This window comes from Schistocerca americana, chromosome 5 (genome assembly GCF_021461395.2).
Source record: "Schistocerca americana isolate TAMUIC-IGC-003095 chromosome 5, iqSchAmer2.1, whole genome shotgun sequence".
Classification (NCBI taxonomy): Eukaryota; Metazoa; Arthropoda; class Insecta; order Orthoptera; family Acrididae; genus Schistocerca; species Schistocerca americana.
The window spans coordinates 85474011-86050726 of record NC_060123.1 but is presented as its reverse complement, the minus strand read 5'-3'; the positions used below and the strand labels follow the sequence as shown (position 1 = coordinate 86050726).

The 576716-nt window shown below is 40.2% G+C and overlaps 2 protein-coding genes across 3 annotated transcripts; one reads left to right on the top strand and one right to left on the bottom strand.

Annotated features, from left to right (window-relative positions):
* Positions 1–151500: 151500 nt before the first annotated feature.
* LOC124615831 (endoplasmic reticulum metallopeptidase 1-like) lies at positions 151501–406668 on the bottom strand. Of its 2 annotated transcripts, none has more exons than XM_047143980.1 (14): positions 406476–406668; positions 351986–352535; positions 349789–349916; positions 323481–323612; positions 278811–278931; positions 278306–278608; positions 267668–267903; positions 243654–243834; positions 229765–229949; positions 223929–224084; positions 194566–194762; positions 157451–157569; positions 156913–157088; positions 151501–151946 (listed from the first exon to the last, which is right to left on the bottom strand). In XM_047143980.1, exons 1-14 carry the CDS (start codon positions 406476–406478, stop codon positions 151782–151784), a joined length of 2652 nt encoding a protein of 883 aa, XP_046999936.1. In that variant the 5' UTR covers positions 406479–406668; the 3' UTR covers positions 151501–151781. The 2 variants fall into 2 exon arrangements, with proteins under 2 accessions (XP_046999936.1, XP_046999937.1); XM_047143981.1 differs by having other exon boundaries at positions 351986–352532.
* Positions 406669–507771: 101103 nt separating this feature from the next.
* LOC124615710 (40S ribosomal protein S11) lies at positions 507772–536588 on the top strand. Its single transcript, XM_047143756.1, has 5 exons — positions 507772–507906; positions 514389–514514; positions 514579–514695; positions 536054–536259; positions 536424–536588. Exons 1-5 carry the CDS (start codon positions 507895–507897, stop codon positions 536545–536547), a joined length of 585 nt encoding a protein of 194 aa, XP_046999712.1. The 5' UTR covers positions 507772–507894; the 3' UTR covers positions 536548–536588.
* Positions 536589–576716: the final 40128 nt, after the last annotated feature.

Sequence of the window (576716 nt, the reverse complement as noted above, 5' to 3'; positions counted from 1 at the left end):
GATGCTGTAGTATACAGAGAAGTTCCAGCATTAGAAAATTGCAGCGAAATGCAGGAAGATCTGCAGCGGATAGGAACTTCGTGCAGGGAGTGGCAACTGACCATTAACATAGACAAATATAAAGTACTGCGAAAACATAGAAAGAAGCATCCATTATTGTATGATTATATGATAGCGGAACAAACACTGGTAACAGTTACTTCTGTAAAACATCTGGGAGTATGCGTGCGGAACGATTAGAAGCATCCTTTATTGTATGATTATATGATAGCGGAACAAAGACTGGTAGCAGTTACTTTTGTAAAATATCTGGGAGTACGCGTACGGAACGATTTGAAGTGGAGTGATCATATAAAACTAAATGTTGGTAAGGCGTGTACCAGGTTGAGATTCATTGGGAGAGTCCTTAGAAAATGTAGTCCATCAACAAAGGAGGTGGCTTACACTCGACCTATGCCTGAGTATTGCTCATCAGTGTGGGATCCGTACATGGTCGGGTTGACAGAGGAGATAGAGAAGATCCAAAGAAGAACGACGCGTTTCGTCACAGGGTTATTGGGAAGCGTGATAGTGTTACGGAGATGTTTAGCAAACTCAAGTGACAGACTCTGCAAAAGAGGCGTTCTGAATCGAGGTGTAGCTTGCTGTCCAGATTTCGAGAGCGTGCGTATCTGGATGAGGTATCGAATATATTGCTTAGACCTGCTCATACCTCCCGAGGATATCACGAATGTAAAATAAGAGTGATTCGACTGAGCACGAAAGCTTTCCGGCAGTCGTTCTTCCCGCGAACCATACGCGACTGGAACAGGAAAGGGAGGTAACGACAGTGGCACGTAAAGTGCCCTCCGCCACACACCGTTGGGTAGCTTGCGGAAAATAAATGTAACTGAAGATGTAGATGCTTTCCAAAGCTCACTTCCAGGGAGAATGGTACGACGTATATTAGAGATTTGTTCCTAAGTTTTTATAGTTAGTACCCAGTAATATTTACATTTCAACTTTGCACCTGTCATGCACAACATTATGCTCCCATCTGAGACACAAGCATGGGAAAGGTTAAGTGTTACAACATGAGAATCACGGTTTGTACTACATGACCGTCACTTCACTTCAAGTATGACTAACGTACGAGTCCAATATATTTTCACACATTACTATTCCTCGTAATAAGCTATGTAAAACTGTAAATTATTTAAATTAGCCTCTAATCAACAAAATAGCAGATGGGAATTGTTCTCACTTTCGCAAACCATCAGCAGTCTAATCTGTAACCACCTAAAAGAAAAAAGGTGAATAGCATTAGTTTTTGTAAAATAAGCGACTGCAGGCATTTCTAATTGACGCTGTATTGAGATAAAGTACGACTTACCTTCAAATGTGATGGATCACCACTTTTCAATTTTCTTGTAGTATGCAGCTGTCACCTGCGGATATATAGCTGCTCTTTTAAACATCAAACCACCACAAGTAGCATTTTCTTCGTTTCACAAGTCTTTTGGTGTCTACTCGGTATGCATCTGAAAAATGGAAAAGGGAAATATTAGTATCTACGACCACATGTCCATTACCATATTTTTATGAAATACCTGATTTCAAATGTGACACCCTTGAATATGGCTATTCTCTTCTGTTTGATCAGCTTTCCATTCCGCTAGAGGGAACATTACACGCTGTACCTGAGACCTTAATCCAGACATCAGGACAAACATTACGGTTTTCATCATTCAAATACTACGCAGTCAATCCAACATATATCTGGAAATAGAAAATTAATTATTTAATTTCTAATTCATCCTCAACACCAGCGGTGTTTCCTGGGCTACTATCTGTCAAAAATTCGACTTACCTCCAACACCAATTGCGTTCCACAGCTCTCTGCCATGGGGAACGGTGCGACGTATATTATATCCTTTTCACTGAGTTTTTGATCGATAGTCCTCAGTTAGTTTTCATTTTCAACTTTACACCGGTCATGGACCTTATTTTATTCCCATATGAAACACAAGCATGCGAAAGGTTACCGGGTTCCCGGGTTCTATTCCCGGCGGGGTCAGGGATTTTCTCTGCCTCGTGATGACTGGGTGTTGTGTGGTGTCCTTAGGTTAGTTAGGTTAGGTAGGTTTAAGTAGTTCTAAGTTCTAGGGGACTGATGACCTAAGATGTTAAGTCCCATAGTGCTCAGATCCATTGGATCATTTCTTTTTTTTTTTTTTTTTTGCGAAGGATTAGGTGTTAAAAAATTAGCATCACTGTTTTTACTACATGACCGCCACTTCACTACAAGTATGACTTACGTACGAGACCAATATATTTTTACTCGTTAGTCTTCCTCGTAAAAAGCTGGGTAGCACTGTAAGTTATATAAATTCGCCATTAATCACAAAATAGTAGATGAGCCTTGTTCTCACTTTCGCAAACCATCAGCAGTCTAATCTGTAACCGCCTAAAAGAAAAAAGCTGAATGGCATTACTTTCTGTAAAATAAGCGACTGCAGGCTTTTCTAATTACGCTGTATTGAGATCAAGTACGACTTACCTTCAAATGCGATGGATCTCCACTTTTCAATTTTCTTGTACTATGCAGCTGTCACTTGCGGATATATAGCTGCTCTTTTAAAAATCTAACCGCCACAAGTAGCATTTTCTTCGTTTCACAAGTCTTTTGGTGTCCACTCGGTATGCATCTGAAAAATGAAAATAGGGAAATATTAGTATCTACGACCACATGGCCATTAACATATTTTTATGAAATACCTGATTTCAAATGTGACACCCTTGAATATGGCTATTCTCTTCTGTTTGATCAGCTTTCCATTCCGCCAGAGGGTACATTACACGCTGTACCTGACACCTTAACCCAGACATCAGGACCAACATCACGGTTTCATGATTCAAATACTACGCTGTCAATCTAACATATATCTGGAAATAGAAAAATAATTATTTAATTTCTAATTCATCATCAACACCAGCGGTGTTTCCTGGGCTACTATCTGTCAAAAATTCGACTTACCTCCAACACCAATTGCGTTCCACAGCTCTCTGCCATGGAGGATGGTGCGACGTATATTATATCCCTTTCACTGAGTTTTTGGTCGATAGTCCTCAGTTAGTTTTCATTTTCAACTTCACACCTGTCATGGACCCTATTTTATTCCCATGTGAAACACAAGCATGCGAAAGATTAGGTGTTACAAAATGAGCATCACTGTTTTTACTACATGACCGCCACTTCACTTCAAGTATGACTTACGTACGAGTCCAATATATTTTCACTCATTAGTCTTCTTCGTAAACAGCTGGGTACCACTGTAACTTATTTAAATTCGTCTTTAATTACAAGATAGTAGATGGGCCTTGTTCTCACTTTCGCAAACCATCAGCAGTCTAATCTGTAACCACCTAAAACAAAAAAAATGAATCTCATTAGTTTTGTAAAATAAGCGACTGCAGGCATTTCCACTTCACGCTGTATTGAGATAAAGTACGACTTACCTTCAGATGTGATGGATCTCCACTTTTCAATTTTCTTGTAGTATGCAGCTGTCACTTGCGGATATAAGGCTGCTCTTTTAAACATAAAACCACCACAAGTAGCCTTTTCTTCGTTTCGCAAGTCTTTTGGTGTCCACTCGGTATGCATCTGAAAAATGAAAAGAGGGAAATATTATCTACGACCAGATGTCCATTAACATATTTTTATGAAATACCTGATTTCAAATGTAACTCCGTAGAGTATGGCTATTCTCAACTGTTTGATCAGCCATCCATTCCGCTAGAGGGTACATTACACGCTGTACCTGACACCTTAATCCAGACATCAAGACCAACATTACGGTTTCATGATTCAAATTCTACGCTGTCAATCCAACATATATCTGGAAATAGAAAATTAATTATTTAATTTCTAGTTTATCATCAAGACCAGCGTTGTTTCGTGGGCTACTATCTGTCGAAAATTCGACTTACCTCCAACACCAATTGCGGTCCACAACTCTCTGCCATGGAGAATGGTGCGACGAATATTATATCCTTTTCACTGAGTTTTTGATCGATAGTCCTCAGTTAGTTTTCATTTTCAACTTTACACCTGTCATGGACCTTATTTTATTCCCATGTGAAACACAAGCATGCGAAAGATTAGGTGTTACAAAATGAGCATTACTGATTCTACTACATGACCGCCACTTCACTTCAAGTATGACTTACGTACGAGTCCAATATATTTTCACTCATTAGTCTTCTTCGTAAACAGCTTGGTACCACCGTATGTTATTTACATTCGTCTTTACTCACTAAACAGTTGATGGGCTTTGTTCCCACTTTCGCAAACCATCAGCAGTCTAATCTGTAACCACCTAAAACAAAAAAGGTGAATAGCATTAGTTTTCGTAAAATAAGTGACTGCAGGCATTTCTACTTGACGCTGTATTGAGATAAAGTACGACTTACATTCAGATGTGATGAATCACCCCTTTTCAATTTTCTTGTACTATGCAGCTGTCACTTGCGGATATATAGCTGCTCTTTTAAACATCAAACCACCACAAGTAGCCTTTTCTGCGTTTCACAAGTCTTTTGGTGTCCACTCGGTATGCATCTGAAAAATTAAAAAAGGGAAATATTAGCATCTACGAACAGATGACTATGAACATATTTTTATGAAATACCTGATTTCAAATGTGACCCCCTTGAGTATGGCTATCCTCAACTGTTTGATCAGCTTTCCATTCCGCTAGAGGGTACATTACACGCTGTACCTGACACCTTAGTCCAGACATCAGGACCAATATCACGGTTTCATGATTCAAATAATACTCTGTCAATCCACATATATCTGGAAATAGAAAATTAATTACTTAATTTCTAATTCATCATCAACACCAGCGGTGTTTCCTCGGCTACAATCTGTCAAAAATTCGACTTACCTCCAACACCAATTGCGTTCCACAGCTCTCTGCCATGGAGAATGACGCGACGTATATTATATCCTTTTCACTGAGTTTTTGATCGATAGTCCTCAGTTAGTTTTCATTTTCAACTTTACACCTGTCATGGACCTTATTTTATTCCCATGTGAAACACCAGCATGCGAAAGATTAGGTGTTACAAAATGAGCATCACTGTTTTTACTACATGACCGCCACTTCACTTCAAGTATGACTTACGTACGAGTCCAATATATTTTCACTCATTAGCCTTCTTCGCAAAAACCTGGGTATCATTGTAAGTTATTTAAATTCGTCTTTAATCACAAGATAGTAGATGGGCCTTGTTCTCACTTTCGCAAACCATCAGCAGCCTAATATGTAACCACCTAAAAGAAAAAAGCTGAATGGTATTACTTTCTGTAAAATAAGCGACTGCGGGCTTTTCTAATTACGCTGTATTGAGATAAAGTACGACTTAGCTTCAGATGTGATGGATCTCCACTTTTCAAATTTCTTGTAGTATGCAGCTATCACTTGCGGATATATAGCTGCTCTTTTAAACATCAAACCGCCAAAAATAGCCTTTTCTTCGTTTCACAAGTCATTTGGTGTCCACTCCGTACGCATCTGAAAAATTAAAAACAGGGAAATATTAGTATCTACGACCAGATGTCCATTAACATATTTTTATGAAATACCTGATTTCAAATGTGACCCCTCTTGAATATGGCTATTCTCTTCTGTTTGATCAGCTTTCCATTCCGCTAGAGGGTACATTACACGCTGTACCTGACACCTAAATCCAGACATCAGGACCAACATCACAGTTTCATGATTCAAATACTACGCTGTCAATCAAACTTATATCTGGAAATAGAGAAGTAATTATTTAATTTCTAATTCATCATCAACACCAGCGGTGTTTCCTGTGCTACCATCTGTCAAAAATTCGACTTACCTCCAACGCCAATTGCGTTCCAAGGCTCTCTGCCATGGAGAATGGTGCGACGTATATTATATCCTTTTCACTGAGTTTTTGATCGATAGTCGTCAGTTAGTTTTCATTTCAACTATACACCTCTCATGGACCTTATTTTATTCCCATGTGAAACACAAGCATGCGAAAGTTTAGGTGTTACAAAATGAGTATCGCGCTATTTACCACATGACCGCCACTTCACTTCTAGTATGACTTACGTACGAGTCCAATATATTTTCACTCATTAGTCTTCTTCGTAAAAAGCTGGGTACCACTGTAAGTTTTTTATTCGTCTTTAATCACAAGATAGTAGATGGGCATTGTTCTCACTTTCGCAAACCATCAGCAGTCTAATCTGTAACCACCTAAAACAAAAAAGGTGAATAGCATTAGTTTTCGTAAAATAAGTGACTGCAGGCATTTCTACTTGACGCTGTATTGAGATAAAGTACGACTTACATTCAGATGTGATGAATCACCCCTTTTCAATTTTCTTGTACTATGCAGCTGTCACTTGCGGATATATAGCTGCTCTTTTAAACATCAAACCACCACAAGTAGCCTTTTCTGCGTTTCACAAGTCTTTTGGTGTCCACTCGGTATGCATCTGAAAAATTAAAAAAGGGAAATATTAGCATCTACGAACAGATGACTATGAACATATTTTTATGAAATACCTGATTTCAAATGTGACCCCCTTGAGTATGGCTATCCTCAACTGTTTGATCAGCTTTCCATTCCGCTAGAGGGTACATTACACGCTGTACCTGACACCTTAGTCCAGACATCAGGACCAATATCACGGTTTCATGATTCAAATAATACTCTGTCAATCCACATATATCTGGAAATAGAAAATTAATTACTTAATTTCTAATTCATCATCAACACCGGCGGTGTTTCCTCGGCTACAATCTGTCAAAAATTCGACTTACCTCCAACACCAATTGCGTTCCACAGCTCTCTGCCATGGAGAATGACGCGACGTATATTATATCCTTTTCACTGAGTTTTTGATCGATAGTCCTCAGTTAGTTTTCATTTTCAACTTTACACCTGTCATGGACCTTATTTTATTCCCATGTGAAACACCAGCATGCGAAAGATTAGGTGTTACAAAATGAGCATCACTGTTTTTACTACATGACCGCCACTTCACTTCAAGTATGACTTACGTACGAGTCCAATATATTTTCACTCATTAGCCTTCTTCGCAAAAACCTGGGTATCATTGTAAGTTATTTAAATTCGTCTTTAATCACAAGATAGTAGATGGGCCTTGTTCTCACTTTCGCAAACCATCAGCAGCCTAATATGTAACCACCTAAAAGAAAAAAGCTGAATGGTATTACTTTCTGTAAAATAAGCGACTGCGGGCTTTTCTAATTACGCTGTATTGAGATAAAGTACGACTTAGCTTCAGATGTGATGGATCTCCACTTTTCAAATTTCTTGTAGTATGCAGCTATCACTTGCGGATATATAGCTGCTCTTTTAAACATCAAACCGCCAAAAATAGCCTTTTCTTCGTTTCACAAGTCATTTGGTGTCCACTCCGTACGCATCTGAAAAATTAAAAACAGGGAAATATTAGTATCTACGACCAGATGTCCATTAACATATTTTTATGAAATACCTGATTTCAAATGTGACCCCTCTTGAATATGGCTATTCTCTTCTGTTTGATCAGCTTTCCATTCCGCTAGAGGGTACATTACACGCTGTACCTGACACCTAAATCCAGACATCAGGACCAACATCACAGTTTCATGATTCAAATACTACGCTGTCAATCAAACTTATATCTGGAAATAGAGAAGTAATTATTTAATTTCTAATTCATCATCAACACCAGCGGTGTTTCCTGTGCTACTATCTGTCAAAAATTCGACTTACCTCCAACGCCAATTGCGTTCCAAGGCTCTCTGCCATGGAGAATGGTGCGACGTATATTATATCCTTTTCACTGAGTTTTTGATCGATAGTCGTCAGTTAGTTTTCATTTCAACTATACACCTCTCATGGACCTTATTTTATTCCCATGTGAAACACAAGCATGCGAAAGTTTAGGTGTTACAAAATGAGTATCGCGCTATTTACCACATGACCGCCACTTCACTTCTAGTATGACTTACGTACGAGTCCAATATATTTTCACTCATTAGTCTTCTTCGTAAAAAGCTGGGTACCACTGTAAGTTTTTTATTCGTCTTTAATCACAAGACAGTAGATGGGCATTGTTCTCACTTTCGCAAACCATCAGCAGTCTAAACTATACCCACCTAAAAGAAAAAAAGATGAATAGCATTAGTTTTCGTAAAATAAGCGACTGCAGGCATTTCTACTTGAAGCTGTATTGACATAAAGTACGACTTACCTTCAGATGTGGTGGATCTCCACTTTTCAATTTTCTTGTACTATGCAGCTGTCACTTGCGGATATATAGCTGCTCTTTTAAACATCAAACCACCACAAGTAGCCTTTTGTTCGTTTCACAAGTCTTTTGGTGTCCACTCGGTATGCATCTGAAAAATGAAAATAGGGAAATATTAGTATCTACGACCAAATGGCCATTTACATATTTTTATGAAATACCTGATTTCAAATGTGACCCCTTTGAGTATGGCTATTCTCATCTCTTTGATCAGCTTTCCATTCCGCTAGAGGGTACATTACACGCTGTACCTGACACCTTAATCAAGACATCAGGACCAACATCACGGTTTCATGATTCAAATACAACGCTGTCAATCCAACATATATCTGCAAATAGAAAGTTAATTATTTATGTTCTAATTCATCATCAACACCAGCGGTGTTTCCTGGGCTACCATTTGTCTAAATATACGACTTACCTCCAACACCAACTGCTTTCCACAGCTCTCTGCCATGGAGAATGGTGCGACGTATATTATATCCCTTTCACTAAGTTTTTGATCGACAGTCCTCAGTTTTCATTTTCAACTTTACACCTGTCATGGACCTTATTTTACTCCCATGTAAAACACAAGCACGTGAAAGATTACGTGCTATAAAATGAGCATCACTGTTTTTACTACATGACCGCCTCTTCACTTCAAGTATGTATTACGTACGAGTCCAATATATTTTCACTCATTAGTCTTCTTCGTAAAAAGCTGGGTACAACTGTAAGTTATTTAAATTCGTCTTTAATCACAAGATAGTAGATGGGCCTTGTTCTCACTTTCGCAAAACATCAGCAGTCTAATCTGTAACCACCTAAGAGAAAAAAAACTGAATGGCATTACTTTCTGTAAAATAAGCGAATGCAGGCTTTTCTAAGTACACTGTATTGAGTAAAGTACGACTTACCTTCGGATGTGATGGATCTCCACTTTTCAATTTACTTGTAGTATGCAGCTGTCACTTGCGGATATATAGCTGCTCTTTTAAACATCAAACCACCACAAGTAGCCTTTTCTTCGTTTCACAAGTCTTTTGGTGTCCACTCGGTATCCATCTGAAAAATGAAAAAAGGGAAATTTTAGTATCTACGACCAGATGTCCTTAAACGTATTTTTATGAAATACCTGATTTCAAATGTGACCCCCTTGAGCGTGGCTATTCTCTTCTGTTTGATCAGCTTTCCATTCCGCTAGAGGGTACATTACACGCTGTACCTGACACCTAAATCCAGACATCAGGACCAACATCACAGTTTCATGATTCAAATACTACGCTGTCAATCAAACTTATATCTGGAAATAGAGAATTAATTATTTAATTTCTAATTCATCATCAACACCAGCGGTTTTTCCTGGGCTACTATCTGTCTAAAATTCGACTTACCTCCAACACCAATTGCGTTCCACACCTCTCTGCCATGGAGAATGGTACAACGTATATTATATCCTTTTCACTGAGTTTTTGATCGATAGTCCTCAGTTAGTTTTCATTTTCAACTTTACACCTGTCATGGATCTTATTTTATTCCCATGTGAAACACAAGCATGCGAAAGATTATGTGTTACCAAATGAGAATCACTTTTTTCACTACATCACCGCCACTTCACTTCAAGTATGACTTACGTACGGGTCCAATATATTTTCACTCATTCGTCTTCTTCGTTAAAAGCTGGGTACCACTGTAAGGTATTTAAATTCGTCTTTAATCACAAGATAGTTGATAGGCCTTGTTCTCACTTTCGCAAACCATCAGCAATCTAATCTGTAACCACCTAAAAGAAAAAAGCTGAATGGTATTGCTTTCTGTAAAATAAGCGACTGCAGGCATTTCTAATTGACGCTGTATTGAGATAAAGTGCGACTTACCTTCAGATGTGATGGACCTCCGCTTTTCAATTTTCTTGTAGTATGCAGCTGTCACTTGCGGATATATAGCTGCTCTTTTAAACATCAAACCGCGACAAGCAGCCTTTTCTTCGTTTCACAAGTCTTTTGGTGTCCACTCGCTATGAATCTGAAAAATTAAAAAAGGGAAATTTTAGTATCTACGTCCAGATGTCCATTAACATATTTTTATGAAATACCTGATTTCAAATGTGACCCCCTTGAGTATGGCTATTCTCTTCTGTTTGATCAGCTTTCCATTCCGCTAGAGGGTTCATTACACGCTGCACCTGACACCTTAATCCAGACATCAGGACCAACATCACGGTTTCATGATTCAAATTCTACGCTGTCAATCCGGCATATATCTGGAAATATATCTAGGTGTTACAACATCAGCATCACGGTTTTTACTACATGATCGTCACTTCACTTCACGTACGACCTACGTACGAGTCCAATACATTTCCATTCATTAGTCCTCCTCGTAATAAGTTGGCCACTATTGTAAGTTATTTAAAATTCGTCTATAATCAACAAGAATGCAGTTGGGCCTCTTTCGTCACATTTCGCAAACCATCAGCAGTCTAATCAGTAACCACCTAAAAGAAAAAACATGAATAGCATGAGGTTTTGCGAAATAAGAGACTACAGGCTCATCTAATTGACGTTGTATTGAGATAAAGTACGACTTACCTTCAGATGTGATGGATCTCCACTTTTCAATTCTCTTGTAGTGTGCAGCTGTCACTGAAGGATATCTACATGCTCTTTTAAACACCAAACCACCACATGTAGCTTAATCTTCGTTTCACAAGTCTTTTGGTGTCCACTCGGTATGCTTCTGAATAATGAAAAAAGGGAAATATTGGTATTTACAGAAATATTTCAAGTAAGAGATTTGACTCAAATATCTGATTTAAAACATGATTCACGTGAAGAATAGCTCGTCTCTAAAGATTTCCCAGATTTCCATTCCGCTAGACGTTACTTAACAAGCTGTAGCTGACTCCTGATTACTGAAATCTGGACCAACATCATATTTTCCTGGGTCAAATACCATGCAGTCAATTCATCATATCTGAAAAAAGAAAATTAATATGTTATATTCTAATCGATCATCAACAGCAATGGTGTTTGTTTGGCACTTTGTGTTACAAAGTACAACTTACATCCCACTCCAATTCCTTTCCACATCTTTCTTTTCGGCTGCATGGTACAAGGTATATTAGTTAGATGTCGATGAGTTTGTGAACGTCAATCTTCAATACCCGAATCCATTTTTTACTTTGCACCTCTCATGCACCCTTTTTTGTACCCATCTGAAATATAAACATGGGTAGGGTTACTTTTCACAGCTTAAGCATCACGATTTTACACTACATGACAGTTATTCACTTCAAGTAGGACTTACCAACGAGTCCGATATATATCCACTCATTAATCTTCCTTGCTGCTCCCCCGGTAGCTGAGTTCGATTTTCGGCTCGATCGGAGGTTTTCTCCGCTCAGGGACTGCGTGTTGTGTTGTCCTAATCGTCATCATTTCATCCCCATAGACGCGCAAGTCGCCGAAGTGGCGTAATATCGAAATACTTGCACCTGGCCAACGGCCTATCCAACGTGTGGCCCTAGTCACAGGACATTTACATTTATCTTCCTTGCAATTTGCTAGGTAGCATTGTAATTGCTTTAAATCCGTTTTTCATCAGGAAGTAAGTACTAGCGTGTTCTTCTGACATTAGCAAACCAGCATCAGACTCATTTGAAAAGATCCAAAATATAAAAGATCAATAACATAAGTTTTTGCAAAATTTGCGACTGAAAGTGACTCTATTAAACAGTTTTTTGAGAAAAGATACGACTTACATCCGGATACAACCATTTTCTAGTTTTTCAATTGTTTTGTAGCGTGCTGGTGTCACCTAAGAAAACCTAGCTGATTTTCGAACACCTAAACCTCAAGAATATCTTGTTTCTCCTTTCGCAAGTCTACTGGTGCCCATTTGGTATGCATCTGAAAAATGAAAAAGTGGAAAAATTAGTATCTTCAGAAATTTCTACATTAAGTGATTTTATTCAAAAATCTGATTTAAAAAGCAACTCCCTTGAATAACAGCTCGTCTCACCCGTTTTGTCAGCTTTCCGTTCCGCTACAGGGTACTTTGCAGACTGTAGCTCAAACCGAAATCCTCAAATCAGGATCAACATCATGTCTTCCTGGGTCAAATACTATGCAGTCTGTTCAACATATATCAAAAAAATTAATAACTTATCTCTAGTCGATCATCAATACCAATGGTATTTGCTTGGCAACTATGCGTTACAAAGTACGACTTTACATCCCGCTCCAGTGCCTTTCCAAATCTCACATTCGGGCTGATAGTTACGGAATATATTAGTGGGTTGTCGCTGAGTTTGTGACAGACAATCCGCAATACTGAGTTCATTTTTTACTTTGCACCTCTCATGCAGTCTGTTTTGTACCCATCTGAGACACAAGCGTGAGTAAGATTACCTTTTACTGCATGAGCAACACGATTTTATACTACGTGGCAGTTATCTCGCCTCAAGTATGACTTATCTACGAGTCCAATACATTTCCACTCATTAGTCTTCCTCGCAATGTGCTGAGTAGCTCTGTAAGTGATTAAAATTACTTTTTAATCAACAAAATAGTAGAAGGGTTTTGTTCTCAGTTTCGCAAAACACCTGCAGTCTAAACTCTAACCATCTAAAATATATCAGATGAATAAGTATAGTTTTTGCAAAATAAGAGACTTCAGGCTTTTCTAATTGGCGGATTATTGAGAAAAAGTACGACTTATCTTCGGATGCGAAGGATTTTTCAGTTTTGCAATTCTCTTGTAGTGTGCTGGTGTCAATTAAGAATATCTAGTTGCAAAAAAACACCCAACCACCACGACTAGCTTGTTTTTCGTTTCACAAGTCTTCTGGTGTCCATTTGGTATGCATCTGAAAAATGAAAAAAGGTAAATATTAGTATCTACAGCAAAATCTCCAGTAAGTGATTTTACTAAAGTATCTGATTCAAAGCACGACTCCTGTAAATAATAGATCGTCTCTAACGTTTTCTCAACTTTACATTCCAATAAAGGATACCTTAGAAGCTGTAGTTTGCTCCTAAATCCTAGAATCAGGACCAACATCATGTTTTCGTGGGTCAAATACCATGCAGTCTGTTCAACACATATCTGCAAAAAGAAAATAAGTTATTTTCATATCGATCACGAACACCAATGGTGTTTGCTTGGCAACTATGTGTTACAAAGTATTACTTACATCCCACTCCAATTCCTGACCACATCTCACTTTTTGGCTACATGATACAAGGCATATTAGTGAGATGTTGATGAGTTTGAGACCGACAATCTTCAATACTGAGTTCATTTTTTACTTTGCACTCCTCATGTAACCTATTTTGTACCTCTCAGGCATGGGTAACATCACTCTTAACAGTACGAGCATCACGATTTTATACAACATGACAGTTATTTCACTTCAAATAGGACTTACTATGAGCCCAATACATTTCAACTCATTAATCTACCTTGCAATGTGCTGGGTGGCATTGTAGCTGATTTAAATCCGTTTTTCATCAGTAAGATAGTACAAACGTGATGTCTGTCTTTAGCAAACCAGCAATTGTCTCATTTGAAACCATTTGAAGCATAAAACACCAAAAAAATTAGTTTTTGCAAAATTAGTGACTAAAAGCGACTTTACTTGGCAGTTTTTTGAGAAGAATTAGGACTTACCTTCGGTTGCGATCATTTTTCAGATTTATAATTGATTTGTAGGGTGCTTGTATCACCTAAGAAAATGTAGCTGATTATTAAACATCAAACCTCCATGAATAACTTGCTTTTGATTCGCTTTTCTAATTTACGGTTTATTGAGAAAAGTACGACATTCCTTCGGACGCGATGGATTTCTAATTTTCAATTCTCTTGTGGTGTACTCGTATCACTTAATAATATCTAGACGTTTTTTTAATCACCAAACCACCACAAGTATCTTGTTTTTCGTTTTGCAAGTCTTCTGGTGTCCATTTAGTATGCATCTGAAAAATGAAATAAGGAAAATATTAGCATCTACAGCAAGATCCCCATTAAGTTATTTTACTCAAATACCTGATTTAAAATGCGACTCTGTTGAATATAGCTCGTCTCTCCCATTCTGTCAGCTTTCCATTCCGCTAGAGAGTACATTACAAATTGTAGCTGACACCTTAATCCTGAAATCAGGACCAACATCATGTCTTCCTGGGTCAACAACTACGCAGTCAATTCAATATATATCTGAAAAAAGAAGATTGAGAAGTTATTTTGTCGTTGATCATCAACACCAAAGAATTGTATTTGCTTGGCAACTATGTGTTACAAAGTCGACTTACATCCCACTCCAATTCCATTCAATATATCACTTTCGGGACAGTATGGTACGACGTATATTAGAGAGTTGTCGCTGAGTTTTTGATCGATAGTCCTCAATATTGTTTTCATTTTCCACTTTTCACCTGTCATTTGGTAACCATCTGAAACACAAGCATGGGTAATATGGCATTTAACAGCATGAGCTTCACGATTTTATACCACATCACAGTTATTTTACTTGAAGTAGGATTTACCTACAAGTCCAATACGTTTTCATTCATTAGCTTCCTCGCAATGTGCTGGGTAGCACTGTAACTGATTTAAATCCCTATTTAATCGACAAGATAGTGAAAGTGTGTTGTTCTCACTGTCGCAAAACAGCTGCAGTCTATTATGCAACCATCTGAAATATAAAAGATGAATAAGATTTTGCAAAACGAGCTAGTGAAAACGATTCTACGAGACAGTTCTTTGAGAAAAAGTACGACTTACCTTCGGATGCGATGGATTTACAGTTTTTCAATTCTCTTGTAATGTGCTGGTATCACTTAAGAAAATTTAGCTGCATTTTTAAACACGAAACCCCCACGAATAGTTTTTTCGTTTCGCAAGTCTTCTGGTGTCCATTTGCTACGCATCTGAAAACTAAAAATGTGTAATTACCATCTGCAGGATGATTTCCACTAAGTGATTTTACTCAAGTATTTAAAACGCAACTCCCTTGAATAATAGCTCCTCTCTCCCGTTTTGTCAGCTTTGCATTCTGGTAGAGGGTACTTTATTAACTATTGCTGACACCTTAATAGAGAAATCAGCAACAATATCATATTTTCTGGGTCAAATACTACGAAGTCGATTCAGCACATACTTGAATCATAGAAAATAAGTAAGTTATTTTCTCGTCGATGACCAACACTAATGTTATTTACAATGTACGATGCACCTCCTACTCCAATTCTTTTACACATTTCATTTTTGGGTGGCATGGTACAAGGTATGTTGGAGAGTTGTGTCGCTAAATTTTTGGTCGGGGGTCTTGAATATTGAGTTAATTTTCAACTTTGCACGTCTCATGCACTCTATTTTGTACTCATCTGAAACAGAACACAATCATGGGTAAAATTACTTCTTACGTGACTGTTATTTCACTTCAAGTAGAACTTACCTACGAGTCCAATACATTTTCACTGATTAGTGTACCTCACAATGTGCCTGGTAGAATTGTGAACTAGTTTAAATCCTTTTTTAATCGACAAGGCAGCGGCAATGTGTTCCACTCTCGTAAACCAGCTGCAGTCTAATTTGTAAACATCTACAATACATAACATAAATAAGATCAGTTTTTGCAAAATGAGCAACTAAAGCGATTGTTGTTCACAGTTTTTTGAGAAAAAGTACAGCCTAACTTCGGATGCGATTGATTTTCACTTTTTCAGTTGTCTTGTAGTTTGTTGGTATCACTTAAGAAAATTCGGCTTTTTTTTTTTTTTTTAAACGAAACAACCACAAATAACTTCTTTTGAGTTTCGCAAGTTTTCTGTTGTCCATTTGGTATCTATCTGAATGGAAAAAAATGGGTGAATTAGTATCTACAGGATTTTCTACACTACGTGGTTTGTCCACTTGCCTGATTTAAAACGCGACTCCATCGGATAATAGTTCGCTTCTTCCGTTTTGTCGGCCTTGCATTCTGCTAGACTGTACTTTGCAGTTGTAGCTGACTCCTTCGTCAACAAATTAGTAACAATATGTCCGCCTACTTAGGTGGTTGGTAACGTGCTTGCCTCCAAAGCACTGGGCCCGGGTTCAATACCCGGACGAGTCAGAGATTTTCTGCGCTCGAGGACTGGGTGTTCCGTTGTCCTGATCATCATTTCAACCTCTTCATCGGCCGCAAGTCGCCCAACGTGTTACGACTGCAATAAGACTTGCACTTGGAGGCCGAACCCGACTGGGACATCCCGGCCAATAATGCCATACGTTCATTTTATTTTTAGAAAAAATATCATGTTTTTTTGGTCAAATAATATGTGGTCAGTTCAAGGAAATGAATAAATTATTTCCTGGTCGATGACCAACGCCAACGGTATTTGCTTGCCAAGTATGTGTTACCTTGTACGACTTACCTCTCAGTTCAATTCCTTTGCACATTTCACTTTCGAGCTGCATGGTAGGAGATTTGTAGTTTGAGGTTTTGATCAGAAGTTCACAACATTGAGTTAATTTTCTGCTTTCCACATCTCATGCATTTCATTTTGTACCCATGTGAAACAGAAGCATGGATTAGTTTTTACTGCATGAGCTTCACGATTTTGTACTACGTGATAGTTATATGTTTTGTAGCAGGGCTTACGTACTTTAAGTGCCCAATACATTGTCACTCTTTAATTTGCTTCCCAATGAGCTAGGTAGTACTTTAAGATGCATCCATGTACTCGCTATTTAATGGATTTGTGTATTTCTTGCCATTGTTTTCTACAACTATTACTGATGTGTGACTCACCTCTGTTTCCCATTACCATAAGATTAGCATGTAAATGTGTATTTATCTACGCTGGCAAAGGATCCGCATCAGGACGCCTAAATACTCAGCCAGAGTTGATGATGTACCAGACAAAGCTATCGACATAACAGATACTCTCACCCCTGCTATATATCTCCAATTCTTCACTGTCAAGTGGTATATTCCCACAGCAGTTAAAAGCTGCAAAATTGTACCTCTTAACAAGAATGGTGACCGGCAGCAGATGGTCAACTATGGACTTATGTCACTCCTGCAGGCTTTTCAAAAATCAGCGAAAAATTAATTCTGCCACAATTAACCGATTTTCTGAAAAAAAGTATTACCTTGGATGTCATCATGTCTTCAGGTCACGACGCTGTACTGAAACAGTCACTTTCACACACATAAATCGTACTTTAAATGCAGTGGATAGTCGCTGAAAAGTTTAAGGAATTTTCCTAGATTTGACAAATGCCTTTGATTTAATGAAATTCTTCTAAGGAAGGTGGAGTGCTGTATTGTAAGAGGGCTGCCAAGCTAGATGCTGAAATCTTTTTTCGAAAATGGTTCTCTGATAGCAGAGGTCAAACATATGGAAAAAACCGAACTCCAAGCTTTTCATTCAAACCCTTCCACATTAACCCATTGTGAACCATAAGGTTCAATTTTAGATCCTTTTCTCTTCTTAGTTTTCGTAAATGACTTCCCTCAACATGTTTGACACACCACACCAGTCCTAATTGCAGAGGACACCCACTGGTGTTGATTGAATGTGAAAATGAAAAAGCTCTTAGTCTGCATGCTAAAGTCACAAATGAAAAGATTTCAGAGTGGACTGTGAGAAATAAGCTACTAATAAACCCTCAAAAAACAGTCGCCATACACTTCCACACACAGCAAAATAAAAACCCATTAAAATCAAATATGTCCACGGAAAAGCAAAAAGTACCAGTGTCACTGAAACAAACTTTTTTGGCATTTATTTATAAGGCAATCTTAAATGGAACTCCCACATCACTTCCTTAAATTCTAAACTCTCGAAAATGGCCTATGAAATGAGAATTACACAGAACAGCACAAGTGCTGAAACAGTTGGAGTGGTGTATTACGCTCATATACATTCCCTTTAAAGATATGGCATTATATTCTGGGGAAAGTCCCTTTGTAGCGTAACAACTTTCCCGAAGCAAAAAAAAAAAAAAAATATGTGATGATAGTAAAATGCAAACAGCCGAAAATCATGTAAACCATTCTTTAAAGAACTTAGGGTCCTACCCCTACCACATATATGTACATACTCGAGGTTGTAATGTATGTAAAAAAGAGCATGCTAAAAAAGGAAAATGTGTTCATTCAAGGTAAAACTGTACACAGATACTGTACAAGGTCAAGTAGTGACATTCACAGAAATCATTGTTATACCATTCTGCGCAAGAAAAGTGTATACTATTCAGGATCACAACTGCTTAATAAGCTGCCAAGTCGCTTCAAAGCCATCAACAAAGTATATATCTTTAAAAAATATGTAACTTTATATCTTCTGGAAAACTGTATTTACTCAGTATCAGAGTATCATGAAAACTGAATTTGTAAATATACTGCACATTTGATGCCAAGAAACTCTCTCCTGGATAATATGCACTTACAAGTACTGTAAAATGAGAGTGCAAAAGTGCCACATTGTGTCAAGTGTTTTGTACTGCATTGTATTAGATGTTAAACATATCCCACTTAACAAAAGAAAATTATGTAAAATGTCTCTGTAAAAAAAATTCTCTGTTGTAAATTACGCTTGTACAAACATCATAAAAATGAACAAAGCAAAAATATTCGGTGTAACAACGTTTAAATTAATGAAAGTTTGTCTAACTTCTAAGATATAATACACAAATCAAAAAAAGTTTTGCATCACCTCGGTTCCGAGAGCTCCGGAACCTGTACAGAAAATTGGATAAAGATCAACATACACATCATTTCCACCATTTTTATTGCTCATGAAAACCTCAAAATGTATGCTGTATCATCAGACAGCGAAACCTTCAGAGGTAGTGGTCCAGATTGCTGTATACCTCTAATATCCAGTACAACGTCCTCTTGCATTGATGTGTGCCTGTGTTCGTTGTGTCATACTATCCACAAGTTCATCAAGGCACTGTTGGCCCAGATTGACCCACTCCTCAACGGCGATTCGGCGTACATCCCTCAAGTAGTTCGTGGGTCACGTCGTCCATAAATAGCCCTTTTCAATCTATCCCAGGCATGTTCGATAGGGCTCTTGTCTGGAGAACATGCTGGCCACTAATCGAGCGATGTCGTTATCCTGAAGGAAGTCATTCACAAGATGTACACGATGGGGGCGCGAATTGCCGTCCATGAAGACGAATGCCTCTCCAATATGCTGCTGATATGGTTGCACTATCGTTCGGAGGATGGCATTCACGTATCGTACAGCCGTTACGGCGCCTTCCATGACCACCAGCGGAGGACGTCGGCCCCACATAATGCCACCCCAAAACAGCAGGGAACCTCCACCTTGCTGCACTCGCTCGACAGTGTGTCTAAGGCGTTCAGCCTGACCGTGTTGCCTCCAAACACGACTCAGACGACTGTCTGGTTGTAGGTATATGCGACACTGTTCAGTGAAGGGAGCGTGATGCCAATCCTGAGAGGTCCATTCGGCATGTTGTTGGGCCCATTTGTACAGCGCTGCATGATGTCGTGTTTGCAATGATCGACCTCGCCACGGACGTCGGGAGTGAAGCTGCGCATCATGCAGCCTGTTGTGCACAGTTTGAGTCGTAACACGACGTCCTGTGACTGCACGAAAAGAATTATTCAACATGTTGGTGTTGCTGTCAGGGTTCCTCCGAGCCATAATCCGGAGGTAGCGGTCATCCACTGCAGTAGTAACCCTGGGGCGACCTCAGCGAGGCATGTCATCGACAGTTACTGTCTCTCTGTATCTCCTCCATGTCCGAACAACGTCGCTTTGGTTCACTCCGAGACGCCTGGACACTTCCCTTGTTAAGAGCCCTTTCTGGCACAAAGTAACGATTCAGACGCGATCGAACCGCGGTATAGTTGAACTACAGACAACACGAGGCGTGTACCTCCTTCCTGGTGGAATGACTGGAACTGATCGGCTGTCAGACCCCCTCCGTCTAATAGGCATTGCTCCTGCACGGTTGTTTACGTCTTTGGGCGGGTCTAGTGACATATCTGAACAGTCAAAGGTACTGTGTCTGTGATGCAATACCCACAGTCAACGTCTATCTTCAGGAGTTCTGGGAACTGAGGTAATGCAAAATCTTTTTTGATGTGTGTGTTTTGTGGAGGAAGTTGCTTCTTTTGCGGTACTGATTTGATGGTAACACGCGGAGAGGAGAGTCGAAATACTGAGAGAGCCGAAAGTACTTTAGGGAGTTTAGAAAGTATCAGAATGAAGGAAATGCCAGAAATGGGTGATGGCGGCATTGTAATGATTCATTACATTTTACAACGAACATTGAGGTTCTGAAGTTTCTAAGGAGGAGAGGACCTGACAAGGAAGAATACGAAATAGAGACGACAGAAGAGGTAATATTTACCTAAACAGGAGCTTTCTCAAAAGAGTGGATGCACAAGATCATCACCAAGAATGAAGAATTCAAGACATGAGCAGAACAGTAATTGTGTGAGTTCACTCAAAGAAGTTTAAGTTTACAGAACAATAGCAGTGACTGTGTGTGGAGAAGACACCAGCTATTTGTTTTGACTGAGAGAAGTGGATGGGTGCTAAGCTACAGCGGAGGAATGGACTGTAGAAATAGAAGTGATTGTTCTACAATCTTTGTGCTAGGAAAGGCAATCCTGAACGGTGAGGTTATTATCATATCATTTATTGTAAGGGACAAGCACAGATTAACTTCGAAAGGGAAAGCTTAAAAAAATGCAGCCACATCACTCAAATACTGTACATTCTTTCGTGTGCGTCCACTGTTCTGATTGTAAAGCTGCGTGTTCGCGAAATCAATCAGCAAATCCCATTTAAAAATTGTTCGTGTTGCATTTAAAGGGGTTTTAGCAGCAGAAGTGGATGACGAAGCCACAGTTTCAGTCAATCTCATTTTCAACTAGTTCGTCCTTTGCGAAACTGTTCATCGTCATGGACGTCAGCAATCTATTTCAGATGTCGCCATCGCTGTAATCACGGATGAGAGAGAATAACATGTTTATAACAAAAAGACGAATGTTTGTGCATGCGAATTAAACGACTTGCTATTGACAGTATTCCAATAAAGTTCACAGCCAAGTACATTAGAACAATGCTAATTATTGTGAAAGTCGGTAATTTCCAAGAATGATTATCGAATGCCCAGGCCCGAATGATTTATATCGAACGTGCGACTACAGTCGACCATGTGGTTGTTTATAGTAGTCACTAAAACAACAACGTTCACTAACTTACAAGCAGTTATAAATAAAAGTAGTTACTTCACTTACTTCACTCATCAGCGACGCTGTCGTCATGGACCAGTCCATCTAAGGTGCAAGCAACCGAAAGCAATCCTTTCTTGCAGTAACGAGGATACACTCTTGCTACGTCACGGAGAAATATCGACACAGCCTCAGCTGCGCCAACTGTTCCACGCAGCCTGAACTTGTGGAAAGAGAAGTATCGAAACAGTTTGATCTCTATCTCCTGGGCTCTCTCTCTCTCTCTCTCCTAATCGAAGATCTGACTGATTTCCTCTGGACGTGAACTGACGGGTAGTCCGACGACACATCATCTCCAACTTTTGTACTACTGTCTTCCTCAGTTGCGTGTAATATTACGGTATATTGTTAATTTTTAATTGTTGAGCGTCTAACTAGAACTGAATGAAACCATAACAACCATAACCACCATCCTACAAACATGGAACAAGATATTAAAATAATGAGAATAAACAACCAAGACAAACACCTAATACAAATGCAAGAAAAGTTCCACATCCAGAAATCCATTTCTGGAAACAAACATGTGATCAATGAGCAAACATACATCAGTACAGATTCCCTATTACACTTACTAAAAGAAATGATAGGATAAAAAATCTCTCTTTTGCATATGAAGCCACATTAAAACAAACACATACCTTCCCCTCTCTCTCTCTCTCTCTCTCTCTCTCTCTCTCTCTCTCTCTCTCTCCCCTTCCCGCCTTCTGATCAACCCGCCCCCCCAACACACACACACACAGAAAAACACCAAAACAAATATCGTTACACACACACACACGCGCACGCACGCACACACACACAAGCGTACTGAAACAAATACCATTTCACACACATACACATGCATGCACAATCAGATCACAGATATTGAAAACAAAAATAATTACACTCGAAAGTTGGCAATAACATTCGATCTTCCGAATAACATCCGACAGTGGGCAATACAAACTAAAACATAGCATCAAAAGAAATGTTCAGTTCCTAGTGCTGTGAAGTGTGGAAAACAAAAACCCAAATGGCAACTATACGAGGGAAAAAAAGCGCCAAAAACGGAACTACAACACAACATGTAGAAAATCATCCAGGGAACTTGTAATCAGAATTTAAAGTATTACTACGCCATAGGGAACATTCGTATCTGGCAATATGAGGTGCTTTATAGGACAGACTAAAGTTTGCTTGTCTCTTGAATAAACTCACTACGAATCACTTGCTGCACTCTCATTCAACACCGCCTAATACCCAAATATGTTGCACTTCATTTTTTAACGGTTATTCTCTCTGGTTTTTTCTTGTTGCTATTTGCGACTCGTCTAGTTCAACAACCTTGTTTGGTTCACCGATGAGAGCACTCTCCCTGGTCGCTATCACGTAACACAGATCTCGCCAGGAGTCATTGATAGTTGAGTTTCAGAGGCTGTCGCTTGCAGCGTGTAGTCTCTAATCCAGCTAGAAACTATCAATTATGCTTTTCTCAATTGATAACTTCGAACAGTCAAGCCATGTTGTTTTTTTCTCACGGTTGTTCTTTTTCCATACTTGGTGCACTGCAGTTGTAAAGGGATGTCAACGTCAGAACCTTTCTTGCAAAGTTTGAGACACTTCACTCCACCGCAATCTACACAATTTCTCTTTTCCTCCTCTGGCAAGTAACTCGTATTTCCAACAAAACTGTTAACAACTTTCAATTTTACTCAAACAAGAAATTAAATGTCTTCACGTCAAAGAATCGGCGGAAGGACCGTCAAGCTATTACTCACAAACGAGAACTATTAAATACGTTTCCGTGGCAACGCACTAAACGCTTACCGTAATTCGCGCGCCAACAGTTGTGTTGTCTATTTAGAATCGTACGTTCGATATATATCGTTCGTGGCATGCACAGTCGATACGCAATCGTTCTTGGAAATTATGCGAAAATCAGTAACAAAAGAAATATTTTATATTAGGTGCATCACAGAGAAACAGAAATATTTCTTGCAGTCGAATATTTTGCATTACTGTGTAAGTCACGTAGGAAAAGATAGCGCGTAATGAATGAAGTACGTGTAGTGTTTAAATAACGTGTGCAATGCGGAGAGTACGACATAATATCGACAGTCGCCGATATTTCTGCAAGTTGCATACCTTGTCATCAAAGCAAACCTGCAGTTGGAATTGCAACCGTCGATTTACGGAGCACTTCTTTAACATAACACGAACACAATGTTTATGCCTTAGTGAAAACTACGATTTATAAATTCGGTCATCTTTCGTTATGTGGTGCGCTCGTGTTTATAATGTGTATTTGTCTTTAACATTCCCTTGCACGATGCTTTCTCGGCGCAGTTTTGTCTAGAAAATGACGGGGTGTGCACCTGTCCCAGAAAATGACGGGGTGTGCACCTGTAGAAATATCGGAGATTGCCGACGACGTCACCCGACTGCTGTACCGTTCAGTTATTCGAGCATTGTACATAGCAGGTGAGATTCTGAAGGAAGATCACACTTGGCATATATAATTATGTACACATCGATAGAAACCTTGTTGTAGGTCTTTCACACCACAGTTTCAGTTCAGTTAAAATTAATTACGCCCATACTGTTTAACTGAGCTTCCATAGATTGACACAGGGCCAAACGTGTATAATTTCGTTGAGAAAAATGTACAACATTAACACTCAGTAGTTTTGCCTGAGTAGAGAGGCAGTCAGTTTTACCTACTTAAATGCCGATCATTGCAATTTTATAATTGCATCTTTCAATATATGAGTGGTTGTGTGTGTGTGTGTGTGTGTGTGTGTGTGTGTGTGTGTGTGTGTGTGTGTGTCAGAGAGAGAGAGAGAGAGAGAGAGAGAGAGAGAGAGAGAGACAGAGAAAGAACTTCGCTTTACTTTTTACTTGCTGGTTCAGACGCGAAATATTCCCACGTATCAGTTCAGTGTAGGCATTTGTTTAAGTCTGATTTATTTTGATAAAACAATAGCAAGTATGGATATTAGGCATTCGAGTTGTATGTGACGACATTGGTATTTAGTCCAACATTCTTTCAGTTGTAGCGAAAGAACAGTGTTAAGAGAAAATCGGGATTAGTCAGGCTTTTCCATCATGCTTCAGGCATATTTTAACCAATTTAAGGCAATTATGTACGATATTCTCTTATATCTAAGAACTTTCTTAAGCTATCTCAGCTGATATAATGTACACTATTTATTGATTCATCAAACAGTGTACTTCAGTGGAACGAAAATATTTGCTAAATATTGTGGACGGGACACAAGCAGCTTCGGAAGGCTAAAAATAGCGCCGATAGTACGGCTAACATCCCATCAGGAGTGGTGAGCAAGAAAACTATAAGCGCTAGGAACGTAATGAACCTACAACTACTGTAGTATGCGTATATCTAAGGAAAGATTACACTGCCTACACGTTTTCCTTGAAGAATCACTACATAGGTTGTTCGAAATATTTTAGATCTTGTGATCGGGCAAAACTGAGAAAGAGAGGTATAGGGAAGAGAAAAATTTTATGAGAGATCCTCTGAACTAGGATTCGAATATGTATTCTCTCCGTGCGCAGCTGCCTTTAATCGTCATGCATCCCCTTTCTGTGTAAATACTGTAAAGTACTGAAGCAAAAACTGATTTACGATAAACCAAATGAGACTCTGCGATCGTGAAACAAGCTTTCCATGTCTTGGATGATGTGTTACCACAAATTCTGATTGATCGAGAAAACTGCCGTGAGACGTTACCCCGAGCACGGCGCAGCAGTTCCGCTCTGATTCTTCATCGACTTTCGAAACTTGTAAAATTTCTTGGAAAAAGGAAGACTGAGATTTAACATCCCAATGATTGCAATGTCATTAGAAACGAGGCAAACACTAGACAGGGGGAGGACAAGACAGGAAATTCCTACCGTCCTTTTTTTTTTTTTTTTTAAGGAATCATCCTGAAATTTCCCTTAAGCAAATCTAGTTGTGGGGAAACAATTTTCACAATGTTAATAATTGGAAAAGTGTTAAGAATTTCTAACTCATTCCCGATAGACGTCGCATTTAACACTCTCGTTCTGTCGATTCTTGAGCACTGTTTTTCTTTGCAGTGTCACTATTACAATTTGTCACAAGTTAGCTTAATCAGCCGGAGTGTCACAGAAATGTTATACAAGCTCTAATGAGAGACGCAGTAAAGGTACAGCATATCACATAAGACAACCTTAACATTCGGACAGAATGCGACCCGAAATGAATCAAGAAACATACTCCTCCCTCCTACATTCGTGGTATACTTCACGTTAACGTTCAGTTTAGGGAAATTGAGGTATTCACAGAGTCATAACTGACAGTAGTCGTTTCCACGCACCATCTCCGAATGGTAAAGGAAGTGGCTATAATAGTTTGGATATAATTTTCGCTGTCTGTACAATTTCGTATAGCAGCTTTCAGAGTGCAGAAGTCTTTGCTATGATGATTACGCAAAAAAAATCAGATATATCCGTATCATATTGGCAATTTTTGTATAAGATAAATTGAAATCAGTGAGAAATATGTTTAAAAGAGATACAGTAATCATACGAGACTACGGGTAATGGAAACTGCAAGTGGAAATGCTTGGTAAAGAAGTGTATTTGATTGTTAGTTTTTGAAAGTGGGTGAGAGTATTAATTCAAATAGAGAAAACAGAGGAAAAGTAGTAGACTAAGAAAGCGATGTGTACAAACATGTTATGAAATTAATATTTCTCTCTGGTCCGTTTCTGAATAATGTCTTAATTGCAAAAATTCATATAAAAACTGATAATACTGCAAATAATATTAGAACCTGATGACAGTCCGGAAGCTATTGTTCCTAGTCACGTAAGTTTCAGTTATTATTTTAGAACAATTTCTTCCTAACACTACAACATCTATTATCAGAACTGTCAAATAGAAGGGCGTTTCCACAAGCGTAACAGACTACCGACCATTTTTTCTATGTGCATCCTTTTCCGAAATTTTTAAGGATTTCACGTAGCAAGAAACCGATACTGAAATAATCGTAGTTTGTATTTAAGGGACATCGTTCTGTTAGAGACAGCTACTTATAAAATCACTGATGAATTTTAAAATTTTTGAATAATAAAATACAAACAGTAACAATCTTAGCCGCGCGGGGCAGCCGCGCGGTCTTAGGCGCCTTGTCACAGTCTTTGCGGAGGTTTGAGTCCTCCCTCGGGCATGGATGTGTGTGTTGTCCACAGCGTAAGTTATTTTAAGTTAGATTAAGTAGTGTGTAGGCTTAGGGACCGATGACCTCTGCAATTTGGTCCCATAAAACCTTACCACAAATTTCCAATTATTTTCACAATCTTCTGCAATTTATCAAAGGCATGATTTTGTCAACCATAATATCCCGTTATATTTTCTCTATATTTAATGACTTGCCATATCACTGATTCAATTCTCATTTAGGACACAAGAATGTATAAAGCTATGCTAACTAGCTCAATTCAAAGGGGGACATCACGTGTTCTCAGTAGCGAGTATTTGCAGGCTGTCCATCCATAAAATTCGATTGTAGGCCCATTCGTATATTTGCTGTGTACGAGGTTTAATTGAAGTCGGGAGGAGAATGTCATTATTTTGTGGACAATGAAAATACTGATAGTATCTCTTAGCTTCACAAACAAGGAGGTACTAGCGAATGACAATCAAATGGTTCAGATGGCTCTGAGCACTACGGGACTTAACATCTGAGGTCATCAGTCCCCTAGAACTTAGAACTACTTAAACCTAACTAACCTAAAGACATCACACACATCCATGCCCGAGGCAGGATTCGAACCTACGACCGTAGCAGTCGCGCGGTTCCGGACTGAAGCGCCTAGAACCGCCCGACCACCGCTGCCGGCGAATGACAATCCTTTGAATTTCATTAACTTATTCGCGATAAATGGGTTTGTTGCACAGGATGTAAAAGGGTAACTGTTTACAACGTACCACTGTGGTGTAGGTGAAGTGGAAACGAACAACTTCATATGGACACTTAAGGTCTGTTAAGCCGAGAAACGACTTAAAAATGGCCCGCAACATCCTCCTAGCCACAGTGCCACATGATCAGTTGGCCTCATTCTTGAATTTTTTTGTTTTGTTAACATTAGTAATTTAAACTTCCCCGCCGGTAATGAAAGACAAAATAAATGACTTGCATTCGCAGTTGCGAGTATGGACGACCATCAGATGTATAATGGAACGATGACAATGGAAATTTGTGTTGGATCGGGACTCGAGCCCGAATTTCCCGCTTATGGCGAGTGGTCGCCTTATCATCAGGCTATTTGAGAAGGGCTCACGGCCAGACCCATACTTCCATCTGTCACCAACCATATGTCCACAACCTGTACTCTGTACGTCCAACATGTGCATTCCCATACAGGGGAAACATTTTACTTGAAAACCACTTGCCCGGTTTCGGCAGATGAATACGATATTGCAGAGCCTTTATCATTCCGAATTACGATGCAATGTTCCTTCGGACATTCGTACATGTCCGAAGGATCAGGCACTCGATGTACGAGTAGAGATTGCAAGCACATGGTTGTCGACACAAGGAACTTTGGATCTGGCTCGGATAGCCTGTGGTAAGGTGACCGCTCGCCATGTGCGGGAAATCCGGGTTTGAGTCCCTGTCCGGTGCAAATTTTCACTGTCGTCACTCCGTTATACAGCTGATGGTTGTCCATATTTGCAACTGCGAATACATTTAATGTATATCATAAAGGCTGTAGTCGCCGCAGTGCCGCGTTGCGTCGTATTTCGGAATAACACAAGGCACTGCAATATCGTATTTATCCGCCGACACCGGACAGACGACTTCAAGTAAAATCACTGCCCTGTACAGGAACATAAATGGATGTATGAATGCAGGCGGCGAAGAGACGCAAATGGAACCGTTCGCGACCTCGCCACGGCGTGTGCCCAAAGGTCGTTTACTTTCACAGCGGTATTCGCACGTGTTACGACCAACGACAGAATGGCCAACTCCTACTGTAAAACCATATTGAATTTCACCTTTTGGAACGAATACTCGCGACCAAAAGCACTCGCCATCGAACAGTTCTTACGTGATGAACTGAGGATCTCCCATGAAGACATGATCGGAATACACCTGTCAGTCATTAGTAGCGTGGTTTGAGCGAAACTGACAAACGAGGGAGCTTGCGACAAAATCTTTGCACGGACGAAAGACAGCCTCAAATTTCAGCTGCCGGCCGAAGTGGCCGCGCGGTTCTAGGCGCTGCAGTCTGGAACCGCGAGCCCGCTACGGTCGCAGGTTCGAATCCTGCCTCGAGCATGGATGTGTGTGATGTCCTTAGGTTAGTTAGGTTTAACTGGTTCTAAGTTCTAGGGGACTAATGACCTGAGAAGTTGAGTCCCATAGTGCTCAGAGCCAAATTTCAGTTTTGGGATGGCCACATCGGCCCAGTAATTGTTAAACAGGTCGGCCTGTGATTATGCTCAGCCCGTATCTTCGAAATTACGTTCGACGTGCCGGCAGAAGACGTGATGGCGGCACTGTGCCCTTGTGGAACGGTACTTGGGCATGTAACAGAGAAATGGCCACCCTTCACTGCATACCCAGTTTTGAACAGAGCGCAACAAGTCCACATAGAGCTAAAGAAACGTGTCCTGTCCTACCTCTTGATTGGCGGTTGCCGGGGCGCTGTCATATACGGTGGGCAGTCAAAGACCTGTTCTGGATGCGATAAAGAAGACATAGGCGAAATTAATTCCTCCAAAGAAGACTTGCAAACGAACCAGAATGTCAATGAATGGTCACGACCACATGGAAATCCTGTGAAAGACATTTCATACAATACTCGTCGATACTCCTGTGGTGAATAAAATGTGAAAAGCCAGCTGGGTGCAGTGCACTGGTCCAGCATGGTAAGGAACGAATGCAATGGCACGGAGACATAATAGAGTTTTTCAACATGATCGTCCGGGACGTTGTGGAGCACCCGCCATGCCCAGAACATCTGCTCAAGGTTCTTACGGTGTCAAGGAAAAGATTTTGGCCCGTACTCGGCACTGATTGGAAGGTGTAGTTGTCCAAGCATGATGCCAAGACAGCATCAATGACAAAACGCCCTCAGTCCATCATGTTGTCACAGATCTCAGGCGCATTCAACAATCGCTGATCCATTCTTTAGATTTACCTGATGGGCGACGATTGGTATCACAGGCAGACACTGCAACAGCCTTCGAAGCTAGCTATTGTCATTTCAATCTCGAGGAAGACCATAACATTGAGACACTTACAGATATACAACAGACGGTACATTGCACTCTTGATGGCCAGACGATGGACTCGCTCTTGGAGACTCACTTTCAGCAAACATCTCCTGTGAAGACATCACTGATGCATTCGTCAAGGAGGCTCTCAACCAGTCGCCAGAACCATATGGGCTGTCGTTAGAATTTTATAGGACCTTTAAGGACTTAATGCTGATCTGATGGAGGGAAATGTACCAAGAACTTCTGACCTCTACGACACTGCCACCACAGGAATTTCTGGAAGATCTAGTTGTACCAATACCCATACCCTCTGGGGGCATGTGAGCCGAATGCTATTAGCCAATCACCTTACTACATTCAGATGTTCAGATTTTTACGTGTCTTCTCTCAAAGCGTATAAGACGAGTCCTGTACCAGGTCCTGTCGCCCGCGCGGACGTCCTTTGGAGGAGATACTAACATGCAATCTACACTAAATGACTATAGAGACATTATCACCACTGCAAGGTCCATCAACTGCAGGGAGCCATGATTTCTGTGGACTTTGATCAGACGTTCGATCATGTGAATGACACCTTCGTGGCGAAGATGATGAAATGTGTGGCTTTCCAACCTGCCTTCATCCAGTAATCATGCACCTACTTCATAGCGCTTTGTCAAGGATGATTTTTAAGTGGACGGATAACGACATCAACATCGATCGCATGATTAGTCCAACAGGGTTTCCCCCTTTCAACGATCATGTATGCCATCGCACTAGGACCATTTCTCTGCGGCCTTCAGCGTCGTTTATCATGGATCACCCTGTGGGGACACATTCAAACGCAGCGCTTATGCAGACGACCTCGTCTTCATTGTTTGCATGAACGAAAAGGTTCACGAGGCAACACGGTGGGTCAAGCAGTATGGGAGTGGAGCGGGCAGCCATTTGAACGTAGCCAAAACCCGTGCAATGACAACTGGAAGGAGCTCCTGGATGAAAGTGTGGCTCTGTTCGGGACAGTGGAGACTCTGCACTGTCTAGGAATAGTTTTCACTCGAGGCTCCCGTCGCAATACGGTGATCAACTTTCAGTGTCTTCTCTAGAACACCAACACGGGCGTTCGAAGTCAGTTTTGCGAGCAATGGACATTTTAAAGAAAGTGCAGTTTATTAAAATTTGTATGGCATCCCGCATAACATACATCGCACAAATTTACCTTTCTCCCCTGTGCTGGCGGCCTTCTGCTATTTTGCCACTTCTAGTGACATATTCAAAGTCAAGTATGACACCCTCACATTCCCTAAGCGAAGAGGGGGTCTCGCCCTGTCAATGTCCGTGCGCGCGCTATAGCTCTTTACGTACGTACAGTCTTGAAGTAATGGACTCACAGCCCCACTGCACTTTGGATCGATAACGTCGCACCTAATTCACTCCAAAAGCCGACCGTCCTGGCCCACATCGCACCCGCGTTATCACATATCAAACTTTTGTTTCTTGAATCCAGTTATGTCCATGAAGACTTTCATTGTGCTGGGGCTCCCACTATGCGAGACATTTATCACCTCACCCCCAGAACGCTTCCGAAGGGCGTCATGCAGAGATCAGATGGCTGACGGTGTGGCAGGCAGTTCGTCAACCATACTTCACCACATAAGAGAGCGCCACCTGGTACATCGTCGTTAACGGTAAATACCCGACATCACACAAACTCCATGCCCTGGCCCTGATAGACACCCCCAATTGCCTGAGGTGTAATGTGAACGACAAAGACGCACAGCGTCTCATCTGCGGCTCGGCGGTGGACGTAGTGTTCCTTCTCCAGCTGATACTGCCCCTTTATCTCTGGGTGCCAGCTCTCGTGATCGTCCGCAGTATCCTTCTCTATTCGGACGACAATTTTCCACCATCAAAGATGCGTGCTGTCACCTGTATAAAGTGTATGGCCATCCTTCATCTTTTCAGAGATGGGCGCAAGAACGTGAGCCATCTTTCAACGTTTTTGTGACGACGCCATACAGGGTGTTACAAAAAGGTACGGCCAAACTTTCAGGAAACATTCCTCACACACAAAGAAAGAAAATATGTTATGTGGACATGTGTCCGGAAACGCTTACTTTCCATGTTAGAGCTCATTTCATTACTTCTCTTCAAATCACGTTAATCATGAAATGGAAACACACAGAAACAGAACATACCAGCGTGACTTCAAACACTTTGTTACAGGAAATGTTCAAAATGCCCTCCGTTAGCGAGGATACATGCATCCACCATCCATCGCATGGAATCCCTGATGCGCTGATGCAGCCCTGGAGAATAGCGTATTGTATCACGGCCGTCCACAATACGACCACGAAGAGTCTCTACATTTGGTACCGGGGTTGCGTAGACAAGAGATTTCAAATGCCCCCATAAATGAAAGTCATCAGGGTTGAGGTCAGGAGAGCGTGGAGGCCATGGAATTGGTCCGCCTCTACCAATCCATCGGTCACCTAATCTGTTGTTGAGAAGCGTACGAACACTTCGACTGAAATGTGCAGGAGCTCCATCGTGCATGAACCACATGTTGTGTCGTTCTTGTAAAGGCACATGTTCTAGCAGCACACGTAGAGTATCCCGTATGAAATCATGCCGGTGAATCGAGGAAGTACAGTACATACTGACCAAACTAAAATGAGCTCTAACATGGAAATTAAGCGTTTCCGGACACATGTCCACATAACATCTTTTCTTTATTTGTGTGTGAGGAATGTTTCCTGAAAGTTTGGCCATACCTTTTTGTAACACCCTGTATAATGAGACAACGCGTCAAATACCAGTCCACTTGCGAGGTGCCGGGGCTAGCAGTGTATTTAACACTAACTTCTTCTCGAATCTTCATATGGAAATGATGCTCTAAGCCCCCCCTTTTCTAACTCCTACTTTTGCTGTTGCACATGGATTAAGAAGAAATGCGAACTGACTGTAATCGACCCCGCAAGTGGAGTAGAAAAGAGTTTGGCACCTGCAATAATTTAATTGGATTGAAATTAAGGAAAGTTTCATTAACGTAGTGAGAAATGAAAGGGTTGCTCTACCGATTAACAGAATGAAAGTTCCGTCCAAAATAACAATTTGATTTATTATGACTAAACTCAAAATAATAAACAAAACACACGAAACATTTACAATACATCAAATTGGATACTCAAATAAAGGCTGTGAAGGTGAGGTTGTCCATAAACTAGATTGTGACATTTATGACCAAGTGGTATGTGGAGCCAATTCCTTGCAACTCAAATTTTAAGAGAAACACCCAGCCAACCCAATATTAATTGCTGCTACAGTAGTGATAACTCAGACAATGAACACCCAAGACAGAACAAAGTTAGAAAAGATGAACAGGCGCGCTCTGCTGAGCTCTGATTATCACCTAGCAAAATTGCCTGCTTTGCCAGTGCTGCGGACGTACATCACCAAGCTGTCTTCTTAACTGCAAGGACACCATCTGGCATACCGGAGGCGATGGCTGGTTGCTTCGACGTCCCGTCGTGGTGATGATAATGTCGTGAGTATAGCCCAAAACAAATTCTCCTGGTCTGGTTGTTCCAGACTAAAGACTTCCTAGCAACACAAATACGCCTCTGAGGGAGACGAAGAAGGCCCGCCATACAATCACTGACGGTACAGTGATTGTTTTTAACAAGCGAAGTCACACAGTAACTCCGATACAGTCTTTTTATTCTAAACTGCCCAAGACAGACAACATAGGCCGCTTGTATGCAGTACACTCAATTGCCAACTGTACTCAGAAAGTTGCGTTGAAGTCGAAACTTCAGCAACTTCGTCAAACAGTTACAATTAAATAAAAGTATATTAGACAGCCAACGGTAGACAGGCTGTCCAGAGCAGCGAGAGCTCAGTCTTGTAACCTACTCCGACCAAAAGGCGAGAGCCGACTCCCTTCAAGAGCACCTGTACAAGCCGAACGCAGAACATTCCCGCCCCCACGACAGTAGTCGTAGTTAAACGTTCCAATCAGCAACTCGAAAACTGGCGGAAAATTCCCCTCTATTGCCGACGCAGTCCTATTCCACCAATGGAGATACTTGGCGCCAATTTCAGCGCTGATTTTGCTGCGTCACGGAGCTATTCTCTGAGCAAGCCAATCACAATTATGATTTTGCAGAAAACGTGGGAATTTGCCCGCCAAGACTGCCTGGGAACACAAGTCTTTCCCACGCCTCGCTGGTAGCCCGCCAGAAACGGTTTTCACTAAGTTTCTGTGAAGTAACGGAATTTCAAGCCCAGCCGCTCCGTCGGCCCCTGTGGACGTGTCGCCACCGCTCTTATGACAATGTCGGCATCTGGAAAGCATCCACTTGACTCCCTCACACCAGTCGGCTTAACCCTTTCAAGATCAGCAGAGCCCGCCTGTCACCGGACCACCCAGGTGACGAGAGACGCTGTGTGGGAAGTCCGCGTGTGAAGGAATAGCGACTTTTCACCACATGCAATTAGAGAGGAAAATCGAATTACTCAGAGTAAGATAGAAAAATGAGGGTGGCTCATGCCACCTCTCACACTTTTGCTAACTACTTAGGGAGCATTTTTTCCAGCCCCCCTCCCCCCCCCCCTACCACCATATATGGAACCTCCACAGTGAGTGGGGTTGGTAGGTGGAACTCTGTTCTGATAACCATCAAACGCTGGGCATTGCTTTCCAAAGCTATGTCCCCAAATGGCGTCTTCAAAACTGTGAGGTTATGGGCGAGTCGTCGCGCCCTGAAAATATTCTAAGTTCAGAGGAAGCAGTGGCCGCTCGGCCAGCCGGGGCCCGGCAGCAAACACATGGTGTCGAACGTCAGCCAGACGAGAGGGGTAGCCCCAGCGCGTGGTCCATCGAGCATGTGGCTGGGAATTCGATGGTGACGCTGTGAGCTGGGAGGGGCAAAGATGGCGGAATTTGTGAAACCTAAATGGCAGATATTTCACAGTTAAAATAGAAATTAATAGTAGTCAGATGAAAAAAATTCAAATGGCTCTGAGCTCTATGGGACTTAACATCTGAGGTCATCAGTCCTCTAGAACTTAGAACTACTTAAACCGAACTAACCTAAGGACATCACACACATCCATGCCCGAGGCAGGATTCGAACCTGAGACCGTAGCGGCCGCGCGGCTCCAGACTGTAGCGCCTAGAACCGCTCGGCCACTCTGGCCAGCAGTCAGATGAATCATGATACCTCAAAAAGAAACATGTACATTACTATTATTTGCACAACGATGGTGTAATCAGATTTTCAATATCTGTATTGGTTTAAAGTTTAGTATCTGACAGTAAATTATACAAGTAACACCCAGCAACGAATTTCCAAAATATAAACGCTTCACCTGATTTTGTCGATCGCCGTGTCTTTAGGAAGCTATTAGTGTAAACCTAAATTGGTGTGAATTGCAGGCATATAACTTGAGTAATACATGAGTTATTGGAGGTCAAAGTGGCCGATTAGTACAGATCGCGTCAGGCCATAAGTACTACACAGTTACACGAAAAAACGATAGCAGCGTGCTTATAAATATATATTTATAGAGACATTAGTCTACTGGCCTACCTTTTGCTTCTTTTCTTTTGATATGTGTTTATTTAATTGTCTATGTATTTAATAATGTGTGTTAGAGCGTGTTTATGGTCCAGCCGTAGGAATATTTATTTAATTTCAGGTATTTAAATGCAAATCCAGTATTTCGTATATGTTTCATTATGTAGCGAGTGTGCGTTGGCTTGAAGACAGTGCGGGAGCGCTCTAGCCAATCACAGCGATCGTTGCAAAAATGACACGTGGAGAGATTGTATGGCAGTTGGGAGGGGAGTTCTGAATGGGGAGTTCTGGACGGTACGGCACATTTGTGACCGTTATGTAAAAATTAATCACCTTTATCAAACTTTTTGGCAGATTACAACCGCGTTCCAGGCCGAGACTCGAATCAGGGACCTTCGCCTTCCGCGGCTCTACCGGCCGAGCTACCAAAGCACGACTTACTACAGCTAATGTAAAAGTAAAGCCATAACGACGGGTGATAGCTTTGAGGTTTGATAGCTCAGCTGCTAGAGTACTTACCCGTGGAAAGCGAAAGTTCCGAGTTCGATTCCTCTGCCCAGAACACAGCTGTAATCTGGCAGGAACAATAAGATCAGCGCACGCTCCGCTGCAGCGTTGAAAATTCACTCTATTTACGTTTACAGTTTGAACTAAACTTAAGCCTTACTAGCACGGTAGTGTAGTAGTAAGAAGGCCAGAGAAACAAAACGATTTATTTGTTAATTTCACGCTCCTAAAATTCACAAAATTTTCGTCTAAAATTTACACAAACGTAGATTTCATAATTTGTAAGTAAAAGAACAAGGTGTGTTTAGTAGTCGAGAACGATTTTGACGAGGTAAAGAAGTGAGTCTCAAACGGTTAAGACTGACTAAACCGGTGGCGTAAAAGGCAGATAGTATATTCATAATCTGGCGCGGTTCGTCAACTCATTTGCGCTAAGCTTAGGTGACTTTTGTTGGCCAGAGTGAGGTAGTTTCCCCGCTTGATAGCCGGCCGCGGTGACCGAGCGGTTCTAGGCGCTTCAGTTCGGAACCGCGCCACTGCTACGGTCGCAGGTTCGAATCCTGCCTCGGGCATAGATGTGTGTGGTGTCCTTAAATTAGTTAGGTTTACGTAGTTCTAAGTTCTAGGGGACTGATGACCTCAGATGTTAAGTCCCATAGTGCTCAGAGCCCGCTTAATAGACTGCAAGTATCCTGTATCGAACCGTTCTACTCGACTTCCCATGCACCACTGTGGTACGTTGTAAAGACGCTGTATACATTCGAGAGGCACGATTTTTCCAATTGGTCAATGTAAAAAGTGCAACGCTATAGGGAAATGAAATACGCACACCAACAGAAATCAGTACAGAGTACAGCTTAAGATTCTGCTAAAACAATTACGTTTACAAACTTTCCAGATAGTAATAAATGCAAATAGAAATAAATCAGTAAGTTAATTTTCATTCGCTGAGATTCCATGTGATAGCGTTATTAGGCCGTCTAAAGTTAGTCAATAAAGAAAAGGAAAACGTTGTAATGTTATGAGAAATACACACAAGTGCATTTTCATGATTCTCTGTAAGTAGTCGTGCTTACTAGCAGTAGGCTCACAGCACGTTTACTTAAATTTCTGTTAAAAATGCACCTCCAGAATTAGAAAAATATTGATCTTCACAAACACAGAACTGGGAGGAAAATGATATATAGTGGTTTCTGTGGAATCAAATTACGGCTCAGAAAAAGACAAAAAAAGGCAATGTATAATCCTTTACTTTGACAATCAGGGAACGGAGAAAACAAATTTACAGATGTGTGACAGCTCCGGTGTCATAAATGTCTTGGATACAAATAAAATGCCGTTTACAGTCGACTTTTTATGACACCCAAAATATTATGTAATTGAAGGTGGAGGGGGGATAAAGAAAAGAAAAGGGAAGTGGTTACTGATATCAGTTGCATCAGGACTTTGTACGGCATTAGCGGCGGCGAGTGAAAATGTGTGTCAGTCCAGGATTCGAACCTGGGATCTCCTACTTACTAGGTAGCTGCACCACCCAGATTGTCTCGGCGCACCTCTCGGCCGACCCCCATTCCCACCTAGTGGCTGTCTTTCGGACGTGTCTGACAGAATAGACGTCAAGCGTTCGTATAACCCTAAATATTTTTGGTATTTTACTGTATTGGTATTTTATTGTGTGGACGACATTAAAAAATTTTTATATATCTAGATATTATAGCAACAATTATTTTCAGTGCAATTGTCCGCAGCTCGTGGTATTGCGGTAGCGTTCTCGCTTCCGGCGCACGGGGTCCCGGGTTCGATTCCCGGCGGGGTCAGGGATTTTCCCTACCTCGAGATGACTGGGTGTTGCTGTGTGTCCAACATCATCATTTCATCATCATTGACTCGCAAGTCGCCGAAGTGGCGTCAACTAAAATGCAAAGCGGCGGCCGAATTCCCCCGAATGGGGCCTCCCGGCCAACAATGCCTTAGTATTTTTGTGTTACGACGTTCATGGAAAGCTATTCATAAAAATAGTCAGCAAATGCTCTAAATGTGAGGGATAAGGTACTGCTCCGAATTCCATATGAGACGTACGCAACGCGGCAGAGATGCGACTTTACTGAAGCTCCTGTTGCAATAATGGGAGCCCTCCTGGTATAACTTTCATAAGCAGGATATCAAATTAGGGTTACCCAATACGTCCGCACTGATGCTGACGTGTCCGCATTTTCGACTTTTAATGTAGCGTCCACATAAATTTTTAAGGTTACTGCCAATGTCCACTTTTTTTTTATGTTTCGTAATCAGTTTTTTATGTTGCTGAGCAACAGTCATACAATAATTCTTAAATAAACGTACCGCCATTTGACAGTAGTTTTGTTTATTTAATTACGACCCAAGCTTCAGCCTTTTATGCCATTTTCAGGTGAATGAGTTTATGACATTATATGTAACGAGTTTCTTCAGTTTTAATCTACAGCTCATAACCAATAGATTGTGGTCAGAGTCCACATCTGCCCCTGGAAGTGTCTTACAATTTAATACCTGGTTCCTAAATCTCTGTCTTACCATTATATAATCTATCTGATACCTTCTAGTATTTCCAGGATTCTTCCACGTGTACAACCTTCTTTTATGATTCTTGAACCAAGTGTTAGCTATGATTAAGTTATGCTCTGTGCAAAATTCTACCAGACGGCTTCCTCTTTCATTTCTTTCCCCCAATCCATATTCACCTACTATGTTTCCATCTCTCCCTTTTCCTACATTCGAATTCCAGTCACCCATGACTATTAAATTTTCGTCTCCCTTCACTACCTGAAAAAATTTCTTTTATCTCATTATACATTTCATCAATTTCTTCATCATCTGCAGAGCTAGATGGCACATAAACTTGTACTATTGTAGTAGGTGTGGGCTTCGTGTCTATCTTGGCCACAGTAATGCGTTAACTATACTGTTTGTAGTACAATCAGTTTAATAACCCACAGCTGCAAAATACTAACGCGAATTCTTTACAGACGAACGGAAAAACTAATAGAAGCCAACCTTGGGGAAGATCAGTTTGGATTCCGTAGAAATGTTTGAACACGTGAGGCAATACTGACCATACGACTTATCTTAGATGAAAGATTAAGGAAAGGTAAACCTACGTTTCTAGGATTTGTAGACTTAGGGAAAGCTTTTGACAATGTTGACTGGAATACTCTCTTTCAAATTCTAAAGGTGGCAGGGGTAAAATACAGGGAGCGAAAGGCTATTTACAATTTGTACAGAAACCAGATGGCAGTTATGAGTCGAGGGGCATGAAAGTGAAGCAGTGGTTGGGAAGGGCGTGAGACAGCGTTGTAGCCTATCTCCAAATGTTATTCAATCTGTATATTGAGCAAGCAGTAAAGGAAACAAAAGAAAAATTCGGAGTAGGTATTAAAATCCATGGAGAAGAAATAAAAACTTTGAGGTTAGCCGATGATGACATTTTAATTCTGTCAGATACAGCAAAGGAAAAGAGCAGTTGAATGGAATGGACAGTGTCTTGAAAGGAGGATATAAGATGAACATCAACAAAAGCAAAACGAGGATAATGGAATGTAGTCGAATTAAGTCGGGTGATGCTGAGGGAATTAGATTAGGAAATGAGACACTTAAAGTAGTAAAGGAGTTTTGCTATTTGGGGAACAAAATAACTGACGATAGTCGAAGTCAGGAGGATATAAACTGTAGACTGGCAATGGCAAGGAAAGCGTTTCTGAAGAAGAGAAATTTGTTAACATCGAGTACAGATTTAAGTGTCAGGAAGTCATTTCTGAAAGTATTTGTATGGAGTGTAGCCATGTAGGGAAGTGAAATATAAACGATAAATAGTTTGGACAAGAAGAGAACAGAAGCTTTCGAAATGTGGTGCTACAGAAGAATGCTGAAGATCAGATGGGTAGTTCGCATAACTAATGAGGAGGTATTGAATAGAACTGGGAAGAAGAACAGTTTGTGGCACAACTTGACAAGAAGAAGGGACCGGTTGGTAGGACATGTTCTGAGGCATCAAGGGATCACAAAAATTAGCATTGGAGGGCAGTGTGGAAGGTAAAAATCATAGAGGGAGACCAAGAGATGAATACACTAAGCAGATTCAGAAGGGCGTAGGTTGCAGTAAGTACTGGGAGATGAAGAAGCTTGCACAGGATAGAGTAGCATGGAGAGCTTGTAACACTACCGCCCTGCTCGGACGTAGGTTAGCTATATAAAGCCTGTACTGTAATAAGTTCACGGGCTTCACCTTATAAACAAGGATTTCTAGTACATTAGTTGACCGCGTGTACCTAATAGAAGCAAGATCGGACTTATACTCAGTCAATAACTACAGTGATGCATGAAGCAAATGTACAGTATAATTATTCTTTCGCATGGACAAGAAGTACACACAGTAGATGCTACCTGTAATTAACAATTCGGTCGCCAGCCTACTTAGGCAATTAGTGAGTCTTTCCTTGTACAAGTGGGTGCATGTACAAGCATAGTAACTCGTAGTAATGAAGCGTTATATGGCAACGTTTGAAACCGGAAAAATCCACTGAACTAAAGTTTTCTCTTTTTTGGTACTAATTTGGACGGGCTACATTTACACAACACCACACAGTAATGATTACTACGAACTGCATTTTTGTATGTTGAGCAGACTGAAATCGGGCATAGATTGCCCTAGCGTCGACACTCTTAAAAGTACACACACAATATCACTATGAATAATGGAAAAACACTAATATATTTAGGATTAATATAGAATTTAGCTTTACTGGTCAAATTTGATCAGTACACATCAAGGTTTGAACGAATGAACAAGAGCAAAGGGGGGGGGGGGCCCTGAAACTGTTATAGTCGTTATACTGAAACTATCTAGTACTGAAGGCAAATTAACACACAAATTAATCAATCTCTGGATAACTACTCTTTTGTCTTACTTCTGAATAATTTAACTGTCATTATTTCTGTCTCAAATTAATTAAATAACATCGCTAACTCAATCCAACAAAAACTCTTTTGTTCTTTACCAATATTTGCAACAGCACACAGAACTATAGATTCCTTCATGGCATAGATTAATCTGCTAATAATTTTCATTAACACAAACATTAAACTTTCAGTTTAGGATACTCGGATTGCACAATACGAGGTAAGGATCCTGTCTAGGTCAGTGATCGGGATAAGTCATGGCTAAAGCAATTCTGGTAAAAGTCACGTTATTATTGAACCATTAGAAACAGTTTCGACACTGGTCCACACAGATACACTTCTAAAGATGAAATAAATGTTTAACCTGTGCAAGTCGGTGCGGCGGTTGGCGGGCAGCGAGATAGCGGGCAGCACGGCACACATACAAGCACGGCTAAGGCTCACACAACATCGGCACTTTCCATCTTCTTAGCGTCGTAATTTTTCCAATTTTGTGCCTCAGAACATAGCCATGCCAAGTAGTCGTCGGAATCGGTTCATCCGAGGCTCAATGGAATCCACTTTTCCTGGGTAGCCTCCTCGGTACAGTACGTGTACTTCCGACTGTTGCTCGCCTCCGACTGTGTTACTGAGCCCGTTGTGCAGAACCGCGCCAGTGTGCGTTTTCCCGCCTCGCCTGCCTCCACCTTTTCCCGCTCCCCTACAGGTAGGGTATTCACCACAGGTTTTCTACTACACATATCCTAACGCATTACCTACGTATGGACCAAGTGTATAAATTACAATTTTCACATCTTACAATAGTTTTAACATTAAATACACTTTCCTTTGATTACCACATTATTTGAAATCTAACATAAATAATATTCGTTTCAAAAGTTACTCACAGTTTCTTTAACATGACACGAAAAGAATCGAAAAAGAAATTCAACACATTGCTATTATTAATTTATCTAAATTCATAAAGAAAAAAATTCTTATACGTATAATTCTCGTCACACATGCCCCTGTTTCCAGAAAATTTTCTTAAGTCCAAATTTTATGGGAACACTAAATCTTACAATTATACAGTGGTTCTGAATTTTTACTTAACTGTCCAAAAAGATTTACACTACATATTTCCTTTTTGCTCACTGTATATAGGTTTACACTTTTTTAATACTTCAAGAATACTGACTTGTCATTTACTCAAGTGCCTTTCGCACAGCCCAACTTCCCATCACAATCTCACTAAAATAGCAATTTACTTATTTTCTCTAAATTTCTCAAAGAAATAATTTAAAATTCTGAAATACAAACATATAACTACAAAAACAATTTCATATTTTGTATACAATATAAGATAATTTGTCGTTGCTTGCTTTGAATAGCAGTCCATTTTCTTACTTACTAAACAAAACACACACACATATATTCAAAAAATTTAATTACACATATCTGCTGCCTATTATGCGGATTTGGGCAGTCCTTTTCACTTCATATTGTGACATCTCCTGGATCATATTTACAATTTTCCATCGATTATTTATCTGCCCTCATTGGTATTTGGCAGTCCTCCATATTATGGTTCATACACTGCCCATTTTCATTTTTGACAGTCCCATCTTTTATCTGGCTGATAGCATTTATCCTTTCTTTTCAGTCCTTTTCTCCATACATTTTTACAGTTACAGTACAATTGGTAATCTGAAACTCACATAATTACATTAGCACACTTTCAAGGGTATACAGACATTTACAAAGATTAGATACATTTAGAATAACTTGGGTTCAGCATAAGATACAGCACATTTACTCGTTCCTAGGTACATACAGTTTCAGGTCCACAATATTTCTTACGCCTAAAGGTCTTTTGGATTTTGGGTAGATCAGGTAGTAAGCATTGTCGTGTGGAATATTCTGTATTATATATGGTCCATTATAAATATATTTAAATTTTGAAATTTCATGGTTTAGTTCACTAGACTTTTCGTGGGTTTTTAAAAGAACATAATCTCCAATTTTAAATTTTGAAACTTTTAAATTTTTATTGTGTCTTTTAGATCTAGATTCAGCTTTCTGCTTTGCCCTTTTTATCACCAATTTTTTCTTTTGATCCAATCCTAAACTTGTACAAGGTGGAAACTCTAGTTGTTCTTCAATTAAACTTTTACTACTTCTGCCTAACAAAATTTCTTCCGGTGGAAATCCTGTAGTTTCATGATGTAATGTGTTCATGACATTCTCAAAATCCGATATAAACCTGCCCCAGGCTCTAATTCAACAAACAATAATTCACTTTCAGATAAAACTGAGTTACAGTAATAATAAAGTCATGCATAATATTAGTAATATATAAAAATACGAGATCCTGCCCCCTAATCTCTTTATTAACAAGGCAGTCTTTTCTGGTTCATAAAACAGTCACTTAAGTCTGGTGGCTTCTTAGGCTTCTGGAGTTCAAAGTCTTTGCTTACTTGAACTCTTCGCAAAATAAACACAGAGTCGTCAGGTGGCTCTTTCTTTCTTTGTTCAGTTTCAACGTCTGGATTTTGTTTTGATACGTTGTCATCGTTTGGTACAATATCGTACTTAACTGCATCCCCTTTATTTCCACTGATTTTCTCATTCCCTCTTTCAGTAAAAGTATATTCATTTTCCTTTACACCTGAAAATTCATCTTCACTAGATTCATCACTACTCTCTTCCTCAACATCAGATTCACTTAAGCACGCTACTTTTGCACAATAGGGAGCGGTAGTACATTCATTTTCGTCTGTATTTGTGTATCTTTCATCATCCGAACTATCGTCGCAATCCGACCATTCCGGATCGCTTTCAGGTTCTAACATAAAAGCTTTTCTGAGACAGGCACTAAGTTCTTCCTCTGTATTGTCGTCAGGTTTAGATTTTAATTCAATCTCCTCTTTTGGCAAAACGGCCTCATCCTCAGCTTTATTCACATCCACTGTGACTTCATATTCGGTGTAATCCTCGTGGACTTTAATTACTTTCAGGTAATCATCTGCCCCTTCTCCACGGTGCCTCTCGGTAGCAGCTCGTACTATTGGCGGACTGTTAGCAGAAGTTATTTCTTCGTCAATGCTGAGGATTTCATCCTCCAAATCCTTCCTATCATTAACCTTCATCCTATTGGCGGCACGCGTACTTTGCGCGGCGCTATTTATTCTCCCCTCTTCAATTTTGGGCCACGTCACTTTATGGACGTCCCTACTATCTCTCTTTCCACCAACTAATTTCTTCGCCTCATACTCCCTTTTAAAATCCTCCCACTCACATTGCTTTAGGCCCTTGTACAGATCATCGATCTGCACACGCCAATCAGTTACTCCTGCCAGTTCATCCTCGCCTTTTATCTCATTGCAAACACTGCTAACCGCACCTCTCTGTGTACTCACAGTCTCATTTATTGTTTCCTTTGCCACGGAATTATTACTCGTAAAATTTTCATTAGCTCTGACTGCTACGTTCGTACCTACTGCTGCCGTATTGCTAGCGGCTTCTTTCCGAACAGATGTTCGGCTAGGCTGGGCCGTTGCCCTCTGATGCTCCACTCGCCTGTTAACATGTAGCGCTCTGTGCGGCAGCGATGATTCATTCTGGCTCGCACCTGACGCTTGTTTCGCCACAACACGTCGCGGCGTTCCATGCTCGTCCCTAGCCTGACTCATTACATTTCGATCGGTCCGGTATCTTTTCTTGAATCGGGGCCGGTATGTATTGTCCGCTTCCGTTTGGCCCGCAACGTTCGCGGAAATTAGTTTCCCGCGTCGTTATTGTTTTGCGCGGTATACCCTCTACCGCGACCTGGATTATTTCCTCTGCCTCTTCCTCTGCCTCTTCCTCTCTGTATTACATTGACGCGAAATCCATCGCCGTCGTTTCGTTCGTCATTGTGTCGGTTATTATGGTTACCAAAATTTTGATAATTGGCACGACTTTCGCGCCAATGATCTTCGTCTTCGACTCTTTCGAGAAATGCTTGGAAGCTGCGATGATTGCTTCCTACATACCTCTTTGAATCTTCTGGAAGTTTTTTATATAACTCCCAGATAATTTCTGAATCTGATCTTCGACGTCTTAAATGCGTCAATTTCCGGTACCAATGCTCGCAGAAATCTTTCAAAGAATTCCTGCCCCTGTTATCATGTTGTTTGGCCATGATGAACTCCCGCCATAAATGGTCCTGCTTTTGTTCAGACCAATATTCTTCCGTAAATCTCTGCCTAAATTCCTCGAACGTCATTTGTTCGGTATTTAAATTTATTCCCCAGCGCTTAGCATCACCCGCTAAGGCGCTAATTACAACGTTTATCTTTTCCTGATCAGATAAGTGCTCAGGAAATACTCTCTCGCAATTTTTGATAAAATCTAACGGATGCCACCCGTTATGTTTCTTGGCTGGATCGAAGCGTTCCTCGCCTTCTAACAGCTTCGTAATTGGTGTGCCATTACAGACAACACCAGGCCTATCTTTAATTTTGCTCTCCAGATCGAAAATTCTGCCTTGAATTTTCGTAGTATTTTGTTCACAATTTTGAACACATTCGGATACTTTTTTACTTAAATCCCTTTCAGTGTCTAAAACTACCATTTTCAATTGCGATATCCCATGTTGACATTTGTTTACGACCTCAGTTTTTAGACCGAAAACTTTTTCGTCTACCTTAGTTTCAACCAGAGGTTCTACTTTCTCTTGGATGTTGAGAATTTCAACATCAAATCTACTATTAATGTTTCCAATTTCCTCCTGCATAGTATCCATATTTTTGTTAATGGTATCAATTTCAAATTTCAGAGTATTTACCACAGAACTTAAATTACCCACTTTTTGTTCTACCTGTTCTATCTGTTTACTAATTTTAATTCCCTGTCCTTCGACCTGTGCTTTAATTTGATGAACCTGTGTTTTGAGTTGCTCGTTAACGTGTGTTTTGAGCTGTTCATTTTGCGTTTTGAGCTGGTGTCCCTGTGTTTTGAGCTGCTGATCAACGTGTGTTTTGATCTGCTCACTCTGTCCTGAAATTTGTTTGGTTAATTGTTCAAATAAATCGTTTATGCTTAAAATTTTCACACTGTTTTGTTCTATGGAATCGGTGTGTTCCGATCCTACTTCAAAAGTTTCTTTCGGTTCTTTCTTTATCTGTGGAGAATCAAACATGTCAGTGGATTCGTTCACATACCCACTATCATCTACAAAGTCACCCTCTGCTTCCTGTTTTGTCCCTTGTTGTGTCCGAGGCGATCTCAACCTTTCAATCTGTTCATTGACATGTTCGTGGTATTGTATGTACGCCAACTGTCTTTCGCTAACGCCATCTGTTATCTGGCCGCGTAAACTCCGGCTACTGCCAGCCGCATTCTCCATTTCACTTGGCGCATCTACCCCGTCTACGTTTTTGTCCATACCAAATGCCAACTATACCACACTATTATACTTGACTCACACTGCAGTTTATTTTGCTGAACTTTATTGCAATTCGTGCCACTGAACATCCACTGTTCAATCTTTACGTTAATTTGTAACCGACAACAGATGGATGTCCTGTCACCGGGAAGCCACTTGTAACACTCTACCGCCCTGCTCGGACGTAGGTTAGCTATATAAAGCCTGTACTGTAATAAGTTCACGGGCTTCACCTTATAAACAAGGATTTCTAGTACATTAGTTGACCGCGTGTACCTAATAGAAGCAAGATCGGACTTATACTCAGTCAATAACTACAGTGATGCATGAAGCAAATGTACAGTATAATTATTCTTTCGCATGGACAAGAAGTACACACAGTAGATGCTACCTGTAATTAACAATTCGGTCGCCAGCCTACTTAGGCAATTAGTGAGTCTTTCCTTGTACAAGTGGGTGCATGTACAAGCATAGTAACTCGTAGTAATGAAGCGTTATATGGCAACGTTTGAAACCGGAAAAATCCACTGAACTAAAGTTTTCTCTTTTTTGGTACTAATTTGGACGGGCTACATTTACACAACACCACACAGTAATGATTACTACGAACTGCATTTTTGTATGTTGAGCAGACTGAAATCGGGCATAGATTGCCCTAGCGTCGACACTCTTAAAAGTACACACACAATATCACTATGAATAATGGAAAAACACTAATATATTTAGGATTAATATAGAATTTAGCTTTACTGGTCAAATTTGATCAGTACACATCAAGGTTTGAACGAATGAACAAGAGCAAAGGGGGGGGGGGCCCTGAAACTGTTATAGTCGTTATACTGAAACTATCTAGTACTGAAGGCAAATTAACACACAAATTAATCAATCTCTGGATAACTACTCTTTTGTCTTACTTCTGAATAATTTAACTGTCATTATTTCTGTCTCAAATTAATTAAATAACATCGCTAACTCAATCCAACAAAAACTCTTTTGTTCTTTACCAATATTTGCAACAGCACACAGAACTATAGATTCCTTCATGGCATAGATTAATCTGCTAATAATTTTCATTAACACAAACATTAAACTTTCAGTTTAGGATACTCGGATTGCACAATACGAGGTAAGGATCCTGTCTAGGTCAGTGATCGGGATAAGTCATGGCTAAAGCAATTCTGGTAAAAGTCACGTTATTATTGAACCATTAGAAACAGTTTCGACACTGGTCCACACAGATACACTTCTAAAGATGAAATAAATGTTTAACCTGTGCAAGTCGGTGCGGCGGTTGGCGGGCAGCGAGATAGCGGGCAGCACGGCACACATACAAGCACGGCTAAGGCTCACACAACATCGGCACTTTCCATCTTCTTAGCGTCGTAATTTTTCCAATTTTGTGCCTCAGAACATAGCCATGCCAAGTAGTCGTCGGAATCGGTTCATCCGAGGCTCAATGGAATCCACTTTTCCTGGGTAGCCTCCTCGGTACAGTACGTGTACTTCCGACTGTTGCTCGCCTCCGACTGTGTTACTGAGCCCGTTGTGCAGAACCGCGCCAGTGTGCGTTTTCCCGCCTCGCCTGCCTCCACCTTTTCCCGCTCCCCTACAGGTAGGGTATTCACCACAGGTTTTCTACTACACATATCCTAACGCATTACCTACGTATGGACCAAGTGTATAAATTACAATTTTCACATCTTACAATAGTTTTAACATTAAATACACTTTCCTTTGATTACCACATTATTTGAAATCTAACATAAATAATATTCGTTTCAAAAGTTACTCACAGTTTCTTTAACATGACACGAAAAGAATCGAAAAAGAAATTCAACACATTGCTATTATTAATTTATCTAAATTCATAAAGAAAAAAATTCTTATACGTATAATTCTCGTCACAAGCTGCATCAAACCAGTCTCAGGACTGAAGACCACAACAACAACATGTAATGAGTTTATGTCAATATACGTTGATGACATAAACTCAATCACTTGAAAATGGCATGAAAGGTCGAAACCTGGGTCGTAATTAAATAGACAACAATACAGTCAAATGGCGGCGTGTTCATTTGAATTACATCAATTGTCATACAGAAGCTGAGTGGTACAAAAATGGTTCAAATGGCTCTAAGCACTATGGGACTTAACATCTGAGGTCATCAATCCACTAGACTTAGACTGCCCGAGGCAGGATTCGAACCTGCAACTCTAGCAGCAGCGCGGTTCTGGACTGAAGCGCCTAGAACCGCTCAGCCACAAGGTCCGGCACTGACAAGGGGAAGGCCTCAGACACGGCCAACCGATTCGGCTCAATTTGGCAGGAAGCTTGTGTACCACCTAAAACGAAGGACTCTTAGATATTTTGGGTCAACACGCCTGCAATTTTGAGTAAATCGCTCCTAAAGGTTATGACGAGCAATCGACTCAAAATTGGAGGGATCGATAGATAATTGTAAATACAGCATTTTTCATCATCAGGTATGGGGTCCGCAAACGCAAACTTTTCCAGAAATCGAGGAAAGAAACTCCTACAACTGCCGCTTCTGTACCCACATGGTAAACGCTTTTCGCCGACACTTCGGAAGCAGTGTAGCTGTCGAAAGATTGCATTCATTACATGTTCTTGGTGCCGTGAGTATATTTGTTTCGAATGTTTATATAAGTACCACCCATCTAGTTGATCGAAGGAAAGTCAGAACACGTAACAGTAACTGGAACAGCCTTTGTAAAGTGACCTGGAGTAACATTTTAGTTGTTAACTATCTCTAGAGGTTTGAGAAATTTATTTGCCTACCTTATTATTATCATTCCTTATTGATTTACTTACCTTCTTAACCCTCTTATCCCTATCAATTGAGATATGGAAAAATACAAACGAAAAGAAGAACATCCACTAGATTTCTTCGAGATTCGAGCGCGGGTTCTTCGATTCCCAGCCACTTACCTTGGCCGGTGTGCTATCGTTTTATAAATCTCATTTTGTTCGCTTTCGTTCGTTGCATCTGCTCGGGGTGGACGTTGTAAGACATCCGTTTAAGTTCGTTGTTGATAGATTAACTCAGTTTTTTCTTTTTATTACAGAGGGCAGCTAACCTCTGACCGAACACGCTGAGCCACCGTGCCGGCGATATCGATGCTGTCGATGAGAAGCGTCTACCATGTGGTTACAGAACGGCGGTTGTAAAAGTTTCTTACCTCGATTTCTGGAAAAGTATGCGTTTGTGGACCAATTACTGATGATGAAAAATGTTCTATTTACAATTATCTATCGATCCCTCCAATTTTGAGTCGATTACTCGTCGTAACCTTTAGGGGTGATTTTCTCAAAAACGCGGGGGTGTTGTCCCAAAATATCTTAGATTCCTTCGTTTTAACTTTTACACAAGCGACCTGCCAAATCTGAGCCGAATCGGTTGGCCGTGTCTGAGGCCTTCCCCTTGTGAGTGGTACCTTATGGGGTGCAAGAGCTTCGACTAAGACACTGCGATGCGCTGCCTTAGGGCTGGTCTGTTCTGTTGCTGAATACTGTGCCCCAGTGTGGCTCATTAGCACAGATGTGAGAACAATTGGCGTGGAGTTAAATGCAGCAATGAGGACAATAACAGGCTGCATCAAATGTGCTCCTCTATATTGGTTACCACCTCTAAGCAACATTGTGCCACCAGACCTCCGAAGACAGAGCGCCGAGCGCCCTCTTCAAGGAATACCAAAAATACTTAAAATTCCCGACCTTCCAATGCATTCTGACGTTCCTGCACTCCGAATGAACCGATTAAAATCCAGGCAGACATCTGTCCTACTGGCAGAATCGCTACAGACAGCTACTTTCAGTATCAACAAAAAGTGGACAGAAATGTGGAACACTGTTGCCCATGAGGAACATCAGACCCTCCAAAGACCTGACACAAGACTAGCCAGTATGGAACTAACGCGATGTGCCTGGAAAACAATTAATCGGATCCGCACAGGCCATGGCATCTGAGCTGAAAACCTCTACCGCTGGGGAAGGGCTTCATCTTCTCAGTATGACTGTGGAAATGAACACCAGACGATCCATCACATTGCAACAAGGTGTACCAGAAGAGCCTTCCATGGTAACTTGGAAGATTTCTTTGAAGTGACAGAGGCAGCCCTTGAATGGACCGACAAATCAGATATTAATTTATAGACTTATTTTTTAAATTATAAATTATGAAATTAATACATTTTTGTAAAATTTTGTTAAACTATCTAATCCACAATTGCTAGTCGCTGTTCATATGTAATGCCAGGCATTAAATAATAATAATAATAATAATAATAATAATAATAATAATAATAATAAATATCATTTGCTTACAATCGATCTGTTATGCTTGTAAAATCGTAAACGGCAATTTATATTGCTTTCAATCGATGTTTCGATCTTTTTAGCTTAGAGATAGCTGTGACGACTTAGCTCCTCGGCTATGATACTCGTACTTCCCCTTCCCTACTGTTTTCACTTAACACTTTGTTTCTGTGAGAGACACGTTTTTTTTAGCGAACTAGTGTATTCATCCAGCTGCATCTTCTATAAATTACAAATTCCTCATCCCATAAATCATCCTTAATACAAACACACTGGACAAAGGAGAGGAAAAGACCGACAGCTGAAACTGTAAAAGGGGTTGCAATGGTAAAATTTAATTTAGCCATTTAAATTGCTAAATCCTTTTTAAATATTTGTGTCAACAATAGGAACTGTAAAGGGAATTAGTCCAGTGAGAAATACACGTGGAAAATGGGTTCTAAAGTAATGCAGTTACGTGTGTAATCTTTTTATTTTGTTTCATACGTAATATAGTCATTTGACAAAAAAAATTGAAGTAGTAGTGTTTCACTCGACGGTGCTGAAGAGATTATTCCGGATCTCGAGAGGGACATGGCAGCCACTGGTTTACGGCAATCGCATTTTCTCATTAAAAAAAAAAAAAGAAATCTAATGTAGCTCCCATTTAACGGTATTGCAGTCATACTTTTTCACTTAAACCAAAAAAAATTCTAGGACAGCTATGTATAATATGACAGCAACTTTAGCCTTATTCTGCCTTTTTATCGAGATCCGAACTAGAACCGTCCTAAAAGCGTGTCGACAAACCCCGTTGATGGTGTTCTCACTGTCGGGTTTGACAGTATGGTAATCCTATACCAAATGACTTATTCCAACAGTATATGTCACCCATAGAGTGCGTGTAAGACGTGATTAGGAGACGTACATTTCCACATTAACTTCCAGTCAGCAACATTGATGAACTGACACAGCACGTGTTTCAGGCATGGCGTGTTGATATTAGGAAGCTGCTTGCTTCAATGACACAACGAATTCGAGGATTTTTCGCTCGCGTGGGGGTCACACTTTATACTGATGCTGGGTAAAGGACATCAGTTTAGAATGACACGAAAGTTTGATCATTCCATACTTTTTATGTAATGAACGTCTCCACAAAGTTTGATAAATGTCAGACTATTTCCGTCAGTGTATGTGTTAACTGTTGTCAAAAACTGTGTCACTAATCTGACTTGCGCATAACGTGACTAACTCTCCCTATTTGGCAGGATCTCACGTATCATAGCAGTTTCTTTGAAATCCTGCTGGCTCACTTACCGACCGCCAGTTCCTCCCGAAGATTTCGTTAGTGATCAGTGTTATAATTATTAACCCCGCGAAGTACTAACGACGGTTCACATTTCCTGAGGAACAGATCCCCAAAAGTTATCGTATAATAGTCGATATGTACTACTGATGACATGCACTCTTTTCTCTGTCATTTTTTCTACAAAAGAGGACTGTTTGCCTGAAGGGAACGCGAGGAGCGGAGAAACAATGACGTAGCCTACGCATCTACAGGTTGTTACAAAAAGGTACGGCCAAACTTTCAGGAAACATTCCTCACACACAAGTAAAGAAAAGATGTTATATGGACATGTGTCCGGAAACGCTTAATTTCTATGTTAGAGCTCGTTTTAGTTTCGTCAGTATGTATTGTACTTCAACGATTCACCGCCATGATTTCATACGGTATACTCTACCTGTGCTGCTAGAACATGTGCCTTTATAAGTACGACACAACATGTGGTTCATGCACGATGGAGCTCCTGCACATTTCAGTCGAAGTGTTCGTACACTTCTCAACAACAGATTCGGTGACCGATGGATTGGTAGAGGCGGACCAATTCCATGGCCTCCACGCTCTCCTGAACTCAACCCTGATGACTTTCATTTATGGGGGCATTTGAAAGCTTTTGTCTACGCAACCCCGGTACCAAATGTAGAGACTCTTCGTGCTCGTATTGTGGATGGCTGTGATACAATACGCCATTCTCCAGGGCTGCATCAGGGCATCAGGGATTCAATGCGACGGAGGGTGGATGCATGTATCCTCGCTAAGGGAGGACATTTTGAACATTTCCTGTAACGAAGTGTTTGAAGTCACGCTGGTACGTTCTGTTTCTGTGTGTTTCCATTCCATGATTAACGTGATTTGAAGAGAAGTAATAAAATGAGCTCTAACATGGAAAGTAAGCGTTTCCGGACACATGTCCACATAACATATTTTCTTTCTTTGTGTGTGAGGAATGTTTCCTGAAAGTTTGGCTGTACCTTTTTGTAACACCCTGTAGAAAGATCGTGAGAGGGGGTCAGTACTGGCAACCTACGGCTGTGCTCGCCTTGTACCAGTTGGCTGCTATGGTATAAAGAACACACAAAAGCAACAAGACTTGCGAAAGCGGGTTAGAGAAGCATTCATGTTGAAACACAAACGCTACATCATTTACTTTTTATATGACATAGACAATGGGACAAGGTTTCGCAACCCTTCGAAAGAGCCAGTACTTATAGATCGCTTAAGCTGACAGCAATGGAAAACATAGGACGATCAATAGCAAATGCACCGATTTGTGTAGCCATCTTTCCGTAATCGTACCAACCGTACTGTCAGCGTTCACGCGTGTCTTCATTTGCCTCTAAAGTGAATCAATTTTCGTCAAGCGCTGACGCAGTGAAAATGGAGATGTAAAACCTCTACGAAGAAAGAAGATTAAATACGTTTTTAATTGAAGAAATGGGAGGAACAATATTCTTGGTTAAAGGCCCTGTCCTCCAACGTTAACCGAGCTTACTGACTGCTACTTGCATGAGCAGTTTGTGAAGTTACCCCAAAACATGGTAAAAATAAACTAAACTAAACTAAACTCCGCCCGAACAGACCATGAAGGCCCAACGGTTCCTATCGGCCGCCGTGTCATCCTCAGCCCACAGGCGTCATTGGATGGGGATACTGAGGGGCATGTGGTCAGCACACTGCTCTGCCGGCCGTATGTCAGTCAAGTAGCTCCTCTGTTTGCCTCACAAGGGTTGAGTGAACCCTACTTGCCAACAGCGCTCGGCAGACCGGGTGGTCACGCATCCTAATGCTAGCCCAGACCGCCAGCGCTTAACTTCGGTGATCCGACGGGAGCCGGCGTTACTGCTGCGGCAAGCCCGTTGGCCCAAAATATGATCCTGTATGATATAAAACAGTTAAAGTTAGAGAAGTGTGCCTTTTTTTGTATTTATAACTCCAAGAAAATGCGATGTAGTTATGCGGTTGAAATTTATTCTGATTGAATCTCCCTTAAACCTCCCTTCAAATCTAAATCACATATCGGCCATCTCCCTCAAAACAATAATGAAATGGTCGCCGTACCTGCGGAACATGTAACTAAGTAATCGCCGTGAAACGCCTGTGTTGCTGAGAGCGTTTATCACGTCGCCTTGGAGTTAAGCAATACCAGTTTCTGAGTAATCGCACGCACGGTAACCGCAGCAGTTAGGGCCGGGCGAAGTTTCCTGCGGCGTGCGTTATCGTGGCGAGTGGCGCGCGGGCCGTGCATATGGCCGAACGGCGGCCCGGGGCCGGGGGAAGTGTTGAGGCGCGCGCGCACCTTCATCGCCGCTGTTTATCACGGTGCAACCGCCTGCCAGCCAGACGCCACTGCGCGGCGCTTAACACGCGGGCGTTTATCTGCCGAACAGGGCCGCCCAACAAGGGAACGAGCGCCGTAAACCAGCGCCGCTGCCGGGAGAGGCCGTTTTAATTAAACTGCGCGCCCGCTAATAGCGGCGCCATTATGTAAACCCCTGCCGGAGCGGCGCGGCCGCGCTCGCCGGAAAACCCGGGAAGCGCAGAGCGCCCGCGGCCTGCTGACCTCTGCTCTGCGCCGACCGACCACCAGACCACACGTCCCCACAACGGGACGCCACGAGAAGAGCGCTTGTCAGTTGCCTGACGAAACCTACGGCCGACCAAATCAGCTCACGCATACACGCACCGGAAAAAAATTAGTCAGTTTGTAAGTAGGCTGTTTAGGTTTTTATGTTGGTAACGCCACGTAGCGCTCTGTATGAAAATCACTGGCTGTGCTGTGTGCAGTCTGTGGCTGGTTTGCATTGTTGGAATATTTGCTATTGTTGTGTTAGGCAGTTGGATGTGAACAGCGCGTAGCGTTGCGCAGTTGGAGGTGAGCCGCCAGCAGTGGTGGATGTGGGGAGAGAGATGGCGGAGTTTTGAGAGCGGATGATCTGGACGTGTGTCCATCAGAGACAGTAAATTTGTAAGACTGGATGTCATGAACTGATATATATATTATGACTTTTGAACACTATTAAGGTAAATACATCGTTTGTTCTCCATCAAAATCTTTCATTTGCTTAATATGCCTATCAGTAGTTAGTGCCTTCAGTAGTTAGAATCTTTTATTTAGCTGGCAGTATTGGCGCTCGCTGTATTGCAGTAGTTCGAGTAACGAAGATTTTTGTGAGGTAAGTGATACATGAAAGGTATAGGTTATTGTTAGTCAGGGCCATTCTTTTCTAGGGATTGGGACTGAGATCGGGTGATTTAGAGAGCTAGCCGATGTGCCATAGGGTGCCTGCAAGGTAACTAGACACTTGCTGGCTGTACTGTTTGTCCGACCAGCAACAAACCAGGAACATACGCGTACTGCCATCTTGGAAGAAGAGAGTGCCCACAGCATGATCATCAGGAAGATCTGAAAGAGTTACAGTCAGGGAGAATACTTAAATAAAGACCGTGGTTTATGTTCATGGTGCCCTGAATCATGATCAAAACTCATTGTGCAAAAAACACCCCAAAACATCACGGAGTAACATCCGACATCAACTGCTACATGATCACGATCCATGTACTGTGGTTTAAACATTTATTCAATAATTTTTAACAGCAAATAATTTTTTGTCTAAAGTTCTTCAAGGATGTCATGAAAAACGTTCAAAATGATAATACATTCTTATTGCTGGAATATTTATATATATAAACTCCCCCAAAGCCGGTCCCAAGCCCAGTTGAAAAAGGAGGAGGGGGAAGAGTAACGTCTTGTTAAAATACCTTGTTTCACCTGGCCCGGGTGGTAGCAACTCGTGAGGGTCCCTTGCTAGGGAAACAGTGAAGACCTTAATGGCAATGAAGGCGGTGATGAAGATCATCAGAACGCGGAACTGGGGGAAGAAGCAGGCTTTTGTATAAAACCACAGTGGGCGGCTACAAAGCCATCTGGTGGTCTCACAATTCTAAGCTAAATGCTTGAATTTTTATCATAGAAAGGTTCAACTACCTTTCCCCAAACGAAACTTTAACCTAAGACATGATGGGAAATTTTAAAAGGAAAGCTACTCCAAGAAGTAACCAATCTTACATCACTATTCATGACAGTGCAACTAGGCCTTTGGATTCTGGAGAGCCTAGACGATCATGTAAGGGAGAGTCGGAGCTTCCTAGAACTTCTTCAAAGATAACACCCAAGTAAAAACACCTACTGAGGACTCTGAACATCAACACACTTACGAAAGTTGGAAAACAAACACCTAACAGTCACTCTCAATCAACGCAACATACTTATTTTAGCACTTCAAGAAACAAGGTATCTAGATGAAAATGCATTTAGGCCGGCCGGAGTGACCGAGCGGTTCTAGGCGCTACAGTTTGGAACCGCGCGACCGCTACGGTCGCAGGTTCGAATCCTGCCTCGGGCATGGATGTGTGTAATGTCCTTAGGTTAGTTAGGTTTAAGTAGTTCTAAGTTCTAGGGGATTGATGACCACTGCAGTTAAGTCCCATAGAGCTCAGAGCCATTTGAATCATTTTTGAAAATGCATTTGAGTCAGGTGGATACAGGATCTATAAAGGAAAACCAGCCATTAAAAATTCCCATAATACGAATATATTAGGGACAGCATTTATGGTCAAACAGCAACTTACGGAATCAATAATTAATTTTAGCTCCGCATCAGAACGAATTTCATTTCTGACGTTCAAGTCAGGCAATAAACGTTACACCATTATAAATGCACATGAACCTATTAACTAACATAACAAAGCAAATGTTGAATAATTGGAAAATTTTCGGGAAATGCTAGAATACGAAACATCCATATTACCAAAAGAACATAACAAAATTTTAGTGGGCGACTTTAATGCACAGGTTAGCAAAGAAATAAAATTTAAATCAGTAGTTGGAGATTATCCAGCACATGGAAGAACCAGCAGAAATTGGGAAAGACTCATAGACTTTTGTAAACAATTTAACCTAAAAGTAATGTCGTCATTTTTCAGGAAACTTGAAATCAAGGTGAATATCAATTAGACCATGTGGCAATAACGACTCGTAACTATAACGAAATCTTGGATGTAAGAGTGAGGAAGGGCCTCAACATAGACTCGGACCATTATCTGACCGAACAAACCTAAACGAAAACCGAAAACATTTCCAAGAATAAACACTAAATTTCTCATGCAAAATCAGGACAAATTCTGTGATATACTAAACACAAGAAAATGGATGATTAGGAATAAATTAAAGAAACAATGCTAGAGTCAGTTAAAGAAATGGAACAACCACGAAGAATACCAAGACACAGATGGTGGAACGAGCTGTGTGATGAAGCAACTGACAATCGACTAAAGGTAAGGAAAAATGGAACAGTAATAAGAAACGTGAATGCTGGGAAGAGTTTAGAGAAGAAGGGAAAAACAAAGCAAAAATCATCAGATCAGTGAAAAGAAAATATGACAGAGACAGATTAGGAAAAATGGTTTCAGACTTTAAAATGAACAACACTAGGGACTTCTGTAAGACTTTCAAAGAAGTTTTAACAGGATTCCAGCCACCAAGTTTACATTTTAAAGATAAAAATGGAAAAGTTGTTTTAAGTAATAAAGAGAACTCCCAAATTTTAGCTGAATACTTTGAAAATCTATTAAATTGTGAAGAGTCTAATGAGTGATTACAATTTCAAAAACCACAACATGAAAATGAAGCATCTGAACCACCTACAGTACAAGAAATAGAAAAGAGTATCAAAGCATTGAAGAATAACAAAGCACCAGGAGAGGATGGCATAATAGCAGAAATGTGAAAACTAGGGCGTTTATCAGCATGGCAGAAAATTCACAAAGTAATGAAAGACATTTTGACAAAAGGAATCGTACCCAGTGACTGGAAACAAGCATTGATCCATCCACTCCATAAAAAAGGAGATAAAACAGACACCAACAACTACAGGGATATATCCTTGTTTACCAGTAACACACAAAATACTGTCTAAAGCACTTTTAAACAGAATAGAGGAACAATCAGGATTCAATATAGGAGATTATCAAGCAGGATGTAGAAAAGGTAGATCATGTGCAGAACAGATTCTTAATTAAAAACAATTTTCAGAGTGAGAGCTATACAAAATAAAAATACAGTAGTTACTGTCGTAGACTTCAAGGAGGCCTAAGATTCGGCTGACAGACAAACACTATTCTACATACTTTATGAATCAGGGATAGACGAAAACACCAGAAGACTTGTTGAACAAACGCTCACAGATACAACATCAAGGATTAAGTTTCAAGGCGACATCTCTGAACCACTCAAAATCAAGACAGGAGATGGACTGTGCCCAGTTCTCTTTAACTTGGTTTTAAACAAAATAGTAAAAACATGGGAAAGCACAGCCTTTGAGGATGATATGTCATTGATAACTGAAAACCGAACAGAAGCAAAAGTTATGCTTGATCTGCTACACGAGATTGCTGAAAAGACTGGGCTAAAAATGTCCTATGAAATAACCGAGTATATGCAACACAAACATAATACGGAAATGTTTATGAAAACAAAGTATGAAAAAATTAAAAGAGTTGCTAAATTCAAATACCTTGGGGAGTGGATCCAAGCCAATGGACTGGATAACACAACAAACAAAGAATAAAAAAGTTAGAATTTGCATATAAATTAACACAAAACTACTACAATAAGAAATCAATATCCATACAATCGAAATTTAGACATTATTACTCAGTTATTAGGACACAAGCAACATATGGATCAGAGTGCCTAACATTGAATAAGAAAGGCGAATTAAGAGACCTAGAAAAAAGAGAGAGAAAAATACTAAGAAAAATTCTAGGTCCTGAAAAAAACAATGAAAATAGGTGGAGTAAAAGGAGAAATGAAGATTTATACAAAAATACAGGAAAGATCACAGATACAACAAGGAAGAGATGGCTAAAATTTTATGGATTTTAAAAAGAATGGAAGAAACACGTATTACAAAGAAAATTTTTAATTACGTTAGTAATCTGAAAAAAACTGTAGGATGGATAGAAGCAGTAAAGAAAGATGCCAAGAAAATAAGTGTTCCAGAAGAAATAATACGTGACAGGAATCACTTCGGGCTACTGATAGAAAACGCAAACTGTGAAGCAGATGAGCCAAAACCTCGACCCATGAGAGTGTGGACAGATGAACAGGGACAAGCAGTTGGAAAGAAAATGAAGAACTACTGGGAAGTAAAGAAGACAAAGAAACACCATAAGTCTTAAGTTGTATGTGGCCCGTACCAAATCTGTGTGAAACTTACCACATTCACTCAAATGTGAACCTTTGCACTTATGCAAAACTATGTGAAATTTCTATCAGTGATAAACATTTGTCAAGTATAAAAACATAGTTTTAAACAACAAATGAACAACAGTTATTACAGAATTAATGGATGGAATGCAAGAAAGCAGTTTCAGTCTTTATTTAAACATACATTTACTCTGCACTTCTCACACATGACAGAGGTATAGCCAATGCATGTAATATTGTGTATTTTGTTCGTATATTGCGTGCAGCGCTGTTTTTTATTATTTATTTTTTTAAATTCTGAATGTAATATTGTATATGTTGTAGTTATATTGTTCACAGTACTGTTTGTTTTTCTTCTCGTTTTGCCCGTATAATGTGTTATTGATTCACTTATCCTATGTTACAGTACAAGCTTTCTGCAAAATGCAATTTTAGAGGGCTAAATAAAAAACATATCAAATCAAATCAGATAATGGCAGTTAGGTCGTTTGCACGTTGTTGTCTTCTCACTCCATCCTTTCGATGTAATTGTGATCCCTTATATTTAAGGCTGTTGATATCTACTGAGTCTGTGCGAGCTGCTGCTCCTTGCATTTTTGCTCCAGGATCAGTATGGCAAGGAGATTTAACCAATTCAGTTCTTAAATTGTTCTGGTTTACTGGTGTGTCTGCTGCTCTTTTTCTGTGAGTACCCTTCCGTAGATAATCCACGAACATTTTTACAGTTGTGTCAACCAGATGGAAAAACAACATAAATACCATCGTTTTGATCTAATCTTTTTATGATATCTGCTAATGTTGCCATGTAATCTATCTACGTTCCCCATATGTGACTTGCAAACAGAAACAACAGCATAACATGGTATAATACCGTGTTCCGTCTTCCTTCTTTCAAACCTTTACACATTAGATTTTGGCAGGTCACCAACAAAAGTAGACAGGAAACAGACAATACCGTTGCCTGTATATAAAGCGGAGGGAGTGTCCACTTTGTCAATGGTAGTAATTTAGTCTTCAGGTTACCGACGGGGTTATTTCTCAATCTCCTTCTCATTTTGAAATATACAGTTTGGTGTTCCGTTCATTTGGGTTGTTCCTACACACTGAATACCTAATTTGAATAGGTGTACAGCTAGATCTATAGACATATAATACCTGTCAAAATAGATGTTATAGTTTCCGGTACCTTGGAATTTGCCCTTCAAAGCGAATCACAACGTTTCCAGAGCTCCAGTGTCTTATTTATTATCTAATGTAAAGTTTCGTTTATTCTCTTGTCCACTGTAGATTTCAGTTTTGTGTGCAAAGCCCATTTCTCCACGCCGAATGAAAAGTTTATAACCTCATTTGTGTGGTTTGTCTATTATATACATCTTCATGTAGCGGCTTCCTCTAGATGCACAAATTTGTTCATCAGTTGAAAAATGCTCACTCATTGCAACTAACTGAAAGACTTTTTTATTCACATGATCAGTAGTAGCAGTTTTTGTTGTGGTCTTCAGTCCAAAGACTGGTTTGATGCAGCTCTCCACGCTGCTCTATCTTCGCAAGCCTCTTCATGTCCGAGTAACTACCGCACATACATCCTTCTGAATCTGCTTAGTCTATTCATCTCTTGGTTACCCTCTACGATTTTTACCCTCCACGCTTTCCTCCAGTAATAAATTTGTCATTCTTGATGCCTCAGAACGTATCCCACCAACTGTCTCCTTCTTCTAGTCAACTTGTGTCACAAATTCCTGTTCTCCCAAATTCTGTTCAGTACCTCCTCATTAGCACCCGAAACAACAACGGTATTTGTCAAAAACTTCAAATAACAAGGTAAAGCAATTATATGAGGAATAGGGATAATTAATCAAGATAAAAGACTTTAGTGATCTACCCATCTAATCTTCAGCATTCTTCTGTAACACCACATTTAAAAAGCTTCTATTCTCTTCTTGTCTAAACTGTTTATCGTCCATGTTTCACATCCATACATGGCCACACTCCATGCAAATACTTTAACAAAAGACTTAAACCTATGATCGATGTTAACAAATTTCTCTTCTTCAGAAACGCTTTCCTTGCCATCGCCAGTCTACATAGTATGTCGTCTCTAATTCGACGATCCTCATTTATTTTGCTGCCCAAGTAGAAAAACTTATCTACTACTCATTTCCAAATCTAATTCCCTCAGCATCACCTAATTTAATTCGACTACATTCCATTATCCTCGTTTTGCTTTTGTTTATGTTCATCTTAAATCCTCCTCCCAAGACACTGTCCATGCCATTCCATTGTTCTTCCAAGTTCTTTGCCATCTCTGACAGAATTATAATGTCATTGGCAAACCTCAAAGTTTTTATTTCTTGTCTCTGGATTTTAATTCCTACTCCAGACTTTTCTTCGGTTTCCTTTACTGCCTGTTCAATATACAGATTGAATAACAACAGGGATAAGCTACAACCCTGTCTTACTCCCTTCTCAACCACTGCTTCCCATTCATTCCCCTCGACTCTTTATAACTGCCTTCTGGTTTCTGTACAAATTGTAAATAGCCTTTCCTTCTCTGTATTTTACCCCCGCGAACTTCAGAACTTGAAAGAGGGTATTCCAGTCAACATTATCAAAAGCTTTGTCTAAGTCTACAAACGTTGTAAACGTAGTTTAGCGTTTCCGTAACATAGCTTCTAAGATAAGTCGTAGGGCCAGTATTGCCTCGCGTGTTCCTACATTCCTACGGAATCCAAACTGATCTTCGCTGAGGTCGGCTTCTACCAGTTTATCCATTCGTTTGGAAAGAATTCGTGTTAGTATTATACAACCATGACTTAATAAACTGATAGTTCCGCAATTTTCACATCTGTCAGCATACGCTTACTTTGGAATCAGAATCATATTCTTCTTGAAGTCTGAGGATATTTCGCGTGTCTCATACATCATACATGATCAGTTATATACCTAATTTTGTACTACATGTCATGATATAGGGGCAACAGTCTGGATGATTGACTGATCTGGCCTTGTAACACTAACCAAGACGGTCTTGCTGTGCTGGTACTGCGAACGGCTGAAACCAAGGGAAACAACAGCCGTAATTTTTCCCGAGGGCATGCAGCTTTACTGTATAGTTAAATTATGATGGCGTCCTCTTGGGTAAAATATTCCGGAGGTAAAATAGTTCCCCATTCGGATTTCCGGGCGGGGACTACTCAAGAGGACATCGTTATCAGGAGAAAGAAAACTGGCGTTCTACGGATCGGAGCGTGAAATGTCAAATTCCTTAATCGGGGAGGTAGGTTAGAAAATTTAAAAAGGGAAATGGATAGGTTAAAGATAGATATTGTGTGAATTAGTGAGGTTCGGTGGCAGGAGGAACAAGACTTCTGGTCAGGTGAATACAGGGTTATAAATACAAAATCAAATAAGGGTAAAGCACGAGTAGTTTTAATAATGGATGGGAAAATAGGAATGCGGGTAAGCTACTACAAACAGCATAGTGAAAGCATTATTGTGGCCAAGATAGACACGAAGCCGATGCCTACTACAGTAGTACAAGTTTATATGCCAACTAGCTCTGCAGATGACGAATAAATTGATGAAATGTGTGATGAAATAAAAGAAATTATTCAGATAGTGAAGGGAGACGAAAATTTAATATTCATGGGTGACTGGAACTCGATAGTAGGAAAAGGAAGAGAATGAAACGCAGTACGTGAATATGGAATGGGATTAAGGAATGAAAGAGGAAGCCGCCTGGTAGAATTGTGCACAGAGCATAACTTAATCATAGCTAACACTTGGTTCAAAAATCATAAAAGAAGGTTATATACGTGGAAAAAGCCTGGAGATACTGGAAGGTCTCAGACAGATTATATAATGGTAAACAGAGATTCAGACACCAGGGTTTAAATTGTAAAACATTTCCAGGGGCAGATGTGGACTCTGACCACAATCTATTGGTTATGAACTGTAGATTAAAACTGAAGAAACTGCAAAAAGGTGGGAATTTGAGGAGATGGAACCTGGATAAACTGACTAAACCAGAGGTTGTAGAGAGCTTCAGGTAGAGCATTAGGGAACGATTGACAAGAATGGGGGAAAGAAATACAGTAGATGAAGAATGGGTAGTTCTGAGGGATGAAATAGTGAAGGCAGCAGATGATCAAGTAGATAAAAAGACGAGGGCTAATAGAAATCATTGGGTAACAGAAGAGATACTGAATTTAATTCATGAGAGGAGAGACTCTAAAAAGTCAGTGAATGAAGCAGGCAAAAAGCAATACAAACGTATCAAAAATGAGATTGACAGGAAGTGTAAAATGGCTAAGCAGGGATGGCTAGAGGACAAATGTAAGGATGTAGAGGCGCATATCACTAGGTGTAAGATAGATATTGCCTACAGGAAAATTAAAGAGACCTTTGGAGAAAAGGGAACCACTTGCATTAATATCAAGAGCTCAGATGGAAACCCAGTTCTAAGCAAAGAAGGGAAATCAGAAAGGTGGAAGGAGTATGTAGAGGGTTTATACAAGGGCGATGTTCTTGTGGACAATATTTTAGAAATGCAGGAGAATGTAGATGACGATGAAATAGGAGATACTGTGTGAAGAGTTTGACAGAGAACTGAAAGACCTAAGTCGAAACAAGACCCCGGGAGTAGACAACATTCCATTAGAACTACTGACAGCCTTGGAAGAGGCAGGTGTAACAAAACTCTACCATCTAGTAAGCAAGATGTATGAGACAGGCGAAATGCCCTCAGACTTCAAGAAGAATATAATAATTCCAATACTAAAGAAAGCAGGTGCTGACAGATGTGAAAATTACCGAACTATCAGTTTAATAAGCCACGGCTGCAAAATAATACTAACACGAATTCTTTACAGACGAATGGAAAAACTGGTAGAGGACGACCTCGGGGAAGACCAGTTTGGATTCCGTAGAAATGTTGGAACACGTGAGGCAATACTGACCCTACGACTTATCTTAGAAAATAGATTAAGAAAGGGCAAACCTACGTTTCTAGCATTTGTAGACTTAGAGAAAGCTTTTGACTATGTTGACTGGAATACTCTCTTTCAAATTCTGAAGATGGCAGGGGTGAAGTACAGGGAGCGAAAGGCTATTTACAATTTGTACAGAAACCAGATGAACAGTTATAAAGAGTCGAGGGGCATGAAAGGGAAGCAGTGGTTGGGAAGGGAGTGAGACAGGGTTGTAGCCTATCCCCGATGTTATTCAATCTGTATATTGAGCAATCAGTAATGGAAACAAAAGAAAAATTCGGAGTAGGTATAAAAATTCATGGAGAAGAAATAAAAACTTTGAGGTTCGCCGATGACATTTTCATTCTGTCAGAGACAGCAAAGGACCTGGAAGAGCAGCTGAACGGAATGGACAGTGTCTTGAAAGGAGGATATAAGATGAACATCAACAGAAGCAAAACGAGGATAATGGAATGTAGTCGAATCAAATCAGGTGATGCTGCGGCAATTAGATTAGGAAATGAAACGCTTAAAATAGTAAAGGAGTTTTGCTTTTTGGGGAGCAAAATAACTGATGATGGTCGAAGTAGGTAGGATAAAAAATGTAGACTGGCAATGGGAAGGAAAGCGTTTCTGAAGAAGAGAAATTTGTTAACATCGAGTATAGATTTAAGTGTCTGAAAGTCATTGCTGAAAGTATTTGTATGGAATGTAGCAATGTATGGAAGTGAAACATGGGCGATAAATAGTTTAGCCAAGAAGAGAATAGAAGCTTTGGGAAATGTGGTGCTACAGAAGAATGCTGAAGATTTGTTTAACTGCAGAAACAGGAAATAAATTTCACTGATTGGACTACTGAAAACATACGAAATTGTTTTAGGTGGCCTGTCATCAGGCTCAAAAAATTGCTTTAATGGAGTCCAAGGCTTAAGCATTCTCTCAGCTGCTGGTCTCAACGATAGCCACCTTGTTTTGAATGAGGTAGAAGAGTCAAGAGCCTGATGATAGACATCAACGTACAAGCTTTTAGCTTCTATGTCCTTATCGTGTATATTGAAAATAATTAAATATTTTCATGACGATTTCAATGTCGAAAGTTAAGACTCAAGCAGTGCTTGAGATAGCATTGTGGAGAATATGGGCAGGGCATCCAGTTCATTCTAAATATTTTCCTAGTTCTTTAATTTGGTGAAACACGTTCAGCTGCCCGCGTCGATGAAGTCCTCCGAAGTCGATATTGGTATTGTCTCCACAAAAGTCGAAACAAGGCCTCGGGAGTAGATAACTTTCCATCAGAACTACTGATAGCCTTGAGAGAGCCGGCCCTGACAAAACGCTACTGTCTGGTGAGCAAGACGTATGAGACAAGCGAAATACCCTCGGACCTCAAGAAGAATATAATAATTCCAATCCCAAAGAAAGCAGGTGTTGACAGGTGTGAAAATTACTGAACTATCAATTTAATAAGTCACAGCTCCAAAATACTGACATGAATTCTTTACAGACGAACGGAAAAATTGGTAGTAGCCGATGTCGGGGAAGATCAGTTTGGATTCCGCAGAAATGTTGGAACCCATGACGCAATACTGACCCTACGACTTATGTTAGAAGCTAGGTTAAGGAAACGCAAACCTACGTTTATAGCGTTTGTAGACTCAGATAAAGCTTTTGACAATGTTGACTGGAACACTCTCTTTCAAGTTCTGAAGATGGCAGGGGTAAAATACAGGGAGAGAAATGCTATTTGCCATTTGTATAGAAACCAAAAGGCAGTAATAAGAGAAGCAGTGGTTGAGAAGGGAGTAAGACAGGGTTGTGGCTTACCCCGATGTTATTCAATCTGTATATTGAGCAAGCAGTAATGGAAACAAAAGAAAAATCTGGAATAGGAATTAAAATCCAGGGAGAAGAAATAAAAACGTTGAGGTTCGCCGATGACGTAATTCTGTCAGGGACGGCAAAGGACTTGGAAGAACAGTTGAATGGAATGGACAGTGTCTTGAAAGGAGGATAGTAGATGAGCATCAATAAAAGCTAAACGAGGATAATGGAATGTAGTCGAATGAAATCGGGTGATGCTGGGGGAATTAGGTTAGGAAAAGAGACACTTAAAGTAGTAAATGAGTTTTGCTATTTTGGGAGCAAAATAACTGACGATAGTCGAAGTCAGGAGGATATAAAGTGTAGACTGACAATGGCAAGAATAGCGTTTCTGAAGAAGAGAAATTTGTTAACATCGAGTATAGATTTGAGTGTCAGGAAGTCTTTTCTAAAAGTATTTGTATGCAGTGTAGCCATGTACGGATGTGAAACGTGGACGATAAATAGTTTAGACAAGAAAAGAATAGAAACTTTCGAAATGTGGTGCTACAGAAGAATGTTGGAGATTAGATGGGTAGATCGTGAACTGATGAGGAGGTACTGAATGGAGTTGGGCAGAAGAGGAATTTGTGGCACAATTTGACGAGAAGAAGGGACCCGTTGGTGGGACATGTTCTGATGTATCAAGGGATCACCTATTGAGTATTGGTGGGTAGTGTGGAGGGTAAAAATCGTAGAGGGTAGCCAAGGGATGAATACACTGAGTAGATTCAGAAGGAAATGAAGAAGCTTGCACAGGATAGAGTAGCATAGGGGAGCTGCATCAAACCAGTCTCTGGACTCAAGACCACAACAACAACTCCACAAAAAGCGATTAATTTATCTAATGGAATCTGCATCTGTCTTAAAGTGTCTAGACTAAACTGTGCAGTCGTTTCCGATGTTTTGTTATTCAGCGAATCAAACTTCCACAGCTTTTGTAGGATTCTATCAATTTCAGTAAAGTAACTAAAGGAAACATCCTTTCAGGGTTGTGGTTCGATGCGTCGGCGCTGATGCCGTAAAATGAAATTTATTGCAATTGCTTTATGCCTTTGAGTACGGAATGAGATGCGAGAATATTTTTAACAATCGCTGTAGTTTTGGTCCTGGCTGTAGATTGCTTTGCTCGACTATGGAGTCAGGATACATTGCAGCACTCAGTTTTACGGTACAGTCAAGAGAACTGAAGGACCCATGATGCTCGACAATTTTATAAGATGTTGTTAGTTCTGCAGCATCAACGAGCAAGTCTTTCAAGTTATCTTCTTTAATCATGAATACAGAAATAGACTTTATGTCGGTGCTACCGCGAATCTATTTGTGTGATTCTTCGTAGAAAGGTGATGCCTCACATCTGCCTTACCTCCGTGAGCTGCTGAGATGAAACAGCTACAAATCTCACACAACGCTTCCTGATCCGTAAGTCCTTTCTTGACAACAGACCACTCTTTCGTGTAATCATCCGAAAAGGCATTTTCGTAAGGTATGTTAAGTTTATTAGACAGTAAACGGTTCACAATAACACTTCAGTTATCGAAGTACACGTCACTATACACTTCGCGCCCTATATACCCACAGTAAACACTGCAAACATTTGCTAACTCGCACTCTTTGTTCGTATTACGTTTAGAAAGAATCATCTTACCAAATTGCTATTCAGATGGGAACTGCCAGATTCCTCCGTGTAGCTCTGCTTAAATAGTTCCAGCCCCGTACTGCTGGGAAAGTCTGGTATTCTCTCGAATGATGATGCTAGATCTAGGAAGTGTTGCATCGTCGATACAGGATATGCCACACGCAACGCCATCTGTGAAACGACCTTGTCAGCATAAACTTGTTAGTTTAAATAAAACTAACTAAGGCTTTGTAAGTTTCTCTAACAGATGGCGTTATTTATAATGGGGACGCTCCCGATATATCGGGATGGATGGCAACCATAGTCAAAGGGCTAATAAAGCATGTGCCTATAAATTTATCGATGTCATGGACTTTGGAATTAACTATTTTGTTTGGGTTCTTCTGTGTGCTGTAAAGATTACTTTCACCTACAATTTTTGCCATTGATTCGTTAGTAAAAAATATTTAACAAACTGATAACGGCGTAGACAACCCTAGCGTTTATTGGAGAAGTGGGGTACTTCCTTTGAGTCTAAAAAGGTCATTTACAATGAAGAACTTTGCTTTTGTCCGAATGATTTGATTTTCTGTATTTTTTCGGTGTTTCTTCAGAAGCTTGCAGTACCTGCATATCAACAAGAAGTTCATTATCATCATCCTCGAAAAACTTTTTGGATAATGTGTAGTCCCTATAGTGGTCTCAGACTCGCCATCGCTAGCTGATTCCAGATCATTTACAGTTATTGCAGGATTTTCATCGGAATCGTCAAAGTCTAACGTATTTCAGTAGTCAGACGGACATTCTCAAGGCCACGAATTTTTCGTAAGTCGTCACTTTATGTCGTCCACTTTCAAAATACAAGAATGATTCCATTACAACATTTGAAGTAGCACGATAAACTAGGGGAAGGCAGAATAAAGGAGATGTTAATTTGTTATGATTCGAGTATGTGTAAGAGCATCACTACGCACTATTGGACATACGCAAACAAAATTGATTCAAGTAATACTTACGTATTTTTTAGCAGAATTACAAGCTGAACTGAGCAGCATACTCTCCAATGGCTATAAAGCACAATTTTTTTTTTTTTTTTTTTTTTTTTTTTTTTTTTTTTTTTTTACGCGTTCTTGCTTGCAACTACCAACAATCGCTATCAAAAGAGATCAAGATGTGCCCTACTGACAATGATACACAGAGCAACACACGTTGTCGCGACGTGAACTCAGTAGCGCATTCTATGGGACGTACAATAATTAGGCGAGGCGCTTACAAAGGGGAGATGGTCGAGTCGAATCTCACCCAATCTCACGCGGGGGAGAGGGGGTCTCGCAAATATCAAGTAATTTATTATTTGGGCAAGAAACGGTGTGAAATTGCGAGAAAACTAATTTAAATTAAGTAAAACATGTTATCCACTAAAATATGGCTACATCCTACACAATAATATTTATCGCAGTTAATGTCCGCCCCGGTAGCTGAGTGGTCAGCGTGACAGACTGTCAATCCTAAGGGCCCGGGTTCGATTCCCGGCTGGGTCGGAAATTTTCTCCGCCCAGGGACTGGGTGTTGTGTTGTCCTAATCATCATCATTTCATCCTCATCGACGCGCAGGTCGCCGAAGTGGCGTCAAATCGAAAGACCTGCACCAGGCGAACGGTCTACCCGATGGGAGGCCCTAGCCACACGACATTTCCATTTCCATCGCAGTTAATGCGAACGCCACAAAGTACCACAGCAGCCTCTCGATTGTTCGGCCGCCGGCCAGCCAAACACGCGACTCGACGAAAGTTGCGGCTTAAGAGCCCGATGGCAGCGCACGCGTGCTTGTAAAATAGAAACGCTGCAAAAGTAACTAAATTACGTATTTCTACGAGAACTGAAAGTACTACAGAAACTGTTATAAATAAATACAAAAAATATTAAACAGCTACATATTAAAAAATATGACACGTAACTCACTGTAACATCTTTATATAATTAGTTATATCCTCCTGTCCTTTTTCTGGCCGTAAACACCGATAACGTGAGATATGGAGTCCTGTCGTTTGGCTGAAGATTTCACAGTTCCCTTCTCAATAGCCAAAAGCGCAATGTTTTAAAATCTGTTATGTGTCGCTGTGTTGCGAAGGTAGGTTTTAACGCGTTTTAATGTACTCACGCTTCTTTCACAAGGTGCTGTGTGAGAATTGCAAGAACCAGCGACAGTAAATTCCTACATTCAGAGAAGATGTTTTTCAATCCATTGTTTATAATGGATTTAAGGAGGTCCTGAAGCTGTAGACGTTTATCCTCACTGCTGTAAATAAACGTTAGTTTCCTTTCAGTTTTTCACTGTTAAAGAAAGGATATAATTTAAAGTAGGTTTTCAATTTCACGTTTCGGGAAATTGTTGGGTCTACTATACCTGAAAAATTTTCTCATTTACGTGTTCCGTAAAACCTGTTTCACGAAAGTCCTGGAACCTAGTTTCCATGTTTAGTACCACTGTGTCAGTTATTTAGAATGGAACCATTGCACTAAGGAGGGTCGACTTGGAGACGAGTTAAAATCACAGAAAGGAGCTATCATGTTTGGATGCGTCCATGATCACAGACATCATGAATGAAGTAATTCTTCATGCTTTCCCGGCGATCTGTTGACATCTTGGATATTCGGGAATCCAGCCGGATGTTCGCGTCGTTCTCGCACGATATTTCAACAGCGTGCCTCGCTGTCTTCTTCAGGTGCTACCTGAGACTGGTCCTTGGGTCGATCGAGTCCAGTATTTATGCCTGGGAGGAGCTGGGCGTTCCCTAATCGGTCCGCACACTGACTTATACCTACAAGCCAGCAGTTGCCACCATCCGGCAAAGAAGAATGGAGTGCTCAAAACACTGGTCCACAGAGCACAAACTCTGTCAGATCCTGATAGTCTGGCCACAGAAATAGAACACTTACAATCAGTGTTCAGCAGGAATGGGTACTCCTCTAGAGATATCCAGAAGGCACTTCAACCTGCTAACCGACCAAAGGATCAAGAAGAAGAACCGGAAGAGGCAAAGAAGATGGCATACCTGCCATATGCCGGACCTATCTCTGCCAAGATCAGCAGGATTCTCCAGAAATATGACATCAAGAGCATATTTTGCCCACCCACCAAAATTGGAGCTATGCTGAGGAATGTAAAAGATGACCTGGGGCTACGCAAGCCAGGTATTTACAACATACCATGCCAGTGTGGGATGTCATACATTGGCCAGACCACCAGAACTGTGAACATCAGGTGTAAAGAACACCAGAGACATACCAGACTCAGGCAGGCAACTAAATCAGCCATTGCAGAGCATTGTCTGGAACTTGGTCATTCAATGGATTACAATGACACAAAGATTGTGACACAGACCTTAAGATTTTGGGACAGTGTCATTAAAGAAGCCATTGAGATTAAGGTCACAGACAATCTAATTAACCGTGACTCGGGATACCAAATCAGCACTGCCTGGAATCCAGCGCTTGAGCTTGTGAAAACTCAACGCAGGACACTCGGGGATTCTACAAGAAATAGAAGTGGAGACCCAGAGAACAGCCGTGAGACAAGGTGTCTGACATTGGAGACCAGATCTGACACACCCCAGATCATGAACTCGACTTCAGAAGACGGCCAGGCCGGGCGCGGACGGCGGAGGGAACACCAACGACCAGAGAGGGACAATGTAGCCGCGTCTGGCGGGCGCGGACCTCAGACGGAACACACGACGCGGCGCGGACCGATTAGGGAGCGCCCAGCACGGAACAGAAGTGGAAATCATAGTAACAGTCAGGAGATAGAGTACCCAACATCTCAGACCGGGTCTGACACACCACAGATGATAACCACATCCGTTGAGGACGGCCAGAACGGGCGCCGACGGCAGTCGGAACATCTGCGACTGGAGGGGTCCGTTGAAGCCGAGTCTGGCGGGCGCGGACCACAGATGGAACACTCGACCCGGCGCGGACCGATTGGAAAACGCCCAGCTCCTCCCAGGCATAAATACTGGACTCGATCGATCCAAGGACCACGCCGGCATTCCCGCTCAGGCTGCGGAGGCGAGCTAATCGTTGCATGTAAGCGCTAGCTCTCCAGCATGTACGGACGTGGCGGAAAGGGAGGCAAAGCTGCTGCCCTGCTGCAATTGCTGGGCCTCGTGCTCGGCGCATCAGAAGACGGCGAACGCAAGAAGACGGCGGAGCGGAAGGAGCAGTGCTATCGCTGCCAAAAACTTGGCCATGTTGCCAAGTACTGCCGTAATGCAGTGGCTTGCTTTCGTTGTGCGCAAGCACACGATTCGCGCCACTGCGCCAAGAAAGACGCCACACGCTGCTGCGCCAATTGTGGCGGCCTTCATGCGGCGAATTACCGCGGCTGCAGCTACATCAAGAACTGGAGTCGCGATGACAAAGTTAGACGGAGATACAAGATCACCAAGAAGGCGGATACAGCCGAGGCCGTTGCGTCCTCGCCACCCCCCGCCTCTGGCGGATCCGTGGTGGCCGATGACGTGGCTGTACCACCGGACGCAGTCAGCGAGGCGTGCGCCAGGGTCCGCGCCGCCGCCGATGAAGAAATTGCTGCCCTCAAAGCCGCAATGGCGGAAGAGAGGGCAACACTCCAAGCCGAACTAGCCGAGGTTCGGCTGCTGGTGCACAGTCTCCGTGATGCATTGGCCAGCCAGCCCCACCCAGCACAGAAGAAGGATGCCGACATGCAGACTGCCGCCCCCGTGGAACCTGTAGTAATACAGGAAGCCACGAGGGTGGAAACACAAGACGCAGCCGCACAGACAATCGTCGTGGCGAAGAACATGGCAACCCAAGTCATCATGGAGGAGGCTCCTTGCCCCCTCTCCAAGACGCAGTTGCAGAAGGTAGTGTCCATTCACTTGGATACTCTCAGGTCCTACAACGCCCGCCCTCCTCTCACGCCTGTCCAGTGGGAAGTTCTCTTCGTCTCAATAGAACAACAACGCAAGCCAAGAACAAGGGGCGAGGACCGCTGAAGACGCCGAAGCTGCCAACTGGGAGGATGTGACACATCCAAAAGTGTCACAAGCAGACACACACCACAACAAGAAGAAGAAGAAGGACAAGGACAAGAAGAGGTACCCAGACGCCAGGAGGACTTAGAAGACTCTCCTCCTCACTGCGTCCGACACCCATCATCATCATCATCATTAAATATCCGCTCTGTCAGTCGTTGACTGACAGTCCCAGGCGTCGACAGGGCCAGTCAAGTAAAGGCCCCTAGCCGATGCATACTTGTCAATTCACGTGACCTATCGCCCGTCTCTGACCGGCAATTCACATGAACCCAAACACGCACAACCGTCCCAATTATTCCCAAAAGTCCCAGCATACCTCAACCCATCTAAGTGGAGTAAATGTCTAACGACAACAAACTCCCCCTCAACATCCTCAAGAAGAGGAATTCAAGTGCGAAGAGAGAAAGAGAGAGGGAGAGAGAGACCCAAGGACCAGTCTCAGGTAGCACCTGAAGAAGACAGCGAGGCACGCTGTTGAAATATCGTGCGAGAACGACGCGAACATCCGACTGGATTCCCGAATATCCAAGATGTCATCATGAATGAAGTTTCCCAGTTTATTGGTGTATCAGCATTGAGTATCCAACTAGTACGTCTTGGAACGGTGAAACATGGCCTAAGAACAGTGGTCATAAAAAAGATCCTAAACGACAGGAGCTGGAGATGAGTTTCATCCACTGTGATGTAGTGATTGGCGGCGCTGTCTGTAGCTCAGGTTCAATTCCTGGCCGGGCCAGGGATTTTCTTCGCTTGGGACTGGTATGTACGTGTGTGTGTGTGTGTGTGTGTGTGTGTGTGTGTGTGTGTTTGTTTGTGCACGCGTATGTGTGTGTGCGCGCGCGTACGTGCGTGCGTAAGTGTATGCGTGTGTTTTGTCACATGGGTTTTGCCGGACAGTAATACCATACGACCATTTCGTTTTCATCATGCATTATCAGTGAGAATCGGTTTTAAACTCTCCAGGAATTGCTCCCGTCAGTGATGGTGGTCCATTGCAACGAGGTTAGGAGCGAATATTGCAAAGAGAACTGTACTCTATGGTAATTTGGAGTTGAGTACCTCAACGATGTAACATGTTGAAAGCACCCACAGCCCAGTAAGGCCTTTTACCCTCCACTGAGCTACGTTGTAAATGTGCAAAGAGAAGTTTCAATGCTCTTTTCATTGTTGTCCTTGAAGTTTAATACTGGAAACTGCCTTGCATATGGGCAATGTTGCTTTTTGAAGATAATAAAAAGAAATTGCCACTAGGGGGGCGCCTTTGCGAGATGTGAGATTTGGCTCGACCCCCCCTCCCCCCTCTTCTCTCACGTGAGATTCTTCAAAATGCGTGTTTTTTGGTGTAAATACGTTAATCTGTGCTTGACTGCGTTGGATTTATTTAAAAAAAAAACTAGTTTACTCGTCAACACTTTTCAGTTCGGTTACTAACCATGTGTTCTGTTCGGATATTACAGTTTAAAATAAGGACTGAACAATTTTTTTTTTTTTTTTTACCAAAAGCGAGAGTGATGAAGAAATAGGCAAGAGAAAAAATTGCGTAACTCCCGAAAAAAAGAGGGGCGGCGATAGCTTAACGAAACCACTACACAGAAACCGGAAGTACCGAAAAGAATGGGAAGAAAATCTAGGTTGGTTGGTTTGTGGGATTAAAGGGACCAGACTGCGACGGTCATTGGTCCCAGAGAATCTAGGACTGGACTCATTAAAGACAATGCTTTTTATGGGCACTGTGTGTTGTGCAAATTGTTTTCAGAGCAGAATTGGTGGTGGTGAAAACCCACGCAAAAGGTGCTTGAGTATTCCCCCTATGTATCGCGATCCCGAGATGTCTTTGTATAAAATAGAAAGAAATGTGTTTAGCCTACGTTGGGCCTTTCTCTCCGCCGGTTCCCTAAGGTACTGTTCGATCTCATGCTGAGTGTGCAGCACCAAGTTTTCCTTTTCCGGGAACCTCTGCTTCGTTGCCTTTCTTAACTTTTGTCCCTTGTTCCTGGCAACACTTCTTCGTCTCGCCCAGTGGCGATGCGTCCATTAAGGCTCTAAGGCTGAGCTTACCCAAAATATTCCCAATTAATTCCCCCAAACTGAACTGAATCGGAACTGAACACGTACCGTCGTAAACGTTGTCAAATGTTTTACGTTTGAACTTCGTATATGCACTCGCCAGTATTTGAACACATCACTTCTTTAGCTGTGCAACCAACAGCAGCTCGGAAGTTAGTGCTGCTTGTGAGCATGCGCAGTAAGCTTCGTTTCTTTCACGTGGCGGACTGGGGTTTCCACAGTGTGGATACGGTTTTTAAAAACTGGCGTTTGATTTGTTTCTACTTCTTGCCAGCAGACGGACACGCACTTTGGAATGACAAGTCATTCAGCAGTTCCCTAACAGACAGACCTACTTTGCATCATGTAGCACGCTAGCAGCAAGCCGAGCAGAATGAGAAACCATTAACACTTCATTTAAATGTGGATGAAACTCATCTCCAGCTTCTGTCGTTTAGGATCTTTTTTATGACCACTGTTCTTAGGCCATGTTTCACGGTTCCAAGACGTACTAGTTGGATACTCAATGCTGATACCCCAACAAACTGGGAAACTTCATTCATGATGTCTGTGATCATGGACGCATCCAAACATGATAGCTCCTTTCTGTGATTTTAACTCGTCTCCAAGTCGACCCTCCTTAGTGCAATGATTCCATAAAGGGCCTGGCGTATGTACACTGTCGTGACGCAACATGAGCGGTGGAGGTTCACATGACTGCCTGGCAACAGCTCTACACCGTCTACAGTACTCAAAAGCGACCAAAATGCTCTTTTAAGGGAGTGACTAATGTTTTCTCCGGTCAGCTTAGAAGTATCAAAGTATACTGCCAGAAAAGACTAACAGTTCAGCAGTGATCAATCTGCGCACGGCCATAACGTAAGAGATAACACTAATAATAATTTCAGTCCACCCATAGATGATGTACCGAATACATTCCTAACTGCTGAGAATGTTGATTGCCTTGTTGGATTTCGCTCAGAGTGCGTTTTTGGAAATTTCTTCATCGCAGATTACTTCATTCACTGTTATATGTTTCGATACACATGATATTCTGTGAACCGGGGATGAAGCGTAACAGGTGGATTCCATATTCCTAGGTTTTCAAAGCATTTGGCGTGGTGGCACATTGCCGACTGTCAACAAAGGTACAAGCGTATGGAATAGGTTACTAGATACGTCACTGGCTCGACGACTTTTTAAGTAACAGAGCCCAGTGTGTTTGTCCTTGACAGGGGGTGTTCACCAGAGACAAGGGTATCGTCAGGAGTGCCCCAGGGAAATTTAATGGGACCGCTGTTATTTTCTATATACATTAATGACCTGGCGGACAGGATAAGCAACAGTCTGCAGCTTTTTGCTGATAACGCTGTGGTGTATGTGAAGGTGTCGCCATTGAGTGACTGTAGGAGGATGCAAGACAAAATTTCTAGTTGGGGTGATGAATGGCAGCTAGCTCTAAATGCGGTAAAATATAAGTTAATATGGATGAGTAGGACAAACAAACTCATAATGGTCGAGTACAGAATTAGTAGTTAGCTGCTTGACACAGTCACATTGATTAAATATCTTGGTATAACGTTTCAAAACAATACGAAACAGAACGAGTATGTGAGGATTGTGGTAGGAATGGCGAGTTGTCGACTTCGGTTTATTGGGAGAAATTTAGGAAAGTGTGGTTCACCTATAAAGGATTCCGCTTATAGGACACTAGTGCGACCCATTCTCGAGTACTTCTCAAGTGTTTGTGATACGCACCAGGTCAGATTAAAGGAAGAAATCGAAGCAATTTAGGCGGGCTGCTAGACTTATTACTGATAGGTTCGAACAACGCGCAAGTATTACGGAGATTCCCATCAAAACTAAAACTCTCCATAATAAAGCCACTTCACAAAAAGGATAGTACAGCTGACATAAATAATTATAGGCCAGTGTCATTATTGTCAGGTTTCTCTAAATTAATTGGAAGAGTAATGTCTGAAAGGCTAGCTGACTTCCTGAATAAAAATAAAATACTGACTAATGCTCAAAATGGGTTTAGAAAGAACAGATCCACAGAAACGGCAGTCTCCCAATTCATGAAAATGGTTCTAAATGCTTTGGACAAGAACGAATTAAGCTGTGGAATATTCTTAGATTTATCTAAAGCATTTGATTTAATCAGCCATGACTTATTGCTTATGAAACTAGAATGTTACGGGGTCCGGGGACTTTTCTTCAAATGGTTCAGGTCTTATCTCTCTGATAGACTACAGAAAGTACAAATATGTCATGAAGCCAAAGAGTATCTTTCAGATTTCAAAAAAACTAGCTATGAAGTGCCCCAGGGTTATGTGTTAGGCCCTCTGTTGTTCTTGGTGTACATAAACGATTTGCCAAACCATCTGACAGTTGCAGAAACGGTGATGTTCGCTGATGACACTAGCATTTTTATAAAAGGATACACTGAGGAAGATCTACAGCAGAGTGTCTCTAGGACAATAAATGAGACAGGAAAATGGCTTACTGATAATGCTTTGATCATAAATAAGGATAAAACGGTATTGATGAATTTCAGTAATATTAAAAGTAAAGCTAGAAGAAGAGTAGAAGCTGAGTTAGGGAACTATGTTATTGCACAAACTCCATACACAAAATTCCTCGGTATATGGGTGATGAGCACTTGAGATGGGAAAAGCATCTAGAAGTTTTGAGTAAAAAATTAAGAAAATGCTGCTACGTGCTAAGAATGCTTCAGGAATGCTGCAACACTGAATCATTACTGTGTGCCTATTATGCTTACATGAACAGTTTGCTTAAATATGGTGTGATCTTCTGGGGAAATACAGGTACGGCAAAACAAGCCTTCAGACTTCAAAAAAGGGCTATTAGAATAATGAAAGGGGTTCCCTGCAGAGTGTCATGCAGGGAAATATTTAAAGAATTTAAAATAATGACTCTTCCTAGCTTATACGTCTATGAATGTGTATGCTTTCTGAAAACTCACCAGGAATTTTCAACATCAAATAATCAGGTTCATAATCATGAAACAAGGAACAGGGATGATTTTCACAGAGACACCCACAAAGGAGCACTCTACCAAAAAAGTGTAAACTACCAGCCCAAAATAAATTTAAGTGCATTGCCTTCTACAATAAAGAAAATTAAAGAATTTCATAAATTCAAGGTAAATCTTAAACAGTTTTTACTAACACATAGTTTTTACAACATTGAAGAATATCTGAATATGGAAAAGTAATATTATTTATATATACTGATATAAAATGTTTGTATTTATTATCCAAGTTTTTGAAACAAATTAAAGATAAGAAACTATATTGTAATTGACTACATCCATACAATGTATATTGTTAATGGATGAATAAAGAGATTGATTGATTGATGCTTCAAGAACTCAAACGGGATTCACTAGAGGGAAGGCGTCATTTGTTTTGAGGAGCTCTGTTGAGAAAATATAGAGAACCAGCATTTGAGACTGACTGCAGAACGATTCTTCAGCTGCAAATGTACTTTTCGTGTAGGGACCACGAAGATAAGGTTAGAGATATTAGGACTCATTCCGATGTATATAGGCTGTAGCTTTTCCCGCGCTCTGTTTGCGAAAGGAATAAGAAAGGAGCCGGCCGTAGTGACTGAGCGGTTCTAGGCGCTTCAGTCCAGATCCACGCGACTCCTACAGACCCAGGTTCGAATCCTGCCTCGGGCATGGATGTGTGTGATGTCCTTAGGTTAGTTAGGTTTAAGTAGTTCTAAGTTCTACGGGACTGATGACCTCAGATGTTAAGTCCCATAGTCATCAGAACCAATAAGAAAGGAACTGACCAGTAGTGTTACTGGGTACCCTCCGCCACACGGTGGCCTGCGGACTGTAGATGTAGATGTAGATGTAGATACATTATCATCAGAACACAGCTGTGGTGAGAAGAAGTACGATATAAGAAATTCTAATGAAAAATTTTTCATCCACATTATAGCAATTTATATCCATACTTACTGCAAAATACAAAGCTAAGCTCAGGAAAGTGAGCATGCAAGTCATTGAAAATAAGACCATCACACCTAAGGAGTCAAGTTCCAAACTACGTACCAATAACTTATCTATGAAGAAAACATTACAGGCGCCAGATTAACAGTTACACAAAGAAAAAATGAATATCAAAGAATATGACCACTATGAAAATACTCGAGCAATGCATCGATCAACTGTTACATGAAGTCACGCCTAAAGAGAAGTCATACAGCTGTTGTAACATATAAAAATTCCGCATGTTGCAGATTCCAATATTAAGGGAGGAAATATGGCATTATATTGAAGTTGTGGCTAGGAGCTGTCCAGGGAAGACAGCGGAAGCGTTGGTGCAATCGGTTATTCAAACGGCGACAGGCTGACGACGGATGGCACAGAGACTATGCACATACACGGTGTTTCCGTAAGAGCGTGCAAAAATTTGTCAGGAGATAGAGGATGCTCCACTAAAAAATCTGAGGTAGGGAACCTGGGGTCGAAGAAGCCAGCTTAAGGAATAAAATCACTTTACAGTGTATTTTTTTTATTTACATTAGTTACAGTTAACTGCAAATACCACATTGACACAATGAACGTTCCATTTGTACTGTGTCTTACAAAACGTGCTGAAACTGACGGCCATCAACCTCAATGCAAGCATGACACTGGCGAACAAGATTCTGATGCACCCTGACAAATGTCCGTTGTGCATTTTGAATCACATCACAGGCAGCTACAGTTCTGGCACCTAATTCCATCTTCGTATCCACTGGGGTCTCATACACAAGTGACTTGAGATGTCTCCCTAACAAATAATCAAGGATATTCAGTTCGGGTGACCTCGCAGGTCATGGAATAGGACCTCTCCTTCCAATCCAGCGACCAGGAAATACAGCATTGAGATGGTTACAGGCATCCACATTGAAGTGAGGCAGTGCGACATTGTAAATACGATACAACAGAGCCGCCTTATGGACAAGTAAAGTAAACTAAACCTGCATCACGACTTCCTAGTAATCAGGCTCAGCCTCCTTGTTTCCCTGCAGGAAATAAAGAATGTACATGTAAATAAATAGCACAGTACGTGTAAACTTGTGCGCACGTTAGTTATAAATAAGCTGGAAAACAGTAATGCTAGACAAAGCGGTAGACAAGTTTACTTTCATATCTCCTTAAGCTGGCTCTCTGACGCCAGGTTCCCCACCTCAAGTTGTTCAGTGGAGCGTTCTCTATGTCCTGTTACATTTTTGCATGCTCTTACAGAAACATCTTGTGTGGAGACTGTCTACTGTCAGCCAGTGTGTGACCAGGTCCCATACAGCAGCGCGTCACGTGACGTAAGTGCATCACGAGTTGCTCCAAATATGGTAATGTACACTCCGTTTTCGTTACTTTTAATATGAGTAAGGGCACTGATAACCACACCATCGAGTGCCCGTAAGCACCAAACACACATAATACACACCGTACCCTCTGTCACCGACGACATGCATCAGAGGGAACATTCCCGCAACTTCGTCAGCACTAGAAAGAGGGGACTCGTCCCGAACCAAAAGGAGAGCACAGTAGGTAGTCATGTGCGACGCCACCCCTATGCCGGTCGTCGCCCAGCTGAGGACTTGGAATATTTAGAGTTGTCCCGGAAACGAGACAGTACTGAGATGATAGTCACAGGACAGCAAGATAGGAAGCAGCTGATTGTTAAAGCTGAGTGAGCCATTTACAGTAGTATCGTAAATTGAGCAGATGAGTTAAAGTCAGTAGTGCCACAAGTGAACTGTCATTGAACTTTGTTATTCGGGTCGGTGATTCCTTGAGATTTACACCGAGTTCTGTGTTTCTGAACACCCTCTTAGATTGTAGGTTCTCTACAGGGTGGAGTTCTACCAGCTACCCAAGCGAAAGTCGCCCTTTGATACTCTCGATCGAGATAAGCCCTTGTGATTAAAATGAGTCGTCCTTACTCCCTCTCGGGACACGACAAGCATTACAAAAGAATTTTCGTCATGTAAGTTTCGGCAGTATATATGCATACATCATAAAAAGTTTTGCATCAACCCGGTTCCCAGAACTCCTGAAGACAGACATTGACTGTGGATATTGTATCACAGACACAGTCCCTTTGATTGTTTAGAGATGTCACTAAACCCACCCTAAGATGTAAACAACCACGCATGAGCAGCACCTATTAGATGGAGGGGGTCCGACAGCCGATCAGTTCCAGTCATTCCACCAGGAAACACGTTCACAGCTCATGTTGTCTGTAGTTCAACCATGCCTAGACAGTCAATACCACAGCTTGATTGCGTCTGTATTGTTACTTTGTGCCAGGAAGAGCCCTCAATAAGGGAAGTGGCCAGGCATCTTGGAGTGAACCAAAGCATTGTTGTTTGGACATGGAGGAGACACAATGAGATGGAAACTGTCGATGACATACCTCGCTCAGGACGCTCAAGGGCTACTATTGCAGTGGATGACCGCCACCTACAAATTATGGCTCGGAGCAACCCTGACGGAAACGCCACCATGTTGAATAAAGCTTTTCATGCAGCCACAGGATGTTGTGTTATGACTCAAACTGTGCACAGTCGGCTGTATGATGCGCAACTTCACTCCCGACGACCATGGCGAGGTTCAAAAATGGTTCAAATGGCTCTGAGTGCTATGGGACTTAACATCTGAGGTCATCAGTCCCCTAGACTTAGAACTACTTAAACCTAACTAACCTAAGGACATCACACACATCCATGCCCGAGGCAGGATTCGAACCTGCGACCGTAGCAGTCGCGTGGTTCCGGACTGAAGCGCCTAGAACTGCTCGGTCACATCGGCCAGCTGGCGAGGTTCATTTTGCAACCACGACACCATGCACCGCAGTAGAGATGGGCCCAACAACATGCCAAATGGACTGCTCAGGATTGGCATCACATTCTCTTCACCAATGAGTGTCGCATAAGCCTTCAACCAGACAGTCGGCAAAAATGCGTTGGAAGCAATCTGGTCAGGCTGAACGCCTTAGACACACTGTCCAGCGAGTGCAGCAAGATGGAGGTTCCCTGCTGTTCTGGGGTGGCATTATATGGGGCCGATGTACGCCGCTGATGGTCATGGAAGAGGCCATAATGGCTGTATGATACGTGAATGCCATCATCCAACCGACAGTGCAACCATATTGACAGCATATTGGCGAGGCATTCGTCTTCATGGACGACAATTCGCGCCCCCATCATGCACATCTAGTGAATGACTTCCTTCAGGATAACGACATCGCTCGACTAGAGTGGCCAGAATGTTCTCCAGACATGAACCCTATCGAACATGCCTGGGATAGATTGAAAAGCACTGTTTATCGGTGATGTGACCAACCAACCACTCTGAGGGATCTACGCCGAATCGCCTTTGAGGAGTGGCACAATCTGGACCATCAGTCCTTGATGAACTTGTGAATAGTATGCCACGACGAATACAGGCATGCATCAATGCAAGAGGATGTGCTACTGGATATTAGAAGTACCGATGTGTAAAGCAATCTGGACCACCTCCTCTGAAGGTCTCGCTGTATGGTGGTACAATATGCAATGTATGGTTTTCATGAGCAATAAAAAGGGCGGAAATGATGATTATGTTGATATCTATCCCAATTTTCTGTACAAGTTATGGAACTCTCGGAACCGAGGTGACATAAAACTTTTTTGATGTGTGTTGTACAAATGGAGACATCCAGAGAGCATTAGATACATATTGTACACCATGTACAGAAAGCAAACACTGTGCAGTTAATACAAATATAACAAACTTAATTTTCCACAGTGGAAAGCCCTTTTTACTGAGCTCAATAATGTTTTTCCTCACCTCCACTGGTATTTCAGTTTCTTTTGAATCCACGTTATGCAATCGAATTATGTATTGCAATACACATCTGCAAAAAATTATGAGCAAGTAATGGTAATGGACATCAATACAATCCTCAGTAGAAGTGATTATAGAAAGCATGGACTTCACTTGCGAATGGAAAGCAAAGAGAAATTATGTAGACATTTACAGCTAGCAGTACGTGCCAATCTCCAAATACCAGCTCTAACATACATACAATGTGAAGACATTTCAGCAAATATGACAGTGAAAACACAAGAAAAATCAGCAGCAAAAATGGACCTATCCAACTCAATAGTTATGAAAGACAAATGAGGAGCCACAAAAAAGAACTGTACTAAACCTTCATCACTCAAAGAAGACACAGCGAAACAAAACTACCATCAACTAAACCAGGCTGTGATACCGGCAAAAGCATCTAACCCCAAAAAAGCACCTGAACCAAGTTCCACACCCAAAGATGTTCAAGATACAACAAGAAGAACTGGGCACTGGAAACCATAAGCAGTACCCACAGGAGACCCACTACGGACATCAGCAGATCCAGTCTCAAAAGTATCACCAAGGACATCTAATTTTACATGTATCAGTAAACACCAATCATCTACTACCACTCCGCAACAGGAGGAAGTTCAGCAATTCCAGTGAGAAGAAATGTAAGGTGATCATGTCATCTACAAGATTTTTTATTCCCAAAAATGCCTCAAGACCACATTAGGATAACTAGTCCACCTATCAACACCACCTCCAGTAGCAGTCCTTGCAGCAAAAACAGAAACCACCTCAATAGTGACCACACAAGTAAAATAACCAAAGAGATGAACTGCCCCTTTTCACCATCAGGACATTTTCTTATGACCAATGGAAAAAACCAACTCACACTTCAAGATGAGAATGAAGATTTCCCACATAATTTAAATTCAGGAATAAGAGGTAAGTGGTCAACCAAGTACAATCAGAACAAACCTAAAATCTCACCAGGTCACTCTTCTTCATCAGAATATACAGTCACTTAGGAATAAAGTAAGAGAGCTGGAAATCTTGATATCAAGTGAACTCAGATATGTTAATACACTATGCTTAACTGAACACTGGCTGAAAGAAAATGAGTTAAAGACAGTGAAAATAGCGGGTTATGTGTTAGCAGCACAACCTTGTAGAAATCAGTTTACACATTGTAACACCTCTGTTTTTATCCCGACCTAATCTGATCGAATAGCAGCCCAATGTTTATTATTAACATGACCGTGAACCTAATGGGGCTGGTAATCAGAATTGACTGCTACGGAAGTTGTTTCCAGTTCATCCTGTTCAATACTGTAATACTGAATGTCTGGTAATAAGGAACACCAACACAGTTTTACTAATTACGAACTTATATTCTTCTCAAAACACGAAAAGGAGACAGCCACTGCCTTCGTCATACATATCTAATCACAGCTAATCTCAGCACAGGCTTTCTTCATTTTCCATTATCGTCACATGCTAATCCATCACTGCGTCCAACACTGCAATCCAAGGTTAGGCTGGCGTAGTAGACGCGAAACCAAATATCGGCACTAGTAACGTCACTGATCACTTTCATTATGATACTTCTTCACTTTCCCGGTAATAATCTATTACTTAGGGGTCTAACCATGGCGATGGTGACACCCTCCTCGGTTAAAGACCCTGTATTTCAACAATGGCCTCCACACACACACCATTCCCGCCAACCACACTGACGCATCTCCACACTCGCTCTCGCAACACGTCACAATCGATTGTTCGCCCTATCGACCTGTGCCGAGTGCAAAGTTATAATAAGGGCCTACAGACCCCTTACAACATGGAGGAAACTGCATATACATAAAGAAAGATATCAAATTCAATTACTAAGACAATGCTGAATCCTTAAACACTGAGAAAGATTTTGAAATATCAGGCATAGAAATTCCAGCATTCAAGTTAATTGTAATATGTTTATATATATCTTCAGATACCCACCTAAAAAAATTCAACACTCAGCTTGATACTTTACTAAATAAAATAGTAACAAATCAAAAAACAGTTCTTATATGTGGAGACCTACATGTAGACTTTAATAAGTGAAGCAATTCAAAGTCTGAGCTGATGAACATATTAACAGCCAATAATTTGGAGATTACAATCCACTCCCCTACACGTGAAATGAATCATTCTAGTACTACTATAGGCCAAATAATAATTAGCTCTGGGACCAATGGCCCTAGCAGTCTGGTCCCTTCAATCCCACAAACCAACCAACCAACCAATAATTAGCTCCAAAACAAAATGTAAATCAGTTGCAATTAAAGCTGGACTGGCAGACCATCATGCACAGGCTATAAGCTTTTGTGTAAACACTAATCCATCTTATAATTATATGAGGAAGACTACACACATGGGCACAACTTTCAGTAATACTGCAGTACAAACAGTCCAGAATTATCTCCAACGAGAATCATGGGAGCTAGTATATAGTACAGAAAATATTTCTGATAAGTTTCAGACATTCATGAATATTTTTAAATATTATTTTGATCTTGCTTTTCCATTGAAAGCCAAAACAACCCAAACCACTAAAAGCAACAAGTGGATTACTAGTGGTATAAGGAAATCTTGTGCTAGAAAATGGTACCTTCACAATATTGCAAGAAGCTACAACACAACTCAGGAGTTTGATAATTACTTTAAAAAATATAAATCTATCTTAAATAAAATAATAAAGGAGGCAAAGAAACGAGACAATGACAAATACTTAGAAAATGCTTCAAACAGAACCAAAGCATTCGGGCAAGTTGTAAAGAAAGAAATCAAATCTTACAAAAATAGAATTAATAATATGGTATTGAAGGCTGGCTTGGAAAACATTTACAGCCCACAGGAAGTAGCTAGTATGTTTAATAACTATTTTATAAATGTAACAGAGAAACTACTACAACAGAACTCTAATAGAAAACAGAATACAGAAACAGGGAAAAACGTCTCAGGCAGATCAATGTTTCTGTTCCCAACAAATGTAGAAGTAGTACAGGTTACAATAAAAAGTCTCAAAATGAAACACTCTGCAGGTGTAGATGATATACCTGATTTCATTATAAAGAAATGTGGGGACTTGATCACTGAACCCTTAACTCACGTATGTAACCTATCTTTTGCTACAGGAACTTTTCCTTCATGTTTGAAAATAGCAAAAGTAAAGCCATTATAAAACAAAGGAAACAAAGATGATATTTCCAACTACAGACCACAGGCACTTCTGTCTGTTTTCTCAAAAATATTAGAAAGGCTTTTCAATAAGAGACTAACAGACATCTTAGAGGATAATGGCATTCTGTCAGAATCTCAACATGGATTTAGAGCAAACCGTTCAACCGAATCGGCAGTTCACTCCTTTCTATTAGAGGCACTGATAGCATTAGACAACAAAAAACTTACCATGGGCATATTTTTAGATTTTTCAAAGGCATTTGACACCTTAAATCATGACAAATTGCTACACAAGCTAGAAAATCTTGGCATTAGGGGAACAGCTAACAACTGGCTCAGCTCTTATCTTAAGAACAGGGAACAATATGTGGAAATACATCAGGAAAGGGATAATGTCATTAGGAAATATAATTCCAAGCTACTGACTGTTAAATATGGAGTGCCACAACGATCGGTAATGTGTCCTGTTCTGTTCTTACTCTATGCAAATGACCTAAACGTAAGCAATGACAGTAGTAAAATATTTCTATTTGCTGAGGATACGAGTGTTCTAATTACAGGAAACTCAGAAGAAACTCTTCTAAAAAACACAAGAGAAGCCACTGACAGGTTAACATGTTATTTTGAAAACAATGACTTAATAAAAAACACTGAAAAAACTGTAGCTATGGATATACACACAACACAAACAAAAAGTCTGATATCAGCCAATCTAGAGCTATATGGACAGACACCTCCTCCCATGAACCATGGACCCTACCGTTGGGGGGGAGGCTTGCGTATCTCAGCAATACAGATAGCCGTACCGTAGGTGCAACCACAACGGAGGGGTATCTGTTGAGAGGCCAGACAAATGTGTGGTTCCTGAAGAGGGGCAGCAGCCTTTTCAGTAGTTGCAGGGGAAACAGTCTGGATGATTGACTGATCTGGCCTTGTAACACTAACCAAAATGGCCTTGCTGTGGTGGTACTGCAAACAGCTGAAAGCAAAGGGAAACTACAGCCGTAATTTTTCCCGAGGGCATGCAGCTTTACTGTATGATTACATGATGATGGCGTCCTCTTGGGTAAAATGTTCCGGAGGTAAAATAGTCCCCCATTTAGATCTCCGGGCGGGGACTACTCAGGAGGACGTCGTTATCAGGAGAAAGAAAACTGCCCTTGACCGGGCACGTAGGTTAGAAAATTTAAAAAGGGAAATGGATAGGTTAAAGTTGGATATAGTGGGAATTAGTGAAGTTTGGTCGCAGGAGGAACAAGACTTTTGGTCGGGCGAATACAGAATTATAAATACAAAATCAAATAGGGGTAATGTAGGAGTAGGTTTAATAATGAATAAAAAAATAGGAGTGCAGGTACGCTACTACAAACAGCATAGTGAACACATTATTGTGGCCAAGATAGACACGAAGCCCACGCCTACTACAGTAGTACTAGTTTATATGCCAACTAGCTCTAGAGATGACAAAGAAATTGAAGAAATGTATGATGAAATCAAAGAAATTATTCAGATAGTGAAGGGAGATGAAAATTTAATAGTCATGGGTAACTGGAATTCGGTAGTAGGAAAGGGGAGAGAAGGGAACGTAGTAGGTGAATATGGATTGGGGCTAAGAAATGAAAGAGGAAGCCGCCTGGTAGAATTTTGCACAGAACACAACATAATTATAGTTAACACTTGGTTCAAGAATCATGAAAGAAGGCTGTATACATGGAAGAAGCCTGGAGATTCTGACAGGTTTCAGATAGATTATATAATGGTAAAACAGAGACTTAGGAACCAGGTTCTAAATTGTAAGACATTTCCAGGGGCAGATGTGGACTCTGACCACAATCTATTGGTTATGAACTGTCAATTAAAACTGAAGAAACTGCAAAAAGGTGGCAATTTAAGAAGATGGGACCTGGATAAACTGACTAAACCAGAGGTTGTACAGAGTTTCAGGGAGAGCATAAGGGAACAATTGATAGGAATGGGGGAAAGGAATACAGTAGAAGAAGAATGGGTAGCTTTGAGGGATGAAATAGTGAAGGCAGCAGAGGATCAAGTGGGTAAAACATCAAGGATTAGCAGAACTGCATTGGTAACAGAAGAAATATTGAATTTAATTGATGAAAGGAGAAAATATAAAAATGCAGTAAATGAAGCAGGCAAAAAGGAATGCAAAAGTCTCAAAAATGAGATCGACAGGAAGTGCAAAATGGCTAAAAAGGCATGGTTAGAGGACAAATGTAAGGATGTAGAGGCTTATCTCACTGGGGGTAAGATAGATACTGCCTACAGGAAAAATAAAGTGACCTTTGGAGAAAAGAGAACCACTTGTATGAATATCAAGAGCTCAGATGGAAACCCAGTTCTAAGCAAAGAAGGGAAAGTAGAAAGGTGGAAGGAGTATATAGAGGGTCTATACAAGGGTGATGCACTTGAGGACAATATTATGGAAATGGAAGAGGATGTAGATGAAGATGAAATGGGAGATATGATACTGCGTGAAGAGTTTGACAGAGCACTGAAAGACCTGAGTCGAAACAAGGCCCCAGGAGTAGACAACATTCCATTAGAACTACTGACAGCCTTAGGAGAGCCAGTCCTGACAAAACTCTATCATCTGGTGAGCAAGATGTATGAGACAGGCAAAATACCTTCAGACTTCAAGAAGAATATAATAATTCCAATCCCAAAGAAAGCAGGTGTTGACAGATGAGAAAATTACCGAACAATCAGTTTAATAAGCCACAGCTACAAAATACTAACGCGAATTCTTTACAGACAAATGGAAAAACTAGTAGAAGCCGACCTCGGGGAAGATCAGTTTGGATTCTATAGAAATATTGGAACACGTGAAGTGATACTGACCCTACGACTTATCTTAGAAGCTAGATTAAGGAAAGGCAAACCTACGTTTCTAGCATTTGTAGACTTAGAGAAAGTTTTTGACAATGTTGACTGGAATACTCTCTTTCAAATTCTGAGGGTGGCAGAGGTAAAATACAGGGAGCAAAAGGCTATTTACAATTTGTACAGAAACCAGACGGCAGTTATAAGAGTCGAGGGATATGAAAGGGAAGCAGTGGTTGGGAAGGGAGTAAGACAGGGTTGTAGCCTATCCCCAATGTTATTCAATCTGTATATTGAGCAAGCAGTGACGGAAACAAAAGAAAAATTCGGAGTAGGTATTAAAATCCATGGAGAAGAAATAAATAACTTTGAGGTTTGCTGATGACATTGTAATTCTGTCAGAGACAGCAAAGGACTTGGAAGAACAGTTGAACGGAATGGATAGTGTCTTAAAGGAGGATATAAGATGAACATCAACAAAAGCAAAACGAGGATAATTGAATGTAGTCGAATCAAGTCAGGTGATGCTGGGGGAATTAGTTTAGGAAATGAGACACTTGAAGTAGTAAAGGAGTTTTGCTATTTGGGGAGCAAATAACTGATGATGGTCGAAGTAGAGATGATATAAAATGTAGACTGGCAAGGAAAGCTTTTCTGAAGAAGAGAAATTTGTTAACATCAAGTATAGATTTAAGTGTCAAGAAGTCGTTTCTGAAAGCATTTGTATGGAGTGTAGCCATGTATGGAAGTGAAACATGGACGATAAATAGTTTGGATAAGAAGAGATTAGAAGCTTTCGAAATGTGGTGCTACAGAAGAATGCTGAAGATTAGATGGGTAGATCACATAACTAATGAGGAGGTGCTGAATAGAATTGGGGAGAAGAGGAGTTTGTGGCACAAAAAAAACTAGAAGAAGGGATCGGTTGGTAGGACATGTTCTGAGGCATCAAGGGATCACCAATTTAGTATTGGAGGGCAGCGTGGAGGGTAAGAATAGTAGAGGGAGACCTAGAGATGAATACACTAAGCAGATTCAAAAGGATGTAGGTTGCAGTAGGTACTGGGAGGTGAAGAAGCTTGCACAAGATAGAGTAGCATGGAGAGCTGCATCAAACCAGTCTCAGGACTGAAGACCACAACAACAACAACAACAACAACAACAACAACAACATGGACAGACGATTGCCAAAACAGCCTGTACCAAATTTCTTGGACTTCATCTACAAGACAACTTGAAATGGAAAGCACATATTGAGCAAATGAACAAAAAATTAAGTACTTCTTGCTTTGTGTTACATACATTAAAAAATTGTACCAGCTACAACACCTTTCAGTGTGTATATTATGCAGCTGTACACTTTCACCTCTGGTATGGGATTATGTTCTGGGGAAATTCTGGAGATGCCATCAAAACATCCAAATTCAAAAACAAATTATAAGATTAATGTAAGGGGGTAGATAATCGCAAATTATGTAGACCATTGTTGCGGAAAAGTATGATCCTGCCACTTCCTTGCATATATATATACTTGAAAATATAATGTATTTAAAGCAAAACTTGCATACAAAAAGACCACTCATCACTCAAAATCACACAATAACAGCTATGATACAAGACAAAAATTGGATGTACATGTTCAAAGCGCCAACACAAAGCTATTTCAAAACGGTCTTATCCATCCTAGTATCAAACTATACAATGCCTTAGCAGATACCATTCAACACATACAAAGGTCACTTCAAATCTAAATTGAAGTCGTACTTGGTTGATCACTGCATTTACACAGTAAATGAATACCTACAAAAATAAATATTTCTATGTTAACCCAATGTAGTCTCATTCAGAAGAACATTTGTATTTTATCTCTCTGTACATAGCGTAACAACATTTATTGAAGTATTCATCATTAATTGATAAATTAATGTGTGTTGTTATGTACAAAGGTATATTATATGTAAAACTGTTAATATTAACATAAAAATCCAAATACACTCCTGGAAATTGAAATAAGAACACCGTGAATTCATTGTCCCAGGAAGGGGAAACTTTATTGACACATTCCTGGGGTCAGATACATCACATGATCACACTGACAGAACCACAGGCACATAGACACAGGCAACAGAGCATGCACAATGTCGGCACTAGTACAGTGTATATCCACCTTTCGCAGCAATGCAGGCTGCTATTCTCCCATGGAGACGATCGTAGAGATGCTGGATGTAGTCCTGTGGAACGGCTTGCCATGCCATTTCCACCTGGCGCCTCAGCTGGACCAGCGTTCGTGCTGGACGTGCAGACCGCGTGAGACGACGCTTCATCCAGTCCCAAACATGCTCAATGGGGGACAGATCCGGAGATCTTGCTGGCCAGGGTAGTTGACTTACACCTTCTAGAGCACGTTGGGTGGCACGGGATACATGCGGACGTGCATTGTCCTGTTGGAACAGCAAGTTCCCTTGCCGGTCTAGGAATGGTAGAACGATGGGTTCGATGATGGTTTGGATGTACCGTGCACTATTCAGTGTCCCCTCGACGATCACCAGTGGTGTACGGCCAGTGTAGGAGATCGCTCCCCACACCATGATGCCGGGAGTTGGCCCTGTGTGCCTTGGTTGTATGCAGTCCTGATTGTGGCGCTCACCTGCACGGCGCCAAACACGCATACGACCATCATTGGCACCAAGGCAGAAGCGACTCTCATCGCTGAAGACGACACATCTCCATTCGTCCCTCCATTCACGCCTGTCGCGACACCACTGGAGGCGGGCTGCACGATGTTGGGGCGTGAGCGGAAGACGGCCTAACGGTGTGCGGGACCGTAGCCCAGCTTCATGGAGACGGTCGCGAATGGTCCTCGCCGATACCCCAGGAGCAACAGTGTCCCTAATTTGCTGGGAAGTGGCGGTGCGGTCCCCTACGGCACTGCGTAGGATCCTACGGTCTTGGCGTGCATCCGTGCGTCGCTGCGGTCCGGTCCCAGGTCGATGGGCACGTGCACCTTCCGCCGACCACTGGCGACAACATCGATGTACTGTGGAGACCTCACGCCCCACGTGTTGAGCAATTCGGCGGTACGTCCACCCGGCCTCCCGCATGCCCACTATACGCCCTCGCTCAAAGTCCGTCAACTGCACATACGGTTCACGTCCACGCTGTCGCGGCATGCTACCAGTGTTAAAGACTGCAATGGAGCTCCGTATGCCACGGCAAACTGGCTGACACTGACGGCGGCGGTGCACAAATGCTGCGCAGCTAGCGCCATTCGACGGCCAACACCGCGGTTCCTGGTGTGTCCGCTGTGCCGTGCGTGTGATCATTGCTTGTACAGCCCTCTCGCAGTGTCCAGAGCAAGTATGGTGGATCTGACACACCGGTGTCAATGTGTTCTTTTTTCCATTTCCAGGAGTGTATCTCTTGCACATTGTTCAGCTGTAGATGAAAATGGATCAATAAATCAACAAATCAATTATATAAACAAACCACAAGACTTGCACTGTGTTCACTGCAATGGCTCTCTTGCAACTAACAACTTACTCGAAGTGTATGTTGACTTCTGTACCGCAATAAACAAACACTGTTGCATCTATCATGCTTGCAATGTGCGATACCGGTCTGAAGACCTTGGTTTATGTTATTACAGATGCGGAAGCAGGCACAGAGCTGCACGTCTACCTCTGTGCATCCAGGCTGTATGCAACATGCTACAAAATTGGGGTGTATGTAGACTTTAATGTCCTGCTGTATATGTGTATAAAGAAGAATTTAGTGTTATTTAAGATAATTAGTGACAAATTTCAATTACAGCAGAAATATTTTTAAATAATTAATTAACCAGTAATTCCGTTTTTCATGTATAACAAATCATTGTTTAGTTGATAGAGCTGTCTAATCTTCAATAAATATTCTGATTTTATATGAAGTGTGGTGTAAGGAAATAATATTTTCATTTCATTGTACATCATCAAAATGTTTTTTTGCTAAATTGGTTAACTCAGTTTATAATTTGCCTCTTGCTATCATGTAAAAATAATTGATATATAAGATATTCACATGACGATTTATGTGACTGAAATTCATGTTAAATATTGCTTTAATCTATTTAAAATAATTCAAAATAATTATTTTTACTCGTATGCTTTTGTTCAGTAGTTTTTATTCTTTTTCATGTGTCCAGTTATCATCTTCAAACTGTTATGTTTTCCAGTGGTAGGAACAATGACATAAAAAATAATTTTTTTGTTACTTTTGTAGCAGTACTTACCTTAATTTGGCCAATGGTTATTTATTTCTCAGGTAGATTCTATTTAATTTTAATGACTGCAGTCTCAGGCACCTGAAATCACAGTGGTGACACACATGAAAGACATTCTTTGTCGTCTGGTCTGGTAACTCTCACCTGACCTGGAGTTCTGGGCGATTTTTCTGAACTGCATCCCTTTCTCTAAATCTTTCCTGTCCTTTTCCTTCGCCTATCTTCCTTCCCTTTCAACCCTTCTGTCAACGAAAGGAGACACTGTCTCCAAAAGCTTGTTAAAGTTAAATCTTTGTGTGTGTGTGTGTGTGTGTGTGTGTGTGTGTGTGTGTGTGTGTGTGTTTTCCCTGCTGCCGTTTGGTGAGTAGAGTGGTCATCAATGGATTTTCCAACAGAAGAAAAGTACTCATTAAAAACATTTTTTTCTGTGTGTAAACATTTCAAATTCTTCGACAATATCCTGTGTGCACCCATTAGGTGCAATCTGTAGCATGCTCAATCCCTCTGATGCTGGATTTCACCAATTGTTGTGTCAGTTGATTGCTGGAACTAAATGCAGACAGATGCAAAACTTTTCACCAGTATAGTTTCAGAATCAGTTCTCCTTAGCTGCATGGTACTCTATATAGTAATTAGTAAAATTATTAAGGGCTATATCAAATAATGATCTATGTCAGCTCTAAGGACACATGCTACTTTCCTAAATAATAATGTCATGTAGAAGAAGGTGTAATTAGATGAATGATGATCACTAACTTCTTCACTTAACGAAGGCTTATTCAGCACATGCACATACAAGAGCAAGGAGCGAACTGCCTCCAGCCAGAAAACATACGGTATATATACAGTTACAGAACAATCCAGTACAATGATTCATGACATTTGTGGATACTTCCAGAATGTACTCAAACTGAATATAGAAATTAAAATTTTACATTTCAGGTGAGTTTTGAACTCACTACCCTCCATGCAACAGTCTAGTATCATAACCAGTACACCACAGTGACTGCGCTACTGAGCTTCTTGTGTGACATTGCTCCCTCCTTAAGAGAACAGCATCTCAGTGCTACGTTCTCCTAGCTCAGAAATGAGTCATCAGTCCTGCATACTCTGACCCCGATGACTGCCGGCCAGTGTGGCCATGCGGTTCTAAGTGCTTCAGTTTGGAACCGCGTGACCACTACGGTCGCAGGTTCGAATCCTGCCTCGGGCATGGATGTGTGTGATGTCCTTAGGTTAGTTAGGTTTAAGTAGTTCTAAGTTCTAGGGGACTGATGACCTCAGATGTTAAGTCCCATAGTGCTCAGAGCCATTTTTGAACTCCCGATGACTGATGTTCACCCTGGTGGTGATCTTCTTAGAACTTCCTTTGTCATTACACTCTTCGCCACCTTTCCGCTTGTCGCCTGTCACTGGAGATTTGAATTTACCCTGGGTTGCAGGATCCTTATATGCCTTCATTCGAAGGACGTGGACCATATCTCTGATCTTTCGTCGTCTTGTGTCTGGGTCGAAATCTTCAACTTCATAAATAACATAACTGTATGAAAATGGTTTGATGAACACTCTGCCAGGCACTTAAGTGTGAATTGCAGAGTAACCATGTAGATGTAGATGTTCGTATGCATACTATTTTTCAAATTAATCAAATAAGAAAAGCTTTAACCATTTTAAAATGGCGCCCACTGAGTGACGCGCGTTTCTTTGGCTCGTGAGTTTTTCCGCTCATTGAAGGTGTTACAGAGCAGTGCGACAGTCCACAACGTGTGCATCCGACTAAACAAGTGTTACTTGCCGTGGTGTATTGTTCTCCGTTGATTACCACAAGTGATAAGTGAAAAGTGAGTGAAAAATGGGAAGAGCACGAGTAAGCGGCAGCAGGCGAGGCTACAGGGGCGCAGGCAGCGCGGGCGCCCGGTCTCCGCCGGCAGGTGAGGCCTCGCTTCCCGACATCGGGGAGCTCGTCCGGTCCCAGGTGAGCGTGGCGCTGCACAGTAAAGACACGCTAGACGTAATCGTGCAATCCATCACGGACTCTGTGACGGCCATGGTCATGGACAAACTGCAAGAGTCTGTCGGGCGCAACAGCACCGAAATCCAGTCTCTTAGAAAGTGCCTGGCCGCACAAGAGAAAAAAGCCGCCGGCCTAGAAGCTAAACTGTCTGCGGCCACCGATGAAATTGAGCAGTATCAGTGAAGGAACAGCTTGCGCTTGTTCGGGGTAGCTGAAAACGATCGTGATAACACCGACGACCTGGCCATTAGCCTCGTGCGTGAGAAACTTGGCGTGCAGATCGACGTGGCCGATATTGACAGAAACCACTGTGTTGGGCGCAGGATACCAGGTGCCATGAAACCCAGGCCCATAATAATTAAATTTGTGTCATACCGGAAAAGAGCTGAAGTGTTTGCTCAGAAAAGAAAACTCTCCAAGAGTGGGGTTACCCTGAGGGAAGATCTGACGCGCGGAAGACTAAAAGTTTTGAACGCTGCTATCACACAGTTCGGCCTTCAAAATGTATGGACCCAGGATGGCAGGATCGTAGTCAAGATGGAAGGAGGGAGGAAAACGATGACGAACATGTCCGAACTGAAAGACTGAGCGAAATCTCGTGAGACACAAAGTCTCATGTTGTACTCTGTCTAATATAAGTTAATTTTTATTCTTTCTCTTCATTTTTTAACGTAAATATTGCTTCTTTATTTCTATAAGTACTCTATTTAAAATCAGTCAATTGTTTCACATAAATATTGCTTCTTTATTTGTCTATCATAAGTGCTCATGTATATTCATATTGTCAGTCAAATGGGAATTAACATTCTCCATTAACAGGAATCTCCTTAAAACCGCCTTTCTATATCTGTTATTTTCATCCTCGTCACTACCACTACTACTACTATTATCTTTTTCGTAACCACTACTGCCACTTTCCATCTTTCTTTTCGCTCCCTTCTCCGATACCTCCAGCCTGTCTTTCACCTTTAGCCACGACCTTGGGCACACCTGTAAATATGTCTTCCCCCACAAAATCCAGCTTTTGTCCCTCTTCCGGCCAGCAGGTAAACGGAGCGCGCTCGGTCCTACAGGGGGTCACAATGGGATGGACCGGTTCCGGCGGCAGGCTCTTTGTGGCCCACGCGAACGCGCAGTCGCTAACGGCTCACTTCGACAAGTTCTGTGACCTGTTCTGCCAATCGCTGTTCCATATTATCCTCGGCTCTGAAACTTGGTTGAAACCAAACATTTCTTCCGATGCTATCCGAATCACTGGTTACTCCCTCCTAAGGGCAGATCGTGAAACATGACGCGGGGGTGGTGTGGGTGCCTATGTTCACTCTGATCTGAGACCTACTATACTATGCACATCGGATGCAAAGTTCGAAGGAGAAGCAGAGTTCTTGATTTTCGAAATAAATACATCAAATCAGAAACTGCTAATTGGAGTAATCTACAAACCTCCAAACGTCGGTGCCATGTCCTCCTTTCAGTCTGCCCTGTCCTCGCTCATGACACTGTATGAACACATAATAATTATGGGCGACAAAAACATCAACTTACAGTTAAAATCTCCCTCTGCAGAAAAACTAAGGAGACTGTTCCACTCCAATGATATGAGTTTAACACCGCTGGACCCAACTCATCACACGCCACACGGCCATACACTCATAGATATAATAGCAACAAAGCGACCAGATAAAATAATTCGCGCCAATCAGACATCCGCTCTGGGACTCTCTGCTCATGACGTGATATTCTTAAATTACTCAATGCATACTACCAAAGAAAAATCTCACCTGGTAACCTACAGAAACCTAAAAAATGTTAACCATGACGCTCTTCAAAAGGATTGCTCAGAGATCCCTTGGCATGATATAAGCAATGAACCAACCATAGACGGAAAAATTCGGTAATTATGTCGCAAAATTATTGCACTGTGTGATAAACATGCTCCTCAACGCACTATCAAGGTAAAGAGAGCTCCCGCTCCTTGGCTCACCACTGCATTACGCCAGTTAATGAATAAATGTAATGCTGCACATAGGGCCTTCAAGCATAACCCAACTCCCGAGGCGTACGAAGCTTATAGGAAACTCCGAAACAGAACCAACCAAAGCGTGAGGAATGCCAAAATCAGACATGCCCGCTCTGTCGTATGCGGCATATCAAAACCTGCTGCACTGTGGAAAAAGCTGCGCAGTTTCGGTATAGGGAAGCGAAGATCTGACGCTGTTTATCAAGCGTCTGCAGAAGAATTAAATGATTTCTTCTCAACAGCTGTAAACTGCCACGCAGCGACAAATTACCGGCCCCAAGATATCAATCCCTCGAGAGACAAGTTTTTCCTAAAACATGTCACTACCAGCACAGTACACAAGGCAATTATGAGAATCTCTTCCGAGGCAGTAGGAAATGATGGAGTGAGCATTGGCATGATTAAGAACGTCATAGACACTATTATTCCAGTTATCACAGACATCTTCAACTTGTCTCTTGTCAGTAGTACATATACTACTGAGTGGAAGCAAAGTTTAATTCAACCTATACCCAAGACTGACAACCCTAAGTTGCCAGGTGGCTACAGGCCGATCAGCATACTACCTGCAATATCTAAAGCCCTAGACTACATCGTCCATGAACAGCTGACGGATTACCTCAAAACACATAACATCCACGACAAATATCAGTCAGGCTTTCAAAAGCACCATAGTACAGCAACTGCATTAATCAAAGTAACTGATGACATTAAACATGCTATGGACAGTCGTGAAGCTACCATCCTAACACTGCTTGACTTTAGCAAGGCTTTTGATACAGTTGACTTTGATATATTACTAATTAAAATGAAACAGCTGAATTTCTCAAACAGCGCAATACACTGGTTCGACAGCTACCTCAAAAACAGAAGTCAACAAGTAATTTGTGGGTCAGAAAAGTCATCATGGAAAAAGGTGCGCTCTGGAGTTCCCCAAGGCTCCGTCCTTGGTCCATTACTCTTCTCACTGTACATTAATGATATTTCTTCAGTGATTCACTCCTACAACTACCATCTATATGCCGACGACATCCAACTGTACATAAGTGCAAGCCCCAAGAACATTGCTGACGCAGTAGCGAGTATGAACGCAGATCTTTGCTCTGTTTCTCGATGAACACACAACCTAGGTCTAAAACTAAACCTCAAGAAATCCCAGGTCATACTTATATCTCATCCAAAGTTAATCAGCCGGTACTTTCGTGAAACAGTCCTTCAAATACTCCTCAATGGTACCCAACTACCATACCAAAAAACAGTAAAAGACCTTGGAATAATCTTGGATGAACACCCAAACTGGGAAGAACAAACAGTCACAGCTTGCCGGAAATCGCTCTGCTTCCTACATGCAATTCAAAAATTTAGTAAAATATTTCCAACCCATGTTAAACAAAAATTAGTCCAAACACTAGTCTTGCCAAATCTTTACTACTGTGATGTAGTTCAACACGGCACAAATAGTGAAAATTCCAGATGCCTCGAGCTAGTGATGAATGCTTGCGTTAGATAAATGTGCAATATAAGGTTGTATGATCATATCAGTCCTTCATACTCCCAGTTAGGTTGGATACGCCCACATAAGGCACGCGATCTCCAGACGATGTGCTTAGTTCATCAATTTCTTAGCCACTGGTGCCCCCAATACTTATCTTCTCACATTAAACACCTATCATCATTCCACAACCGCAATACCAGATCGGATACGTCTAGCATCTTGGCTGTACCTTTACATAACACAAAATCTTTCTCCATGTCTTTCTCCATCTCAGCCATACGACTATGGAACGTGCTCCCCTGTGATCTGCGTCTTATCCAGAACCACTCAACATTCAAGAGGGAACTCAAAACTTACATATTAGGGACGGTATAGCCACCATTGTTGTGCCCCTCTCATCTCTTTCTTTCTCCTCTCCATCATAGCTTCGAATTTTACCATTCTATTTCTCTTCCTCTAACCTATCTACCTCTTCTATATCTCTTTCACCCCATTCTATCGTCTTATGTCTCTGCTCGATGAGAATAACTCACAAGCTGCAAGAATATGACGAGCAAATTCCCAACTAGCAATAGGACTGACATTCATAAAAGAAAAATATGTTTACTTTCATATACATAGGCATTATTATTGTTATTATTATTCTTGATTGTTATAATTATTTTTTGATTGTTATAATTATCATTATACTACTGTTATAATCTCTATTTTTTTCTTTAACATCAATACTGTATAACATGTTATATGTCCTTAATGTTCTGTAGAAACTGAAATTTGTTCAATCTTAGAATGCCTGGTTAGGTGTAAGAGAGGGCCTGAAGGCCCTAATCTTGCCAGGTAAAATAAATGCATAAATAAATAAATAAATAAAATTATAGAGCAATGTTAACAGACAAAGCAACAGACATATTTATATAACTTAAAACACTCATTCACGTCAAAAGTCTAGTGAAAAATCGCATTTCAACACTGAACATTTTCATCTTTACTGGTAGAAGATTCTGAATTGATATTTACTGCAGATGTTTTTCACATGATTTAAACACACAAATTGGTCACACTTGCAACAGAAGAACTTCGTTTTTTTGTCAGTATTTATTGGACAAACTGTGTATCTCCCTGATGTGTGTTTATTACTTTGAACTGCTGGAATAAACTCTTCCATATTTCATATCTTAACTGCCTTCAGCCAGATGGTTCTTGGTACAGCTGAGTTTGAAGCTCTTTTTAAAACCTGAGGATGTACAAGCTCCTGACCCACCTGTCGTACAAATTGCCTTCATTTCACAGCAAAACTGGGGATGTTGCTCTTCATCATAACATCAAAGCATTCTACAGCAGTCTTGCCATCATCAGCAATTAGTTTGGTACCAGAAAGCTGAGATACTATATTTTGGTTCCTTGTTCCGATATTATTAAGCTTAGGTGTAGTCATCTGTTTAATTACTTTGTCCTTACCAAGCTTAAACCTCTCCGGTGTTGTTGGAAAGGAGGAAGCTGTATCTTCACTAGTATTATCATCAGATTGATCACTTGCAGTTGCATGATCGCTTTCTTCACACTGTCTTCTTCATTGTCATCCGAATCAGCAAACTCTGGAATCCCACAGTCTTCATCTTCATTAAAAACTTCCTCCATCCAACAGCCTTCTAAGATGCTTTTGCTCCTCCCCATATGACATCATGATGTACACTGCTCAACACAGAAAGTCACACTACTAGGTAGGTGGGGTTTTATCAGCACTCCAGTGTTTAAAACTTGTTGTGTACAGTGTTGCGTACTTTTAAAAACACGAACAATGGTTTTGTAACAATGTGCATCCCATGAACAAAGGTAAAACGTTGCTCAACAGTGTGACCAACATGCTTCACTAAATACCAGTAAACTTGTACAGCTGGGGTGCTGTGAACACCCCACATCCATAGTTAATAACAAACAACTTGGCAGTAGTAACTTGTTCGCAGTGAGCAAAGGTTTGCTATCAAATTGGAAAAAATGACATGGCATTCAGCAGCTCACAGTCACCCGGAAAAGTTGCTCAGCTAACAATAAGGACGCATATCAGTTTGTGACCAAGATACGGAAGATAACAGAAGAAGAAGATTTAACTGCTGATGCCTTATATAATACTGATGAAACAGAGCTCTTTTACAAAATGCTTCCTTCAAAAACATTAGGTGCCAAGAACAAGAAGGAAGCTCATGGTTACAAGCAACAGAAACAGCGCATAACATTAATGGCGTGTTGTAATGCAAATGGGAGTCATAAACCACCGCTTATGATGACTGGAAAATCACGACATTCACATTGTTTTCAACACACTGACATAAATACTATACCAGTGCAATATTACGCTCAGAAGACAGCATGGATGTACAGACAAATATTCTCTCGGTGGTTCCACAAAACGTTTGTACCAGCAATGAGAAAAGAGCTAAAGAAGAAAAAGCTTCCACTGAAAGCTGTCCTTACAATTCACAATGCTCCCAATCATCCTTCAGATGTTTCTCTAAGTCCGATGGTATACATGTACAAGCACTCTTTCTCCGACCCAATGTGACAGACCTAATTCAGACCATGGACCTGGTAATTTTGGAATCAATTAAACGTCACTATCGACATTCATTTCTCGTCTCCTTGCTGAATGAAAGTGAAAACGACTATCGAGACTATGCTGAAGGCATGGAAAGCAATTAACATAGGTGGTGATGTTTCCCAAGCAGCCAAAGCATGGGATAAAATGGAGAGTGCTACCATAATCAAGAGCTGGAGAAAATTGTGGTCATCCATTGATGCCGAGTTTGATCCAGAAGTGAGTGACAGCAATGAGCCAGTCAATTTGGAATGATCAATTACTTTGTACACTGACATGTTCTACAACCTTCCAGGAGGAGAAGAAATTGATGATGAAGATGTTACTAACTGGCTGAATGAGGAAAACTGTGATATGGACCAAACTTAAACAGATGAAGAAATAACCAAAAGCGTGCAAGAAAGTAATGATGAAAGTGATGAAGAAGAGGACACAGGAGTGAGCATGAAGATTTCTCACACTGCTGGTGCTGAAGCTGCCGAGGTCTTCCTGGAGTACATTATGCAACAACCAGATACACGCAGTACTGATGTAATTTTTGTAAAGCGGTTTTGTGATAAAGCATGCCGCCATTGCGTATCATTATTGCGACAGTTAAAAATTAGGGACATGTTTCATAGTGAGTGATACAACTATATAAATATGTACAGTATACACTCAAGACCTGAGTTTTCTTTGAAAATTAATGTATTTTTGGATTTAATAAATAATATCCTGTATGTTTTAAAATTGTATCCTTCAGTTTAATTAAATACAGTACACTACATCCTATATGTCTTCAAAATAAATAAAAAACAAAATAAATGAATAAAATAAATTTCAGACCCTCAATAATCCGGGACTTTCGCTAAACTGGCAACAGTATGTGCCAGGAATGGCCAGATTAGCGAGAGTCTAGTGCACTTTCAGAAAAGACTCCCTGACACTTAAATCTATACTTGATTTTAACAAATCTCTCTTCTTCAGAAACACTTTCCTTGCCATTGCCAGTCTACATTTATATCCTATCTCCTATGACCATCAACAGTTATTTTGCTCCCCAAACAGCAAATCTCAACTACTACTTTAAGTGTCTCATTTTCTAGTCTAATTCCCCCAGCATCACTTAATTTAATTTGACTACATTCCATTATCCTCGTTTTGCTTTTGCTGATGTTCATCTTATATCCTCCTTTCAAGACACTGTCCATTCCATTCAACTGCTCTTCCAGGTCCTTCACAGTCTCTGACAGAATTACAATGTTGTTGGCAAACCTCTAAGTTTTTATTTCTTCTCCATGGATTTTAATTCCACTCCAAATTTTTCTCTTGTTTCCATTAACAGATTGAATATCATCAGAGTTAGGCTACAACCCTGTCTCACTCCCTTCCCAACCACTGCTTCCCTTTCATGTCCCTCGACTCTTATAACTGCCGTCTGGTTTCTGTACAAATTGTAAATAGCCTTTCACTCCCTGTATTTTACCCCTGCCACCTCCAGAATTTGAAAGAGAGTATTCTAGTCAACATTGTCAAAAGTTTTCTCTAAGTCTACAAATGCTAGAAATGTAGGTTCACCTTTCCTTAATCTATCTTCTAAGATAAGTCGTAGAGTCAGTATTGCTTCACAAGTTCCAACATTTCTATGGAAGCCAAACTGATCTTCCCCGAGATCGGCTTCTACCAGTTTCTCCATTTGTCTGTAAAGAATTCGTCTTAGTATTTTGCAGCCATGATTTATTAAACTGATAGTTCAGTTCACACTTGTCAACACTTGCTTTCTTTGGGATTGGAATTATTATATTCTTCTTGAAGTCTGGGGTATTCTCATACATCTTGCTCATCAGATGATGGAGTTTTGACAGGGCTGGCTCTCCCAAGGCTATCAGTAGTTCTAATGGAATGTTGTCTACTCCCGGGGCCTTGTTTCAATTTAGTTCCTTCAGTGCTCTGTCAAATTCTTCACACATTATCGTATCTCCCCTCTCGTCTTCATCTATGTCCTCCTCCATTTCAATAACATTTCCCTCAAGTACATCACCCTTGTACAGATCCTCTGTATACTCCTTCCACATTTCTGCCTTCCTTTCTTTGCTTAGAACTAGTTTTCCATCTGAGCTCTTGATACTCATACAAGTGGTTCTCTTTTCTAAAAAGGTCTCTCAAATTTTCCTGTAGGCATTATCTGCCTTAGCCCTAGCGATATATACCTCTACATCCTACATTTGTCCTGTAGCCATCCCTGATTAGCCATTTTGCACTTCCTGTCAATCTCATTTTTGAGACATTTGTATTCCGTTTTGCCTGCTTCATTTACTGCATTTGTAGATTTTCTCCTTTCATCAGTTAAATTCAATATCTCTTGTGTTACCCAAGGATTTCTACTAGCCCTCGTCTTTTTACCTACTTGATCCTCTGCTGCTTTCACTATTTAACCTCTCAAGGTTACTCATTCCTCTTCTACTGTATTTCTTTCCCCTGTTCTCGTCCATCATTTCCTAATGCTCTCTCTGAAACTCCCAACAACCTCTGGTTCTTTCAGTTCATCCAGGTCCCATCTCCTTAAGCTCCCACCTATTTGCAATTTCTTCAGTTTTAATCTACAGTTCATAACCAATAGCTTGTGTTCAGAGTCCACATCTATCCCTGGAAATGTCTTGCAATTTAAAACCTGGTTCCTAAATCTCTGTCTTACCATTATATAATCTATCTGAAACCTTCCAGTGTCTACAGGTCTCTTCCATCTGTGTAGCCTTCTTTTGTGATTCTTAAACCAAGCGTTAGCAATGATTAAGTTATGCTCTGTGCAAAATTCTACCAGGTGGCTTCCTCTTTTATTCCTTACCCCCATCCATATTCACCTACTACTTTTCCTTCTCTTCTTATTCCTACTATCGAATTACAGTCCCCCATGACCATTAAATTTTCGTCTCTCTTCACTATCTGAATAATTTCTTTTATCTCATCATACATTTCTTCAATCTCTTCGTCATCTGCAGAGCTAGTTGACATTTAAACTTGTATTACTGTGATAGGTGTGGGCTTCGTATTTCTCTTTGCTGCAATAATGTGTTCACTATGCTGTTGTAGCAGCTTTACCGTGCTCCTAATTTTTTTTTTTTTTTTTTTATTCGTTATTAAACCTACTCCCGCATTACCCCTATTTGATTTTGTATTTATAACCCTGTATGCGGGCCTTCAAATTAAATGATGAAAGGATGTGATGTTGCCCTCAACTACGTACCCTCCAACTCAACATTGCAGTATTAAAAGTTTTGGCTGGTTTCGTTGTCTACAGGCTGGGATATGTAGTTGCCACATTACAGGCCAAATACTGCTGTGTGTACAGGATACGATAACACTACACACATGAACTGAATGGTCGAAGGTTTCTATGACACAGCAACTGCGAATTATGAATATAAAATATAAATTTATAAATGAAGGATTGCAATTAAAAAAAACCTGCATGTACTATCTTAATGACTTTCAATGATGAGTATGATAGTAGAAGTACTTTTGAGAATACGGTGTATTTCTGCGAAACACTTATTGGTGTCGATGGTCCAGCAATTAAATAAAATATAAGTTAAATAATAGGGAAACAATAGATTCCTACTTCATGTAATTAGTTATGAACAACAACATTCACTTCCAAATGCGTATTACTTCTTCACTGTAGAAACCACAGAAATCCCACAAGTTCACAAGTTGGCACTCCGAACTATTTATATCTCTCACAACCATATGCAAACCGCTCCACTCTCCAAGTCCTTCCGCCGATTCTGCGTCCGTTGCGCCGTTGTGTCCAGCATTTCCTGTGTCATGTGCCTTACTCCCAGAACTGCTGCATTCCCAGAACTACCCCTGAACTGCCTCATGTCCTCTCTGGCAACAATGCTCCTCCCCACTTCCATACAATCTCTCCACATGTCGCTGTGATTGGCTAGAGTGCTCCTGCCCTGTCTTAAAGCCAAAGCACACTCACAAACATAATCGTAATGAAACATATTCGAAATACTGGATTTAAATTTAAATACTTGAAATTAAATAAATATTCCTATAGCTGGACCATAAACATGCTCTAACACACATTATTAAATACATAAACAGATTAAATAAACTTATATCAAAGGAATAGCAACAAAAGGTAGGCCTATAGCCTAATGTCTTTGTGCTTTCTAAAACACAGTAAATATTTAACCAATTTCTTCATGAATAGTGTATATCAGATATAAACAAAGACATAGATGAAGAAATATATTTATAAGCATGCTGCTACTGTTTTTTCATGTAACTGTGGAGTACTTATGGCCTGACGCAATCTATAGTAATCGGCCACTTTGACCTCCAATAACTCGTGTACTATTCAAGTTATGTGCTTGTAATTCATACCAATTTAGATTTACACTAATAGCTGTCAAAAAACATGTTGATTGACAAAATCAGATGAAACATTTATATTTTGTAAATTCGTTGCTGCTATCCCTCTTCAGGAACCACACATTTGTCTGGGCTCTCTCAACAGATACCCCTCCGTTGCGGTTGCACCTACGGTACAGCTATCTGCATCGCTGAGGCACACAAGCATCCCCAGTAACGGCAAGGTCCATGGTTCATGGTTCATGAGAGGATGATTTATTACCGAAAATAATGATTTTCCTCACCTGTCAAGAAAAATCCCACAACGCCTGTGTTCTTATTAACTGCCAGACTGCCTCGTCATTTGCGTTTTTTGCAGCAGAATACTTTGTCCGATGACAAAACTGGAACACATCTTCTGTCACTGCTATTTTCAATTTTGGGGCTATTTGTTACAATCTGCTGATTTTTCAAAATACTCACTTTTCAAGCTCTTAAATATGTGACTTAAAATGTTTAACAGCTGCTGCAGTGCATTACTTAAACAAATTAAATGTTTAAACAATTGACAGCCTACCATGCTCTTCAAAATTAATACTTAATATTGATTAGACATTTACTAACCTGGTGCTTAGGTATGTTGAAAATGATGATGTCACTATCAGATCCCCCTAAGAGGAGTGTGACACTGTGATATTACTGTGGGCTTGTAAACAACAGTTGGGAATTAGGAAATTTTATATGCCCATATCACAAACACAATAAATCACTGTTGCCACCAGGATAGTAATGTAAGAGGACAAGCTAAGCACTGTTTAACAACTCCTTTATTACATGAGACATATTTGCACTGTAGCTCACTGTGGAGGAGTAAGTTCTCATTACAATGACCAGAGTATCGAGCGCATGCCGCACATGCACCAGCCAGTACCCAGATTGCATCCCGCACACTTCTGCAGTTGGAGTCTGTGCCATGTCGGCTCGTTTTCCATGCTGTTATATCTTTGCTTACTGTTGCAGCCTGTTTTCCTGTCTGCCACAACCTGTTTTCCTGTCATGCCACTGGGTGGCACTACGGTCTTCTTATAGTTGGCTCTTTGGTTAGAGGAGGTTGCAGGCAGGTTGTCGATGGACGGTGGTGCAGTGAGAGAGGGGAATGTGTAACAAATGGTGAGTGTGTGATTATAGGACCTGATCAGCAGTCGGTCATCCTAGGGGGTGGCTACTTGTACGAGGCATTATTAGTGTGGAGTGCTGGGCTCTATGCTGCTGTGCCTGATTGACTGTCTGGATGTGGGAGTGAAAATTGTCTGAAGTTTAAAACAAAGTGTCTGCTACCCTAAGTCATCCTAGCCAAGCCTTGCCTCTGCCAGTGTGGTCATGTCTTATTCTTGCTGCCTTAACCTTTGCTTGATTTGAAAATCTTTCAATCTTTAATTGTGGATTGCTGTAACCTTTGAAATCATTGTTACCCTTCTCTTCCAAAATTGTTAGTGCCCAAAGGGTGCTCCAAATCTTTTATTGTAATCCCGGACATGTACATTTTAAAATATTATCAAATGCTGAGCTTGTAAAATTATGAATATTGTTATGTCCCAGTTTGAAAAATTGCTAATATCAACAACCTCCTCCAGTTTGTAAAATGTTGAAACTATAAATTAAAAAAAAAAAAAAGAGGTTATCCTTCAGTTTCTAAATTACTAGAGCCAAAAGTGCCCTCAAGTTATTTTAACCATAATCTTGAACTTGTAATTTTTTAAAAATAAGAGCCACCTTCCTTATTTGAAGTTTACTATCTAATGAGTGGTTCTCAAATTGTAATGGTTACGCTCTTTCTGTAATTATCAAGAAGTCACATTTGCCTGGTTGAAAGTTTACGGTTGTTTAAAAGGCATTCGAGATGTATTTTTATGAATGTTGAACTTGTTACTTTAATGAGGTACTACTTGTCCTAAAAAAGAAAAAAAAATATTCTAAGTTTGATCTGTCTTGTTTGTCACCCCGAATACAAACTCAAACAGTAACTATTGATTTGTATGTTATTGATGTTTTAATATATCTTGTTAAATAAAAGATAACCAACTACTGTGAAGCAACAAATGGCTTACCGTAAACTCAGCCTGCACCTTCCTCCCACCCACTAAGTTGTTGTAGTATCCTGGGACATCCACTGAGATTTCAATGGTAGCCGCAGACTGTGGTTGTCCTCCTCTTAGAAGTCATTTGCTGTGGCTTATCTAGTATATCGCGTTTATTATAATTGTTTCAGATCTGGGTCATCGTGATGGAGAACACGGCTTGTGTTGGTTTATCTTACCTCCAGTGGGAGAAACTTCAGTAGGAGCTCTGATTTAGGCATCAAGAAGACAGTGGGAGGGTTCCTGAACTTGTGGCTCGATTATGCACTGTCTGATCCAGTCTGGTCGACATGGCGAGAAAGGTATCGCAATTTCTATCTGTTCTTCTGCCTTACAGGAACACCACAGGGATCTTAGTTTCCATAAACGCAGTAAACCCACCCACAAACAATTATTGGAACACAACCTCACTTTGCCATTGGAATAATCATTTGGCTGATTTGGAGGGTCTCCAGCTTAAACAGTCGCAGCAGGAGATGGTTGATAAGTTACAGGTTGAGGTTCACAAACTGTTAGTTTCAACTAGTATCTCAGGGTTGGAAGAGGAGGTCCTTGATAATCAGGTGGCAGTCTTGGCACCAACCAATTTAGATCAGGGGCTCGACCCAGACATCTCTTGGAAACTGAAGTTCATTTTGCCTCCACCTTCATCAAACTGCCCAACCTGATTACGTATCTGCTGAAGACGTATCAGAGTTGCCAGTCAATCAGTTAGCTCAAGCGGAACATGTATTGTGGTTAACCGCCCTTTTTGAACATCATGCCGATGCACTTCAGATACCTCATTCCACTATTCTTAGTTTGTTGTATCCACTAGCCTGCAGCTGTGTATGTGATCTTCTGGCTGAGATCCTCCAAAGTTTGGGCAGTGTAAATGATTTGAGGTGGCATATTACTGAAGAAAAGCTGTCACTGTGTATCCACCGCAAATTAGAACGGGCACATTATTCGCGCATTCAGGCACCGACCGAGTCTTTTCTTCCCTATATAAAGCACGTTTGCACCATTGTTGCCACCCTACAGATGACAACTGGGGAACACGAGGTCGTTTCCACCATTTTAGAAGAGATAAGGCCCAAGGAACAAACATGCATAATTTTTGGCAATAAACCTACCATCTTTTTGAAATTAAACCAGTTAGTCAATTTGATTGAAGCCGTAAGGTTTGCTGATGAACAGCATGGTCCAGATTGGGGGAGGCGGGGGGGTGGGGGTGGGGGGGTGGCCACAAGTCTCCCCTCACTAAATGACACACGTACTTATTTATCTGGAGAGTGCCCGCTGAGGTGATGCTTTCATTGTGGATCCAATGATCATTTGGTGCAGGAATGTCCTGTTGAGCGTCCATCAAGAATGCCATCCCATATCATTGCTACTAAGGGTTCTCCACTCCCCTTTATTTGTGCTAGTCTGAATCAGGAACCTGTTTGTGCATTGTTAGATACTGGTAGTGTCATTTCCCTTCTTAATTAAAGTTGGTATTTAGAGTTCAGAAACATTTGTAAATTTCCTCCTGTATGCTCTTCTTCTCAGAGGTGTCGTACTGTCAAAAGGGCAAGAGTTATCTCTGGTTGGAGAAATAAAAGTGGAAACTGGCTATTTGCGAGTTTTCTTGGCTGATTGCCTTTTTTCTTTTTAAGGAGTTTGGCTATCATGTTAATCCTTGCTGTGACTTTATAAGGCAGACAGCCCTGGTGCTCAACTTTGGTCTTCACATCTTCTAAGTAGTCTCCTTTAGAGAAGATAGCGCCAGGCCATTCTGCTTGATGGTGTCAATTCAGTTCAGCAGCAGGACTCGGAATTTGACGTCAGTCTTTGGGACTCAATGAGGGGCGAAAATTGTTAAGCATTTTGCTTGAATTTTCTGATGTCTTGACTGACAGATTCAGTGCTACTAATCTCATCCAGTACAAGATCCATCTTACTAGCAATGTCCCAGCATGACAAGCAGTTTGCCACGTCTCCCTACCCAAGATGACTGTCCTTTGGAACAAGATAAATGATACGCTTCACCAGTATGTCATTATACCATCCACTTCACATTATGCCTCCCCAACATTTTTGGTTCCTAAGGGTCAAGACAATGAATAAAAGCCAGTTATTGATCATCGTGCCCTTAACAAGAAAGTAATTTTACAGTCAGTGCCATTTCCATATCTCCATAATGCTTTTACATGGGTTTCACGTGCCTGTTACTTCAAAGTGCTCGATTTAAATCAGGCATATTATCAAATACTCTTACTAAAGATTCCAAGCCAGCCACCACCTTCTGTAATGATTGGAACCTGTACGTATTCAACAGGGTTCCTTTTGGCTTGTCCACTGCTGCTGCTGTCCTGTCCCAGTTGTTGGATCATGTGCTCGGGGGTTTAAAGTTTTGTTGTATCTATAACTACTTTGGTTATACGATGTGGCCATTTATAATTGGTCATTCAGCAAACATCTTGAGCATCTTTGTTAGGTTTTGGTGGGATTGCAGATGGTTGGTCTGACCATTAAACAATCAAAGGTCACTTTGGCCAGGAGCCAAGTTTTCTTTCTTGGGCATGTGGTGTCCGGTGACAGAATTAGAGTCAACCATGAATATACAGTGGCCTTAAGAACTTTCCCCCTCCAGTAAATAAAAATGGCATTGCTAGGTTTACTGTCACGGCAAATTACTTTCATAAGTTCGTGCTTAATTTAACCCAAATTGCTGGCCCCTTAACTATCTGCACAGGAGGGAAGAAGATTTCATGTGGGAAGGAAGCCAGCAGACCATCTACAATACAATTAGAACCACTTTAACTAATCCCCTGATCTTAGGCATCTATAATTTTGATAAAAGATTCATTGTCCACCCCAATGCTGGCATTGCCGCAGTATTGGTCCAGGAAGATGGAGGAAACAGATGCCCCCTTGCTTACTTCTCTAGAAGATTGGCAGGACCCAAACTTAAATATTCTGTTTATTAGTGTGAGGAATTGGTTGTGTTATTTGCTCTTGAGGAATTTAAATATTAATATCCTGATCTACCACCTATTTGCCCTGATCTAGCACCTATTCATAAGTATGAGCAGGATGCTGTAGATGAAGAAAATAGCAGACAGGAGGGGGGGGGGGGGGGGGGGTGAAGAAATTTATTGATCACAGCGACTAAGAATCTATACAGAATTTGCCATCTTATGATAAATACACAGTATGGCAAACTGAGCAGTCCCAGCTGAATTAAATCTGATTTCCACTTTTCAAGTTTCATTCTTCTTCATCATTTCTATCCTTAGCAAGTAAAAGTGCTGTATATCTTCATGTCCATCTACGAAATAGGAATTCGAGACATTTACCTGCAGTTGACCAAATAGGATTTTACAGTAGGAAAAAGGAGATGGAAGCTTGCAGTGGTAGAAAGTAAACATTGAATTATAAAGATGGTATTGAGTAGCACAGAGAGTAATGTGTGGATTCAGAGAACAGCTTGAATATGTAAGTATAAGTATGAAAACAAAGATAAGGTGACTTACCAAACGAAAGCGCTGGCAGGTCGATAGACACGCAAGCAAACACAAACATACACACAAAATTCAAGCTTTCGCAACAGACTGTTGCCTCATCAGGAAAGAGGGAAGGAGAGGGGAAGACGAAAGGAAGTGGGTTTTAAGGGAGAGGGTAAGGAGTCATTCCAATCCCGGGATTGGAATGACTCCTTACCCTCTCCCTTAAAACCCACTTCCTTTCGTCTTCCCCTCTCCTTCCCTCTTTCCTGATGAGGCAACAGTTTGTTGCGAAAGCTTGAATTTTGTGTGTATGTTTGTGCTTGTTTGTGTCTATCGACCTGCCAGCGCTTTCGTTCGGTAAGTCACCTCCTCTTTGTTTTTATATATAATTTTTCCCACGTGGAATGTTTCCTTCTATTATATATGTATAAGTATGACATGTAAAAGATAACTTATTACTGTTAGAACAGAAAGAATCTTCAGGATGATTAAGGGAATGAGGAATGGAGTCTGTCACTACGGGTGTCAGAAAATATATATGGAATATGATGCATTTAGTACATATATTAGTGTAGACGATGCTGAGTCGCAGATAGGCACAAGAAAAAGAGTTTCACACTTAAAGATTTTGGCCAATGGCCTTTGTCACACACACACACACACACACACACACACACACACACACACACACACACACACTCATACACACATACAAGCACAAACACAACTCACATGCACGACTGTAGTCTACATATGTAGGCATAACAACCAACAAGCTGTCTGTCACATGAATGGCCACTGACAAACTGTGGCCAAGAAACAAGTGGATCACCCTGTTGCTGAACACGCTACCAAACATGACATCTTTCATTTCAATGACTGCTTCAGAGCCCGTGCCATATGGATCCTTCCCACCACCACCAGCTTTTCTGAACTGTGCAGATGGGAATTTTCCCTGCAACACATCCTACGTTCCCATAACCCTCCTGGCCTCAACCTTCATTAGTTGCTGTCCTCACCCACCTAGCCCCTTCCCTGCTCCCATTCCAGCACTACACAGCTGTCATTCCAGCACCACATCCAGTCTTTTTTTATTTTATTTTTTTCCTCTCTTTCTCTCTCTATTTCTCTCCTTTTCTGCTACTACCCCCCCTGCCCTCCGCTAGTCTGCAGCATTTCACTGTCTGCCATCCCCACCATACTATCCATCCCCATCCCTGCCCCAGCCACCTCCTTACCCCCACCCAGTCACCACTCCCATCATGCACTGGTGCTGCTACTTGCAGTGTGGTTTCAGTTGCCTGAGACTGCAGACGTGTGTGAGTGTGTGTGTATTGGCTGAAAGCTTTAAATGTGAAACACTTTTTGTTGTGCCTATCTGCGACTCAGCATCTCCGCTGTTTGGTGAGTAGCAACTTTCCTTCTCATAACATTATTACATTCCATCCTGGATTTTCCATTGTTTTATATTAGTGTAGAAGAAGTGAGGAAGTGATGTGAGACAAATGCCATATATATAAGAGAGTAAGTTTAGTGAGGAAAGAAAGGAGATTTAGTAAAGAGAAGCAGTGTTTAATTCCTTCTCTTCTTTGAGGAAAGGAAACATAACACATACAAGTGGAGCAGAATGATAGGTACAGGCATAACTAGAGGTAGAGACAAATGAAAAGAGATATACAGATATCAAGTAAGAATGTACACATTACAGCCGTTTGTCAAAAGGTTAACAATACAACATAACTAAAGATGAATAACAGCATTCATAAATAAATGATTAAGTTGAGGAACATGCCGAGCTATATGATACAATGCAAAAAAGCCAGTAAATTAACAGATAACTTACCAGTTATGACATGAGATAGTTTAAAAGAAACAAATATACACAAGTAAGATATTGTGATATAATGTACTAATGTAGGAAAGGAGTACAATGCCTAACTGATTGTAAAGGGCTAAGTTTGGGCTGAGTGGTAGATTGCTAGAGTTGAGAGAAAAAGTACTATTGTGAATGGTTATATAAGAATGTTTTATTTCTTTTTCTAATATTGAATGGGATAAATTTAGTGGCATTTCGACATGAATAAGTTAGTCACTGACATGTAGTATTCAGTCTGTGAATTTCTTTTGTCTTAGTGTTATTATAAAACTGAGGAAGTACATTGTTAATTACCATCACTAACTGTAATATAAGTAGGCTCTTCAGTTAGTGTTACTTTTAATAGGAAATTGGAGATGACATGTATATGCAGCTACCGGCTGTACAATGAAGAGGTTCCTTAGATCATCTCTAATTATCAGTCTTTTTACATCTACAGATGGTAAGAAGGATGTCAACCATACTGACTCCTCCCATATCCTTAGAATAATTACAGTTGATGGACAAAAGGACACCAACCATAGTGGCTCCTCCCCTTGCCTTAACGTAATTGGAAGTGTGATCTAAGGGTGCCAACCACAGTGCCTACATTTAGAAAAAAAAGCTTTTCAATAAAACCAACCAAAGAATCAACAAATTGAGAGATAAATAAAAAGTTGTCTCATCTACTTTGAAAGATGATTAATAGAAGGGTTTTTTAATTTATAAATATTATGCATATCTGTAGGCAGATTTACCAAAATGTTGAATGTGATTGGAACTGTACTCGTTTATTGTAGTAGTCGTTATTTGTTTTAATAACATGACCAAAATGATTTTCTAGTGCGGTAGGCATTATCTTCATGAATCTTAAATTTCAAATTAATCCCAAAGTATACTTGCTTCCATAAATATGTTTTTATTTCTCCATCAGGTTATCTTCTATTCAGAAAGCTGTTGCACTCAGCGACTGTTTAATTGACTTGTAAATTATAGATTTCAGTGATCAGTCATTCTTTTTAATTGCAGATCTATATTTCAGCTAGAAACTAGCCTTTCTCAAGGCACTATTATTTTTGCTCAATGCATGTAATGCCTGTTGGTCAGGCTTCACCCACAGTCCATTTTTATTTTGTGTCAAGAATTTCACCATAAAATCAAAAATGGGATGTTTTCAAGGAACATGCACTTTTGCTGTGTAATAACAGTGATGAGCTAGAACTAATATTCAGCAAGTTTGGTGCATGCCAAAGGTTACCTTGTACCGCTACTAGTCATTTCCTTTTTCATTCCACTCGCAAATAGAGCAGCAAGGGACAAACGAGAGTCTAAATGCCTCAGTACTAGCCCTAATTTCTCTTACCTTATCGTATACTCAGCAAGTTTGGTGCATGACCACTACTAGTCATTTCCATTCCTGCTGCACTTGCAAATAGAGCAAGGGACAAATGACAGTCTAAATGCCTCAATACTAGCTCTAATTTCTCTTACCTTATCTTATGCAAAATATGCACTGGCAGCAGTAGAAATGTTCTGTAGTCAACTTCAGAAGCTGGTTCTCTAAATTTTCTCAGTAGTATTTCATGAAAAGAATGATCTCCCTCCAGTGATTCCCATTCAAGTTCACAAAGCATTTCCATAATGCTCACATATGGTGACAATTATTGAACTATATGAAAAAAATGTAAATTAGTTACAAACTACGGCACACACACACTTTATTCAACATGTAAATGTCATGAAAGATATTCATTTTTAGGTTATGACATGGGCAATATGCCTGCCATCATTGGCAGTGATGTGGCACAGATGAATAGCGAAATTCTGCAAGCCCCGTTGAACTGTTGGAACATCAATGCTGTCGATGACCTCCTGAATGGCTGTTTTCAGCTCAACAATTGTTTTGGGGTTATTGCTGTACACCTTGTCTTTAATACAGCCCCACAAAAGGAGTCGCATGTGTTCATCTGGAGAATGTGGTGACCAATCGTGGCCCATGACGGTGGCCTCTGGCACCCCAGAGCCAGAATTCAGTCCCCAAAGTGCTCCTTCAGGACATCAAACACTTTCCTTTGATGGAGTCGAGCTCTGTCTTATATGAACCATATCTTGTCAAAATTAAGGTCACTTCGGATAATGGTGATGAAATCATCTTCCAAAACCTTCACATACTGTTCAGTAGTCATTGTGCCATCAAGGAATATCACACCGATTATTCTGTGACAGGACATTGCACAACACACAGTCACTCGTTGAGAGTGAAGAGACTTCTCAATCATGAAATGCAGAGTCTCAGTCCCCAAATGCCCCAGTCTTGCTTATTGATGAAACCATGCAAATGAAAGTGGGCTTCGCCACCAAACCACACGAATGCTGCGGAGCCAACTATGCAGTTTGGATGTACTAACACAAACCGTTGAGAAGTTATGACAATTTTACTTCATGTAGTTCAGTAACTGTCAAACTTGCCAGTAAGTGAGAGAGAGAGGGGGGGGGGGGGAAAGAAAGAAAGAAAGAAAAGAAAAAAACTGGCAACCTGCCTCTGAATTGCTTCAATGTTGTCCTTCAATTCGACCTGGTGGGCGTCCCAAACACTTATGCAATACTCAAGAATAGGTTGCACTAGTGTTCTATCCACAGTCTTCTTTACAAAAAAACCACACTTTCCTAAAATTCTTGCAATAAGCCAGATACAAACATTTGCCTTCCTTCTACTGTTCTTACATGCATATTCCATTTCATAGTACTTTGCAACATTATGCCTAGATAATCAACATGCCTGTGTCAAACAGCACACTACTAATACTGATTTCACACATTACGAGATTGTTTTCTGCCCAATAATCTGCATTAAGTTATATTTTTCTACACTTAGAGCAAGCTGCCATTCATCACACCAACTAAAAATTTTGTCTAAGGCAACTTGTATCCTCCTACAGTCATAACCACACATTGCATAAATCACAGCTGTCAAACTAGCTACTCAAGATATTTTTGGAAAACATGTTCAGAAATACTTCCAAAGAGTGTCCATCCTTACCACGTGCAATGAATCCATAGATGTCTCAGTCTACCCAGTTCAAAAGTAATAGCAGTGTGCATAGCTATAACACCAGGAGAAAGCATGATCTTCACTATGCAGGGTTAAATCTGACTTTGGCACAGAAAGGGGTAAATTATGCTGCCACAAAAGTCTTTGGTCACCTACCAAACAGCATCAAAAGCCTGACAGATAGCCAACTAACATTTAAAAATAAATTAAAAGATTTTCTAGATGACAACTCCTTCTACTCTTTGGCTGAATTTTTAGATATAAATTAAGGGAAAAAAACAGCAACAACAGCAACTTAAACATTAGTGTCATGCAATATTTTGTGTAATGTAATATCTTGTACAGACATCTTTTATTAACCTGACACATTCCACATCATTACGAAGTGTTGTATTCATGATCTATGGAACAAGTATTAATCTAATCTAATCTAATCTACTCAGTAGGTTAATGTCACCTCTGACTAATATTGCATGATCTTGGTATTTCCAGGCTATTGAGTGCAGACTATCATTGAATGATTCACAGAGGTAATCAGTAAAAACGTCCAATAGTTTACTTGAATTCACCTAGACCTGTTACATGCATCCTGATAACTTTATGGACAGGCTTAATATTTTTGTCAACAGCAATGAACACTCCCCCTCATTTGGCATCTAATTTGTCTTTTCAATATACCTTCCAAGCCTTGCTAAATAATTCAGAGCTTTCTACTTTGTGTTTCAGCCAGCTTTTGGTTCCAAGAATAATCTGAGTGTAACAACTTTCCTGGAGGGCAATAAATTCAGGAACTTTGTTACAAATACTTCAATAATTTACTGCTAGAGTTTTGACAGTCAAAGTGTCTTTACTTTGTATGTGATCTGATTTCATTCTGTGTATGAAGTGGTGAGCATTCATCAGAGGATGTGGAATGCTTGGCCTAAAAAGCTGCCATGTGCAGTCCACAAGTACTCTGCTACCCAAGTACCTGCTTCATTTGTGTAGTGCACCCTTGACCTTTAAAGGGGAATCCTGTGACTCTCCACCCCATGATGCAAGTCCAGAAATCTGCATGGCTGAATCAACAAAGCCTTTGGTTGAGACCATCCATTTGGCTCCAAATCAAAGAATCCCAATCCACTCTGGAAATGACGTTGCAAATTGTGAGATATGCTCGTGCCCCAAGAGGGCCAGCAGTATTCACCACCTACACCATCTACCTTTATTTAGTGAGGATGGCCTCAGAACCCAATCAACAGATGTCATGTGTGCCAACATGAGAAACAGCTTTCAGTTGACTGCATTCTGCTCTGTCTGCCCAGCATCAGAGTCACGCCAAGCACGCTTTAAGCATGTACTTGAGGTAGGCAAAGCATTGCACAACTGTGTAACAGAAATTAAATATTGTTAGAATTTTGTAATTTGTTCATAGAATAGTGTACAATGATGTAAAGGTAAGAAATGTTTGAGAAAACTCCAATAAGTAGTTTCCACAAAAATCACTTTTTTGTAATTTTTGCATGCGTCAGGGAAAAGAGAGAAAAGAAACGAAATTTGGAGAATATATGTGTTTAGATGCAAAAATAAGGTATATAAGTTTTGGCGAAATTAACTCGAATACTTCTGAGATTTTGAAATAAATGAGAATCGTCAACTTTTTTTTTTTTTTTAAAAAAAAAAAATCGTAGATTATGTAGATTATCCTATAGTTTAATATAAGTTCGAGTACAGAAAAGGCAATAATTTGTTCTATGTAAGAAGTAATGAGGATGTACCAATTTACAGCTTATTTACTGAATTTTACAGAGGACAGAAATAACAAAAGAGACAATTCATAGGGTAGAGTCCACTCAAGATCCTATTGAAACAATCATAACAGTTATAATTATACAGATGTGAAAGTAAAATTAAAGAGCACTTTCTTCAAGTATAGATTTACCACAGGAAAAATTACAGACATGAGACGATTGCAATAGAAGAAGTATTAGTAATTTAATATGCTGTAAAGGATTCATTTTGAGCACTGAGGCAGGAGCACTGGAGTTTTAGAGGTGAGAGTTCCATTTTGCAGCACACTCCGGATGACACCAGGAGTATGCAAGAAGCCAAGAAGCTGCTTTGTAGTTCATTCACTCAAAGTCTTATGACAATAGTGTGTGTCACTGCCAGTGCTCCACGATGAAAAGTGTTGTGATGTAATCTGCAACTGGGAATGCAAGCCATCAGATGGCTGTGTTCATACACATTGGAGTAATACCAAGAAAGTAAGCATTTCCGGATGCATGTCCACATAACATATTTTCTTTCTTTGTGTGTGAGGAATGTTTCCCGAAAGTTTGGCCGTACCTTTTTGTAACACCCTGTATATACTCTCTCTCCATCCATCTCCTCCTCTTTCCATTCTGTCCATTTTTCTCTGCCGCCCCCCCCCCCCCCTGCCTCTCTGACCTCCTCCTCCTCGCCCTACCTCTATCCATCTCCTCCTTCCCACTCTCCATCTGTCTATCTCCTCCTCACCCATCCTCTCTCCATATTATCACCCCGACCACAACTGGAGGTTGCTGGTTCTTACCCTGACAGTGTCTTGGCTCATGTACACTCATCACATATATTGAACATATTTCACATGTGTGTACTCCAATAGTACGCCAAAATAGGAAGTACTATACACACCACACCTCCAATCATTCTAAAAGCACCTGTTCCCATTGAAACTGTACCATTGGAAGAAATACAGACAGTGTCGTCAAAATACTCCTTCAAATCTAATGGAACAGCTGAAGGGAAGACTTCATATGCAGCAGCACCTGTAAGTGAATCAACACAAACAGGTCTTTTATACAAAAGCAAGACAGCACCAGCAGTTACAACTCAAGTGGGTAAAAGTTAGTGCACTACCAACTTGTGAAACAGCAGCAGCATTTAAGGAGGAAGAACAGTCATCAATAGCAGAAACAGCAACACCAACCCCCACAGGATCAAGTGTACAAGCTGACAGTGTAGAAACCTCACCCACAGGAGATCCATCCTCTATGGCAAAAAGGAGCACAGTAGTGACTGCAGCTGCTCCACATAGGATGTGCCTGAGATCAAGAAAGTCCTCAGCTGCAAATGGGGATTTTTTATGGTACTGGGGCAGAAGGGGGAAGGTTCCAATCAGAATGTAATTAATGAAGTTAATAACAACAAATGTGGGTGTTACCAGCACAACAGCTCCCCCTTCCCTGCAGAAAACTGTTCCCATAATACTGGTATGTCAAAAGAAATAAAACTCAGTCCCAACAGTGGCAGCACCACAACCAGTCATGTAATTAAAAATAAGCTCAAAATTTTTCACCAAAATATTCAAAGCCTGCTCTGTAAGTTAGATCAATTTATTGTAAATATTGATGAACCAACAAGCGCAAATTGTTCTCATATTCTCTGTCTGACAGAACACCATGTCACTTTTGGCATCGAAATGCTCAATATTCCAAACTATGTTTTAGCTACCTCATTTTGTAGAAAGCATATGTGCAAAGGTGGGGCAGTTATTTATGTGAAAAGCAGCCTGTCCTATAAGACAATAGATGTAGAGAAATATTGTGAAAGAAACACTTTGAGGCATGTGTCACAGAAATAGTAGAAGCTAACAAGAAACTGGTAATCGTAGCAGTACACAGGGCTCCATCTGGTAATTTTAAAGTATTCATGAAACAATTAGATTCTGTGCTATTGTATCTCACAAGAAAAAATAGGGACATTATAGTGACTGGAGATTTTAACATAGATTTCCTAGAAAGCTCATCTTCTAAGACAGAGTTTGCAATTTAATGCATACCTACAACCTTGTTCCCACTGTCAATTTTCCCACAAGAACTACTGCCACTTCCAGCACTCTAATAGACAATATCTTTGTACATATGAGTAAAACTCATCACATCAAAGTTGAAAAAGTCATAAATGGTCTCTCTGATCATGATGGGCAAATACTCACAATTGACAGCTTTAATACAAATCAGAACAAAGCTAGTGTACAGTGGAAAACCATTAGAAACATGAACGAGGAAAATATCCAAAAATTCAAATTATGCATTCGTGAGACTGACTGGAGGTATGTTTATCTTGCAAATTACGTCAATACAAAATATAATTTATTTACTGATGAATTATCAGGTATATTTGAAAGTGTCTTTCCAAAAACGGTCTGTAGACTACAGAACAGGCAATCAAGCAAAAAACCATGGCTCACCAAGGGCATAAAAATATCATGTCAGAGAAAAAGAGAACTGTATATAATATCCAGACAATCCAATAATCCCCTCCAGATGAACTATTATAGGACATAATGCAAAATCTTAACTAAAGTCACTAAAAAATCTAAAAGTATGTGCATACAATCTGAAATTAATTGTTCAAATAATAAAATCAGAATGATCTGGAATGTAATAAAGAGGGAAACAGGTACTGCACCATCTGACAATGAAAAAACTGCTGTCCTAAAAATTAACGATTTGGAAATAACTGATTGTAAACAGATAGCAGACACATTTAACAACCACTTTCTAAGTGTCACCTCTCAAATAGATTGCAGTGGTGACCTAAGGGAAGCTGCAGATATTCTGAAACTTAACCTCCCACAATGTTTTAATGATATAAATGTAACACCCGTAACTGTTAACGAAATAAAAAAAAATAATTCACTCATTGAAAAGTAAAGGATCTTCAGGTATAGACAACATCTCTAGTAAACTGTTGAAAGCCTGCAGTAATGATGTAAGTGTAGTACTTGCTCACATTTACAATACGTCTCTTTATGAGGGAGTTGTTCCAGAGAGAATGAAATATGCTATTGTGAGACCTGTGACAAAAGAAATTGTTCAGTTTTTTAATGAAAGCCACTTAAATGTAAGCACCAGTAAAACATGTTTGATGGAGTTTAACAAAAGTAGTTTGAATAATGAAATTAAATTATATATGGGCAATGAATTGGTAAAGAAAGAGCCTAGTGTAAAATTCCTTAGTGTAACAATCCAAAGCAACCTGAAATGGGACACACATATTGACTCTCTAGCAACTAAGCTGTCAAAAAATATATTTGCAATCAGTACTATTAGCAAGTTCTGTAGAGACAACGTAGTCCTAAAGACTGCATACCATGCTCTTTTCTCCTCTCACTTGAACTATGGTATTGAAATTTGGGGGGCAACAACCAAAGCTAATCTAGATAAGCTACTCATTCTTCAAAAAAGGGGTGTGAGAATAATCTGTGGAGCAAAATATAGGGAATCTTGTCGCAACTTGTTTCCAAAAACAGAGGTGTTAACTGTTATAAACACATACATTCTAAAAGCCATATTGCTTGTGAAAAGACTGCACCCAAACACTTATTCAGATTTCCACCAGTACAATACTAGAAATAAAGAAAGATTTTACATTGGCAGCCACAGAACAGCACTTTACGAAAAGGGGCCTCAGTATGCAGATATAAAATTAGCTAATGCACTGCCTAGAGCAGTCACGGCTCTTCCTACAATTAAACTGAAACATCAGCTTAAGAAATTTTTAGTAAAACACCCTTTCTACACATTAGAAGAGTACCATACTTATATGAAGAACAACAAATGCTTTGTGAAATTATGTGAACAGAAATAAGTAAACACCTTATTGTAATTTTGTTGTAAATTAATGACGTATTCAGAAGAATGTGTCTTGTGTATTGTACAAATAACTTTAATCATTACTGTTTCTTTGTACATGTGCAGTGTACCATTCGATGTTGAATAAAGCTATAATTATTATTATTATTATTATTATTATTACCTCTTTTCAAGTCTGGGGATGCTACAGATGTCAAAAATTATCATCCTGTCTCTCTCTTAACAACATTTTCAAGGGTTCTTGAAAAGGCAGTGTATAACAGGATTGTAACACATCTTGATAAACTTAATATTATTAACCACAGACAGTTTGGTTTTCAAAAAGGGGTTTCCACAGAGCGTGCCATATATTCACTAAAAAATGATGTCTTGGAGTCTATTAATAGTAAGAAGTCACCAGTTGGCATCTTCTGTGATATTTCCAAGGCCTTTGATTGTGTAAACCACAAGATACTCTTGGAGAAGGCCTATCATTATGGAATCAAAGGGCCTATAGGTAACTGGCTAAAATCATATCTTGAAGACAGGAAACAAAAGGTGGTTCTAAACAGCTGCAACAAAGGATCTTCTAATCTAGTGGATTCTGAATGGGGCAAAATTCAGCATGGAGTTCCCTAGGGATCTGTCCTTGGACCCTTGCTGTTTTTAATATATGTTAATGATTTACCCCTGTCCATTAGTAAAAATTGTTAATTCACAATGTTTGCTGCTGATACAAGCATTGTAGTAGATGGTAAGTCCACTGCTGATCTGGAGACTGATGTTAATGATATACTCAGAGAAGTTACAGCTTGGTTTTCAATTAATTCTCTTTCAGTTAATAGTAAAAAAACTAATTTTATACAGTTCCACACAAAAAATAAAACTCTAGAAAATATAGTAATTGCTCATGACAACCAGGAACTAGAACAGGTGCACTCCACTAAATTCCTGGGGGTTCACATTGACAGCAGGCTCAACTGGGAACAGCATGTGTCCCTTACTCTAAAAAGGTTTTCATCAGCAACTTTTGCTCTAAGAATCATTACTCATTTTGGGGACATCAACATTTTAAAATCAGCTTACTTTGGGTACTTTCACTCTTTAATGAGTTATGGAATAATGTTCTGGAGTAATTCACCAGCCTCAAAAAAAATCTTAACTGCTCAGAAGAGAGCAGTCAGAATCATGTGTGGGGTTCCTCCACGAACCTCATGTAGAAAACTTTTCAACAGTTAGGTATTCTGACCACAACATGTCAGTACATATACTCTCTGATGAATGTAGTTAATAAAGACTATGCTCAGTATGAAACAAATTGTTCATACCATAACTACAAAACTAGAGATAAAGATGATCTACATGCTGAACTAAAAAATTTATCACTTGTACAGAAGGGAGTAAAGTATGCTGCTATAAAGACTTTTAATGCATTGCCTAATTATATTAAATATACAAGAGAAAATGAAACGCTGTTCAAAGGTAAGTTAAAAAAATACCTGCTTGACCATCCATTGTACTCCTTAGATGAATTCTTTTCCAGAAGTAATGCCCTCCCTTAGTAATGATGTATTTAGTCTCTTAGTTATTAGATGGATGATACAATATTATGTTAATGTTATAGTTATAATTTTATAGTGTGAATTGCTATACTAGTTAAATGACAGCTTGTAAATGAGAAAAAGTAATACTTATTAATATCTATACCATTGTATTATATTGCTATTCTGTAGCATTAATTGTATTTGTACAATTGTATTGACACGTTCCACATCCAGGCGAATCACTCGCATATACGGATCCATGGAATACGCATACTAAATCAAAAAAAATAAAAATTAAAAAAAAAAAAAACACTTTTGAACGAAATATACTCTATTAATGGCATATTTACCCAAAGCTCATGGTGAATTCAAGAATGTCTCAACTGCTGAAGGAGGGAAAGGGTAATGTTTCAGAAGGGTAATGTGGATTGTGTTGGGGTCGTCAAAGGAGTGGGGAGAGTATTGAGAAGGAAGAGAATATCATCGCAGGTCTGGATCGAAAGACTTTGGGGGTAAACGGCGATAACATCGACAGAGATTGTTGTGACACTCAGTGATGTAGGTGAGAGATCAGTCATCAGAACGAGCACACAAGAATCACTTTTTCTGAGCACAACACTGGGAGTATCACTGTAGCACTTGGGGGGGGGGGGGGGGGGGGGACAAGAGTTTGAAGGGGACGCAAGAATTGGTGTGCTTTGATCAAACAATGAGATGACACACTCCACTGGAGTAGGTTCAGCAGGAGGCAGGTCATTTGTAGTGGTGTCTTCAATTGTCCACGCTGGTTTTAACCTGTGCAAGGATACAGTTTGTGCCATATCACTGAAGAGAATAACAAAGGTGTTGTTAGAACATGTTAGTATCTTGTGAGGCCCCGAAGAAGGAGTTGCAAAGCTGTGTGAACCAATTTGTCACAAAGCATGACATAGTCGCAGGTTGCAAGGTTCTGTGAATGGAGATGCACAGAGTTAGGTGCATGTGTAGAGGGGGCACGTGAATGCATGAGATATGTGAGCAGATGTGTTTGACTAATATGGATAAGGCAGAGGGGAGAAGAGGACTAGAGTACTCAACATACCCTGTGGGAAGGACCAAAGGTTCGCAGTACAGTACCTCAACTAAAGATGATTGGAGATCCTCTTTGATGGCGATACGTATTCCCAAAAAGACCCATGATAATGCTCCCATCCAGTCACTGGTGTGACACATGAGCACTGCTTTTAGAGTGCAATGCCAGCATTCCCTGTTCCAGGGTAATGACACACACTGGCATGACGATCAAGAACGATACAGCAGGGAGGGCTATGAGATGATGTTAGCCAATAGCACACCGACTAGGATGTCAAGCGGCAGCTATGTGAAGAGAATAAAAGCAATGCGCCACCTAGTCCCGGCCACACTAGTAGACCCGAACTAGAAGACAGCATTAGAAGAGCCATGACTTGTGATCCATATGACCTTGTGTGATTAACTTGCATGGACACGATATCGAATGAAATAAGACTTGCACTTGGCAGCCGAACTTCCCCTAAGATGGTCCTCCTGGCCAATGATGCTGTACACTCATTTCCATTTTTGTAGTGAAAGACATTGTTTATTTGCATGTTGCCAATAGCTTGCAACATGTCATTGTAAATCAAAGTTAAGTATTGCTGATTCAATTACAGTAATAAACTCCATTAATATAGTCTGCTTGTATGTTGTCTAGTTATCCAAGAAAATAGCTTCCTAGGCACCCTATAAGACATGATAGGGCAGGATTCCACTTTCCCCAAGTCAGTTACTTTGTGGATGGTAGGCAGTGTATGGAACTTGACAATGCCACACAAATTACAGAGCTTAACAAAAAGAAGCAACCCAAATTGCTAACCTTGATCTGTAGTGATAGGTGACAGGCAGCCAAAGTGAGCCAGCCAGGTGTGAATGAAAGCATGGGCTATCGCTATGTCAGCAAGGAGGCCAGCCTCTACCCACCTACTAGTCCAGTTGATCATAGAAAGAATGTATTTAAAACCTTGCGAAGGTGGGAGGCAACCAATCAGATCAAGATGTACGTGGCAGAAACATCCTTTTGGGATGTCAAAATGTGTGAGAGGAAGTAGCACATGTCAACTGACCTTGCTATGTTGGCAGGGAATGCATGTGTGCACCCAAGGCATGGCAGTCATTTTTGATGTTTGGGCAAACAAAATGCTCTGTAAGTAGACTTGTGGTGGCTTTGATGGCCAGGTGGACCAGATCGTGAATGGTGTTGAAAGCTGTGGATCGCAGAGCAGAAGGAACTATGGAACATGGCATGTCAGTAGAAATGTCACACAACACTGGAGTAGCTGATCCAGGTATGACTCAGGATTCCACTATAAGAGGCATAGATGAGTCTTGTAACAAGTTCTGTGGCTGCAAGTGAGCCAACTTGTCCAGGTCAAGTAATGGAGCTAATTCTTGACATGTAGGCCTTGATGACATTGTCACCACATTTGATGTAACAGACATCTATGGTGTGCTGAGAAATGAGGTCCATATGTTGAAAACAATGACAGAAGGATTGGCAGCAGGATTATGTAATGTGTCCGCAAGGAGCCAATGGTCCAACAAAATTGTAACATCGTGACCTTCAATGTCTTTGTGGAAGTATTTCACTGCCTCATAAATGGCATATAGCTTGCTGTCGAAAGCAGACCATTTACCCTGGGACGAGAACAATTTTCGGCAGAAGAAACAAAGAGGCTGTGAAATGTCACTTATATGTTGCTCAAGCATGGCACCAACAGAGGAGTTGCTAGCATCTGTGGTAAAAGAGACGTGCACAGTGGTGATGGGGTGAACGAATGTGATAGCATCTGAAAGAGCGACCTTGAGATTTTCAAAACCTCATAACACAGCATCAGACCAGTTCATTCTACACGATGCAGAAGCATTCTTGCCTGCTAAAAGGTCCATGAGAGAGGCTTAACGTCAGGCACCGTGGGGTATATGGTGCCTGAAAAAGTTTACCATAACTAGAAACCTGCAAAGATCACAGTAGGTTTCAGGTAGCGTTAGGTTGGAGATGAAGGTGATGCAATCGGAATTTGGGCAAACACCCTCGGAGGTAACTTCATGACCAAGGAAGGTGACACTAGTGTGGAGAAGCTAAGTGTTATGACGATTAATTACAGGCAAGGATCAGTTACCAGAAGAGGGTGAACTACACTTGCGTCTAACAGTTCCTGCACAGTGGCCTTAGCTTGGCACAGTTTGTTAGCTATCAGGTGCCTTGCCTTGTAACAGATGGCAGGACCTTCAATGGTAATCAACCTAGGATGGATACAGTTTAAAACAGCCACGAGATATGAAGACAGTGTGGGGGCATGCAACACTGATACAAGAAGAGTCATTAACCTGTTGAGTCTGCAGAAAGGCTGTGTGTGTGTGTGTGTGTGTGAAAGAGGGAGGAGAGAGAGAGAGAGAGAGAGAGAGAGAGAGAGAGAGAGAGAGAGAGAGAGAGTGTATGTGTAAATGTGTTGTCGGCCAGAGCTGCAGCAGGCGGTATTGTGGTGGGAAGAGCATCGACCACATGATGAGTACCCGTCGGGTTGTCGGAAGCATCTGTAACTAGCTGATGGAGAGTGTTGTTGCGGATGCAAAGGGCATCTATGTCATGACATTGGAGTAAGAGCTCGACCAGGGGGTTGAGCTACAGAAGTATACACTTGGATGTTGGATGGACAAGCATGTCACAGCGATACGTGAGGAAGTAGACAGTGAAGTGAAGTAATCTGGTATGTGTGTGCCAGCAGTACGATGAAACATTACAGCAGATTGGATGTCCTGTGAGAGTCCAAAGTGCTTAAGGAAGTCAATTCTGAGGACAGGACTCTCAGCATCCGGCATGTGAAAGCTTCATGGGAACTGAAGATAAGGAATGAGTGGTAGATATAGTATGACTGCACTGTGGACTTTTGATGTCTGAATTGTGAGCTGCATCGACTATATCCCAGCATGTCACCTTTGCTATAATACAAGGTGCTGTGCAGTTCAGTGTCTATTGCATACTCCCCAAGGCATTTAGCAGTTTGGAGGTTAGCTGCCTGCTGGGAATTGGAAGTTTCCACGAGCAAAGTCCCATTACGTAAGCACTTCACCGATTTTAAGGAGCCAAAGATTCCCTCCAAACCCTTTTGTATATAGATGGGTGAAACCTTCTCGAAACTACCCTCCTTCTGTTTCACTATGAGAATCACATTCTGAGGACCAGAATGCATTCTTTTACTAAAGACTGGACTTGTCAAAGAAGTGCTGGAGTCAGGGGGACTGACTACATGAGCCCTCTTGATAGACTTGGTGTTCGAACCTTCCAGCAGCCCACCATTTTTGCTGGGAAGAGGAAGAAAAGATTTTGAAGGATCCATTTCGGTCACACAAACAGCTAGGGAAGTAAGGATCTACTCAGACAGCCCCACGTGCTTGAGTAGGCCTTATACAACTGAGGTGCGGCAGGTTCCCCAGAGGTTGCCCACTAACGACTCTTCCACCTCAACAACCATGCATCTCATCAGTGTGCAGCACACCTTGAGACTGAGGTTTTTTTTATAGAGGTTTATCCCATCCTCGCGATCTGGGCAGACAAGCCAAGATCCCCATTCCCTGAGACACACAACATTCCACCGCCGCGCAGCACAGTGGTCACTGAAGCATGCCCAGAGCTTATAGTGACAGGGGATTGGGGGCACTTACCAGTTCCCAGCTCAGGAACCCAGGAGTCACCAAGCCTGTACCCAGCAAATTTCACTTGACGGGGTTTAACTCTCTCATTACTTTCTCTTGCATGCCTTAATCTATGACTTAATTTCAGACTCTCAAAATGATTAAATTCTCATATCCTATGATACAATTTGTTAACATTATATTCATTTTCATTCCTACTTCTGCTTTACCTTTATCTGACTGAGTAAGAACAAACATTTGATACATACCCCAAAAATATTCCTTTTCTGGCCATTGAATCTCCCTGTTTGTAAAATATCTAGCTGCATCCTTGACATTTCTACCTTACAAATTCTGCATGAGCCATGGACGTTGCCATCAGTGGGATGGCTTGGGTGCCTCAGCAATACGTATAGCTGTACTATAGGTGCAGCCACAATGGAGTGGTATCTATTGAGAGGCCAGACAAACGTGTGGTTCCAGAAGAGGGGCAACAGCCTTTTCAGTAGTTTCAGGCACAACGGTCTAGATGATTGACTGATCCGGCCTTGTAGCATTGACCAAAACTGCCTTGCTGTGATGGTACTGTGAATGGCTGAAAGCGAGGGCGAACTACAGCCGTAATTTTTACTGCGAGCGTGCAGCTTTACTGTATGATTAAATTATGATGATATTCTCTTGAGTAAAATATTCCAGAGGTAAAATAGTCCTCCCTTCATGTCTCTTGGCAGGAACTAGCCAGGAGGATGTCCTCATCAGTAGAAACAAAACTGGCAATCTACGGATCAGGCCTTGGAATGTTGTTGTTGTTGTGGTCTTCAGTCCCGAGACTGGTTTGATGCAGCTCTCCATGCTACTCTATCCTGTGCAAGCTTCTGCATCTCCCAGTACGTACTGCAGCCTACATCCTTCTGAATCTGCTTAGTGTATTCATCTCTTGGTCTCCCTCTATGATTCTTACCCTTCACGCTACCCTCCAATACTAAATTGGTGATCTCTTGATGCCTCAGAACATGTCCTACCAACCAATCCCTTCTTCTAGTCAAGTTGTGCCACAAACTCATCTTCTCCCCAATCCTGTGCAATACCTCCTCATTAGTTATGTGATCTACCCATCTAATCTTCAGCATTCTTCTGTAGCACCACATTTCGAAAGCTTCTATTCTCTTCTTGCCCAAACTATTTATCATCCATGTTTCACTTCCATACATGGCTACACTCCATACAAATACTTTCAGAAACGATTTCCTGATACTTAAATCTATACTCAAAGTTAACAAATTTCGCTTCTTCAGAAACACTTTCCTTGCCATTGCCAGTCTAAATTTTATGTCCTCTCTACTTTGACCATCATCAGTTATTTTGCTCCCCAAATAGCAAAACTCCTCTACTACTTTAAGTGTCTCATTTCCTAAACTAATTCCCTCAGCATCACCCGACTTAATTCAACTACATTCCATTACCCTCATTTTGCTTTTGTTGATGTTCATCTTATATCCTCCTTTCAAGACAATATCCATTCCGTTCAGCTGCTCTTCTGGGTCCTTTGCTGTCTCTGACAGAATCACAATGTCATTGGCGAACCTCAAAGTTCTAATTTCTTCTCCATGGATTTTAATGCCTAATTCGAACTTTTCTTTTGTTTCCTTTACTGCTTACTCAATATACAGATTGAATAGAATTGGGGAGAGCCTACAACCCTGTCTCACTCCCTTCCCAACCACTGCTTCCCTTTCATGTCCCTCGACTCTTATAACTGCCATCTGGTTTCTGTACAAATTGTAAATAGCCTTTCGCTCCCTGTATTTTACCCCTGCCACCTTCAGAATTTGAAAGAGAATATTCCAGTCAACATTGTCAAAAGCTTTCTCCAAGTCTACAAATCCTAGAAATGTAGGTTTTCCTTTCCTTAATCTATTTTCTAAGATAAGTCGTAGGGTCAGTATTGCCTCACGTGTTCCCATATTTCTACGGAATCCAAACTGATCTTTCCCGAGGTTGGCTTCTACCAGTTTTTCCATTCGTCTGTAAAGAATTCGTGTTAGTATTTTGCAGCCATGACTTATTAAACTGATAGTTCGGTAATTTTCACATCTGTCAACGCCTTCTTTCTTTGGGATAGGAATTATTATGTTCTTCTTGAAGTCTGAGGGTATTTCGCCTGTCTCATACCTTTTGCTCACCAGATGGTAGAGCTTTGTCAAGACTGGCTCTCCCAAGGCTGTCAGTCTACTCCCGGGGCCATGTTTCGACTTAGGTCTTTCAATGCTCTATCAAATTCTTCACGCAGTATAATATCTCCCATTTCATCTTCATCTACATCCTCTTCCCTTTCTATAACATTGTCCTCAAGTACATCGCCCTTGTATAGACCCTCTATACACTCCTTCCACTTTTCTGCTTTCCCTTCTTTGCTTAGAACTGGGTTTCCATCTGAGCTCTTGATATTCATACAAGTGGTTCTCTTTTCTCCAAAGGTCTCTTTAATTTTCCTGTAGGCAGTATATATATCACCCCTAGTGAGATAAGCCTCTACATCCTTACATTTGTCCTCTAACCATGCCTTCTTAGCCATTTTGCACTTCCTGTCGATCTCATTTTTGAGACATTTGTATTCCTTTCTGCCTGCTTCATTAACTGCATTTTTATATTTTCTCCTTTCATCAATTAAATTCAACATTTCTTCTGTCACACAAGGATTTCTACTAGCCCTCGTCTTTTTACCTACTTGATCCTCTGCTGCCTTCACTACTTCATCCCTCAGAGCTACCCATTCTTCTTCTACTGTATTTCTTTCCCCCATTCTTGTCAATTGTTCCCTTATGCTCTCTCTGAAACTCTGTACAACCTCTGGTTTAGTCAGTTTATCCAGGTCCCATCTCCTTAAATTTTCACCTTTTTGCAGTTTCTTCAGTTTTAATCTACAGTCCATAACCAATAGATTGTGGTCAGAGTCCACATCTGCCCCTGGAAATGTCTTACAATTTAAAACCTGGTTCCTAAATCTCTGTCTTACCATTATGTAATCTATCTGAAACCTGTCAGTATCTCCAGGTTTCTTCCATGTATACAACCTTATTTTATGATTCTTGAACCAAGTGTTAGCTATGATTAAGTTGTGCTCTGTGCAAAATTCTACAAGGTGGCCTCTTCTTTCATTTCTTACCCCCAATCCATATTCACCTACTACGTTTCCCTCTCTTCCTTTTCCTACAATCGAATTCCAGACATCCACGACTATTAAATTTTCATCTCTCTTCACTATCTGAATAATTTCTTTTATCTCATCATACATTTCTTCAATTTCTTTGTCATCTGCAGAGCTAGTTGGCATATAGACTTGTACTACTGTCATAGGTGTGGGCTTTGTATCTATCTTGGCCACAATAATGCACTCATTACGTTGTTTGTAGTAGCTTACCCGAACTCCAATTTTTTTATTCATTATTATACCTACTCCTGCATTACCCCTATTTCATTTTGTATTTATAACCCTGTATTCACACGACCAAAGTCTTGTTCCTCCTGCTACCGAACTTCGCTAATTCCCATGATATCTAACTTTAACCTATCGATTTCCCTTTTTAAATTTCCTACCTACCTGCCTGATTAAGGGATCTGACATTCCAAACTCCGATCTGTAGAACGCCAGTTTTCTTTCTCCTGATAACGACGTCCTCTTGAGCTCTTGAGTAGTCCCCGCTCGGAGATCTGAATGGGGGACTATTTTACCTCCAGGATATTTTACCCAAGAGGACGCCATCATCATTTATCTATACAGTACAGCTGCATGCCCTTGGGAAAAATTATGGCCATAGTTTCCCCTTGCTTTCAGCCATTCGCAGTACCAGCACAGCAAGGCAGTTTTGGTTAGTGTTACAAGGCCAGATCAGTAAATCATCCAGACTGTTGCCCCTGCAACGACTGAAAAGGCTGCTACCCCTCTTCAGGAACCATACTTTAGTCTGGCCTCCAAACAGATACCCCTCCGTTGTGGTTGCATCTACGGTACGGCTATCTGTATCGCTGAGGCACGCAAGCCTCCCCACCAACGGCAAGGTCTATGGTTCATGGGGGGAAGGCCTTGGAATGATAGCTCCCTAAATCGGGGCAGGTAGGTTAGAATATTTAAAAAGAGAAATGGATAGGTTGAAGTTAGACATAGTGGGAATTAGTGAAATTCACTGGCAAGAGGAACAGGACTTCTGGTCAGGAGAATCGAGAGTTATAAAAACAGAATCAAATAGGGGTAATGCAGTAGTAGGTTTTATAATGAATAAGGAAACAGGAATGCGGGTAAGCTACTATAAACAGCATGGTGAACACATTATTGTAGCCAAGACAGGCATGAAGTCCACACCACTACAGTCGTACAAGTTTATATGCCAACTAGCTCCACAGTGATGAAGAGATTGAAGAGGACGGGAGAAAATAAATTATTCAGATAGTTATAGGAGATGGAAATTTAATAGTAATGGTAGACTGGAATTCAGTAGTATGAAAAGGAAGAGAAGGAAAAATAATAGGTGAATATGGACCAGGGGAAAGAAATAAAAGTGGAAGCCTCCAAGTGGAGTTTTGCACAAATGATAATTTAATCATTGTTAACATTGGTTTAAGAATCATAAAAGAAGGGCATATATATGGAAGAGACCTGGGGACATCAGAAGGTTTCAGATAGATTTTATAATGGTAAGACAGAAAATTGGAAAACAGATTTTAAATTGCAAGAAATTTCCAGGGACAGAGGTGCACTCTGATCACAATTTATTGGTTACGAACTGAAGAGTAAACGTGAAGAAATTGGAAAATGGTTAAAATTAAGAAGGTGGGGCCTGTATAAGTTGAAAGAAGCAGAAGTTGCTGAGAGTTTCAGAGGGAGCATTAGACAACAGTTTACTAGAACCAGGGAAAGGAACACAGTAGAAGACAAATGAGTAGCTTTAAGAGATGAAATAGTGAAGGCAGCAGTGGCTCAAATAGGCAAAAAGACAAGGCCTATTATAAATCCTTGGATAGTAAATGAGAAAATATAAAGTAGGCAAACGGGAATACAAACATTTTAAAAAATCAATCTGACAGGAAGGGCAAATTGGCTAAGCAGGACTGGCTAGAGGACAAATTTAAGGGCTTAGAAGCATATTTCACTAGAGGAAGATAGATACCATCTACAGGAAAATTAAAGAGGCCTTTGGAGGAAAGAGAAACAGCTGTAGGAATATCAAGAACTCAGATGGTAAAATAGTCCTAAGCAAAGAAGGGAAAGCTGAATGGTGGTAGAAGTATATAGAGGGTCTACACAAGGGAGACGTACTTGAAGGTAATAATAGAAAAAGGGAAATGAATGTAGATGAAGACAAGATGGGAGATATGATACTGCGAGAAGAATTTGACACAGTTCTGATACGTCCAAACAAGGCCCTGAAGTAGACGATATTCCATCAGAACTGCTGATAGCATTGGGAGTACCAACCATGACAAAACTCTTCCATCTGGCGTGCAAAATGTATGAGAGAGGCAAAATACTCTCAGACTTCAAGTAGAATGTAATAATTCCAATTCCAAAGAAAGTCATTGCTGACAGGTGTGAAAATTACCAAATTACCAAGTTTAATAAGTCATGACTAAAATACTAACACATTTTCTTTACAGAAAACTGGAAAAACTGGTAGAAGCCAACATTGGGGAAGATCAGTTTTGGTTCCACTGAATTGTAGAAACATGCAAGACAATACAGTTTTTCTTAGAAGATAGGTTAAGGAAGGAAAGAAAAACTCAGTTTTACAGCATTTGTAGACTTAGAGAGAACTTTTCACAATTTTGACTGGAATACTCTCTTTGAAATGCTGTAGGTAGCAGGGTAAAATACAGGAAACAAAAGGCTATTTACAATTTGTACAGAAACCAGACGGCAGTTGTGAGTTTGAGGGCATGAAAGGGAAGCTAAGGTTGCAGCTTATCCCCAATGTTATTCTATCTGTACGTTGAACATGCAGTAAAGGAAACCAAAAAAAATTTTTGAGGAGGAATTAAAGTTCAGGGAAAAGAAATAAAACCTTTGTGGTTTGCTGACAACAATGTAATTCTGTCAGAGGCAGCAAAGTACTTGGAAGAGCAGCTGAATGGAATGGACAGTGTCTTGAAAGGAGGATACAAGATGAACATCAACAAAAGCAATACAAGAATAACGAAATTGTTGTGACTCGCAGATGTTTCAAAGTGCCGCCGCGCAGTTATGCGCATCCTCTACATGCGGCGCTGTCTGCCAGCCATACAGCAGCAACGCCACCTAAGCAGCCAGCCAGACAGCAGCCGCTAGACTTGGACTCAGTGCTGATTTGACTGTTACAGTGTACACACATCTTACTTTGTTTACTTGATCTGTGACTTACATGTATTGTGTCGTCCTTGAAATATATTTGTTCAACTTGATGTTAAAACAACTGGCGACGAGGAAGTGAATTTTTCTTTTTCATCATTGATCCACAGGTTTCCATGGCTACTTTAGAGCAACTATTGCAAGGTCTCATTGACCAGCAAAAGCTTCTCACATTTGCGATTCGTGATTTCATCGCGGCATCCAATGCGGGGCGTCTCTCGTCGTCGTCTCTACCTCCTTTTCCTCCTTACGACGAGACGGCACAAGACTGGTCTGATTACAAAAACTGTCTTCGATAGCACTTCTTGGCATTTCATGTCGCGGATGACCAAACATGTAAGTCTCTGTTCCTTTCACGGATTTCACCTCAAATGTATCGGTTGTTGTCGCAATTGGCTCCTTTGAAAGATCCTGCATCTTTGTCCTTTGCTGAAATGTGCTCACTTCTGTCCATATATTTTCAAAAGCATACGCATGTGGTAGCCTCTCATGTTGCCTTTTATCATTGTCAAAAACAACTGATTCAATCCTATGGTGCTTGGGCTGCTGAACTTCATGGCCTCAGTCAAAAGTGTCAATTTGTTACTGACGTTCACAAAGAATCCTACGCCGATTCCATGGTACGGGATGCTATTATCCGGTCGGCGCCCAACAAAGAAGTTAGGCAACGTCCCCTTCAGTTGGCAAATCTGACTCTAGATGAAGTCCTATCCATCGCTCAATCTTTTGAAATTTCTCGCACCGCTGGAGCGCAAATAGAGGCATGGGGTGACGTCGGGGAAGTGCAACCCCTGTGCGCTGTTGATGAAGCGTGCGGCGTGTCCCCACCAGCCAACATGGCCGCAGTACGCTCCCCCCCCCAAGTGCAGCCTCGGCCTAACCGTAAACAAACCTCTAAGAAACTGCAGCAAAACCTACGGCAACTTCCTTCATGCTGCGGTGTTTTATGAAACATTTACGGGAGGATTTTCCCCAACGTTTGGCCGTGTGTCACAAATGCAAAAAGAAGGGTCATGTGTCATCCGTTTGCAAATCAGACCACATACATGATGTTCGTGAACGTGATGCTGATTCTGCTTCTGTGTTTTCTGTCAATGGTACTTCTTCCCTTTAAGGGAAGTTATTCCTCACTGTCAAAATACTTGGTCGGGATGTTCGCATGCAGGTGGATACTGGTTCTGTCTGCTGCCACTATCATCAATTCTCAGACGTATCTTCAGTTGGGTTCTCCTATCCTATCACCAGTCACTAGGCAATTACGGATGTACAATAAACAGAAGATTTCTCTCTTGGGACAATTTGATGCTTAGGTATCTTACAAGTCCGTCGTTCGCACTGTTCCCATATTTGTGATCGACCATAGTAACGCATAGAATCTTTTTGGTTTCGATGCCTTTTGCATTTTTGCATTCTCCATAGATAACTCTGTCAATATCATCTCTGATGCTATTCCTTATGCTCAATTGGATTCCTTGTCAACGACATTTTCGTCTCTTTTTTCTCCTGGGTTAGGCCGTCCAAACGACTTTGAAGCTATCACACTCAAACCCACTGCTCGGCCTAAGTTTTGTCGGGCTCGGCCCATTCCTGTGACCCTTCGTGATCGGGTCAAACGGGAGCTGGATCATCTCACCGCTTCATGGGTCTTGCTTCCTGTCACTTCCAGTGAGTGGTCCTCTCCTGTCATTGTCGTTGCTAAGCCCAATGGTGATATTCGTCTCTGTGGCGATTTCAAAGCCTCTGTAAATGCTCAATGCCTCATCGACACTTACCCTATGCCCCAACCTGAAGAATTGTTCATTAAACTTGCTGTAGGCCAGTATTTTTCTAAACTTGACCTGTCAGAAGCTTATCATCAACTTCCTCTCGACGCTGCTTCCCGGCAGTTCCTCTATCAATACCAACGATTGCCATTCGGGGTTGCCAGCACCCCTGCTCTCTTTCAACGATTCTTGGAACAATTGTTGCTCCCTGTCCCTGGGTGTATAAATTACATGGACGACATTGTTGTCACTGGCTCCACCACTGAAGAACATCTTCAGAAACTCCACACACTTTTTCATGTCTTAAAGACTGCCAGTTTTAAGTGTAATCTTCAGAAATCAAAATTTTTTCAGGCATCTGTCACGTACTTGGGGTTTCAACTCTCTCGGGATGGTATTCGTCCGCTTCAGCAAACTGTCGCTGCGATCTATGCCTTTCCTCGCCCTGTATCTGTTAAGGAACTGCAGGCCTTCTTGGGGAAAATAGCGTACTATCACAGGATTTTACTGTCTGCTGCTTCGGTGGCTCAGCCATTACATCGCCTGTTGCATGAAAACGTGCCCTTTCACTGGTCCGCGTCATGTGATGCGGCTTTCCAGAAATTGAAGACTATGCTGAAACAGGCCCTCTGCCTGGCTACGTATCGACCTGGCCAACATCTTGATCTTGCCACGGACACCTCTCAATACGGGGTTGGTGCAGTCCTTGCACACAATTTTTCTGACGGTTCTTATGCCACCAAAACGCTCACAGATGCCCAACAAAAGTATTCTCAAATTGAAAAAGAAGCTTTGGCCATTATTTATGCTCTTCATAAGTTTGGTGTTTTTCTCTATGGATCCAAATTTCATCTTGTTACGGACCACAAACCACTTGTTTCCTTGTTTCTTCCATCAATATCACTTCCCAACAAGGCTGCACACCGCTTCCAGTGTTGGGCTCTTTACTTGTCTCATTTCAATTATTAGATTCATTTCCGGCCGACGGCTCAACATGCGAATGCTGATGCACTGTCTCGCCTTGCCATGGGTCCTGATCTGGCATTTGATATGGACGAACTTTTGTGTTTCCACCTGGATGTTGCCGAGCAGCGGGTTGTGGACGGGTTCCCCATCACCGGGGACCGGCTGGCGGCTGCTACGGGTTCTGATCCGACCCTCTCCCGGGTTTTACGCTGTATTCAGAAGGGTTGGCCAACAGCCCCGCACGCTACTTCATCTGCTGCGGCCTTCCACCTCACGGCCGCGGGTGCCTTTGCTTAGCCAGTTCACCGCCGGCGACCTTGTATGGGTATGGGGATATGCCAGGCGGCCAAAATGGAGTCCTGGCCGCATCTTACGACACTGTGGCTGACACCTGTATGAAATCCAGACAGACACAGGTGTTGCAGTGTGTCATTCAGACCAGCTTCGGCCTCATGTGCCAGCAACATCTGTTCCGAATGCCGCTACACCACCTTCGGCTCTACCTGACGCTCGGGATCCTGGAATCTCTCATTACTCACAACACAGTCCTCTCACCATCATCTCGGTGCCAGCACAAGAACTGACGCCACCAGGAAATGTGCCCATGCAGGAACCAGATGACCATCATGTGTCGGAGCAACTCTACTCGCCTCCTTCTCCTATGGACGCAGACACATCGCCCATGTCTCATGTTATAACAACCGGACTTGCCACAATGGGCAGATTGGGGCACGGGGCCCCAGCAGATTCGACCCCCACGTCTCCTGTCATCTCAACCCGTTATCATCGGGGACACTTCCGTCCGTACGGGAAGCCTCCTACTCGAGACTTTACGTCCAGGCAAACAACACCTATGGAAATTAGCAATCTACAGGCCACCTCCATAAAGACCAGTGCAAAAAATTCAAAGGGGGGAAAAGTGTTGCGACTCGCCAATCTTTCAAAGTGCTGCCGCGCAGTTATACATGTCCTCTACATATGGCGCTGTCTGCCAGCCATGCAGCAGCCATTTGTTATGTATTTACGAACTGAAATAAGACTGTATCACGTTTTCTTTCTGTAACTTACAGTTTTGAAGTTGTGGTACGTTTTCCTGTTTTGTTGGCAAAGTAAATGGGCTCACTTCTTTGCCTGTGTTTTGCTGTTTGCAGATGACATGTTGTATATTGTGTAGCATAACAGCTACCAAAACAAGAGGACAATAATATAATGTAAGGTATGTTACTTTTCGCCAATTAAGTTATAAATGCAACTTTTACATAATGTCATAAACGACAAAAATGTTAATATGTTAACAACAAATTTACAGTTAAAAATAAAAATAGAACCCACTGATGATAGCACAAAAGTGCTGAAACATGTATGGGTGAAACAAAAGAAAAAAGGTGTCTTGCGTAAGGCGGAACTCCTCATCCCATTTTCTTAGCAAGCACGGAGACAACAAGAAGAACTGCACCACAAAATGATTATGCATAGAAACTATTCATGTCCGCTTTATCTACACATCCCATGTTCGAATTATAAGATTTCACTATCTGTGGGCAAGGTATTTTTGTAATTGTGCCATCCTTTTCTTTCCTACTGACTTCTTTCAAAGTTACAGGTGAGTCAATTGTTGATAGTAACGTGACAACATGTTTATCTTTCCATTTCATGCATGCAATCCCATCTGAACGAACTGACCAGTCACTTTCTCCTCTTTGCAACTCTTTGTACGGTTTCAGAGGAGGAAGTCCTTTTTTTGGGCTCTAATGGTACCACAGGCTGGGATACCATCAAGTTTTAGTGTCTGTAAAAGTGAAACACTAGTAAAAAAAATTGTCAAAATATATGTGATGTCCTTTGCCCTCTAAGCCTTTACACAAATCTCTTACAATCCTCTCTCCCAAACATTTCTCCACTGCACCATCTGATTTCCCAGTATATACCTCAAATTCACTGATATATCCAATTTTGTCAGCTTACCCATATTTTGTACCCCCTCTTGATGGGCATTTGAGGCATATACTGTTTGAATGATATTCGCCCTTTGAATATCACCATGCATTCGTCAACAGATTGCTCCTTAGTTGGGGCATAATATTCTTTGAACCTTGTCAGTAATTGATTTATTAGTGGTCGAATTTTATACAATTTGTCATAACGTTTATTCCCTTTTTGTGGCATAAGGGCATTGTCATTTACATGCATATGAGATAAAATCCAGCTGAATCTTTTCAATGACGTAAGTGAAGAAATGTATTGATCTCTGAGTTCGTTGCATGATGACCAGCAATCACGATATGTGCGAGGTTGTTTGATACCCATTAGAATATTTATAGCCAAAAACACCTTGAGTTCATCTTTTTCAAGAGGTCTGTAATTCTTACCTTTCTGAGTCTCATAAAGATTAGTCTGGAATAATGTGTGTTCCAGCATATTGTCCCCAAATAGATATAAAAAGAAATCAACTGGCAGCATACCTTCACCTTCAGTTTTCAGTTTTCCTTTGACATCAACTTCCTCTAAAAAAATCGACAGGATGCATTGCACCGTCATGCCTTGCCCATGTAAAATTCACAGACTTTATCAGTGGCATGTTATCTTCAGAACTGAAACTGTAATCACGGTCATTTTCTGAAAGATTATCACTTTCACTTTCAGAAACAACATTAGATATCTCTGGTCGTGGCACTAGTGAATCAAGATCACTGCCTTCAGCCAAAATATCACTTTCATTATCACTGGTACTGTCAATCTCAGAGTCCATATCAGAAGGAATTTCTTCTAAAAGACCCATCAGACCTTCCTCAGCCTTTAATTTGCAAGAAAACTTTTTGTGAAACTGAAATTTTAAAAAACTGATAAGCTTCTAATACTACCCCTGCAGCCGCAGTGGTTTCAAATGAAACCACCAGAGTAAATACGGAAAAACTACATGATTTTCATTATTGTTGCAATACATATAGCATGTACTTATATAAGAAAGTATTATGAATTTGTTCCATGTATGAAACTTACATTTCAAAGATAAATTCAATCACAAATCAAGAAAAAGAGAAGCAGCACACCACAAACAATAAAGGCACTTATACTTGAATCACTAACTGCAACCACGTGAGAAATATCGACGTAGTTCAAATTTTCATCGCTAGATGGCAGCACCATCTACGTCCAGAAGCGTGGTTACCAATGTAGCCACTGTGCTCTTGCCACAAAATCAAAATATCATGGGTGGCTTCAAATGAAACCACAACATCACAAAGGGTTAAGTAGATTCAGAAGGATGTAGGTTGCAGTAGTTATTCGGAGATGATGAGGCTCGCACAGGATAAAGTAGCATTGAGGGCTGAGATCAGACCAGTCTTTGGACTGAAGACAACAGCAGGAACAACAGATTTTGCATTGTCTCACACTGTCTTACAGTTCTAACATTTCATGAGATCACCTTAATTTGTATTCTTTTTTTGTCTGGTAGCTCGTACAGATACACAGAGCAGCATGTTCTATACAAACCAATATGATGGTTTCCCATTGCCTTCAACGTTGCAGTACTGCAGCTGTACTGAATCCTTCAAAATTCTCTGTGATGTGGCACAGCGTGCAAATTACCAATGAGATTGCCCCACATGGGATGCCAGAAATGCCGTGAACTGAGAAATTCTTTGCCCTGACATGAAATGACATGTAGTTGGCTAATGAAATCACCCCATATTGGGTGCCAAAACTGTAGTGAATTGGGAATTCTCTGATCTCTTGCATAAATTAACATGCAGATTACTAATTATATTCCCCCTATGTTGGGAGACCATAAGAAAGTGACATCAATAATTAAGTAAAATCAAAAAACAAAAGATTATGAGATTAAGCAATTGATAAGCGCGAATGGAACAGATTGTTAGGAGAATACAAGACATAATGACTGCATTTATTTCAGTACCTTATAAAAACACAAAAAATACAAATCTCAGGGCCAATTCGACTGGGTGTGGACATGACCAATTTATTAAAAGGAATGTGGAGGGAATGAATCAACTCACCATTCTTCATACTTCTTTGTCATGTGGCAGCAGGCGCTGGGTCGGCACAGCACATCATCTTGGAGCTGTGTGGTGCTGAGTTGGTTGCTCTCCTCAGTGACTTGTGGCTGTGCTGCAAGGGCCCATGTATGGTCCCTGCATTGACTGCTCACCATGTGTTGCCACAGTCGAAGAAGCGGAGGTGGATTTTGGCAGGACGAAATTTGTTAGACAATACTCTCTCTGGGGTTACAGGATTCAGTGCTGTTGTTATGTGGTTGTTGCAGTTCATTCATCCAAAGTTGTTGAAAGAGGAGGCACAAGGCACATAAGGAGCCCCCCCCCAAGAAAAAAAAAGCCGGTGTCAGATTAGGCAACCTCATGGCCGACCATGCAATGCAACACCCAGAGGTGGAGTACCATACTCTGAATGAAAATCATGCCACATAATTGTACCTGAATCACACCTGTTGAAAGAGAGAACACAAAATTCATTTTTTGCTATGTTATCACCACCTTGGCTTGATGCACACTGGGTAACGAATGAGTGAATGAGCTGCAGCAAGGAGACCACTACCAGCAACCACATGAACCAGCAGCTTAAAATGGTGCCAAGTTAAAATTGACAACTTCTACATTCATAATGTAGAAGATATAGTCTTCTAAAATTGGATGAATAATCTTTTCAAAACACACTATCCCCAATTCACTGTACATCCTGATGGTGCCTTTCAGATGAATGCATATCTCAAACAACTTTTCAGAGAACCTTCAAAGACTTTTGATGTTCTGGTTGAAGAAAAATGAGTAATTTTAACTCCCAAGTGGAACAAGTATAACCAACAAGCTGTTGAGTCAAACAAAAACATTCTCCATAGTTATCATTAACGTGGGCATGGTATCACTAACCAGATATGTTCACAAACAGTCACTCCAACAACATGGGGATTTGTTCCATTCTGTTATCAGCAATATAATCTTCTTTCTTCATTAAAATATATCCTTGGGTACAGCAGTGATGGGATTGTTACCAGATCTGGTTTAAGGCCCAAGTGACACAAGCCACTGCTTGGGGCACCAAACATAAAGATTTATGTACAGGACTTATAACAATTAGTAGCTCCTACTTCGAGCACATAGCTTTGAGAGGTGCTCAAGAGCAAGATTTGTACACTGCACATATCAGAATTAGTAACAGAAACTGACATGGTTGAAAGTGTATGAGGAAAGAGCACAGTGCCGAATGATAAGTCATTTGTGTGGAAAAATGTTCTCAAACCAACCCTGGTTGGTACCATAGTACTAGCACAATAAATGATGATTCTATCATCTTGCAATTAGTACTTATGGACATTTTGTAGTTGCTTTGTGCTTCTGGACTGATTTGGGTGAGTTAAATCTACATCATCATATAGAAATCACTACTTCCAACATCACATAGGTAAGAGAAGCACACAAAGTAAACTAATTAACATGTGCAAAGAAAAAATTCAAGACACTATTTCAGCCAGAATTACATACACAATTTTTTCCATTATATTTAACAAAATTACTGACATGTCATAAACTGACAGCTCAGTTTATATTTCTGCTATCTTCATGCAGGAATTCACAGCAGAGTGTTCCTTACATACAGCAATACTTATGAAAAAGTTCATGCAGAAGATGTAAAAGAAGAGTGTCATATAACTACAACTGCCATTGTACATCTAGTTGAAGAATTCTCTACATAATTTAATGTCATAATCAAGATGTGTGTCAGAACTGGCAATGGCGGCTGTTCAATCATGGTTTCTGATTCACAACATAAATATATGATTTTATGAAGACAGTCATTCACATTACACACTGCTCTTGAGATAACCATTTATTCAAAAACTGCATGGTTTCTGATTCACAACATAAATATATGATTTTATGAAGACAGTCATTCACATTACACACTACTCTTGAGATAACCATTTATTCAAAAACTGCAAAGGTCACCTTACAAGATTTCATTGGAGCACAACAGCACAGTGGTGTTTGCAAGCCAGGGTCATCAAAGGGCTTTATGCAGATCTGAATCCATTATCTCTACCATGGTAATGGAAACGCATTAGCTTAGTTGTATAAAAATATTTACTGCTTTTTCCCTTACTTTTTAGAATATAAATTATTATTTTCTTTATCTTTTTTGTATCTTTTCATACATACAAGGACAACTGTGTCACTTACTGTTAATTTAAATGTAAAAATGAAACCACTGAAGAACTCTACAAGGGTCTTTGAATGGAACAGACAAAATTTGGATTCCTTTCTCTGGAAGTTTTTCTTTGAGGCCAAAGAGATTACTGAACAACTAAATGTAGAAATTAAAATACTCCTCGTTCTTTTCTTGGCAGATTTACTGAGATAATCACCTTGTTGCTCAGTCCACTGATTGTCATTTTCATATAATGTTCATTATCCAACTGTTAGATAATGTTATACTGATCTGTAGGAAATTTCCCAAGAACTGACAATCTTCTCAATTTAACTGTTCTTCTTATATGTACAGCTTATAACAAAAATGATGTTATAGCTGTGAGAGAAGCTGTAGAAGTTTACACCAACTGGATGCTCTGTAGTGCAAGAATTCAAACATTGGATAGCTTGGTGGGAGAGCCTTATCAAGACTGGCGTTAGAATTTACGAATTTCTTTTCAAGATTATTTTGTCCTTTTATTAACACTGTTCTAAAATTTTACCCAGCAAATGAACACACCCATGGTTGGAGGACGGCAAGTTGGTTGTCAGCAGGAGTTTTTACTTAAAATGGAAGAAAAATTTTAGCTCAAAAGCTGAAGTTTCCATACTGTTACAAATGTAATGTACGTAGGTTGTAACTTAAATAGTGGCAAAACTGCTGTGGAGACACTATGCAATGGAATCTACTAATGTCACTGATAGCACACATTGTTGACATACCTACCTTACCTCTGAGCAAATGAGCTTGCCCGTCCCACATCACTGGTGTGCGCACAATTGTGGGAAACACAGTCACTTGTGAGCAAGCGGTCTAACATAACGGTGTCACTATGTTTTTGAAACAGGAACAATGGAGCTGGATCAAGATTGAATGTGCCAAGAGTCATACAGCATGACAGTGTCATCAAGATCATCGAGGTCCTCAGCCTTGCTAAAGAAGTGGCAACACTTTCTGCGCAATCCACCCATCATTTTGCACAACAATGCGTGGGCGCATGCAGCACAAGCTGTGGCTGCTCTGTTCAGTCGATGGAACTGGGAAGTACTGTACCATCCATCATACTCACTGGACTTACGTCCTTGTGGCTTTGATTTGATTCCGAAGATGAAGAAACCACTTCGTGGCATTCGTTTCAGAACTATTCCAGAGATTCGACAGGCAGTAGACCACTCCATTCGCATCAATCAACACAACAGGCTCTGCTAATGGTATACTATGCCTTCCACATCACTGGCAATGGGTTCTACACAACACTGGTGACTACTTTGAAGGACAGTAACAGATGCAAACATGTAACTCTTTTGTATCAGTTGCGAATAAATAGCTGCCACTATTTAAGTTCCAATCCTTGCAGTGTACTTACCTACCCTCGCAACAGTGTGCTCAAGCTGAAAAATAATATCTATTTTTCATAAATCTGCAGCTCCTTCAAAGAAGAAAGCTCATCTACTAAATTACTGCCCTCTGTAATGTTCTGATGAAATAAACTAATTTTTAGCTAACTTGTGAACTAATTTGTATACATGTGTGTTCTGCTGTTTTTTTTTTTTTTGGTCAAAACTAAAATGTTACACAAGAGATTTTTTCTGATTCCAATAATCACAGTAATTTTGCTTAATAGGATAGGGGTCTGTCAAACACTTCCTCTAAGAAGCTCTAGTGATTTGTCTTCCCTTTCTTATTTAGGTGTAGATCATGACTGAGTGGTCCCCATCTCCCAACAGAGCAACAGGTATACGTATCCACAAGAGGGCAAGAGGGTGGAGGGAGCCGCAAGAAGGGGACACTTGCCCTCTCCTGGAATCTGAGTACAGACTTCTTATTCATTATAAAATTCTCATGTATTTCTTGTAATGAGTGTCTGACCACACAACTCACACTCTTCACAGGAAATTATGCTGATTCCTTAGTGTGGTGGTGTAGCGACTCCTTCCATTGCCTCCATCTGTAGCAGCAGATGACAGGCTGCGTAGATCGGAAACTAGCCCCCAAACACCCTCGCTGGTCTCTTCCGCTGGAGGGAGAACTTAGACAGCCACATGTTCTTGATGTGAGGCACACCGAACTGTCGCTCAAGCAGTGTCTTGTTCCATACCAACGAGACAACATCCCCAGCTGTGCGTTTGGCAGCTCGCTCGCACAATGCCATGTGGCTCGCATCATCACCCACCCCAATTCATTGGAGTATGAGCGAACCACAGAATTCTTATTCTGCACTCATCATTGTTGTTCTGTCACAGTCCAATTAATAAGAGAAGTGCTACTGCATTTTTCCACACTGCCTTCACGAGCTGCATCACCTTGAGGTGCATCTTTTCACTATGGGTGTCCAAAGCTTGATGCTGGATGCCCAGTTTGTCCTCCCGGTATGAGCAATTGGAAAACTGCATGCAATGTGGTGCAAACAGTGCAGTGAAGTGCAGTGTGTGCCAGGACTACCAGGCCGATTTATTATTATTCTATCCCCTGTAGTTTTGGCGCACTTTTGCAGCCAAGGATGCCATTGTCGCCGCCGAACAAAAGTTGTAAGCAACCCCTGGTGCAGACCCTCCTTGATTAAGAGGTACTAGCTCGTTTTGAATGGGACATAGTCGTTAGCTTTCAGGTTAAAATGTCAGAACCAAGCTGTGTGGCTCTTCCAGCACACCATATCACTTATTGCTGTTTTTCTTAACTAGCACACTGTTTAGGCATGTATGCCTCCTACGTGTATAGGAGGGAACATAAATTTTTCCTTCACTTGTGACCCCCTCTAAACCAAAGTACCAAGTCTCATTACTGAATGCCAGTTTTCCTTTTTTATTATTCTGATTAGCAGAACCCACATTGTCGTGTAATCAATTGCCGTTACATTGGCCAGACGCATCCCCACTCACCCCTTGCCATCTCCATCCCTCCTATGCATACCACCCTTCTGCATGTATCACTGCACCCCACCCGCACACCTCCACGCACGCCCTCCCTCTGCGCTCATCACTGTTCCCCTTCCACACATCTCTCCATGCCCCTCCATATATGCTGTCCCACCATGCACACCACCACACCCCACACACAAATGACGGATGAGTGCCTGGACAAGCTACAGTGTTACCATGCAGCATACTGAACACCCCTTCCCACAACAACACACAGCAGACATTTTATTGCACGGTCCATGCCATGTGTGCCCCGCCCACCTTCTTCTCCGCAACACAGCTTGCCAGCACCCTCACGCATAATGTGAAACACTGCCTGCACAGTTAAGTCACTATGTCTCTGCCATGTGTCCTCATCCCTATGGTGGTCAGGCCAAATGCGCTCTCCAGCCAGCAGCACCCTGTTACGACTCCTGTCCCAGCACCTACAAGCACTTCAGAGGTGTCAGAACTCTGTGCGCAACTGTCAACACTAAAGAACTGTTTGGCTCAGCTGACCAATGGGACAGTGCATTCAGCATAAGGCAACTCTGCAGACCCTCCCCCCAGTTGTGCTGCTGCTCATTTTACCCCCCTTCAACCCACGAGATCCATGCCTGTTGCTTGCTTTCATCGAGGCAGTTTTTGCAGGTTGCTCTTTCATGAGCAACACAACGAAATTCAGGATCGCTGTCAGCCACCTTGGCCCAACCACCACCGCCCAAGTCCGGGATGTTATTTCACACTTACCTAACTCCAGCAGCTATAGTAAACTAAAAGAATGCATCATATCCATCTTCACACCCTCAGAGCTGCAACGAGCATGTAATTTGTTAGCATCTGAGCAGTGTGATGACATGTACCCGTCCCTGTTGCTGGATCACACCCAAACAATTACTGAACTGCACATCCTCCCCAAAGGTCTGCTCCTAAACTGCTGACTTGTTTGCCTTCCCACCCCCATTCAGGCTGCCCTAACCTAACATGCCCATTTATTGTTAGGCAACGCATTGATCTTGGCCGATAAACTGTTCAAAACCCTGAGCTCCTTTCCCATTGTGGCTACAGCACAGAATGCTGGCTACCACTCCGTGGCTCCGGCCAGTTATTCACTTACCCCTGCTGCCCCACCCCAAGCCTCGATGAGCACGACATCACTCGTGCCACGTGCCGCTGATGACTCTCTGCCCACCATGGAGGCCCCAGACCTCTACCAGATTCTGGCGCACCTGTGTTCTTACTGCCAGCATCGCCTGCCTGCAACTCATGTACCCACCGCCAGGGGCCAACTGCCTCACAGACGCAATGCCCAAAACCAATGCAAACTAGGCACAGGTTGCTGGTAACATCAGATGTTTTGCAAGAAAGTGACCAACTGCAGACCACCTTATTCCTGGTCCCCAAACCCCAGCAGCCACCGACAGTAGGCATGCCTGGTCGTTGTACCACTTCATAGTGCTTATTCATACAAGATTCGAACAATGCTAGTCCCAACAAGAACTCAGCCACCCCTAGTTACGAGGTGCATACCCGCTCGCCCAACCTGGGCCTCCAGTGTGAACTCCCGCGGACCTTCATGGTCGTACATGCTGTTGTTGTTGTTGTTGTGGTCTTCAGTCCTGAGACTGGTTTGATGCAGCTCTCCATGCTACTCTATCCTGTGCAAGCTTCTTCATCTCCCAGTACCTACTGCAACATACATCCTTCTGAATCTGCTTAGTGTATTCATCTCTTGGTCTCCCCCTATGATTTTTACCCTCCACGCTGCCCTCCAATACTAAATTGGTGATCCCTTGATGCCTCAGAACATGTCCTACCAACCGATCCCTTCTTCTGGTCAAGTTGTGCCACAAACTTCTCTTCTCCCCAATCCTATTCAATACTTCCTCATTAGTTATGTGATCTACCCATCTAATCTTCAGCATTCTTCTGTAGCACCACATTTCAAAAGCTTCTATTCTCTTCTTGTCCAAACTATTTACCATCCACGTTTCACTTCCATACATGGCTACACTCCATACAAATACTTTCAGAAATAACTTCCTGACACTTAAATCTATACTCGATGTTAACAAATTTCTCTTCTTCAGAAACGCTTTCCTTGCCATTGCCAGTCTACATTTTATATCCTCTCTACTTCGTCCATCATCAGTTATTTTGCTCCCCAAATAGCAAAACTCCTTTACTACTTTAAGTGTCTCATTTCCTAATCTAATACCCTCAGCATCACCCGACTTAACTCGACTACATTCCATTATCCTCGTTTTGCTTTTGTTGATGTTCATCTTATATCCTCCCTTCAAGACACCATCCATTCCGTTCAACTGCTCTTCCAAGTCCTTTGCTGTCTCTGACAGAATTACAATGTCATCGGCGAACCTCAAAGTTTTTATTTCTTCTCCATGGATTTTAATACCTACTACAAATTTTTCTTTTGTTTCCTTTACTGCTTGCTCAATATAGAGATTGAATAACATCGGGGAGAGGCTACAACCCTGTCTCACTCCTTTCCCAACCACTGCTTCTCTTTCATGTCCCTCAACTCTTATAACTGCCGTCTGGTTTCTGTACAAGTTGTAAATAGCCTTTCGCTCCCTGTATTTTACCCCTGCCACTTTTAGAATTTGAAAGAGAGTATTCCAGTCAACATTGTCAAAAGCTTTCTCTAAGTCCACAAATGCTAGAAACGTAGGTTTGCCTTTCCTTAATCTTTCTTCTAAGATAAGTCGTAAGGTCAGTATTGCCTCACGTGTTCCAGTATTTCTACGGAATCCAAACTGATCTTCCCCGAGGTCGGCTTCTACTAGTTTTTCCATTCGTCTGTAAAGAATTCGTGTTAGTACATGCTATCAACCCTATTCTGGGTGCTGACTCCCTCGGTCATTACAGCCTATTGACTGTTACAGCAAAGCACCATTTACTTGACAGCACCTCCAGCAGGATCGTTCGCTGCAGTCCCACCCCGCCATGTGCTTTGGCATGAAACAGCTGGCAGTTTCAGACCCATTTGCTCAGCTCCTTTCAGAATTCCCCCTCCTCATCCATCTACGCAGCACCCCCAGAATATTCAGCATGACACTATGTAATACACTGCCCACTGTGGTGATTACCATAAGCTCAATGCCCACACCATTCCTGGCTGTAATCCAGTCTCACTCCTCTGTATCTACAATGACATGACCTCAGGAGCTACTATCTTCAGTAACATAGATTTCACTAAAGCCTACACACGAATCCCAGTTGCCACAGAGCAATTGAGAAAACAGACATAATCACACCTTTCGGCCTGTTCGAGAGTGCATTCCTGACATTCAGCCTCCACAATACTGCACAAACATGGCAACGATTTTTGGAAACATCCTCCAGGGTGCAGCAGGGTCTTTTGCCTACCTGAATGATATGCTTATCTGTTCCAGAGGCCCTCTGAGCATCATCAACACCTACACGAAACTTTTTGCCACCTACAGAAAGCTGAAATGATCCTCAACATGGCAAAATGCGTTTTTGGGACAAGCAAGGTCAAATTCCATGGACACTTAGTCTCTGCCGCTGGCTCCCACCCCCTCCCCGAGACAGTATAGGCAGCAGCAGTCTTTCTACTCCCTACTGCCTTCAAAGGCCTCCAGTATTTCATTGGCATGAACAACTCCTTCTGTAACCATCTTAAGGATGTTAAGGACGCCACTGCCACCCAAGAGCCACTTACAACAACACTCCATGGCAATAAAAACAAAGGGAACAATCTGGCCCCTTGGACCCAGGCCATAATCAAGAACTTCTACAAAAAAAAAAAAAAAAAAAGGAAGAGAAAAGATGGCCTAGCTAACATGGCCCTTCTGGCATACCCCCACCCAAGTACCCCCTCTCGCAAGAGTGGCAGATGCAAGACAGCTATTGGAACTGTCCTATAACAATACGTGGACAATGTCTGGCAACTGCTCGCATTCTTTTCATCCAAGCTCTCTGATACACAACACTGCTGGGTTGCATATGACCATGTGCTGCTTGCAGTCCACAAAACCATCTGCTAATTCTGATCTTCAATCGAGGGATGCGTCTTTATAACCTTCATAGACCACTGCCCCCTTGCCTCTGGTTTTTGCCGGCATCAACAACATTGTGGCAAATTGCCTTAGCCACTCCAGCACTATCACCATAATCCAACTCAGACTACAATGCCCTGGCCGCTGCTCAAGAGGGCAACCTGGACCTGGCCCATGCTGACGTCCTCATGGATTCTAATGCCAGGGCAGAGTTCTGTTGTGTTTTTTGATGAATGCTGGTTCTGCCTCCATGCCATATATTGGTTAGAAAGAGAGTCCACTTGAGCGCCTGCTACCAACGTGTCTGCATGCTAGATATACTGGACTTACGCCTGAAGATGGTCAGGGATGCGGTTTCGTATGACAGCAGTAGCACTCTCGTGGTTATCCCACTCACCCAGACTGTAAATCTGTATGTCAGTCGGGTGATTCGACCTGTTGTGCTGCCATTCATGAACAGCATTCCAGGGGTGTTTCCCAACAGGCTAACTCTCACCCACATACCACAGTTTTAATCCAACATGCTCTACAGAGTGTCAACATGTTACCTTGGCCTGCTCTATCACCCGATCTGTCTCCAATCAATATGGGAGACCATTGGATATCAACTCCAGCCTCATCCACAAACAACATTAACTGTCACTGTGTTGACCAACCAAGTGCAACAGGCATGGAACTCCAGCCTACAAACTGACATCTGGCACCTGTACAACACAATGTGTGAGTGTCGTCATGCTAGCATTCGACATTCTGGTGATTACATTGGTTATTAATGAACCGGCTTCCCACATTTACAACGGGTAATCTCTCACTTACATTAACCTGTGATCTTGCAATGTTAATCACTTCAATATGTTGCCTAGATAAATGTATTACTGAAATTTCATTACTCTACATTAATTATGTTTTGGTGTTCCAATTTCCCTCTCTCTGAATCAGTGGCTCAGGTATGTGGCAGGACGATCTTTGGAGCCCATTCATTCTGAATTTCTGTAGTATGTGCATGCATTTTGATGTATCGCTGCCAAGGAATAGAGTGTATTTATTCTATACTTGCAGTCTCAATCATTTTATCTGGAGCACCTTCACCTGGGTCTTCTCTAAAATTCTTTATGAACACCACATGGCCATAATGCCCAATCTGTAATCGGATGAGAATATAGTAATTCCAGTGTTACTCAATGCACAACTATGCCGTGTAACCATGAAATAATATATTCCATATTATAAACAAAATCATGGAAATAATCAACTGAACATGTAACTAAGTATAACGCTGCACAACCATCCTACAGTGATTCCAAATAATATACAGTCCTGTTACTGTTAAGTGATCAGTTAAAAGTGAAAAAGTGTAGAATAAGCATCACGATTCTAATTACATCACAAATTAAAATCAAGAAAAACTAGTCACAAGTATCAAAACAGTCTTCATTTCTCATAGACCATATACAAAAGCAACAAACACTTCCTAGTGCTATTTAATATCAATATAAGTCATAAATTTTCTATAATCTGTGTTAAAGACAGTACACAGTGGCTAAAATTCTTAAAACTGTGATATACCTAATAATCAAGATGATTTGCTTCAACTGCATTATCGCTTCTGAATCCTGTTAATCATTACACTATATTATCTGGAAAAAAAATATCCAAATACACCTCCAAATTCAGTATGTACACACATCGTCAAAAATTCACTGTAAAAATAAACCACATATAGAAGACTTTCTTTGGAAGAACTGTTAACTCTCAGCACAATCTTAAAACTGCCAGTGCTTGTATGAAGATGTCCATGCCACCACTTTGGCATAATCTGGAAATTTACTCAACATATCTCTGAAGATGGGTGATATCTGATGACCAGATGTCATATACTGTCCTGAGAGTGCTAAGTCAAGAATAGTATCATTTGACAATGACTGCACCTGCAAAGAAGTTGTAAACATGTAATAATTATTTCTGTTAGAAACTTAACAAAATGACAACAAACATACAATACCTTTACTCGAGTATTTGACTTCAGGTACAATGAAACATAATTTTATATTATATACAAAAACAGATTAACAAGTCAGTAACTGAAAATTGCAACAATAGTTTCATCAAGAGCAAAAATGACAACTGAAACACTCAGGAAGTATATGTAAATGGCATATTACGACTGAAAATATATTCACACAGTTACAACGCAGTGCACATAAGCACTCAGTATGAAATAACTATTGTGATTCCCTGATGACCTCAGAGCTGGTGCCTGGATTGAGGTCCAGGGTAGTATAAAACAGATGATTTTAATGGCAAATAGCTCCAGGGAAGCCCCTCACCCCATCCCTAACAAAAATTAAAAAGTATGTTATTATCTGTTTTGTTTGATAGCTTGAGTAAGGCAATAATACCCTGCAAATGTTTTACTGCTTTGATTGATTGATTGAGTGATTGATTGATTGTTTTATTGGTCCACTCCAACATTTTTGTACATAGTTACAAATTAATATTGGACAAGTCAATTTCTGACAGATGATGAGATGAGACACCAATTAATGTGATGATTATGAATTGCATATCTACTATGATATAAATAAGTTACAAACACAAAACTGTAAACAAATTTATATATACAGATTGCTATCTTGATGCTCTTCTCAAGAACTTATAACAGTCTTCTAGTTAAAGAAGCAAGAGAATTTTTAATGTTTTTACATCATTATGTTGACCATCACTTACAATTTTTTTAAGGAAACAAATTTACATTAAATCATGACCCTTTTCTTATGAATTGACAATAATTGATCTTATTAATTATACAAGCAGAGTAATGTTTACAGTTTTTATGGCATCTTCACGACTATAGTTTATAGCTTTTGCATTGGTACTAAAGACACAAATGTAAATATTAGAAAATATTTACAATTTATATGACATACACTAACAGTGATTATGTTACTGACTGAAGTGTTTGACAGGAACCCATACAGATTTTAGAAGCAACTAGCTTCTATATATTTAAGATTGTATATATTCATCAGCGCTATAATAGAGTTTATTTAAAATATATATTTCAGAGCCATTTCAAAATTCCTTAAATTTTTGTGTCTTAATGTATTGTAACTTGTTCTAAAGTTTCTCCCTGCTACTAGAGGCTCATCTTGTCTAAGTTTTGTTTTTGCATATTCACTCTCCAGTTCCATTTTGTAGAGTGTCATACATATGAACTGTTTCATTTTTTTGCACTAGTTGGTCTTCAGTGTCTGTTATTTTCCTAATGAAACATATAACTCCCAAAATGTACAAGGTGTACAACTTTGCTTCCGCAGATTTTTCCTCAACATTTGAGGCTTTAATGAAACAAATTGGTTACACATGTATCATTCAAAGTATTTTCCATCGCTGGCCACTACTTTCTCCCATCTTTCGGGCAATGTACAAATCATGTGTTGAAAAAATTTTTCATCTTTTGAAGAGATCCACGAATCGATCCAATTTGTAATGTCTTCATGAGATCGGAAGTCTTGGTCAGCCGGGCCATGTGCCACTGATCTAAACAGGTGATAGTCAGAGAGAGCAATGTCTGGAGAATACGGTGGGTGGAGTAGGACTTCCCATTTTAGCATTTCCAAGTATATTTTGATCTCTTTTGCAACATGGGGTCCAGTACTGTCGTGCTGCAAAATCACTTTATTGTGCCTCTCGATGTATTGCGGCCGTTTGCCTTTTAATGCTCTGGTCAAAGGCATTAATAGCATTCGATAACAAACACCTGTGATTGTTTCACTTGGTTTTAACACCTCATAGTACACAATGCCAAGCTGGTCCCACCAAATGCAGAGCATGATCTTGGAGCCGTGAATATTCGGTTTAGCAGTCAACATGAAAGCATGTCCGGGATATCCCCATGATTTTTTTGCGTTTAGGGTTATCACAATGAACCCATTTTTCATCCCCGGTCACAATGCAATGCAGAAATCCCTTCTGTTTTTGCCTCTGAGTCAACTATTCACAAACACACAAACGCCATTCAATGTCTTTTCGATTCAGTGTGCTGCTCCTTTCTGAATCATGCCCATAGCCTTGAGACGTTTTGAAATGACTTTCTGCATCACTCCCACTAATCTTGCCAATTCTTCTTAAGTTTGACGCGAGTCTTCACTCAGCAATGTCTCCAATTCCGCATCTTCAAAAACATTCTCTCTTCCACCACTACGCCGGTCTATGACATGGAGCGATCTGTTTCATGAAATGGCCTCCCCAATCACCATATCTCACTCCGTGTGACTTTTTTCTGTGGGGATACATTAAAGATCTGGTGTATGTACCACCTCTACCACGTGATGTAGCAGAGCTCCAGGAGAGAAAACAGGAAGCAACTGCTACAGTCGACGATGCCATGTTGAGACATGTATGACAAGAATTCAATTACCATATTGACATCTGCCAAGCCACTCATGGTTCGCACATTGAACATTTGTAAAAAAACTTTCAGAGTTTCTCTTCAAAATGCAATATGTATGACACTGTACAATGTTTAGTTCTTGTGCAATAAATAATTTAAAGTTTTGCTGGGCTTTGTGTAAACCCTGTATTTTCAAAACGCACTTGACTTAGTATCACACCTACAGTTATTACCAAAAGTATGTTCATGTGGGGTATCAGACAAAATATATGACTGGGCTGAGAATTTCTTGATAGGGAGGACACATCATGTTATTTTGAATAGACAGTCATCTACAGATGCAGAGGTAGCTTCAAGTGTACCCCAGGAATTTGTATTGGGTCCCTTACTGTTCATGTTGCATATTAATGTCCTTGCAAACAAGGACTTTCCACAGATGATGCAGTTATCTACAATGAAGTACAGTCCACATGAAACTATACAAGTATTCAGTCAGACCTAGACAAGATTTCAAAGTGGGTCAAAGGTTGTCAATTTGCTTTAAATTTTCAAAAATGTACAATTGTGCATGTCACAAAATGAAAAAAAAAAAAAAGAAAAGAAAAAAATCCTTGTGTCCTATGAATAGTAATGAGTCACAGCTGGAATATGTAAACTCATACCAATACTTGGGCGTAACAGTTAGTAGGGACATGACATGGAATGATCAGGTAGGCTCTATCGTGTGTAAAGCAGGTAGCAGACTTCAGTTTATTGATAGAGTACTAGCCAAATGCAATCCATCTACAAAGGAGACTACTTACAAAGCACTCATGATACCCATCCTAGAATACTGCTGAAGTGTGTGGGACTAGCAGGGGACACTGAACATACACAGAGATGGGCAGCAAGAATGGTCACAGATTTGTTTGACCTTTGGGCGAATGTGACTAAAATGTTGAAAGAACTGAGCTGGCAGACTTGAAGATAGATGGTAACTAACTCAAGAAAGTCTACTGACAAAGTTTCAAGAACTGGCTTTAAATATTGTCTCAAGGAATATACTACAGTCACCTACATATTGCTCCCATAGAGATCGTGAGGATAAAATTAGATTAATTGCAGCACACACAGTGGCATTTAAACTATCATTTTTCCTGTGCTCTGTAATACCCTGTAAAATACCCTGATAACTGGTACAATTTGACATTCCCTCTGTCATGCACTTCACAGTGGTTTGCAGAGGGTAGCTGTAGATGTAGATGTAGATGTAAAATGAACTACCATTGACTGATGTGTGGCATACAGATAAACCTAACAGGAAACAGTATTTATACTAGATTTTGAGCTCTTGCCCTTTCTCTAGTAAAAGTATGCACATTTAAACACACAACCACACAGACAACCAAATGCACAACCTGATGGCGAGATTCTTGCCACGGCCACGGGTGTGTGAGGTGGGTGTCTGTGTGGTTGTGTGTGTGTGAGTGTGTGTTATTTTACTAGAGAAAGAGTAAGAGGTCAAAAGCTAGTATAAATTCTGTTTTCTGGTTCGCATTTCTATGCCCCACACATCAGTCACCTATGGGTGAGTGGACATTATTCTATCACATACCTCAAACATTTTTGTCTCTATTGCTCTTGAATGGACTGAAGGAAATGTGGAGAACATTTTGACACAAGATCAACTGGTTTCAGAAGCTGTACCTAAGTTACTGCTACCTGCCTTGAACTGATGGGAAAACAGATGAGGAAAGGGAAGGACATCTAGACATATTTGTTGACTTAAGAAATGCATTTGATTAAGAATCAAGGTGACATTTACTGCAAATGATGTAGGAAATAGGTGTTATGTATGGAAGCATATTCTTAAAACATATTCAATGCTTGTTTCAATGAAATTAATTTTTCTTCAGGTTTAGTGGCTCATTATTACAGAAAGATGAACGAATTTCTTCATCAATAATTCAAACCCTTATATAACCCCAGAGACAGTTAGGCACAAGTGATACAAGCCATTACTTAGGGTACCAAACTGAGAGGGACACCAAAGGCACCACAACTGTAAGATTTCTGTACAGTATGTACCTCAATTAGCAGTGGCAGCTTGGGACAGCAACTGAGTGCAAGATTTGTGTACAGTGTGTTTCACAGTTAATACTGAAAACTAAAAAGGGTGAAAATGTATGGGGAAAAAAAGGGCAAGGAGAGGGAGTGGGGTAGGGGCAAATGATAAGTTGCACATGTGAAAAACATTCTTTATCCAGTCCTGTCTTGCACAACAGTTCCATTGTTTCTTAAACACTGTCTGAAATTAATAAGAGAATGTAAGAAGCATGGAGTTGTATTGGATGCTTTGACAATGCATTATTAATAGGCCAAAATAGTCAGACAAGTCTAAAATAAAAGCTAGACAAAACAAGATGCTACCAACAAAATAATTCCGTTGCCTGAAAATAATACTCTCACACAACCAACTGATAAGCTACAATGAATTACTGAGATAAAATCCATTTGTTTACCTCAAGGTCAAACCAGAACTGCCACGGTGGGCTATCAAGTCCGCGTCCATAATGAATAAAATATGTTGGACGATCATTCCAATTTGGTTCACCAGACGTAACATCTTGACAAAAACTCCATCCCAGGAGCTTAACTCCAGGTTTAGGTGAAATATGTAGCTGCATATGATCTGGACCTAGAACAAACATACACAAAATATGAAAGAAAACGAAGTCTAGAATGATTCGCACCAAGTAAATATAAGTCCTGGGAAAAAACTGTGTAACAATTTAGCAAATTATGAAATTCTGAAGCACTGACCAACTCATCTTTGGAAGAAAAAAGTTCAGCCTCTCTCTGTATAAGAATCCAATATCTCAGTGTTGGTTGAGATAACTAAAATGACCAACAAATTTTAAATGTTTATCAGAAATGCTACCACTCGACCATATAATACTTAAACTGAATGTTTTCATCGTGCAAAATGGCCATTCTTACATTGCAGAAATGTTCAAAACCTCTTAAAAATGTACTCGATCTTAGTTTTATTCCTCCTACCTGTGGCATTGAAAGTTAATCTTCTTACAGATTTTGATAATGATTTTGCAGACAAAAGTTCCAGTTTTGTTGGGTTATGAATAACAGGAGCAGGACTTGGAATCCAAAGTGTATGTTTGCTGTGAACATAGAGATTTTATAATCATCTGGTAAAATACAGTATTTCAGAAAGTGTCTAAATATCACACAAAAACAGATGTTTATATGACCATACAGATGTAACAAAAGACACTACAAGGAATCACAAATACCAAATGGTTATCATATTTTGACATTTCTAGATCTTGCAACTATACAAAACAACATTTGGCATAATTCTCTGAGAATTAATAAAGTCCTTATTGTGCAAGTATCAGCAGACAATGTTTTGAAAAAGTATTGATGGATTATCACCAACCTGTAGTGCACTATTTGAGACACTGTGATATTTATGAAAATATTATTCATATTGTTTGACATACAGCAGTAACATTTTTCTCATGAGCTGTCATTTTAACACACTTTATGATAGATACAACCAAAATTTCCATAAGTGAATTAAATTTATTTACATTAACTGAATGGATCCAATGGGGACGAAATCAATTAAAAGCAATTACATTCAATGATTTCAGTGAAATCCTACTCAGAAGTGCTGTATATACTCCGGCACATATTTTCAACAGTCATAACATATGCCATTATTTCATAACCCTTTCAAACAATGATCTGTTTCATAACCTCTCCAATTTAATAAACCGTTTTAGTGCACTGAAAAGTATGTATAAATTAGGAATCTGTGATCACTAATCCAATAAATTAATGTTTTAACATCGTGAAACATGTTTCAGAAATAATAAGTGAGACTGGAATTAATTTCTCTCTGATGAAATTGAATAGAATGTGAGCATATACAGTATTGTTGATATTACGAACTGTAGTTTCCATGGTTTAAATGGAAAGTGTCATTTCATTAATGGAATACACCGATACACATTACAATGCATGCTTCTCTCTATCAGCAATCATTTATAGGGTGTTTTCTTTCAGAATACTGGAATAATTTCCCTGGTCTTATTTTGAAATATTGTGTGATATTGAGCAATGTTCGCATTTTTCTTTATTCTCTTAAAAAATGTAAGTTTTAATTCTGACTTTGGTGTTCAGTTCCCACATGCGATATAATTCTACTGTACTTGCCTTCTTTTCCCAAGTTCAAGATTGACTGTGATGACTCGACTTACATCTAAACAATTGCTTCAGACAAAACTCCTTTGAAAAGTATAACCTAAAATTGTATGAAACAGAAATTGATTCTGATGTAATACGGGGTGCACCAAAAGTAATAACTTATTGCAACTCATTGAAAATACTAAAATAATCATATTTCTTTGTGATGATTATAAATACAAGTGCCACAGCATTATGTCATTCTAGGGCTACAAATAACCAAGAACAACTTCAACTCACTTTACTTTCAATGTGATGGAGGTCCACCACATTACGCAACAGCTATGCAAAACTACATTGATGAGGTATTTAGTGGGAAAATTATTGGATGGTGAGGGGTAATAGAAATGTGACCCAGATCTCCTGACTCTACAGCACTGGATTTGTTCTTTTGGGGTTATCTTAAAGATAAAGAGTATGCTACAAAAACCACAAACACGAGAAAATGAAAAAAGCTATATACAACACTTTTTTAAGACATTGATCGGGTATAAACAAGTATGCCTCAGTGTGCCAGGTCATTTGACAAAATGTATCAACAAAGATGGAAAACACTTCAAGAAAGAATGTTATAAATAATCCTGCAGCTTCAATAAAGTGCTCAGTTCTTCCAGTATTTCAGTTGTTTGCTTTGTATTCAATCAGGTTACTAAAGTAGTGCTTTTGGCCTTTGTTGTATTGTTATTGTTGTTGTTGTTGTTGTTGTTGTTGTCATGGTCTTCAGTCTGAAGATTGGTTTGATCCAGCTCTCCATGCTACTATACTCTCTGCAAACCACTTCATCTGTAAGTACTGCACCCAACATCCTTCTGAATCTGCTTACTGTAGTCATCTGTTGGTCTCCATCTCTATTTTTACCTCCCACACTTAACTCCAGTGCTAAATTGGTAATCCCTTGATGTCTCAGAATGTGTCTACCAACCAATCCCTTCTTCTAGTAAGGTAGCACCACAAATGTATCTCCTCATTAGTTACATGATCTACCCATCTTATCTTCACCATTCTTCTGTAGCACCACATTTCAAAAGCTCCTATTCTCTCCTTATATAAACTGATTATCATCCATGTTTCACATCTGGTTACACTCCAGACAAATACTTTCAGAAAAGATTTACTACACTTAAATCCCTAACACTTAAATCCACATTCAATGTTAATAAATTTATCTTCTTCAGAAATGCTTCTCTTGTCACTGCCAATTTACATTTTATATCCTCTCTACTTCAACCACATCAGTTATTTCGCTCCCCTAATAGCAAAACTCATCTACTACTTTGAGTGTCTCATTTCCTAATCTAGTTTCCTCAGCATCACCTGATTTCATTTTACTATATTCAGGGTGTATATGTAGACAAGATAAAAAAAATCCCAGTTTTTTCCTGGGTCTCCTGGTTAAAAACTCACTTTTTTCCACATGAAAATATATTTCTACCAAGGTGAAAATATACTTTTTCCGTGATAAGCGGCAGTGTACTTTCCCTCAGAGCTGGAAAACCATCAATCCTTTGAATGGTAAAGGTTTTATACACCAGCAAGAACTTTCCTGCAGGTCAGAAAATGAATCTCGGCAAGGGAAAAGATCTCTGATGTGCAGCAACATGTGCACTGCATATTTTCATATTACGATATGCTGCATATTTTCATATTACAAACGTATAAATTCCAATTCCACGTTAGTTTCTAAAGAACTGAAACAGACATTGCAATGCACAATTGTAAGCCAATCATAGTTCATGTCATGTGATTTGATCAGCCAATCACAGCAGATATTCAGAGCATAGGACATGTGATGTAGTCAGCCAATAGTCACACCACTGTCAAAGTAGTGTGAACGCATAAATAGGAAAAGTTAATGATTTAAACTGATGTATATAGTGTAGCTACAAGAAAAGCTAAGCTTACATATATAATATTGGTCTCGAAGATTGATTAAAGAGAAGCTACGCTTTCACATGTAATATTGGTCTTTTTATTAGCGTTTGACATTGATGTCTGGTCTTCTGGGCTCAAAATTATTCCAAGTAGCTGGTCATGAAAGTTTTAAGTTTTAAGTGAGAGTCAAACGCTCCGTGATTTAAGTTCACTTTGCGTAAAAGAAAATTTCCTTTGAAAATAATGCTTTTCAAAGAACCATTCACCATATTTTCCCGCGACTTCTTAGACATGGGTTCATTTCAGCAGCTGCCAGGGAGCGCCGAAAACAGGCGTTACTGCCAGTGGTCAGCTACGATGATGTAGGAAGCCTGTATGTTTATACACATACAGCATTAAGAGATCTTCCATGATGTCATAAAAGAAATAGGACATCAGAGGAAACTCCAAGAGCATAGGAATTTTGTAAACCATACTAAAATGCATAAATCGGCTTGAAGGACACACTCATATGTCCAGATTCACGATGAAGTAGGCCCTAGCCAGATTTTAAGCTTTTCAGTGCACTTTTCGGGATGTAAATTTTCTTGGAGCACAAGTACTGTATTGTCTCAAGTTTGATTCTCTATTATAGCATAATGCCATACGTAGCAGATTATGAAAATGTGCACTTGAATTTCAGTGAACAGTTGAAACTAGCCAATAGGGTGGAATGAAACATTTCGTTTCTTGTAAATTGACTGCATCTGCGGAAAAGACTAATAAAAGCCAAATTTACTTAGGAAATCAACAAAAATAACTTCATTGTTGTGCAAGGCATTAATGCTTGTCTGCAAAAACCATGGAAATTAAATAAAACCAGAAAACTGAAACTAATAAACAGCCTTCCGTAGTTATGTGAATGTATTTTAATTCACTTGATAGCTCCCAGCCACAGAAATCCGCATTTTGTTTTCATTTGACGTGTGAACTGTACATGAAGAGGAAATACAACATCAGGAAACAGCAAAAATCACTAAACGTAAATACGGGTCACTAGCCCCCCCCCCCTCCCCCCATTAAAACCCAGACTGCTCTGCGCATGCGTGAATCTGGCAGCTCGGGCACACAACAAAAATTTTTCTGTGTACCATGACTGCTTCTTGCTACTGCTGCAGCCACACTTCAAGTAGCCAGAAGTGGGAGAAGGCACTGCTCATAGGCAACTCAACTGCACGTGTGCATGAGACCACTGGAAACTGCTCAAAACATACCTAATGTAAACAGTTGTGACAACATGCTGATCGGAAGCAGTTTGCTGTTACGAAGTATTTCACGGTCTTCGTGCTAAAGGCTTTGACACATTTTGCTGTTTATCTGTTCTTATCAGTCAAAATTACAAAAACTTAATGAAAGACTAAAACAACTCTAGAAAATTCCCAGGTTTTTACCGGTTTTCTCCCAGATATCCCGGAGCACATATGCCCTGATATTCCATTACTCTCGTTTTGCTTTTGTTGACGTTCATCTTACATCCTCCTTTCAAGACACTGTCCACTTCATTCAACTGTTCTTCCAAATCCTTTGCTATCTCTGACAGAATTAAAATGTCATAAGTAAATCTAAAAGATTTTATTTATTTTCTATGCTTTAAATCCTACTCCAAATTTTTACTTTTGTTTCCTTTACTGCTTCCTCAATATACAGTTTGAATAACACTGGGGATAGGCTACAAACCTGTCTCACTCCCTTCTCAATCACTGTTTCCCTTTCACGCCCGTCAACTTTTATAGCTGCCATCTGGTTTCAGTACAAATTGTAAATAGCCTTTTGCTCCCTGTATTTTACCCATCTCACCTTTAGAATCTGAAAGAGTAACCCAGTCAACATTGTCATATGCTTTCTTTAAGTCTACAGATGTTATAAACATAGGTTTGCCATTCCTTAAACTATATTCTATGAGAAGTCGTGGAGTCAGTATTGCCTCATGTATTTCTACATTTCTCTGGAATCCAAAGTGATCTCCCCTGAGATCATCTTCTACCAGTTTTTCCATTCTTCTGTAAAAAATTCATTTTCATATTCTGTAACCATTACTTATTAAACTGGTAGTTTGGTAATTTTCACACCTGTCAGCACCTGCTTTCTTTGGAATTTGAATTATTACATTCTTCTTGAAGACTAAGGATATTTTGCCTGTCTCATACATGTTGCTCATGAATGAAAGAGTTTAGTCGTGGCTGGCTCTCCCAAGGCTATCAGCAGTTCTAACAGAATTTTATCTACTTCCAGGGCTTTGATTCCACTTGGCCTTCCCTGTATAAAAGACATTTCTGGTCACAACAGAAGATTGCTTGAAATTGGTCACCTCTATTCATGCTACTCATTTTATTTATATTTATTACATGGGCTCTCATTGTAACATGAAAATATTTGCTTTTAGTTTTCTTTTTAGAAATCCTGCCAAACAGTATCAATATTTTTGCAGAGGTTGAAAATACTGCTTCAGTTGTAAGCTTCTTTTTATTTTTCAGTAGTTAAATCACAATCAGTTTCACACTCTTACACGACCACCATGAGATATTATACTGAAAATAAACAAGAGACTGGAGCTAATAATAGTTTTTACACACAATAGCAAACATGAAAAAGCAAAAAAGAAGTTCTGTATAACATTTTAGAAAACAGTGGTTGGGCTAGTGACACCAGACAATACAATGGACAACTGTCTGAGTAAGGAAATAGGCTATGAACACCCGGACACTTACAATTTGTGCTGTGACCCTGAGCACTGCAGTGGATGAGTACAGGATGCAGTGCATCACCAGCAAGCCCAGAGCACAGAGCAGTGTACGCAAAGTGAGAAGAAAACCGGTAAACCAGAGTGGCAAAAGTACTGCCATCTGTTGACAGGAAGAACAACGCAGGGCCAACTAGCCTGGCAATTCACAATCTGAATTAGCGATTTACATTCAAAATGAAAACAACTGTTACATAGAGAGTTACATGAAAGGTGTTAAAAGTACACTATGAGTGATAAAGGTACCTACTGAACAGGGGCAATACAGAGCTGTAGCAAAACTAACTGGAAGCCAGCGATGTAAAATTTGTGCGTAAACCGTAAAACAAAATGAAAATTTTTCCCTTTCCACGAATGGCATACAAGTTTTTAATTTAATGGGGATATATATCGCAACATGTAATAACACACCACAGTCATGAATTAAAAGAACATACATTTGTGCCACTCCTATTAAAAAGCATCTAACAGAATCTTACAGTCCACACTGTTGAAAACTACTACACCAATGAATAGCTAGCAGCAATAGCACTAAAGGTATGCATTAACAGCAGGATCAATTTAAAACCTGCTAACTAAAAGTTGATGACTCAATGAGAGTTATCTAAGATAAGTCCAGAGACAAATTTTACATCATGAAAGATAGGCAAATTTTAATTTAATGAGGACACAGATAACGGCGTACAATAATTCACCATAGTCATAGGATAAAGAATGAAAAATATACAAACTTCTATTGAAAGAGGGCATTTTACAGCTATGTAAAATAAACTGGGTGGACCTTGCAGTCCTCACTATAGGGGTTAGGCATATGCCATATAGTAGCTACACCTAATTAACGGCCATCAAAGCAATGGCAAAAACACTGACCCAGTTAAGAAATATACATTTTTGGCGTACAATAATCATAAACCAGAAGGAGAAGAAAATGAGGCCGGACGCCGCTTCAAAAAAGAAAAGTTACTCAGCAAGATGGTGTGCTTGAGTGAAGTTTGTTAATTCAAAATGTCTGAAGGATTATGGTTAATTCTGCAGATAATTTCTATTTCCTCCAAAATACATAAAACTGGACCCTTACATTGAATATGTAGGATACTGCAATTCATTTTTGTATCTGAAATGGAATAATTATGAGTCTTCAGGTGGTTATTGAGGGCAGATTTAGAATTGCTAAGGTACTTATGCTCTCTGAACCGTATGCCAAAGGAGAGGCCAGTTTGGCCTATGTAGGTGAAAGGACACTCACTACACTGGATGCTATAGTCACCTAATTGTGCATAGCAATTGACTTTATTGATCAAGTGGTGCTTCAATAGGTGCCATTTGCTGATCCTATCAGATATAACACCTACATATGGGATCCTGCAAAAAATTTTAACTACTGAAAAATAAAATGAACCTTACAACTGAAGCTGTATTTTCAATCTCTGCTATAATTCTCAGTTGTGTATGTTCCTCAGACAGGATTGTTAGTATTAACATTTAATGGCAGTCCGAGCCACCTTCTGTTCGCAGTGATGTAACAGGTTTTGTTGGGGCTAATATCCACGAACCAATCCTGCAAAGCCTGATATGACAGATTTCTCATCTTGATTTTTACACTTTTTCCTAGAAAAGTCTTTTAAGCAACTGAGATATTCCCATCAAAGCATGAGGCCAAATATTTCGATTCTGATAACTGATTTTAATTAAAAAGATGTTTTAATTACTACTAATTAATCCCAAAAATTGATAAAGATACATTAACAACTCTCGCCTAGGCAAAATCCCATTTCAGTTTTGTAATCATCTGTAAAATGAAGTTATGGGATAGTGACATAATCACAATCAGATAGCATTAGTATCACACGCACAAGGTGTAAAAGGGCTGTGCATTGGCGGAGCTGTCATTTGCAGTCAAGTAATTTACATGAAAGGGTTTCCAACATGATAATGGCCACACGACAGGAACCGACAGATTTTGAATGTAGAATGGTAGTTGGAGCTACACACATGGGACATTCTGTATTAGAAATCACTAGGGAATTCAACATTCTGAGATCCACAGTGTCTCATACATTATCTCTCACCACAGACAATGCAGTGGCCGGTGGCCTTCACGTAACAACCAAGAGCAGCAGCTTTTGCACAGAGTTTTCAGCGTGAACAGACAAGCAACAAGGACCGCAAAAATCAATGGGGATGTACAATGAATGTATCTGTTAGGGCGTTTCAGCTCTTTTGGCCCAGTTCAAACTGTTTGTTGGTTAGTTATGTCTTCCACAGATCATTTGATTGATTCTTTTATAGAAATGATGTGGAACAAGTCAGTTTACAGGATTAGTGTTAACATTAATAAATACATTATCATTTTATTCCCACTCACACAACTATACTTTAAAACAATTTTTTCTTTTTCTTTTTACTGGTTGCCAGTTTTTATGTAGCAATTCATCAATGGAATTGAAGGAGTTATCCAGGAGAAATGATTTTAAATTAGATTAAAAACATGTTTCAGTCCATGTCAGACATTTTATGTTACTGGGCAAATGATCAAAATGTATTATAAAAGTGATCTGTACACAACCGGAAACAGCAATTTGTAAGGGTGTCCACAGGATCATTTAGACACTTCATAATTGTGACATAGGGTTTGTTTAACACCAGAATAAAAGAAGCAACCTCAGCTAAAGGGGAACAAGTTGTAGGGACAGTCCTGGAACAGTATGCTTAGTTAGGTAGTTTCAAATTCCATGGATCAGTTTGGACAGTAAATTATAATGATGTGAAACGAGTCACTTTTACATTCACATCATAAATGAATTTGTACATTTAATCAAACAATGAAAAATCCAGGATGGATCATAAGAATACTGAAAAGGAAAGTTGCTACTCACCATACAGCAGAGATGCTGAGTCACAGATATGCATAACAAAAAGACTGACACAAATAAAGCTTTCGGCCAATAAGGCCTTCGTCAAAAGTAGATGACTGACACACACACACACACACACACACACACACACACACACACACAAACGCGTGTGTACACAAATGTAACTCACAGGCATATGACTGCAGTCTCAGGCAACTCAAGCCACAATGTGAGCAGCAGCACCAGTGCATGATGGGAGTGCGACTGGGTGGGTGTAAAGAGAAGGCTGGGGTGGAGAGGGATAGTAGGGTAGGGGTGGTGGACTGTGCTAGTGCTGAAGGTTAGACGGACGGCAGGCGATCAGCATCTCCACTATATGATGAGTAGCAATTTACACATATGGTTACATGTTGAACATTTCTAATGTTTTTACATTATTCGACTTTTGGAAAAGATATACAGATGTGAGTAAGTGATTCCTACCCACCATCTTTTACACATTACAATAACAGAAATTCTTCTTCATGCCAACAAAGAGAGTGAACTTTTGAAAGTACAATGTAAATGGATAGACAAAAAAAATCTACTCACTACACAGCAGCAGGAAAACACACATATAACAGGTATTAGAGTTTGCAAGCTTTCAGAGCCAGTGGCGCCTTCTTCTGACTCTTGACACTGTGGATCTTGGAACATTGAATTCCCTAATGATTTCCAATACAGAATGTCTCACATGCGTAGCTTCAACTACCATTCCGCATTAAAAGTCTGGCAGAAGGGTTAAAGGGGAAGGAAGAGAGATGAAGGAAATGGACTGTTGAGGTTTAGGAAAAGGTGTAGATTTTGGAAAAGTCACCCAGCACTCTGGGTCATGGGAGGCTTAACGAACAGGTGACCGGTGAGTCTCCCGACCCTGGGTTTGCACTGACTTTTCCGAATTCTGCCCCTTTCCCTAAACTTCACAGTCCTTTTCCTACACCCCAGAAATTCTTTTAATGAATAGAAGGAGTTGTCAAAGATAAATTTTCTCAGTTTGTTTTCAAATTTTACTTAGTTGTCTGTCAGACATTTTATATCGCTGAGTAAGTGATCAAAAATTTTTGTTGCAGCAGTGTGTACTACTTTTTGTACTAAAGACTTCTGTTATTGTAATTATGTATATCATTGTTCATTTTGAACTGTAGTGGATTATTTACAACAAAATTCATAAGGGAATAAATATACTGTGAAGCAGTAGTCAGAATGCCCAGTTCCTTAAACAGATGTCTACAGGATGATCGTGGGCGAGCATCACATAATATTCTTATAGGACATTTTTGAGCAACAAACACTTACTTTGTTAAAGGCGAGTTCCCTCAGAACGTAGATAGGTCACAGAAAATATCAACTGGCACTATTTTATTATTCAACGCTTGTAAAATTTGGTGAGTGAACATGCAAAAGGCATATTCAGTACAGCATCTCCCCTGAAACCCAAACTGATTTACTGAGGACATTATTGATGCTAAGGTGAGATAGTACTCTACAATAGAACACTTTCTCCAAAATTTTGGAAAATAAAAGGTACATGTGTGCATGTTTTCAGGATGGCTCTGTATTGTTTTTGCCTAGTTCAGAGGTGGCAGCAATGGTGCACTAAAATAGGTCAGTGCCTTTCACTTGTGTTGTTGTTTACGCATGAAAGCGTTCTGCAAAAGCTTTCATCTTCTACATTCAATCGCAACTACCATTCCAAATATAAAATGGATCTGTGGGTCTACAACCCTGGACAAACAATGGCCACAAGATAAGTTTATCCACACAATTAGTGACTTTGGGATTTTGCACTATCAGTGGGGACTTGTATTAATGCTGTTTCAAATAAACATATTTTGGAAATTTGTGGTAAGGTCTTATAGTACCAAACTGCTGAGGCCATCGGTCCCTAAGCTTACACCTTACACACTACTTAATCTAACTTAAACTAACTTATGCTAAGAACGACACACACACACACACACACACACACACACACACACACACACACACACATATGCCCAAGGGAGGACTCGAACCTATGATGGGGTTAGAAATGGTGACCGTGACAACACCTCAGATTGCGCGGTAAAAAATAAACATAGGTAGAGCTGATACATCAGTGCTTTTGTTTGTATATTTTATGTCACATATTTCAGTTTCACACATAGTTGGTTCAAGTACTGGTTTTGATAAATGGTGTTACAGTATTTCCTTTGTTTTATATGAGGAGATGTAAATGTAAAATAAACAGTAATTTATTGTAAGACTTCCCGTTCATAAAGAGCAGAGTGAGAACAATGATTGTAAATACTGAAAGTACTACTGAAGTCATGAGTTATGCATGTGACCATCATTAATGATTTTTAATACAATTCTTAAAAAGCTGATAGGCTGCAAAAAGTATTCATTTGATGTTAATGAAACTCCTTTATTTTCATGAAGCATTTCGGGTGTAGCCTATCATCAGATGGCCTGCTGAATCAATAACACATCTTTATATTAAAGAGAATGTAAATGCATACAGAAACATATTAACACAGGCCAAAGGTTTACAAACTAAATTTCATACTTTTTATTTTTATTTATTTATTTTACAGAAACATGTACCAAAATACAACATAATTACAATGCTGTGAAAAGGAAGTCTTTCAACTTTTAAGACCAGGAAGTTACTATATTCACATAACGACCCACATCTGATCCTTTATGTACCTGCATTACTGGATTTATCTAATTTTTCATCCATATAGAAATAATCTAAGTTTTTTATTTGTACAGAACCCAACCTGCATTTTAGCCCTTCTACAGGCATTGACAGTTTTGTTGCACCAGGGGCAAAAGCGTGACATGGAAATATGTGCAACAATGTCTTTACATGAAATTGTCTGCTTGTCCATTTTATTAAAAATCTTTTTGCCTAAAACTCAAGTTGTTTTTTCTGTAAAACCTTTAGCTGGGTGACACGAGTCAATCACAATACTTAGATCTGCAGTAGTTGACTTATGATAAATGTCTGTATTCAAGCTTTCAGCCCACTATTGTGATCTGCAGATCTAGGAAATTTAATGAACCCTTACTTTCAAATTCTACTATAAATTGGATTTTGCTTGCATGCAATTAAATGCTTGTACTAAAACCAGGCTTCATCATAATTACGCATCTAAATAATGAAAATATTATCAACACACCTTTGTGTGTGCAAAAAAATTTATTTTCTTAAGTATTAATAAAAAATATATGAAAGATCCTATGTCAGCGTTCAATAATTATCTTAAAACCTGTTGTAATAGCTCAAAATGTTTGCTAGATTCAAAATTTAAAAAGAAGTGATTAATTCTGATCAACCCAAAAACGCAAAAATTGCAGTCTCAGGAGGGAAAATGACAAGTAGTGGGTACAGGGTACCCTCCACCATGCACAGTGCGGTGGCTTGTGGAGTATCGATGTAGATGTAGAAGCTCCACAAAACAGGCCATTCGATCCACCCAGCTATTAGTGCCTGTCAAAGTCCTAACTACTTAGCTAACAGTTTCTTTTATTGGCAAGATAAAAGAGTTGTGAACTTCTCATCATTCATACAGTATAAAAAAGCAATTACGAAGTGGTGCTCATTTTGAAAAGTTTCTAACTTCCAAGTTGTGCAGTACTTACTTCATTCAATATCGAGAATCTCTATGCAAATATTCCCATTTGAGAAACTTTAGATACTGTCTTGAATATGTTTGGGAAATTCGGAAAAACTGAGTACACCCAAGCAGTGGAATTGATTGAGCTTACTAGGCTGCCTCACTCTTTTAACTATTTCACATTCAACCAAAAACACCTCACCTGAAAGACTGGCTCACTATGGACTATAGCCTTTCTGCCGTTCTTTCAGATATTTTTTATAATGATTTGGAGAGTAAATTTTTTTGGTGCACCTTTGTAAAAAAATTCTCCTTTAGTGGAGGTATTTTTATCATTTTCTCATTATTTACCTGGATAATAATGACAAAGTTCTGATTGTAGCATAAGCTCTTAATCGTTTACAAGCAAAATCCAGTTTATTGTAGAATTTGAAAATAAGGATTCATTAAATATCCTAGATCTGCAGATCACAAGGGAAGGCTCAAAGATGAATATAGACATTTATCATAAGTCAACTACAGCAGATCTAAGTAATGTGATTGACTTGTGTCACCCAACTGCACATACGTGTGTATTTTTCTTCAGTGTTTTATTGGGTGGCAAAGTTAGGACTGGGCAGTTTTACAGTTAATAAAGAAATTAACATGATATCACATGTTGATTTAGTTAGGGTTTTACAGAAAAAGCAATTCGAGATTTGGGCGAAAAGATGTTCAGTAAAATAGAAAAGCAGACAATTTCACTTAAAGGCAAGGTCGCACACATTTCCATGTCGTATTTCTGCCCCTGAAGCAACAAAATTGCCAATGCCTTTAGGAGGGATAAAGTGCAGGTTGTGTTCTGTACAAAGAAAAAACTTTCATTATTTCTACATGGATGAAAAATTAGATAAATTCAGTGATGTAGGCACCTATAGGATTAGATGCCTGTAACAATAGAACAGAACAGAATATAAGAGAATATTTGTATTCCCCTTTCAGACTTTTTCACACAAGTGGCTTCATCAAAGTTTAAAGTGGTGTTAAGTTTTATACAATAATAAATTACAGATACAGAAAATAACTATCTTATTTAAGAGCCAAAATATTTTCTTTATCACACAGGAAAAACATACATTATAATGATTAGTTTGCAGGAATTCTTCAATTGAACAGAATCGACTGTATTTTAGCCAATTTTGAAGTACACTCTTACATTTATTTAATGGTACTGTAGCAGATGAGTATGGTAGCTTACTGAAAATTTTTATCCTCAAATAAATATTTGTAGCTATTATGAATAACAGCAAGTCTTGATGAAGGCAAATCCAATAAGTGACTAATTCTGGTTTTGTGGACATGCACATAACATATATTGAATTTTTACAGATTTTTCTCTGGCATATATCAAACAGTCTTACTTACACACACACACACACACACACACACACACACACACACAATAGGTAACGTCATTATGAGAAGAAATTTAAAGTCGTTTCTGCAGGACTCTTGGGAGGTTATCTTACTTAACGTCTGATTGTCTTCTTCTGCTATCTGAAAATACATTTAGCTCCAGAGGAATTTCCCCTAAGCAATATTCCATACTACAGATGAGAATGGAAGAAAGCAAAATATGGCTGGAGCAATAACTGTTTCCTCACATGGTTCCTTAATTTAAACAGTAGGAAAGTACATGAGCTAGCTTGCTGCACAGATAATTCGTGTTTTCTTCCCAAGAGAGCTTCTGGTCTAAGGAACAATCCAAGTAGTTTCACTGTTTTCTTTTCATTTTTGGTTACCTTTGGATTAAAAATTATTTCTTCTGTTTTTGTTTGGTTTATGCGCAGCTGACTGTCTTTACACCAATCATGTAGTCATTTACATCATTTCTCTGTTGTTAGCTAGTATACTTTGTAAATTCTTGCGTAGGGTTATTAATGTCATGTGTTCAGCATATATTATTTTCTTACATGATATATAATTTGAAAAGTCATTAATGTACAATATAAATAGAAAAGGCCAAAGAACAAAGCCTTGGGGTATTACTCCATTTATTGGGAGTTTTGCTGATCTCTGGTTATTTGCATACACTATTTGTAGCCTATTGCTTAAATAAGGTCTGAATAAACTAAGTTATTTACCTTCTACGTCATGATACTCTAACATTTTGGTAATTATGTCATGGGCCACTGAATGAAATGCTTTACATAAATGAATAAGCCTTCCAGACATACATGGTGTGTCGAGATAGAAAGGTTCCTGATGCTGTTTCCTTTAAAGTGGACATATTTAGCCAAGAAAATTGCACATGTGCAACAGATCTATGACATGAAAATCAAATGCCAGCTGGACAGGTCTCATCTAGTGCCCGTACCATGGCAGCAGTGCTCTGAAATGGCATCTTTTATTCGTTCTCCCACCAGCTGTGAGGTTTGGTCAGTGATAAGGTTCCTTAATGCACAAAACATATTGCCCATTGAAATTCATCATCGGGTCTACAGGAAGGACATCATGAGCAAACAGGCGTAAGCTTTTTTCTGAAGGTCATCAAAGTATCCATGATGAAGAGCGTAGAGGGTGACCATCCCTCATCAATTATCATCTGGTTGAGCTAGTGCACCAGCGCATCCTGGAGAACCGTTGCTTCACATTTAAGGAGCTCAGCAGCCATTTTCCACAGATATCATGATCCTTGTCACTAAGCACCTGCTGTTCAAGAAACTGTGTGCCAGACCAGTGCCAAAAAACCTGACACCCAAACACAAAACGAAATGTTTTGGAGCAGCACTGACAGTTCTGCAGCGGTATCAATGATGACGGCGACGAGTTCCTTGATAGGATCACCATGAGCAATGAGACGTGGATTTCTCACTTGACTCCAGAAACCGAGAGCAGTCAATGCACTGGCACCACAGTGGATCTCCAGTCAAGACAAAATCAAACAGACTGTGTTAGTGCAGAACATGATGTGCATGGTGGTCTGGGACAGGAAGGGCATTCTGCTCACTGATTTCCTGCCCAGAGACGAAATAGTGAATGCTGACTGTTACTGTGAAACAATGCGGAAACTGCAATGTGCTATTCAGAACAAGGGGCGTGGAATGCTTACTGCAGATGTTGTGCTGCTTCATGAGAACGGTCATCCCCATATTGCTCGGTGCACAGCAACTGTTTTGTAGAAGTTGGGCTGGGAGCTGTTTGATCATCCAGCATACAGTCCCAATCTTGCACCAAGCGATTTCATCTTTTCTTGCATCTCAAGAAATTCCACTCCTCTGGCCAATGTTTAGATAATGATGAAGAGCTGTAGATAACTGTCAAATGCTGGTTCCTTTCACAGGTGGCAGACTTCTACGATACATGAATATAAGAGCTGTTTCCACGATATGTTTAGTGTCTCAACTCTTTTGGTGACTATGTCAAAACATAGTTCGAACATGGCTGTACTTGTTGCTGATAAAGTTTTTCATGTAACTACGTTGTCTTTGTTTTTAAGAAATAGCGAAACTTACTTTCAGGATGCACCTTTTTTTCGTACCCTTCATAATCATTATTCATCAAAGCTTCAACTGCTTTCATGGTTGATAGATGAGACCTGAATCCAAATTGTCGCTCATTTAAAATTCTGTTACTTTCAAAAGAGTTATATATCTGTTTATGCATACAATTTTTCTTATGTTGGATGTGATTAGTCTATTGAAGTGGATGTAGTTATTTGGGAGATTTTAATCATATTTTTTATACGTAGTGTGTATAACTGTGAGCTTAAGACATCCTGGGAAAATTCCTTCATCTAGTACTCTGTTAGACAGTGAAAGAAGTGGAATTTTTATTTCCTTTGCTTTCGCATGATGAAGTTATTGAGTCCAAAAGTCTTCTCTTTTGGAACTGCTTAGTCGTGTATCGATTTATGAATGTCATTTAAAGTGATTAGGGTCATGTAAATTTCTCACCTGACTGTTTTGAATGAGTTGCCGTAGTAGTGCTGGCAATATTTACAAAATATTCAGTGAGTGTATCACAGTCCATAGGGATACTGTTTTCTTTACTGATATTATTTATTTCCCTTTTGATGACATTCCAGGCTGCTTTACATTTATTTTTTGAATTTAAAATGCACTCATCGTTTGGACACCACTTAGCTTGTTTTTATTTTGGATATGTATTGTTTTCTCCTATTTAAGTAATTTTCCTTGTCTCAATTACTTTTAGAGACTTATCTTTCAGAATTAATAATAGTATCCTGAGTTTGTTATGCTGTGGAGTGTACATCTAGTTGGTATGATGCTGCTTATGTGTGATACCAGTAGACTATATTTTGGTTACACAGGGCAAGTATTTCCTACTATGCGCTTAATCTCTCTCAGGAAACTGGAAAAGCATTTGTCAACACTTTTGTTATTATCCATTGCATTAGACCAATCCATTTCCTTTAACTAGTCTATCATATTGTTTACATTAGATTCTCCTAGTAGTCCATATGAAACTTCTCCTCCTGCAGTATCAAGAGCTGAATTTTCAGTTTAAAGCTATAGTCCCGCATAATCTGATATTCCTAGCTCTATAACCTCACATTCAAGAATGTCTCTATGTATATTACTAATTACGTTATCATCACACAATTTCAATCTGGTGGGCTTTTCATGAGACAGTAATAGTTCAGTGACTTCAAAGAATTAATCACATGCATCAAATTTTTTTATATTTGTCCTTATATCTATATTAATATCACCTACAATAACAGTTTTCAGCTGTTTTTTTTTTATTTGGGCAATTGCAATATTAAAGTATTAATTTTTTCTAAAAATACTATTTCATCAGAGTCTGGAGTTTGATAAACTGAGACAATTACAAGTTTTTGTGTGGATATTACCATATCAGCTACTTCAAATATGCCTTCATAGCATATTCTGCTAAGGTCTATGATTGAGTAACACAAATCAAGATTGCTTTGAATGTAGATTGAGACCCTGCCATGTGACATTCTTTTTCTGTGGTTGCTTGCTACTAACAAGTATTGAAGTGCAACACACAGGTCTATTTCAAGACTTTCATCCTGTGTTCATTGATACACAAAACACTGCAGTTAATTTTATCAAGTCAGTATTGTAGTTCATTGACTTCACCTATAACACATTGTACATTTATAGAAATATGGAGAATACTGTTATTAGCACAGAAAGATATTTTCATTTCACTGGATCTTGCATGTTCATTTATTTTCACTGGGTGATATAACGCAGTGTAATTATCTGAATGAATTCGTCTGCTGCAGTTTCTTTTTAATGCAGTTTCTACTCTTCCTTCCTTGTAATGTCCTTTCCCCCCCAAAAAATGAGGTATTTAACATGCACAGAAATAATTTCTTTAAAAACAAGATTCTTGCATTTGTGAATTTCATTTATAACCGTATTTCTCTCTTGATACAGAAATTTCTTCCCATGGTAATTCAGTTGCTCACCATGTTCAGTGTGCAGAGTTTTCTCTAGTCAACTAATATCTACAACATTGCATTTTGTGTAATTGGAGAATAGTTGTCTGATTTTAATGTTGGCTTTACTGATCTCTTTGTTGACACAGAATTAAAGACCAAGTCATGTCTATAAGGTATCATCACAACAACAGTGCAAACTTGTAATAAAATTTTTGGCTTCATTATGTGCCATGTCATTTGCACCAGTCACACAAACAACAAAATTACTATCCTTCAGTATAGTCATATGTTCTGAGACATCTTCGATAACACTATTTGTTCTCGCACTGGATTTCACAATGCTAGTTGCATGAAAGTCCATATTCACATCCAGTAAAATGCTGGCAAGCTTCCTTCAATCGTTGTCCACTAGAAATAGCACACTGCACTTCTTTGTCCACTGTTTATGATTGTTGCCGACTTTACTTTATCAGCTTTCCATTCATTAAATTCACACTGGCTGGAATGTTTGCTTTCAATGTTTACAAAGCAACTACTGCTTTCTGATAACATGCTATATAGGCCAAATAGAAAGGGATTTTAAAACAACATTCAGGGAGCACAGTTATACAACTAATACCACTGCCATATGTTGTCATTTGAGTGGCAACAGCCACCAGTTATGTCCTATTTAGAGTAGTTTAAATATTCTATACTTTGAGCCCAAGGGCAGGAATTTTGACATTTTAGAAGACCTTGAAATTTATGGTCATCCTTGTACTAACCTAATAATAGACAATGGGTTTCCAGCATTTTTGATGAGCCGCTACCTTAGCTTCATGTTTGCAGTTCTCACTAGTACAAATGTACTATCTACCATTTTATTTGTGATTTACACAAAGAAACAAATGAAATGAGTTACTTTGCAACTACGATTTCATGCTTAGGTCTAATATTTTTATTTTACTTTTTTTCACTGTTTGTCTTATACATGTTTTATTTTCCCTAAATGTTGGCATGAAATATATCCTACTTTAAATTTGGATAAAGTTCTGTTCTTATTGTAAAACAAATCTTGTTAAAAAATAATTCTTTACTACCCTATAATGGTAGGCTGCAGCATCACCACTTACACACCATCTTGCGTAAGAGAGGTTCCTATGCTGTGGTGAGGACTACTACATTTATTTGCCTGCTAGCTTTCTATATGTCATTTCGGTATTTCTCTCTTTATGTGAATATAGTAACTTCATGGTCTTAAAAGTAAGAAGCTTCTTTGTCACAGCTCTGTAGTTTATTGTATTGCAGTATGTACTTCTGTAAAAAAAATTAATGAATTTTAATTTTTCAAATCTTTATGCCTGCATTAATACATTTCCATATGCTTTCACATTTTTAATATGAAAATATGTTGTTAATTTAGCATGTCAGATGATGATGGGCTACACCCAAAATGCATTATGGGAATAACAAAGTTTCATTAGCATCTAGTGACTACTTTTTGCAATCTATCAGCTTTTTTAGAGACATATAGAGTATCAGAGTGGCAGAAATATTTGTATGTAGTTTTAGTTAGTACATGTATATCTATTACAGTTAAGTTTAATTTCTGGAATGAATTTCAGTAACTTATTAAGCTTTACAGGTACACTACCCTTTCCCATGCAGCTTCACCTGTGAATGTATTCAACATGCATATTAAGCAAATCCTCCTCCTCCTTCTCTACATGGCCACCTCTCCCTCCTTTTGTCTGTCCACCCTATCCTCCCATTTCTACCTATCTCCTCCATCCCGCTCCCTCTCATCATCTCCTCCTCCCCTTCTCTTTGTACATATCCTCCACCCATTCTGCCTGACCATATCTCCCCCCCCCCCCCCCCCCCCAATTAAATTCTACTCCTCCTCTCTTTTCTACCTTGCACCTCCCTCTCTTCCTTTTCCACCTGCCCACCACCCCTCTACCTCTTCCAGCTGCCTCATGCATCTCCCCCTCCTCCCCTCTCCCTGTCCATCACTTCTCAATCCATTTCAACCAGCCCCTAGCCATACTCATAGGCATGTATAGTCCCTGCAGTACAGTTCAATAAAGCAGACCAATACTATTTGCACAACCTGCTTCTCTTGCAGGTCAGACTACACATCAGGGGCTAGAAAATCATTTATTTGCCCCTGATGTACAGACCGCCCGGCAAAGCAGGTCGATACTACGTCAATAGAACATGCCTGACATGCAGGACAGCATACATGTTGGGGCTTGGAAAATTGTTTCTTGCCCCTGACATATAGGCTGCCCTGTGAGGCAGGTTGATTTGGCAGACCAACATTGTTCCCACAAAAAATGCCTGTTGCACAGGGCAGCCTATATGCCAGTGGCTGGAAAAAACATATTTTGGCCCATACCTCCGTTCCAATTTGACCTAGAGGTTATAACCCACACAGTGCTAATTCTTATGAGGCCTGCTGTCTCTGCACCAACTTCGGTTCAAATCGATCCAGAGGTTTGGGAGGAGACCTGGACATATAAACATACACTCTATATGCATTCAGGGTGAATTACATAAAACTTGCACCACAAATGTTGTGAAAATGGAAAGTGCTGTTGAAGTGCAGTTTTCACAGAACAGACTGGTAGTCAGTGGCTCCTATTATCCAATAAACATACTCCAATAATAATTAAAACTGAATTTTTTGTGCAAACACACACTTTTTTCAATGGAGCAATGCCTATTGACATTACCAAACTAAAATTAGAATAAATCAGAATGTCAGTGATGTTTGTTGCAGGATTCTAGTGCGGGTCACTTATGAGATATCATATTTTGAAAATTTCCCACACCAACACTTCTTTGTAATATTCGATGTGCATAGTTGCTAGGTACAATGTTGTTACGTTTGCTTCAATTTGCTTATATCTTCCATGAATGCACTGTGACTTCCTAGTTATAGTGTGTGACAGTACAAGCAGTAGGTCACAAGTAGATGGTGGAATTCAGCAGTGCAGAAAATGCCAACATGCTCATGGTGGAGAGTGCAGGAAGAACACAGTTCATTCTTGTACAGTGTATGCAGCAAGACAATCCAATAGATGTCAACCATCTCAGCAATTATTTATCAACCTCTTCAACCAGTTACATGAATGTGATAGTATAACAGCCAGACAACGTAGAAGAAGGAACAAGTGATGACAGAAGAGGGGGAAATTAATGTTTTTGCTGCTGTTGCTGTTGATCTGCATGTTAGCTCCTGCACAATTGAGCAAGGAAGTGGCTTGAGTCAGGCAAGTGTCCAACTCGTTCTCCAACGACATAGGTTCCATACCTACAGCACCTCTTTCCATCAAGAGCTGCATGGAAACGATTATGAGAAGCGCATTAACTTCTGTACTTGGGCATTAAGACAGGCTACCCCAGAAGCATCATATATCTCGTTTAATGATGAAGCCATATTTAGCAATCATGGCCACGTAAACAACTGAAACATGCACTGTTGGTCTGTTGGCAATCCCCATAGGCTTCAGAGATTGTCTTCATGAGGTGGAATGTCAGCATCCATAGTGTAAACATGTGGAGTGAGATAATGAACCATCAGCTTGTAGGCCCATTTTTTATGGACGGGACACTGAACATGCACAAGTATTGCAGCCTCCTAACAGACCATCTTCCACGGATGCTAGAAGATGTTCCTCTGCAGACTAGGAGGAACTTGTGGTGCCAACATGATGGCTGTTCAGCCTGTATTGTGTGAAGTGCTACAGCACAACTCCACAAATTGTTTCCAAATCATGTTATTGGATGCACAAGACCTGTACCTTGACCGGCCCATTCTCCAGATTTGACACCTGTAGATTTCTTTTTGTGGGGAAAGCTGAAAGACCCTGTCTACAATGACATACTAACTACACCCGATGATATGCAATGATATGTTATTGTAGCCTGCTCAGACATCTCCAATGAAATGCTTGTCTATGTGCACTGTCATTTCCTACCAGACTGGAAGCATGTACTGCCATTGCTGGTGGTAATTTTGAACACAATCTGTGACAGTCAACCATCTCGTAACTGGTCAGAATCCACATAACTAGCGTATGCACTTGTGTAGTTCTTTAGTGTGTGCTATCACAGGTATAGTACAAGTGTCAATGTGGGAACTTGTCAAAATACGGTATCTCGTAAACGGCTTGCACTAGAATCCTGCAATAAACACCACTGACTTTATAATTTACCTACTTTTAGTTTGTTAATGTCAATATGCATTGCTCCATTTATAGAAAGTGTATGTTTGCACAAAAAATACACTTCCTAAGTATTACTGCAATCTGTTGATTAGCTAACAAAATGACCCCTAACTAACAACTCATTCTGTGAAAAACACACATCAATATCACTTTCCATTTATGAAATATACACTATGTGAGCAAAAGTATCTGGACACCTGGCTGAAAATGATTTACTAGTTCGTGGCGCCCTCCATCAGTAATGCTCGAATTCAATATGGTGTCGGCCCACTCTTAGGCTTGATAACAGCTTCCACTCTCACCAGCGCATGTTCAATCAGGTGCTGAAAGGTTTCTTGGGGGATTGCAGCCCATTCTTCGTGGAGTGCTGCACTGAGGAGAGGTATCAATGTCAGTTGGTGAGGCCTGGCATGAAGTCGAATTTCCAAAACAACCCAAAGGTGTTCTATAGGATTCAGGTCAGGACTCTGTGCAGGGCAGTCCATTACAGGGATGTTATTGTCGTGTAACCACTCTGCCACAGGCCACGCATTATGAACAGGTGCTCGATCATATTGAAAGATGCAATTGCCATCCCCAAATTGCTCTTCAACAGTGGGAAGCAAGAAGGTGCTTAAGACATCAATGTAGGCCTGTGCTGTGGTAGTGCTATGCTAAACAACAAGGGGTGGAAGCCCCCTCCATGAAAAACACAACCACACCGTAACACCACCGCCTACACACGCTGGCAGTTGATCACCGGGCATTTGCCATACCCACACCCTGCCATCAGATCGCCACATTGTGTACTGTGATTTGTCACTCCACACAACGTTTTTCCAGTGTTGAATTGTCCAATATTTATGCTCCTTACACCAAGTGAGGCATTGTTTGGCACTTACAGGCATGAGGTGTGGCTTATAAGCAGCCGCTCGACCATGGAATTCAAGTTTTCTCACCTCCCGCCTAACTGTCATAGTCCTTGGAGTAGATCCTGATGGAGTTTGGAATTCCTGTGTGATAGTCTGGATAGATGTCTGCCTATTATACATTACGACCCTCTTCAACTTGTCAGCGGTCTTTGTTAGCCAACAGATGACGTCGGCCTGTATGCTTTTGTGCTTCATGCATCGCTTCATGTTTCCACTTCACTATCACATTGGAAATAGTGGACCTAGGGATGTTTAGGAGTGTGGAAATCTCATGTACAGATATATGACTCAAGTAACACCCAATCACCTGACCACATTTGAAGTCCATGAGTTTTGCGAAGCGCCCCATTCTGCTCTCTCATGATTTCTAATGAGTACCGAGGCGCTGATATGGAGTACCTGGCAGTAGGTGACAGCACAATGCAACCTAATATGAAAAACATATGTTTTGGGGGGTGTCCAGATACTTTTGATCACATAGTGTATACAAAAGTTTCTAATGTTTTTAGATTTATGCCCTATGATAACATTGGCCTTCCAAGTTGGCCAATATGACTCAGTTATGTTTTTGCTATCAAGTTTTGATATGCCATTGCATCTTCAAAATTGGGGAGTCTTTGTACGCAATCTAAATCAATATGTTGTGTTAACAGATTTGATCACATGAAGATAATACTATAAAAACAAGTTATTGAATAAAGAATAAAGTTAAGTCATATTGCATCTTCATGGTGGTCATAACTTCCATTTTCAAAGGATTATTTCAGTTACCACTGGTTCTTCTCATCATGTGAATTTCAAGATGGTTCTTTTAATTGTTATTTACCCAGAACACGCTGTAGCAGTTTGTATGATGAAATTCCTCCACAAACTTCAGATCAAAACTTGTAACATTTGTGTTGATATCCAAGCTGTACACCCACTAATGCTATTAATAGCCTATTCTGTCAAAATAAATTTTTAATATGTGAATATGACAATTGAAACACGTTTTGATTTTTACTCATTTTTCCTGACTTTTTTAGTACAATATTTTTAAAATGTCCTGATGTTTCCTACAATTAATATGGCAACCCTTTATAAGAGTTAATATGGAACAATCCATGTGGAAAGTATCTTGACTGCAATTATGTCACACACAACTGTTACACTGAAAGTTGATGGGAGATTAAAACTGTGTTCTGGACCAAGACCTGAAATAGGGCCCTTTGTCTTTTATGGGCATGAGTTCTACCAAAGGAACTCCCCAAGCAGAACTCACGACCTGCCTTCACAGCTTACTTCTGCCAGTACCTTCCAAACTTCACAGAAGTTCTGCAAAATTTGCAGGAATAGCACTCCTGGAAAAAAGGATATTACAGAGACATGGCTTAGCCAGGGAGATGTTTCTATAATGCATTTTTCACTCTGCAACAGTGTGTGTACTGATGTGAAACCTCCTTGCAGGAGCTTGGAAGGTGCAAGATGAGCCACTGGCAGAAGTAAAGCTGTGAGGACAGGTCTTGAGTCATGAATAGGTAGCTCAGTAGGCAGAGCACTTCCACGCGAAGGTAAAGGTCCTAAGTTCGAGTCTCAGTCCAGCACACAAATTTAATCTACAAGGAAGTTGTATCGGCACACACTCTGCTGCAGAGTAAAAAAAAATCATGCTGGGAACTGTTATACTGCCTACCACCAAAAATGTTAACAGTTTCAGAAACCCACTGTGGGTTCATTGAAATCTTACATGAAGTACTCCTTAGTAGTACAAGTAAATTATCTACTTTTTTTTTATTTATATTTTTACTGGTTTGATGTGATCTACCACAACTTTCGCTCCTGTGCCAATATCTTCATCTCAGAATAGCACTTACAGCCAATGTCCTAAATAATTAATGCCATGAAGGTTATTTGTGATGTCTCAATATGTGTCTTATTAGCTTATCCCTTCTTCTACTCAGGGTTTTCCATATACACCCAATTCTGCAGAGAGCCTCCACACTTCTTGTCTTGTCAGTTTACTTAATTTTCAACAAAACAAAATCTCAAAATACTTTAATTCTCTTCTTTTGCAGCTTTTTTCCCCTTCCTCAAATTAAGGCCTATGTTTGATAATAGTAGACATATTTTAATCAAGGTATGCCTATGCTTAATAGCAGTAGACTTCTTTTAGCAAGGAATGTTCTCAATGAATGCACTAGAGTTTGCTTCCTGTAACCCAACGACCCTACGAACATGATAATTATAGAGGAGAAATACATCCTTGCATGTCAGAGCGGAAAAAATGTAAACCTGGAATTAGTTACTTGCAACAACTTACAGCAAAGTTGTCCAAACACTTTGAATTTTATTCCTGAGTAGGGTTAGTTAATAGACCATAATTACCCTACAGTCAATGTATCAGTCACTGAAATGAAAGATGATTCAATAAAGACTGAAATCCTAATTTTGGCTTCATACTTGTTCCACCGATAAGCACACTAAGATTCCTTGCTCTAATTGTCTAACAAATATGAAAATTACAGAAAAGATATGTGACTATGGAATCAAAAAATATCAATAAAAGTTAGATCAATGCACTTTATGGGGCACCTCTTATGGGGCATCTCAGAATAGCACTTACATCCAATGTCCTAAATAATTAATGCCATGGAGATTATTTGTGATGTCTTAATATCTGTTTCATCATCCTACATCTATATCTATAAACTGAAAATAATTACTGAATGACATGATAAATTTGTTTCTCATTTCATTCAAAGAGGGAGTGTGGAAAGAACAATAGGCTAAACACCTCTGCAAAGCTGTGATTCACCTAATTTTATATTCAGAAATTGGATTATAGTGTAGGGGATTGGAGAATATGTCTGCTTTCCAGCATGAAAGCCCCTCCTTGTAATTTTCTATGCAGATCTTCATGAGATACACAACATTTTTCTTTGAGTGCCTGACAATTAAGATGTTTCAGACATTCTGTTAAAGTCAAACAAGACTGCCATCACTTACACCACTCACTCTTGATGACATTTCATGTCCCCAGCTTGTCTGACTTGATATGGATCCAATATTCTTGAAAAATTATGTATATAAGAAGACTGAAGCAACGAATGAAAATTTGTAATGAGGCCAGGATGGTTCAAATTTTCATTCATTACTTCAGTATGTATAATATGGCATAGATGTCTGAGACTTGAAAACGTCTCTGGAACCACATACTTTCATTTAATACCTGAAAAACATTTCATGAGTGGTAATAAAAGTGTTTGTAAGCAATGTTTTCTGTAGTGAAAATGCAGTTTACCAATATCTTACTAATAAATGAATGATGCAAAACTTGGAGCATGTAAGCATTCCACCTGACACATACCCACACACTGTTACTTCAAGGTGTTGATGCGTACAGTTCTAGTAGTCATTCATTAATCATGTAGTCCAATGATATTACAAATTTAATTATTGTGAACAGCATAACTTTACCTTTCCCTGTATAAAAAGCTAGTTGCCAGTCTGTGTATCAATGTTGAGTTTTGTAAAGATTTAGCTCAATACTGATATAATATTTGTCATATAAAAATCACTGAAAAGTCCAAGGTTGCAACTACACTCCACATCTACATCAATGTCTAGTTTACATTTATGTCCACACTCTGCAAATGACTTTATGCTATGTGGCAGAGGATACTTCTGGTTCCACTAAGTTTTTTCCTATGTTCTGCTTTTGCACTGACTAAATGATCCCATTACAAAACACAGCGCCCTTTGTTGGATCTTTTCTATCTTGTATATCAACCCACCTTGTTACAGGTCCCATACTGATGACCAATACTCAAGAATTGGTTTTGCAAGTATTTTGTAAGCTAGCTTCATGCTACTCTGCATGATGACCATTGGCGTGTTGCTCCTTGCTGGAAATGATGAAGTTTCTACTTTTGTTTCATATGAGAATATAATATTTTGATTCAAAAGGGGTTGGGATACATAGAAATATTTACAAGACCTTTTGCATATTCAAGTATTTTTTGGAGGGTGTCAACTTTGAACAAACACAGAAACCACACCATATTGTTGTCAACAATCACCTGAACACAGTTTGGATATACAACACTTCTCTATTTGCCAATGACTTTTCTTTTTTTCTGTGTAGTTGTTTAACCACAATAATGTCAAATGTAAGATGCTGAGTTTACCATCATAGCCATTGCAGTGGAAAAACTCAATTGTAAGGCTTTACTAGTTGCTAATGAATATTCTCAATGTTTATAAGTGAAGAATTTGTACCACTATTTCTTTAATAGCTGAAATATATGTGATATTGTGGTCACGTGTAGATGACATACCAGTGTGATGCCACTGTTGAAATGCAAGATATGCAACTTTGTTTCCACGTTCCAATACAGAATCGCTGCACATAGGGGACAAGAATCTATCTTTCAAGAAGTATTAAAATAGGAAATTGATGAACATGCAATATACAAGTTGCTCTCAATAAATGCACACTGAAATATATTGTACATTTGTAGCATTAAATGAAGACTCAAACTATGATGTGCATTGATTGGCTGGAATAAATTTTTCAGAACAGAATGGTGAATTTAAAATACATAAATAAATTTACTAAATAACTTTTGCAGCTGCCTAATGTCTTCCTGTTTCTATGGCCATCAATTTGAATCAGCAACAGTTGTACTGCCATGTGCAAATTTGTTTTAAAGTTTGCGCAGGTGTGACACTTAATTCCTACAGACAATCTGGAGTATACTTTGAAGAGTGGAGGGACACAGATGTAGAGTATGTTTTATCTTAAAGATCTTGTTCTCTTTAGCTACTTCGTTCTTGATAATGACTCCAATAACTTCAATGGAACTGAATTCACAACATGCCTCGGGCAACCATACAAGTGTAATATCTTTATCCATTGAGTGTGATAGACTCTCCAAACATAGTTCTTGTGATGTGAAGTGTGGTTGCACGTGTTCTTGGAGACCTGATTCAGCACATTCCTCAAAATATGTGGCATCAGATAGAAGATTTAGGTCACTGTTTTCCATTTACTCTGTAACAAAATCTATCCTTGAATATTTATGAAATACTGGATTTATCATCATATTATAGGGAGCCTTATTTATAGCAATTACAGGTTTATTCAGCATTTTTTTCAGAATGCTCCTGAATTGCACATCAAAATGGCTATGTACCTTTTGGCCCCCAGTAAAATATAAGCCTGCAATTTGCACTAACCCATCATTGTTCCCAACACAGCACACTGAAATTCTTATTCCAGAACCAGAAAGTGCCTGAATACCAATTTTCTAGCCGTTTTTGAAAACTTTCTCTATGGTGATAACACCCATTTTATGATTCATGGGGCACTTTTTGTTCTTGTAATCCAAACATATTGGAGTAATTTGGATCACATCACGTCATGCTAATTAATAGCCCCTCCAGTATTTCACAAGTGTTCCTATTCTCTCACAAAATCCTGTCTTTTCTTTCCTACTCTTCGATTATTCTCCATCGGCAAAGGCTTTTTGTTGAATTCTTTGAATCTGAAGCTCAATTTCCAATTAACAGACCAAATGACTAATTCACTTGTATCATAAAATTCTTCCCCTTCAGTTTCAATATTGTGCCATTCCATGCCAAGAAGTCATTTTTGGAAAAAGTTTCCACTTGACCGTCACAGAGTTTGATAAAACTTTGTGTGAACATTGTCACATGTTCGCTGTGAACACTGGTACAGAATCACTTCCTCCAATTTAATACTTGCAGATATACTGCCATCTGTTTGGTCGCATAGAGCAGTTTTCAACAGTGCATCCCTGAGTTTTGGCAACTTTGAGCAACAGTTTCTTGAAAGAAACAATACTATGACATCTTATAAAACTTTTCGCACCTCCTTAAGTATGTTGTTGTTGTTGTTGTTGTTGTTGTTGTTGTGGTCTTCAGTCCTGAGACTGGTTTGATGCAGCTCTCCATGCTACTCTATCCTGTGCTAGCTTTTTCATCTCCCAGTACTTACTGCAACCTACATCCTTCTGAATCTGCTTAGTGTATTCATCTCTTGGTCTCCCTCTATGATTTTTACCTTCCATGCTGCCCTCCAATGCTAAATTTGTGATCCCTCGATGCCTCAGAACATGTCCTACCAACCGATCCCTTCTTCTTGTCAAGTTGTGCCACAAACTCCTCTTCTCCCCAATTCTATTCAATACCTCCTCATTAGTTATGTGATCTACCCATCTAATCTTCAGCATTCTTCTGTAGCACCACATTACGAAAGCTTCTATTCTGTTCTTGTCCGAACTATTTATCGTCCATATGTCACTTCCATAATTGGCTACACTCCATACAAATATTTTCAGAAACGACTTCCTGACACTTAAATCTATACTCAATGTTATCAAATTTCTCTTCCTCCGAAATGCTTTCCTTGCCATTGCCAGTATACATTTTATATCCTCCCTACTTTGACCATCATCAGTTATTTTGCTACCCAAATAGCAAAACTCCTTTACTGCTTAAAGTGTCTCATTTCCTAATCTAATTCCCTCAGCATCACCTGACTTAATTCGACTACATTCCATTATCATCGTTATGCTTTCATTGGTGTTCATCTTATATCCTCCTTTCAAGATACTGTCCATTCCATTCAACTGCTCTTCCAAGTCCTTTGCTATCTCTGACAGAATTACAATGTCACTGGCGAACCTCAAAGTTTTTATTTCTTCTCCATGGATTTTAATACCTACTCTGAATTTTTCTTTTGTTTCCTTTACTGCTTGCTCAATATACAGATTGAATAGCATCAGGGAGAGGCTACAACCCTGTCTCACTCCCTTGCCAACCACTGCTTCCCTTTAATGGCCCTCGACTCTTATAACTGCCATCTGGTTTCTGTACAAGTTGTAAATAGCCTTTTGCTCCCTGTATTTTACCCCTGACACCTTTAGAATTCGAAAGAGAGTATTCCAGTCAACATTGTCAAAAGCTTTCTCTAAGTCTACAAATGCTGGAAATGTAGGTTTGCCTTTCCATAATCTTTCTTCTACGATAAGTTGTAGAGTCAGTATTGCCTCACGTTTTCCAATATTTCTGCGGAATCCACACTGATCTTCCCCGAGGTTGGCTTCTACCAGTTTTTCCATTTGTCTGTAAAGAATTTGCATTAGTATTCTGCAACTGTGACTTATTAAACCGATAGTTCAGTAATTTTCTCATCTGTCAACACCTGCTCTCTTTGGGATTGGAATTATTATATTTTTCTTGAAGTCTGAGGGCATTTCGCCTGTCTCATACATCTTGCTCACCAGATGCTAGACTTTTGTCTGGACTGGCTCTCCAAAGGCTGTCAGTAGTTCTAATGGAATAGGGAATAGGGAAGCATTAATCCATCCATTTGTTGTCCTTTTTTTGTGCCATTCATGTTTTTATCAAGAAACTGATCAAATATATAAAAACACAGTATGCTCAGATTTCCCACATCCATTATTTTAGTGGTGGCTCCAGCACCCTATACAAAACATTCAAAAAATTTCTCAATTTATGATATTTGGAATGACAATAGAATTTTTTTATTGAAGTCATGGAAAGCCACCTTGGAATGGGATTGGAGATACAGCAAAGTGATTAGCAGCAAGCACAAGCCCACAACGTCCAGCTAACAGGCAGATTCTTTTGCTTATTGATTGTTTTACTTCTGCTCTGAAAGCAATAATGGCATTACATTTGCTTTCATTAGAAAAGAAGAAATTCAAATGTCAAAAGAAGAAAGTTTAAGTACGGGCATACTCTTGCAGGACCTACAGGAAATCATTAAGTTTGGCAACTGACGAAACAACAATTCATGTCAGAAGAGTTTGAAATGATGCACTCTCTTTTCTGGTCAAAATTACTGACAGTGGAGAAAGTATATTAACATCAGACCTCCAACCATGGCAACTGTTGCCATGTTGTGCATGCCCCCCCCCCCCCCCCCCCCTCCTCTGCAATGGCGACGCTGGTGATTTTCTCACTTTTAAAAGATACCAGCAGGGCAAAATTGTTAAGGGTTTCTTGGCCACTTGTTGACAAACTGCCTATTGGCTTCTGTATCGGATTCTTCGGCCGACATTCATCTAATGATTTTACTGATGTTTCACTAGCACAAGGGACTGGCATTGTCAAAGCTTCACCCTTCACTGCAGGTGGTGAACTGGAGCCGAGCTTGTGGCCGCAGTCTATATGTACCTGGCGCGCCGCCATCCAAGGTCATTTCCGATGCGGTTCTCCTCTTGCTACCTGCGAAGGCCATTTGCTGCAGTATGGGAAGCTAGGATCCATTTACCTTAAAGGCTTTCCTCTTTCTTGTCGAAGCTGTTCACTTGTTTTTGTATTTCTACAGCTTCTCTGAATAAGCGCGTGTGATAGTGCTTCTCTACATCTAGAACTTCCGTGTCAGCGAATTTTATTACATGGTCAGTCACACTCAGTGCGTGCTCTGACACGGCCAATTTCTCCACCTGCCCCAACCTGCAATGTCGCTTATGTTCATTGATCCTGGTGTTGACTGATCATCCAATCATTCCAACATAAACTTTTCCGCATGTGCATGGTATACGGTATATTCCCAACATTTGCAAGTGGGTCCCTTTTCTCCTTTACCGATCTAAGACACTCTTTGATCTTCCTTGTTGGTTTGAAAATCGTCTTTACGCCATGTTTGCGCAATATACGGCCGATTCTGTCCGTCACTCTGGGAATGTATGGCATGAAGGTCATACCCAACATTTCTTTTCTGATTCCTTACTTTGCCGAGTGTTTGGCTATGTTACACTTCTAATATGATTTGTGGAGTGCCCATTGCTCCTCAGAACACTTTCCAGGTGTTGCATTTTGCGTCTGAGGTGCTGCGGCTCACATATTTGTCCTGCTCACATTATAAGAGTAATAATCATGCCTCTTTTCTGGCTCGAGTGGTGGATTGATAGTTTGTGCAGGTATCTGTCTGTGTGTTTTGGTTTTCGATACACGCTGTGTCCCAGGTTTTCGCCATCCCTTGTGACCAGCACATCTAGAAATGGCAGTTTTTTGTTCTTTTCTACTTCCATGGTAAATTTTATGTTGGTATGGAAGCTGTTCAACTGTCTTAGGAAGTCACCAAGCTGTTCTTCACCACAGCTACACACCACGAAAGTATCATTGATATATCTGTACCACACCTTAGGTTTGCAAGTCGCCAAGTCCAGTGCCTGTGCTTCGAATTGTTCCATGAAGAAGTTGGCCACCACTGGACTAAGAGGACTACCCATGGCGACGCCTTCCAGCTGTTTGTAGAAATCGCCATTCCACATGAAACAGCTTGTGGTGAGACATGCATGGAAGAGCTTTGTGATGACTTGTGGGGAAAATGGAACCGATGTGCTCCAGAGCATCACCGAGTGGCACTTTTGTAAACAAAGAAACAACATCAATGCTGACCAGGGTGTCGTTTGGTGCAAGTTTCAGTTTCTTCAACTTATCAATGAAATGTTCTGAGTCCTTTATGTATGTGTCAGTCTTCCCCACGTGTGGCTGGAGCAGAGGGGCCAAGTGTTTTGCCAGTTTATATGTCGGTGAGCCAGGAGTGCTAACAATTGGTCTGAGTGGAATGTTGTTCTTATGGATCTTGGGTAATCCATACAGCCGAGGTGGTAGGGCTTATGTGTTGCATGGGTTTCTCTGTATGTCCGCTGGCAGAGACAACACCTTGATTATTCGATTCGTATTGCTTGTGATATGTTGCATCGGATCTGCACTTAGTTTTTGGTACGTCATTGGACCTAATAGGTCTCGGATCTTTTGCTCATAATCTTCGGTCTTCATTACGACGGTCACATTCCCCTTATTGGCTGGCAGTACCAATGTACTCTTGTCGGCGTTGAGATTCTTAATGGCTTGCACTACTTCTTTCTTCAGGTTGCTAGCTGGTGGCTTTGCTCAGCGCAGTATCCTGGCTGTTCCAGTGCGTATTTCTTCTGCCCTTTCACAAGGAAGGGTCCGAATGGCCGCTTCCGTGTTGGCAATGTCGTCCTCCATAGGTATAGTTCTCGGGATGATAGAGAAATTCTTTCCTTTTTGAAGAACAGACACTTTCTCTTCGGTCAATTGTCATTCAGTGATGGTGACCACTGTGTGTGACCTGTCGAGAATCGCCCTGTTGGTCTGCTTCCGGCTTCTTTCAAACTTTTTCTTCTGTCACTCAGTGCAGCGCTCGAGTTCGTTCTGCATGCTCCTGTGAGTGATGCTGTCAATCTTGTCCCATTCGTCTCGATGCCTTTTGCTACTTAGTTGATGGAAAATGTCCAAAAGTTCCTGATCCGTTCTTGCCAAGTCTCTCCATGTTGTATGAATTCGCTTACGAAGAAAAGCTCGTTCCATTCTGTCATTGATGCGATGTGCTTGGGCGGTAGTGAATATGCGGTTACATTTCAAGAACTTCGCAGCAGCACCTTCATCTCGGGACCGTGACAGAAAGAAGAGAGAGGACATAAATCGCGCTTTCTTCTTCTGTCATTGGTCAAGGCATCGGTACAATCTGCAAACCTCCTCCCTATAGAGACGTAATACAAAATTAATAAGGCTTTTGTGGCCACTTGTTGACAAACTGCCTATTGGCTTCTGCCTCAGGTTCTTCGGTCGACGTTCATCTAATGATTTTACTGACGCACTGAGTGAGACCGACCATGTAATAAAATTTGCTGACACGGAAGTTCTGGCTGTAGAGAAGCACTATCACATGCGCTTGTTCAGAGAAGCTGTAGAAACACAAAAACATGTGAACAGCTTCAACAAGAAAGAGGAAAGCCTTAAGGTAAACAGATCCTGGCTTCCCGTACTGCAGCAAACGACCATCGCAGGTAGCAAGAGGAGAACCGCACCGGAATGACCGCGGAGAAGCTCTCAGACATTGGCGAGCCAGGTACACATAGTCTGCAGCCGCAAGCTCGGCTCCAGTTCACCACCGGCAATGAAGCGTGAAGCTTTGACAATGCCAACCACTCGTGTTGACGAAACGTCAGTAAAATCATTAGATGAACCTCAGCCAAAGAACCCAAGACAGAAGCCAATAGGCAGTTTGTCATACCAAGTGATCATGGACCACAGTAACATATTTATGAAATTTTTCATTGGTACAGTTATGTTCCACTGAAACCACAAACTATGTGAACAGAAACTGTGCTATACCTTAGACTGGAATTGTACTAGCACACCAGTAGCACTTCAAATCAAAATTCTCATTAATGCAAATCCTTTTCTAAAAGATGTCAGGCAGACTGCTACATACTTCACCAAAATTTACACATGCAACAATAGTGTAACTCTTGAAGACAGTTTATAGAATGTGAGTTGCAACTGTTCTGCAACAGTTTCGCTACTGTGATCTCCAATGCCTTGGTAACGCACAGTTAAATTTTGAAGTTTTAACTAGTTTGATTCTGTAGTTATTATACCAGAAACACTGGTGGAAATGTGTCACAATGGGTCACAACAATAGATGTCATTGTTTCCTTAACTTCTTCGAGTTGTTCTGCCTGTAGCTCACTTCCTATTCATCAGAATTTTTAACATTACCTTCCCCACAGAGCATTACACAACTGTAAAATATAATGAAAAATTACATATTTAATTTGAGTATCAGTAGAATAAAGGCATATTTTCACTGCACCTTCACCTTGTCATTATTTTTTACAGCCTTATATGCTCACATTGTGAAACCAAGTCTAGTTTTTTAGGTGGTTTAGAACATGATTTTTCTAATGAAATGGTTCAAAAGAGTGTGCAAAAAATACCTTTTTTTGTAAAACTGGGCTGAAAAATCCACAATTTTGGCTTTGTTATAAACTCATCAGCTTTGGCCTCAATTTGTAAACAATTGGAAAACAGTAGGAGGATGAAATATTATATTTGAAGACTTTTTGTTGGTATAATGGCACATGCAATGTTTCAGGTTTATCATGCACTTACTTCCAGAAATAGAGAAAGCTTAGCTTAACTTTTCTCTCCTAGTGTATATTTTTTGGATGACTTTACCTCAAATTATCTGTATGAAAACTGCTCATGAAATCATTTTGTATTATTATTATTTCACTTAAGAGAACTCAAAATGTTGTACATGATGGCTCAGTTTCTTTTCTTTCAAGAAAATACTGCTGGACATTTTGTCTCAAAGTTGTTGACAACTCAGGGGTATCATGTTGAAAGCTGCATTATATTGTCAAACAAATAACTATGTCCCTGCAAGTACTGAACTAGTGGTACTGAAAATTTGCCAATTTTCATTGGTAACCTGCGCAAATGCTGACACAAAATTTCAGCAAAACACATGATGGTCATGTGGAAACCTCTAGACCATGGAGTGACCCCCTTTCCAATAAGTCTGTTACAGCTGGAAACTACTTTACAACATAGAACTTGTCCAATACAAACTGCTGCCAATTCACTCCCCACTCCCCTCTCCAACCTAAAGTTTCTTGATGTTGTGTAAAAATTCATTTCATCATTCTTTCGCCAGTATTGAGACATCCAGCAGTCCTCTTTACTGTCCATGATTGGAACTGCTCCCCACCCTGATGTTTTTCAGCTTCATAGCACTTTGAACACCATGGACTCTGTAAATGATGCATGCTTTCATACAAGTACAAGGCAAGAAATCGTGTCTTGGCAGTCATCTCACAAGAGTACATAATAATGACAGCACATTTGTTACTGATTTGACAAGAAAACCAGACATAAGCAAGTCAACAAGAGTTGAAACACATCTCAGGAGCCCAGTAACATAGCCTCTGCGAGCATGCCACACATGAGCATGCAAAAAAAGTTAAAACAATAATGTTTAGCATTTTATGTAACATTATGAGCACAAAAACGTAATACCTGTGGAAAGCAACAGCAGACTTTAAATTTCCTTTTTTATCTGACTGATGCAGTTCACCATAAGATCTATGGGCAACAATCTACATCTGCCATTATTTATGATTTAAGACTCACTGGAAAGCAACATAAATCTAACAACTAATAGAGAAGGGTTACATTTTCAAACAGTGCACAGGAGATTGTTGACATAAATGCAGTCTGTTGTCCATGATCTTCAAAGTTGACAGATCCAACAAAAAAATGGAGGGTCAGTCATTATAAAATGGAAGTAGTTGATGGAACTCTTGTTGCATTCTTGAAAGTGTAGCAGAAACTCAAGAAGAATTTAACTCTTTATGCCCAAATGTTGACTTCAATCTAATTCTTTCTAAAAACAAATTCAATGTATTGACCACTGCATTAAGTCAGTGGCAGAATGTTATCACCATTAAATGAACTGAGAATATATCCATCTAAATAAATATACAGGGTTTTACAAAAAGGTATGGCCAAACTTTCAGGAAACATTCCTCACACTCAAAGAAAGAAAATATGTTATGTGGACATGTGTCCGGAAATGCTTACTTTCCATGTTAGAGCTCATTTTATTACTTCTCTTCAAATCACATTAATCATGGAATGGAAACACACAGCAACAGAACGTACCAGCGTGACTTCAAACACTGTTATGGGAAATGTTCAAAATGTCCTCCGTTAGCGAGGATATATGCATCCACCCTCTGTCACATGGAATCCCTGATGCGCTGATGCAGCCCTGGAGAATGGCGTATTGTATCACAGCCATCCACAATACGAGAACGAAGAGTCTCTACATTTGGTACCGGGGTTGCGTAGACAAGAGCTTTCAAATGCCCTCATAAATGAAAGTCAAGAGGGTTGAGGTCAGGAGAGCATGGAGGTCATGGAATTGGTCCACCTCTACCAATCCATCGGTCACCGAATCTGTTGTTGAGAAGCGTATGAACACTTCGACTGAAATGTGCAGGAGCTCCATCGTGCATGAACCACAGTTTGTGTCGTACTTGTAAAGGCACATATTCTAGTAACACAGGTAGAGTATCCCGTATGAAATCATGGCGGTGAATCGATGAAGTACAGTACATACTGACGAAACTAAAATGAGCTCTATCATGGAAATTAAGTGTTTCCGGACACATGTCCACATAACATCTTTTCTTTGTTTGTGTGTGAGGAATGTTTCCCGAAAGTTTGGCCGTACCTTTTTGTAACACCCTGTATAGTAGCTCAAGCTATGCTCTTTACAAGACTACAGGAGCATCTTGGATTAATTCAGCAATGTAATGGAATGCCAGTATAACAGACTAATTTAAAAACAAATACTCACCATATCTGCAGTAATCTGACAGTAAAAGCTGGTAAACCACACAGCAATTTATCTTTGCAGTCATTTTCTGTAGTTTGAGCTTCTGGGAATAATGTCTTTATTGTCTCTGGACCATGTCGATCCATAGGCACCATCCAGTAGCCTGCATCTCGTTTCAATTCTTGTCCTTCCTTCTCATAGAAAACCCGTTCTGTATGCTATAAAGACAGATAACTTAGAGAGATACTATTTTTGAGCACGTTTTCCAACTTGTCATAATGATATCACAACAGGTTTTTCAGCTAACTAATAAACAACTTGGGAAACAAAGGACAAGCAGTACTTTAAAGGGGGTAATTAAACATAGTCTAATACATAAACAAAGTTGTATGAATTATATATTTGCCATTATAAGACACATCTTGACAGATGAAAGCTTTCCTATTAAGAGATTCTTTTGTACTTTATTATTCTAGTAACATACATACTCATACCATAAAAAACCCAATACCAAATTATCCATTGCTCAAGTTCTCATTTCATCCTCCATAAATTCTTCAACCACATAATAGCATTTCTCCCACAAAACCTATTATAGCCTTATTTTTATAATTTCTGGTTTCATATTAAATATGTTTTGTCTATTAATTTGTTATACAGGGTGTATAAAAAAATCATCAAGTTTTAAAAAATCATAGCTATTAAGTTAGTTGATATATGTGCATCAACAACATATTGTTGGAAAGAGCAAACTCTCTAGTTTTACACGGTTCCCACTAAGTAGCAGCAGTGTGCACTTGCTTCAGTTATAGAAAAAATGGTGTCAGGACAACAGAAAGTGTTTTGTATTCCACGTTTTGCATAGTCCGGGTCAGTAATAACTGTTTAACATGACTTTCGCATTAGGTATGGTGTGGATCCTGCTACAGCACAGAGCACTGAACAATGGCATGAACAATCCCGAGAAACAGGTTGTTTGTGTAAAGCCAAATTGCTGGGCTGTCCCCAAATGTCTGACACAGACACTGAAACCATCCATCATGTTTCGTGTGGAGTCTGCAGAAATCCGTTCACTGAACAGCTCAACATGCCCCCAACATCCATGTGTTGCGTCAATGTTCACACATGAATCCATACAAAATTCAGCTATTGCAAGCTCTTCATAAAGGTGACAAACAACAACATGTAGAGTTCTGTAATTTCATTCTTGGCAAGATGGAGATGACAGTTTTCTTCCACGCTTAGTATTTAGTGACGAGGCAACATTCCATTTAAATGAAAAGGTGAACCATCATAATGTGAGAATATGGGGTATAGAACAATCGTATGAAGTTGTCCAATGTGACAGCGACTCTCGAAAATTTAACGTGTTTTGTGCAGTTTCATGGGTAAAGGTGTATGGTCCATTTTTCTTTGCTGAGAACACTGTTACAGGAAGCACATATCTCGATATGCTTGAGAACTTTCTTTCCCCATAGTTGAAGACTGATTTGAATGATTTCATTTACCAACAGGATAGGCCCCGCCACACTGGCATTTGAAAGTGTGGGAATTTTTAAATCAAAGGACTACTGAACAATGGGTCTATCACACTGGACCAAATGATTCAGCCTTACATTACTGTCCTCTAAGGTCACCGAACATGACTGTATATTATTATTTCTTGTGGAGATTTACAGAAGGCTGTTTATGTGCCTCTGTTACCAATGACAATTAATGAGCTGAGACATTGCATAACAGCAGCTTGGAAGCCATGACTCAAGAGACACTCGCTGCAGTGTGGGAACAATTTGAATACCACACTGACATTTGCCATGCATCTCAAGGGCGGGCATATTGAGCACAAGTGAAAAGGTATGAAAAAAGCTATTTGAGTTTCTCGTTCATCAAAAACAATATGCATTGTATATGTTTGTTAGTTTCAGAAATATAGACATGTCAAATAAGTCAAATCAGATGATTCTTTTTCATACACCCTGTATATTGCCATCCCCATATACCAGAGCTGGCTATGGTGTGCCAAACTTCACAAGGGCCATGTGTGGGCAAAGACTTGGTCTGTACTGGCTTAGCTTGTTCCTTCAAAGAAGTATTCAGCACAGCAGTGGTGTGGCATTTTTCTGTCTATATCTAATATGTCTACATCTATACTCTGCAAACCATTGTGAGGTGCACAGCAGAGGGTACATTCCACGTGAGTGATATGTAAGAGGTTGTTGTATACTCCTAGAGTTAACATTTAAACCCGGTTCTTGAAACTTTGTTAATAGACTTTCTCAGGATAGTTAAGTCTACCTTCAAGAGTCTTCCAGTTCAGTTCCTTCAGTATCTCTGTGACATTCTCCCACAGATTAAACAAACCTGTGACCATTCATGCTGTTCTTCCATGTATATGTTCCATATCCCATGTTATGCCTATCTTGTACAGGTCCCACACACATCAGCAGTTTTCTATAACGAGTCGCACAAGTGATTTGTAAGCAACCTCCTTTGTAGGTTGATTGCAGTACCTCAGTATTCTACTAATAAACCAAAGTCTAACCCTATGCTTTACCCATGACTGAACCTATGTGATCATTCCATTTCATATCCCTACCAAGCGTAACACCCAGGTCAGTGTTATACCTAGGTCTTTGTACGAGTTGGCCAATTCCAACAGTGACTCACTGGCCAATTCCAACAGTGACTCACTGATATTATAGTCATAGGATACTACATTTTGTCATTTTGTAAAGTGCAAAATTTTACATTTCTGAACATTCAAAGCACGTTGCCAATCTCTGCACCACTTCGAAATCTTATCAAAATTTGACTGTATACTTTCACATAGTACTTCATTATAGCTAACTGCATCATCTGCAAAAAGCCTTATTTTACTATTAATATTGTTTTCAAGGTCATTGATATACAACATGAACAGCAAGTGTTCAAACACACTTCCTGATATACAACATGAACAGGAAGTGTTCCAGCACACTTCCCTGGGGCACACCCAAAGTTACTTCCACATCTGATGATGACTCTCCATCCAAGATAACAGGTTGCATTCTCCCTACCAAAAAGTCCTCAATCCAGTCACAAATTTAATACCTCATATAATCGTAGTTTTGACAATAAGCATAGGTTTGGTACTGAATCAAATGCTTTTCAAAAATCAATAAATACAGCAGCTATCTGATTGTCCTGATCTAAAGCTTTCAGTATGTCATGCAAGAAAAGTGCAAGATGGGTTTTACATGATCGATGTGCTGGTTGGCATACAGGAGATCATTCTGTTCAACATACCTCATTATGTCTGAACTCAGAATATGTTCTAAGTTTCTACAACAAAGCAATATTGGATGGTAGTTTTGTAGATCATTTTTATTACCCTTCTTGTGGACAGTTGTGGCCTGTGACTTTTTCCACAAACTGAGCATGGTTTTTTGTTCGAGGGCTCTACAAAAGATTATAGTTAGAGGAGGGGCTAACTCAGCTGCAAATTCAGTACAGAATCTGACAGGGATTCCATCGGACCCTGGAGTTTTGTTCAATTTTAATGATTTCAGCTGTTTCTCAACACCACTGACATTAATACTCATTTCATTCATCTTTTCAGTGGTACAAGGATTAAATTGGGGCATTTCTCCTGAGTTTTCCTTCATGAAGGAACATTTGAAAATGGCGTTAAGCATTTCAGCTTTTGCTTTGGTACCCTCAATTTCAGTTCCTGTCTCATTCACTAGGGATAGGACACTAACTTTGGTGCCACTAGCAACCTTTGCATATGACAAGAATTTCTTTTGGTTCTGTAAAAGACCATTTGACAGTATTCTGATATGGTAGTCACATAACACATTGCTCTCCTGACAGCCAAGCATGTTTCATTGAGCATCTCTCTACCTACAGCCCTATGCTTTGTTTTATACCTGTTACGCAGTAATCTCTGTTTCTTTAGAAGTTTCTTTACAGTGACTGTGTACCAAGGAAGTTCCCTCTCATTATGAGTTGTTCTACTGGGTACACATCTATACAGTGCTTGGACAACTATTCTTGTAAATCTGAGCCAGAGATCTGCTACAACCTCCTGCCCTGTGCTGAAAGTTTCAAGTTCCTCACTGAGATACGACACTACTGATTTTTTTATTTAGTCTACTGAGCATATAGTCTACTGAACATGTACATCTTTCTGCTTGTTTTAGTTGTCCTTTGTACTTTGGTAACCACTGTTGCCACATCTGTGTCATGCGGACGTCCTCAAAGAGGTCAGGTCTATTTGCTACCATAAGATCAAGTACTTTTCCATCATGAGTGGGGCTTCTAACTACCTGCTCCAAGTAGTTTTCACATAAAGTATTTAGTAAAGTTTCACAGGATGTATTTTCATGTCCACCACTAATGAAACTGTAATTTCCCAATTAATTGTTCGATAATTAAAGTCATCACTGGTGATTACAGTATGATTTGGAAATTTACATACAAGTGAACTGAGGTTTTCTCTAAAGTTTTTGGTTACATCAAGAGATGAGTCTGGTGGGTGATAGAAGGATCCAATTATCATTTTATGTCCACCCCTGATGCTGAGTCTTGCCCAAACAATCTCACCTGCAGCTTCAATTTCTACCTCAGCGCATCCAAGTTTCTTGTTAACTGCAACAAATACACCACCTCCATTTCATATTCGCCTATCCTTTCGATAGACCCTTAAATTTTCTCCTGAAATCCCACTGCTATCAATTTCAGGTTTCAATAAGCTTTCTGTATCTAGTATTATGTGAGCTTCACTGCTCTTCATGAGCACTTCAAACTCTGGCACTTTGTTTTGAATGCTTCGGCAGTTTACCATTAGGATTTTAATACTCTCAACTATGGGAGGTGTATCTTTCGATCTTACACTGATACTTCTGGGTTTCCTATGGCTATCGTTATCTGGATTGGATGGAGAGTCGCCTAATCTAGCAAACCCTTGTGCGCACCCCACACAAAGTCAGCTACCTGAGTAGCAGCCTCTGAGGGGTAGTGCACATCTGACCCATTTTGGGGGACCCTACAGTTCTCATCCCTATGGCTTAAGTCAAGGAAGTTGCAGCCTTGTTTGTCACAGAACTTCTGAAGTCTCTGGTTCAGTCCTTCCACTCGATTCAGAACCAAAGAGCCATGATCAATTCTGAGGACAATGCTGCAAATTGTGAGCTTCATTGAAACTCCACATGCAAGGCTGATCTTCTCAACTTTCTCTGCCAGTCGCTGGAATGACCCAAGAATGAACTCTGAGCCCAGACTACAGGCAATATTTGTTCCAACATATGCCACAACCTGCAGATGGTTGCACCCTGTTCCCTCAATGGCTGCCGGAATAGCCTCTTCAACACATTAAATGAGGCCCCCACGCATACACACTGAGTGCACCTACTGTCCATTCCTGTCCCTTGCTGCCATTTCCCTCCGGGGTACCATCATTCACTATAAGTTTGACATGCCTACGATTAATAGACCCCCTACCCTTTTGTGTTTGCCTCCTCCTGACACCAGAACAAAACAGGTTTCCTCAAGACAAATGAACTAAGTTCCTCTGCCTCAGTTTCAGCTTCAGTGAAAGACGGCACCTCAAATTTGTTGGTTAGAGGGATCGGTACAAAACATTGAATCCTCCCTGATCCCCATCCTTCCTGTCCAGGACACCTAGATCTACCATTGACACGCCACTTGCAGTCAAGTGGACAAGTAATGAGAGATCCTGTACTTTCTGCAGAGACGACAGGATCCACAGGAGAGGATAGTACTTGAGGTACCTCTGATACAGGTATCACAGGTACACAATTCTCAGGAGCTCTTCTAACACAGCAGCTGCCAATCATTTGACAGTACTCAGGGCGATTTCCAGTTGCTTACGAACATCAACCAACTCATCCCTTGTTTGAGAGCAGTATTCACAGTGGGGCTGCATTTGGCTGGTGAATTGTATTTTAAGGCAGTGAATAAATAATTTTTAATTTGTCTGCTGATTATCTTTTACTCTGTTGAGCTGAAAAGTTGCTAATTCCCTATAAGAACTGAAGCAAATACAAAAAACAAGATTTCTATCAACACAACACAAAAACCTGGGGTAAAAGCTACGGTTTTGAGGTTAATTGCATATGTTAGAAAACTCAAAAACAGAGTTAATTTATGATAAATGCACATAATACATAGGGCTATTCCTCTTTAAGGGAAAATTAGATGTAACACAATATGTTACTTAGAAAATCTGCTACAGTAACTAAACCACAGACGCCAATTTGCTACAAACTGCTCATAGATTATGCAAAGTAGAATGGCAGTTTCCAAAAATTCTCAAAAACACACGTTTATTTGCCTCCATATACAATGAAGTTCACGGGAGATGTATTCTTTGGAGAACTGTGAACCACAAACACTGATCTGCTACAAAACAAATTATGTTTCCAAACAATCAGTAAGTTGCAAAAATACAGTTTTGTAAGTGTCCAAAAATTCTCAAAATAACCCATTTCTCACGTAATTGTACAATGACATTAGACAACAATTTTTTTTTAACCAGGATACGCCCACTACCTAGTATTCTCAAAATTTTAAAAGAGAACAATTAAGTTGAAGCCTATGATTGACAATAACAGTACAAGTTTATCGCTGTTCAAAAATTCACAATATATCACAATACCAATGGATATTGACACAAGCAATGAAAGATTACACAGAAATGACACAAACAGTAAAATGTGTGAATCTAGAACTTTAAATCGCAAAGAATCTTGTGCATCCAGTCTCACACAAAGGAAAATTTCTAAGTCGGCTTTTATATATAAATAAACGTGCGTATTTCATGGATTTTTCACTTAGCTGACTCTGTGCACACTTCTACACTGGTGTGCCAAAGAAGAACACTGCAGAATTAGTTTATCTCAATCAAAACTGCTAAAATGTGCAGCACTAACAAAGTATGTCTACTGCATGTTGCAGCTAACAATGTTAGTGGGCACAACTCTTTTCAGTTCAGCAGTATTGTGGTGACAGCACTGTTTACCCTTAGCTATTTGTTTGTGGTAAGGATGTTCACAGTTCCAGTGGCTGTTTGTACAAAAAGAGGCAGTCCAGTGATCTATCATTAGAAGCCTTTAGAAATGATGGGGAATGGAAGAACAGAGGGATGAGAATTCTCAGTAGATATTACACACTCACATAAGCAGTGTGCACTACAAATTTGTTACGAAACAATATTATAATACCATGCAAGAAGAATTTAAAGATTTAGTTGACAACGAAAGGTCAAAAAATTACAATAATCAACAGATGGGATTCATTTGTCTGTACATCAAGAATCACGTGTACTGAATTTAGAGGCATGCACCACCTGGAGAAATTATTGGTACCCATCAATAGAATAATTTCTGAAGTCACAAACATTATTCCTCTGTAAGTTGCAACAGTTTTTGATGGAACTGAAAGGAAAGTATGCAGACTTTATATATTACTGTAAAGTGTGTGGGTTAAATCAAGGGGCAAGCCTGGAACAATTTGTCAATTTAAAACTTGCTATTGTTGAATTTATGAAGGAAAAAAAGACTGCAAAAACAAAAATTAGAGCATTAAGAATGGACTGCCTGTCTCACATTTTCAGTTGACTGCACACTGTCCACAGTAAGACATTGCGGAGGGAGAAGCAATTTCTTTCTGGTTTGATGGGGATGCATTTAAAAAGCAAATTGGGTTATAGACACATTCTGACAAACACAGTCCAGTTCGCTACTCTCACAGTTGTTAATGAAAATGCATGACTTAAAGAATTCATTGTGGCCTTGAAAGAGCTATAGGATTGTTTTCTAAACATTTTGAGGGCACTGCCAATCTTACATCTGTTTTCGAAACAATTTGCCATTTCAGTTGAAAATGCCCCTATGTGTGAGTAAATTTAATTGACTGAGCTGCATGGTAATTCCTGTTTTTATGACAAATCATTTTATGTTAAATCTGTCAAGGACATCTACATTGCTTTCCTCTTGTACAGTTTCCACATCCCCATTATGAGGTTGTAAAAGTGCTATACTGCCTTTTGTAATTCTTCAATTTTTATTTACCATGATGTTGTTGTTGTTGTTGTTGTTGTTGTGGTCTTCAGTCCTGAGACTGGTTTGATGCAGCTCTCCATGCTACTCTATCCTGTGCAAGCTTCTTCATCTCCCAGTACCTACTGCAACCTACATCCTTCTGAATCTGCTTAGTGTATTCATCTCTTGGTCTCCCTCTACGATTTTTACCCTCCACGGTGCCCTCCAATGCTAAATTTGTGATCCCTCGATGCCTCAAAACATGTCCTACCAACCGATCCCTTAATCTAGTCAAGTTGTGCCACAAACTCCTCTTCTCCCCAATCCTACTCAATACCTCCTCATTAGTTACGTGAACTACCCACCTTATCTTCAGCATTCTTCTGTAGCACCACATTTCGAAAGCTTCTATTCTCTTCTTGTCCAAACTAGTTATCGTCCATGTTTCACTTCCATACATGGCTACACTCCATACAAATACTTTAACAAACGACTTCCTGACACTTAAATCTATACTCAATGTTAACAAGTTTCTCTTCTTGAGAAACGCTTTCCTTGCCATTGCCAGTCTACATTTTATATCCTCTCTGCTTCGACCATCATCGGTTATTTTACTCCCTAAATAGCAAAACTCCTTTACTGCTTTAAGTGTCTCATTTCCTAATCTAATTCCCTCAGCATCACCCGACTTAATTTGACTACATTCCATTATCCTCGTTTTGCTTTTGTTGATGTTCATCTTACATCCTCCTTTCAAGACACTGTCCATTCCGTTCAACTGCTCTTCCAAGTCCCTTGCTGTCTCTGACAGAATTACAATGTCATCGGCAAACCTCAAAGTTTTTACTTCTTCTCCATGAATTTTAATACCTACTCTGAATTTTTCTTTTGTTTCCTTTACTGCTTGCTCAATATACAGATTGAATAACATCGGGGAAAGACTACAACCCTGTCTCACTCCTTTCCCAACCACTGCTTCCCTTTCATGCCCCTCGACTCTTATAACTGCCATCTGGTTTCTGTACAAATTGTAAATAGCCTTTCACTCCCTGTATTTTACCCCTGCCACCTTCAGTATTTGAAAGAGAGTATTCCAGTTAACATTGTAAAAAGCTTTCTCTAAGTCTACAAATGCTAGAAATGTAGGTTTGCCTTTTCTTAATCTTTCTTCTAAGATAAGTCGTAAGGTCACTATTGCCTCACGTGTTCCAACATTTCTACGGAATCCAAACTGATCTTCCCTGAGGTCGGCTACTACCAGTTTTTCCATTCGTCTGTAAAGATTTCGCGTTAGTATTTTGCAGCTGTGACTTATTAAACTGATAGTTCGGTAATTTTCACATCTGTCAACACCTGCTTTCTTTGGGATTGGAATTATTATATTCTTCTTGAAGTCTGAGGGTATTTCGCCTGTCTCATACATCGTGCTCACCAGATGGTAGAGTTTTGTCATGACTGGCTCTCCCGAGGCCATCAGTAGTTCTAATGGAATGTTGTCTACTACCGGGGCCTTGTTTCGACTCAGGTCTTTCAGTGCTCTGTCAAACTCTTCACGCAGTATCTTATCTCCCATTTTGTCTTCATCTACATCCTCTTCCATTTCCATAATATTGTCCTCAAGTACATCGCCCTTGTATAAACCCTCTATATACTCCTTCCACCTTTCTGCCTTCCCTTCTTTGCTTAGAACTGGGTTGCCATCTGAGCTCTTGATATTCATACAAGTGGTTCTCTTCTCTCCAAAGGTCTCTTTAATTTTCCTGTAGGCAGTATCTATCTTACCCCTAGTGAGACAAGCCTCTACATCCTTACATTTGTCCTCTAGCCATCCCTGCTTAGCCATTTTGCACTTTCTGTCGATCTCATTTTTGAGACGTGTATTCCTTTTTGCCTGCTTCATTTACTGCATTTTTATATTTTCTCCTTTCATCAATTAAATTCAATATTTCTTCTGTTACCCAAGGATTTCTATTAGCCCTCGTCTTTTTACCTACTTGATCGTCTGCTGCCTTCACTACTTCATCCCTCAGAGCTACCCATTCTTCTTTTACTGTATTTCTTTCCCCCATTCCTGTCAATTGTTCCCTTATGCTCTCCCTAAAACTCTCTACAACCTCTGGTTCTTTCAGTTTATCCAGGTCCCATCTCCTTAAATTCCCACCTTTTTGCAGTTTCTTCAGTTTCAATCTGCAGTTCATAACCAATAGATTGTGGTCAGAATCCACATCTGCCCCAGGAAATGTCTTACAATTTAAAACCTGGTTCCTAAATCTCTGTCTTACCATTATATAATCTATCTGATACCTTTTAGTATCTCCAGGATTCTTCCAGGTATACAACCTTCTTTTATGATTCTTGAACCAAGTGTTAGCTATGATTAAGTTATGCTCTGTGCAAAATTCTACAAGGCGGCTTCCTCTTTCATTTCTTCCCCCCAATCCATATTCACCTACTATTTTTCCTTCTCTCCCTTTTCCTACTGACGAATTCCAGTCACCCATGACCATTAAATTTTCGTCTCCCTTCACTACCTGAATAATTTCTTTTATCTCGTCATACATTTCATCTATTTCTTCATCATCTGCAGAGCTAGTTGGCATATAAACTTGTACTACTGTAGTAGGCATGGGCTTTGTGTCTATCTTGGCCACAATAATGCGTTCACTATGCTGCTTGTAGTAGCTAACCCGCACTCCTATTTTTTTATTCATTATTAAACCTACTCCTGCATTACCCCTATTTGATTTTGTATTTATAACCCTGTAATCACCTGACCAAATGTCTTGTTCCTCCTGCCACCAAACTTCACTAATTCCCACTATATATAACTTTAACCTATCCATTTCCCTTTTTAAATTTTCTAACCTACCTGCCCGATTAAGGGATCTGACATTCCGTGCTCCGATCCGTAGAATGCCAGTTTTCTTTCTCCTGATAATGACGTTCTCTTGAGTAGTCCCCGCCCGGAGATCGGAATGGGGGACTATTTTACCTCCGGAATATTTTACCCAAGAGGACGCCATCATCATTTAATCATACAGTAAAGCTGCATGTCCTCGAGAAAAATTACGGCTGTAGTTTCCCCTTGCTATTTACCATGACAGTTTCAAATTGACTGCTGATTCACCACCAGATGGTACATATTTATTGTATGTCTGGAGCCTCATAGATGTCATGTGGGTGTGGCAAGTTGTAAAAATGAAACATGTAAGCAATGAATGTAACAAAAATTACTCAAATCATGAGATCAATGCTTACATGTTTCATGTGTACATCTTGCCAAAGCTACAAGACTCCTACAAGGCTCCAAATATTCAATAAATATGTACCATCTGATTATAAATTGCTAGGTGATTCAAAACTGGTCATGATAAATAAAAACTGAATAATTACAAAAAGCAACTGGTTGTAGTAATTTCTCAAAACTTTTATTCATCACAGTCACAGTGTTCAACATCCATAATGGATAAAAGTTTTGAAATGGTATAATATTTTGATCGATAGATTTATGTGAAAGACTTTTTTTCAGTTGCCAAACTGAATAAGTCATGATTACGTGATAACCTGATTGAAACTGACTGCATATGTCTGTATGCCAATAGTTTGTAGCAGACAAAAATTATATTATGTATGTTGATGATTTTCACTTATGGACTGTCTGACAGCAACTGAATAAAACACAATTTTAGTGCCATACGTGTTTCGCCTTTATTTTCTGCAAGGCATCATCAGTGGCCTGTAATATGTACATATGTTAGCTATTTTATTTACATTTTTGTCAATGTGCCTATAGGTTATAAACAGTTCTGGTGGTTGGTATTTCCTATTAAGTAGTAATGTTTTGAACTGTACTTACAGGTTGCGTAGACAGTTTCTTACATATTACGCTCCTGTTGCATTTTTGGTCTTGTTCTTCTTCCTATGAGCACCAATTTGCTGTTTTTTCTGCATTCCACAGCACTATGCACTGAACGCTTGTTTTAATGCAATGTTTTGGTTTCTGTTGCCGACTGTCAAATGTTTTTGCCAAAGATCGAATATTACTGCCAAACTTATCAGTGTAACTATCGAAGTTTCTGTGGTCTGTTCGTGTATGCACTTGTGTGTGCGCTTGTGTGTGTGTGTGTGTGTGTGTGTGTGTGTTTTTTGGTGTCATATTAATTTAATTTAATTTATTGCATTTAATTATTTATTTTTGTTTATGTCGTGTGTATGTGTGTGTGTGTGTGTGTGTGTGTGTGTGTGTGTGTGTTTTGGTGTGATTTTTTTTTTCTGTGTGCTGTGTATGTGTGTCTGTCTGTATTTTGGTGTTATGCATTTTTTTTTATTTTATTTTATTTTTTTTTTTTTTTTTTTTTTGAGGGGGGGCTGTGTGTGTATTTTGGTGTTATATACTTTTTTTTATGTTATCATTTCCTTTATTAAGTGTAGTAAGGAGCCTGTGCTGATGTGTGTTTGTTCATTTATCACATGTTTGTTTTCTGCTATGGCTTTCTGGATGTGGAAGTTTTCTTGCATTTGTATAAGGTGTTTGTCATGGTTGCTTATTCTCATTATTTTCATTTCTTGTTCCATGTTTGTAGGATGATGGTTGTAGTGTTTTAAATGCTCTGCAAATGTGGAATGGTTTGTTTCATACTTCCAACATCTGATATGTTCTTTGTATCTTGTTTCAAAATTTCTGCATGTCATGCCTATGTATACTGCATCACAACTTTGACATTCAAGTTTATATATTCCTGATTGTTGGAATTTGTCCCTCTTGGTAGCTGGCTGGCTTAGGTGTGATTGAAGGGTTTGCCCAGGCTTATATGCTATTTTGAAGCCCTGTCTCTTTAGGATGTTTGCAACTCTGTGTGTTAGTTTATGTGTGTAGGTCATGGTGTACCATCTGGTTCTTTTCTGTGTGGTGTTGTCATTGTGTGTGTTTGTTGAGTGTGTTTGTAAGTTTTCAGCTTGTGAGTTCTTTTGTATTCTGGAAATGTTGTGTTTGTTTTTTATTTGTGTTTTTATTTTTTGATTGAGCCTGTGTACCACATGTGTGTCATACCCGTTGTTCCTAGCTATTTGTATGATCGTGTTCATTTCTTGTTCATAATTTCTCTTACTGAGTGGGATTCTGTTTAATCTATGTAACATGTGTCTTAGTGCTGCAAATTTCTGGCTTTGGGGGTGGTTGGATGTGGAATGTATTATTGTGTCCGTGGCTGTTGGTTTTCTAAAGATGTTAAATGTATGTTTACCATTTTCTTTTTTAATTGTAATGTCAAGAAAATTTATTTGATTTTCTTTTTCTTTTTCAAGTGTGAATTTTATGTTCTTATGAGCTTTGTTTATTTCTGAATGGAGTTCATCTATTTTTTCACTTGGCTCGTCTACCAAACAAATAATGTCATCCACGTATCTGTACCAATATATGATTTTGAAACTTTCATTTGTGGTTATCTTATCAAATATCTGATTTTCAAGGTGACTGATGAAAATGTTTGCTAGTGTTCCTGATATTGGGGATCCCATGGGCAGTCCATCAGTTTGTAGATAATATTCTTCCTCAAACTGGACTTCGTTTTTGTATAAACACCAATGCAATACAAAAACTGAAGTCAGATCCAACTACACGAATCGTGTAGTTGGATCTGACTTCGTTTTTGTATAAACACCAACGCAATACAAAAACTGAAGTCAGATCCAACTACACGATTCCAGGCAAATGTGAAACGAACACTGAAAAACATTGAACACACACTCACAGACAAACAGAAATACTACTTAACACAGAAAAACCCACAAGCACCAACACTCCGCAGTCAACCGAAAGTACATAAAGACGGAATGCCAATGAGACCTGTTATCAACTTCAAGAAAGCCCCTACATACCGCATAGCCAAACACCTCCAAAAGTTAGTTTCAAAACACTATAAAGTAGAAAACAACAGAACAGTGATAAACACAGGAAACCTAATAGAAAATATACAGACCATACAGGTACCACACACAGCATCACTGATTTCATTCGATATAGAAAATATGTATACCTCCATCCCTATCACAGAAACAATAGAAATCATAGAACAAAATCTCTCATCCCACAGCAACCTCACCACAGACGCAATAAAAGAAATAACAGATATGCTCAGACTGACAACTGAACAAAACTACTTTCAGTTTGAGGAAGAATATTATCTACAAACTGATGGACTGCCCATGGGATCCCCAATATCAGGAACACTAGCAAACATTTTCATCAGTCACCTTGAAAATCAGATATTTGATAAGATAACCACAAATGAAAGTTTCAAAATCATATATTGGTACAGATACGTGGATGACATTATTTGTTTGGTAGACGAGCCAAGTGAAAAAATAGATGAACTCCATTCAGAAATAAACAAAGCTCATAAGAACATAAAATTCACACTTGAAAAAGAAAAAGAAAATCAAATAAATTTTCTTGACATTACAATTAAAAAAGAAAATGGTAAACATACATTTAACATCTTTAGAAAACACCAAAATACAGACAGACACACATACACAGCACACAGAAAAAAAAAAAAATCACAAACACACACACACACACACATACACACGACATAAACAAAAATAAATAATTAAATGCAATAAATTAAATTAAATTAATATGACACCAAAAAACACACACACACACACACACACACACACAAGCGCACACACAAATGCATACACGAACAGACCACAGAAACTTCGATAGTTACACTGATAAGTTTGGCAGTAATATTCGATCTTTGGCAAAAACATTTGACAGTCGGCAACAGAAACCAAAACATTGCATTAAAACAAGCGTTCAGTGCATAGTGCTGTGGAATGCAGAAAAAACAGCAAATTGGTGCTCATAGGAAGAAGAACAAGACCAAAAATGCAACAGGAGCGTAATATGTAAGAAACTGTCTACGCAACCTGTAAGTACAGTTCAAAACATTACTACTTAATAGGAAATACCAACCACCAGAACTGTTTATAACCTATAGGCACATTGACAAAAATGTAAATAAAATAGCTAACATATGTGCATATTACAGGCCACTGATGATGCCTTGCAGAAAATAAAGGCGAAACGCATATAGCACTAAAATTGTGTTTTATTCAGTTGCTGTCAGACGGTCCATAAGTGAAAATCATCAACATACCGTAGTATTACGCGCAACTGAGGAGGACAGGACCAAAAAATTGAAGATTATATTATGTCTTCAGCACCCCAAAAATAATTTAGTAATACTGAAAATATGCTTTGTTTGTGGTTGTTGAGAAATGTGAAATATAAAACCAAGTTGTGTGCAGTGAGACTGCACTGCTATTTAAATGTGGCATGTTCACAGTTTCCCTCTCTTCCCCTCCTCACACTCCGACAGCATGGCATGATGGTGGGTGAAGTGTGTAGCGAGGTAGAGTGCTACAGCACTTTGGGAATTCCTGGCCGCTCCTGCCACATAGTGTAGAGTCCATGCGCATAATTTCAATTCTGCATGGGCAGCATGAAATCCATTTTATTTCTTGGTTGTATGTGGCGTTAAAATGATTATTCTGAAATTATTTTTTTCTGCTGTGTAGGAAGATTATAATTTGTAAATGTATATGGAGGGAACAGTTAGGATTTCCAGTTTCCAAAATAAGGGCCGAAAAGATTCGTTTTCGCTGAGCAGTACACATGTCGTTCAATGCCGGACAGTTGTGCATCACAGTGTAGTAGCGCGTATAACTAATAATTTGCTTCTGTAGTTTCAGCATTTACGATGCACTATTTGAACTTCCCCAGAAAATTATACCACACTTAATGACACGTCCAAAATAGCTATGATACGCTATTTTTGATGTACTCGTGTCAGTAGAATTTGCTAGTGTTTGCATTGCAAATGCAAAACTGCTTAGTTTATTTGATAGGAAGTCAATATGTGTATTCCAGGTTAAGTTCTTGTCCATATTTAGTCCAAGAAACTTGATTGCATCAGCTTCTCCCGTAAGTTGATTGTTATGTTGTATTGTAAGTTCCGCGTTTTGAATGTTTGGGTTTGAAATGTACCATGAGTGTTTGAAACATTCAGTTTCAATCCATCTAACTGAAACTAGTTTTCTAGAATATCCAGTGTGTTCACAATTGAGCTCAGATTTTTTTCTGTGTCATACTTACATACATTAATACTTGTTCCATAGATCATGAATATGACATTTCGTAATGATGTGGAACGTGTCACTTTAACATAAGTTTTCTTCACACAAAATAATAATTTTTATTTATTTATTCATTTATTTTGCAGTTATTACACCATATCTAAAAATGTTCAATTCAAACAAAACTGATGGGCAATTTACATTTACAGGTAAGTCATTTATGTAGAACAGGAACAGAATTTGCCCTAAAATGAAGCCTTACAATGCACCTTGTGGCACTGTAATCTATTTAGAACAATAATTTACTGCATTTGAAGTTATAGTTACCCTTTGTTTTCTGTTCTGTGAGTATAAAGTAAACCATTTTAGAGCATTGGCTTTAATCCCATACTTACTAAATTTGTAGATAAGGAAGTCATGGTTCATGGAGTCAAAGGCTTATGTAAGATCACAGAAGATACCTGAAACCTTATTCCTCTGATACAATGCTTTGCATATCTTTTCAGTAAAGTTATTCACTGCAGCCAGGAGTGTGTGTTTCCTTGTTGTAATCCAAACTGGTTACTTATTATAATATCACTTTTACAATAAAATTTTGAATTTCATTTGCAGCAACTTTCTCTAACACTTTCAACAGGATTGTAATAATAGAACTTGGGTGATGGTTTGCCATGTCTTCCCTTGACCATTTCTTAAACGGAGGTCTCACTTAGGCATGCTTCAACATATGAGGAAAGCATCCCTTTTCGAAAGATTGTTTGATTATTTAGTGGAGGTGCTATTATGTGATGCACTGCTGTAATCATTTCAGCAGATATTTTATTCCACACAGCAGAGTTTTTTACTTTAATGATGACATATGACATTTTCCACATCCTTTATTGAGACTTTTTTTAAATCTGTGAGATCCTCAGACATTCAACATTTCAAAAAAGCTACTTAAAAGTTCGTCAGTTACTACTTCTTGAAATGCAACTGTGATTAGATCATTCAACTTCTCTTAACTTATTACTAAATACAGTTGAATTTTTTTTTCACTGAAGTTCCTTTTCATATGCCTTTTGTTACATGAAATTCTTTGTTAATTTTTGGCACTCCAAGTTTTTCAAAATAAGATAAAAAATAAAATTATGCTTTCCATTTCATATCTACAAAGACCAACAATTATGTTAGTTTAGTATACACTGGCTGATATTTAGCCTTTCAAATGCACTCTAAAACAAAACAACATTCTAGAAGGGAAAAAAATGTATGAGGAGGAGGAGGAGGAGGAGACTCACATCTGCACCTGACAAACAAAAACCTGGAATACAGTAAAGTTACTGACCTGTACTTCAAAACACATGATATCAATAGGCACTGTTGCCTTCCATTCACATTCTGAGGTTATTACCACAGAATAACATATACTGACACAAAGGCTTATTGCTAACATTTGCCTTGTAATCTATATCTCACAACAAGGTGTTCGACATACCAGAGGTGAAAATATGTACTCAATATACTGGGACAAGCTGAAGGCCACTTTACACTGGGGAAGTCTACTTTAATAGGCCCTACCCTCCAGGGATTCCCATTTTATGTCCCAAAGCATCTCCATAATACTCATGTGTTGTTCGAACCTACCAATAATAAATCTAGCAGCCCATCTTTCAAATGATTTGTCTTCCTTTAACCCTTTTAGACCCTCTAGCTACAGCTGTGTACATTAACTTTTATTGTCTCTTAGATGCATCAGAAGAATTTTTTCCCAATGGAAACTTGAGGTACACGTTTGTGAGTGTTCGATCTTTTCATGATGCACATGTACTGACAATTGCTGGGATCACTGTGAAAATATCAGCAAGTCAATGTAGCAGTGTGCAGCAGCTCATAACCACCACAACACATGGATGTGGGTGGTTCGCTATATTCCACTGTATAACTGGATATTGGGATTGTTATTTTGCATGTTAATTATTGAATGATCATTTTACTATTTATTGCGATAGAGATTATTTTGTAATTAGTTATTACAGTCCATAAAATGAAGCCAAGTGTACAAAGTATGTTATGAAAATGTGTACATATTTTTGTACAAATGTTGAATCTAAAATCATTAAAAAATCATCTAAGAGAATTACCACATAAAGAAAAATTTTCCTTCCTCTAGAAAGAACTCAGGTTTTAGAGGGTTACTCTGACCTGATAATGAACCACACTTTCCTAAAATTCTCACAATAAATCATGGATACCATTTCCCTTCCCTACTACAACCCTTATATGCTCATTCCACTTCATACTGCTTTGCAACATTACACCTAGATATTTAATCAACGTGACTATGTTAAACAGCACACTGCTATTACTGTATTCAAACATTATGGGTTTGTTTCTCCTATTCATCTGTATTAACTTGCATTTTTCTACATTTAGAGCCAGCTGCCATTCATCCTACCAACTACAAATTTTGTCCAAGTCGTCTTGCACCCTCCTACAACCACTCATCATCATCTTCCCATACACTACAGCATAATCAGCAAATGGCTGCAGACTGCTACTTACCCTGCATGCAAAATCATTTATGTACATATACAATCACACTTCCCAGGGGGCATCCCTGACAACATCTTGTCTGTGATGAACACTCCCCATCAAGGACAACATATTGGGTTCTGTTACTTAAGAAGTATTCGAGCCACTCACATGTCTGGGAACCTACTCCACATGCTTGTACCTTTGTTAACAGTTCACACACAGTGTAAAATGCTTTTCAGAAATCTCAGAATATAAAATCTGTCTGTTGGCCTTCATTCATAGTTCCCAAAATATCATGCGAGAAAAGGGCCACCTGAGTTTCACACAAACAAAACTTTTCCGTCTCAAGGAAATTTATGATATTCAAAGTGAGAATTCTGCATTAAGTCGATGTTAAGGACATTGGTCTGTAATTTTGTGAGTCCATTCTTTTACCCTTCATACATACAGCAATCATCTATTTTTTCCAGTCACTTGGGACAATGCGATGGGTGAGAGTTTCGCAATAAATGCAAGTGAAGTAAGGGACAAATACCATCAATTACTCTTTGTAAAACTGAATTGGGATTCAATTCAGACATTGTGACTTATTTGTTTCCAACTCTTAGTTGTTTCTCTGGGCCAGGGATACCTATTACTACATCCTCCATATGAGAATCTGTGCAGTGGTCAAACAACAGTATGTTTGTATGTTCCTCCTGCATGAACGACTTCTTAAAAGCAAAATTCAAAACTTCAGCTCTTGTTTTACTATCTTCTACTGCCACTTTGAGACAGGGTTTTAGCCTATCCGCAATGCTATTCAATCTGGATATTGAGCTAGCAGTAAAGGAAACAAAAGAAAAATTTGGAGTAGGAATTAAATCCATGGAGAAGAAATAAAAACTTTGCAGTTTGCCAATGATATTGTAATTCTGTCAGAGACAGCAAAGGACCGGGAAGAGCAGTTGAACAAAATGGACAGTGTCTTGAAAGGAGGATATACGCAAAATCAGGATAATGGAATGTAGTCAAATTAAATCAGGTCATGATGACGGAAAAGTTTTTGAAGAAAGGTTCATGACCCTGTTTTGGGTCTGTTTCAGTTCTGGGTTCTGTATTGTGGTGAGAGGGTCTGTCGGAGGGTATGGTAAATGGACTAGATCAGTGAGCAAACTTTGTTGGCACTGAAGGGATTCAGGAAAGGATTGGAGGCTTGTGTAGAGGTGGTGGATAGTGGAACTCCAAAGCAGGAGTAGGAGGTCAACAGGCTGGAGAGATTTTTAAGGTGTCGTGCATGCTGCTCTAGTTTCATTGTGAGAGATAGGATGCAGGAATTTGGGATTGCAGAGCAGGAGATTTTCATGGGTGGGAGGTACAGCGAGGAGTTGGCCCGATTTACATGGCCTGATTTACACGGTTTTTCTGGACTAGGGCTATGGACTGCAGAATTTGAACAGATACAGGTCAATGTGAAAGGTAGATCACAGCCGGATGTGGGTAATTTGATGATCAGACTATATGGGGAAGGGCGAGAGGGTAGATTCCACAAGCTAGGCAACAATGCAGGAACAGTATGTGGGACTGGGTTCTAGCTCGGGATCTGGAAAGTTTTCTATAGCAGTGCAAACGTAAGAACCAAGGATTCATTGTGGAAGATAAAGAAGGCATAGAAGTACGTAAAATACATAAAAATACATGGAAAACACTTACAAAAAAGACAGAATGTATGAAGGTGAAATGTGTGACACTAGGGTTGATAATAAAAGGCGACAATGAATTAAAATTGACGTGGAAACACAATGAGCTCAAAGAGAAAACTATATAAAAAGACGATAATAGTGTAATGCATTTCGGTAGGTGGATATGCAAAAGGAGAGGGAACAGCAGGTGTAAATGAATTACACGAGGGAAAGAGAGAGGGGGGGTGGGAGGAGATATGGTTGATGTTCAACAAGTTCGTGTGGCACAAGAAAATATGGAAAATAACATACAAAAATGTGCGAAAGTGAGGGAAGAAGTGTGATCTATTTTAAGGCCTAGGAAGGAAGAATGTGGAACATGAGACACTGCACCAACAACCCACGCAACCATGTAGCTGCGTAGCTGTTTATTGTGTGCAGATAAGACCACTGATACTGTGTGACTAGTAAGTCAGAGCATGTGCTGTTTGGAAGTTGACAGGTAAAACACAGGAAAGAAGAGAAAGAAAAATGTGGACATTCATCATCATCATCATCATCATCATCATCATCATCATCAAGACTGATTATGCCTTTCAGCGTTCAGTCTGGAGCATAGCCCCCTTATAAAATTCTTCCATGATCCCCTATTCAGTGCTAACATTGGTGCCTCTTCTGATTTTAAACCTATTACTTCAAAATCATTTTAACCGAATCCAGGTGCCTTCTCCTTGGTCTGCCCCGACTCCTCCTATCCTCTACTGCTGAACCCATGAGTCTCTTGGGTAACCTTGCTTCTCCCATGCGTGTAACATGACCCCACCATCTAAGCCTGTTCGCCCTGACTGCTACATCCATAGAGTTCATTCCCAGTTTTTCTTTGATTTCCTCATTGTGGACACCCTCCTGCCATTGTTCCCACCTACTAGTACCTGCAAACATCCTAGCTACTTTCATATCCCTAACCTCAACCTTGTTGATAAGGTAACCTGAATCCACCCAGCTTTCGCTCCCATACAACAAAGTTGGTCGAAAGATTGAACGGTGCACAGATAACTTAGTCTTGGTACTGAATTCCTTCTTGCAGAAGAGAGTAGATCGTAGCTGAGCACTCACTGCATTAGCTTTGCTACACCTCGCTTCCAGTTCTTTCACTATGTTGCCATCCTGTGAGAATATGCATCCTAAGTACTTGAAACCGTCCACCTGTTCTAACTTTGTTCCTCCTATTTGGCACTCAATCCGTTTATATTTCTTTCCCACTGACATTACTTTCGTTTTGGAGATGCTAATCTTCATACCATAGTCCTTACATTTCTGATCTAGCTCTGAAATATTACTTTGCAAACTTTCAATTGAATCTGCCATCACAACTAAGTCATCCGCATATGCAAGACTGCTTATTTTGTATTCACATATCTTAATCTCACCCCACCAGTCTATTGTTTTCAACATATGATCCATAAATAATATGAACAACAGTGGAGACAGGTTGCAGCCTTGTCTTACCCCTGAAACTACTCTGAACGATGAACTCAATTTACCGTGAACTCTAACTGCTGCCTGACTATCCATGTAAAGACCTTTAATTGCTTGCAAAAGTTTGCCTCCTATTCCATAATCTCGTAGAACAGACAATAACTTCCTCCTAGGAACCCGGTCATATGCCTTTCCTAGATCTATAAAGCATAGATACAATTCCCTGTTCCACTCGTAACACTTCTCCATTATTTGCCGTAAGCTAAAGATCTGGTCCTGACAACCTCTAAGAGGCCTAAACCCACACTGATTTTCATTCAATTTGTCCTCAACTAATACTCGCACTTTCCTTTCAACAATACCTGAGAAGATTTTACCCACAACGCTGATTAAAGAGATACCTCTGTAGTTGTTACAATCTTTTCTGTTTCCATGTTTACAGATTGGTGTGATTACTGCTTTTGTCCAGTCTGATGGAACCTGTCCCGACTTCCAGGCCATTTCAGTTATCCTGTGTAGTCATTTAAGACCTGACATTCCACTGTATTTGATGAGTTCCGACTTAATTTCATCCACCCCAGCTGCTTTATTGCACTGCACTCTATCGACCATTTTCTCCACTTCCTCAAATGTGATGCTATTTCCATCATCATTCCTATCCCATTCTACCTCGAAATCTGAAACATTACTGATCGTATTTTCACCTACATTGAGCAACTCTTCAAAATATTCCCTCCATCTGCCCAAGGCATCCGCAGGATTCACCAGCAGTTTTCCTGACCTGTCCAAAATACTTGTCATTTCCTTCTTACCTCCCTTTCGAAGACTGCTAATTACACTCCAAAATGGTTTTCCAGCAGCTTGACCCATAGTCTCCAACCTGTTTCCAAAGTCTTCCCAGTTATCTGTTAGGCTTTGTTTCTTTCTTCAACATAACTTTCTCTGTCTACCTGAGTTCTAGTATGTAGCCATTTTTGATACGCCTTCTTTTTCCTTTTACAGGCTGCCTTGACTGTATCATTCCACCAAGCTGCTTGCTTCATCCTACTTTTACACACTACTGTTCCAAGACATTCTTTAGCCACTTCTAGTACTGTGTCCCTGTACCTTGTCCATTCCTTTTCCAATGACTGTAATTGACTACATTCGACTAAAAGGTACTTTTCTGAGATCGCTGTTGTGTACTTGTACCTGATTTCCTTATCCTGAAGTTTCTCCACTCTTATCCTCCTACATATGGACCTGACCTCCTGCACTTTCGGCCTCACAATCCCAATTTCACTGCAGATTAAATAATGATCAGTGTCATCAAAGGATCCCCTGAGTACACGTGTGTCCCTCACAGCCTTCCGGAATTCCTGATCTGTTATTATATAGTCAATGACAGATCTGGTTCCCCTGCCTTCCCAAGTATACCGGTGAATGTTCTCATATATAAAAACAAAGATGAGGTGACTTACCGAACGAAAGCGCTGGCAGGTTGATAGACACACAAACAAACACAAACATACACACAAAATTCAAGCTTTCACAACAAACTGTTGCCTCATCAGGAAAGAGGGAAGGGGAGGGGAAGACGAAAGGAAGTGGGTTTTAAGGGAGAGGGTAAGGAGTCATTCCAATCCCGGGAGCGGAAAGACTTACCTTAGGGGGAAAAAAGGACAGGTATACACTCGCACACACGCACATATCCATCCACACATACAGACACAAGCAGACATATTTAAATATGTCTGCTTGTGTCTGTATGTGTGGATGGATATGTGCGTGTGTGCGAGTGTATACCTGTCCTTTTTTCCCCCTAAGGTAAGTCTTTCCGCTCCCGGGATTGGAATGACTCCTTACCCTCTCCCTTAAAACCCACTTCCTTTCGTCTTCCCCTCCCCTTCCCTCTTTCCTGATGAGGCAACAGTTTGTTGCGAAAGCTTGAATTTTGTGTGTATGTTTGTGTTTGTTTGTGTGTCTATCGACCTGCCAGCGCTTTCGTTCGGTAAGTCACCTCATCTTTGTTTTTATATATAATTTTTCCCACGTGGAATGTTTCCTTCTATTATACTGACATCATTAAGGTGAATGTTCTTATGTTTAAAAAAGGAGTTTGTGATTACTAAGCCCATACTGGCATGGAAATCCAAGAGTTGTTTCCCGTTCCTGTTGGCCTCCATATCCTCTCCAAATTCACCCATAACCTTTTCATACCCTTCTGTTCGATTTCCAATCCTGGCTTTAAAATCACCCATGAGCAGAACACTGTCCTTGTCCTTTACTCTAACAACTACATCACTGAGTGCCTCATAAAAACTATCCATCTTATCTTGATCTGTCCCTTCACAATGCGAATATACTGACACAATCCTAATTTTCTTGCTAGACACTGTCAAATCTATCCACATCAGTCGTTCGTTTACATACCTTTTTTGCAAGTACGCTGGGTTCCATTTCTTTCCTGATGTAAAGCCCTACACCCCATTGTGCTATTCCTGCTTTGACTCCTGACAGGTAGACCTTGTATTCTCCCACTTCCTCTTCTTTCTCACCCCTTACCTGAATGTCACTAACAGCTAAAACGTCCAGCTCCATCTTACTTGCAGCCTCTGCCAGCTCTACCTTCTTCCCAGAGTAGCCCCCATTGATATTAATAGCTCCCCATCTCATTACCATTTGTTTGCCAAGTTGTATCTTAGGAGTCCCTGGTTTGTCAGTTAGAGGTGGGACTCCGTCACCTCCAAAGGTCTGAGGCATTTTGCTCTGATTGTTGCCAGCATCATATTTAAATATGTCTGCTTGTGTCTGTATGTGTGGATGGATATGTGCGTGTGTGCGAGTGTATACCTGTCCTTTTTTCCCCCTAAGGTAAGTCTTTCCGCTCCCGGGATTGGAATGACTCCTTACCCTCTCCCTTAAAACCCACTTCCTTTCGTCTTCCCCTCCCCTTCCCTCTTTCCTGATGAGGCAACAGTTTGTTGCGAAAGCTTGAATTTTGTGTGTATGTTTGTGTTTGTTTGTGTGTCTATCGACCTGCCAGCGCTTTCGTTCGGTAAGTCACCTCATCTTTGTTTTTATATATAATTTTTCCCACGTGGAATGTTTCCTTCTATTATACTGACATCATTAAGGTGAATGTTCTTATGTTTAAAAAAGGAGTTTGTGATTACTAAGCCCATACTGGCATGGAAATCCAAGAGTTGTTTCCCGTTCCTGTTGGCCTCCATATCCTCTCCAAATTCACCCATAACCTTTTCATACCCTTCTGTTCGATTTCCAATCCTGGCTTTAAAATCACCCATGAGCAGAACACTGTCCTTGTCCTTTACTCTAACAACTACATCACTGAGTGCCTCATAAAAACTATCCATCTTATCTTGATCTGTCCCTTCACAATGCGAATATACTGACACAATCCTAATTTTCTTGCTAGACACTGTCAAATCTATCCACATCAGTCGTTCGTTTACATACCTTTTTTGCAAGTACGCTGGGTTCCATTTCTTTCCTGATGTAAAGCCCTACACCCCATTGTGCTATTCCTGCTTTGACTCCTGACAGGTAGACCTTGTATTCTCCCACTTCCTCTTCTTTCTCACCCCTTACCTGAATGTCACTAACAGCTAAAACGTCCAGCTCCATCTTACTTGCAGCCTCTGCCAGCTCTACCTTCTTCCCAGAGTAGCCCCCATTGATATTAATAGCTCCCCATCTCATTACCATTTGTTTGCCAAGTTGTATCTTAGGAGTCCCTGGTTTGTCAGTTAGAGGTGGGACTCCGTCACCTCCAAAGGTCTGAGGCATTTTGCTCTGATTGTTGCCAGCATCATATTTAAAGTACCAGGGAAGCAGGTTGCTAGCCTTACTTGCCCCGAGTCTCATTGGGTTTTACCCCTGACGGTTGAGGGAGTAACCGGTGGATTTGGTAGTCTTTGCCGTATGAGCACAAAGCTGACCACGACTCAGAGTATGTCCGAGATGCCCAGCCTCATTCCAAAGTAACTGGTATCCCGACTGTCGGGACCACTTACTAGGCCACTCATACGTTGCCCATGGTTCATGAACTAGGACATGACTACAGGAACCCACACCATAAACCACAATGTGGACATTAAGTAAAGTAAATCATTAGTGAAAAGTAACTAAGGAAAACAGCACTGGGTTGTGGGATGAACGAATGCTGTTAGGTAAAATCAAACAATGGAAAGCCCAGGATGGAATATCAACAGTATTATGAAACAGACAGATTGCTCAAAGTAATTTTCGGACAACATAGTCTCACACTAATCTCTGTCTCTGGCACCAGTTTTGATCACATGACTCTTCCATTCTGTGCCTGGAAATCTGGAGTCTCCCCCTATTACAATACTTGATCAATAAACTTACTCGTAATGTTCTCCAGGTTTTCTCTTTAGCACTCTGCCACTACGGCTTCTGAGCCAAGAGTTCTATAAGAGCATGTGATTATCATGTCTGACCCATCTTTCCTGTTTTCCTTCATCCAGATTATTTCATATTTGGAATCTGTTATAATATAACTGATTATTATAGAGTTCTTTATGGCAATAAATATGCTGCCACGACTGGGGTATAGCCTATTCCTTATTATACGTATCCCTATCTGAATTTAATATTTCACCACTGATTTTAGCCATCTTTCTGTTCCTAATAATACGTTGGCATTATAACCTTTAATAAGCAATATTAATTCTGGTACCTTACCTTGGATGTTCCTGCAACTTAATAACACAGCATTAATATTTTCTCTTTCTGATCTGCAATGACATAAGTTTCCTCCAACGAGTAACACATGGAGTAAAAAAACATGCACACCACATGTATCCTGGTCCTATAATGCACTCCTTACCTACCATAATCCATCTGCTAGCAGAGATCAAGAAATTCTTATCTGAGATTGGTGCAAAATTGTCTGAGCCTCAGGTTTAGACCTTCCACTCTGCTATTAATCACAGGACTACATTCAGTAATAGGTCTTATATTGTAAATAGTGAGCTGGAATTCCATTCCACATGCAAAGCTTGATGTCTTCACCAATTCAGCCATTCACCTAAAAGAACTGATAGGATGGCATCAGAACCCAGGTAGGGATGTGTTATTCATGCAGATATGAGCCATTATCTGCAACCACTGGCACCCACTGTATTCAGAAAGTGCTGGCAGAGCCTCTGCCACAACTTGGAGGCATTGACCACCATATCCTTTCTCTGTGCTTGCCAAGGCCTGGCAGGGAAATGTCACTGGCACAACAGATGCATCCTATGCCAGTTCAGATGTGTTACCGGCTTTGGGCAGAACCTCACATTTGATGTTAAGGCATGATGTGAAGCTGTGCAGTCAGTACTCTCATTTGTCCTCCACTAAAAATACACAAACCAACCTCTGTCTGTCACTCAACCTCCCTTTCAGAGAGGTTTCTAGGAGATTCCAATAGTACCACAGGTATTTTAGCTTTGACTAAAGATGCCCCAACAGTGCTGAAAATTAGAGCAGCAGCCTGGTGCCTGTCAAGGGTGACCAAAACAGCTTCCAGCTGTTTCCAGATAGTGTCCAACTCATTTGGTGTCCCCACACAACAAGCACAGTTTGCATCCATTCTAACTGCTAAACAATAAAAATAAAAATATGGAAAACTAGTTGTGATGTCTTTTACACGGCACTGAAAGTGACAGTATAACGTCACACAAACATAAAGCACAAGCAGCTAAATGAACACTAATTCACAGAGCATTGCTGCTCCAAGGCAGACAACCACTTCTACGGTTTGCAAAATTGAAGCACTTGTGTTGGTCTGAGACTGTACTATAGTCAGTTCACATTATGCTAGAAATGCAAAATATGGAAACTCTTTCAGCTAAATATCTTTACTAAAAACAAATAGATAAGAAGTTGCAATTCACTACTTCTCATAGGCACATAAGGTTGCCTGTGGTTTTTTCTCTTACTTGGTTACTGCAAATGCCAGAAAAGCTCTATTGAAAAAACACAGCAAATTCCCTTCCCACCATAGTCCAATCTGAGCTTGTGAACGTCACCAATCAAGTTGACATTTTCTGTAGGTATGATATGGGGCACAGGATAGTGTAGCATGGAGAGCTGCATCAAACCAGTCTCAGCACTGAAGACCACAACAACAACAACAATGATATGGGGGACTCAAAAACCAGGAAAATAACCTGGTGATAAACACACACAGAAACCAACAGTTCAATTCAGTGTGCAGAGAGAATGGAGAGTACATTTTTGTGACAACTTGAAATTTTGTGCTAGACCAGCATTCTATAACCTGGAATCCCTGCCTTTTTTCAGGCAGTGTATACCAAACAGACCAGATCAAAGTTTCAATTTGTCACTCATTTCCTGCACCCGTACCCCTCCCCCCTCCAACCCCTCCCCCCTTTCATTTCCAAGGTCTACAAATCCTCTCCTGCTGTGCTGCTGCACTAGCATCCATAAGAGAAAAGAACAGCAGAGCTGGCAGGGGAAGGAAGGTTGTGATAAATATGTGATTGGTAACTAGCATCATACAAACAACAAGCCTTGTCAGCAGTTCATGGAAAGCCATCATAAGTACATTAAAGTGAAAGTATTATGGTAAAATAGATGCACAAATGCCAGAGCCAAAAGTTTGTACACTCAGTAAATCACAATAACGAGTAATCTGTGGCAGTACTGAAAATGAAACATAATGACCAGGAACACACAGTTTATCCTACACTATTGCAAATGTGATTCTGCAGTAGCTAGTGATATATTTTACAGATTGTTTCACAGTTCCTATAAGAGGTTTCAAGGGATTGTAGAGGGGACTTTTTCTACCAAGTTTTGATAGGGATCCCATGTCCAGAAATGGGCAGTTTGGATATAATACAATTCGGAAGACTGGGTCGGTTTCAAATCTCCTGCTCTATAGTATGTGCACAAACTCAGAAGGGGGCACAGTCGTTGGTTCCTGTTGTAATTATGACATCACATACCATTTTTGTCCAACTACAGTAACAGCTGCTACAAACTGGTACATTCGCAACTAGGGTTAACTGTTGTGTTCGAAGGCACACCTCACTCTAGAATTTGAAGAGGATGTCCTTTGTTATGTAGAAGAAAACTCAATGACAAGTACTCGGAACATTACCCATGTCCCCATGTCACAGTGCATTTCTGGACGCGCATTTGTTATCAAAACATTATCTACTAAATTCCCTTTACAATCCCTAGAAGCCTATAATAGGTATCGTGAAATATCATGAATATGACACTGACAGGTACAATTTCAATAGGCATAGAAATATTATCACTTGGCCACACAAAGTGGAAATAAATTACCTAGTCAACTTCGTGTTACATTACATCGATGAAAAAAAAACTAAATTCCAATTAAATCATAGTTAAGTTATATATTATACCAACTTCCTTAATTTCACCTAATATAGTACTCTGGACATAAAGCAAGAGCAAGAAATCAACAACATCAATGAGGTTTTTCCCTCGAAACAAGAAACCAGTTAGTTTTCACTTAGGAATAACTATCAATACTTACAAAAGCATATATCCTCTGTGTTGTGGGAGACAGTACATTGGCACTGTATGGAAATAAAGGAGGAGTGGCAATTGCAGCTAGCAATGCCGCCAAATGCAAGGCTAACAGAATACTGAGAAATGTTCCACCTTTTTTCACCAGCACAATTAGTGGTGTCTGGAAAAGAAATAATGTGTTTTTTTTAGTAATGTAAATTTTCATTTATGTGACAACATAAATGGAAATATAAGGCAATACTACTTCTTGCTGCAGTTGCAGTAAGTACTAATAGTACTACGAAAGCGTGTCAAAAATTATCTACACTTTTGTCATAACACTTCTTCATAATTCTAACATTGCCTTCTATGGATACAAACTTTTAGTTGGTACCATTGTAGTCATACACATGCCATTTGATTCTGACCACTATGGCTGCATCCTGTCAGTGACAATGTAAACGCGTCCATTATGCTGCCAGTTTGTACCAAGGAGGAACAATGTGCAGTTACTCAATTTCTCTGGTCAGAAGGGGTCAAAGGACCTGAAATTCATTGTAGACTTTCAGCACACGGGGCAGTGCTACATCATGTAAAAGCATTTATTTGTGAATCAAGATGTCTGAAAGTGGCTGGTTGTGTGACATATGAAGACTGATCAGAATGTTCATCCAACAGAGTCCAAAAGATTCAGCAATCTCAATAGATGATTTTAGTGGATAAGCAAGTTACTATGACACTGATCATGATTCTGCTTATCATATCTTTCACGTCGAGCTCAGCTTCCATAAAGTTTCTGCTTGATGGGTTCCGAGACACCTTACTTAAGAACTCAACATCAAACATGTGGACAGTTCCCAACACTTACTCCATCATTGTAACAGGGAAGGCGAATCATTTCTGACCAGGATAGTCACTGTTGATGAAATATGGATTCACCATTATGGGCCAAAATCAACACACCACAGTATGAGTTTTTAACTCTGGATAACCAAAGACAAAAATTACAGACACTCTCATTAGCAGGAAAGGTTATGCTAAACATTATTTAGGATGCAAATTGGGCCTATAATGGAACACATGACAAACGGAACAACCATCAACAATGAGTCTTACAGCGATTTGTTGACAAACACACAAAAGCCAGTAATTTCTAGCAAACAATGAGCTCTGTTGTCAAAGAAACTGTTGCTCTTGCATGATAATGACTGCATGTGACTCACCACACTGTTAAAACTGTCAATAAATTGTGTTCACAGCTGCTACAATGCCCTTCCTACAGCCCACATTTTGCTCCCTCTGACTTTCATTTTTTTTCTTGGGCCACTTAAGGAAGTTTTTTGAGGTCATGAATTTTCCTCAGATGCTGTGCACAGAAAGTATGTCAAAAATGGCTTCATGACCAACAGAAAACCTTCTTCTTTACAGGAACATGCAAGCTTATAGACTGCTGGACGAAGTGCATTAAAAAGAAAAGAGAATATGTTGGAAAATAATGTACATGACAAACCAACATTTTTTTGAAAATACACTGTAAAATCAAAAATGTTAATAACATCTGACTCTCCTTCATACTACTACAACTTCTTCACACAGTAACAGTAAGTGCAAGAGCTTCTGTGTTGTCTCTTGTTTCTCCCTCTCTTCCCACCCTTGTTCCTCCCATTTTCTTTCTTTTTTTTCCAAGTGTATCATAAGCATTGCATAGAGCTCTTACTTATCAAGTAAGGTAAGTGGCAATGTGATATTTCATTTTTAATCTAATGTTATTGTTATTGCTGTTATTCTATTAACCCCAAGTAAGTAAAGGTAATCACTCACTGTATAGCTGAGGTATAGAGCAGATCACAGGCACATAAACATGATTGTAAAGGTTGCGCAACTTCCAAACAACATGCTTATTAAGTGCTGACTGACAATAACATAAAACTTTTTGAGTTAACTCTGAAGAAGTACACTGCGCAAAAGCTCACCAATGTTACAGTATATTTTACTTGCCTGTTCAAAGCCTAAAACCTCAACTACATGGTAAGTAATTTTCTTTACACATTCTGTTATTTGAATTTCATCCAGGAATGCCCAACATCATATTTGAACTTCGTAAATCAAACAAAACAATAACACATGTGCTGACAGAATCGCTCAAGTAACAGAATGAAGGTTTCATTCTACAGCACAGTGTGTGCTGTTTTCAAATTTCCTGGCAGATTAAAACTGTGTGCTAGACAGGAATACAAACCCAGAAACTTGTCTTCCATGGGTAAAATTCTTTCTAATGGAGCAATTCATTCACAATTCACGGGTGGTCCCCAATCTTCAATTCTGCTAGTACCACTGTCTTACTATCCAGTTTCTCATAATCTCTCCGGCATCCCTTTTGGACCAGCATTACAAGAAGAAAGGGTACTGCAGAGAAATGGCTCAACCATGGCCTAATGGTTGCTTCCAGAATGAATCTTTCACTCTGCAATGTAGTGTGTATTGTTTTGAAACTTCCCACCTAGGCTGTCATTAGCCATTTCTACACAATTGATATGTACACAAACACAGAAAGATAATTTGTTAATGTGAGGGTTTTCTTCCAAACTGAAAAAACAAATGTTTAATCTCTACATCCAAACATAAGGATATGCGTCCATCTATCTGCAGGCAAGTCACAGGTGGTACATACTCACACATAAAGATTGTAGAAACTCAGCAGTTTTCAAGCAGGGGTAGGTGTGTGTGGTGCCCAATGCATATATATGTTTTCACAAACAGTTAAAATTAGAAATAGAGCAGAAGCTGACAAAGTTAATGAGCCCATGTGATCTTTGTGTGTCTCTCTATGTGTCTCCCACCATTCATTGGCAAATGAGAGGTCAGTCATCTTCATTTTGGGACACTATTCCTACCTCAGAGTTTTCTTTTTAGCAATGATAAGTCCTTTCCTGTTTTTTCTATGAACCTGGTGGACCTCCACAAAGTGGATAAACTATTATTATGAAAGGACAACTACCTTGGCATCACTCAACATATCTAGTCAATGAGAGACTTCACATAGTTGACAAACTGTTATTATGAAAGGACCTGTACTTTGATGTGAGTCAACGTATACGGTTAATGAGAGACTATTAGTTACATGTTCTCTAGACTGCATTCAGTCGCTGAGCTTAGCTGTGCTGCTTCAAAATAGCATAACACATCAGATGAACTCAGCTGCTGCTGAAAAATATATTATTCTTTGTGTTTCACTACTCACACATCAATACAAATCCTTGGACTGAACATTGTGCCACACTAATCTGAGACCAGTCTATTGACTGGGCACATAAAACTACATTTTCAATCTTTAACCTGTAGTCACAGCTGTAGTAATAACCAAACCAATACTTTTCACTTATTGGTACTAATGTCTAACACTTAACACCCAATAAGTAATTTTAGTTTGAGTTGATACTAAATACTAATTACAAAACAAAACTGGAAATATCATACGGAAGGATCTAGCAGAATGTAAATGGTTACAGTTACATTGCACTGTCAAAATACAGAACACTGAGGCTGCAGTTCAGCGGACTGAGCTGATGGGCTCTGACAGACGGAGAAGGCAAAGGGAGAAAAGATTTAGGGAGAGGAAGGAAGGTGGAGTTAGGGAAGAGTGGCTGGTGGCTTGGAGGGAGGCAGCAGGTGCATGAGATAGGAAAATGACATACGGGCACCAGAACTAGTGATTTCGTGCAGTGCACTGTGACTATAGCATGGGGAGTGGATTGAGATGGGGCTCTGCACCTGCTGCCTCTGCCTCTCGAATTTCTATCTCTACACGTCCTGCCTGCATCTGAGCCATTAGCCACCCTTGGCCTACCTTCTTTCCTGTTCCTTTCCTCTTTCCTTCCTTCACCCACTCCATCTGATGCACTTACCACAGTCTGCCTGTCAAACTCCAGACACTGCACTGTTTATTCAGCTGGCACAATGAAGCTGTACTGGTGTGTGTGTGTGTGTGTGTGTGTGTGTGTGTGTGTGTGTGTGTCAGAGAGAGAGGGGGGGGGGAGTATTTCTTGTCAGTGATGGAATTTTTGAGACGGTGGGAAAGACACATCTGGTAACAGGACAAAATCCAAAAATCCAAGAGCATAGTAAGACAGAAAAATAATTAAGAGGCACTGGTGAAATATGTGAGGAAGAGCTGCAGAATGTAATAAAGATTCAACTAATACTATGAAACTTCTCTTCACAGAACAGGTACAATTTTAGGTGTATCTGATACGATATTAGAGTACTACTAATGAAATCCTGGTCTTACAAGGGAATATGGTTTCTGGATTCTAGTCCACACCAGTTTTAAATCACAACATGAAAAAGAAATTTCTCACTAGTGACAGAATTAACCAACCTTGAAAGTTATTATGAAAATATAACAAATAAATTCGTATATAAATAAGAACAATAGTTACAGAACAGAAGAGCAGTGAAGGAAGGAGAAAGAAAATTAAGGTTAGAGTTTAAAACATTTTTGAGTACATCATTAGAGACAGAACACTTGTCCAGTTGTACAATAATGCAGGAGGAAATCATGCTATTCAGAAGAACCATTATGGCAGTCATATTTAAGTGATAGGACAACACAGAATTTGAATTTGGATGGCTGGATTTGAGCCTCACCTTCCAAAAAATGAGTTCAGTGTCTTACACTCTGTGGTACCTGGTAAAAACAGTGGTGACATTGTCAGCTTATAAATGCGGCGATCTGGACTGGAAATAGAACCTGTGCCTTGAATATGAAGGTTATAAGGGGAGATTTGAAATTCATAAAAGTGTATACCTGGGCGTTTCCCAGTTCGCTTCATGTGACAGAAACATAAATATAACACAACAATGGAAATTCCTGACTGGAGTATGATTTTTACATAAGTGGGAACTCACATCAAGGCAAGCAGCGGCAGCTGCAGGATCACAAAGTGAAAAGTAAAATTTTAAAAACTAACTGTTGGAAAAAAATTAAGGATTTATATTCAATTACAGTTTCTGAGTGACAAATCAATGATTATGTTCTGAATTCAACAACTGGAAGCACCTAGCTCATGGAAGCCTCAGGTACAAGTGACCTTGATTTGTGTGAAATAACAGTGATAAAACCAAGCATAGTTTCAGTGACAAGAATGAAATTATAGGTTTCATGTAAGATAGGTATCTAAGGTGGTATGATCAGATACAGATGACACACACTGACACAAACAGAGGTAACATCAACAAAATGGTGGACATACATAACAGTCTATTTTTAAAGATACTGGATACATGTCTGGAATGAGGGTTTTCCAATTCCTTTTGGATTATATGTTTTGTGCCTTACAAAGGCACATGACCTAATACCATCAAAATTGTTGCATGTTAAGCACAGCAAACAAATAAAAATGATTGGGTGGGACGGAGTGGGATGAATGAGCTTTGAAGAATGCTGCAAGCTAAAGATTCAATAAAGGTGCTTTTCAGTCTCTCTCTGTTATAGCAGCTGGCAGATATGTGCTCTTCTTCCATTTCTGATATTATTAATATTCCTACACTCCATTCATTTTCAGTAAGACTGGAGTAGGCCAGGTAGACATTGCACACCAATAGACAATTAGTTATTCAATATGCCTGCTGTCCAGCGACATATGGTAATCTATCTCTCTCTCTCTCTCTCTCTCTCTCTCTCTCTCTCTCTCTCTCTCTCACTCACACACACACACACACACACACACACACACACACACACACACACAATGCAATGTGTTCCACACAAAGGCAGAGAAAACAAAATCTGATTAGAATTATTTTAAAAAATCGTAATTTACTATGACTTTTCTACATGTAAATTAAAAATTTTAACATACCAAATAACTTGTGGCTAGTATGCACATTAAAAAGGATATTCCTCCAATAAATATTTCAGGATTTTTGTCTGGTCCAATTCTTCCAGTTATGGGAATGAATAACTCAAACACAAGCACTGTGTACCATAGAACCAAAAATGTCGGGAATGCAAGACTTCCAATCAATGACATCAGCCACACTGACACTGCAAAAAAATAAAGAAACTGTTATAACAGCAAACATTTTTAAAATAGTCTCTGCGTCAAATGTACACTGTGTTGTCAAATAGTTTATCATTGATCTTCAAAAGTAAAATGAGGCTCAATAAAGTAAGGTTTAATATAGGAAAAAAGCAGAGAGAGAGAGAGAGAGAGAGAGAGAGAGAGAGAGAGAGAGACTGGGAAGTCATTTCAAAAGTAAAATTGTGTACTATGAAACAAAAGTATCAGAAAGAGCAAACAAGAATTAGTACAACCAGAAACATTCTGAGATGTATAAATAAAGGTCATTACTCATTTGATAGAACAGCAATGATATGACAAAACACTTCCAATCCCGAGCCATCAATGGAAACATAGTCATTACACGCACATCAAAAGGATAGTTGCCATATAGAGAAGATGTTGAGTCCCAGACAGGCACAATAAAAAAAACTGCAAAACACATGAGTCGGACCCCAGCAATCAAAGACAATAGTCATGTGCATGTGAATTGTGCTTGCATGAATATGTGTGTATTGTCAATTTTAGAAGAAGGGCTTTTGGCCAAAAACTCACGTCTTCTTATCGTGTCTGTCTGCGGCTCAACATCTGCTCTATATCGTGAGTAGCAATCTATCCTTTTCATAATATTATGCAAATGGACAGATAAAAAAATCTACTCACCAAGCAGTGACAAGGGAACACACACACAAAAGGATTTAACTTTTACGATATTTTAGTAATAATCTCGTGCATGAGTTAATAAGAGTGAAAAGATGTTTTAGTAGTAATCTCTGTCTTGCATATTACCCTGGTTTCCACCTGTAAGATCTCAGGTTTTCCAAATCTCGTTCGGTGCAGTCCCCTTCTCATCTCATCTGGTAAACCTCCCCTGACCCGGGAGTCCAGGCGACTTTTCTAAACCGTAACACTTTTCCTAAGCCTCTCCAGTCCTTTTCCTCCATCCCTCTTCTTTCCCCTTCAGCTCTTCCACAAGAAGAAGGAGCCTCTGGCTCCAAAAGCTTGTAAAAGTTAAATTTATGTGTGTGTGTGTGTGTGTGTGTGTGTGTGTGTGTTCCCCTGCCACTGCTTGGTGAGTGGATTTTTTTATCTGTTCTGTTCATTTACATTATATTATCATTAATTGATTCTTTACATAATATTGTTGTTATTTCATCCTGGATTTTCAGTTGTTTACTTTTACAAAATATTCATAAAAATATTAATTAATCAGTAGGAGAAAACAATAGCTATTTAGTGTAAGTGAAAAAGCAGCAGTGTTTTCCTCCAAAGCAATAGCTTTCCTGTACAATTTTTAGGTTGCATTTAACTAACATGTGGTTCGTGGTGTGGGTTCCTGTAGTCATGTCCTAGTTCATGAACCACGGGCAACGTATGAGCGGCCTAGTAAGTGGTCCCGACAGTCGGGATACCAGTTACTTCAGAATAAGGCTGGGCATCTTGGACATATTCTGAGTCGTGGTCACCTTTGTGCTCATACGGCAAAGACTACCAAATCCACCGGTTAGTCCCTCAGCCGTTAGGGGTAAAACCCAACGGGACTCGGGGCAAGTAAGGCTAGCAACCTGCTTCCCTGGTACTTTAAATATGATGCTGGCAACAATCAGAGCAAAATGCCTCGGACCTTTGGAGGTGACGGAGTCCCACCTCTAACTGACAAACCAGGGACTCCTAAGATACGACTTGGCAAACAAATGGTAATGAGATGGGGAGCTATTAATATCAATGGGGGCTACTCTGGGAAGAAGGTAGAACTGGAAGAGGCTGCAAGTAAGATGGGGCTGGACGTTTTAGCTGTTAGTGACATTCGGGTAAGGGGTGAGAAAGAAGAGTTAGTGGGAGAATACAAGGTCTACCTGTCAGGAGTCAAAGCAGGAATAGCACAATGGGGTGTAGGGCTTTACATCAGGAAAGAAATGGAACCCAGCATAGTTGCAATAAGGTATTTAAACGAGCGACTGATGTGGATAGATTTGACAGTGTCTAGCAAGAAAATTAGGATTGTGTCAGTATATTCGCATTGTGAAGGGACAGATCAAGATAAGATGGATAGTTTTTATGACGCACTCAGTGATGTAGTTGTTAGAGTAAAGGACAAGGACAGTGTTCTGCTCATGGGTGATTTTAAAGCCAGGATTGGAAATCGAACAGAAGGGTATGAAAAGGTTATGGGTAAATTTGGAGAGGATATGGAGGCCAACAGGAACGGGAAACAACTCTTGGATTTCTGTGCCAGTATGGGCTTAGTAATCACAAACTCCTTTTTTAAACATAAGAACATTCACCGGTATACTTGGGAAGGCAGGGGAACCAGATCTGTCATTGACTATATAATAACAGATCAGGAATTCAGGAAGGCTGTGAGGGACACACGTGTATTCAGGGGATTCTTTGATGACACTGATCATTATTTAATCTACAGTGAAATTGGGATTGTGAGGCCGAAAGTGCAGGAGGTCAGGTCCGTATGTAGGAGGATAAGAGTGGAGAAACTTCAGATAAGGAAATCAGGCACAAGTACATAACAGCGATCTCAGAAAGGTACCAGTTAGTTGAATGTAGTCAATTACAGTCATTGGAAAAGCAATGGACAAGGTACAGGGACACAGTACTAGAAGTGGCTAAAGAATGTCTTGGAACAGTAGTGTGTAAAAGTAGGATGAAGCAAACAGCTTGGCGGAATGATACAGTCAAGGCAGCCTGCAAAAGGAAAAAGAAGGCGTATCAAAAATGGCTACATACCAGAACCCAGGTAGACAGATAAAGTTATGTTGAAGAAAGAAACAAAGCCAAACAGATAATTGCAGCATCCAAGAAGAAATCATGGGAAGACTTTGGAAACAGGTTGGAGACTATGGGTCAAGCTGCTGGAAAACCATTCTGGAGTGTAATTAGCAGTCTTCGAAAGGGAGGTAAGAAGGAAATGACAAGTATTTTGGACAGGTCAGGAAAACTGCTGGTGAATCCTGCGGATGCCTTGGGCAGATGGAGGGAATATTTTGAAGAGTTGCTCAATGTAGGTGAAAATACGATCAGTAATGTTTCAGATTTCGAGGTAGAATGGGATAGGAATGATGATGGAAATAGCATCACATTTGAGGAAGTGGAGAAAATGGTCGATACATTGCAGTGCAATAAAGCGGCTGGGGTGGATGAAATTAAGTCGGAACTCATCAAATACAGTGGAATGTCAGGTCTTAAATGGCTACACAGGATAATTGAAATGGCCTGGGAGTCGGGACAGGTTCCATCAGACTGGACAAAAGCAGCAATCACACCAATCTTTAAACATGGAAACAGAAAAGATTGTAACAACTACAGAGGTATCTCCTTAATCAGTGTTGTGGGTAAAATCTTCTCAGGTATTGCTGAAAGGAAAGTGCGAGTATTAGTTGAGGACAAACTGGATGAAAATCAGTGTGGGTTTAGGCCTCTTAGAGGTTGTCAGGGCCAGATCTTTAGCTTACAGCAAATAATGGAGAAGTGTCATGAGTGGAACAGGGAATTGTATCTATGCTTTATAGATCTAGAAAAGGCATATGACCGGGTTCCTAGGAGGAAGTTATTGTCTGTTCTACAAGATTATGGAATAGCAGGCAAACTTTTGCAAGCAATTAAAGGTCTTTACATGGATAGTCAGGCAGCAGTTAGAGTTGACGGTAAATTGAGTTCATGGTTCAGAATAGTTTCAGGGGTAAGACAAGGCTGCAACCTGTCTCCACTGTTGTTCATATTATTTATGGATCATATGTTGAAAACAATAGACTGGCTGGGTGAGATTAAGATATGTGAACACAAAATAAGCAGTCTTGCATATGCGGATGACTTAGTTGTGATGGCAGATTCAATTGAAAGTTTGCAAAGTAATATTTCAGAGCTAGATCAGAAATGTAAGGACTATTGTATGAAGATTAGCATCTCCAAAACGAAAGTAATGTCAGTGGGAAAGAAATATAAACGAATTGAGTGCCAAATAGGAGGAACAAAGTTAGAACAGGTGGACGGTTTCAAGTACTTAGGATGCATATTCTCACAGGATGGCAACATAGTGAAAGAACTGGAAGCGAGGTGTAGCAAAGCTAATGCAGTGAGTGCTCAGCTACGGTCTACTCTCTTCTGCAAGAAGGAATTCAGTACCAAGACTAAGTTATCTGTGCACCGTTCAATCTTTCGACCAACTTTGTTGTACGGGAGCGAAAGCTGGGTGGATTCAGGTTACCTTATCAACAAGGTTGAGGTTACAGATATGAAAGTAGCTAGGATGATTGCAGGTACTAGTAGATGGGAACAATGGCAGGAGGGTGTCCACAATGAGGAAATCAAAGAAAAACTGTGAATGAACTCTATAGATGTAGCAGTCAGGGCGAACAGGCTTAGATGGTGGGGTCATGTTACATGCATGGGAGAAGCAAGTTTACCCAAGAGACTCATGGATTCAGCAGTAGAGGGTAGGAGGAGTCGGGGCAGACCGAGGAGAAGGTACCTGGATTCGGTTAAGAATGATTTTGAAGTAATAGGTTTAACATCAGAAGAGGCACCAATGTTAGCACTGAATAGGGGATCACGGAGGAACTGTATAAGGGGGGCTATGCTCCAGACTGAATGCTGAAAGGCATAATCAGTCTTAAATGATGATGATGATGAACTGCAAAAAGTATTTACAAATACAGTGATATTTTATTGTCAAGAGAATGTACAGATTTGACTTCTAAGAGCTGCTACAACTCTGTTAAAGTATACCTTGACTCATTTCATCAATATGAAATGTGATTCATTCATCTTGTATATGTGATTTATCATCTTGTGACATACAATTCTCAAATCATTTGGTTTTATGTATAGGATGCATGCCAAGTTTTATGATGAGAATGATTTTTATATGAAATACGAAAGTTTGTATTACTTTACATACATTTCTGGGATACAGCTTCATAAATATTTATTATAGTTTTCTGAACACAAAAAATTAAATTTACAATTCACTTTTTCAAACTGTGAAAGTGTTGTCAATAAATTCTTCAACAGAACAATAGCACTTTTCCACCAGAAGGGTGAATAGTAATCTTTTCCAGTGAATAACGCTCCCCATTAAATACATTACTGCCTGGGCATAGCATTTTAAACAGTGTGTCAGAAGTTATAAATCCTTCTAATGACAATTGCTGTAGTTGCAATGGAAAGTGTATGTTGCTTTTTGTACAAAAAAATCAACATCTCATGTAATGTAAAGGGAAGGGATGAACAGTATTTTTAAATATTTAACAGTAGTTTCCCCTTAGTATAGGCTCTACAGAGCACAATGAAGAATTAGCAATTATGGACAGCAAATGTAATCATCCTCACTCTTCTCTTTTCTTGCAGCATGTAAGGGTACTACATTGACTGGGGTGGCAAGTTCTTTAATAGGTGGACATCCACTTTGAACTACGAGTAAGAGACAGAGGATACGAGCCAAGGGATGAGTACAGAAGCACAGTGTGACTTGGGATGAGTACAGAAGCATGGTGTGACTGAAGATAGGAATTCATTCAGTGAATAAGTAGTGGAAGAGGATAAGTAGTGAAAGTGTACATTAATTGAAAAATTCAGGGTAAATTAATGTAATAAGATGTTCTGAACCAAGTCACGTCAGACACTTTGTGGTTCCAATGTTTAAAACTAACAATTGTACGTGCATATTGAGAAATGCTACTTCTCCAAAATAGTACTCAATTTAAAATTCTGTAAATTTCATGAAAAAATATTCCACACTGATGGTAACCAGAATAAAACGAGTTGTACAGAGGATGACAAGTATGACTGCAAAATGAAATATAGTTAGATTGAAACTATGTCTAACAAACATTGTCTTTATATAATAGAGGGAAACATTCCACATGGGAAAAATATATCTAAAAACAAAGATGATGTGACTTACCGAACGAAAGCACTGGCAGGTCGATAGACACACAAACAAACACAAACATACACACAAAATTCTAGCTTTCGCAACAAACGGTTGCTTCGTCAGGAAAGAGGGAAGGAGAGGGAAAGACGAAAGGAAGTGGGTTTTAAGGGAGAGGGTAAGGAGTCATTCCAATCCCGGGAGCAGAAAGACTTACCTTAGGGAGAAAAAAGGACGGGTATACACTCGCACGCACACACACACACACACACACACACACACACACACATATCCATCCACACATATACAGACACAAGCAGACATATTTGAAGACAAAGAGTTTGGGCAGAGATGTCAGTCGAGGCGGAAGTGCAGAGGCGAAGATGATGTTGAATGACAGGTGAGGTATGAGTGGCGGCAACTTGAAATTAGTGGAGATTGAGGCCTGGTGGGTAACGGGAAGAGAGGATATATTGACGGGCAAGTTCCTATCTCCGGAGTTCGGATAGGTTGGTGTTGGTGGGAAGTATCCAGATAACCCGGACGGTGTAACACTGTGCCAAGATGTGCTGGCCGTGCACCAAGGCATGTTTAGCCACAGGGTGATCCTCATTACCAACAAACACTGTCTGCCTGTGTCCATTCATGCGAATGGACAGTTTGTTGCTGGTCATTCCCACATAGAATGCATCACAGTGTAGGCAGGTCAGCTGGTAAATCACGTGGGTGCTTTCACATGTGGCTCTGCCTTTGATCGTGTACACCTTCCGGGTTACAGGACTGGAGTAGGTGGTGGTGGGAGGATGCATGGGACAGGTTTTACACCGGGGGCGGTTACAAGGATAGGAGCCAGAGGGTAGGGAAGGTGATTTGGGGATTTCATAGGGATGAACTAAGAGGTTACGAAGGTTAGGTGGACAGCGGAAAGACACTCTTGGTGGAGTGGGGAGGATTTCATGAAGGATGGATCTCATTTCAGCGCAGGATTTGAGGAAGTCGTATCCCTGCTGGAGAGCCACATTCAGAGTCTGGTCCAGTCCCGGAAAGTATTCTGTCACAAGTGGGGCACATTTGTGGTTCTTCTGTGGGCGATTCTGGGTTTGAGGGGATGAGGAAGTGGCTCTGGTTATTTGCTTCTGTACCAGGTCGGGAGGGTAGTTGCGGGATGCGAAAGCTGTTGTCAGGTTGTTGGTATAATGGTTCAGGGATTCCGGACTGGAGCAGATTCGTTTGCCACGAAGACCTAGGCTGTAGGGAAGGGACCGTTTGATGTGGAATGGGTGGCAGCTGTCATAATGGAGGTACTGTTGCTTGTTGGTGGGCTTGATGTGGACGGACGTGTGAAGCTGGCCATTGGACAGGTGGAGGTCAACGTCAAGGAAAGTGGCATGGGATTTGGAGTAGGACCAGGTGAATCTGATGGAACCAAAGGAGTTGAGGTTGGAGAGGAAATTCTGGAGTTCTTCTTCACTGTGAGTCCAGATCATGAAGATGTCATCAATAAATCTGTACCAAACTTTGGGTTGGCAGGCCTGTGTAACCAAGAAGGCTTCCTCTAAGCGACCCATGAATAGGTTGGTGTACGAGGGGGCCATCCTGGTACCCATGGCTGTTCCCTTTAATTGTTGGTATGTCTGGCCTTCAAAAGTGAAGAAGTTGTGGGTCAGGATGAAGCTGCAGATTTATTGATGACATTTTCATGATCTGGACTCACAGTGAAGAAGAACTCCAGAATTTCCTCTCCAACCTCAACTCCTTTGGTTCCATCAGATTCACCTGGTCCTACTCCAAATCCCATGCCACTTTCCTTGACGTTGACCTCCACCTGTCCAATGGCCAGCTTCACACGTCCGTCCACATCAAGCCCACCAACAAGCAACAGTACCTCCATTATGACAGCTGCCACCCATTCCACATCAAACGGTCCCTTCCCTACAGCCTAGGTCTTCGTGGCAAACGAATCTGCTCCAGTCCGGAATCCCTGAACCATTACACCAACAACCTGACAACAGCTTTCGCATCCCGCAACTACCCTCCCGACCTGGTACAGAAGCAAATAACCAGAGCCACTTCCTCATCCCCTCAAACCCAGAATCCCCCACAGAAGAACCACAAATGTGCCCCACTTGTGACAGGATACTTTCCGGAACTGGACCAGACTCTGAATGTGGCTCTCCAGCAGGGATACGACTTCCTCAAATCCTGTGCTGAAATGAGATCCATCCTTCATGAAATCCTCCCCACTCCACCAAGAGTGTCTTTCCGCCGTCCACCTAACCTTCATAACCTCTTAGTTCATCCCTATGAAATCCCCAAACCACCTTCCCTACCCTCTGGCTCCTATCCTTGTAACCGCCCCCGGTGTAAAACCTGTCCCATGCACCCTCCCACCACCACCTACTCCAGTCCTGTAACCCGGAAGGTGTACACGATCAAAGGCAGAGCCACATGTGAAAGCACCCACGTGATTTACCAGCTGACCTGCCTACACTGTGATGCATTCTATGTGGGAATGACCAGCAACAAACTGTCCATTCGCATGAATGGACACAGGCAGACAGTGTTTGTTGGTAATGAGGATCACCCTGTGGCTAAACATGCCTTGGTGCACGGCCAGCACATCTTGGCACAGTGTTACACCGTCCGGGTTATCTGGATACTTCCCACCAACACCAACCTATCCGAACTCCGGAGATAGGAACTTGCTCTTCAATATATCCTCTCTTCCCGTTACCCACCAGGCCTCAATCTCCACTAATTTCAAGTTGCCGCCACTCATACCTCACCTGTCATTCAACATCATCTTCGCCTCTGCACTTCCGCCTCGACTGACATCTCTGCCCAAACTCTTTGTCTTCAAATATGTCTGCTTGTGTCTGTATATGTGTGGATGGATATGTGTGTGTGTGCGCGAGTGTATACCCGTCCTTTTTTCTCCCTAAGGTAAGTCTTTCTGCTCCCGGGATTGGAATGACTCCTTACCCTCTCCCTTAAAACCCACTTCCTTTCGTCTTTCCCTCTCCTTCCCTCTTTCCTGACGAAGCAACCGTTTGTTGCAAAAGCTAGAATTTTGTGTGTATGTTTGTGTTTGTTTGTGTGTCTATCGACCTGCCAGTGCTTTTGTTCGGTAAGTCACATCATCTATGTGTTTAGATATAAACATTGTCTTTAATTGGAAATATTTCTTATTACTCGTAAGTTACAACCAAGAACATTACATTATTTATTACATTTCAATGCAAAAATTTTCCAGCTATATTAAAAGATCAAGACAGGGACAGGGCACTGGTAACACACACATGGTCACATCTCTTAATGTTCCCTTGTTCGTCTGTTTGTAGCATATCCATCTCCAACCAAATATATTCCAACAGCCTTGATTAAATTTGCAACTGCTAAATGAGCATTGTAAATATTGTAAGAAAAGGAGGACTGTTACAAGTGGGGTGTACTTGTATTTAAAGTGCTAAACTCTAAGTGTACTTCAGCTGAGGCTTCAAGTATCTGTCAACTTCAGGAGTACTTTGGATTTGGTAATATTAATTGTATCATATGAAGTGGTTACTCCTGCTTTATAATTGGGACTTTTCTTAAACCTACATAAAATACCAACAGCTAAATGTAATGTAGATTGCTCATACTGCTTAAATATGTGCTCATGTGAAACTGAATTGCAGACTGATCTTCCAATTGCTCTGACTGTTTCAAACACAGTATAAGCAATTGCTCCATTTTTGGTGTATCTTCAGTTCCTCTTTTTACACATTCTGGTATTCACCTTTTTTTCCAGCTTGACTGAATTACTAACATGAATGTTGTTCTTATCATGGTGGTCTATCTGAAGACTAGTTTGACACAGCTCTTCACACTAGTCTATTCTGTGCAAATCTCTTCATCTCCGCATAACGATGCAACCCACTTCCTCCTGAATCTGCTTGCTGTACTCAAGTCTTCATCTCCCTCTGCAGTGCTTACCTCCCACAGTTCTCTCTAATACCATATTAAGTACTGTTTGATGCCTCACGATGTGTATATCAAGCAACAGCTTCTGTTTTTTTCCAACTTGATTCAGTGCCTTTTCTTCATTTTCTGATCTATCCATCCAGTCTTCCATATTCTCCCACAACAACACATTTCAAAAATCTTCTATTGTCTCTGTGACAAAGCAAGCTGGAATATTTTGACTTCCCATCTTGTTTTTCCATCTACCTCCTTAAAATACATTTTTTCACTTTTAACTAATTACGATTAACATACATAAGTATAATCTGCATTTTCATAAAAGAGTTTTAAAGAATATAACATCAGATCTAATTTTGTGCTTAGTTTTATGTATCTAATTTTTCTAATTTATTTTGACTATTCCTAGTTAATACCTTTTGTTATACGGTGAAATCAGTAACTGTTTCATAACTTAAATTCCATTGTTGATGTCTAAACAAATATCAGTTCTGTAGTAAACATAAACATTTGGGGGAACAACTAATAGTATTCTTAAAGGATGTATTTGGCTCTAATTGGAAAGATGTTAGCAAAGCCAGCCCTTAATCAATTCCAAAGTAAATGTGAGTGTATGCTTTCCCGGCGTATACAGCTGGCGAAGAGTTCTCGGGCTTCCAGCCGGGTGGCGGTGTCTTCAAACAGCGACGTTTCGACGAGTGACATACTCATCATCTTCTGGCGAAGTGCCGAGACTTTGCGGATGCCGGTCCCTTTATACCTGCGGTGTGCCCCCCACCACCTGGCCGCGGGAGGCTGGGTCCAGAGGAGCCGGCGGGCGAGGTGGAGGGGGAAGCGGGTGCGCCGTTCGTGTCTCCGTCAGAGCATTCTGATTGCGTCTCGTGAGATGGACGGTTCTTGTTCGTTCCTGGCGTATTGCGGCTAATGCTGGATTCCAGGCCGCGCTCAGTTGATAGCCTTCGTCCCTGTTCACAAGGTTCTCGTGGACCCGTATTTCTATTGATTCTTTAATGACGCTATCCCAATAGCTCCCGGCTCGGCATAGCACCCTGGTGTTTTCGAAGTCAAAGGTGTGGTTTTCTTTGATGCTATGTTCAGCTATAGCAGATTTCTCTATCTGTCCAAGTCGAACATGCCTGATGTGTTCCTCGCACCTTTTTGAGATGCAGCGCTGCGTTTGACCAATGTACTGCACACCACATTCGCAGGCAATGTTGTATATACCAGGTGTGTTTAGTTTGAGTGGGTCTTTAGCTGAGCCCAGCAGCTCTTTCGTCTTCGGCGGTGGTCGGAATAGGGTATTTATGTTAGATTTTCTTAATAGCCTCCCGATTTTGGCTGATGTGGGCCCCAAATATGGAAGAAAGGCGAGTCTCTTGTTAACTTCCTCTTCCTCTTCCTGAACTTTGTCAGCCTGTCTCCTCTTGAAGGCCCTGCCAATCTGTGTTTCACTGTACCCGTTTTTCCGAAATACCTCTCTTAGGTGGTGTAATTCGTCTGAGAGGCTTTCTTTGTCACAAATGACGTGCGCCCTATGCACCAAGGTGGTCAGTACTGACTGGCGTTGCGCCGGATGGTGGCAGCTGGTTGCATGGAGGTACAGGTCTGTGTGTGTCTTTTTTCTATATACTGAATGGCCCAGCATGCCATCCGCTTTCTTCCTGATCAGTATGTCCAGGAATGGAATACAGCCATTCTCTTCTACTTCCATCGTGAAGGTTATATTCTCATGTATGCCGTTTAGGTGGGCCATAAACTCCTCCAGTGCCTGCCTGCCATGCTGCCAAATCACGAAAGTGTCGTCCACATAGCGGAAGAAGTGCCTGGGTTTACGGTGAGCAGTTTGTAGTGCCACCTCCTCAAAGTGTTCCATATAAAGATTCGCGATCCCTGGAGCAAGGGGAGATCCCGTATTCCATCATCTTCGCCAGAAGATGATGAGTATGTCACTCGTCGAAACGTCGCTGTTTGAAGACACCGCCACCCGGCTGGAAGCCCGAGAACTCTTCGCCAGGGTTGGAATTAATTCTGAGAGCCTTCATTAGATCATTTATGTCTACGCATATCACAAGACTATCTTGCATGTTAAAAAAAGGAGTGAATTGTTGCTCTCTTCTGTGGTAAAATGAAACATTTTCATTGATTTCCAGAAAATTGTGCTGCTGCAATCTTGATGCTAAAATCTCATCCTTAGCTTTAGAGAGCTCCAAATCTCTAATGAGGTCACTTAACTCATTTTGGGACAAATTTTGTGGATCATCAGTTGGTGATATATTTGGAAGAAACTCTGGATCTTGTGATGTACATGGTTCAGAACATTCAGAATCCCCGTCAGAAGTAATCTCGTACTCTGTCAGTGGTTCGGGTATTGGCAATCCTTTCCCATGTAGAACTGGACAGATGGCAGGTGGAATGTTCGGATAGATCACTGTCTGCTTCTTCTTCTTCTTAGATATTCCCTTCTTGATATGAGGGACCACACAAAAGTACCAGTCACTGACACGGTTAGTTGGCTCACGCCAGATCATGGGTACCAGGCATTGAAAACACACACACACACACACACACACACACACACACACACACTCTCTCTCTCTCTCTCTCTCTCTCTCTCTCTCTACGCTGCTGTAACTATGCAAGCCAGTAGCAAAGACCAGTTCCCCCAAGTGACAGATGGTCACACTCTACGAATCAGGAGTGTGGGAAAGTGATAAGAATAGGCTGAACTGTCCTTGAGCAACAAAAGATAGCAACGAGTCCCGTATCAGATTTGGCACCAAGATGCATAGCTCTTCAAGGAACCAATCTAACAATGCTGAAGACTTTATCCACCCTGCAAAGATTAACAACACAATTAATGTAATGTTACAGATGATTAGCAGACTTAACTGACCAACCATGAAAGTGCACCCTTGTGCAGGTAGATTCGAAAGAATCTGAATAGCCCACCCCAGTCTAGTAACGCCAGCCGGAAGATATTGAACAGGTATAGATCACAACTGCTACATTTCACCTAAAATTTTAGTCTGAAGAGTGTGATGATCTGAACTGTGGAAACAGAAACAGATTCAGTGCACTGTTTTGTGAATATGACTATGCTTGAAGGTTATCATCAGATTACGGGATTGTTATTGTCATTAATGGGTACAGACTGGCTATCATGCAAAATAAATAACTGTACAGACACTTTTTCCACATTTTGGTTTCAATTAATAAATGAGGTGTCCTCATGTGTATAGAGACTTCATTGTAGCACAAAACAGCTTTAGAAGAGATGAGGTAAGCATACTTCCAATCAAGAGCAGTTTGTGGTTCATTCAACATAGCCCCTCACATGTAGTCTTCTGCAAAGTACAACTTGTGCGGTTAGTCTGTCATATCGTAATGCATCACAGCAGGAACTACTACATATTTTAAGAGGGGAAACACTACAACAGGACTGGGGACTGGGATTTTCCTATACAATCTTTGAAAAGTAACTCCTTCTATAAGCCTTTTTTTCCCCCCACAGACTGAGTGAGTCTTTCATCTGTTAAATGTATGCCTGATCTATCACTACAACTATACAACAACTCTTATAACTAAAGTAGCGTGTAGTAATGTTGTAAATTGGTTCAATGATCATGTAATACTTAGAACAAAAAAATTAAATTAAATATTCTTTAACACTTTCTGAAGTACTATTTGTCTTTCCTGTTACTAACAGAATCCAAAGAGGCTAACATAATTTAAGGTTGATTAACTACTTACAGGGTTCACATTTCTTTAACTGATTGTCAGCTGCAGAATAGCATGATAATTTATTTACAAAAAATTCATTACTTAGCTCGTATATTCAACATACTTCTTTGGTGGTTCTTGCTCATTATAACGACAAGATTGGCAACTGTGGGAAACAGAACAAAGAGCATGAGCAGAAATGATAGACGCAGTTCGAACATTGTACTCAGCAGCATCAGGAAAGTCCATATGAGCTGCACAAATGTACAATATAATTGTGCTTGGTGTTCACATGCAAGAAGATTCTGAAAAAAAGAAAGAAAACAAAACTTGAAATGACACTGTCTCACTCTTTTGCACCACATTTTAAAAACTAACATTTTAGAGCTACTACGAGGGTTCAGAAATAATTCAAAATCCAGGAAAAAATAAATATTCCTACCAAAAATTACACAGTTTTGCATGGATACTATCAACCATAGGTGTGGTGGATTACAAGTCTCCATTCAAAGTCATGAAAAATTCTTAATAACAGTTGCATACAACTTTTGGTCATATGTGCAAATGTTGGCGCAGTTTGGCTCCTGAAGCATTGCAAATACTAAAGTTTCTGTTCTCACATACTCCTATATTCCTTCATTATTCCTGCAAGAGAGCAAACTCCTTGTACGTTGAATTGAGGTAGACTGACCCTCCATGCTTTAGGCATAATCCGTATCACTTCAGCAGGGAGGTTACCTTCATAGTCTCGAATGTTATTGAATTTAGCATATATTCAAGAGTAAGTAAGAAACACATATTTTTTTTGTTTTCTCCAAAATCATTCTTGCCCTGAGATACAGGCCTCCAAAGATGACGCTGCAAACACCATTTTGAAGATGTGAATTTTGGAAAACTTTTTTTAAATACTGTATCTCTGTAACAGTTCTAGATATTTTGTTAAGAGTTTTTTATTTGAAAGATAATTGCTTTATGATTATAATCTGCATGATAAAGACTTCGTTGTACTTATGGGAGGCGCAAACGATGTCTACAAAAATGAAACAGCGAGTGCAACGCGCGATCTTAAACAGTGTCTGAGGAACCTCACTCACACTAACGTAATACTTGTCAATATTCCGCATCGCTATGATCTTGTAAGATGGCCATGTGTTAACAGGGAAATAGAAAGTGCCAACAGTCAGTTTGCAAAAATCTGCAGACATTTTAAAAACGTGAAATGCGTTGATATAAGCAGTATTGGACGTAGATTCCACACGCAACACGCACTTCACCTGAATGGCTTGGGGAAAGAATATCTGACAAGCCTGATAACCAGGGTAATAAAAAACCATCAAAATAAATTCAAAACCAAAACGATAATTGCATTGCCATCGCCTGACTCCATAACGAAAACGCTTCAAAAAAATTCATTAGAAACTTCATCAGCAGCAGCAAAACATGTAAAAAAAGACTAAATTTTAACAGAAAGAACAGTGGACATCGATTTCAACAACAAAAGAACTACTGTTCCTCATCAGCCAAGTATTATTTTAGACGAAAATAACAAAAATGAGAAGACTCCAAGTTCACAAGGAAACACAGCAGTAGTGGTAGAACCAACATTTGAAGTGTCAGAAACAGCACCACCATCAACAACAACAAATAGAAGGCTGTTGGACAGAAGAAATGCTGAGCCTCCTTCTCATCTCAACGATTTTTTATGTGTGGGCCTGAAGAAAAAGAAGGGACAACAGTAGGTAGTGTCAGGTGTCTCCTCTCTCCTGTCTCAAGGCAGACTCCAATGGATTCTCAGTCAGGTAACAGCACTAATAGAATGAAAAAGCAAGAGGAAGGCATCTCGTTCTTCCATCAAAACATAAGGGGCCTCTTAAACAAAACAGATCAACTCCTTATTAACATTAGTGAAAAGGACAGTATAAATAATGCCTAGATTTTGTGCTTAACTGAGCACCATATTACTGATAAATGTGCCTTGCCATCTATAGGAAGTTATACTTTAGTAACATACTACTGTAGGGAAAGTAAAGATAAAGGTGGAGTAGCAATTTATGTTAAGGATAGTGTAGCATACAAAGCTATAGATATTAAGAAATATTGTGTGGAACAACAATTTGAGGCATGTGCCACAGAAATAACAACTAAATTATACCCAATAATAGTGTTGGCTGTCTACATGGCTCCTTCAGGTGACAAAAACTTTACTGCATTCAATGGAACTCCTACTGTCATGGTTACTTTCAAAAGCGAAGGATATTGTAGTATTAGGTGATTTCAATATAAACTTTTTGACAGAAAATAAGAATAAAATAGACTTTGAGATTGTGATGACCTTACACAATCTGACATCAGTAATAAACTTCCCAACAAGAATTACATCCGAGTGCCAAACTATGATAGACAACATTTTTTTAGATGTAAGTAGACATCAGAATTATATTGTCAGGCAGGTTATAAGTGGGCTTTCAGATCATGATGGACAAATTCTCACTATTTATGACGTTAATCTGTTCAAAAAAGAATTTCCTTGATGGAAATTCATAAGAGTAATTAATGAAGAGGCGAAAGGAACTTTCAACCACAGGTTGCAGCAAATGGATTGGTCTTTAGTATATAGCCATGATGATGTTGATACTAAATTTAACTGTTTTATAAATGAATTCTGTGCTCTTTTTGAAGAAATATTTCCCAAGAAATGGGTCAGAAACAGGGCTTCCAATTCTGTAAGCAAGCCTTGGATTACAAAAGGTATAAAACAGTCATGTAAAACCATAATGGAAACTTATGCTGCAATAAGATTCTGTAAAGATGTAGAAAAATGGGAACACTATAGAATATACTGTAAAATTTTGAAGAAACTAATACAGAAATCAAAAGCCCTTTATTATGAGAAGAAAATAGATAATTCTAATAATAAAATAAAAGCAATTTGGAGCATTGTAAAAAAAGAAACAGGAAGAGATACAACAAGTAAAGAAGATATAAATAATATCAGATATGAAGGTATCCTAGTAGATAACCCCAAAACGGTGGCTGAGATTTTTAATAAACACTTCCTATCAGTAACTCAACAGATTGGTTGCAAGCCCGATGTTGATGAAGCTGTAACTCTTTGTCAAGCCGTATATTCAAACACAATTTCAGAAATGCACCTTAATCCTGTCACTGTAGAAGAAATTCAAAAAATCACCATGTCCCTAAAAAGTACGAATTCTGCAGGGGTTGATAATATATCTAGTAATTTATTGAAATATTCTTGTGTGTGGATAAGGTACATTCTCGGTCATATTTTCAATGCTTCCCTTCAGAAAGGTGTTGTTCTCAGTAGACTTAAGTATGCCATTGTGAAGCCCCTGTACAAAAAGGGTGATAAAGATGAACTAACTAACTATCGACCTATCTCTTTGCTGACAGTTTTCTCCAAAATTCTAGAAAAGCTAATACATGTAAGAATTACTGATCATCTCATGAAGAACGAAGTTCTCAGTAAGAGCCAGTTTGGCTTTCAAAAGGGCCGTTCAACAGAAGATGCAGTCTACGCACTTGCAAATGAAGTCCTAGAAACTCTTAATGAAAAAATGCTAGCACTTGGTGTCTTCTGTGATTTATCCAAAGCGTTTGACTGTGTTGATCACCAGATTCTCTTGCAAAAAGCAAAATTAGTAGGAATAAGTGGTGTTGCGGGCAATTGGCTACAGTCGTACCTCCAAGACAGAAAACAAAAAGTTGTGTTGAATAGTTCGGGTGGAGTATGTGACACTTCCTCAGATTCTGAATGGAGTTCCATTACATGTGGAGTGCCCCAGGGCTCAATTCTTGGGCCACTATTATTCCTGATTTTTATAAACGATCTACCATCATGTACAAGCCTGCCGTGTAAATTTACATTATTTGCTGATGATACCACAATTTTTATGAGCAGTAGAACAGACAACAATCTTGAGGAACTCACTAATCACATACTCTCAAATATGGTTAATTGGTTCAAGGTGAATGGTCTCTCATTAAATTCCAGAAAGACCAGCTTTATTCAATTCTGTACAAAAACAGAAAAAGAGAGAGAGATAAGTGTGACATGTGGTAATCAACCAATAGTTAGAACGGAAACAACAAAATTTCTTGGAGTGCACATTGACAAGAAAATGAATTGGTCTTCACATATTATCGATCTCTGTAAGAGGCTTAGCTCTGCTACCTATGCTTTACGGGTTGTCACTACATGTGTTGAACCTAACACTGCAAAAGTGGCATATTATGGCTATTTTCATTGTCTCATTGAGTACGGAATTATTTTTTGGGGCAACCAGCCATTAGCAAGGAAAGTGTTCATTGCACAGAAGTGAGCTTTAAGAATTATATGTGGATTGCGCCCAAGAGACTCTTGTAGAAATAGTTTTCATAATCTTAAAATATACACAACTGCATGCCAATATATTTTTTCTCTCATGTGTTTTGTTTGTAAAAATATAGATATATTTCAACCAAACAGTAATTATCATGAGCATAACACACGGAGGAAGAATGACATACACAGTGAACTCAGAAATTTGAGCCTGGCACAAAAGGGTGTCCACTACACTGGAGCAAAACTCTTCAATGCTCTTCCTCCCAAAATAAAGACAAAGATTCACAACAATAGTGAGTTTAAGAAAGCTCTAAAAATATTTTTGCTAGAAAAAGCTTTTTACAGTCTAGATGAATTTTTAACTAAATAAATTGTAATACTTTAATATTATATAATACAAGTTGACATAATGCCACTATGAATTTTATTTAACCTGAGCTCTGTAACTGTGTGTGCTCCGTATCTGTTTTCTGTAGTGTTTTAATGATTCTAAGAAAATATGTATTTTCTTTTTCTATATTGCTGCCCAAAGAATTTACTGTATAAATTTTTATATAATTATGTACTCAAATTTCTGTATATGCTATAAGATTATCAGATTGTATTTGTAAAAAACTGACTCGTTCCACGTCCTTGTGTATCCAACACAGTTGGACCTATGGAACACGAAATAAATCAAATCAAATCAATCAAATCAATTGTATCCTCCATTTGGACTTATCTGTCAAAGTTCTTTTACTGCCACCTTTTGAATTTTTTTTATAATTTACAGAATTTTTTTTTTTTTTTTTTGACAATGCTGAGCCAGAAAAGTTAGATATTTTCTGTTGATTAGTACCATGTAATACTATACTCTCTGTAAAGGAGAGCTTCCACTTTTAAGTTGGACAGGTGTTATTTTTAAAGAGTCATTTTTTTTAACTTTTAAGGATAATTATGTCTTCACTGAAGTTGTTTCTTGCTAATTTCTTTGTTACAATGTTTATTTCTTTTGTCTTTGGTGCAATTATTTCTTAAACAAATACAGAAATGCATATTTACAAGAATAAAATGCTTAACTGTTACAGTTTTGTACATAGTGTTTTAAAAATTGAATTGAATTGAATTGAAAAATCATTAAAAGTGTCTTGGCTTACAATTCACACCAATACTGAAATATCTTCATCAGCAAGACATGTTTATAATTTACATACACCATTCAAACCTACAGATTGTAACCAGTACTCTTGATGAAGTTAACTATCACTTTATATAGACAAACGTCTTTAGTACACAAAAGAGAAGAAGCTGATTGAGGAAGATGGTAGTCCATACTCAGCAATGTCTTTAGAAAGACCAACCGTTCACGGTCAAATTTGGGGCACACAAATAAGATGTGGTTGACATCAGCTTCCAACTCAGGATCACACTCACATACTGGTGAACTGTAAACGTTGATCCGATGTAGATGTTGTGGGAAAGAGGCATGATTGAAGCGGAGTCTCGTGATGGTAGAAATCGTGGATCGGTCCAGATGTGTCCTCATGAACCACGGCTGTGAAGGAATCCGAGGTTGTAGCACTGCATGATAACCGCCTTTTGTCTGTTGAGAAACGTTCCACATTTCCTGCCATTGTTGTCTTGCGTGATCCTTGACTTCACGTAAGTAGTCTGTATAAGGAAGGTGCAGATCCAGGACAGTGCCTAAGGTTGCCGCTTGTTTGGCTAATGCATCAACTTCATCATTATAGAGGATACCAGAGTGGGAAGGTACCCACAACAAATGGATCATCTGGCCCGTGCATGTGCTGCGAATATATTCAGATATCACATCCAAGATATAACTGTTGGTTGTTTTGTTCCATCGACTGTACTGAATGTTTTTAAGAACGTTTTGCGAGTCAGATACTATCAATATCTTGGGGAAGGAAGTGCTAGAGACAAACTTAAGTGCTTCCAAAACTGCCACTGTCTCCACCGTAAAAATAGAAGTGCTCGTAGGCAGTTTGAAGGTCATGGTTGTTAATTGCAGGTTTCTGTATTGTCGGTGTTCAGTGCTAATTTGTTTACTGAAGAGGCTTCTAACACATCTGACACCATCCAGTGAGGTTTGTATTTTCATGAGGAATTTGCTAGTTGACACAGCTGGAGTGAATTTTGTGAAAAGGACTGTTTGAAATGTCTTATGACTGGGGCCATAGGAGAGTGAAGTGCGCTGACTATTTGTATATCCATAAAAGAGTGATATATAAGACAAACAAAAAAACCAGACTTTGTTGAGGTTGTTTCAAAGTGGAGATGTTTCCAGTGACGACTTTTTGTCTTCTAAATGTTTTGACAGAACAACAACAATGATAGTATCTGAACAAGGTAAAGCCTCCCATGATGCACATTTTGCATCAATAAAGGAAGAATTAAATACGCTGAATCAGTCAACTAGTCCTGTTAAGAAACAATTGTCAGTGAAGTCGAGTCATAAGCTCTTTGCATCAAGAATGTACAGAGAAATTACTAAAGCTATGGATGAATACACTACAGCAAAACTGACCACGCTCTTCAAAGTTGAAATTCCATCTTCAAAAGAAAATGAACCAAAGCACTCTTGCACCTCTTGCCAGGAATTTTTCACAAATACCAATTCAGCTGTCAAATATCGTGCATCCTACAGTCAAAAGGTGCAAGTTTTAACTATTATTCCAGAGACATTTTCAAAGAAAACAATTTTGAACCATGTGCCATCAGTATCAAAGTACATGGTAGACAAATCAAGAAATGTGAGGTCTGACAAAGAAGTCTTTGGAAGACCAAATCCCCATTACAGTCATCCTGTAGAAGCAGCTCAAGTTCAAATAGCGCTGTTATTTTGTCTGGAAGATAAATGGGACTGTTCTCGCCAGAGTGCCAACAAAATAGGCACTATAACTGTAATAGCTGAACATCAAAAAGTTTTGAAAGTGAAGAGGTACATGACTCACAGTATTAAAGAAACTTCTGCAGTTTATAAGAACAACTATACAACTTCACATATTCGAAGATCAAAATTTTATGCACTATGACCTAAGTGGGTAGTTCCACACCCACCTAGAGATGTCTGTTTATGTGTGTACTGCATGAATTTTGAACTTCGTGTGATAACGTTGAAGAACTTACTGGAGCACGTGACATACGACACCTTGGTTGGGCGTGTGAAGTCATTAGTAGTCTGTGATGTAAAGCGGGAGACTTGTTTGTTTCAAGAATGTGGTGACTGCCTGGAAAGGGAGGACTGTCTTTACAGGCACTTGGCCTGGAAGACGTATCAGATAACTCTGCAGAAATTACATATGTGACATGGGAGGAAAATAAACTAATTAAGAAAACTGTTGCCTTTGAAAGTTTCATTGATGAACTTGGTAAATGGTCAGTGAAAGCAGTAACACACCAGCATCTGAAGAGATTGTAACAACAACACATTGCAGAAGTGAAAGGGTGTGTACAGGCTGAAGAACTATGTTTAGTGCTTCACAGTGATTTTGCTGACAAGGGAACCTCCCCATCGCACCCCCCCTCAGATTTAGTTGTAAGTTGGCACGGTGGATAGGCCTTGAAAAACTGAACACAGATCATTCGAGAAAACAGGAAGAAGTTGTGTGGATCTATGAAAAAAAGAAGTAAAATATACAAACTGAGTAGTCCATGTGCAAGATAGGCAACATCAAGGATAAGGCGAGCTTAGGAGCGCCGTGGTCCCGTGGTTAGCGTGAGCAACTGCGGAGCGAGAGGTCCTTGGTTCAAATCTTCCCTCGTGTGAAAATTTTTCTTCCTTTATTTTCGCAAAGTTATGATCTGTCCGTTCGTTCATTGACGTTTCTGTTCACTGTAATAAGTTTAGTGTCTATGTTTTGTGACTGCACCGCAAACTTACAGTTCGGAAAATATTCATTGACCTTGTTATTGAAGTCGCGAGCTATATTTGCTGGATTCATATTGCCCATGGAATACATCTCACGTATTTAATGCACTCCCGTCCAAAGTAGCGAACAGTCAACTGCCTCGTTAGCAGGAATACTCCTTTTCAGTGCGCTGTTGTAGACTGACATCGTGTGTTTCGATGTTTGTTTAGGTGTAGCATCCTCATGCTACAGCGCAGTTACCTCGCATCGGACAGACGGACGGACAGATAATAATTGTCTGAAAATAAAAAAAATAAACTCTTCACTCGAGGGTAGACTTGAACCAAGGACTTCTTGAACCGCAGCTGCTCATGCTAACCACGGGACCACGACGCTCCTGAGCTCACTTCATTCTTGATGTTGCCTATCTTGCACATGGACTAGTCAGTTTGTATATTTTGCTATTTTTTTCATAGTTTCTCACAACTTCTTCCTGTTTTCTCGATTGTTCTGCGTTCAGTTTTTCAAGGCCTATCCACTGTGCCCTAACTAAATCTGAGGGGGGTGCGATGGGGAGGTTCCCTTGTGAGAACAGGTCTGTAATTCTCCCACAAGAAGTACAAGGGTATCATTGGAGTAATGACCAGGTTTCAATTTTTACTAGAGTGACATATTTTCAAAACAAGGCCACAAGCGTTGCAGTTATAAGTGATGACTCTGGACGTGACACAGCACATGCTTTGCTAGCAACGCGCATAATTCTTCAACTGCAAACAGGTGCAGAGAATCATTACTTCTGACTGCTCTCCTAGTCATTTTAAAAATCGTTACCAGCTGTTTGAATTGAATATGTCGCTAGTGCTAACTGACTGGGTGTACAGTGCTACTAGTCATGGGAAGGGGCCTTGTGGTGGTGTAGGAGGCCTTCTGAAGCACCATGCTACAAAACATAATCTTTCCAGACCAAATACAGCTGTGATTCAGAATGCTGAGGATTTTATGAGAGTCGTGAAATCTTACACATCCACAGCCCTTATTCTTTTGTCCAAAGAGGAAACGAAGAATTCAATGAACAGAAAAAAGAAGAATGGTCCAAACTGCTCCTGTGAAAGGAATTCAGAAGACACATTTCTGGACTCAAAGTGATGGGTGAACTCATATTACACACACTTTAAAGAGCAAGAAAGAAGAAATTGTGCATGACTGTGACTGGTGGATTGCAGAGATTATAGACACCAGTTATGTAGTTAAACGAAACTGTAGTGACTTTATGCTGCTGCATGGACCAACTGCTGGAGATGGGTTTCCAGCTGAAGGACAGTAACAACTCCATCACAGCTCACATCCTGTGTTCACAATGTTTTGAAGATTTAAGTGCTCCAGTTCATATTGGTTCAACAGAAAGGCATCACTCTATATCAAAGGGAGATTCTGAAGCAGAGGAACACATTTTTAGTTCACTGACTGTCTAATTTCAGTACAAAACAGAGTGCATAGAAGTTGTATAAATTGAAACCTATAAGTCTTTGGACCTTTCAGATACATTTTGGAACCATTTAAAATACTTGAAAAATGAGTCTAATTCGTCTTTCAAAACTAAAATTATATGAAATAAGGCTAGGTTTTGATTTTTATAAGCCTGTTATGTGATAATGTGGTGATAAAACAGGTTTTATGTATAGCAAAAATTTCAATTGTTAATAAAACCTGTTCAACCTAAAAGTGAAAACTCTCCTTTTCAGGGAATGTAGAATTCTATGGTACTAATCAACAGAAAAAAATCAAAATTTTATGGATTGGCATTTTTGAAAAAAAATTTTTTTTCCATAAATTATAAAAAAAAAAGTTCAAAATGCTATAGTAAAAGGACTTTGACCATAAAGCAATTATCTTTCAAATAAAAAAAACAACAACAACAACAAAATATCTAGAACTGTTTAAAATTTTTTCCAAAATTCGCACCTTCAAAATGGTATGCGCAGTGTCATCTTTGGAGGGCTGTATCCCAGAGCAGAAATTTTTTTTGGAGAAAACAAAAAAAATACATATTCCTTACTTAGTCCTTCATTTTAACATATGCTAAATTCAATAATATCCAGGACTATAAATGTAAGATTTTTTCCTAGCCTGCCTGAATTGATATCGACTATGCCTTTAATGTTTTCTCTCCGTGACATACCACATGATCAAGTCATTCCAAGATACAAAGTATTTCCAGAGGAGCCGCCATTTGATGTTTCTTCTCTTAAATGAAACATCTCACAAATAACCTGACACATACATTACCTAGAGAACCTCCCATTGTTTAGCATATACCACAATCCACCAGTACAACCCACCAGTATAAAAGCCTTCAAACTCTATCAAATATTCATGTTTGAAAACTATAAATACCCACAATGACATCACAGTATATCCTTACCGACATGTGCTTCACTGACAAGAACTCCTCATTCTACGTATAAAGCAAATAAGTACTATGGTGGCAATAGTGGAATATCCAAAAGTAAAGTCTTATACGTGCAATGGCATTAGCAACAGCAGAAATGGAAAATAAAAGAAATTATAATAATCCTCTTGATAAACCATACTGTTCCCTTATGGTAAACTTTAACAAAAATATATGACATAAGCATACAAACCCTTAGCATCAAGTTATAAATGAGTTACACCAGCATCATCTAAGCTCCCATAAACCACGTATATTATAAAAGGATAGATTTATCACAACAAAACTAATCAATGTTTGACAATATAACGTAATTGGATAGATAAGAAATCTACTCACCAAGTGGCGGCAGGAGAACACACATATAAAAGAGGTTTTACTTAAGCAAGCTTTCGGAGCCAGTGGCTCTTTCTTCCATCAGAAAGGTTGAAGGGGAAGGAAGAGAGGCGAAGGGAGAGGAGCTGGAGAGTTTTAGGACAAGGGGTAAACTATGGAAAAGTCACCCTGAATAGAATGACAGACTGATTGCTGGAACTGCACTGCAAGAGATTTGGAAACCTGAGAGCGTAAAGGTGGGAGTAATATGCAGACAGAGATTACTGCTAAAACATCACACATGAGTTAATACAAGTCAAAAGCTAAGTGCACTGTACGTAACAGAGGTGAGAGGGGCGGCGGTGAAAAAAATAGATGGGAAAGAGAATGAAATATGCAGAAAAACTAAAACAGGGAGAAGCAAAGAGTAGTTACAGTGAAGAAATGCTGAGACGGAGGAAATTAATGTAAATTAAGGCCAGACAGGTGGCGAGAACCGAGGACATATTGTAGTGCTAGTTCCCACCTGCTGGAGTTCTGAGAAACTGCTCATCACTGCAGATGCAACAGCCGTGGGTGGCTAGGCTGTATTGAAGGGACTTTTTGGTATGGAATGGGTTGCAGCTGTTGAGATGGAGGTATTGCTGGTGGTTGGTAGGTTTGATGTGGACAGAGGTACTGATGTAGCCATCTTTGAGGTGGAGGTCAACATCATGGAAGGTAGCTTGTTGGGTTGAGTAGGACCAGATGAAGTGAATGGGGGAGAAGGTGTTGAGGTTCTGAAGGAATGGGGATAGAGTGTCCTCATCCTCAATGCAGATCATGAAGATGTCATCAATGAATCTGAATCGTGTGAGGTATTTGGGATTCTGGGTGTATATGAAGAATTTCTCTAGCTGGCCCTTGAACAGGTTGGTGCCATGTGGATGCCCATAGCCATACCCCTGATTTGTTTGTAGGTGATGCCTTCAAAGGGGAAGTAATTGTGGGTGAGGATATAGTTGGTCATGGCAACTAGGAAGGAGGTTGCTGATTTGGAATGTTGGGTTGGGACAGCTAGTGTTCAATACCAGTAAGGCCATGGGCATTAGGGATGTTAGTGGAAAGGGGGATGGCATCAAAAATGAAGAGCAGGGCACTGTGTTGTAAAGGAATGGGAATGGTAGCGAGTTAGTGGAGCAAATGTTTGGCATCTTTTATGTAGGACGGTGGGTGGCTGAAGGTGTCAGTCTACGAAAGCTTCAATGTTTGTTAGCCCTTCCCTGTTCTCATTCCATCACTACACAGCCCTCTACTCCACCAACAAACCCTTCTTTTTACATCTCCGCTTTTCCGCTAACCCCCCCCCCCCCCCCAACTCGCTCTCGCTCTCTCTCTCTCTCTCTCTCTCTCTCTCTCTCTCTCTCTCTCTCCCCCCCCCCCCCCCCCCCTCACACTCTGTCTAACCTTCTGACTGCATATATCTGACCTACCCTCTCTCCACCTCATCCCTGCACACTCCCACAAGCAGCAATTTACTGTCCCCCACCCTTACCCTTCTATCTCTTCCCCTTCTCGCTGCAGCCTCCTCCTTATCCCCAGCCAGTTGCCTCTCCCATCATGTGCTGTTGTGCATGGTCTGGCTTCAGCTATAAGAGACTGTGTTCATGTGGATGTGAGTACCACTTGCATGCACCAAACCAGTGACTGAAGGCTTATGGATGCCAGGAAAGCCCCTTTCAAGAAACCCATGAAAAGGTTGGCTTAGAAAGGAGCCTTTCTGGTTCCAATGGCTGTACCCCTGATCTGTCAGTATGTCTGCACCACGAATGTGAAGTAGTAGTTGGTAAGTATACAGCTGATTAAGATGAGCAGGAAGATGTCATGGGTTTGGAATCAGGTGGGCAATGACTGGAGATATGTTCAGAAGCAGACACACCATGTACATGTAGGATGTTGATATAGAGGGAGGTGGCATCAATGGCAACAAGCAAGGTGTGTGGTGGGGGTGGGATGGGTATGGATTTCAGACAATCTATGAGATGGTTGGTGCCTTTAATATAGGAGGGAAATCTTTGTACTATGGGTTGTAGGTGCTGACCAGTTATGGCAGATATACGTTCAGTAGGTGCTTTGAATGCCAGGAGTTACAGGACAGCCAGGACGACTGGATTTGTGGATCTTGGGTAGAAGACAAAAGGTGAGGGTGCCTGTTCTGGGTGGGGTAAAAAGTTTTGTGGATTGAGGTGTCAGTCCTCGTGAGGGGCCTGAGATTTTAAGGAGAAACTTGTGAGTTAATGAACATTGTGCTCTCATTTAAGTTTATGGCCAAAAGAGTCAGCCTTCAGGAATTGTGAAACGAACCCTGTCATCCAGAACCAAATACCACAAAGGGTGCAGATTCACCGCAAGATGGGGAAACTCACAGGCGTCTATTGTCTATTGAGCCCTAAGTGCTGTAGTGCACGAGTGAGACAGACAAGAACCTACATCATAGGGAAACCCAGTAGAAGGCTTTTGTGGTTGAGGAGACGTAGCAGTGTTAAATATGGCGGACCTAAGATCGGCCATAAAGGGAAACATTTATGAAAATTATTTAATTCTGTAGTATTGTAGGGAATCAAGCCACAGTAATTTTAATCTGCCATACTCCATAAATTTTGATGGTGATTCCAATAAAACTTGAATACTGATCATATCTATAACAGTTTAGGATTTACTGTTAAAGTGAAATTAACAAGTTTTGTAATAAAGACCTGAATGCTAAAATCTAAACACTTTGGTTGATCTTAACAACTGACATTTCATATACAAGTGCATCATTAAAATGGCAAACCTTGTAAATGTCAGCACTGTAAATTTATTTGTTTAAAAGATATAGTAAATTTAAATTACTTGACAGCATGAAACCTTATTGAATCATTAGATAATAGAATATTTGTTGTAACGTTTAGTGCATAATAGTTACTTTTGTTCTTTATTTATTTATCAGAAAGCACACTGGTGCAAGGCTACTGGCCATGACATTCAAAGCTAAGAAGGAAATTGTATTGGTTTTATGTAAAAAAATTTAACATTTATTATGTAATGGATATTATTGTTACTTTATTTAGAACATGAAAGTGGTCAAGCTTTGATTATTTAAATATGTTAAAGTGCAAAATATTGTAGAATAAGCTATAGCCAATCAGATGGATGGTTTCAGGAAAAAGGGAAATGCCCTAGTCAGTTGAGCATGCAGGAAACGCAGCTGGGGACGGACAGTTCGGCTGGAGACACCAAAGGGGACAGTATGGATTGAGATGTGAAAGTGGAAAGTCAGTCTTTAGGCAGCTAGGAAGTAAAATGACTTAGAAAATTTCACGCTGTGTAGTATCGCGGGACTTAGTCTCTGAGCAGTGAGCAGCCACGCAACTGGTGTGAACTCTAACTTTTCGCAATGAGATTGTGAATGACCAAACTGTGTCAAATGAAACGCTCGAGTGTAACAGTAACTCCAAATATGACCACTTTCTGTATTAGTTTGCTTTCTGAATAAACATTATTCTAACCGAATCGCAAGTGTGTGGCCTACATCATTTATGGGTCATTTATTTAGTTCCCAATACTATTACTACTGTTATTATATGATATGTTAACTTTGTATTTCACAAACTTGCCACCAGCCACACAATTTAACCAAAGGGTCACAAGTGCCTAATTTAGGGCGTATAATGCAACACGTGCGGTTCAACCCCTAGACAAGTTTGAGCCAAGACATTTCCATGAAGAGGAACCACATGTGAGCCCGACCATCTTGGGATGTTAGCTCACAAACTGCAGGTCAGTCTGAATCACAGCGATAGAATCTTGATGGCAGATGCTGTACGTAGAGGTGTCAGACAGCCAGCGCAAACCTTCACTAGCATACCCCTGTCATCAAGCACCCACAGTGGTACCTTCTTTCTCTGCTGGGAGGATGATGATGAGTCTTCAGCTTTTAGGGAGCACAGAGCCTGGACTTTTCCTGGAGTTTTGCAGAGGACAGGTTAGGGTCATGTTGTAGGGACCTGAGAAGTGGTTGTGAAGCAATGCTGTATGTGAGGAATATTTGGAAGGCTTGTAAGGGATGATTCTGAGATAGTGGTGGTGTGCCAAGATTGGATCATGATCAGAACTGTTCAGGGCAGGGTTCAATGTCAGGTTTGCTGTTGAAAAGGTTTTGGGATTGGGTTGCGAAGTGATACTGCCAGTTGATGTTACATGTGAAGGAAAGTAGGTCCTTCACCAAACCAGTATCATTAAATGCAGGTTTAGGGGATGAGAAAGAAAGTCTTTCCTTCTCATCTGCCCAGTAAGTCTCCCCTGACCTCGGGAGACTTGGCCTCTCCAGTCCTCCTCCTTCACCCCTCTTCCTTTCCCTTCAACTTTTCTGGCAGGATGAGGAGCGACTGGCTCTGAAATCATAAAAAGTTAAACCTTGTTATGTGCGTGTTCTCCTGCCACCATTTGGTGAGCAGACTTTTACCAATCCATTTATATTATACGCACACTCTGCAAGCCACTGTATGGAGCATGGTGGAGGGTATCCTGTACCACTAATAATCATTTCCTTTTCTGTTCCACTCGCAACAAGGGCGAGGGAAAAACAAGTACCTGTAAGCCTCTGTAAAAGCCCTAATCTCTCTAATCTTTTCTTCAAGGTCCTTACTTGAAATTTACATTAGCGGCAGTAGAAGCATTCTGGAGTCAGCCTCAAATGCCAGTTCTCTAAACTCTCTCAGTAGTGCTCTTCGAAAAGAATGTCACCTTTCCTCCAGTGATTTCCACTTGAGCTCCCGTAGCACCTCCGTAATACTTGCACATTGTTTGAACCTACTGGTAACAAATCGAGCAGCCCACCTCTGAAATGATCCAATGTCTTCCTTTAATCTGACCTGGTGTAGATCCCAAACACTTGAGCAGTATTCAAGAGTAAGTTGCACTAGTGTTATATATGAAGTCTCCTTTATAGATGAACCACGCTTTCGTAAAATTCTCCCAATAACCTAAGTCGGCCATTCACCTTCCCTATTACAGACATTACATGCTCATTCAATTTCATATTGCTTTGCAATGTTACACGTAGATCTTAATTGATGTGGCTGTATCAAGCAGCACACTACTTATACTGTATTCAAACATTATGGGTTTGTTTTTCCTTCTCATCTGCATTAACTATTTTTCTACATTTAGGGCTAGCTGCCATTCATTACACTAACAAGAAATGTTGCCTCAGTCATATTGTATCCTCCTAAAGTCACTCAATGACACCTTCTCCTACAACACAGCATGATCGGCAAGCAGCCACCAGCCACAGACTGCTGCTTATCTTGTCTGCCAGACCATTTATGTATATAGAAAATAACAGCAGTCCTATCATACTACCATGAGTCCTCACTGTCAAGGGCAACATACTGAGTTCTGTTACCTAAGAAGTCTTTGAACCATTCACCTGCCTGGAAAACTATTCTGTATGCTTCTATCTTCGTTAACAGTTGACAGTGTAGCCCCATGTCAAATGCTTTATGGAAAACTAGGAATATGGAATCCATCTGTTGCCCCTTCATCCATGGTTCCTAGGATCTCATGTGAGAAGTGGGCAAGCTGAGTTTTGCATGAGTGATTCTTTCTAAAACCATGCTGATTTGTGGACAGAAACTTTTCTCTCTCAAGGAAATTTATTATACTCAAAATGAGAATATGTTCAAGGATTCTGCAGCAAACTGATGTTAGAGATACTGGTCTGTTATTTTTGCTACTTCTCATTATTTTCATCTTTCTTCAGTTTATTGTCAATCCATACTCTGTACTCATTAGACTGTTCATTCCATTAAACAGCTCCCATAATTCTTCTTCAGTTTCACTGAAGGTAGCAATGTCATCATCAAATCTTATCATAGATAGCATTTCATCCTGAATTTTGACCCCACTCTTGAACCATTATTTTATTTCCATCACTGTTTTCAATGTATAGAGTGAGTAGTAGAGGTAAAAGACTGCATCACAGTACCCTTTTAAATCCAATCACTTGGTCTTCCTGTCTTAGTGTTCCCTCTTAGTTCCTGCACATATTGTCTATTAGCTCCCTTTCCCTATAGCTTACCCCGTATTTTTCTCAATATTTCAAACAACATTTTACATTGTCTAATGCCTTTTCCAGATCAAAAATTCCTATGCGCTTTTCTTGATTTTTTTCTTCGCTCTTGCTTCCAGTATCAACCACAATGTCAGAACTGCCTCTCTGGTGCATTTACCTTTTTTAAAGCCAAACTGGTTGTCATCTAATAGATCTCCTTTCCTTTTCCATTCTTCTATACATTATTCTTGTCGCTAACTTGAATGTAGGAGCTGTTAAGCTGACTACACAATAATTCTTGCACTTGTTGGCTCTTGCTATCTTTGGAATTATGTGGATGATGTTTTTCCAAAAGTATGATGGTATATTGCCAGTCTCATACATACTAAACACCAATGTGAACAGTCATTTTGTTGCTACTTCCTCCAATGATTTTATAAATTACAATGGAATGTTAGCCATCCCTTCTGCCTTACTTGATCTTAAGTCTTAGAAAGTTGTTTTAAATTCCGATTTTAGTACTGGATCCCCAACCTCTTTCCTGTCGACAACTGTTTCCTTCCTCTTCTATCACTTTATCACATGAATCCTCCACCTTGTAGAGGCCATCAATGTATTTTTTTTCCATCTATCCACTCTCTCCTTAGAACTTAACAGTGGAACTCCCATTGCACTCTTAATGTTACTGATCTTGTTTTTAATTTCACTGAAGATTGCTTTGACATTTCTATATGCTCAGTCAGTCCTCCTTTTACAGTTTCTTCAGATTTTTTGTGTAGCCATTTCACCTTAGCTTCCTCGCACTTCTTATTTATTCCATTCCTAAGTTGACTTGTATTTCTGTACTTCTGAATTTCCCTGGACATTTTTGTACTTTTTTTTTTTTTTTGTCAATAAACTGAAGTATTTCTTCTGTTAGCTAGGGTTTCTTTCCAAATTCTGTTTAGAGACATCAATTCTTCTCCAACTCAACTACCTATTTTACAGACAAGAGAACGAACAGACAAGGATGTTGAGTAGGGTTGGGTTGGGTTGATTTGGGGGAGGAGACCAAACAGTGAGGTCATTGGTCTCATTGGATTAGTGAAGGATGGGGAAGAAAGTCGGCCGTGCCCTGTCAAAGGAACCACCCTGCCATTTGCCTGAAGCGATTTAGGGATATCACAGAAAACCTAAATCAGGATGGCTGGACACAGGATTGAACCATTGTCCTCCTGAATGCGAGTCCAGTGTGCTAACCACTGCACTACCTCGCTCGGTGTGTTGAGTAGGTTTGATAGGTTGTAGAAAATAATGTGGAAGGGGTGGGGACAGTACTTGTCATTTCAGGGCACAACAAGGGGTAGTTGACATTGCAGCAGAGAATGTGATTCTGTTGCTCCAGTCTTGCTTGGTACTGAGTCACAAGATGAATTCTCCTTTGGGGCCAGTCAGTGGCTATGTGAAGGATGGTAAGTGACAGGGGAGATAAGGCATAGGAGATTTGTTACTGTGCTGAGTAATTATAGTTTATAAAGACCTCAGTGAGACCCTAATCATATTTTAAGTGGGACTGCTTGTCACTGCAGATGTGACGACCATGGATTGTTAGGCTACAGCGAAGGTTCTTTTTGATGTGGAATGGGTGGGAGATGTTGAAATTGAAGTGTATGTTGATGGTTGGAAACATGACGTGGACAAAGGTGCTGATGGAACCATGTGTGAGATGAAGGTTGACATTGAGTAAAGTGGTGTGTTGAGCTTACAGGGACCCTGTGATGTGAATGGGGGAGTAGGTTGAGGTTCTGAAGTCTGTGCAGATAAAGTGTACTCAACCTTAGTCCAGATCATAAAGGTGTCATCAGTGAATCTGAACCAGATAAGGGATTTGGGATTCTGTGTGGCTAGGAAGGATTCCTCCTGATGGCCCATGAAAAAGTTGGCATAGGACGGTGCCATTCAGGTGCCTATGATTTTATCCTAGGTTGGTTTGTAGGTGATGAAGGAGAAGTAATTTTGAGTGACGATATAATTGGTCATGGTGACCAGGAAGGAGGTTGCAGGTTAAGTGTGTGTCGGGTGTTGTAAAAGATAGTGCTCAATGGCAGCAGTGCAGTGGGCACTGGAGATGTTAGTATGGAGTGGGATGGCATGACACTGATGGTCAGGGTGCCTTCTGGTAAAGGGACCAGAACTGTAGAGAGTCAAGAGTCAGTAGGGGAAATGGTTAATGAGTTAATGTATTAGGAGGGTAGAGGTAATACGCTGAAGATGTTGGCCCGCAATGACAGTGATTCTCTCTGTGGGAGCGAAGTGTCTACACACAACGGGGTGTCCTGATGGTTGGGTTTATGTATTTTAGGAAGCATGACAAATGTGGCAGTGCAGGGATTAATGGGGTTGAAGAGGGATACAGACTCAAGGGAGAAGTTCTAGGATGTATCTAGGAATTTAAAGAGGAACTCAGATCACACTGGTTTTTTGGAATGGAGCCAGTGTGGAAAGGATTGTTTTTGGACCTATCTGACAGCTGATGAAGCCCATCAGTGAGTTAATCATGGTTCTTAACCACAGATGTGTAGTCTTTGTCAGCAAGTAAGATTATAAAGTTGTGATCAGTTTTTAGGTACAATAAGCAATGGGTGAACCAACAGCTGTATTTTCATCTCTGATTTATTCCATAGGCAACTGGTTTTAGCATTTGATTATGTCATCATCAGGCCCTCTATGGTAACATAGTGGCCGAGCTTATATGCCAGACAAAATATCATGCAATAGCAAACAAGTACACTGGTGCACTTTTGCGCAATGTTTTGTCTGACCACATAGGCTCAGCCACTGATATTGGCTACTGTCTTATCATACTACCTAGCAAGAATGGATGTACTGAAATCAATTTTTAGGTGGAGGATTGTTATTCTTTCTGCAGATGAGGGATTCGTTTGCATGTTGAGGGATTTGGGGAATGATGGTGAGGCAGTGTTTGAGGCTAGGAAATTCTGAAAAATTATCAGGAGATGATTCCAGGGAAGTGGGGGTGTATCACAATTATGCAGAGGAGCAGCTTGATTGAGGCAGACTCCAATATTGGTTTTGGATTGGGTGGCAAAAATGTGTTTGCACTGTAGGGACTGGAGATGGTCTAGGTATAGCATCTTTGCTTAGTAATAAAAACATCCTCAGTCCTGGGTTCAAAACATACCACTGCTTAAATTTGGAATAAAAATCATCAGCAATGATGGCCAAAGACTTCCCGCATAAATAATCACCCTTGCTCTGCTAATGGCCTTGTCAAAGAGGGCGGAGGAGCTGACAGAGGTTCAGGGCACTCTCTTGCCCTTGAAGTGGGGAAACTGTTCCTAAAAGGCAGAAGAATCAGCAGTGATCAATGGTGTGAGGATGCAGAAAGCAATGGAAACCACTGCATTAAAGAAACGTAATGTGTATCCATAGGGCATGTGGCCCGTAATTGCAAAAATATCATGATGACCTGTCCATTGGCAAAATATTCCAGTCTAGTCCCCCATTCAGATCTCTGGGAGGGGACTGCAAAGAGGGAGTTGACCATTAAAAGCAGTCTGAATAACTAACGAAAGGGTAACAGTCTAAGAGCTGGGGCATGGAATGCCGTAAGTTTAAACATGGTACGGAAGCTAGAAAATGTGGAAAGGAAAATGCTCAGTCTTAGTCTAAATATATAGTGGAGATTAGTGAGGTGAAATGGAAAGAAGAAAAGGATTTCTGGTCAGACAACTATAGGGGAATGCAGAACTAGGATTCATTGTGAATAGAAAGGTAGAATGGAAAGAAGACAAGGATTTCTGGTCAGAAAATTATAGGGTAATGTGGAGAGGTAATGTAGAGAGGGAGCTACTGTGAAAAATTCAGTGAGACGATGTTCTCATCAGAATCAGTATCAAACCAACACCGACAACTGTAGTTCAGATATTCATTCTGACATAGCAAGCAGAAGATGAAGCGATAGTGAAGGCATTTGAAGATACTGAACAAGTAATTCAGTTTGTAAAGGGAGATGAACAATAGGCATGAGGTATTGAGTGTGGTTGTAGGGGGAAGGAGTAGAAGAAGGGTTCTGGGCTAATATGGGCTTCGTAGTAGGAATGAGAGAGGAGGAAGACTAATTGAGTTCTTCAGTAAATTTCAACTTGTAATAGCAAATACTCTGTTCAAGTACCACAAGAGGAATGTTTCCAGAATGAGATTTTCACTCTGCAGCGGAGTGTGCACTGTTATGAAACTTCCTGGCAGATTAAAACTGTGTGCCCGACCGAGATTCGAACTCGGGACCTTTGCCTTTCGGGGGCAAGTGCTCTACCATCTGAGCTACCGAAGCACGACTCATGCCTGGTACTCACAGCTTTACTTGTGCCAGTACCTCATCTCCTACCTTCCAAACTTTACAGAAGCTCTCCTGCGAACCTTGCAGAACTAGCACTCCTGGAAATACGGATACTGCGGAGACATGGCTTAGCCACAGCCTGGGGGATGTTTTCAGAATGAGATTTTCACTCTGCAGTGGAATGTGCACTGATATGAAACTTCCTGGCAGATTAAAACTGTGTGCCCGACCGAGACTCAAACTCGGGACCTTTGCTTTTCGCGGGCAAGTGCTCTACCATCTGAGCTACCGAAGCATGACTCACGCCCGGTACTCACAGCTTTACTTCTGCCAGTACCTCGTCTCCAACCTTCCGCAATATCCTCTCTTTCAGGAGTGCTAGTTCTGCAAGGTTCGCAGGAGAGCTTCTGTAAAGTTTGGAAGGTAGGAGACGAGGTACTGGCAGAAGTAAAGCTGTGAGTACCGGGCGTGAGTCATGCTTCGGTAGCTCAGATGGTAGAGCACTTGCCCGCGAAAAGCAAAGGTCCCGAGTTTGAGTCTCGGTCGGGCACACAGTTTTAATCTGCCAGGAAGTTTCACCACAAGAGGAAGAGGTATACTTGGAAAAGGTCGGATGGTATAGGAAGATTTTGCATTTGGAGGAGAAAGTTGGTGACTGAAATTTCATGAGAAGATTCTGCCACAATGGAAAACACCTGTTTTATGTCCAGTCCATAACCTGTATCATTTCAGTGACATTCTCTCCCCTATTTCGCAATATTACAAAACATGCTGCCCTTCTTTGAACTTTTTCAATGTACTCCGAAAATTTAGGCTGCAATAGTTGGGTTACATCATTGACAGAGTACATCAAAATGCCCTGAAATGAGAAATGTCCTGCCCACTATTCTTCCCACCCATCCCACAGTGGTATTCCGCTGTCCACCGAACCTACACAGTATACTCGTCCTTCCTTAAACAATTCCAGCTCCCAATTCCTTATCTCACGGCTCATACGACTGTAATAGACCAAGATTCAAGACCTGTACCATACATCCTCCCACCACCACCTACTCCAGTCCGGTCACTAACATCACCTATCCCATCAAAGGCAGGGCTACTTGTGAAACCAGTCTGTCATCTACAAGCTAAGCTGCAACCACTGTGCTGCATACTATGTAGGCATGACAACCAACAAGCTGTCTGTGCAGACTCGTGGCCTATGACAAACTGTGGCCAAGAACCAAGTGGACCACCCTGTTGCTGAACACGCTGCCAATGACTGCTTCACAGCCTGTGCCATATGAATCCTTCCCGCCAACACCAGCTTTTCTGAATTGCGCAGGTGGGAACTGTCCCTGCAATACATCCTACATTCCCGTATCCCTGCTGGTCTCAACCTTTTAGTCACTGTCCTCAACCATCCAGCCCCTTCCCTGTTCCCATTCCAGAACTACACAGCCATAATTCCACCACCACACTCAGTCTTTTTATTTCTCTCCTTTTCTGCTATTTCCCATCCCCCCACCTCTGCCCTGCCCTCTGTCTAACCTGCAGCATTTCACTGTCCGCCATCCCCGCCACACATCTGTCCCCCTCCCTCCCACAGCCTCCTCCTCATCCCCACCTAGTCGCCACTCCCATCATGCACTTGTGCTGCTGCTCACAGTGTGGTTTCAGTTGCCTGAGACTGCACCTGTCTGTGTGAGTTGTGTTTGCATGAGCGTGTATGCTTGTGTGTATGTGTGTGTATTGTTGACGAAGGCCTTAATGGCCAAAAGCTTTAACTGTGAAAGTCTTTTTGTTGTGCCTATCTGCGACTGAGCATCTCCACTATTTGGTGAGTGGCAACTTTCCTTCTCATAATATTGTAAAGGACAAGCAATGAAATACATAAATAGAATATTAACTTGTAGCATGTTTACTGGCAGGATACTGCATGTTGAACACAGACTGTTTATTTTTGAGAGTATTCATTCTCACTGACAACTCTGTGGTCATTGATCAATAAAAAATACTGAATAAAATTATATAACAACAAAAATAATGAATTATTGATGATATAATGTAAATGGATTGATAAAAAAATCTACTCACCATGCGACGGCAGGTGAACACACACACACACACACACACACACACACACACACACAACTTTTAAAAGCTTTTGGAGCCAGTGGTTCTTTCTTCTAGCAGAAGAGTTGAAGGGGAAGGAAGAGGGGTGAAGGAAAAGGACTGGAGAGGTTTAGGGAAAGGGGTATATTTCCGAAAAGTCTGGGTGACTTTTGTGAACTATACCCCCTCTCCCTAAACCTCTCCAGTCCTTTTCCTTCACCTCTCTTTCTTCCCCTTCAACTCTTCTGCCAGAAGGAAGACCCACTGGCTCCGAAAGCTTGTAAAAGTTAAATAGATTTTTCATCTATCCATTTACATTATGTTGACTAAAATTAAAGTTAGATTGTAGTTTATTTTGTTTGGGGATTTGAAATGCACTTCCCCGCTGGGTCGTAATTACTAAAAAGACTGTTATAGCTGTGGTGGTGGTGTTGGTGTTGGTGGTGGTGGTGGTGGTGGTGGTGGTGGTGGTGGAGATTTACAAGGCAGAAAGAATGGAAAAACATGTATATCAATCACTTATTACAGAATGGAGTTAGATATTATACTACTGACTTACAAAGTATGCCATAGGCTGGACAACAAGAAGTTACATTAGAGCTATTCCTTTAACATGTAAGACCATCCTTACTCAATATTCTGTTTATTGAACTTCACTGTGATACATACCTTGAAACCAATACGTGCTTCATTAACGATTAGTGGAAGAAACATGCAGCAGACAAGAACTGGGCAGTAGTAAATAAAGAATATTATGTAAGGACTAGAGTACCAGCTCATACTCTTTCCACAAGCATCCAGCAATGAAGCTATGGCAGCAACAGCACAGCCTGATAAAATCCACCCTACGAATGGTACAAGTGCTGCCAACAGTATCTGTTTCAGTAGCTGCTTTCGATTCAGTCCTGTAAAATTAACATGCAATTTGAATAAATATAATAAGATCCGATACTTCCTGAAACATTAAAACCATATATCTGAGTGGAACCCAAACCCGTACCCATACATTTTGTGAGTTACACTCTTAGTGACTGAGCTATTCAGGAGTGGCTCATGACCTGCCTCCACATCCTCAATTCTGTCAGTTGCACTCACCTGCTTTTCAGACTCCACAAAAATTGTCCTGTATGCCTTATCAGATTTGCTCTCCTGGGAAAAATCTCTAATAATTTTATATATATCTTATATTTTGAAATCCCTGGATAGACCTCTTTTTCCTTTCACTTATAAGCAATGGTGTAGTATCTGAGTTGTAAGTTAGCTTGTTTTGAATTTCTGCACATAAAGTGAATCAAATTCTGGGTCACTTCTCTGTTTCTGGCACAGCTATTTTTCATTATCATTGTTCTGGGTAGATTTATTTTTCTTTTCTTTTTTTCCTTTTTCTTTTCATCCCACACTTACAGTACCTTCATATCTTGAAGGCAAGGGACATTTGGTGGCGAAAGCAACAACTGCAACAGTATCAGATAGTTCTCGTTATAAATTTGTGCGTTTGATAAGCTGCCAACTTCTGCTTTTTCGCACAGGCAATACAATTGTTGTTAGGAAAGTTCAGCAACACAAACCAATTAAATTTACTCTTTGGAGTACTTTGCACTACACTGCCTGCCTTTCTTCGATCTCTTTGAAAGTTAACAGTTTTCTCAACTGAATTTTGTGTCTGATACAAAAAAGCAATACTGACAGAGAGGGGAGCAGCAGAGATGCAAATCTCACTTGCATCAGGTTAAATTATTCACCTCTGTAAACACGACAAGTAGCCTATCAAAACAGAAAGTAAAGACAAAAACGTAACTCTTTCCAACAGAGAGCAGAAGTACAGTACAGCAAGCAATGCCACCAAAAATGAGTATGTAGTTTCGATCTTTCCAAACTCGAATGAGGTGGCACAGTGGCTAACATACTGGATTTGCAGCTGGAAGACGACCGAGCAAATTCCTGTCCAGCTATCCAGAGACAGGTTGTCTAGAGTTTCCCTTAATCACTTAAGGCAAATATCAAGATGATTCCTTTCAAAAGGATGTAGCTGATTTTCTTCCTCATAATTCTGTACAACGAGCTTATGCTGCTCCTCTTATGGCCATGGTCATTACATCCTAATGTTCCTTACTTCCTTAATCTTTACACACTTCTTGTCCTTCTGAAGAAGGGAAGCATAACCAAAACAAGAACAAAAATGTGGATGAGCTATACAATCTACAAGGAATTAGTCACTTAGAGTATAGGTTCTATGAACCATGAAAACGATAATTGGTAATTAGAAAAAATAATGAGAAGAAAATATTAATCAATGACAGGCACAAATCAAAAGGTAACAGTGAAAAATGAAAGAATGAAATGAAGTAGAATAACTCCAAATAATATAATGAAGAAAACAAAGAAAGAAGGAAGGAAGAGAAGGGAAAATGGATGAGACAACCAGTGGAGGAACACAGGGGGAAATGGGAAATAAATTAGAAAGCAAAATAATAAAAAGGAGAACAGCACAGAGGATGGAAGGACAGCACATGTTAATATAAATGAAGACCAGAATAATGGGAGAAATCTAGCACTTTCTCATTATTTCTTCACTGGAGTTTTTATGTAGATGGCCAAAGTAGTACTGTTGTTACACTGTAAAGGATATTCTACAAACATATGTGAAGGTCATATAGCATGTGACAGGGCACAATAAATCATTAATGCATTGATTCTGGAAGAGCTTCTGACCCAGTTCCAAAAAAGCTGTACTATCAGTCCTTGTGGAGTAAGGTACTGATCCTATTCTTGTTAGTATACAGAAAAACATGTGCAGCTTCCATCAGACTTCAAGACAATAGTGTGAAATTCAGAACTGAAAGATGATCAGCCAAGAAATTACATATCGCCACAACTATTCTCAACAGTCCTAGAAGTACTCTTCATGTGTTTAAACTGAGAAAACAAAAAAGAATACATATTATCCGAACATGTCTCAATGACATTTGTTTTGCTTATGACAGTGTAGACCTACTGCTTGCCACTATTACGGGTGAATTTCAACAACAAATGGAAGAACCTACGAGAAAAAGTTTTCAAGCAGGCTTGAAACTCAATTATAATAAGACTACAATAACTTCCAACATAACTGGAACACATTAACAATAAAGTCATACAATCAATTGATAAGCTTTTGCATTTGGGTCAGTTAAGGAGAACTACTGGAAAGACAAGAAAAGAAAGAAACACAAGGGTAAAACTGGCTTGGAGTGCTTCAGTGAAACTAAGTAGGATTATCTGAACTAAGCTTCCAATGTGACTGAGAACAAAAGTTTAAAATCACTTTATATAACCACTTTTGACTTGTCGAAGAGAGACAAGGATTTTAATACAAAAACATTCAAAAACTGAGGGCTGCTCAGCAAGTATGGAGACATGCATGCTTGATATTACTGAAATAGACAGGAAAACAAAACAGGTATATGTACAGCACTTCATCTAAGTATTCACATATTTACAGAATGAGAAGGTGCACTAATTGGTAAACTGCAGCTGAATAAAATAACTAGAAATGTAGATTTTCTTGAAGCAGCAGCTTTCCTGTGTAAAGAGTGAAGGACTTATGTTGTGGCATTAAAAAATAAATAAACAAAGAAAAGTAAGTGCAACTTATTAATACCACATAAAAACAGTATCCAATACTGACTGTAGTTAGTGTAGTATATAAGCAACACTTGTTACTCTAAATTGATATACCTCATAACTTTTTTCAAATCACGGGAGGATCTTCTCCCTATTGGCTGGACAATAATGATGAAATACATACGTAGTACTAGTTGTCAGTAGAAGAACACGCACTGCGCTAGAACAGTGAAGACTTCCATTTTTGCTTCAGCACTATAATCATCCAGGCATTCCCCCCATACCCAGAGTTACTGTTTATTCTCTTGCTCTAGTCAGTTCTTTCTTTCTTCCTTGCTATTTCTTTTTTATTCCTTTCTTTCATTTTTTATCTGTACTCATCACCAGCCCTCTCATTTCTATACTACTTGAACTCAGGTATTTCAATAGCACAATTTATTTTGAACAAAGCTATATGTCTTCATAACAGGAAAATTTCCCAAAATTATTTTGTTCTCTATCACCCATAACCAACATCTAGATTTCTGAAGACAATTTTAAATAGTTCAGGTCCATTACAACAATTTATGACATAAAAGACTGTATGAACAAAACACACTGATGGAAAAAAATTACAACATCAAGAAGGAGTTGTAGAACACAAACAAAAGTTGGTAGGCACATTTTTACTTCTGAAAGATAATGTCTATTCAAATTTCATGTCATTCGCATAAGATTGACGCTAGTAGTGCCACTATGAGGATGGAAATCAGGTTTGCTTTAAACACACACTGTAACAGTCATGAGCAATATATTGTACACGGTGAGTTGTTGTTAGTCAAGAGTGCCTTTAAGGCAACCAAGATGCCATCATCAATGCCTCACCGAGTTTGAATGAGGTCATGTAATACAGTTACAAGAAGCTCGATGTTCCTTCTGCGATATTGCAGGAAGACTTGACAGGAATGTAGCCACTGTACACGATTGCTGGCAGTGGTGGCCACGAGAATGGACGGTAGCAAGAATACTGTGCTCCAGATGACAACATGGCACTAACAAGAGGGAAGACCCCAGTGTTCACTGTATGACTCTGGTGCATCATACTGCACCTGCAGCAGCAATCTGAGCAGCAGTTAGCTTCACAGTGATACAATGAACTGTTACAAACTGATTACTTCAAGGACAGCTCTCAACCAGACACCCTGCAGTGTGCATTTCACTGACCCCCAACCACTGCCATTTGCGATTTCAGTGACGTCAACCGAGAGCTCATTGAAGGGCAGCATTGAGGTCTGTTGAGTCTTTTGACAGAAGCTGGTTTGCCTCGGTGCCAGTGATGGCCGTGTATTGGTTAGAATGAGACCAGCTGAGGGCCTGCAACCAACCTGTCTGCTTGCTAGACACACTGGACCTACACCTGGAGTTATGGTCTGAGGTACAATTTTGTATGACAGCAGGACCTCTCTCATGGTTATCCCACACATCCCAACTGTAAATTTTCACATCAATCTGGTAATTTGACCTGTTGTGCTGCCATTCATGAACCCATCATTGCAGGGAGTGTTTTCCAGCAGGATACTGCTTGCCCATATGCCACAACTACAAAGCGTCAACATGGCCCTTTGCCTGCTCTATCAGTAAACCTGTCTACAGTCAGCACATAATGGACATCATCAGATGACAGCTCCAGCATCAACCACAAACAGCGGTAACTGTCCCTGTAGTGACTGACCGAGTGCTACAGGAACGGAACTCCATCCCACAAACTGAAATCCAGCACCTGTACAACACAGATACATGCACATCTGCATGCTTGCATTCACCATTCTGGTGGTTACATTGATAATTAATATACCAGCATTTCGCATTTTCAGTTGTTTACCTCACACTTGCAATAACCCATGATCTCGCAATGTTAATCACATAAATATGTTACCTAGACAAATGTATTCCCAAAATTTCATTACTCTACATTAATTATTTTCTGGTGTATAGACACATATATACACACTAATGTCCAGCTTATGCTGTAATTGGATGGATAAAAAGTCTACTGACCAAGCAGCGGCAAGAGAATACACGTATAAAAGTCAAAGAAATGTGCAAACTTTTGCAGCCAGTGGCTCCTACTGGCAGAAGCTTTGAAGGAGAAGGGTCTTTCCTTTTCATTCTGTCCAACAAGTCTCCCCTGACCTGGGGTTCAGGGCAACTTTTCTGTAAACCTCCCCATTTTCTAAACCTTGCCAGCCCTTTTCCTTCATCCCTCTTCCTACCTCTCCAACCCTTTTGCCAGAAGAAGTAGCCATTGGCTCCAATAGCTTGCACACTTCCTTAACTTTAATATGTGCATTCTCTTGATGCCACTTGGTGAGTACATTTTTTTCATCTATCCAGTTATATTATATTTTCCTAAATTGATTAGTTTCATGGCTACAACATTTGAATTAGGAATTTAAATGACTGCCCTCAATGTCACTTGTTACAAAAGATAAAATGACCAGCAAAGAATAAAGAAAGTACCACACAAAATATGTTTGAATGTGGAACATCACTCTTGAATTCCTAATGACAGGTTTATCTACACATTAATTTTCATATGCCATAACTAATTCAACTGTGCTATTTTGAATACTATCAAAAATTATCTTATACTCAACTTAACCAAGTTAGTAAAATCTCTAGAAATCACAGTATTAGGTGAAACAGAAAGAATAAATAAAAATATAACATGTGCACTGCTAAAAGCCATCAAATTCATAAATAAGTTAATTTTTGAAACAGTTTCAGATGAGGAAAACAAATTGGAAATGCCTGAGAGTTATGTAATAAAAATCCAACAAGGAGACCAGACTGCAAAGACCTACAAAATACGAGTTTATGAAAAAAAGGGGGTACAACACCTTAAGCGTATATTATCGCAGTGAAAGAAATTGCCGAACTGAGGTAATATTACAAAAAATTCACTATTCCATGAGTGATAGATGAGATATAAGACCACTGAGGTATAAGACTTCTGCTTTATGGCATGTGAAACGTGAAAGAGTTCAAGAAAGAACTGAGACATTACGAAAGTGCTGTCAAGTGATTGCTGAAACGAAAAATAATAATTAAAATTACAGGGATGAAAATTTCAAAAACTTCAGTAAAAAAAATGCTGAAGGCACATGTAACAAAAGCACCAAAAGCACAGTTTGGGATGCAAACAGGAAGACTTTCAACTGTGGTGCCAAAGCCACAGATCAAATAACTGCAAACACACGAATAAGGGCAACAGACTCTTCAATTGCAACAAGTTTGGCCAAATCTCACATGAATACATCAAGGAAAAGAATTGTAACAACGAAAACAATCAATTATTGATAAAATTATTTAATCGAATCGATAAAAAATCTACTCACCAAGCTGCAGCAGAACACACACATAAACCACTGTTGTGATTGGCGAGCTTTTGGAGCCAATGTCTCCTTCTTCAGGCAGAAGGGTTAAAGGGGAAGGAAGAACGGTGAAGGAAAAGGACTGGAGAGGTCTATCAAAAGGGGTAGATTTTGGGAAAGTCACCCAGAACTGCAGGTCAGGGGAGACGTACTATACGGGATGAGAAGGAAAGACAGATTGTTTGGGACTGCATTGGATGAGATTTGAAAACCTGAGAGCTTAAAGGAGGAAGACAGGGTAAGACAGAGATTACTATTAAAATGTCATGCATGAGTTAAGAAGAGTGAGAAGCTAAGAGCATTGTACATAACAGAGGTGGGTGGGGGCAGAGAAAAATAGACGGGAAAGACAATTAAAGATGTAGAAACTAAAACGGAGTGAAGCAAAGAGTAGTTACAGTGAAGAAAAGCTGAGACGAAAGAAATTAACGTAAATGAAGACCAAGTGGGTGTTGAGAACCAAGGACATGTTGTAGTGCTAGTTCCCACTTGTGGAGTTCTAAGAAACTGGTGTCTGGGGGAAGAATCCCATGTGGCGCATGTGGTGAAACAAGTTCTGAGGTCACGAATCTCATTTTGTAGAGCGTGCTCTACAACAGGATATTGTGAATTGCCAGTATATACCCTCTGCCTATGCCCATTTATCATAATTGATAATTTGGTGGCAGTCATGCTGGTGTAGAAGGCTGAACTGTGTACATAATAGCTGGTATATGCCATGTCATTTCGCGCATGGCTCTCCCTTTGCTAGTACATCTTTTGCCAGTTACAGGGCTGTTGTAGGTTGTGGTAGGAGGGTGCATAGGGTAAGTCTTTCAGCGGGGATGGTCACAGGGGTAGGAGCCGTAGGGTAGGAAGATGGATGCAGAAATAACATAGGGTCTGACAAGAATATTGCAGAGATTGGGTAGGTGAAGGAAAGCTACTCTAGGCACGGTGGGCAAAATTTCAGACAGTATGGATCTCATTTCAGGGCATAATTTTAGGAAGTCATGGCCATGCCAAAGTAGCTGATTAACACATTCCAGATCAAGATAATACTGACTCAGCAATGGTGTTCTCCAAAGCTGTTATGTGGAGGGATCAGCAGTGCCAGGATTTGATGTGATGGCCTAGGAAATCTGCTTTTTAACTAGGCTGGTGGGGTAACTACGTGCAGTGAAAGCCGAGGTGAGAATGGTGGTGTATTGCTGTAAGGAGTCTGCATCTGAACAAATACATTTACCTCACATGCCAAGGCTGTATGGGAGGGAACTGTCAAAATGTAAGTATTGTTGTTTGTTGGTTGGTTTAATGTGGACGCAAATGTGTAGCTGGCCTTTGGTGAGGACGAGACCAGCATCAACGGAAGTGGCTTGAGAGAACATCATATTTGTTCACATGGATGGTATTGTTTATACATATTTAGAGTTGAAAACTGTGTGGAAATTACTTTTTTAAAATGGTAGTTCTTGAAGAGAGCTGTTGAAATTTTTGGGTGTGTCATACAGCGTTGACTAATTTGACCTTCAGAGAAGACAGACACCATTCAAAACTTTGCAGAACTGTAATCTATTGCTATGACTAACAGGATACTTTCAGTAGTTTATGTCAAGTTAATGTAAAATTACTCAGTGATTGCCAAACCCCTGAGTGGTCTACTCAAAAACAACCAGGAATGCAAGTTTGAAGAACAACAGGAACAAGCTTTGAAGATGCTCAAATACGTTCTTTCATTAGATTCAATTTTAAACATCTACAACCAAAAGTATAAAACTAAAAGAGGTTCTTACACCACTGAACTGATTTTAGAATGAAACATGTAGATGCTTTAAGTTGCTGTGTGAATGTAGAGTTTGGTTTTGCAGATAGTTTAATAGGCAGAATCAGAAAATTGAAATGAAGGACAGTGTTGTGGCAGTGATAAAAACATGCTCAAAGAACGAGCTTACAACAACTTTTTAGTAAGAGATGGGCTTCTTTTCAAGTTCAACAGAAGAGAAACTTTAGTGGTTCCATGCACTATGCAAGGAGATATCATCATCCAGTTTATGCTGAAAAAGGACGTTACTCTTTCAAGCAAACTGAAGAGAAAATGAAAACGAAATTCTTTAACGGCAAATTTGACTGACAAGATGCAACGAGTGATCTCCAAATGTATAAAATGCTTAACCACAAATAAGAAGTCAGAAAAGAAGGCAGATTTCCTTCACCATTTATTCAAAGAGTTTAAAAAGTGATATACACAGATCACTCTGGAACAATTCAGTTGACTCATAAAGGATGTAGACACATCCTAAATATTACTGACACATTTGTCAAGTTTAGTTGGCTGTTTCATGTAAAGACAACAACATTTAGTGATGGTAAATTAGTAAGGTGAAATCAGAAAAAAACTAATTTTCAGAGTCCACCCATGTAATTACTGATAGAGGGACTTGCTTTACTTCTCATGAATTCATGGAGCACTACATGGCATAAGTAATTGAACTACAGAGAATGTGCAAATTCAGATGACCTATTTTTCTTTGCCTATGAACATTGCTAAGCTTAGCAAACAATGCAACAACAAATCGTACAAACAGTACCACGTGTTCATCATTCCATGAATTCAATATAAAACAGAAGCACTGGAACATGCCATTTCAGCTTTCGACAGAAGTAGAAATACATACACAGTATGACCTTCACATCACAAAACAATCTGAAGAACAGATTATTTATTCATATGATGATGAACACATGCAAATGAGGGAAGATATTAAATTAGAAATCAGTAAGTTTCAAGACAAAAATTGGGCTAGCTTCGATCAATGTCTGAAGAAGTCTTTTACATATAAATTTGGTAATCTTGGAGTGTAAAAGCAGCCACAATCTGGACCAAAATTAAAGCCGATAGCCAAGAATGTTGATCCCTTCCAGAGTTAAAAAAGTTTCAAAAAATTATATGTATGATGGTGGCTGAGAAGTGATAACCATGAGGGCACCTGCACTAGGACAACATGTGCCAAATTTATGTAATCCTGGCTGTGAGGCTATTCATCTCTGACTAGAATGATTATCATGATGATTGACTCTGGGATTTGGATGGGAGATTTAAAGGTTTTGCTACCAAAAAGACTGGTGACGCACCATAAATGCTGAATAATGCAGTGTCTCCAGAGATGGAGAAGAAATAAATATTGCTTATGGAGAAGAAGCAAGTTGGATCATCCTGTTTCTTTGTGTCATTTCATGAACATACGTTTGTAATCTTGATAATAAATAAATAATATATGTGGAATATGGAAACTGGAGATATGTATAAGATAACTTATTTTAAATCAGAGAAATAATAAAAGGAATCAGTTAAATTACAATGGAGAGAATGGCTGAAGAGTATTAACCTTCAGAAGGCAAAATTTCAGATACTGCTTACAAAAACACTTAGATGTAGAATTAAGTATTTCTAGTTTTCATGACTTTTACGTTCCTTCCTCGGGGAAGAAACAGGGATTGATAGTGGAAAGAAAGGTTACTCAGATCCCACTTTGACAGGGGGACCCATCTGTTTCGAGGATAAGAGGAGACAAAGACGAAGGGGAAGGCTTCAGAGAGCATACATAATAAATAGAAAGGGAAAAGACAAATCTTTCAAATTATAACTGATTTTCCCCTTCCTTCTCATAGTTTAGGTCTAACTATGGCTGATGATGGTCGAAGTAGAGAGGATATAAAATGTAGACTGGCAATGGCAAGGAAAGTGTTTCTGAACAAGAGAAATTTGTTAACATCAAGTATAGATTTAAGTGTCAGGAAATCGTTTCTGAAAGTACTTGTATGGAGTGTAGCCATGTATGGAAGTGAAACATGGACGATAAATAGTTTAGACAAGAAGAGAATAGAAGCTTTAGAAATGTGGTGCTACAGAAGAATGCTGAAGATTAGAAGGGTAGATCACATTACTAATGAGGAGGTATTGAATAGAATTGGGGAGAAGAGGAGTTTGTGGCACAACTTCACTAGAAGAAGTTGGTAGGACATGTTCTGAGGCATCAAGGGATCACCAATTTAGCACTGGAGGGCAGGGTGGAGGGTAAAAATCGTAGAGGGAGACCAAGAGATGAATACACTAAGCAGATTCAGAAGGATGTAGGCTGCAGTAGGTACTGGGAGATGAAAGAGGCTTGCACAGGATACAGTAGCATGGAGAGCTGCATCAAACCAGTCTCAGGACTGAAGACCACAACAAATCAGACCACAAGTAAAATCAGTACATGCATAACAAATAACCGAAATAAATATAACTTTAATTTAATTTTGAATGTAGTACCTTTCCCAACAAACATTATATTGTACACTGTTGTGTACAGTGATAAAATAAATGCAATCATATTTATTATGGTTCCAGTGAACTCTGAATAATACACCATGAAAAGTCCACCGACATCAGTGTAGACAACACGACCATCTGAGGCCTGACCCGGATTGGTCAGCTCATTGGAAGATGCGATTTTCTTGACGAGGGCAAGCATGTTGTCCCCAGTGTGTTGAAATGTTCCTTCAGGAATGTAGAATATACTGTCAAAGACTGTATGATACACATATCCATTTGCTTTATGTGCAAAATCCAATCCTGAAAAAAAAAAAGAGTTTATGACAAAAAGTGTGTAGTTCACATCAACAAAAAGAAGAAAAAAGAAACAAACTCTATGGCACTTAAAGTCAGCTCTACCAATAGGCTTTCACTATGTTCTCTCATGCAACTGTAATGATAATTGATATCTTGTCACTGTTTTATTTGTGTAATGCATTTAAAAAAATCAATATTCCCTTACCTGATATATTACCAAAATCCCTAAACACTCTAAAATCTGTATCAGAAGGAACCAAACCACTCTGGAAAATTTCTTCTCCAACAACTGTACCATGGGGGTGAGGAGCAGAATCAGCATACATCTGTAGATCAATATATGCACAATTACAGTACTAGAAAACAATTTCTGATTCTTCTGATTCAAAAACAAAGAATTAATAAAATATTGTACCAATGTGGAAAAGAAAAAAAAGAATTTTACAAACATATGAAAAGGTGATATGGCCAACAATAGCAGCAGTAATGAAACCAAGCAGCTGCATCCAGAGGATGAGACACTAACTTACATTCCAATGACAGGGACAGCTTGTGTAGTGTCAGTCCAGCAGAGCAATTTCACAAGCGGGACATTTCCAAGCTGTAGGTGAATCACAAGTTAGATAATCTGCTTCTGTCAATTACAGCATTAAAGATAGGTTTGGATTCTGTTGAAGTTATTGGCAGTTCGGATTTTATGAGGGATGGCCTACACCTCAATAACAATGGGGAAAAAAACTGACTGGGTTAACAGCAGAATTTTTAAGAGGCAACATTGTCACTAATGACAATATTCCTTTAGCAAATGGTATGAAGGTAGAATTTTTTAAGAGTTAACTCAAATTTCAGGCTGTCAGCATCAAAAGAAGCAAAAAAACTTGAATCTACAAAACTTTAAGGTAAAAAAGAGATTAACATAAACTTATCGCATCAAAATATTCGAAAGTTAAATTATAAAACCAAAGAACTTCTGATTTCCAGAATGAATTTTTACTTTGCAATGGAATGTGTGTTGATTTGAAACTTGCCAACAGATTAAAACTGTCTGTGAATCAGGATACATACACAGGACCTTTGCCTTTCAAGGAAAAATTCTCTGCCAATTGAGTTATCCAGACGCACCTCACAGCTTTACTTCCCCCAGCGCCTCTTTTCTAGTGAGACTAGCAACCCTGGAGGATTGAAGGAAAAAGGTACAGAAGATGAAGATGGAAGACAAGAGACTAAGGGGAAGGCCAAGAGATAAGTGGCTAGAAGTAGTTGAAGAAAGCATTCAGAAGAAAAGACTGAACCACAGTAGTGTCAGAGAGGTGGTGGAAAGACCAGAGAAGATGTAGAGGTTTGTGTTCCAAGAGGACTCTGCCACTGACAGGAAATGTACATGACCATCCATACATCACTTCACTAACTTTTCAACATCAGGCTACTGCCTCAAGCCAAGTGGAAAAATCATTTGTTGGTCACATGGCCCCAATCTGAAGCTGCAGAACATAACAACTGTTTTCTTTCAATTTAGTAATCTGACAGAATGGACATGTTCCTACTCCACCTGTAAATACCAACTATCACCAACTTTTTTCTGCAGGGGTGCCACATTCTGAGAATTGTCTTTCTTTTTCCTTGAAGATATTCTGCTACTAGAATTCAGCTGTGAGCAGTTTGTAGACTCATGGGTCCCTTTGGGTGTGACTTACTGGAAATCCAGGCTAGAATTAACAGTAAAATAGCTACAATATGTCCCTTGCTGGAAATTTAACTTATCTATTTATGCTTTAATACATCTACATGCCTAAAGGTGAATGACAAGAGACAAAGGTGAATGTAGAGGTGAAAAGGGCAAGTAAAGCAGGACAGTGAAATAATACGGTATGTTGATGATTTTCACTTATGGACCGTCTGAACAGTGAAATAATGTTACATATATATCTACTTATTTGTTATCTGTAGAGGTGAAAAGGGCAAGTAAAGCAGGACAGTGAAATAATGTTACATATATATCTACTTATTTGTTATCTGTAGTGGTCTTCAGTCTAAAGACTGGTTTGATGCAGCTCTCCATGCTACTCTACCTTGTGCAAGCCTCTTCATCTGTAAATAACTAAAGCAACTTACATCTTTATGAATTTGCTTACTGTGTTCATCTCTTGGTCTCCCTCTACAATTTTTACCACCCACACTTCCTCCAATACTAAACTGGTGATCTCTTGATGTCTCAGAATGTGTCCTATCAACCGATCCCTTCTTTCAGTCAAGTTGCTCCTCAAATTCCTTGCCTCCCCAATTCTATTCAGTATCTCTTCATTAGTTAGAGGATTGACCCATTTAATCTTCACCACTCTTCTATAGCACTTCAAAAGCTTCCATTCTCTTTTTATCTAAACTGTTTATTGTCCATATTTCTCTTCCATACATGACTACACTCCAGACAAATACCTTCACAAAAGACTTCCTAATACTTACATCTATATTCAATGTTAACAAATTCCTCTTCTTCAAAATGCTTTTCTTGCCATTGCCAGTTTAGATTTTATATCCTCTCTACTTTAGATAACATCAGTTATTTTGCTAACCAAATAGCAAAACTCATCTACTACTTTAAGTGTCTCGTTTCCTAATCTAATTCACTTAGCATCATCTGCTTTGACTACATTCCACTGTCCTCGTTTTGCTTTTGTTGATGTTCATGTTATATCCTCATTTCAAGACACTGTCCATTCCATACAACTGCTCTTCTAGTTCCTCTGATGTCTCTGACAGAATTACAACGTTGTTGGCAAGTCTCAAAGTTTTTATTTCTTCTCCCTGGACTTTAAATCCTCCTCCAAATTTTTCTTTCCTTTCCTTTACTGCTTGCTCAATATACAGATTGAATAACATCAGGATAGGCTACAGCCCTGTCTCACTCCCCTCTCAACTACACTGCATCCCTTGCATACCCCTCAACTCTTATAGCTGCCATCTGGTTTCTGTACAAATTGTAAATAGTCTTTCACTCCCTGTGTTTTACCCCTGCCACATTTAGAATTTGAAAGAGTATTCCAGTCAGCATTGTCAAAAGCTTTCTCTAAGCCTACAAATGCTATAAATGTATGTTTGCCTTTCCTTAACCTATCTTCTATGAGAAGTCATAGAGTCAGTATTGCCTCACGGGTTTCTACATTTCTCTGGAATCCAAACTGACCTTTCCCAAGGTCATCTTCTACCAATTTTTCTATTCTTCTGTAAAGAATTCATTTTCATATTTTGCAACCAAGACTTGTTATTAAACTCACTGTTCAGTAATTTTTACATCAATCACGAACTGCTTTCTTCGGAACTGGAATTACTACATTCTTCTTGAAGTCTGAGGGTATTTTGCCTGTCTTATACGCCTTGCATACCAGATGGAAGAGTTTTGTCATGGCTGGATCTTCCAAGGCTATCAGTAGATCTAACAGAACATCATCTATTTCCGGGGCCTTGTTTCGACATAGATCTTTCACAAGTTCTCACAGTATCATATCTACCATCTCATCTTCATCTACGTCCACTTCCCTTTCTACAGTATTGCTTTCAAATTTACCTCCCTTGTATAGACCCTCTATATACTTCTTCCACCCTTCAGCTTTCCCTTCTCTGCTTAGGACTGGTTTCCCATCTGAACTCTCGTTGTTCATACAGCAGCTTCACTTTTCCCCAAAGGCCTCTTTAATTTTCCTACAGGTGGTCTCTATCTCTTCCTTGGTGAAATATGCTTCTAAGTCCTTACATTTGTCCTACTTCTTAGCAATTTTGTATTTCCTGTCAATCTTAATTTTTAAACATTTGTATTCCCTTTCACCTGGCTCATTTGCTGTATTTTTAAATTTTTCTCCTTTCATCAATTAAATTCAATATCACTTGGGTTATCCACAAGGATTCCTACTGGGCCTTGTCTTTTTACCTATTTTATTCTCTTCTGTCTTCACTGTTTCATCTCTTACAGCTACCTATTCAACTTCTACTGTATTCCTTTCCCCTGTTCTAGTCAACCATTGTACAATGTTCCTTCTGAATCTCTCAATAACCTCTGCTTCTTTCAACTTATCCAGGTCCCATCTCCTTCACTTCGTACCTTTTTCCAATTTATTCAATTTTAATCTACAGTTCATAACCAATAAACTGTGGTCAGATATTACATCAGCCCCTAGAAATGTCCTACAAATTAAATCCTAGTTCGTAAATCTCTGCCTAACCATTGTATAATCAATCTGAAACCTTCTGGTGTCTCCAGGTCTCTTCCACATATACAACCATCTTTATGATTCTTAAACCAAGTGTTAGTGATGATTAAAGTACACTGTGTGCAAAATTCTACCAGGTGGCCTCCTCTTTCATTCCTTTCACCGAGTCCATATTCATTTACAATTTTTCCTTGTCTTCCTCTCCCTACTGTCGAATTCCAGTCCCCCATCACAATTATATTTTAGTCTCCTTTAACTATCTAAATATTTTCCTTTATCTCATCATACATTTCTTTGGTATGCTCATCATCTGCGGCACAAGTTGGCACATAAACTTGTATTACTGTGGCAGGCATAGGCTTTGTGTCTATCTTGACTCTGATAAAGCATTCACTATTTGGTTCATAGTAGCTTTCCTGAATTACTATTTTCATACTCATTATTAAACCTACTCCTGCATTATTCCCACTTCATTTTGTGTTTATAACGCTGTATTCACCTCACCAGAAGTCCTGTTCCTCCTGCCACCGAACTTTACTAATTCCCACTATGTCTAATTTCAAACCTACCCATTTTGCTTTTTATATTTTCTAATCTACCTGTCTGATTAAGGAATCTAACATTCCATCCTCCAATCCATAGAATGTTTCTCCTGATGAAGACATCCTCCTGAGTAGTCCCTGCCCGAAGATCCGAATGGGGGACTATTTTACCTCCAGAATATTTTACCCGAGAAAACACCATCATCATTTAACCACACAGCACAGCTGCATGTCCTTGGGAAAAATTACAGCTGTAATTTCTCCTTGCTTTCAGTGGTTCACAGTACCAGCACAGCAAGGCCACTTTGGTTGATGTTACAAGGGCAGATCAGTCAATCATAAGGTGTTGCCCTTGCAACTACTGGAAAGGCTGCTGCTCCTTTCCAGGAACCACACATTTGTCTGGTCTCTCAACAGATACCCCTCTGTTTTGAGTGTACCTGCAGTACGGTTATGTGTATCGCTCTTTTGGGCACCCCTATCTGCTGCCCCCCTCCCCCTCCCCCCCTTTTCGCTCCACACCTACAAACAGCAACACTGTGCCAGACGAGCCCACAATGCCAGGACTGCTAAGCAAGTAGACTGGGGTTAGGTGTGGCCTCAAGTGGAGTGTATAGAGAGAGAAAGAGGAGGAGGAGATGTTGGGGAGGGGTAGCTGATGGCTCGGAGGGAAGCAGAGGGCGTATGTGATAGGAATGTCGGAGGGAGAGGCAGCAAGTGTACAGGACAAGAATGCGACACAGGGACCAGAGCCTGCGAGTTTGTGCACTGCATGATGGTGATGACATGGAGATGTGGATTAGGAAGGGAGACTGTTGGGTAGAGGGTGTGAATGCAGTGGGTTAGTAGAGATTTGGGACAGGAGGATTACAGGAGCATAGGATGTGTTACAAAAATGATTTCCCATCTGTGTAGTTTAGGAAAGCTGGGACTGGGGAAGGATCCAGATGGCACAGGCTGTGAAACAGCCACTGAACTCTAGCATGTTGTGCTCATCAGCATATTCCACCACCGAGTGGTCAACTCTGCTCTTGGCCCCTCAGCAAAGTTGGTATGTGACATGGCTGCTTTCACCAGTGGTACTGCCTCAGATGAGATAGGGAAAATATCTGACAAGACTAGAGCAGGATGTGCTGGGTGAGTAAATCAGGCAGGTCTTGTGCCTGGATCTTGCACAGGGATATGACCCTTATGGTAAGGGGCTGGGAATGGGAGTGGTATAGTGATCGATCACAATGTAGTATAGGTTGGGTGGGTGGTGGAATGGGGAGGATCGTGGATAGTATGTCCCTCATTTCTGGGCATGATCAAAAGCATCCAGACACCCCTAAAAACATATGTTTTTCATATTAGGTGCATTGTGCTGCCACCTACTGCCAGGTACTCCATATTAGCGAGCTCAGCAGCCATTAGACATTGTGAGAGAGCAGAATCGGGCTCTCTGTGAAACACACAGACTTTGAACGTGGTCAGGTGATTGGGTGTCACTTGTGTCATACATCTGTACGCGAGATTTCCACACTCCTAAACATCCTAGGTCCACTGTTTCTGATGTGATAGTGAAGTGGAAATGTGAAAGGACATGTGGAGCACAAAAGCGTACAGACCGACCTCGTCTGTTGACTGACAGAGGCTGCCGACGGAAGAACACAAATCATGCCGGTAAATGCCAAATGATGCCTCGCTTGGTGTAAGGAGTGTAAACAATGGATGACTGAACAGTAGAAAAAAGTTGTGTGGAGTGATGAATCATGGTACACAATGTGATGATCCAAGGCAGAGTGTGGGTATGAAAAATGCCTGGTGAACGTCATCTGCCAGCACGTGTAGTGTCAACTGTAGTGTCCTGCAGTTGGCAGGAAAGAACTAACAGGCAATTTGAACATTTCTTATTATCATTAAAGAAAAACACCTTTTTGCCATACACTAAGTGTTAAACACAAGAACAAACAGAAAAAAAGCCCACAACTCTTGTGATGGCAAAGCAGATAAGGAAACAAGACATGGAAGAAATTACTGACCAAAAGCTACACTGCACAATACAAAATACAATGTGCTACTACAATGTTACGGTGAGTGAATACAATGCTAGGGCCACTGTAAGTACTGGCAGTTGTTCTGGCAGGAGGGTGAGAAGCCTCGGGAACCAGAACAGATAAGGAAGAGCGGAAAGGTCGACCATGAAGTATTTTCGCTGGACTTTTACCAGCATGAGGGGCAGCGCGATATGTAGCAAAAAAACGAAGCACTGCATCTTCCAGCAGGTGATGGCTCAGCAGCTTATCAAGCTGGGTCTTGAACGTCCACACAAAACGTTCTGCCCGGCTGTTTGACGCAAGATGCAATGGGGCGGTATGGATGAGGGAAATTCCACTGGCAGTACAGAATCGCTTAAGCTCGGTCGAAGTGAACTGTGGACCATTATCCATAACAATCGTTTTGTGGAGGCCCTCAACAGCAAAGAGGTGCCGGAGAATTTTGATAGTCTCTGCAGAAGTGGTGTTCATCATGCGGGAGTCATAAGGCTATCCCGACCCGGAGTTGATCAGTATGAGCTACTGGGAACTATGAAACAGCCCTGCAAAATCCAAATGGAGACGTTCCCACAGAGCAGCTGCATCCAGCCACAAAAAATACTGGCATAGGGGTGCTGCCTGATGTGTCTGACATGGGGTGCAGGCGGAGACAAGGAAGGCAATGTCTTTATCCAAAATGTGCCAATAAACGTGCTGGTGAGCCAACTGTTTGGTGAGGACGATGCCCCAAAGGCCTGCATGGAGGAGGTGGAGGACACAGTGGTATGATCACCTGGGAATCACTACGCAAAAGGATGACACCACTGCAGAAAAAAAGAGACTGTGCTGATGATCCCAAAAATGCTGGACCACTTTATCATGGATGCTACAACTGGTCAGCCAACCTGCAGCAATTTGGCAGTGGAGAGCTTGCAGCGTCTAATCCTGAGCAGTGGCCCGCCAGACCACAGTGGCATCCAACAGCAGCACGTCCAGAGCTGTGTCCATGTGGAAACAAGCCAAGGGGGAGGCGCTAAACTCACAGTCCACCCCAGCAGGCAGCTGGGACAGAAACTCAGCACTTGCATGCCTTTCAGAGGTGCGGAAGACAATATCAAAGTCGAACATCGCCAGGAAGAGTGCCAACGCTGGAGGCGGCGCACCGTCTGGGTGGACACAGAAGAACCCACCAGGTGAAACAAAGAAACCAAAGGTTTGTGGTCGATCTGCAGTGTGAAATGATGACTATACATGAAACTGTAGAATTTCACCAGGGTGAAAACCAGCACCAAAGCTTCTTTTTCAATTTCATTGTATTTCGTTTGAGTGTCGGTCAATTTTTTGGATGCGAAAGCCACCGGCCTCTCAACACCGTCAACCACTTGGAGGAGACCACACCCAGGCCATAGTCCGAGACATCAGCAGTGACGATTAACAGCCAAGGAAGGATTGCAAGTGGCCAGACAAGGAGTGCTGGAGAGAGCTGACTTGAGACATGTGAAAGCCTGCTCCCATGCTGTGTCCCAAACCCAACACACACCCTTGCACAATAACGCAGTCAGGGGTGCTGAAAACTCGGTGTCGTGGGGTATAAAATGCCATTAATGATTGATTTGACCAAGGATGGATTGCAGATGGTTCACATTGGTGGAGCGACGCAGGTTTTGAATCACCTCAAAACATTCCTTAGATGCGTGTAGGCCACGGGCATCAATCGTGAACCCAAGATAGATAACCTCTTGCGCAAAAAAGTCACACTTTTCTTTCCGGCAATGCAGGTTAGCCTCAGAAAAAAACCGAAACAGCCGATCCAGCTTGTACGCAAGGTTCACCACAGACGAGCCACCAACGATAACATTGTCCAGATAACTGGCCGCCCCGGGCACCTGGCTTGTGAGATGTTCCAAATAACGTTGGAAAATGGCAGGGGCGCTGGCAATGCCAAATGGGAGGCGGTTGTACTGGAAAAGGCCACAGAGGGTATTAATGACTAGGATCTGCTGCAATTCCTCGTCCAATGGCAGCTGCAAATAAGCATCACGCAAATCAATTTTGGCGAAAACAGTTGAGCCCACAAGACGTGTGAGTGTGTCATCCAATGATGGGACAAGATATGCATCGATGACAGAATGAGAATTGACTGTGGCCTTAAAATCACCCCAGCTGCATAGAGCACCATTCCGCTTCTCGACTATCACGATAGGCACCACCCAGTGACTGTGCATGACGGGAGAAAGGATGCCTTCATCTTGTAAGCAGCAAAGTTCCACCTGGAGCCTGTCTTGGAGAGCAAAGGGGACCGGGCAGGCCTTAAAAAAAATGAGGGAAGAAGTTGAACATAACAGTGAAACCCTTCACCTCCAGTGTGGAGGATGCGAACAACGTTTCATATTTGCTGAGCAATGGGGTCAGGAGGGTATCTGATGAGGGAATCAACACTGCCTGTACCGCATCCAAGCACCAAAAACTGAGTAGTGAAGGAATGACCGTTGTAAGAGATTGGCGTGGAAGAAAATGCCATCGACTGATATATAGTGATTACTGAAACTGCACAAGGTGCAAGTGTACAGGGATAAAGCTGGCAAGCCCAAACGTTGGTATGTGGCACCATCCACAATAGAAATGGATGACACCAAGCCAATTTGGAAGACCACCGGAATATGCATGACCTCCAAGGTAAGGAGAAAACAGGTACCCGACTGGGGAGTGATGGAGAATACTTAGCCGTCAATGGAATGTGAGGCTTCCAAGTCCTGAGGTGACGATTCGTGACGAGCCTGTGCATCCACATGAAGTGTAGCATCTATGCGATGTTTTTGTGAAGCCTGGAACACCATGGCAATATGGCCCGCTCGGCTGCAAGCTGTACATCTGGGTGTGCTCCGACCATTGGTGAGTCCGGAAACAGTCCGGACAGGATGGAATCTGAGTGAAAGACTTCCTGTCACGGAGTGGACGAACGAATCAATGAGGCTCCCGCTTGGCACTAGGCAACTGGAGAGCTGTGAAAACAGTAGGATGAAGACGCAGTGGTTGTAGCCGGCGAGACTGTTCAAACGCATGAATGATCAGCAGACAGGTGGCGAGGGACAGATCCTGTAACTTCAAAATATCAGCCTGAAGACCCTCGTCTGGTGTGTAAAACACCACCATATCGCAAATCAACGAAGACGTGTAAGATTGCTTGCAGGCAACATTGGTGTACCAGAATTTACAATCCCGGGACAGACTCTGGAGTGTCGTAATCCATTCCTGATAAGTCCGACCAGGGGACTTTCAACAAGAAAAGAAAGTCTGATGTGCGGAGGTGACATGTATTTGTGCGTCAAAGTACTCAAAACGGCAACCGCTAATGTGAGTAAATGAGAGATCTCGAGGGGACTGCTCAGGGTTCAATTGTTGAATTAGATGATACATCTGTGGACCGACTGTGGCTAAAAGAAAAGCTCAACTTCAGTTTTTGTCGTGGATCCCAGTGCCAGTAAATGTTGTTCCAACCGTTTGACACAATTTGACCAAGGTTCGACAGACCTATTGAAAGCCAGAAATGTCAGTGGAGCCATGGGAAAAGTGTTCAATTTTCCTGTGATGGAATCAACTCTATGAGCTATCTCCCGCAATGCTGGCAAGTTAGAGCACATTTCTGAATGCATGAGTGTTGCCTGAATCTGCTGTAGAGTTTCCACCAAGGACTGAAGAATCTCCTTGAAGGAGGCCATTCCATTCAAAAATGAAAATTGCATCTTCGTCGCCAATAACGCAATAACAAACAGATAAAAAGCCCATTACTGTTGATGTGGCATACCAGATAAGGAAACAAGACAATGGAAGAAATTACTGACCAAAGTGACATCGCCTCTTACTAAGTTTTCTCTTCTTCCACAGAATGACCACAGCATTTACGAAAAGTTTATGTAACATCAGTATGACCTTATTGTAAAGTTGTCTTTGTAATGCCTTTTTTAAGCCTGAAGATAAGGTATTCCCTTGAAACATGTTGCTAAATAAATAAGTAATACAATAGTCAACAAAGTTTGTGACTGGTAGCGGTAATTTAAAAAAACCTTTACATGTTTCTTGAGGCAGTCACGGTCGAAAAATAGTCAAATTGGCTTCAAATGGGGAATTTGGATGATGCGTCGATCACTTATGAGAGTCGGCTACATTCCCAGCAACTGTGGGCTTTGAGAGAAACTGAAAGATGGCTTCTTACAGCTATTTGAGAGTCTATAATAATTTATAGTCAGATAATAATGGGAATCTGAATGCATCTGTGATCTCACACAAATGTGAGATACCCAGTGATGCAACAATTTTTCAATATCTTTAAAACTGCAGTAGTTAAATATTTCACAGTGAATAAACATTTACACAATAAACATCTGAAACAACAAGCCTTAATCACTTCATGCAATTTCAACAAATGTTATCTCAAACAATAGCATTGCACTATAGCTATCATCACTGAAAGCTAAGTGTCTGTATCTACAGTATTTTATTTATTGATTTACAATGTCTTTTAGTTTTATTATGCAAACGTTTGTCAGAACAACGCATCTACCACAATTAAACATCAAATGAATACAGCATGAATACTTATATTTTGTCATCCGTGATTCAGTCATATAGGTGTTTGATTCTGGGCAGTGAACAGCCACTACCATACTTTAACATCTGACGGGATTTTATATTTCAAGAGGTCTGAATCTGCTTCATAGTAGGACCCTCTAACATTTTCTGCTTAAATTATGCAACTGAGGATAGACAGAGAATGAATAACTATTCTTCGTATCGCAGGTGATAATTTGTAAATTATGATGTTGAACTCTGAACTGTTTAGAACTGGTGAATTTTTCATATATTGTGATTATGAAATGGACTTGATTTTCACATATCTTCTATGACTATTTTGTTTGAGGATTTTGCTACCATTCTCTTAACAACCTCAACATGACTTTACTACATTTGATACAGGCATTTTCTGTCTGTATTTTAAATGAATATCATAGGGCCACTTCCTATTTGTATGAGATGTCCTTTATTGAACAAACATTCTTCAACATAATTTTCTGTCATCTATATCAATTACAGATGTTAGAATATAACTCTTGTTATTAAAATATTCTAGCTAGTGCATAGACTATTTGACAGCAGGGTCTCAGCTAGAGGTATTATTTTGCAGTGAATTCGCTGCTGCACATGAAAGCAGACATGCGCAGCTCGACCCCATGATTACATCGAGCTATTCTTTTTAACATACAGGTGAAAATGCACCTGGTTTGTTGTATGGGACGCTTTTTAGAAAAGCAGCAATACCGCAGTAACCATTAGGTATCGTCACAATTCTCATTTAAGGATAAATTTGCACATAAGGCAAAAAACACAGGTCAGGAGTAATAACATCTGTTTATTAATTTTAATATTTACAGGAGGCAATTACCTCAACATCTCATAATCAACGTGCTTGTTTGCAAAGAGAAAAATGAACAGCTGCCAGCACTAGCTCTACTGAACGACGCAGATGGTAACTATCCTTGCACTATTTCCCTTTGCTTCCATAATCCTCCTGGTATCATAACATAAACAGCAGCAGTTGTACCTTAAATCAATGATTCATGCATGTGCAGAATAAGATAATCAATCTCTGGTTCCTGACATACAGTAACAGAAAACACAAGGCAGTTTAGCTGAGATGCATGGATATTTGAAAGTCTAGAGGGACATAAAATTCTAAAGATGGGAACAACATAACACTCAAAAAAAATCTGGCAGCAGGTAAAGAGACAATGGAATATCTCTGGTGCAATCAAGAAATGAAAAATGAGGGTGGAGTCAATAAATACTGGTTTAAGGCACTTTTCTTAGCAATCATATACAACTGTTCACTTGACGAAGGGTCTGTTCCTAAAGACTGGAAAGTAGCACAGGTCACACCAATATTCAAGAAAGGAAATAGGAGTAACCCATTGAATTACAGACCTGTATCACTGACCTCAATTTGTAGTAGGATTTTGGAGCATATACTGTACTCAAACATTATTAATCTCATTAAAGAAAATGACTTATTGATACATAACCAACACGGATTCAGAAAATATTGTTCTTGTGCAACACAGCTAGCTCTTTATTCCCATGAAGTAATGAGTGCAGTCAACAAGGGATCTCAGATCGATTCCATATTCCTAGATTTCCATTCCTCACAAGCAACTATTAATCAAATTGCATGCATATGTAGTATCATCTCAGTTGCGTGACTGGATTCGTGATTTCCTCTCAGAGAGATCACAGTTCATAGTGATAGACAGTAAATCATCAAGTAGAACAGAAGTGATATCTGGCGTTCTGCAAGGTAGTGTCATAGGCCATCTGCTGTTCCTGATTTATATAAATGATCTAGGTGATAATCTGAGCAGCCCCCTTAGATTGATTGCAGATGACGCTGTAATTTACTGTTTAATAAAATCATCAGATGATCAATTCCAATTACAAAATGATGTAGAGAGAATTTCTGTAGGGTGTGAAAAGTGGCAATTAGCACTAAACAAAGAAAAGTGCGAGGTCATCCACTTGGGTACTAAAAGAAATCCGATAAATTTTGGATATACGATAATTCGCACAAATCTAAGGGCTGTCAATTCGACCCAATAACTAAGAATTACAATTATGAGCAACTTAAATTGGAAAGACCACATAGATAATATTGTGGGGAAGGCGAAACAAAGACTGTGTTTTGTTGGCAAAACACTTAGAAGATGCGACTAACCCACTAAAAAGATAGCCTACATTACACTTGTCTGTCCTCTGCTGGAATATTGCTGCACAGTATGGGATCCATACCACGTAGGATTGACAGAGGACATCGAAAAAGTGCAAAAGAAGGGCAGCTCATTTCGTGTTACTGCGCAATAGGGGTGAGAGTATCACTGATATGATATGCGAGTTTGGGTGGCAGTCACTGAAACAATGGCGGTTTTCTGTGCAGCAAGATCTACTTACAAAATTTCAATCACCAACTTTCTCTTCCGAATGCGAAAATATTTTGTTGACGGCTATCTATGTAGGGAAGAATGATAATCATAATAAAATAAGAGAAATCAGAGCTTCAACGGGAAGATTTAGGTGTTCCTTTTTCCCATGTGCCACTCGAGAGTGGAATGGTAGAGAAGTAGTATGAAAATGGTTTGATGAACCCTCTGACAGGCACTTAAGTGTGAATTCCAGAGTAACCATGTAGATGAGATGCAGATTGATGATGTGGCCTTTCATCTGAAAGGCCACATCATCAATCTGCATCTCAGAACTATTATAATGCTTTATGCAAGGAACACAGATGACAATAGATTAGTATGTGGTGTGGATGACAGTAATCTAGCACATGTTGCATTGCTACAGTGGAGAAGTGTCTTAAAGTGGCTTTTGATTAGATTTGCATATAACTAGTTTTTAGTGGCCAATTGTTATGTTGCCAACAAAATTGGAGATATCAGCTTATAATGAATAATCATCCTCTAACATTATCTTTTTTTTATAGAGATAACCGATACCATGTATACTATCAATTCTTGCATAGGTTAAAATTACATCAGCTGTTTCATTAAATAAGTCATATCATATCATATACGATGTATTATATTTCACACTAAACTGTATAAAAATGAAATTAATGTGTTACAATCGATATGTGCTAACAGTTAAAATTACTCTTCTTTTAAGAATAACTGAAATTACCAAATTTATAGCCTACTTAAAATTCATATTATTAATTGCACAATCTAATGTGAATTATTAAAATTATTTCTGCATTAATTTTTTTAAATAATGATATATTTTAGCGATGATTCATCTTTCATTTTGTAAACCCTTTTGCTTTGTAAACTCTTTGGAAATTGTGAGTAAGGCAGACTGTAAGTTGTTATGGGCATGCGTCAGATGGAAGCACACCTTTTTATAAGTTTGTCACGAACAATGTAACTATTGTTTTTTTAATGTGGAAATTACAAAGTTGGTGGGATTTAGAAGAATGAGATAAAATTAAAAGATATTCATTGCAACAGGCAACTTTTCATCAGTTATTTCATCTTCAAGAACCTGCTACATTAAATCAAAATTTTCAGCAGCAAGAATGTACTTCTAAACACAGCAAGATTTTAAACCAGCAGCAACAACAACAACAACAAGTAAAAAAATTATTCTTTTGTAATCCTACTCCTCTCAAGGTTTTCAAAATTTGTGCAAAGAATGAAAACTTTATGGTGATGTGTGGGAGGGTAAGATTACAAGCTGATGTGTCTCTCTAAGGTTTTTAATCTGAATTCCCCCCCCCCCCCCCCCCCCTACTGTCTTTGAACTTCTCTTGGTTAACTGGTTGTTAATTTTGTGACATTTGGCCACTAAATTTTTCTTCATTCTAAGAAATCACAACTAATTAACTTCGTATGGATACAAAAGAATATTTCACGATAAAGGATGACAGCCAAAACCAGTTGCAGGATAAAAATTTATTAAAATTCTTGACCAAGGTTTCGGTACATATAAATATACCTTCATCAGAAGTAAAAAATCTAAAATTACATCATGCAATGGAGATTAATAAAACAATTGTGCCAAAGGCGTCGTCAATAATTAAGACATCATCTCCATTTGCACAACATGACTGTAGGCACAGGGTCAAAGCGAACAGTTTAGCACCATTACTTCGCCTATCATCCTTTATCGTGAAGAATTTCAACAGTTGCTGTTGCAGCCATGTTTAAAATCTTGACAAAAGAATATATCAAATTGTTCAGTGAATCAGACTCTTTAAAACTGTGTACTGTGAGCTTCTGATCTAATATGCTTGCTACAGAATAAACATATACTGATATTACAAAGCACAGGTGGCCCAACGTCATGAACAGTTGTTCCATAAATTCGACTGGCAGCCAGTTTTGACAGCAGCAAGAAGAGCTGAAATTGTCCATTTCACTGGATGCACAAACCAAACAGCTAAACTTTGAACTTTTAGAGGACATCACGTTTTCATGAAAACAGTCTTTTACCAGTCAGCTTCAATGGCTTCACCTGTCAGTATCAGTCTCTATATCCTCAATGGACAAATATTTTGCGCTCATCAGACAGTTCAAGGTGTCATTAATTCATGGCATTGGAGATACATCATTTTTAACAATTTTGTACAGCCACTGGTAACTGACACAGAAATGCCTTGTGCCTTCCTTTTCCTTCATGAGGATCACAGCTGAGGTTCAAAGACTTCTGATGGCAGAATGTTGTTGTCTCATAGCAACTTCTTCACCTCTTGTTGAATTATTTAGCATTCAGTTGGGGATACCCTACATGAGAGGTGACTGACAGGGGAGGGGAGGCAGGGGTGGGGGTAGTGATCCACAGTATTTATGTGATGTTTCACACTGGATCTGGTCCACCATGTCTGCACTACTGACTTGAATGAACCTCAAAATTAACACAGGATAGTCAATACTCACAGACATTCTTACTCAGTGAAACCAAGACCTGTTGGTAAGTGAAGAGTCAAGTCTACCATACAGTAAAGCAAGATTCTCCAGTGATGGTACTGAGCTATCTGCTTGGAATCATTCATCTCTATATACATACATACCCTTAGCAAAATGGTTGCAGATCTTTATGAGAACTGGTAACCCACAGCTCTCTCCTTGAATGAGATTTTCACTCTGCAGCAGAGTGTGCGCTGATATGAAACTTCCTGACAGATTAAAACTGTGTGCCCGACCGAGACTCGAACTCGGGACCTTTGTCTTTCGCGGGCAAGTGCTCTACCATCTGAGCTACCGAAGCATGACTCATGCCCGGTACTCACAGCTTTACTTCTGCCAGTACCTCCTCTCCAACCTTCCGCAATATCCTTTCTTTCAGGAGTGCTAGTTCTGCAAGGTTTGCAGGAGAACTTCTGTAAAGTTTGGTAGGTAGGAGACGAGGTACTGGCAGAAGTAAAGCTGTGAGTACCGGGCGTGAGTCGTGCTTCGGTAGCTCAGATGATAGAGCACTTGCCCGCGAAAGGCAAAGGAAAGGGGTGCCAAAGTCGACTCTTGCATACGAAATAGGTGGTAATGATGGATCAAGAGTTTCTGGGGATTTCACAGAATCGAATAACAGCAGGAATGGGTGTGGTTGATATCAACCCCTGCAGCAGCAGCAGCAGGTGCAGAAGTTGATCCAGCAGAATGCATAGCTAATATAAAACGTGAGAGTGCAGCCTGTGGGTTGAGCACCTGTGGGGCAACCTCCACCCCCCACCCCCCTTGCTGTTTGCCACACTTGACGTCACTGTAGACTAGCAACACAGCATGAATCAACTAATGCTATACTGCTAGTTAAGGAAGATATCAGATCTCACTGTCCAGAGGCCTCTATTACTTACAACTAGTAGCAGTCTCTATAAAACAGTTCAAAAGCTGTGTCTGTAGACTGACCCTGAAGTGTTAGAATTTACAGAACTGTGCAAATCCGCATAGTGAACATCTCTACCATCAAACTGATATTGTTGCAGCACAGCTGCAGTTTAACCAATATGGGAAGAGTAGTGATCAGTTTCATACATCCTGGATAACGAGTTTGCAAGGCCTCGCCTGCAAACACTAGTTTGAATGTACGAGCTGCTGTGTCTCATATGGTGATTTTGTAATCACAGATGTAGTTGTCCGATTAGCACTGGACAAGAAGGTCTAGATTAGAGCTTTGGAATTGTCCAACCAGAAGCTAAGTGCAATCGCAAATAATGATAATATGTCCGTGTCAGCAACAGCTCAAAATGCATTTTCAGGTAGTTGGCAAATAGATCAGCTCTCTACCAAGTGCCGACATGTTAGTCCTCTGGATGGAACTAAGGGTGTAGTCCTTCACAATGAAACATTTCTTGCTCCCAAGTAGATTTCAGTGAACTTAGTAGACAGATGCAACCCAGTCACATGTTTCGATATAGATCATGTTCCTTATATAATGACAGAAGATCCCCTCAATGTTGGATTCCCCCCCCCCCCCCCCCCCCCCTTGATGCTTAAGTCTTGTCCTGCCTGCTGCATGCGCCACGAGCGTCACCAGTGTCCAGAACCTGACCAAACGTTGGCATTCACTTTAACGCCAGTCTTGGCACAAACTGACCATGCGCTTGATAAAATCCTGAATGAGTTGGATATCAATGGTATTAAGTTTCAATCTCAGGAAGCTATGTGGGCAGCAGTTTCTCTTATCAACCAGGAAATCTGTTGGTGTTTGGGCTCCCCACGGCTGCAGCCACTGCTGCGGCAAATTATTTCATGTAACTTGCCAAAGATCCCTCTGTGCAGGCAAATTACTGTACAGGCAAAATACAGAAAGGCAAATCAATTTGTAGGTCACAAGTTTGCCATCGGCTTTAAATATTGTGTGCATAAATATGTTTGCTGCAATTGGTTTGGATGCGATGAACCTGGTGATCGGCTCTATACTAGTCCATGATTTAAACTCATTATTAGATAATTATAAGCAGTTATTTAATTCAATGTTGGGTACAACCAAAGAGTTTGATACACACATTTCACTCAAGCAGTCCATGGCCAGTTCTGGGGGCAATGTGTAGCACAGCAAAACCAAGTTATATTGCACCAATCTCAGCAAGTCAGTGGGCAAGTCCCAAGGTGGTTGTAAAGAAAGCAAATGAGCACATCAGCATTTTTGGTGACTTTAAGGCCACAATTAAGGCGCAAAGTAAGATCGTCCTTCAGCCAAAGGAACTTTCAGCAAAGTTAGCAGGGAATGGGATTGTTTTTCAAAGATACGAGGGCGGTTCAGAAAGTAACCTCCGATTGGTCACAGTGCGGGTTGTGGGGTGAGTAGCGACGCCATCTGTGCGTTCACGCACTCAACAGGTCAGTCGGCATCAAGCCGTGGTCGAGTGAACGTCGTACCTGCGCTAGTTTAGTTTTTGTGGCAGTTTGAAATGTGTGCTGCAATAGAAAACCCCGCCAAATGTGAAGTGCGTGCTGTCATAAGGTTTTTTACAGCCAAAGGATATTCTGCAGCAGCTATTCATCGTGAGCTTTGTGCCGTGTATGGACCAAGAGTTATGAGTGAAGGAGTTGTCCGTGAATGGGTACGTTTATTTAAAAGTGGACGAGAAAACGTTCATGATGAAGAGAGGAGTGGTAGACCATCATTGGTGACTGACGAACTCGTTCAGACAGTTGATGCAAAAGTTCGTGAAAATCGACGTTTCTCAATGTCGGAGTTGTCTACTGGTTTTCCACAGATTTCTAAGACTCTCTTGTACGAGATAGTGACAGCAAGATTGGGTTACCGTAAGTTCTGTGCACGATGGGTGCCCAAAATTCTTACCGACCACCACAAAACTCAAAGAATGGCCTCTGCATTAGACTTCCTGTCACATTATGAGGACGAAGGAGAACCATTGTTAAACAGAATCGTGACTGGTGACGAAACCTGGATTAAGTACGTGAACCCTGAGACAAAAGAACAATCAAAGATGTGGGCACATTCAAATTAGCCTACCAAACCAAGAAAAGCCTCGCAAGATTTTTCTGCCAGAAAACTGATGGTAACGGTGTTTTGGGATGCCAAAGGGGTGTTGTTGGTTGAATTCATGGAACGTGGTACGACCATTAATCAAGACGTGTACTGTGAAACAATAAAAAAGTTACGACGGGCTATACAGAACAAACGCCGTGGTATGCTGACTTCCGGTATCGTTTTTTTTGCACGATAACGCCCGTCCTCACTCTGCTCGCAGAACAACGGCCCTTCTTGAGTCCTTCAAGTGGGACGTTATCAACCATCCACCTTACAGCCCAGACCTGGCGCCAAGTGATTATCACCTCTTCATGCATTTGAAGAAATGGCTCGGGTCACAGCGGTTTGATGACGACGAAGAGCTCAAAGATGCGGTCACAGGCTGGCTCCAGGCACAAGCGGGTGATTTTTATGCAGAAGGAATTTCAAAGCTTGTGAAGAGATACGATAAGTGCCTCAATCGCTATGGAGACTATGTAGAAAAATAGTGCAAAGATGTAGTTGTAAGATGTATATATTAAAATATTTTTATTTAACTTGGTGTATTTTTTTAAATCAACCGGAGGTTACTTTCTGAACGGCCCTCGTAGATTTGAAGCATGCATACTTGCAGTTACCACTAGACACAGACATGCAGATAATCCTACCACTAAAGACACCTTTTGTAATGTATCGACACAAGAGGTGTGCCAGGGATTTTCTAAAGATAAGTAGAGCAACTAATTCATGGCATGTCAGTTTGTGTAAACAATTTGGATGACATGTGGGCGAAAGCAGCTATTAGGGAAGAGCACATGCAAAATGTTAATTTCAGTGGCTGCTGTAGAACAGGCTTCATTGTAACCTAGACAAATGCAAGTTATTTGCACCATCCATGCAGTATTTGGGGCAAATTTTACATAGCAAACGGATCACACTGATAGCAGAGCGCACTAACATAAACAAGAAACTACCAGACCCCAAAAACTTAAAAGAATTACAGTCTTTTCTTGAGGAAAGTGAGCTGCTATACAAGGTGTGTAGCCAGTGGTGTGACACGCCCCACCATCCAGGAGAGCTGCCACACTTGAATGAATTTCATTAGAAAACAGCACCTATTTATACTTGGCTGTGTGCCTCTGTTTTGCCAATGCGCCACTTTGCATCACGTACACAAAACACTTAGGTTGGCCAGTGGCCCCCTTCTGCCTGTGACTTGCGCCATGAAAACTGCTGTGTGTGCCCTCTCTGGCAGTTCTACGCCCCTGTTGCCTCTATTTGCCTTCACAACTCACTGCAATCTGGTCCACACCTGGCTATAACTTGTGCTCAGAATATCGCACAAAACTGACTTTCCCTACCCTAAATGTTTGTGCCACTACATTATTTCCCTATTCCGAAAGACCTATCCAATCCACTGGGATTTGGACTACCCTTGGTTCCCTTTTGGAATTAGCTCTCTGCCTGATCAGAAAGAAAATGACACATAACAAAGTTAAGGCTACGATGACACTTGGCACACAGGTGCTCAAAATGATTGTTATTTGCGGTTGCCTTTCCCGATACTGAACAACATGTTGAACAAGCTGTTCGGCTGATATGTGCCCCTCTTGCTCTAAAATGAACTGGTTTACAGAGCTCAAGAGACAGAGCCCAACAGACCTGGCTCCAGTGTTTGATTTAACAAGGTCAGATTCTGCCATGGCAAAAACTCTAAAGTGGTTTCTGGCCAGTACAGCTGTGGCTGCGTAACATTCAATTGCATGACTCCTGAAACTGACACTGGCAGGTGGAAGGTTGGTCCAATTATGTTACACTTAGTTCCTTTGATTAAAACTCTGCTCCCCTCGAGCTCTATATGTTTTGCTTCTGTAGATACTACCTGCTCAAAACAAATTGCTACTATTACCAAATTCTCATAGGTGGAGAAGATCCAATGCATCCCGACCCATTGCAAGTTCAATTTTTGCTCCACGATGTCCCTCGGACAGTCTATTCCTTTTCCCCTGGCTAAAAATAACTGCACCATACATGTGTGACATATTTGTAGCTTCACAGCTTTTCCTCCAACATTCACTATTTTTTATCCAAACTGAACACCAACTGTGTGACTACTTTCATCCTTGAATTTACATTATATGAACTGGTGCTATAAACATGACTTTCCTGACCCAGCACTGTCTATAACTAAAAATTTAAACAGGAAATCGTATGACTCTCTTATCGTTCAACACATATTTATTACAGCTTTGCCACAAAATTTACTCCGACGCATTTATTCCTCCAGAACTACGTTTGATATCTCCTCCAACAACACTCCACGTACGTCAGACACTATACTTCCCTTTTCAGTGACCTGAGGACAGGGAATACCATCACCCTTCCTCCCTCTTCAAAAAGACTGCTGCCCCAGCAGGCTCACAATACTCGAACACACATATAAAATACAATGCCCAATTAATCTATGTAGACCCAATGATACATAACCAGAAAAACAATAAAACTACAATTACCCTACTACTATCTGGATCTCAAAGTATATGGTACTTCATGCTGTCTCTATCTTCCTGGTTTTCTCTGTGCTTAGCACCTCACTTCACTCTATCTTTCTTCCTCTTTCCTTCCTGTAACACGCCTGGAATCACATCTGGGCAACCCTTAAATGGCCGTAACCACGCAACGTTTACTATCATCATTCTAGATGCCAGCTAAAGCTTAACATTAATGGGAGATGTGGTTTCAACAACTTGGTAGGGCCCTTGATACCTCATGAGGAACTTCTTTGTTTTCCCTTTTTGTGTGTAGGGGCTGGACAGCATTACCCATTGCCCCACTCTATATTGTAGTAAACTTCCGTTCTGCTTTACCGCATCTTCCTGCCTTTCCAAAGCCTTCATATTCGCCTTTTGAACCCATTTCCAAACATCCCAAATTGTCCTTGCAAATTGACGTACAGATTCAACAGCCCTTCCTTTTTGTAGCTTCACTAAATCAAACGGTGAAGGCATTTTTCACCTGTACACTGCCTCATATGGAGACAAACCAGTATTTGTATGGACTTTTGGATTGTATGTGTATATAATATGCTTCAAATACTCATCTCACTGATGGTGACGAGAATCTACATAAAAACTCAGCATCTTCCCGATTGTTCTGTGTACCCGTTCTGTCCTTTCGTTGGCCAGTAGATGCAACGCGCTCGTCCTCAACTTCTGTATGTCCAACAATTTACACAGTTCCTTTATCAAATCCGACATGAAGTTGGTCCCTTGGTCAGTAATTATTGTCTCCGGTAGACCAAACTTCAAAATCCAATGTTTACTAATGCTTGCATGACTAATACTGCCTGTTAATTTGGCATAGCCACCATCTCCACATACCTTGAAAAATGGTCTATTATTGTCAGGATAAATCTGTTCCCCAATGGTGTTCGCCTAAAAGGTCATAAGACATCAATCCCCAGCAAAGAGAATGGACATATTCCTTCCAGTAATCGTTGTAGATGTATCTGTTCCCGACTCAAACCTGCTCTCTGCGCACATGGTATACAAATCTTGACATACTGATCCACATCTCCTTTCCTACCTCTCCACCAATACCTCTCCACCACTCTCCTATTCGTCACTCTACACCCTCCATGACCAGATAACACATTATCATGAGCTTCCTTTAAAACCTCATCCCTCAACTTCACTGGCACTACTACCCTTGGCCCTAACTTAGTTTCCCTGCACTGAAGGCCGTCATACATATTAAACTGTGGTTGTGTCCGGTACAAGTTACAATCGTTGTCCATGTCCTGTAATTCTTACCATACCACTAGATCATACCTATAACTTCTAATTTTGCCACATTACTACTTAGTGCATCTGCATTACCGTGCTTCTTCCCAGGCTTGTGCACCACCTCACAGTCGAATTCACTAAGCCTCACAGCCCATCTGGCGAGTCTAGTGGACGGATCCTTCAATCCCAATAACCACTTCAATGCAGCATGATCTGTCACTACCCAAAATCTCCCATATAAATAACATTTAAAGTATGTGATTCCATAGATCAAGCTAAGCATCTCCCTCTCTGTTGTTGAGTAATTCCTTTCTGCTGCATTCAACTGCCTAGATGCATAGGCCACAGGATGTTCTTTCCCATCAATTTCCTGACTAAGAACACACCCTAATGCTTGATTCAATGCATCGCATGCTAGTATAAACTCCTTTTCAAAATCTGGAAACACAAGAACCAGACTTGATTTTAATTCTGTCCACATGGAATGACTGCACTCCTTAACTGTTTTCGGTTCCTGAATATCGCTTACATCCTGTACCAACCTCATCTCTGTTCGCACTCCGTCCTTACTGATAATAAGACCCAAATATTTTACTTCTTAAAATTCAAAATGACACTTCGCCAAGCTCAATGTCAAACGAGCTGCTCTTAACTTCATAAAGACTTTCCTTAATCACTGTCTATGTTGCTCCATACTACTTGAAAACACTATAATGTCATCCAAATAGACCGGACACTGCCATTGTTTCAAACCCCTCAAGACACTGTCTAGCAACCTCTGAAACATTGCCGGAGCATTTTTTAAACCGAATGGCATTCTAATGAACTGGTAATGGCCTCCAGGAGTAGAGAAAGCTGTTTTTGGACGATCCTCTGGAGCCACCTCTAACTGGTGATAACCACTTGTCAAATCCATCGCAGAAAAGTACTAGCACTGTCCAAAGTGATCCAAAGTCTCCGATATGTTTGGAATGGGGTATGTGTCCATTACTGTCTTATTATTGAGGTATTGGTAGTCACAACAGAACCTGTATTTCTTAATTCCATCCGTAGATTTTTTAGGCACAACGACAATGCCTGCTCCCCAGAAACTATTACTATGCTCTATAATACCGTCTGCAAGCTGCTGATCAATGAAATCCTCCACAATCAGCTGCAAATATCTAAGAATTCTGTATGGTTTACGGTAAACAGGTGCTTCATTCCCTGTTGGTATCCTATGTTGAACTAATGGAGTTGCTGGTAACCGCCCTTGTGGAAAAAATAAATCCTTAAATTCCCACAATAATTGTTCCATATGCTCACTTTGTCCTTCTTTTAAATGCTTAATTTTGTCACACAATGCAGTTCTATCAGCAGTTAGTGGTTGATCGCTTTGCCTACCTCTCGAACACTAGTCTTTGTCATCTGGCACATCCAAATTTGCTACTAAAACTCCTTTCCTCAAATTGACATCTACAGCCCTAACATTTTCCACGTTCACGGGAACTACTCGCCTGCCATTCCCCTCCTGTATGCATACAAAACTATGTTTCACAAAACAACCCAAAACTTCATTATCCTCCAATGGTTCAATAACACACACTGTACCCACAGGTAGATTTGACTCCACACCTAACCAAAGCGACTTCCCGGTGCCACTAGACACACACTCATGCGAATTAAGCCTTAATGCTAACGTACGCGGTCCAATTGGTTTGTTCATTATGCTGAAGGCCCCTCGTAACAGCTCTGCATTGACAACAGTTTCCCCTAGCTGAAATAACATTCCAACAAGTTCCACAGTTCGTTGTCCAAGGTCAATTTTGTCATGATGTTGATGCAAGAAATCTACTCCTAGGATCATGTCATAGCCCTCACTTACCCATGGTACTAACTCCATGCATGCATTAAATCAGACTTTCTCCATTCGAAAGTCAACTGTCACCGACCCGAAAGGAGTGACCTCCTTATCCCCCACTCCATGCAACCTAACTTCCTTCGTCCCATTATATTCTTAGTAGCCACTGACACTTGCGCCCTGTGTCCAACAAAATCTTAAACTTTTTAGTTCCTATGGTTCCTACAACTGAACATTCCACCTCTGCATACGTATTCGTATCACTGAAATTAAACAGGAACTCCCTTAGGTGGGTCTTGGGCCCCCTCTGCCATTTAACGATTGTCCACCTCTCCTATCTCCACTTCATCCTCCACGCTGCTGATCTCCACCTCTTCCTCTATTCCTTGGTGACTAGGTACATTGCCTCTGCACATGTCCCATACGACCACACTTATCACATTTTATACCTGCTGTAAACACTGTTTGCCTCTCGCATGCCCCTGCTGCCACATCTATTTCCTCACAATGAATTGCCAGCTGAATGGCTGAATACAAATCTTTCGGATTCCCTTCATGCACTTTCCATGACGTGTGCCGGTAACCCTCTCAAAAATACATCAAGTGCCCTTTGCTCGGCCTCCTGCAACAGAACACTATTCGCTTCATCGCTCTGACCCAACTCGTAAGTATATTCATTAATTTCCCTTATCCTGTCCGCAAATTTCTCCATCATCTCCCCCGTCTCCTTGTATTGTACTTAACCTCTCTCTAAAGTACCAAGCTCTATTCTATTTCTTGTAACTTTGTAAAAGCCTCTCCTTCAACTGCTTAAAATGTCCTGCCTTCCTTAAGGCCTCAGAACACCTTACATACATTTTCGCTTCACCCGTTAACCTAATCTTGGCTACATGTAACAACTGTTCATCAGACCAACCATTCATCACAGCTGAAATTTCCAAGCCCTCCACAAATGAACGCACATCCTCAGATGCCTTGCCAGAAAACGGAGTAATCAAACTCGCGGCAGCTGGATCAATCTCCTACTGCGGCATCCTAGGCAACGACGACTGATCCGATGTGGTTACCTGCTCACTTCTAGATGTTAATTCACTTCTCAACTGCATATTGTCCACTGTCAATTGTGCTATTTTTTCCATCAAAATCCGCACTGTAATGCTTTCGTTCCCAGTTAGTCCCGGAACGAAACATTTAAGTACAAGAACAACCTGACTTCCTACAGTTCCGTGTCATCACACTCGCAAGGGAATGGTCAGACTTGTCATGTCGAAACATGTATTGCTTTTTTTAGCACTGTTATTTAACTGTGCAAAAGGTCCGTATGCAGAATTGTAGCTGCCGACATGAACTGGAAGTCACCTAAAAAAAAAAATCACGAACATGGCTGTTTCCAGCTTGGCGCTTGCAGCGATGGCTGGCCACCCCTGGAAATGGTGAGTCGCGTGCGTTGTGTGTATGGTCGGGAAGTGCGGCAGTCTTATCGCGGCGTTCACTAAAGAGGAATATCGCTGCACGGTTTTGGTGGAAAGGGGAAACGAATATTCGTTTCTGTGGCATGCACGTCCTTTTAATTTCTGGTACGTATTTCGAAACATACCGTCCTGGAACTGGTTAGAGATGTGAAAGATGTTCTGTACATGTTCATCTATACTCCGCAAGCCACTTTACGATGAACATTCAATCTCCCGTCACAGGTGATGGCGAACCCTGTAAATGTTTTGCTGCTTGCCATGGAGATATACCACAGACACCAAATGAAGCAATCAACAGAAAACACGCGCGAAGACTGTGTTGTGCGACATGGTTGTTAAACTTCTAGACGAGCATGTAAATGGTGCAGACTTGTGGCTAGAAACAACTGAAACACTCGATATTGCAGACTGTGAATCTACAGACGGCGAAGACACCAACGAAAGTTGCATTCATGAAGACTCTTCGAGTGATAGTGCCACATACCATCATCAATTATCTCAGAAAGTAGCACCAGCAACTACAATTACCTTATCAGACAAAGAAAAAGCGGTGACGTATTGGTTGAACGAAAGTGGCAAGAAACGCCTACGTGTCAGTACTGTTCAAAATAAGTATTCTGAACGTGAATTTTGTAGATGGAAAAAGGAAGTCGCTGGACGACGTAAGAGTTGACTGGAAATTGCGACGGAGATAAATGCGCGACTTTTTGAGCTATTTACCGATGCCAAACAACAGTCATTTAGTGTAAGCGATACAACTTTGTGTGATTGGGCGTAAGAGATTGCCAACGCGATAGGCGCTAAAGAATTTACAGCTTCTCAAAGTTGGATTAGTCGCTGCAAAAGATCACATAAAATTGTGGCAAGAAAAATAACAAAATTTGTATCGAGAAACAGGTCAGAAAATGAAGTGACACAAATCGAAATGATAGAAGCTTTTCTTACGAATGCAAAAAATAAGATGGCTAGTTTTAGTGAATCGTACGTGTACAATGCAGATCAGTCAGGTTTTCAAAAAGAAATGCGTGCGAAAAGAACACTGTCATTCAAAGGCGAAAAAGATATTGAGGCGACTGCGCAGTCCACGACTGCACTCACCCATTCATACACTAAAATGCCCATAATTAGTCTCGATGGTTCATTGCTGCCTAAACTATATGTGTGTGTCTTCAGGAACCAACTGGACGTTTTGGACTATGTGTCAAAAGAACAACGTTCTACGTAAACAATCTTGTGTGAGACACATCGAAGTCTGGAAAAATGGGAAATGAAAACGTTACACTTTTCATGCGTCATGCTTTTCTTCCGTTCTGCGGGAACAAATCTCTTCTCCTTGTAGATTCGTGGTCACGTCATAAAAGGTCCGATTCATTAAAAGCTGTATTTCGAGCCCACCCTGACAAAGAAGTAGAGATACTTCAGATTCCACCCAGCACGACGAACGTAATTCAACCTTTAGACAGAGAATTTTTCCGTCAGTGGAAGGCATTTTACAGAAAACTAACAGAGAAAATTATTGTGTGCAGATCACTGCAATTTCCTGTCTATCACTGTGACAATATTCTCAAGCTGCAATCAGTAGTACATTATCAATTTTCCTCCCCATGGTTTCAGAACTTGATTAAATATGCGTGGCACTCCTCAAAATATACTGATACTAGGCCTGATTCATTCCTAACACCAGCCCAGTTTTGTCTACGGACATCTAACAACGTCTGTGATTCGCAGGGCTGTCATATGTCGTCTTTGCTAGTATGTTCTTGGTGCACAAAAAACCTATGTTTTGAACACTGTATCAATATTTCACATTTTTGCGATAATTACAAGAAATAAAATTTGGACTCTTCTAAACCATATATTTATTTGTGTCTCTTTCATAGCTATTTGGAAAGAATGTTGTAGATAACATATCAGCCATATTTGTCAACGAATGTTTAATTATCATACGATCGCTTTCACTGGGGGAAGCAGCTCTCTCACTACACCAACTTCTCCCTAGATGGCATTGGTATAACGTAGCGAGAGAGGTCAGGGTTGTACAAGAGGCAGTTATAAGCGCGGAAACCATGCGACAATAATGTCTTACTTCATAAAATTGTTTACAGACTTCCAGGTCATATCACCAGCTAAAATTCTGCATACAGACTTCTTGCAATGTTAACTCACAGTGGTAGAAAAAAGCAACACAGGTTTCGACATGACAAGTCTGACCATTCCCTTGTCAGCATCATGATAAACCAATACAAAAGTAGTCAAATGCCACGAAAAATAAATAAATAAATAAATAAATGTTACTGCCTAAAATACACTAACACTTACTCTGACAACAAAAAAATACTATGCCCACGCAGAACATAACACTTAGGTTGGCCAGTGGCCCCCTTTCCGCCTGTGACTTGGGCCATGAAAACTGCTGTGTGTGCCCTCTCCGGCAGTTCTATGCCCTGTGGCCTCTCTTTGCCTTCACAACTGCTGGTATGCATAACTCACTGCAATCCAACCCGCACCTGGATATAACTTGTGCTCAGAATATCGCACAAAACTGACTTTCCCTATCCTAAATGGTGGTACTGCTACAATGGGAATAATTTCCAATTACTTACAGACCACAAACTCCTCTTTTCTCTTTTTGGTCCACACTCTCACCTTCCAGACAAAAAGGCACAGTGTTTGCAACATTGGGCTCTGTTTTAACAATTACTATTATGTCATTCATTTTTGCCCCACTGCACAGCATACAAATGCCGATTTATCATCACACCTCCTCAATGGCTCCAATGTTGAGTTTGAGCAAACAGAAAATGTGTTTTTTTGCTCTGGATAGGACTATTCACCATGGCTTGCAAGATTTACCTATCACTGTTCACTAAACAGCAGTGGCTACCAGGCCAGGAGCCCCCTCCTGTGTAGTGTCTTGTCCACAGTGCAAAGTTGTTGGCCACAGAGTCTCCTAAAACTTTATGGCCCATTGTTGCAAAATTATTTTGCTATGAAACACAGTCTTAATGTTGCTCAGAGATTAATGTTGTTGTCAACAGAGGGTGCCGAATGTCACATCGTTGTTCCACCTCCGCTCCGTGGTCACATCCTTCAGCTGCAACAGACATTCCACTGGAGCATGTCAAGGATGAAAGCTTACCTCTGTGCCACATTTATTGGCTAGGGACGGATGGCACATTGAGGATACAGTGCATATATGTCAGGCTTGCACTTGCAACCAAGCCTACCCAGCGCAATGTTTTTTTTTCCATGATCCTGCACTAAGCTCCTCCAGGAGAGGGTGCACATCGACTCTGCTAGTCCTTTTCAGAGTGCAGTGTGGTTTCCTGGTGAAGGATGCACACAATAATTTTCCTTATGTGGCATAAAGCACTTCTACAGCTGCACATGCTACAATCAGAGCACTAGCTACCTTCTATGACATACAGGGAAGCCCCCTCACACGTTAGTATTCTACAGCAAACCTCAGTTTGCTTCAACAGAATTTGAGGCTTTCTGCCAACACAATGGAATACAACACCTGGCACTGCCCCTTTCCACCCGGCATGAAACTGGAAGCAGAATGGCTGGTCGGAACGTGTAGGGCATAAATGAGGAAGACACTGGTATCAATTCCCACTGATGAGGCCTTAACAGTTTCTTGCGACTTATCAGTCAACCCCAATCAAGGTAAGTCCAGTTGAAGTACCACATATGGCACAGCCAGTGCACACTCCAATGTCTGCTGTCTTGCCCTGAGAGCTTAGAGCCCAAGTTACATGCCCTGCTACTAGCAGGGTGCCATCATGTGGGCTCGTGCATTTGGCCAGAAGCCAGGTTGGGCACCTGGCATCATTCTAGGCCACAAGGAGCATCAAATGTTCCTCGCTGCAGCCAGCCAGGAGCACCTGAACTTGATGTATCAACGGATCAAGTTCCAGCCATGACAAATGCAGAAGCCATCTCCACTCCTCAAGCCAGCACAGGAGACTTCCAGTACCATCATTCTTAGCAACCATCCTTTCACACCATCCCTGCCAATTGCCGGTGCTCTTAGATTCATACCCTGAACACGACCACAGCTCCATTACAAACTGCACCCATGTCATCATTACCAGCAGCAGCAGTCAGCAACCAAACCAGCACAGGGTTGGAAACACATGGAGGTCACATCCTCCAACACTGCAATCATCAACACTCTCAACTCCTCAGCAGTAACTGCAGCCTCTAATGAACCAAGTAGCAAGCAAAGAAGATGCCACAGGGAAGGAAATCCCGGAAATTGTGATGCTGTTGGAGCCACTGACAGAGCTGCCTACAAAACACTCATCATTGCCAAAGAGGGTGAAACACAGATCTGGTCATTTCCAGTTCTGCGTGTGTATTAAAGGGGAGAGGGATTTAGAACTGTCATCAGATTGAGACACTGAATGAACACACCAACATCAAAGTTGTATAGTGTCATGGATGCACTGCAGGTGGCATGGACGAGAGCTTCTGCTGGCATTTGGAACAAAGAAAGTGCATGTGCATTCCACAGGCAAATGTGTTGTACAAAAATCTTTCTGGTCATTGACATTACTATTTGGTCACAGTGAGATGTTTGTTCTTTGTTATGTATTTCAGTCTGCTACTCCAGTTTTGTTTGTGCGCTGTTGGGGATTCTTGGCTTCACGTTTGAATTAATCTGGGTTTTTCCTTTTTGGTTTTGTGTATGGTTAGCGATCACCCACTTGGTCTTTCCAACCACTTACAGTTTTCCAATGCAAACTGCTTAGTGGCCCTCCCCCATCTGTATAGTATGTAACAGAGGTCTAAGACTGTTTGTGTTCTTCTAAGAAGTCTCACTCAAGGACAATATCATGACTGCATCCTGGTAATATGTCAAAAATCCAATGAGCTGTCACTAATAGTTATTCTAATTATTCTCATAATGCAAGTTTGTGTCCATTTTCAGTCTTCAGTACAACAGCCTATGAATCTTGGAAAGTAATATATCTGAGATGCCATTGATACGCGTATGATATCAGAGAAAACAATGCCTCAGAACTGATTAGTGCCTGTATAAGTCAGGAAGAGTATGTAAAAAGTAATGGTAATTTTTTTTTAATTTCACATATTGTATTCTACATCTACATCTACATCTGTACTCTGCAAACCATCGTGGCAGGGAGTACGTCCCACTGTACCAGTTATTAGGGTTTCTTCCCATTCCATTTAAATACAGAGTTCCAACAGTGACTCATTGGAATTATAGTCATAGGATACTACATTTTTTCGTTTTGTGAAGTGCACAATTTTACATTTCTGAACATTTGAAGCAAGTTGCCAATCTATGCACCACTTTGATACCTTACCAAGATCTGACTGAATATATACGCAGCTTATTTCACATATTACTTCTTTATAGATAATGGCATCACCTGCAAAAAGTCTGAGGTTACTGTTAGTATTGTCTGCAAGGTGATTACTGCACAACATGAACAACAAAGATCCCATCTCACTTCCCTGGGACAAACGCAAAGTTACTTCTACATCTGCCATGACTCTTCACTCCAGATAACATGCTGCATCCTGCCTAACAAAAGGTTCTCAGTTCAGCCACAAATTTCACTTGATACCCCATATGACCATATTTTTGACAATTGAATTGAATTGTGATACTGAGTTAAATGCTTTTTGGAAATGAAGAAATACTGCAACTACCTGGTCGCCTTGATCCAGAGTTTCCAGTATGTCATGTGAGAAAAGTGCAAGTTGAGTTTCACATGATCGATGTTTTTGAAATCCATACTGGCTGGTGCTGAGGTGGTCATTCTGTTCAGGACCCCTCATTATGTATGAGTTCAGAATATGGTTTAAGATTCTACAACAAAGTGACATCAAGGATATTGTCAAATGATATTTCACTAAACCCAATTCTGGTCATATGTAAGGGCTATAGTGGTTTCCGATATAAACTGAAATTGGGGGTAGCAAAGCAAAAGCTGAAATTATGAACTCTGTTTTCAAATGTTCCTTTATAAAGGACAAACCAGTTTCTGGACTACTTCTACTACCCTTCTTGTAGACAGGTGTGACCTGTGCTTTCTTTCCAAGAACTGGGCACAGTTTTTTGTTCAAGGGATCTACAACAGATTATAGTCAGAAAAGGGGATAACTCAGCTGCAAATTCAATATAGAATTTGACAGGGATTCAATTGGGTGCTGAAGCTTTGTTCAATTTTAACAATTTCAGCTGTTTATCAATACCACTGACACTTAATACTTATTTCATTCACCTGTTCAGTAGTACAGGGATTAAATAAGGAAAATTCTACTGCTTTGTCCTTTATAAAGGAACATTTGAAAACAGAGTTTATCAGTTCAGCTTTTGCTTTGCTACCCCCAATTTCAGTTCATATCGGAAACCACTATAGCCCTTACATATGACCAGAATTGGGTTTAGTGAAATATCATTTGACAATATTCTGATACGGCAGTCATTGAAGGCATTTCTCTCTTGACAGCCAAATGCATTTCATTCAGCATCTGTATCTCATTAGTGCAATTTGCATGTTTTTTTTATCTTCTGTTGGTGAAAATGTCTGCAAATTAGCTGAGAATGTTAGTCATATTGGATATTTAGCATGCTGTCAGCTGTCTAAAAGTTGCATGTGCTTTGGTAGTACTCATCATTACTTATTTTGTATAAAATTGGACCAGAGAATCAGCATTACATTTTGCTATAAGTATGGAATGAAGCACAGCCAAGTTTCATAAATGTTAAATATTGCTTTTGGCGAGTGTGTTACAAGTAAAACATGGATTTATAAGTGGTAGAAACATTTAGGAGGAGACCATGAAGGTGTTGAAGACAAGGAGTACCCTGGAAGCCCTGGCATATCATTAACTGATGAAATCATGGAGAAATGAAATAAATTATTATGAATGATAAATAAATTTGCCATATCAATGAGTACATTCCATGAAACTTTTTGAATGCTTTTGATATGAAACATGCGACAGCAAAGTTTATTCCAAAATTGTTGAATCCTGAATGAAAAAATCAGTGAATGAAAGTTGCAAAGTTGTTCAGAGTCACAAGGTGAATTCAACAGTAATACAGAACTACTGAAACATTTCAAAACTGATGATGAAACATGGATTCACAGATCTGCCATAAAAATTATGGCTGTCTAATACCAGTGGATGCATTCTGGATTGCCAAGACCAAATAAAGCTCAACAAGTGCTGTAAAATGTGTAGGTTAAGCTGATTGTGTTCTTCAATCTTAACAGCATAGTATACCTTGACTTATTGCCACAGTAAGGAACCTAACCTAACCTAAATTTCCATGCTATTTGCATGAAGCAATCTGGAAAAAAAGTCTGGATTTGTCGTGAAACAATTCATGTCCTTTGCACCACAATAATATATATGCTGACACTTCATTGCTTGTTGATGAATTTTCCACCAAAAACATACAGTAATTATGCCCCAACCTCCATATTCACTAGACATGGCCCTCCAAAACTTTTTTCTATTTTCCAAAAAAAAAAGGGGGGGAGCGGGGCTCTCACTTCAAAAATGTATATGTTACTATTTTATTGAAGACACATTGCTGTAAGAGAGGTAAAGGCTACACCAAAAGTGTGTTGGGATTAGGGGTAACATTAACACAGATGAATAAATAAAATTCTTTCCATAAAAAAAAACTTCATGTTATCTTTTGAACACGCCTCCCATCTTCTCTTCTACGAGGAGTACCCAAAACAACTGGTACTATTTTTTAAAACCTATATATTTTCAAACTTTTCACAAAACAACCTTATCCCCTTAACAAAACAACCTTATCCCCTTCAAAATACCCTCTATTAAAAATAATATATTTGTCTCACCACTGTTGACAACATTTTTGTAGTAATTTTTAGAAATGGCTGACAGCTCCTCCCTCCTTTTTTTCCTGTGTTCTTCAATGTTGTCAAATCAGTGTCCTTTCATGTCCCTTTTCAGGTGCGGAAATAAGAAAAAGTCGCACGGAGCCAGGTCAGGCAAGTAAGGTGCTTGGGGTAGCGGAATCATCATCATCATCATCTTGGACAGTTTCCAGCCACTGGCTGGGTCTGTCGGGAACACAAGCCTCTCCACCGTGTTCTGTCTTTCCACCATTCCCCCTCTTCCACCTTCGTCCAGTTCTCTCCTCTTCTCATCACACATTCCTTCACTCCCTTCACCCATCTATCTCTTGGTCTTCCTCTGGGCCTCTTCCCCTCCAGTTGCAGATCAAACATCCTCTTTGGAATTCTTCCCTCATCCATTCTCTTCATGTGTCCATACCACTGCAGTCTTGATTTTTCTATCCTGTCCTGTACTGGTTCCTCCTTTAGTCTTTCCCTCACATACAAATTTCGCAATCTGTCTCGTCTTGTTACACCCAACCTGCTCCTCTGGAACTTCATTTCACTAGCCTGTATTCTACTTTTGTCGCTTTTGTGCATTACCCATGTCTCACTTCCGTATGTCAATATGGGGACAAAGTAGGTTCGGTATATAATTCCCTTGGATTTCTGTGGCACCTCCTTGCTCCAAATAAGCCCCCTAATGCATTTGTAGAACTGCCCTGCTTTTCTGCATCTTTCATTTATTTCCATTGCGTTTCCCCCCTTACTTTCAATCACGCTTCCCAGGTACTTGAAGTTCTCTACCACTTGTAGTTTTTCCCCTCCACAAGTTATATCCACATTTGGCCTATTCTTCTTCCTTGTTGTGACGATTATTTCACTTTTCTTTGCAGAGAAATGCATTCCATATTGTGCTGCCGTTGCCTCCCATGCATCTAACTGCTCTTGCACCTCCTTCACGCAATTTCCCCATAACATCAGGTCATCGGCAAAAAGCACTGCTTTCATTTTATGATCTCCAATTGCATCTGATACTTGCTGTAGGATTTCATCCATAACAATAATAAACAATAAAGGCGAAAGTGCACTTCCCTGTCGCAGCCCATTTTCCAGCTTGAACCATGCAGTACGTTCCCTCCCCACTTTCACACAACTCTCACTTCCCTCATACATTTTTCTGACTTTTCGTGTAATCTCTTCATCTATCCCTTTTGCGTTCAGCACATCCCAGAGCTTGTCCCTACAGATACTGTCATACGCCTTCTCAATATCCAAAAAGGCCATGATTAAGTCCTTCCCGTACTCATAGTGCCTTTCCTGCAGTTGCCTTACCGCAAATATGAGGTCCGTTGTTGATCTTCCCGGTCTGAAACCGTACTGCTCCTCTTGCAGTCTACTTTCAATACTGCTTCTTATTCTCTTCTCCAGCATCTTTTCATAGATTTTTCCACAGTGGCATAGCAGGGTGATTCCTCTGTAGTTCTCACATCTCCTTTTATCCCCTTTCTTGAAGATCGGGACTATAATTCCTTTCTTCCAATCCTCAGGAATTCTGTTCTCCTTCCACACCACCCTCAGCACTCTGTATAGCCACTGGGTTCCTACTTCTCCTGCTGCTCGTATCATATCCACTGTTACTTCGTCCCAACCTGGTGCCTTGCCCCCTTTCATCCTCTTTATGGCTTCTTCCACTTCATTCCAAGTTAGATCATCAATTTCCCCACTATTATAATCGTCTGCTGCCTTAGGCTCTCCATCGCTGTTAGTTACCTGCTTGGCAGCATTCAACAGATCTTCAAAGTACTCCTTCCAAATCTTTTTGAGCTCATGCATTTCCTCCACAACTCTTCCATTATTATCCATGATCCTCAGGCACTCGCTTCTGTCATTCCTCTTATTTCTTACCATGGTGTAAAGTACTTTTTTGTTCCCTTCACTGTCCTCTTCTAACATTCTTGTCCATTTTTCCATCCACTTCTTCTTCTCCGCCCTTACTATGGTCTGTGCCGCTTTCTTGCTTTCCTTATATTTTACCCTAGCTTCCTCTGTTCGGGTCTGGAACCATTCTCTGAAGGCTTTGTTCTTTCGAAGTACTGCCTCTTTACATATGTTGTTCCACCATGGGGTTTCCCTACTTCTCCTCTTTGTGCTAGTTCTTCCGCACACAGTCTCAGCTGCCTCAACTAGAGCCCTCTTAAAATCGCCCCATTCTTCTTCCACTGTTCTCTGATCTTCCTTTGGCAGCTTCTTCCTGATCAGTGTCTGGTACTGGGTCCTCCGTTCATCCTCTTTCAGCATCCATGTCTTCAACCTTTTCTCCTGTATATCTGTTGCCCTCCTATCTTTTTTCTCTCTTAGGGTGGCTACCAACAGCCGATGGTCGCTGTCTAAGGCCTCAGATGGTATGACCTTAACATCTGTGAGGCTGCTCATCATCTGCCTATCCACTAGTACATAGTCTACTACTGAAGTTTGGGACCAGTCCCCACTGTACCAAGTTATTTTGTGACTACTCCTCTTCTTGTACCACGAATTTGCGATCGCCAGCCCATTCCTCTTGCAGAATTCCAGCAACAATTTTCCTTCTCTATTTCGGTTCCCCCAGCCCTCTGGTCCCATTATCTCCTCGAATCCTTTCCTGTCTGTGCCAACATGTGCATTGAGGTCCCCTATTATAATCTGATTTCCTCCATTTAGCTGCTTTTGCATATCATCTTCAAATTCCTCCTTCATGCCATTTTTAGCCAAACATTGTCTCCCAGAGATGGCTGTATGTGCAGGTGTTGTCGTAGTGGAAGAAATGGTCTCCTGTCTGCCACAAATCATGTCGTTTTTGACAAACACTGTTGCGCAGTCTTCTTAAAAATTCCAAATAAAAGGTCTGACTGATGGTCTGACCTGGGGGAACAAACTCTGAATGAACTAGACCCCTGGCATCAAAAAAATCAAATCAGCATTGTTTTGATATTTGATTTGACTTGACAACATTTTTTTGAAAGGGGTTGAGGATCACATCTCCCATTGGCTTGACTGTTGCTTTGTTTCTGGGTCTTAACCATAGCACCATGACTCATCGCCAGTAATGAATGACCTTTGACAGAAATTTTGGATCAGTTTCAAGCTATTGTTTCAAAGCACAACACGTTTCAACTCAACGCACTTTTTGATTGTCAGTTACAGCCCAAGGAACAAACTTGACAGCAACCCTTTCAATTTACCTCTATACATAGACATTTCAACAGAAGACTCTTAGTAAGATGACAAACTACAATAATGAGAGAGATTGGCAGAAAAGTGGCACAGGTCCTTGTCAAAAAGGTTCCTAGTGATCAACACAACATTGAGGTCAGTGTAGTTGTAATGGGAAGAACAACTGCTGTTAGATCAACATTACTTTCCCCCACTTAGGCTGTTATTTATTTAAACATTGCTTTCATTTTACAACTGGTTTTGCCTTTTTATAAGCTACTGACCAGTGAATACCTGTACAGAAATGCACATTATATTACTGTTATGAAATGGCGTTGCTTATAGTACTGACCCAAGTGGTGTTGGATAATGGGCAAGTAGTGCTTGGCTCACTGTGGTCTCCCATCTCCATGAAGTGCAGTCAGGCAGATCATCATTAAACAAACATGGGTTTGACTCAAAGACCATGTCTTTGAACTGATGACAGCACAGGAAACCTGTGAGAGTTCTCTAAAGCTAATGACCTTTACACATGGGGCTAAATACAGGTACCTGTGTCCTTCAATGTTGGGTCTCACTGATTACTCTACTCACTGTATCATGCTGGCGGTCAGCAGAAATGCAGTCACTTGCTCCTTCATTTGATGTTCCATTTTTCATTGAAGTGATAAAGTTTTATCTTGAATCGCCTACTACAACTGTCCACATAACTGATTCAGTTCTGAAATAAGTTGGCTGCAAAAAGATCCCATTCTTGAACAAAAATAGTATGATGTGATTACAGCAAGCTCTAGCCAGCTGCAGTATCTTCAGCATCCTCACCTTCTATAGATCATCACATCATTTAGTTCTCTTAATTTTGACTGCCATGAGAGCAGCTGGAGCCTCTGTACTAAATTGGGGATGACTGTGGCATACTGAAGAGTGATCTCGCCAAGGGTACAGCAATGGGTTTCATCCCACAGGTAAGCTGAAGTCATCTGCAGTTACCTAGTGTACATAAAATGGCCCTATTGTCTGAAGATTTGAAGCATTATATTTGGCAAAAATTCTTCTTCTTTCTTTACAGTAGCATAAGACAGCAGTGGTCTAGGGGTAGCGTCTTTGATTCATAATCAAAACGGCTTTGGTCCCGGGTTCGATCCCCGCCACTGCCTAAATTTTGAAAAATAATCAGCATTGGTGGCCGAAGACTTCTGGCATAAGAAGTCAGCCTCATTCTGCCAACGGTCTTGTCAAAGAGGGCAGAGGAGCGGATAGAGGTTCAGGGCATTCTCTTGTCCTAGGGGTGGGAAATTGCCCCTAAAGGAGGAAGAATCAGCAATGATCAATGACATGAGGATGCAGAAGGCAATGGAAACCACTGCATTAAAGACACGTAACGTGTATCCACAGGACATGTGGCTTGTATTTGAAGAAGTGTCATGATGATCTCTCCATTGGCAAAAGATTCCGGAATAGTCCCCCATTCGGATCTCCGGGAGGGGACTGCCAAGGGGGAGGTTACCATGAGAAAAAGATTGAATAATCAACGAAAGGATAACATTCTACGAGTCGGGGCGTGGAATGTCAGAAGCTTGAACGTGGTAGGGAAACTAGAAAATCTGAAAAGGGAAATGCAAAGGCTCAATCTAGATATAGTAGGGGTCAGTGAAGTGAAGTGGAAGGAAGACAAGGATTTCTGGTCAGATGAGTATCGGGTAATATCAACAGCAGTAGAAAATGGTATAACAGGTGTAGGATTCGTTATGAATAGGAAGGTAGGGCAGAGGGTGTGTTACTGTGAACGGTTCAGTGACCGGGTTGTTCTAATCAGAATCGGCAGCAGACCAACACCGACAACGATAGTTCAGGTATACATGCCGACATCGCAAGCTGAAGATGAACAGATAGAGAAAGTGTATGAGGATATTGAAAGGGTAATGCAGTATGTAAAGGGGCGACGAAAATCTAATAGTCATGGGCGACTGGAATGCAGTTGTAGGGAAGGAGTAGAAGAAAAGGTTACAGGAGAATATGGGCTTGGGACAAGGAATGAAAGAGGAGAAAGACTAATTGAGTTCTGTAACAAGTTTCAGCTAGTAATAGCGAATACCCTGTTCAAGAATCACAAGAGGAGGAGGTATACTTGGAAAAGGCCGGGAGATACGGGAAGATTTCAATTAGATTACATCATGGTCAGACAGAGATTCCGAAATCAGATACTGGATTGTAAGGCGTACCCAGGAGCAGATATAGACTCAGATCACAATATAGTAGTGATGAAGAGTAGGCTGAAGTTCAAGACATTAGTCAGGAAGAATCAATACGCAAAGAAGTGGGATACGGAAGTACTAAGGAATGACAAGATACGTTTGAAGTTCTCTAACGCTATAGATACAGCAATAAGGAATAGCGCAGTAGGCAGTACAGTTGAAGAGGAATGGACATCTCTAAAAAGGGCCATCACAGAAGTTGGGAAGGAAAACATAGGTACAAAGAAGGTAGCTGCGAAGAAACCATGGGTAACAGAAGAAATACTTCAGTTGATTGATGAAAGGAGGAAGTACAAACATGTTCCGGGAAAATCAGGAATACAGAAATACAAGTCACTGAGGAATGAAATAAATAGGAAGTGCAGGGAAGCTAAGACGAAACGGCTGCAGGAAAAATGTGAAGACATCGAAAAAGATATGATTGTCGGAAGGACAGACTCAGCATTCAGGAAAGTCAAAAGAACCTTTGGTGACATTAAAAGCAACGGTGGTAACATTAAGAGTGCAACGGGAATTCCACTGTTAAATGCAGAGGAGAGAGCAGACAGGTGGAAAGAATACATTGAAAGCCTCTATGAGGGTGAAGATTTGTCTGATGTGATGGAAGAAGAAACAGGAGTCGATTTAGAAGAGATAGGGGATCTAGTATTAGAATCCGAATTTAAAAGAGCTTTGGAGGACTTACGGTCAAATAAGGCAGAAGGGATAGATAACATCCCATCAGAATTTCTAAAATCATTGGGGGAACTGGCAACAAAACGACTATTCTCATTGGTGTGTAGAATATATGAGTCTGGCGATATACCATCTGACTTTCGGAAAAGCATCATCCACACAATTCCGAAGACAACAAGAGCTGACAAGTGCGAGAATTATCGCACAATCAGCTTAACAGCTCTTGCATCGAAGCTGCTTACAAGAATAATATACAGAAGAATGGAAAAGAAAATTGAGAATGCGCTAGGTGACGATCAGTTTGGCTTTAGGAAAAGTAAAGGGACGAGAGAGGCAATTCTGACGTTACGGCTAATAATGGAAGCAAGGCTAAAGAAAAATCAAGACACTTTCATAGGATTTGTCGACCCGGAAAAAGTGTTCGACAATATAAAATGGTGCAAGCTGTTCGAGATTCTGAAAAAAGTAGGGGTAAGCTATAGGGAGAGACGGGTCGTATACAATATGTACAACAACCAAGAGGGAATAATAAGAGTGGACGATCAAGAACGAAGTGCTCGTATTAAGAAGGGTGTAAGACAAGGCTGTAGCCTTTCGCCCCTACTCTTCAATCTGTACATCGAGGAAGCAATGATGGAAATAAAAGAAAGGTTCAGGAGTGGAATTAAAATACAAGGTGAAAGGATATCAATGATACGATTCGCTGATGACATTGCTATCCTGAGTGAAAGTGAAGAAGAATTAAATGATCTGCTGAACGGAATGAACAGTCTAATGAGTACACAGTATGGTTTGAGAGTAAATCGGAGAAAGACGAAGGTAATGAGAAGTAGTAGAAATGAGAACAGCGAGAAACTTAACATCAGGATTGATGGTCACGAAGTCAATGAAGTTAAAGAATTCTGCTACCTAGGCAGTAAAATAACCAATGACGGACGGAGCAAGGAGGACTTCAAAAGCAGACTCGCTATGGCAAAAAAGGCATTTCTGGCCAAGAGAAGTCTACTAATATCAAATACCGGCCTTAATTTGAGGAAGAAATTTCTGAGGATGTACGTCTGGAGTACAGCATTGTATGGTAGTGAAACATGGACTGTGGGAAAACCAGAACAGAAGAGAATCGAAGCATTTGAGATGTGGTGCTATAGACGAATGTTTAAAATTAGGTGGACTGCTAAGGTAAGGAATGAGGAGGTTCTACACAGAATCGGAGAGGAAAGGAATATGTGGAAAAAACTGATAAGAAGGGACAGGATGATAGGACATCTGCTAAGACATGAGGGAATGACTTCCATGGTACTAGAGGGAGCTGTAGAGGGCAAAAACTGTAGAGGAAGACAGAGATTGGAATATGTCAAGCAAATAATTGAGGACGTAGGTTGCAAGTGCTACTGTAGACTGATGACCAAAAAAAACATTCCCAGGTGTCCACAATGGAAACATACCTGTGCATGTTGCCCCCAGTTCTCTAAATGTCCATTTTTGTGGATGGCAACTTAATTGGTATGGAAGATGGTTGCATCAGTATCATCAAGAACTTTGGATGTTGCCTGATAGTTGCAGCATAAACCTGAGATTTATATTCCTCAATGTAAGCCTGTCTTGCGGAGATCAGTGCCAATGACCAATGAACCTCTTATTGAATTAGCAATGCTACTCCCATCTGACTGAGTTCATCATTCAACACTGATACTTCTGACCCTCTGGTTTCAACATTAAGAGATGTCATAAACCCTCCTCTCTTTTCTCTGACTTATTACTGTATTAACAATGTGAAGTACATATAGGATTCCATGACAGTGGTTGCATTCAGTAGATTGTCAGATATGTTTCAGCATACTCTTTCTGGTGCATTGTCTCAATGTGCTGGCACTACCTGATGAAGTGTACTGTGGAGTTGATACACTTCAAAAGAAGCATTTGAAGATGAGCTCAGTCACATCCTTCATAAGTTGTGAAACTCTGTCAATTTTCATCATATTTCGGTTCACTGTATGACAAAGCACTAGAATTCCTGGTGTTAGGCTCTGTTCTTTAGTTGTTTTTTGTCTACGCTGACCTGCTGCTGATTATCACCTTATGTTTCAATGTTTTCTAAATTTCTGTCTGAAATTTGTCCTGTTTCTTGAACTCTTTTTCATTGTTCTCAAACCACTGTTGGGCTATGCTGTCCAAATCTAAGGACAGATTGAAAAGATACACCATTTCACCGTAACAATTGTATTTAAGCAACACAGTCAACTCCTTTCAGTCACTTCATCGAATCCTGGCCAGTGCCTCCCAAAAACTATGCCGGATGCCTGATATGCATCTTATTTATGTATAAGGTTTGTAAAAAGTACATAAAAAATAAAAGAAATATGGTCATCATGCTACAATTTAAGCGCCGTCCCTCCTCAAAGTAGTCCCCTCCACTGGCAATACACCATTCCCAACGCTTTTTCCATCTTTGGAAGCCTCTCAGATTGCACTTTGTGAGATGGTACGTAGGTCTCATCACACTGCCCTGAATCTCCTCTAGGGTTTGGAAATGATGTGCATTCAATGTGATTTTAAATTTGCCAAACAGGAAAATCTGCTGGATCTGTGTCCAGAGAATAGGGTAGACAGTCACAATGGGAGTAGGATGGTTAGGCAGATAGTATGGACAAAGAGTGGTGCATGGGCCAGCAGATAGTTGAGAGTCTGGTTCAACCCTCTTCCTGTGCACATATTCCTCAAATGTGCTAAAATTCCCTGGTTGACTTCCTTGTTTACCATCTGACTAGGTGGTACAAATTGCTGATAGACAGTGCCTTAGTAGTCAAAAAACATATGTGCGTTTTTTGGATGAGGAAGCCCTTTGCCCTCTCACTGCAATGGCTGCATCTTCATTTCAACATCATAGTCATAGACCCATTTCTCATGTTATGATGTTCTCAAGGATGTTTTCACTGTCATTTGCAGTGGCAAGCAGTTCCTGGCTGATTTCAACATGGGTCTGTTTCTAATTGCCAGCCAACAAACACAGCATTAATTTTGCACTGACATGATACATCACACATTTTTCACTCACAATTTGATGGCATGATCCTACGTTGATGCTCACTTATCCACCAGCTTCTTGAACAGTTAAACAACAATTTCAAAGAATCACAGCACAATCTTTCTCAACATGGTCATCATCTGTTGATGTGGAAGATCGTATAGGCCTGTGATCCTCAATGACCAGCATTCTGCCTTGTACAAAATGCTTAAAACACTCATATCTCTGTGTGCAACTAATACTGTGCTCACCATATGTTTGCAAACCAGTCAAAATATCTCTGTAAAAGTTGCAGCAAGTTTGTAGTAAAATTTCACACACACATGCTGTCCTTCAAACTCTTTCACTGATGCTTTGTCACTAATCTGACAAAGACTTTGTGCATGTGCTCACTTCAGCAGTTGTAGCAACAACCAATAGTCACAGCGAAACAAGGCTAACAGCAGTTTGTTGTGCAGGCTTGCCACTAGGCGTGCATAGTAACCGCAGTGCGCTGCTAGTCAGCATGCTATTTCAAAAGTTCAGTCTTTCTCTGAACACAAGTTGCATGGTTTTGTATCCACTATTCACTGACAATGCAAGCCATATGCAGAACGCATTGTTTGTACTTGGATTTCTGTTTGTGAAGGCTACAATGTTTGCATAGCCTTATTGCAGCAACAGTAGCATTGATGTCAGAGATACCTAGCCTCCCCACGAAAATGCGTCATGTAGAATCCGAAATAAAGTACCAGTTGTAAGAACAGACTCATCAACAAAACTAATACTTCACATTGAAAGAGTGTTTGTTGAGCACACACGAAAGTACATGTGCAACTGAACTTCCTGTCTCTGGAGAAAGTGCTCCTATACGTACAAACTTGGAATGTTCTAGCAAATTACATTATATCATGAATAAGTAATCCCAGAACTTCCAAAAACTACAAATTTAAATGATAAATACTTGCAAAAGATGGGAACTGAACTGGTGATTTGCATAGCATAGCCTGCAATTATTCATTATGTCTCAGTGGCTGACACAGGGTCTGGGGAAATATTAACCTCTCACTTTTAAAGTCTATCACATAAGGTAACACATTTTTGAACAGATGCTGAGGTGTGATAATTATTTTACAATAAGAGAATTTAGTCTGTACTTGTATATCAGCTTCAATTTAATAACAGAGAAATTTAACCAAGTCTATCACATAGGGTTAAAAAACATTAAGAGAAATAACTATTCAAATAATCAAATAAGAGCTACTTTCTTAGATTGACAGTAGTGTAAATTAATGAGAGTAACAGATAACACTATTAAGATAGCAGAGTTCTTGCCTTCATTAACATCATAAAAGTAAGAAGCCACCCTCAATGTCCCACAAACACTCAATAAGACATCAATAAAACTGTAGTTTCCTAATAACCATCCAAGTATCAACCACTGCAATAACAAAAAATACAAAAGGTAGAACAAAATCTGAGGGTTAAAGGTGTGGTTAGAAAGTGTACTCTTACCTTTAGAAGCCAAGGATTCTTAGGTCCAGCCTGGAATAAAATTTCCTTTCCTCCTGAACCTGCTGCTTCCAAGTTTATAAATGCTTTGACTTCAGAAGCCCACTGATGCTGACTGATAAATCCATGGGCTCCCTGGAAATATGCAAATGCCCAAGTATATTTCCAAACAGATAGGTAAGGCATTACTGGTAAATCATTGCCCATTTGGAAAACAACTGAGAAGCAAGAACTTAGCCTATTTAATTAACAGTTTAAACATGTCATTTTCAATCTAAGGCTTTCAGACAGTGTGAAGAATGTTGGTGTTGTTAACAGGGCAATGGAAAAGATTACTATTTGCAGTACTGAATATAAAATATATCTGGGTTCTCTGATTTGGATTAAAGTGAGGGGTCTCAACCACAAATCATATAATTCAGTGATGTTCTTAGCAATGGATTTCTTGACCTTTCACTTTATTGGTCAGGGACACAATGCAGAAGGCAGCAACTTTGGTAGTATAAAACAAGCAGCATGTCACTGGCAGTTTTGTGCTGTTGTGTACACTCAACAAGTCTCATTAACAAGCATCAACAGAAGAAGTATTCAGTATTTTAAATTACACACAATGGATGAAGGACTCTTCATATTTAGATGGTAGACATAAATAGAGAACATATTAACTCCATATGATGAAATTTCTATTACATATCTGTCAAGGTTCCTTATGAACACTGGTTCTCATAAATCATGGAAGAGTCACAAACATACTTAGCCAAAGAATATAATGCACAAACTGGCATAAACAGAGAAAAACACTCTTTGAGACAAGCAATTTAGTTTAAATTTTGAACAATGTTGAAAGATATGAAACTGGATATACCAGCAGGTCCACGTTAAGTAACACAGTATGATTACTTATGTAGCAATACAATAGTGTGTAAGGCTGTTAATAATGCGGTCCAGAAGCTCTATGGCAATTTAATACCTCTCTCTTTGTAGAATTGCTGCCAGCACAGCACAGGTAGAGTGAGGACTGCAAGTGGTAACACAATTCTCAGGAGTGTGCCATGCATGCTATGTAGAATTCAGTTCAGGAGACTGAGCTAGTGAATTTACAGGTTAGTTCTTACAATAAGCTAAAAACAGCAACCATACATTGCTGATACTTCTATTTATTAGAACAAATAGTGCCATTATGGTTTCAAGTTAACAGGCTCACATTTGTAATTTTTTTGTGCTGTATATCTAATTTTTACAGCATAATGTAATTTTAAATGCGTCTGAGGATGAACTCGTTAGTTCTAAACAGGCAATGGTGCTATTTCTTCCTAATAAATAGAATAATGAACAGGGGCTGTTCGCTGTTTTTATTTTACTGTAAGAATTAACCTGTATTTTCACACATCCCAAGTCTCACCATATCGATTTTTTTGACAAAATAACACACAATGAAATGTTCCCTGTTGAATATTTTTATTCATAAGATTTGCTCTGTGTGGGATATGTAATTTTGTACAATGCATTTACCATCTACTCAATTTCGTATGGAGAAGCATGGCAGTCTGTGTGTCTATCTTAAGTGTTCACACCTCCCCCTCCCCCCCCCCCCCTCTACACACACACACACACACACACACACACACACACACACACACACTCTATCTGGATTGATTTTCATAATCATCCAGTCCAATAATATCAAATGCACTCAGACTCAGGGACCAAAGGCGTTATGTGCATGCTCTTCAGATCCACCAATAATACGTATGAACAAGAAAAGGTTTCATGGTAATGGCATATTAAGGACAGACCCACAGGCCCATTATAGGAATTAAAAGCAGTAGTACTGTTGGATCCACTGAGCATAACCATTCATAAAGCATTACTCTCTCAATGTTTGCTTATTGATATCAACCATGCTTGGACCTAGACTTGCATATGGACCTCTGTCTGCAATGTACATGGCATGACAGATATTTCTCTACAAAATTGTTAAGGCTTTCGTGGCCACTTGTTGACAAACTGCCTATTGGCTTCTGTCTCGGGTTCTTCGGCCGACGTTCATCTAATGATTTTTCTGACGTTTCGCCAGCACGAGTGGCTGGTCCGTCATTTTTAATCTTGTTCTTTGTCAGTAGTAATTCTCTTTGGGCCTGGTGTTGTGGTCATGTATATCACTACATTTAGTTACTTCAGTTTTCTGTGAGACAAAACAAGTAATCAATTTATAAAGATACAAGGAGTATATGGTGAAGTACTCGTGTTGTCTGAAAACATCATGGCAAGAGTCTTTATAGCCTAGTCCATGTATAATCCTTAACCCTCTTTTTTGCAGCAATAGTACTCTGTTAAGGTGAATGTCTGCAGCACAACCTCATATTTCTATACAGTAGCTGAGATAGGGATAGATTGTCCCATAATACACAGTTTTAAGCTTGTGGGTGGGCACCATTTTGGACAGTTGGGTAAGAAGATACAGCCCATTGCTGATTTCTTTACATACAACATTAACGTGGCTAATCCACCGAAGGTTTGAGTCCAGACAGACCCCTAGAAATTTACACTCGTTTGCTTCCTCTGCCACTGGCCACATACCTCGTTTACGCATGAGTGATGTGAGCTGCCAGTTGTAAATATTAGCATTTGGGATTTATTTGCATTGACCTTTAATCCTTGTGCAGGAAAATATGAATTTAATTCTAGTATCCCATTACTTGCTGAGAATTTCAGTTCCTCACAGTCTTTACCATGAAATAAAAATGAGGAATCATTAGCATAATTTACAATGTACGAGTTAATGGGGTGTACAACGTCATTAATATGCGCCAAAAAGAGGAAAGGTCCAATAATTGAGCCTTGAGGGACTCCCTGTGTCACTGTTTCACTTGTGGATTTAAAGGTTAAGATCTTACTGTCAATTTGATGTGTAAGTTTGGTACACTGTTTCTGATTCATCAAATAGGTGAACAGAAGTTTCATTGATCCATCACTGATATTGTATGCCCGCAGTTTTTTTTTTTTTTTTTTTTTTTAAGAAAAGCTCATGGTTTACTGAGTCAAAAGCATTGTGTTAAATATTTCCTGTTGATTTACCTCTATACCATCTGTGACCTCATTTGGTGTGCCAGCCTGTAGATCTATAGTAGGAGCTGATTGGTCAAAAGGAGAGATAAAATGCTTATTGAATAAATTACATACTTCATTTGGAAACCGCCTGCAGCTTAGAATCGAGTGTAAAGTAATCGGAAGTTCTGAAAAATGTTGGTAGGTGCCGCCACAACTAACTTATTCCGTCAAATATATCTAGTGCTACACAGGCATGCTTTGCAGGCACGAAAATAAATATTGGTGCCAAAACCTCTGCGTCAGTAAATAAATTTTTAAAAAAAGGTAGAAGACGAGCTTTTTTCTCTGCCCCGAGTTTCGACTACTGCATTTTCATATATTATCTAAAGAAGTAAATAGAAATTCCATATTGTTCGTCTTCAAATGTAACAGCCTTTCAAATATTTGTAGCAACAATAACAAATTTCTTTAAACAAAAATACCAACAATGTTGTCATTCTTGTTGTTGTGGTCTTCAGTCATGAGACTAGTTTGATGCAGCTCTCCATGCTACTCTATCCTGTGCAAGCTGCTTCATCTCCCAGTACCTACTGCAGCCTACATCCTTCTGAATCTGCTTAGTGTATTCATTTCTTGGTCTCCCTCTACGATTTTTACCCTCCAGTACTAAATTGGTGATCCCTTGATGCCTCAGAACATGTCCTACCAACCGATCCCTTCTTCTAGTCAAGTTGTGCCACAAACTCCTCTTCTCCCCAATTCTATTCAATACCTCCTCTTCAGTTACGTGATCTACCCATCTAATCTTCAGCATTCTTCTGTAGCACCACATTTCGAAAGCTTCTATTCTCTTCTTGTCTAAACTATTTATCGTCCATGTTTCACTTCCTTACATGGCTACATTCCATACAAATACTTTCAGAAACAACTTCCTGACACTTAAATCTATACTCGATGTTAACAAATTTCTCTTCTTCAGAAACGCTTTCCTTGCCATTGCCAGTCTACATTTTATATCCTCTCTACAAGCTTAAAAACATGTACACAAATGGGCTTTCGAAAAGCGACAGACAACTGACACTAACAGGACGTGTAAAACGCGCAAGTGTGCCAATGGATTTATGATGCATGGAAGTGTGTTCCAAATCAGACTGTGCAACAAGCATTTAAAAAATGTTCGATACCCAATGCACTAGATGGAACGGAGGATGATGCTCTGTATGAAGAAATGAGCAACAAAGAATGGAGTGATAGTGATTCAGAATCATGACTGATATTTTAAAGATTTCGTATAAGATTTATTACAAACCTAATAAAATTTTGTTTCAAATTTCAGCGTTTAGCTTCTAAATTATTTTCATTCTTTTTTTATACGAGTTGCTACTCTGCACTGCACAGGATAGAAAAGCGTGGAGAGCTGCATCAAACCATGTGTAGTATTCTCTTCACCATAAGAATAATACAAATGTAAACATTATGCCATGTATTCTTTCGTGTTTGCTGCTATCTCACTTAAATCCTGTCTGCCTAATAAACTAAGAAACTACAGTGAGACAACCGCAAACGCGGAAGAATATACATATCGTGTCATGTTTATATTTGTATTATTCTTATGCTGAATAGTGATACAGTCAGAAATTAAGCACGGCAACTGACTAGATTTTTAAATCTAAGATGACTCTAATTTCTGTGCAGAAGGTAATGTACTAAAGAGGCATCTGCAAACATTTTCAAATGGAGGAAAATTTTCTCTAAACTCTCGTTCAGAACATCTTCTATCATACGCAGTCTATTAAATAGCAGTCTCTTGCCATTATTTCGCTAATGAGACAATTCCTCTCTTTTTTTTATTGTAAGCAGCAGTAGCGCACATAAAACCAAGCCATGCCACGAGCGGCGACAGGTCGTAAACACTCATTATCGGAATGCGACAAACAATGCATGACACAGTACAATATTGCATTTTCAGCTTAGAGTGATGCAAACACCTATAAGGAAGAGAACGGCACGTATCAAATTGAAGCAAAATAAGCAATCGATTCAAACCAGACGAAGCACATGAAAAAGGAAGGGTGCCCGTATAAATATACGGACAGAGTGCCTGACGCATAGCAATGCCTACCTGGTAAAGCTTAACTGCTAAGCTTACAACTCGAACCAAACTACTGTAGCTGTATCTTCATCCATTCCACCTAAATTGTGTCTCATGTTACAATGGACCAACTTCGTTTCGTTTTGGAGGTGAGGTCTAAAACTTTTCTCTCCCCTTGATTTCGAGTCTCATTTTTCAGGTGCGGCTTAGATTCGAGTGTGGCTTAGATTCGAGTAAATACGGTACTCTAGTGTCAGAGTTCACTATGCTTGTGAGATTACATGAGTTTAATATACCTGTTATTTTCAAACAGGTTATACTACAGGAGATTGCATCAATATTTAAGTCTCCAATTACACTAAGGCTAGTGGGGCCTGTTTGTCTAATTGCCCTGTTAAGTCTATCAAGATAGCACAGCACATCTGTATTTGGTGGGTGGTACATACCAATAACTTTATGTTTAGCAAACCTGCTTGAATGAGTGTTTATGTGGACCCCAACACCAGCCTTTTCAATGGTTCCTTCTTTGCAGTATTGTTCAACAAATGAGATTTTCTTAAATGAATGATGTTCATTTACAAATATTGCCACCCCACCCCCTTTCTGTTGTTGTCTGCAGTAACTATCTGCTAACATATAACCATCTAATTTCATTGTCTTTTAGTCCATGTTCTGTAATTACTAACGGGTGTGGTGAATTCTCATCCACAAATACTTGCAGAAAACTGAGTTTATTCTTAGATGCATTATCCTAAAGTGCACTGATATTTTACAACACTTTGTGACATGGTATTCTGAATCAGTTGAATTATTACACAAGTCTTTAACACTGCACTGTAATGACAATTTACTCACTTCCAAGTCGGTTGCTGCGGCATGTGAACAGAGTTCTTTCCAACCCAAGGGGTCTACTTCAGCAAAATCATGTTGCTTGAAACTGAGCCTAAAAAAACTTGTTGATTATAATCTAAGATGATTGGGTCCATGGTTTTATGCAGCTCCTTACAATGTTCCGTTATCTGGTTCACTAACTTGAGCTTTCCATTTCTGTTTAAGTGAAGTCCGTGACTGGTATGTTTTGACGTTTCAGTTTGCTTACGGCTAGCAAGTGCACATGATTCAGTTTTTTACATAGTTTCTGCACTTCTAAATTACAGCACTCAATTTCTGTATTAATACACGACCACTGTGGGAGATCATGTGGCACTGGTAGGTTTATTAGGCAATAACTTCCTGTAAACTGCGAGTGCTGACTTGCTCTCATTTTTGTAAAAACCAATGGTATCGTCAATGATTACAACTTGCTCATCTTTTTTTAGACTGTTTATTTCTGATAAATTCTCAACTACAGCACTTAATGTAGCTCCAGGTTTAACTTTTGCGAATACAGGATAGTCATCGTGTATAGCTTCATGAAGGGGAGCTGAAAGGCTTTTTCCGTGACTGTAATAACTTTTTTTGTGCTTACAGGCATTAGACTTTTTTTTGTTTCGGCCTTTATCAGAGGATTTGTTATATTTACTTTTGTTTACACTATTCACTGTTTCACTGGCTGAGTCTAGTGCTGAAAACTTATTCGATGTAATTGGTGCACCGTTTCTCGTGCTCTGTTTTTGTTTTTCACTTTCTTGATGGTTTTGTGTTCTGTTTTTGGGCTTTACTGTAGTCCACGTAAATTTCTTTGTAGTTTCAACATCTTCTGAGTTCGATATTATGTTTGTTTCATCATAAAGAACTCTTTTTTTGGTTTGCAAAACATGTTTAACAATATCAATACGACTGTTTTTGTGGCTATTTTCCACCACCGTTTCACTGTTTTCACTAGACACAAACTTTTTCCACTTAAGAGTTTTTTGTTTTCTTGTTTCAAGAATGTTGTTTCTTTCTTGAGGGTTTCAATATCACTATTTAATAACTTGATAATTTCGTTTTTTGTGTGTACAATGTTGAGAAGATCTTCATGTTCGTCACGCACACAATCACCATAGGTCCAACAAATATTGTCATTTACGAACTTCAGGCATATGTTTGCACACCTCTCATGTAACCAGAAGTTGCACTTCACACGCAGGATGCCATTCATCAAATGTTTTTTACACAGCATGTTATTATAAAACTGCTTTTCTACTGAGACTGATGCAGCTCTGCACTGACCTACCAGCGCAATCTTGTTTCTATTTTAAATTACAAACATAGTACTCCCTCTCCAATTTTAGTTAAAACAAAATTGCAAATTTATGTCTCACTACAGTGTGTGGCATCAAACAGTCACACTTCCACAATACTGCATGTGGATGTAAATTCTGTTAGTAAAAGAAGCAGCAGCTACCAAACTGAAGAAAAATGCAGACCAAGTCACAGTCACCATGACTGCCCACACCACAAAGTGTTACTCTTGTAACACGCACATTGTTTGTAACAGTCAGTCAAAAGACTTCACCTCAGTGCAGCAATGCACTTCATATCAGAGATGTGCCAGCATCCGAAAACAGAAATCCAATCAAACTGACGATCTCACTGGCTTTACTTAGACAGAATAGCCCAGCAGTGGTTTGAGAACAATAAGAAAGAGTTCAACAATGAGAAAGAGTTCAAGAGAACACACAAAGTTCAGCCTGAAATTAAGAAAACATTAAAACATCTATTCAGGATAATCGAAAAACAACTGAAGGACAGAGTCCAACACCAGGGAGAAACAATATAGTCATATACACGGTGTGTTTTGATGCTTTGTCACTCAGTGAACCCGAATATGATGGAAACTGATAAAGTTTTGTAACTAATGGAGGACATGGCTGAGCTCATTGTCATCTGCTTCTTTTGAAGGATGTCATCACGACATTGTTGAGCTAGAATTCCATATGGTTTTTTTGGCTTACTACTATTGAAAACAACAAAATAACATATCAACATACACTGACCAGCATATTGCATTTGGCTTGGTGGCTCAATAGTTATGAGGCAGACTCTGATAAAAGTGTTTGGGGTTCAGTCCCCCTGGTCAATACTAGAATTTTTTTATCTTCCACTAATAATGGACCTCACTGAAGTCAGGTGACTTGTGTTCCTCATTGACACTACTTGCAATACCATAGGGGGTGCAACCTCACCAGAGAGCTATATATGGAGAGGCCACTCTATCTAGGAGAGAGGGGAGGGGGGAGGGGGCAACCTTTTCAGTTGTTGCAGGGGAAACAGCCTGGTTGATTGATTTGGCCTTATAAGATAAGCCAACAAGGTCTTGTTATGTTGGTACTGCGAACAGCAGAAAGCAAGAGGAAACTACACCTATAGTATTTAAATATAATGAAACGGATAGTTGATACTCATCATATAGCGGAGATGCTGAGTCATAGAAATCCACAACAAAAGCACTGTTGGAAATATGTTTAATGTTTTCTTAATTTCTGTCTGAAAATTGTCCGCTCTCTTGAGTCTGGCTCCAGTTGCCAGAGACTGTGCTCATGTGTATGTGAGTTGCGTTTGCATGAGCATGTGTGTGCTATTTTTGACAAAGGCCTTGTTGGCAAAAAGTTAACTTTCCAACAGTCTTTTTGTTGTACCCTACCATGATTCAGCATCTCAAAAACAAAACTGACAATATTATGAAAAGCAAACACTACTACTCACCATATAGTGGAGATGTTGAGTCATAGAAGAAAAGATGGCAAAACAAGTAAGTTTTTTTGCCAAATAGCCTTCTGAATTCAATAAAACACACACACACACACACACACACACACACACACACACAAACGCAACTCAAAAACACGTGATCACTGTCCTCGGCTGCTGAGACCAAACTGGCCAGTCTCGCCTCGGAAGCCACAGACAGTGATCACATGTTCTTGAGTTACGTTTGCATGAATGTGTGTGTTTGTATGTTGTCTAAATCAGAAGAATGTCTTTTGGCCGAAAGCTTACTTGCTGTGTGTGCGTGTGTGTTTTATTGAATTCAGAAGGCCATTTGGCAAAAAACGTACTTGTTTAGCCATCTTTTGTTCTGTGACTCAATATCTCCACTGTATGTCTTATCTATGTCAGAAGAAGGGCTTTTGACGAAAAGCTTGTTTGTTTAGCAATCTTTTTATTGGGCCTGTCTGTGGCTCCGCTATATGGTGAGTAGCAACCTATCCTTTTCATAATATTCTAATTATTCCATCTTGGATTTTACACTGTTTGCAAAAACAAAACTGATGTTCTTGAAGTTAAAGTAGGAGGCATTGGATCCCTTAATTTGGTTCGTAGGTTAAAGAATTTAAAAAGAAAAATGGATATGCTGAAGTTCACAGTTATCACCACAATATCAAATAAGGGTAACACAGAAGTAGGTCTAAAAATGAAAATAAAAATAGGAATTTTGGCAAGTTCATATGAACAACACAGCAACAAGCTCCTATAAACAATGAGTGACACTGTGACTGTGTTACTGTAGCCAAAACACATAAAAAGACAGTACCTACCACAGTACAAGTTTATATGTTAACTAGCTCTGGGGATATTGAAGAGGGTAAAAGGATGTATGGTGAGAAAAAATAAATTATCCCAAAAGTTAAAGAAGACAAAAATACACTGTGAAGCAGTGGACAAAACATCCAACTACTTAAAAATATCAATGAAAACAATATTTTTTTTTGAAAATACAGTCAGTCTTTCCTTCTCATCCTATTCGGTAAGTCTCCACTGACTCAGGGTTCTGGGCAACTTCCTCAAACTCTAGCCCTTTTCCTAAGCCTCACCAGTCTTTTTCCTTCATCCCTCTTCCTTCCCTTCAATCCTTCTGCCAGAAGAAGGGGCCAATGGCTCCAAAAGCTTGCAAACAGTAATACTTTTTATGTGTGTGTTCACCTGCCACTGGTTGGTGAGTAGATTTTTTTATCTATTGAATTACAACTTCTAAAAACAAAGAAGATGTGAATTACCAAACGAAAGCGCTGGCAGGTTGATAGACACACAAACAAACACAAACATGCACACAAAATTCAAGCTTTCGCAACCAACGGTTGCTTCATCAGGAAAGAGGAAGGAGAGGGAAAGACGAAAGGATGTGGGTTTTAAGGGAGAGGGTAAGGAGTCATTCCAATCCTGGGAGCGGAAAGACTTACCTTGTCTGTGTATGTGCGGTTAGATATGTGTGTGTATGCGAGTGTATACCTGTCCTTATTTCCCCCTAAGGTAAGTCTTTCCACTCCCGGGATTGGAATGACTCCTTACCCTCTCCCTTAAAACCCACATCCTTTCGTCTTTCCCTCTCCTTCCTCTTTCCTGATGAAGCAACCGTTGGTTGCAAAAGCTTGAATTTTGTGTGTATGTTTGTGTTTGTTTGTGTGTCTATCAACCTGCCAGCACTTTCATTTGGTAAGTCACATCTTCTTTGTTTTTAGATATATTTTTCCCACGTGGAATGTTTCCCTCTATTACATTCATATCATTAATTTGAATTACAACTTCTTAAACAGATGTCTACAAGGTGATCATGGGTGAGCACCACTTATTATTCTTACAGCATGTTTTTGAGCAATGGAGACTTCCTTTCTTAAAGATGAGATACCCTGAACATTATTTCACATTACATTGTTGAATGAAAATATGAAAAATATGTCAACTTACTGATTTGTCTCTCCCCATGATTTGCAATGCTTCTAAGTGAAAATGTGGCTGAAGTAAGTTGTTTTTGGAGTTCCAAGGCATGCTTTTTCCAGTTTAAATTCTCATCAATATGGACACCTAAAATTTTTTGAAGTTTCCACCCTGTTTCCTGCTTCCTCACAATGATTTGCACTCAATTTGTGAAGTACCTGTAGATGAGCAGAACTGTATATGTTACGTCTTTTTAAAATCCAGTGAGGCCATTCACAGAAAACCAGTGAAGGCAGTTTTAAGAACATAGTTCACTATTTCTTCAGTTGCTGTATGTGTGTTTGGATTAATTCCAATATCAGTGTCATCTGCAAAAAGAACTAATTCTGTTCGCTGCATATCAGGAAGATCATTTACATGCATAAGGAGCAATAGTGGATCTAAGATTGAGTCGTGGGGAACCCCATATATGATTTCTCCCCCTGGTCAGAATTGCATTCCCAGATTATATTGATCAACTTACTAAGTACAACTTTCTACATTCTTTTGGTTAGATGTGACATCCATTGTTTGGCTGTACCATGAATTCCATAAAAAATCAGTTTACCCATGAGAATATTGTGATTCACAGTCAAATGGCTTAGACAGGTCACAGAAAATATGAACTTCTGCTGTTTTGTGTAATATAATGCTTGTAAAATTTTGTGAGTCTATACAACACCTTCTCAAAAATTTTGGAAAATTATGTCAGTAGTCAAAAAGATCAGTACCGTCAAACGGTGTGATTTCAGACACTGGGGCGAATTCGGACAGTATGGCTTATTTGCTCTTTGCCACTGCACAGAAACAAAGAGTTACTTATTTTAATGTTAGTTATTTTAAGCGCAAGATTGCATTTATCGCTTTCAACAACTTTTATTTTGTTGTCAATCGCTTCCCTAGGTGAACAATTGATGAACAGTCTCAGTGTTAAAAATCCATGGATTATCGTAAAGTGGAAACGTTCTATTGTTGCACCGAGTGGGAAGTTATTGTAACTGTAATTGTCAATGCGCTCAGTAGCTAACAGCATTGAGACAAGTTCTGTACAAGTTTGTCGAGTTTCTCGTGCAAGGTTATCAAATAACGACGGTTTTTGTAAAACTGTATACTGTGTGGGGCGATTTCGGATAATGTCAAGAATGTATAAGAGCAGGAGAGGTGCTACAGTACGGTGTAATTATGACCTGTAACTTTTAGACAAAGCTTTTCGTGATATTCAGAATGGTAAATTATTGTACAGAAAAGTGTGTGATTTGTATGGTATACCTAAATCAACCCTACAAAATAAAGTGCAGGAAGCACATCTGAAAAAAATGGGAGGACATCCAGTGCTAAATAAAGAAGAAGAAATGTTGAGGCAGGGTATCTTGAGGGCTGCACATTGGGAATTTCCCTTCACAAAATTGGATATTAGGTATTAAGTTGAAAGCTACCTTGATAAATCTGACTGAAAAGAGAAGAAATTTCGTAATAATTTGCCAGGAGAAGAATGAGTGCATTTATTCCTCAAACGACAGTCACAAGATCTTTACATTCGCTTGAGCGAAAATATTAAACGAGCTTGTGCAGAAGTGAACAAAGAGACTGTTAAGATGTTTTTCTCCAATATCAAGGCAAAGCTGGAAAATCTCCCTCCTAGCAACATGATCAACTATGATGAAACCAACATTTCAGATGATCCAGGCAAGCAGCAGATAATCACGAAATGAGGGAGTAAGCATGCTGAAAAAGTGATGGACTCATCAAAATCTAGTGTCTCAATAATGATGGCAACTAGTGCTGATGGTAAACTGCTTCCTCTGTACGTTCTTTACAAATCAGAGCATTTGTGGGACACGTGGCAAAAAGGTGGACCAAAAGGAACCCGTTTCAACAGGAACAAAAGTGGATGGTTTGACTTGCCAATATTTGAAGACTGGTTCTTTACAATCGCTTTGCCCTATTTGAAGAGGCAAAATGGGCCAACAGTCTTGATTGGAGACAACTTATCCAGTCACATGTCTTTACGTGTTATTGAAGAGTGTGGGCGGAACAATATTTCATTCATTCTCCTTCCCCCCAATAGCATACACCTCCTCCAACCACTTGATGTAAGCTTCTTCAGGTCAATGAAAGCAGCGTGGCGAGCTGTATTAGCTGATTGGAAGAAACACACTCGTGGGACCATTTCCAAGGATGCCTTCCCATCTCTTCTGAAGAAGACACTGACTAAGATTTCAACAAACTCCAAGGAAAACACAAAGGGTGAATTTCGCGCCATGTGCCTAATCCCTTTTGATCCAGATCATGTCTTACAAAAATTGCCTGATAATGAGGAGAGCCAGCAAAGCAACACAGACGCATGGTCTTCCACTTTCGAAGAAATGCTCAATGAAATTCGTTATCCTCCAAATAAGCTCGGTAGCTCCTGCTGCTGCCGCAAACTAGACGTTCAACCTGGAAAATCAATCACTGGCCGAGAATTTCAAGGAAACGAAAACAGTGCTGAAACAAGTGACAGTGCTTCTAGCAATAGTGAAAGAGAAAATGACACATTATCCAATGAAGTTTTACTGCTGAAAGAAGAGGCTTTTCTTGTTGCAGAGTACAAATATAAACGTGGAAACAGGGAGCAAACAAGGCAGTATGTTGGAGTGTCCACAAATGTTGGTGCTATGGAAGTAAGTGTGAAATTCTTGCACCGACACGAGAACAGTAAAAACATATTTGTGTTTGCTAATGTCACCGATGAAGACACAATACAAAAATTGCAAATTTCAAGAATACTTTCCACACCAGTAGAGAAGAGAGGAATGTTCATTTTTCGAGAAGATGTGCTTTAGACTCAAAGACAATCGTTTATTTAAAGTGCTTGCAACTTAATTTAGAATGATGAGTGAGAAAAATTATTTTGACCTTTTAGTTAAATTACTTTGTTTGTTTCCGTCTAATATTTCAGTTAAGAATTGTAAAAAAATTTTATTTAAATTCTTGCAAAATAAAAACTGATCTGTAATATATAAAATTCATTATATCATTCCATATCACTTATTCATAACAAAGGGCTACCTTAAAATGTATAAAATGTCACCAAAATCAAATAAAAAGCATGTAGAATTCTTCTTTGATGGAAACATGGTTAATGGTCAGCAGTATCACGCTATGTTACAAAACTGGTTGTTTTCGTGGCTGCATGAAGACAACTCTATTTTTCAACAAGACGGAGTACCCCCTCACTGAAGTCGCCAAGTGCATGAATATCTGAAAGAAACTCTACCGAACCGTTGGATTGGTTGTCAAGGAGCTGGTGACTTAGCATGTCTCTCAGCTGGGCTCCACAGTCACCGACTTTGACACCCTCTGACTTCTTCCTGTGGGGTTTCGTTAAAGACAACATTTATGTATCACCACCCCCAGAGAACCTGGAAGAGTTGAAGAACCGGATCCTTACTGCCATAACATCAGTGACAAAGGACATGCTTGCCCGAGTATAGGAGGAATTTGAGTATCATTGTGATATTGTTCGTGTTGCTGATGGAGGACATATTGAATATCTGTAATCTGAACTTGAGAGGTTCGTAAATATGTGTGAAAAGTTTCATATTCACATGTCTTAAAGTTTAAGAAATATATGCATTCAAAATACATATATTCTTTTTGAAACACGCTGTATATTTCAGATAAGACAATGGGAACAAATCTTTAGTAGTACTCTGCTAGTACACCATCAAATCCAGGGAAATTTTATTTTGGAGAGAATATATGTTATTGTTATTATTACTATTGTTGTTGTTATTGTTGTTGTTGTGGTCCTCAGGTGACTGGTTTTATGCAGCTCTTCATGCTACTCTATCCTGAGCAAGCTTCATCATCTCAGAATTACTACTACAACCTACATCCTTCTGAATCTGCTCACAGTATACATTTCTTCATCTCCTTCTATGATTTTTTACCCTCCACGCTTCCTTCCAATACTAAATTGATGATCTCTTGTTGTCTCAGAACATATCCTACCAATTGATCCCTTCTTCTAGTCAAGTTGTGCCGCAAATTCCTCTTCTCCCCATTTCTATTCAGTACCTTCTCATTAGTTATGTGATCTACCTATCTAATCTTCAGCATTCTTCTGTAGCACCACATTTTGAAAGTTTCTATTCTCTTCTTGTCTAAATTGTTTATCGTCCATGTTGCACTTCCATAGCACTTCACTGCAAGCCAACATTTTATATCCTTACTATTTCAACCATCATCTGTTATTTTGCTCCCCAAATAGACAAACTCATCTATTATTTTAAGTATTTCATTTCCTAAGCTAATTAACTCAGCATCACCTGATTTAATTTGAATACATCCATTATTCTGATTGTGCTTTTATTGATGTGCATCTTATATCCTTCTTTCAAGACACTATACATTCCATTCAACTGCTCATCCAGGTCCTTTGATGTCTCTGACAGAATCACAATATCATTGACAAACCTCAAAATTTTTGTTTCTTCTCCATGGATTTTAATTCCTACTCCAAATTTTTCTTTTGTTTCCTCTTCTGCTTGCACAATATACAGATTGAATAACATTGGGGATTGGCTACAATCCTGCCTCACTCCCTTCTTAACCACAGCTTCCCTTTCAAGGCACTCAGCACCTATAACTGCCGTCTGCTTTCTGTAAAAATTGTAAATAGCCTTTCGCTCCCTGTATTTTACCCCCTGCCATCTTCAGAATTTGAAGTAAAGTATTCCAGTCAACATTGTCAAAAGCTTAATTTCAGAGGGAGAATTTAGTGATACATTCATATGATTGAATTTTTTGGGATTTTCTTTGCCAGCATACTGCTGTGATTCTTCTCTATATTTTCTACTATATTTAAGAACTGATAATTATATAAGAACTTTGCAAAGAATTCAAAGAAAGCAGATACCGGTGTGCAAACAATTTCAAAGGACATTTTGCCATACAACCAACCACAATGCCAAACTTTTTCAATGTACAGCCAGTACTAATTCCACATAAAGCAGCAACAGAGGAAGAAATAGACCAACTTTAGAATTTCTGGTGTTATTGAACCTATAAATGTGAGCAACTGGGCCACATCCATAGTACATATCAAAAAATAAAGCAAAGCACCTTGATTAGCATAATTAGCTGATTGAGAGCAATTTTCTAAGGTAGATTTATTAGACACCTGTTTGCAATTACGAAATGAAAATTAAAATACCTGCACCCATGCCTTTTGCATTTAATTTATTTACGCAACCTGTTTTGGTGTTCCATCAGACCATCTTCAGGCCCCTCGCTCAACACAAATTGAGAGGAATCAAATATCGTGAGCAGTCATAACAGGAACCAACTGCACACGAGATTGGATTCCTCCTAATTTACATTGGTCAAGGAGCCTCAAGAGTTGTAATGGAACACTGAAATTGGTTGCATAAATAAACCAAGTGCAAATGAGATTGTTGCAGGTGTTTGAATTTTTATTTCATATTGAACAGTCAAAGTCCTTGTAACTAGAACACTGAAATTGGTTGCATAAATAAACCAAGTGCAAATGAGTTGGGTGCAGGTGTTTTAATTTTTATTTCATATTGAACAGTCAAAGTCCTTGCAACCATTTATTACAAGGATGGACATACAAGGATTACATCATGATGAGACAGAGATATCGAAATCAGATAATGGTTTGTAAAGCATACCAAGAGGCAAATATATAGACACTGGTCGCAATGAAGTAACGATGAAGGGTAAGATGAAGTTTAAGAGAATTGTCAGGAATGACCAATGAGCAAAGAAGTGAATACAGTAGCAATGAAGAATAATGGTGTGTGTCTGAAGTTCTACAAGGCTGTAAATACTGCAATAATGAACACCACAGCAATCAGTTCTGTTCAACAGGAACAGACATCTCTAAACAGTGCCTTCACAGAGGTTGGACAGAAAAATACAAATACAAGGAAGGCACCTATGAATAAGCTTTGGGTAACAGGAGAAATATTCAACTGATCGGCTAAAGAATGAAGTACAATACCTCAAGGAAAAAATAGGAACACAGCAATATAGGTCACTCAGAAATAAAAATAATTGGAAGTGCGAGGAAGCTAAGGCAAAATGGCTACAAGAAAAATATTAAGAAACTGATAGAGAAATGATTATCAGAGGGACAAATTCTGCATACAGAAGAGTGAAAACAGCCTCTGGTGAAATTAAAAGCAAACATGTCAACATTAAGAATGAAGGAGGAATTCCGTTGTTAAAAAATACAGGAGAGACCAGATCGGTAGGAAGAGTACATTGAAGGCTTTTACTAGGAAGTGGAACTGTCTAGTGATGTGATAGAAGAAATAGGAGTTAATATGGATGATATAGGGGATCCTGTGTTGGAGTCTAAGTTCAGAGCTTTGGAAGATTTAAGATCAAATAAAACAGAAGGTATAGATAACATTCATTCCGAATTTTTAATGTCACTGGAGGAAACAGCAACCAAACAACTATTCATGTTGTGTGTAGAACCTACAAGAATGGAGACATATCCTCAGACTTTTGAATATCATGCATCCAGTTCCGAAGATACCAGTGGCAGAATATGTGTGAATTGCTGGACAATACATTTTTGACACTAAAAAATACACACAAGAATGGAAAAGAAAATTGAGTATCTCTTAGGTGATGATCATTTGGATTTTAGGAAAGGCAAAGGCACCAGAGAGGCAGTTGATGCACTTGACAATGGAAGCAAGGCTTAAGAAAAATAAAGTTACTTTCACAGGATTTGTCAACCTGAAAAATATGTTTGACAATGTACAGTGGTGGAAGATATTCAAAATTCTTGGAAAAATAGATGTATGCTACAGTGAAAGACAGGTAATATAAAATATGTACAAGTACCAGGAGGGAATAATAAGACTGGAAGACCAAGACCAAGGAGCTCAGATTAAAATGAGTGTAAGGCAAGGAAGCAATCTCTCCCCCTACTTTCCAGTCTGTACACTGAAGGAGCAAACATGAAAATGTAAGATAAGTTCACTAATGGGTTTAAAATTTGAGGTGAAAGAATATCAATGATTAGATTTGATTACACTGCCATTCTCAAAGTGACAAAAAATTACAGGATCTAATCAGTCTAATGAGTACAGAATGTGTACTGAGAGTAAACCAAAGAAGGGCAAAAGTAATGAGAAGTAGCAGAAATGATAATAGTGAGCAACTTAACATCAGAATTGGGGATCACAAAGTAAACAAAGTGAAGAAATTCTGATACCCTTGTCAGCAAAATAACCCTTGACAAATGAAGCAAGGAAGAGATAAAAAGCACACTACAGCATAGGCACTTCCCATCAAAAGAAGTCTGTTATTATCAAACATTAGCTTTAACTTGAGGAAGAGATATCTGAGAACATATGTCTAGAGTACAGCATTACATGGATGTGAATCATGCACCATGGGGAAACCGGAAAAGGGAAGAACCTAAGTATTTTAAATGTGGTGCTGTAAAAGGATGTTGAAAATTAAGTGGCCTGCTAACATAAGAAATGAAGAGGTCCTTTTCAGAATCAGTAAGGAAAGGAAAATGGTGTCACACTTGAAAAGAAGAAGGGAGGGACAATAGGACATGTGTTAAGGCATCAGAGAATAACTTCCATGGCACCAGAGGTAGCTGTTGAGTGTAAGAACTTCAGGGGAAGACAGAGACTGGAAGATACAACAAATAATTGAGGATGTTAAGTGTAAGTGGCAACTCTGAGGAGAAAAGATTGGCACAGGAGAGGAATTTGTGGTGGGCCACATCATACCAGTCAGAAGACTGATGCAACACATTCAGCCAACTGCACAGCAAGAAAAAGGCACATTTTTTGAAGAAGTTGAGTACTTAGATCACAACCTCAGCACAATAAGTACATAATCTACAGAAAAGCACTTAACAGAAATCAGTGCCTTGCCACATAATTTGAGAAAGAGACAGGGTTTCTTTTTCTCCAAAAATAAGTTATTATGCCAAATTTATTCCAAAAACTGCTGATATAACACGTCCTCTAAACTTGTTACATCCAAAGAACATCACATTCACATGTTCAAAGGCATTTGCAAATGTATTTTAAACATCAAATAAAAAACTATGATTAGTGCCATAAACATGGAGACAAATTAGTAGTAGCAAATGGACAACTTTGAAGTATGGACTTGGAACAGCGTTGGTACACAGGAATGTACATGGATTGGTATAGCCAAACTCATCTGCATCTAATACATCAACAGCAGCTCAAAGGAATTAATACCCAATTGAAAAGGTTTCAGGAATGCTTCATGCTGTAAAGAAACCCCAAATGTACTTATACTGAACAATTCTGACCATAAACTGCTTCACGCAGTGTTCGGCCAAAAAGCTAATACTTCACAAAAAATATGCAGCTTACTCAAAAAGAGACAAGATCTGGCATTTGATAAAGATGAAAGAACCTATTTCAATCTGAGTTGCAGGAACCAATAAATAATTTTCCACTAACAACACTAACCATAACTCAGGCAACACGCTAATGATACCTAGTCCAAAGTGGCTAAGGGGTAAGAATAATCTGATCACAGAAAATGCTAATACACATACAAGTTTACATTTTTTATTGGATGCAACAACTAATGTTGTTAATAAACAGTGTCCTACTGTGGAGTCCAAACAAGGACCACCACTTAATTATCATCCCCAAAGTTATCATAAATTACATTCAGCATGCCCCCTCAGCATTGTGTCACACACACAAGAGTAGTGAGGCAGAGAGGATGGTCTGCACATTTAAGCATCAAACAACAAAGCAATACAGGAGGTCCCCACACATGCATCCCTAACTTTGTTTCTTAGCATTTACAGGACAACACCTGCCAACAAGAAATCCTACATGGCTGCCATCCACAAACACCGTTCTACTTGCTGGGCCAGAAACAAGACCATCACTAGCATTGCATTCAGTGCACTTCCAAACCGGCTACATGGTATCTACATCTACATCTACATCGATACTCTGGAAATCACATTTAAGTGCCTGGCAGAGGGTTCATCGAACCGCCTTCACAATTCTCTATTATTCCAATCTTGTATAGTGCGCAGAAAGAATGAACACCTATATCTTTCCGTACGAGCTCTGATTTCCCTTATTATATCGTGGTGATTGTTCTGCCCTATGTAGGTTGGTGTCAACTAAATATATTCGCATTCGGAGGAAAATGTTGGTGATTGCAATTTCGTGAGAAAATTTCGTCTCAACGAAAAACGCCTTTCTTTTAATGATTTCCAGCCCAAATCCTGTATCATTTCTGTGACACTCTCTCCCATATTTCGCGATAATACAAAACGTGCTGCCATTCTTTGAACTTTTTCTATGTACTCCGTCAGTCTTATCTGGTAAGGATCCCACACCACACAGCAGTATTCTAAAAGAGGACAGACAAGCATAGTGTAGGCAATCACCGTATTAGGTCTGTGACATTTTCTAAATGTCCTGCCAATAAAGCGCAGCCTTTGGTTAGCCTCCCCCACAACATTTTCTATGTGTTCTTTCCAATTTAAGTTGTCCGTAACTGCAACACCTAGGTATTTAGTTGAATTTACGGCTTTTAGATTAGACTGATTTATCGTGTAACTGAAGTTCAATGAGTTCCTTTTAGTGCTCATGTGGATGACCTCACACTTTTTGTTATTTAGGGTCAACTGCCACTTTTTGTAACATTCAGATATTTTTTCTAAATCGTGTTCCAGTTTGTTTTAATCTTTATTAGTCGATAAACGACGGGTTGATAAACGACGGTGTCATCTGCAAACAACCAAAGACAGCTGCTCAGATTGTCTCCCAAAACGTTTATATAGATAAGGAACAGCAAAGGGCCGATAACACTACCTTGGGAAACGCCTGAAATCACTTCTGTTTTACTTGATGACTTTCCATCAATTACTACGAACTGTGACCTCTCTGACAGGAAATCGCAAATCCAGTCACATAACTGAGACAATATTCCATAAGTACACAATTTTGCTACGAGCCGCTTGTGTGGTACAGTGTCAAAAGCCTTCCGGAAATCCAGGAATACGGAATCGATCTGAAATCTCTTGTCAATAGCACTCAGCACTTCATGTGAATAAAGAGCTAGTTGTGTTTCACAGGAACGATTTTTTCTACGCCAATGTTGACTATGTGTCAATACACCGTTTCCTTCAAGGTAATTCATAATTTTCGAACACAATATATGTTCTAAAATCCTGCTGCATATCAATGTTAAAAATATGGGCCTTTAATTTAGTGGATTACTCCTACTACCTTTCTTGAATATTGGTGTGACCTGTGCAACTTTCCAGTCTTTGGGTACGGCTTTCGTCGAGCGAATGATTGTATATGATTGTTAAGTATGGAGCTAATGCATCAGCATACTCTGAAAGGAACCTAATTGGTATACAGTCTGGACCAGAAGACTTGCTTTTATTAAGTGATTTGAGTTGCTTCACTACTCAGAGGAGATTCACTTCTACGTTACTCATGCTGGCAGCTGTTTTCGATTCGAATTCTGGAATATTTACTTCGTCGTCTTTTGTGAAGGCATTTCGGAAGGCTGTGTTTAGTAAATCTGCTTTGGCAGCACTGTCTTCGATAGTATCTCCATTGTTATTGCGCAGAGAAGGCATTGACTGTTTCTTGCCGCTAACATACTTCACATACGACCAGAATCTCTTTGGATTTTCTGCCAGGTTTGTTGTGGAAACTGTTATAGGCATCTCACATTGAACTCCGCGCAAAGTTTTGAACTTCTGTAAAGGATCGCCAATCTTGGGGATTTTGCATCTGTTTGAATTTGGCATGTTTGTTTCATTGTTTCTGCAACAATGTTCTAACCCATTTTGTGTATCAAGGAGGATCAGCTCTGCCATTTGTTAATCGCTGGCGCTACTATTTCTTTGAATTTAAGCCACATCTAGTCTACACTTACATTATTTATTTGGAATGAGTGGAGATTGTCTCTCAGGAAGGTATCAAGTGAATTTTTATCTGCTTTTTTGAATAGGTATATTTTTCGCTTATTTTTCGAGGATTTGGGGATTACAATATTCAATCTCGCTACAACCACCCTGTGTTCACTAATCCCTATATCGATTTTGATGCTGGTCATTAACTCAGGATTATTTGTTGCTAAGAGGTCAAGTGTATTTTCACAACCATTTACTATTCGCGTGGGCTCATGAACTAACTGCTCGAAATAATTTTCAGAGAATGCGTTTAGCACAATTTCGGATGATATTTTATGCGTACCTCCAGAATTAAACATGTAGTTTTGCCAACATATCGAGGGTAAATTAAAGTCACCACCAACTATTATCGTATGAGTCGGGTACGCGTTTGAAATCAAACTCAAGTTTTCTTTGAACCTTTCAGCAACTGTATCAGCTGAACTGGGAGGTCAGTAAAAGGATCAAATTATTATTTTATTCTGGTTGCCAACAATAACCTCTGCCCATACTAACTCACAGTTAGTTCAATTTTGCGACAAGTTAAACTGCTTCTAACAGCAACAAACACGCCACCGCCAACCATGTTTAGCCTATCTCTTCGGAACACTGTTAAGTTCTTCGCAAAAATTTCAGCTGAGCTTGTATCTGGCTTTAGCCAGCTTTCAGTGCGTATAATGATTTGAGCATCAGTGCTTTCTATTAGCACTTGGAGCTCTGGTACTTTGCCAACACAGCTACGACAATTTACAACTGTTATACCAACGGTTCCTGTATCTATGTTCTTTCTGTGTTCAGCCTGCACCCTTTGTGACTGAAGCCCATCTTGTGTTTTCCCGAGACCCTCTAACCTACAAAACCACCCAGTCCATGCCACACAGCCCCTGTTACCCGTGTAGTCGCCTCCTGCATATAGTGGACACCTGACCTATTCAGTGGAACCCGAAACCCAACCACCCTTTGACACAAGTCAAGGAATCTGCAGCCTACATGGTCACAAAACCGTCTGAGCCTCTGATTCAGACCCTCCACTCGGCTCTGTACCAGAGGTATGGGTGCCTGTCTTTAAGAACTCACAGCCTCAGATGCCCACTATGCTGGTAATCTCCCTGGCACATCTCATGTATGAGGTCACCACCAGGTATGGCTTACAATGGCAGCATCAGAACCAGCTGTGGCCACTGTGGTCACAAGTGCTTCCATGACTATCACTGCCACCACTGCATACTGAGCAGGTAAATGCACTGCAGCCACCAGCTCCAGCCTCAGCTGGGATCAGCAGCAGAGTAGCTACAAAGTGATGTCACACCTCACTGGCCCCAGCATCACACAGACTGAGCCCAGACTTGGACAAGCCAGGTACCGCGGCAAGTGGATGCCACATCCAACATAGCTCTTTCATAGTTGATGCCACATCCAACATAGCTTTCTCCTCGCCTTCAACATCTCCACAGGACATCACAAGGGGTGGGCCACCGCCCTGCTCCCCAGCCCCTTTACACGACCAGATGCCAGGACTAAAACTCTTCCTCCTCATCGGACCAGAAGGTGTCGTTCAAGTCTATGCACCAAACTCATGGAAAGTTGGATATGGTATCATATAGCAATATCAGTAATCGCTTTACATGGCGTACTTTCCTTTGTCGGAAAAAATCTATTACCTCAACAAAGTTTGTCAAACGTTTTGCAACATGAAAAAACAAAATGTGGTTTCTCAATCTGTTTATGTGTATTTTGTCAATGTCTGCTAGATAAAACAAAATAGGCCATACTAATATTGCAGCAATTGCAACATACACCAAATAAGCAAAAATGTTTTGGCACAAATGGTCAATTTTATAACACAACGGAATATAATTCACGAAGTACCAATATCAAATGCCTGTTAGGCTTACTGCAAGCCAAACTTTTATGTTAGGAAATAGTTTCACATTTCATTCATACATTCTAACTTCTGAAGCATGAGATCGAAAAGTAGAAGTACAAAATATTTATGTAAATTTAGAATTGTCATATTCTTTCACAATTTGCGTGATATCCCCATTTCTTCTCCTCACTCGTTCTAACGAACAATCTTGTCGTCATTAATTCTGTAACTATTCCTACCAGCATCAAAACTTATTCTCCGGTTAACTTCACTAACCCTTCCACAGTCACTGATTTAGTTACCTGCATTTATTCTCTGGTTAGGTGTCATTACACGTTCCTACAATACGTTTCCTGCACTACTCCCAGAATAGAACTCTAGTGGCTGCTACCTGGGAACTGTTCAACTGGCCTTTACTAGTGTAGCGGTCTGGCCAAAAGTTTTCTTTCAAAATTTCATTTTCTTGGATACACCGACAAGATAATATGTAATGTTTCTTATTTTTATTTCTGTTAGTCGTTTATTTCCACTCTGGTAGTCTGAATCTATGGATTTCGCTAGTAATTGTAACAACGCTGATCATTCGCAAACCCAGACAACCACATGAACAGCGATTGGCATTCACCCATTTGGCTTTATTCCGCTTAGCTCACATAGCCCCATCCCCTTCTGTGTGCAGGAAAGTTAATTTCTACATGCAACAGGGATTCTGGTGGCAGAGACATAATGTACACCATGCACACATTCAAAAATCAACTTATGATTCATTCAGAAATCAATTTGTTCAAAAATTCAAAAACCAACAGGGATGTATTTCAAAATTGTATGAATAATCACTAGACCAACGTGTGCTGGATGCTAGGCGGTTTGCGAGGCAAGGTCCTACTCCTCAAGAATATGAATTTGGCACCCCCTGAAAATTCCACTCGGGGCAGACACCCCGGTCCCCCCCCCCCCCTCCGCCCCCCTAGATCAGGGCCTGTTGCGCACTCATGAATCTGGCAGCTTAGGCGGGCGCCAGTAAAATTTTTCCGGGTGCATCTGGCTGCTTGCTGCTGTTGCTTATACAGCTAACTGCCACACTTCTGCAGCCAGAAGTGAGAGAAGGTACTACTCATATGCGACTCAACTGCACATGTGCATGAGCTTGCTCGCAACTGCTCAAGCTAATCTAATGTAAGCAATTGTGATGTCACGCTCATCAGAGGCAATTTGTTGTTATGACACATTGCATAGTCTTCCTAAAGCCTTTGATACATTTTGCAGTTGGCAGACGCTTCTATGAGCACTGTGTTTTGTTGTTACATATGGCGTATTTCCTTTCCTTGTTTTTCTTTCCTCCTCTTGTTCAGGTTTTATTGCTGCAGTATTATTCTGCAGTAGTGAGGTACTTTGTTAGATTATTGGTTCTTACCAGTCAAAGTTACAAAAATTTAACTGAAAACTAAAACAATGAAAAATTCCTGGGATTCTAAAAAATTCCCAGGTTTTTCCCGTTTTTTCCCAGATGAAAAAATTCCCGGGTTTTTCCCATATCTCCTGGTTGTCCCAGGTCATATACACCCTGTGTATAGTTCATTCTATGCATCTTCTAGGACATTCCTGGAAGGCATACAGACATGAGATTGTGTGTTCAGTTCTCTATTATTTCTCGGGCTGAAGATCATGGATAGAACACAAATGACAAGCTTCAGATTTTAGCACAATTTAGAACAATCTAGATGGAATTACTTGTAAAGGTCATTTGATCATGGACTCATATTAAGAATTTATTGTCTTTACCACTAAACTTTAGAATGCCTATAATGGCCACTCTTGCCCAAAAAATGCTAAAATTAGTACTCAACTTCTATCACACTTAACAAAAAATTATTTTTCATTGTGCCATACATATCCATTCCATTTCTGGTTAAAGTACTTTTTAAAAACATATTTTGCTCTGCCTTAATAAACCAAAAACTGTCCATATATAATTTTTAACCTTCTTTTTATAATGTCTAATATTATATGAGACTCAGTCCTTCTCAGGTTGATTTAAGTTGTCTTAAGATTTCCGTTTGTCACTACAAATTTTAGGGTTTGATACAACCATTTTTTTAACATCTGTTATCCAACCCGCATGGTCTCCTTACTCAAGGAAATCGTCTTGCACATTATTATAGAGCTGCCTCTGGTGTATAAACCACAGAAGTCACTTTTAGGTATGGGACACAAGTGACATTATAGGGACACTGTCACAGACTGTGAATTTTATCAATATTCATGAACATGGCATTCTAGATCTTCTCTGCCAGTCACATGTAGAACGAGCTCCAGTCACATGCAGAACAAACTATGTTGCTACTATTGTGTGTGAGTAATAAAGGTACAAATTTACTACCAGACAATGATATTTTTGCGTTTGGTCTCTCACGGTTGTTATCAGAAACAACCAGTGGCCTTACAGTAAACAAGCATAGTGATGACAAAGGAAAATGCATTGCACTATGAATGATTTCAAGACAATTGTGCATGTACTATCTAGTGGTTCAGCATTTACTTGTGGAATATCACAATACTCAACTGTGGAGATAACTCTTACATATAAAGAAGGGAGCATGGATCAAGGCAAGCTATAGCATGCTAACAGCAACTGGAAGCAGTATTTTTTTTTTTTTTAATAATACTTGAGGTCCACATTTCAGTAATGCTGCACTGTTCACGTTCTTCCTTGATTTACCTGCAAGGGGATTTCCTCAGCACCATTAAACAAGAAAATTACATTATGCTTCAGAGGCACATCCGTCTGAGACAGTACTCTTAGTACTTCAAGCATGACTGCACAATTGATGCCATCATCACTGGCACCTGCAACACAATCATAACCAAATAAGCAGCAATTTCATATGAAAGTGGGTGTTTTACAAAAGATTATAAAAAGGCTGTAATGAACTCCAGTACCCAGCACAAACTTGACAACAAAAGAAAACTATGCAGTGCTTTTTAATAGTTGGCATATGTGAGCATCAAAAGAAAATATGCCTTTTCACATTGCTCATTGCTTGCCTACAACAGCTCACACATTTATGATAGGCAAATGAACAGTCTCAAAATGAACCATCTGGCAATAGATGAACCACAACCAAGAAAGTAAACATGTATGGGAATACAACAAAGCCCAATTTTGTTTTTCTGCCCTTCAAGCTAAAATTATTAATATTTCATGTAAATAGAGGATAATTTTTTAATGCAGAGATGAAGCTGCACTGGTGCAGATCAGTAGTGCACTGCCTGTTTTAGCAAGATGCAGATGGCTGAAACAAGTGATTTTTTTCTTATTCATTCAAGTGTAAGTGATTTTTCTTATTTGTTCAACATACTGTAAAATTCTAACAAGTGCAATCGAGAAGGCCAAACAGTTGCACTATGTACAAAAAATTAGCAACTCAAACAATAAAATAAAAACCATATGGCACAACATAAAAAGTGAGACAAATAGGAATATAAAACCTGACAATAATAAACACAAAGTTGCAGCCTCAGATTTCAACAATTTTTTTCTCACTATAGCTGAAAAAACAGTGAACCATAATAAACAGTCTCACATAGAAGCTATTGAACTACTTAACCACATGCAAATAACATCTAACGTAGCACTTCATTTCAGAATACAACCTCTAAAGAAATTGAAAAAAACCATAAAATTACTCAAAAACTCAGATTCCTGTACATACAATGGCATATCAAGTAGGATTTTAAAATAATGTGCAGACTTAATCAGTTATATATTGTGCTATTTGTGTAACCAATCTATGGAAACTGGTGTGTTCCCAGGTAGATTAAAACATGCAGTAGTGATGCCAATCCACAAAAGTGCAGCAAGGGATGAAATATCCAACTATCGGTCCATCTCTCTGCTGCCACTGTTCTCAAAGGTATTTGAGAGAATAGTGGATGATAGGATTTATAGTCACACTACACAAAATGGCTTGCTGGTGCCTATACAGTTCGGCTTTCGTAACGGCTCCTCCACCGACAGAGCTATATTTAACCTAACAGATGAAATTTTAGGTGAACTAAATTACAAAAGGTATCCAATGGGGATATTTTGTGATCTCGCCAAGGCATTTGATTGTGTAGATCACAACACACTCTTAAAAAAAGCTTCCACATTATGGCATTAAAGACAAATCTCAGTTATGCACAGAGTCTACTGTTATTATTACAACAAACAACAGTAAAGTAGTTAAAGGGAGTGTTAAAATGCTCTGAAGGGATATGAATAGAGAACACAGCATGACATCATCAAGAGATTATTTCAGCCAGAGGTTGAAAATACTGCTTCAGTTGTAAAGTTCTTTTATTATCACATAACCGGTTTCGGGGCTCTTATATGCCCATCTTCAGGTGTCGTAACTTGGTGCTGTGGTCCCCAAGCACCGCAGTGGATGTGTACTAGATGCAGTGTGCTACCTATGAGTGCAGAACTGGGAGATTATTGATTGAACTCAAGCATTCCATGAAAATATTTGTAGGGTATGTATGTTTTCACTGCATGTGGTTATTAATAATGGCACAAAAACATATCTCAGACAGAGGACAGCTCCACAATAGTCCATAATTCTTCAAGCACTTCCATTATTTCAAAAGTAAGTATTTATAAGAAATTACCACTGTCCAGAAATTCATCACATTACTGACTTGATTCTCAGTCTCCTGTTTTCTTAAGACAAGTTAAGGCATCAATTCCACCCTGTCCTACATTTAAGAGGATATTGCAGCTCAAAGTCCAGTGTGGAAAAACTGAAGTTCATTTATCTGCGTGTGTTTATTGTCAAATGCATGCAAACCTCTTCCTATGTGTCTAGTACTTTTACAGTACTCAAGTCCTATTTATGAAAGTAATATATTGTGCAATTACAAAAAGTCTAACTTACCTGGGCTTGTAGGAACTGAATCAAAATGACAGTTGAACATAACCGCTGACGAGGACCAATTTCCAGCTGAGGATAGCTTCACAACAACATTCTGTATATTTTCATAACAATTTACAAAACCATATGGCCTGAAAGCCAGTATATAGCAGCCAGTTGGCTTTTGCAGATCAAGAGCAAGCAGATGCTGTGGTTTAGCTCGCTGCATTATAAAACCTATTTCTCTCTTCAAAAAGTCAACAGCAAAAATTTCATTCTCATAACTGCCAACAACTCTTGGACCCATACTTGTCAAATGTTGAAGATGATGAATAGCATTTTCTGCTACAAACGTTCCTTTCTTTGCATCCTTGATATAAACTGGTTTTGGTAGCTGATTATTTAACATTGTGCATCCAAGAAAAAGTATTACACCAATCACCAAAATCAGGACAGCAGAATACCAAGGATATGTGCCATTTTGATGGAATGGTCTTGTACTTTCTGGGAAAAATTCGGTTCTTTCATCTGTACTTTCTCCAAAGCGAGACCTTAAACGGATATTTCCAGTCTTCTGAAAGAAAAAGAAATGAGAAAAACATGTAACTGGATACGTGCGAAAAAGAAATAAATGCAATAATGATATCATACTAATATTATCTACTATAGAGGGGGAAGCATATTCATTAGCACCCAAAATAGGAAGAACTGGAATATCGCTGATAGACGTAAGTTTAAAAGCATAACTGTATCTATAACTTTTGGAATTTTCTAACATTGCTTCACTACACTGTGACAGGAAACAAGGGAAGGAATGAGTGTATGTACAGAAGGTATAAGGAAGGGAGAGGCCAACAGATTACTCTTCATTAACTGTTACTTTCAGATAATTTCCTGTAATTTTTGCCTTTTCACATTTAGATTGTGGAACAGCTGATTATTCCCTTTACCCCAGCTGCTCCAGTGCCCCTCAATATTCCACATAATAGTTGTTTTGAGGCACCAAAGCTAGTGTCCAATCCCTAGCGAATTAGACAGGAACTGAAATTAGTGGTACAAGGGTAATCCCAAAAGTAAGGTCTCCTATTTTGTTATAAGTACATAGACCTGTTTATTTCTACACTGGTTTACATCAGTTTACAGCTTGAACATTCAGCTATTTTTCAACATACTCACCATTTCTGTCGATGCATTTTTGTTGACGCTGTGGGAGTTTTTGTATGCCCATGCCATACCAGCTCACCGCTATGCTGTTCAGAAAGTTATGATCCTCCTCTTTCACCTCGTCGTCGGAGCTGAACCGCTGGGACCACAATTAATGTTGACAGGTACTGAGAGACTCTGTAAAAACTCAAACGGGCAATTCAGAATGTTGAGCAAGGGTGTACACATTCTCCATGACAACGATTGCCCACACATTGCTCGGCAAACCGTTGCTCTCCTGCAACAGTTTCAGTGGAACATAATCACCCACCCGCCCTATAGTCCTGACTTGGCACCCAGTGACTATCACTTGTTCCCTAGGTTAAAAGAACATCTGGCTGGAAAACGATTCAGCTCCAACAACGAGGTGAAAGAAGAGATTCGTAACTCTCTGTACAGCACGGCGGCGAGCTGGTACGACATGGGCATACAAAAACTGACAAAGCATCTTCAAAAATGCATCGACAGAATGGTGATTATGTCAAAAAATAGCTAAATGTTCAAGCTGTAAACTGATGTAAATCATTGTAGATATAAACGGGTCTATGTACTTATAAAAAAATAGGAGACCTTACTTTTGGGATTGCTGAAATGCTTAATTCTGTTTTCAAATGTTCCTTTACATAAGAAACCCCAGAAGGACTGGCCCAATTTAATCCTGAAACCACTGAAAAAATGAGTGAAATAAGTATTAGTGTCATTGGTGTTGACAAACAGCTGAAATAATTTAAATTGAAAAAAGGTCCAGGGCCAAATGGAATCCCTATCAGATTCTATATTGGATCTATGGTTGAGTTAGACCCTTCTCTAACTATAATCTATTGTAGGTCGTACAAACAAAAAAGCATGCCCCCTAACCCAAGAAACCACAGGTCACATCCATCTACAAGAAGGCTAATAGAAGTGATCCACAAAAATACTGGCCTATATCCTTAACACTGATTAGTTATAGAATCCTGGAACATATTCTGAGCTCAAACATAATGACCTCCTCCATGCCAACCAGTATGAATTCTAAAACATCAATCATGTGAAGCCCAACTCATGCTTTTGCCACATGGCATACTGAAAGCTTTGGATTAAGGCAATCAAGTGGATACAGTATTTCTTGATTTCTGTAAAGCATTTGACTCTGTACCACACTTACACTTATTGTCAAAAGTACAATCATATGGGATATCAAGTGAAATCTGTGACCTCACAGTAGGGAGGATGCAGCATGTTATCTTGGGTGGACAGTCATTGTCATCTGTAGAAGTAACTTCGGGTGTGCTCCAGAGAAGTGGTTGGCACACTTGGTATTCATGTTGTATATTCATAAGACAATTGCAGACAATATTAATAGTAACCTCAGGCTTTTTGCACATGATGCAGTCATCTATAATGAAGTACTGACTGACACAAGCTGCATAAATATTCAGTTAGATCTTGATAAGAGTTCAAAGTGGTGTAAAGATTGGTGAATTGCTCTAAATATTCAGAAATGTAAAACTGCGCACATCTCAAAAAAAAAAAAAAACCATTGTATCTTATGACAATAACATTAATGACTCACTGCTGGAATCAGCCAACTCATAATATCTAGGTGTAATACTTTATAGAGATATGAAATTGAATGATCACATAGGCCCAGTCATGGGTAAAGTAGGTGGTAGACTTTGTTTATTGGTAGAATATTAGAGAAATACAACAGTCTACAAAGGAGACTGCTTACAAATAACTTGTGTGACCTATTCTAGAATACTGCCAAAGTGTGTGGGATTTGTACCAAATAGGGCTAGCAGGGGATATTGAATATATACAGAGAAGGCAGTATGAGTGGTCTTAGGTTTGTTTGACCCATGCGAGAGTGTCACAGAGGTGCTAAGGAAACTGAACTCGCTGAATCTTGGAGATAATCATAAATTATCACGAGAAAATCTACTAACAGAGTTTCCAGAACCTGATATAAATGGTAACCCTAGGAATATACTACAACCCCCTACTTATCGCTCACATAGGTGTCACAAGGATTTGATTCAAATAATTGCAGCATGCATAGAGGCACTCCATAAGTGAATGGAAAGAGAAGAAACCGTAGTAACTGGTACTATGAGATGTACCGTCTGCCCAGCACTTCACAGTGTCTTGCAGAGTATAGAAGTAGATGTAGATAACTCAGTATCAGATACATTAAATTCAATTGATGGACTCGTTAGGGAATGATACTAGAAAAAAACAAAGCATCAAAGGGAATCATTCTACACAGACTCAACAATGAACATTGCCATAGCAATTTACTGTCAGAAGTCTAGGAATTGTGTAGTGTTAATCAAATTAAGAATACATCCCAAATAGAAGAAGCACTGAGCAGCAAACAGGTATGAAGAATTAACAACAAATTGTTGAGCTGGTCACTAGAGGAAGAATCAGATCTCAATGCTATGAGATACCTGTTGAAATCAGTCACATATATTACTGAGAAGTGTGTTTCACAATTGGATGGCCCAGTTGACTGTTGACCATAATTAGGTAGTGACCATTCATCAGGGTGGTAATTTGTTATGGGTCATAGCCAAATAGAATTGAAGGTAACTGTTCCCTCATATATGAACTAGTGATCAGCAAGAAAGATTATTAAGCTGTCTGTAATATTAAAAAAGAAAGCTGTGCAGGAGGCAGTAACAACACTTACTACTGATGACAAGTGTACACATGTACACTTTACGATGAAAGCAATACCAACAGTAAAGAAAAGGCCTGGTTATGAAGTAGATAACTTAATAAATTTTGTTCATAAATAGAATTACGGTAGTAGTTAAGGAATTAGCTGATAAAATTAACTGACAAAATTCCAATGTAGCAAACACATACATATCACCAACAAATAAATAAATTACTTAAATCAGTTACAGTAACCAAATATCTAGGGGTACTTGTGCAGCATAAATTTAAGGTGGAACCACACTGTTAATCTAGCTGTGGAGAGGCAAATGTCATAGAGATAAACTGGAAGATTCCAAAGGAAGCACATAATAACATTTAAGATAAAGACCAATCTAGAAGACTTTTATTTAATACATAGATTCTTGAGTATTGTATTTCTGTCTAACACTCTTACTAATAGAATTAACAAAAGAGAGATAATGAATTTTAAAATAGGAGGTGTACTATTTGTCACATGTTTGTTGAACAAGTGTGAAAGTGTCACTGAAATGCTCCCAGTCTACACTGGAAGACATTACATGTATTGTCTTACATACAACAAAAAGGTGTACTCCTAAACTTCAGATGGCATGTGTTACAAGATCAGTCTAGAAAATTATTATTTATTCCACAAGTATTATTTTATCATCCTTATATTCAATTTACAGACAATGTTGAACAAAATGACTGCTGGTGTTGGAATACCATCATGCAAGGCTGCATTTATCTTACTTTACTGTCAGTCATTTCACAACATGTATGTTGGTTGAACAGACAGTTTGCAGTATTTGCAGTAGAATGGCTTGTAAAGTTTATATACTTCCATCCAATTGAGCATGTTTGGGCACTAATGATTCAAAACTGGCTACTGTGTCACGAACATTCTCAAGAACAAGAGATACTTCAGAATGATGTTTCTGCCAAGTGGGATAGCATTAGTTGACATCATCATATTTGTAGCTCCCTTGTCATCTCCATCTCTCGAAAACTCAAAACAGTGCTGAACAATGAAGGATGGCAGACTGTGGATTAAAAATGAAAGAAGTAACTTTTACTGTAAACTAGCTTCCTATCCATAGTTTCGGCCATGTACACATGTCACATATATTGTGCACTTGCCTGACTCTCTGCTGTTTCATAAAAATAATAATAAAAATTTTAATCCCTCCTCTACCATCCAAACCTCTCTTTTCTCTCTTCCACTTGCTTTAATCACACCCTGACCCTGATCCACCTACTTCCACAACTACATCCTGTATCTCATTCACCTGCCTCCTCAAACCCTGTACATTGTCGTCCTGACTCTGCACAACCTGTCTCTCTTCCACTTGAGTGTGTGTGTGTGTTGGGGTTTACGGGCGCTCAACATCGAGGTCATCAGCGCCCTGACACACATTAAAAGGAACGAATGTGGAGAGACCTAATAAAACGGAAAAACACATTCAAGGAAAACAGGAAAAGAGGGAAATTACTACATAAGAAAGTGGAAGGGAAAACATAGCAACAAGAATGACACAGGAATGTGTCATTGGCTGGCCACTTACAGAAAAGATGGGCGAGCTTGGCACACAGTGAGCAAATTAAAATCCGCTCCCTAAAATCTTTGTAAAAACATTTGACAAGGCACAGAACTTTAAAACTTTAACCACATTCGTCCGAGTGTTGCCTAAAAGAGTTGGCAGGTCCGCTGGCAAATCAGCCGAGGCCCGCTGGTCAGAAAATAAAACACAATCCAGTAAAATGTGGCTCACAGTGACCTGGACGCCGCAAGCACCACACAATGGAGGGTCCTCTCGCCGGAGCAGGAAGCCATGCGTCATAGGGCTGTGGCCTATTCGAAGCCGAGTGAGGAGAACCTCGTCCCGTCGATGGGGCTGAAAGGAAGTACACCACACACGCGTTGTGGGCTTGACTAGACGGAGCTTATTGTCAGTCACTTCCAGCCACTCATCCTCCCACCGACACATGACTCTGGAGCTCAACAGCGAGGTGAGTGCGTGCAACGGGATAGCACACGGAGATACGTGTGGATCAAGACACGCCTCCTTGGCTGCGAGATCTGCCCGTTCATTCCCAGCAATGCCGACATGCCCCGGAACCCAGCAGAAAGCTACAACCTTCCCTAGTCGCTGTAGTCGGAGGAGGGCATCCTGGATGGTCTGGACTAGTTTATCCGCCGGATACAAACGGTGCAAGGATTGAAGGGCACTGAGTGAATCGGAACAGACAATAAATTTAAGAGAGGAAGAAAGTCGCATCGGCTCCAGTGCCCGCAAGATCGCAGACAATTCTGCATCAAAGACAGTAAAAGTCTGAGGCAGGCGGACCTTGAGGACACGATCCGGAAAAACAACTGAGCAACCCACGGAATCCCCTTGTTTCGACCCATCCGTAAAAACAGCTACATAGTCGTGGTGCTCAGATAAAATAGCAGAAAATGCTGCATTAAAAACGGTGGCAGGAGTGCAATCTCTCTTGTACTGCAATAAATCTAAAATCACACGTGGCCTCTTCAGTAACCAGGGAGGCAGGCGGTTAAAACCCAGGATTTGGGGTTGTACAGACTCCACACCGAGGGACTCAAGCACACGGTGCACTCTGATCCCAAACGGCAACGTAGCCCGGGGACGGCGGGAAAAAAGGCGATCCAGAGGTGGATGGGCAACAAGATGGTGAGCAGGCGAGCTGGGAGCTGCAAGAAACTTACAAGCTTGGCGCACCAGCAGGAGCTGCCGCCGGATGGTAAGTGGCGGTTCGCCAGCCTCAGCACAGAGGCTGGGTACGGGACTGGTCCGATAAGCACCCGTAGCCAGTCGAATCCCAGCATGGTGAACAGCGTCAAGGATCCGCAAATAAGACGGCCTCGCTGACCCATATACTGTGCAGCCATAGTCCAGCCGTGAGCGCACGAAAGCTCGATAAAACTGAAGGAGACGCGCCCTGTCCGCTCCCCAAGACCTGTGGCTGAGGCACTTGAGGATGTTCAGTGCCTTCAGCGTTCTGGCTTTCAAGTCACGTAGGTGTGGCAACCATGACAACCTGGAGTCAAAAATTAGGCCTAGAAACCGCACTGTGTCTCCAAACTGTAGGACAGTATCCCCCATATGCAAGGCAGGCAACGTAAAAAGACGACGAGAACGATTAAAATGAACACAAACACACTTATCGGCAGAAAACCTAAAACCCGTCTTTGCAGCCCACTCCTCTAACCGCCGCACCGTTAGTTGCAATTGACGGCTCGCGGATGCAACACTAGAGGAGGAACAGAAAACAGCAAAGTCGTCCACAAACAAGGAGCACTGTACTGGACTCCGCACTGTAGACGTTATACTGTTGATTGCTATGGCAAAGAGGGTAACGCTTAAAACACTGCCCTGGGGGACACCGTTCTCTTGCTCAAAGCGATCAGACAGTGTGTTACCAACGCGGGTCCGAAAAAACCGCTGAGACAGGAAAGACCGAATGAAAATGGGGAGGTGGCCACGAAAGCCCCATTGATGCAGTTGTGCAAGAATACAGTGTCTCCAAGTAGTATCATATGCCTTACTGATATCAAAGAAGATACCGATACAGTGATGCTGACGGAGGAAAGCCTGCTGAATAGCCGCCTCGAGGAGGGTCAGGTTGTCGACTGTGGAACGAAATTTTCGGAATCCACACTGAAAGCGGCTAAGGAGCTGTCTGGTCTCTAGCAGCCAGACCAGACGACGGTTAACCATCCGTTCCAGGGTCTTTCCGACACAGCTTGTCAAGGCGATACTACGATAACTACTGGGACATGTGCGGTCCTTTCCTGGTTTGAGGAGAGGGATGAGGACTGCCTCCCTCCACGAGGTTGGGAACACTCCCGTGTGCCATATGAGATTAAAACATTCAAGGAGGATTTCCTTGGACGCCGCTGGAAGATGTCTAAGCATGGAGTACCGGATGCGGTCGTAACCTGGTGCAGTGTCAGAAGTCTCAGTAAGAGCCGACTCAAGTTCCCACATGGAGAAAGGGGAGTTGTAGGCCTCAGAACCGTTCGACCGAAAGTTCAAATTCGCTCTTTCGACAGTCGCACGGTAGCGACGAAACGCTGGATCTTGGGTTGCAGTGGCAGTACTTTGTGCAAAATGCCCTGCCAGCGACTGAGCTATGGCGCTGGGTGTCGTTTGGAGGCATCCCTGGTTCAGGACTGCAGCTATTGGTAAACGGCTGCGTTTACCGGAAATCCTCCGGATGGCTTCCCATACCTTTGTGGAACAAGTGGAACGGTTGATGGAGTCCAGAAACTCCTGCCATGACCTTTTCTTGCTCTCTTTAATGACACGGCGTGCCCTGGCTCTCGCGATACGAAAGGCGGTAAGATTGACCGTGGTTGGGCGGCATTTAAATCGGCGAAGAGCCGCACGCCTGTGACGGATGGCTGAACGGCACTCTTCTGTCCACCAAGGCACAAGGCGCCGCTTAAGAGTGCCAGAAGACTGTGGGATGGACAGGTCAGCAGCATGGTGGATCACAAGCGTGATGTGATCCACCCATTCCTGTACGCTGGTGTGGCGGTCAAAGACAGCCAACCGAGTGAACAGTGGCCAGTTAGCCCTGCCAATCATCCACGATGGTGGCCGCTGCTCCAGCAAGACACCATCCAGGAGATGAATGCGGATAGGGAAGTGATCGCTGGAATGTAGGTCGTCAATGACCTCCCAGTGAACGGAGTCAGTGAGGGTTGGAGAGCAGAAAGATAGGTCAATGGCTGAGAATGACCCCGTAGCCCTAGAGAAATGAGTCGGAGTACCTGTGTTGAGGATGCACAACACTTGAGATGTTAGGAGGCCCTCCAAAAGTCGACCTCGAGCGCAAAGAGAAGTGGAGCCCCACAGGACATGATGGGCATTGAAGTCTCCCAGGAGGAGAAATGGGCGGGGGAGTTGGTCGATAAGGTGTGTGAGAGCCTCTAAGTTCACTGCATCCAGAGGAGGTAAATAAAGGGAGCAAACGGTAAGCCTCCGACCGGAATAAATTGCAACTGCAACTGCTTGCAGGTCAGTATCCAGGGGGAGAGCAGAGGAGTGGTGGTCATTATCGACAAACACGGCGACTCCGCCTTTGGCCCTGTCTCCAGTCAGGTCATCTTTGCGATACAACCTATAGCCCCTGAGTACAGGAGCATCAGATTGTTTGAGATGTGTTTCCTGTAAACACAAGCACAGGGGGCGTTGCTGTGCTAGGAGGTGCAGTTCCTCCACATGTGCCCGGAATCCATTCATGTTCCACTGAATAATGGGAGCCATCTATCAGGGCGGGAGTACCTTCAGTCGCACTTTCTGTCGGGGAGGAGAGCCCACAACAGGTGGAGGCTCAGTTTTGGGGCGAGACGATTGCCCCAGTCTGACATCTACCTCCATCGTCTCAGAAGAGGAGTCGAGAGAGACGTCAGAGAGAATGACATCCACATCAGCAGACTGTAGAACGTCAGTCTCCTTTAGTGGGCGAGTCTTCACCTTTGTCTTTGGCTTCGATTTTCTGGCCTGAGGTGGCATTGGAGCCAAAACCTCAGAAGCAGTAGGGGGTGTACCAGCACTAGGCAGTACACAAGACTGGACCCGGGAAGGGGCAGGAAGTTCCACGATGTCAGCTACCACAGCCTGGTCAGAAGGCCGGGAGGGAGCAGCAGGCTTCACAGGAATGGCAGCAGCACATGTACACTGACAAACGCAGGTGCTAGTGCTGACAGTAGCAACCTCCGTTTGGGTAGCGGCATCGGTTTTCAAGACAGGCTGTTTCAGAACGGAAGAAAAGGAGGCAGCGAACGTGGGCGGCTGCATGGACTTGTAGATTTTCTTTGCCTCACCATACGGGAGGCGTTTAGTGGTTTTAAGTTCCTGGATCTTCCGTTCCTCAAGGAAAACTCTGCAGTCCCTACTCCACACAGGGTGATCCCCAGAGCAGTTCACACACTTGGGAGGAGAGGAGCAATCAACTCCCTCATGAGCGGCTTTACCACATTTCCCACAAGTGGCTTCCCCTTTACAGCCGAGAGTAGTGTGGCCAAAGTGTTGGCATTTAAAACATCGCATGGGGTTGGGGTAATAAGGCCGTACACTGAGACGTAGGAAACCTGCCTTCACATGCTCTGGCAATTTGGTGCTGTTAAATGTAAGAATAAAGGAGTCAGTTTTTATGAGAGCACCATCCACCCGTTTCATAACGTGTTGCACGTCCACAATTCCTTCCCGGGACCATTCAGACTTCAGTTCGTCTTGGGGAATGTCGACGAGATCTCTGCAAGTCACAACACCCTTGCTGTAGTTCAAGGTGTTGTGAAAGTCAGTCTCTATCGCAAACTCCCCAAGAAAGCGTGCCTTCTGAAGGTTCTGGACTTGCTGGAAGCTAGATGTTTCAACCAGCAAGGTGCCATTGCGCAGGCGCTTTACAGACTTTAACGTGCCAGCAATACCCTCTAAGCCCTTCTGTATATAAAATGGCGAAACTTTTTCAAAACTCCCATCTTTTCTTTTAATGATGAGAAACACATTCTGAGAAGCAGAATGCGTTCTGTTACTAGTACCTGAATCAGGAGGACTGGCTACACGAGCCCTCTTGTTAGATTGGGTGTTAGAACCTACCAGCGGCCCACCCTTTCCGCTGGGAGGAAAAGAAAAGTTCGAGGGTTCCATCTCGATCCCACGAGCAGCTAGGGAACTAAAGGTCCGCTCAGACAGAGCCCCGCATGCCTGAGTAAGCCCTATACAACTGGGGTGCGGCAGGTGCCCCAGAGGTTGCCCGCTTGCGACTGTTCCACCTCAACAGCCATGCATCTCATAGGCGCGGAGCACACCGGAAGATTCAGGGGTTTTTTATAGAGGTTTGTTCCATCCTCGCGATCCGGGCGGCCAAGCCAAGATCCCCATTCCCTGAGACACACAACATTCCACCGCCGCGCCGCACGGTGGTCGCTGAAGTGTACTCAGAGCTTACGGTGATGGGGGACAGGTGGCGCTTACCAGTCCCCAGCTCAGGAACCCCGGGGTCGCCAAGCCCGTACCCAGCAAATGAATGCTGAGCCCCTGGGGGCTCTTCCACTTGACTCCTCGAACCTGTCCAACTTCCATCTGCTTCCACACACTCTCTCCCTCTTTCATCTCTCCCCTCCACCCCATACCTTTCCCCTCTTCTACCTACCCCCTCACCCCCTCATACACTCTTTCTTTCCCAGCTGCCCCCTATCCTTTTCCATCTTCCACCTGCCTCATCCCCCTCTCCGTCAATCTCATCCTTCCACCGCTATCTGTCAATCTTCTAGTCCCATCTTCATCTATCTCCTGCTCCCCCGTCTGTGTCTGTCCATTCACTATCCCACTCTCTTTGTAAAGCTCCTCCTTTCCCCTTTCTATGTTCATCTCTTCCTTCCTACTTTCTCCGTCCATCTCCTCCTCCCCCCCCCCCCCCCCACTGTCTGTCGATCTCCTCCCTCCTATGCCTTCCTCTGCTCAGCCATGTCCATCTGCACGTATACCCCATGGAACGCATTCCACACAGCACATCATGAATATGGGAAATACAGTATGTAATTTAATTTCAGTTTCACATTTTCAAATTTTATTATTTTTTATTTCCTTTTCACAATGACAGGTCATCAAATCCCACTAAAAACACTATTTTCTATGATCATATTTGCTATAACGCTGTATGTAATATTTGGATACTAGCCACAGCACAGTATACTTCAAATATTCCGCCAACAGCATCTGCATGGGGCAGCCACCAGAGGCTGCCTGCAGTGGGTCACTTGACTTGCGCACAAGGCACAACACCCACCATGCCGCTTACCATAGCCCTCCTCCGTGCACACGGCACGGCACTCATCATGCCACTTACCGGAGACCTCCTCTTTATAAGCGCAGTGCAGCAGGCAGTCACTCTCATATTGTATTTACACTTATTGTCAGCAACTATAACTGAATTGTTTCTTTGTTTGTGTATCTTCTGTCAACTGTTGTTCGGTTCTATGTGGAAGAAGAATAAACTTTGGTTCATTGTGGCCAAGCTGTTATTTGTGTCTGGTGATGAGAGTGGATTTTACTTCTGCCTCTGTTTACTTCCGCCTATTTGGTTGTTCCTCCGAGTCTTCTGTCCATGGAGGCAGTGCTCCCGTCCATCCTCGAGCAGCAGGCTCCTATGGTTGCTGTACGAACTTTTCAGCCAGAGTGACTATATAGGCTTCCATGCTGTCAGCATACCTGCCAATTTCCCCCTACGATGATGCAGCCGAAGACTGGGGGGCTTACGAGAAGTTACTTCGGCAACACTTTCTCGTCTTTGATGTCACTGTTGGAAACATGTAAGGCTTCATTCATTTCTTGAATTTCTCTTAGGTGCTATCAGGTGTTTTGCCAGTTAGTCCCACTTCACGAACCTGCACTGCTTTCGTTCAATGGAAAGTGTATGTTGTCAAATTATCACAGTAAATGATGATGATGATGATGATGATGGTCATACAAAGTTCAAATTTTTACACAGTCCTTTTTTTTTTTACACAGTCCAATCTAGCCACTGTCACAAATGATGATGATGATGAAATGATGAGGACAACACAAACACCCAGTCTCCGGGCAGAGAAAATCCCCAATCTGGCCAGGAATCGAACCCGGTATCCTGTGAACCACAGGCAGCAATGCTAGCCACTATACCACGAACCGTGGACATCACAGTAAATGCACGCATGTCTTGCAATGCATGTAGAATTCTATCACTGTCATAAAAAGCACTACCAGTCTTGATCAGCCAGACTCCAAAGCTGCAGTAGCATATGTCAGTTTGTTACCAATGCACATCATGATTGCTATTCTGATTCCATAGTCCATGATGCTATCATTCGGTTGGCTCCTGACGAGGAAGTTCGTCAACACGCACTGTAGAGGGCGACAATCCATCTTTGGCTGAAGTGTTAAATATTGCTCAAGCTTTAGAGATATGTAGTGCTCCTGTCGATCAGATTGAGGCTTGATGTGATATCACCTCCATGCTACACTAGACAGCAACACAGCGAACAACAACAACCACAGCACATGCAACACTCCGCACTCCCATCTCAGCCATACTGTTTCGTGCAATATGTCAGGGCCACGTGCCCTAAGCACTTGGCATGTTGCAACAAGTGTAGAAAAAAAAACTACATACAGTGTCTGCATGTTGTTCCCAGCCCCCTCCTGTGGGCATGGACATGGATGTTAATTGCATATTTTCAGTGCTTATGAATTGTTATGAATCGTAAAAAACAGTTTATGGAAGTGCAAGTGATGGACAAAATGCTGAGACTATAAGGGGACACGGGTGCAGCTGTGACTTTATTGAACTCAAAAACTTATGTGGATGTGTGATCTCTGGTGTTGTCTCAGTTACTTGATGTTTGGTGAATTACAATAAGCAGCATATTCCAATTTCGGGGTAATGTACAGCTCCCACTATGTATAAAACTTTGATTCATTCCTTGACTTTACTGTCACAGCAATTTTCTTCATTTTATATGCTTTCAGTGCTTTAGGATTTTCCGTTTAGGATACAGTGCACCACATTTCCAACCAGGTGCCTTACCAGTATTTAGAGTCTCTGCATTTCGAGTTCTCATCTCTTTTCTCAGATGGGTTAGGTTGTGCCACTAATTGTGGAGCCCACATTACCCTGAAACCCATGGCGCGATTGTGCTTTTTTTGTGCACACCCTATTCTAGTAGCTTTGCATGATCAAGTGAAATCAGAATTGGGCAGGCTGATGTTGTTGGGGATCATAAAACCTATTGCACTGAGTGAGTGGCCTACCCTCCTCATGATTGTTAAAAAAACTGACTAGTCAGCTTCGCTCTTGCAGTGACTCCGAAGTTTCAATCAATTCTCAATCTCTCATTAATACTTACCCTTTGCCATGTCTGAACAAGTTATTGGCTAAACTCACCGGGGGGCCAGTTTTTCTCCAAAACTGATTTATCTGAACCCTATTTACAGGATCCATGGGATGACAATTATAAATGGCTCATGTTACTAAGAAGACCTTTAAGTTGTAGCAATATCACTGCCTACCTTTCGGTGTCCCTAGTGCCTCAACAATTTTTCAGCATGTTTTTTTCTTTTCATTTTTAGGAATAACTGACAATGTCCATTCCGTGGCGCATCAACTATCTCAATAACATCGTTCTGATGGGTGATCCACAGAAGAGCATTCATGTAACTTATGTACATTGTTTGTGGTGATACATGCTGCAAGGTTGAAATGCAATGTGACCAAGTAACACTTTTTTCAGCCATCCATTGCGTATCAGGGGTTTGAGGTTTCTCTAGATGGCGTTAAGCCTTTATGTCATCATGTTGCCACAGTCACAGCTTTGTCTTATAGCTCTGTGTTGTCCAACAAGTCAAAGAATTCCAAGCATTTTTAGGTAAAATTGCTTACTATCACAAATATATTCCGGGTGCAGCCACACTGGCCAGCCCCTCCGTGAACTGCTCAATAAACTAGACCTGCTTGAGTGCGTTCACACTTTTAAATCTAATTACATTCTGCTCCTTGGTTGGTCATTTTCCATACTGGTCACCACCTGGTTCAGGTTACAGATGCTTCTCAGTATGGACTTGGGGTCATTCTCATGGATCAGTATGAGAAAGGTTCCAAATGACTGATGGCTTATGGATGAAAAATGTTCAAGTCCACTCAGCAGCACGTATCCCACGTTGAAAAGGAAGCACTTGCTCTCGTCTACACCCGCAAAAAGTTTCAGGTCTTCATGTACCTCAATACTGACTGCAAGCCCTTGGTTTTGTTGTTTAATCCTTTTGCTTCATTGCTCAACAAAGCAGCACATCAGCTCCAGTGTTGGGCCCTGTTTTTGTCTCAACTATGAAAAACATTTTCGGCCTACCACGCAGCTTGTCCACACTGATGCACTGTCCCAGCTTCTGATGGGGCTGTATCCCAGTTTTGAACAGGATGAACTACCTTGTTTTCACTTAGATGTTGAGGCACAGCATGCAGTGGGAGGGTTACCTTTTATGGGCTCCTGGATCGCAGCTGCTGTCACTGCCGATCCGATTTGGTGTCAAGTTGTTCACCTCATTCAGTACGGTTGGCCAGATAGGCCTCCAGTCACAGCTTCTGATCCTTTGCGAAACTATTTCACCATCCATATCTGCTTTTCTTACTTGATGATGTGCTCTTAGCTAGGGATGTGCTGTCGCCTGGGGTTGTGATACTGGCCACCCTGCGGTGTAATGTGCATCAGCTCCTAAATCAAGAGCATTGGGGTCTCACATACCAAGTTCTGGCCCATTGACGTGTGTTTTGGCCCAGTATCGACAGTGAAGTCGTACATTTTCTCGCGGTCTGCTCTTAATGCACTACCCAACAGGTAGCACTGTGGGCACCATGATTCTAGCAATCACCAAGATTTTTTCTATTGATGGATCACCTTACATGCTTATGGCAGATAATGGTCCAAAGTTTGTGTCTCAGGCCTTCTATGATTTCTGTGCCCATCAAGACATTTGTCCCATGAGTGCTCCTCTTTTTCACCCACAATCTAATGGCGAGGCACAATGTCTCACCTGCACGTTGAAGGTTCAAATGAAGAAGTACTTCATGGACTCCTCCGCGGACTACATGCTGACACACTTCTGGAGTTCCTACATGTTTATGCCACTAGGATCAGAATCCAACCAAGATACTGCATTGCTTCCAGCCATGCACTCTCCTGCATATGATCAGGTCAGCCCACCAACACCCATCAGTTGACTAAAGGTTTGCAGTCTGGGCTCAGGGCTTTGGTAGCAACCAAAGTAGTTTCTGTCCACAGGCCACAGCTGCCGAGGCCACCGCCTCTGTATGGTGCACACCAGTAATGGGCTGGTGGCACACCACCATGACCAGTTACACAGTTACATCGCCGAGCCATGGTGAGGGCTGTGGATCTGCTGCCGCAACCTGCACCTCCTCCCTCAGCACCTGTCCCAGCCTCACAGGGCAGCTATGCTGGGGGGGGGGGATTCTTTTTGTAGATGACGCCACCTTCTGTCTCCTCTGTGCTCCAGCCTCCCTGCAACTGCTACTGGGTCTTCTCGCAATGCTTCATGGCACCCAGCAATTCTGCCACTGGATGCGATGCTGTCTTCACGTACTTCAACATTGGTGTCCCTGACCGAGCAGCTGGTGACTTCACATCCTACCAGCACCCTAGTCATCAGTCCTCTCTTATGGTACTTTGCGGTGGGGCGGCTGCCACGCGTGTCCACAACTGTGCCACTTTTGCCAATATTCATCGGTTCTGGGCCAAAATCTCCTTCTGCCACTGCCATCATCACCTTTGCCAACCACTGTATAGTCCATGGATGTTTCAACAATCACGCCGATGTCTGCATCAGTGAAGTGTCTTTTACCCAAGGGGGAAGAAGTGCTGTAACCCTGTATGTAGCCCCTGGATATGCACCACAGCATGAGGCCACTGGCACACTATACTTAGAATATTCCGCCAAGAGCATCTCTCCATGTGGGCCATGAGAGGCCACCTGCAACGGGCCACATGACTTGTGCACAAGGCACGGCATCCATTGTGCCTTCTACAGAGGCTCTTCTTTATAAGTGCAGTGCAGCAAGCACTCAGTCTCATATCGTGTTCATACTTGTCAGCAACTGCTTGTATCAGTACCTGGATTATTTCTAGGTTTGAGTCTATGTTCTCAACTGTTGTTTGCTTGCATGTGGAAGAAGAATAAACTTTGGTTCATTGTGGCCATGCTGTGGTTTTGTCTTACAGTATTATACAATATTCTGACACACTTTTCAACAATAAAAAAACCATTGCTCATTTTTACTATGCAACTACACATATCCTCACACTATAACCCTACCAATGCTGGAAACATTTTCATACAACTGGTAGAGTGTTCTCCCCTTGTCTGCACTGTTCATCATCCACTTTTCACTTCCATGTCATCCTGCACTCCAGACAAATGGTTTCAGGGAACACTTTCCAACAATTAAATTCATATTCAGTGTTAGCAAATTTCTCTTTTTAAGAAAAACTTTTCTTGCTATTACTTGTTGAAGTTTGACATTGTCTTCACTACATATATTGTCAGCTATTTTGCTTCCCACAGTTCATCTACAACTTTTAGTGTCTCATTTCCTAAACTAATTTTTTCCACAATGCCCAATTCAAAATGTGAATAATTCAGGTGAAGATAAAGATTAAAAGTGGATCACACATGGTCAGCCAATGCTTTTACAGGCTCCTGCCTCAGAAGCAAAGTGGCAGAACATTTGAGGAGAAACTTGGAAAATATTTCCTTGTCATGTTATGGTATTAGGTGGATATATCGACTTGGCAGATATAGGCTGTGAAACACAAGTGATAAAGGCATGTAGTAGGGACAGGGAATATTGTGAAATTGTTCTACGTGCCTTATCAGAAAATTACCCTCAGCAGCTAATTAGTGAACCTATATGAGCTAATAGTGTATTAGTTTGGGTTAACACCAGACTCAATCGAACTTTTGGAATCGGTTAGCACAGGACACAGAATAAGTGATCATAAGACCATTACAGCATCCCTGAATGTGGCTGTAAATTGGAATATAAGGAAGGGTAGGAAGATATTTCTAAGTAGCAAGAGTGACAAGAGACAAATTGCAGATTACCTGACCAGTCAACATGAAAATTTCATGTCTAGCACTTACAATGGTGAGAATCAATGAACAAAGTTCAAGAAAATTCTACAATATGCTTTAGAAAGGTACATGCTGAGCACAGTTTGAGGAATGCAAAAGACGGGTTGGTTTGACAGGCATATTAGAAAGCTGCTACAAATGCAAAGAGAGCTGCACTGTAAATTTAAATGTAGTGAAACAAAAACAGAATGAAGCCAAAATTAGCACAAGGAGAGCCATGCACAATGTGATCAATGAGTTTGGAAATAAAATTCTGTCTATCAATTTGACTGAAAAGCCTAAGAAGTTTGGTCTTAAGTTAAATCCGTAAACTCTTTGAAGCCATTGCCCAAGTACTGAGGAAGATTGCACTAGTTCCTAGTTTCATTGACACTTTCACAACCAATGCCAATTTTATGAACCCCAAATTTACAGAACTTTGGTGGCAAAAGCTGTCACTACAACAGCAACAGCACAAAGAATGACAGGTCATTCTCCCATAGCTTGCAGCTCTCAGCAGCAACAAAAAAGTCATCAGTAGCCACAGCTGCGTCCCCATCACCATTCGCTGCCTGATGAGTCTTCAGACAGCTGGGAAGTCCATGTCCGCCATTTTAAACTGTTTTGTTTATGACATTTCTGGTAGGCAGCAAAGTGCTTTTTGCTTTTGTTTTCATTTACCTACAGTCCATTTTCAAGAACTGTCGCCAAACAAACAAACAAAACTGAAGGTCTATATATCTGATGTCGGTCTGTTGTAGAATTCTGGGACATGTTTTATGCTTGTGTGTTATGATATTTCTGGGGACCAAAAATATCCTCTGTAGGAGTCAACAAGGATATGAAAACAATTGTGTGAAACCCATCTGCCTCTGTTCATCCTCGAGACCTAGAAAGCAGTAGATACCAGTGCCCAGTTTAAGGTCAAGTTTCTAGACTTCCAGAAGGCATTCAATGAAGTTCCACACTGCCACCTTATGAACAAAATATGAGCAAACAGAGCATCAACCAGATGTGTGAATGGCCTGAAGAATTTCTAGCAAACAGAACACAGAGTGTCATTCTCAATAGTGAGAAATCTTCAAAAGCAAAAGTAACTTCCCGCATACCCCAACAGTGTGTTATAGGACCATTAATTTTTGCAATATATATAAATGGTCTTGTGGATAAGTTTGGAAGCCCCATGAGGCTTTTTGAAGATGATGCTGTTGTATACAGAGAAGTCGCAACGCTACAAAATTGTAGCAAAATGCAGGAAGATATACATAGGATCTACACTTGGTGCTAGGATTGACAATTGACCCTCAACATAAACAAATGTAACATATGCATATACATAGACAAAACACCATTATTGTACAATTACATTATTTTTGCAGAAAATCCCTGGAAGCAATTACTTCTAGGAGTAAGTGGAACGGCCACATAAACTTAATCGCACATAAGGCAGATGTCAGACTGAGATTCATTGGGCAATAAATGTAGCCCAACAAAAAAGAAAGTAGCTTACAAAATCCTCGTGTGACCGATACTTGAATACTGCTTGTAAGTCTCGGCTCTGTCCTAGATAGGATCAATAGTGGAAACAGAGAAGATCCACAGAAGAGCAGCGTGTTTCATTAAAGGTTCAATTAGTAAGTTGGAAAGCATCATGGAGATGTTCGGCTAACTCCAGTGGCAGATGCTGCAAGAGATGCATCCTGCATCACGGTGCAGCTTACTGTTAAAGACCGAAGAGCATAATTTCATAGAAGAATCGACCAATATATTGCTTCCTCCTACTACATCTTGGGTGAGAAGTGTATGAAGGTAAAATCAGGAAGATTCAGGGTGACACGGAGGATTATCGGCAGTCATTATTTCTACGAGTGATTCACAATCTGAACAGAAAAAGAGGGAAGTGACAATGGTTCACAAAGAACCCTTGCAACACACCATAAGGGGGCTTGCAGAGTATAGATGTACTTATGAAATCCTAATTTGTAATATAAGAAACTCTGATTTTGAATTATTGCTCTGCCTCTTACCTACAGAAAAGTTCAATTTGTAGGTTACAAAAGTAATAATTAAGTATGGATCACTTATTAACGAACTATCTTTCACTCTTTGCAACAGAGGTACTTCGAAACCCTTGCAATACAGATTTATTTCATTAAAACAATTCTGGCTATGTGAGGACATGATCCACAGGCACAGGTGTTCATTAAACTATGAAAGAAAGAAATAAACTGAATCACTAATATCATAAAATATTAACATGCATCTCCTAATCTCACAACCACTCCCAAGAACCAGATGCAAAGAAGCATCCCCCTTATCACCCCTGATTGGCACAACATAACCACATCCTGCACCAGTGGGACTACTTATCACTGAATGTGGAAATCAAGGACATCCAACCAAAATCCTTCCTGTCCCTCCCAAAGTTGTATTCTAAAATATGCTTGTCTATCACAACCACCTGACACAGGCTCATACCTTGTGGAAGACCATTTATGTGATGTGTCCTATGTTTAACATCCCCACCAGCAGAGGATATCAATACTGGTTCACAGGCACCGCAGCTCATTAGAGAGTATTGCCACCACTGTTGTGGAAAGCAGGTCACATGGAATGAGCCATTGCAAATCAGAGGCTAAGCAGGCTGCCACAGCTCAGGCCACAACAGTACACCATATGTATAGTTGCAAATCAAGCCTAGCTTCTATACATATACTGACCCTGCTCTGGAGCCTTTACTTGATAGCTATCATTCTTGGTGTTTATTCAATGCTCTGAACTTGGCTTTGATCACGGATTACAAGCGCATAACAGGCACACATACTTGACTGGTGACGAAGACTTCTCCTGTTGTGTTTTTGGTTTTTTGGTAACACAACAATGTTGTGGACCACAAGTTTATGGAACTTTTGCAGCAATTGCTGCCACAACTACGGCAACAGTATGAAGAACAGCAGGCCAATCTCCTGCAGCTTGTGACTCAGCAGCAACAACCACCTCTATCGGTGGCCACAGCTACGTGCTCACTGCCATTTGCTGCTGACAAATCTTTGGAAAGCTGGTAAGTCTACCTCCCTATTTTGAACTGCACTGTTTTGGTTACAGCACTTCTGGTAGACAACACAGTGCCTTATTTTTGTCTTCTAGTAGTCATTTACAAGAAGTGGTACAGAAATTGCAGCCACTCTCAGACTCTAGCGAACTGTCTTTCAATGATCTCCGTGCATTGTTAAGTGAATACCAGGGTCAGCAGATGCACCGTGTTGTGTCATAACCAACATGGACAGTCATATGCAGCTTTGGCTGCCAGCTCGCAGCATCTCACACACTATTGCAATTTCACATGCCAGAACAGTAAAGTTTTGAGCGTGGAATCATTGATTCGAGGTGTGATTGTGAGCCTTGAATCTGACAGGAAGGCCACAGCTAAAGTTTTGTTTAAGCCCGATCCTAGTATTAGTGAAGTCTTTAAAATTGCTACAACTTTTGAGGTTGCTTCGGCAGCTCAGCATGCTTTTACAAATTAAATTCACATTTCCTAAGTTGTTAGTTGTCACAGGAAGCAGTGGTCATCTTACGATTCAGACTCATCATCCTCTAATTCTGCCTCTGAGTCTCACTCAAGTTCAAGGTGTCCGCATTGCCAGCATTTCATAAGAGATTTAACTATGTCAGTTACTCTGTTTACTCCTCACCCAGATGACCTTTTTCTTAATGTTACTCGGTTGGGTCAGAAACACCCTCCATCCTCAGCATCGAGAGGTACATCACACATATTGAAGAAACTTCAGTCCTGTCCTGACTGCAGTAATGGGCATATCAGAAGCCACTGCCTGCATCATGCAGTAGGCTGTTGGGCCTGTTGGCTGCTTGCTCAGCTGCAGCCCACACACTTATGACTGATGAGCAGGTGTATTCCATGCCACCGTGAAAGATCACTTTGGACTTGATGCTGTTCAGCCAATTTGTGGAATTCCAACTGAACACTAGTGCTGCCATGTCTATAATCAATGAGGACATGTCGCCAGCTCAGTTACCCTCTGTTACGGCAGACCTGGCACCGGGTTGTTTCTTACAGCCTCTCCTCTGAGAACTGTCATTGGCAGCAAAGTATAAATATGTGGAACACATACTAATCTTCTTAGTTGGGCATGTTCGTACACCAATAACAATTTCAGCTTAGATTCCCTTACCAGTTTTGGAATCAGAGTAGAGGACCAAGTTAATTTAGTGCAAGACACAAAGTCTTCTTATGATCTTGTAGAACTTTGCATGACATGTAAGGAGATTTTTTAACCAAAACTTGGGTGTGCACATAACTTTATGGTTCACATTTCTCTGAGGCCTTCTGCAGTATCTAAATCCTACTGAGTTTGCCTGCTTCCATTTGGGGTTTTTGAGGCTGTTCAGGGTGAATTTGCATGGCTTCATGACCAAGCCGTTGTCTCTTCGACTTCCTTCAGTCAATGGGCAAGACCTATTGCAGTCATTAAAATACCAAACATGTCGTTACATATCCACTATTAATGCCCATTGCTATACTGATGTTTACCCACCGCCTCAGCCAGAGGAGCTGTTGACTTAACTGGCAGGGGTCATTATTATTTGTTTATTGATTTAAAGAATGTGTATCTCCAACTGCTGCTTGATGATGCATCACATCAGTTGTTAGTTTTAAATATTTCATTCAGCTTGTACATGCACAGCTGTTTACTGTTTGGGGTTGCAACTGCACCCACCATTTTCCAAACGTATTTAGAACAACCGATTCAAGGTATTCTGCACTAAATCAATTATTTGGATAACAATAGTCATGGGGGTGACATATTCAGAACATCACAAGCATTTTGAATCACCCTTTAAACGGTTCCAGGGAAATTATTTATGTTGTCAGTTGAAAAGTGCTGCTTCTTTGACCCCTGCATTAAATACCTGGGGCACTTAATCACAAAGATATCACACCTATGGGCGACCATGTCAATGCAATCATGGACATGCCAGCCATAACTAACCTTAAACAATTGTAGTCATTTTCTGGGTAAAATCACATGTTGTTGTTGTTGTTGTTATTGTGGTCTTCAGTCCTGAGACTGGTTTGATGCAGCTCTCCATGCTATTCTACCCTGTGCAAGCTTCTTCATCTCCCAGTACCTACTGCAGCCTACATCCTTCTGAATCTGCTTAGTGTATTCATCTCTTGGTCTCCCTCTATGAGTTTTACCCTCCATGCTGCCCTCCAGTACCAAATTGGTGATCCCTTGATGCCTCAGAACATGTCCCTCCAACTGATCCCTTCTTCTAGTCAAGTTGTGTCACAATCTCCTCTTCTCCCCAATTCTATTCAATACCTCCTGATTAGTTATGTGATCTACCCATCTAATCTTCAGCATTCTTCTGTAGCACCACATTTTGGAAGTTTCTATTCTCTTCTTGTCTAAATTATTTATTGGCCATGTTTCACTTTCATACATGGCTACACTCCATACAAATACTCTCAAGAAGCGACTTTCTGACACTTAAATCTATACTCGATGTTAACAAATTTCTCTTCTTCAGAAACACTTTTCTTGCCATTGCCAGTCTACATTTTATATCCTCTCCACTTCGACCATCATCAGTTATTTTTCTCCCCAAATAGCAAAACTCCATTACTACTTTAAGTGTCTCATGTCCTAATCTAATTCCCTCAGCGTCACCTGACTTAATTCGACTACATTCCATTATCCTCGTTTTGTTTTGTTGATGTTCATCTAAAACCCTCCTTTCAAGACACTGTCCATTCCGTTCAACTGCTCTTCCAAGTCGTTTGCTGTCTCTGACAGAATTACAATGTCACCGGCGAACCTTAAAGTTTTTATTTCTTCTTCATGGATTTTAATACCTACTCTGTACTTTTCTTTGGTTTCCTTTACTGCTTGCTCAATATACAGATTGAATAGCATCAGGGAGAGGCTACAACCCTGTCTCACTCCCTTCTCAACCGCAGCTTCCCTTTCATGTCCTCGACTCTTATAATTGCCATCTGGTTTCTGTACAAATTGTAAATAGCCTTTTGCTCCCTGTATTTTACCCCTGCCACCTTCAGAATTTGAAAGAGAATACTCCACTCAACATTGTCAAAAGCTTTCTCTAAGTCTACAAATGCTAGAAACACAGGTTTGCCTTTCCTTAATCCTTCTTCTAAGATAAGTCATAAGGTCACTATTGCCTCACGTGTTCCAACATTTCTACGGAATCCAAACTGATCTTCCCCGAGGTCCGCTTCTACCAGTTTTTCCATTCGTCTGTAAAGAATTCGCGTTAGTATTTTGCATCTGTGACTTATTAAACTGATTGTTCGGTAATTTTCACATCTGTCAACACCTGCTTTCTTTGGGATTGGAATTATTATATTCTTCTTGAAGTCTGAGGTAATTTTGCCTGTCTCATACATCTTGCTCATCAGATGGTAGAGTTTTGTTAGGACTGGCTCTCCCAAGGCTGTCAGTAGTTCTAATGGAATGTTGTCTACTCCCGGGGCCTTGTTTTGACTAAGGTCTTTCAGTGCTCTGTCAAACTCTTCACGCAGTATCATATCTTACATTTCATCTTCATCTACCTCCTCTTCCATTTCCATCATATTGTCCTCAAGAACATCGCCCCTGTATAGACCCTCTGCATACTCCTTCCACCTTTCTGCTTTCCCTTCTTTGCTTAGAACTGGGTTTCCATCTGAGCTCTTGATATTCATGCAAGTGGTTCTCTTTCTCCAAAGGTCTCTTTAATTTTCCTGTAGGCAGTATCTATCTTACCCCTCATGAGATAAGCCTCTACAACCTTACATTTGTCCTCTAGCCATGCCTGCTTAGCCATTTTGCACTTCCTGTCAATCTCATTTTTAAGACTTTCTATTCCTTTTTGCCTGCTTCACTTACTGCATTTTTGTATTTTCTCCTTTCATCAATTAAATTCAGTATATCTTCTGTTACCCAAGGATTTCTACTAGCCCTCGTCTTTTTACCTACTTGATCCTCTACTGCCTTCACTATTTCATTCCTCAAAGCTACCCATTCTTCTTCTACTGTATTTATTTCCCCCATTCCTGACAGTTGTTCCCTTATGCTCTCCCTGAAACTTTGAACAACCTCTGGTTCTTTCAGTTTATCCAGGTCCCATCTCCTTAAATTCCCACCTTTTTGTTGTTTCTTCAGTTTTAATCTACAGTTCATAACCAATAGATTGTGGTCAGAGTCCACATCTACCCCTGGAAATGTCTTACAATTTAAAATCTGGTTCCTAAATCTCTGTCTTACCATTATATAATCTATCTGAAACCTTCCAGTATCTTCAGGGTTCTTCCATGTATACAACCTTCTTTCATGATTCTTGAACCAAATGTTAGCTATGATTAAGTTAGGCTCTGTACAAAATTCTACCAGGCGGCTTCCTCTTTCATTTCTCAGCCCCAATCCATATTCACCTACTACGTTTCCTTCTCTTTCTTTTCCTACTGTCGAATTCCAGTCACCCATGACTATAAAATTTTCGTCTCCCTTCACTACCTGAATAATTTCTTTTATCTCATCATACATCAACTTTATCCCCCAAGTGGCACAAATCACACACCCTCTCAACCAGCTGCACAAAAGGGGTGTCAACTCCGTGTCATCGGTCACCTGTCAACAGGTTTTTCAATTCCTTGAGGTCAATCTCAAAGTGGAGCCGTACAAGCTGGTCCTCTCATTGACACTGGTAACTGACACAAACAAGTACACCATACTGGCAGTTTTCTCCCACAAGCTGTCAGATGGTTTTGAGCACCCAATAGCTTTCGCCACCTAAGCGCTGAATGCTGTACAACTTACCTATTCCCACACATTTTGGGGCTGAGAAATTTCAAGTGTATTTGCATGATAGCTAACTCCACCTGCTGACTGACAACAAATCTTTGATTTCCTTATTTTTACGTCATCTCAGGTTCCGGACAAAACGGTGCAGCATCTGCAGTTCTTGAATGTTTTCACTCATTGCCCAACACACCACTGCAGAAGCCCTGTCCTGTCGCACAAATTCTCCTCAACAAATTCTCCAATGTCAAGTGAGATGCATCAGCATTGTCCCACAATGAACTTCTACGGAAGGTTTTGTTGGTGGTCCAAAAAGGGTGGCAGAGTAGGTTTCCCATTAGGTCAACCAGGTTTTTTTGAAATTATTTCACACTGTGCTACCAGCTCAATGCCACACAGAACATCTTAACAATGCCTATGATGGATTCTGACTGCTGGGCCATCATACCGCTGTTTCTCGGGGCTCACATCTTCCAGCTACTTCAAGATCACTGGGGTAATATGCCCATGAAGGCATTGGCCCGGCAGTACGCCTACTGGTCTGCACCAATGCCAGCAATGGAAGCTGCTCCTGCTCCCTCAATCACGGCATCCTCAGCACAATGATTTTCGGCACAGCTCCATCCTGATCACCCACTGGTGAAGGGTCACATTGATTTTGCCAGGCTATTCAGGGAGCTAAATGGCTGCTTGTGGTGGTGGTGGTGGTGGTGGATGCCTTCTTGTTTGTGGTGTGTACACTACCACCACCTCTGCCATCAACATGACCTTAAGAGGATTTTCACTGTTGAGAAGTATCTTGTACCCTGGAGCTGAACAATGGGCCCCAATTTACGTCCCCTCTGTCCAGGCCTTCTGTTGCCATAACAGCATCAAACATTTGAATGCAGCCTCCTTTCACCCTTCCTCCAATGCTGAGACTTATGGCTGGTTCACATATTCAAGACGCAAAATGCTTTACAGGTGTCAGTTTTACACAGCTTCCTTGTGACGTATAGGTGAACACCCATAAATGTGGGTCTGTCAAATCAAAATATACAGGTGCCGGCATCACATACTGTTAGCCTGTGTCCTGTGCAGTGTCCCCATCCTGCATACACGTCCACTTACGAATGGGGGTGCCTATGTCTGGGCACGCACATCCGGCCAACCTCCAGGATGGACCAAAGCAGAAGCTGTCAGCTGTTTGACAATGCAGCTGGCCACGTGCACTGAACCTGTCACCTGTCAGTTCTGGCTGTGACCCCAGTTGCATCTGGTGCCTCTGGTCTTGCCTCTACCTCCAATCCACAGACTGGACACCAGGAAAATGCAGCCAGGTCTCTGACACTCTCCCTGCTCCTCCTGCATCTTGGTACCAACTCCCCCTCCCCCCTCCCCCCCCCCCCCCCCATGCCTCCACTCACAGTGGTGGGTGTGGGATCATGGTTTGGGATTCTATGGGGCCAGAACCACTACCTTCATCCCAACTGTCCCTCACCCCAGTGGCACCGGAGCAGTCCACTGCCACGGATGTGCTGCCACCTTCACCACCTCTTATGTCCTCAGCTAGGCCTCCTGATGGATCAGCCCCAAGCTGATGATACTAGATTCATTGGTGGAGAGTTCTTCCATTCAACCCATCCAACCACCTGTCCCCCACTGCTGCTGAAAACAGCATCAATGAGAACATTTAAGTAAGGGAGGGAGGGGGACATTAGTATTCCCGCCAGTGGATAATACTAATAGTCGATCAGAGGTGTTGCAACTCACGTGCAAGGAATGTCGCCAGAAGTATGGAATGCAGGGAACGAGGGCTGAGCCACTGACAGCTATAGGCTAAGCAAATCAATACAGCTAAGCCTACTATAACACACCAGACATGTAGTTACAAACCACACCTAGTTTCTGTATGTATACAAACCATGCTCTGGGCCTTGACTTGCTGGTTGTCATTCTTGGTGTTTATTACATGCTCCACTTATGACAAACTTGGCTTTGGTTACAGATTACACGTCCATAGTAGGTGCAGACATTTTACTATACACCCATGCATAACTTTCTATTCTAGTCTCCTCTTATGCATAACTTATCCTAGAGTAGGGTCACCTGTGAGAGCCGTCATATCGTACATCAGTTGCATCCTAATCTTTCAACAGATTTTTATGTGGACAGACCACTAAGCGGCTTTCATGCTGAATGAATGGACTACATGAAACTGGGCCCTAGCAGTAGAATAAGCTGCTGGACACAACATGCCTGACTTCAATGGTTGCTTCATCATGAATCGTCTGCCATCCAACCTCTCTAAATTACGTAGATGGGAATTTTCCTTGCATCGTGTGCTCCAGTCTTGCAAATCCTTGTTGCTTCAATCTCTGTTACCCTCTGTCCCCCACTTCAGTCATTCTACAATTGCATTGTCCTCTCTGCAGTATCCCTCTTTCTCTGTTCTATCTCCCATCCAATTTGCTCCACCATGTCACTCTTTGCCACATCCAACTCCCTTGCCTGTGGCAGAGCGAGCTCACCTGTGCCAAACTCGATCTTCCTCCCTGCTGTCAGATACCGTTCCCTCCAACCCTCCCACTGGTTACCTGCATCCTTTCTCTCCTGTACCACCAAAGGCAGGGCTACCTGTAAATGCAGCCATGTAATCTACAAATTAAGCTGCAACCACTGTGTTACTTTCTACGTGGGCATGACAACTAACAAGCTGTCTGTCCACATGAATGGCCACCAACAAACAGTGGCCAAAAGGCAGTTGGACCACCACTTGCTAAACATGCTGCCCAAAACAATGTGCTTCACTTCTGTACCTGCTTCACAGCCTGCGTCATCTGGATCCTTCTTCTCAACACCAGCTTTTTGGAACTGCAGGTGTGGGAACTCTCCCTGCATTGTATCTTGCATTCCCATAATCCCCCTGGTCTCAACCTTCGCTAGTCCCTGTCCACCACCTTACCAATCTTCTTGCCTGCTCCCACTCCAGCACTACACAGCCTTCTACCTCCCCCCTACTCCTCTCCTTTTCCAATTCCCTTTTCCCCCTCACCAAACCCAAACCTCCCAACTGCACCTAGTGGCCCCACCTTGTCCCGACCATGTCCCTGCCTGCTCCCACAAGCAGCACTACATCTTCCCCAACCCCTACCGTATTATACCTCCCCCTCCCTGCCCCATGCCCCCTCTTCATCCACATCACCTACACTAGATTACTGTTACCACGAGGCACAACTGCTGTCCACAGTCCAGCTACAGCACCCAGAGACAGTGGTCATGTATGTGTGAAGATGTGTGTGTTATCTTACCTTTTGCAGTATGTTTCCAACTATCATGGGCATTAGCTTTATGGGAAATGGGAATATGGATAACTGTATACGCAACAAACTGTTCCCATAAATGTCTATACATACATATATTTCAGCACAAAGAAAGATACACGTGTACACTGTACAAGGTACAAAGGCTGACTGGAACATTAACATGGCGGCTCATCAGAGCAGTTAAAGTTCAAAGATCATGCTTTACATGGTCAATGTGACCTATCGACGCCACAGCTTCAATAGGTTCTTCAGAATCCAGCAGTAGTTCTTAGCAGTGAATATTTACAAGAGCAATGCAAGGGATATCAAGGAGAAAATGTGCTACTAGGTTCCATTTTAAAGAATAAGGGATTATTACTTGAACAGCAAGTCTACAGCACTTAAAATAAGGAAAAGGTAGTCACTCGCCTATAACAGATAGACAAATAGTGCATAGATGCACAGAACAGAAAACAGTATTCACACTAGCTTTTGAGCTCTTGCTCTTTTTCTAGTAAAATACACACATTCACACCAATCACAGAGACTTGCCAATGAAAACTACCCCTGCTGCAGCCAAGTATTATTATAAATATACAGTATTAATTTCTAAATCTATCCTCATGTCTACATATGGTTTTCCACTACAGAGCTATACATATGAAACATTGTGAGAATTTGTCAGTTATGCACTGCACAAAATGACCAATACACAACACATCCTTGAGCCACCGAATGAGAACTAAATATTTCCAATAAAAATAATTAGAGACTATATTCTTCCAGCATTACCACACAAAATTCTATCAGCAAGTCAATAGGCATTCTCAATAGTCAAAATATGTTAGCTTTAGCATAGCACGATCTGCCCAGGTCTGGAGCTATTTCATGAGGAACATTGTATGTGGCTAATAGCCAAAAGGCTAGCCCCACAGTTTAAAAAATATGTTTGAGCCACGGCCTCCCACTGGTAATATGACAGACAGCGGGCCTTGCCTCTCCTGCTTCAGCAGTGGATTTCTGTACTCTCATGCTCAGGACACCCAAAGAGGAAAAAGAAGGGGCTGTCAGCAGAAGGCAGTTCCAATGTTAGACATGTGATGGCTTCTCTCAGGGAATTGGCATCACATAATGGAAACAAACCAAATGTCCAATCAGTGTGTATGCCAGGAGGAATAGTCTCTCAAGTGGAAGACGTCGTCCCAGAAGCAACTGAAAGCACAGGTTGCAGTCAGCTGTAGACTCACATCGGCATCAGCAGCATCTGTCACCCAAGTTCTGAGATCGTTACCAGTTGTTTACATAGTCTGGTGGGAGAGGTGAAGACAGCTAGCCTCGCTTGTGAGGTCTCTTGGCACCTGTCAACTCACAGCATCATTCTGAGAACTGATTGGGGCTCCTGTGGCCTGGAGCCGAGTGGGGGGTCTAAATCAGAGGCTTCACCTTTCTTCAACCTACATTAAATAGTGAAACGTTTGTAAAGTTGTGAAGTCACCATCAGTAGCTCTGGTGAAAAATATACACCAGAAATGGCCACTCACGTGGCAGATTACAGAAACATCTTTTTCTTTTTTTCTTTTTTAATTAGATAAAACTTCAAGCACCCCAGCAGAAAAACAATCATCAGATAAACCAATTTTTGCAACAGACAATGTAGGAAATACAGTAAGTGACATTTTCAAAATATTAGTTGCTAACTGGCATAGTACTTACAGTACAGCCCCAGAGCTCACATCCCTCCTTGAAAGCTGGCACCCACATATTACATTAAAAGTTGAGAAACAGTTGACATCCTAGGTAGAAAGTAGATAATTTTTCAACACTGCATGGAACATACAAGGGAAAGATTGATTAGACTCTCTGGGAGTAAGAGTGTTTATAGTGACGAGCAGAAGAATTAGGTCTATTGAAGCCCAAAATGAATCTGACTGGGACAGCTGGGGTTTGTGAACTTAAATTAACAAATCTGATCCTTCTACTGACCACTAGAATCAGACACAAAAGTCATAGGATCATTCAAAGGTAGCCTAAATTTGATAGCACAGGAATACCCACAGCATATGGTCATAGCAGGTGACGAAACCTGCCCAACATTGACTGGGAAAACAATGAGTATGTTAACAGCAATAACGGCACATAGACTTACACAATAACATTGAAAACAATATCTGACAATTTCTTCAACCAACTAGTCCAACAACCCACCATAAAAGAATAATTTATAGCCACCTCATTTACAGAATGTCAACAATGAGGGGATTAAAGACCATGATGCTATTACAAGAAGATTGGCCACCAGAGGCAAAAATGTCGTAGAGAAAGCTAGGAGAATATTTGTGTTTGGTTGAACTGCTAGTGCATCACTGAAAACTTGTTCAAAGGATGAAGTGACAATACATAGTTCACGTTTGGCAAATGCACAACAAATGTGGCTGATACTGAAAGCCATTATAAAATGGAGTATAGGTAAGTACATTCCACATAAAACAATAAAAGAAGGCAAAAATGCAAGAGAGAGACACCCATTCACACACACAAGCAAGCACACCTCATGCACACACAACTACCAACTCCAGCATCGTGGGCCGGCATTCAGGCCCAAGATGCTGGAGTTGGTAGTCATGTGTGAATGAGGTGTGCCTGCTTGTGTATGTGAATGGTGTGTGTGTCTCTTTCACTGATGAAGCCTGTAGCCGAAAGCTTTATGTAACTATCTTTTAATTGTGCCGTGTCTGCAACTTGAATGAGTGTTAGTAACATTTATACAATAATTTACATAGCATGATGCAAATTCCGATATGGAAATAACAATAAGAAAACAAAACACTCACATGCAGCTAATTGAAGTATGATGTGTAAACACAAGAACAGTTCAGAGACTTTCTAACTTCCCATCTGCTGCTTTTTTGTTAGTCTAAATATGGTGTTACAGTAGAATACTGAAGACAGGCACGTAGAAATGGTTAATTAATAAAGAGGTTCTGAATCGAACCGTAGAGACAAGAACTTTATGGTGCAACTTGGCTAAAACAGGGGTAGGTTGTCAAGACACCCCTGAGGCTTCAAAGAAATGTTAATTTGATAACAAAGGGAAGTGAGTATGGTGGGTAGGAGCAGACTTAAAAAAAAAGGTCATAAGTACTCCTCAACGTGTATTTTCCACAAGGTTTCTGAAGACTTCAAAGCTGTTAGTGGCAAGGTGCAAATTTCCTAGTACAAGTTGGAAGGCTTTTCTGTAGATATTCTCTGCAGAAACACATTAATTCCATTTAGTTGTTGACTTTAAATACAGCTCCTGAAATTATTTACCAAAGGACTCTGTAATGCCAAATTCAGTTCTTCAGAAAATTTGGAGGGAGTATATTACCAATTTACTGTGAATACAGCAGTATTTCCAGTTTTCTGCCTTATACCAGTAGTCAGGTTGCCTAAGAGTTTTGCACCATAATACAGGACTCCACTCAGAAACAAAAGCTTGATTTTCAGCAGAGCACACACAAGCAAACAAGCACCAATGAACAGAGCATTCTCTTAGGTGTAAATGGAAGGTAAGAGTGGGAGAGCAGCATTCAGTCATATCCAGTTCCACACTTACACATGCTTGCTTGTGTTCTGCTGGTTGTCAATCTTTCAGTTTTCGTGTTCTCCACTTTAACAATCACCTATGTGTGAAGAGCACACGACAGCATTTACTTTCACATTCTGTTGTTTTTCTTGCACAAATTACTTTTTTTAATGAATGTTATTGTTTGGGATGGAGTGGTCAGTGGAAAATGTAATATTACTACTAGAACATAAGTGTTACAAGTGCTTATGGATCCACAAAATCCCCAGGACAAAAATAAAAACTGACAACAAAGTTTGACCAGAAGCTGCCAAAGGAGTAAAAAGGACACAAGTTTGGGACTAGGTCAAGTAACAGACTTGCATAACTGTCTCAGTTGCTTGGAATTGGAGATTACGTGTTAACTGTTCTTCAGCTAATGATGTTTGTCTGTAGTTATTGCCTGGTTTTGCAACTTTACCCTCAATCACAGTCAGTGAAAACCTAGCCAATAAACATGTAATGTAATGTTTTGGAACAATACTAACAAGGCTGCAGATGTAGTTGGTGGAAGGTACACCACTAACATACTTGGGGGAGAAAAAATCCATAACATTTTTCTTTTTATTTCGCGTACTTCCTTACCAACAGCATGCTAGAGGAATCCTGCCTGAGCATTAGTTCTGAAGAAGAAAATGGGGGAGGGTGAGAGGGTGGGAGAGGGAGGGGGTGGAGGGAAGGAGGGAGGGAAAGAGGGAGGGAAGGAGAGAGAGAGAGAGAGAGAGAGAGAGAGAGAGAGAAGTGTTTGAATGCTTCAAAGCTCATTCTTTTGTATTCTCTTTCATTCTCTCAAGTGTAAACACTTCTTCATAGGTACAAGGAAAGCGTAGTGAACACTGAGGAATTATTCTGTAAATCCTTGTTCACACCTATTTACTTTGGTGTAAACTGGAATTAAAGGAATGATTTAAAGTCAATGAGGATACTATTTATATTCTGATGTTGCAGATGCGCATAGCACAGTTCGTGTGGCTTTGCAGCTAGGTGCCAATCACAAATCAAGAGGCTCCAGATTATTGCCCTAGTTGGTCCTTAGCCACTTCTGACTTCTTTCGCCTGCAGTAACACAAACATTTCAAGCTCCACTGAGATTTGGAACATATGTTAAACTGTGTGTGCCTTTTATATAACAGTGTCAGTCAGTTCAAACGTTAGAGGAAGGAAAAGGCATACCATCTCCATTAGGACCATGCCTTGTAAAATACTGCAGTCCACAAATCAACTTTTGGCTTGTGTGCTGGTTTACTTTTCTTTTAGTATCGCAGTTTACTGCATTTTTAGTAGAATTGCTGATAGTGAGTGACTAAACAAGAGGAACTTTCAAACACTGTCTCTCATGTCTCCAATTATTGACCTGGCATAATATTTTTATAGCTGGTTTTGCACATTTTATCCTTTCTTGGCACTTGCTGTAAGTGGACTTCTGAAAATTTCTTGGTGTTCATTTTGACAGCGGGTTGGACTGGAAAAGTCACATTGCCCAGAAAATAAAACAGTTGTCATCAGCAATGTTTATTCTAAGAGATATCACCTATTTTGGTTACTCCATTATCTCAGTGTTAACATATTCTTGCTACTTTCATCCCATAACATGTTACAGCATAATATTCAGAGGTAACATGCCAACATAAAATTTTAAAAAAGTCTCCTGAGATCATAAAAGGGCAATTAGAATTATGTTTGAGGTATGTCCCTGAACCTCATACCATAATCTTTTCAAACAACTTGTTATAATGACTATAACATCTCAGTACATTTACTGTCTCATGTGTTTTTGTCATTAATAACCATGCTTAGTTTGAAATAAGTTGTTAATATTATGATCACAGCATTAGAAGGAAAGACAAATTCCTCTCTGGGCTGAAGTGTTTGTACTCACACAAAAGGGGATAAAGCAGGATTGCAGTAAAATATGCAGTTCATTGCCTAATAACATCAAAGGAATGAGAAGTAACACCTCTTTCATTAAAAATAGTCTAAAAAGTATCTGTGTGACACATCAGTTTACTCTATTCAAGAATTATTCTAAAATAATAAATAAAACATTTTATGTAAAGCTCTCTGTGCAAATAAAATTAAAGGGAAGACCTAGCACGTCAATTTCAAGTTAAGGTAATGCCTATCAATTTTTTCCTTGTTTTAAATAATCTTGCTATTAATGCATCCCTCCATTATTCAATCATTCACACATTCTATAGTTCCCATTAGGAATGTGTCACACTACACAGCCAAATAAGAGAAAAGACTATCAAACCATAAGTTTCTTCAACAATAAACTATCAAAGACGCTTCTTAATACAATTGGTGCTAATGCCAGCTACATTATAAATTAACAGGAACACTGCTATTTTGAGAAAAAATGCTGCTTCCTTAGTTATGCCCAGAGGACACCTTATACTTGTTTGTGTGCTTGTGTGTGTGTGTGTGTTGGTCTCAGTTCTCTGTGTGTATTGCTACAGTTCTTTGCCTACATAATTGGTTCCTGTGGAATGTTAGTTAAATAATGTATTCAAGTTGTCAAGGCTTCCAGGGAATAAAGTTGTGTTCAGTCTACTGGTCATGTTGTACTTACACCTAATTACAACATGTCTCATGGAGGCTGTGGCCCTGTTCTCCAAGTAAATTTCTACTCTGGTTCATTCTCCATTTATTCTCACAGTGGCTGATGGTGTTACGGAGGACATTTTACGTCGGTTGGTTGAAAACCAAGAATCATTCACCATGGCATTGCACCACCAATCGTAGGTGCTGGACAGTCAAACTCAGGTACTTCAATCATTGTCCCCCTCCCCTCTCCTTTTTTTTTTTTTTTTTTTTTTTTTTTTTTTTTTTTTTTTTTTTTTTTTACTCTCTCCTCAGTCTGTATCACCTTTTGTTGCCCTCCGCAGCCCCCATGGTTCATCAACCTCGCCTTTTCTACTTACGATGAGTCTATTGAGGAATGGGTCGCATACAAGAAACATCTGCAACAACACTTCCAAGCCTTTGGGATTACTGTTGCTATTTTGTGTCATGCCTTGTTCTTTTCATGGATATCGCCAAGACTGTTTCAAACTCTATGTCAACCTGCCCCTTTGTAGGATCCATCTTCTTCAGTTTTTGACCAAATGTATGATCGTCTTTCATGATAGTGCACCCACGTTGTTACATCCTGGGTTGAGTTTTACGGCTGTAACAAGCAACTACAACAATCTTATCAAGCATATGTGGCTGAACTCCACGGGTTAAGGTATCATCATCATTTTGTGACTGATGTGCATAAAGAGCCGTATGCTGAACAGATGGTGAGAGATGCTATCATTTGTGAGGAGTGACAGCATGCCCTCCAGTATGAAAATCCATCCCTCTGAGGTTTTAGCTACTGCACAGTCGTTCGAGGTGCACCAGCTGCGGTTAATGGCATGAAGTATTAGTAATCCAACCCTCTCCTCCACACCAAGCTTCTGATAGTTCGCAGGGGAAAGACAAGGTCATGGTGGTCCACACACATCACAGCATCAAGGCGGCCAGCCTCGCTCCCAGCAGCAGCCATACCACCAAGTAAAAAGGTCAATCAACAGCAACATACACATTCCACGCTCCCATCCTGCCCTTATTGTTACATTAACCAGAGCAACCAGAGTGCCCAAAATGCTGAGCTACCTGTCATAATTGCAACAAAGAAGGTCACATTGGCTTTGTTTGTAACAAAAAAATTCACAACAACCACCCTGATGCAGATATAGACATAAACGTTGTACCAGCTATTTATGTTGCGCCAAACCAACTTTTCACTGATGTTATGGTTTTTCATAAAGTTCTGCACACACCAGTGAATACAGGAGCTGCAGTAACATTGTTAAACTCATACTAAAATGTAGACTTTCACGGCCGGAAATATCATGTCCATTATAATTATCCGGGCTGTTATGCCGTGGTCAGTTGATGAGTTCTGTGTCGATTCCCAACGTTTCGTTTCCGACTGCGGGAGACATCTTCAAGGGGGTCCGTAGCTCGATGGAAGGTCCAACACATCCACTGGCTCAGTAGCAAGCCATAAGGCATAACAGCCCGGATAATTATAATGGACATGATTGTTAAACTCTCAAACTTATAATGACTTGGACTACCCTCTGCTTCTCCCTGTATCACGAAAGTTAGTAAATTACAATAAACAGATTATTCCTATTCTTGGCCAATTGTCTGCCCCAGTGATCTACACATCTGTAGTCCGTCCACTTACATTTCTTGTTGTAGATAATACCTGTACAGAGGATCTTTTTGCATTATATGCTTTTAAGCTGTCTAGAGTTACCATTTCAGGTAAAGTGAAAAATTGACTTGTCGGATGCCTATTTACAAGCTCCTTTAGGTACAAAGTCACAACATATGTTAGTTGTCAATAACCCTTTTGGACTGTAACAATATTTGCAGTTGCCTTTTGGAGTCGCCAGCACTCCCGCTATTTTCCAATGTTTTTTGGAGCAACTTACAGCATCTATGCCGGGTTGTGCAAAATCTATTTGGATGACACTGTATTTTCTGGTGCCTCCACAGAGGAACATTTGCAAAATCTCTGTAATCTTTTTTCTGTCTTCCAGGTTGAGGGTTGAAGTGCAATTCAGAAAAATATAAAATTTTTCAACCTTCTATCATTTATCTTGGGTTTGAAGGTTCTCGCTAGAGTCTCAAACCTCTGCATCAATATGTTTCTGCTAGTGTGTGGTTTCCACATCCTACGTTAATCAAAGAACTTCAGGTTTTTCTAGGCAAAGTCACTTACTATCATAAATTTTTTCCAGGGGTAGTGACAATTGCACAGCGAGTACAAGCGTTGATGTGCAAAGGGACTCAGTTTCACTGGTCGCTGGCTTGTGAAACCATGTTTCCACCCTTAAGACCATGCTGCAGTCTATACCCAGCTTAATGACGTACCACCCAGGCCTTCACACGGTACCTGCGACGTACACTTCAGAGTATAGGTTAGGGGAGTGATACTGGTTCACAGATATCCTGATGGCTCCAAACAGCCTATTTCTTGTGCCTCAAACACTAACTCCTGCTCAAACTAGGTACTATCAGATAGAAAAGGAAGTTTTGGGCATTGTATATGTTTGAAGAAATTCCACTGGTCACAAACCATTGGTTTCCTTATTCAGCCCTTCTGTGTCATTACCAGATAAAATGGCACATCACATTCAATGTTGGGCTCTTTTCCTTTTGCCCTGTGACTCAAACCACAAACGCCGATGCTTTGACCCACCTGCTGGCTTGTCCGGACCCAGGATTTGGTCAAGAGGAATTACTTCGCTTCCACATTATTGTTGCCGCACAGCACAAGATTGATGGCTTTCCCATAATCAGCACATGGGTCGCAAAGGCTGTAGCTTTGGGTCCCGTTTTGCACAAGTTCATACCATTTGTACAACATGTTTGTCCAAATTCACCACCTTATCATGCATCTGACCCTCTCTGTAATTATAAAATCAACTGACATAAATTATCTGTTGTGGGTGGTGTTCTGCTTTTAGACACAGATCACACAGGCCCTTGGGTAGTGGTCCCCTCAGTGCTTCATTCGGTGCTTCTCCTTTTATTACATACGGGTCATTGGGGTGTATCACACACAAAAGCATTGGCCCGCCAACATGTGTTTTGACCTGGCTTGAACAGTGATGTTACCTGCCTGGCAGCCTCTTGTTCACAGGGTGCAACACACCAAGCAGCTCCCCAGGTGTAGCATGTATGGGACTGCACATGTGTGGATTTTGCTGGCCCCTTTCTCACTGCTGCTTGTTGACGCATATTCTCATTTTCTGTATGTCATTCATTGTGTTTCCACATCCAGTACTGGCACCATCACAGCCTTGTCCAAACTGATTTTCACTTGTAGGCTTGCCCACAATGTTAGCGTTCAATAACAGTGCACATTTTTCATCGTAAGAGTCTGCAACTTTCCGATTACCATGGCTTCTGTCATGACCTCACCCCACAGTTCGATCCACAGCCTATCGGTGAGGTGGAAGGCCTTGTGCGAACGTTCAAAACTCAGACGAAAAAGTATGTTGCTCATTCTTCATCCAACGTTGACTTAAGACTGGCTTCTTTCCTCATACCGTTTCAAGCCATTAAGCAAGAAGAGCCCAGCAGAGCTACCCCATGGGTGTCAACCAAGGACACTGCTACACCTCCTGCGTCCTCCACCTGGACCCACCCATGCAGCTGCCACACCTCTTCTGTCCGGGTGTGGCTGTCTGGGAGTGCTGTTTCAGATATCGCCCTAAATGGATTTCAGCTGTCATCATTAGATGTTGAGGGCAGTGTCTGCACAAAGGACAGCCACTGATCGAGGCACAATGATCAGCTTCACCTTTGCATGGACAACCGGGCGCCCCCTGATGGCACACCATTGCCTCCCAGCCCATCCACACTGAGCGTCACATCACCTGCTGTTGTCAGTTCTCCACTCCCGTGTGGGCAAGGGCATCTGTCCTCGGTAGCCAATCCGGCAGTTCTTCTATTGCTTCTAACACCGTAGGGATTCCGCCACCTATTCCTGAGCAATCGCTGATACCAGTATCGTCAGCACCATGAGCACTGTCACCATAGTCGATGCCTGAGGTTGACATGGAAACAGCCTCAGCGACGCTGGTGTTGCCGTATGGTTTGACACGGGAAGGTGGCCACAGAATGCATCCACACGTGAAGCAATTCGCTTCAGACCTACGCTGCCATTGCACCACACCACCTTAGCCAGAGCCCAGTGGATGAGGGGGACAGCAAGGATGTCTCAAGAATCTGTGGCTGTGGTCTCCTTAAGAGAGGAAGAATGCGGCAATGTGCGCACATACTTTCGAAAGCCCACGCTAGCAGCAGTGCTAGTCGTCCCTCTGACCGTACCATGTTCAAGTTGTTAAGGCCTCCGGGAAATAAAATTGTGTTCAATGTACTGCTCGTACTAATTACATCAAGTTGTATTAGACAACTGCTGTTTCTCTCCTATTGGCACCTTAATATTTACATGAAGACATTCGTATCATCAAAGAAAATAACTGCCCACATTTGTAACAAGACGTCATTCTACAGTGAACTCGTGTCAGTGACAGGATCGTTGTTTTCTAGTAGCTTGCATTTGTGATTTTAAGAACACTGGTAGTGCAAATTTGTGTCTAAAAGACAACAGGGTCATTTTCAGGGTTCCATAAATCAAAAGGTAAAAACAGAACCCTTATAGGATCACCTGGTTGCCTGTCTTTCTGGATGTTAAAAATCCTGTTTCTCTGGAGTGGGTAGATATATCATGTTGAAATTTATGTCACATACTAGTAAGGTTTACAGTCCCTTGAGTTCCTAAGTCAAAGCAATCAAAATATATTGCCATTTATATCACATATTTTGATACTCGCAGACTCACTCATCGAAACCTATGGAATGTCTCCCACTGGCCTAGAATCATGACTTTGGCAAGAAGAAAAGTTTCAAACTGCAAAAGTAAAGGGAAAAATCCAATATCATTAATTTGTAATTATATCATACAAAAAAAAAAATTTTTGTCATCTGTTATTCGACAGTCTATCTGTTCATCCACCTGTTAAAATGACTTTGTAATGAAAGGGTAGATGAATAAAGTTGAAATTTACATCACATACTAAGGTCGACATTCCATTGGTGGTATAAAAAGTTGAGCTTTCAAGCCAATGCAATCAAAAGATCCACCCATTTATGTCACATATTTTGACACTCACAAACTCACCAACTAAAACCTATAGCCTAGAATTTGGCAAGAAGTGAGGTTTCACAGTACAAGTAAAGGGAAAAATACAGAAAATTGTTCACTTGTAATTTTAACACATGAAAAAAATATTTCTTTTGTCATTTGTTGCCTGATTTCAAAATCAAAATTAAAAAATACTCAAAAGTCTTGGAATTCCTGGGACCGTTATCTAGCCACTGTCAACATCAATAGCAGGCCAAAACAGTTGAGATTTTTTATTCCCGAAACGGATGAACTGTCAACGTACAAATATAAGTTTGTACAGAGACCTCAGAGTGCAAGTCCTACTCACATCTGGCCAATTTTTATTTGTTGCCTTCATTGAAATCCTATTATTAAGGTGGATACGGAGTATGTTTGCTGTGTATGGATACAGGAGCTGTCTGCAGATCATGAACAGCACAAAATGCTGTTGGCCACAGTCAGCTGTCTGCAGGCTGCTGCCTCAAGATGTGGTGGCAACGGAGAAACTGGGACACTGCTTCAGATGAGCGGCTGGTTGTAACCCATTTGTGCCACTAGAGATGGAGAGTGAATGAGTGGACTGACCATCTGGCCTTGCCCAATCACCCTATGAGTAAGCAAGTGGCCACTCCTTCAGCATGGTCCAAGCAGTCGCATAGTGGGTGGGAGAGGAGCTTTGCTAGTTATCAGAAGCTGGATCCCCTCATGGAAATAGTGTCCAAGGCTGGAAAAAAGTTTGACATGCATTCAATATGTCTGCTGGAGGGAGAGGGGGGAGGGGGGGGGGGGTGACAGCAGAGATATCAGGAAGGCCCCGACCTGCAGCTACCGAGGGTGCAGTCAATCATCCGCAAGTTGTGATACGTGTTGGCATCAATTACTCCTGTTGCTCGAGTTCTGAGGTCATTCTCACATCTAACACGTGACTGGTAGATGGGGTGAAGACTACTGGCCTTGCTTAAGGGGTACAAGTAAAGCTTACAATTTGCAGTATTGTACCCAGAATTGATATATGTCCTTTGTTCCAGAGGTTCAGTAGATTCTGCAATGGTCTTGGCTGCAGATTTCTGGACCTGCAGTATGTGGTGGAGAATTATAGGTTAGGGGACGCACTATACAGAGGAAGCAGTTACTGGAGTACATGTCAAGTGTACACGGTTTTCATTATGCTAGGTGACAGTTTGCAGTCCTATGATGAACACTCATCAGTCAATATGCAGAGACTGAAATCAGATTGCGTTCTAAGTAAGAACACTTTGAATATCAATATTTTAATGATAATTTTCCAAAGCATTTGTAACAAAATCTCTCAATTTATCACCACCAGGAATGCTGTTGCACCCAAATAACACTAGGAACCAAGAGGTGGATGAAACCCGAGGTAGAAAGCTTTGAAATTCGTAATGAGGCACGGAACACATATCGTAAATGCAGATTAGACATCACAGGATGGAGAGCGTTCATTTTAATTGACAAACATATTATGCATGCCACGGTCAAGATTGAATCTGAGTAACCAGCCTAGGTGAATTCAAATTAATCCTAGGGTATTTATACTGGCCAACCGATTCTGTTTTAATAGTTGCAGGGTCGTTCAAAGAAAGTCTACATTCAGTAGCGTAGAAATATTACGATAATACAATATTAGATGAAAAAAACTTTACCCCAGTGAGTGTCGACAAAGATTTCAATGGATTAATCACAGATTGTATGAACTGACAGTCTTGGAAAGTACTTGTGAATGCTTCCTCAAAAAACTATCGTGAACAAACAGTTTGACAACCCTAATGCTATGGAAATATTTTAAACCCTATGCCTACAAACAGGTCTGACCTCACGAACAAAATCAGTATAGAAACACAGATCAGTAGTCACGTTGTCATCAAAGCCAGAACTGTTACTAAAGTTAATACAGAAAAGCAGACAATCATTTGTTACCTTTCTACTTAAACAATAACACCATGTAGTTCCACTCTGGAGAAGTGTGTACCAAATAAACAGATTTGAAAAGACCCTCTGCAGTTTAATAACAAAATTTGGAAATTGCTGAGAAAACAGATTGTTGTATTCTTGGAACGAAAGAGAATGCAGAAATGTTGACAGGCAAAGATAGTAGAAATATTTATGTCTATAAAAAGATCAAAGTGTGAAGCAAACAACTACTCCACTATCAGGCATTAGCAAAAGATCCCGCTCAGAGTCCTCATTAACCTGTCTGATATAGCAATAGAAGACAGCAAAGGAAAAACTGATGTTTTATGTGTTTAAAAAGTATCTGTTTGGGAGGATTGCATTAATTCCCACATGGAGAACACAGAACCAGGTACCCATGGCGTTGAAAAGCAACAGAAATAGGTGAAAACAAATTAGTCAGCAGGTCTGCATGAAACCCCAAGTGAGGCTTACAGAGAGCATTATTGGGCAACGGCCCCTTATTTGGCTTGCACGTATTACAAATCTGTCATCCAATGCAATGCAAACTACAGACCAACATCCTTAACGTCAGATTGCTGCAGAATTCTTGAGCATATTCTGAGTTTGAATAAAATATAAATTCCCTTGAAAGGGCAAAGTTTCTGTGCACAAAACAGAATGGATTTAGAAATCGCCGCTTATGTGAAACTTGGCTCGTACTTTTCTCCCATGACAGTTGGCGAACCACTGATGAAGGGCAACAGGCAGATTCCATATTTCTACATTTATGGAAAGCATTTGACACAATGTGACACTCCAGACTTTCAAGAAAGATCCAAGCATACAGAATAGGTATTCAAACATGTGAATGTCTCAAAGACTTTTTAAGTAAGTATGCTGTCCTGGATAGCGAGTGTCATCAGAGACAAAAGTATTGTCAGGAGTGTCCCACAGAAAAGTAAATAGGAATTCTCTTGTTCTCTACATACATAAGCAACCTGATAAATATGGTGAACAGGAATCTTCAACCATTTGCCGGTGACACCAAAGTGTGGGAAAGTCTCTTTGTTCAGTGACTGTAGGATGATATAGTATGACCTGGACAGAATTTCTGTTTGGTGTGATGAGCAGTAGCTTGCTCTACATGTGGTAAAATGTAGCTTAATGCCGACCTGTAGGAAAAATAATCCTTTAATGTTTCAATACAGTAGAGGTGTTAAGCTGCTACACACAGTCAATTAAATATCTAGGTATAATATGAAATGGAACAGGCACATAAGGTCAGTTGTAGGGAATGTGAATGGTCAACTTCCATTTATTGGGAGAATTCTAGGAATGTATAGCTCATGTGTAAAGTATGCCATGTACAAAACACTTGTGCAACCCATTCTTGAGTACTGCTCGAGAATCAGGGATTCCCACCGGTATGGATTAAAGCAAAAAATCAAAGCAATTCAGAGGCATACAGCTAGATTTGTTACAGTAGGTTAAATCAATAGAAATGCTCCCTAAACTTAAATGGGAATCCCTGGAGGGAAGATAATGCCCATTTTGCAAAACACTAATGGGAAAGTTTAGAGAATTGGCATTTGCAATGGACTCTACAACGATTATACTGCCAGCAACGTAAGGATCCCGAAGAGAAGAGAAAACAGGGCTTGTAGTTGAGCATACACACAGTCATTTTTCCCTCGATCCATTTGTGAGTGGAACAGGCTGGTTGGTTTAAAAGAGGGAGGGGGAAGGGACGAAACTGCGAGGTCATCGGTCCCTCGTTCCTGGTAAAATAATAACACAAGTGAGAGAAGAAAAGAAATGAGATGTACAGCACAATAACAAGAGAAAGGAAGAACCAGAAGAATGACAGAAGGACAATCAACACTACCATGGACAAAACAGGAAAAGAAAACCACAGAGAGAAGCAAGGAACAGGTAGAAGGGGTAAAAACAAGAGAGCAGATGACCGTGGCCGACCAAGAGAATAAAAAGGAAAAGCCAGCCACTTTGCGACACATTAAAACATCCACCCTAAAAGCATTAGAATGGCAAACACAAAGGAACAAAGGACATGGGCGAAAACTTATATAGAATTATAAAACCCACCCTCTTCTATAAAACATAAAACTAAATTAGCTGATGAGGCGCTGTCAGCTAAAATTAATGGCAATGAGTCCGGTAACTGAAGACTCCACCGCAAGGCAGCTAAAGGACAGCTCACCAAGATATGGGCCACTGTCAGCCGTGCGTCACCCAAGAGTGGCCAATGCAGAGTCGACAGAGAACCACAGAGTCCCTGCAAGAGCCCCACATGGAGGACTGCCACACATTCTTAGTCTCCTTAATGGCACACAGTTTGTTGTGTGTGCTGAGGTTATGCCATTTCATTTCCCAAAGCTGCAAAACCTTGCAGCACAGTACTGTACGCAGGTCAGTTGCAGAGAAGCCGATCACCATTAGCAGTTTCCGCATATTCTGTTTGGCTAGCCCGTCGGCAAGTGCGTTGCCTGGGATTCCGACATGACCTGGGGTCTAGACAAACACCACTGAACAACTGGACCGTTCCAGGGCATAGATGGACTCCTGGACGGTCGCTACCAAAGGATGACGAGGGTAACACTGGTTGATGGCTTGTAGGCTGCTCAAGGAGTCAGTACACACAAGAAATGACTCCCCAGGGCATGAACGAATGTGATCAAGAGCATAAGATACAGCCACCAGCTTGGCAGTGAAAACACTGCAGGCTTCAGGCAAGGAATGCTGTTCAATATATCCTCCATGGACATACGCGAAGCTGATGTGAGCATCAGCCATCGGTGTAAACCACTTCGTGGCCTCTTTACTTGTCAAGAATCTAGAGGAAGTGGCAGCGGAGAGCTGTGGGCTTGACTGAGTCCTTAGGGCCATGTGAAAGGACCAGGCGAAGCCGCAGCCTAGGTGTACACCACAGATGTGTATGTGAATGGACCTCAAGTACAGGTGGTAAAGGCAAGGACTCCAGTTTGGAAAGAAGGGATCGGACACGAATTGCAATTGGAAGCCCTGACCTGGGCCGCCAATGCGGGAGATTAACCGCCGTGGGTGGGAAAAGGACACAGTGATTCAGACGCGCAGGAGAATTACGAACGTGTGCAATGTAAATGACCAGCAGTTGTGCACACCTAACCTGCAATGGAGGGACTCCAGCCTCCACAAGGACGCTGGTCACTGGACTCATTCTAAAAGCTCCTGTTGCTAGGCGAACGCCACACAGTGGTACACTGGGTTGAGTAAACACAACACTGAGGGTGCCGCCGAACCACAAACCAGACTCCCATAGCCAAGGCGGGATTGAACAAGGGCTCTGCAGAGCTGCAGCAGCGTAGAGCGATCTGCACACCAGTTGGTGTAGCTCAGGCAGCAGAGGGCATTGAGGTGCTGCCAGCACTTCCGCTAAAGCTGATGAAGGTGAGGAAGCCAAGTCAATGGTGCATCAAAAACCAGTCCTAAGAATCATGTCTCCACTACAGTGAGTGGATCGTCATTAAGGTAAAGTTCTGGTTCTGGATGAAAGGAAGGATGCTGACACAAATGCATAACACACGATTTTGTGGCCCAAAACTGGAAACCGTAGGCTAGAGCCCATGACTGCACCTTGTGGATGGCTTCCTGTAGGTGCCGCTCAGCAACATCAGTACTGGTGGAGCAGTACAAAATGCAGAAGTCACCTGCATACAGAGAAGATGAGACGGACAATCCTACAGCTGCTGCTAGACCATTAATGGCCACTAAAGATAGAGGGACACTCAATACAGAGCCCTGCAGGATTCCACTCTCCTGGATACCGGGGGAACTATGGGAGGCAACAACTTGGACACAGAAAGTACGAAGTGACAGGAAATTTTGGATAAAAATCGGGAGTGAGCCTCGGAGAACCCACTTGTATAATGTGGCAAGGATATAATGTCACCAGGTGGTGTCATATGCTTTTCTTAAATCAAAAAAGACAGCAACAAGGTGTTGGCATCTGGAAAAGGCTGTTCGGATGGCAGACTCAAAGGACACAAATTATATGTGGTAGAGCAACCCTGGCAGAAGCTGCCCTGACATGGAGCCAGTAGGCCACGAGACTCCAGGACTCAACCCAATCGCCGACACATCATACGTTCCAGCAGCTTACAGAGAATGTTGGTGAGGCTGATGGGCCAGTAGCTATCCACATCAAATGGATTTTTACTGGATTTTATCACTGGAATAATAGTGCTCTCCCACCACTGCGGCGGAAAGATGCCATTGCACCAGATCTGGTTGAAGACGATGAGGAGAAGTCGCTTGTAGTCAGATGAGAGATGTTTAGTCATCTGACTGTGGATCCGATCTGGCCAGGAGCTGTGTCGGGGCAATGTGCAAGGGCACTGAGGAGCTCCCACTCTGAATATGGGGCGTTATAGGATTCACTGTGGCGTGTAGTGAACAAGAGAGCTTTCCCTTCCAGCCGCCGTTTGAGAGTGTGAAAAGCTGGGGGATAATTTTTCGACACATAGGCTCGAGCATAGTGCTCAGCAAAGTGCTTGGCAATCGCGTTTGCATCGGTAGATAATATGCCATTTATGGTAACACCGGGAACACCTGTTGGGGTCTGGTACCCGAAAACACATTTGATCTTTGCCCAGACTTGGGAAGGTAACATATGGCACCCAATGGTCGAGACATATCTCTCACAACACTCCTGCTACCATTGTTTGATAATTTGGCGAACGCAGGCACGGAGCCACTTAAAGGCTATGAGGTGCTCCAGGGAAAGGTGCCGCTTATGCTACTGTAGAGCTCGCCAACGCACCTTAATTGCTTCAGCGACTTCCGGCACCCACCAAGGGACTGCCTTTCACAGGGGGCACCCTAAAGTGCGAGGGATCGTGTTTTCTACCACAGAAATGATTGTTGTAGTCACCTGCTCAACCATCCATGTCAATGTTACTGTGTGGGGGAGATTCAACAATGACAGCAGAGGTGAAAGTTTCCCAGTCCACCTTGTTTAAAGCCCATCTGGGCAGGCATCTGTGGGCCCGACACCAGGGCAGTGACAGGAAGATGGAGAAGTGGTCACTACCACACAGATCATCATGTGCTCTCCAGTGGATAGATGGGAGAAGTCCTGGGCTGCAAATTGAAAAAGCAATGGCCGAGTAACTACCATGAGCCACACTGAAATGTGTGGCAGCCCCAATATTCTTAGGCAGAGGTCAAACTGAGACAGTCAAGTTTCGATATTTCTGTCTCGGCCAGTAAGCATGGTGCCACCCCACAAGGGGTTCAGGGTGTTAAAATCTCCAAAACGTAGGAAAGGTTTAGGGAGTTGTTTTATCAGTACAGTTGATACATCTGGAGGAAGATATACATTGCAGACAGTTATTTCCTGCATCGTTCTTATTCTGACAGCCACAGCTTCAAGTGGGGTGTGAAGGGACACAGTTTCACTACAGACTGAGTTTAGGACATAAACACAAACTCCTCCTGACACTCGATTATAGTCGCTACGGTTCCTGTAGTTTCCCTTATAGCCGCAGAGGGCAGGGATCCGCATTGCCGGGAACCAAGTTCCCTGGAGAGCAATGCAGAAAGCAGGTGTAAAGTTTAACAGTTGACGTAGCTCAGCCAGGCAGTGGAAAAAACTGCCGCAATTCCACTGGAGGACGCCATCGTGAGACTGAGAAGGCATGGAACAATCAATGAGGCAGTTTACGCCTCATGGTCACCTGCTGCCACTGACTTTTTGCCTGAGCAGTCTATATCAATTGTGTCTGAGGGTCCATCGAGATCTAGGTCCTCAGCGGATGCCAGAATCTCCACCTCATCTGCAGACACAGACCTTGTAGGTAGTGGTGGTGTGGGTGCCACCACAATTCCCTTAGTCTTGGAGACCTTCTTCTTGGATTTCTCTCGCTGCTCCTTGGGTTTCCCTGGCTGGGAGGACTTCACTGATTCAGTATCCGGGACTGAGGATAAGCGTGAAGCCCTACGACCAGCTGCTTTTTGGCTCTTCAGCCACTGGTCGGTGTTATCTTTCCCACTTACGCTTCTCCGGCTCAGAAGTGGGGACTGATATCCCTTATGGTTGTGTTGGGGGGGAGGGTGGGGGGGGGGGGGGGTGTTGAATCCAAAGTAAGTGGTGCGGGAGCAACAGGGAGGGAAGTGCCCCCCCACCGTCAAGGGGACAGGTGTAGTCTTCTGGTTCTGAGAGGCGACAGGAATACGAGGAACTGATGGGGTGACAACTGTTCTCATGGTGGTAGTGTAAGAGGTGGTCATAGCCATAGGATACAGGTGCTCAAATTTCCTTTTGGCCTCAGTGTAGGTCAATCGGTCCAGGGTCTTATATTCCATGATTTTCCTCTCTTTCTGTAAAAGCCTGCAGTCTGGCGAGCAAGGTGAATGATGCTCTCCGCAGTTGACACAGATGGGAGGCGGGGCACATGGAGTATTGAGATGCGATGGACGTCCACAATCTCGACATGTGATGATGGAAGTACAGCGGGAAGACATATGGCCAAACTTCCAGCACTTAAAGGACCACATTGGGGAGGGATGCCACAGCAGTAGACCATCACCTTGACCTTCTCGCGCAACGTGTCACCCCCGAAGGCCAAGATGAAGGCACGGGTGACAACCTGATTATCCCTTGGACCCCGATGGATGTGCTGGAAGAAATGAACACCTCACTGCTCTAAATTGGCGCGCAGCTCATCATCAGACTGCAAAAGAAAGTCCCTGTGGAATGTAATAACCTGGACCATGTTTAAGCTCTTATGGGGTGTGATGGTAACAGAAACATCCCCCAACTTGTCACAAGTGAGTAATGCCCAAGACTGGGCAGAGGATGCTGTTTTTATGAAGACTGACCCAGAGCACATTTTGGACAAGCCCTCCACCTCCCCAAACTTGTCATCTAAATGCTCCACAAAAAACGGAGACTTCATGGACATGAAAGATTCCCCATCAACTCTCATACATACAAGGTACTGGGGTGAATAAGCTTCACTGCCATCCTTAACCTGGTGTTCTTCCCATGGTGTGGCCAGGGAGGAGAACGATTTGGGGTCATACTTCTTATCATTGAAGTTAGACTTTGCCCGCTTAGAGACTGCTGGCGGCAGACCACCAGCAAGAGATGATGTACTACGCTTCATTGTGTGTCATCCGCCCTGATGCCACAAACTCTGACCAGGGGGCATCCCCATGGGTGCCACCCAGCCTCAGCAAGGGCCACCTGGCAGGATGGCCATTGCTGGAAATCCCAATGCCTGAGGGCATGGGCATGGGCATCTACTCCATGGCATATGTGGACGATGCACCATGTAAAGCGCCCTTCCCCAATTGGCTTGCTCTTCGGCAAAATTTAGAGAGATGAATGTCAAACCAGACAGCAGACCACCACATACAACCCGAAACATGTGAGACCTCTTTTAGTTGCCTCTTATGACAGGCAGGAGTACCTCGGGCCTATTCTAACCCCCAGACCTACAGGGGTAGTGTGTGTGTGTGTGTGTGTGTGTGTGTGTGTGTGTGTGTGTGTGTGTGTGTGTGTGTGTACATCTCAGTGCTCAGCTATGGTACCTGAAACATGGATAATGAAGAAGAGAGATGTGAGCAGATTACAGGCCTGTGAAATGAAGATCCTCAGAAGTAGGATAGGAGTAAAAAGGAGAGATAGGGTAAGGAATGAACGGGTAAGGGAAATAGTGAAAGAGGAATCCTTGCAGAGCGTGATAGAAACATCAAGGCTAAGATGGATGATGGACGGCAGTAAGCACTGAAACAACTGGTTTTCAGTTATATCATTTTTTTCCCATGCCAGTTTAACTTTACTGTTACAACTGCTCAGAATAACCGGTTTCTCAAATACCTGATTTTCGGTTTTTTATTCCTATTATTTCCTGTAATACATGTAGAAATCGGACAGAGATTGAAAATTATATAAGCAAATAAAACAAAACTTTGCCTGTCCACAGTTCACTGCTTTTCTTGAAAAGTGAGGAGTTGTTGAATATTTTTAAAAAATCACGAGTCACCTACTGATTCTAATTTTTTGAAACTCCACTCAAAAATCATGTTGCAATCAATGATTAAACAACTGTTTGGGTATTAGAAAATTTCAGTACTAAAGGGTGAAAACTAAGGTTAAAGAACTCTATTTTCCATGTTAACTTGTCCATTTTCAATCACTACAAGTAGATAAAGCATATTATGCAGACACGGGCACCAGATAAATTACTTTCTGTTTTTATTGTAAACTAAGAATGAAATGTTAAGTTTAGAATTTATTGCAGTTACCATAATTTCCTTGCTCTTTTGATATGTCAAATAAATGACAGATCAAGGTTAATCTTTTAAAGCAAATTAAGCATTTTACTTCATTGCTACATCACTTTCTACAATATTTCGAGACTAGGGGTGGCGCCCCTCTGATATACTGTGCATGTCCAGCGATGACAGTGAGAAAATACCATACAGACCAGAAGGAGGCAAGTCTTGCACATTGCACACATAAGCGTACCGTAAGCCACAGCAGACGGCAACAGGGACATTATTGTTGCAGCAATGCTGTACCTATTCTTATGCCATGCATCTGTTGTTAATATAGCTTGAAATGTTCGGATGTGTGCGAATTCCAAAGGGACCAAACTGCCAAGGTCTTCGGTCTCTAAGACTTACACACTACTTAAACTAACTTATGCTAAGAACAAAACACACACACGCACGCCTGAGGAAGGACACGAACCTCTGGTGGGAGCGGCCGCGCAGTCCATGGCATGATGCCTCAAACCGTGCGGCATTAATATAGCGCTGATAGCTTTCTTGTTTTCTATGAAAACACAATATTTCAAAACAATGAAAATTTTATGAATGAAAATTGCCCTATTGTTATAAAAGGTTAATTTAAAAACGAAAAGATTTAGCATAGCTGCTATGGATAATTGATATTTCAGTTTCTTATCCACTTTTTAGTAAAAAAACTCCTGTTAAAACTGACATTAAATAAATTCAAAAAAATACCAGTTACTCAGAACTAATATACCGGTATCACTTTTAACCTGTCAGTTTTCCCATCCCTATGGTATGGGTACTGAAAGAGAATGGAAAACAGGAGGATTTTCAATAAGATATATGAAATGGAGATGCAAAGGAAATGACTAACAGGATGACCAAGGGATAGATGGCTGAAAGGTGTGGAGGAGTGTGTTGAAAGAGAGAGGTGAGGGCTGACCAGAGTGAACGCAAAAGGTTGTGGTAGAAAACAGGACTAAATGGCAAGCCTTATGTTCCAAACAAACCCAGGCTGGAGCCAGAAACTGTTCAAGATGAAGATGATGCGTACAGAGTACACTACTACCTGTCAGGCAATTTCATAATGAACATTGCTACTTGCCATGCAAATAACAGAAATTCTCAATTCTTAAATTTATATAATTATTTGTAAAAGTGTCCAACGATGCTATAGAGCGCCAAAGTCTAGGTGCTGGGGCCTGTAAATGTATGTACATACAGGGTGATTCCATGATGATGTTACATACTTTCAGAGATGATGGAGATGGATAAATGTATCGATTTGCGGTAAGGGTTCTGGTTCAGAAATGAACAAGTTGAAAGTGACACGTGAAAATCATTATGATACCTCTGACAGTGGAATACAAGTACCAGTACTATTGTTGCTAAGAACGTAGAGTACGCAAATTTCAAAGCTGGTAGTATGGACCAAGACATGAAAAAAAGTCAAGTAAACAAGGGCTCTCAAATGCATAACGGAGCAACTATGAGCACTTGCTCATCTTCGCTAGTGTGTAACGTACCTCCTCTGTTGAAGAAGTGCTCATAGCTCTTTAAAGTATTTACTTGCCATTTTTTGATTGTTTTGTTCCACACTACCACTTTTGAACATTGCCTACCCTACAATTTTCACAACAACAGTGCTGAACATATATTCCACAGTCAGAGGCATTAGAATGGTTTGCACCTATAAATTTCGACTCATTCGTTTCTGGTAAAGGAGCCCTTACCTCAAATTCATACATTTATCCTTCTCCATCATCCCTGAAAGTTTGTATCATCATCACAGAATCATCGTGTATATACATATATTTACGGGTGCCAGCACCTATGACGTTGACAATGTTTAGTGTCATTGGACGACGTTTACGGAAATGCATTCCTACGTGAAGCTCAATCTACTAAGTTCCCTCTACAATCTTGAGAAGTGTGTAACATGACTCGGTATATCCATTCTGAACCCTATTCCTGAAGGCAAAGTCTACAGGCAAATTATTTTTGTATCTCATCTTGCGATTGTGTCTTGTCTTGTGATTCACGATTCAGTTGAAAATGATTTTTACTACCAGAAACAACCTCCACTAAAGAGTAAACAGAGTCAGAAGTGACAGTTAGACTGTGTAGTTTGTTAAACAGGCCTCTTACAAGTTGTTTTGATATCTACTTTATGCAATATTCTTACTACTCACTTCCACTGAACAAGTATCTAATCAAACTACGTGCACTACCTCAGATGCTGATCCTATAAGCAACAGGCAATTAAACATGCAAAATAAGCAAGCATCCTACTCCTTTGGTAAACACAATGAGAACACGTATTACATTGAAGTAAGCTTCTTAGTTAGTTCGCTCATTCATCTATATGTCGACTTCATTTACAGCTGCTACCCAACTGATTAGCTAGGAATTTTGTGCACATTGTTTCATTTCGTGTATGACCATTAATGTCTACATCTGCACTACACTATTTGAAGTGTAAATTACAGATTTTGAACCATTCTTTAAAGTCAGTGGAACATGATTTAAGTAGGCCAAGAAGACAAGCAGTGCCAGTTGCAACCTTTACAGGAGCCTTTGCTCTGAGCTTAGCTTCTATGACACAGTCTATCAATATCACTACCTGCTGTCTGTTATGAAGTTAAGACTCCAGCCATGCAAGAGAGAGGAAATTAATGACATAACATTTCAGATTCCCAGCTAACAGTTTTGTGGTCCATACAGTTAAAACTTTTTACAAGATTCAGAATGAACCCACAGGATAAATTTACTTCTTTAGGTCTTCCAGGACTTCATTTGTATGTTGTTGCAAGATTTTTCAGTGGTGAATCCTATACAAAAACCAAACCAAGTGCATAACAAGTGCTGCTTAGAAAAATGTGTATTCTATCACAGGTCACTGTCCCAAATCTTCTTTAAAAAAATAAATACATATAATGGAATGGCTCTGTAATTAGTGGCAAGTTGCTTATCTACCATTTTATATATGGGTGTTACTACATAATCTTAATGCTGTCAGAAAATATAACCAGCTATTGACTGATCACAAACATAGCTCAAGGGTAGTCATAATCAATTCTGCAGGGGAAACATTACCATACCCAAAAATATTACCATTTTTAGTGACTAATGAATTCTGTAATGTCCACAGCAGTTGTACATTTTTGAAACTATAAGTATGTTGGTTATGCAAATAGCCTTTATTGAGGTCAACATAATGCCTCTAAATTCCAATGTTTATTAGTAGATACAATGTTTGAGGTCACCGTCAGGATGTCTTTTCTGCCATAGTTATTTTCTGAGAGTTGAATATTATTTAAATCATTGTTTTTGTTTGCTTCTTGTTCACAATGGTCCACACCGTTTTTGCTTTATTCTAGGAATGCCTTATTTTTTGAGATTTGTGGATGTTATTCACTTGTTTTAAGAACTGTGAGGAGGGTTTTACAATTTGATAGTAATGAAGTTCCATACAGCTTGCCGTCTGAGTTAGATAGAACACTCTACCTATCACACGACTCCCAAGAGTTATTCATACTGAAAGGAACACTCAACCGATTTTAACACACTGAGATATTGAAATGATGGTAACATTCACTTAATGTTCAATTTGTCACGTTAGCTGTTTCATTGCAGTCGCTCGGACTCTGGTACAACTGGTTTCGAACCATGCACTTACATCCTCTCGTGTATTTATGGTCTAACGTCTCACGTCATCTACATGGCATAACGCCTGCCCCACGGTGCAAAATGTGAATGTATGCTTAACAGACTTGTTTGCAACATAAAGATGATTCTTCTGTTTTTTGTTCATTGGATGGATGGGGATATTTTTTTAAAATAAATTCACGTTGGCAATCACAAATCTCAAAGGCGGTTCGACGTACGGAGATACCACTGAAACAATGCATAGTGATTTAAATAAAGGCCTCAAAGTAGATTCATTCTACTATATTAATACGGAGAAACATAAGGCCGTCCGGTCAATTATATGTTCAGCTTCTTCCTTCACAATCACTATTTCTAACTGTTTCGTCATTTCCAATGGTAAACGTCTATTCCCCCCTGCAATTTCTGAAACTTTGATTTATCTAAAGTTTCCCAAAAATCGTATGTTTTACGGCTAACATAATGATGATCATGGGTATGCGATTTATTGCGTTAAATGTTTATGATTTATTGCTTTAAATGTTTACAGACTTAATATAAATACGAGTTACTACACAAATATAAACACTATTGCTGCACCAGCTATATTCAAATCAACACACAGTAGTTGAGACGCGAGTAATCAGGTAACAAAATCGTACCATTTCTTGGGGTAAAGCCTCTCAGCTGACAAGCGAAAACACTTCTGCACTTTGATTCACTCATTCACTTTGCATTGCTGCACTTAAGAACATTCCTATCAGATATTATAATAAGAGACAAAAATGTTTGTCACGCCCTCTTGATAAAAAGTAAACAAACAACAGGTCGATCTTCACTGTGCGAAGCTCTGCGATTCCTCAACTGTACGATGAGTATCGAAGTCGAAGCAGCAGAAAAATATATTCCTAACACTTATCTACAAACACAGACTGTAATTTCATTTGGAGTCGTTCTAAGAAGTTGATTTTACCACATATAACAATAAGTTTAATTTCTACTGGATTACAGGGTCATTATTAACACAAATAGTGGAAAAAATTCACAGTTTACACTTGTATTTAAGTACGAAAAGGTTCACCTGTCATATAGAGACTTACAAAATTTGTGGACATATTTTCTTTATATATTACGTATGTAATGCTTTCGCACTGCCGTGAATAGAACTTTCTTTCAAGAATTTCTGCAAACTTCCCATTAGAACCCACACAGAAACTGTTGATAATTTATGCACATACATCCTGAAGAAAAAAACTGAAGTGCTTAGAAGATTTACATTCTTCTCGAAATATCAATCTCTATATTCAGTCCATTATTTTCCAAAACCACATCATCATAATTTATTTGTCTGTTTTGATTCATTACATGCTGTAACAGGACACTGGATATGAACGACCCAAATTCAAGAGAGGGGTGGAGCAGAGACAGTACATATTTAAGTTTACACATAATAAACAATGAAATTTAAATTATACAAATTTCTAACGGTGTGAATTTCTGTTTGCAATAGTTGTGGTTTATAATTCAATAAATTTTACAGAATAAAGGCAATCTTCTATTATAAATTACTTGTAATACTTTTTAAATGAATTTTATTGTATTGTTGTTTTAACATACTGGATAAGTTATTAAATAATTTAACTGCTATGCATGAATCACTTTCCTGACAGAATACTATTCTACATGGTAACATGTGGATATCACAGATATTCCTCATGTTACGGTTGTCCCATGTTTTTTTATAGGGCCCCAGTTCTGTTTAAAAGATACTAACACGAAGAAGTAATGGAAATGTGCCTGTAAATAATGGGCGAGCTCAATATTTTTAGCTATAGTACATGAATTATGGACTACATGAATCAAGTTCCTAGAAATGACAAATATCACTGAGTGCTTTTCTCTGCATCCTAAAAACATTTTTATCAGGGGCATAGTTTCCACAGATGATCATCCTATGCAAGATAATGATTGGATTGCATGTATTCTACTTGCAGGGATACTGGACGAACGTAAACCTTTTGATTATGATCTTTAAAACTAAAAAAGATTTGAAAAGATGTTCTGTATGCTGTAAAGTATGGTTCAGACATTTCAATTGTTTCTGTTTAGTAGATGGTACACTAATTTTCTGTAACAATCCACAAGAGATTGTTGTACGCTTGGGTTCAATTTCTGTTAGATCAGTGGTTGTTATTTCATTCAGTTCTATTCTGTTGATGTAATGGACGGTCGATGTGCTTTTCAGTGCCTTCTTTGGTCACATGTTAATTAGGAGACGGCAGTGGTGACTGTTTCTGTCCAAAATTCATTTGGCATATTTGATTCGAATCAACTTTCCTAATATTGTGCAGTTACAGTACTTAGCCACTCCGTTTTGTGCTCGGTAGGTGGTGTAGTCCGATATCAGATCCCTTCTTGTCTGAAAAACTTTATCAGATTATTGTTCACACTCCCTCTATTATCTGTGCCTAGAGTGTCGATGCTTTGTCCAATTTGCTTTTCAATCAAGTTTACAAAGACAGCAAGTAGTTGTGATACTAGTTTTTCTCTGAGAGTATATACAGTTACTTTCCTGAAATAGTTGTCAGTTAAAGCAAAAAATTATTTGGTCACACCAACTGACCTAGTTTGCATTGGTCTTCATAAGTCTGAGTGTACTACCTCGAAAATTCCCACTGCTGTAGAGCTAGATCTTGAAAGAGCAATTCCTGTTTCTATGTCCGGTGAGCAAATTGCTCATGAAGTATTAACTGCTCCCTTATACAAAATGACACTAGGTAGACATTTACATAGTGCATGGATTGCTTCACATTGCAGATAACCTAGTCTTTCACGCTAAAAGTCTCCACAATTCGACAACACTGATTTTGTTTCAAACTTCTGGTTAAATAATAGGTCTAGTACGTAAGTTCCATTTGCTAATGTCACACTAGGACTCTCATTTTTGGATATGCCATAAATGCAACTGTCTTGGCTGTCAAATAAAATTAAATGGCCTCTTCCCACTATTTTACTAACAGACAGTATATATGTATTACCTGTGAGAACATTTACATATGAAGTTTTTCTTGTTTTCACAGGCGAAAGCCGATTCACACGAGATACCAAGAGAACGTCACGTCACGTCAGGGTGTATTCACACTGTATGTCATATCAAGTCACGTTATTCTACTGGTCAAAGTACCGAACAGTGAAAGGGAAGTTATGAGATACCATCTAGGATACAAAAAGTCAGAATATGAGTATAGTACTGGAATTGAGGCACTAACAACGATTGAGTTTATGAATGGCCAAAGCAGACTTCATAACGTGTTTCTTGACCAGTTTTGTGTTGTAAAGTGCTGAGAAGTGAAACGACATTTCAAGACATCGACATTTATTAGTTAGCGCAAATATATGTAATCAAACACATCAAACTATATTAATAAGAGAATAAACAGGGCCTATTTAAATTATCCATTATATTTTTTATTTAAGCAATAGGACAATAAACAGCTGTATTTTTATCTTTCATTAGGGATGACTTTTTTAATTAAAATGTTATTTAATGAAAATGGCTTTACCAGCTCATGTGCTTATTTATACACAATGCAGGCATCAGCTATGTTCTGTTACTGTAAAATCTAAATAACGTTTCGCTGCCATAAATCTAATATAGCTCGTGGAAGAACACTTAATGGAAAAACATCCAAGTCGTCATCGAACATTTGTAATTTTTCACGAAAACAAATCAAATTAAGCAAATGAAGATTCAGAACACAAAAGAAGCACAAAATCCACTACTAAAAAAAGAGTGAGAGTGGCGGAAATAGAATAATTCTCCTGTCAGCAGATGCCAACATCGTCCAAACTTCCTTGTCGATAAACCTTGACGGTGACCGGTTGGGATTGGATGTGACGGTCCATTGACGGTAAGTGTGAAAGTGAAATGACGAGACGTGGTGCCAAGTGTTAATTGGCCTTAAGCTGTCAATATTTGCTGTTACAACTTGCGAATCTATCAGTGTTTTAACAATGATTTAACTCAAAAGTACATTTACACATGTGTGCTGACATGCCTCAGTCTATATGCCATTCCATCTGTGTACTTTACTATAGACGTGTTTGAAAAGAATGTGTTGCAGTTTGCTGTGTTAGTTGAAGGGTTTTCATCTTTTTTGCTTTTGCTGCAACAACTTTTTGCCAGATGCCTGTAATTGTTGCAATTATAGCACCTAGGACCCTTTTTAACACACAGAATCATACTGTTTTTATGTGTTCATAGGCTTTGCCAGTAAATATGCAGATTGAAGGTCTCTGGACAAGTAACTGGATTGACTGTTCGTTGTACAACGAATTTGCCATGGCGTAATGTGGCATCATTATCAGGTTTCTCTTGCTGACTGACATCAGGGACCAGTGGATGCAATATATACATGTGTTGTCTCCCCCTCCCTTGACTCCAACTGTGCCGGCCGGAGTGGCCGTCCAGTTGTAGGCGCTAGTCTGGAGCCGAGCGTCCGCTCCGGTCGCAGGTTCGAATCCTGCCTCCGGCATGGATGTGTGTGATGTCCTTAGGTTAGTTAGGTTTAATTAGTTCTAAGTTCTAGGCGGCTGATGACCTGAGAAGTTAAGTCGCATAGAGCTCAGAGCCATTTGAACCATTTGACCCCATCTGTAGACCGCAGGACGTGCCGGCCGCGGTGGTGGAGGTAGCTCGGCCTTGGGAGTCGAATGGCAGGCCTCACTCTGCGCTCCATCTTTCCCATGCTCGGTGTTCAGTTTCTGCTGCGTTTCAGGGAATTTTCATTGCCAGAGTCCATGCTTGACTAACTTGACATCCATTGCCCTTGTTAATGAGGTTCTCATGTAGCCAGATTTCGATAACATCCTTGTATACACAATCCCAGTAGTGAGATGTGTTGGGCAAGCTTTTTGTATCTTCGTATTTCATTTTGTGGTTGGTTCCAAGGCAGTGTTTAGGAAGAGATGATTTTGTGGGCTGCTGGAGATGAATGTGGCATTTGTGTTCCATGCACCTTTTCTCAATTGTGTGAATGATTTGTCTGACATATGCATCACCACACTCCAATGGTATGTAATATATGTAATGCATTGTAGGTTTATGGAGCCCCGACGTCGACTCTTACTGTCCATAAAAGAGATTTGGTGTTTGCCGGGGGTTCTACCTATTTTTCTAGACACATTGTCTGCATATGGAATGTAGGATATCTTTTTTGGTTGGTCATCATAAGGTGTTGGCTCTTGTATGATCTTTAGCTTGAAGGAGCGTCGAATTTGGCAGTCGCTATCGACGCTTTTCTGGAACATGTCCCTGAGATAGTCCAGTTCCAGTTTTAGACTTTGCCCACTGGACATCACATGAGCTCTGTGGGCCAGTGTGTTTAGCACTCCTTCCCTTTGTGACATGTGATGACAGTTAGAGACAAGTTAGAGACATGAAGGTACTATTACAGTGGGTTTTCTTCTAGTAGACGCTGTGTCCCAGTGTTCTGTCTGGCTTTCACCACATCAGAAAATCAGAGAATGGCAGCTCCACCTCCATGGTAAATTTAATTTGAGTCTGGATAAAGTTCAAGTGTTGAAGCTCATCTTTCCACGAGGCAAAATGACAAACATATGGCAGACTTTGAGGACAAGGCACTAGGCTCAGCATCATTAAAACCGACAGTCTTTCATAGATATACTTACGATACATTTGTCATTTGGCCTCACTGGAAAGATGACCTTCAAGTTTTCTTGCAATTTCTGAAGTGCATCCACAACCAAATTCAGTTAACCATGACAGTGCAGAAAAACAGTCAGCTGCCGTTCTTGGAAGTTCTGATATAGTGAAATTGGGTGGAACACTAGGATACAGCGTCTATTGGCAGAAAAATCAGACAGACTAGTACCTTCATACATGTCATCACCCATCACAAAGGGAAGGATTGCTATACATGTTGGTTCACAGAGCTCGTGTGACCTCCAGTTAAGAAAGCCTAAAACTGGAACTGAACCACTTCAGGTTCATGTTTTAGAAAGTGGCTATAGCGACTTCCAAATTCAATGCACCTCCAAGCAAAAGGCCACACCACAGCCATGACCCAATGAAAACCAACCAAAAAAGATAGCTGACATCACATACATGGGCAGTGTATCTGGAAAAATCGACAGAATTTTATGACAACAAAATATCAAATGTGTGTACCGCCCACCAGCAAAGACCAGATCCCATTTAGAGACAGTAAAAGACGAACTGGAACTCCAAAAATCTGGAGTGTATTACATACCATGCAAGTACAGGAATGTAAATGTCAGACAAACTATTCATACAATTGAAGAAGGATGCTTGGAACAGAAATGACACATCAACACCCATCAGGCCACAAAATCAGATGTTACTGAAAGTTGCCTAGAATCAATTATAAAATGAAATACAAAGATGCCATTTGACTACCCCCACCACTGTGGCTGGCAATCCTGTGGCTGATACGCAGTGGCAGTGGAGGGGGTAGACGATATATATATATATATATATATATATATATATATATATATATATATATATATATATATTTAAGTACAGTGTCCTCAGTAACTCTGTTCCTCAGAATAGATGAAGATCTTTGATCTTTGTAGACTTCCTGTAACTTGTCCCACACTTCTTTAGCTGTAGAGATAACTTGCAGATGAATATACATCGACAGATGGATGGAGAATATAACTTTTCCCCTTGTTGTGCAAAATTTATTTATTCATAATTTATCCATTGAGATGATCCCACGATTGTCCATGTTCAGTGCTCAAAGCTGATTACCACATATTATAGTTTTCTCTTCCCACCATATATTCAGTCATAGGCAGTGGAATGGTATTTAGAAAAAGCATAGTATCTGCGATTACATTGTTCCATATTGCTGTGTGCTGCCACTAATTTCTGCTAACCAATGATTTTGTATTTTTTAGATTGTTACCATGAAATATACAGCCTTAGTCCATAACCTGGTAGCAAAGTAATTTACAGGCATCATCTGATTGAAACAAATGCATTTACAGCTCACACATTTAAGATGAAGTACAGTACAATATATTGCATGGAGTAAAAACAAAAAGGGGGCCTACAGTTGCACCATGTTTGAGAACCCTATATATGTACTGGTTACTCTCTTTGTGCTTCATCACAGATTATGTGTTATATTACTGCAACTACTACTCGTTTAACTGAGTCCAGCATTTGCACACTGACAATGCATTTTGAAGTAGTATTTGTCGTTGCTTGATGTGAGTTCTTGGCGTGGCAGCTGAGTTCCATATAGACTCTATGTGTGAGCTGGCTAAGTTGGAGGTGCTCGATAATATGTTCTTGGGATAATTATTTGAGCCATGTTCTGACGGATGTAAAGCCTCAGTGTGAAATGACTAATGTTGTATAGTGGCATGTGATATTTTGGTAAAATTGATGTAATTTAAGTGTTTAAAAGGAGAAACATTTTCGGTAATAGGCTGTACAGTTTATGATTCTCTAATAACTATTTTCAATTGAACCCATCATTGTCCTCTTCCTCAAATTACCAGTAAATGAAATACACATATCATTACCTCCTTGAAGTGGAGTGAGGCAGCAACATCATTGCCTGCAGCACACTGATGTGTCATGTTATATATGGAGACCAGTGGCAAAGATGTTGCATCCTGTAACGATCTTTGAATATGTAGCCTGATTGCCAATATCAACATACAGTGAGTGAAATCGAAGTTTACTGTGGCACCTCGATTTTTCGGTCAACATTGGACAGGAAAAAGGATGCAGAAGGTGAACTGTTACATTGATTGTGCAGTGTGAAATGGTCAGTCACCGGTATTGTAATTAATGGACTGTAATTAATGGAGAGGTCAGTATCAATTAGGACAGTGTTGGTATGGATCTAATTAACTAATTAATGAATTGGGGCTAATTAAAGAAATCAAGATGTAGAGGCAACTGAAAACGAAAATTCAAACTTCAGCATAAACGCTGTTGCACATGAGTCAGTGATAAATAACAATCGTGTTGAGAATGTATGAAGGGAGGATATATTTAAGCAATTTTTACAAAAACAGATAAAACATTTGACTACTTTGACAAAAAGTAGATGATAATTAGTGCAGTCTTAATTTAAAAAACTTGATCAAGCTAAGAAAGAACTGAACAAAAATTTGATTATTGTAGTTGTAAGTAGCCTGTTTGTATGTTGATGGCGCTATAGACTGTGTTAATATCGCTGACAGCGCTCTGCAACCTCAGCAAGAGATTGTGTGGTTGGATGAACGAGCAGTTAGCGAGTGGTAGACAAGTGTATGGGCACGTTTTTCTTAGTGAAGATTCTGTGTTGGTAGGACACACAATGTAAAGTGAGATGAAATTTCTTATAAGAAAATATGCAAGGAAAGGTATGCTAATGGATGTATGGTTGATAATGTTTGGGTAGTGGAATTATTGACAGCTATATAATTTTTGGAACTGGATGTCACATGAATAAGGTAAAACTTTCTAAATACATTGTTTGCTCTTCGACAAACTATTTCTTTTGCTAACCATATGCCTCCTAGTAGTTTTTGTCTATAGTAGTAAGAATCTTTTTATTTAGCTGGCTGTTGTTGCTACCTACTATAATTGCTGGAGTTCATGTTATGAAGTTTTTCTGAGAGGTAAGTGACATATGAAAAAGAATGAGGTTCCCACTATTGAGATTCATGACGGAAATGAGTTTAGGCAATTAACAGAGCCAGAGGTAGTTTCATATTTCTTTAATTTCATATTTTTTGTAGTTGCATTATTGTTAGGATTTCCTGCAATTCAGGGCCATTATTTTGTGTTAATTATTGATAGTCATGTTGTCAATGAATAGCAGTCAGATTACGTTGGGCTTGTATATTGTGGTCAAATGAATAGATTAAGTTTGAGTGGTCTTTGTCAGGGAAAATTCTTTTGGTCAGTGATTTAAAAAAATTTGAAGAGTTAGCTTCACCTGTCGACCCTTAGCTAAGGATACTTCACTGTAATCTTCTGATTTCCTTGTAGTTTGAATAATTATTGTATGATTAGTTATTGTTTACTGCTAGCACATAATTGTATGTATAGAATTTCCTTTGTAGCTGTAGTTTCCTATTTCTGTACTGTATTGTCATGAGCAAAGTAGATATAGCATGCATGTGTGTTTGCACTAAGTATCTCGTAGTCGCTCTTGCAACTAATTAGATACTTATTATTTTCAGCGCTATTTTAGTGTCTCTTCTTATTTTTGCTTTCCAAATTATTTTCTGTGTGTTATTGTGTAAAATAGTGCGATTATCATTGTGAGTGAAAAGTATAACACTAGGCAGCAAAGCAAACTGAGAAATGAAAGTGATGACGAATGTAGCTTGTTTGCACCACCTAGTAATGAACTGATAAATGTTCAAGACAATAATTTGGTAATAGTGCATAGGGACATGGACCAGACAGTAATTAATGGGGCAGAAATTGAAACAATCAGTGAACAGGGAACTACTGATGATCGATAGGTCAGTAACAGTCCGCCTCAGGAATGCGAAATAACAGAACAAAATCTCGCAAATACCGCAAATTCGTGTTCTGTATCACTACACTATTCTCAATTAAGTCAAGACACACTCTCTGCTTTTCAAAATACGAATATTGCCGATGCAAAGGCACTGACGAAAAACACAAAGGAACATGTTTCAGTCAATAATGCATTGTTATTGCAATTGATTCAAAATTTTGATGAAACAGACCAAAAGCTTCAAAAGTTAGACACAACTGATGAAATTAAACAAACACTTGAACAAACATGTGAAGATTTAACTGCTGAAATACACTAAATCAAATCGAAATATCAAAACATTTCTGAAGATGTAAAAACACAAATTTTTGAGCATTTTCAGCCTACTTTTCGCGACGTGAAGTAACATTACAGAACCATTAAGCAGCAATAAAAGAACTGCAGACCACTGTACACGAAAAACACCATACCTTGCAGGGTAAAACTGATCCTGCTGCATCTATCGATATGGTTGCTCAACTTACAAAAAATGAGGAAAATTTAAAGGGCACAGTAGCTACGATTACGACACAAATGGATACTAAAACTTGGCTCATAAAATCACATGGAGCAAATCAGCACACTATAGAAAAATAGCCGAACTTTCGGATCAGTTAACAAATTTATCTACAAAGGTAGATGATGATTCGAATGATACAAGACCGGTAGCCTTTATTGACACAGAGGAGTATGAGGAAATTAGGAAATTTAAACACAGTCAGAAACAAATTAATACGCAACACAAAAGAGAAATATGGGAAGTACAAGATCAGTGGATTACATATTTAAGAGGCTACTCCCGCTCTGACATGGGAAGGGGGATTTAGAAATATGGAAAAGTCACATGATGATAATACATGGTGTTTTGGAGATCTTGGAAGGAGTTGTCAGGGTGCACCAAACCTCGAGATGGAACCGCCAATACGACGTAACAATGACCGATTTGCGAGTCGCCAACACGATGGCTTTGACGATAAGCTGTTCATTACAGCACGTAAATTTCAAGCATTCAAGAATTCTAGTAATTACATACATCCACAAGCTTGGCTTCCTCAATTTTCTCATTCTTTTCCCCCTAATTGGAGTATAGAATAGAATTGATGAGTAGCTGTTTAGAAAGTGAACCAAATGTAAGAATGGGATCAGTTATTCGCGACTGTCAGGGTGAGGAGATTTTTATCATGCCTTCCTTTCTGCATATTGATCTCAAGCTACAGAAGATCGAGTAAAACACACTATTACATTGATGAAGCATTTCGAACAGTCTTAATTTTCCAGCCGTGTAAAATACTTTGAAGAAATGTTACAAGAATCAGTTACTAAAATGTAGACTTTCACGGCCGGAAATATCATGTCCATTATAATTATCCGGGCTGTTATGCCGTGGTCGGTTGATGAATTCTGTGGTGATTCCCAACGTTTCGTCTCCGATGCAGGAGACATCTTCAAGGGGGGCCGTAGCTGGATGGAAGGTCCAACACACCCACTGGCTCGCTACTGACTGCCGCTAAATTCCGTGTCCGCGCGCTCCCGCGCCGCGGCGTGACGTCACGTGTTTTGAAAACGTCACTGCAATTGGCCGCTGTCCGCCGCTGTCGATCGCCGTTGCCATCACCCAGTAGTGGACGGGTGGTACACAACTTCTTTAACACTGGCATCCATATACCGTTTAATTTCACGCCCTCCTCCTTTCGGTTGAAATTATTTGGGTGTTAAGCGATTTCGATTGCCTCCCTGTCCGCTTGTGGCCGCTAGTACTTGCGTCTCCTCGAAACGAATATTGTGGTTCCCTGGCTGGAAAGCATGCTCCGCAACAGCTGATCGTTCCGTTTCTCCTCTTCTACAATTTCCCTTGTGGTCTTCCAAACGTTTAGAAACAGTTCTTTAAGTGGTACCCACATAAATCAGTATTTGTCAAACATTTACAGCCCCTTGTAACTTATTCACATTTGCTTAATTAAATTGCCTGAACACTTAAGACGTATTATTTTGGCTGAACGTGGTAAAGATGATATCGAAGCTTTTCAGGGACTTTTGCAAGAACTGGAAATCGAGATGAACAATCGCATGATGTGAAAACCGAAAAACAACAACAATTACGGGTCACATCCATCACAATTTCGTGACGACAGAAACAATAACCATACACGACATATCTACCGTTATAACGAAAATCGTGACCAAAACAGACACCATATATGACAACAGTTGGCAAAATAACAAAATAACTACGGCAGTACTTGACTCTGGCAGTTCTATTTCGCCGGCCAAAGTGGCCGTGCGGTTAAAGGCGCTGCAGTCTGGAACCACAAGACCGCTACGGTCGCCGGTTCGAATCCTGCCTCGGGCATGGATGTTTGTGATCTCCTTAGGTTAGTTAGTTTCACTAGTTCTAAGTTCTAGGGGACTAATGACCTCAGCAGTTGAGTCCCATAGTGCTCAGAGCCATTTGAACCATTTAGTTCTACTTCAGTAATTAGTGAACCAACTGTCAGTAAATGCAAGAAATCGAACGACTGCCCCACACTTCCTTTACATAAAACTAAATTACAAGGTGCAATTTTTGGAAAAAGTGTAGATGTACGCCAACAAACTAACTTAGAATTCTTAAATCAAAGCCACAGATTTATTATGAATTTTCTTGTCGTTCCGTTACTGTCGTCAGAGATTATATTAGGTACAGATTTTTTGAATGACTATAAAGCAATTTTAAACTTTCACGACGCTGAAATAATTTTAGAGAAAGAATATAAGTCAACAGCTTTGAAATTTGAAGATTGGCATTCAAACCATCATGAGGAAATCAATCGGCTTTACCTTATGTCAGATCACAGTTTGGAACTTTTGACAGAATTTGGCACCAATAATCACTCTGCAAGTACTGGCAGGGATGATATGGATGATATAATAGATACTAACGTTTTAATTTAGAAAAAATTCAAACACTTGGGAACTGTAATGACATTGATAGGCAGGACCTTTTTGACATCTTACATATTCCACAGGAACAATCAAAGGATGTCAGTACAAATCTCGTGAGCTCATAAAATAATCGATTACATGTTATTCAGATGAAAAATGGATCGATCAGGCTTGTTCTAGATTCCGAACAAATAAATACCGCAATCATTCCTGAAACATACAGGCTGCAAACGCTGGAAGAGCTTCTTCAAAATTTCATTGGCTTAAAAGTGTTGTCTTCTATTGATCTTGGATTCAGCTTTTGGCACATTGAACTTTATCCAGAATGTAGAAAATGTACAGCTTTTGTTTGTTTCGGCGTTTGTTATCAATTTCGGAAACTTCCCTTTGGTTTGAACATTTCTTCGCCAGCATTCATTTGTGGGCTAAATTCCATATTACCTGAGGTTATGAACCGACACATCACATCATACGTGGACGACATTTTAATAGCAGAAGTCTCTTGGGTACAACATAATTGCACCCTCAACAGTTTGTTACATATTTTTGCTGAATCTGGAATTCAGTTCATTTGGAAAAATCTGAATTTGGTAGGACAAAAGTGAAGGTTTTCAGTCAAATTTGTAACGTCTCTTAGCAAAAGACATATTATGTAATAAAGAGAAAGCATTACGTGTCATGTTTTGTTCTTGTATAGAATTATGTACTCGGTTTTTTTTATTTAGGTAATATCTGTGTCGGCGAGTACTGAAACCGCCACAGACGATACTAATTAAATATCAAACAAAGATGAGAATGTGAGTAGTATAAATAGTACAGAACGAGCATTAATTTCTCTGTCATCTTCTTGTAGTTACGTGAGTAGGAAGAGCCTGTGACGTTATATTGTACGCTTGTGTAGCATTCTTTTGTCAAGATTGTGAGAGGGACGCCATTAGACATAGCTTTGGAAAGGTGTGTAATAACTTGATTTGTTTAAATGTATTGAATACAGTTACTTAGTGAAACCTTGCATTATGATTCGTAATAAGCTTGCCTGGTATTTTATCCCACCCCTTTAAGACATTTTCAGTTATTTAAATATTATTCGTGGTGCAGAGCTGCACTACGAACGAACGAGCCGCTGCTGCGGCGCATTCAAACTGCATTAAATGGAATCAATCATCCTGCAAAGAAGTGGGCAGGTAATAGTGAATTAAAATTATTTCTTTCAGCTTTCGGAATTGCAGAGCAGAGCAGCAGATTTTATGATGTGTTTTAGAGGTTGACGCGGGCTGCTCATAATATACTATTAACAGTGCAAAAAGATAATTTACCTTCATGACATAAAAGAAATCTTGCTGTGCATAGTTCTGGTCTGGTAAACCTTAGAGTAAAAACATCTTTTTCTATGACAATAGTCTCATGTTCTCATGTTAGTCATGGTACTTATTGGTGTTTTACTGTGAACTAAAATCCACTGCAAAATTTTGATATTGAACAATCATTGCGTACTGTAACATCAGTATTGATAATGAAGTAATTTTCATTAACCTTTTCAATAACTATAAAGTAAGGAAGATGTGTTGAACTTGATGGCGAGTTACAATAACGAAAAAATGTTCCTTTAATAGAAAGCCAGATCCAGAGTAATAGGAACATAATATATTTTGTTTTGTTGAAAATTAATGATCCAAAGAAAGTCATAGCACAGCATCACTAAAAGGTATTTCAGGGCTCTTTTCGTAGCAACATATTTTATCTCATATATTAGTTGTTATGTGAGTAATAGTAAAACAAAGCAAATAGTAAAGAGCCAGCGCAACTGTCGCCCTAAAGCGTGGGCCCCGATTTTGCAGTGCCCACGAAATTAGCAACTGTTTCATGTGTTTTCTTTCATTGTCTATTGATATATATATTTATAGTGATAAATGTATGTATGTGTCTCATGATTAATGCCATGTATTAATGAATGTACAAAAATTCTTTCATGGAAAAACGCACCACTGCAAGCGAGTCAGAGGAAAAGATCCTGATAGTACTGAGAAACTGTAATGGCTACATAATCTGGGGGTGGCTGAACCCCAAAATCAGATAAACTAAAGGTAAGACTACAGTGTACTTGCCCTGTTTGTAGAAGCTTAACTCCAGTGAAGTGATCTCATATTGCTAGTGGCGTGCGTAGTTTGGCGTTAGTATTTATGACAGGGCAAAGTTGAGTGTAGATAATAATTTTTAGTGTGCAGTGTATTGTAGATAAATTACCATATTTTATGTGCAAGTGGCAAAACTGTCAGATCCTGTGTTCGAGTAGGTAATGTGTGAATATGGTTAAACTGCGTAGTCAACGTCCGAGCAATATGGATACTGAGGGACAGCGATTAGTTAGTGCAGGAAATGTAGAAACGGGTGCATTAAGCAGTACAAGTACTCTCTTTGAGGATATACCATGCGAAAATGTGGGGGCAGGGGCACAGGAAGTGGTGCCACCGCCCACCAGTGCTCAAGGAGATGTAGATAAAGAAATTGCACCACCTCCAGAAAAGCAGGAACCAGAGAGTGGTAATCTGCCTGGTGGGTGTTCCCTTCAGGTGATATTAGTACGCGTGCTGGATTACCAGTCAAAATTTGCGCAACAACAAGCTGAAAAGGACGAAAAAATTGAGAGCTCCCTTGCCCAGCAAGCTGAGCGGGATCGCCAGCTGACGGAAAATTTCCTTGCACAGCAAGCTGGGCGAGATCGCCAGCTAGAGGAAACGTTTCTTGCCCAGCAGGCCGAGCGGGATCGCTAGCAAGCCGAGCGGGATCAGCAACTTGTGCAATCGTTAGAAATTATGAAATAAGAGATTGCCTGTATGAAACAGAATTATGAGTCGATACCTAAGGCCATTCAGGAGTTGACTGTACAGGTCAACAACCTGCAAGTAGCAAACACTAACATTGTAGACGAGATAGGTGTCGTGGCCAACCGATTAGAAAAGCTAGCAATAGATTCCACACAGCTTGTAGAGCAGAAGTGGAACGAACAAGCGATTAAAATTGAAACCGAATTCAACTCATGGCTAGAAGCGAAGGAGAGCGAGATCGACAAAAATATTGATTCTAAGGTACAAGCAGCCATGGGAGATAGAGATTCCGAATCGTTCAGTACCGCAGTAAATAGTCAAGTACAGAACGACGTGCAAACCATCAAACAAATACTCAATGAGGATATTCCGCAGTGGCAAGTGAATATTACCAAACGGATATCCGAATTGGAAAAGGGTTTAGCACAGAGCAGTAAACATCTTGAGCATGAAACTATGTCGCCACCAGCCAATGTTTTTGGCAACGCAAAAACTTATACGCGACGCATCAATGGTGATTCTTTAGGCAATAATGCGAAGAGCTGTAGCTTCGGTTCGGAGCACACAGCCTATGTCCCAGGAGCAAACCAGTATAGTACAAAAATATTGGTTGAAGAAAGCTTGATCAAAAATAGGCAGTTTCACACGTGTACTACTGAACGGAAGTCAGTACACCCAGTAGTATTCATAAAAAGCTTTAAAATATCTTGCCTAGTGTGTGGAACGAAGCACAGAAAATTCAATACGTAATGTCATACATTCAGGGTGGTGTAGCGTTGTGGGCTACAGAAGTAGCAGACAGCTGCACGACGTATGAACACTTCGAAAGTGCGTTTTTGTCGAAATACTGGTCGCCTTGTATACAAGAGCGGCTAAGAAAAGAAGTATACAATCCCGAACCGTACTCACCCCGTCTTGGGAATCTGAGACGGTATTTCGAGAAGTATATAAACAAGACGCGCTACTGGGATGAGCCTATCTCACCAAGAGACATAATAAGACTCCTAAAATCACATTTACCCATTCATATTAAAGAGAAACTAATACACGTACCAGAGAACGACATGGAACATTTCCTGTCTGTTCTAGATTCAATAGACTTAATCCAGGAAGACGCAAAAGCAGCGTGTGATCACTCACGGAACAATGGATTAGGGTGTAAACATGACAGAAATAATAGTGCACAAAACCACAACCATGGAAATGGTGGGGGCGGTAACAAGCGGCAAGAGCACTCGCAAAATGGTAAAAATGGTAGAAGTCAGAACGGCTATGGGCAGCCGTCCCATAATAAAAAGCGTCGATTTGACGACCGGCACGATTCCGGACCGCCAGGGACCAACCGCTGGAAAAATGCGCGAGGTCAGTGGCATAGCAATTACAGCGACAGTAATCGCAATTGGAATCAGAATCAGCGACCAAGCCAAGAACGGCAAAGTAATGACCGGTACGATAACAACAGACCACCACCGCAAAATGCGCCTATTGCGCAGTCGTGGCGGCCTACAAATCAAAACGTACACATAGTAGAGGTTGCGGACAATAGCCGTCCAAAGTACCTCGCAAGCAAGCCATCCAACAAACTAGAATCAGCCACAATATGCTCTCCGTCGCTGGCCGAGGGGTGGAGTGAGAGCAACACGAATGGCAATGATACGCCTGGAATACATATGCTGCGATACAACGACGGTATCAGTATGGATAAAGATCTACTGACCGAACCCCATGAATGTAATAAAGATAGCAACGAAAATGTGCAAGCCACAATAGAAGTGAAAATCAGTGATGTTGCGGTGAATATAATCATCGACACAGGTGCCTCGGTGAGTGTAATGAGTACAGAATTGTTTAAAGCGCTGGGGAAGGGGCATAGCATACCGACTTTCCTGGTTAATAATTGCAAGGTGTCTGGAGCTATAAGCGCACAGAGCCAATTAGTTAAGCACCAGGTGCAGGTGGAGATTTGTAAGGAGGGCAAAGCCATAGTGAGCTTGTTCCTCATTGTTAAAGGGTTAAAGGTGGCCTGCATTCTGGGAGTAGATTTTCTCTGTGAGAGGGACACAGTGATCGACCCTTCCTCAGGAAAACTAAGCATAATTAATAAAGGTAGGAGGCTTGAGTTGTCTATGATGAAATCGAAGGAGGTACTTGTGCCATGTTGCAACCGAATTAATATCAAATGTAGGAACCCCTGGGTACTACACCTAGATGATTATTCACATGTGGCAGATCTCTATAATCTTAGTATCGAAGATAGAAATTTTGAAACAAATGTTGATGCATTTCAAACAAAGTACAGGAATCTGAAAGTTTAAGCAATATACAAAAGCAACAGTTAACGCAGCTGCTATCGGAATATACTATGGTATTTACCGACAGACCAGGAATAATCAAGGGGTACCACTATCACATAGGGGTGATGCCCCGCAAAACGTACTGTCGCGCATCTTACTCCATCCCTTGGTCGAGGAGGGAAGTAGGGGCTAAAGAGATCCATACAAAAGCAACAGTTAACGCAGCTGCTATCGGAATATACTATGGTATTTACCGACAGACCAGGAATAATCAAGGGGTACCACTATCACATAGGGGTGATGCCCCACAAAACGTACTGTCGCGCATCTTACTCCATCCCTTGGTCGAGGAGGGAAGTAGTGGCTAAAGAGATTCGGAAGATGTTAGAGAGGGATAGTGAAATTATTTATTCAATGACCTATCAGATGTAAATAGTAGCAGTAAGAAGATTTCAATTGTGTTTTAGAGTATATGTATGTTAGCTTTAAGAAAGTATTCGTGTGTATTTAAAATTTTGAGAAAGCAAGACATAAATAAGTAAGCATAGCGTGAAAGTAGAATCAACCAACTGGGCAAAAGCATGCAAATTGAAGACTTTGTTTACAGACAATTAGTGTCATTAAAATACTGTATGCTCATCAAGCAATGAACAATCTTTTTGTTGACAAAGTAATGAATAATTTCTTGAATCATTTTTTATTTGTAGTAAGTACAATTAATGATGAGATTTCATATAGTAATGTAAGAGGTGTAATTGTGTTAGAATTAAGGAACCCTGAGAGGGAGTCTCTACTGGACAAAAAATGACTTTGTAGTATGAAACAATTATGTGATGTAACGTTACTGCCAATAGTGATCTGAGGGTGACACTGGAGCAGAATTCAATCAAAAACAAACCCGTTCCGTGTAACCTACGCTTTGTATGTATCGTTGCTTCAATTGAAGCCTGTGTACTTGGTACACGTCCTTGAATATTAATTACGCGGTACGCGAATCAAGTCAATCTACGCGGAAACTACACTGTAGTCCTGTAGGACAGATCATTTAAAAAAAAATACTAATACTAAATGAAGTATTTATTGAGCAATATGCCCAGGTCCAGGTGTCATGCACATGGTAAAATCTGTTTGCTAGATGGGTGATAACCTGGCAAGCTACACCGAAAAAGGAAAAGGATACTATGTACCAAAAATCACACACCTTTAAATAATTTTAAAAAAAGCCATATATGCCTAGTAACAATACTAAAAGTGTTTAATGGCACAGTAAACATAATGGACTCAATATTGATGAGAGTGATTATGCTAAGAACAGTTGATATGCATTAAAAATAAACTGTGTGCATAAACAATCTAGAAAAGGACGGAATGTTGTGTGTAGCAGGGACAGAAAATGGCTCTTGTTCCTGCAACAATCTATACGTCGGAATAAGTCCAGTGTTGAGTGAGTAACTGTCATAGCGCAGTGCTCAACGAACCATAAATTTACTGTGTGTAAAAACGGTAGTTAGTGATCCGTTCGGAGTCGATTCAAACAAACATCGCTCGACGGAAACATTTAGTGTGTGTGAACCGAAACATTTTCGCGTATCGAGAGACGCTCCGGCAGCGTATCGACCGTGAGAACAAATGAAAGTGTGTAGTACAACGTGCGTGTGACGAACCCTAAATACCAGTGTCACAATGCGATTCAGTTGTGAAGCCACAAGAAACCTGGCATCACGCCAAAACATCCTGCGCATACGAGCGAAACGGCGGCTTACTGAAAATAAACGCTTTTAACCAAGTTGCATTTTCTTCCACAGCTAATAATCTGTACCCTTAAAGACAGTACACCGTTGTGGAATATTTGTTTCATGCGTTGTGACGGGGAGCCATGCGGAGTAGCAGAGACGGGTGCCGTGCCGCCAGCCAGCCGGTCGCGGGAAACAACTGCAACACGCCGATATTGGTGAATGGTTCGGCGCGATTCGCGACTGCGCGGGCGCCACCCCAACACTCCGTCGCTGTTACGGCGAGCACGTCGTCAACACCAGCGGTCGTTGGCACGCCGCGTTCCAGAGGACGCTGGCAACAATTGCTTCGCGCCGCCCGCTCCGTACGACATTCAACCGAACATTACCAACTACACTGTTAATGTACTAATATGAAAATGATTTATTGGACACGAAATTACGTGACAAACATTTTTTTTCTTTAGTTTACTGTGTATAAACTCAGAATATTCATTTGTTCGATGATATATGTTATATGTTTTCGTCATATTAGTGAAGCAAACTGACACAAATGCCATACCATGGTAGAACATTTGTCGTGAGTAAGTGTAGAGACAATCCATTACACTACTGTAAAACTATTTAATGACTGACTTTCAGTGTGACACAGAACACAAATATTACCACGAATGTGAAAGAGAGTAGAAGGTACATTTTAACAAGGGAACTAAAAGTTTAACATTTTATCATAAATAACCTTCGTTATCTGTGAACGTTTGATAAATGCCAACCTTTTTTTGATGAACAATCAGACTGCGTATTACGACAAACCAGACGAAATGACCATGGCTCCGGGGCAGTTTTCCCAGGTTATCTGACCACACCTAGCCCTAACGGGGGAGCCAGCAAACTGTAATGACACTGGGACTAGGTTTACAGTCACCGCACAAAGTGTGAGAAAACCATAAAGAGTGTAATTAAAACTATAGTGCAAAAGAACAAACAAGTGAACAGTGAATATTCCAAATAAGGTGATAAATAATGACGAAACGGACAACGGACGTTAGTGGCAGCATATTGCCAAACATTCTTAACGTTAGTCAATTGCTGTCAGGGGCATTGTAACGTCTCTTAGCAAAAGACATATTATGTAATAAAGAGAAAGCGTTATGTGTCATGTTTTGTTCTTGTATAGAATTATGTACTCGGTTTTTTTTATTTAGATAATATCTGTGTCGGCGAGTACTGAAACCGCCACAGACGATACTAATTAAATATCAAACAAAGATGAGAATGTGAGTAGTATAAATAGTACAGAACGAGCACTAATTTCTCTGTCGTCTTCTTGTAGTTACGTGAGTAGGAAGAGCCTGTGACATTATATTGTATGCTTGCGTAGCATTCTTTTGTCAAGATTGTGAGAGGGACGCCATTAGACATAGCTTTGGAAAGGTGTGTAATAACTTGATTTGTTTAAATGTATTGAATACAGTTACTTAGTGAAACCTTGCATTATGATTCGTAATAAGCTTGCATGGTATTTTATCCCATCCCTTTCAGACATTTTCAGTTATTTAAATATTGTTCGTGGTGCAGAGCTGCGCTACGAACGAATGAGCTGCTGCTGCGGCGCATTCAAACTGCATTAAATGAAATCAATCATACCGCAAAGAAGCGTGCAGGTAATAGTGAATTAAAATTATTTCTCTCAGCTTTCGGAATTGCAGAGCAAAGCAGCAGATTTTATGATGTGTTTTACAGGTTGACACGGGCTGCACATAATATATTATTAACAGTGCAAAAAGATAATTTACCTTCATAACATAAAAGAAATCTTGCTGTGCATAGTTCTGGTCTGGTAAACCTTATAGTAAAAACATCTTTTTCTATGACAATAGTCTCATGTTCTCGTGTTAGTCATGGTACTTATTGGTGTTTTACTGTGAACAAAAATCCACTGCAAAATTTTGATATTGAACAATCATTGCGTACTATAACATCAGTATTGATGATGAAGTAATTTTCATTAACCTTTTCAATAACTATAAAGTAAGGAAGATATGTTGAACTTTATGGCGAGTTAGAATAACGAAAAAATGTTCCTTTAATAGAAAGCCAGATCCAGAATAATAAGAACATAATATATTTTGCCTTGTTGAAAATTAATGATCCAAAGAAAGTCATAGCACAGCATTACTAAAAGGTATTTTGGGGCTCTTTTCGTACCAACATATGTTATCTCATATATTAGTTGTTATGCGAGTAATAGTAAAACAAAGCAAATAGTAGAGAGCCAGCGAGACAATGTTTCTTCTGAGGGCATTTAGCCGGGTCCTGAAAAGTTGGGTGCAATCAGTGCTATTCCTGCTCCATCCACAAAAAGACAAGTTTGCAGTTTGGTAGGTCTCGTGAATATCTACTGTCGTTTCCTGAATATGCAAATTCTAGTAATTTCAAATTTTGTTGTCTCACTGGCAAAAACACAATTTGGAACTGGGATGAACAGGCACAGTTGGAATTTGATTCTTTGAAAGAAGCACTACTTAATGGGCTCAATCTTAGCTCGCCCAGATCTGTCACAGGATTTGTGTCTTAGCACGGATTCTTCTAAAGTTGGTCTTGGTGAAGTTATAGAAAATGACATAACTGCTCAAAAAACCATGTGCTAACAAAATCTGAGAAAAATAATACCATCACTGAATTGGAAGCTCTAGCTATTGTTTGGGCATTTGAGATATTTCGTTTCTTTCTTTCTGACAAACATACAAAAGTTTATAGTGATCATCGAGTATTGCAATTTCTTATGTCTTCAAAATTAAATCATGACAGGTTGAAACGTTGGGCATTATTTCTGCAAGAATTCCGCTTCACAATAGTCAGTAATGCTGTCACGGAAAAGATTTTTGCGGACGCACTTTTACATGCACCAGCTGGCCTTGAGAAAAGCAACACAGAAAAATTTCAGTATTCTTTATATTCAAAAAGTAGTTTTTGAAAACTTTGCCACTGCATCTTTAAATGACGTTGCTCATGAGCAAGACAAGAATCCAGTTTGAAAGATATTAAAAGTAAATGGCAGAAAAAGACACAGATGCAGATTCGTCATTATTATCTGGTTAGAAATAACACACTCTTAAAAAGTTTCACTGTTGTTGACAAGCTATGGGTACTTTGTATTGCTGACAATTTTGTTAATAAGTTCATCTGGTATATTTATCTCAGCTACGCACAATTTGGTCCACATAAATGTTATCATATACTTTGGACGACTTTTTTATTTTGACAACATGGAAAAAAGAATTAAAACAGTTCTGTCTGTTTGCAAACTTTGTGAAAAACCTAAACTGTATATCATCTCACATCGAGCTCCATAGTTTCCTATTATTCCTGCTACATTAAAAGAATTAGCTGCAGTTGATCTTCTGGCACCTCTTGTTAAAACATTTAATGGATTTTCGTACGTTTTCGTCGCTGTTGAACTTACTTCAAAATTGTTTCTTTCATATTGTTACGCAAAGCCACTGGGCGTTCTGTATCAAACGCCTTTGCTAAAAGTTTCTTACGTGAAGTTGTTCACTTTGACAAGTTCATTTCAGATATCGGACCACAATTCAGATCTGCTATTTGGTCACGCATGCTTTGGAATCATAAAATCAAATCTGTTTTTATTTCATTGTACTCTCGACATTGTAACCCATCTGAAAGCATTATGAAAGAAATTAATAAGCTTTGCAGACTTTATTGTCACAAGAAGTATCAGTACTGGGACAGATACTTACACTTATTTCAAAATGTACTCAATGAAATGCCTCATGACTCCACTGCTTTACCACATGCTCTTGTACTGAAGGTGGAGGAACCATCAAACAGAATCAGTGAGCTAGTACCTTTTCCGAGTACATGTAAACTTCGACATAAAGATATAATTGTTTTCGCTATTAAAAATATAAATTCTTCTGCAGAAAAAAGGAGAAAACTACACAGTAAGACAAATTCAAAGAAACAACACAATGGTAAAAAAGTTCTCGTCAGAGCCCATTCATTGTCACATAAGAAGAAACATCCAAGTCACAATTTCTTTCTGATTTGAAATGAAACTTACAGGATCCAATGTATACCGCATAATAATTGCGTTGATTTTGAAACACTGCGTACTAAGAAATGTTGAGGATTACACAACATTTCTTATGTAAAACCGTTTATGGAGAAATAATTTGCTTTCTGACTTAGTCTTTGCTATAAAATTTTTCACTTCAAGTAGCTATTGTGCTTTGTCACATTTAAAAACTGTTAACATGCAGCGATGTTTTGGAGTTAACTATACAGTCAAGAACCTATGGAGCATATTAAGACAGTAATTTTACAAGTACACTTTTTTAGGGAGCAGACGACACAGCCTTACTGTGAGTACATTTTCGCTTGTCAGTTGCACGACTATATCACGACTATAATGTTCACATTCTTGGAACACATACCGCTAGTGAGGTTTTACTGCAACATTTTGGTTTACTTGAAAATACATTTTTAATTAAAGTACTTTCTGAGAGGTCACAGATGACACAGTATTTGTTTTGTTTGACAGTTACACGATTATATTACGATGCTACTAATCAGTACACAATTTTCATTATTGCTTTTATGCTGTATGTGTTTTACGTCTGCACAGTTTTTCTACGTTCTTCTGAAAAGTAAAACACGTTTTGGTAATGACCGTTGTGGCATGGCTACAGTGAGACAGTTATTTTCGTTACACAACTCTACGTTACAGTACAGTACTTTCAAGATCACGGCAATGAACGTAACAACTACAACATTTATATTCATAGCACTTTACTTTTGTATAAGACAAGGTAAGTACATTGATTTTTGGAGAACTTTGCTTATGAACGACGATAACTACGACACCTGAGACATATTTATCGTTAAGCAATGACAGAAAGTTCTTACAGCAAGAAGTACAGTTTAGTGCTACATACACACATGTGAGTGATTACTTTTTGTACTTGAAACATTAAAAAATGGTTCAAATGGCTCTGAGCACTATGGGACTTAACTTCTGAGGTCATCAGTCACCTAGAACTTAGAACTACTTAAACCTAACTAACCTAAGGACATCACACATAGCCACGCCCGAGGCAGGATTCAAACCTGCGACTGTAGCGGTCGCGCGGTTCCAGACTGTAGCACCTAGAACCACTCGGCCACCCGGCCGGCCTTGAAACATTATTAAAATATTTTTGAACTACAATGATACATAGAAGATTTTCGGTAACATTTCATTCTGCAGTTTTAATCTGTACGATCTGAGGTAAAATTACATTATTCCTCAGGGGGGTATACCTACTATGTGTACCATTATGTGGCAAGTGCAAGGGGCCCTCACTAATATGGTATTTGCTTATAGATTTTTATATGTTGGTACCACATTTCTTTAACACAGAATTACACAACTATCTGGCCATTTAACGTGGAGAAATGAACATCTTTACTACATCTCTAACACATGTCTAGGTAATTACACAGTTGAATTACTTTGCATTTATGAAATTGTACTTTGTCTGTTGTGAACTGTTCCCATATATTTTTGGAACCATTGTGATACTGCGAGAGCTTTGAGTGATATATATAATATGGATAATGATTTCTGAAGTACGTTTGAGGTAGATGACGCTATTGAAGTGAAAAGAGAGCATTTTTAGAGGTTCTGAGATTATTGAAGGAAGATTTGATGGATGTGTAATAATGATATTATTACGACAGTGAGGTGTATTATGACGTCTAGATATGGTTATGATCAATATGAAAAGTGAGTATATATGTGAATGTGACTACAAGAATGCCGACATAAATTTTTCGACACTGTTATTGATGAGATTTCGTTTCTACATACTTCTGTAATTTTTCAACCAGTGAAATTTTTTTATTTGTTTGAAACTCTGACTATAGCTGAAACTGTTGGAAAAGAGTATATATGACCTTGACATAATGCTCTGCTGTGCTGGGCTGTGCACTAGTCATCTTGAAATATATCCATTGTTGGGTTACTTTTCAACTTGACTGGTACCACTTCAGACGCTTTGAGGCTTGTTGCACTCCCTCTGGTGCTCGCATAGCGGTAGAAAAGAGAGGCCATTGACCACGCTATTCACATTTCTTTGCAGAACACACGACAAACACGACATACACTACTACATGTAAACATATGATTACACTTTGGAGGTTGAACTTCGTGCTACTTACTGAAATGCTTATGAATTGATGAGAAATATTCCTACATTTACACAATTGATTATGACAAGTGTCTCTCTACGAGAGTTGAGAGAATTTCTACAGACTTATGAAATGTCACATGCTATTGAATGATGTTTTTATGCTTTTCTTTGTAGATATTTGCTCATATAATTTTATACTTGGTTTCTAGCTGCGCTGCAGCATTAGTTTTATAACATAAAATTTAATTCATACGCTAATGTGAACACTTTCTGTTAACAGATTCGTTAAATAATAATTTTATGTTCCACATAATTAAAATAAAGGAGCACTAGGAAAGGAAAGAACAATAAGAAGGTTAAGGGACTAGTTACAGGAACGACATACATAATTTTCTCTTCAAGAACTTGATAACTTTTTTTTAGAGTAAGTTGTTGTGGTGCAACACTTAAGTGTTAAGATGTGACATAGAATCATTACATTTCACATGGGAGATAATATAGATCTTGTTCCTCGTGCTGGCGATTTGCATAGTTTTAATGATCACAGATGCACACGTATTTTCCTTATCTGCATTGCTGTCTTTACTGTAATATTTTTTCTGCTTCTGCTTTGTCATGTGTATGTACGAGTTATTGCATTTGCTGCTGCTATTTGTCAGGCAACGTCCCACTAAATTTTCTTTGTATTAATGTGCTAAGCAAGTTTAACCACCGATTTACTTTTCTTGTTTGCTGCATATTGCCTTATATTAGCTGTAATGTTGCATTTGCTTTGCTAATTTAGATATGCTGCTGTTTGCTTTGCCAATTTGCACTTTTGTCATTGTTGCTTGTGTTGATTTTTTGTGCTGCTGCATTGTCCCATTCTCTAGTTCATGTATCTGAGCTCAGTAGATTTAAGTTAGCTTAAGAAGGGGTATGCTATATAAGAAAATGAGTTGTGATGAGTTGGGAAGAGATGCATTGAGAAGCTATAAGGAAAAGGTCTGGCCAAAGAGTATTGTATAATGAGGGACAATTTTTTTGAAAGAGCAAATGAACATACATAATTAGGATATAGTAACAATAGGTTTACGTAGGATCTTCTTGGAAATGAATGATGATGCAAGAAAAATGTGGAAGTATAAGCACTGGTTGAAAGTGTAAATACAGATGGCATCCTTAGATTAGATTTTCTGTGGAAACATATGTTAAAGTAAGAGAGGTCAGTGAGAATAAAACGACATTTTGGATGGAAATAAGGTAGTTTTGGTTGAAAGTAAAGGAAATATGAGCATTAAAGATATTCTTGAAATGACAAAAATGAAACAGAGGTATAAAATGCACACCACAAGTCCTGCAGAATCAAATGTTACACTTACACTGACACATTGACAATTTACAGTTGGAAACAGATCCTGTCCTTTCCTTTGTGTTGTTGTTGTTGTGGTCTTCAGTCCTGAGACTGGTTTTATGCAGCTCTCCATGCCACTCTATCCTGTGCAAGCTTCTTCATCTCCCAGTACCTACTGCAGCCTACATCCTTCTGAATCTGTTTAGTGTATTCATCTCTTGGTCTCCCTCTACAATTTTTACCCTCCATGCTGCCCTCCAATACTAAATTGGTGATCCCTTGATGCGTCAGAACATGGCCTGCCAACCGATCCCTTCTTCTAGTCAAGTTGTGCCACAAATTTCTCTTCCCCCAATTCTATTCGATACCTCCTCATTAGTTATATTATCTACCCATCTAATCTTCAGCATTCTTCTGTAGCACCACATTTCGAAAGCTTCTATTATCTTCTTGTCTAAATTAGTTATCGTCCATGTTTCACTTCCATACAATGCTACACTCCATACAAATACTTTCAGAAACCACTTCCTGACACTTAAATCAATACTCGATGTTAACAAATTTCTCTTCCTCAGAAACGCTTTGCTTGCCATTGCCAGTCTACATTTTATGTCCCCTCTACTTCGAGCATCATCAGTTATTTTGCTCCCCAAATAGCAAAACTCCTTTACTACTTTAACTGTCTCATTTCCTAATCTAATTCCCTCAGCATCACCTGACTTAATTCGATAACATTCCATTATCTTCGTTTTGCTTTTGTTGATGTTCATCTTATACCCTCCTTTCATGACACTGTCCATTCCGTTCAACTGCTCTTCCAAGTTCTTTGCTGTCTCTGACGGAATTACAATGTCATCGGCGAACCTCAAAGTTTTTATTTCTTCTCCATGGATTTTGATCCCTACTCCGAATTTTTCTTTTGTTTCCTTTACTGCTTGCTCAATATACAGATTGAATAACATCGGGGAGAGGCTACAACCCTGTCTCACTCCCTTCCCAACTACTGCTTCCCTTTCATACCCCTCGACTCTTATGACTGCCATCTGGTTTCTGTACAAATTGTAAATAGCCTTTCGCTCCCTGTATTTTACCCCTGCCACCTTCAGAATTTGAAAGAGAGTATTCCAGTCAACATTGTCAAAAGCTTTCTCTAAGTCTACAAATGCTAGAAACGTTGGTTAGCCTTTCCTTAATCTAGCTTCTAAGATGAGTTGTAGGGTCAATATTGCCTCACGTGTTCCAACATTTCTATGGAAGCCAAACTGATCTTCCCCGAGGTTAGCTTCTACCAGTTTCTCCATTCTCTGTAGAGAATGCGCGTTAGTATTTTGCATCTGTGACTTATTAAACTGATAGTTCGGTAATTTTCACATCTGTCAGCACCTGCTTTCTTTGGGATCGGGGTTATTATATTCTTCTTGAAGTCTGAGGGTATTTCGCCTGTCTCATACATCTTGCTCACCAGATGGTAGAGTTTTGTCAGGACTGGCTCTCCCAAGGCCGTCAGTAGTTCTAATGGAATGTTGTCTACTACGGAGGCCTTGTTTCGACTAAGGTCTTTCAGTGCTCTGTCAAACTCTTCAGGCTGTTTCGTATCTCCCATTTCATCTTCATCTACATCCTCTTCCTTTTCCATAATATTGTCTTCAAGTACATTGCCCTTGTATAGGCCCTCTATACACTCCCTCCACCTTTCTGCTTTCCCTTCTTTGCTTAGAACTGGGTTTCCATCTGAGCTCTTGATATTCATACAAGTGGTTCTCTGTTCTCCAAAGGTCTCTTTAATTTTCCTGTAGGCAGTATCTATCTTACCCCTAGTGAGATGAGCCTCTACATCCTTACATTTGTCCTCTAGCCATGCCTGCTTAGCCATTTTGCACTTCCTGTCGATCTTGTTTTTGAGACGTTTGTATTCCTTTTTGCCTTCTTCATTTACTGCATTTTTATATTTTCTCCTTTCATCAATTAAGTTCAGTATTTCTTCTGTTACCCAAGGATTTCTACTAGCCCTCGTCTTTTTACCTACTAGATCCTCTACTGCCTTAACTACTTCATCTCTCAAAGTTACCCGTTCTTCTTCTACTGTATTTCTTTCCCCCATTCCTGTCAATTGTTCCCTTATGCTCTCCGTGAAACTCTGTACAACCTCTGGTTTAGTCAGTTTATCCATGTCCCATTTCCTTAAATTCCCACCTTTTTGCAGTTTCTTCAGTTTTAATCTACAGTTCATGACCAATAGATTGTGATCAGAGTCCACATCTGCCCCTGAAAATGTCTTACAATTTAAAACCTGGTTCCTAAATCTCTGTCTTACCATTATGTAATCTATCTGAAACCTGTCAGTATCTCCATGCTTCTTCCATGTATACAGCCTTCTTTTATGATTCTTGAACCAAGTGTTAGCTATGATTAAGTTGTGCTCTGTGCAAAATTCTATCAGGCGGCTTCCTCTTTTATTTCTTAGCCCCAATCCATATTCACCTACTACGTTTCCTTCTCTCCCTTTTCCTACTACCGAATTCCAGTCATCCATGACTATTGGATTTTCGTCTCCCTTCACTATCTGAATAATTTCTTTTATTTCATCATACATTTCTTCAATTACTTCGTCATCTGCAGAGAGCTAGTTGGCATATAAACTTGTACTGCTGTAGTAGGCGTGGGCTTCATGTCTACCTTGGCAACAATAATGCGTTCACTATGCTGTTTGTAGTAGCTTACCCGCACTCCTATTGTTTTATTCATTATTAAACCGACTCCTGCATTACCCCTATTTGTTTTTGTATTTATAACTTTGTATTCAACTGACCAGAAGTGTTGTTCCTGCTGCCACCGAACTTCACTAATTCCCACTATATCTAACTTTAACCTATCCATTTCCCTTTTTAAATTTTCTAACCTACCTGTCCGATTAAGGGATCTGACATTCCACTCTCCAATCCATAGGACGCCAGTTTTCTTTCTCCTTTGTGTTATTCCGATATATTTATGTGTACCCTTGTGTCTCTGTGTTCTTCCTACTTCTATGTGTCTACCTAATACATTTGGTAGAATTTTTTTCCTTCTAATACTAAGTTGCATTCACTATGATGAGGAATACTGCTATCCTCAACCCTAATCCCTGTTTTTGTACCATGTTCTTTACTGTAGGAAGATGCTCAGACATTATATATTCTGTTACCTTTTCTTTTAATATTTATGTTCCAAGTTAATGTTTCTACTGATATTCTCATTTTTCATTTATTTATTTACGTCATAATTCCTGTAATAGTCATATATACACTTATTTCTGTTCTTTTTGTGAAGTCTGTATTACTACAAATATTATTTGTATTATCATGTTCTTTACTTTAGTGATATTTTCTTTGCATTTGTAATTGTATTCTTATGCTGTAAAATTGTAATTGTATAAACGCCAGTTCTTCAAGTTAGATGAATAGTAGGAATTCTTTTTACTGCACACATTCGTCTGTTGGTCATACTATATGTATCAAATCTCAGATATTATATGACTGTGTTAGTGCTTGCACATGTGTTGATAATTCAGCAAGGGACTGGGTAAAAGCATTGCTGTTTGTAAGGACATTGCAAAGAAAAATTAGTGAATGCATAAGTGGTGGCTCAGAAACTTGTAATATGCACCAATACTGACTACACAATGGTAGTTCATGAACTTGCTATATTATCCTCAAGTCTCTTCAATTGTGATTGTGCACCTGCACAGTACTAACAGATGGCTGCTGGCTATCTCTACAAGAACTACAGTGGGTCTGCAACTTTGGTGGGGTACTCTTTGAAGGCTCTAGTGGATCTGCCCTGTGATGACACACCAATTCTACCAATATCCTTCAAGACTTCGACTGATACTGCTGTGGGTCTGCTCTGTTGTGGCTCATTAGCACTCTCACGATACCAACTGAAAACTTCATGTCAAGAAGTAGCACTGTGTTTCTGTGTGGAGGGCAACACCACTTCTTCAAAACTGCGTGGTAGTCCATTACTTACTAATACATTTTCATATACTGCTGGGTATTTGTGCGTAAAACTGAAGTAGACTTCCTTTTGATGAATTATTAGGACTGTCTTTAGGGACTGTGAGGAGAATTTTCACTTTATTGACCATCAGCATATTACTTAACCTTTGTGTGCATCTGCTTTATTTGATATTGTTAATTTTAAATTTTTAACAACTTAGTCTTGGCCACTTCCCAATACACTTTGTAAAATTTGTTGAGGGTAACAGGGGCGCTATGTAAGTAGCCTGTTTTTGCATTGACAGCTGCTCTGCAACCTCAGCAAGAGATTCTGTGGTTTGATGGTCTAGCAGTTGGCGAGTGGGTAAACAAGTTTATGGATATGTTTTTCTTAGTAGAGACTCTGTGTTGGCAGGACATGCAGTGAAAAGTGAGATGAAATTTCTTATAGGAAAATATGCAAGGGAAGATGTGCTAATGGATGTGTGGTTGATAATGTTTGTGTAGTGGAATTATTGGCAACTATATAATTTTTGGAACTGGATGTCACATGAATAAGGTAAAACTTTCTAAATACATTGTTTGCTCTTCAACAAAATTTTCTTTTGCTAATCATATGCCTGCTAGTAGTTAAAATCAATAGTATTTGGAATCCTTTTATTTAGCTTGCTTTTGTTGCTACCTGCTGTAATTACTGTAGTTCATGTTATGAAGATTTTCTGTGAGATAAGTGAGTTATGAAACAGAATGGGGTTCCCACTATAGGAATTGTGATGGAAATGAGTTTAGGCAATTAACAGAGCTGGAGGTAGTTTCATATTTCTTTAATTTTATATTTTTTGGAGTTGTATTATTGTTAGGATTTCTTGCAATTCAAGGCCATTATTTTGTGTTACTTATTGAAAGTCACATTGTCAATGTATAGCATTCAGATTGCGTTGGGCTCGTATATTGTGGTTAATAAATGAATAGGTTAAGTTTGAGTTGTCTTTGTCAGGGAAAATTCTGTTGGTCAGTGATTTAAAAAAATAATTAAAGAGTTGGTTTCATAGTAAATAATTGAAAATAGATTTAATGTGTATGTTGGATCAAATGGGGGCAGATATTAGTAACGTGGTGCAGGGTCAGTCCCGTAAACTTAGTAAGGAATATAGCAAATTGCTCGATGTGCAAAAATCTGAATTCATGCGAGAGGTTAACACACACTACCAACACATAGAGGAGGATGTAACCTAAATACATGCCCAAGTAAACGGGAAATTGTGAAACAAGTTTTACTGGACTGTGCAGTACTGAATAATGAAATCATTCATGCTACAGATGCATTTGAACAAAATAAAAAATCTATTTTTAAAATAGTGTCGAATACGCAACAACAATATTCCGATTTAGTATCAAAAGAACAGGAACTTAAAGATAAATGAATAAGTTAAAAAAATGCAACATGCAGGTTAAAACAAACTTAATCAGACAGGAAAAAAACACTAACATAAGAAAATCATAGTGCAGGTTGCTGTATATATGTTATTGTGGATAATGTGCTTGTGCAAGGACAGTTGAAGGAGTTTGATCACCATAAACAGTTACATTTAAATGATTTCATGAGACAATTTAGTGTTCTTTCACACAAATTCAGAATGAGTCTCAAAAGATTTTTGTGTTCGACATAGGACTGTAAGGGCTAGAACATGGGGAAACTGCGTATCTCATCAATACACTACACTTGCAGACTTTTGAAATGTGTTTCTCTGCAAGTATTGGTCACTAGAGAATCAACAAAGTATTAAAGAAAATTATTTTAAATGCACAGTTACAAATGCAATGAAGGGTCAATGCATAACTTTCTTCAAAACCACTGAGAACTGAATAGTTATCTAGACCAATGTTCTGCAACCTTTTATTACTCGCAGTGTATCCAGATGGGCCTAGGCTCAACATGGCGCACCAAACGTCTGTCCTCTCAAAATCATGTGTATCATATTATAATGACATTATGTAATCAATTATTAGTATTGTTATTGTTATTTTTATAAAACAAAAATAGCCACATGCGTGTATTAACAACTTACTATCTTTAATTCACTGTAGAAAATAGACATCTCTAATATGAATTTAACAAGTGAATAACTCTACTCACACCTTCAATGATATAACTGAGCCTGTTTCTAGGCACACAGATGGCTGGATTGTGGCGCCATCGTTGATAAAGCACGCCCTGTTTCTTCATTGCGTGATATGGGTCTTTCTCTCTCTCATTTCAATGTGTTAATTTCAGACAAAGTTGAGAGGCCCGGTTTACACAAATATGTAGTCGAAAGTGGTAATAACACATTAACTGCCACCTTGGAGATAGCCAGGTATTCACTGATTACTAACAATCACAATGAATTGAAGGAGAATTCAATTTCAGTGTTCTGTCTGCTTTCAAATTTTCCAGTTGCTCTTGTAAGGCCAAACCTAAGTTATTTAGAATATATTTCTAATCCATGAATGGATCAAAAACTCACTCCAAATCTTCAACACACTCTCCAAAATATTTATTTGAAACTCTGCTGTAAGTAAGTACTTCAAAAGCTTATTGCCATCAGTAAGGTCCCACAGTTGGTAACAGTTCACACAATTCATTTTCATGTGTCTGCATACAGAAATTCAGCTTACTAACAAATTCTTAAATATTATCCATACAGGTCAGAATATTTTTGTTTCTATCTTGAGCTTTTCTGTTTAGTTCGTTTATGAGTGCAAAAATATCAGAAACATATACCTACTTAGATACTCATTAATCATCTGCAAATAAATCTGTATATTCATGCCTCTCAATAGTAAAAAATGCAAGTATCTCATTTCCAAGTTCAAAAATTCACATTAATGCTTTACCTAGAGATAACCTTCATACTGCTGTATGTTATGAACGATTAATGTGCTGTGATCCCATTTCTTGAGACAAGTTAATAAGCCGCATGTTTAGGGGCAGTGATTTGATGAATCTTACGATTTTTACTACTTTGTCCATCACAATTTTTGGAATGAAAGGTAAAGACTTAGCACCAATGTCTTCACGGTGAGTGAGACAATGATCAGTTCATAAGTTAGTATTTACTTTGTGTACTTTATCCATGAATCATTTCGCTCAACCTGTCGTAGAAGTGGCTCTCTTTACAAACACTAACACCATCCTCTCACATTAATTCATTAGGGCCCAAATATTCATTAGACACATGAAATACTTCTTCACCAGTTTCTTGTTTGGGTAGTTCTTTGCAAAAAAGAAAAGAAAAAAAGGAAATAAGTACTTGCAATTGCATCCTCATCAACATACCTTATGTGGAAAAGAAGTTACCTGTGACTAAAAATATTAGTACACTCATCCATCTGAATGAGAACTTATGACTGCTCTTTATTTCCTTCTGCTAAAAGTCTTCAGTGTCACTGGACATGTCACTAACTCAGTTGCTGATTTTTTCAGCAGAGGGAGGAATGTTTGAAATTTCAGTAGCAACTTCTGAACCAAGAACTATTTTCTCCATTACTTTACATGAGGACATTAACAACGTTTCTGCTATTGTGTGTGGTTTTCAGGCTTTTACGATAAGTTTGGTTTCTTTATATCTAGCGTCTTGTACATTTTTTCCAAAATATGTACAGATGCAATCATAAGCTTCCCTTGCTTTTTCTTTACTTAACTGAGATGAATGTGTTGCTTACAAACGTCATTTCAATTTACTTAGAATCACAGCATTACTGAGTTTTCAGTACACACAAGACATTTGGGGATTGGAAATGCTTTGTCACCACACAAAAGAGCCATACGATAAATAATTATCACTACATTGTCTTTGAACTACTTTCTGTTTTTTTTCAGACTCAATGGTTTCACTACTTGTATTGTGGGACAGATCATTCTAGATGATGAACTTATCCATATGAAAAGAAAATAGTTTGATAACACTTTAAGACACGATACTGATGTGCCAGTTACAATATTCACATTACTATGGAGCATGGCAGTGTTAAAACTTAACTGAAATACCCAAATAGTAGAAAGTAGAGGATGGAATAAAAACAGTATTGTTGAATTGATGGAGTAACAACAAAACTGTTGAATTGAAGCAGTATATTGTCATGAGAACGTGTGGGTCTTTTGGTGACAAACTAAAAGAGCAGCTACAAACTGGAACAAATAGCAAAACGAGGCAAGCAAAATAATAAGGGAAGGGCTCTTTGCCAGTCCCCAGAACTTTAGGAAAAGGACATACAGCCAGCTGTACACAAAAGATGTACTGTTACAAAGGACTCTCAACCTAGGAGCACAGCCGGTGCAGTCGTACATGCAGGAATACAATTAACTTAAGATAATCAAAGTATAACAATAATATTGGGTAAATAAATTAATTTCAGTGATAATGTAAGTTATCCTCATGTATTAAACAATTGAAGAGTAAACAAGAGCCTTCTTACTTAAAATCGAAGGAAATAAATCACATTTAATTTCTTTAAAAACATGAAAATCGTCGGTATGTGTAAAATCGAAATCTCGTAATTTCTTACAAAAATATCTAAATGCTAGTCTCAGACCCTTCACTTTGTGGCAGTTCACCAGTGTGTTATGGCACACCAGATGCAGAACACGACCTCATGAGTGATGATGATAAAATTATAATTTTGATAAACATTTACTGTGGAAGTAAGAAAACTGTTAACTTCGTGAACATTCGGTAATTTGGATGAGTTGTTGTGGACTGTTGATCGTTTAGAAGAGACTGAGAATGAAGGGACACCAGGTAAATTGGAACAGGGCATAACACATCACAACCAACATTTTCAGTGAAGCAAAGCACTGCAACAAGATAAGTTTGGGTCCCCACCGAGGATAATCGGTCGAGATACAATGATGCATGAAGAGATGACCACCCGCGAAATCACACAAGCAGTGATGATCGTTTTCGAAATGGCGAGAGAAGGGGAAACGATTTTGATAGACAGAACCAGTAGGTGGTACAAATAGAAGATTTCATGATCATTCACAGCTCCAAGAAATGGATGACAGACACCGTCAAAACAAGCGAAGTCGAAAACTAAATTTAATTTCAGACGAGACACTTCTTTAATATAGGATGGGGTCCCTCCATGCCTACACCGACGTGGTGACCAAACCAAAAGTTCTACTGTCACCTCTGTATAACATGATAGTTTTCGAATCATGAGTCACAGGATGCAGGCTGTGATGTTATACATGCGTCTAGGTAGGATTACTAATTGAAATGATCCATCAGGAGACATAAAGTGGACGAAAGCGATCGAAGAGTAGCGGTTTGTAAGGGCAGAGGAACAAAAGTACCAAGGCAAGCGCCAAGGGAACAAAACCTCTGCGTCAGTAGGACGGATAGTAAGGGCAGTAGCAGCTTGCTAGCTGCGACAGTGCATGCAAGGTGAGGTTATGTTAGTGCGAGGTATTGTGCATCGTTACCTTTGTCGTTGCGGGTGCTCGTTGTAGGGTCTGCTGCAGCGGTTGCGTCCCTGTAACAGTCCGAGATCGTTATACATTAGTGGGCGATCGGCCATAGATCAGCTTACAGTGTAAGGGGGTGTGTGTGGCTGGTTTGCGTGTTGTGTACAGTATGGCTTGCCTGCGATTGCCTGTTTTTTAGCAGGTCGAACATCAATTCAATACAAGTGAACAATTTAATGGTTCAGCTCTGAGGATTCAAATAATTAGATGTGATACTGAAGATATTAAAGATGAGCTAATGAGGAAGAAGTGCTATAACTACAGATGTTTAAAGTTGGTGTGAATGGTCGTAAAATTGCAGCAGTCCTAGTTTCTTGAAGTGATGCTACTACTATCTCCAAGAACTTATATGAACAGCTTACCTGTATATCCTATAAATAGCGTGCACATATTTACAGTAACTGGTTATAGAATTTATACTGTATCTAAGCAAGTGCTCATTAGGTGCAAGATTTTAGAAAGATATTTGGACATGACTATTTTGATTACTGTTTCTTTGACTGTGGATTGGATTTTTGGCAATGATTGGTAAACTGAAAGAAGGTGTAAGATAGATTTTGTAAGAGGATGTTTAAACATCAGGGATAAGAATAAAGAATTGGAGGTTAATTTCGTCAGATTCGTCAGAGAAAAAGAAGAAATTTTGTGCAAGGAGAAGTTTAGGTAATCAAGTCAAAAATTCAGGAAAAAATCAATGACGCGCGTAATTTGCCCACATACTATAGGGAAAAATATGTATGCAGAGGTATTTCAAGTAAACAGGGACTGAGGAAGAAATGTCAGTGTCAAATTGAGGTGCAATTGCACGAAGCATTCAAGACGAAATCACTAGTGCTAGCTAGAAGAAACGCTGTAGAAAAAATACCAAATGTATAATAGAAAATTATACAACAGAGAGGCCAGTCAGCAAATATTGTAATCTAATATGTACCACAATTAAAAAATATGGCTCAGCCAGATTTGTTTTGGGTGCTTGAGGTATTAATTGTGTGTTTCTGTCTCAGTAATATCAGTCCAAATATACATGAGGTTTTGCAGAACTTTGATGGTATTTATTACCATAGTAGTTTGGTTATGACAAGTAGTTATTGGCAGCTGGGGCTAGAGGAGTGAAGCTGAAAGTTCACCACATTCTTGTGCAATGGATGCTCAGAACAGTCTCTGTCATATTTGCATCACATAGCTGGATTACACACTGGACGGTACATATAAGTAACAGTGTAACAGATCTCCTCTTCTCAAATGACTGAGTTCCACACTACAGAACGAATTTGCGGTCCATCATTCGACAGAAAATGTAGTGGCTAAATGGCATTCAGAAAATAATCTTCCTTTAATTTTCTAACTATGATTTTGCTATTAGTTTTCTCAGCAGAAACAAGGGAATATATTTTGATAATGATTCTACTGCTACTAAAATCTGTGAGAATTTCTACGATACTTCGAAATGGTGGTCGTAGAGGTCCAAACCGATAATTTCATCTATTGTTTGTTTGAGGATATAGTGCATTAAACTCTTATGTTGCATTGTAGACACCTTGGTACACTGAAAAGAGTCACATTCTTTTACTATTATTCATACTCACTGAGACATACTATCAAAGTATGCCTGTTTCTCAACTTGTTATAAGCATTTCTTTGGACGATAACGTGTGAAACTGGTATCGATATATTTAATCAGATCATCAATATTATGTTTTGGTATGCAAAGCCTTCCCGATTCTGAGTTTAACTCAATTCTTCAATACAAGGTATCATCATGAATTACGTAATATTGCCAAATCCTAGTCTCTACTTCTTCTTGATACATTTTTATGATAATTTTTATGCTCTCATCTTCTTGCTCTGCTTTTATGTCACATAGAAACATGCGAATTTTTTGCTCCACATCCACACTTCTCATAAAATTAATCTTGATCTCTTTTACATGTGGTGTCTTTGTGCAGAGATATGTTAAATTAGATTAGATTCAAACCGAAAAAATGAGATGATTCTCGTGGATGTGGAACATGTCAGAAAATATAATGTAAAACATTTGAATATAATACTTACTACCCTGATCATTTGTCAGGAGATTGTCAAAAAGAAGTGAATACAATGCGGTAAACTGGAACAGCTAATATTTGCAGAGTTAACACACTGTCAGAATGAAACACTGTTATGCACTATTAATAAATTTATCATACACAAGATACCTAATCTTGACTGTTGTGACCAATTGCTGTCAAAATAGAAATCTAACAGATATTTTTACTTAAGCTGGTTTACCAGTCTCTATTAAGATATTCATCTATAGAGTAGAAATAGTTGCCTATCAAAAAGTCTTTCAAACTCAGTTTAAACCGTGCGTTATCTGAAACCAAGTTTTTAATTGTTAATGTTGTGGAAGACATAACAAAGCATCAGGTACCACATTCGTTGCACCAGGAATATCTTGTATCTCAAAACTGAGTTCCTGAAGGGAAGGCTATTATTGTTAATTTGCACTGAAGGAGGAAAGATAATCCCTTATGATATGTCCATATAATAGTGGAATCAGTCAAAGCCCCAAACAATTGCAAGTGCTCTGCACACTGTCAAGATTTTTTTCCTTTTACATGTTGACAAAACGTTAGCTGCAAACACAACCATGTTATGTTTTCAAGACCATTTTCATTGACCATTGGTGTAAATGTGTTCCAAGTTCAAGAGAACTGGAACCAGTCCCAAGATGAACTGGTTTATTAAGGTCTGGCTGGTGCAACAGTGGAACTTCTAGGAATTACTTCTTGATCTCACCAAAGGCTTCCTATTGATCAATCCTCCATCTCCAAACAAAATTTCTTAATTAATTGAAATAAATCAAGCGATGGCAAGCAATGTCCATTCAGAAAACGTCGGAAGTAGCCGCAAATACCGAGGTATTATTGAAGTTGTTTTTTACAGGCTGATGCTGGAAAATTTTGGACTGCTTCTAATTTGTTTGGATCTAGCTCAATTCTTGCTGACGAGTTGACATATTCCAAGAACTGTATCTTCTCCCTCGCGAATTCCGATTCTCGTAGACTGAGTCAGAGCCTAGGCGATTTAAATGGATTCATAACTGTGTGTCTATGTGCTCTTCCCACGATGCAGACATAATCAAAATATGACTGACATATTCTATTACGCTCTCGAAAAGTTTCTCCTCAAGAACCTTGCCCAAAGCATGAAGAAATGCTGCAGAAAATGTTTTAACCGGAAAATTTTCGAGGAGATTATTAATTTCCAATCACAAAAGGAATTGACAACCAATGTGAAACAGTGAGTGGCATTACAGCAGATAGAGAAGATGGCACTGGCAATGAAATTAAAACACAACTATTTAGTGAGCTCCATTGTGTATTAGTCAGAGATTATGTGCTGATATTACCACATTTCAATTAATCAATGGCAAAGGATGAAATCAAAAAAATTCTGCCTTGTTGTTAGGGACCACATAGAATTTGAAAAAAATAGTGCAACCAAGCTTTATCACATTGGAGAGACTTAATGGCAAAAAATATTTTGGACTTCATCATGTGGAGAATATTAAATTGTACCATTGATGTATGGAAGAGAATGTAAATAATAGTTTTGTAGAAATAATATCGCCATATGAGGATGTGACAGATTGGTTGAATATCTTTGCTAGTGATGTAGCATAAGGAACTGATTGAGCATGTTCCCTGTGATTGATTTAATGAGTTTGGTATCACTACCAGTGAAGAACCAATACAGAAATATATTTTATGTACAAAAAAGTTTCTTTAGGGATGACTATGTAATAAGCTTGGTTGCATCTTTGCACAAGGTCAAACTAATTTGTGTGTGACTATTATTTATGTATTTTATGGTGTGGCAGCATAAGTTTCGTGTTTGGTATGATACTGCTGTTTGCCCTGTTTCTGTGTTTATGAGATGATGCGACGCCACCTCACCGCAACCTCATTTAGGGCAGACAACTGTTCTTGGGAGCAGTACTACGTCACTTCATGTAATACCTGCATTTCACATACCTTATGCAGATCGGCATTCCCAGTCTACACTGCACAGATTGGCTGCACACTTGTCTGCACACAGCAAATGTCATGGAAGGGGCCTGTTTTCCAACAAATTCACATGGAGTGGAGTGTGACGTGAGACTTCATTTACATGTGATGCATTTACAGTGCCCATCTGGTCCTAGGGTACCCTCGAGTGCAGTGAGTGAGTAAGACAAACTAGTGCAACATAAAGTGTATTTACATTTCAATATTTCATATTGTGAGGTATTTATGTAGTTAGCTACGTAAACTAGATGCCATAAACCTAGCTGTGCCCACATCTATTTTCTTTTTCAATTTCTGAATCTTCAATTAGCATTTGTGCATTTAACTTGGGAATATTATGCATCTTGTGTGTACATTTTATTAATGGTATGATTATTCTTGTTATTTGAGTATGCAATAAGTTGATACTTGTCTACAATAACAACACAAATTGGGAAGTTCGTTCTCATCAGTATTGACTCTTTTAAAAGTAATGAAGCTTACTTACATTCAATGTCTTGGATTGTCTGCTGAGGCTGTTTCAAACAAGCATCCTTGACTGTATTTCAATGGCCTATGTCGATGTATGGTTTAAGAACGTACACCATGTCCGAAACTAGTCTCCACCAATAAATAAAGGATACTTATTAATGCAAATTACGATGGAATTCCAACCACTTACTGCAATAAAGAAAAATTTGTGGTACTATTTCACCCTCAGTATGCTGGAAGTCCATAACAGCACTTTTCCAAATTAAATTAAGTTGCAGAGACGAGATGCCATGTGAAATCAAAGCGTTCAGCAATCTAAGCATAATTGTATCACAAACTTCTTATGCAGCAACAGTGTTTGGAATTTCGTTTCCTTGTTTCTGTTTTTCACAAGATAACATGGCTTGCTGCACATGGTACTCCTGCTGTTTTCTAAAAAGACAGTCCTTTCTGTCTTGGTTGTGCAGTTTAAGTTTCTGAAATGGTTCCTGCGCTTCCTTAATCCGTATTTTTATTTCCTAGTGGTTTTGTATGGACTTTATGTATTGTGAGCTTTTGACGCGCTATTTTGAACAGCTAGCTAACTGCAGAAGCGGGTCAGACCACCTAGTCACACTCAGCCTGCAAGAATCGGAATTGGCGTCTGTAGCACTGGTTTCCCAGACTCGAAATTAGCCTATTTTCAGGCTGCCTCAACGTCTCAGAGCCGTTGGGTAATCTGTTTTATACAGGCCCTAATCATGGAGATACCCAGTTTTTCATGCAAGGGCCTAGTTGGGCAGTCTCGCGGAGGTTGCAAGGCGAGTGGCAGGTTTCTACTTTACGTGCCTTGAAACCGACTTATGTGGCAATCTGTTGCAATTTCCCATACTTCGACACACATTCTAACACTGGTCGGATCAGTGTCAGATATAGCGTCACGCCACAGTGTGGCGGAAGCGTCGTTTCTGGGTTAAGTAAGAGGCAAAGAGCCTTTACGTTGGCATGTGCATTCACTCACACCTCTCGTATATGCGGCTTCCATCTGATATGCCTATCAAGTGTTATCTCCAGGTATTTAGCTGTGTGACACCAAGTTCTTTTTCTGCTGCATGTATGCGCTGGGCGAAATTTTGTGTCAGACTTTTTTTTTTTATCGCTGGCGAGGAGTCGAGCTGTGAAGTCTGAGTGCGCGAATTTCGCTTCACCTTGTACATCGTCTGCATACAGGTTTTATTCTCTCAGAGTGAGGTACATTGGCAGTACACAGGGAGTACGACAGTGGACCGGAAACAGACCCCTGCAGAGCTCCCACTCCTATAGGCCTTGCAGTTGATAAACTGCCATTAGCATGTTCATGGAGAGATCAGCCATGTAGGTAGGACGCGATGAGTCTGACATGTGGTGCCACAATCCCCAGAAAACAGAGTTTATAGAGGAGGCCCTCATGCTGCACACAGTCAGAGGCCTTGGAGATATCATGCAGTACCTCTGCTCTGTACTGCCAGTGCCCCAAGGTTTCCATCACGTCCTCAACAACATGCAATAGATAGATGGTGTTGTGTGCCATGGGTGTGCTGGAAATTGAATTTCTGTGGAGGTACAGAACAGGAATAGACTTATCGGTCGGTAATTTTGTGGAAGCGTCATGTCTTCTCCTTGTTTCGGAATAGCAACTACCTCTGTATGTTTCCACGCAGAGGGGTAGCTGCCGATCCTCAGGACATGGTTAAAAGCGTCCATAAAGGGCCGGAGTGCGTCAGGCGGGAGTTGTTTGAGCTTGACAGCCTCTACCTAGTCACAGTCATCGACCTTCCTGGCATTAAGAGAGGAAAGTTGTACATCTGCTTCCTCCTCAGTGATAGGTGTGATAACATCTGCGTTGTCTACAAGGGCGTGGTAATAGTGTCAGTGATACTACTGTATCTTGAATATACAATATGGATCTTTTAAAATGTTCGAACCCTTGTTGCAGGGTCATTGGGTCAACTGCACATATTTGTAATTGACTGCATAACATGTCAACGACTGCGTACAGACAACCAAATTTGAAGTGCAGGGTGCTCTAATTTCGGGTGGAGCACTGTTGCTTGAGTAATTGTAGAAGTTTGCTGAGGTGTAAGCTCAATTTTCTCCAAGCATTCTTGATTTAAAATTCCCTTGTTGCTAAGATGGGGTACTTTTCTGTAAATTAATTTAAGCGATCATATTCACTAGGAGTGAAGAAATACCAAAACCTTTCTACAAAATTTATCCTAAGACGAAACAAATCTGATAAGCATGACAAACTGAGAAATTGCCGAAATATCAGTTGTCTCGTCTGCGGTAACTGACACAAAATCAGCAGCAGCAATTTTGTTTTTTACAAGCTCCAGCATGTAGGGAAGTAAATCATTGTGAATACGTTTAGAAGAGCCTTTGAAAACAGTAACCTTCGAAAGGTGGTCGTTCAGCACAGCGTCGAGTTCAGCAGTGCAGTTTATAAGGCTGATAATAATTCCTGAATTTGATAAGTCACTGAGCTCATGATGTCCATGAAGTGCGAGCTCAAAAGCACCACAAAATTTAATTCAGTCCAAAATTTTAGAGAGTATGTAATCACTTTTGTGAATATGATCATTGAATTTTTCAATTGACTGCCAATAAGCACCGTTCAGTTGTTGTCTAACACAGTGTTTCCCTTAAAGATTCTGCTCTAGCTGCACGATCGTAAGTGATTTAGACCGTTCATGTTCCTTTACCTTGCGAGAAGAAAGTCTGATATCGTAAACGCCTCTTAGCGTCCAAATCAGAGCTTATCTTCAAGAGACAGGGAGAGATATTAGTTTCCATAAGCCTCTGGACTGTATTGTCACACACACTATCTTCACACTGTAGACGGTGCACACCTGAGAAATCATGTCCTCAAATTCGCAACTGCACTTCATATCGAATCTCCAGGTGTGACAAACAGTAAAAGCTTCGGTAACTTACCTGGAACAAACAAGAGAAATCTTCTGCCTATCGTCTCTGACTAAACTCTTATTGTTATTGCAGTTTCAGAAGTATAGTAGCTTGCAGGTATCAACGACACAGCAGATATTATAAGTTACAGAACAGTGTAGATATGAATTAGATTCAAAATCTGCTATTTATGCGTCATGTTTGCAGAACGCCTTGGGAGCAATGACACCACCTTTTGTCCAGTTTCAACACAGGGGCGGAAGAGGCTGTATGGCAGATACAGTCTGGAGCGTTGCTCCAATGCTCGGGATAGAAGACAGGTCCTTCCCTCACTCCCTCCTCCAACTTTCGCCGACAAATTCAGTGGTTGGAATGTGGTATTACGGGATGCTTAACTGGATTTTGTGCACGAGTCGAACCGTATGCATACGAGCTTACTGCCATTTCCAGACGTGACTGTAGTTAATTACCTGTAACAGAGGTAGAATAACAAATTATTCGAAGTTTAAATTCTTTGCACATTGTAAGATTTTCTTAGGCACGAATATTTCTATGAGGGTTCTTGCTCCCTTTCGCCGTAGGACAAATCGCCACTGCAGCCAGCACTAACCGGACGAGTTGAGGTCAGCTGCCCGTTGCAAAATGGTTGTGAGTGGTTTAAGACACGTGATTATAGTGAAATGTTGAGCTTCAGTGGACTATCTGATGTGTTTGATTGCCAGGTAAATGGAAAGCCATTCCCTGTCGATTGCGTACAACTTCTGATGTCCAGAGAAATTATTAAAAAAATTATGCAAGTGACAAAAGAAGATACTACCAAAGAGCCAAGCTAGCACAAGAACGATAGCTCGGACTTGAACTACACCATGACACGAAACAAAATTAAGAAAAACAACTAAACAAATTAAGATAAAACCATTGGGGCAACTTTGTTAAAACACAACAGAACAACATATCGAGAGAAGCGTTTCAGTTACATACAGAACGAATTAAGACCCCATCAGTTCTGTCAGCTTTAAACAGGCAGATGATACGACCACACAGGGCTGGAGATGCTCGGCAGAGTTTCTGCTGAGCAAGCTCCTCCCTGATGGGATAGAAGCTCATTAATAGCAACACCATAAGGACTTACGTGACCAAATGAGCAATATTTACTAAAATGGCGGTGTTACCATCCCTTTCGTTCGAAAAGATGTAGCGCTAGTGATAGGTAGACTTAAAAATGGAAAGGCATTCGATTCAGCTGGAATACTTTCGAAAAAGCTTAAAAATACTGTCAAACATATCAGCCCCTTTCTAATGTACATCCTAAACGATGTCTTAGAACAAGGAAAAGTCCCTGCTCTTTGGAAAACCGTTAATGTGGCCATTATTAAGAAACTACAGGACAGGGACCCAACTGACACGAAAACCCACAGGCCAATCTGCTTCCTAGACACATTGGCTAAGGAACAGAAGCATCCCCTTTGTGATGGCTACAATCATACAGGCAGCTCTATGGCCTAAGTCCACACTACCACGGTTTTAGGGCAGAGAGATCAATAGATAATGCAGTCAGCTGCACTTTAGAAATAACACACGCAACAAATGATGAATATTCAGTTACAGTTTTAATCGACACTGCAGGTGCTTTTGATAACCTTTGGTGGCCTATGATGTTCCCTAGGTTGATGGAGATGCAACTACCAACTGTCCTCTATATTGCGAAAACAGGAAAGCAGAGTGGGTTTCAGGACAACAATAATCAGTGAAGAAAATAACGAAAGGGCACCCTCGAGGCTCAATCTGTCGACCAATATTTTGGCACATTGCTATCAAACCACTTGTAAACAATTTGGAATTGGATGACAGGCTAAATGACATATTCACATATGCAGATGACTGTTTAGCTGTCATATCAGAGAACTCACGAGTACACCTAGAATACAAAACTACACAACTCCTCATAAGTGACAGGTGTACTCAAAACAAACTCAAAAGAGATGTAGACAATACAACATATCTATTATTCAACAGGGCACTGAAACAGAACCCTATTATTAAATTGTATAGCGTTAAAATAAAGAGGAAACATATAGCATGATGAAACTTCCTGGCAGATTAAAACTGTGTGCTGGACCGAGACACAAACTCGGGACCTTTGCCTTTCGCGGGCAAGTGCTCTACCAACTGAGCTACCCAAGCGCTTATTCACACCCCGTCCTCACAGCTTTACTTCCACCAGTACCTCGTTTCCTACCTTCCAAACTTTACAGAAGCTCTCCTGCGAACCATGCAGAACTATCACTCCTGAAAGAAAGGATATTGCGGAGACATGGCTTAGCCACAGTCTGGGGGATGTTTCCAGAATGAGATTTTCACTCTGCAGCGGAGTGTACACTGATATGAAACTTCCTGGCAGATTAAAACTGTGTGCCGGACCGAGACTCGAACTCGGATGGGGCATGAGTCGTGCTTGGGTAGCTCAGTTGGTAGAGCACTTGCCCGCGAAAGGCAAAGGTCCCGAGTTCGAGTCTCGGTCCGGCACACAGTTTTAATCTGCCAGGAAGTTTCATATCAGCGCACACTCCGCTGCAGAGTGAAAATCTCATTCTAGATATAGCATGATGTTTAATAATACATATTGACATTTGACTAACTTTCAATGTGCATGCAAGACTGGCTATTGACAAAGCGAAGAAACTGATGTACAAACTTGCAATGCTAAATGCCGCACAATACAGACTACCTTTGAAGACACTATGGACGTATCACACAACTCTCTTCAAAACCATAGTATACTTTGCAGCAAGTGATTGGTGCACTGTCTGTGTCTAGTAACCTATAGGAACACAGTGAGGTGAGGAAAGAGGAGCATACAACTCATAATGTCAGGTTCTTTTGGCACCACATCAGTAGAAGTCTTGAGTGTGGTTCTGAGGACTTGACCCATTGACGTCACTATACATCACAGAGCAACAATACACTGGCTAAAGAGGGGTAGACCTGACAAAGTACAAGGAATAACGAGGGATAACATCATAGACATGCATACAGGTGGCACCTTGACTCGTGGAAATGGGAGTGGGAGACGACTGACAGAGGCTGTCACATTTCCTCCTTCTTCCCCAATGTGTGGAAAAGGCTAAAGCTGAAGTTAGCAGATCCAAACCATGGCTTGGTACACTCTTTGATGGGCCATAACGCGTATCCAACACATTTGAACTATGTGGGCCTTCGGCAGAGCTCTACATGCTCATGTGGGGCATATGGGTCTCCGGAACATGTGACATTATCTTGCAACACGCTCATACACAAAGGACCTGTAACAGAATATCATAACATTAAAAATATAATGTGACCTACACAAACGATGTGCTCTAGACAATATCGCTGATATGGTTTCAAGGACACTGCCTGACATCTATAGACAAGAAAGTCCACAGGGAAGAACTCGAACAGGCACGCAACAAACATGACAACAGAACCCTTGGGGTGACAAAAACTTAGACACAGCCACAATCATTGCTGTAGATACAGACACAGAAAATGACACAAACACAACAACAACATTAGATACAGACTCTTAAAACAAGGAGTATATCCCTTAAAATAGATACATAAGATAATAATAAGAAGAGCAGACGTAGCATGTGATTGGTTCATGTATCCAAACAGCAGTTTAAAATATGATAACTGAATAATGTAAAGAAAAATGACTAATACTAGCAAAGAGACAATAATTACTTCTAAGGAATATGTCATATGAGGTGGTGAGGTTTGATGTTTAAGTTCCAATGCTTTACTCGCACCTATGGCATTGGTCAAGAGAAACAGCTTTATGCAAAGAAACATACATCATAACAAGTCACATACAAAATATAGAACTATGTCTAGATATGATAACACAAATGGTGCAATAGATATGCCCTAAAGAGTAGTTAGAAGTACCAGTCCTTAGACAGTAGAAACAAATGTACACACAGTAACTCATGATGTATTTCACCTAATAAAATAAGAAGATATAATTGTGTGTGCTACTTCAGGTGGGACAGGTTCGATGTTTCTGCTGAGGCTTTTCTACCTGAAATAGCAACAACATGAACCATAATGTATGTGTTTTTTAACAGAAAAAGAAAATTTGTAGATCATCCCTTTCCTATCTTCCTATTATTTACTTCTAAATTTTTAACATCTATTGTTTTAACACTCTGCTTCTTACAACTAATTTAATTTTATTTGTATCTCATTGTTACTATCCTTGCTTTATTCCTCAAAACAAATTTTGCTAGTAATGTGGAACAATGTACTGTGACATATAAAAGTATACAGGGTGAAGCGAGATTGGCACACTCAGGCTTCACAGCACGACTCCTCACATGTCAGCGATAAAAAAATGTCTGTGACAAAATTTCGTCTGGCGAGTATATCCGGCAGAAAAAGGATGTTAAAGAGTGACAATCTGGCAACACTGTAATCACATGTAGGGTAAGTACCTCTGAAGCAAATATTAGTTGTGCTGTACATTGGTGCAGTAGCTAGAGTTTTTTGTTAGCATGCAGGTGGTTGAGAGTTCGAACCTAGTTTGAGGCGCATTTTTTTAAATTTTCTAATTCCATTCTGACATTTCATACTGTAATATACACCGTTACTTAGGTCACATGTATCCTAAATTTATAACATTTAGTAGTGCTGAACATAACAATACGTGGTCAGCAAACAAGAAATAGACAGTTGAAACAAATGACCTGTCATAGGACAGAATAACTACAAAAACAATATCAATTGCGAGATGCTAAAGATGATAGCACAGTACAACAACACAACATCTACTTGTCATTTATACTACATGTAATATGAGTGCTCAGACGTCACGCATTAGCAACCAGTGACAATAATAATGTCCATATTAATGTACACATGACCTTCACAACAGAATTCGTTGTTCTCAGAATAACGGATTCTCAAAGCAACCTCCTTGCATGTGCAAACATTGTGCAATCTACCGGATCATACAGCTCTGGACCCTTCACAGCAAAGCTTCGTCGACAGTAGCAAGAGCAACATGAATACACACTACCAATTCTTCCACATTCGTCGGTTCCTTCAGCTCTCCCCACAGGAAGAAATCCAGGGGATTTAGGTCAGGTGAACGCGGTGGCCATACAACTGGGCCTCCATGCCTAAGCCACTTCCCTGGAAATGTTCTGTCCAATACTGTCGCACATTCCAGAGTGTCGAGATGCACCATCATGTTGGAATCATATCCTCTGCTGAACAGGTAGGTAGTGGGACATCTTCCAGCGCACCAGGCAGATAGTTTGAGGGCAATGCATGATACCTTTGTGCAGTCAACCGGTCAGGCAACATGCAGGAGCCCAAGCACATGTCACCCAGTGTTCTGGCCCAGACGTTGGTACCTAAGCGAACTTGATATCTACAGCCACGGGTGATGTTCGGGTTAACCCCACACCAATGGTGAACATTATGCATATTGAAAACATCCTCACGAGTGAATGCTGCTTCACCCAACCATATTACGGTGTTCACGAAGTTATCGCTGGCTTCCTGTTGTTGGTGGGACCACTGCCGGCCGGTGTGGCCGTGTGGTTCTAGGCGCTTCAGTCTGGAAACGCGTGACCACTACAGTCGCAGGTTCGAATCCTGCCTCGGGCATGGATGTGTGTAATGTCCTTCGGTTAGTTAGGTTTAAGTAGTTCTAAGTTCTAGGGGACTGATGACCACAGATGTTAAGTCCCATAGTGCTCAGAGCCATTTGAACCATTTTTTTGGGACCACTGACAGAATTGCATCCGCTGATGTCGATCTGCAGGATACAGGTGTTGCAGGGAAGCATAATTATAGGCGTGCAGCCCATACTCGTGCAGCACGTTAATGACTGCACGTTGCAAGACACACAGCTGCCTTGCTATGCTACATTCACCTCGCTGAGGTTCTTGGTGTATGACCTCCAGAATAGCTTCCTCTGTAGCTGGAGTATGGCGAGTCCGTGGACGTTCTCTGTCGTGTGATGGTGGAAGGAGAGAACGAGACTCCTGAAGGCGCAGCTCCAGACAATCTGGAACGCGTCAACGAGGATATCTAGTAGCACATTCACGAGCGGCAACACCAGCCTGGTTATCAGATGCACCAAGGACCAGAAGCATATCCACATATTCAGCGTTTGTGTATGCCATACGTCTGCCACACTGGTTTAGAAGTTTACAACGAGAAAATTCGACACAAGTACGCATGTACATTGGAGTCTGTCATAGGCGCATTACTCCGCTCACAACTCGTCCCTGTCTGGTGGAACAGCACATACAGTATAAACACGCCATCAGTCCTACGCTCTGTTCCACCTAACGCGTATTTTCCCTCTGACAGATATTGTTCTGCATGATTCATCTCGACACCGCTAATTGTGAAATGTTCGGTTTCAAATTACACTATTTCCCGAACGGTAATAGACGTAATGTTTCCACAACCCCATTGATAGAATAATAATAATAATAATAATAATAATAATAATAATGGATTGAGATAAATGCTAAAAAGCATGTGGTTACCAGACTCAGAGTTGAAAGGCATAATTAGTGGGACCATGTTGATAATACATTCTAACAGTAACTGAGTTTGGACATCATTCGTAAAGTGCATTGCTAGTCCTACTGGTAATGTAAGGCTCTAACGAAATGTGATGGACCTGAACGAGGCAAGAATAATAGTTGGTACTAATCTATTGGACCATTGGAGGAGGGTAGAAAGAAAACAGATTTCGCATCTAGTAGGTGAAGTGGTGTGAATAAATTCACGCACACGACGTGGAAAGGGCTTCTTTCAAAGATGATCAATCTTCCATTTCTACGACTGTAGTATGTAAGTGCAAATGTTTTCTAGAGGACCCGCTGCAATCGCTGTTGACGATTAAGATGCTAGATACCAACCACGTTGACTACATTTACCAAATAAAAAAACATGTGCCTCAACCCAGGATGCTAACCCAAAACTCTATCCTCTGCACAAGCTGTACAAGACGAGGAACGTATGCTGGCAGAGGTTGTCGCCATACATGTGATTACAGTGTTGGCAGATTTCCACTCTTTAACGTCCATTTTCTGCCAGACATACTCGCTGGACGAAATTTTGTAACAGATGTTTTTTTATCGCTGGCATGTGAGGAGTCGTGCTGCGAGGCCCGAGTGCGCGAATTTCGCTTCACCCTGGATAATGTACGATCTGATTTTAAAATAACAGGCAGCAGATCTTTAAATATGCAATAAATGAAAACGTAATCTTCCATTGACCTGTTGTTCCAAAGCAGCGCTGACTGCTGACTGGCTTGCATCGACCGTAAGGGCTAAATGTACCCCTGTTCTGGAGAGGGGAGGTTGGGCAGTGGAGCTTGCAGCAGTGCCTTCTTGATATCTTGAAAGGCGGATTCTGCTTCAGGTGCTCATGGAACCTCCTAGTTGCTCAACATGTCTTTTTTCCATTAAGCAGCTTATTGAGGAGTCCCTTTGCAGTTGCTAGGTGAGGTGAGGGCCTGCAGTAGTAATTAACCATCCAAATGTATCTGTGGAGCCCTTTGTAGATTGGAAGAAGTGGCACCTTTTAGACAGCTTCTACACACACAGGAACAGGAGCCAGGCCTTCACGTAGAACAGAGAAACCCAGGAATTGGATTTCGGCTTTGGCCAACACAAAAATGCAATACTCATCTCATTGATGAAAGAGTTATAGTATGTATTTCAGATGCAGCTCTTACGATGCTGAGAATGCAAAAATACCATCAACATATCAAAAAAAAATAAATGAAAAGTAAGTCCCTTAGCACTCCACACATGGAACGCTGCCAGGTTTGTGCTGCGTTTTTCGGACCAAACAGTAGAAATTTAAACTGAGGCAGACCAACTGGAGTGATAACAGCTGTTTCTTGCATGTCAGCTTGAGTCACTGGTATCTGTGAAAACGCTTTAGCACAGTCAGTTACAATGAATATGTGAGCATTCACACTGTTACTATTATGTCCGCTACATTACGAAATGGATATCGACTATGCACTCTGTGTGACCATTTCATGCTCTGTAATAGGCACAGAGCCTCTACGTTCGTCCTTTTTCCGCACCATGTGCAGCGTAAGAGATGTCAGATGTCGTTACAATACCTTGTTTAAGCTTTTTGTCGAAATCGGCTACTGTTGCCATACACTTGTCCAGTGGTAACCAGTTGGGGCGTGCAGTGATTGGCTGTCCAGAGCTCGTGCGATTATGCCACTGCGTTGAATTCTGATGCTTGTGTTAACAGTGGCTTGGTCAGTAAGTGCAGGGCATTCCTGAAGTAGTCTTTGAAAAAAATGCATCCTCAGATGGTGTTACAGCTTTGTCTGTCACAGACATTACCTTGCCATTCTCTCTAGATAGTAACTGATGATTGAGTTCCTCATTTAATCTTTCAGTTTCCACTTTAGCCTCTTCAAGTTCCTTTATTCTGGCAGAGAATTGTGGTTTTATGTATTTGTTTTTATTATGTAAGTTCTACCTACTTTGTCTTGCAGTTAGATACATTTGTTGCATAACATTCATTTTAGCTTTTAGGGCACTGCATGTATTTTAATGCTAAAAGTTCATTTGGCTTACTTTCAGATATGCTGTTGTGTGTGTGTGTGACACATGCATGTACGATTTGCCTTGTGTTGGACACAGCATCAAATCTGGTAGAACCAATGTGATTCATGCAACAGTACCAGCCATATTCATGTGGGCAGGTACATGCACATCACCCATCACGTGAACCGACACAGAATGGGTGACAGGCAACGTTCTTTCTGAGAAAATATGCAGTAGTCACCAGTTCAATAGATCTGGCATGAGTTGGAAATGCTTAAGGAAATCGGCAACCATCATTGGACCACTCACCATCAGCTACCCCCAGAGTTCATGTTGGATGAAAACCACCATTCAGATACAACATTAACCACCTTACTATGTAGGTGAAAATGTTGGTACCATTGGCGGCCATCAATGTATGATATGTAGCAGTCACAGGTTGTTTGTTATGTCTCTAAGGCTAAACACTGATTTCTCAGCTTAAGTCAGCATGGAATACTTCGCCAGAGATTCGGTCCTGGATGGAAAACAACTGGGAGTGATTGATCATTGACATTGTAGGATTTGCATAGTGGCATTGTATGATGTCTGCAAAGTTTGGGTAATTACAAGGCCTTGTACACTGCCAAGCAGCATGCTCAAACCATCTTTGGTAGCAGCACCACCTGAGCACTTCACTGTCGTCAGATTTTGTGGCGCCATTTGTATGTCCCCTTCTGTTACGGTCATTCTGTGGTTCTTTTCTCTCTAGCTTTGCACTAATACAAGACAACTCTACAGCTAGCTGCCTGACAGAGAGCTCGCTGTTAGTCTACCATTATTTTGAAGTTACTAGGCATATTTTGGGGTTACCAGTGTTGGCATGTGTCATACACTTTCTGAGGCCAATGGGGTTGGTGCATGTGCTTATGTGTGTTCCAGGGCCATGGGCATTGGCTACCATAGTCATGCACATTGCATAGCCAGTGTCTCCCCTCTGCTGGATTTATTAGCAAAAAGTCAAATCATTGAGAGCAATGATCATGGCACCTGCCCCACATGCCAAGTCTTGCAACAGTATATCTGCATAAACAGCAAAAATTGTTCGAATACTGCCTGGTAACCTATGTAACCAAAAGATGCATAATGATTCCTCCAGTTCAGATCCAGCCAAAGCACATACGGTTTGCAGCATCTGCAATGGTGATGTGTTCCCAGAGCATTCTCCCGACAGTACTTTTGTAAACGCATTTCTGATGGCAAAACATAACACCACAATACGGCTTCTTTGAGAGAGATGTAACAATATCGTTATAGAGCGTCTACAGTTTCTTCAATCACTTCTGAACCCAAACATTTTACAATCACCGTAATCCTATCAGAGTCACTATACATATTCCTTTTGTTGCAAAACACCATGTTGGAGGGCCAGAATACGAGAAGCTTGATGTTACTCATGTTTAAAAAAGTACTTACATTTTACTGGTTACTACAGTCGGTGTCTTTGACAGAAAGACGGCGTTTTAATGAAACGAACCTGTTTGCAGCGGTGGGTATTCTTGCTTGACTGAAATGTTTGGGGGGAAACGGTTGTATCCATCTTGACAAAAAGCACACATAACTAAACCCAGTTTTGTACGTGCAAAATGAGGTCACTGCTATAGGATTACGAGATCTGGAGACGAATCCAAATAAACATCATGACATGTACATGTTATTTATTACCCTTTAGTTCTCTATAAAAATAAGTCATTGTTTAAATTTCTTACTAAAACTCTCGCAAAGGACTTGATCGATTTATTTTACAATTTTATGGGATACAGTCATGAACATTTGGATGGATACAATCTATATATTTTTGATACATAAATGTATATGTAATATGAAGCATGTCCAGAAAGTAAATACCGTTTTGAAAAGACTCATAAAAACCTTTTAGCAAACTGAAATTTATTTTTACAAGAATGAGCCTTTCTTAAATTATTTTTCTACACTGTTACTACCATTGACTGGACATTTCTCCCAGCAGGAAACCAACTTTTTAGTGCCTTCTTTATAGAAAGATGCTGCCAGTGAATACAGTCACTGCTGAACACCCTTTTTTTGCATTGTCTTCTCTATCAAAATTCCTTCCACTAAAATCACAGTCCAGGTTCAAGAATAAGTGGTAGTCAGAAGGTGCGAGATCATGGCCATATGGTGATTGGTGGAGCTGCTCCCAACTGAATTGTTGCATTAGGTCTTGAGTGACAGCAGCAGAATGGGGGCATGCATTGTCATGAGCAAAACAACGCCTTGAGTGAGCATTCCATGTTTTTTATTCTGAATTGTGTGCAGATGTTTTTTTAGTGTTTCGCAGTATCGTACTGCATTTATGGTTTCACCTCTGGGAAGGAACTCAACAAGCAGAATGCCATGTCTGTCCCAGAACAATGTGCACAAGGTTCTTTTTGTGCTGGCAATGTTGTTTTGATTTTTTTTGTGTGATGGTGAGTGTCTCCACTCCATCGACTGTTCTTTTGATTCTGGAGTTCCATGACAAACACAGGTTTCTTGAGGGGTTACAGTTATGTTAACGAATTCATCTCCCTCATCACTGTATCAGGTAAGAAATATCAAATAGCTTCCTAGTCACTTTGTGGTGTTGGCATCCATAAGCATTTACAGAAAGCAATAGGAACAGAGTTTGTGAACATTTAACTGATTTGAGAAAGTCTCAAACAAAAATTTGAAATTTGTGAAAACTCATCACAAAGCATGCTTAGTGTGAACAGTCTGTTTTCGTGAATTTTCTCACTCACTTTCTCAACCAAACTTTCAATGAGAACAAAAGGCTGCTCATTTCATGTTTAATAATGAAAAATGGTTTGTTATCATTGAACTGTCTCACTCATTTTCTTACCATTCCATCACTCGTTACATTTTCACCATAAATCTCTACAAGCTGATCATGAATTTCAGCTGGCTTAACATTCTTTGCATTCAAAAATGTTATTACAGATACATATCGCAGTCAGCGGGTTCAGAGATGGTCTTAAACATTTCGAATGATCACCAGAAAATCTAAACACGACATAATACGGCTGTAATGGCGTCAGTGGAAAGACAATGACCGAGAGAGACGAACACGAATGCGCAGACCTGTGACATCATAGTTGGAGTCACGAATGTTGGGGTTCACCTGGTCAAGTATAGGCTCGTTCTACGCACATACACCACCTATTCCCTGACAGCCAATGAGCCTTCAGTAGTGCTCTGAGCGCTCTGTTGTGAATGCTGTAGCTAATGTGAACATTAAACATGATCGTAGCGAATTGTTTAATGAATTTCTATTCCATTTGTTGCGAGTTGTCATCGTTGATTGTGGTGGTAAGTAACAAATTCTGCATATGAAAGCGAGAGACATAGTTTGCAGGATATATGCTTTCTTCAAGCGGAAAGGACACACTTGCACGTTCTGCAACTATTGCCTGGAATGGTCAACAATGCAATCCCCGTCCGTGCCTCGACTTCATGAACCGTCATCTTTCGTGTGTATCGGACTATAGTGTTGCAGTAGTGGGTACTTTCTGGACTTATCTTGTGTATACAGTGGTGACATTGTCACCAAAAATCGCAAAAAGCTCTTGACCAATTTATTTCGAATTTTTACACAAGTATATATATATAAAAGATGGGAAATGTTACCATAAATACAAAAACGTTATTCACCAATGTAACTCAGATTTTTACAAGATACTCTCATGAAAATTTGAACAGACATAGGCTACATATTTTTTCTATATACATAAATATGAAATATATGAAAGGAAAACGTTTTACCTAAAATCTCAATACGTTCTTGAGTGATTTAATTCAAATTCATACACAAAACGCTAATAAACATTCAGACAGACATAAGCTACACATTTTTTAAACAACAGTGTACAGTTTTTTTGTTAAAAACCGTCTACTAGAAAGAAAATGCTGTGCTGTCCTCTGCTGTGAAAATGTGTATTTTGTTTTCGTTCTCACAGTAAGTTCTAACATTTATAGCAGCACACATCAAGCATGCGCCAAACATTTCCTCCCTTGTATATTCTTTCCCCATTATACATATTTTCAAATAAAAAAATTAAACAATCTACTGTTTTGCTTTCTTCTTGGCAGTCGTTTTCAAAGAAGACAGTGAAGTTGTGTTTAAGGGTTATTTGCTTATGATTGAAACACTATTACAGAATCTAAGTTTGGGATAACAATAAACAATGCTCAGGGTCAGAAAGAGGGTAAAGAGAGGAAGAACAGAGATAGGGCTGGGAGAGAAACTGGACTTAGAGAGGGGAAGGACAAGATCGATGGAAAGAGGGATAGTAGATGATGGACAGAGAGAGGGGGGAGGAGGAGATGGAAAGAGGGGGGGGGCAGGAGATGATGAACAGGGATGGGAGGAAGAGAAGGGTATGGACAAAGTCAGGGAGGTGGAGACTGACAAAGAGAGGGGAGAGAAGGAGATTAGGATGCATATCCAGTTCTCATATATATTCAGCAATTGTGAAGCAGTGGCAGGTTCACTGGTAAATGATACATACACTTAATCAAACGAATACCTTACATCGTTTTCTCCTTACATGACCTGCAAAGACAATCTTTTAGCTATCAGCGCTGTTTACAATAGCAGTAAGGGGCTGATGCATTCCCGTCACAAAGTGGCAAATATTTTTTGCTAATGGCCTAAGCCGTATCTGTCTCTTCCAACCATAGAGTAGAAGGAACTCTGGAGTGAGCTTTCAGGTGTGCAGAATAGATTTTGTGTTGTCAACATTGTTGGCTGGTTCACATGGTCTCGGGATGCTGTAGGTTTGTTCATAAAGCGCAGTGTACGTTTGAAATGTCATTACATTACTAGTACAGAAAGATTCTCTTCGTAGCTGGCGTGTGTTTCCATAGATGTTTCGTAAATATCACAAAAATTTGTATGTGATACCTGGAATAAACCAGTTTGAAGAGAAATGATGGATATCAAAAACCTAAGACATTGAAGAGCTTCTTTGCCACAAGTTTCGTAGCTCAGATGCACCCATTTTTTGGTTTCTGGGTCTGCAACCGCAATTTTTCTGTATTACACAGCACTTAATCGTATCACAAAGTCTGCTGTGACAGTATTGCAAAACGACTTGATAGCAAGCTAGTGTCTTGAAACTGTCCGAAAAGCACCGATTTTGCTGCATATACCACTTGCTTCATCGGATTTTTTCCAATTTTTATGGATTTACTTTCCTCTTTTTTGTAGGCTAGCACACAGTTTAGCTTACTGGTAACACTTTGACATATATATTTAGCACATTTACTTCCACTACGTTAGAGACTTAAGTAAGATATGAATAAAAAACACAATCGCTGGTTAAATTGGCAGCACTGGCCCAGATCGCACATGCTTGAATATGAAGCTCGTGAAGATAAGTAATTTATTTTATAATAACTGTCAGTTAAGTTAATATTACGCCGTAACGAAGTTAATTAGAGTATGTTTTATATTATCTATTGAAGGTTTCTTTCGTTTCAAAGTATTTCTCGGAAAAAAACCCGTAATGTAAGGGCCGGTTTCCGCGTACTTTAAACGTAGGTTTACATACATTTTAAGACATTTCTTTAAATATTAAGTGAAGAATTTAGGTTGTTTCATTAGACATACATTTAGTAGTGCCGTATCTGTCGGGGAAATAAATGTTTTATTTCCTTTCAAAACGCGTAAAGCACGATTCGCGCATACACGATCTTAGACCTCATTTTTCGGGTATAAAAGTTTTGATTTTTAACGTTAGTTTAATTGCATTACGTTACTATATTAATAGTATACACGTATATTAGTGTTCCACGTACCTTTAGTGACTTTTGTGATCTTTAGGTAATAGAATATTACTATTATTGCCTAGATAAATTTTGTAAAAAGTTTTGTAAAGAACCATGAGCAATAAGTGTTTGAGCTGCTGTAGGAAAGTCAGATATGGTGTTCTGTGCAATTGTTGTGGCAGATGGTTACATTTGGGTGAAAGTAGTGGCATGGGAATTGGGAAGTAAATGGGTCTCTTCTATGTTATTGCAGATTATTTTCAAGGGATAGGAAATGAGAGGAACGGGAAGGGAAGATTAGAGCTCTTCAGGCTGAACTGGATAGTGCTAGGAAGGAACTGATGAGGTTAAGGGGGGAAGAGGGTGAAAACAGGTAGGAAGTGGTAGCAAGGAACAGGGGCCACAGAAAGAAAACAGTATCAAACAGTTTGATCATTGGCACAAACAATAGATTTGCCTTGCTACCTCAGTCAGCTGAGGAAGAGGTTCAAGTAGATGTAAGTGTAGTCAGCAGTCATCAGAGTTTCACTAGGAAACCATCAGTTGCAAAAAAAAAAAAAAAAAAAAAGTAGGAAGTAGGTGGGAAGTTCTGTTATTAGGTAGTAGCCATGGAAGAGATGTGGGCCAGACCTTGCAGAAAAAAGTAGGTGACAAGTACCAGGTCACAAGTATTTTCAAGCCCAGTATGTGACTTAGCCAAGTGATAGAGGATGTAGCATCATTGTGCAAGGGTTTTACAAAGCACGATCATGTTGTGGTAGTGGGCGGAGCGGGTAACATTATTAATCGGGACCAGGGCTACAATATTGAGTGTGACCTGGTGAAAATAGCATACGCAACGAACCATACAAATGTTGGCTTGGTTTCTGCTTTCATGTAGTATGACCGGCCCCAATTGAACAGCTCTTTCAGGAAGGTTAATATGGAGCTAGATCAGGCGCTTCAGGTGGCTACTTTGTCAGGCATAGGTTTGGTTCCTGTTGATGATATTGGTAGGTGGGAGTTTACAAGACATGGCCTGCATCTCAATAGGAAAGGGAAGGGTAAACTGGGATGATACCAAAATCTTTGAGGGAGGGGGGGGGGGGGGCACTGAAACTCATGGGAATACTTTTTTAGGCTAAGATCAGTGTCCAATCATCCTACAATGAATGGAATCAAGTTTAATGAGAAATTCAGACAGGCAGGTACTAGAGATGTGAAGATATCACAAGATTCTCATACCAGCACAGTGAAAAATGATGTTAGTATGTCACAAGATTCACATAAAAGCACAATGAAAAATAATGTCAATAAATTGAATCAGAATACCAGGGGATTAAAAAACAAAGTAGAAGAGCTTCTTGTTTGTTTAGAAGATTTAGAAACTGAGGGTGGAACAGATATACTATGTCTGTCTGAACATTATGCAGTCACAGGTATGGAAATGGTAAATGTGGGTGGATATAAATTTTCAGCACATCTAAGTAGAGACATTATGGAGAGGAGCTGCCATATATGTTAAAATCAGTCATAACGTGAAAAATTTAGAAACTAAAAAATTTTGCATAGAGCAACACACAGAAGCATGTGCATGTGAGCTTGAACTAAATAATGGCACTATTATAATTGTAGCCGTGTATAGGTCCCCATTGGGAAATTTTCAACTATTTTTGAAAAACTTGAATTATTTGTTGTGCTAGGTGTCAGACAAAGAAAAGCAAATTATTGTTTGTGGGGATTTCAATGTAGATTTTCTGTAAGAGTCCGATAGAAAGCTTGAACTTGAAGTATTACTTGGTTCTTTCAATTTGACATCAGTTATTGATTTTTCCTACTCGGATTGTACAGGAAAGCAATACACTGACAAATAATGTTTCCATAGACTAAGATAAATTTAATCAAATAAAACTTTTCATATTAAGAATGGTCTGTCTGATCATGATGCACAGCTAGTTACAGTATATGATATAGCTCCATAAAGTAATGCAAAATAGTCCTCCAAAATAGTGCACTGCATTAACGATTTAACAATTCAAAATTTTAGGGAAAGTTTGCAACAGTTAGACTGCGATGAGGTGTACAGGGAACATGATACTAAATTAAAATTTAGCCTAATTCATGATACCTTTGTGAGTGTATTTGAAAACAGATTCCCTAAGAAAATAGTGAAATATAATTGTAAGAAACCATGTAAAAAGCCATGGCTTACTACAGGGATAAAAATATCTTGTAAACAGAAAAGGGGAAATGTATCTTATAGCTAGGAGGAGTAATGATCCCGAAACAATGAAACATTATAAAAACTACTGCACTGTATTAATAAAATTATTACAAAGTCCAGAACTATGTTCATTATGTCTGAGATAAGCACATTTAATAATAAAATTAAAACAATTTGGAATATTGTGAAAAGGGAAACAGGGCAACTGAGACTGCAGGAAGACTGTATTTATATCAAACACAATGAAAAGTTCAACAAGGAGTCAGAAGTAGAAAACATTTTTAGTAATCCTGTTTTAAGTGTTGTAGAGAAAATAAAATCCAGCTATTCACGAGAAAATGCAAAGTGGTATACAGAAGAGGAAGTACCTGTGCAATATGATAAAACTGAAATTCAACCCACCTCTCCTACTGAAATTAGGAAAATAATAAATTCACTCAAAAGTGAAACCTCACATGGAATTGATAGTATTTTCACTAGGGTACTAAAAGCTTGTTCCCAACAAATAAGTAGGATTCTCAGCCACATATGTAGTAGCTCACTGAAACAGGACATTTTTGCAGATAGACTGAAATACACTATTGTTAAACCATTGCTTGAAAAGGGGATGGATCTGATGCTAACAACTGCTGCCCAGTCTCACTTCTGACAGCTTTATCCAAAATTCTTGAAAAAGTAATGTATTCAAGACTAGCATCACATATTTGTAGAAATGAAGCACTAACAAAATGTCAATTTGGTTTTCAGAAAGGCTTTTCAACAGAGACTGCTATATATGCTTTCACTGATTAAGTATTAAATGCATTGAATAACTGAACATCATTCATTGCGATATTTTGTGATCCCTCAAGGGTTTTTGATTGTGTGCATAATGAAATTCTTCTAGATAAGCTTAAGTATTGTGGTATGAGTGGGACAGTGCACAAATGGTTTAATTCATACTTAACTGGAAGAATGCAGAAGCTTGAAATTAACAGTACAGATACCCTGCAAAAACCAGCAGAGTCCTTTAACTGGGGACATATCAAGAATGGTCCCACAGGGTTCAGTCTTGGGTCCCTTATTGTTCTTAATATCTATTAACAACTTGCCATACCATGTTCATGAAAATGCAAAGCTAGTCCTTTTTGCTGATGATACAAGTATAGTAATAACAACCGAGAAGCAAGAATCAGCTGAGGAAATTGCAAATAATGTCTTCCAGCAAATTAAAAAAAGTGGTTCTCTGCAAATGGACTCTCACTAAATTTTGAGAAAACACAGTTTATAGAATTCTGTACAGTAAATGACATACGACCAAGGATAAATATAGACTATGAATGGAAGTCTATTGCTAAGGCAGAATATTCAAAATTCTTGGGTGTGTGCATTAATGAGAAATTGAATTGGAAGAAACACATCAATGATCTGCTGAAATGGTTAGGTTCAACTACTTATGCTATTAAATGAAAAAAATGAAGTCCCATGCTTCATTACAGAGCGTAGGGGAACGATGCGGGAGACCCGCACCACCTTACTAGGCAAGGTCCTAGTGGAGGTGGTTTGCCATTGCCTTCCTCCGACCGTAATGGGGATGAATGATGATGATGAAGACATCACAACAACACCCAGTCATCTCGAGGCAGGAAAAATCCCTGACCCCGCCGGGAATCGAACCCGGAAATCCGTGCTTGGGAAGCGGGAACGCTACCACGAGACCATGAGGGCAGACCTTAGGGTTACTGCAAATTTTGGTGATAAACGTATCAGTAAATTAACATACTATGCCGGTTTACATTCACTGCTTTCATATGGCACCCCATTTATGGTAATTCGACATTACGAGAGAAAGTATTCATTGCACAAAAGTATGTAATCAGAATAATAGCTGGTGCCCACCCAAAATCACCTTGCAGGCATTTATTTAAGGAACTCAGCATTTTCACAGTAACTTCGCAATACATACATTCATTTATGAAATTTGTCATCTCATTTCAAAAATAACAGCAAAGTGCGAAGCTACAACACTAGAAGAATGGACGATATTCACTATTCTGGATGAAATCTCACTTTGGCACAGAACGGGGTGAATTATGCTACCACAAAAATCTTTGATCATTTGCCAAATAGTTTTTAAAGTCTGACAGATAGCCAACCACCATTTAAAAGCAAATTGAAAAAAATTCTGAATCACAACTTCTACTCAATAGATGACTTCTTACATATGAAGAAGTAACTGTAAAAGGAAAAAAAAGTTCAATTATTTTGTATAAAGAAAACTTAAGTTACAGTGACATGTTCCAAATCATTACGATATGTCATATTCATGATCTATGGAAAAAGGATTAATGAATGTATGTATATAAATGCATTACCAAGCCAGATGTATCCAACATATTACAATACTGTTATTCCTGTAACATTTATTTCTGCTCTTCATTGTAAGATCATTTGACAGCTTCAAGGAAAGTGGACAACACACATGGGTGGTATCTTATGTAACAATATTTTATGCTTGTTCATCAAATGGAAAAGACAATAAATTGGAAGTAACATTCAACTAACTAAGCTGATTTTGTAGTTTGGTTATACTGTATGCATTTTTTTTGTTGACTTTTGTTCCCCATGGGTATGATTCACATTCAATCTTTAGATTTCTTAGCGAGTTACTTCCAAAGCTGAATATACAGCCTAGGTGTAAAGATGCCAGTATTGTGACAAAAACAAAAATGCAATTGTTCTTTACAAGACTACGCAGAAACTGTCTTTAAGATAAATGCTGAAATTTCACTCAATGCAACATGTCATATTTCCCAGCTTTTGTGTAGCTTCAGTTCACATTCATATTAGCATATATTTAACTTCCTGTTCACTTTCGGTTTTACATACTGCAGTCTAAAAAGTTGGCGCTCTCTCTCTCTGTCTCTCCCTCTGCACCCCCTCTCTCTCTCTCTCTCTCTCTGCACTGCTCCCTCTCTCTCTCTCTCTCTTTCTCTCCCTCTGCACCCTCCCCTCTCTCTCTCTCTCTATCTCTCTCTCTCTCTCTCTCTCTCTATCTCTCTCTGTCTCTCTCTCTCTCTCTCTCTCTCTCTCTCTATCTCTCTCTCTCTCTCTCACTCACTCTCTCTCTCTCTCTCTCTCTCTCTCTCTCTCTCTCTCTCTCTCTCACACACACACACACACACACACACACACACACACACACACACACACAAACACACACACATGCACAAAAGAAATTATTCTTCCATATTTTGCGAAACATCCCATCCAACCAAAACTGGAACATTTAATGAGCATTTTGCTTTTGAATAAAACATGGAACTCTTTCTCAATGTTACACTGTACTGCTTGGGATGTATACTTCAGTTTAAAACAAACAAAATGGCCACAAATTATGCAGCTGAAGTTATCATAAATGTACAGAGTGGAAAAAGTGCCAACTTTTGCATCTTTTCTCAGGTTTACCACTGTCAGTTTTCTAGCTGTAAATATTGAGAGGCACCCACACGCCTTGCTCATACTGTGGCATCAAGCAGTCAGGCCTGCAAGATGAGTGGTCTGCCAAGCGAGTGGATTCATTCTTATTTATTGAGTAACATGAACTCTCGTACTCACAATTAAGTTACAAATTATCCTCCTGTATGAATAATACGCAACGGAAACGCACATCTGACTATCAGTAATTTACAGAACTCTGACTGTTCACTACGCACTGGCAAAACCACATTTTCTTTTTTTTAATTTTTTTTTTTATTTAACGGTTTTTATCAACACGTGGCCATCGCACTGAATATGAATGGCGCACACATTATAAATTCTGAATATCATGACAACATACAATTCGAAGGAAAAGGCCACCAATCTTTTTCTTTTCACTATCTTATTTATTCCGATAAATTCTATAACCTGAACACAGAAATTCTATAACCTACAACAATAACACATGAGAAATTCCGCCCAGTGGGCATGGCTTTACATTGGTGATTCTCTATCTTATGGTCTCGTAATTATTTAACGCTACAGTGCATTTTCTGGATATGATGGTGGATCTTTTATTATATCTCACACTTCGTCTCTCACAATCATCATCACGAAACTTTCCTCCAGATCGAGCGGTACAGAAGGAACAAGCATAACCCAGTACCTCTGAAACTACCTTGCTACTCTCCCATGCAAACCACACATACCCAAATTACATGACATACACCACACTACAACATGGAATACAACACAATAAATAGTCAAAACACTATCACTTTCAGCTTTCCCACTTCAATTAGTATTTATCCCAGTTTCACACGACACTGCCCCACTTCGTAATTCTTCTTTCCTACTATGAACTCTGGAGATATATGCACGTCTTCCTGTGCAATGCAAGCCAAGTGGCGTTGCTGGATAGATGGCTGACTCACCTTGCTTCTCTCTCAGAGTATTATAGTTTGAATCAAGGGTCACACAGAAACATAACATGCAAAGTAATATTAAGAGCATATTCATCACACACGCGAGTCCTCAACTGATACCATGGACGAGTACTTCTCTTTATCCTTTGTCTCATACACAGATTGAGACTCACACAGTACTCACCACGTGGAAGTACTCGTCTCTAATTTCAAGTCCTGCACACGCCATTCCTTAAATATTTCAACTTATAGTACACACACTAGTAATTCAGCTTAACTTAAGCACACAGAAGTATTTCAACTTATTGCTACACGTGGTTTCATTGTGTCCGTTGGTCACTTCCAAAGATTACTACGATCCCATTAATATTACCTGCCTGACATTTAATTCTCCCCACAAAAGTTCCTGAAATAGAGAAATTATTATTTCAAACTACTCTTAAATATTCCACATGCATACCATGTCTCCACTCTTTTGTCTTTACGGAGCACACCTAAGACAGGTCTTAACAGCAGAAGATCCAGCGGCAGAGTGCTGAAACATGGCCGTTCTTCAGGTCATCTTGCACCTCTGTCGAGGTGGGGGAAGACCATGCTACCATATTGGTCAGCCACATTTCAGACGCTCAAAGCTCCGGTAAGTTTCATCTCTTTGGTTCCACGAAAGGTGGCCAAAGGATTGTCTCAAAGATGATCATATGTTCACATTCACTATCTGCAGTTAGCAGACGACCATACATTCATTCATTTCACAGATCTCACCAAACTGGATGTAGGGATTTATTTTGTGGTAGTGCACAAGTGATCAGTTAAATAAATAAATTGTCATTCTTTCCCACACTGGTATCCGGCTTCGCTGTATTAATTGAAATTGAGTTATTATTAGAAAAAATATGTTGTTCTGACAAGAATAACGAAGAATGTTGTACCTATTTTCAATGCGTGGCGGTACTGTACCCTTTCACCACCGGCTACCCATGCAGAAAAAAATGGCATGGTACTATCCTTGCAATGCGAGGGTAGTTCCGAACCTTTTTTGTTTTTTTTTATGAAAACTGTATTAGAACAAATGTAGCAAGTTATCAAAATAACCAGAGGGAGACCTTAGCCCCTGGTGACCTCAAATAAACGACCAAATGCTGTTACTTTACCGAATTATTGACACAGTTGTTGTATTATTGTACTCTCCACAATCCAGAGTAACGTACACATACAAATTTACAACAATCCAAATGACAAATAAAACATTACATCATACAAATAAAAAATAATGGTGAGATAAAAATTTGCTTAGTTACCGGGATCTCCATTATTTTAGGAGTAATCCAAACTTCAATAATCTAAAACAAATAAAAAAAATACTAATTGTACTCATAAAATTTTAAATAGCTCAATGTCCAAACACAGAACAAGTAATCTGACATTCATAAATTGCGTTGTAATAATCTTTACACGGCAATGTCTAAATACAAAACAAAATCAACAAAAGAAAAAAATTGTGTACACTAGTTCCATGTATAATGTCAGGCTCCATACCATTACTCTAAAATATACATCAAACCTACAGAGAAATAAAACTGAGAAGAAAAACAATGATATATACCACAAGTTACATACTGGTTACGTAATATAGTTCATCTAAGACATCATGTCATACCTCATTAACTATATTCACTTAAGCAATTGCCACCACTACTCGACTGTGAGTTTAACCTTATCCTTGTCCACCAGTACAAATACCTGCTGCTGAGCTAGTCAGTCCATCAACTTTGATCAATACATGCAGTAAATAGTTAGCAATAAGTGCTTGAATCCACCAGTAGCTCTCGTATCTTACTCTACTGCTCATTTCCCTGTTGTTACACATTTAGACGATAAGAACTTGCATTTCGACTAGCCTTCGTTACACTTTAATGTGAAATATCACCACTGTGATAATGCAAATAAATGGCTTCAGTCAACACACCAAAAAGATCATTACTGTCCACGACATCAAACGCATCAGTTAATTCCGGTATTTGTTGTGCAATGCAAACTCTTGTCCCCTGTGACAACATTACTGCCCAATGCAACAAGAGCCGCTACGTTAGTATTACGCCACTGGCTAATAATTAAAGCATCATTGTACCAAATACTCTAATAAACATGCTACGTGAACTTGATAACCCAGAACAAAAAAAAAAAAACACTAACTACTCTAAACACAAATGTTAATGAAATACAATTACACTTGCTGTCCCTTCAGGAATGAAACATATAAAAAATTTACACAATTACAAGTACAAATACATTACTCCCTATCTTGCGAGTCACAAGGAATCATTTCATTCTGTGATTTTCTTGGGGTCAAAAAAGTTGCTGACAGGTTCCCTAGAAACACTGTCTCAGTGTCAAAGCTCTCCCATGGTTACCCAGACGAAAGTTTTTAGGGCACTCAAATCGGCATTTTGATCACGCACTGAACTGTATCTCACATTAAACACAAATGTCATAGTCACTCTCAGAGTACCATCCACACGAATCTGGTCGTCCAGAAATGGCCCTACAACTTCTGTTACCCACGGTTCTGTCCTTTCAGTTCATGGTGTAATTAAAAGTCGTAAGTTCCAACAAACAGCACTTATTCCCGCACCAATCAAAGAAATGTCTCCTACTACAAATGCAAATGTCAATGTCCCACTTTAGTTTCTTGCGTTCATACAATAATTAGTCACCAAACGACAACTGTCCTCTTTAAGTATACCAAGCGTCCACATGCAATTCACAAAGCACACTTAACAAGTCACTGCCAAAAGTTTATGGATTCCACCGTTCAGTGGTCAAGACAAAACAAAACAATCGTCCTGTCTGCTAAAGACAAAAATCTTTTCCGCCACTCACAACGTGGAAACAACAGTCCTTCACTTTCCACCTTATGGAGACATACGAGCAGTCATCTTGTTTCACGGCTCCACAGTCCAGTACTAGTTAATAGTCGCTGGTAAAAAATGCCCTCCGGACTCTGCCACGCGTCGTTCATTCTGCCGTCGCACCGCCGCCGCGCCAGCCATTGAGCAGAAGAAACCACCCGCTGTTGCCTCCGTGGGATACTGTCTCCAGTCGTAAGGGTGGCACAACTTATGAATGGCGCCCCAGGCCGTTGACCTGCTGTAGTGGGTGCGTGGAGTGTACCCCAACCGACAGTGGAGTGGGGAATGCCGCGGCTCTGTCGCCTCTCCCATGGCGACGTCAGCTTCGCCTCACGCTTTGTTTTTGTGTAGGTACGGGCGCGTTCTCCGTGGGCACCTCAGCGCTACGACACCCAATCAGTCAGACCCTTCCGTGCATCTCGCAACATTACAGACAAAAGGATATTCTTACAGTAATTAAATACTCATTGATTACATGTATGATCTATTGGAAACATTGGTAATAAAATAATCTTTGTTCTAAAAATCATAAAATCATACAGCCTAGTTTTCTATACATACATAAACATTTATCTCTTTTCTATATACAGCCCACACTTGTGCTATTGCTTGTACCTATCATCCCTCATACAAAACATGAAAGTGTAAAAAAAAAGGAATAAGAAACAATCTATATAGCTCATAATTACAATATCAAATAGTAGACTACTCTAACATCCTATCACAGTGGAAATATTAGAAACTGTTGATTCTAAAACTACAATATACAGTGAACCTTTGTACTTGTGACAGACTGAAATTAATACCCCTCGAAAGTGTTCTAACAAAAAAATAAGAAATAATCTACACAGCTAACAATTACCTACCACATGTTATAAAATAGTAAACTACTTTAACATCCTAACACAATAAACATTTTAGAAACTGATGACTCTAAATCTACAACATACAATGCACCTTTGTGCTTGTGACAGACTGAAATTAGTATCTCTTTATATATTTTACCTTTTTATTATATATAACAACATTTCTAGGACATATATGTACCATCCACATGACGTCATATCCTGAACTACCATCGGAGTTCATCCAAATCAAAGGATAAAGCACAATAATGTTTTAGTTATGGATTGGTAGCATCCCCTTTACAGGAGTGTGCGCATTGATCACACTACTCTACGACTCTCACTCACCAGACATCACATTTTCCTTCTCCTTCAATCCATTATTACACTAACAGAATAGGTCTAGAAGTCAGCTAACTTTAACACCACCACCCTCACGACAACATACCATACCTTTGCTCCCTTATACTCAACCACATAACACATGAGGCTGTTTCGGAGATAGCATTCTAGTCTCCGAATTCGTCCTTTCACTCTGGCACCGTTCTCGGCTTATCTCTGCATTCACTTTACGGATTATTCATCATGCTAAATATCTACTTAGAATTGCGACATTTCATCTAAGAACAAAAAATACACAAATTATTCATCCTGCAAAATAACTGTACACATTCTTGGTACCGTTTTGAATAGTTATACTGTCACCAGGCTTCAACAACAACAACAAAAATTACCTTTTTTTTCATGTTGCAAATGTTATGGTAAGAATTAGATTTACACTTATATTACATCTTACGTCAGTATTCCACAACGTTCACCATCTGGATCTCATACTCCCTTTATGTCCTTTCACGTTGTGCAGTTGTCCTCCTCTCTTCATTCGTATTTCGGCTCTCCGTCCGTCCATTACTCCATCATTTCCTGGTCTTCCTTCGCCATTGGCATCAATCTCGATTGCAGCATACACAGGCCTCTCTGTAACATACATCTAAGACATCTCCACATTATTAATTCTACTCACCTTTATTTACCACTGTTTCATCACGTCGAATCTCTCTTTATTAATCACCCTGCTTCACGTCGCTTCTCTCCTGAAATATCACCTTTATCCACTACTATTTATCACGTCGCTTCTCTATCTACCATCATTATCCACTCATTAATCATCACGTCGTTTCTGCTTGATCCTTATTCATATGACAAAAAATACGTACATACACCACTCTGTCGACTCCTGTTCATGACTCATTCGACCAGTCTATTCCGTCATACTTCCTGACATCCCGCCTGAAAATTGTTATGTTCGATTTGACCCTGCGCAACGTTACACACCACAAATAAATACACTGACTATCTACCATAAATTGCCTACTTTCGATCTATCCTTAACTTTTCCATAATTTGATGTTAGAAATGTGATGAAGCCCACGAGATTGTTTTCCCTTGATAGTCTCAATTAGTACAGAATTTTCATGGACAATCCGCCTCACTCTGAATGGTCCACTATACACTGTAAAGAATTTGCTAGCTAGGAATCTGTGCTTCTTTGATAATCGATGAGTTTTAATTAGAACCTTGTCTCCCACTGCCAATTCGATCTTACGGATCTTTCCTTTCTGCTTCTCCTGCCTATCCTTAGCTGCTTTCTTAATACGCTCTATCGCAACCTTGACAATTTCTGTGTGCCTCTGCTTTCCTGATCGCGGGAAATCTACCAGCTCCCTGACTCGATCTGGTGGTGGTTCATTCTTTAGTACCGTAATTGGTGATAAACCATTTGCTCCATGTGGTAGCTCATTGAGGATGTCCTGAAAATCTTTGAGAAAAATACTCCAACTTCTATGTTGCCTTTCCCAGTTCTTTTACCACTCTTTCACTGGTGTTACTTGCAGCATGGTATCAGGATATGAACACCGGTTTTATCCTTCCTCTCTTCAGTGTGGTTAGCCATTGCCTGGATCTACATTGTGGTCCATTGTCAGCTATGAACTTTTCTACAGTTCCTACTTCTCGCAAAAAGTTTTTAACGATCCCTGCTGCTGCTGTCCTTCCCGTCGCACGTTTCAATGCGGTAAAAGTCACACACTTTGACACCAATTCCACTGCTACTAAAACATATCTATATCCCTGCACTGACTTAGGTAGTGGGCCAAACAAATCTGTTGCTCCGAATTCCCTCAATCTACCTGGCACTATGGGAAAAAGTGGTGCTTTGCATGAGATAGTTAACAATTTTGCCTTCTGGCACAATTTGCAACAACCAAGCAAGTTCTTGATCCTCCTCTCCATACTAATGAAATAAACTGATTCCTTTAACTTCTTACAGCATTTCCTTGCCCCGTAATGCCCATAACTTAGGTGCGTGTACCAGATCAACTTGTTGACTAATTCGTTTGGTATACACAACACCCAGTCCTGTGTGTTCGGATTTCTGTGGTAGAAAAGGACCCCATTCTGAATTGTATAAAAGCGCGCTATATTGGCATCTAAGTTCGCTCTAACTCTGTCCTTCACCATTCTCCATGACGCGTCTTTATCCTGCTCTTTCGCGATATTTGTGAGTACCGCCCCTATGTATTTCTCGAATGGCACGCCCTGCATATACAATATATCATATCTGTTCTCGTTTACCTCCTCATCAAAGCATTGACTATGACCTACTGGGTTCCTTGACAACGCATCTGCCACTATATTCTGTGGCCCAGGAATATACATGACCATAAACTGAAACTCCTGTAAATAGAGTGCCCACCTAGCGAGTCGTCTATGGTTAAGTTTGGCCGACATCAGAAACTGTAGTGACTTGTGGTCAGTATAAATTTTAGTATGCCTCCCATACAAATAGTATCTAAACTTACTAAAACCCCATACTATTGCCAAAGCTTCAAGCTTAGTTACCGTGTAATTTCTCTCAGCTTTGGTAAGCACTCGGCTCGCAAATGCAATAGGTTGTTGTATTACTTCTCCTCCTCGCTCTTGCTCTTGGAACAACGTTACCCCAAGTCCACTACAGGAACTGTCTGTGCCCATACAAAACTCTTTCCCTAGGTCTGGATGCCCGAGAAGAGGTGCCGATAGCAGTGCCTTCTTTAACGCCTCATACTCTTCCTGCGCGACAGGGTCCCAATTCCATACCGTTTTCTTTCCAGTCAGTTGACATAGTCTGGGTGTCGCTGCACCCCCAATCTTAATGAACCTCCTGTAAAAATTGATTAATCCTAAATAACCCCGTAGCTGACGTTTTGTTCTTGGCACCGGAAAATCACTGATTGCTTCGAGTTTGTCTGGATTTGGTCTTATTCCCTCTGGTGTCACAATGTGACCTAGAAACTCGATTTCTTTTCCTCCAAATTCTGACTTTCCCAAATTCGCGGTTACCCCATGCCTCTCCAATGCACCGAGCAATATGCTTAACGTTATATTGTGGTCTTCCCAGTTTCTTTCAGCTATTAGGACATCATCCACGTACTGTGTTACCTTATCTTTTATTTCATTAGGAATGACAGTATTTAGCACTCTGATAAATGCCGCGGAAGATACATTTAACCCAAATGGTAGTTTCCGGAATTGATACGATTTCCCATAGCACAAGAAAGCAGTGTATTTTCTACACCCCCTATCTTACTCCACCTGCCAGAAACTCATTCTCAAATGAACTGAGCTGAGAACTCTGATCCCGTGAAACTTTTGTAGCAATTCGTCAAGTGTCAGCGGCCGATCTGTCTCTGGCTCTATTATCTTATTAATCCTTCTTGCGTCCAAAACTAATCTAATTGACCCATCCTTTTTTTCGACACAAACTAAAGGGCTGTTGTACGGACTGGATGCTGGTTCGATAATCCCTTGTTGTAGCATGCTTTCGATCTCAGCTTCCATTCTTTCTTTGTACACAACAGGTATCGGGTACACTTGGGCCCTAAACTGTTTATGAGTCTTGACCTTGAATCTATACACAAAAATTCTTATTGTACCCGCAGCATGTTTAAATACCTTTCTATTCTCGTATAAAATTTTCTGCAGTTCTCCGTAGACCGTGGTCCCTCGTAAATGCCAGATTTTCTCCGTGATCTCCTCTTCCAAACATTTATGAATTTCCTTCTTCTCTTGTTTGAACCTCGTATTCTGTGCCTGTCTACCGGACTTTACCGCCAGACATAATGCTAAGTGTGCGTTATCTTTAGCACATAAGCAATCGTCGAATCTTAATGTAATTTCCTCCGAATCTCGTTTCAATTCCATCGAACCATTTCTCATGTTAACGACTGCTTTATATTGGTTCAAAAAATTAACGCCTAATATCCCTTCAACAGTTAGAGATGACACAATCATGAACACTGTACTAAACCTCTTTGCCTGGCACACAAAGTCTACCTGTGCTTGTAACTTCACCTCAATTCCCTTTCCTGTAACTGCCCCTCTCACTGTTGTCCTTTGCAATGGCAAAGTTGGCCATGGTTGTGTAGGACTACAACACTTAAACACATCTTCCCTCAAAACACTCATTACACTGCCTGTGTCGATGACACGTGGTATGATTATATTATTTATTTCTACGCTAATTATTGGGTGGACTTCACTCCCCACATCTCCTACCTCCTCTAACAGATTCTCTCTTAGTTTTCCGTAATCGATATACCTAATATTTACATCATGTAGTCACCTTCTTGTCCCTCCGTCATTGTGACAGTGATTGTCCTGTCGTGAACCCAGTGACTGCCTATCCTCTCTTCGCCCATCATTTTCATTTTCCCTTCTTCTTCCATCTCTGTCCCATCTTCAATTTTCCCGGTTTGCCGGTCGATATCCCCATGAATTCTGCCCCCTATTTCCTCGCCATCTTCCATTTCCGTCATTCCTCTGATTCCATGATCTCCTGTCATTCTGATAGTTTCTGCTGTTCCTGTCCTCGACTCTGTCTGACCTCAGCCTCATCCCTCAAATGGTTACACACAAACTTCATTTTGAGGAGCGCTCCCCTCGACGAAGGTAATGAATCTTGAAACTGAGACAGCCACAGGCATGGATGTTGGTAATTATCAGGATCCGGAAAACAAGTGCACATTTGTACTGACACGAAGTGCCTCCTACATTCTTCTTCCGCATTTATGTTTTCCGACCTTGGACTATACCCAGTTGGGTTTGCCACCTGTTTTATCCGACACAACCGTTCTTCTAACTCTCTGAGTTCGTCTTCCTCTTTCTGCCTATTTTCGTTTTTTGAATTTATCTCACTCTCCCTCTTCAGTCTACCTGGTGGTGTTTCACCTTCGCTTCTGCACGCTAATTGCAACTGTGCTAGTTCTTCCCTATGTTTCCTATTTGTTTCTAATTGTGCCTCTTTAAACTGTAATAGTGATTGTATCTCCTCCTGGTCGGCATAAACCTCTCGCTGCGTACTGTCAGAGCCTGTTTTGCCTCTTATACTGATCTTTTCTACATCTGCACTAATCGTATTCATTCTGACCACTACCTCCGCAACTTCATCCCTGTGTTTATTTAGCGCCACTTCCTACCGGGTGACTTGAGCTTCCACGCTGTCTAATGCCTCTTGTTTACCTGCAAGTAAGTCCTCCACTATCTCTTTGATTCGCTCATCCAGCAACACGTCCCTACGTTCTGTAATATCACTATCTATTGCACTTATTCGTACCTCCAAATTATTGGCTTTTTCTTTCACAGCATCACATACTTGCTTCAACGCATCCAGATTCTTCTCCCCCTCATCTAACCGATTATCAACTGTGGACAGACGCTCATTGATAACTGTGTGTAGGTTCCTCATTGCCTCTTTATTTCCCCTATCCATTGCCTCCAATCTTCCCTTAGTCTCCCTATCTCTCTCCTTATTATCTTTATCCATCGCTTCCAATCTTTCCTTATTATACCTATCTCTCTCCTTATTATCTTTATCCATCGCTTCCAGTCTTTCCTTATTTGCCTCCTATCTTTCTTTATTATCCATCCTCTGTAAAAACTGCAGCAGCACATTGTCATTTGCTACTTTCGGTGCGCTCACCTCGTTCGCCTGAGAAACCGTAGCTTCGCCAGGGGTAGCTTCACTTTCACTGCATACCTGACCTAGTCCCGCCTCGCCCGCGTCGTCGGGAAAAGCCCCCGGTTGTGGACAAAGCCCGCCGCTTAAAGGATCACCTAGCTGCGGTCCACTGAACAATTCAGCCCCTTCCGAGTGTTTTCCGTTCTTGCTCATTAACCCAAGGTCGACACCTACTTCCTGCTGCGCTGCTACGTTCACCGCAGAATCACTATTCTCCATGGTGACTACATTTCTCGACTGCGACCTAGTTACTACGGACATTACGCAAAAAAAATTATGCAACGATCTTCCAGCCTTGGACGATATAGCAATTAATTACATAAAAAAAATAAAAGATCCTCACCAATCCAGAAAGAAATTGAAAACAAAAAAAATTTTTACTTCTTAGCGCTATCACAATATATTCCATCAAATAAAAAAATCTTAACAGCAAACCCTAACAGCAAAAAACATCCTGGCAAAATATCCTGGCAAAATATCCTGGCAGGGTCGAAATTATGAGAGGCACCCACATGCCTTGCTCATACTGTGGCATCAAACAGTCAGGCCTGCAAGATGAGTGGTCTGCCAAGCGAGTGGATTCATTCTTATTTATCGAGTAACATGAACTCTCGTACTCACAATTAAGTTACAAATTATCCTCCTGTATGAATAATACGCAACAGAAACGCACATCTGACTATCAGTAATTTACAGAACTCTGACTGTTCACTACGCACTGGCCAAACCACATTTTCTTTTTTTTCTTTTTTTTTTATTTAACGGCTTTTATCAACACGTGGCCATCGCACTGAATATGAATGGCACACACATTATAAATTCTGGATATCATGACAACATACAATTCGAAGGAAAAGGCCACCAATCTTATTCTTTTCACTATCTTATTTATTCCGATAAATTCTATAACCTGAACACAGAAATTCTATAACCTACAACAATAACACATGAGAAATTCCGCCCAGTCGGCATGACTTTACATTGGTGATTCTCTATCTTATGGTCTCGTAATTATTTAACGCTACAGTGCACTTTCTGGATAGGATGTAACCTCCCTGCATGAAATGTACTGACTATGACAATTAAATGTTTGACTCGCAATCTGACTCAACGTGCAAGCTCCCACAAAAATAATGAAAGATAATTCAATGATAATGAAATTTCAGCGATAATGATAACTCAATTAAACCGAAATATCGGCCTTTGGCCCTGTGCAAAAAATCAGAATTAATTTCTTGCCTCATTGAAACTGTATGTCAAAGTTCTGCTTTTATTGTTGGCTGCGGCTTGGAGGAAATGCATTGCAAGTATTATTATTTTTTTTTTTTTTTGAAATTTAACTGAAACTTCTCTTTAAAGGAAATGGAAGGAAATCGTTCGTTCAATTAAATAGTTCTTTTGTTAAAAAAATTGCTTTGAAATCAAAATTATTATTGGGGCAGTTGTTGAAAATTAATTACAATGAATAAACTTTACATTATCTGATGTGTGCAATGCAGCTTGGTTACCTTAATTAACAATATACCTCATTCAGCATCTTGACCAGAGAGAGCCATGTCGACACCTGCGACTGCGTCCCACTCGCGACCGTACTCGACTACTAGTGCTAACAGACTGCCATTCGCAACTGAACTCGACTACTGCTACCGACAGAGTGCAACACACAACTGCACTGGGCTGCTATTACCGACAGACTACCCACAGACTACTGCTCGCAACACTCGCGCGGTCAAGCGCAGACTAGGAATGACAAATAGCTCTCTGGTCAGAGACTCTGCAATGTCTCGCCATCGCCGCCACACAACATACGTGTTTCATAACCCTCCACTGGGGGGGCAAAAATTTGGCAGCGATGGTGAGTCATTTGGACTTGCCAAGAGCGGCAAAATTTTTTCTTTAATTAATCTACTTCTACAATTTACAGAATATTTAGATATAGTACATGAATTAAATGTTGTGCACATGCACCGAGTACAAAACATTTCAGACAAAGACAAAATGTGAGTACAAAACATAGTAGCAAATCAGAAAAATGTATATACAAATTATTTGACAGATAACAAACTGGACACGCACTGAAAAAATTCCTTAGCATTTTCAGAACAAAGAAACAGAATGGCAAATAATCATGTTGACAAGTGACATGAGTGTACATGCACTGCAGTTGAGAACATATCAGCAAATGACAAAATGTATATACAATGAGTAACAAATGACATAAGTGCATACGCACTGAAGTAATGAACATATCAGGAAATCATAAAAGGTATACAGAATGAGTACAAATCATATTGAAAAATGAGAAAAGTGCACAGGCACTGCAGTTCAGTAGAAAATACATTAACACATAACATAAGTGCACATGCACTGAAAAACTTTTGAACATTTTCATAACAAATAAACGCAAAGGTAAAAAATCATTTTGACAACTGACATGAGTGTACATGAAGTGAAGTTGAGAATATATCAGCAAATCACAAAATGTATTAATAAACGGCAAAAAAATACACACGCACTGTATATGACTTTTTCATTTTACAAGAATTAGGGAAGGAATAGGAGGGATTGCATCATGGTTGTAGCACTTAGGTTGCACGAAGCTGCACTAAAAGTCCATATCTTTCCACAGAAGTACAACATCAAGTGACACAATTTGAAGTTCTTTTCCCATCAGAATTTATCAGCGTAGCCAAGACACTGAACTGTCGTAGTAATATTCTATGTTTTCATTTTGGCAGTACATTAGGTACACCAAACAGTGGGACCATAATAACGTCTCCATCGCTCACGGTGGTGGACAGCATGTCGTGTCAACACCACGCTCTTACAAGGCACACCAACGTAGAATTAGTGCAAAAACCAAATATAGCGCTCCATGATCAGGAGGATGTACAGGACAAATGGATAGTGCAGTAATTCAGGGTAGTGAGGTCAGAAGGTGAAGGACATTACATCACATACTAGTCTTCATTAGGAATTACATTAGTAGTTTGCGGCATTCATAGCCTAGTTATTGAACATTTCTGTACCATGTATTTAGTATTACAGAATAATGTTCATAACATTAAATTATTGGCATCATGGGTAATCGTATTACAATAAACAGTGGCAGTCTTTGGCCAGTTACAAAGCATATTTAGTATGACAGAATAATGTTCATCAGAAGTCTTCATTAAAAAAAAAGAGTCAATTATTGGCCTAGCATTAACATAATACATTGAGTTATACAAATTATTGGCACTCATTGGCCAGGTACCAAAACATGAAAAGGCATCATTGAAAACAGGAGCTAATTAATGGCATAATTAATAATATAATTCATTTAGTGACATTAATTATTGGCACTCAGTGGGCAGTTATAGAACATGAAAAATCATCATTGAAAACAGGAGCTAATTAATGGCATAATTAATAACATAATTCATTTAGTGACATTAATTATTGGCACTCAGTGGCCAGTTAGCAAAATATGAAAAGTGATAATTCATTTAGTTATATTAATTATTGGCACTCAGTGGCCAGCAAGTACTGAATAATATAAAACATTGTTCATCATTCAGTGTTATTCAGATCATTAAGAAGTCATTATTAAAAATCAGTTAATTACAGTCATAGCATTAATAATCATGGGCATTATAAGTAGTCTCATTACAATAAACAGTGGCAGTTATTAGCCAGTTACAAAGCATTATTTTATATATATTTTTTTGTATCATTAAGAAGTCATTACTGAAGTGACATACTGTTCAGAGCTGATCAGTATTATTCAGAATTATCTTAAACTGGTATCATTATTTGGGACTGGTAATACATTTTTTGTTAGCAATGCATTGCTTAGGGTAATTATAGGGGAAAGCAAGAAGAAAAAATTTGTTTTTGGTTTGTTGGTATAAATGAAAATGTGTAACGTCATCAGTCATAAGTCAGCTGTGGCAAGATTATGAAACAAGTAGAGTATATGTAATCACCTTCATAGATTTAATGAACAACTGCTTATAGCACATTAATCTCATAAATAATTTCTCCTGCAAAAAATGTATAAAAATGGATTATTAAGCCGAAAAGAGAAATGCATTTTATGCTGAAAAGTAGTGAACTTAGAATTAACAGGTACTGAAATGTGTATAAAAAATGTGTTCCATAGCTGTCCTTTCCAAAACCTTCAGTCATTGTACTATGCAATATAACACCTGCTGTCAAAACGAACTGCAACAAATACTTAAATAACTACATAGCATAAATATAACTTCAACATTATCCTCATCTGCAAAGTAAACTTCATTATCCATATCATCATAACTCCATGATCACCGTCACCTGTAAAGAAAAACATTATTCATAGTAGCATATTCTTCATCATTACTCTTCATCAGTATTCATTATCATCTGCAAAAAAATCACTTCATTATTCATTATACAACTATTCCTTATTTCTAGCATATTTCATCACTAAAACTAAGATGTGTAGTTCTGTCTGACAGCCTGCATCAATCACCTTGTATTCTGAAAGAAAAAATTAGTTAAGACTGCTATTCTATGATGTGTATAGTATATTCTTGTTAATGCTTGTTAATTCTGATCCATTTACTCTTCCTCATAAAGTTATTGCATCTTCTTTCGATCATTCCGTAGCTGAAGTTCCCATTTCTGTGTAATTTATTTCCTTCACAAGTTATTTTTTTTTAAAATGATGAACAGAGATTAATATCGTGCATTTACATCATATACTCACTAAATAATGACTGGTTTAAGGTAACATAATTAAGCATACAGCATAACATGACAGAAAACGTAATATGTCAAAGACATTGACAGTGTTCAAATGCAAAAATGTACACAGAATATCACAATGCAGCAGCAAAAAATGTAAAACAGTCACGATCTTGAGATGTCATAAGGCAAAAAATGTCAAAGTCGACTGGTGTTTGCTATGTCTTCACCATTTCATAATGCATACGAACAAAACATGAAATAATCGTATATATATAAGAAAGAAAAATTGTGATGTTCGTTGTGTACAGCTTGTATGTAGTGTAGTTAATAGAGGCGATAATTAAAGCCTTTAATGGAGAAAAAATGTAATGAAATTAACATGTCATTAGATAACATTGCATAATTAGTCATAAAATACGTAAGTGTCTCTGGAAAAAAATGTGCACAGTCTGATATATAACGACAAGAAAAGCGACCTGCTAACCTTACCTTGCCGGGCACTTGCCAAGAAAAAAATACGATAATCATCAGTAATTAGTAATGTGAATATAATTGCATAAGTGGTCATAAAGATTAGTAAATGGCATCATAGCATGTTACATCATAAAAAGGTTTCATTCAATAAACGGTTTAATGTTTGAGATATGGTGATTGCCTTTCGATTTTCTGGTTCTCAAAGTTTCGACGTGTACAACATTGGGGTGAGGAATACTGCGAATCCGATATGGACCTGCATATAGAAGTTCAAATTTACTGCACTTACCTTTTAATTTGCTGGATAAATAGTGTGTTCGTACTAATATCTTCTGTCCAATGTGAAAGTCTCGGCGTGTACAAACCTGTTTATGCTGTCTTCTCCGGCGCTCTGCGGCACGTTTGATGTCGTTCAGCGCAATGTCAATTATTTCGTGGTGTCTTAGTCGACGACAGGTAGGGAAGTTTACTAATTCTTTAATTTTGTTTGGTGGTTCAACGTTTTTCAGTATAACAGACAGAGATAGCATAGTGGATTCATTTGGAATGGAATTAATTACATCTTGGAATGAGAATATGTGTGTATCCCAATTAATGTGTCTTTTGTGGCAGTATATTCTACACAGTTTACCAATTTCTTTCATTAATCGTTCACAAGGGTTCGAAGAAGCGTGGTACTTGGATATATAGATCGGAGAAATGTTTCTAGCTCGTAACATGCGAGTCCATATAGCAGATCGAAATTGTGATCCATTATCGGAAATTACTTTCAACACATGCCCTACATGAAATAGAAAATGTTTTACAAATGCTTTCGAAACAGTTTTAGCTGTAGCTTTGCGTAACGGAGTGAAAGTAACAAAATTTTGAAGTGAGCTCAACAGCGACAAATATGTAGCAAAAACCTCTGTTAGTTCTCGGAATCGGACCAAAAATGTCTACAGTAGCCATGTGTCTTAATTTAACAGGTACAATAGGATATAAAGGAGGAATATGTGAAGTGGTGTCTGACTTAGCTTTCTGGCAAATTTTACAAGACGCTAAAACTCGTCGTATACGTTTCTCCATGTTGGTAAAAGAAAACATTTTCTTGCTCCGTAATGTGCGTAACTTAAATGAGTGTACCAAATTAATTTGTTAACAAGTTCGTCAGGAATGCATAATAACCAATTGTTGCTGTCTGGATGAGAGCGGCGAAACAGAATGTCATTGCGTACGGTGTAGTGGTTCCTAATCGTAACATTATTCTTATCTTGCCAGAGGTGTTTAATTTCTTTCCACACGTTGTCTTTATTTTGCTCTTGTGCTATGTCCTGTAATAACGACGAAATAAAATTTTCAAATGCAACTTGCTGAATGTACATGACACTGAAATTTGCTTTGCAGAAGTTGGTTGCTACGTCTTGCTGATTGTTGCTGAGAGAACGGGATAGTGCGTCTGCTATAACATTTTGTGTGCCGGGAATGTGAACAATCGTAAAATTAAATTCCTGTAAATATAGCTTCCATCTACTTAATCTATCGTGTGTGAATTTAGCCGAAAGTAAGAATTGTATCGCCCTGTGGTCTGTGTAAACGGTCGTGTGTCTTCCATAAAGAAAATGCCTAAATCTCGTGAAAGCCCATACAACGCATAATGTTTCAAGTTCTGTAACAGAATAATTTCGCTCAGCAGGTGACAGAATGCGACTTGCAATTGCGATGTTTTTAATTACTGTACAACCATCTTCTTCAATTTCCTGGAAAATGTGTACGCCTAAAGCGGTGTTAGAACTGTCGGTGGCAATGGAAAAATTTCTAGTAAGATCTGGGTGCGATAAAAGTGGAGCATTCAACAAAGCATGTTTCAGGTTCACGAATTCAGAATGTGCTTGCTAATCCCAAGACCAAATACTGTTTTTACCTGTCAATTGGCATAATCTAGGTGTGTCTAAAGCAGAGTGATGAATAAATTTACGAAAAAAGTTAATTAAGCCCAAAAAACTGCGTAGTTGCTTTTTCGTTATAGGAACAGTAATATCACCTAGAGCTTGAAGTTTTTCTGGATCAGGTGCAATACCTTCTGCTGAAATTACGTGTCCAAGAAATTTTATAGAAGTTTTGCCAAAGTGCGATTTACTGAGGTTAACTGTGAGTCCTTGTGCATGAAAAGTTTGTAACACTCGTTCTAGAATCAGATTGTGTTCAGACCAGTTAGCTTCTGCAATAAGAATATCGTCTACGTACGTCGTAATTCTGTCTTTACGTTCTGTCGGAAGTATTGTGTTCAAACCGCGAATAAAAGCTGCTGAAGAAATAGTTAAGCCGAATGGTAATTTGCAAAATTGATGACAGTTGCCAAAACAGAGAAAAGCTGTGTACTTTCTGCAATTCGGATGAAGTTGAATTTGCCAAAATCCCGATTTCAAATCAAGTGTAGAATAAATAGCAGTACCGTGAAATTTCTGCAGAAGTTCCTCTGGTGTCTGTGGTCGATCTGTTTCATTAATAATAATGTCATTAATGTGACGTGAATCAAGTACAAGGCGAAGTGATCCATCTTTTTTCTTAACAATATGTAGCGGGTTTATGTACGGACTAACTACCGGTTCAATAATTCCTTGGTCGAGCATATCCTGCAATTCTTTTTTAACCTGTTCTCTATGAATATACGGAATGGGATAATGCTTTGCTTTAAATGTGTCGTGCTGTTTGACCTGAAATTCATACATAAAGCCGGACATAGTACCAGGAATGTTGTCGAAAACTGGAGCTTGCTGTAAAAGAATTTTGTGTAGCTGCGTGCGTTCGTCGTCTGTATTTGCACTGATCTCTTTAACCTTATCAGAAATCATCTGCGTTACATCGTAGTCAGCTTCGTCTTGAGTATTATAGTTATGTACGTACGTATTCGTGAACAATGTAGGATTACAGTTTATGTTACGTGATACAGAAATGACCTCTGTGCGATTAATTGTTTGTTCTTCCGCAGATAGTGAGTGTTGAAATTCTATCGCAAATTGTATATTTTCATCCTTCAACATTAAATAAGAATTCTGAAAATCGATAACTGCGTCGTGTTGTACCAGAAAATTCGTACCGAAAATGACGTCTGTTGTCAATAAAGGAACAATCCAAAAATTTGAGTGGAAAGTATGACCTCCAATACAAAATGATAAATGCGTCTGTAATTGAACGTCTACACCTTTACTCGATACTGCTCCTTTTCCTTTCATTTTGCCTAATGGTAATGTAGGATACGTATTCTCTTTGTTGCACTCGTTGAAAGTCTCCTCATTTATTACTGATATAGGTGATCCGGAATCAATTACTGCTGAAAATTTCGATGAACCTACTTTAATTTCGATAACAGGATGTGAAATGGTTTTCTGAACAAACGGTCTTTCCTGCAAAAGAGTATCTCTGATATCGTCAAGAGTAATTACATTTTCGTGAACAACATTTTGCGTGTCAAAGGTAGTGCTTGTGTTACTGGAAGATGCGGCTTGTACAGTATCTAGTCAGATTCTATCTGACGTGTTATTATTATCAGGAGGATGTTGTGGCACTTCTACTATTTGAACTGTTCTATTACTTCTTCCAGACGTATTACGCTCTGGATGATACCTAGTGTTGGGTTCATTCATGAGAATATGTTCTTGCGCATGATTTTGTTGTTGGTAAAACCGACTGTTATTATATGTACGCTGATAGTTGTGCTCATCGTTTTTACGTCTGTCGTGATAGTCATTCCTATACGGTGCATTGCGATAGGAATTGAAATACTGTGTTTTCTGTACGTAGTTGTTCCTTTGCTGCCGTGCGTTCCCTATTTGTTGGATCTGGGACTATACGTTCACGCGGCCAAACATTAAAGTTAGGTTGACCTTGTGCATTACATTGTTGTTTAGGTATGCTAACCGGCTGGTTCTGTTGCTGTTGTTGTGGAAAACCTCTGTTGTTGCTAAAATGTGGTTCCTGTTGCTGAAAATTTTGACGATATTGATAACCAGAATTTTGTCTATGATTTAAGTTCTGGTAGTTGTCATTCCTAAAGCATCTGTTACTTTTACTATTGAAATTACGTGGCTGTTCGTAATTGCTGTAAGTTTGTTGGCCTTGGTTGTTATACGAAAAGTTTTTGTTTACTAAAGAATAATCAGATTGCTGCACTTCTAAAAGCTGTAACAGATCTCTGAATGCTGAAATATTTTCTTTTTGTTGACCCGTTAGAAGTGAAACTCTCAATGACCGTGGTAATTTAGAGATACATAATTGAATGAGTGCAGATTCACTGTACAGTTCACTTAGGTACTGGTTTTGTTGGACCATGTGCTCAAAAAATTGCGCCACATTGGGAAAATTTGTGTTTTCATAATTTGGTAAACTAATTAATTGATCTTTAATTCCGTGCTGTGTCGTCTTCGACCAGTACGCTGACAGAAAGGCATTCTGAAATTATTCTACCGGGTAACATTGCCTCGCGATCGGTCTCATACGAGTTGCTGGTTCGCCTTCCAAAAAGCTGCAAATAAATTCAAGTTTGTGTGTTATGGGCCAAGTCGGTGGAAAAGCAAAGCTAAACTGTTGTATCCAATCCAGTGGGTGAATCTGTGTTCTGTCGTTTTTAAACACTTTAAACTTTCTCACTGACAGAAAATGTTTGTAATCAAAATTATCGTCTCTGTGTGATGGAACAGGTTCAGGATTGTAAGAGAATCTATTGAACTGTGGTTGTTCGGAATCTAAGTCCCGTATTCTCTGTAGATTACCCAAATTATACGCGTTGCGCGAGTCTGACAGATGTTCGCAAAGTGGCGTCTGCTGTGATGTGCTATTAACTGAAATACTTTTTATCTCTGCTACCTCTTGCTGTAAACTTGACAATTTTCTATGCAAGGTGTTATTAGACGAATCGATCTCATTAATTGTCTGCTGTAGATTTTGAAATTCAGGTGTTTGATTAAGTGAAACCGGTGAAGTATCGTCTGATTTGCTGTCATTATTACTTTCAATGACGTCAATACGACTGGCCAGTTCATCACATTTCTCAGTCAGTATTTTTACCTGATCATCGGTTTTAGTGTCAGTGGCATTAATCTGTTTTTGCAATTTACGTGTAGTTTCGTTCAGTTTTTTAACGTCAGCTTTGACGACATCGGAATCCTGTGTTAGTTCTAATAGTTCGAGTCTGTCGGTCACTGTTTGAAAATCTACTATGTGTGTATCTGTTTTTGATTTAAGATCAGAAATTTCGTCACGTAATTCTGTGTTCGACTGTTCGATAGTATTAATCTTGTCCGACACTGTAGCAATATTGTTGTCTACATACGTTTTTGCCTTTGCAAACATTTTACGTTTGTCTTCTTGTCTCTGTGCAGTGATTGTTTCCATGACTTGACGTTTGACTTTATTTTGATCCTGAATAAATTTGCGGAAACGCGTATCACTGTTTTGTATGTGAAGACTAAGACGTTCGTTAATTTGAGAGTTCTGTTGCTCGAATTTCGCGTCTATCTTTTCATCCATTGTGCGCGAAAGTTCTGCTGTCATTGTTTTAAACTCGTCGCGTAATTGTGTAGCTTTTTCAGAGCATTGTTTAGCGACTGTACTAATTTCCGCTCTAAGTGTTTCTGTTGCGGCTGTTTGCATTTCCCTTAATTCTTGCGCAACAGACCTAATTTCTTCGCTACTTTTCTTTGAACAAGCGTCAATTTCCTCTCGTAACTGTTCCTTAGTGTCATGACACTGCGCGGCAACGGCTCTAATTTGTTCACTAAGCTGCCTGGAATTGTTATCTAATTTTTCATTAAGCTGTTTGTTCTGTTCACTAAGTTGTTTGAGATCTTCACTCTGTTGTTTGTTACCCTCACTAAGGTTGTCTTGTTTTTCAATAATTTGGTTAACTCGTTGCAGCAATAGTGCCATAATTTGATCCGAGCCAAAATTAGCATTTCTACTCTAAGTGCTGTTTAGTGGTGTACCTGCAATTGTCGCGCTTTGTGTGACCATTTGGTCATTCTGCAATTTACAAAAAGGATTATCAGTCGGATGTACACTGTCAGACACTATTTCGGAAGTAAATAAATCCGTCGTACTTTGTGTATCCTGTTCATTTTCATTAGACAAATTTGTGTGTTCATCACGTAAATTTAGTAAACCAGTTGTGTTAGGCTGGGCAGCGCTCATTACAATAGAGCGTCCCGCGTCATCGATTGTCGTCAAATCAACAGAGGACATAACCGAGTTCGTTTGTTCATCATTAAGACAAAAGTCATCATTAGTGGTTGGAACGCATTGATTGTCAGTGAACGCAGGATTGTCATCATTACACTGTGTGTCACTAGTACTATTGGTGAAGTTATTTAATTCGCTTTTTTCGTTCATAATACCTCGCGATACACTATTCACAGTCTTTTGCGGCATTTTTACAACAGTCACAATTATTCACAAAAGAAATAAGCACAAATACAAAAGCAACACACAAACACAACAGAGCAACGAATTGCCGATGATCTGAGGAAAGAAAGTCACAAAATTAGTAAAAGCGTTGCGCCAAATCTTAATTGTATCTAAGCAAATAAGAGCAGATATCTGACTGTTTTTCAAAACATTCTCAACGAAATACGATCCTGGACTGGGTGTCGCCAAGTGTAACCTCCCTGCAAGAAATGTACTGACTATGACAATTAAATGTTTGACTCACAATCTGACTCAACGTGCAAGCTCCCACAAAAATAATGAAAGATAATTCAATGACAATGAAATTTCAGCGATAATGATAACTCAATTAAACCGAAATATCGGTCTTTGGCCCTGTGCAAAAAATCAGAATTAATTTCTTACCTCATTGAAACTGTATGTCAAAGTTCTGCTCTTATTGTTGGCCACGGCTTGGAGGAAATGCATTGCAAGTATTATTTTTTTTTTTTTTAATTTAACTGAAACTTTTCTTTAAAGGAAATGAAAGGAAATCGTTCGTTCAATTAAATAGTTCTTTTGTTATAAAAATTGCTTTGAAATCAAAATTATTATTGGGGCAGTTGTTGAAAATTAATTACAATGAATAAACTTTACATTATCTGATGTGCACAATGCAGCTTGGTTACCTTAATTAACAATATACCTCATTCAGCATCTTGACCAGAGAGAGCCATGTCGACGCCTGCGACTGCGTCCCGCTCGCGGCCGTACTCGACTGCTAGTGCTAACAGACTGCCATTCGCAACTGAACTCGACTACTGCTACCGACAGAGTGCAACACACAACTGCACTGGGCTGCTATTACCGACAGACTACCCACAGACTACTGCTCGCAACACTCGCGCGGTCAAGCGCAGACTAGGAATGACAAATAGCTCTCTGGTCAGAGACTCTGCAATGCCTCGCCATCGCCGCCACACAACATACGTGTTTCAAGGATGGTGGATCTTTTATTATATCTCACACTTCGACTCTCACAATCATCATCACGAAACTTTCCTCCAGATCGAGCGGTACAGAAGGAACAAGCATAACCCAGTACCTCTGAAACTACCTTGCTACTCTCCCATGCAAACCACACATACCCAAATTACATGACATACACCACACTACAACATGGAATACAACACAATAAATAGTCACAACACTATCACTTTCAGCTTTCCCACTTCAATTAGTATTTATCCCAGTTTCACACGACACTGCCCCACTTCGTAATTCTTCTTTCCTACTATGAACTCTGGAGATATATGCACGTCTTCCTGTGCTATGCAAACCAAGTGGCGTTGCTGGATAGATGGCTGACTCACCTTGCTTCTCTCTCAGAGTATTATAGTTTGAATCAAGGGTCACACAGAAACATAACATGCAAAGTAATATTAAGAGCATATTCATCACACACGCGAGTCCTCAACTGATACCATGGACGAGTACTTCTCTTTATCCTTTGTCTCATACACAGATTGAGACTCACACAGTACTCACCACGTGGAAGTACTCGTCTCTAATTTCAAGTCCTGCACACGCCATTCCTTAAATATTTCAACTTACAGTACACATGCTAGTAATTCAGCTTAACTTAAGCACACGGAAGTATTTCAACTTATTGCTACACGTGGTTTCATTGTGACCGTTGGTCACTTCCGAAGATTACTACGATCCCATTAATATTACCTGCCTGACATTTAATTCTCCCCACAAAAGTTCCTGAAATAGAGAAATTATTATTTCAAACTACTCTTAAATATTCCACATGCATACCATGTCTCCACTCTTTTGTCTTTACGGAGCACACCTAAGACAGGTCTTAACAGCAGAAGATCCAGCGGCAGAGTGCTGAAACATGGCCGTTCTTCAGGTCATCTTGCACCTCTGTCGAGGTGGGGGAAGACCATGCTACCATATTGGTCAGCCACATTTCAGACGCTCAAAGCTCCGGTAAGTTTCATCTCTTTGGTTCCACGAAAGGTGGCCAAAGGATTGTCTCAAAGATGATCATATGTTCACATTCACTATCTGCAGTTAGCAGACGACCATACATTCATTCATTTCACAGATCTCACCAAACTGGATGTAGGGATTTACTTTGTGGGAGTGCACATGTGATCAATTAAATAAATAAATTGTCATTCTTTCCCACACTGGTATCTGGCTTCGCTGTGTTAATTGAAATTGAGTTATTATTAGAAAAAATATGTTGTTCTGACAAGAATAACGAAGAATGTTGTACCTATTTTCAATGTCGGACGGTACTGTACCCTTTCAATACAAATAGCCTTTTATACAAATCACTAACAAGAAATGACAAATATTTTTCACAGACAGCAAGAGAGGTAAAACCTTTATTCAAAATGTAACCATAACAGCACAGTACATCAAAGTCAGGAAGTGTTTTGTAATAGTACTTGTATGGAGTGTAGCCATGTACAGAAGTGAAACATGGACGATAAATAGTTTAGACAAGAAGAGAGTAGAAGCTTTCGAAATGTGGTGCTACAGAAGAATGCTGAAGGTTAGATGGGTAAATAACGTAACTAATGAGGAGGTATTGAACAGAATTGGGGTGAAGAGGAGTTTGTGGCACAACTTGACAAGAAGAAGGGACCGGTTGGTAGGACATGTTCTGAGGCATCAGAGGACCACAAATTTAGCATTGTAGGGCAGCGTGGAGGGTAAAAATCGTAGAGGAAGACCAAGAGATGAACACACTAAGCAGATTCAGAAGGATGTAGGTTGTAGTGAGTCCTGGGAGATGAAGAAACTTGCACAGGATAGAGTAGCATGGAGAGCTGCATCCAACCAGTCTCAGGACTGAAGACCACAACAACAACAACAGTTGAGTTTAACAAACACAGTGTAGAATCGTGTTGTGAGAAGAGCATCAAGTTACATATTAACACGTTAAGACTGGCCTACGGTTTTCATAAGAACAGTCACATGAATAAAGACACTTTTCTTATTTATTTTCATCAGTCTTCTGACTGGTTTGAATGCGGTACGTCACAAATTCCACTCCTGTGCTAACCTATTCATCGCAGAGTAGCACTTGAAACTTATGTCCTCAATTATTTACTGGATGTATTATAATCTCTGGCTTTCTCTATAGTTTTTGCCCTCTACAGCTCCCTCTACTACCATGGAAGTTATTCCCTCTTGTCTTATCAGATGTCCTATCATCCTGTCCCTTCTCCTTATCAGTGTTTTCCACGTATTCCTTTCCTCTCCGATTATGTGCAGAACCTCCTCATTCCTTACCTTATCAGCTCACACTTATTATCAACGACAAATAGCACGTTCTACTTACAGGAGCACTTTCATAGCGAGACTACTATTCGAAGAAAAGCTGAAGTTGATCACAACTATTAAAAGCATATCATTAAGCTACACCTGTTAATAATATTTTATTAAACCCCGTAAAATATACATAAATTATTTAAATAGTGTCGGTATTTCCGATAAGACAAAATGTGATGTAATTATTTAGACTTACATACAGTACAAAAGCAAAAATACGTAAGATTGTTTCTAGTTATGTTTGGAATGAGACCTGTTCCTTTCTTTGTATCTTCTGTCTGTTCTATGAAAAATTACAGCAAAACACAACATATATATTGACAATTATGTGAAAACTCTAAAGGTGATGTAGTTATATCAATTTATTCCCATTTCTTATGAGTGTTTAATCAGTAAAAAGACAGTTATGTACACGTCCTTTGCGCTCGCCTCCATATTGCTGACCTCAATTGCAGGCTTCAGTGACAGCAATGACAATGCACACAGTATTGCTAGTCTAGTAATGTATGAGTGTGGCAGAATGCTACACTCACTCCACAGATATTTCTGCTCTATGCTTGCATGCCATATTACGTATTGTGTACAGTTTGGTGTTAGTGTTAATGTGAGATACAGTGCCCACTGCTAAAATTTAATGAGTTCTTAACAGAAATAGCAGGAAGCAAAAAATGCACTAGCGAAGTGATTTAGACAATGTAAGTGAGATCCAAATTCTGCAGCTGAGATAGAAAATAATTGCTTGTTTGCTAACTGCAAGTATTCAAGTGAGCTATCATATTACTTTAATTGTAGGTTAGGTGATTTGGTTTACTTGGAAAAGTAACTTAAAAAGCAGAAGGAAGTGCAGAGAAGTGAAAGGGAAACAGAGCATAAACTCCATAAGGAAACTTTTATTCTATGTAATCTCCAGGATCTGGGCCCTACATGTATCCCAGAACAAGAAAACAAATTAAATCAGAAGCATGAAAAACGTAAATGAAGCCACTAGAGCAGTAAAAGCTTAAATAACTACTGTGTAGAAACTCTAGTAAAATATTGACTATGTAAGTCAAACACATATGTAAATGATAATTACAAATGAATGCTTCCTGAATGTACGTGTGGTCACTACTGATGGACTGGAGTTAAATGTAGCGTACTTGTCCAGTGTATCATGTGGGCCAGATGTGCTGCATAATAGTTATGATAAAACACATCTGCCCACCTTTACAAAACGTGCAGTAATTCAATTCCAGAAGACTGCAGTAGCAGAAAGAGGATATCAGGAAAAGAGTAATTAACTCATATTGTATTTATGATAAGAGTAATGTCACATACCAGGTTTAAAAATGTAAGGTGATGCTGGAATCATTAAGAGCACAAATTAAACTGTGGGCAAACCAAATTATTAAATGAGCTTATAATCTAACTACAACATTAAAAACATTTCAACCTGTCACCTGCAAAAATAATGAAAATTTATCAGATTACTAGTGTATCAACAGTTTGTTGCAGTAAGCTATTTTAATAGGTCCTGTCTGTCAAAATGAAGTGCAAACGTAAACAAATACCCTTATTTGCTAGCAAATTATGGTACAACCATAGCATTACAAGCATTAAGAGAAAATGTGTATGACAAGTGACAAAAGAAACAAAGCATGCACACTAGGGAAGTTACGCACAATTTCCTTATATTTATAAGGTTTAAAATCTCTTATGATATCAAAAAGGCAGAGTGAGTCATGAGAACAGAAAGTATTAAACAACTTACTACAGTACATGAGATATACAATATTAACAGTATCTTCATGTGTGTATAGAGGAATTAAATTTTTTTTATGCAAGTACTGTGTCTGTGAACTGACAGACTATGGTCTTATAATTATCTGCTTATAAAGGTTCTAACACAGATGAGACTGGTTCTGATCTGTCTTCCTACCATAGTTGCGCAAGGATGCTCTGTGAGTGTTTTAGGAATTTAGTGTTGAACCTATGGCCTGCAAGGTAGGAAGATACAATCTCGCACATGCAAGAGTTCAGAAGGGTGGAGCAGTAGGGACACTGATGAAATCAGACAATGTTCTCAATGTTGGTTCCATTACACTCCATATAAAGGAAATGTTACCTCTAACAGATAATTAGTATACAGGTTCAGGCATAACTATATGTTAGCAAAAATGAAATTCTTAAATTTTCGTTATTAATGTCTACTCTTACTCTAAGTATGACTTCATGACATAGCAATGTTATCAGAATTATGTACATGATGATAAAATATTGATATTGGGTGTTCACAACTGTGAAGCGAAATTCCTAACTATATAAGGTTCTTCAAGTTAAGACTGTTGATGACCATGTCCGGGGGTGGGGGGCAAAAAATGCAAACCATTTAAATACACTTGGGGCCAGAGATATCAATTACTCTAAAATGCACAAGGAAGATACCCAAATTGAATGGGGGTCGGTAAAGAGCAATCAAACAGAAGTACAGAATTAAAACAATTCAGCAATGCGTGGTATAAAACACTCTACACTGGCTGATCAGTCCCTTTCGTTAGATCGGATATCTCGCGTTTCTGCTTCAATTAAGCCCGACAATCGTGAATATGTTTAACTACAGCTCATGATTGAATGTATAAAAAAATAGGAGAGACGGAGGTGACCGTAGTTCTGAGTGTCAATTGAATATCACTTGCTGGCGTAGCAAGATCGCTGTGATTACCTTGCGTTGATGGCGGCAGTGGTGGCTGTGGGCACGAGCTGTGAATTTGAGAATCTATTCTAAATCTCTCTCGACTGTTAAATACCAGTCTGATACATTTCATATGTCTCTGGTGAAGCCGATATTCCTATTTATTCCCTAGCTAAGTTAATTGGCATGGTACACTTTATTTGGCTGGAGTAGTGCATACGTTGTTGCCCTCAACTCCCTTGCAAGCATTAATTGTCAATGGTCGGTGCGATTCTCCGTACTAGGAGACTTTGCAATATAACTCCCTTCGTGTTAAGACGAGCCTGTGGACAATGACTCTTGCAATCTTCCCAGTGAGGTGTGCTCGACTTGCTCAAACACTCGACGATTTTCGGCGAGAGAAGAAGCCAATTACTCTGTCTGCAATTTGCCTATATCAAAGCTGGTGGTCACGCATTTTCTTACTGGTCAATCAGGGCGTTCGTGCATGTTATAACTCTATCCACTAGAGTTTTTGTAGGCTGTGACAGGTGTCGTTTCTTTCGTAAGGCAGAGTTTATTTTCTGCTAAGTAATACTGAGATAAATAGCTTCTTCTATCATGCGAGTTTTAACGCAGGTGGCTACTGTGAGTCACTAATTTTGAGTTGGATTTCTCTGGACGTTTATCTGCGATCTCCGGCTGTGTTCCTGTAGAAAGACTTTCCAAAGGTCGTTGTTAAAAGCAGGGACAAGGGCTGCTTTTGCCAGAGGCTCACACAGTGGCTGCAGCGTCTCATTGTGTCTGCTAGGTATCCCGTGGCGAGGGCTCCAGCCGCTCGAGACAGCATGCTGTCGTAAAATTTTCCTTTCCCTGAGAACTGCATCTCGTAGCTCGGGTCAGGGAAATTACTCGTATGCAATTATTAGTGTGAGTGTTAGTGGTTTATATCCACGTATTGTTGCTTTGTTTATGCACTGTACTTGGCCTATCAATAAAATTCGTATATTTTCACATAACTATGTCCTGTGACATATCGAGTTAATCAGAATTGTTTCAGGAATTCAATGTACGGTGTGTCATTTGTTTGACACCTTACAATGTGACCCTCTGGAAATATTTCCTTATTTTTTTTTAATATAGAGGATCTAATGAATTAATTGAGAAACACAGGGCTACCTGCGAAACCAGCCAAGTGATCTACAAGCTAAGCTGCAACCATTGTGCTGCATTCTATGTGAGTAAGACAACCAACAAGCTGTCTGTCTGAATGAATGGCCAATGACGAACTATGGCCGAACAACAAGTGAACCAACTGGTTTCTGAGCACAATGCCAAACATGACTTCCTTCAGTTAAGTGACTGCTTCACAGCCTGTGCCACATGGATCCTTCCTGCCAACACCAACTTTTCTGGGAATTGCGCAGGTGGGTACTTTCCCTGCAATATATTCTATGTTCCCATAACCCTCCTGGCCTCAACCTTCGTTAGTCGTTGTCCTCAACCATCCAGCCTCCCTGTTCTCATTGCAGCACTATACAGCCCTCATTCCACTATTGCACTCAATCTTTTTACTTCTCTTCTTTTCCACTAACCCTCCCTCCACACCTCTCCCCTGCCCTCTATCTAACCTCCCAACAGCACATAGCTGCCCTACCCTCTCTCCACCTTGTCCCTGTGTGCTCCCCAGTACCACTGCACTGTCTGCCACCCCTACCCTACTATCCATCCCTCTCCCTGCCCCAGCCTCCTCCTTACCCGCACCCAGTCTCCATTTGCATCATCCACTGCTGCTGTTGCTAGCAGTGTGGCTACAGATGCATGAGACTGGACTCATGTGTGTGTGACTTGCATTTACGTATGAGTGTGTGTGTATGTGTGTGTGTGTGTGTGTGTGTGTGTGTGTGTGTGTGTGTGTGTGTCATATATTTCTGACGAACGCCTTATAGGCCAAAAGCTTTATTTGTGACAGTCTTTTTGCTGTGGCTCTCTGCGACTGAACATTTCTGCTGTATGGTGAGTGGCAACTTTGTTTTTCATAATACTGATACTAAATATGATCCATTTTTCACAGAATGCAAATACTGCCTTGATGTTGCCTTCCCCCATAGAAAAGTGAAAATGACCCTCAAATTTAATTCATGGCTAACAGAGAGAATTAAGAAATCTGCAGGCACTCTTAAAAATCTCAGCAGGTTAACACACCATAATGCAACACTAAAGCCACATTTTAGAAGCAACAGAATAGTTTATAGAAAGGTTACACAGGCAGCAAAAAAGCTGAACACTGGCTTAATTATCAGAAAAAGCAGCAATAAAATCAGCTCCATTTGGAATGACATTAGCTATAACAAATGTAGATCCAAAATGACTAACAAAAATCCTGTTGTAAAAAAGGAAAGAAAAATTGCTGAAGACCCTAAAAATAATGCTAATATATTTAATGACTATGTATTAACATTGCACAAAATCTTAGGGACCAATGACCATGCTGTTTGGTCCCCTCCCCCCTCCCCTCCAAACCAACCAACCAACGAACCAAAATCTTACCAAGAACTTGGGAAACCCGAAAAATTACAAACATAAAAACTCCCAGAAATAAAAGAACAATCTTTTTGTATCATTCAGAAGTAAGACATGTAATTAATAAGCTGAAAAATAAAATATCTTGTAGATGTAATCATAAAAAATAATTCATCAAAATAATAAGTGAACTAACCGATATTATAAATACAGTCTTTAAAACTGGTGAATTCCCTTCTGCACTTAAAGAATCAATAATAAAGTTATTTTATAAAAAGGATTGTACATATAAGGTACAAAATTAACGACCAATGTCACAACAATTTGGTTTTGCTTAAGTTATTGAGAGGATATTGTATGAGAGATTATTGAGTTTCCCGAAAAAATGCAAAATTTTTACCAATGCACAGAATGGTTTCAGGAAAAACGGAGCTACTGATACAACTGTGTATCACTCCCTAGAACAGGTTTTAATCACAGTAAGTAATGATGAATTAAGCTGTGGAATATTTTTAGATCTATCCAAGGCATACGACCTCATTAACCGAGACCCACTGCTAGAGAAGCTGTGTTGCTATGGAATCCATAGAAAAGCATGCAGTTTGTTTAAATTGTATCTGTGTGATATGTGTGAAAGTGTTGAAATAGCTCACAATGGCAGAAAAGGTTATTCAACATACAAGAACATTAACCGTTTTGTACCACAAGGTTCTGTTTTTGGCCCCCTGTTCTCCTTGGTTTTTATTAATGACTTTTCAACTCATCTAATAAGAGCTGAATCAATACTTTTTGCAGATGATACTAGTTTTAAATGACAATCAACGACATGGATGAATTTTAGGTACATAAGAAACAAAGTAAAAAATAACATATGAGTAGAGATAGGAAACTGTATAATAGAAGAAATATTTTTCACAAAATTTTCAGGTTTGTGGTTGAACAACAATTTAAGATGGGAAAACATGTTAAATTATTGAATAAAAAACTTAGTAAATATTATTGTATATCAAACAAACTTAAAGAATAGTGCAGTTTTGAAACAGTATTATGTGCCTACTACTCTTATATACATAGCCTTATAAAGTATGGCATTATATTCTGGGGGAATACAGCATTTACGAAAAATTGTTTTAAGCTCCAGAAGAAAGTCATTAGAATTCCCAAGGGTGTTGTCTGCAGAGAGCCATGTGGATAACTCTTTAAGGAATTAAAAATTTTGATCCTCCCTCGTTTATCCATACATGAATCTATACGTTTTCTTATGTCACATCTGTATTCTCTACTCTGAACAGTGCAGTATGTAACTATGAAACCAGCAACAGGCAAGATTTTCACAGAGACATTCATTCGAAAGCCCTGTACCAAAAAAATAGTGTGATGTACCGTCCAAAAGTAATGTTCAATGCCCTGCCTAAAGAAATCAAAAAACTACAAAACTTAGATAAATTTAAAAAAGAATTAAAGAGATTACTGTGAACTAAAAGTTACTGTAGTGTTGATGAATATCTTTGTCATCAAAAGAGATAGGTCTTATCGTTTGATTTATTCCTATGAATTATTGTTATTTAGACCATATATATAAGGAAGTCAACAAATTTGTGCAAATATGTAAAATGTAATTAAAAATAATATTATTTCCTTTAATTGTTAGAAATACAAATCGCTCTCTCTCTTTTTCTATACGACCAATCATGTACCATGTATATTATAAAATGAATAATAACAGATTGAACTCAATTTTTCACCAGTATGTGTATGATTGCAAAACATTGTGTAAAAACAATTACCTAGAAGGGGAAGGGCTTCAAATCAGGGACAAAGATCTTTCAGTAAGCTGTATTGTATCATGAATAAAACTACTGAACAGAAATTCTCATTCAGAGGTAGGCTGAAGCAGTGGGGCCTACTTTTTTTTAACTTAACTGTACAGACCATTATGAGTAGGAATTTGGGGCACCCAGATTTAAATAGGCTGAGATAATTAGGCTACAATGAAAAATTTTAGACTTGGCTGTGGTTATTGCTACCACATAAACTACAACCTTAAACAAATTGTCACTTGTGACAAGGAAGAATATAAATGCCATAAATGCCATTTGTTTCAGTCACAGACATTTATAACATTAATAACAGCATTCTACACTACATCACATAACGCAAAGATTTTTTAAAAAAATGCCTGTACACGATTTGAACTTTTTTCGCACTTCCTTCCACATCGGACAGCTATCACTTTATCTGCAAGACTACCATCAGACAAGGGGTGTCTCAGTGCTTGTAACAGTGTCAAATTTTTAGGGCTACAAATTGAACGCAACCTAAATTGGAAACCTCACACTCTAGACTTAATGAAGCGACTTAGTTCAGCTACATTTGCAGTTCGTATGATAGCAGAAATAGATGATTTAAAAATAAAGAAATTAGTTTACTCGGCCTACTTCCATTCACTAATCAGTTAGTGAATCATCTTTTGGGGAAACTCCTCTCACAAAGAGAACATTTTCAAAATTCAGAAATGAGTCATTAGAATTATATCTGGTGTCAGTCCTAGATCAACATGCAGAGACCTATTTAAGAAACTTAGTACTCTAACTACTACTTCTCAGTACATATACTCATTTATGTCCTTCGTCATTTCCAACATGTCTCTTTTTAAACAAAATAGTGCAAACCATGATTATAATACCACAACCAAAAACAATCTGTATAAGGACTATAAAAGGTTAACATTAGTACAAAAAGGAGTCAAATACATGGGTACTCATATATTCAATAACTTACCAGAGCATATCAAAGGTCTTGTAAGTGATAAAGATCAGTTTCAGCGTGAATGAAAGAACTCCATGTTGGCCAACTCCTTCTACCCCATCGATGAATATCTTCACAAGGATTATAGCTCATAAACCTGTCTGTATTAGAATTGTACAATATTCATGTATCTGAGTAAAAAAAATTGACTCTTTCCACATCTCAGAAACTCCTTTCCAAGGGATCCATGGAAAACGATAAATGTAATATAACGTTGAATTCATGTCCATTGGGACATTATTATTGTGCATATTGCTTCTCCTGAGGGCTTTCACCACCGTTGTGTCTTTAAGTGACATTTAATGTAACAAGATAATGTGTCTGAGATAAGTCTTCAGTGCCCCATTGTCCTCAAATGGCACACTAGGTGCTAGTAGACGTTGGGGTCTTTGAAGCAGACATCAGTATCAGATAACGAAATCGCAAGAAAATACTTTCGGCTCATAGTGCAATGTTGAAAAACTTATAGAGCTGCACAACAGGTAACGCCCCTTTCCGCTGATCACATACAAATTTTTGGTTTCTAGGAATACATAACTTTATTTATGAAATGCCACATTTGCATACCTCTTAGAGTGTGCAACAGCATACCAATTAAACACAGACCCAATCGAAATCTAAGTGAGTAGTAATTTACTAATTCGTGCCAATAGAGGCATGCTTGTATACAGATACTCAGTTTTATTGAAACAGACTTTCAGCGTAACGATTTCACTTCTTATATTTACAGTGCACAATTTTCGTAGGGTTTCTTTTAGTGTTGTTAAAACAATAGCAAATATGACAGAGAAATTAATCATCGACGATATATGCGAATTCTCCGATGTTATCTATAACAGTCTGACAATGCACATGCAGTTTATTGATTACATGCATGTACAAAACTTGTTCTGAGTTAAGGCTGTCAAACAAGGTTTGGAGAAGAATAAAATGCCACTACCACACGACAGCGAACGGAGAAAATACTTTTCTGAAATTTTGGCACGATGCGCTCTCCCCATACATAATACGAAAGTTTCGAGATGCACCTGGTGCCTTGACGTCTATTAAACCTGAAAAGAAGAAAATGTCGCAGAGGTTAGCTCCTTTTCCACATGAGACTATTTTGGGTTGAGAAGTGGAGGGAATTATGTTCAAAGTTCCATTAGTTTGATAACTTCAGCAGACAGCAAAATTGCGTTTTAAAAAAGTGTAGTAGTGAATGAAATTTCTGCAATTTACACTGTTGGCAGTTCTGTGTAGGTGGCAGTTAGGTGATTTTATTTCGGTGATTACAAAACAAGTTGAATGTATGCACTGGGTAGCTGAGGCAGCTAGTTCATGGCGATTCGGTCAACCAAATAAATGAATGTACTGAACATGCTGCAAACCACTACAAGGAGCCTGTGTGTCAGAATTCTCATCCAGTGTGGCGCAACAGCATTAAGACAGAAAAATGAGTCACAGAGGAGATGGTTTGGTCGTCTGTTGGATTGATGATAGGTTCATATACTTATGGTCTGGGTTCGAATCCAACTTCTGCCAATTATTTTTGGTAGGGAAAGACAGATTCTATTCTCTTCTGGCTACGCCAAGTAAAGAACGTATAATGGCATTGTGGTCTGAAATTCTCATGAAACATGATATTCCTTCTCTGCCAAGTAGACGTTATGTTGAACCGCAACGAAGTCAGGAGTGGCGACATGTAGAAACTCTATCTCCAGTAACCTCTCTTATACTAGTTATTTATTTCTAGTGACGAAACAAACGCTATGTAGGGTCACAGGACACTTATTCCACCTTTTATTTGAGCTTCTGTATGTCGATAAAATTGGTTCTGAACTGGGATTGCAACTCAGACTGCCGTTAACGCGGAAGTTGATCCCTTCGTGACAATACAGCTCGGCTACAATTTGTTGTTTGTTCAAAACTGCAGATTCCTCAACAGCTCCACATATTGCGCATGAATGGGTTCGAGTCCTGGCCCAGCACTGAAGTTTTCATTATATATTGTCAAGCTCTAGCATGAGAACACCTATCTGCTGGTGGATAATAATTTTGATTTTTAATGTATTTTCATTCGTTGTCGAAACTAACGATATCTGACGTTTTTGTCTCCCAGTGAGACACAGAACTATTTGCGAGATCACTGTAAGTTCGAGGATGTTATTCCAAGCTGCTGGTGGAGAACAATTCTGTAGCTGGCGTCTCTTTGTGTGTAGTCAACAACGATATGTGTGGGGTTCGATTCCCAGTCAGCACTGAACTCTTCTTTATATTATTTCTAGTTCAAACATGCTTACATGTCATTGATAGTGTAACAAACCCATATTTAACGTTCGTTTTCTCTAGAATATAACAGCGATATGTGCTGGGTGGGAGTCCTGGGAAGGAAAAAATTAATGTTTCGTCTCGTCATGTCAGTGAAAACATCTAGCTACTGCCGAGAAAATCCGATATGTCACAGTTGATTATGCTTCGATATTAATCCGATTAGGTTCTGGGTTCGAATCGCTGTACATCACAAAGCTTTAACTCACGGCCTTTCAAGTAATTTACTTGTGAAGAAGCAATATTTAACATCTCTCTTAGTTCATTAACAGGGACAAAAGGGACTTCCCGTTCGTTAAAAATGTTTACGTTATGGAATTTAAAGTTGATATTTGCTAACTGATACTGTCTAAAATCGAGGTATATCACTCTCTGTATGCATTGTCAGGAATGATTGTTAGTTTCCATCAGTCACAAAATCTTTGCTTAGTCAGCGTGATCTGGGTTTGAATTCATATGCAGAATGAGACGGTTCATCGTGTCATTTGAAGTTCATACATATTCTCAACTAGCTGCTTATGAATGACTTAAATTTTTAATGTCATTTTGTGTTAAATAATAAGTACGGTATTTTACTTTGAAGAGGAAATCATGAATACGACGATCATACTACGTGCATTACCTGTCTGATTTAATAATGAGAGTGGTAACATTTCAGGTATGTCATTTATTGTAATAAATGTGAGCTTACAAGCCTTAAGGACAGTCTTATCTTTGATAAGGTGTTCCCTGATATTTGCGGTGTCTTGGTATTACTTTACATCTTGAGTTATTGCGATACAGAGCAGTGTTTTCTAGTGGTGACTTGTTGGAACCATTTTCAATAGTCAAACGATTGTACCCAGGAGCGATTAGAGGACAAGCTAGACAGTTGCATTATGCAGGTTGCAAGAGAATCGGGCGAAATGCAATTCAGGTCGTTCAGATAGTTTTGAGCATGACTGTACATGCTTGAGGGGCGACAATTCAGGCTGGTTACGGACCAAAAACGTCTCACATTGCATTCCAACAGAAACCTGACAAAGCCTCAGCACGCCAGTTCCGCCATTTAGATTTCATTGGACAATTCCCAACCACGATTATACATGTCGGCAGTGAGAAGAATGTGCCAGCTGACGCCCTATCGCGCACTCAACACATTACAAGCGCTGTGGTGAAGCCATCGCAGAAGCACAATAGCTTGACACAGAGCCACGAAAGATTTTGGTAGAACACGCTGGTCTACAGCTCTGACGTCTTCCGCTGTCAGCATAAAACACCTGTGTATATTGCATTGTGTCAACTTCAAGAGCGCATCCTTTTGGGACGAAGGGCTTCCACCGGCAAGCCATTGCTTCACTGCCTCAGCTGTCACACCCAGGAGTGTGCAGAACCACTAAGCTGCTCAAACGATCCTTTGTGTAGCCGAGTTTGAATGCGGAATGCACTGCACTGCATGTCAGCGCAATAAAATTTTCGTGAACCGCTCGGCACATTTCTTCCACCCAATCAACGTTCGAGCATACATTTGTGTAGTAGGCCCTCTCCCACCATCTGAAAGTCTGACCTACTCTTTGACCACAATAGATCGGTTCACACATTGGGCTGGGGTTTTTCCCGAGGAACACAGCAAAGACTGTAGCGAAGTGTTGCTTGTCAAAGAAGGACGTGATGCAGTCGTAGTGTTGATTACTCTATGTTTTTACTTTTGGACACTATATGTAACCAGAGATGTATTTTACGCATTGTCGCTATAGTTGCATTTTGTAAATGCTGTTATAAATTTTGTCACATACCCAACGAGACAAATAAATCCGACGACCGTTGGAGGAGTGCCCTGAGGTCGCAAAATCACGTCAACCTGCTCGTGCCGTGTGTTGCCAGCACTGTGCCTTGTGACGTGGGATGTCCCGTCTGGGTGCACGTCAACGTTAGCTGCCTCGTGCGGTGTGCCGACGGCTTTGCAAACAACACTTAGAGAACTATATGTTGACGCTTTCTCTCTTCTGACGCCACTCTCTGAAACCAAGTATCTCATGTCATTTTTCCAATTGATGTGTTTAATAAAAAGTAATCTCATGTATATATTTGCTAGAGAAATAGCGAATATTTTATGGAGACCAAATAAATAAATTAAATATGAGCACCATCTTTGGTTTTCACAAGGATAGAAACTTTGATTTATATCTGCCGCTGCATAATGAGTTTCTTTGGTTAATAGTTCTTTGGTGGAAGTGGTTGGTTGCGTCGGGAGTGAACAAAGTTTTCTTCCTTTCTTCAACGAATATGGCGGATCAAGTAAGTATATTATGTTTAATTTATCGTGTGCTTAATATTAAATTTGGTATTGGCTTTGGTTTTATGAACTTGTTTGAGCATTCTCCCTGCAGGATTGAGGTTTTTATGCAGTTTCGATAGTGTGCCGTTCTTGGTTCCTGAGCACGTGGCGTTAGCAATAGACGGGTTGCCGCGTATATTATACAGATTTAGGGTGATTGAGTTTCACGGACTTGTTATCTCCAATATTTACACTCTGTCACATAGTGTCTTGCGGATTGTTGATCTAGGGGAAAAATTGTTATACAGTAGTGAAGCTTCATTACTGAAACTTAGCATTTGTTCTTCCAGGAAGTGTTTGGTCGTGTTAAAGTTTATGGATAAGGGTACTAGCGAAACCGTAGTAATATTTATATGCATCGCAATTCTTAAGTTTGATTCGCTAGTGTGTCATGTGGAATACAAATTCTGTGACTTAATGTGGGTACGATCACTTCCACTCATTAGTAAACTTTCGATTGTTGCTAGATTTGCAGCTTTTGAGTTATATGATGATATTGACGACGGTCTTCTGAAAATTCGTGAAGAAACTAAGTCAATCTGATAATTCAGCTGCTGTAACCACACGTGAATTGTTGTGCAAGCTGGTTCAGTATGGGTCGGAATTGTGGGGAAAGTAATGGACAGACAGATAAGTTTTTTGCCGCTTACAACAAAATCCAAAGAATGTAGTGTATTGCAAGGTTTGAAGCAACGCATAATTTGCAAAATAACTTATTTGAAGGTAACTTTTTTTTTAAAGTAAATTTTCGAGGAATTGAACACATCTTGATGGGATCATTATGCAGCCACGTTAGTTTAGTACCTTATGTGAACTGGAATTGGCTTTGGTTTTATGTTTGTAGAGTATTGACATGCTAAAATTGTAGTTGCTCGATTGAGGAAAGGTAGCTTGTCACTTCACTGTCAGCTACTTAACACTATGAAGGTAGTAAATCGTAAAGCGATAAGTGTCCCTCATTCATGCTTGTTTACACATGGTTTACATTTGTGTTTCTTAATGGGATTTTGACACCATGAAGATGTCCATACCACATATGGGAGCCTCTGGTCCCTCAAGTGATCACAGGTAGATTTTTAATGTACTTGTGGAAACCAGGTTTTGACTTACTGTTGCTAACATTTTTACAGTGAACATGAGTAATAACTTGGAATGTTATTAGCTTATGCAATGCCGATTTACATGCAGTCTTGAGAACACGGGTGCAGAGGAGATTTGTTGTGTCTGCTATATTCATCTTTTCAGGCTCTCTGAGTATCCTTAACACACGAAATTTGTGTACAGTGGATAAGGTAGGCCAGAAAATTCAGGACTGTCTTCTCCATGCTCAAAAGCTGGGGAAGGATCTTTCTCCTGGGTACATGTTATGGAAAATGAAACAGCAGATGTAGCAGCCAAGTCAAGGAGGCATGTAGTGATAATCAGATGCTATCTTGACATTATTGAGGTGCAGAGCTTTGCATAGATAGGAAGCAAAAGGTTTGTGTGAGCAGTTGCTAGACAACAGACTGTACTGTGCGTGCACAGCTATGACGACGTAGGCAGACCGTGCTTGCTCTGCTCATACACTTTTCGTCGCATTTTTGTGTGGAATTTCATGCGTGGTGGAGCATCCGCAAATCTGGGTCTAGTGTAGCAGGGGATACAACTCGTTGGCTTTGGACAGTGTCACAAGTCGCCAGAGAGCAGTTCACCATTTTCGCTTTTGCTGTTATGTTTGTTTCGTTTTTATACTGATTGCTTAATAAAGTGGATCTGTTTATTCTATCTCGTGAGATTTTTTTTTTTAAAAGCCAAAAAACACTTATCAGCTACTGAAGGGAGCTACAACACTAAGAAGAATCGCTTCTCGTTTGGCGACTTGTGACGTCATTGTCCAAAGCCGACGGGTTGTATCCCCTGCTACACTAGTCCCGCAAATCTTAAGTTTGATTCGCTAGTGTGTCATGTGGAATACAAATTCTGTGACTTACCATGGTTATGATCACTTTCACTCATTGGCAAACTTTCAATTGTTGCTAAATTTGCAGCTTTTCAGTTACATGATGATATTGACGACGGTCTTCTGAGAATTCATGGAGATACTAAGTCAGTCTGATAATTCAGCTGCTGTAACCACATGTGAATTGTTGTGCAAGCTGGTTCGGTATCTACCGGAATTGTGGGGAAAGTAATGTACAGACAGATAAGTTTATTGCTGCTTACTGCAAGGTTTGAAGCAACACACAATTTGCAAAATAACTTATTTGAAAGTAACTTTTCAAGCAATTTAACACATCTTGATGGGATCATTATGCAGCCACGTTAGTTCAGTACATTATGTGAACTGGAATTGGCTTTGGTTTTATGTTTGTAGAGTACTGACATGCTAAAATTTTAGTTGCTCGATTGAGGAAAGATAGCTTGTCACTTCACTGTCCGCTACTTAACATTATGAAGGTAGTAAATCGTAAAGCGATAAGTGTCCCTCATTCATGCTTCTTTACACACGGTTTACATTTCTTGTTTTTCTTAGTGGGATTTTGACACCGTGAAGATGTCCATACCACATATGGGAGCGTCTGTGGTCCCTCAAGTGATCACAGGTAGCAGCCCTGAGACATATTGTTGAGAGGACCTAGGGAGTTGTGCCCAGAGCAGTTGTTTTATCAATTCTGCCCAGATGGGGAATGCAAATAAGGAAGCAGTACTAGGCGTATTATTGATTTCAAAACTCTACTCCACAACTCAAAGTACCATGGCATTTTGCTGTGTGGTGACTTTGACAGATTTTTTTCTTTTTCTTTATGTAAATTTGTACTCTGCAATATTGTTATGTAGTGTTCTGATCAGGTTTACGTTTACACAGCACTGCAAAAAGCTAGTAAGATGTAATAACAAATTTAATGCAAAAAAAGTTTTTTGTGTAGCTTACACCAGAATAAAGGACAATAAATTTTATGGCTATTTCAAAATGTGTAAAAAATTAACAAGGTTGTCTGGGAGGCAAAGAAACTGTACAACTGACAGTTTATATTCTACTCTAGGAATATATATAAACCCATGTGGGGAGTTCAAAAGATAAAACACGGTATGCTGCCAGTCCACAATTTAGCATAGAACGGCATTCTATAAATTTAAAATGTAAACACAAATTAAGAAATAACTTCAAGCCTAGAGGAAGTACTAAACAAGTCCCTTGTGGTCGAAAAGCATTGTTCCATAGAAGGCAGATTTGTAAAATTCTGCTACAGTTGTCAATATATCTGAAACAAAATATTTAGTTGATAACTACTGACCAAATTTGCCTACCTAGTCAGCTTCAAGTTAATGTTTATGTATGTTCCTACATATATAGCATTAAGAGATCTTACAGTGTCATAAAAGGAACAGGACAACAGAGACTACTCCAGCAGCATCGGAATTTCATAAACCATACTAAAACATTTCATTCCACTCTAATTGCACATTTCTATGTCCAGATGCATTCTGAATTACCTGATATTCAGCTTTCCTATGTGGTTTTTGTGATACCAATATATTTTTTTATGTCCATATTGCATTCTCATGTTTGGTTCTTTATTACAGTATGTCATTCGTCCCAGATAATGAAAATTTGCACTTGAAATTGAACAAAGTTGAAATTAGCCAATAGTGCGGAATGAAACCCTTTGTTTTAAATAAACTAACTGCTGCACGGGAAAAAATAATAGAATCAAATTTCTATATGAAATTGACAGAAATACCTTCATTAAGGTATTAATGGTTGATTGCAATAACATGGAAATAATATAAAATCAGAAAATTGGAACTACTTGTTTTGGTCTTTCATGATTATGAGGATGTATATTGAGTCGCTTGATGGCTCCTGGCCACAGAAATGTTTTCTCATTTGATATGGGAGTTGTAAACGAAGACAGAACAGCAGTATGACGGAACATATACACGGGTCATATGGAGAATGACCCCCCCCCCCCCCCACTATAACTCGGCTTGCTCTGCGCATGCGTGAATCTGGCAGCCTGGGTGCACCGGAAAAATTTTCCTGGGTAGAATCTGGGTACTAGCTGCTATTGCTCATACGGCACACCTCAAGTAGCCAGAATTGGGAGAAGGCACTGCTCATACCCGAATTCAGCTATTCGCATGAGCTCGCTGGCAACTGCTCAAACAAACCTAAGCAAGTAAGCTGTTTATAGTAAAGGCAGCGATCAGCTATGGCATACATCCTTCCAGTAATGCAGTTGGGCTCTCTTTTCGCTCATTTTTGTGTAGGATACAGCTGTATGATGCATAACTTCGTGCTGCTGTGGGAGGACTCTCAAGTGTGTAGTGCTTGTGGTCCACAGATCACAGTGCATATATTTGCATTTTCTTTGTTCAAATAAGAGGGCAGAAGCTAAGTTACCTATGGATTTATCCTCTGTTTTAACCGACCATGCCATGAATGTGGTAAGTGTTATAATAGGGCTGCCACAATTCTTCCTGCTTCTCCCCTTTCTACTGCTCCCTCAGCTTGCAGTTAGTGCTGCCATCACTTCTTGCAACTAGTCTACCAGCTGTCGTCGAGAGGCAGGGAGGTGTGACGAGTGGTTTGTTTGGATCTTATTCTCAGAGGCTGTTGACGCAGCTGCCGGAGATGGTCATGTGTGCATTAGGTGTGTGGATGTGTGTGCACTCTCGTTTTCTGACAAAGGATATGGCCAAAAATTTGTTTGGGAAAGTGTGATTGTCTTTTCTGCAAATGTGTGTCTGCAGCTCAGCTGTTGTCTTTACGGTGAGTTGCTACTTATCCGCAGTAGTGATGTTTCACGGTTATCTGTTGTGTGGAGAGATCATCGCGGTCTCATTTCATCAACATGGTGTCTCTGGCATGTGAATAGCTGATGACATGAGTGGACTTCTGTGAAGGGCGAAAATTGCAGGCCATTTCTGTGGGTATCTCGAACGGATCAGTGCTGCCAACTTGAAACCCATTGTTTCCCACTAATGTGCAGGCCCTGTCTGTAGGATCTAGTGACACTGCTCTGCCCACAGGCCAAGTCTGTCTGTGTGTGGTGTAATGTGGATTTTCTTGGATTATCCATGCACCCAGGACTGTGGTGCTCCTTGGTGGGCCAGAGGCCACGGGCAATGGATTTTAGGAATGGCGGCTGTCTCACCGCAAGTACACTGTACAGTGTGGCGTCTTATTAACATATTATTTATTCTAGTGCATTTTGGAACTTCTAAAGTAGTATTAGAAAGTGTGGCCGATAAGATGAAAATTGTGGCAGTTTGTGCGCTATGTACTCACGTATTTCTTGAAAGTAAAACCATACAATGCCTGTAAAATAATAAGACATAAACAGTGGCTAATAACTGACAGTAGCGAACATAATAGAATCTACATTTTATTGGCCGTCACTTATAGTGTTGGTTTACACAACTCTTCCCTGTCTTACACACTTCCTTCAAGAGGCCTACTCCGCAGCTCGCGGTTGTGTTCTCGCTTCCCGAGTACGGAGTCTCGGGTTCAATTCGCAGTGGGGTCAGGGATTTTCACATGCCTCGAGGTGACAGGGTGTTTGTGTTACCCTCATCATTTCATCATCATTCATGAAAGTGGCGAGTTTGGAATGAGCAAAAGTTGGGAATTTGTGCGGACGCTGAAAACCACGCAGTTGAGTGTCCCACAAACCAAAACATCATCAAGAGGCTTACTTTTTTCTGAGGTTATTTCTAAAATAATTGCAGGTATTTTAAATCTGTCTTGCAACTCCAATGAAATGCGTATTTTTGTCACCAAATATGTTAGGTTTTATTGAAATTAAACATCATCAGTGGTCTTAATGAAACATACATACCATTTGGCTTGTTTTCTCCACCTAAAAACAATTCATTACAAAAGATGTGTGAGTTCTTGCGATTTTTGCTGACATGTTTAGGTATACAGAAGTCCTTGCATTTTTTGTCAACTTCGTCTTTGCTTACTCTTGATATCTAAAAATTGTTTCAAAATTGGGCAGTATCACTTTAGGAAACTTGTGGCAACCCTATTTAAGGTTCTGTGAAATGTCAGTTTTATTCCGTGGGAAATTGTCTTACTTGTGTTGCGGTGAAGTTTTAGAACACCTGACCATTTTAATGCTATCTTGAAAGGGTGTGACATAGTTTCTACAACACATGCCCATGCATACTTTCATGCAGAATGTTCAGAAAACGCATATCATTTTAATAAATGTTAAATGTCAGGAACTTACTTAGAGTTCAGTTGGTGTTCATAGCAATGGAGGAGTCTGGTGCATGGTAAGTTTCCAGTGAATCAAAACTAGTTTCTCTTCTGAAGAACTGTAGTTATTTACCGTGAGATCATTTCCGTTTCATCACATGACTCTTGCATTTAAAATGGTTTCTAATGTACCCTACTAGTTGTGGATATTTTTTATATGTGAAAACTAATATGAACTGTTTAATTTTGCAGAGTGAGCGCTCGTTTCAAAAACAGCCAACAATATTTCTTAACCGTAAAAAAGGCTTAGGTGCCAAGAAACGGAAGTCTCTCCGTTACACTCGTAACATTGGTTTGGGTTTTAAAACACCAAGAGAGGTATGTGATTCTTTGTTATTGTGTATTAATGTTTTCTTTTTTTTTTTTTTTTGTGATGTAACAGACAGAGAAGGCATTCCAAAAGCAGCCGCACCTCAACCTTAACCGGAAAACTGGGTCAAAGAAGAAAGTTCTTAGGCGCCATCGTAATATTGGTCTTGGTTTCAAGACCCCGCGAGAGGTTTGTTAGTGGAATCCTAGCAGAGCATGGGGTTACTTGGGACAGTAAAAGGGTCAGCTTTGGTGTTGGTTATACAGTGATTAAGAAGTTAAGGTGTATCTGGGTCTGTAATTTCTTGTGAATTGTCACCAGGAATTTCATGTGAAAGTCCTTGTGCTGTGCTCGTCATTTGGAAGTGGAAAATAATTTGTTGATTTTACGTACTTGATGAACCAGAAAGATATTGTGGGAGCTCTACTTAGAAGAACTGGCTTGGCCACACTTGATAAAATGTGATTCTGGTGTTGGATTGTAGTTCTCATTTGTCTTGCATGCATTATTTATATTTTTCATGTTGTTTTGGAGAAGTTTGTATTGATATGTATTTTGTGGTGTGGAATGTGCATGGGACGTCTGTATATTGCATGACTAAGTATGCTGTTGGCTGTTGAATTTTACATATTGTCTTACGGAATGTAAATTCCATTGAACTTCTTTCTAAAAAAAAATATTCAACAAATCTGTGGATGCTGTCGAGGTGCTATTTTAGGACATAAGGATACACTACCAGTTGCAGTATTTTAATAAAACAATGGATACAGTTAATTTAATAAAATGTCATTAGGTGTGTGTTGGATTGTAGTCTGTTGAATAGTTCCGTGTGATGTATTTGTGTCTCCTAAATGGTCATCAAACAGCTGCAAATGCTTGTACTTGAGTGGCAAACATTTAATCTGCCATTATCACCCATTTGCTTTCTCATGACATCAAAATAGCAGAGTTGAACTACTCACTGAAATGCAATAGGTATAAAATATGCACCACAACAAGAATTGTCATATCACATTAGTTAGCTTTACCTTTCTCTACGGAACTTGATTGAAAGATGTCCACATACGGCATTTGTTGACATTATAGAGCAGTTGTTGACATCTCCATGTCAAATTGGACACAGCCAGTTGGATGGGCTGACCAGTGAATAGCTGATGATATTTATGCTGCTGACATACGAAGGAATCAAATTTGAAGCTGGCGTTGCATTAACATTCTAATCGGACTGCATATTGATGTTTCTGTTAAGTATACCACGTATCTGCATCTTTTCTGTGGAAATGTTCTTAATGATCTCATATCAGAGGCAGAATTCTGGTTGAGGTGTGACATTGATACATGGTTAGATTGGAAATGTCATTTCATTTTTCCATTATTTCCTGTTTGTATCGGGAATCTTTAAGAATACATATATTAAACATCAGTAATGCCAACAGATGTCAAAAGCTGGGAGAGACGACTGTTAAATAATTCATTACTCATTTGTATTTGCCTCTGCAAATGAATAGTTCCCAAAATTCCTTTATGCACTCTTAGCAAGTAGTATGTTAAGGTTGTTATGTTAAATTATTTTTCTCACAATTGAAATGAAATCTTCATGCCATTTGCTATAAAAAAATCTTTCCTGGCATGACTTCCCATGATTATCCAGGACATTGTTATTGCCATATGCTTCATGGTATTTACAGTCCCATGTCAAGTTTACAACCAACAGGTATCCAGATCATCTTTTAAATCAACCCATTCTTGAAGCTTTGCGACAGCCTAATGTCACCACCCAACCCAACCACGACTGTGGCCTACATAGATCAGTGAGCACAACCTACGTTCCAATAAATAATAAAGAAACAATATTGTAGCTGTTCTTTCTGTAAATGTTCTTTCTCATGCACACACAATTTCATGTGCCACACTGTCATGTTCAACCCACTGTTGAGGTACATTCCGAAAACCTCTTGTAACATTAGTGCAAGATTACTAATTATCTAAAAATGGGAGCTCCTCATACAAACATTTTATTACTAGGTATATTAGTTCTATTTATTTATATTACAAGAATTGCATCAAATGAAATATTTCAACCTAAATCAATTACCATATTTCCTGTGTGTAAATCTTACCCAATAGACTGTGAGTAATCTTTTTCTTCTTGAGTAACATTAAATTAGTTATGTCAGTGGTTATCTTGTAATATCAGAAGTATTTATTAGTGGTTAAACTGTGTGTGTGTGTGTGTGTGTGTATGTGTGTATGTGTGTGTGTGTGTGTGTGTGTGTGTGTGTGAGAGAGAGAGAGAGAGAGAGAGAGAGAGAGAGAGAGAGAGAGAGAGAGAGGGGGGGGGGGAGGGGGGGGGATGTGGAAGTATTTGGTTTAATAAGAATGTTAACTTTGTAGGAAGAGAGATCTGGCAGTGACTTGTGGCATAGCTGTTAATTTGATGTTGATAAAAACACTACTAGGAGTTTGCCGTTAGCTTATGTCTTGCAGTGTACTTTTATAGGGTGAGGAAAACTGTTGAAACAAAGGCCATTAATAACTTTTCTTGTGTAGAGTTTGGTATTTGATGATAGTTGTGAGCATGAACAGTGATTAGTAAAAAATCTTTGCGACATGTGCGGTACTCTTTTAAATTTATTCAGTCTCCCATTCTCTACTTGGAAATCTCTAACAAATGTTACACATAATTTGAACTCCATACTGAAGTACCCTATTGTCACACTAGTAAAGTAGAAGTGCCTAGTATTACATTTCTCCCTCTTTGTGCTGCTGTTATTAATATTACAGATATAAGTTACTGTGAGTTGTACAGTTGTGTGATCTTGGTCATGAATGAACCTCACAACATAAATATGATAAATTTAAAACTTGATGTAGGCTATATATGGTATAACAATGGTATGGGAACCAGGGTGTGTGCCGTTTCCATAGCGGTGCAGTTTAGTGATAGGCATAAAAAGAAGGGAAAGATTGGATTGGAGGACACTTACTAAAAGGTAAGGAAGTGGAGGCATTTAAAAGGAAAACCTAAGTAGATTTAGACTGAACTATATTGAGCAACAGTCCCATAAAACTTTCCCCTCCCCCAGCTGGCAGAGATGTTTCTTTTGCAACTACTTAATGGAAACTCTCACTGTGCCAAGTGAGTCAATGCAACAAAAAATTGAGTATATTTTGCATTTGTTGTGTATGGCTTTGCATTGATTCTCAATCACAGTGAAAAGGGGAACATGCCACTACCCCAAGCAGTGCTGTTTTGGACTGTGTGTACTATACTGTGTATTGTATGATACACATGGAAACCAGCAGAAAAAGTCTTCATTGGAGCACAAAAAATGTGAATACGCTCTTGTTTAACACTATTGTTTACCTTGTTTCCTCTGATGCAGCAGGATGTCACCCATGTGAAAAGAAATGTATTGGTCTGCAAAAGTTTGATAGTTTTTTGTGAAATTGAAATGTTGCAAAACTAATTTTGCAACAAATTTCTCCATTTTGTGACACATTTATATATGTTTTCATTTGACACTACATTTTTACATGTATGTTGTGTGTACCAGTAGGGTAGAGTCCACACAGGATATGGTGGCCGATGCTCAGGACCAATTGCTGTCCAAAGCACTGGGCGAGTTAATTTGTTCATTTATAGGGAGAGGCCCACAGTGTTTGCCACCTTTTCGAACGGTTGGTGATGACAGAATCGAGGTGCATACGCTGCAATCTTTCTCAAATGATTTTACAAAAGTGTGTAATAGTCATATCTTGCACTGTGAGATAGTGACATTAAGATGACGTTTCTTCTGTTGGGTGTACAAATGGCCTCTAGCTCTGTTACCAATAGAATCCGAAGTATGAGCCCCAGAAAAATACCATTTTTATGCGCAATATTTTGGAACATATTTGTCAAATACTGTTGCACGCATACCGATTGAGATGTGTACCTTTTACTGAGTCACAAAGTTCTAAACATTTCCATAAATGAATAAACTGACTAATCAGTAAAAACAGACTTACAGGAAATGGGATGTCAGGGGAGTGAAAGTTCAAGTTTGTCCTGGGTACCAGCTACCCAAGTTACACTGCTGAGCTTATAGAATCTTCTATAAATTATATGTTCTTAATTTTCCATTCCAATAATGGAAGCAATCTGAAGAATGCTAAGATTTGTGCTGTTTTGTGCAAAGTGTCTTAGTAACCTTTCCTGTTTCATTACATATGAAGAATAACCCAGTAGCTTAAATTGCTGTTTCTAATTTTTTTGTGAGCATTTATGTTAACATGGAAATATGTTGCTGAAGAAAACTGCGATAAGTGTTTTGAAATAGTATTTTTTCTCAAGTGTTTTTCTGGGTTCTGTGGGGAAATGACTGGTTCAAGAATGTCTAATTTGAGTTGTTACCTGAAATAGGTGTAACATAAGCATATGAGTCAACATTTATTGATGAAAAGGTTGCCATGCCACCAGTGACCTTTAGGCCTGACTGCAGTGCCAATTTTCACTGTCCTGAAAAGAATCTCGCACACTACTGTAGAGAGATATTTGCATATTGTATCCTGATGTTTAGTAGTCTCCTACTTTTGTTACCCTGAATTTGTGATTGATTCATCTGGCTTAATGTTCGAAGTAATGAGATTTTTGACGATACATGGGTGCGTATTACAGTTGTATCTTTAGTCAGAATCTGTCACATCGAAGTATTCTGTGTGTTTGGTTGCATTAGGCTATGTGTTTATATTAGAACTTGCTCTATAGCCCTCATTGTTGACAGCAAAAGTCAATGTACAAGCAGTTACTTTTCTGTGCAGATGTAAAACTTTCATGTGACTGTAGATATGTACATGTACATCCATACTCCGCAAGCCACCTGACGGTGTCTGGCGGAGGGTACCCTGAGTACCTCTATCGGTTCTCCCTTCTCTATGAGGGTTGAATGAAAAGTAATGCTTCCACCTTCATTAATTTGGTTTGGATGGGAATATTTTGATAAATCAAATGTAGAAATAATACTTAGAATATGATCTTTAATTACCAATATTCACTTTTCCATATAATCACCAGCCAATTCGATACATTTTTGCGAACAATCAAGGTTTATAATTTCCAAGGAAATTCGCTAAAATTGATTTTAATGCCATCCATGCATTTCTTTCAGTATCATTAAGTTAGTTTTGGAGGGGGGTGTCAGCAATTACCTTCCTTATTTGTGGACTTCCGAACACACCACTTTTTCGTAACTCAACTTTGGAAATATGTTGCACAGGTACTGAAAAGCATGTGTTGTCATCTAATGCCTTTATGAAATTCATGAGCCCACCTTGATGCGAGGTGGTAGCATGATTTATTTTGTCACGGCCAATAAATGGCGCACACAGAACATATTTATTTCCTAGCTGCATTGTTTCTGATTTGCCAGTATTTCTTTATGTAGTGGTGCTTTCTACCTTGTTGTCCTGCACACAGATAAAATAGCAGTACTTATGGTAATGTGTCTGCATTCCGATGAGCGGTGATAACTTTTTAATCACCACAGATATGCCTTTTGAACTCATGATCCAGTATTTTTTCAAGAAGTACTGACATTGTTCTGTATCTCTCTTTCAGGTGGGCAGATCCAACCTGTATTGATGCATATTTGTTTCCATTGTGTGCTAATGCTGCTTTCAAACTTGTTTTAGGCAAGTCAGTGAAAAATTGCCATGCTTTAATGTTGTTCCACCCCAAGGCTTGACATGACATTGAATGTTCATATAGTAGCAGATAGCCTCACCCATTGCGTAGCTGTACCCAGTGCAAACAAATTAAATTCTTTAATGCATCAACTGAGCAGTTCAGCTTGAACTTTTGTTAGTGCCAGGTCCGATATAAGGTCATTGGGGTCGGCATTGTTTATTAAATGAATACCTTGTCCAGATTGGTAGTCAGGATCTGATGTGTTACTGGAAGAGGAAAGCAAACCATGTTCCTGTGTTTCATCATCAGCTTTATATTCTGTATGTGCTGTTGGTATTGGCAAGTCATGTGGACTTGGTTTACAAACTGAGGCAATGTCTGGATGCTTTACAGGTGTGAGTTTTGTTATAGGAATATCTGATGACATATGCTAAACAGAAGTCTGTCTATAGTATGTTGTTAAACTTGTGCCATTTCATAGGAATTCTGAATGTCTGATAATGTTAGTCTCTGCCTTCCATATCTAACTGCACAAGTTGCATGTGGATAAATTGTAATGCCCACAGTTTAGCAGCAAAATCGACATTTGAATTGCAGTACAGTTCACATGCTTTCTTCCCCCTATGGGCCCACTGTCCTTTTGTGGGTACTTGTGGCATGTGCACAGGGCCCCAACCTATTGTAACCTTTCTTCTATCCCAGGCTGCATTCTCTTCCTCTAACTCCTGCCGTCCCACCACCATCACAACCACCAGTGTTTCCCTTTGATGACCCAGCTGCTTCCCTTGGGGTTTGATCTCCCTTTCTAAATTGTTTCTGGGAAAAAAGAACTACTCTGAGGTGTGGGTTTCTCTCCCCCTCCTCCCCTTCCCCCTTTCTTCCCCATTTAGCCCCGCCACTCGCTAGGTCACCAGCGTATCTAGCCAGTTGACATGGTGGAGCTGTTGTGTACCCATCTGCCTGAGGCCCCTGACAACATGGGAATCATGCTTGTGGTATCTGAGCTCTCACTGCCTCACATATGCCTAGGACTGCTTGCTCATCTTTTTGGAGCATTGGTACTCACAACAATGACTGAAGTGTGCTAAGCTCCTTACTTCTGGTTGCTCTTCTGCAGCTGGATCTTCAGGCAGGAATGTTCTCTCTTACTTTTGCTTCCTTAGCCTTCTGTTTGGAGTGAAACACTTTCCCCATTGCTTGATTTGTTCCAGGACAGATGGGGAGACCAAACCACTGCTTTTCTGTAGAACATATCAAAGATAAGCTTGGCGAAGTTAACACAATTGAGTATGGTGGGATCTGGTTCACTACTGAAATAACCCCTTAATCCAGTCAGTCGGCTTCCCTTTGTCCTTGCTAAAACTTAGAGACATCCTGATGGGCATGAGTCCTCACCAGTCCATAAATATGATCCAGGGCATCATTTTCCACAGGGACCTTCACCTTTAATCTGATAAACTCTGGACTAACATGGAATTGCACAGCGTTCATTTCATCCAGGGTGTCCATAGAGGTGCTAAGGGCAGTTGCATTGATGGGGGTGCTTTTATCCTGGCTTTTGAGGGGGTCCCTTCTGGAAAAGTCTGTTATAGTTTAGCATTGTGATGTGATGACCAAATATCTCTTTTTCTAATATGCTGTTTGTGGTGTCTTTTGTTTGGTCACATCTTTGCAGTGTGAAGCAAATCCTATTTACAGGGACTGTGGCAGTCCTCTCCGTGTGATGACCCCAGTTGTTTTTGTGCCCTAAATCAAAGAAAAACCAAACGAAACATCTCCATGTGGGGAGTCCTTGCACCCCACAACCCAAGTGCGTGAACTGTTTCAGCCCACATTCTCGTTGCTTGCCGGATCTATAAAAAGGAAAGGAAATTGATGAATTCTAAGCTCTCAAGTGTTTCTCCTACTCTGAGGCCCAACAGAAATTCGACCACCTTCATCTGGTATCTCTGTCAGTCTTGGCTTCTATTGCATTCTTTGCTCCTTCCTCCTTTTTTACTTTCCTTCCCTTTCCTCCTCCCGGGTGGTTCTGTTCCCTCCCTTCATAGAGCCACAACTTTTCCTTAGCCGGAAAGAAACACTCTTCTCTGGCACCTGCTGGAGAAGGGGCTCCTTCTAGGAGCCCTCCTCCTCGGTGTCTCCCAGAGAAGCAGCCTGTACTTAGACTTGGTTCCAGGGCCAACACTCTGTGGACCTAAGGCCACTTGGTCTCTTCAGATCCTGAAATTTGTGCGACTTGTCTTCCTGACCACGCCTCCCATCACTGTTCGAAGGAGAAGAAAATGCATACATCTCGGAATGAGGCACTCCCTCTCCGACGTCCCAGGGGGTGTCGCCCCCTCTATGTCAATCAGGGTCCAGTCTTAACATTTATAGGAGTCTCTCTGTCCATACCAGTGATGGACACTGATGTGACACAATGACCTATTCTTAGCTGTTCTGTGTACTACAATTGTTCATTATAACTGTGATGGTTATTATTGCCACCTTTCAAAATTGCACTCTTCATTCTCTCTGCTCTTTAGCTTGTGTCAGATTGCAGGAATTTTGTTTTGTGTACACTCATTCGCCAACTCTTCATCGCTTCCAAGCTTTGTGCCGGAACTGGATAGGTCCTATGTGAGCCTCCAGTGGTGTCTGTGTTTTGGTCCACACAGACATAGTTAGTTCTTGGGTTTCTCTTCATACTGTGCTGGAAGTTGGTCATTCAGATCCATTTAAACTGTTACAATATGCATTCTTTACCTCCTTCCCTGCCTGGCCTTCTACCCTTCTACCTTCTTAGACAGCTCCTTTCCCTTCTCCTTGGGGACTTTAATGTTCATAACCCTCTTTGGGATGGTACTGCGACCATTGCCCGCAGCCGGATTGTTGAAGACCTGTTGGCAGGACTAGATCTCTGCCTCCTCGACACTGGAGCCTCCTCACACTTAGTGTGGCACACGGCACTTTTTTGGTCAATGATCTTTCCATCTGTAGCCCTGGAGTCCTTGCCTCTGTTCAGTGGGCTGTTCATGATGTTTTGTGTGACAGTGATCACTTTCCAATCGTCTTAACTTTTCTCCAGCATTCCTCACCTGGAGGCCCTCTCAGGTGGGTCTTAATAATGCAGATTGGTATGCCTTTTCCTTGGCAGCCATCCCAACCTCTCCATCACATGATGGCATTGATGAGTCCATACAGAGTTTGACACATGCGATTATTTCGGCAGCTCCGTCTGTGATTCCTTCATCTTCGGGTTCTCCCCGTCGGAAGACTGTCCCTTGGTAGACCATTGAAATAGCTATGGCTGTTAAAGACAACTGTTGTGCCACCAACACTGCAAATGGCATCCATCTCTCGACCACCTTTTGGCCTTTAGATGGCTTTGTGCCCAGGCCTGTTATAACAACACTTTGCTGTCTGCACGTCTCGTCCAAATTTATTCGCTTGGCGCCAGCAGCGCTAAGTCAGATTACTTGGCTTGTCGCTGGGCGTTGTCACCTATCTGTTGATGACAAGCTTCAAACACATAGACTTTGCGTGCTTTAATTTTCCGGAAATACTCTGTTTTGCCATATCATTCCGCAAAATCTAATTTTCTTTTCAAGTATCTACTCTGAAAGTTCTACAATGTTATAATAAATATCCATGCAGAGGTTATGCCACTTTCCATCAGAAAGTGTCAGTCGTTCCGTCACTGTTTTTGCTAAAGGCTGTCCAGCGCCGGAATATATCTTGAATGAGGAAATGTATCCCGTACTCAAATCACACAGCTTCCGAATGAGTATGCTGTATTTTGCAATTTTCGACGAATTGTGAACTTTAAAATTTAACCGTCCACACTGCGGTACATTCCTTCATCAGTTGAGATGTTTTGGCTTGGATTAAACGTTTCTTTAAACTTTTTCGAAAAAGAATCAATTACGAATTGCACACTGACAAACCGGTCAGCACTATCCAGTTTATTGTTGCTGTTGGAAAAATGTAAAAACGATAATATTTGTCTGAATCCATTGCAGGACATCTTTTTATGAAATATCGGTTTGTCTGTCAATGGATTCGGTGACCAATAATCATTGATTCTTGCTTTTCTTACAATTCCCATAAGGATAGCAAGCCCAAACCATTTTCTAAGGTTGGGTCCCGTAACATTGACAGATTTGGCATTTTTGAAATCCAGTTTCCTTTTATTGCAATTTTGGCTGTAGTACTTTTTGGTTTTGTTGCTAATATATTCAAATGGGTCGTTCCCAATATATATTTGTACGATATCCTCGACGCTGTGAATCTTTGGGAAATATGTTTGGACCTGGGGATCCTTCAAATTTGTTATTGGTCCTCGGTAATTCGAAGTGTGACCACTGTGCACTGTCTTCTTCGTATGATTCAGCCGAATCAGTTGGCAATCGTAGGATTCGCCGAATTCTTCTTCAACATATTTCACCATCTTCCTATGATACTGCTTGACTTTCATTTTTTCGATATCCAACGTCTTCTTCCCAATTGGCCAAGTTGTCCGGAACGTCAGACAAGACGTCCTCGCATTCATTGTAAATAATCCTATTGTCTCTCTTGTCTGCCATGATGAAAGGGCACAAGTACTTATAAAAACAAAACACTTGTTGACGCGTGTAACTTGTTGTTAACTAAACAAAACACCAACAGAATGCAAAAGATATTAACATGCTGTCACCGGCCACTGCGCGATACTGTGCTCACGACACCGCTATGGTGTCGCCGGCCACTGAGCAATACTATGCAGACGCACCACTGTGGTGTCGCCAGCCGTTGACTGCTATTTCGCTCATGACACTTCCACCTCAAATCCTGTGTAATTTCAGTGGCACCCTCTCCCCTATTTCGTGGTTATACAAAACATGCTGCCCTTCCCTGGTTAGCCTTCCCCACAAAATTTTTGCTGAGTGTTCCGATTTAAGTTGTTTGTAATTGTAATTCCTAGATATTTAGTTGAATTTACAGCCTTTAGATTTGATTGATTTATTGTGTAATTGAAGTTTAATGGATTCCTTTTAGCACTTATGTAGATGACCGCACACTTTTTGTTGTTTAGGGTCAATTGGCAACTTTTACACCGTACAGATATCTTTTCTAAATTGTTTTGCAGTTTATTCTGATCTTCTGATGAGTTTACTAATCGATAAACAGCAGCATTGTGTGCGAACAACCTAAGATGGCTGCTCAGATTGTCTCCTAAATCGTTTATGTACGTAAGGAACAGCAAAGGGCTGTAACACTACTTTGGGGAGTGCCAGAAATCTCTTCTATTTTACTAGATGACTTTCCGTGAATTATTATGAATTGTGACCCCTCAGACAGGAATCATTAATCCAGTCACATAACTGAGATGATACTCCATAAGCATGCAATTACACTACAAGCCACTTGTATGGTACAATGTCAAAAGCCTTCCGGAAATCTAGAAGTACAGAATCAATTTGAAATCCCTGGTCAATAGTATTAAACACTTGGTGTGAGTAAAGAGCTAGTTGCATTTCACAAGAACAATGTTTTTTGACTTTATGTGGACTGTGTGTCAATAGCCGCTTTCTTCGAGGTAATGCATAATGTTCGAACACAATGTATGTTCCAAAATGGTGCTGCATATCGACATTAATGATACGGGCCTGTAATTTAGTGGGTTACTCCTACTACAGTGCGTTTAAAATTAGTTGAGACTTCTGACAGTTCAGTGCAGAGTGAGTGAAGGGAAGCGTAGTTGCCAGTGTGTTCAAGGTGCATTGGCAGGTGACCACAGTAAAATGGCAGGTTTGCTTGACTGCATGCTAAGATCTTTCTCAAACGCTTTTCAGAGAAACCAGTCAGTAATACTCTCATTCTCGCACATCTTGAAGTTTAATAGTAGTAAGCTTCATGATGAAAAGCCTATCATTTCGTTAATAGCCACAGTTATTGTGATATTTCATTAGTAGGTAACTACTGCTAGAAATTCTTAGTTTGCACTGAAAAAGAGATATTGTGTTTGGTGAGTTATGTTACATGTTGCTGTGTATTAAATGAAGATAACATATTGAATCATTCTTTAAACTTGGAGCGATACTGCTGTTGGTTTCCAATTTCGAGAAAATGGAATGTATGTAAAGCACTCAGTCACGAACTCATGGTCAGTGGGAAAAAAACAAACTAGAATGAAATATTCATAAATTCCTCTTGTATCCCATAAGGGGTCTGAGATATTGAAACAAGATTTTGCCAAATGATAGCACGCAGACAAGAGCATTTTGCCATATGATTAATATGCAAAACTTCTATATCTGCTAAGATACTCAAGTTACTGCAGATTTTTTGAATGAAATAATGTAATTATTGAGGGAAGTTGATAGCTGGTGAAACGAGAACTTCTGTGGGTTTTGTAACAATACAAGTGAAGAAGTCACACATTTATTTTTTACTCGGAATGGGCCATTTCACAAACTATTGACCTGACGCACTCAGTTCCTAGTTTAAAAATGCACCATTTCATGATTTTGTTGCAAATTCAACTGCATTCGAGTGTTAGTGAGATGAATTTTTCTGAACTCTGCTGTGTTTCAACAAGAGAAGCCCATTTCAACATGGCAAGACTCTCTACAGTCCTCCATGAATCAGTGTCTCCTCAGCGAAATTCTTGGTATGGCCAACAACTAAAAACCAGTCCTGTAGTGTAAAATTTGCAGTGGCTTTTGTCAGCATTCCAACCTCAGTGAGCGTCAACCTCTTGCTGTTTTTTGACATTACTTTTCACCTAAGCCCATATATTCTCAGTCAGATTTAAATGAGTGTGACACGGAGGAAGCTTGCTGAAACTATGCCCTTTACCATTAGTCTGTTCGTTGACCTGATAGCGTTAACTTTTGGCGTGTACAGTAGTAAAAGTTTCATTAACTTCACCTTATACATGCTGTGTTCAACTTTATCTCGTGGACATTTCTTTGTGTCCAGAGCAAAATAACTTTCCTCTACTGCATTGTTGGAGCTTTGTGCATCGCAAGAGTGGTATGGTGTTTCGTCCATTACTATTGTCGAACTCCAAGGAATGTTTTGCAGCAGAACGTTATCTTCCCAGCCAGTGAACGTATCCTCGGATGACACTTTCACTAAAATCGTGTATCCAAATGCACTGCACTGTTGTTATTAATGCAATGCTTACGCAAAACACTTGTTCACAATACCTGATGACTACGAACACTCTAACGCCAGTAAATATGACTTTTAAGGAGAGCTGATGAACATTAATTCATCTAATGCATGACATCATGTGGTGTTGTTTATTCATGGTGTGGCAACTGGGGCACTTAGTTAGGACAGCTGGCAGCCTGGTAGGGAAAGCCGGCTCACCGTTGGTGTTGCCCGGGCAATGGCGTCATGTCCCCCTCCGTCAGCCAAGCATCAAAAGTTGCAACTAATTTTAAATGCACAATATCTTTCTTGAATATTGGTGTGACCTTGACTTTTCAGTTTTTGGGTATGTATCTTTTGTCCAGTGAAACATTACATGGGTGGGGCCTCTGTGCTTTGCTCCTGATTTTTTTTTATTCATAACTTTCATTGACGTTGCACTTTCTAGGCACAGGTTAATGCCTCCCTTAGCATCTCCTATCTACAGGAGAATGGGATTCTGCAGGGTTAATGTTTTGAGCATGCTTTTCTTTTTAGTAGCTATCAATGGTTTGTTGGTGGCTGTGTGGCCTACTGTGTCCCTCTCTTTCTAAGCTGATGATTTTTGCTCTCTTTCTGTTCGTCCGTAGTGTACGTTGCGGAATGCAGAGTACAGGGAGCAATACACTGAGTGCAATCTTCGGCTCTCACTCACGGCTTCCATTTGTTGGCTGCCAAGATGTGTTATGCATGTCTGTCATTGCTGTACAGTCCATCCCCATCCAGATCTGTACTGTGGTGGGCATTTCCTCAATGTGATGAAGTCCATCATTCTTTGGGACAGGTCTTTGATGCCCAGTTAATATAGTTGTCCCATTTTTGTCAACTTAAGTGGATATGTTGGTTGTACCTCGCTGCTCTTCAGTGCCTCAGCAGCACCAACTGGGGGTGTCAGCTGTGCTCCACTCTGATACAACTCTACACGGCATTTGTCCAGTTCATCTAAATTACAGCAGTCTCACGTATGACTCACATCGTCTTTGGTGTTACAGATGCTGGACCTCATACACTAGTATGACTGGAAACTGGTGCCTTTCAGACTAGCCAAGTGATCAGCCTCCTAGTGGAGGCAGGAGTTTCACAATCTACATTTATGTAGATACTCAGTAAGCCACCTTACAGCCTGTGGTGGAGGGTAGGTACCCTATACCACTATAGTCATTTTCTTTCCTGTTTCTCTTGCAAATAGAGCAAGGGGAAAACAACTGATATATGCCTCTGTGTGCACCACAATTTCTCGTGTCCTGTCTTCGTGGTCCTTACACACATTCTATGGTTGTGGCAGTAGAATCAGGGTGTATACAACCCGGGACAACTCGGAGATCTGGGAAAGACCCGGGAATTTTTTCATCCGAGAGAAAACCGTGAAAAACTCGGAAATTTTTTAGAATTCAGGGAATTTTTCATTGTTTTTGTTTTCAGTTAAATTTTTGTAATTTTGACTGGCTAGAATCGATACTCTAACAAAGGATATTAATGTATCCTGCTACTGTAGAATAATACTGCAGCAATAAAACATGAACGAGAGAAAAACGAAAAGAAAACTTAAATTGCAAAGGAAAAGCGCCATATACAGCAACAAAACACAGTGCTCATACAAGCGTCTGCCAACAGCAAAATGTGTCAACTGCTTTAGGAAGACTATGCAATGTTCCATAACAACAAATTGCCTTGGATGAGCGTGACGTCACAACTGTTTACATTAGATTCGCTTTAGCAGTTAAGAGCGGGATCATGCGCATGCGCAGTTGAGTAGTACCTTCTCCCGCTTCTGGCTACAGAAATGTTGCTGTTGGCTGCGTGAGCAGTTGCAGCAAGCAGCTAGATGCTAACGGGAAAAATTTTACTGGAGCGCCCAAGCTGCCAGATTCTTTCATTGCAGCAGGCCCAGATCAAGGAGGGGGGTGGGGGGCAAATTCATACTCTTGAGAGAAAAAAACCTTGTTTCACAAAGCGACTAGCATCTAGCGTACGTTAGCTGCCCTGCAGTGGACTCGGAAAATCTTCCTGACATTCTGCGCTTGGTGTTAGTGGATGGTGCTTCAGTGGTGGATCTGGTTTTACAGTTTATTCATGAAAGGGGTTCTTACCATTCTCTCTAAGGGAGGTCCCCTTAGAGATGCCCTGTTGCTTTCTCTTTCCCGAATGGGCACCAGCTGTCTGAGCTGGGTGGTCTGCCTCTGATCTCGCCCTACCCCTCTTTTGTTCTTCTTCCACCTTCTTGTGTCTTCTGTTTGATGTGGTGTTCTTCCTCTGTTTCCCTGTGCTTTTCCTGCCATCTTTTTTTCGCAAGTCGTTCCTGGTTTTTGTTGACTGGTGCCTGTGGTAAGTGGTGGGTGTCCCTCCGTACCACTTTGATTTTGGAGGTCTCCGGCTGCTTCCTGGACAGCTGGAATGAGCACCTCAGCCCCCACTGTTTCCTACCTCTTTTTCTTCTTCCTCAGTCCTTTCTGTAGGCTTCAGCCTTTGGTCAACGTTGGGGTTTTCTTTTCTTGGGTTTCATAAACTAGGCCCTACTTTGGTGTGTAATTTTGATTTGCCTGTTCCTGGTAGGAGGGAGTGATGACCTCACAGTTTGGTCCCTTTGATCATTAGACCAACCATGCAGTCATTTGCTTTCTTCAGAAACAGTGTAAGTCTTCCAACGTGATTTGTCTATCAGATAGCTGCACACACAACAAAACAGATTTGGTGAATTATGGAAACTCTGAATGCCATATCACCTTAAATTGAAAATTACTTATTACCTTATCCTAAATTTAACTGTTTTTACAGAAAATGAAAATATTGTATGTTGTTGCATGAAAAATTACTAGAAACATTTGGGTAAAAAGATAGTGTTTCCTGAAAATTAATTTTTGGGGCATTTTCAAAAGCTCATGTGATGAGCAAAATGGTTCTCATAGTTGGCAGTATAAATGACATTAGAAAAAGAAAAGTCAATACCTATTATTAGTTTTACTTGAAGAAATATTAATTGTTCTACAAAATCGTTGAGGTTCTGCTTCCAGTACTTGTATTCCATCCAGCACTGTCTGGTATCATCGGTCTGAAATATCACGATAAATAGTAATGGTAGTTGTTAAAAATGTAAAGTGGCAGAATACGAATGGAACAGGAATCATAAATGTTTTTGTGGTGTAGTATTGACTAAGTATTGTAACCTTTATTTTTTCTTTATTATTGCCCAAAGCAGGATCATTTTTCTACACATATTGTTAAAAGTTCCTGAACATAATTTATCCAAGCATTCACATTACTAAATCACAGGAAGTATAATTGGTCAAAAGATGCACATGGAAAGCAGATGCACATTAATACTTCAGGTAAAATGAATTTACATCAGTTTTGGCCAATACTCGAACCTGATGTGAAGTATTTATGCACCTCCCGCCCCCTCCGTCATGAACCATGGACCTTGCCATTGGTAGGGAAGCTTGCGTGTCTCAGCGATAGAGATAGCTGTGTAGGTGCAACTACAATGGAGAGGTATCTGTTGAGAGGCCAGACAAATGTATGGTTCCAGAAGAGGGCAGCAGCCTTTTCAGTAGCTGCAGAGGCAACAGTTTCGATAACTGGCCGATCTGGCCTTGTAACATTAACCAAATCGGCCTTGCTGTGCTGGTACTGCAGACGGTTGAAAGCGAGAGGAAACAGCCGTAATTTTTCCTGAGGGTACGCATCTCTACTGTATGGTTAAATGATGGTGTCTTGGGTAAAATATTCTGGAAGTGAAACAGTCCTTACTTGGATCTCCAGGTGGGGACTATTCAGGGCGATGTCATTCTCAGGAGAAAGAAAACTGGTGTTCTACAGATCAGAGCAATGAATGTCAGATCCCTTAATCGGACAGGTAGGTTAGAAAATTTGAAAAGGGAAATGAAAAGGTTAAAATTAAATATAATGGGAATTAGTGAAGTTCAGTGGCAGGAGGAACAGGACTTCTGGTCAGGTGAATACATGTTTATAAATACAAAATCAAATAGGGGTAATGCAGGAGTAGTTTTAATAATGAATTAAGAATAGGAGCTACTACGAACAGCATAATGACAGCATTTATCGTAGCCCATAGAGACAAGACCACACCTACCACTGTAAGTTTATATGCCAACTAGTTCTGCAGGTGAAGAGATTGAAGAAATGTATGATGAGATAAAAGAAATTTTTCAGATAGTTAAGGGGGATGAAAATTTTAAGTCATGGGGGACTGTAATTTGATAGTAGGCAAAGGAAAAGTAGGTGAATATGGACTGGGGGTAAGAAATGAAAGAGGAAGCCGTTTGGAGAATTTTCCACAGAGTATAACTTAATCATAGCGAACACTTGGTTTAAGAACTGTGAAAAGAAGGCTGTATACAAGGAAGAGGCCTCGAGACACTGGAAGATTTCAAAAAGATTATATAATGGTAAGACAGATATATTTAGGAACCAGGTTTTAATTGTAAGACATTCCCAAGGGGCAACTGCAGATTCTGACCACAATTTATTGGTTATGAATTGTAGATTAAAATTGAAGAAAGTGCAAAAAGGTAAGAATTCAAGGAGATGGGACCTGGATAAACTGAAAGAACCAGAGGTTGTAGTGAGTTTCAGGGAAAGCATTAGGGAACAATTGACAAATACAGGGGAAAGCAATACAGTAGAACAAAAATGGGTAGCTTTGATAGATGAAATAGTAAAGGCAGCAGAGGATCAAGTAGGTTAAAAGACGAGGGCTAGTGGAAATTCTTGGGTAACAGAAGAGATACTGAATTTAATTGATGAAAGGAGAAAATACAAAAATGCAGTAATCAAGGCAGGTGAAAAGGAATACAAATGTCTCGGAAATGAGTGACAGGAAGTGCAAAATGGCTAAGCAAGGATTGCTAGAGGACAAGTGTAAGGATGTCGAGGTATATCTCACTAGGGGTAAGATAGATACTGCCTACAGGAAAATTAAAGAGACCTTTGCAGAAAAGAGAATCACCTGTATGAATATCAAGAATGCAGATTGAAAACCAGTCCTAAGTAAAGGAGGGAAAGCAGAAAGGTGTAAGGAGTATATAGCGGGTCTATATAAGGGCAATGTAATTAAGGACAAAATTGTGGAAATAGAAGAGGATGTAGATGAAGCTGAAATGGGAGACGATACTGTGTGAAGAATTTGAGAGAGCACTGAAAGACCTAAGCCGAAACAAGGCCCCGGGAGTAGACAACATTGCATGAGAACTACTGATAGCCTTGGGAGAGCCAGCCTTGACAAAACTCTACCATCTGGTGAGGAAGATGCACGAGACAGCCGAAATATCCTCAGACTTCAAGAATAATAAAATTCCAATCCCAAAGAAAGCAGGTGTTGACAGGTGTGAAAATTATGGAACTATCAGTTTAATGAGTCGTGGTTGCAAAATACTAGCATGAATTCTTTACAGACGAATGGAAAAATGGGTAGAAGTTTCCAGAATCTGATTTTTACTCTGCAGCGGAGTGTGCGCTGATATGAAACTTCCTGGCAGATTAAAACTGTGTGCCCGACCGAGACTCGAACTTGGGACCTTTGCCTTTCGTGGGCAAGTGCTCTACCATCTGAGCTACCGAAGCACGACTCACGCCCGGTCCTCACAGCTTTACTTCTGCCAGTACCTCGTTTCCTACCTTCCAAACTTTACAGAAGCTCTCCTGCGAACGTTGCAGAACTAGCACTCCCGGAGAGCTTCTGTAAAGTTTGGAAGGTAGGAGACGAGATACTAGCAGAATTAAGGCCATGAGGACCGGGCGTGAGTCGTGCTTCGGTAGCTCAGATGGTAGAGCACTTGCCCACGAAAGGCAAAGGTCCCGAGTTCGAGTCTCGGTTGGGCACACAGTTTTAATCTGCCAGGAAGTTTCAAACTGGTAGAAGCTGACCATGGTAAAGATCAGTTTGGATTCTGTAGAAATGTTGGAACATGTGAGGCAATAATGACCCTACGACTTATCTTAGAAGCTAGATTAAGGAAAGGCAAACCTATGTTTCTAGCATTTGTAGTCTTAGAGAAAGCTTTTGACAATGGTGACTGGAATACTCTTTCAAATTCTGTAGGTGGCAGGGATTAAATACAGGGAGCAAAACACTGTTTACAATTTGTACAGAAACCAGATGGCAGTTATAAGAGTCGAGGGACATGAAAGGGAAGCAGTGGTTGGGAAGGGAGTAAGACAGGGTTGTAGCCTCTCCCCGATGTTGTTCAATCTGTATATTGAGCAAGCAGTAAAGAAAACAAAAGAAAAATCCGGAGTAGGTATTAAAATCCATGGAGAAGAAATAAAAACTTTGAGGTTTGCAGATGACATTGTAATTATGCCAAACAGCGAAGGACCTGGAGGAGCAGTTGAATGGAATGGACAGTGTCTTGAAAGGAGGATACAAGATGAACATCAACAAAAGCAAAACAAGGGTAATGGAATGTAGTCGAATTAAGTCGGATGATGCTGAGGGAATTAGATTAGTAAATGAGACACTTAAAAAGTAGTAAAGGAGTTTTGCTATTTGGGGAGCAAAATAACTGATGATGGTTGAAGTAGAGAGGATATAAAATGTAGACTGGCAATGGCAAGGAAAGTGTTCTTAAAGAAGAGAAATTTGTTAACATCAGGTATAGATTTGTCAGGAAGTCTTTCCTGAATGTATTTGTATGGAGTGTAGCCGTGTATGGAGTGTAGCCAGATATGGAAGTGAAACATGGGCGATAAATAGTTTGGACAATCAGAGAATAGAAGCTTTCGACATGTGGTGCTACAGAAGAATGCCAAAGATTAGATGGGTAGATCAACTAACTAATGAGGTGGTACTGAATAGAATTAGGGAGAAGAGGACTTTGTGGCGCACCCTAACTAAAAGAAGGGATCGGTTGGTAGGACATGTTCGGAAGCATCATGGGATCACCATTTTAGTATTGGAGGGAAGCATGGAGGGTAAAAATCGTAGATGGAGGCCAAGAGATAAATGCAGTAAGCAGATTCTGAAGGATGTAGGTTGCTGTAGGTACTGGGAGATGAAGAGGCTTGCACAGGGTAGGGTAGCATAGAGAGTGGCATCAAACCAGTTTCTGGACTGAAGACCACAACCACTTATGGATGAGGTTATAAAAGAGAGCTTAAAAATACTACTGTCAAACATTCCCAAATCACCGTTTTAACAAGTGATTATTGTGTATGAAACCTGAAAATATTTGTAGTTACGTTCTTTAATCCTTCGAGTGACTGCTCCAGATGAGTTAACATATCATGCTCCGTTGTTCCTCAGGTGCCAAGGATGTATTTAAATGTGGTTCCTGGTTTTTGTTTAAGCGCTGTTGTGTGTACGTGTCATGTTCTGATTGACCTCTCCCTGCTGTGGACAAGTTATTGCCATATTTCAACATGTAAAAACTTCTAGTATTTATTGTACAATATATGTGGCTTTTCGTGTGCTATCATTTGCAAAAATTTCATTTCCCATATCTTGAACTGTTTATAAAATATTATGATTGTTATAACATTATTCCCAATGTGCAAGGAAGGAAATGGGTGCCTTGCAGCGGGAACTTGAGAGCAAAATGAGATATCATTCGCAGACAGTTTCAAATAATGTTTCAATATCTTGTCCACATTTCATACATAGAAATGTACAAACCAGAGTTGACCATAAGCAAAATTTAAGCAATGTGTATTTACATCTGCAAACCCTTTAAAATGTTGTGCAGTCTTGTACTAAATTTGATGCAGCACAGTAAATATGACGAATAAGCAAAAGAAACTCAGTCCTTTATCAAGCGAAGATATCAGACTCTTAAGATGGCAAAAATAATTTTTTTTTCTGCGAATAGTTTTCTCAAAATAAGTATTTCATACTAGCTGGAAGGTGATCTCTTAGCAGTGGTAGCATATCTGGTGAGCAGTACAGAGGCAACAAAGCCATGTCCAGCACGGAATGTAGAGAGCATGTCTGTTGCAGAAAAGGGCTAATCTAACTGGGGATAACTTTTTGTTGTTTATACAGGATAGTTCATTGTGCTCTAAGAAAGCTGAAAATAACTCGTATGTGTGTTACCAGAAAATTTTCCTTATCCTGAGGGACTCCAAAACAAAATATCATCTAGTACTAAGAGAATTGCTCTTTCTAATGAAACAACAATAAAGAAAATGGTGATGGTATTTAGCAGTCATAAAGAGGTTTATGTATTTGATGAGAGGGGTTATAAATTTGGTCAAAATTGTCAGATCTTGCAGCTCTTCAATGACAGCAACCTACAACACTGAATCTAGAGTTCAAATTTTGTGCAGCTTAGTTTGTAATCTATAGAGGATCTCTGTGCAAAGTTTCATTCACATTGGTGAGGTGAGTGTGATTTCTAAAAGTTACTCTATGTAGTCACGCTTTGGCTAATGTATCAGTCTGTTTTTTTTTTGCAGATGTTGATAAGCTGTGACCATTTGGGCTTTTGCCACTTGCACACTATTTTTAACATTATGGTGCTGATACAGTAAAAAGTAACAGGTTTGTTTTGCAACTGGAAACTAAACCATATGAGAGTCCATCCTATTTGGGTAGCTTAAACAATTCAGCAAAGATTGAGGTGTTGGAAAACAGTGGTCTGCTGGTTGCATGCAGTTAGTCCTAAGCTTAACAATATTAAGATAAGAACATATACTAAGTTGCTGAGGCATTTGGGAAAAAATTGCATCTGCAGTGCATTCATACAGAAACTTGTACTTTCTCCACAGGCAATTGAGGGTACGTACATAGACAAGAAGTGCCCATTTACTGGAAATGTGTCCATCAGAGGGCGTATTTTAACTGGTGTTGTGCAGAAGATGAAAATGCAACGTACTATTGTTATCAGGCGGGACTACCTGCACTACATTCGTAAATATAATAGGTTTGAGAAACGCCACAGGAATATGTCTGTCCACTTATCACCTTGCTTCAGGTAATTGAAGTATATTTGTCTGTTAATAGTACCTTAAAGCTATGATGATAACATTGACGGTCTTCTGAAAAACTGATTAAAATTTCTTCATCTGAGAAATATCTTTTAACATATTAACTTCTTGTTAGTTTACATCGTACTACATTAGGATTTTTTCTTTACAGGGATGTGGAGATTGGCGATGTGGTAACTGTTGGTGAATGCAGACCTCTTAGTAAAACTGTTCGCTTCAATGTTCTAAAAGTGTCGAAAGGAACAAGTGCAAAGAAGAGTTTCAAGAAATTCTAACTGTATGGATTCCAATCAAAATAAAAACATATAAATTAGGATGTTTCTTATTTTAATTTCTACATGAAAACCAACTATGTAAATCTGTATTGAAATATAATTCCTTGTTACTTGTGGCGCCATTCAGAAATAAAACGGACCCCATTTCTTAAGGAGTAGTAGTTGAATGGACTGATGATATGTCTTAGTGATTCCTTTAATGAAAGAATTGACAGGATAGAATGAAATGCAAATGAATAATCTTTATTATGATTTCAGGAGTAGCCCAAATTCTTTGAAGTTCTGTATTGTCAAATTAAAAAAAGGTTGGTTCTGAAGTAAAAGATCAGATATGTCTGATTTTAATATCTAGTAATCTGTTGTGTGGTAAGTATTAATCTCATACTTGCCATCTTATAGAGAGAGATGGAAGATGGAAATGCCATGTGGCTAGTGCCTCCTGTTGGGTAGACAGTTTGCTTGGTGTAAGTCTCTCAAGTTGACGCCACTTCGGCGATTTGCATGTCGATGGGGATGAAATGATAAGGACAACACAACACCCAGTCCCTTAGTGGAGAAAATCTCTGACCCAGCCAGGAATTGATCTGGGCTGTTACGTATGACATTCCGTCGCACTGACCACTTAGCTACCATGTACGGACATTAAGAGATGTAAGATTTACTATTGTATTTTGCCTTGTCTTAATTTAATGGAACAGTGGAATAGGTTAGGAAGAAGATTATCCACATTAAGAACACCTATGCAATGGAAAGTTGAAATATTATGTATTTGCTTGAAGAATAATTACGGAAAACAATAACTATTGGATACTGTGAGGAAGTCATCACCATAGCCAGATCAAAATACAAGGTGATTGACGTAGTAATTTACATCAGAGCTACTGTAGCCACAACCAACTTGAGAATGAGCTTGGGTGCGCCTTCTGTTTTATTTGCCATTGTATTGATTTGCAGAGGACAGTTCTGACTGCTAACATACCTGTTGACTCATGTTTGCTGTTCACTTTGTTTCTTTGTGCTGGTTCCTTTTTATAATATTCAAAATAATGTAAGCAGATAATAGTGGAAGTTGGCAGAAAAGTGAGAAAGGTATTAGGATCCTGCAACGTGAACTCAATGCTGCAGGTTAACTGGGTAATGTATGAAGGATGTTGATACTGAGTGGCACAGCTGACAGGGCTGCAGCTATATTTGGCATGTGGGTAACAGCAAACTGACATCCTTTTCTGTGTGTACCACTTCATTTTTTTTAGTATGGATATAGCAATAATAAATACCGAAGTTGGAAAGCATGATTACAAGCATATACATTCCTATCTTTCGAGGAGCATATATGCAACAGAAAAGTTTATTATGCCACTGCTTTATCTTTACACCAGCATGATGATTTATCCAGTAACAAAATACATTAAGACTGGCCATGGTCGTAGGATATTGATGTCTTACAATACTGTCAATATGTTGTGTATTTCTATATTAATTTGCATTGAGATATGAGTTTCACACCGAACAAATTTTCTGGTAATTTTTTTTGTTCTCATTGCTAGTTTTCTAACCTGAAAATGTGGTTACATGTGGATGAGCAAGGAAATGCTTGAGATGTCCATAATACTTGTTTACCGTTTGAACACTTTTGATGTTTCCAATTTATAAATATATCTTCTGCTTGTTAGGCATGCATTATGCTGTTTTGCTATTGTCATAGTTTGGCCGATTTGGCAGTTGGATCCACATGAACAAAGTTTTATTCCTTCCCCTTCCCACTCCTTATCCTTTGCAAAGGTGTTTCATACCCCCATTTACCCACATTTTTTCCTTTGGCAAGCTCATCTTCATTAAGTTTCTTAATGTTAACTCTATATACAGCCAACAGGAACAGTGCTCCACAATAGTAACATTCCAAATATAGAGCTTTATCGTGTTTATTATTACAGGGACCTTCGTTGTCTTCAGTTGTTTGTTTCGAAATTCTTTCAATTTGTGATGATAAAATTTAGTACATTTTTGAAAAAAATTTTTTCATAGTACACTTATGCAAGCAGTGTTACTTGGAAGTTGTATCTTCAGTTTGAAGTTCAGTATATAGTAGGTGTTAGTCAGCAGATCATCTCGTGTTTTATTTTCAGTTTACTGCTTTTGTAAAGTTTCGTTATTCTTTTCTTGGAATGTCTACCAGAAAACCTTCCCTTCTCAAACTTATAATCTGTTCTTTAGATTTCTTCTTTTTAGTGCAATTTTCTTCATATTTGATGATTCTCATCAAGTTACTTTATAATTCTTCTGTCAGAGGTTTACGAAAGGGGTGGATTTCGCAAAAGTCACCAAGAACTGCAGATCAAGGGAGAGTTAACAGACTGGATGAAAAGGAAAAACTGACTGGGAACTGCAGCAGACGAGATTTGAAAACCTTTCCTTATCATCCCATCCGGTAAGTCTCTTCTGACCTGCGGTTCTGGGTCCCCTGATCTATGGTTCTGGGTGACTTTTCCAAAATCTGCCCTTTCTCATAAACCTCTCCAGCCCTTTTCCTTTGCCACTCTTCCTTCCCTTTCAGTCCTTACGCTGCTGGAAGTAGGAGCCACTAGCACCGAAAGCTTGAATAAGTATAATCTTCTTTTACATGTGTGTTCTCCTGCCACCATTTGGTCAATGGATTAATCTATCCAATTACATTACATTTTCATTTCTACATTTTTGTATTATTAAATAGATTCTCTGTACCTCTAATACTTTACCTACTGGATCAAATTGGACATTTGTGCAAAGCAGGAACCAGATTGTTCAGAATTGTTAGTAAACTTGTGCAACCCATGACCCAGTTAATCTTATGTGCCATCTGAATTGTACATTTAGCTGCTTTACTCATCTGAAACAGTTGCCAATTTTTTTATATTTGGTTACATGTGCTAAAATGTACAAACTGGGCGTTCATTTCAATTGAAAACGAAACAATTGTGGCTACTAGACTGTTACGGCAACTTCTGAATTTGATGACTAGTTGTCAGTTCCTTTTCTAAGAACACTTTCCATTACTGAGTGATGCATATGTAAAAACCCATAATGGGTGAATGACAGGTGGGAAAGATTCTGTGATCATGACTACTGTGGTATAAACATGCATCTTGTGGATTCATTGTGCATTGCATGCTCTCAGTATTGCAGTGGGATGTGCTAAATTATTTGGGCAAGTTAATGAGCAAACATGGGTGTCTGGTGGCCCTTTATAGATACAGAAAGGTGAGACTGGAGAGAACAATGTTGTAGGTAAGAGGGAATGAGTATGAGACAGGAGCTTGCAGATATTAAAGCCAGAAGGATAATGGGATCTAAGGATGTGTAGTATGGACATTTTCTGTCCGTGTATTTCAGGGGAGCTGGGGTTGAGGGAGGATCCAGATGACATGGGTTGTGAGATGTCATTGAAGCTGATTTTCATGCCAATAGTGTGCTCTGCCACTCAGTTTTGCTGTTCAGTTTGAAATTATTATGAAATTGTAATTGCATTAAAGATTTGCGCCCGGGTTCGATTCCCGGCGGGGTCAGGGATTTTCTCTGCCTCGTGATGGCTGGGTGTTGTGTGCTGTCCTTAGGTTAGTTAGGTTGAAGTAGTTCTAAGTTCTCGGGGACTGATGACCATAGATGTTAAGTTCTATAGTGCTCAGAGCCATTTGAACCATTAAAGATTTGCCTGTAGAACCAGTTTTTGTAAGTAGCTACACAGTTTCACTTTTTTAATTGAAATATTGCAAGTTAAATTTTCAGCTGTTGATTTATGTGATGATATTGACGACGGTCTTCTGAGTGCACTTGAAGATATAAGTCATTCTGATACTTCAGCAGCTGTGATTACACACATGGGGATTAAATCATCACTGTATGAACTTACGGTGTTAATAGAAGCGAGCAATCTGTTCACATTTAATAATGCACTGATGGTTGTCTGAAGGAAGAAGTGGAGTTTAAAAGAATTGTTGAAATCACTTCGGATTATGGTAATTGATGAGAAGTGCAAATAATGAAAATATGAGTTAACAAAGTATTTGATGGTGTTTAAAATGAGGGAAATATTGAAATTTGATCCATGTAGAGAAAATCTGCGAGGTAGGTAGTAGCAACTTGACTTCTTGGAATATTATTTGTAGTGCCTTATCCCTACACTGTTATGATGCTTGGCTCCCCTAGCCTTGACTGAGGCTGCACAGTGGTCAGGCTCTGAAAAAGTTTGGGAGTAGTTAGATTCTCATAACTGTCAAGCAGTAACTGTTCAGGATTTCTCAAATGTAGTGATGTTACTGTTGGGAATAGACAATTTCTTTTCCCATCGTTATCCATTCTTAGCTTGTGGGTAATCTCTAATAACCTTGACTACATTTTCTTATAGTTGTACATGTTTGTGCTACAGCAGCATGTGATAGGTTCAATGTTAAAAATATGATGATTTCAGGATCTGAAATAATACTTTGATACAGAAATGTTTCCTCAAGACCAGACTAAACTTATTTGTGTCTTTTATTTGGTCTAGTGATGCTATAGTAAGTGCTCATCTGCTTATCTGTGCATTTCCATTTTTTCGGCGGTTTTGAGTAGTTTCAAACGAGACAATGCCTATATCAGGTTTAATTTTAATTTCTTTTTGTAAATAAACTGCTTGCGTATTAACTTGAGCAGAAGCTCAAGTAGGTCACCTGAAATGAAGCTGTATACAGCCACAAGTCGGTACTCTCAACTTGTCAAGAATGACCCGTCCGCCCCGGTAGCTGAGTGGTCAGTGCGAAAATGTCAATCCTAAGGGCCTGGGTTCGATTCCTGGCTGGGGCAGAGATTTTCTCCGCTCAGGGACTGTGTGTTGCGTTATCCTAATCATCATTTCATCCCCATCAATGCACAAGTCACCGAAGTGGTGTCAAATTGAAAGACTAGCACCTGGCGAATGATCTGCCTGACAGGAGGCCCTAGTCACATGACATTCACATTTACAAGAGTGACCCTGTTTTGCTTGCTTCTCTACCATGTTTGATACTTCACCATGTGTAGCTAGTCTGTCTGCTACGGTCGTACCCTTGAAGAGTAGTTCTTACATTGACAGTATGTTGATTTGCATACCTGATAAAGAGAGGGCAACAAAGTTGAACAGATATTGAGATTCCTTACAAGGCTCTTGAGATTTGGCTCCTTTTTTCATGAATGAGTCCAACTTCTATCCAAATAGCAACTTAAAACAGTTGTCAGAACTGGAAAATTAGTGCATGCTATAAAATTCTTGTAAAGAATTCCTCATGGGACACTCCACATCGTAAATGTGCTCCTGAAATCACTATACTGTAGCATTTGGAGCCTGTAGACAGCAGCAGGCTCCCATTCTTGTGGAATGAGCCAGTAGGCTGAGACATTAATGAAACTGTGACATCCTTCGCAGCAAATAGCATGTTACCTGCTGAATTCAGTCGTGCACGAATGCTGAAAGACCAGATTTGGGTGTGGGAACATGGTACCTGCAGTATCCTACATCAAAGATACTATGAAAATCAGGTAATTTACTTTGAGCTTTATCATTCATTTGGTGTGAGCAGTCAGCTCTACTAAACTCAATACTTTCAGCTCTTGATGACAGCGAAAAGGAAGTAATGAGCTTACTTCACAGATGTACCTGAAATTAAAATACAAAAAAATGTACAGACTACAGAAAGTTTTGGAACACTTTCAATTATTTATTTCACAGGAACCAGACATTGTACAGATATAGTATATCATTTTGAAGAGAGAGCTTGTTTTCATGTATACCACCACAGTGTAGTTTGGTAATTTGCTGATTGTGCTAGTCACAAAAATGACAAATTCAGGTGCGGGGCGAGCTTTCTGTGTTGGAGTTTGACAAAAACGTCTGCTACAGCTGTTCAACAAATGTTTGGAACCAAGTATGGTAAGAAGCCACCAACAAGGAAGGCCATTTACCACTGGCACAACAAATTTGCTATGATGGATTGCTTGTGCCTGGGAAAGAGAAGTGGATGTCCCAGCATGAGTGAAGTGAATGTGGAACACATACGAGAGGCATTCATAAGGCGTTCAAACAAGTCTGTGCATCATTCATCTTTCAGTAGGAAGGAGCTCCACCCCATTTTCATCTTCAAGTTTGTGGGTACCTGAACACAGAGCATGCTACAGAAGGACAGCTGTTTCATGAAATGGCCTCCCCGATCATCAGACCTCTCGGAGTGACCGTTTTCAGTGGGACAGATTAAAGATCAGGTGTATTTACTACCTCTACCACATGATGTAGCAGAGATCCAGGAGAGAATACGGGAATCGACTGCCACAGTCAACAATGCCATACTGGGACAGGTATGGCAAGAATTCGATTACCATATTGACGTCTGCCATGTAGGGATGGGCTATGATCGCGTTCGAGAAACGCGCGATGCGAAGACAATTTCTCAAGAGTGTCTTGGGTACGCTCGAGAAGTTGAGAGTGCTGTGCTCTCTGAGAAATTGCGCAAACCTTCAGTACACGAAGCACTGAGCTGCAGCAGTCGTACTCATCATACGTACATGCACGGAAAACTGAAATTCTATGATTCATATCAGCTGTACTACTGTTATTAATGTGTGCTGAAGTATCAGTATGTCTCATACGACAAAAATCATAGAATTGTCGTTTAAAACAAAGCACAGAATTTGCATGAAACAGAAGCTTTTTTTCTTACAAAATAAATTAACTTCTAGATTCTGTACGTATGTATGTATGTATGTATGCATGCATGTTTAAATGTAAAAGAGAAGTGCTATAGCCTTTTATATACAGAAACTGCGTACATGCGTTTACTTACTGAAGAAAGAAAGGAAACAAAAGTTGTTCAGCAGAAGGCATTTTTACACCCCATTGCTGAACTGCTGTTGACTTTTGTTTAGAAATATGATTTTATTAACCAATTGGCCTTTTAGTCTGCTTCTTTGTTTATAGGTAGTCCTGCTTTCGAAAATATTCTTTCACTGGGAACAGAAGTTGCAGGTACTGCAAGATTTTTTTTTTTTCCCACAACAGCTAGACCTGGGTAACGGTTTTCTTTTTTTCCAGTAGTGTAAAGGATTATCCGTGTGTTGTAGGTACGGTTCTTCCAAATATCGTTGTACCTCCAGGTCTATGCTATCACAACTGCTTTTCATTAGATTTTTATTGGAATCCTCTTCATCAAAAGAAACCCATAAGGAACTACTGGCGGCTTGTTCGAAATTGTACTCGTGGCTAGTGTCGTTAGCAGCCGAATGAGTAGATCATAGGGTCTCTACCACGTTTGGGCACTCTCCAATTAGGCTTGCAACGGCATGTTTTGAATGAGTGGGATTCATAAATGGTAATGTTTTGAATCTTGGGTTGAGAACTGTGGCAACAGTACGTACTTTGTTTCTATTAAACCTAGCTGGGCTATCAGTGAGTTGTGCAGATGTTGCTGTAGCTCTTCCGCTGTCATGGTAGCCCACTTCCCATTGCATACGGTTAGGATTAGCTGTCTGATTATTGGAATAGCTTTCGAAAGAGAGGTATAGTTTTCAGTTCAGATTTCACTTGTTACCACTTCAAATGGCTCCAGTACACACAAACATTCGCTCAAAATTCGCCACTTGTCAGCTGTGAGGTTATCTACACCTGAATACAAAGATGAAAAACAGGCTGCAATGCATTCCTTTTGCTCCACTAGATGTTGTAGCATATAAAATGTACTGTTCTATCGGGTTTAGCTTGTTTTAAAATAGCTAACAAGTTTTCTGTCCTTTTCCCGCATTATGCAGAGCTCACTGTTGCTGTTCAAAGAACTTTTCACTACTAAATTGATTGTGTGTGCTAAACAGGGCCCGTGTTGCATATTTGTTGCCACCGTGAATAATTTGTATGGCTGTCATCATTTTACTGGCATTGTCAGTTGTGATGCTTACAACTTTTTCAATGTTCCATTTTGAAATCATGTTATGTAACACCTGACTAATATTTAGCTCTGTATGCTTTTCCGGGAAACGGAATTTCTTGAGAGCTAAAGCTTTCAGGCACCAATTAGTGATAATGAAATGACCAGTTACAGCAATATATGCCTCACTATCGAGTGAGGTCCAAATATCGATCGTTGAAGAAACACAAGTAGTCTCCCACGACCAAGTTTACAGCCTCTTTCTGTTTATGGTAATGGTCCTCAATCATGAGGCGCAACGTTTTTCGATTTGGTATAGAGTATTGTGGGTCCAACAGTGAAATAAAATGTCGAAAACCAGTGTCCTTGACGATTGAAAGCAGTTGAAAATCATGTTATCATGGCTACCAGTTTTATCTAGCTGTTGTTGCTGTTTACTTCCCTCTATGAAGAGAAATGTAAGATTTAGATCAGTGCTCCTGCAAGGGAATACGTTACACTTGACAACTAGTCCAATAAAATTACATATCGTATCGTGCAAAAGCTAGGATAGTATAAGTTTGATTTTGGGGTGTGTTGTATGCTATCGGTGTATGAATAAAAAAATCAAGGTTTTTTTAGTGTGGCGGACCGCTTCAGACACTATCAGAACTTTTGCTCAGAATGCACCTTTTGTACCATACGTACCTGGATATTTTGTCTGCCTCGCACTATTGGAAGAATGAGCCTCTGTATCCACGGACGTCGCTGTTTTATTGCTCGACAAATTGTGCAGTTTAAGATGATTGATCATGCCTGTTGTATTTTTTGATCGATTTTTACGACAAATGTTGATAGTAACGTTATCTCCATCCTCCAGCACCATGATGTTCGTTTACGAGTGTCTATATTTATTTGAATAAGAACTTTACTTGAATGAAACCTGAGGCATACTAGTTAAGAGCACAGGGAGCAGTGAGCGCGTTTGTCTAGCGGTGGCATTCAATTCATAAAACAGCGATGCGGCGTATGTTGTCGCAGCCAACTGGCGCACAGTGACACACGCCGCTGAGCTGTTTCTTGTGAGCTTCTCGAGAACTAGAGGCTTGAGGAATTCTCGGTGCGCTCGAGTCGCCTTGCCATCCCATCACTGCTGCCGTGTCACTCATGGTTCGTATATCAAATGTTTGTAAAAAAAAATCTTTCGGAGTTTCTCTTCATATTGCAATATATGACATCTGTGCAATGTTTAGTTCTTGTGCAATAAATAATTGAAAGTGTTCCGGACTTTATGCACACCCTGTATTTGCAGTATGTTTATTTGTACTCTCAGTGAAATCTATATTCAGACATCTATTTCAGCTGTGGAAATTATTGATGAGATGAATCACTGTTAACGAGAATATGTGGTGAAGATTGTAAATACTCTCATTTGCTTTACATATGAAAAACTTTATATAAAATTTCATATAGATGTTTTAGAAACACAAGTGTTTGTAAGGTTAGGTTTTTCATTTAATAATTCTGTTGGTGAAATTCACATGCTAAAATTGAGTTTGGAAAAATGTGTTTTTGGGCTTAAAGTGTAATTGAAATTACGATGGTTTCACACCCAGTGCCTAAACAGAAGCATTCTTTCTCCTTAGCAAGTGTTATTTTAGACTCTATTGATGACTGTGTTGCCCATATTTTGCCACAAGCACAATGTTTTCCTTTTATTTACGGTATGATCACATTCATAAAATTTCAACATGTGAATCAGACTGGTGTACTTAAAATTGTATATTATACAGGATCCACATACAGTTCTCTTGATGTTGTTCATGCACCAACATTTGCAGGTATGTTCAAGAGAACGTAGCACAGTGTAGCTTAAAGCTCTTTCAGACTGGAACACGATCCCTGTACCTAGCTAATAAAGTGTGTGATAGTTCAAAAATAAAACAAAATAGGTTTGTATTAGAAACAATGGTATGCCACATCTACACCTGGAAAGCCACATTAATGTGAGATTGTCAGGAAACCTGCATATGAGCTCTAATTCCTGTTTTTATCATTTTGTGAGATGTTGGTGGAAGTAATATATTGCTACTCTCTTCCCCCTCAATAGCAAAACTCTGTGATGCACAATGCATCTCTTATAGCATCTGCCACTGGACTTTCAGAATCCCTGTAATGCTCTCGGAGCGACAAAATGACCCTGTGAAAAACCTGCCACTATTAATCCCAACATTGCAAGCATCTGTGATGAGCAGTACTCAAGAATCGATTGGAGAAGTGTTTTATGAACCACTTCTTTATGAGTGAATTATTCCTTAAGATACTTGCTCTGAATGTCGTCATGTTTTCTCACTATCTGTATTATGTGATCATTTCGAGCTTGTCGCTCTACATGGTTACCCCTAGGTATTTTATGGAAATTGTTTCCAGCAGTTTGTTACAGTAGTGGATTTATTCTATATACAGGGTGTTTCAAAAATGACCGGTATATTTGAAACGGCAATAAAACCTAAACGAGCAGCGATAGAAATACACCGTTTGTTGCAATATGCTTGGGACAACAGTACATTTTCAGGCGGACAAACTTTCGAAATTACAGTAGTTACAATTTTCAACAACAGATGGCGCTGCAAGTGATGTGAAAGATATAGAAGACAACGCAGTGTGGGTGCGCCATTCTGTACGTCGTCTTTCTGCTGTAAGCGTGTGCTGTTCACAACGTGCAAGTGTGCTGTAGACAACATGGTTTATTCCTTAGAACAGAGGATTTTTCTGGTGTTGGAATTCCACCGCCTAGAACACAGTGTTGTTGCAACAAGACGATGTTTTCAACGGAGGTTTAATGTAACCAAAGGACCGAAAAGCGATACAATAAAGGATCTGTTTAAAAAATTTCAACGGACTGGGAACGTGACGGGTGAACGTGCTGGAAAGGTAGGGCGACCGCGTATGGCAACCACAGAGGGCAACGTGCAGCAGGTGATCCAACAGCGGCCTCGGGTTTCCGTTCGCCGTGTTGCAGCTGCGGTCCAAATGACGCCAACGTCCACGTATCGTCTCATGTGCCAGTTTACACCTCTATCCATACAAAATTCAAACGCGGCAACCCCTCAGCGCTGCTACCATTGCTGCACGAGAGACATTCGCTAACGATATAGTGCACAGGATTGATGACGGCGATATGCATGTGAGCAGCATTTGGTTTACTGACAGCTTATTTTTACCTCGACTGCTTCGTCAATAAACAGAACTGGCGCATATGGGGAACCGAAAAGCCCCATGTTGCAGTCCCATCGTCCCTGCATCCTCAAAAAGTACTGGTCTGGGCCGCCATTTCTTCCAAAGGAATCATTGGCCCATTTTTCAGATCCGAAACGATTACTGCATCACGCTATCTGGACATTCTTCGTGAATCTGTGGCGGTACAAACTGCCTTAGACGACACTGCGAAGTCCTCGTGGTTTATGCAAGATGGTGCCCGGCCACATTGCACGGCCGACGTCTTTTATTTCCTGAATGAATATTTCGATGATCGTGTGATTGCTTTGGGCTATCCGAAACATACAGGAGGCGGCATGGATTGGCCTCCCTATTTGCCAGACATGAACCCCTGTGTCTTCTTTCTGTGGGGACACTTGAAAGACCAGGTGTACCGCCAGAATCCAGAAACAATTGAACAGCTGAAGCAGTACATCTCATCTGCATGTGAAGCCATTCCGCCAGACACGTTGTCAAAGGTTTCGGGTAATCTCATTCAGAGACTGCCATATTATTGCTACGCATGGTGGATATGTGGAAAATATCGTACTATAGTGTTTCCCAGACTGCAGCACCATCTGTTGTTGAAAATTGTAACTACTGTAATTTCGAAAGTTTGTCTGCCTGAAAATGTACTGTTGTCCCAAGCATATTGCAACAAACGGTGTATTTCTATCGCTGCTCGTTAAGTTTTTATTGCCGTTTCAAATATACCGGTCATTTTTGAAACACCCTGTATGTTCAGTATGTTACATTTATTTACATTCAGTCCATACACCATTCATAATCTTCTGCAGGTCATCCTGTAGTTTGCTAGACTATATTTTGGAAAACACCATCTGCAAACAGCCTTGTGGAGCTTCTGACGTCCACTATAAACTGTAATACTTCACTGTGGTACTATTATTTTTACATGTGTTGGGTTTATTCTGTTAAGAATGATGTGCTGTTTTATCTGTGAGAGCATGTTGAATTCTACTCTTACTTTTAAGCTAGTATTGTTATTTCTTCACTAAATGATTGCAGAACTATCAAATCCACTCAAGTCAAGAAACACACTGAATCAACCAAAGTGCCAATGTATGCAGTGCTGTGGATCTCTTATATGAACAGAGCATGCTGACTTTCACAAGCTGTCTGATATGCTTGTTGATTTTCTATAGTGAAGAATTTCATTCTTCAATTATGTTGTGATACATGAGCATAAACATGTTCCATAATCAGTAGATTGATATTGTGCTGCTGCTCTACTGCTTACAATAAACTTTCTTGCAGAGGTGTAAGACATGAGTGATTCAAAAAGTTTGAAGGTCATACAGTCAAGGATCAATATGCCACTCAGATGAAACTACTGTGAGCATTGAGGCAACCATCCCACTGATGATGCACCTGGTTGGAGATACACATTTGGTAAAACACTGTTTACTGTTGTGTGAAGAAGCTTAACTGCCTGCTGCACATTCTAGTCAGAATCATTGACACCATCAGGGTGCAATAGGGAAGAGACAAGGACTATTGGGTGGGTGCTAGTGTCTCCACTTCAATTGTATTTTCCATTTGTAATATGGGGCATGCATTATGAAGCAGCAGCACCCAGCACAGAATTTGCAACACCATTCCAGAATGGTGGTGTTTGACAGGCATGTTCCTCATTGTCCAGTTGATGTCAACAGACATTTGTTCAGCAGCTGAGAAAAGAATAACATTGGTGGTCATGTTATATTGCCATAGTGAACGTTCCTGAGTTGTGTTACAATGCATGTATGCTGCATCATTGCCCTCGAATGGAAGCTTTTACTGCCCTTGATATAATCAGGACAAGTGCTACCAAGCATACTATAAATAGGTTCCTGTACAACACTCCTAAATGCCAAAAGTTGCCTTGTACAGGGGTATGAACCATGTAGCAAGAGGTTGGATTAGATGTGATGTAAGGATATTTTGTCAATAGTGTTGCCAAACGAAAGTCACGATCTCATGAATTCCTAATTGGATTACATATTAGCCGTTGGGGTAGTTTGAATAACTCCCAGTTTCATTGTTCTAACCCATAAACTATTGTTACTAAGTTGGCAGGTTTTGTTCTTTGTGATGGTATTAATGACAGCCTTCTAATACATTTGAAGATTGAAAGCAATTCTGGTAGTTCATTAGCTGTGATCAGAAAACCACTCTGCTCTCTCCAAATGTAAGAAGCGCCCAAAAGAAGCCCTAAACTCCTACGCACAGGCAGTGATTAAAACACTAGACAAACCTGCCCCCATCCCAGAAACAACAAACCAACTTGTCACAGAAGCAGTAATGAAGGACTTCATCCGAACTATAACAGCCGTCCTGCTGAACGTATTCCAGGACAGGAAGCTTGAAATAAAATTGGTCATAAAGCAAACCACCAGACAACTGCTGGGAAAAGACCTTGAAATCACGCAAAGCATGAACAGGGTTCACATCACAGTCAGACATCTCCTGGAAAGAAGCCCCTCACAAAGACCCTAACCCCATCAAGCTTCACGATGGCAGGCCAAGAGACTAGAAATGACAAAACGAACGTGATGTTTGTTAATGTCCAGACTCTAGAACAAAAAACACATACACATTCTTGGAGTAACAGAAACATGGTTGAAGTCCAATGAAAGCTGCAGGCTAAGCAGATACAACCACTACTCCAAGAACAGACATGATGCCAGAGGAGGAGTGGCAATCTACACGGACACCAACATACCCACAGTAGCCCGCATCTCGTGGTCGTGCGGTAGCGTTCTCGCTTCCCACGCCCGGGTTCGATTCCCGGCGGGGTCAGGGATTTTCTCTGCCTCGTGATGGCTGGGTGTTGTGTGCTGTCCTTCGGTTAGTTAGGTTTAAGTAGTTCTAAGTTCTAGGGGACTGATGACCATAGATGTTAAGTCCCATAGTGCTCAGAGCCATTTGAACCAGCCATACCCACAGTACAAATATCCCTCCCACAACACCTCCAAGACAGAAGCCATTGTGGTGCAAATCCGGATGCATCGACAATGCCGACTAACAGTCGCCTGCCTCTATAACCCACCAGGACACCTAATCCATACGACTTCCTACAATACCTAATGACAACACAACAAATTCCTCCTCCTAACAGACATGAATGCAAGACACACTCAACTTGGAGACACTGTTCATAGGACACCAGGGCACCTCTACACAGACCACATCCTACATAGTCCCATCCTATCTGACACCCTCACAGAACCCCGCCGAGGAGACCCCCCTCCCCATCCTTTTAGCACCTCTAACCCTCACCCCCACACAATGCACTATCCGGCTACACTCTAAGGCAGACTGGGCCAAGTACAAAACAACCATACAAGATGAACTGACAGCACCCATTACTCAACAGACAATGACGATCTAGACTACATAAACACCCAGCTAGAAAACGCCATCAAGAAGGCCACAGACGAAACAGTCCCAAAAAAAGGTCAACAACTGGCGCCCCACCATACTGGCGGAGGCGCTAACAATCATCCAACAACAAAAACTAGTGCGAAATGACGAGAACCTGAAACCCAGATCTCAAAAGGCAATGGAACTGCCTCAATGTTCAGGCAAAACGACTCCTCTCCCATCACAAACAAAAAGAATGGGATGACACATGTAGACAGCTAAATTACAAAGAAGGCCGCAAATTTTGGAATAAGTTTAAAACGTTATCAGGCCAAAAGAAACCCTCCAACCACATGTTCCTTATAGACAATGAACCAACCAGACTCCAAAAAACAAGCAGACACCTACCAAAACATCCTCCAGTCCATACATTCCTTCCCAATCGACGACAAATTCGACAACGAATTCTGCCGACCCCTGAAGATCAACTCCCCGACGTTCTCAACAGCCTAACAGAAGACACCGCAGAACTGACAAAACCAATCACGGACACACAAATTATAAGTGCAATAATGACAGGACGAAACTGCCCCTGGACTGAACATCAAACGCATGCTTATCCAAAACTCCCCCTTCCCCACCATAATCCCAATCCTATCACCAATATTAAACTACTGCCTGACGAAGCAATCCCCAAGACATGGAAGACAAGTAAAACCATAATGATACATAAAGCCGACAAACCAACAACTAATTCCCTCTCCTACAGACCCATATCACCACTAGACATCATTGGGAAGACATGTGAACGCATCCTCGACGACAGACTACAAAAATACGCAGACAGAAAGCAACTACTCCCTCTCCTACAATCTGGATTTCGAAAGCACCACTCCACCTCCGACCCTCTCCTCAAACTTACTAGTGACACCACCAGAGGATTCAACAGATCCCATTGCACACTAGCCATATTTTTAGACATAGTGCGCCTTCGATTGACTGGCACAACGGACTGCATTACAAGCTAATTAAACTAGGCATCCCACCGAAACTAGTGCGCCTCATATGCATCCAGATCACCGGAAGGATTTCCAGAGTCCATGTAAACGACGCATCAGAACCATTCACCCCAGAGGCAGGCATCCCACAAGGAGCTATACTATCTCCGCTACAGTACATGCATGACGTACTGACCCCAAGAGATGCCAACAAAAAGTTGGTGCTGTATGCGGACGACACTGCCTACTGGTGCACAGGCCTCTGGACAGACACCATACAATGAAAAGCCACAAGATACTTGACCAAACTCGAAGAATGGAGGGTAAGACCAAACCCCACAAACAGTGCTATACCAGCAACGAAACCTGACTCGAAAACGGCAACAAAAACGCACGGACGTCACCCTCAGACTCTGTAACCAACCGCTACAACTCACGGACTCTGCAAGATATCTTGGGGTAATCCTTGACAAACAGCTAAACTATAAGACTCATCTTCAGCATCTACTAAACAAAACAAGACGGAAGACAAAACCTCATCAGACAAGTCCAAGGCCGACTGTATGGATGTTTCACCAGGACAGCCATACACAGGTACAAAACATACATCAGACCTACTTACGAATACGCCTCAGCGCCACTAGGTGGTATACTGAAGACTATAGTAAAAAAACTATACGCAACAGAGCAACGACTATTGTGCAGCATTGCAGAACTACCACCTCGCACCCCAAGCAACAAAGTATACCAGATAACAAACATGACACCGCTCCAGACGAGGCTCGCCAAACTCGGAGCAAGATATGGAGCCCATATCCTCCACAAAAGACCAGACATGGAAGACATACTGACAAACCACCGACGACATGACAGCAAGTACTGTAGTAACAGGAAAGGAGAACCTGCAATGTAGAAGTGGAAAAACAAACACAACACTCCCGCACAAGGAAGCAGGGGAAAAAAACAATGTAAATCATTACTCAATGACACATCACTTATCTATTTTTATTTATATTTAAATTTATGTTACCAATCACTTATTTATATGTTAAGGAACCAAAAAAACCAATATTATGTATAGCAGGTAAGTCACATCATCTTTGTTTTTAGAAAATATAAGTTATGTACAATAAATAAAATAAAGATGTTTATCTGAAATCTGCTTTATCCAAACAAATTTTTCTGATTTTCGTGACTCACATTGGCTCTGTCTGTCTGTCTGATGCATCGCGCAACTACGTTTTTGACTTAACTAGACTGAGACTTGCCGGCAGCTGGAGCCATGCATTCGCTGCTGTTTTTCGGCAGTTACTGCTAATCAGTGCACTGGCACCTCAAAAGTCTGAGTGTTGTCAATTTGTGCGTGTTGGTTGAAGTTTTAGCGCGTCTTGTTCGTTTTGCGTGGTGGTTTCATGACATTGCTTTCTATAGGATCTCCTCTGAAGTATAGTACATATAGTATTGCTCTATGCAATGCAATGTAACCCTGTCGAAGCCGACAATTACAGAGTGCGGCACCAAACACTATCTGCCTATTGGTACATCTGATGAAGCCAAGCACACTGTTGTTGCCATGTGGGCTTGGGTAGAACAGGGGAGAGGGGTAGATGTATGGAAGGTTTTCATTCGATGGCTGCCACAGCCTGGTTTCAAAAGCTTTGTCTAGTGTGTCTTCAGTGTTGTCAAGTTGTGCATCTGTGTTTTCGATTTAACATTTCGTGCTTGTGCTACATGCTTTAAAATGTCCAGAGATAAAAGTGGCCAAAAACCAAAAAAGTCAGTAGTGTCACTAAAAACGCTGAATGTGACTAGGGGCGCGAAATGAAAAAGCTTCGTGCTTTGCAGAGCTGGTGAGCCACCTACTAAAGTTCCTGCAGATTTGAATGACGGTAGGAGTACAATTACTGACTGGAAGACAAATTGATCAGAAATTGGAAAACAAAAAGTTGTTCCACGCAAGTGCCAGGCAGCAGAGTGAAATCTCGAAAAACAATGAGAAAGGGTGCACATTCTCAGAAGAGGCCTTATTTTTTGGCATGAGCAAATAAGAGCCAAAGTGTGCCAGTTGCAGGGCCTCTACTTCGTCAAAAAGTGATGAGTTTTTATGAGCTGACTGAAGGAAAGTAGCAAGAATTCATTGGAAGTGATGACTGGCTGGATCGGTTCAAGAAGTGGCATGGCATTCGTAAAATTGCTATCAACGGCAAATTATTATTCGGGGATGAAGTTGCTATCGCAGATTTTAAGACGAAACTGCACACAATCATTGACAAATGAGGTTATACTGGCGATCAACTTTACAACTGTGATGAAACTGGGCTGAATTACAAAGTGTTGCCAACAAAACTCTTGCCTCTAAACAAGAGAAAATGGCATCTGGGTATTAAAAAAGCAAAGGAAGAGTTATTGTCTTTGCATGCAGTAATGCCACTGGCAATCGTAAACAGTGTCTTACTTCAATCAGCAAATCCAAAAAAACCAAGAACATTTAGATATGTGAATCAGTCTAAGGCATGGATGAATGGTGTCATTTTCAAAGAGTGGTTCCAGGCAGAGTTTATTCCAGCTGTAGAAAATACCTGGAGGAGAAAGGACTTCCTCGAAAAGCACTACTTCTTGTGGACAATGCTCCCACACACAGTTGGTTACGAAGAAATCCAAACCGCCCTGGAGTACATCAGCGAACAGGAGGCGGTGACTTATCCCGAAATCGTTTGTTTCCAACTTTCGAGATATATTGCTGCAACAAAAGTTACTCGAGCCAAAAAACCATTACAGACTTTTTTTTACCAAAAATAAATTATAATGAAGTGTCCTAGATTTTCAACATCCATAAGTGAAAAGTTTTTTTTTTGCTTTTTATATAGTTTAAAGTTCCTCTAGACAAACTTTTCGTCCCTTTGAGTAATCTCTAGGTTTTTTATTAATTTTGTACACTAGTTCTTTATTCAAAAGAGTAGGTAATAAAATTAAAACTCCTGTTTTTTCATGCTGCCAAATAAGACTGATTTTTTCCTCTAAGAACACAAAATAAACGAGCTTTGTTATTTAGCATTTAAAAACTTTTGAGTTTTCAATCATACTTCGCCACCTTCTTAACACGTCAATGCATATTTTTTCAGTCAAAAACATGCAGGCTTACTCACAACCACATCTATAACATTCTACGTACCCTACTACGTTTTACGATCGTATTTTGCGGTATTGACGCAGTTCGAGGTGTTTCACACGTAAAATTAGGGAACTTCAGTTTATCCAAAATTCTCGTTATTCGAACCTGCCACAGTCCCCATCATTTCGGATGAACAGGAGTTTACTGTTGTCTGTATGTACGTGTGTACTTGATTTATACTTGTGCAGCCCTGTGCTTATTTGTTATTCGTGGCTCCCTAGTCCTGATGGAGGTTGAACGGTAGTCAGGGTACCGAATTTTCTGATTAGTGATGAGATCTTTCTCTCACCATCTCTTAGATGTGTGTGGCACCTGTAAGAAAGTGTCTATTCAAGCTGTAATATTTTCTTCCCAGATGTTAATAACAACTTGAAGGACTGTGCTGTAAATAAATTTTGACAATAGCCATTATTGGAAGAAAAATTGTAAGTACACTAGTTGGCATCTGCCAACAATGTAGTGATATGATATGTTTGCATGTTATGGTGCAGGGGCAGTGTGAGGAATATGCCTGAAAAACTGCATGCAGAGTCAGGGTTTGGGTGGTTGTTGTGCTCTGTTCGTATTTGAGCTAGAAACATTGATGAAAAGTCTTTTGGCTTAGCCTGGAGCAGTGGGCGTTTGTATAGCCAGACATCTTACTGTAGCTATTTTACAGTTTATTAACCCTTTAACACCGAAGATAGCTGAACATCGTGGCCTTGCTTGGTATGGTGTTGTCCAGTCAGGCGAGCTGCACTGTACGGAGAAAATCATGAAGCTGATGTGCAAAACGAGAGTACATGGGAAAAAACAAATAATGTTTTCCACCCTCCTTTTAGGCTAGCACTGGCTAAGTTAGAAGTACACATTATTGTTGATACCATGTTCCATTGTTTAGTTGTTATTACATATTGCGGTTTAGGTGAAATATAGGATTATTAATTTCTGAAAACGAACATCCAGCTATGCTTGGCAATAAAAATACTTTTGATTTAACTAATTGCTTTGTTTTTCCATAGTATATGACGGTTGGCTCAGATACTATTATTTCTGGGTAGTTATTGCATTTTGTTATCTGTATGGGATTACCCTATTTGTCTGTCTAAACAAGTTATGGTTTCATCAATTGACCCTGTAGAAGCAGAAGAGAAAGTTAACAAGATGAGTTAAATTGTGCATTTCAATAGATGAAATAAAAGACCAAAGAAAATGAGGTAGATTGGCAGGGTTGATTGTACTGCATAGTTCAAAAATTTTGTTTTGTGGCATATTGCGAAGCAGGGCTCAATACACAATCTCACATTTTACACACAAAACTAGTAACTTACAGACGGTTTGCTGACGGCAGATTTAGTTTTTTTCTTTGCAATGCATTTCCAAAATTTCTCTTACGAGGCAAGGGTGGAATTGAGCTATTGAAAAATTTGCTCCAGTTTCAAGTTTGTATATTATGTATGCATTTAAGACAGACATGTCCAAAATATGAAAAAACAACTTCCAGTACCGTTTAACATTTTTCGAATAGATTCTATCGAACTTGTTATAATATCTGCTCTGTCCACGGCTCCCATCGACTCATTGTAGTCTAGAACACGCTTCAGTTTCTGGATTTTCTTCTCTTTTTTTCTATCAACTATCTCTGCTGTGTTGGAGGTTGTTAGCATCCACACTTCTCTTATCACACCATTTCACTGCCAATAAAATTTCAGGTGACCTGCATTGCACCTCACCTTTCTTCAGGTGTGTGTCCATTTTGGGCATATCATGCCTTTTTTTTTGTGGACAGTGCCACAAGCATTTGTATCTGTCATGCAACTACGTAAATAATGCAGGACTCAAGTACTAATTATCCACATACACAGTATGTCCTTTCTGAAAATATGGTTGAAGAAGTGTGGCCACCATATCCCCTGATTTCCACAGGCCGTATTCCTTAACGTCACTGGTGGCTCCTGTATAAACAATGAAATCCAGAACGTAGCATGTCTTGCAATCACATAATACAAACAACTTGATTCCAAATGTACTTTTCTTGGAAGGAATTTATTGCTTGAAGAAAAAGCTTCCTTTGAACAGAAGCAAACTTTCGTCTATATTTAATTTTTCATGTGGGGGAAAACACACTTCCATAGACCTGACGTATTTGATCAACAACAGGTCCTACTCTGAAAAGTCGATCATAATTAGTATCTGTTGTGCTGTCGGCAAAATGAAGTACAAACCAAATCGGTCTCTCTATATCACTTCTCCGAAAATAGGCATTGTTAGCAAAGAATCTCTTGACCAATACTCATCGTGACAACTTCTTTACACAAGGAAACAATAAAATCCATCACGTTATGTCTTCCCACATAGTCATATAAGATAAATTCAACCAACGACGGTGACATAAATAACTGAAAACAATTCAGGGGTGAACATCCTGTGTCTAAATAACAAGTAACTCCTGTATTCGCTCCATTGAAAGGATGCATGACTGGGTGGAATTCGTTTTGTGACCAATATGTAGTAAGTGGACGCTTCGCCGTATTCGTTGAAAGTTCACATTCATTGTCACTTTCGTCGTCATCGTTGTTGGACAAGTATTCTGACATCACATGCGTGTGGGTTTCGTGAGTAATACGTGTTGAGGTTGAGGGCGGTTGAGGTGACATGAGTCTCCGTTCAGGGCAAGCATCTTCATCTGACAAATCCTTAGTATCACTTTTGGTAAGTATGCTCAGCAACTCCCACTCGGACATTCAAGGTTTTTTCACTATCCTAAACAGTTGCATATTGTTAATCGTGTGTAACATGCAGTGTATTACACAGATTGACAAATGCTCAGGTACTGTCTATAAGTCATCCAAAGGATGGGCAGGTAGCACGAACAGCAGAAAGTGATGGAGACAATGCTACACCTTCTGTTTATGAGCAACAGCTACCAGTGGCTGTCACATAAAGGACCCCTTAGTAGGGGCACGCTCGCATTCATCCATCTTATGATGGGCCTCGTAGAAAACACATACTGCTGTTGGCCCATCATATGATGGGCCTTGTAGTGAGGGCACATTCTCTTTGGTCAGTCATGACGGGCCCCATGCTTAGAGGGTTAAGTAAGTATTGAACAACAATGTGGAGCTGGTGCTTAGGAAAGTTTCTTGAACTTCTTAATTCCTGGTGCAAAAAATTTTATTTGGGCTAAAATTAATGTTCAATTAATGGCATCATTTGTATGTGCACCATAAGTGGAAAAAAAGTTTTTTAGGAGGGTTTTGAATTGTCACTACTGTAAACTTCTACAGATTAGTTAAAACGGGATGTAAATGCACACAAAAAAAAAAAAAAAAAAAAAAAAAAACCACCACCACCACCACCACCTTTCCCTGGTGAAAATACACTTTCTCTGTTTTAGCACTCAGATGCTGTCGCCGGATCTGAGAGTTCCATTCACTCAATTTAACAATACCATAAAAATATCACGTATGGATGAGCTCCAGGATCGTGTGAGGCACTATACTTTTAATAATTTTATTACAGAACTATTTGATAAACGTAAAACAGAAATAACAAACTACCCTTGGAAAAATATAATGTTCAGGAAAAGTTTTACATGGTATGTATGACATACAAAGTCCTGAAAGATAACTTACAACTAAAAATGTAACAAATAAGAGAAGTTTTCATGTTTCTTCTGGAGGAGCACCCAATTCACATCCTTCAAGGCAGACAAAATCGGTGTTGAAGACAAAGATATTGTCTGCACGATTTACATGAGTATTTCACCAGTTGTCTTGTACTAGTTGTGGGGCAGGGTTTGAAACAAGACAGCCATCTGGCGGGCTGCCAGCATATATCTCCGTGTTGCAGGTGTAAAACAATTTGGAATCAGCTGTAGCAAATATTTTTATTCCATGTTTTCTCGGCTTCAACGGTATATATTGGTTAAAAGAGCAACATCCTCTGGAGGCCTCGAGTTTCTCATCAATGGTGACGTTTTGGCCTACAATGTAACAAGATTGGCAGCTCTGCACAAACTAGAAATATATCTCGAATTGGCACCAGGCGGTCCCCTACTCTGCGTTCGCTACATGATTGTCTATAATCAAATTACAGAGTTTGTAACAAAACAAAACCTGTACTCATTCATGGTCAACGGAAATATCTCGATTCTAAACCCCTTGGAATACCACAAATCTTGAAGACTTCCTTCCTGCCTTGTGCAATCCAGTTATGTATAGAAGTCCAATGAAGGTTTTTATCTCGATTATGTCCACTGGGCAAGTGTTTTGTTCATGCTGGTAATTGCTTCGGATAATTTCAATGTATTGGTTCATGTGCTTTACAATCATTTCCAGCGTTTCCTGATCAAATAAACATTGCAATGTTTTTGAAAATCCTTCAATATTTTTTGCTTTCCCAGTGACACCATGAGGCCTTATGTGGAGAATGTTGTTTTTGGGTTTTCCTGCGGTTTGTGTATGGTGTCGTTTTCCAATTGAATGATTTACTTTCTTTCCTTTCCTTTCCCTTCTTCCTATAACGACAATACAGATTGCTATCTTCCTTACCTGAACTTATGTCTGTGTTGGTTTCTGAGTCATCTCTTTCTTCTATGCTTTCTGAGGCATCAGTATTGATCTCTCTGTCTCCCAGATTGAGAACAGGAGCACTGTGTGCAGCATGTTCACAGTCATCATCAAACAAAATTTGTTGAAAATCTGTAACTTCTGGATTGTATGTATCCCGAATTTCATTTGAGACCATGTCTAGACAAACAACAGACCTGTAAACAATGTTAACATCCTATAGTTGCAAAACAAAATTAAAATAAAAAAGAGAAGTTGAGACCATTGTTAAGGAATGAGAAAGACTAGAACACAAATGCTGGCACTGGATCAAAGGGATCCAGTACCAGTTTTTACTATCTAGGTGCACAATAATAATTTCTTCTTCACATACAGAATGCTTGAATGTAAAACACAAGGAGACACTACTTTGAGGAAAATCCAATGAATCAAGAATGATGCTGGTGTGGTATCTGTGCGATCTGTCACTCTCCAAAGGGTTAAGTTTTTAAACAAGACATAACATAATTCATCTTGTGTAAAAGGAAATTTAACTTGAAAGTAACACTTTTCAAACCACCATTCGCAACATTTTCCCAAGACCTGTTAGAAATAGTTTCGTTTCAGCAGTTTAAACCAGAAAACAGGCATTACTGCACGTGTGCAGCTATGCTAATGCAGAAAGCATGTTCAAATGTATACAGCATTAAGACATATTACTATGTCATAAGGAAACAGGAAGTCACAGGATACTCCAAGAGCATTGGAATTTTGTAAACCAAACTAAAATTCATAATTTGGCTTGAAGTGCACACTGATTTCCAGATTCGCAATGAAGTAGGCCCCAACTTGACATTAAGCTATTCACTGTAGTTTTCAGTATGTAAATTTTCTGGGAGTGCCTGTACTGTACTATCTGATGTTTGGTTCTTTATTATGGCACAATGCCATAAGCCAGAGATGAAAACGTGCACATGAAATTCGGCAAACAGTTGGAACTGACCAATACTGTGGAATGCCTCGGTGGAAAAGATTAATAAAAGCAAAATTTCTTTAGCTAACTGACAAAAATAACTTCCTTGTTCTGAAAGGAGATTTAATGTTTGTCTACTAAAAATGTGGAAATGAAAACTGTTAATATATTTTAGCATTCCATAACTATGCGAATGTTTTTTAACTCACATGATAGCTCCTGGCCATAGAAATGCATTTTATTTTCGTCTGATGTGGGAGCAGTAAACAGAGGAAACAATAAAATCACAAAACGTAAACAAGGGTAGGAGCAGACTTTGCTTTTCGAAGTAGTCTCCTTGTGACTAGGCTGCTGCTGTGAGGCTCCTTCAGTTATAGTTACAGGGGGAGTGATGTGCAATACATGGGCCCCTCCCCTCCCCACCCCTCTGATCATGCTGCCCTGTGCTAAAGACGCATCGTCTGCTGGGTTAATTTATGAGAGATGCTACATGGGCAGTGTGACTTTGGTAACAGGTGGCACCGGCACGGGTGTGGCCATGCAGCCGTCATGGGCTGTACGTCAGGAGGACCCCCCCCCCCCCCCCCATTCAATTTTGCTATGGACTATGTTCTAGAACAACTTCCCTCCTACATTGGAACTCGGATCCTGGGCCGCAAAGTCAAGGCTGCGGCCTTTGCAGATCATGTCCTGCTGTTTACATTGACCAAGAGGGGCCTGCAGTCCCTCATTGATGCAGCAGTTGCAGCCCTCGCATATCTGAGGCTGCACATCAATCCAACGAAGTGTTTCACCCTCGCCTTGGTGGCTTCGGGCAGTGACAAGCAGATAAAGGTGGAGGTGGACGGCAACATCACCTTCAAGGTTGGCAACACCACTGTGCTGGCTACTTGGCAGTGCTGTTCTCAATGTCAGCTCGATGTCTTTTTAACCCTTGATGTCATCTGAGGAGCAGCTGGACGTCATCTTAGCTCTGCTGAAGTCACAACAGCACCTCTACATGCTCATCAACATGCTTGTGCCTGGCCTGTACCACAGGCTGGTCCTCAGCCACACCCGTGTCGGTGCCCTGAAGTCAGTGGACATTGCAATCCATGCCGCTGTCAGATGGCAGACACCCCCATGGGCTACTTCCCTGCTCCTGTGCCCCAAGGAGGACTTGGTGTTCCATCATGCCGCTGTATGGGGCCAACCCTCTGATGCTCTTGTCTCCTGGTGCCGAGGAAGATGGGGCCAGCCATCAGTGGTGTGAGCCTGGGCGAGGTGCAGCACGAGTTCATGCCATTGGAGCAGCACCTTATATGGGAGGCTTACCTAAGGACGTCAAGCAGAGGTCAGGGAGATGTGGGTGGCACGCCTACACACTGCCATCGGCAGGGGGCTTCCATGGGCAGCATCCGTGGGTTGCTGACACCAGTCGGCCACTAAGATGGCGGCGAGTTTACACGTAGTTTCAAATCGCTCGGTAATTTGTGATCGTATTTCGTCAGTGAAGTGTACCATATGCCATAAAATTGTGTTAAATGGATTAAGAATCTGTGCGTTCAATCATAAGTGGTGCCATACCCATTGTTTCTCACGATCGGAAGTTCTAAATAAGTGCGACTGCGGTACAGAGTGCAACGGGCGGGACAATGCCAGTGAAATGCACAGGGCAGGTTTGCAAGTGAATGTTACGGCATAGTGTTCTGGGGTAAAACTAAATCAAGCTTAACAGATATCTTCAAATTTCAGAAAAGAGCAATACGAATCATAACACATAACTCTCCAAGAACTCATTGTAGGCCCCTTTTCAAAGAACTGCAAATACTCACAATACCATCACTGTATATTTTTAAAAGTATTCTGTGTACAAGAGCACATATGAAAAATCTACGTACAAATGAGGACTGCCATAATTATAATACTAGAACTTGTAAGAATTTGTATGTAGAAAGGGTAAGGACAACACAAACCCAAAAGCATGTAAGTTATTTTGGAATAAAAGTCTACAATGCTCTGCCAGTGTACATGAAGGCAATAATAGATGAAGTAAAATTTAAGACTGAGCTTAAAAATTACCTTTTAAGCAAAACTTTCTATGATGTAGATGAGTACTTTGATTGTGTGTAAATTTATTGCCAAAAAATTTAATTTATATGTCTAAATTTGTACTTTTAAAAAAATGCCTTGAAAGTGATATTCCATTATTATGTCTGTAGTACTTGTACTAGTATGATAACTTTGTTGTGACAATTCCTACATCATGTAAATGATATACAGGAAGATAATAAAATGAAATGAAATGAAATCTGGGCAAGAATTCATCAACACCATACGCGCCTGCATCAACACCTACCCCACAAAGGCACAGTGCAGTTGCAGGTGGGAGGTGGACACCAGATACTGTGTGGGCTGCAGAGCTGTTGAAATCGCCAACCATGTCCTCTACATTTGCTACCAGACACATGGTTCCTGAGTGAAGCGACACAGCACCACTGTCAAGTACGTCACCTGTGGACTCGTGCAAAGGGGCTTCAGTGTCACCATGGAGCCACACCTCTGCACACCTGGGGCTGCACAAGCCAGACATGGCAGTCAAAGACACCATCGCCCACGTGATCGACACCCACGTAGTCAGTGACCATCTCCGACAACGTGTCACAACAAGGAGGTAGCCTACTATGACATGCCATCCATCCGACGTGCTGTCTCCGACCGGCATCCAGGCTCGAAACGCCTGAGCGGTACTCAAGAATTGGTCGTATTAGTGTTTTATAAGCAGTCTCCTTTACAGATGAACCACATCTTCCCAAAATTCTACCAACGAACCGAAGATGACTATCCGCCTTCCCCACAACTGCCATTACATGCTCGTCCCACTTCATATCGCTCTGCAATGTTATGCCCAAATATTTAATCGACACGAGTGTGTCAAGCACTACACTACTAATGGAGTATTCAAACATTACAGGATTCTTTTTCCTATTCATCTGCATTAATTTACATTTATCTATATCTAGAGTTAGCTGCCATTCTTTACACCAATCACAAATCCTGTCCAAGCCAACTTGTATCCTCCTACAGTCACTCAACGACGACACCTTCCCGTACACCACGTCATCAGCAAACAGCTGCACATTGCTATCCACCCTATCCAAAAGATCATTTATGTAGATACAAAACAACAGCGGACCTACCACACTTCCCTGGGGTGCTCCAGATGATACCCTCACCTCTGATGAACACTCACCATCGGGGACAGCATACTGGGTTCTATTACTTAAGAAGTCTTCGAGCCACTCACATACTTGGGAACCAATCCCATATGCTCGTACCTTAGGAGTCTGCAGTGGGGCACTGAGTCAAATGCTTTCTGGAAGTCAAGGAATATGGCATCCGTCTGATACCCTTCATCCATGGTTCGCAAGATATCATGTGAAAAAAGGGCGAGTTGCGTTTCGCAGGAGCGATGCTTTCTATAGCCGTGCTGATGCATGGACAGCATCTGTGGGCTCATCTGCAGCAGATGAGAATGAATTCATCGTAGGAGCCACCTCCCTAGCCAGATGGAATGGGGCGGCTGGTGGATGGTATTTGTGCTAGCTGGAATCAATCCTTCTCACAGCTGCTTGTGCATTCTTTGACATCACTTCCCATCTATGGTCCTGATTCATTGATCACTAGTGTGCCATCTGATTCAGAGTCATGATTTGGTGGTTTGTACTCTTTAACCTAGACGCTTTCAGAGGTCTTAGTTTTGAAGTTTTTATGCCTGCACCTACTCTTCCTGAGCTTTACATGAGGGGATGGTGTGTGTATGAATTTAACCTCGGTAGTGGTTTTAAGGGGGAGGGGGCCTTGGGTAGTGCTGTGGAAGACGGTTTGGGTGAGATTTTGACTGGGAGGCAGTCATCTTTCTCCCATGTGCACCTGAGGTAGGACATGGGATTATCTATGCACTTGCTGACAGAGTTGGCTGATGCAAGGGGTTTTTATGGTGCTAAACTTACTTACAACATACATTGTTGTGCCTGTGTGATATGAGATGGTGTTAGGTGTCTTCACTGGATTGGGAAGCGAAATCAAGGGTTGACATGGGGGTGCCATTCATAGCCTTGATTGCCAACACCACAGGTTTTCGTCAGATGATTCTGACCTGAACACAATGACATCTGTGGGTGACTGGCTGGTGACCAGGCGCTGGCATGCAGTTTCCCTAACACTGGGGGGAGGGAGCAGAGCATGAGCCTGTTGCAGCTGAAGTGCTCGATTCTGCCGGAAAAATGGCTCATGACAACATGGAGAATAAGGCAGCATTACCTGAGAAAGTGTACTGCAAGCCCCACTCATTGCATACAGCATTACATCATTGGTAACCAATCATGCACTTATTACATGAGATATGTTACATTAAATAATATAGTAAAAGCGATATAAAAATTACATATTGAATGATGGAAACGTGTACCATTCTGAATATAAAGTGAGTTAATTATGGAGTGCCCCAGGGCTCAGTATTGGGACCGTTGTTATTTTTTATTTTTATTAATGATCTACCACAACAGTTTTCAACAGCTGATATCAAATTATTTGCTGATGATTCCAGCTTCATTATAAAAGGGAAGAATGATTATGAGATGCAGCAAAAAAAATCGACAAAACAGCAGAAGTAGCAGGAAAATGGTTTAAAGATAACTGTCTTATTGTCATTGACAAGAAAACTGTATGGATGAACTTCATATAAGGAACAAAAATAGGACCAATGTAAAATTCACATTATCAAATAGCCAAATTCAGCAAAAGAATCATATAAAACGTTTAGGATTATGGGTGGATGAGTGTTTACAATGGGAAAAACATGTAGAAATGCTCAACAAAAAATTAAGAAAGTACTGTTACATATTAAGATTGCTGCAATACCAAAACAGTGTTAAATACTTATTACCCATACATGCTATAATATCCCTTAGCCCAGTTCAGTGACCTTTCTACTGTTACTGGTTTAATGTGAAGATATATAGCGCCGTGGCGATTTCGCCTGCACGAGCGAAATGTTTATTCATTGACTTAAGTGTTGCTTCACAGTGAGGGGAGAAAAGTAAGAAAATCAAAATGTGATGGGACTTGGCTATAGTGAGAAGAGGTGTAGGAAGTGTGTCCAATGAAACAGTCATTGTCAGCCACCATATTGTATAATTTGTGCTTCTTAAGGTTCACAAGTGATATGTACTGTTAATGTGGAGTTTAGTAATGGCCATAATACAGTCTGTTGCTTTTCAAAGGTAATTGCATGTATTTAATTTTGATCAAAGGATTCTGTGATGAGCTGTTATGTACTACAAGCTTGTATATGACTTTGAACATTTGGTGGTCGATGTTTGCTGTGGAACCTGCTTCAAAAACACGGTCAAAAGCACAGAGAAAGTTTTCTCTGCTACAAGGAACTCATTTCATTCGAATTCGCAGACAATCATCGAATGACCAAATGCAAATGGCAGTGTTCCAATTCGAGAAGATCCTATAGAAATTTTCTCTCTCTTACATTTCAAGAATTTTACAGGCAAACGTCAGAATCGGCAGCTGCTTCTCCACCACGAGAGTAGCTTGTCTATGTGTACAAAATTACATACGTTGTGGAGGTCTCCAACGCCGCACAAAATATTGTACTACACAGACACACTACACGTGTGTGTTCAATAACAACAAGTGTAATATTACCAGCTGGAAAAACCTTAAATTCGTCTTATGAGCAGTAAAATGTAGTAAAATGCATAGTCTACTGAAGTGTGTTATAGTGTTCTGGGGAAATATGTCTTTTGCAAAGCAGTCTTTTAAGCTCCAAAAGGAAGCTGTAAGATTAATAAGTGATGTTGCTTACAGAGCACCATGTAGAGGTATGTTTAAGGAATTAAAAATCATTACCTTACCATCTATATTTATATCTGAAAGGATCTGCTTAATTAAAAACCATGAAGTTTCAGCTTTGAATAGTGAGATCCACAATTATCAAACAAGGAACAGGGATGACCATCATAGGGATGTGCACAAAAAATCAATATATCATGACAGAGCTGTTTACAAACGAAAAATTCTGTACAGTGCATTGCCAGATACCATTCATAACTCTCTAAGCAAAAATTCATAATTAGCAACTATTCCAGGATAAAAGCAAACTTCTTTCACTCATGTATGTATCTAATCATATACCTAGCTTTTGTGCTGTATGTTACTATGCCTAGTTAACTAAAGTACAGGTATTTAAAAGTTTTAGTAAAATCAACCAAGGGTTTCGCAAGCTTTTATTCTATCAGTATGTACATATATGGTTTTATGATCTAATTAAGCATAAGATTTTGTACATGATGTAAATATGTAATATTTTATACTGTTCTGTACTGTGACAAGTCCAATATCATGAATGTGATAATATGGGTGCTAAATAAATAAATGATTTACAACAATCCTTTCATAATCTTTTTACAACAAAGAAATGCAATGACAGAAGTGATTTGATTGGTTTTGCGAGTGGACTGACCACTATGGGCATTTGTATGAACTTGATGAAAGTAGTTTTAGCAGAAATGGCTGTACTGGTTACTATGGCAATGGCTTGCCGATACCAATAGTTGTGCTCTAGCGAGGCCCACCGAAGACACAATTGGGAGGGGGAATTCTGAGAAGGCAGCGGTTATCCAATAACTTGGAAGTAAACCATTGTGTTTCAGCCTTGATAGATGAAAATAATGTGATCATGAATGTGTCATGTTGTCACCTACTTAAGTACAAGAACACATTTTTTACAATCTATGATTCATAGAGCATTGAAATTGGCCCTTGAAGCCATTGATATTCATAGAGAATATGTTATTTATAGCATCAGACATAGCCAATCATACTGACACTAATGTAGATGACACTTCACTTCATAAATTACAGTAGTCCAATAGCATTCCTGTAGGTCCTAATAGAAAAATTTACTAAAATGATTTTTATTGGAACTATTTCAGACAGAACAAATAGGTTATATAAAAACACTGAAGTGACCACTGCTTTCACTACTAACAGTCTGCCACAAACTAAACTGAGGTACATGATTGATGAGTGCAATAACAGGTATATCAATTCAGATATACATAAAATATTGTCCATGACTGTGACAAGCAGTATATTGCCAAGACAGAAAGAAACATGAATTTGCAGTTTAAGGAGAAAACAGTAGGTGACTCTCATTAGAAATCATTATCTGGTCAGAATTTGACACAGAATAATCATTCAAAAGGTTCAAGTGACAATAGCTTGAGAATTATCATAACATTTCTAAGGGATTACTCCTTAATACCTTTAGAAGATGGAAATTACGTACATTTTAAAAATAAACCACTATTGGTGTTGGCTGAACAGCTTCATTTTAACGAAAGATACTTCTTTGAACTTTCGGATGATTTACTGTAAGACTGCTGCAGCCTTCTCTTTATACTTTTGTAGTAAAAAAATGAAGAGCTTTATTCACTTACTATTGAAACTAACAATATTATTATCACATAAATTATCATACCATTGTTGTAATCACAGATGGCTGCTTAACGTCTCTCTCTTTTAACCAAATATTTTAAATTGTAATATAAATACTACATGGTTGACAAACTGTTGTCTGTAACAGTCATTGATTTTTACTGGTCTAACAAACACATATTTTAAATATACTAAATATGCTACCTTTATTACACACTCTTCTGTCACCAGTAAACATTGTGAAAATTTTACATTTTGATTTGTTTTTTAAAAATCTGAAGGAACTTGCTTTCATGTTATTTTGCTCAGGATTTATTTATAAGGCCATTGAACTATACCTTATAGGAATAATTTCATGTAATGCTAAACAGTACACAGAGATTTTAAAGCCAACTCTTGTCACAATTTTTAACCAGGTTCTTTGACAGTAGTGTACAGTGCTTGTGAGTGATCAGTTCAGCTGTTTCTTCTGACCACTGGAACCTGAACTGTGGCCGTCAGTTTCTTCATTATTTTCATTTATCAAAGCTGAAACGTGATGACTGATGTCTCAGCATTCCGTCCTCTACCACAATACCTTTGGTGGCCCTCACTGGAGTGCAAATATCAATATTGGCAAGCCACTGCCATAGTAACCAATACAGCCATCTCCACTACAACTACTTTCAACTTCATACAAATGCCCATAGAGGGCAGTCTGCACACAAAACCAAGCAAATCATGTCTGACACTGCATTTCTTTATTTTAAGAAGATTATGAAAGGGTTTTTGTGAACAATTATGTATATAATTTTTGTATATTTTTATGTACTTTACCTGTAAATTTTAACAATACTATTTAATGTAGCATATCTTATATAATAAGCACATATCTGGTAGTCAATGATTTAATGCGATATGCAGTGAGCAAGGCTTACAGTGTACAGATATATTTTCAAGTAATGCTGCCCTATTAAGCAATTGATGTCTGTGATCCTACATACCTTGCTCCATCCATCACCACCAGCCACCATCATTGGTGTAACATTTTATTCTGTTATTATTCTAGCTTTTATTGTAGACATGTTTTTAGCCACGTTACTCTCTCTTCTTACAGAAATCCTCCTGAACATGTATTACTATTGTGTTACAATGTCTACAGCCTGAAGGTGGTCTAAATTATTGACCAAAACTGGGTGACATCCAAAATAAGCAGCAAGACACAAAGGAATTAAATATATTAGATTCCAGTGGGCAGTGATTTATATCAATGGGGCAAGCTGAAAATTTATGCCTGACCGGGATTTGAACCTGAGTATCCTGTTTACTAGGGAAATGCCCTGGCCATTATGCCATCTGGACACAAAGGATGCCTCAACCACATGGACTACCCTAATGAGGCTGATGAGTGGGGGCACTAAATCAGTAGTGTGTGGTATATGTTGAGAATTTGGGTCTGATGGGAAGTGTGCTAAGGTAGTCCATGCTGTTGGCAGTGACCACTGTGCCTGGATGGTGCAGTGGTCAGCGCATCTGCCTAGTAAGCAGGAGACTGAGGTTTGAATCCCAGCCTGGCACCAATTTTCACCCTGCCTCATTAATATAAATCACTGTCCAAAGGCAGTTAGTGTATTTAATTCCTTCGTGCCTTGATGTATACTGGCTACAGGATCAAAATAATGCCTGTTCTTTCAGACAAGTCCAAAAGAACAGACACCACATATAGAGTAAACAACTATTGCAATCAAGATTGTTTTACTGAGTTTTAATTACAAATTTTTACAAGTGTATTTCGTTAGTGACAAACAGAATTTGCAGAGTTTTCTGTGGCACACAGGATTTCCAAAGTTTTGTTTAACTTTATAAAATATTTTAATGAATGTTTGGGAATGTTACTGAATGTTTTAGGATGTTCTTGAATGTTTCGGATGCCTTTGGTGTTCCATAAAGAAATAATAAGCAAGTGCCAGACTATTTCATATCAAATTATTGTTGAATAATTAAGTGTATTTAAGAGCATTTAAAATATTTTTGAGCATTCAACAATATTTTTCAGTGTGAAATACTAACATTTTTTTATTATTTCTTTGAATGTTTATTATTACGACGTCCTCCAATGTTTTCAAGTGATCTGGAATGTTTACAGAAAACAACTGAAAATAAAGACCAGATGAAGTAGGTCTTTCTCAGCAAGTTAAGTGATAAAAGACAGAAAAGGCTCACCATGCTTTAACGGTAATATCTGGAGAATGTTGCAACAGTCATTACTACACTCCTGCTACAAGGTGGACTGCAGTGAAATTGACAGAGAAAACTTTACAGCAACTCATGTAAGAGGAACCTACGATAATTTTCACTGTCAGATACTGGCAAAAGAGCTATCAGAAAGTCTTAGGAAGTTCTCGTCACACACAAATCTGATGAAGAGATCCAAACATTCCATTCAAAGTATTGAAACTGAATGCAGCAGATAGGAAGCAGAAGTATTCAACTGCATATTTAAATGTATTCACACAGTAGTATACTACAGTCTTCTTCTTCTGCCAATCCAGAATTAGGCTTTGCATTTGACCTCTGTAAATCAATAAATTTCAGGTATTGATATTGGGATCCTTTTTATTGAAAAACAGCCAAGACTACTGAGAGTAACAAATGCATCAGCCCCTGACAGAATGTCAGTTATATTTTACATTGAATACATTCATGGAATTAGCTCCTATCCTAGCTCACATTTATTGAGATTCTCTTGTGCAGTGAATAGTCCTGCATGACTGAAAAAGAGCTCAGGTGATGCTTGTTTACTAAAAAGGGGGGGGGGGGGAGCAAAAGTTTGGATGCACTGAATATGACTGACTTCTATCCATTGTAAGTGCCTATTGCATGTTATACAGTCAAGCATTGTCATTCCTTGAGGAAATACTACTGCTACTTTACCTATCATTCATACTGTTTGCATCTGCTGGATAAACACATTATTTACTTCATGTGCAATGCTCCAGAAGATAATTTTGTGACAATGGGGAATGAAAATGTGCAAAATAAGTCTTTATGTCAACATAGTAATAAGTAGTTAAAAGAGAATAACACACTGTGATTAGTTTATACATGTGTTGACTGTCTTTTTAATTTATTTTTCATCTTGAGCTTCATCCAGTATACGACCATTAATGTGTACTTCTGGTGTTAAAAGGTCATTCTTGTTTGTTTGGAATTGCACAGTGTGAGTCTTTGTGAGATTAAGATAAGCAATTAACTGAGTAAACCACTTGCAGAAAGGTTGAGTATCAAGTCTTGATCACTTTGCTTGTGTTATCACCGAACATTACAGTTTCTGAAATGCCCTTTAAAGTAATTGGAAGACCATCTTAGGTTCGAAACAAGTCAGCCTAGTACTGATTCTTGCGGCATGCCACGTGCTACGTTCCCCATTTTTAGGATATTTTCAAGCCTGACATATTGTCTGTTAACGAGACCATATGATTTGTATTATGGAGGAGGTATGATAGTATTCATGCAAGAGGGTCATAATTAATGCCTTAACACCTGAGTTTGCGAAGTACAATTCAATGATCTAACCAGTCAGGTCACAAAATATGCCAACAGGTTTTCTGTGTTCAGAATCTTTTATGAAAATCAAATCAGAAGTGGTTAAAATGATCTGCTCAGTTAACTCTTTCAGCATTCTGTCATAGGCCACTTTTGGAAAGATAGATTGATATAGTTCTGTAATTATAGGAAGATTGCTTATTTTGAGTATTATAGATGGATGTTACTACAGCATCAGAAAATATTCTGAGTCATTCACCATGTTGTGTATGAGCTTCAGGCAGGCCTTCAACCTGACATTCCAGCCAGTCTCCAAGGGTCTTGAGTACAAACTTGGGGTGCCTACACATTCCTACCGGCCACTATGGGCCACAGCTGACCTAGACTAGCTGGTGGTTTAGTGATTTGAGTTGACACAATACACGCTCAGCAAGAACACATTGTTACCACCCACTGCAAGCTGCTTCAGAATTCCACCATTGGAGACGTCTCTTGCTGCCTGCTAGTTGTGAGTGGCTCATGGATTTCTAATGTCATATTGCAACTGTAGCAGCATTGGAGAACCCATGTGTAGTTTCCCGTACACATTTGCCTCTGCAGAAGGAACCAGAACAGGCCAGCCAATTAGAAGTGGCTGCACTGCAACTATTTATTACAAAGTTAACTTTGGGGTAATCCTATCAAATCAGCATATGATTTTAATATGCTGCTGGGAACATCATCATACCCAGCAGAGTTACTATAAACTTTTTAATGACCTGGTGAATTCTGTAATCTCTCCTTGTTTGTATTTTTGAAAGTAATGTCTGCTGATGGTACATTCAACATCTGCTGAAGTATATGTGATGCAGCTGTATTTACTGGCTGTATTGTTTGCACCACTCTGAGGAAGTAAACATTGACTTTGGGACCAATGATTTGAAAATGTCACCTTTTCTACAGAGCTATTTTGTGAAGGTTTATTTTCATTTGGATGACGAGTTTTGTTTCTTTTTTAGTAATATTCCATCCAGTTTTTGCCTTATTCTTGGAATGTTTTATTTTTTAAGTATAGTACATGAGTTTTGCTTTTTTAGTGACAGATTGGATGATTCAACACTGGTAGCAATGGAATTTGAAATCTCTACAACTGCTTGTTCTCTGAATAATGTTGAGCTCCCTCTCCTTAGGACAAAATGCTTCAATCCACCGCTATCTTGGCTTCTGTTCAGTTTTGCCCTTATTTGTTTCCACCTCACTTACATTGACCATATAATCACTCTATCTCACATGTCTTAAGACAACGGAGAAAGGTGCTATAATTGGGGTTAAAAGCAGATATAAACTGACAAAAGAGCTACAAGGAAGGCACAGGGAAATGTGACGACTTACAAAAAACATGAGTGAGCCAGTCATCTTGTTAACACATTAAAAACATCTCACTAAAATTTTCAGAAAACATGTTGGATGTCACAAACCCTTAACACAGACCCAGTGTTGAACCCTGTCTAGAACAGTTCCGACTGTCTTCTCAAAGGGATCCCCCTCCCCTCCCCCAAAACCATCCCTTGCAGACATTTCAGGAATTCCTCACATCCAGTGTTGCCTCCCAGTCCTTCTTGAAGAACATCCCGACAACCCCCAACATCACCCCAGCTGAATCCCGTGCCATTAAGGAGCTGAAAACAGACCGCTCTATTGTCATCCTCCTGGCGGATAAAGGCTCCACAACTGTGGTACTTGACCGTGTGGAGTATGTGGCAGAAGGACTGTGTCAACTCTCTGACACCACAACCTACAAAGCTGTTACCCAGGATCCCATTCCCTCCATCCAGACTGAGCTGCAGAAAATCCTAAACATCCAAGGTCCCTCACAAGGCCTCGCAACAGCTTCCATAGATCTACTCACTCCACCTGAGCCACGTACCCCTACCTTCTACCTATTACCCAAAATCCACAAAGAGAACCATCCTGGCCGTCCCATTGTGGCAGGCTTCAAAGCCCCAACAGAGCGCGTCTCAGCTCTGATAGACCAACACCTCCAACCTATCACCCGCAGACTTCCATCCTACATCAAAGACACAAACCACTTCCTGGAACACCTCAAATCCATTCCCACTCCCCTCCCACCTGAAACCTTTCTTGTCACCATAGATGCTACATCCCTTTACACAAACATCCCACATACCCATGGTCTCTCTGCCCTTGAACACTACCTCTCCCAACGCCCACCTGAAGATCTTCCAAAAACCTTGTTCCTTATCACACTTACCAACTTCACCCTCACCCATAATTACTTCACCTTTGAAGGCCAGACCTACAAACAAATCAGGGGAACAGCCATGGGAACCAAGATGGCCCCGTCCTACGCCAACCTCTTCATGGGCTGCATGGAAGAGGCTTTCCCGAAGACCCAACAGCTGCTTCCCCTGGCCTGGTATAGGTTTATAGATGACATCTTTGTGGTCTGGACTCATGGTGAAGAAACACTCCTTAATTTCCTCCATAATCTCAACTCCTTTTCGAATCTAAATTTCACCTGGTCCTTCTCCAAAACCCAAGCACCTTCCTGGATGTTGACCTTCATCTTGTTGAAGCTCACACCCACACCTCTGTCCACATCAAACCCACAAACAAACAACAGTACCTTCACTTTGATAGCTGCCATCCATTCCACATCAAACGCTCCCTTCCCTACAGCCTAGGTATTCGTGGCAAACATATCTGCTCCAGTGACGAGTCCCTCAACAATTACACCAATAACCTGACCAGTGCTTTCCTCTCCTGCAACTATCCTGCAGACCTTGTCCACAAACAGATTTCCCGAGCAATACATTCCTCCCCATTCAAGAACAATGTTCCTACCCCCAGACCACACAGAAGCATCCCCCTTGTCACCCAATATTATCCTGGCCTCAAATACATCAACAAATTACTCCGCCAGGGATATGACTTTCTCAAGTCAAGCCCTGAAATGAGATCATCCCTTGACAATATTCTCCCCACACCACCCAGAGTTGCCTTTTGTCACCCCCGTAACCTCCGTAACATCCTTGTCAAACTCTACAATATTCCCAGACCACCTTCTCAACCAGCGGTTCCTACCCCTGTAACCAACCCTGCTGCAAAACCTGCTCCATGCATCCCCCCACAACCACCTACTCCAGCCCCACTACCCCACTACTGGTAAAACATACACAATTCAAGGCAGGGATACATGTGAAACAACACATGTCATTTATCAGCTGACATGCCTGCACTGCACAGCCTTTTACATTGGTATGACGACAACTAAACTGGCTGAACACATGAACGGGCACAGACGAACTGTCCGCCTAGGGGATGTCCAATACCCAGTAGCAGAGCATGCCCTCCAGCATAATTCTAGGAACCTGCTACACCGTACGTGCCATTTGGCTTCTCCCACCCAACACCAGTCTCTCGGAACTGCGGAGACGGGAACTTGCACTCCAACACATCCTTTCATCCTGCCATCCCCCTGGACTGGATCTACGTTAACCAACCTCACTCTCATTTACTCTTCAGTCTTCTCCTCTTTCCCTTTCCTCTTTAGCGATTCACGCATCTTTTCATCCTACATAGTTGTGTTTATCTTTATACTATATATGTCTTTACTTCTGTATGCATCCTCTTTGGTTTGAAGCTGGTACAGTACTTACAGTAGAATATCTTTGGCTTCCCTCTGACACCCATGCCTCCATCTTTGCTACCCTCCCTGTTTACCTTTCCCCTGTTGCTTCATAACCTGGGTCGTGAGTAACTGAACCACTTTCCCTTCTTCCCCCATTTTTCTCCCTCTCTCCTCCCTGACAAAGGTACAAAGTTCTGAAAGCTAGGATACGTAAATTTTATGTATCTATCAGCTGTACTGAGCTGAGGTAAGTACTGGCCAGCCCCTCTATCTCTTTGTTAGTATTTGTTTCAAACCTTTAACACAGTCATTTGAATGTTACTTAAAACAGAGGGCTGATCTGTTGGCAAATGTGCTGCTGTTCACTGGTCAAAAAATAAAACACACTCTAATAAAATGTGATGCACAGCGATCTGTACGCCACAAGCACCACACATTGGAGGATCCTCTCACCAGAGCAAGAAACCATGCATCATGGGGCTGTGGCCTATGTGAAGGCGAGTCAGGAGAACCTTGCCCCATCAATGTGGCTGAAAGGAATTATGTCATGGGTGCTTTGTGGGCTTTAGTAGAGGGAGCTTATTGTCTGTCACTTCCAGCCATTCATCCTCCCACTGAAGCAAGACTCTGTGTACCTCAATAGCGAGGTGATAGCATGCAGGGGGGAGACACACAAAACTAACTGAGCAGTGTGACACATCTCCTTGGCTGCTACATCTGCCCTTTCATTTCCTGCAGTACCCATGTGCTCTGGCACCCAGCACAAAAAGACCTACTTCTCTTGTAATTGGAGGAGAGCGTCCTGGACTACTTTTATCTGCTGGGTACAAGCACTATATAGAGTGAAGGCACTCAGAGAATCAGAACGGACAAGGAATTTAGTACTTGAATCACATCTCATCTACTCCAGTGCCTGCAAGGTTGCATACAATCTTGCATCAAAGACTCTAAAAGTTTTGAGGCAGTCATACCTTGAGGACATGATCAGGGAAAACAACAGTGTGACCAACAGAGTCCCCCTGCTTTGACTTATCTGTAAAGGTGTGGTTTTCAGTTGAAATGTCCTTAAATAATGTATTAAAAACATATGCACTTACTCTGGGCCTCTGCAGTAACCAGGGTGGCAAATTGATAAAACCCCGGATTTGGGGTTATATCTGCTCCATACCAAGTGACTCCAGCACATGCAGTACACAAATCCCAAATGACCTTGTTCCTTGTGGACGATTGGAGAACAGGCGTCCCAGAGGTGGACAAGTAACAGTATGGTATGCAGATGAATTCAGAGCTGTGAGGAACTTACATGCCTTATGCATGACGAGGAGTTTCCATCAGATTGTAAGTGG

Bases quoted from the DNA above. Each gene is read 5' to 3' on its own strand.
- LOC124615831 (XM_047143980.1), bottom strand. The intron at 278,932-323,480 runs GTAAGAGTACAC...ATTGATCTACAG, and splicing joins AGAATCCTTGGCTTCTAAAG to ATGTATGCTGATTCTGCTCC. The intron at 243,835-267,667 runs GTATGTATCACA...TCTTTTTTTCAG, and splicing joins AAGCACGTATTGGTTTCAAG to AATCTTCTTGCATGTGAACA.
- LOC124615710 (XM_047143756.1), top strand. The intron at 514,515-514,578 runs GTATGTGATTCT...GTGATGTAACAG, and splicing joins GTTTTAAAACACCAAGAGAG to ACAGAGAAGGCATTCCAAAA. The intron at 514,696-536,053 runs GTTTGTTAGTGG...CTTTCTCCACAG, and splicing joins GTTTCAAGACCCCGCGAGAG to GCAATTGAGGGTACGTACAT.